At 37.8% G+C, this 533,294-nt stretch overlaps 9 protein-coding genes across 19 annotated transcripts; 6 read left to right on the top strand and 3 right to left on the bottom strand.

The window, feature by feature from the left end:
* Window positions 1-2,370: 2,370 nt before the first annotated feature.
* Window positions 2,371-4,227, bottom strand: LOC122408517 (uncharacterized protein F54H12.2-like). Its single transcript, XM_043415312.1, has 2 exons — window positions 4,218-4,227; window positions 2,371-3,584 (listed from the first exon to the last, which is right to left on the bottom strand). The coding sequence occupies exons 1-2, from the start codon at window positions 4,225-4,227 to the stop codon at window positions 2,371-2,373; spliced, it is 1,224 nt and encodes a 407-aa protein (XP_043271247.1).
* A 5,156-nt stretch (window positions 4,228-9,383) lies between these two features.
* On the top strand, window positions 9,384-10,727 carry LOC122408516 (uncharacterized protein F54H12.2-like). The gene has a single exon (XM_043415310.1). It carries the CDS (start codon window positions 9,384-9,386, stop codon window positions 10,725-10,727), a length of 1,344 nt encoding a protein of 447 aa, XP_043271245.1.
* A 7,927-nt stretch (window positions 10,728-18,654) lies between these two features.
* On the top strand, window positions 18,655-19,923 carry LOC122408515 (zinc finger BED domain-containing protein 4-like). Its single transcript, XM_043415309.1, has one exon. The coding sequence runs from the start codon at window positions 18,655-18,657 to the stop codon at window positions 19,921-19,923; it is 1,269 nt and encodes a 422-aa protein (XP_043271244.1).
* Window positions 19,924-49,321: 29,398 nt separating this feature from the next.
* LOC122408124 (endoplasmic reticulum transmembrane helix translocase) lies at window positions 49,322-375,469 on the bottom strand. 5 transcript variants are annotated; one of them, XM_043414736.1, is made up of 17 exons: window positions 375,327-375,469; window positions 375,105-375,167; window positions 372,857-373,122; window positions 371,896-372,124; window positions 368,052-368,205; window positions 367,779-367,931; window positions 367,525-367,707; window positions 328,459-328,717; window positions 282,730-282,884; window positions 282,155-282,333; window positions 266,190-266,648; window positions 207,610-207,799; window positions 207,284-207,535; window positions 173,623-173,959; window positions 93,068-93,239; window positions 92,815-92,958; window positions 49,322-49,917 (listed from the first exon to the last, which is right to left on the bottom strand). In XM_043414736.1, exons 1-17 carry the CDS (start codon window positions 375,393-375,395, stop codon window positions 49,804-49,806), a joined length of 3,378 nt encoding a protein of 1,125 aa, XP_043270671.1. In that variant the 5' UTR covers window positions 375,396-375,469; the 3' UTR covers window positions 49,322-49,803. The 5 variants fall into 5 exon arrangements, with proteins under 5 accessions (XP_043270671.1, XP_043270670.1, XP_043270672.1 ...); XM_043414735.1 differs by having other exon boundaries at window positions 375,105-375,464; XM_043414737.1 differs by lacking the exons at window positions 375,105-375,167; window positions 375,327-375,469 and adding an exon at window positions 374,626-374,989.
* Window positions 365,210-366,988, bottom strand: LOC122408128 (uncharacterized). Of its 2 annotated transcripts, none has more exons than XM_043414745.1 (2): window positions 366,126-366,988; window positions 365,210-365,963 (listed from the first exon to the last, which is right to left on the bottom strand). In XM_043414745.1, the coding sequence occupies exons 1-2, from the start codon at window positions 366,312-366,314 to the stop codon at window positions 365,592-365,594; spliced, it is 561 nt and encodes a 186-aa protein (XP_043270680.1). In that variant the 5' UTR covers window positions 366,315-366,988; the 3' UTR covers window positions 365,210-365,591. The 2 variants fall into 2 exon arrangements, with proteins under 2 accessions (XP_043270680.1, XP_043270681.1); XM_043414746.1 differs by having other exon boundaries at window positions 365,210-365,940.
* A 410-nt stretch (window positions 375,470-375,879) lies between the features above and the next one.
* LOC122408130 (aldehyde dehydrogenase family 7 member A1-like) lies at window positions 375,880-380,060 on the top strand. Of its 4 annotated transcripts, none has more exons than XR_006260375.1 (7): window positions 375,880-376,101; window positions 376,875-377,027; window positions 377,136-377,200; window positions 377,316-377,542; window positions 377,959-378,218; window positions 378,289-378,449; window positions 379,456-380,060. XR_006260375.1 is itself a non-coding variant. In XM_043414748.1 (6 exons), the coding sequence occupies exons 4-6, from the start codon at window positions 378,151-378,153 to the stop codon at window positions 379,545-379,547; spliced, it is 321 nt and encodes a 106-aa protein (XP_043270683.1). In that variant the 5' UTR covers window positions 375,883-376,101; window positions 376,875-377,200; window positions 377,316-377,542; window positions 377,959-378,150; the 3' UTR covers window positions 379,548-380,060. The 4 variants fall into 4 exon arrangements, 2 of the variants coding, with proteins under 2 accessions (XP_043270683.1, XP_043270682.1); XR_006260374.1 differs by having other exon boundaries at window positions 377,293-377,542; XM_043414748.1 differs by having other exon boundaries at window positions 375,883-376,101; window positions 376,875-377,200.
* A 1,832-nt stretch (window positions 380,061-381,892) lies between these two features.
* Window positions 381,893-427,042, top strand: LOC122408126 (uncharacterized). The gene is made up of 2 exons (XM_043414743.1): window positions 381,893-382,011; window positions 425,728-427,042. The coding sequence occupies exon 2, from the start codon at window positions 425,939-425,941 to the stop codon at window positions 426,728-426,730; it is 792 nt and encodes a 263-aa protein (XP_043270678.1). The 5' UTR covers window positions 381,893-382,011; window positions 425,728-425,938; the 3' UTR covers window positions 426,731-427,042.
* Window positions 384,125-386,776, top strand: LOC122408127 (uncharacterized). Its single transcript, XM_043414744.1, has 2 exons — window positions 384,125-386,284; window positions 386,641-386,776. Exons 1-2 carry the CDS (start codon window positions 385,692-385,694, stop codon window positions 386,642-386,644), a joined length of 597 nt encoding a protein of 198 aa, XP_043270679.1. The 5' UTR covers window positions 384,125-385,691; the 3' UTR covers window positions 386,645-386,776.
* LOC122408125 (SET and MYND domain-containing protein 4-like) lies at window positions 397,052-517,877 on the top strand. Of its 3 annotated transcripts, XR_006260373.1 has the most exons (4): window positions 397,052-397,244; window positions 397,339-398,777; window positions 514,284-514,476; window positions 515,694-515,827. XR_006260373.1 is itself a non-coding variant. In XM_043414742.1 (3 exons), the coding sequence occupies exons 1-3, from the start codon at window positions 397,228-397,230 to the stop codon at window positions 399,481-399,483; spliced, it is 1,476 nt and encodes a 491-aa protein (XP_043270677.1). In that variant the 5' UTR covers window positions 397,052-397,227; the 3' UTR covers window positions 399,484-399,880. The 3 variants fall into 3 exon arrangements, 2 of the variants coding, with proteins under 2 accessions (XP_043270677.1, XP_043270676.1); XM_043414742.1 differs by lacking the exons at window positions 514,284-514,476; window positions 515,694-515,827 and adding an exon at window positions 399,464-399,880; XM_043414741.1 differs by lacking the exon at window positions 514,284-514,476 and having other exon boundaries at window positions 397,059-397,244; window positions 515,694-517,877.
* Window positions 517,878-533,294: the final 15,417 nt, after the last annotated feature.

Raw genomic sequence — 533,294 nt, 5'->3', positions numbered from 1 at the left:
TCATCTTGTCTAAGAAAAATAGCAACGGTCGATCACCCGTTTATCTGCAGACGGATAGAGGTAAAGAATTCGTAGGTGCTGCATTTCAGGATCTCCTAAAGAAAAAAGACATACGGTTTCGCATTGCGAGAAACCCCGATATCAAAGCGGCTATTGTCGAGAGATTCAATAGAACGCTGAAGGAGAGAATGTGGCGCTATTTCACGTATTCCCGGCAAAAACGCTACCTCGACGTTCTACAGAGCATTGTTTCAGCATACAACAACTCTACGCATAGCGCTATAAAAATGAAGCCCGTCTCAGTGACGTTTGCTACAGCCGCTAAGGCTCGGAATAACCTGATACAGCGATACAAAAGACCAGAGCATTGTCTCCCTAAATATAAGGTGGGTGACATTGTGCGTATCAGTAGCGCGAAGGCGGCCTTTGCAAAAGGTTACGAAGGTGGCTGGAGTAGCGAGCTGTTCAAGATTCACCGTGTGTCGTCCGGCGTTTGCCCTGCGGTATACTTCCTGCGCGATCTCCACGACGAGGATATTGATGGTATATTTTATGAGCCCGAGCTATCGAGAGTGCAAACAAAGCAGGTTAAACAGCGGGCGTTAAAATGAAAGACGAGAGTAGACTACATACAGGTATGGCGCCCCCCACTCCTATCCCCACTCCTTCCCCCACCACAACACCTACCCACTCCAAGCTATTTTTTCCCACTCCACAGGTAAATAGCTTGGTGGACAGGTGTGAGGGGGGAAGGAGGGGGATAGTGTGAGAAGTACCATACCTGTATGTTTTTCTACTTTTTTCTTTTTTTCTCTTTGGGAGTAGTGGGTCGAATAACACTGTTGCATACATTTATATTTTTTTTATTTTTCACTCATATTCTAAATACATTAATGGTTTACAAAATATTTAAAAGAAACCCGCATATTTATTAGGATTACAATATTGTTTATGGAGTTAACGCGCTGCATTCTTTTATCTACGCGTACAGCACCGTTGTGTACAAGCAAATCTACGATCCGTGAAACTACCACCACCACCACTCATCATATCATTTTTACGAACACTGTTATTTATCCGACGGGATGCGAAGGCTTTATAATATTGACGCACTATTTCATCATTTTTTCGGGGATTATCAGAGAAGAGATTGTTGAATTTATCCATACCAAAACCACAAGACATAAGGTGCAAAAAAATAACACAAAATTGGCCACAAACGTCTGAAGAATCACTTTGGAGTTGCTTAACGTTGAAACGGAAGAACTTGCAATTTCTCCGGAGTCGTTCGAGGTGTTGTGGAATGATTGGTGGTAATCCGTAACTATCGAAGTACCATCCGCTTCCATTTCGATCGACGTACATTGCGACCCAGTGCTCGCCAGGTTTTGAGTGTTCATCTGTGTTCACAATTATTCCAGCAGGCCTTGTCCAAGTACGAGGAATTTCATCAGCCGGAAATACTCCAGTAGTCGCAATCGGTAAATAACGTAGAGCGTCTCGAATTTGTTGTGTGTTCATGCTCCGTTAGCAAATTGAAGAATGGTGAAAAGATATACTTTTTCACTTTATATCTGAATTCATAACAGATGCATATCGCAGATAATGCTCATGAATAGTTTCTATTCCTTCAAATGAGAACTTCGGTTTGAGGAAAATTTATACAGGGGAAGCAACTCATAAATGAATCTTCACTCTTGTCGTCCGTTTCTGGATTTTTTTTCTCCTCCTCTGGAAGTACGGTGACAGGTACTTGATTATTCATCCGTAGGATAAATTTTTTCAACATGAGAGCCTGCGTTAATGCACAGCGATTCGTAGGCTTCACAGCACCCAAACTATGTCGTAGACATCTACTGCGTGACGTGGATAATTTTTTGAATCCTGGGCATCCCCATTCCGGTTTTTCGAGATCGTTGATTTCTCGCGTAATTACATGGCTCAATAAATCGGCTTTTTCGTGACCGCGCGTCCAAATAGTTTTTGCATGCCGTGCTATTTCACGCAAATTGGCATAAAGTTGTTTACAGGAGACATCGCCCTCGTACCATTCCAATCCATGGTGATGAAGAGTCAAAATTTGATTCTCGTGACGTATTATGCTGGGGAGTTCGTGGAATGCGTATGGAGGAGAAACAATCCAATGCATGGTGAAAGGTTGATTTAGAGCAACGACGGCAACTTCTTTCGGTAAAAAACGATGCTCTCTATCACGCATTCCCTGAATGTCGATGATTATTTCCATTTTTTACGTCCGTACTGAACAGCGGCGCGCGATGAACTGACTTGTTTTCTCTCCAAAATCCAATTCTCCGTCGAAAAGACGAACGACGAATGCAGAGTAATCTGACACCTGCTTTTTCTTGAAGTTCAACCGCTGAAGTCAGCAATTACTTGACGCGAGGCATCGATCTCCAGAACATTATCATATTCTGCATATACTATACAATTTACAGTAGAAGCGAGTGCCTCGGCAAATCGTACCTCGATTCTCACACTTCCATGTTTCACTAAATTCCAATGCGAACTGGTATTCGCGGAAAGATCAGGTGTCAAGTCAAATGCGAAGAGACAATAACCCTTTGGATAATTTTCTCGATTGATTGAGTTACCCTCGTTCAAAAAATGTATTCCTGTACCAGAAAATAATGTATGATAGGCACCAATGTAAAGATTATTTTGGGTGAAATCAGGTTGCAGAGGTCGAGAAGGTACTTGCGCCCCATCCACATATAATGAGAGGTAATTGATTTTATAGTTTTGAAAATTGAACGGATTCATTTGAACGTTTCCATTATATGCTCGATTATCGACAAATCCGATTATGATTCGTTTTGGAAGTTGCCCAAGCACGATGTTGTCAATCGTTTCTCCATGCACTCCTCCATGTAGCGAAATGGCTTTAACTTCAACGCGTGTAAGAGGGTATTTTGCTGTTGTTTTTGCCAATGCACGAGCATGAGAGAGTAAAACTCCTGGTGCAATTTTTGTTCGTCTTACTAATAATGTAGCTTCGCTTATATTCAAGCCACATGAAATATCCGGTTGAGAGCTCATTAGACAAAACGAGTCTCTTGCTCTCACAAGTCGCAGACGCATTTCTACACCATTTAAAAGGAAACGTTCTTGATTGAAAATATTACAATGTAAATGTCCAATTAAATCGACTGTTTTTCCAGCTGATAGTAGTTTTGCTCTTTCTCGCAAGCCGATATTATTTTTAAAACTCGTATCATCCATTTTCCCTGGAGTATCATCACTCCATAAAACGGAAGTCAAGTGAGATTTTTTGGCCGCAGGCCCATAATTTAACAATGTTTCTATGTAAGCACGGTATGCATAAGCGTTATTCGGTGGTGAAACGAGTTTTTGATTTAAATACACATCCACTTGATTAAACATGGAGTGTAGTAAATTGTTTACAGGGGCAATTTCTGGTAATTCCTTGGGCGCATCTTTCGATCCTTCAGCTTGCAAAGAGGTAGATGGAGTTTTTATTTGCACACGAAGACTTAACATGGTATGAGCGAGATCGATGTACTCATCGCCTTGTCCGGGAACGACGAATTCTATCGGAGAATCATCTGTTAGAGAGGAAATAAACTCGCTCTCAATTCTTTTTGGGGAAAATTTGGACAGCGTGAAAATCAAACTAATACTTTGATTATTTCTACGCGTGTAGAGCTCATGGATTTACTAACAAGTCCAGAAATTGAAATTACAGGAATCTTACCTGTAAATCATAGAATTATGTACGTAAATTACAAAAACTCTGATGAGGCTATTCGACCATCGCTTACAGCTAATGTTGTAATTGCTGCATACACGACAGCACAGGCGCGGCTCAAACTGTATGAATATTTGGAGGGACTTGGTCGTCGCGTGTTGTATTGTGACACCGACTCGTGCATTTATGTAAGTCACGAACGAAGTGATGAATACCAGCCTCCCGTCGGACAATTTCTCGGAGATCTGACTGACGAGTTAAGTGCGTACGGAGATGGTTCATACATCACTTCGTTTGTGTCGGGTGGACCAAAATTCTATTCTTTTATTGTGCGTAAACCTGATGGTACCACTGTAGAAGTATGTAAAGTTAAAGGTATCACGTTGAACTTTCAAAATAGTCAACAAATAAATTATCAAACGATTCGCTCATTTGTGACGGGAGAAAGGAGTGCACCAATCGTTTTGAAATTCGATGCAATAAGACGTACCGAATTCCATCATGTAATTTCACGCGAAGAAACTAAGTCTTGCGCCCCAGTGAGTGTAAAACGTCAACAGGATAGAGAATATTGTACCCTACCCTACGGTTTTGTTCGAACAACGGTATGAATGTGAATTGAGTAATAAAATATTAATATAGGGTGTAAAAAAAAAGAAAAAAATGGGATTAGTATTATCATATTTTTATTGTTTAATTTTATAATAAGAAAAATTATGTACAGTTTTGTAATGAAAAAAATACTGCGATAACGTTTAATAAAAATGGTGAACTTTATTTTTATGTATGTTTACGGAAATAAATTGCGCCTTCCTTCTTTTTCCATCTTAGAAGATAAAGTTTTTGCGGTGACACAACGGAATTCCATATTCTCTCGAAAATGAATATTATTTTGCGTCTAGCTCTGGCGTGTAGGGTAAAGAGACCTTGTTCTACTCTACCATCCACAGGGCTTCATTTTGCATCGTGGGTAAAAAGGCCTTACTCCATTACACCTGACACTTCGCATTCTTTCGAAGGCTGGACATTATCTCGCGGCTAGCTATTTTACACCTCAGGTTTAAAGACCTGGCTTCGCTACAGTTGTTATCTTGAATTCTTCCGAAGGACGGATATTATTTCTTAGCATGTCTGAATAATGAATTCTTCAGAAGATTGTCTGTTATTTCCTTATTATTTTTATGCTGAGAAGTAAAAGGTAAAAGGCGATCTCTCACACTCCAAAAAGGTAATGAAGACTATGAGATTTTTCAAAAAAATAGCTAGTATAAATAATAATGAACGAAGAGTAATAATTATTGTTTATTAACATAATTCTGATTGTTATTCCAAAAGTTAATTGAAAAAAAAAAATCAGGTTACTTTTTAAGAAAGTCATTCAGATTAACATTTTTTATTCTTGTTTTTATGAACGTGAACGAATATAAATATAAAGCATTCGATTTTGACAATCATTTCTCATTATGGATCCGCGGTGGAAACATCCATGGACCTCCATAATTTGCGGGCCTACTGGTTGTGGCAAAACTTTTTTCGTAAAAAAATTTTTCAAATACATTCACGAAATGGCTGACGTTCGTTTCGATCGAATACTTTTTTATTACTCTGAATGGCAACCTGGTTATTCAGAGTATGGTAATAAAATCGAATTTCGCGAGGGATTACCGCAATCTGGTGACTATTCAGCAGATCAGCGTCCTAAACTTATTGTGATCGATGATTTAATGCGTGAGGCCTCAAATAATAGCATTGTAGATTTATTCACAAAGGGGAGTCATAAAAATCTGAGCGTCATTTTCATAACTCAAAACATATTTCATCAAGGACGCGGACAGAGAGATATTTCTTTAAACACGAATTATATCGTTATTTTTAAAAATCCTCGAGACCGCGCCCAAATACAACATCTTGCCAGGCAGGTTTATCCAGAAAATCCTCGTTTTTTGCAAGAAGTATATTTTGATGCTACGTCTGCCCCTCATGGCTATTTATTACTCGATCTCAAACAATCGACACCCGATAATTGCCGATTTCGCGCATGCGTATTTCCTGATGACCAATATAATTACGTTTATTTACCAAAAAAAGAAATAAAAACGCGCGACACATCTCGCGATGTTCCAGTAATGCGTTTGTAATGGCAGCGCGAGGAAGTCTCGGTAAAAAACATGTTATAATTTTACGAGCACTTTGCTACTTTACACAAAATCAACTACGTCAGATTTTACGAATAATCGAACCAGCATTAATCCGGATAATCTGTGAATGTGCGCTCAATGTATTGCTCGGTAATGTGAACCTCAAAACTAGTGAAAGACGTCGGCTGCGAAAATATGCAGTATTGATTCGCCGCTTAGCTGAAAAACGAGGAAATTGGAAAACTAAAAGACGTTTCATCATCAATCGCTGTACTGCTTTTCTCAAGCTTCTCCTTGTTCCGGTATTGAAATATTTTGAGCATGGAACACGCGAGGAAAATGGTTCTCATTCCACATGATAATCTACATCGTCTTGGAGAAAAACAACAGAAATCCACTGACGAAACGCTTTCTCCTCCTCTAACAACATCTCTGAGCAGTGTTCAAACGAGGGGAACTCCTCTTTCTCGTTTGGACTCCGAAATGGCTGAAATTTTGAATTCTACATCGTATGCTAGTGATAGAGATAAATCGACAGCATATCTACAGATTTTACATAGATATCTGAATCTCACTTCACATTCAAAGTACGATGAGAAAAATAAATTGAATACTTCCGCAAAAACGGATGAAACTTCGGAAAAACATGAAATGGAAGCGGATGAAGATCATGATACATCGGAACAATCAGCTGAGATGAGATCGCGATTAAACGACACTCTTATTATCGACAGTGTTCCAAAAAAATTTCACCCAAAGGCTAAAATGTTATTGCGCAATCTTCATAGAAATACCTCACCCTCAAAAAGAATGAGTTGGGATGCGAACGGCGTGGTATCTATAGGTGGTACCAGAATTCCTAATTCCAATATTGTTGATCTCATCAATGATGCGATGCGTGCTAGAAAACGAGTTAAACCGACGGGTCGTGCTCATTTCGCTGAACATCTCCGAAAGATACAGATGCCTCGAGAATTTATTGGTAACCCTGAGGTACTTCAAGAGCCTACAATCATCGAAGCATCAACGCCCCGCAAACGCGTCATCTCCCCAGAGATTGCTGATATAACTTCAGATACAAGTAGTAGTGAGTACGAGGAGACGGACGCAACTGGGTTTCAACAAGGACGTGGCCGCTCGAGTAAAAAACGAATTATTTGGAGATCGTTAAAACTATGAAACGATTCAAATCGATCTATTATAATCCCTCCCACCCTGCATCCTTTTCTAACGCTGAAAATTTGAAAAACGTAAAAGGTATTGACAAAAATAAAGTCGAGCCGTGGTTAGAGACTCAAGACGCTTATACCAGACATCGGCTCATCCGACGTCGATTTCCTCGACGTACGTATAATGTGAATAATATTGATGATGTATGGGAAGCTGATCTGGCGGACCTCCGTTCTATCGCGACATACAACGATGGCTACAAATATATTTTAGTTGTAATCGATGTGTTGAGTAAATTTGCCTGGATCGAGCCGCTGCGTGATAAAACATGCGGAAGTGTGTCTCAGGGGTTTGCACGGGTACTTTCACGCTCAAATCCTAGATTTCCCCTTCTTTTACAAACAGATCGCGGACGAGAATTCACGGGATCTCCATTCCAACATTTTTTAGCACAAAAAAAAATTAATTTCCGTACAGCGCGTAATCCCGATATCAAAGCATCGATTGCTGAACGATTCAATCGCACACTTAAAAATCGAATGTGGCGATACTTTACATACACGCGAAACAAGCGTTATATCGATGTTTTGCAAAAATTCGCACATGCGTACAATCAGACGCGTCACTCTGGCACACGAATGCGACCTTCTGAAGTGACTTTAGAAAATGCTAGCCTAGCTCGTGAAAATCTCGCGCACCGATATAATTCTTCGAGAAAAAAATTAAATATTGAATTGCCTAAATACAGTGTAGGAGACTTGGTGCGTATCAGTAGTGCAAAAGCCGCGTTCGCGAAAGGTTACGAAAGTGGATGGACTCGAGAGATATTCAAAATACAGCGAATATCAAGGAACCGTCATCCAGTCGTATATATTTTACACGATTTAAACAACGAGCCCATTGACGGAATCTTTTACTCGCAAGAATTATCTCGCGTTCGTTCGGAATAACGAAATTCTAAAATTGCTGACTCTGCAAAATGAATTTTAGAGACAAAGAATTTTTCTTCGTCGTACTGCCTAGTAACAGCAGTACACGATATTTTCCTAGCAATGCCCCTACAAAATTCAACACTAAGTTACCACGCCATCTTCACCTAGATGGCGTGTGGGGAGTAGCTGTCAAAGAAATAAGTTATCCAATGAGTTTCTATCACGTTCTGCGAACTCCGCATACTGTAACTTTTGAACACGGTGATTATGATAAATCTGGTCGCAGTGATCATAGTAAACGTTTAGAAGAAACGGATATTATTCCGAGCGGCGTGTATCGTACTATCAACACTTTGCTTGATACGATAAATAATTTACCTTGTATAATGGAACATTTAGAATTTACCCAAGAACATAATGGATACGTTAAAGTTTCGCGAAAATGTGATGAGCCGAGGTACCACGGGTTTCGTATGTCTCCTTCGATTGCAAAAATATTAGGATTCGGTGAAGTTACTGAGGAGGGAAAAGGTATCAGTTTTAAACATCCGTATAAAGGTTATCGCCCTGCGTCTCTAGCTCGTGCAATCCCGCATAGTCTGTTCGTATACTCAGATATTTGCGAATCCTATATAATTGGAGACGTCCAAGCACCATTATTATCAAAAGTTTCCATAGAAGTCGAAGATGAATATGTTTATGGAGCGAACAGAACTGTACACTTCCCTTCTCCACGATACATCCCTCTTATACGCCATGAAATCCACACGATCGAAATCGATATAAGAGACGAATTTGGACAACCAATTCCATTCGAGGAGGGGACGTTGACCGTGACGCTATATTTTAAGCGCTTACAATAAATAACTGATGGAACATTACTTCGACGACGAGGATGCTCTGCTGAAATATGGCCGTCGCGGCTATGGTGGAATCAGTCACGTCTATGTCGGTGCCCCAAACCAACGAGGAAACGGAATCGGAAGTTTTTTGGGAGGACTCTTTCGTCGTGTATTATCGCTTCTACGAAAAGGAGCTGCTGCGATCGGAAAAGAAGCTATTCGCACAGGTGCCAATATCGCATCTGATGTCGTCAGAAATAATATGAATTTGAAGGAATCATTTCATACCAGACTACGCGAATCTGGTAATAATTTAAAACGGAAAGCTGAGGAAAAAATAGATAAATTAATGACGGGCGCGGGCTATAAAATGAGGGAAAAAGCGTCATCTGGTCATTCTCTCAGTGGCCGTGGAACGAGACGAACCGCTCAGAAAAAGAAGAAAAGCGCTAAAACGAAAAAGAAAACTAAGAAGAAACCGACTAACAAACGGAGGAAAACGACGAAAAAAAGGAGAAATTATCGTAGCGTAGCTGATATATTTGCATAAGAGATCGTTCGGAATACAGCGAACATGGCTTTCTTACATACACACTCACGCGAATGTTTAAAATCTGAGCTCGAACTTTTTTCGCTACCACCTACGCAAACTACGATCGAGGGATCAAATTGGGTGCACTATAAGCCTATTTCCTCTCTAACAGATGATTCTCCGATAGAATTCGTCGTTCCCGGACAAGGCGATGAGTACATCGATCTCGCTCATACCATGTTAAGTCTTCGTGTGCAAATAAAAACTCCATCTACCTCTTTGCAAGCTGAAGGATCGAAAGATGCGCCCAAGGAATTACCAGAAATTGCCCCTGTAAACAATTTACTACACTCCATGTTTAATCAAGTGGATGTGTATTTAAATCAAAAACTCGTTTCACCACCGAATAACGCTTATGCATACCGTGCTTACATAGAAACATTGTTAAATTATGGGCCTGCGGCCAAAAAATCTCACTTGACTTCCGTTTTATGGAGTGATGATACTCCAGGGAAAATGGATGATACGAGTTTTAAAAATAATATCGGCTTGCGAGAAAGAGCAAAACTACTATCAGCTGGAAAAACAGTCGATTTAATTGGACATTTACATTGTAATATTTTCAATCAAGAACGTTTCCTTTTAAATGGTGTAGAAATGCGTCTGCGACTTGTGAGAGCAAGAGACTCGTTTTGTCTAATGAGCTCTCAACCGGATATTTCATGTGGCTTGAATATAAGCGAAGCTACATTATTAGTAAGACGAACAAAAATTGCACCAGGAGTTTTACTCTCTCATGCTCGTGCATTGGCAAAAACAACAGCAAAATACCCTCTTACACGCGTTGAAGTTAAAGCCATTTCGCTACATGGAGGAGTGCATGGAGAAACGATTGACAACATCGTGCTTGGGCAACTTCCAAAACGAATCATAATCGGATTTGTCGATAATCGAGCATATAATGGAAACGTTCAAATGAATCCGTTCAATTTTCAAAACTATAAAATCAATTACCTCTCATTATATGTGGATGGGGCGCAAGTACCTTCTCGACCTCTGCAACCTGATTTCACCCAAAATAATCTTTACATTGGTGCCTATCATACATTATTTTCTGGTACAGGAATACATTTTTTGAACGAGGGTAACTCAATCAATCGAGAAAATTATCCAAAGGGTTATTGTCTCTTCGCATTTGACTTGACACCTGATCTTTCCGCGAATACCAGTTCGCATTGGAATTTAGTGAAACATGGAAGTGTGAGAATCGAGGTACGATTTGCCGAGGCACTCGCTTCTACTGTAAATTGTATAGTATATGCAGAATATGATAATGTTCTGGAGATCGATGCCTCGCGTCAAGTAATTGCTGACTTCAGCGGTTGAACTTCAAGAAAAAGCAGGTGTCAGATTACTCTGCATTCGTCGTTCGTCTTTTCGACGGAGAATTGGATTTTGGAGAGAAAACAAGTCAGTTCATCGCGCGCCGCTGTTCAGTACGGACGTAAAAAATGGAAATAATCATCGACATTCAGGGAATGCGTGATAGAGAGCATCGTTTTTTACCGAAAGAAGTTGCCGTCGTTGCTCTAAATCAACCTTTCACCATGCATTGGATTGTTTCTCCTCCATACGCATTCCACGAACTCCCCAGCATAATACGTCACGAGAATCAAATTTTGACTCTTCATCACCATGGATTGGAATGGTACGAGGGCGATGTCTCCTGTAAACAACTTTATGCCAATTTGCGTGAAATAGCACGGCATGCAAAAACTATTTGGACGCGCGGTCACGAAAAAGCCGATTTATTGAGCCATGTAATTACGCGAGAAATCAACGATCTCGAAAAACCGGAATGGGGATGCCCAGGATTCAAAAAATTATCCACGTCACGCAGTAGATGTCTACGACATAGTTTGGGTGCTGTGAAGCCTACGAATCGCTGTGCATTAACGCAGGCTCTCATGTTGAAAAAATTTATCCTACGGATGAATAATCAAGTACCTGTCACCGTACTTCCAGAGGAGGAGAAAAAAAATCCAGAAACGGACGACAAGAGTGAAGATTCATTTATGAGTTGCTTCCCCTGTATAAATTTTCCTCAAACCGAAGTTCTCATTTGAAGGAATAGAAACTATTCATGAGCATTATCTGCGATATGCATCTGTTATGAATTCAGATATAAAGTGAAAAAGTATATCTTTTCACCATTCTTCAATTTGCTAACGGAGCATGAACACACAACAAATTCGAGACGCTCTACGTTATTTACCGATTGCGACTACTGGAGTATTTCCGGCTGATGAAATTCCTCGTACTTGGACAAGGCCTGCTGGAATAATTGTGAATACAGATGAACACTCAAAACCTGGCGAGCACTGGATCGCAATGTACATCGATCGAAATGGAAGCGGATGGTACTTCGATAGTTACGGATTACCACCAATCATTCCACAACACCTCGAACGACTCCGGAGAAATTGCAAGTTCTTCCGTTTCAACGTTAAGCAACTCCAAAGTGATTCTTCAGACGTTTGTGGCCAATTTTGTGTTATTTTTTTGCACCTTATGTCTTGTGGTTTTGGTATGGATAAATTCAACAATCTCTTCTCTGATAATCCCCGAAAAAATGATGAAATAGTGCGTCAATATTATAAAGCCTTCGCATCCCGTCGGATAAATAACAGTGTTCGTAAAAATGATATGATGAGTGGTGGTGGTGGTAGTTTCACGGATCGTAGATTTGCTTGTACACAACGGTGCTGTACGCGTAGATAAAAGAATGCAGCGCGTTAACTCCATAAACAATATTGTAATCCTAATAAATATGCGGGTTTCTTTTAAATATTTTGTAAACCATTAATGTATTTAGAATATGAGTGAAAAATAAAAAAAATATAAATGTATGCAACAGTGTTATTCGACCCACTACTCCCAAAGAGAAAAAAAGAAAAAAGTAGAAAAACATACAGGTATGGTACTTCTCACACTATCCCCCTCCTTCCCCCCTCACACCTGTCCGCCAAGCTATTTACCTGTGGAGTGGGAAAAAATAGCTTGGAGTGGGTAGGTGTTGTGGTGGGGGAAGGAGTGGGGATAGGAGTGGGGGGCGCCATACCTGTATGTAGTCTACTGACGAGTTTTACATGGTTTTGCCTAGCAATAGTAGTATGGATTATTATCCCGATAATGTAACAACACGGTATACCACACATCTACCGCAGCGTATGTCTCTTCACGGTAGTTGGGCTGTTTCATTAGCTGAGATCCATATACCCGCAACCATTTTACACGTGCCTACCGATGGCAAGCGAAACTTTCTGAATATGACAACGGAGCAGGCGGCTGGTATCTCAACGAAGTACGTACCTGTCGATGGCGCGCGAAACCTCCTGAGTGTGACAACGAGGCAGCCGGCTGGTACCCCGGTGAAGTACGTGCCTATCGAGCGCGAGTTGGCGACCGGTGTTTCAACGGCTTTTGCTTTTAAGGAAGATAACGTCTGTGTGCCACCCGGTGTATACCACAGCATAGGGACATTGCTCGAGGCTATTAATGAAATACCTTATGTCACGGGCCATTTGAAATTCAAGTACGCCCGCAACGGGTATGTGACGGTGAAGCGCGTCTGCGAATCCTGTAAGAACCTGGAGCATACCTTTTTTTTCTCCGACGTACTGAGCAAGGTTTTAGGGTTCACCGAAACAGGAGGCGTAGTAGTACCCCGTGGAGGATACACTGCTCAGAGGCCTGCCAATTTAGCCAACGGGACCCCCAACATGATGTACGTTTATACCGATATCTGCGAGCCCTATATTACCGGCGATGTTCGCACACCATTGCTACGTGTTGTGCCTGTTGCTATCGCCGATGCCCATAATTACGGCTCTGTGAGGATAAAAAGCTTCTCGCCACCGCGTTATATTCCCTTACTACATACTAGTTTTCAAACAATAACCATTGATATAAGGGATGAGTTTGGCGAGCCAATACCATTCGAGCACGGGACGCTGACGGTGACGCTACAGTTCAAACGTATAGACTGACCTGGGTGTATCTACAATGGATTACTATGACGAGTACTTCGAGATGCAAACGGGGAGCGGGGCTCGAACAGGCTATGGCGGTATCAGCCGTGTGTATATCGGCTCACCAAACCAGCGAGATCATGGTATTGGAAGTTTTTTAGGGGGTCTCTATCGACGTATCATACCTCTCTTGAAACAGGGGGCTCGGACTGTTGGTAGAGAGGCGCTTCGCTCGGGGATTAACATGGCCTCTGATGTCGTTAACTCCGGTGTACAACCGAGAGAAGCGTTTCAAACGCGCCTGCGCGAATCAGGGCAAAACCTGAGGCGTAAAGCTGAGGAAAAAATTACATCGCTCATGAAGGGCTCCGGCTATAAAGGCAGCAAAATTAATAAACTGGTGCATTCTGCTGCGGGGAGCGTATCACGGCGCAACTCTGTGAAAAGAAAGGCGGTGAAATCGCGAAAACGTTCAAGCGGCGGCGGTGGTGCAAGAACGAAGTGTGTTAAGAAGAGGAAGAAGGGTGTGAGAGGTAGAAGATCATCGGCTAAACCACGCGTCACGAGACGTAACAAGAAACCAAGAACAGTGACGGATATTTTTGCTTAAACTGCACTCTGAAAAATGGCGTTCCTACACGCGCACTCGTGCGAGTGTCTTAAGTCGGAGCTTGAATTATTTTCATTACCGCCAACCCAGACAACGATCGAGGGGACACACTCTGTATACTACAAACCAATCTCATCGCTGACGGATGATTCACCGATAGAATTTGTCGTCCCAGGCCAGGGGGATGAGTACATTGATCTCGCGCATACAATGCTAAGTATACGCGTTAAGATAGATGCCCCAGATTATAAAAAGACAGGGGGGTTAGAGGGCGTATCACCCGATGTAGGACCTGTCAATAATCTCCTACACTCAATGTTCAGCCAGATCGATGTATTTTTGAATCAAAAACTTGTGTCTCCTCCTAACAATGCTTATGCTTATAGAGCTTATATTGAAACTCTGTTGAACTACGCGTACGCCGCGAAGACCTCGCATCTTACGAGCGCTTTATGGTATAGCGATACAGAGGGAGCAATGGATGATAAGGGCGATGGTAACAAAGGCCTTGTAGAGAGACGGGATGCGTTAGGCAAGGATAGAAGATCGATCTTCTTGGACATCTGCATTGCGATATCTTCAATCAGGAAAGGTTTTTGCTGAACGGTGTTGAGATGCGTTTACGACTCGTGCAGAACAATAGCGCTTTCTGTCTCATGACTGATTTGAAAAACTGTAAAATCCGCATTACAGAAGCATCGCTAATCGTGCGACGCGTTAAGATAGCGCCCGGTATACTCATGCGAGAGCTCTGTCTAAATCCACAGCAAAATATCCGCTGACGCGTGTCGAGGTTAAAGCTATATCAATGCACGCCGGAATACACGGCGATACTCTTGATAACGTCATACTGGGCCAACTACCAAAACGTATAATAATTGGTTTTGTCGATAATAAGGCTTTCAACGGTGATTATGGCAAAAATCCGTTCAATTTTCACCACTACTCGATCAATTATCTTTCTTTATATGTAGACGGCCAACAGATACCGTCAAAACCCCTGCAGACAGACTTCACAGATAGTAATATGTATGTGGATGCATATCACACGTTATTTTCTGGCTCGGGTATTCACTTTCTCAACGACGGTAATTGTATCTCGCGTTTGAACTACCCATACGGCCATTGCCTTTTCGCGTTTGATCTGACACCCGATCTCTCTGCTAATAGCAGCACCCACTGGAATCTGGTGAGGCATGGCAGCGTGAGGATAGAAGTACGCTTTGCGGGGTCTTTACCTACAACGATTAACTGTATTGTGTACGCTGAATATGATAATGTGCTTGAGATTGACTCATCCAGACAGGTCATCGTAGATTTCAGCGGTTGATGAGCGAGAGAGAGAAGCACCCTCAGTTTTCACTGAGCATTCAAAGAGTGATGGTCAAATAAAAAAGACGGCATCATGTATATTGTTATTGATGTGCAGGGCGTGAGAGGTAGAGATAACCAGTTTATACCTAAAGAAGTAGCCGTCGTATCGGTAAAAACTGAAGACTATGGTCACTGGATTGTAAAGCCACCCTATACGGACGATAACTTGCCAGTCTTTGTGAGACGTCAAAATATGTGGCTACGCGATAATGTCCATGGTATAGAATGGTCTAAAGGCGATACATCGCTACAAGCGTTGGAGACAAATCTAAAAAGGATTGCGGGTCAGGCGACACGAATTTTCACGCGCGGCTCTGACAAATCATCGTATCTGGCGCAACTCACGGGCTATTTTATTATAAATTTAGAAGATGATGAAGAGGCTCCTTCATTACGTCAGCTGCCTCGAAGCGACGCATGCTGTATGCACCACTGCGTCGCAAATCACAGACAGGCCTACAGATGCGCCCTGAACAACGCTATGAGAATCAAAGCCTGGCTCTGTCAAAGCGAGCGGATTACCTCCTTATCGGAGTATAGGACTACCACGTCGTGGAGCATTGGTATGTTTGAGGCCAGGACGGTGGAGGAAGAAGAACCCCCCGAATCATGAACAGTCTTCAGATCTTACAATCTCTCAAAAACATAAAGGAGCATGCTATAGGCGTCTACCCGGCCGATCGTATCCCGAAGGTGTGGACGAAACCGACGGCATTCGTGGTTAACACCGATGGATACAAACGCCCAGGGGCCCACTGGGTCGCCATGTACATCTATCGAAATGGACACGGATGGTTCTTCGACAGTTACGGCCTACCTCCAATCATCCCACAGCATCTCGCGCGTCTCCGAAGAAACTGTCGACTCTTCCGTTGCAACATGGTTCAACTCCAAGGCCCTAATTCGCAGTGTTGTGGACAGTATTGTGTTATGTTTCTTCATTATATGGCTACTGGTCTCGGTATTCAGCGATTTAGAGATGTTTTTTCGCATGATTTGCAGCGAAACGATAAAATAGTTCATGAGTATTATAATGCGTATAGCAGCAAGGGTGGTAAATCTAAAGGCGTGGTTTCCGATACAGATGACTGTATCGGCAGGGGTTATAGGATTAAGCATTTACATTGTATACAGCACTGTTGCTCTCGTTCTCGGTAATCACATGCTAATAAAATTTTAAATGCTACTTCTAACGACTGTCTCGTTGCTTTCAACAAGAATCACACGTGCCGTTTTAAAATCCTGTGTCTGTCTCCTATCCCGTTTCTTTCGGCGAAAATTGTACGAGTGGTGACGGGGGGCCCGGATATCAGATTTCGCTGACGATCAGCGCTGTTGTCTCTATGCAGCTGCAGAGCGTTCAACGTTCATCCTCAGTCGGCGCTCAAGGCTTGAGACTTTACGTCGGTCGGGGGGGCATCATGAACATCGTCGTTGATATACAAGGCCTGAAGGATAAATATAATAACTTCGTGCCTAAAGAAATTGCCGTGGTCTCTGTGAAAACATCTTACTTAGCACACTGGGTCGTATCACCGCCTCACGCTTATAGCGTACTGCCTCCTAGTGTGAAACGACAAAACACGTGGCTAAAGCGCAATCATCACGGTATAGACTGGTCCAAGGGTGGAACACCTTTACGTGCGGTCGAAGCTGCTTTAAAGCAAATCGCAGTACAATCCGATCGCCTGTAACCTCCCCGAGAGCAGTACTTTTGCATATTTCACGGCTTACTACATAAAAACACCTCGTTCAAGTGTGCTCTCAACGGCGCTGTGAGGTTAAAAAAATGGCTTTCTCATAACGATCGCTCCATCGCCTTGTGGGAGTACAGAACCACCACGTCCTGGACTGCTGGTTTATTAACGGTGGCACAGCGGGAGGAGGGAGAAGCAACCGGTATCAAAAAATCATCCTCGTAAAGAAGCGCATTGCCGCTGATCTCATCCTCACATTTCATTATCTTATAAATGCTGACTTATGCTAGCGACGGTCGGGCCCATGGTAAACCAATACCTCCGCCAAGGTATTGTCGGAATTCTCCCACCACTGCCATCCTGTGGCGGGAGATGCTGCATCAAAAGTTTGTTGTCAGCTCTTTTCTGCATTCGAGGTAGGGATATGAATCTATCAAACAGGAGGTTTAAATCATTTGAGCTCTCTGATGGTCAGACAGTGCTCCCAAGTCGCCGCATGAGTAAACGACGTGAATTGAAAGTACGCTTAGATCTCTTTTTGCACGATATCGCAACGTTTAAAGCCAGAATACGCAACATATCAGAACTCCGCGCTTTAACAGTGGCCGTAAAAAAACTCGATCTGAACAATGGATTTCACGCTCGTCAATCAAACAGGCCTTTTGGAGTCCTTCCTCCCCGTCAAAAAACTGACCGAGCTTGAACTCGCCACGGAATACCGCATCACCTGTATCCGTGTCGTCGAATCGAAATGGGGCAAGCGAATTGCCGTGGACGTGGACAGCACATTTACATGCTTCCTGCCGGCAAGATTCGTCAAAGTTTTCGAAGATAAGAGCAGTTTATTCCAGCAGATGTGCGAAGCGGCCTCAAACAAAAACTTAATCATGCTGTACCACGGCACGAAGCTCAACAGACTGGAGTTCAAACCTGCTGAAGAATGATCATAAACAGGTATGGGGCAAAACTTATTTATCAGCCATCTGAACACTCCCAAGCGCACACGAACCTCTCTCACATTATGGTGTCTCTATCGGCCCTGTTACAGCATCGTCTGACCATCTAAGCAGCGCACCCCGTAAACCACCGCTCCATGGTCATCGGCGCCGTCGTGAAAACGAACGAAAATCCGAAAATATCCACAAAAAAAAATACCCCCCTACTACTATATGTATTGTGAATTATATGCCATATTACAACCAAATTTGTAAAATTAATAAGAGCTGAAATATATATATATATATATATATATACGGAGAAAAATAAAAAAAAGGTGGTGCGCTATGGCGACACGCTCATCCCCCTCCGCACACCCGCAAACCTCTCGCCCACAACGCCGGCCGCTCGGCCTAGTGGGGGAAAGGAGTGGGGATAGGAGTGGGGGTCGCCATAGTGCACCACCTACTACTATCGTCGCAACTGTTACCGACAGTGGCTCGAATTTCGCAAAGGCTTTTCGTGAATTTGGTGTAAATTCGCTCGACAGTTTCTTGCTTGGTGAGCTATTATTTTTTTCTATATTATGATTCATTGTACGTTACAATGCAGATGAGATGCATTCTCATCTGCACGTTCCAATGTATTCACTGATAGAGTATGTAATGCACAATACATGTACCGGAAACCATCAAATTTTAGATGAAAATTCAAACGATGATGAGGCAGGGAGCACCAGTGCTAACTCTCGAACAGCCGAATCAACCTCCGATAACGACGAGGTTCATAGTCTCGAAGATAGTAACGAAGAACCTGAACAGTCCGAGTCTTTGAAATCATTGCCTAAGCAATTGCGGTGTGCTAGTCACACTTTGAATTTGGTTTCAGCGGTGGACATCTTGAAAATAATCAAATCCTCAGATTATCTGTCTGCTAAGCATTTTGCAGCGATGGAGAAATGTATGAATTTATGGAACGCACTTCGTTCGCCAAAATCAAGAGAGATTTTTCACGAACATGTAGGAGCAGCATTACCTCGACCTGTGGTCACGAGATGGAATTCGCTCTATGACGCTCTGGGGCGTATTGTTGTTTTAAAAGAACAAATCGTTCAGGTAAGCCCTCAACTTCGTGTAACGAATGCTTTAAATGAAAACGATTTCAGATATATCGAAAGGTATTTGAAGATCCTGAAACCCATCGCAGAAACGCTTGACCTTCTCCAGGGAGAAAAGTTTTGTCATTATGGATATCTTCTTCCATCTTTGGTGTCGTTGGAAAGGAAATTAAAAATGCTGCAGAGCTCAGAAGCGAATACACGATTTTCATCCTTGATCACTGGTTTGATCAAGTCGCTCAATGATCGATTTAAACCATTCTTTGATCTCGACGATACAGTCGCCGGAGCAGCTGTTGCAGCTTGCAGCCATCCGCGCTTCAAATTGCGATGGCTAGTTTCTCTTCCAGAGTCCATTTACCAAAAAGTAGAGGGTATTTTTCTACAGGCTGCAACCGAAGAATATAAAAAAAGGCGGCAAGTAACTGCCGAAGAAAATGTTACTGCTCAACCAGTCGATGACTTTTTTGATTTTGGAGAGGACCCTCAGGTGTTCATTCCTCATGAAAGTCCAACAGTTAGTGTCGAAATCGCAAGGTACATGGCAAGTCCTAGCACGAACTTGGAAATGCTAGAAGAACATCCGCTCATCAAAAGATTATTTATTAAATTTAATACGCCCCTACCATCATCTGCACCTGTTGAGCGATTGTTTAGTTATGCGACAATGATGAATCTGCCCAAATGGAATCGTTTGACAGACGAACATTTTGAACAGAGGGTACTTTTGAAAGCTAATGCCGCCAAAGTGTCAAATACCAACAAACTTGACAAAACTCGAACAAACTTGTCAAAGAAAATTGACAAACTCGATTGAGCTATTGCCACTGCCTGACTAAGTCATTGCTGCATTAATTGTTTGGGTAAATTATTGTAATTTGTATTCTTGGCTGAGTTATCGCCACTTTGATTTTTTGGCTGAGTTATGGCCACCTTCATTTTTGAACGAGTTATCGCCACTTTCATTTTTTGGCTGAGTTATCGCCACTTTTATTTTTGGACGAGTTATCGCCACCTTCATATTTTGAACTAGTTACCGCTACTTTTTTTTGGTTGAGTTATCGCCATTGTAGCTGTTTTTTTGTAATTATATTTCTTACATTCTGTTTTATTTACCTGGGTGTGTAGCGCTTTGACAGTCTCCCAATCAAGGCAGATTCCAAAGATAACCGTTATAGTTTTCGTCTCTCTGTGATATTCTTGTTGATTAAGGTTATTTGTCAATGCGAAATATTGCTCAAAAAGTTTAAAATGTAATTTTTTCAATAATATACTTGATTATTATAAAAAATGCTTACGAGTTATTCATTTTCCATAACCCTTTCTTAAACGAAATTAAAATTCGGATTTCGTGATCAATATAGTGACTACGCCAATATGAAAGATATGACGAATGAGATCTAACTGCCCAGTTCCGGCTGTGATCCGTTATCTGCCATCAGATATTTCTTACAAACGAACTAAAAAACAGAAAAAAACGAATCGTTTTGTTTACGTCATGACAGTTTTTACGCCGGTCATACGGATTATTTTGTTATAAACTGTACACACATATGCCAGAACCAGTAAGACCAGAGCTGGATTAACACTACTTTTCTACCAACTACAAAATACATTTTTTAAGTGATTTTAATAAATTCTCACGGATAAATCCGTGAGGAACAAAAAAGTTATTAAACAAAATTTTTTATTTTTATTTGGAAAAAAAATTCGAAATAAAAATTTTGGAAAAAATCTAAAAAAAAAATTTTAGAAAAAATTTAAAAACAAAATTTGAAAATAATTTTGAAAAAAAAATTTTTGTTAATGTTCAAAAAAAATTTTGAAATAAAAATTTTTATAACAAATAAAAACAAACTTTGAAAACAGATTGAAAAAGAAACATTTTGGAAAAAAATGTTTTTGGTTCAATTTGTATCTTGATACGAATATGTCACGTATCAAAAACTGCTCTAGATATTTAATACATTTGTTTGATACAACTGTATCAAGTAACAAATTTTATTTTTAACTTTATACAAATGTATCAAATGTCAAGATTTGTTTTGATACTTGTTACAAATGTATCATAATTTTTTTAGATCCTTGATACAACTGTATCAAGATCGAAAAAATTTTGATACTTTGATACAATTGTATCAAGTATCAAAAAAAATCTTGATACTTACTCCATTTGTATCAAGTATCAAAAAAAAATCTTGATACTTGATACAACTGTATCAAGTATCAAGATTTTTTTTAATAAATTATATTATAAATTATATATAATAAATTATATATAATAATAATACAACTGTATCAAGTATCAAAAAAATTTTGATACTTCGATACATTTGTATCAAGTATCAAGTATCAATTGATACAATTTTTGAACATCTCTGCTTTGAACATTGGCGCCATTCGGCGACGTTTGAGGCCCGTGGTGAGGCACAAACTTTCCACCTAGCATTTTTTGGGTTTAGTCAGAATAGAGGCGATAAATAAATGATTTTATGATTGTTTATTATTAAATTCAAGATTGTGTTGTAATTTATCCGATTTGGTTGGGTCGAACGAATTAATTAGCATTAGAATCCATTATTAATTGACGAATTTAACAATCCATTGTCCATTTGGGCCATTGTACGACACCGAAGTCGAAATAAATCATCTGAACAAATTATAATAAATTATAACGAATAAAAACAAATAACAAGCGAATAAAAGCATTAATTCAAGAGGCTGCGGTAAGACTAGAGTTTGTATAGCATCCAAGTAATCACAAATTGAAAAATTGTAAAAACAAAAGCGTACAACACTCTTGAATTACCAGGAAGCGTAAAAATTCAGACTCAAACGGTTAGGATTACAGGACATCGGTTGTCAATCATTAATGTTGCGAAATTCATTTTTTTTGTCTGAAAAATCTCATGCAAAGCGGAAAGGAAGGGAAATGGAATAAGCAGGGGGCACGATAAATCACAAAGCGTTCTTTATGGTACAAACAAAAACGAAAACAAATTTGAAAATTCAACCGAAATTTTCATACAAAAAAACGCTCCGTTTTTCCGGGTATTTCGAGCCTTCTCTCGCCTGATTCGGTCAAACAACGCGGACAAATAAAAATTAAAATTGAAAGCGCGTATCATTTTTTGTACAAACACAAAAGTATTGTTTAATAAATTCATTTTGTTATCTTATCAACTGTGACAATTTTATTTTTGGCGATTGTCACAAACGGAAATATGACATGAAAAGATGTCTTTCGCAGTCTCCCGTCTCTCGCTCGTTGCTTCGACCACGCACGACCACGCAAACCTTTTGTAGAATAAGGATTTTAAGAATAATGAATTTATACCCCGTGATCTATTTTTATTATTTTTCATGCGAGCCGTCCCGAAAACTAAGATCTCGATAATTCAGAAAGGAAAACCAGTCATCGTTGTATCAGTGCATTTCGAGTGGAGCTCATACACTTGGTTACTTCCCGGAAAGATCACAACATCGGCGTACTTCGAGCAGGGCTCGTACGCAAAACACATTCTTGTCACATCGAAACACACAATTACAGGCCGCCCGTTACAGAACATTCCCGAAGATTCTGGACGATTGAAATTTCAAATTCTGAAGTCATCGACATCTCAGGGGAGTCCCGTCTAGAGGGGCGTCAAACCTTTTTCGGAGTTCCAGAATCGTCAATTGAGATGGGAATTAAACATCGGCAAATTTCTTTTCCCGTCGTTAGTCTACGTCGTATGTCATATTCGGGCTAGGGGTTATTATAAACGCTGTTGAATTAATAATTACTCCCGTGAAAATTCGGGGCCCCGTCTATCGCCCATTATAGAAAATTGACGCGACGCACCTGCTAACAGTTGAGCGAAAATCGAACAAAAGGAGAAAGAGGGGTGGTGACACGCTGCGTAACGAGGATCGATCTCGTTAGATTTTCGTGAAGTATCGAGCGAGCCAGACGTAGAGATCTCGAGAGTTGAGTGTGACTGTAAGTTCCCGCTTTCTTTCATTGATCTGTAATCGATGACCTCTCGAAGAATTTATCCGAACATTATTGTCTTCGCGGCGAATTGTATACTCGTCGTATCGGAAATTCAATTAAATTCAATTAATCCCGTCAAAAGGGCCAAAACCTCTCGAGAAATACGGTCACGGTGACGGTTTCGCCTCGCGACTTTTGTTCAAGCTTAGAGTTTGTTCTTTTTCTGTTCGTACCCGCGTTCCCAGCTAGTGAAGCGGGGTTTTTCGACAAAATTAAAAGTAAAGTAAATGTAGCTTGCGTGGCCGTGCTCGAAAATCTCCGTGTCGTGATAATTGTGCGAGGATTCGTGGGGAAAAAGTCGGGAATATTTGAGTAAGTTTGAGTGAGATAGAGTGAGTGGATCGGATTCGCTTACGCGTGCGATGGGAAAACAGCTCGGCCGAGTAACCGATCAGCGGGGGCTCGGTGATTTCTTTTGATCCCGTAAATAATTGGTGCATCGTAATTTTCCATCTAAGAATTCTCTGACCACAAGTAGTTCTGTGACAGGACGAAACGAGCTAGATATTAAATTATAAAGTGTGTAGGATCCCGATCGTGTGTGAATGTGGTTCGCGACGTTTTCCCCCGAATTGCGTGGTAGTCCCGTTAAAATTCCCATCAGCGATATAAAAATTTGTTAATCAAATATACGAATAAACGAAGTGTTCAACTAATCTTTAAATTGTAACATCAAATTGTGAGTTGAGATTCCAAGTTATTCTTCCTTTCGCCCACCCCCATCCCGCTGCCAGCCAAGCCGGTCAACATTTTCTCTTTCTCTTTTTCGTCGAGTCGCTCAGCGACTGGCGCCCACGGGATTTTTCCCGAAACAAAAATCGATGAGAGAGAGAAACAGAGAGTTTTGTGACAAAGTTTGAAAATATGAAAATTTCGGTCACACAACACAATCCTCGTCTCTCGTCTCGTTCATACCTGCTCCTTTTACAATTAAGGTAGCTCGAACCGACGCGTGGCGGCGTTCAGGCCAGGTCGGCAAGAGCGTTACGTTACAATATCGATGACGGTGAGGGGAAATTTATACTTGGAGTTGTGTTGTGCATATGCAGAAATATCGACAAGATCAGCTTGCCAAGTCTCATCCAGGCCACGTATATCCGCTCGTCGACATGGGTAATTTCGTCGAGCTGGCTTGTGTAGCTCCTCTACCACCGCGGCACGCTCATTCTCTCGCAACTTTTCACTTTTTAAACTCCGCGATTGCATTTTCCAAATCTTTCATCTCCTTCAACAGGATGGTGAGATCATCTTTTATTTGCTCCGCGATTGTACTTTCCAAATTTTTCATCTCCTTGCGTAGAGTGGCGAGATCATCTTTTACACGCTTTTCTAGAGCAGCCACATTCGATTCGCACCTTTGATTCGTTATATGAATCACACTATGAGTTATAGAATGAATGTGTTTACTTAATGCACCGAGTGTTACAACATCTCTAACATTTATTGGGTCGTCAACGTTTTCCAATCGTTTTCATTCCAAATTAAAATGACCGTCTGGGGTTTTATTGAACCCAGCACCTGGTTTACCCGGAGGACCTGCATCACGTCTACTCAACTTTCGTCCAAACACATCGACGCTCATGTTGGGAATGTGGATGAAAGCAAGCCCTTACATGTTAATAAATGATTTCAGCTTCACGCAATTCCTCGATAATCGATATGATTTCATTCGAATGTGATGAGTTTCCAGCAGCTTGCGATGCGAGCAATAAACGAAGACGATCCACTAGTTCATTCGGATCATCCCAATAAATATAGTCGATAGAAGTATGCTTTTGTGCTATCTTGTACTGGGGCAGAGCACCGCCTTTCTTATCGTTGCTACGCAGCATGCGGGATATATAATTTTTGAATTTACTATTTTTATCCTGACGTACTGCACCCGTGCGTTTATAAAATCTTTTATGAGCATTCGTTGTAATGACAATTTTCTGATATTTCTCCAAGTCATTTGGAGTTATATATTTGAGTTCGGGCTCTTTTTTAAACAACAGTTCCACCAAGCCAATACTTTTGGGATACTTTTCATCTCCAACCACTATATGATCGAGTTCGAAATGAATTGGTGAATCACCAATCATTAATCTGTTTTGAGCGAGATTTCGTACTCCATACAAGCCATCTAATCTTGTTTTGTTATTACTACGCAGTAGACCCAAATATTCACGTATCAAATTATCAACATCTTCAGATGATTCCATATTATCGTCATCATCATCATGATTATCATTATTTTTAGTTACGGGTACATCGACATTCTCATCAGTAATTGCATCATGCCAAATATCGTCTTTGAAAGAAATATCTTGCTGCATGCTATTTTTTCCGAAATTTGGAGACTCCTCCTTCTTCACCTCCTCCTTCTTAACATTCACACGTTCACTCTTAATTTTCGGTTTTTTCGTATACGAAACTAGCTCCTCTAATGGTTCGACAATCGGTTTAAACACATCTTGCATTCTCTGCTGAGCACTATCACGTCCACTTTTCAACATTAGATGTTTCCGTTTGATTGCATCACTTGCCTTGGCAAGTTCACCCAATACAGCCTTCTCCCTTAAAAGTTCTTTGCTCTTCATGTTGACGTATGCAAGTCAGACTCTAGACTGTCTTTAAAACTGAAAGAACAATCATTTATCATCGACGGTGAGGAAGGAATCAAATCCTCTTCTATATCTTCCAGCATTCAATTCACTGTCCTTGTCAATCGTGATAAATCCATACTTGTCCGATTTCCAACACTTTATACACATGTTTTTGAAGCACGCATAAGTCATATCAGTATTCACATGGTCATTATACACATGTTTTAGATTCATATCGTCTTGCTTGAATAGTACAACAAAATTTGCATTATCTCTCACAAGATGTTTCGGGATACGGGTACCCCTAGGAAAAAAAAGGTTGGGACAAGTGCATTGACAGCCCTGTCATCTGCTGGCCCAAGGCTCTCGCCGAGACTATATTTTCTCTGAATAAAACGATTCACGGTGGTGGGAGTAAAATTGGCATGTGATTTTCTTTAATTACGAAGCTCATGAGTTATGTAAAACTTCAAAAGTTGAACTTTTAGTTAATTAAGAAGTTCTCTGTCGAATGAGCCCAAAATCAGCATAATCGGTGTCGTAATTGCTGAGAAAAAACTTTGCACGGGCTTAAGATTATGCAAAAATTTACTAACACATTCATCGTTTTCGTATCTGTATACGCGTACTCCAACCGCTACAAACGTAGGCCTCTTGGCCCCCATGACCACCAATCTCCGGTGAGAGAATTTTTATTGCAACCAATGAAGGATGAGAGAATTTCTGGGCCACTGACATTCAACATTAAAAGAGCAGGGAAAATTGGCGGAAAGCTAAGGAGCTCGAGAGGTCGAAAGTCACCAGCCGAAGTTCACGTCATGTTGACGTTTGAGGTTATGATCCTCAGAGTGCTGTTGTTGCGTGCGAAGTGTGAATAATAAATGAAAAGTGGAAGAAGTCAGTATTATTAATGACGTGATTAATCACTATTTAATAATAATAATAATGATGATGGTAATGAAAAACACACAGCATGAACCTGAGTGGTGGTGCTTAGTCGCCACCTACACGGAAACGATACTGCGACGTAAGAACGCGGACGGCTGCTTGACGGATGACTGAGCAGACGGAGTGACGCGACATGACGATAACGGTGGGACAGAACGGACGAACGAACACAGACAGAACCCCCAGTCAGAAGTAATATCAACATAGTCCCTGGCTGGGGGGAAGGACAACAAGGAGGTGGCGGTTTTAGTGGGTAGGCCTATTTTTTTGGGAGTCCCACATACCCATGTAGTCCGTAAGACTACATGGAATCCGTAAAAAGGATTTCCGCAACTCCTTGGTAAAAAAAAAAAAAAAAAAAAAATGAAAAACACACAGGAAACTGTTAGTATGATGTCAAAAACTTTGATTGAATAAATTTTTTCTAATTCTATTTTTTATGTCATCATTATTTTTGAACATTCCTATCATAAATTTTGCTTCATATTTATTTTGGTTCTGCCCTCTCCGATCCTTGTTTTCACTCCATGGGTTTGCAACAAATCGACACATATATATTATAATTCGTTGCCCAGTATATGTCCTATGGTTTTCTACTATACTTCTTCAAGCTGATTGTAGTCACATGATTTGAAAGGCTTCTAACCATGATCTTCAAATAGACTTTTTGTACATCAGAATTTCAAAAAAATTTCTGAACTTCGTATAAGTGTAGTTGTCTTTTTTCCATTTGCTCTATTGCGTAATAAATTTAGAAACTATATAGTTCCAGAAAGCCTCTGGATGCTTTTTTTGCCGATGACATGAAAATATGCTGATCTTTGAAATGTGGTGAATTTAGACAACAGAATTTATGAAATGACATAGATGTTGAGTATTCCCACTTTACAAACTGCAAATATGAAATCAGTAGTGAAAAGATTCATTACGATAAGTCTACAGTTGCTCAGTTTTGGAAGCGATCAAATATAGTGCCTGCCAACAACCATGGGAACATACAGAATTTCTGAATTTCACAGAAGGCAATGTGCACTATGTCATTTCAATGTAACATTTCTTTGACAATTTGTTTGAGAAATTTTTTGACTTTTTCACTCTAATAGTATAAAAATTGGATCACTGGAATACAGTGAAAATCTGCAAACTTTAAAATTTCTGTACTGTGTGCCAATCATTGTACTTTTTTACTGTAACTGTAACATATATATGAACTGAAAAATTCATTATAGAACTTTTCAGCTGCTTACGTATGGATTTGAAATTGCTGTCTTCGAAACTCAATATACAGATACAGTGAATCGCATTGAATACCTGTGGACTTTGAAATTTCTGTGCATCACCATGTGCGATAAGTATCATCCCCTATCTTCGAATATGGTAATATGTAATGAAACTTGGTTCAGCAAGTTTTAAAGTGATTTTTTTTAAATAGTAATGAAGTTTGTATTATTGGTATGCAGCGAATACCTCCAAACTTTGATATTTCTGTGTCGCAGCATGTTTGCCAATCATTTAAATTTATTATTCCAACCGTAACATGAAATCTGGATAATTCATAACAAAAGTCTTCAGCTTTTCCAAATTTCTACATTTTGTTTTTTCTAAATTCTACTCAAAATTTCTAAATTTCTAAACTCATTTCTAAATTGTCCTGAAATTGTTTTCCTCTCAAAGCAATGCATAGATACCTTGAACCCTTTTGAATTCTGTTGGGCTTTGAGTACGCTCATTTTTTTTGTTTCTTTTTAGTTCTGGCATAATAAATGTTAGGATAGACCTCAGCGGCCACATGCAAACTTTGAAAATTTTGTTCATCGGAGGCACGTTTTGGATGACATGAGAATCTCTAACTTCAGAATGTAAAAGCTGCATCTGAAAATGGCCAATTCTGTTGGATTGTATGCATTGTATGTTTTCCATCTCTGACTTGACTCACTCTGACTGACTCACTATCTCTGAATTTTTCTATCTCTCCTTTTTTTCCTAGCAGTATCGGAAAATTTATCGTAGGAATCCAACGAATTTCGCATTTTTTGAAAATTTTGACGATTTATATATATGATAGAAAAAAATTGCAAACCTTAGTGAATCATTTCAATAGAATTTTGAAAAAAGTATAAATCATGAAACAAAATTAATGAACCCTATTGCAAACGATTGGCCAGTGTTTGTTCACATAATTTTTATTATAATGTATTGATCATTATCACAAACTTGCCAAGAACATCGGTCAATTTTTTTCGTTTCAATTTTTTTACAGTCAAAAATGTTTTTTCAATTAAATTTTCTGTTTCATTTTTTTTCCTTCAATCAAATTGTTATTTTCAGACTTTCAGGAGCTTCTGATATTATTCACAATATTCGACGTCGATTGGATCGATACAAATTATGTTTAAATATGAGTTAAAAGTACTTGTCCGGCCCATCCGTTGTCCAGCCCAAACACCGGTTGGCTCGATGTTAAGGAGACTAAACAAATTGTAGACGTAGCAGGCAACTTTGATGTATGCATACCACTGAGCATGCTGCTGGGATTTGCTGAAGATTATCGAAAAGTGTTGGTGAATGCAAAACATGAATTGATCTTGACTAGATCACGTTCCGATGATAATGCAATAGTTCAAGCAGCCGCTGAAGATTATAAAATTACACTACGAAAAATTGAATGGCTCGTTCCATACGTCACCGTGGCAGATAAACGGAAAATTCAACTGTTGAAATTCATCGCCAAAGATACTCCAATTCCCATGAGTTTTCGTACGTGGGAATTGTATGAATATTCAATGTTACCAGCGACATCGAAACACGGGTGGTCTGTCAAGACATCAACGCAGCTGGAAAAACCTCGATATGTGATCCTGGCATTCCAAACAGGACGAAAGAGTGTTAAAAGGCAAAATGCGAGCAATTTTGATCATTGCAATGTTACCGATGTAAAATTATACTTAAATTCACAATGTTATCCCTATGGTAACATGAATTTGAATATACCGCAAAATCAGTATGCAGTACTATACGATATGTATACAAACTTTCAACCGATGTACTACAATAAGGAGGCCGAACCATGGCTTACAAAAACGGATTTTTTCAAATATGCTCATCTCATTATGGTTGACTGCTCGAAGCAGAACGATTCTCTCAAGCCTGGGCCTGTTGATGTTGATGTACGCCTTGAATTTGAAACAAGCACAAATATTCCTACTCAAACATGCGCATTAGGGTGGCGCAAAAAAATCGACTATTTTTTTTTTCAGCGTCTCCTATGAAAATATATTAATTTATCATGTTTCAAGAGCCCCCTCCAAAAATCAAGTCAACAAAAAAATTTTTAAAGGTCGCTCAAGATTTTTGAAAATTCCAAAAATAGTCGAAATTTGAATTGTTTTATTTAAAAAATTTTTTTGCAAAACATCCGTAAAGTCACTGAAATATTTCTTGAACGTTGATGGTGATATAATGAGAAATTCTTCCGCCGTCATTCACGCGGATTTCGTATACAATAAATTGCATAAATATTCACTAGTTGTTCCATGATCCAACATTTTTCACACTCTCGACGTATTGGTCCTAGAGCATCAATATGAGTCGACATCCACGGTGGATTAAAATGATCGTGACAATATTGATAAGACTGAACTTCACTATCACTCTTCAAATGTTCAAGTAATCGATCCCATAGCGATGGAATGAATTTGCCATAATATTTTATGAGCAGAACCTTAGGAATTGATTCGAGTTCATTTTTAGTCAATGTCCAATGTTCTTTCGATGGATGGATCGCATACATACTTGCACATATATCCATCTTGAGATTACTTGTCAAACTGAAGTCAAGAAAAAAACAATTCCACCAATGTTGAAAAAGTTCAATAGCGGACAGACCTCTTATAGAATTATTGAAGAATATTTGGTAAAGTTCATTTTGCTCTCCAACTGCAGACCCTTCCCCCTTCCTTATCTACATCCGGCCGTGCATTCTTCAGGCGATGATGAACCAATGTTTTCATCTCGACACACGCCCAGAGTTCAAAATCTAGAGCGGACAGACCACTTATATTTTGTCTTGTAGAATATATGGTAAAGTTAATTCCATCTCTCTCACCTCTCTCTCGACCCTTCGTTGTGCGCCTCTTCCTTATCTACATACGACATTCCTCAGTGCGTGGGACACATAAAATTTTTAAAGAAGTAATTCCATCTCTCTCTCATACTCATCAACTCATTCCATCTCTCTCACACTCACCATCGGCTCTATCTCTCCCTCTTTTTTCAAAGGACACAATAATTCCATCTCTCTCATACTCACCTCTCTCTTCCTCTCCTGACACTTCGCTGCCCCCCCCCTGCCCCTCCCGCACACCCGGCCCTTCCCCGCACACCGCTCCCCCCTCACCGCGGTAGTAGGCCCTAAAGCATAGTGAGGGGCTCTCCCGCACACCGCTCCCCCCTCGCCACCATTTGGTCCAGAACTGGTATAGCCTTACTACTTTCGTGATTGCTCCTTTACCCTAAGGATCTCTACCTTTTTGTATCTCAGATGAGCTGAGTAGTCGGACCATCCTCGGTCACTCGTTTTTCTCGTACCCTCTACACTCTAATTTTGTATTACGTTACCATCACGAGAATCGACAAAAATCAAGTCGAAGAATTCGACGGTACTTTGTACCTGGCGCCCAGTCTACTCTCGTAGCCGGAGAGTAGCGCGAGACGAGGTGAGTGAGCCGAGAAGGGACTGGATCGTACCCTCGCGGGGAAAATCTATGTTACCATACATTCTCAATAATTTAATGAGTATTAAAAAAAAAACAAAACAAAAACTGCAAACAAAAAAAAATTAAAAAACTAAAAACCTCAAAAAAATAAAAACAACAAAAGAATTACGAAAATAAAAAAAAAACAAAAAATGGAGCCAAATCATACCACGTCCGCGTCGTTGGTTCCGGGTAATGCTGAGAGTAAGAAATTTCATGTGTGAAATAGTTTATGCTGTACCGAAAGAGCGTGAAACGATAAGGACGACAGAAGAGATCGAAAGAATTTTCGGAATCGGTGAGGATGAGAAATTGCAAGTGAATGACTCGATAACTGTTTGTATTTTGTAATTGGCAGTTTACTGGAATATTCAAAAATTGTTCACAATCTCGTACATGTTTGTGAAAAAACATGATGTCATTCCATCTTTCAGTTTTACACAATTAAATAAAATTATGCAAAGAAAGAAATTCTAATTGGTGAGATGCTGTCATACTATCACAAGTTCCAGCTAACATGACGTTTGGAAATGATATCTGAAACTTCGATGAATGCAGTTCTGCAGAGTTCTGGCCCCTGACATTTTTTGAAATTTTTTCCCCAATATTTTTCGACAGAGAATCTCGGCGATCGTGAGATGCTGTCATACTATCACGAGTTCTAGTTTCTGTAAAGAGTTTGTTCAACGACTGAGTCTCTAACAACGTGATGCCATGGAGTTCTAATCAACACAACTTGTTTAATGATTCTGAAATATACCGATTCGTGGCAAAAAATTTCAATAGTTTTTATTCCGTTGTCAATATTTACTTCCATGATATTCTTTTGACCTGTGGTGAGTTCCAGCCGGCATGTCAGTTGGAAATGCTAGACAAACTAATTTTTATCATCCAAAATTTTGTATGTAGCTCTGAGGTATTTGATTATAGTCATAATTCCTTTTTTTTCTGGTAGCGATTTTATTGTCTCTGAAATCCATTTTTCGCATTAAATCGACAGAACTATCGATAAATCTCTTATAGGACACAGAACTCAGCGGGTTTCAACTTCTAATCGATCACTCTTCCAAAACTCGTTGAGATGCTGGAACATTTTTTGCGAAGCTAGCATCTCATTTTTTCAAAACGCAATATTTATAGTAATTTCGAGGGAACTATTGTTAATACTCATCTAGAACTATAGAACTATGTTGCATGCCACTTTATCTGCAATTTTTTTCTAAGATGCTAACAATTGAAATGCTAACTTCACGTACATTTTCTGTTCCTTTGATGAATTCTCAGCGTTTATCTCCTTTACCTTCAATTCTGTAACAATGAAAGGGTTTCGATCGGGATTCGTCACTGATTTTTTGGTTCTATCCCTGAGTAGAGTAGCTAGGAGAGACCTAACCCATGGGATCTCAGGGGGGGTGCGGGGACGGGGGAGCGCGGGGACTGCGGCGCGGGGTCTGCTACGGGGCAGGATGTGGAGGGGGAACCGTTGTGCGGTTGTTTGGAGGGGATGGTCAGAAAGGTTGGCGGCAATGCGGGGAGAGGGGGGGGGGGCGTGATGGTTAAGTGGCGGGTGTGAGAGAGGGAGTGAGATGAAAAGAAATTATGGAGAGGGGATCCGAAGATAAAAATTTTTTCGATGATATATACAGTATTTATTCTTATAACTAGATACATTTACTTGTTATTACTTCTTAAATTATTATTATTATTAAGAGACGCGATAACGACCCGGTAAGTATTAAAACTATATATTATAATTATAACTATTATTATGATTATTATTATGATTATCATTATTATTCAGTAAAAAAAAAAAATCGGAGCCTTCCTGTAACAAAAAAAAACAAAAAAATTCTTAATTCATTAATTATAAAATGAGAAAAAGAATTGTGCAAGATGAAACTCACCGTCACTGCATACATATCCGGCACATCGTTTCAGCGACGAATAATGATAGCGATCTCCCACAATTGCCGCACCACCGATCGTCCAGGACGTCATACGGCCCCCTCAGGTGGGTGAAGTGCGCGGTGACTCGTCCGTACGCATCTGAGGCCTGTACGAAACAGCTCGTACAGACCGAGAATTGTTGATCGTCGGCATAAAATGATTGCATGCGGCAAATCTGGGTCATCGGTGTTACATCAACCGATTCCAGATGCCGCATCATTTCGAGCCGACAATCGTCACGGCTTTCCTCCGGCGATGTAGCTGGTATAGGGGTACTGGTCGCGAAGCCCCACGAATTCAGAGACAAGTCCCCACCAGCCCTCCACAGCGCCACTTCACTATAATCCTCCATATCAATACGGATTGAATTATAATTGGGTGACGCAACACGTTCACTATCGGGGAACTCGAAAGACCCTTCATAGAGGGATAGATCGTCCTCCGTTTCATCACTAATGGCACAGTTCACGTCCCTCCCATAGTAAGCGAAATCACGCTCGATGTCATCGAGGATGTTGTTCATTTCCTCATCATTAACATCAACATCATCATTTCCATCATCACTGTCATTATCGTGTTCATCATCACTCACATTCTCCATGTCTGGATTGTTGTCATCATCGTCCGAGATGTCGACAATTATAAGATTATTTCTTTGAACACTAGAATCACATTCGTAATCATTCACGAGATCAATCACTTCGACCTCATCGTCGGAAATGTTACTTTCATCACGATAACCATTGTTTTTGAGATCAATAATTTCGACATCGTCATCGGATATGTCGACAACCATTATTTCACTTTCTTTATCACTACAATAACTATCATTGTCGTTCACGAGATCGAAGATCTCCACTTCACTTTTACATAAGTTGAAACTTTGAGACATTTTTACGTTTTTGGCGAAAAGATAAATATGACGCGAACGCGACTGGCAATGTCACCGATACTTTTTCGAGGAGTGATTTTTGACGTAACGAAACAAAACTTTGATGAGTCAGAAGAGACGTAGAGAGCAGAATGATCTTCCTCATGAGAAAAATACCCTTTTAACTCTTCGTAGAAAAACAGAACAAGAGGGAGGATTCCGCATACTCTAACACTTCAACTAATGGCGAGCATTGAATCCCCTCCAACGACTTTCCACCAAAAATTAGAAAATGTACAACTGAACTTTTCCAGCAAAAAAAAAACTTCTACTGCGGGGACAAAAAATCTAAGGACCCGCAATGACCTGCGAGTGAGGAACGAAAAGGAGCGGAAGTTTTTTTCAACCATTTCAAAGTACCCATGAAATTCATAATCAAATTTATGACATTCGAAGTATGTCGAATATCCGCCATGGTGTAACTAACTAAGATTTACTGGCACTGAAAAAAAAGTGTTTCGAAAACTTTCTACGGAAATGCCCACCCACGCAACTTTTCTCAAACCAGATTTATCTTGATCACTTAATGAGTTTTTAGGGGGACGGAGTATTAAAAAAATATATCATGAAATGATTTGGGGTAGTAGAACGGAAATTCTAGTGATGAAAGTGGGGAGGGAAATATTTAAAAGACATTGGAATAAAAAAATGGGATCATTTCTGAAGTCGAGGTCGAGATGGAGAGGTGTGCAAGTATGTATGCTATCCACCCGGCGAAACATCCATTGGCATTAACAGCAAATGAACTTGAATCATTACCGAAGGCTTTGCTTTTGAAGTATTATAGTGCATTCATTCCTGCTTTATGGAATCGTTTACCCAAGTATTTGCAGTGTGATAGTGAAGTGCAATCATATCAATTGTGCTACGATCATTTTAATCAACCCTGGCTACATACGCATATTGATTCTTGTAGACCTAAACGTCGAGATTGTGAAAAGTGTCACATAATGGAACGACTTGTGAATATCTATACGACTCTACGCATAAAAAATCCCTGTGAAATGACATCGGAGGAGCTCCAAATTATATCTCCTACCGTCTTTAAACAATGTTTTAGTGAATATACAGATATCCTGTGGGATCGTTTACCAGAATATTACAAATGTGATAGAGAGATTGCATTGTTACGTCGTTGCGTTGAACATTGGAACGTATCGTCGATGGATGATCATATTGACGGTCCTGCTCCTCAACGACGACATTGTTGGAAATGTTGCGAAGGCCCGAACGTGTTTGAACAAGTTTAGAATGCAGGTGTTCAAAACGTGTTCGATCAAGTTTAGAATGCACGTGTTCATAACGTCGGCGGAATCAAAGAGATGACCCGTCTGAGCCTGTACAGAAAAAAAGAACCACCGGAGGAGACTGTATCGATCACAATATAGATCACGTTTGAACCTGTTTGAAAACGTGTGGAAGGGGATGATTCAGTTTTGGGGTAGGGATAGATGGAAAAACTACAAATAGCAGAGTCCAGAAGAAAAAAGCATCACTTCACATTTTCATAAAGTTGAGTCAAGACTTGCTCTTTGTGGAAAAATCTCAAAAACTATATTCATCGTAAAATGGAGTTCGCTGCAATAAACGACATCATCGCAAAGTCCGAATATCTTCCTACTAAGAAGTTGAACGAGCTCGAAGTCGATGGGGAATATCTCGTCTCGGATGTCAGGATCGCAAACACCAAGTGGGGCAAAAGATACGTTGCCGAAATCAAGAATGAATTCAACATATTCCTGCCGCCACGAGTTGTAACGGCATTCGATCAGCATCCTGCTACATTCAAGAAACTCCTGGAAACAGCTCATAACGGGGAACTTTATATGAAGTATCTTGGTGGCGATTTGAAGGCCATCAAATTTTGTCAAAGAGAAGTTTAATGTTTCTCAACAAATAGAAAAAATGTAAATAGTATATGTAAATCTTCGATGAAGTGTGAGTAATGTTGAAAGAGGAGGAGGAGGAGGAGGAAGAGTATTATATAAAATAAAAAAAAAAACACACACACCCATATATGGAAAAAATGTTTTGTTTATTCAAAAATCCCTCGTTTGCACAATGCATGATATACATATAACCAGCTTTTCAAAGAATTTACATTCATCGTTGCACAATTAAATTTCGATTCGTTGGTGTGGTGGTGGTCGCATTTCGATGGACTTTTCGGCAGTTTTTTCAACGATGGGCAGTCCAAAGTCTCCAAATCGACAATCTCCGTTGACAGATCCAAAAAGTTCGTCAGCCATGAAGATTTTTCGCAGCCTTTTACGAAGATGGTATGAGCGCCGCGTAAGATAGTTTGAATTATTCCTCTTGCCGCATCGTATGGTATTACACCAAAATCCCATGATAATCCATGAAAATTACGTTCCAGCCATTTGTTTGTCGTTTTATACTTTGCCGGTAGAGAATCCCATGCATACGGTGGTGCGAAGAAAAGTGTGAGAGGTTCAGCATTCTTCACGTCTGCACGAATGATTGAAATTTCTTTGAGTATAAACTCATTGATGGGTCCTTTGAAGCCTTGTAGATCGATGACAAAATCCATGATGACTGTTGGCTGAAGAAGTTGATGGTACGGTTTTATACCAATTTTCTCACCCCACCACTCACAGGATTGTATTCAACGATGCGATCGTGTAGAATGAGGCAGTATGCGCATGTTTGTGCTGGAATATTTGTGCTTGTTTCAAATTCGAGGCGCACATCAACAGGTCCAGACTTGAGAGAATCGTTCTGCTTCGAGCAGTCAATCACAATGAGAGGTGCAAATTTGAGAAAATCAGCTTTTGTAAGCCATGGTTCGGCCTCCTTATTGTAGTACATCGGTTGAAAGTTTGTATACATATCGTAGAGTACTGCATACTGATTTTGTTCTATATTCAAATTCATATTACCATAAGGATAGCATTGTGAATTCAAGTATAATTTTACATCAGTAACGTTGCAATGATCAAAATTACTCGCATTTTGCCTCTTATTATTCTTTCGTCCTGTTTGGAATGCCAGGATCACATATCGAGGTTTTTCCAGCTGCGTTGATGTCTTGACTGACCACACGTGTTTCGATGTCGCCGGTAACATTGGATATTCATACAATTCCCACGTACGAAAACTCATTGGAATTGGGGTATCTTTGGCGATGAATTTCAGGAGTTGAATTTTCCGTTTATCCGCCACGGTGACGTATGGAACGAGCCATTCAATTTTTCGTAGGGTAATTTTATAATCTTCAGCTGCTGGTTGAACTATCGCATTATCATCGGTACGTGATCTAGTCAAAATCAATTCGTGCTTTGCATTCACCACCATTTTTCGATAATCTTCAGCAAATCCCAGCAGCATGCTCAGTGGTATGCATACGTCAAAGTTGCCTGCTACGTCCACAATCTGTTTCGTCTCTTCAACATCGAGCCAACCAGTGTTCTCAAGCATTGTACTTCTCGCCGACGAATGAGATGTATATCCTTTCATGAGAGATGTGATTCCCACATTCTTATTACGATCGATTTCAACGGCGTTAAGTTCATAACGCACCTCCTCGAATAAATGACAAATGGCATTGTTGACGAGGCTCGTTGCAGCTAACGCTGTACCATCCACCTTTGTCAGTTTACCGCAAATGTGAATTGAACTTTTGCTCGGTAGAATTGATAAATCTTGATGCTGGATTGAAATACGTATTTCATCACTATTGTTGTATGTTGACGATGCGTATGGTTGATGAGCATGAACCTCATAATGTATGATGGATTCATCAAACATGACGGGTGTCTGGATGTTTACGATTTCTTCCTCCATTGCAGGCAGCAGATGCACAACGAGCAAAGCAGATAATTTCTCACACGCGAACTCCACGAATTTTGAGACCCAAACTCTTCAATAGTAGAAGGTTTTGAGGTGTTAGCTCTTTGAGCGTTGATCGGCGACTGGTTTCGCGATCCCATGTTGGCTTATTAATAATGCCAATACGATGATTGTAAATTATGCCCATCGAGATTTTATATGAAGACGTATGGTGATGACTTCACCGCGGAAATTGATCAAATCGCCGTCTTGATCGACAATACGAAGCTGTATATTGTCAATTCGACGCGTTGTGATTGGTAGATAAATGACGCTCGATGGTACTTCGATGATTTTATAGCCGGCCGGTACAGATGGGAAAAATTCGTGAATTGTATGAACTTTTCGCCCGTTGATATATGCACCAGTGGTTATGTTACACTCGACTCGAATGGCGTTCACTTTTAGAATGGACACGGGCAGATCAGACACATGTCTTTTATTGGGCTCCAATCGACGCGGTGTAAAACCCAGCAACGATCCAATCGAATTTTTGGATGTGAAATCAATCGATTGATTGCACTCAATTTCACTGCGTAGTGTATTATTATTCGGTTTAAGCTGAATTTGTATGTTTTTCGTTGCCAACTCAGTTTTCAAATATTTTTCAATATCTTCAATTTCATAGCTGCCCGTTGGAATGGTCAACACTTGCGTTCCAACGTGGAATTCATTGCAACCAATGTCGATATTTGGAATCGAATTGAATGTAAGCAGCTCAACGAGTCCAAGAGTATAATTTTTGTCGGGTGATAGTTCGATGGGTGGAAAAAATTGTGCCTCGAGTATGGAGGATGATCCAGTAATGGTAATCGTCAAACTATCATCCATGTTGCGTGCAGCTATAGAACTAAACACGTAGCTCCGTAGTCTTCATTTATATAGTGCATAATTGTCTCGTCGATTTAGTTGCCCACACAAAAATTTTAAACACAAATGTCCGCATATTATTGTATCGTATTCCTGATACTTCTTATAATTGTATTTCACGCTACCAACATTGAAGTATCTCATGAGTTCGGGTGGAGGTGGGAGATTGCCGAAGCTGTCAAAGTATATGACTCGTTGACCAGTCTTTTTATATGCAACCCAGTGTGTTCCAGGGCCCACATTTTCATCCAAATTCACGATTGCCGATTCTTGTTTGAGTGGTCCATTTTCAGGCAAAGTGTCACGCATGAAAACCCCACGAAAGTTACGAATGTTCATGGCTCTCGCATACTTTAGCAGATCGATGTCGGTGAGTGGTTGATGTGGTAGCGTGATTATACGTTTTTTGTCCCGAGGTAAAGACCCAAACCCTGTTTGTATGGTTTCAGATGTAAACCTTTACCCAAAGCGATGGCCTCGAGTGTTCTATTGTGACGTTTACTTTCCTCCAATTCCTTTTTAGCCGCTTGAGCAGCATTTACAGCTTTGACTATTGCAGCACTTCCACCAGACAGTGCACCAACGGCGCTAAGGCCGGCAAAGATGGGTACGAGGAAGGGCAATAAACCTCCGATTTTGCGAGGTACAGGTAGAACCCGAGGTGTGCGTACTTTAACGCCTTTAACACTGGCACGCGCACCTTTCAATGCCGACATTATTACTTTACGAGGATCCTCACTACGTATCATTCCTTTTCTTGCAGCAGCGATGATCTTTTTCAAACAAACAGTCTTTCGCGGTTTTGTTTTTTTCCCAGCTCGCTTCATGCCTAGACCAAATTTCTTTTTCGCCTTCATAATGTTCGTCACAGCCCAAGCACTTGCTCTTTCACCAAGACTTGCGTCTTTCGAGGTTACACGTTGCCAGGCTTGTTCAGCCAAAATTTTATCCGCCAGATGTCGGGCTTCCAAGTTTTCACGATTTTTCGAATATGCGATATCGTGTTCTTTACAAGCAGCGTCCAGCGCGTTTATACCAGGATCACCACGAGCAAGACGTTTGATCAATTTCGTACCAGGTCCACAATATTGATAGCCCGGTAGATGTAGTTCCACGGGGAGATTGTTGATTATACTGTTTACCAAACCTTTACCAGGTTTATCATGTACAATCATCACTCTGCAGTGGTTACAACTCGACTGACTATTCCAACATTATAAAGTTGCATTTATATGATTTTTTCAATCAGTCGCATGCGAGATGAAGTCGAAGAAACAAGTTTCGAGCGGTCAACTCCCCATAATAAATTTCGATGAATTTATTGTTGGAGCGGGTAGTGTGAAGAAGCGTCATGGAAACTTACTACCTAACAGCATTCGAGCCGTATTTTGTGGCCCCTCGAATTGTGGAAAAACGAATGCCTTACTCACGCTCCTAATACATCCAAATGGTTTGAGATTTGAGAATATATATCTATACTCGAAATCTTTGAAGCAGCCTAAATACCGATTGCTCGAGCAAATGCTTAAACCTGTGGAAGGAGTGGAATTTTTTCAATTTAACGAGCATGAACAAGTTGTGGCACCTAGTGAAGCTCGCCCAAACTCCATATTCATCTTTGACGATATAGCGTGTGAGAAACAGGACAACGTGAGAGCATTTTTTTCCATGGGAAGACACGAGATTGTGGATAGTTTTTATCTCTGTCAGACGTATACTCGTATTCCGAAACATCTCGTGAGAGACAATGCAAATTTTATAGTGCTATTCAAACAAGATGATATGAACCTCAAGCATGTATATAATGATCATGTCAATACGGATATGACTTATGCAAGTTTCAAAAAAATGTGTGTCAAGTGTTGGAAATCGGACAAGTATGGATTCATCACGATTGACAAGGACAGTGAGTTGAATGCTGGAAGATATAGAAGGGGATTTGATTCTTTCCTCACTGTCGATGATGATGATGATGATAAATAATTGTTCCCCTGGATTTTACAAGACAGTCTAAAGTCTGACTTACTCGTGTCAACATGAAGCGCAAAGAACTTTTAAAGGAGACGGCTGTATTGAGTGAACTTGCCAAGGCGAGTGATGCAATCAGACGAAAACATCGAATGTTGAAAAGTGGACGTGATAGTGCTCAGCAGAAAATGCAAGATGTGTTTAAACCGATTGTTGAACCATTAGAAGAACTAGTTTCATATACGAAAAAACCTAAAATTAAGAATGAACGTGTAAATGTTAAAAAGGAGGAAGAGGAGGAGGAGGAGGAGAAGGAGGAAGAGTCTCCAAATTTTGGAGAAAATAGCATGAAGCAAGATATTTCTTTCAAAGATGATATTTGGCATGATGCAATTACTGATGAGAATGTCGGTGTACCCTTAACTAAAAATAGTGATAATGATATTCATGAAGATAATAATGATGATGATGAGGACGATGATAACTTGGAATCATCTGGAGATGTTGATAATTTGATACGTGAATATCTGGGCTTACTGCGTAGTAATAACAAAACAAGATTAGATGGCGTGTATGGAGTACGAAATCTCGCTCAAAACAGATTAATGATTGGTGATTCACCAATTCATTTCAAACTCGATCATATAGTGGTTGGAGATGAAAAGTATCCCAAAAGTATTGGCTTGGTGGAACTGTTGTTTAAAAAAGAGCCCGAACTCAAATATCTAACACCAAATGACTTGGAGAAATATCAGAAAATTATCATCACAACGAATGCTCATAAAAAATTTTATAAACGCACGGGTGCGGTACGTCAGGATAAAAATAGTAAATTTAAAAATTATATATCCCAAATGCTCGGTAGCAACGATAAGAAGGGTGGTACTCTGCCTCAGTATAAGGTAGCACGAAAGCATACCTCTGTCGACTATGTTCATTGGGATGATCCAAATGAGCTGGTAGATCGTCTTCGTTTGTTGCTCGCATCGCAAGCTGCTGGAAATTCATCACATTCGAATGAAATTATATCGATTATCGAGGAGTTGCGTGAAGCCGAAATCATTTATTAACATGTGATGGCTTGCTTTCATCCACATTCCCAACATGAGCGTCGATGTGTTTGGACGAAAGTTGAGTAGACGTGGTGCAGGTCCTCCGGGTAAACCAGGTGCTGGATTCAAAATTACATCGGACGGTCATTACGACTTGGAACGAAAACGACTGAGCAACGTTGGCGAGCCAGTAAATGCTCGAGATGTTGTAACACTCGGTGCATTCAGCAAACACATTCATTCTATAACTCATAGTGTGACTCATACAACGAATCAAAAGTGTGAATCGAATGTGGCGGCTGCAGAAAAGCGTGTGAGAACCGAGCTCGCCCATCTCCGTGAAGAAATTGATAATATAAAGAGAGAAATCTCAGAACTTCATGATGATATGAAGTTTTTACGAGATCATCTAATGATAAGTCAGTGAAAAATTCTCCAGACTCTTATCTTCTGTAATTGATGAGGACCGTGGGGGGGAGAAGAAAAAATGAGTGAAAAGAAGCTTGCGGTGGTTGAAGAACTGCATAAGCCAGCTCGGCGGAATTATCCACGTCGACATGTGGATATACGTGGCCTGGATGAGACTTGGCAAGCTGATCTTGTAGATATGTCTGCATATGCACAACACAATTCCAACCATAAATTCCTACTCACCGTCATCGATATATTCTCCAAATTCGCCTGGGCCGCACCGTTGAAGAGTAAAAGTGGAAAAGATGTGACCGCTGCAATGGAGTCGATTCTCAGCAAAGGACGCATACCGAAAAATCTCCATGTGGATCGAGGGAAAGAATTTTATAATACGGACTTTAAGGCTTTGATGAAAAAGTATAATATACACTTGTATTCTACATTTAGTAATTTGAAAGCTTCAATTTGTGAACGCTTCAATCGTACACTTAAGAATAAAATGTGGATTCAATTCAGTTTTCGCGGAAGCTGGAAATGGATCGATATTCTCGATACATTAATTATAAAATATAATGATACATTACATCGTACGATAAAAATGAAACCGAAAGATGTTAGTGCTGCGAATGAGAAACAACTATGGCGTAACGTATTTAATAGAACTGTGAATCGGGAAAAACCAGCAAAATTTAAAATCGGCGATAAAGTGCGCATAAGTAAATTTAAGAATGTTTTCGAAAAAGGTTATACCCCAAACTGGACAACAGAAATATTTACAATATATCGAGTGAGAAAAACTAATCCAGTTACTTATAATATAAAAGATCATCAAGATGAGCCCATCGCAGGTGGTTTCTACGAGCAAGAGCTACTACATGTTAAATACCCCGACATATATCTCATTGAAAAAGTGTTGAAGAAGCGCGGCAATCAGTTGCTTGTAAAATGGCTAGGTTTCGACAATACACACAATAGTTGGATAAGCAAGGATGACCTATGAATAAAGAAGATGGAAAAAATTTCAACTCTGTTTTTTTTTTTTTTATGACCACTCCTTATACATATAGCGGAGCTCGAAACATAGCAGGTATAAGAAAAAAAGGACACATTGAGCTTGGTCGGAGATTTTTTTTTTCTTTATTTCACTTCCAATGTACAAACTCTCTCTTGCTCTCACCCACTCATACTTATTTACATCCCTTTCAAAGACATTACGGTATGTCACGGTGACCCCATGGCAAAGTATTTACTGTGCCAGGAATAATGTACCGCTTGTCGTCGTGCGGACTTAGCGCTATTTTTGTTTCCTTAATAGTATATACATTGTGTAAAGTAGATCTAATCGATGATTGAGTGCGCTTCATCTCAATTTCCTCATTTAAACATTTAGTATAATCATCAAAAGTTATAGTTCGCGCTACAACATTACTATTAACACCCTTGGCTTTTTTTACATCATTCTTACCTAAAACTCGTGTTGCATACATTTTTGACCTAAGACCGACGAATTCGGTCATAATAGCCCCGTTATTCTCATCTTTCATGAGACCGGGTACTTTTTTATTAACTAGTGGTATATTATATTTATTATCGATGGGATAATCACTTGTATCATACTTATTAAGATTGTTCTTCATATCATTATATACATCATCACATTCAATGTGATATATTAAACTATCGGTGTCAGTGTACAATATTTTACATTTATTCTGATATAACGGAGACATGAATTCGTGATGAAACTCATACAAACATGTTTTCGATATATCTAGAATTGACATGCCAACGTATATCGGTTTATTAAACATTACATGCAAGTTCCGAAGTTCCACAGCAATTAAATTTTCAGCGAAAATACTGCGGCTATGAAAGTTGGGCTTTGCAATCATGGCTTCGGCACCATATCTTCCTGCCCATTCCGTCAAAAGCTTCACCTGCACATGACTTCGAACATCTTCCATCGTTTTCCCAAAAACAGCATTGTTCATTAGTTTAAACAGATTTTTTTCGAACTCATTCTTCGCATTTGTTCGAAACTGGGTATTCAGGTCGATATATTTCTGAAGCCATGATGATTGCCTAAATTTCAAAATCCGATGTATTTTCGTGAGTTTTACACCATGCTTCAGACATTGCTGTAATGCGCGATAATGTATGATGTAGCGTTCTTTCCCACTGACTGACGCAATGAGCTTCTCTTGTTGTTTACCCGGAGGTTTTTCATGGGATGGACAGAATGGTAAATCACTATGGATATCATGGAGGTCTTCTGGATATTCTAAATCAACCTCCAGCAGATAACCATGTGTACCATTCAATGGAATCGATGCTACATCGAAATTCTCAATATTTTCAACAAACTCAAACTGATCGTAGGGTAAAGATTGACTCATTGCCCAGCCATATAAGTTATTAACATCATAATACATTAAATACGCCGATGGTTCTGATGGATCATACGATGGCATGTATTTATTATTAGCGCGTGCATACCTACCACTGCATTGACTTAAACCCCCACGAATGCCTCTTTCGACAAATAAGACCATGTCAATATCTGTGAGCAATTCGAATCTGATCTTTGTGTATCGCATCATTGCATCCCAGGTATATCCAGGAAGTGTATAATAATATGCGGGATCAAGACCGTAACTTTTTAAGCAAGTACTACGAAAGTTTTCAAAAATGTCAGCCAACAATAAAACATCGGTTTTCAAATATAAATCACTGTATTCTCCAAGCGTTTGAGTGGAAAACCGCTCCCAAACGGTCAAAGCATGAGCATACTCATTTTCCGATACCGTTGAATTGGTTAAAGAACTATAGAATGATTCTCGCGGTGGAAGTGCCGTTTCCTCCAGTCTGTCAAAACTATCGATGTACTCGTATGGGAATACACCTTTTCGCGTTAACAGATTGAAATTATCGGTATCTCGGAATTCAGATTTTAAAACCGTGAGTTGATCGGGAGTTAGGAAAGATGCTAATTTATCAAGACTTGTGTTCAGAAATCTATAAGAATCAATGAAACGCAACTTGATATTTTTCCTATAGTCCTTCGAAGTTATAACGGTTTTCGAAAAAGAAATATACTTTTCTTTCGTTATGGGCAGTAAATCGGTTTTCCCCTCGAACGCCGTAGCTACTTCTTTTATAATAAAATGAGCATCATAGCCCGACAAATTGTGAAAAACTATTGGGATAAAAAAAGACTGTTGATATTTTAAATTACAGTCTTGATGCGCTGGACCTCTGAATTTACCTGTCAAATGACAATGATCGCGTACTCGAACATCACTCTCTACGAATGATTTCTCACAGATGTGACATTCCTTATTTTCTCGGAATTTTCGCCATTCTTGAGGAGTCAATTCTTTCATCGGAATTACAGTGTATAAGATGGTTGCCACCTGTTTCGCCAATTGTTCCAATTTTCGTACGAACCATTGAACGCAGTCCTCACCCCGATGTGTGTGATACCCCGACAATGATTCGTCATACGAGCAGTTGACGTAGTATCCCACGCTGAAGACTTGATGCTGTTGAAATTTATTATTCTCCATATCTTCAGCCGTGGTTTTTCTCAAAATGCACTCGAGGTCTGCATATACAATAAATGGGAGAAGTTCCTTATGATTCACGTTCTTAAACTCCAACCATTTGTTTCGTGCATTCGGCAGGAGAATTGCGCAATCATTCATCTCACCACAGTCCACCTCATGTGATTGGAGCTTCTCATGAGATGAAAAATAGTGAAGGCATCTATGGAAAAATCAGAATTTTTTTTTAACTTTCAACAAATCTCATTATATTTATTGTGTGATAGTGCGATATTACTTACCGATCACAGATGTATTTTCGGCCATTGTGAGCACTCAGCTGCTTGCTGACCAACATCGATAGATTTTTAATCCATGCGAAGTGTCCCATATTTACATCCATCACATCTTCTATACACAGTAAATTAATATGTTTCGCCTTTTTCTGCTTGCTCAAGCGAATAGGTTGAACCACATTATTTGGTGCACTGTATACATTTATTGAGATGTCATTGAGATTCTCGAATTTTTTTATCTGATCTAGACTCATGGGGAAGTTTATACCCGCAAGATTCAAGATCGTAGAATAGTGAGGATATGATGATGGGCGCTCACTATATTTCGCTGCAGGGTGAAGAGCCGCAACCACCGCCCAGCCGAAACACGCGTTGTCATTAGATCGCACATTGACCACTGCTCTCCTCGATATAATTTCTTTTGTCAGAGATATGTGGCAACCCGCGCGCATAGCATTATACTTATTGATATTGACAGTCAAGTTCAGAATTGAACTTAAGGCCCAACCACTCTCACTCTCTTGAAATTCGTCGAGGGATTTAAGAGTTGGCTCAACAACATGATTTTTATACCAATCACTTATATTACATGTTTCGAGTAGCTCAACTGTCTTTGTAATTATACTTTTATTTGCATACCTGCCGTTCACAGTGAACTCACCATTAAACTCGGTATTTACTTTTATACTACTATGTTTAGAAATATTATCCATCACATGTAATTTCACTAATTGGTATGAGTCTTGCAGAAATTTTTGTGGATTGATGTAATTTTTATTAATCACAGCACCAGTAAGCACTCGATTGTTAAATGCCGTATCGATTTCACGCCATAGCAAGCTCTGATTATTTAATCCATCACCCGTGTGAATGAATTGTGAACGCACTGTCAATTTCAAAGTTTCTAAACGTATAATTCGCGCAATTAATGAACGGTGTGACGCTATGTTCAATCGAGCACGTTTGGGAGAATTTTCACCACTCAATGATTTGATGAACGCATCGCACTCTTCTTCCCACACGTTATATTCTTCTACCGATTGTAATGAAACCGCACGATCACTCAAAAGCTTTTCTACAGCTTCAGCATCATTGAAGTTTGCCATGGTGACGAGGAGAATGTGAAAGAAAACTTTGATGTGAACTCGAAGAAAACTCGATCCTGAATGTCTCGATTTTTGAAATCATCTCGACTAAATTAACATCATCCCTTTTAAACTTTTTTTCCCCCCAAAAGTTAACTTTTTTTTCTTGGAGAGGGGGTGAAATATGTGAAAACGCGGAGGTGGAAACCTGTCGGCATTTTCTTTGACATTTCCATATCATTGCTCCAGATCGATGTCGTGTGGGGAAAAAAAAAGTTGGTAGGCAAAGATTTTTTGAAAGAAAAAAATTTTTTAGGACATCTTTTGCCGAAAAATGGGTCAATCATGAGAAAAATGGTGCTTGCACGTGTTCTATCCTGTCAATTATAGCGTGAAGAAAAAAAGTTGGCCCGAACTCAAAGAGATCTTCATTCCTTGAACGTCTCGTAACAGCCCCTACGAATCGGCTTCGCGTCTTTGAACCATCCTTAAGAAACCTATGGGACATCTTTTTTTTTTCGGAAACAATGGGTCAATCACGTGAATACAGGTATTGCCGGTGCTTCATAAACTATGCCATACCTGCGTGAGGTCTTAATTATCGATAATGATCAAATAAGTTTTCTAAAGTTTTGAAGAAAAATTCCTGAGGACATTTTTGGGAACAATAAATCAATCGTGGGGATGCAGGTGGTAGTTCAACATGAAAGTTTTTTTTGCACGTGTTCTATCCTGTCAATGATAGCGTGAAGAAAAAAAGTCGGCCCGAACTCAAAGAGATCTTCATTCCTTGAACGTCTCGTAACAACCCCCCCCACGAATCGGCTTCGCGTCTTTGAACCAACCTTAAGAAACCTATGGGACATCTTTTTTTTCGGAAACAATGGGTCAATCACGTGAATACAGGTATTGCCGGTGCTTCATAAACTATGCCATACCTGCGTGAAGTCTTAATTATCGATAATGATCAAATAAGTTTTCTAAAGTTTTGAAGAAAAATTCCTGAGGACATTTTTGGGAACAATAAATCAATCGTGGGGATGCAGGTGGTAGTTCAACATGAAAGTTTCCGCGGTTTTTTTTTTCCATCAAAGACTTACATTTAATTAGGAAACGTCATGCTCATCTTGCAACGACTGAAAAAAATATTTCGTTTCGGAGGTCATAAATCTCATACTTTATTACTAACGCACAGGTTGCCGCTATTGTCCCTTAGGGCTGAAGACATAAACGGCTTCCTCAATACCCATTCCATAAAATTTCGCTTTGAAAAAAACCGTGTGAAAGTTCATGTGAAAAAAAACACTATTCAAAAACTTTCGCTAAAAGTTATAAATTTCAGCATCTCACTCCCTCTCTCACGCCCCTCCACTTGACCATCCCTTATACTCACCTTGTGACGCAACCCATAAATTTTAGCATCTCACTCCCTCTCTCACGCCCTCCATCCCTTCTACTCACTTTGTGACGCAACCTCATCCCCTCCATGCACCCCCCGAGTTCCCCCTCCACTCTGGACCCTGCCCCGCAGTCCCCGTACTCCCCCGTCCCCGCTCCCCCCTGAGATCCCATGGGTTAGGTCTCTCCTAGCTACTCTACTTCCCTGTCGTCACATTTTTTAAACATTCCAATCTTTGCTGAAACTCATTTAGTTATACGACGCTGAAGTTTGCAACGTTGGAGTCTGATGAAATGAACAAAAAAACATTATGTTGAATTAGAGATAGTGATTTCCTGGCTAGAAATGAGTTTTTCCTTAACGATATGAATAACAAAAAAAATGAAATGGGAAACTAGAGTAGAAAATTGTCCAGTTAGTATCACGAGACTTTTTAACGGTGGCACCAGCGACTTTCTGGTTATATTTTGGTCAAATAAAATACTACTTTTTCTGAGCTGACAGGGATGTTACAAGAAGGGCTAAATAATTTTACAACCATATTTCTGTCGATTGAATAGAATTGTATTTGCTATTCTTTGTTTTTTCTCAACATCAGCAGAGAGGCAATTTTTTAATCATGAGATGGGCAACCAGATTCCACGTAATCATCATTGTGTTACATAGTAACGTACACCATGACCAAAATTTCTCATAAGCTATAATTATGGCTTATAATTCTTAGGAACGGTATAAAAATGCTTCACCCAGATGAAAAAAGAGAATATTCACTGACGTATTTTTGTACTACTCCACATTTGTGTCGTAAATTTAGTAGAAACGCACTTCAGGTTACAGTAACATATTACAGTTCAAGTTCAAGCCCTAAAGCAAAGAAATAAAACACTGTTACCAATATACGGAATTCAGTTTAGTTTGAAATTTTCGAACAAAAAATAAATGTGCGTATTTTTCCTGGAATAGTGCTCAACAAGGATACACAGCAGAAAAAATATGAAACCAGTTTTCAAGTCTCATAGAGTTGCTACAATCGCATAATTTGGATTTTATCTTCGCCAAAAAGGCATCGACATGCTCTGTCGACCATCCCAGCTGCGATGAAGTTCACCACTAGAACTTGAAGTAACGTAGACCGAAACTGTAAAACGAAAAAGAAAACTATGTTATATAATAGATACCTTTATGTATTTGTATAGATTTTTTAACTTTGATTATGGATGCCAAGATCGATCTTTTTTATACAAGGTTCGACATTAGCTCTCAATATTATAATTTGGATCACCGGGCGAAAGACTATCAGTATTGAACCATTGGTGTATGATATGCAACCGTATCAAGGGACTTGGGGTCAAGTATCGGAACAAGAGCATTGACAGTTAAATAATTATTTCACAACTTGAAATTTAATTTTCAGCGAATTAAGAAATTCTATTTCGATTGTGCCCAGAATCAGCATAACCGGTGACCCAATTAACGAGAAGAAACTTTGCAAGAAACGAACTCAAGATTAAGAGACTCGGTAGAGTCTCGGGACAAGTACATTGACAGCCCTGTCGTCTGCTGGCCCGAGGCTCGGCGAGTTATACTTTCTCTGAATAAAACGATTCGCGGTGGTGGGAGTAAAACTGACATGTCATTTTCTAAAATTGCAGAGCTCAGGAGATGTGTTATAAATCAAAAATTGGTTTGGAGACTAATTTTCAAAATCCCTTTCGAATGAGCACGAAACCAATACGATCGGTAGCGTAAATGCTGAGAAAAAACTTTGCACAGGCTCAAGATTATGCAAAAGTTACTAACACATTTATGTATCTTCGTTTCTTGTAAAGTTGAGAGGAAAGGTCGGGAATATGTGTGAGAGAGTTTGAGTGAGAAAGAGTGCGTGGATCGGGATTGCGAACGCGTGTGACGGGTAATAGCTCGGCTGAGTAACCGAATATCGGGGGCTCAGTAATTTTATTCATCCCGTAATTATTTGTCATCGTATTCCATCTTTAACGAATTTCTGACCACGAGTAGAACCGTGACAGAAAATACAAGCTCGTGATAGATTATAGTGAGTGTAGGCTCCCGATCGAATGTGTGTGAAGATTGTAGTGTGAGTTCGCGACTTTTTCTGCCGTCTTTATTTCGCGGTTCTCCCGGTAGAATTTTCATCGAGATTTAATTATTATAGAATTTTGAAAAAGTGATAGTTAGTAATTAAAATATCATCCATTTAATTTTTGTTTTGCCAGTTATTCTCCAGTTCACCCCGCCCATTCCGCTGCAAGCCAAGCCGGCAAATCATCATTTTCCTCCGATCATACTGTGTCACTTCGGTGACTGGCACCCACGAGAATAAGATCTTTTCTCGAAAATATAAAATAGTATGAGCGGAAGAATTTGATTTTGTGGCACTTGAAAAATCGGTCACAATAACTATATATACAATGCCATCAGTCAGCCATCAGTTTTTGATGTTATAACAAACGGATTATCGACATTACGAAGTGCCGGGTGAAAAAAAATATTTTTCATCTAATGAAGTGTTCAATATATATTTATTTTTTTTAAAATAGTGGTATGTGCATGCAGTATTATGAAAACCAGACATATAGTGACTTTGGCGTGATATATTGTTCAACCATATCTGTCAGTTTTTTATGGCATGAGAAAATTAATAGCAACAGCGATCTAAATGCTAAAATTTCGGAGAAACAGTGCGAGCTGTATGAATTCGATACAAAATTCTTATATGACTATAAAAAAAAAAATGTTATGTAAGTTTTGTGAAAACCATGTGGGTTAGTTTACCCTTATCGCAATCGGTTCTCGAGTATTTGTTAAAATCCAGAAAAACAATTCTATGGAAACAAAAAACGAAAAATTGAAAAGTTCAAAAAATTCAACAAAAATTAAAAACAATCGAAAAAAATTCTATAAAGAAAAACTAAAAAATTTTCAAACAAAATCATAAATATTAAACAAATTGAAAAATGTACGATCCAAGTTACATTCAATATAAAATTGTATGATATCAATTGAAGGCCAAGTTTTTATTGATCATTTGGAATATTTACCCAACAAATCGGAAACTTTGATTGAAAAAATGACGTTTTATGCATAGGAGTCACTAATCATTCATAATAATTATTTTCGAGGAAAAACAAGCTCATGAAGCAAAAGTTATAAAGAAAGTTACGTGCAGTACTAAAATTGATTATATCCATTCGAGGCCAAGTATTTATCAGTAATTCGAAATATAATCTCCACCAACAAATAAGTGTTGAGAATCCTCATCGGGCTCAGAACGTTTCATTGAAATTACTAAAGAATTAATAGAAATAAAAAATTGCAGAATCTTCCTTTTGAATAATAAGAACGATGGCAACCTTTTTTTTAACCAGAACATATGAAAATCGGTAAAAACTCACATGAAAGTCATTCGTTACTTCAAGAAGGTACAGACTTTGAAAAATCGATTCTCCTCCAACTTTCAGGATCGCCTGGTGTTATTCACAACATTCAACTTCGATTGCATCGGTACAAATTATGTTCAAATACGTCTTAAACGTACTTGTCCAGCCCATCACTTTTTATTCGAATTGCTCATTCCAAAAAAAAATCAAAGTTAATCCATATATTAATATAAAAGAACAGTAATTGCCGAAAAAAATAATTTTCCTTCGAATTACAGGAATCGCTCTTGTTGAAATGAAACTAAAATCAAAGACGAAATTGATCAATCTATTTATATTGTATGGACTTATCATTCACAACAGAATTATTTTTCTCCAGGAATTCCAGGAATCGCGCGTGTCATACTTGACTCGAGATATTTATCAAAATGGGTGCGTGACTATCGAAAAAAAAAACATTACAATGCTGAGTAGATTCAAAAATTTCTTGTAATGATACGTATTATTTATCATTTTCATTGGTTCCTACCGAATGGTGTGTGTTCACTGAAGGGAATGTGAAGTGGAAATTGCTATTATTGCAATACGAACTTGAGAACAGTCAAGTTCAAATTACTTGGAGATGTTCTTTTTATTTCTATAAATTTTATTATATTTGTGATCATAGAAGAGCCCTGATTTTTTTTTCGAATGAGCAATTCGAATAAAAAGTGATGGGCTGGACAAGTACGTTTAAGACGTATTTGACCATAATTTGTACCGATCCAATCGAAGTTGAATGTTGTGAATAACACCAGGCGATCCTGAAAGTTGGAGGAGAATCGATTTTTCAAAGTCTGTACCTTCTTGAAGTAACGAATGACTTTCATGTGAGTTTTTACCGATTTTCATATGTTCTGGTTAAAAAAAAAAGGTTGCCATCGTTCTTATTATTCAAAAGGAAGATTCTGCAATTTTTTATTTCTATTAATTTTTTAGTAATTTCAATGAAACGTTCTGAGCCCGATGAGGATTCTCAACACTTATTTGTTGGTGGAGATTATATTTCGAATTACTGATAAATACTTGGCCTCGAATGGATATAATCAATTTTAGTACTGCACGTAACTTTCTTTATAACTTTTGCTTCATGAGCTTGTCTTTCCTCGAAAATAATTATTATGAATGATTAGTGACTCCTATGCATAAACCGTCATTTTTTCAATCAAAGTTTCCGATTTGTTGAGTAAACACTATAAAAATACTTCAAAAAAGTAAAAAAAGAACGCCAAGTATTAAAAAACCGCCCCTCTAGTTTCGAATGATCTTTACTATATTTTCAGTAAATGAAAAATTTCCTTACCCATTATTTATTGCTAAAATGACATAGTAGGATGATCAAGATAAGAAAAAAAATATGAGATCATTTTAGCATAGCCAAGGATTTTGAATAAATTTCGATTTCTGCAAAGAATCATGTTACACCTCCAACTGTACTGGTACTGGCTAAAGAGTTTTGTGACTTCAAGCGTTCCCAGAATGATTTTGCGATTAAGATATTGTTATTCTAATTTAATGCACAAATTCACTGTCAAAATTACACACAAACTTGGCGTGGATGGTTTTCAAATGGAAGCTCGGGAAAACACGATTGATCAAATATACTATTCAAAATTAATGGTTTGATGAATAAAATAGATTCCTGAGATAGTGTATAGATGAAAGAGATTAATGAAGAAAATAAAATAATTAGCAAATATGAATGATTTAATGAATTATTACACAACAAATATCCAGGCGAATAGTTTAAATTATTGAACCAACAAACGAATAGAATGTGGAGAAAGTATGGTTTTAGGAATAAAAGAAATAGACAATCTGGTGAATGAATCAGAGAATGGGATACAGAATACTTGTGATGAACCAGTATATAGTCCAGTCACCTTAGCATACGTTCTATTCAAGAGACCTAGAGGTTAGCCAATTTTTTTATAGGTTGTTTGGACCTACAGGAATATCGCCCTGAGTTTTCGAACAAATGCACTTTTGCAATAAAAAATTGTTGAAAAAAAAGTCGATTTTTTTGAGTTGGTGCTCAGGGAACGCATCTGATCGAAAAACTTAACACATGAAAGTTGTTCGGCATAACGTCTTCTATAAAAAAGGTCTTATACAAAAATGCGCTATCATTGTTAATTAAGCAGTTAATTGCAAATAAAGACAAAAAAATCACAACTTTGTTTTTGCTGCTACAATCGTTTGTTTGTAAAGTAATCGGTTTGAAATTCATACAAGATGTAGGGAATTCAATGCCCAAAAGAATGATGCCAGATTTATTAACCTGTGAGATATAGTTTAGCAACAATTTGCGATCTTCGAAAAAACTTTGACATCCCATAGAATTTGGCGATGAAGGCCTACAGCGTAGAAAAAAATCGAGAAGCTTCGTGTCACCGTGCACAAACTTTTTGGAAAAAATAAATCGTTTTTGTTGATAATAAATAGTGTTTTTTGACGTTTTAAAAATTTTGCTTATAAACAAATAGCAATTCTGGACAAAGTTACAAAGATATTCGGAAAAATCTTGGACCATTCGATGCGTTTTTGGAAAACGAACAATTTAAAAAAAAAAGTCGCAATATCTCTATTACAGACCGAGATATGAATATTTTTATATTTTTGCAAATATCTGTTGTTGATATTGAGATTTTTGCAAAAATCAAATTCGATAGCCTTCCGTAGGGTTCCGGCTATGAGATTCGATAAATACTAACCTCCAACAGGGATTTTGTCATCACGGTTATCCGTGTAATCTACTTGACGGCGCGCGGCGACGGCCGCTCGCCCGGGCGCGGCGGTGGGGGTACCCCCTCGCGCTCCGCAACCCGGTCGAGCGACTTAGTTAACAAATTTGATAATTCCCCTTAGAATGGTCGTAGAACGATGTATTTTTTTTTCATTTTGCGTGATTTTTTCTCACCAACACGATGGTACCATTAAAAATCATGTCCGTCTCATAGGAGAGCCGCCACGATCGATTCCATTGTGAAGAAGCGATCGACGATGAAATAGAAATTGACTTGCCCATTGTAACGGTGCCAATAAATGTAAAAGTATCCAATAGCAACGATGAGTATGAACCTGACGAGAAAAAAATCAAAACGATGTGAACAACTATTCGTTCTTAATTTTTTTTCATTCTCATAAATAAACGAATTGTAATGAATGAAACAGTGTCGAAGAAAATATTTATTCATGATACCCTATCCCATTAACGGTAAATTGAATTTAAAGCATGGTTATATGTGGAATTTTTAAAATCGATCGTGGCGGCTCTCCTATGAGACGGACATGATTTTTAATGGTACCATCGTGTTCGTGAGAAAAAATCAATCAAAATAAAAAAAAATACATCGTTCTACGACCATTCTAAGGGGAATTATCAAATTTGTTAACTAAGTCGCTCGAGCGGGGCTGCGGAGTGCGAGGGGGTACCCCCACCGCCGCGCCCGGGCGAGCGGCCGTCGCCACGCTCTCGGCCGCGCGCCGTCGACTAGATTACACGGATAACCGTGATGACAAAATCCCTGTTGGAGGTCAGTATTTTATCAAATCTCATAGCCGGAACCCTACGGAAGGCTATCGAATTTGATTTTCGCAAAAATCTCAATATCAACAACAGATATTTGCAAAAACATAAAAATACTCATATCTCGGTCTGTACTAGAGATATTACGACTTTTTTATTTTTAAATTGTTCGTTTTCCAAAAACGCATCGAATGGTCCAAGATTTTTCCGAATATCTTTGTAACTTTGTCCAGAATTGCTATTTGTTTATAAGCAAAATTTTTAAAACGTCAAAAAACACTATTTATTATCAACAAAAACGATTTATTTTTTCCAAAAAGTTTGTGCACGGTGACACGAAGCTTCTCGATTTTTTTCTACGCTGTAGGCCTTCATCGCCAAATTCTATGGAATGTCAAAGTTTTTTCGAAGATCGCAAATTGTTGCTAAACTATATCTCAAAGGTTAATAAATCTGACACCATTCTTTTGGGCATTGAATTCCCTACATCTTGTATGAATTTCAAACCGATTACTTTACAAACAAGCGATTGTAGCAGCAAAAACAAAGTTGTGATTTTTTGTCTTTATTTGCAATTAACTGCTTAATTAACAATGATAGCGCATTTTTGTATAAGACCTTTTTTATAGAAGACGTTATGCCGAACAACTTTCATGTGTTAAGTTTTTCGATCAGATGCGTTCCCTGAGCACCAACTCAAAAAAATCGACTTTTTTTTCAACAATTTTTTTATTGCAAAAGTGCAAGTCGGATTTGTTCGAAAACTCAGGGCTATATTCCTGTAGGTCCAAACAACCTATAAAAAAATTGGCTAACCTCTAGGTCTCTTGAATAGAACTTCGTAAAATATGGCCTAAGGTGACTGGACTAATCAAGAGACTCGGTAGAGTCTCGGGACAAGTACATTGACAGCCCTGTCGTCTGCTGGCCCGAGGCTCGCCGAGTTATACTTTCTCTGAATAAAACGATTCGCGGTGGTGGGGGTAAAACTGGCATGTCATTTTCTAAAATTGCAGAGCTCAGGAGATTTTTTATAAATCAAAAATTGGTTTGGAGACTAATTTTCAAAATCCCTTTCGAATGAGCACGAAACCAACACGATCAGTAGCGTGAATGCTGAGAAAAAACTTTGCACAGGCTCAAGATTATGCAAAAGTTACTAACACATTTATGGATTAGCCGTATCTGTACAGAACACCATCAAAGGCCTCTTCATGCCAGCTATAACCAATTTCTATGGAAGCTCGAGTTCCGGGATCCCGGCTACAGAAATGATGAGTTGTGATTGGTCAGGATACTCGCTGTACCGTTCCAGCGGAATAAAGTTTATGAATATATATCTATATATACAATCCCACCAGTCAGCTGTCAGCTTTTGATGTTATAATAATCGGATTTCCGACATTACGAAGTGCGGGGTGAAAAAAAAATATTTTTCATCTAATCAAGTGTTCAATATGTATTTATTTTATTCAAAATAGTGGTATGTGGTGTCATACATGCAGTGTATTACGAAAACCAGATATATAGTGACTTTGGCGTGATATATTGTTCATCCATCTGTCAGTTTTTGATGGCATGATCAAATTAATAGCAACAGCGATCTAAAATGATAAAATTTCGGAGAAACAGTGCGAGCTGTATGAATTCGATTAAAAATTCTTATATGACTATAAAAAAAAATGTTATGTAAGTTTTGTGAAAACCATGTGGGTTAGTTTACCCTCATCGCAATCGGTTCGCGAGTATTTGTTATATAGGACATATATTAGTATTGGGAAATTTCTTCTTGTACAAATTCTTCATTTTACGTTTATTTATGACATAATTTTGTTGCAATCCTGGTTCTGGATCTTTAAACATTTTCAACGGGAGTTATGTGAGAAAAAAAAACTTTCGCTCATTATAACCTCTCAAACGTTCTTTCCAAACAGAAAATTTATGTTGTGTAATTACATTATAGAAAAAATATACGTGGTTGTATGTAAATGAATGCAAATAAAGTTTGAAAAACTTTGGTCAAGTAAGTGTCTAATTCAATGTATTGTTGTCATATTTTCTTTCATTTCGTTTGGCTGTGTTCACCGGGCCCTTTTTCCCATCTCTCCTTAGCTTACAGTATATCCATACCAATTTCTATTCATTCTCTAGACTATTCGAGTGACTTTCGTATTTCTATTCCCTCATGTTGATTTCAATAAATTGGAAAATTCATAACAAAAAGTTTTCATGATTGCTTGTTTATACACCCGAGTTTTAGAAAAATCTTTGGGCCATGTAAGTGCATAGATATATTCACTTGAGTTATTGCATAATGAATTTGGAAATTTATTTCAATAAGTCATCGGGTGGTTAATTTTCGTGATATCAAAATTCGTATCTTCGAAATGCAATGAACACCTCTAAAGTGCGACAAAGTCATGAAGCGACATGTATGTTGAGTATTTTCAGACCATATTTGCGATTGGCATCATGGGTTGAAAAATTCATGTGTGTAAGTCTACGTCTGATAATTTTTGGATGTGATCAAATATTTTGTCTGCGTATAACCATGGAGACATACAAAAATACAGCATTTTGATTGCTTCAACATGCAGCGTATCTGTCACTTTTTTTCTTGAATGTGACATAATAAGTTTCATGAATGTGGTTCATGGAATTTTGAAGTGGTTTGCCCCATAGCACCAAAGTTTGTATTACTGGCATGCAGCGAATACCTATGAACTTTGATATTTCTGCGAAGCGTAGGTGTGCCAATCTTTTCACTTTTTGGTTCCGACTGCAATATATAAACGAAGATACATGAAACAATTTTGAGTTCTGTTCACTTTGAAGTGTGCTGTCTTTTTTCCTTTTAGTTTTGGCATAATTAATTTTATGAATCGGTGGTAATTTTTTCTTTCTGTATCAAAATGTAGATGAATAAATCGCAGCGGATACTTGCAAACTTTGAAATTCTGTGTATTGACATGCACGCTAGGTATTAGCACTTCCTATTTTTGATTATGAAATATGGATACTAACAATTAATAAAAATTGTAGAAGAATTATAGAATTACGATATGGATTACTAGTAATAAATAACTCAAAATAATGATAAATGATACAAGAAGTCAGCGATGGCCTATTTATGAATTACATAAGAAGTTATGTTTTCAAAATGCAATGGACATATTAATAAATAAGCAGTTCTGTTGGTCTTGACGCAATTCATAGTTTATCTTTTGTCCGGTTGAACCTTGGTGGCTACATGCAGAGTTTAAAAATTTTGTGCATCGACGTGGGTGTGTCAACTTTTATCTCTGGGTATGATAATACGAATGAAAAAGATTGCTTCAAAAAGTCCTTGGAAGCACGTTTTTTAATGAAATGAAAATTGCTAGCATTAGAATTCAACCATGAAAAAAACTTTAAAAAAAATTTTTATAAAAAATGGGCAAAAAAATTATTTTATAAAAAAAATACAGAACAATTCGAAAAAAATTTCACAAATCTTGAAAAAGCATTATCTTTAAAAAAAACTAAACTTTATCTCTTTTTTAAAGTGTTAAAAGAATCAAATAACAAGTAAAAAATAAAAACCGAAAAATCGGATTCTCCCGTACAGTTTCGTTTTTTTATGATTGATTTTTATTTGATTTAAATGAAAAGTGATGGGCCGGACAAGTACTTTTAACTCATATTTAAACATAATTTCTATCGATCCAATCGACGTCGAATATTGTGAATAATATCAGTAGCTCCTGAAAGTCTGAAAAAAATCGATTGTCTCTGCCATCATAGAGTAAGAAATGACTAGCTTGCATGTGATTTTTTTGGATTTAAAAGCTTCTTAAAACAGTTCCATAATGTTGAAATTTGGAGTTACTCATAAATTACTTGTCCTTCGATTGATATCATAAATTTTAGTGCTGCACGTAACTCAAATGGTAACTTTTTTCAATTTATTAGAAAATACTTGGCCTCGAATTGATATAATAAATTTTAATGCTGCACGTAAATTAGATGGAATTTTTTTTAGTTGATTTAGCCCTTCGAATCAAATAAGAAGAATGAGGCATCGGTTTCCAAAATGATTTCAAGCGCGATTTTTCGGTTTTTATTTTTTACTTGTTATTTGATTCTTTTAACACTTTAAAAAAGAGATAAAGTTTAGTTTTTTTTAAAGATAATGCTTTTTCAAGATTTGTGAAATTTTTTTCGAATTGTTCTGTATTTTTTTTATAAAATAATTTTTTTGCCCATTTTTTATAAAAATTTTTTTTAAAGTTTTTTTCATGGATGGAATTATCAACAAACGAGGGACCATCAATGTACTTGTCCCAACCTTTTTTTTCCTAGGGGAAGTTTATGGTTTGATATCACGTCTTTTTTCTCAAAAGTTCCTTATTTATGTTCAGTTGACTATAGGATATTAGTTTAAATTTCTATGAATTATTTATGATTTTCGTCTTATAACGTTGGTTTTCACGAAAAAAGACCTATTTTTCGTCAAAATTGTACTGGACATATTTCGTCACAGGTCTGTCCTCGGACTTCGGCGATTTTTTCCCTTGTACTCTAATATGTTTTGTCAATTAGGAACCCAAGAGCACGGCCGCAAGCGGGTTGGAGGCCGGGATATGATTTTCGGCTTATAGCGTAGGTTTCCACGAAAAAAGACCTATTTTTCGTAAAAATTGAACTGAAAATATTTCGTCACAGGTCTCTCCTTGGACTTTGGCGATTTTTTTCCTTGTACTCTAATATGTTTTGTCAATTAGGAACCAAAGAGTACGGTGAAAAGCAGGTTGTAGGTCGTGATATGATTTTCGGCTTATAACGTTGGTTTCCACGAAAAAAGACCTAAATTTCGTCAAATTTGAACTGGAAATATTTCGATAGAGGTTTGTTCTTGGACTTTGGTGATTTTTCTCCTTGTCTTCTAATATGTTTTGTCCATTGGAAACTCAAGAGCATGTAGCAATGCGTGTTACGGGCTGAGATATGATTTCCGGCTTATAACGTTAGTGAAAAGAAAGGAAAAGAGAAAAGATAGATCAAATTCAAGACACAACGAATACAACAGAATTGGCCATTTTTAAATGTCGTTTTGGCATTCTGAATCTAGACATTTTCGTGTCATCCAAAACATGCCCCCGATGAAATATATTTCCAAAGTTTGCAAGTGGCCGCGGAGATCCAATTATCTACAGTTTGATAGTTGCAGAAAAAAGGCACCCGGAAACATTTATTATGTCAGAATTCAAAGAAGTAAAAAAAACTGAGCGTACTTGATTCAACAGAGCAACGGAATTCAAAGACGTTTAAGGTACCTGCATTGCTTGTGGAGGAAAACAATTTCATTTCAGGATAATTTAGAAATAAATTAGGAAATTCAGAAATTTAGCATAGAATTTAGAAAAAGGAAAATTAAGATAATTATTAAAGCTGAAAACTTTTGTGATGAATTTTTGAAATTACATGGGGTGGGGTTCGAAATTTCGAATAACCGAATTGTAGAATGGTCGATATTTCGAAATTAATAAATTCGTCATGTAAGATTGGAGAAAAATAAGTAATTCGAAATTCTTATTCCCGATCGACTCTTTAGCAGATTACGTTTTTAATCGAATATTTTTTCTTTGAATTCGCATGTATTCGAAAATATATATTTCGATAGTTTGCATTTCGAATGCAATTTTTACAGACCGTACGAATGTCAAAAGTTCATATTTTCGAATTCAAAATGGAGAGTAATTGTTATACAGACAGACCAGAATATAGAGTAGCAAAAAATCAAAAGTGAATTTTTCGAGCCTATAAAACTTGGATATGCGGAATAGCGATAGCTCGAAAAGGCGAAAGTCGAAATGGCGATGTTTAAAATTGGAGATCACCGGTCGAGTAAGTGAGTGAGTGAGACACGTGTATTTGGAGCTCCGCTGCATTTCTTTATTTTGATCGATCGACTTTCTAACGTTTCGCTATTTTGACCATTCGACTTTTTGGTGTTTCAGTATTTCAACCTCAGTAATATTTGATCTTTCGTTATTATATTTTCAAAATTGTGAATTTTCACAGTATCGCTGACTATAGTAATTTATGAATCGAAAGAGTGATAGTCGAATTTTCGAAAAATCGATATTTTAGTCATCGTCCTATGGGCGATTGTTACATTCTATTTTCGATGTAAAGGTGCTTCGAACCTTGCAGTTTCTGCTTTATTTATTTTCGGCATTCAAAGCTCTAGTCGAATCTATCCGTCTCCATATTATCATTCGAAGTTTATAAATTCGAGATTTCAGCTGTTCGAAATTTTAGTCATTCCAACATTTGATCCCCACCCATTACATGTTACGGTTGGAGTAAGAAATTTAAATAATTGGCACACATGCTGCGACACAAAAATATCAAAGTTTGAAGGTATTCGCTCCATACCGCAGTAATACAAACATTAATACTATTTGAAAAGAAATACTTTAAAACTTGCTGAACAAAGTTCCATTACATATTACCATAATCAAAGATAGGGGGTGATACTTAGCACATATACTTATCCACAGAAATTTCCAAATTCGCAGGTATCGGCTGCAATTCAATGTATCTGCGCAATGAGTTTGGAAGACAGCAGTTTCAAATCCATCCATAAATGAGCAACTGAAGACTTTTGTAATGAATTTTTCACTTCATATTTATGTTACGGTGGGAGTCAAAAAATAAAATGAATGGCACAGTATATAAATTTTATAGTTTGCAGATTTTTGCTGTATTTCAATGATCCAAATCTATAGTATTAGAGTGGAAAGTTGTTAGAAGTCATGATGTTACATTAAAATCACATAGCGCACATAACATTCAGAAATTCTGTAGGTTTCCATGATGTTGGCAGGTATTATACTTAGTCGCATCGAAAACTGAGCAACTGTACACTTATCGTAATGAATGTTTTCACCAATAATTCCACATTTGCAGTTTGCAGAATAGGAATACTCAACATACACGTCATTTCATAAATATTGTTGTCAATATTTGTGTTTGCCTACCGCATTCCGACGATTCAAATTTTCATATTATCAGCAAAAAAAGCATCCCAAGACTTTTTGGAACAAGTTTCAAAATTTATTACTCGACAGACCAGGTGGAAAAAGAATAACTACACTTATATCAAGACCAGAAACTGTTTTGAGAATCTGTTGTACAAAATGTGCGATTGATGATCATAATTGGAAACCTTTTGAATCACGTTACCACAATCAGCATGAAGAAATAGTAGAAAATCATAGGACACATATTAGGCAACCAATTAATAATATGCATCGATCCGCTGCAAACCGATGGAGTCAAAACAAGGATCGGAAAGAGCAGAGCCATAGTTAAAAAGAAAAAAGACAGCGCAATTGAAAGAGAACAGAAATCAAAATTGTTTCATGTATCTGTGCATTAGTTTCTGAAGACAGTAATTTCAGATCTATTCAGAAATAAGTAGGTGAAGACTTTAGTAATGAATATCTTCGTTAATATATTCCAGTCGGAACCAAAAAGCTAAAAGATTGGCATACCTGCTATTTCACAGAAATATCAAAGTTCATAGGTACTTGCTACGTACCAGTTATACAGACTTTGGTGCTATAGGGAAAAACACTTTAAAATTACATGAACCACATTTTTGAAACTTATTATGACACATTCAAAAAAAAAGTGACAGATACGATGCATGTTGAAGCAAGCAAAATGCTGTAATTTTGTATGTCTCCATGGTTATCCGCAGACAAAATATTTGATCACATCCAAAAATGATCAGGTGTAGACTTACAGACATGAATTTTTCAACCCACAATGCCAATCGCACACATGGTCTGGAAATATTCAATATACATGTCGCTTCATCACTTTGTCGAACTTTAGAGGTGTTCATTGCATTTCGAAGATACAAATTTTGATATCATGAAAATTAAGCACCCAATGACTTATTGAAATAAATTTCCAAATTTATCATGTAACAACTCAAGTGAATATATCTATACATTATTACATGGCTCAAAGATTTTTCAAAACTTGGGTGTATGAACAAGCAATTATGAAGGCTTTTTGTTATAAATATTTCAAATTATCTTGTTGAAATTAATATAAAAAAAATAGAAATATGAATATCTCTCGTATTGTCTGGAGAACAAATAGAAATTGGTATGACAATACACTGTAAGCTAAGGAGGTGGAAAAAAGGGACCGGTGAACACAGCCAAACTAAATGAAAGAAATTATGACAACAATACATTGAATTACTTGACCAAAGTTTTTTAAAATTTATTTGAATTCGTTTACACACAACCATCCACCTCTTTCTTTAATGTAATTACACAACATAGAATTTCTGTTTGGAAAGAACGCTTTAGAGGTTATAATGAACGAACGTTTTTTTTCTCATTGTTATTATTATTATTATTCAACACTAATTAGTCACGTCATTAATAATATCGATTCCTTCCACTTTTCAATAACCACTTTTATTTTTCTACACTCTGCACGCTACAGCACTCCGGCGGTCATAACCTCAAACGTCAACATGACGCGAAATCTCGCAAATTTGCTATCTATGTATATATTACGATATCGAAGTAGAACAGATAATTCTTAATTTTCACGACACACATTATTCACGTTTTCACTTCTCAATATTTTACTCACTCTCAGTACACTGTATGAGATCAATTAATCCACTTTTGAGGTTTTATTTATTATAGATATTATTGTCGTGAATTGGGCTCGAAACTTATTGAAACTTCTTTTATGAAAAAAATAAAATTGATTATATCCACTGCTATTTCCAATAATGTTTTATTTATTTAAACGAAATTTGCAAATCTTGCACCGTTGATCCACGGGGCTACGATCGCAATCACTTTATAATAACATAACAGACGATAACAGACGGTATACAAGAAAACATTGAGGACTATCAGAAACTTTCTCATCGGCGATTGGTCGAGACGGATAGATTCTCACCGGTGATTGGTTATGATGGGCATCAAGAAGCCCTTGTATGTATCGGTCTGAACCCATATACGGATACATCAGCTGCGTAAATGTGTTGGTACTTTTTGCATAATCTTGAGCCCGTGCAAAGTTTTTTCTCAGCAAATACGCCACCGAGAATGCTGATTTTGGGCTCGTTCGACAGAGAACTTCTTAATTAGCTTAAAGTTCAATTTTCAAAGCCGTACATAACTCATGAGCTTCGCTATTAAAGAAAATCACATGCCAATTTTACCCCCACCACCGCGAATCGTTTTATTCAGAGAAAGTATAGTCTCGGCGAGAGCCTCGGGCCAGCAGACGACAGGGCTGTCAATGTACTTGTCCCGAGACTCTACCGAGTCTCTTGAAAACATATGTGAAAATTGCGAATTCTGGTGGACTTGGTGAACATTGTAGATATTTTTTTCTTTCTCCTTCTGTCAAATTTTAAGGAAAATCAATCAAAAAATTCGGTTCATTGAAAAATATTCATATTTTCTTTATTCACAATGATTTCATCAAAACTATTGGAAATCAAATTTATAAATGACGGGGGAAAATTCCACAATGATACAAAATATTGAAAAACCTTACGGAATATGATTTTAATCCCACAAAATTATGGACACGTTCGAAATGGTTGCAAAATTGAGGGTATCACTTCAAACATTCGAAGAATATCAAACTATTATAAATTGTACAAAACTTAAAGAAAATCATTGGAGAACTTATTTTTAAATATCACAATAGAAACATTGGAGAACTTTAGAAAATCTTATTTAAGAATATTTTTTGTCGTTTAGAACTGCCATAGAAAAAAGATTTGATATCAAGCCGTAAAAATCCTCACTCGGAGAAAAAAAATTTGGACAATTACATTGATGATCGCCCGTTTTCTTATTATACCACAAAAAATGTAAACAAAACTTCTTAAGTCACACAACGAAAATGATTTCGAACTGTAAGAAAATATCAAATATATTACAATTCTACAGCATTCGTGTATAATACTCTTCACTAGTATACTGATTGTGCGGTATCAGTCTTTTTTCGACGAATCAGATGTTACAAGCCAAAATCATATTTCGGCCTCCAATCTGCTTTCCACTATGCTCTTGGGTTCCTAATTGACAAAACATATTAGAGTACAAGGAAAAAAATCGCCAAAGTCCAAGGATAGACCTGTGACGAAATATTTCCAGTACAATTTTGACGAAAAATAGGTCTTTTTTCGTGGAAACCAATGTTATAAGCATTAAATCGTAAATAATTCATAGAAATTAAAATTAAAATTATATAGTCGTCAAAACATAAATAAGGAACTTTCGAGAAAAAAGACGTGATATCAAACCATAAACTTCCCCTAGGGAAAAAAAGGTTGGGACAAGTACATGGATGGTGTCGTGTTTGCTGATAATTCCATCCATAAAAAAAACTTAGAAACCGATGCCTCTTTCTTCTTATTTGATTCGAACAGCTAAATCAATTGAAAAAAATTCCATCTAATTTACGTGCAGCATTAAAATTTATCATATCAATTCGAGGGCAAGTATTTTCTAATGAATTGAAAAAAGTTACCACTTGAATTACGTGCAGCACTAAAATTTGTGATATCAATCGGTGGACAAGTATTTTATTAGTAACTCCAAAGTTCAACATTATGGAATTGTTCTAAGAAGCTTTTAAATCCAAAAATATCACATGCAAGCTAATCATTTCTTGCTCTATGGTGGCAGAGACTTATAAGAAAATCTATTCTTTTCAGACTTTCAGGAGCTTCTGATATTATTCACAATATTCGACGTCGATTGGATCGTTACAAATTATGTTTAAATATGAGTTAAAAGTACTTGTCCGGCCCATCACTTTCCATTAAAATTGTTTATTCAAATAAAAATCAGGGCTTTTCTAGAACTGATGGAGCACAAATATTCATGCAGAGGGAATTTAGAGAGTTATCTTCAAGTAATTTTCCCTCAAGTGTACTAATTTAATAAGAACGGAAACGAATTGTCCTGTACTATACAAGGGATGTTTTTGTGCATCGATAAATAAAAAACATTTTGCACATTAAATATGTTCAAGTTTCCAAAAATAAGTCCCCAGTTTGTATTGGAATGACTTTTTTACTTCTCACTTCTTCCAGCGAACGAATTTCATTCGGTATAACTAACCTATACTATTATTAAGAACATTAAACTAATAATAAATCGCATTTCAATACATTTTTAACCGGATTCTGCCGTACAATTTCGTTTTTTTATGATTGATTTTTATTTCAATAAATAGTGTTGGGCCGGACAAGTACTTTTAACTCATATTTAAACATAATTTGTAACGATCCAATCGACGTCGAATATTGTGAATAATATCAGAAGCTCCTGAAAGTCTGAAAAGAATAGATTTTCTTATAAGTCTCTGCCACCATAGAGCAAGAAATGATTAGCTTGCATGTGATATTTTTGGATTTAAAAGCTTCTTAGAACAATTCCATAATGTTGAACTTTGGAGTTACTAATAAAATACTTGTCCACCGATTGATATCACAAATTTTAGTGCTGCACGTAATTCAAGTGGTAACTTTTTTCAATTCATTAGAAAATACTTGCCCTCGAATTGATATGATAAATTTTAATGCTGCACGTAAATTAGATGGAATTTTTTTCAATTGATTTAGCTGTTCGAATCAAATAAGAAGAAAGAGGCATCGGTTTCTAAGTTTTTTTTATGGATGGAATTATCAGCAAACACGACACCATCAATGTACTTGTCCCAACCTTTTTTTCCCTAGGGTTATTTAATTATTAAAGAAACAAATTTTGAATATTTTCGAAAACAATCGGAAACGCTATCGCTCCTGTAAAGACTCTCTGGCAGCGACTCGTCATAACATAAATGTACTTGTCTCAGAGTCGCTGCCGCGACTCTAGATATACATGTCGCTTCATCACTTTGTCGAACTTTAGAGGTGTTCATTGCATTTCGAAGATACAAATTTTGATATCATGAAAATTAAGCACCCAATGACTTATTGAAATAAATTTCCAAATTTATCATGTAACAACTCAAGTGAATATATCTATGCATTTACATGGCCCAAAGATTTTTCAAAACTTGGGCGTATGAACAAGCAATCATGAAGGCTTTTTGTTATAAATATTTCAAATTATCTTGTTGAAATCAATATAAAGAAATTGAAATACGAATATCTCTCGTTTTGTCTGGAGAACGAATAGAAATTGGTATGACAATACCCTGTAAGCTAAGGAGGTGGAAAAAAGGGACCGGTGAACACAGCCAAACTAAATGAAAGAAATTATGACAACAATACATTGAATTACTTGACCAAAGTTTTTTAAAATTTATTTGAATTCGTTTACACACAACCATCCACCTCTTTCTTTAATGTAATTACACAACATAGAATTTCTGTTTGGAAAGAACGTTTTAGAGGTTATAATGAACGAACGTTTTTTTCTCATTGTTATTATTATTATTATTCAACACTAATTAGTCACGTCATTAATAATATCGATTCCTTCCACTTTTCAATAACCACTTTTATTTTTCTACACTCTACACGCAACAGCACTCCGGCGGTCATAACCTCAAACGTCAACATGACGCGAAATCTCGCAAATTTGCTATCTATGTATATATTACGATATCGAAGTAGAACAGATAATTCTTAATTTTCACGACACATTATTCACGTTTTCACTTCTCAACATTTTACTCACTCTCAGTACACTGTATGAGATCAATTAATCCACTTTTGAGGTTTTATTTATTATAGATATTATTGTCGTGAATTGGGCTCGAAACTTATTGAAAGTTCTTTTATGAAAAAAATAAAATTGATTATATCCACTGCTATTTCCAATAATGTTTTATTTATTTAAACGAAATTTGCAAATCTTGCACCGTTGATCTATGGGGCTACGATCGCAATCACTTTATAATAACATAACAGACGATAACAGACGGTATACAAGAAAACATTGAGGACTATCAGAAACTTTCTCATCGGCGATTGGTCGAAACGGATAGATTCTCACCGGTGATTGGTTATGATGGGCATCAAGAAGCCCTTGTATGTATCGGTCTGAACCCATATACGGATACGTCAGCTGCGTAAATGTGTTGGTACTTTTTGCATAATCTTGAGCCCGTGCAAAGTTTTTTCTCAGCAATTACGCCACCGATCATGCTGATTTTGGGCGCAATCGAAAGAGAATTTCTTAATTAGCTGAAAGTTCAATTTTCAAATTGCGACATAACTCCTGAGCTTCGCAATTCAAGAAAATGACATGTCGATTTTACCCCCACCACCGCGAATCAAGACACTCGGTAGAGTCTCGGGACAAGTACATTGACAGCCCTGTCGTCTGCTGGCATGAGGCTCTCGCCGAGACTATACTTTCTCTGAATAAAACGATTTGTGGTGGTGGGGGTAATATTGGCATGTGATTTTCTTTAATTGCAAAGCTCATGAGTTATGTACGGCTTTGAAAATTGAACTTTAAGCTAATTAAGAAGTTCTCTGTCGAATGAGTCCAAAATCAGCATGCTCGGTGTCGTAATTTCTGAGAAAAAACTTTGCACGGGCATAAGATTATGCGAAAGTTACTAACACATTCAGGATTTGACGTATCTGTATACGCGTACTCCGACCGCTACAAACATAGGCCTCTTGGCCCCCATGATCGCCAATCCCTGGTGAGAGAAATTTTGTTGCAACCATTGAAGAGTGCGAGAATTTTTAGGCCAATGACATTAAATCAAAAGAGCAAGGAAGTTTGGCGGAAAGCTAAGGAGCTCGAGAGCTCGAAAGCACTCGAAAGTCACCAGCCCAAGTTCACGTCATGTTGACGTTTGGGGTTATGATGTTATGAAGTGCGTGCGGGAAAATAATAATAATTTTCGCGTCATCTATCGAAGTACATATTAATGTTTATTTTGTTAAAACTTGGGGTATACTAAACCGGTATCAAAGCGGCCGCGTAAATGTAGACTGTGATCTGTGAGTGAAAATGACAAAATATAAAAAATGCGCGATGCATATGTCAACGAAACTTTTCAAGATTTCATTATTTCGTTCGATTGGAAATAAGTGTCAACTGAGATAATCTTTCAATTAAACCAGAGTGCGCGGAATATTGTGCAGTGTAAATATATCATCAGTTGCGTGATTATATATCATGTGTAATAATGTAGGTTATATATACGAGTGCCCTTTGATAGCTGTGTGGTAATAACGAACCGGCCGGGGTTTGATGTTACGAAGTGCGGGACAAATGTAACAAACGTTCGTATAGTTAGTGAATAATATAAATAAGGCAAATCAGTTTATCAAAAATAGGTCTGGAAGTTGTAAGGAAAAATGTTCGTCAACCTATAACGTCAAATTTTCTTTTTGTGATCTGAAATATTATGGTTGATAATTAATAAAACAAGAACACACGGAACTGTTAGTATATATAATGTGAGAAACTCCAATCGAATAAATGTTTTCTAATTTATTTCTTGTGTCATCATTATTTTTGAATATTCCTATATTTTGCTTGCTATTGAGTTTGGCTCTGCTCTTTCCAATCCTTGTTTTGACTCCATCGGTTTGCAGCGGATCGATACATATTATTAATTGGTTGCCTAATATGTGTCCTATGGTTTTCTACTATTTCTTCATGCTGATTGTGGTAACGTGATTCAAGATGTTTCCAACTATGATCATCAATCGCACATTTTGTACAACAGATTCTCAAAACAGTTTCTGGTCTTGATATAAGTGTAGTTATTCTTTTTCCACCTGGTCTGTCGAGTAATAAATTTTGAAACTTGTTCCAAAAAGTCTTTGGATGCTTATTTTGCTGATAATATGAAAAGTTGAATCTTCGCAATGCAATAGACAAACACAAATTTTGAGAACAATACTTATGAAATGACGTGTATGTTGAGTATTCCTATTCTGCAGACTGCAAATGTGGAATTATTGGTGAAAACATTCATTACGATAAGTGTTTCGATGCGAATAAGTATAATACCTGCCAACATCATGGAAAACTACAGAATTTCTGAATGTTATGTGCGCTATGTCATTTTAATATAACATCATGACTTCTAACAACTTTTCACTTTAATACTATAGATTTGGATCATTGAAATTCAGCAAAAATCTACAAACTATAAAATTTGTATACTTTGCCATTCATTTTACTTTTTAACTCTCACCGTAACATAAATATGAAGTGAAAAATTCATTACAAAAGTCTTCAGTAGCTCATTTATGGATGGATTTGAAATTGCTGTCTTCCAAACTCATTGCGCAGATACATTGAATCGCAGCAAATACCTGCGAACTTGGAAATTTCTGTGGATAAGTATATGTGCTAAGTATCACCCCCTACTTTGATTATGGTAATATGTAATGGAACTTTGTTCAGCAAGTTTTAAAGTGTTTCTTTTCAAGTAGCATTGAAGTTTGTATTACTGCGGTACGGAGCGAATATCTTCAAACTGTGATATTTTTGTGTCACAGTATGTGTGCCAATTATTTTAATTTTTTACTCCAACCGTAACATGTAATTTCAAAAATTCATCACAAAAGTTTTCAGCTTTACTATTTAACTTAATTTTCCTTTTTCTAAATTCCATGCTAAATTTCTTAATTTCTAAATTTCTTTCTAAATTATCCTGAAATGAAATTGTATTCCTCCACAACCAATGCAGGTACCTTAAACGTCTTTGATTTCCGTTGCTCTGTAGAATTAAGTACGCTCAGTTTTTTTTACTTCTTTGAGTTCTGACACAATAGATGTTTTCGGGTGCCTTTTTTCTGCTACTATCAAACTGTCGATAATTGGATCTCAGCGGCCACTTGCAATCTTTGGAAATATATTTCATCGGGGGCATGTTTTGGATGACACGAAAACGTCTAGATTCAGAATGCAAAAGCGACATGTAAACATGACCAATTCTGTTGGATTTGTTGTTTCTTGAATTTGATCTGTCTTTCCTCTTTTCCTTTTTTTTTCTAACGTTATAAGGCGGAAATCACATCTCAGCCCGCAACACGCATTGCTACATGCTCTTGAGTTCCCAATGGACAAAACATATTAGGGTGCAAGGAAAAAAAGCGCCAAAGTCCAAGAACAGACCTGTGACGAAATATTTCCAGTAAAATTTTGACGCAAAATAGGTCGTTTTTCGTGAAAACCAGCGTTATAAGCCGAAAATCATATCCCGGCCTCCAACCCGCTTACGACCGTGCGTTTGGGTTTCTAATTGACAAAACATATCAGAGTATAAAGAAAAAAATTGCCAAAGTCCAAAGACAGACCTGTGACGAAATATTTTCAGTACTATTTTGACGAAAAATAGGTCTTTTTTCGTGGAAACCAACGTTATAAGATGAAAATCATAAATAATCCATAGAAATTCAAACTAAAATCCTATAGTCAACTGAAAATAAATAAGGAACTTTTGAGAAAAAAGCCGTGATATCAGGAAGCAGGACGTTTTGGCGCCGCCGTTTTGGCGCGGCCGTTTTGGCGCAGCCGTTTTGGCGCGAGCCGTTTGGGTGCTGGGACGTTTGGGCGCGAGGAAATTTTGGCGCCGCCGTTTGGGCGCGGGGACGTTTTGGCGCGAGGACGTTTTGGCGCCACAACCTTTTCGCGCTAGGAGTTTCGTTCTCGGGGGGGAATATTTTCACTGATTTTGTGGTGAGCACCGCCTGAGGTGTGCATGCTCCCTCCGGTACCAGAAAAATTTACCCAATGGTAATACGACCTGGATAATTCGTCCCCGGAAAATTCACTCGCACATAATTTCTCCCTAGAAAAAATCCCCTTTGAAAAATTCGTCTCCTGGGAAATTGTTAGGTGTGGCGTAAGCCACTAACAGGGGGAGAGAAGGCACAGACGGGGTATGACGTGTAACAGAGAGACAAAATGGCATATTTAACGCCGAGCGCAATGTTTTCAGTACGAGTCGTAGCCAGTCCGTCAGAAAAACGCTGATTCCAAGTGGATTATTATTGATGATTTAATTGATTAATAATTTTTGTTAATGATTTTTGTGGGGACGATTCTTCCTGGGGGCCAATTTCCCAAGATAATGTTGCCAGAAGAATTCTCATAGATTCGTTGTCTGCGAAGGAGTATGTCCGTTGGGGCATGTTTGGGGTTGCTGCACGTATCATGATGGGTCGCTGTAGCCGGCGCGAGGGGTCCGAGGAGTGCACATAACGGCGGGGGGGGGGGGGGGGGTGCCTTCCATGGTGGAGAACCCCATCATATATTGTGGGGTATCTTGCCCCTCCAACCCAGACAGAGCCCCTTGCGGGTCCTGTGGCCACCCCACTATGTCCCACCCACTATCCGAGGTGCCCCGAACCCACCTCACTATTTCCCACCCACCATCCGAGATGTCCCGCACCCACCCCACTATTTCCCACCCACCATCCGAGATGCTCCGCACGCACCCCACTATTTCCCACTCACCATGTGCGTCTGCATATGTTTTTTTGGCAATATTTCCGAGCCTTCTCGCGAAATCTAACTTGAACCCCTTTCATATATTGCACATTTGCACAATATTCAACTAACCCATGTACTTGTGAAACGAAGTTTTCAGTCAACCCAATATGGCCATCAAGTGGCACAACGCCCCCCCCCCCCTCCCAATGTTTTCGATGCTAACAACGTAGACAACGTGTGTGGAACACCAAAAGGGGTCCAGAGGGCGGAGCCCCCGGCGGGGTGAGGGGCAGGGCCCCCCGGGGGGTTCGGGGGGCGGAGCCCCTGAGAAACCGTTATAAATTTTTGAAAATTAATAAGAGGGCCACAGAAATCATAATGGTGCACAAATTCTGATTATTATTCCCCCCCCCCCCCCGCCCCGTAGTCTTGGTTTGATTATCATCGTGCTTAACTAAGTTTAAGACAAATGTGATGGTTGCGTGGTTGAAATTAGGATCTACAAATATAATAATCACGAACTCTCAACCCCCGTTTTACCCCCTTAAATTTTTTGATCTTTTTCAGTTTTGATTTTCATTCAACTGGAGACAAGTCTCATTTTCGATAAAAAAAAGGCTCTACATATAGGGAGCATACACATAACAATGATGCTTCAACTTTCAACCCCCGTTTCACCCCCTTAAAGTCAAAATTTCGATTTTTTTTACTCTTGAAAAACAACTTATTTTGGGCTAAATATGAAGAATGCATGGTCAAAACTTGGCGCCTCTGAAATCGTACTCTTGCCGGCGTCTTTGCCTTGAAACGATCGCGTTCAAACATCCTTGCGCCCAATCGTCCTCACGCTCAAATGGTCGCGTCAAAAGTACCTCGCGCCAAAACGTCCCGGCGCCAAAACGTCCTGGCGCCAAAACGTCCCCGCGCCAAAACGTCCCCGCGCCAAAACGTCCCCGCGCCAAAACGTCCCGGCGCCAAAACGTCCCCGCGCCAAAACGTCCCCGCGCCCAAACGTCCTCGCACCAAAACGTCCCCGCGCCCAAACGGTGGCGCCAAAACGTCCTCGCGCCCAAACGGCTCGCGCCAAAACGGCCGCGCCAAAACGATGGCGCCAAAACGTAACGCACCCTGATATCAAACCATAAACTTCCCCTAGGAAAAAAAAGGTTGGGACAAGTACATTGATGGTCCCTCGTTTGCTGATAATTCCATCCATAAAAAAAACTTAAAAAAATTTTTGTTTTTAAATTGTAAAAAAAATTTTTTTATAAAAAAAATACAAAACAATTCGAAAAAAATTTGATAAATCTTGAAAAAACATTATATTGAAGCAAAAACTAATCTGTATCGATTTTTCAAAGTGTCAAAAGAATCAAATAACAAGTAAAAAATAAAAAACCGAAAAATCGGTCTTGAAATCATTTTGGAAACCGATGCCTCATTCTTCTTATTAGATTCGGACAGCTAAATCAACTGAAAAAAATTTTATCTAATTTACGTGTGGCATTAAAATTTATTATATTAATTCGAGGCAAAGTATTTTCTAATGAATTGAAAAAAGTTACCACTTGAATTACGTGCAGCATTAAAATTTATGATATCAATCGGTGGACAAGTATTTTATTAGTGACTCCAAATTTTGACATTATTAAATTCTTCTAAGAAGCTTTTAAATCCAAAAAACTCACATGAAAGCTAGTCATATGTTACTCTATGGTGGCAGAGACATATAAGAAAATCAATTTTTCTCAGACTTTCAGGATCCTCTGGTATTATTCACAAAATTCGACGTCGATTGGATCGATACAAATTATGTTTACATATGTGTTAAAAGTACTTGTCCGGCCCATCACTTTCCGTTTAAATTGTTCATCCCAATAATAATCAGTGCTTGTCTAGAACTGATGGATCACAAGTATCCATGCAGAGGGAATAGAGAGAATTATCTTCAAGTAATTTTTACGTAATTGCACTAATTTAATAAAAAAAAGCAAAGAAATTGTTCCGCAATATACAAGGGATATTATTGTGCATTGATAAATGAAAATAATTGTACATAATATATATGTTTAAGTTTTAAAAATAACTCTCCAGTTTGTATTCAATGACGGCAATTTTTGCTTCTCACTTATTCTTCCAGCGAACGAATTCCATTCGGAATAAAAACTAACCTATACTATTATTAACCCTCTCGGACCGTATGTTGCTTCTACGCAACACGCGCTTCCAGGCCCCATAAAACTGCATCGGTCAGTAAGGTCGGGGTTTTAACTGACTATTTCCATCAAGCAAGGTTAGATTGCACCATAGAAACTCCTAAACCAAGAGATAAACTGCTTTAACCCATCGAAATATCAATATGAAGTCGGCGTTTCATGTTGAGTTGGCGTTGTGTGAAAAGGTGCTTTAGTTATCGCAAAAGAAAAGTGAGTAAACATTTTTTTTTCGTACTCCAAACGTTATTTCCTTTCAAAGGGAAGCTGATATGATGCATTTAAGGTATTTGGTGCTAGATTCATTCGTAAATTTTCCTGATTTTGCTCCCCAAGGACCTGGTGCTGCCCGTAGCAAACATTCAAAAATTCATATTTCCCAACAAAAAAACTGAACTGTCACAATGGATTCGGAAACTAGAAAGTATTTTGAGATAAAATTATGAAGGGAATCATTTTCCGTCAACGCGATATAGGTCTCGGTCTGAAAGGGTTAAGAACATTAAACTAATAATGAATCGCATTTCAATAAATGTTTAACCGGATTCTGCCATACAATTCCATTTTTTCATGATTGATTTTTATTTAAATGAATAGTGATGGGCCGGACAAGTACTTTTAACACATATGTAAACATAATTTGTATCGATCCAATCGACGTCGAATTTTGTGAATAATACCAGAGGATCCTGAAAGTCTGAGAAGAATTGATTTTCTTATAATTCTCTGCCACCATAGAGTAACATATGACTAGCTTTCATGTGAGTTTTTTGGATTTAAAAGCTTCTTAGAAGACTTTAATAATGTCAAAATTTGGAGTTACTAATAAAATACTTGTCCACCGATTGATATCATAAATTGTAGTGCTGCACGCAATTCAAGTGGTAACTTTTTTTCAATTCATTAGAAAATACTTGGCCTCGAATTGATATAATAAATTTTAATGCCGCACGTAAATTAGATGAAATTTTTTTCAGTTGATTTAGCTGTCCGAATCTAATAAGAAGAATGAGGCATCGGTTTCCAAAATGATTTCAAGACCGATTTTTCGGTTTTTTATTTTTTACTTGTTATTTGATTCTTTTGACACTTTGAAAAATAGATACAGATTAGTTTTTGCTTTAATATGTTTTTTCAAGATTTGTGAAATTTTTTTCGAATTGTTCTGTATTTTTTTTATAAAATAATTTTTTTTACAATTTAAAAACAAAAATGTTTTTAAGTTTTTTTTATGGATGGAATTATCAGCAAACGAGGGACCATCAATGTACTTGTCCCAACCTTTTTTTTCCTAGGGGTAAAAATGTATGATATCAATTGGAGGCCAAGTTTTTATTGATAATTTGGAATATTTATCGAACAATTTGGAAACTTTAATGAAATTCATGATAATTATTTTCACGAAAAAAGTTAATTACCACTTGAATTACGTGCAGCACTAAAATTTATGATATCAATCGGTGGACAAGTATTTTATTAGAAACTCCAAATTTTTACATTATTAAATTGTTCTAAGAAGCTTTTAAATCCAAAAAAAATCACATGAAAGCTAGTCATTTGTTACTCTATGGTGGCAGAGACTTATAAGAAAATCGATTTTTCTGAGACTTTCAGGATCCTTTGGTATTTTTCACAAATTTCAACGTCGATTGGATCGATACAAATTATGTTTAAATATGTATTAAAAGTACTTGTCCGGCCCATCACTTTCCGTTTAAATTGTTTATCCAAATAAAAATCAGGGCTTGTCTAGAACTGATGGATCACAAGTATTCATGCAGAGGGAATTGAGAGAATTATCTTCAAGTAATTTTTACTTTATTGCACTAATTTAATTTAATTTTAATTTAAAAACGGAAACAAATTGTTCCGCAATATACAAGGGATATTATTGTGCATCGATAAATGAAAAAAATTATACATAATATATATGTTCAAGCTTCCAAAATAACTCTCCAGTTTATATTCAATGATGGCAAATTTTACTTCCCACTTATTCTTCCAGCGAACGATTTCCATTCGGAATAAGAACTAACCTATACTATTATTAAGAGCATTAAACTAATAATGAATCGCATTTCAACAAATTTTTTACCAGATTCTGCCATACAATTTCGTTTTTTATGATTGATTTTTTATTGAATGAATAGTAGGGTGGCGCAAAAAAATCTACTATTTTTTTTTCAGCGTCTCCTATGAAAATATGTTAATTTATCATGTTTCAAGACCCCCCTCCAAAAATCAAGTCAACAAAAAAATTTTTAAAGGTCGCTCAAGATTTTTAAAAGTTCTAAAAATAGTCGAAATCTGAATTTTTTTATTTAAAAAATTTTTTTGCTCGATACAGCGAAATTTTGTACCGAAAAAACCAATGAGTTTCTGAAATTTTCAACTCAAAATATTCATTTTAAAAGGTCGCTCAAAATTTATTTTAATTTTTATATACATAAATTTTATTGTTTCGAGGGACCATTAAATATTCATATTGATTATCTATTTAAATTTTGAGTTCCAATTAGTAAGATACTCGATGAAAATGCACTACGAAACGGAGGAAAAATCGTATATAACAATGTAGGTAATAGGCCAGAAACACGGAAATTTTTTTACCGGCGTAGCAAACCGTGTTTGAGCCTGCGCTATTTTTGCTTTCATTCAATTATAAAGTACTTGTTCGCAAACAACAATTCGAAGTATTTTTGTTGGTAAAATCTACTTCATAATTATTAAAACAAATTGTTCAAAATATCACTCAGTATTTTACCAAATTCACTCATTATGAGAGTCAATCAATGTTTTGATTAAACAGGCATGGTCTATTCATAATTACATTTTCTCTGCTAACTAGTTCTCGTAATTGTTTGAATTGTTTAAATAAAAATATCGACCTATTGTAAAATCATACCTTGTTATCTCAGATTTTTCCTCCATCTCAGTGTGTATTTCTAACCATTATCTTACTTATTGAAAGTGAAAATTCAAATGAATAATTAATATAAATATTTAAAGGTCTCTCGAACCATCGAAAGCAAAGCATATAAAAGATGAAATTAATTATGAGCGACCTTTTAAAATGAATATTTTGAGTTAAAAATTTCAGAAACTCATTGGTTTTTTCTGGACAATATTTCGGTGTATCGAGCAAAAAAATTTTTTAAATAAAAAAATTCAAATTTCGACTATTTTTGGAATTTTTAAAAATCTTGAGCGACCTTTAAAAATTTTTTTTTGACTTGATTTTTGGAGGGGGCTCTTGAAACATGATAAATTAACATATTTTCATAGGAGCCACTGAAAAAAAAATAGTCGATTTTTTTGCGCCACCCTAATGAATAGTGATGGGCCGGACAAGTACTTTTAACACATATTTAAACAAAATTGAAAAGTTCAAAAAAATTCAACAAAAATAAAAAATAATCGAAAAAAATTCTGTAAAGAAAAATAAAAAATTTTCAAAAAATTCATAAATATTGGACAAATGGAAAAATGTACTATCCAAGTTACATGCAGTATAAAAATGTATGATATCAATTGGAGGCCAAGTTTTTATTGATAATTTGGAATATTTATCCAACAAATCGGAAACTTTAATTGAAATTTATGATAATTATTTTCAAGAAAAAAGTTAATGAAAAAAAGTCATAACGGAAGTTACGTGCAGTACTAAAATGTATTATATCAATTCGAGGTCAAGTATTTATCAGTTATTCGAAATATAATCTCCGGCAACAAATGAGCGTTGAGAATCCTTGTCGGGCTCACAACGTTTTATCAAAATTACTAAAAAATGAATGAAAATAAAATCATTAAAAATTCACATGAAAATCATTCGTTACTTCAATAAGGTACACACTTTAAAGAATCGATTCCCCTCCGACTTTCAGGATCTCCTGGTTTTATTCACAACATTCAACTTCGATTGGATCGGTACAAATTATGTTCAAATACGTCTTAAACGTACTTGTCCGGCCCATCACTTTTTATTCAAATTGCTCATTCGAAAACAAATCAGGACTGTTCTATAATGACAAATATAATAAAATCGATAGAAATAAAAATAATATCTCCAAGTAATTTGAACTTGATTGTTCGCAAGTTCGTATAGCAATATCCACTTCTCATTTTCTTCAGTGAACACATACCATTCGGTAAGAACCAATGAAAATGAGAAATAATCAGGCACATTACTAGAAATTTTCGAACCTACTCAGCCATGAAATGTTTTTTTTTTCTATAGTCACGTACACATTTTGATAAATATCACTAGTCGAGTACGACACGTGGATTCCTGGAATTTGGAGAAAAATGATTTTGTTGTGAATTATGACTCCATACAATATAAATAGATTAATCAACTTCATCTTTCATTTTCGTTTCATTTTGACAAGAGTGATTCGAAGGAAAATTATTTTCTCGGGAATTACTGTTCCTTAATATTAACACATGCATTAACTTCGTTTTTGATTTGTTTTCGAATGAGCAATTTGAATAAAAAGTGATGGGCCGGACAAGTACGTTTAAGACGTATTTGAACATAATTTGTACCGATCCAATCGAAGTTGAATGTTGTGAATAATACCAGGAGATCCTGAAAGTCGGAGGGGAATCGATTCTTTAAAGTGTGTACCTTATTGAAGTAACGAATGATTTTCATGTGAATTTTTAATGATTTTATTTTCATTCATTTTTTAGTAATTTTGATAAAACGTTGTGAGCCCGACAAGGATTCTCAACGCTCATTTGTTGCCGGAGATTATATTTCGAATAACTGATAAATACTTGACCTCGAATTGATATAATACATTTTAGTACTGCACGTAACTTCCGTTATGACTTTTTTTCATTAACTTTTTTCTTGAAAATAATTATCATAAATTTCAATTAAAGTTTCCGATTTGTTGGATAAATATTCCAAATTATCAATAAAAACTTGGCCTCCAATTGATATCATACATTTTTATACTGCATGTAACTTGGATAGTACATTTTTCCATTTGTCCAATATTTATGAATTTTTTGAAAATTTTTTATTTTTCTTTACAGAATTTTTTTCGATTATTTTTTATTTTTGTTGAATTTTTTTGAACTTTTCAATTTTTCGTTTATTATTTCTATAGAATTTTTTTCCTGGTTCTGAGTCTTTTTTCTATGTCATCCAGAAACAAGAGACCATCAATGTACTTGTCCCAACCTTTTTTTCCCTAGGGGAAGTTTACGGTTTGATATCACGCCTTTTTTCTCAAAAGTTCCTCATTTATGTTATGACGGTTATAGGATTTTAGTATAAATTTCTATGAATTATTTGCTTAGTATATTTTTATAGATTCCATTCTCATACGAACAATTTTTATGGGATAATCTTTTTCATGAAATTATCAGCAAATAAGGGACCATAAATGTACTTTTCCCAATCTTATTTTCCCTCGGTATGATGTTTGGCTTATAAAGTTGGTTTCCACCATAAAAGACCAATTTTTCGTAAAAATTGTAGTGAAGATATTTCGTCACAAGACTGCCCTTGAACTTTGGCGATTTTTTTCCTTATACTCTAATATGTTATGCCTATTAGGAACTCAACAGCATAGAGGAATCCGGGATGATAGGCCCGAGAAATGAATTTCGGTTTATAATGTTGGTTTCCACGTAAAAGACCAATTTTTCTTCAAAATTGTACTGAAAATATTTCGGCACTGGTTTGGTCTTGGACTTTGGTGATTTTTCTCCTTGTCTTCTAATATGTTTTGTCTATTGGGAACCCAAGAGCATGAAGAAATGCGTGTTGTGGGCCGTAATATGATTTTCGGCTTATAACGTTGGTTTCCACGAAATAAGATCTATTTTTCGTCAAAATTGTACTGGAAATATTTCGTCACCGGTCTGTCCTTGGCCTTTGCCGATTTTTTCCAAGTCTTCATACCAAGAAACAACTGACGTAAAGATTTCCTTAATAGAACAGACTTTATTTATAACTTTTCTTCAAAATTCAAATGAAAGATAGATCACATTCAAAACACGAAAAATCCAACAGATTTGCCCACTTTGAATGTCGCTTTTGCATTCTGAATCTAGAGATTTCATTTCATCCAAAACGTGCCCCCAATGAAATATATTTCCAAAGTTTGCAAGTGGCCGCTGAGATCCAATTATCCACAGTTTGATAGTTGCTGAAAAAAAGTACCTGAAAACTTCTAACATTTATTATGCCAGAACTCAAAGCAGCAAAAAAAACTAAGCGAACTTAATTCAACAGAGCAACAGAATTCAAAGACGTTTAAGGTACCTGCATTGGTTTTGGAGGAAAACCATTTCAGGACAATTCAGAAATGAATTTAGAAATTCGAAAACTCACAATGGAGTAGAAAAAGGAAAATTGAAGTATTTAGAAAAGCGGAAGACTTTTGTGATAAATTTTCTAGATTACATGATACGGTTGGAGTAAATGATTTGAATGATTGGCACACATGCTGCAACACAGAAATATCAAAGTTTGGAAGTATTCGCTGTGTATCAGTCATACAAACTTCAATACTATTTGAAAAGGAACACTTAAAACCTTGCCGAACCAAGTTCCATTACATATTACCATAATCAAAGATAAGGGGTGATCCGTCGCATATATATTTATCCACAGAAATTTCAGAGTCAATGTATCTGCGCGATGAGCTTCGAAGACAGCAATTTCAAATCTATCCATAAATGAGCAACTGAAGACTTTTATAATCAATTTTTTACTTCATATATATGTTACAGTTAGAGTCAAAATGTAAAATGAATGGCACAGTATTTAAATTGTATAGTTTGCAGATTTTTGCAGTATGTCAATGATCCGAATTTACAGCATTATAATGAAAAGTTGTCAAAAGTCATGATGTTACATTAAAATGACATAGCGCACATTGCATTCAGCAATTCTGTAAGTTTCTGGGGATGTTGGTTGGCATTATATTTGATCGCATCCAAAACTGAGCAACAGTAGACTTATTCGAATGAATTTTTTTTATAATAATTCCATATTTGTAGTTTGCAAAGTGGAAATACTCAACATACATGTCATTCCATAAGTTTTGTTATCAAAATTTGTGTTTGCATACAGCATTCCCAAGATACGACTTTTCATATCATCAGCAAAATAAGCATCCAAAGACTTTTTGGAAGAAGTTTCAAAATTTATTACTCGACAGACCAGGTGGAAAAAGTATAACAACACTTATATCAACACCAGAAACTGTTTTAAGAATCTGATATATAAAATGTGCGATTGATGATCATAGTCGGAAACCACTTGAATCATGTTACCACAATCAGCATGAAGAAATAGTAGAAAAGTATAGGACACATATTAGGCAACCATTTAATACTATGTATCGATCCGCTGCAAACCGATGGAGTCAAAACAAGGATCGGAAAGAGCAGAGCCAAACTCAATAGGAAGCAAAATGTGGGAATATTCAAAAATACCGATGACACAAGAAATAAATTAGAAAACATTTATTCGATTGGAGTTTCTTACATTATATATATACTAACAGTTCTGTGTGTTCTTGTTTTATTAATTATCAACCATAATATTTCAGATCGCAAAAAGAAAATTTGACGTTATAGGTTGACGAACATTTTTTCTTACAACTTCCAGACCTATTTTGATAAACTGATTTGCCTTATTTATATTATTCACTAACTATGCGAACGTTTGCTACATTTGTCCCACACTTCGTAACGTCAAACCCCGGCCGGTTCGTTACCACACAGCTATCAAAGGGAACTCGTATATATGACCTACATTATTACACATGATATGTAATCACGCAACTGATGATATATTTACACTGGATAATATTCCGCGAACTCTGGTTTAATTGAAAGATTATCTCAGTTGACACTTATTTCCAATCGAACGAAATAATGAAATCTTGAAAAGTTTCGTTGACATATATATGAATCGCGCATTTTTTTATATGTTTTATTTGCACACACAGATCACAGTCTACATTTACGCGGCCGCTTTTATACCGGTTTAGTATACCACAAGTTTTAACAAAATATACATTAACCAATTTTCACTAACCATTTTCATTTATTAATTAGAGTCCGCACACAACAGCACATTGGGGATCATAACCTCACCTGTCAAAATGACGTTCAGTATGAAAACAAGTCTCGGGTGGTTTCGGATGTGCGTATCGATGTATTGATATCTTATAACCTATATTCACAAATGATATAAATGATAAACTTATTTTCAGTCAAACGAATTAATGAAATCTTAAAAAGTTTCGTCGACATGCACCGCGTATTTTTTTATTTTATTCTTTTTCACACACCAGACTACATTTACGCGACTGCTTTTATACCGGTTTAGTTTAGCATTCCACAGGTTTTAGTACTATGCACTTGGTTAGATGACGAAAGTTTTTTTTATATATTCCACACGCATTCCATAATGACAAAACTCCGTTTGTTTATACGATGATCGAAAACTGACACATGGTTTATATATATATATAATATTTACGGAGTCTGAGCGCGGTCGGGGTAAGACTCAAAAGTTAGAAGGCCTAAAATGGCGAACAGGCATTCTGTATAACGCATATATAGATATACAGAATGCCTGTTCGCTATTTTAGGCCTTCTAACACTTGAGCCTCACCCGCGGTCGGCCTAGCAGCTGGAGGAGCCGACATCGTTGAGCCAATCAGAATGCGTAGAGGCAACAACTCTACTACCACTAACTACGTCAAAACGCGTATACGTATACGTCGAACTCGTGATGTGTCAGTAACTTTTGCATAATCTTGAGCCCGTGCAAAGTTTTTTCTCAGCAATTACGCCACCGATCGTGTTGATTTTGGGCGCAATCGAAAGAGAATTTCTTAATTAGCTGAAAGTTCAATTTTCAAAGCCTCAGATGACTCATAACTTCGGTAATTCAAAAAAATCACTTGCCAATTTTACCCCCACCACGGCGAATCGTTTTATTCAGAGAAAGTATACTCGGCAAGAGCCTCGGGCCAGCAGACGACAGGGCTGTCAATGTACTTGTCCCGAGACTCTACCGAGTCTCTTGATGAAATAAAGTCATAATGGAAGTTACGTGCAGTACTAAAATGTATTATATCAATTCGAGGTCAAGTATTTATCAGTTATTCGAAATATAATCTCCGGTGACAAATGAGCGTTGAGAATCCTTGTCGGGCTTACAACGTTTTATCAAAATTACTAAAAAATTAATGGAAATAAAATCATTAAAAATTCACATGAAAGTCATTCGTTACTTCAACAAGGTACATACTTTAAAGAATCGATTCCCCTCCGATTTTCAGGATCCCCTGGTATTATTCACAACATTCAACTTCGTTTGGATCGGTACAAATTATGTTCAAATACGTCTTAAACGTACTTGTCCGGCCCATCACTTTTTATTCAAATTGCTCATTCGAAAACAAATCAAAAACGAAGTTAATGCATGTGTTAATATTAAGAAACAGTAATTCCCGAGAAAATAATTTTCCTTCGAATCGCTCTTGTCAAAATGAAACGAAAATGAAAGATAAAGTTGATTAATCTATTTATATCATATGAAGTCAGAATTCACAACAAAATAATTTTTCTCCAAATTCCAGGAATCCACGTGTCGTACTCGACTAGTGGTATTTATAAAAATGTGTACGTGACTATAGAAAAAAAAACATTGCATGGCTGAGTAGGTTCGAAAATTTCTTGTAATGTGCCTGATTATTTCTCATTTTCATTGGTTCTTACCGAATGGTATGTGTTCACTGAAGAAAATGAGAAGTGGATATTGCTATACGAACTTACGAACAATCAAGTTCAAATTACTTGGAGATATTATTTTTATTTCTATCCATTTTATTATATTTGTCATTATAGAACAGCCCTGATTTGTTTTCGAATGAGCAATTTGAATAAAAAGTGATGGGCCGGACAAGTACGTTTAAGACGTATTTGAACATAATTTGTACCGATCCAATCGAAGTTGAATGTTGTGAATAATACCAGGGGATCCTGAAAGTCGGAGGGGAATCGATTCTTTAAAGTGTGTACCTTGAAGTAACGAATGACTTTCATGTGAATTTTTAATGATTTTATTTCCATTAATTTTTTAGTAATTTTGATAAAACGTTGTGAGCCCGACAAGGATTCTCAACGCTCATTTGTCGCCGGAGATTATATTTCGAATAACTGATAAATACTTGATCTCGAATTGATATAATACATTTTAGTACTGCACGTAACTTCCGTTATGACTTTTTTTTCATTATCTTTTTTCGTGAAAATAATTATCATGAATTTCATTAAAGTTTCCAATTTGTTGGATAAATATTCCAAATTATCAATAAAAACTTGGCCTCCAATTGATATCATACATTTTTATACTACATGTAACTTGGATAGTACATTTTTCAATGTCTTCAATATTTATGAATTTTTTTGAAATTTTTTTATTTTTCTTTACAGAATTTTTTCGATTGTTTTTTATTTTTGTTGAATTTTTTTGAACTTTTCAATTTTTCGTTTATTATTTCTATAGAATTTTTTTCCTGGTTCTGAATCTTTTTTCTATGTCATTCAGAAACAAGAGACCATCAATGTACTTGTCCCAACCTTTTTTTCCCTAGGGGAAGTTTATGGTTTGATATCACGCCTTTTTTCTCAAAAGTTCCTCATTTATGTTATGACGGTTATAGGATTTTAGTATAAACTTCTATGAATTATTTGCTTAGTACATTTTTATAGATTCCATTCTCATACGAACATTTTTTATGGGATAATCTTTTTCATGAAATTATCAGCAAATAAGGGACCATCAATGTACTTTTCCCAATCTTATTTTCCCTATGTATGATGTTCGGCTTATAAAGTTGGTTTCCACCATAAAAGACCAATTTTTCGTAAAAATTGTAGTGAAAATATTCCCTCACAAGTCTGCCCTTGGACTTTGGTGATTTTTCTCCTTGTCTTCTAATATGTTTTGTCTATTGGGAATCCAAGAGCATGAAGAAATGCGTGTTGTGGGCCATAATATGGTTTTCGGCTTATAACGTTGGTTTCCACGAAATAAGATCTATTTTTCGTTAAAATTGTACTGGAAATATTTCGTCACAGGTCTGTCTTTGGACTTTGGCGATTTTTTTCCTTGTACTCTAATATGTTTCGTCTATTTGGAATCCAAGAGCATGGAGAAAAGTGTGTTGCGGGCCGAGATATGATTTTCGGCCTATAACGTTGGTTTCCACGAAAAACAACAAATTTCTCGTCAACATTGTACAGAAAATATTCCGTCACAGGTCTGTCCATGGAGTTGGGCTATTTTTTTTCTTCTACTCTAATTTGCTATGCTTATTGGGAACCCAAGAGAATGGTAGAAAGCGGGTTGGGGTCCGAGATATGATTTTCGGCTTATAACGTTGGTTTCCACGAAAAAGGACCTATTTTTCGTCAAAATTGTACTGGAAATATTTCGGCACTGGTTTGTTCTTCCACGTTGGTGATTTTCCCCCTTATCTTCTAATATGTTTTGTGTAATAGGAACCCAAGAGAGTGAAGAAATGCGTCTCGTGGGCTGTAATATGATTTTCGGCTTATAACGTTGGTTTCCGCGACAAAAGATCTATTTTTCGTCAAAATTGTACTGAAAATATTTCGTCACCTGTCTGTCCTTGGCCTTTGGCGATTTTTTCCAAGTCTTAATACCAAGAAAGAACTGATGTAAAGATTTCCTTAATAGAACAGATTTTATTTATCCCTTTTCTTCAAAATTCAAATGAAAGATAGATCAAATTCAAGACACGAAAAATCCAACAGATTTGCCCACTTTAAATGTCGCTTTTGTATTCTGAACCTAGAGATTTCATTTCATCCAAAACGTGCCCTCAATGAAATATATTTCCAAAGTTTGCAAGTGGCCGCTGAGGTCCAATTATCCAGAGTTTGATAGTTGCTGAAAAAAAGTACCCGAAAACTTCTAACATTTATTATGCCATAACTCAAAGCAGCAAAAAAAACTAAGCGAACTTAATTCAACAAAGCAACAGAATTCAAAGACGTTTAAGGTACCTGCATTGGTTTTGGAGCAAAACCATTTCAGGACAATTCAAAAATGAATTTAGAAATTCGAAAACTCACAATGGAGTAGAAAAAGGAAAATTGAAGTATCTAGAAAAGCGGAAGACTTTTGTGATGAATTTTCTAGATTACATGATACGGTTGGAGTAAATGATTTGAATGATTGGCACACACGCTGCAACACAGAAATATCAAAGTTTGGAAGTATTCGCTGTATATCAGTCATACAAACTTCAATACTATTTGAAAAGGAACACTTAAAAACTTGCCGAACCAAGTTTCATTACATATTACCATAATCAAAGATAAGGGGTGATCCGTTGCATATATATTTATCCACAGAAATTTCAGAGTTCGCAGGTATCTGCTGCGGTTCAATGTATCTGCGCAATGAGCTTCGAAGACAGCAATTTCAAATCTATCCATAAATGAGCAACTGAAGACTTTTATAATCAATTTTTTACTTCATATAGATGTTACAGTTAGAGTCAAAATGTAAAATGAATGGCACAGTATTTAAATTGTATAGTTTGCAGATTTTTGCAGTATTTTAATGATCCGAATCTACAGCATTATAATGAAAAGTTGTCAAAAGTCATGATGTTACATTAAAATGACATAGCGCACATTGCATTCAGCAATTCTGTAAGTTTCTGGGGATGTTGGTAGGCATCATATTTGATCACATCCAAAACTGAGCAACAGTAGACTTATCGGAATGAATTTTTTTTATAATAATTCCATATTTGTAGTTTGCAAAGTGGAAATACTCAACACACGTCATTCTATAAATTTTGTTATCAAAATTTGTGTTTGCATACCACATTCCTAAGATACGACTTTTCATATCATTAGCAAAAAAAGCATCCAAAGGCTTTCTGGAAAAGTTTCCAAATTTATCACTCGACAGACCTAATGGGAAAAGAATAACTACACACTATACCAAGACCAGATTTTTTTTTGAAAATCTGATTTACAAAATGTGCAATTCAAGATCATGGTTAGAAACCTCTCGAATCATGTTACCACAATCATCATGAAGGAGTAGAAAATCATAGAACACATATTACTGAACGAATTAATAATATGAATCGATCCGCTGCAAACTGAGCGGGTGAAAACAAGGATCGGAGAGGGCAGAGCCAAACTGAATATCAAGCAAAATATGGGGATGTTTAAAAATAATGACGACACAAGAAATAAATTAGAAAACATTTATTCAATTAAAGTTTCTAATATCATTCTAACAGTTGCGTGTATTTTTGTTCTATTTATTCTTATATATAACCTATGTACACATGATATATAACCACGCCACTGACAATATATTCGCACTGGACAATATTTCTCGTACTCTGGTTTAATTGAAGGATTATTTCAGTCAACACTTATTTCCAATCGAACGAAATAATGAAATCTTGAAAAGTTTCGTTGACATATATGCATCACGCATTTTTTATATTCTTTTTCACACACACATCACAGACTACATTTACGCGGCCGCTTTGATACCGGTTTAATATATCACAAATAACAAAATAAATAGTAATATGCACTTCTTTAGATGACGAAAATTATTTTTTTATTGATCCCGCACGCACTTCGTAATGTCGAAACTCTGTTCATACGATCAAAAATTGACACATGGTTTGTACATATATATATGTATATCGGTCGAATTTATGACTGCTGTTACCAGCTGTGCTGCGCCGTGTGCTACGTTCTGAAGTCGACGTCAGATTTCCAATCATCAACAACTAATTTCAACAACCAATCACAACGTCTAAAAATGGATGTCGTCAGATCCAACGAATCAGAAACTCGAGAGCATCAAAGTGCCTTTGATGGTGTTTATAAATACAGACGCATAAATTCTTGAATGTGTTGGTAACTTTTGCATAATCTTGAGCCCGTGCAAAGTTTTTTCTCAGCAAATACGCCACCGATCATGCTGATTTAGGGCGGAATCGAAAGAGAATTACTCAACTGGCTTAAACTTCAATTTTCAAGTTGTTAAATGGCTCCTGAGCTTCGTAATTCAATAAAATCACATGCCAATTTTACCCCCACCACGGCGAATCGTTTTATTCAGAGAAAGTATAGTCTCGGCGAGAGTCTCGGGCCAGCAGACGACAGGGCTGTCAATGTACTTGTCCCGAGACTCTGCCGAGTCTCTTGATATGTTATGCCTATTAGGATCTCAACAGCATGAAGGAATCCGGGATGAGGCCCGTGAAATGAATTTCGGTTTATAATGTTGGTTTCCACGTAAAAGACCAATTTTTCTTCAAAATTGTACTGGAAATATTTCGGCATTGGTTTGTTCTTCCACGTTGGTGATTTTCCCCCTTATCTTCTAATATTTTTTGTGTAATAGGAACCCAAAAGAGTGAAGAAATGCGTCCCGAACACGCCAGTAACGGGTTTATAGGTTATTCTGAATCACCCTGTATATAACCTATGTACACATGATATATAACCACGCCACTGACAATATATTCGCACTGGACAATATTTCTCGTACTCTGGTTTAATTGAAGGATTATTTCAGTTAACACTTATTTCCAATCGAACGAAATAATGAAATCTTGAAAAGTTTCGTTGACATATATGCATCGCGCATTTTTTATATTCTTTTTCACACACACATCACAGACTACATTTACGCGGCCGCTTTGATACCGGTTTAATATATCACAAATAACAAAATAAATAGTAATATGCACTTCTTTAAATGATGAAAATCATTTTTTTATTGATCCCGCACGCACTTCGTAATGTCGAAACTCTGTTCATACGATCAAAAACTGACACATGGTTTGTACATATATATATGTATATCGGTTGTAATGTTCTATTTTTTTATTTTTTTATTTTAGAGTTTTTACAAGAAAAAAATTCAATTGTTTTAAAAGATCGACCGAAATTTATTTACATGTTTGTTCTGGTACAGTTCGCAATATTTATCAGGAGGAAGAAGACTTATCTTTCGTTTGTCTTTTGCCTCGAATGGTCCTTTTCCCTAATATCGGACGTATTCGTTCAAGCGTTCGATTCCAACTGCCTTGATTGAAACACCTCTCTCGACACTTCAAAATCTTGAGAGGGGGAAATGTGTCGTAGAAAAACACTTTATCCGAATTACTCACTAAACTTACTCTTAGGCCAGAACTCTTGTTTCAATTTCTCGTTACACGGTCGAATTTATGACGCTGTTACCAGCTGTGCTGCGTCGTGTGCTACGTTCTGAAGTTGACGTCAGATTTCCAATCATCAACAACTAATTTCAACAACCAATCACAACGTCTAAAAATGAATGTCGTCAGATCCAACCAATCAGAAACTCGATAGCATCAAAGTGCCTTTGATGGTGTTATAATATAATAATACAGACACATAAATTTTTGAATGTGTTGGTAACTTTTGCATAATCTTGAGCCCGTGCAAAGTTTTTTCTCAGCAATTACGCCTCCAATAATGCTGATTTTGGGCTCATTCGATAGAGAATTTCTCAATTAGCTGAAAGTTCAATTTTCAAAGTCGTACATAACTTATAGGCTTCGCAATTAAAGAAAATCACATGCCAATTTTACCCCCACCACCGCGAATCGTTTTATTCAGAGAAAGTATAGACTCGGCGAGAGTCTCGGGCCAGCAGACGACAGGGCTGTCAACGTACTTGTCCCGAGACTCTACCGAATCTCTTGATCCGACGTTAATTTTTCATATTTTATCGTACTCTCTAATCGCGTCGCCTCGCGCTTGGCCGAAGTTCGTTTCGGTGTCATCTTCGGTTATCTTTCATCGCGTATGGCCGGACTCTTTGCGATCGAACTTGTGCGAATTACCTTTTACCTTGAATTACCTAAGGCACCGGCTGTCCTGGCGTTGTTTACCTTTTACCTTTTACCTAAAGCATCCGCCTGGCGGATGGCTGATTACCTTTTACCTGCAACGCCAGAGCATCGGTTATCTATTACCTACGGCACCCGGGAGACCACGAGGCGAATCGTTAACCGCGTTATTACCTGATGAATTCGGGCGTGCCACGCGCGAAATCTCTCGTTACTGCGTGAGGGATAAAAGTTATGCGATCTGGTGTATCACCGAATTAATTTCGTTCGAAGTTTATTTTGTATCGAATCCATGTCCGTCATAATTTATCTTTTTCCTGTACTCTAGCTTATTCGGCAATTTCGAATAAAGTCTGAAATATTTCCTAAATTTTGCTTTGTTTTGGCTCATTTTTGTTACGTTGCGAATTGCTACCTTTTCCCCCAAGGACCCCCCCCCCCTACCTTTCATATCTCAGATGAGCTGAGTAGCCGGACCGTCCTCGGGCACTCGTGTCTCTCGTTCCCTCTGTGTCGTACATTATGTTATTTGACGTTACCATCGTTGAGAGCGGATAATTAAAAGTCGAGTAATCGGCGGTACTTCGTACCTGGCGCCCAATTCACTCTCATAGCCGGAGAGTGGTGCGAGAAGACGAGACGGGTGAGTCGAGAAGGGACGTGATCATACCCATCGCGGGAAAATCGTGTTACAACTTATATTGTCCCTCTGTGTAGAGGCTATTTGCCTATTACAGGGTCGGCCTGGGTCAGTAGCCTATCCCCCTCCGGAAATATCCCTATCTCTATCTCTCTTACTTTCTGTCTGTCCTCATCACATTCATTGACATGGCTCAAATCTAAGCACGTTGTGCAAGCCACGCGTGTACACAACGCACTCTAATGAGTGCGACAAAGGTGTACGCATAAACTCTATCCTTCTTTACGTTCTCAGTGGTGCTCGATATGCCAAATTTTTTTTTAAAAACAATTTTTCTCACTTATTCTTTAATAAACGGAAATTAACAGGGTGCTTTCTTACGTATTTTTATGGTCCGAGAACGTCGGTATAGGTATTTTTTCAATCCAGTTAGTAGTTTTTAAGTTATAAGCATTTTACATTTCAGCCCTTATTTTTTCAATGTTGCCGGGAGTTGATTGCAAAATAATTTACACCGTTCGATTTCGCATCATCAAATTAGTCATAAATCAAGTTTGCAGATTTTCCCTTGAATGTTGCTCCATTCTTGCATTTTGACTCGACTACGTGGTGTTCCCAATTCGGGTTTTGGGACATCAGCTCAATTATATATAATTGATTTTTTTCATTCCACAAATGGAACATTGTATATTCTTTTTATATCATTTTTCCAGCGTACAACTATTATTTTTCAACCAACACCAGATCCCCACGTACCACTATTTTTGTGTGCCAATGTAGTTAATAATGATAGATATTTACCTCATGAGGAAATTCAAGTATTTCCAATTGGAACGCTATACTAGGGAAATATCCAAGCACAAGGCCTAAGATGAGAGCCGAACTTCCAAGTAAAGAGTATAATAGACCCTTGTTTTCCATGAATCCCTCCATGAACGGCTGTCCCTAATAATTGATTTGACAATTTGAAAGATGATTTAAAATGTATTGTGGACTCTTTCTCTATATATTATAAGAATAATATTGAAAATAAATATTCTATGATAATCCTTACTCTGTAGTTTATAGCGAATGTTGAAACCTGTAATGCCATGGAAATGATATAGACTGTACTGTTCAACAAATTGACTTCGTATGGTTTGTCCTCGTTGCTCCAAATGGCAGCTGATATTACTTCAGCTGCATCCTCTGGTGGCAGTGAATGGACAAGCTCCCCATTGTTGCTCCTAAAAAAATGTAATCACGAAACGGTAGTGTTAATTACTTAGTCGTTTCACCATCTAACTTCACCCATCAATGGTCGTGCTGCTTATCGTACAAATGTTGAACGTACCACAATAGATTTACTCACAACTTGTTTAAAGCGTTGGAGTTGATATAGAATAAATTATATAGTAAGGTGCTTAAAAAAAAAAAATTCCTCGCTCTTGCCCCTTCAGATTTTAGTATTCGATGAAAAAAATATTGTGTCGAAAAATCAGCCGTCTAACTAATTTTTTAGAGGTCGCTAATCTCACTTAAATTTCCCATTCAATTAACATAGGAAATTTCGCTTTTCGGTAAAAGTGAAATTACTCGTAAACGACTCAATATTTTTGCGATTCACGTATAGTACCTTGAAGCTGATTCTTTGTGCTTTGCAAAGCCTTACAATAGAACATAATTATTAATTATATAACAGGCATTATAGGCACATGAAAGATGATTTTTTTTTATTGGTAATGAATTATACTTCAATACCGCTATTTGGAATTTTTAGTAATTATGCAGGTTGGTTACTTTTCCGAATATCGAGGCAAGAATTTTTTTTTGGTATGAATAGCGTCGATTAGTCAGTATTAATGAAATTTTGTCGGAGAAGGCTGAAATTTTTCATAAGAACCATAAAAATTATGAGGTTTTGAACTTGTTGAAAAAATGTGAATGATGAAATAGGGTATATTTGAATATTTTGGAGTTCACATTAGGACAAGTGGACACACACACACGCGCGTACCCCCCCCCCCCCCCTACACACACACACACACACACACCCTCACACGTCGAAATTGTAGGAATTGCTCTGAACATGTTTGAACAAGTTTAGAATCCACGTGTTCATAACGTCGGCGGAACCAAAGAGATGAGCCTGTACAAAAAAGGACCACCGGAGTAGACTGCATCGATTTCAATATAGATCACGTTTGAACCTGTTTAAAAGCGTGTGGAAGGGGATGATTCAGTTTTGGGGTAGAGATAGATGGAAAAACTACAAATAGCAGAGTCCAGAAGAAAAAAGCATCACGTCACATCTTCGTAAAGTTGAGTCAAGACTTGCTCTTTAAAGAAAATCTCAAAAAACTACATACATAATGGAGTTCTCCGCCATCAACAATATCATCGCAAAGTCAGAGTATCTCCCCACCAAGAAGCTGAAAGAACTCCAAGTCAACGAAGAATATCGTGTCTCGGACGTGAGGACAGCAAACACCAAATGGGGAAAAAAATACGTCGCCGAAATTAGGAATGAATTCACCGTATTCCTGACACCGCGAGTTGTCAAGGCATTCGATCAGAATCCATCGGTATTCGAGAAACTTCTGGAAACGGCTCATTGTGGACAACTATACATGAAATATCTCATAAATGTGAAATAAAATTACACATTTATGAAAAAATTGTTTTATTTATTCAAAGATCCCACTATTACATAATGCATGATATACGTATAACCAGCTTTGCAAAGATTTTACATTCTTCGTTGCACAATTAAATTTCGATTCGTTGGTGTGGTGGTGGTCGCATTTCGATGGACTTTTCGGCAGTTTTTTCAACGATGGGCAGTCCAAAGTCTCCAAATCGACAATCTCCGTTGACAGATCAAAAAAATTCGTCAGCCATAAAGACTTTTCGCAGCTTTTTACGAAGATGGTATGAGCGCCGCGTAAGATAGTTTGAATTATTCCTCTTGCTGCATCGTATGGTATAACACCAAAATCCCATGATAATCCATGAAAATTACGTTCCAGCTATTTGTTTGTCGTTTTATACTTTATCGGCAGAGAATCCCATGCATACGGTGGTGCGAAGAAAAGTGTGAGAGGTTCAGCATTCTTCACGTCCGCACGAATGATTGAAATTTCTTTCAGTATAAACTCATTTATGGGTCCTTTGAAGCCTTGTAGATCGATGACAAAATCCATGATGACTGTTGGCCGAAAAAGTTGATGGTACGGTTTTATACCAATTTTCTCACCCCACCACTCACAGGATTGTATTCAACGATGCGATCGTGTAAAATGAGGCAGTATGCGCATGTTTGTGCTGGAATATCTGTGCATGTTTCAAATTCGAGGCGCACATCAACAGGTCCAGACTTGAGAGAATCGTTCTGCTTCGAGCAGTCAATCACAATGAGAGGTGCAAATTTGAGAAAATCCGCTTTTGTAAGCCATGGTTCGGCCTCCTTATTGTAGTACATCGGTTGAAAGTTTGTATACATATCGTATAGTACTGCATACTGATTTTGTTCTATATTCAAATTCATGTTACCATAAGGATAACGCTGTGAATTCAAGTATAATTTTACATCAGTAACGTTGCAATGATCAAAATTACTCGCATTTTGCCTCTTATTATTCTTTCGTCCTGTTTGGAATGCCAGGATCACATATCGAGGTTTTTCTAGCTGCGTTGATGTCTTGACTGACCACACGTGTTTCGATGTCGCTGGTAACATTGGATATTCATACAATTCCCACGTACGAAAACTCATTGGAATTGGAGTATCTTTGGCGATGAATTTCAATAGTTGAATTTTCCGTTTATCCGCCACGGTGACGTATGGAACGAGCCATTCAATTTTTCGTAGTGTAATTTTATAATCTTCAGCGGCTGGTTGAACTATTGCATTATCATCGGAACGTGATCTATTCAAAATCAATTAGTGCTTTGCATTCGCCACCATTTTTCAATAATCTTTAGCAAATCCCAACAGCGTGCTCAGTGGTATGCATACGTCAAAGTTGCCTGCTACGTCCACAATCGGTTTCGTCTCATCGACATCGACCCAACCAGTGTTCTCAAGAATTGTACTTCTCGCCGACGAATGAGATGTATATCCTTTCATAAGAGATGTGATTCCCACATTCTTATTACGATCGATTTCAACGGCGTTAAGTTCATAACGCACTTCCTCGAATAAATGACAAATGGCATTGTTAACGAAATTCGTTGCAGCTAACGCTGTACCATCCGCCATTGTCAGTTTGCCGCAAATGTGAATTGAACTTTTACTCGGTAGAATTGATAAATCTTGATGCTGGATTGAAATACGTATTTCATCACTATTGTTGAATGTTGACGACGCGTATGGTTGATGAGCATGAACCTCATAATGGATGATGGATTCATCAAACATGACAGATGTCTGGATGTTTAAGATTTCTTCCTCCATTGCAGGCAGCAGATGCACAACGAGCAAAGCAAATAATTTCTCACACGCGAACTCCACGAATTTTGAGACCCAAACTCTTCAATAGTAGAAGGTTTTAAGGTGTTAGCTCTTTGAGCTTTGATCGACGACTAGTTTCGCGATCCCACGTTGGCTTATCAAGAGACTCGGTAGAGTCTCGGGACAAGTACATTGACAGCCCTGTCGTCTGCTGGCCCGAGGCTCGCCGAGTATACTTTCTCTGAATAAAACGATTCGCGGTGGTGGGGGTAAAACTGGCATATCATTTTCTACAATTGCAGAGCTCAGGAGATGTTTTATAAATCAAAAATTGGTTTGGAGACTAATTTTCAAAATCCCTTTCGAATGAGCACGAAACCAACACGATCGGTAGCGTAAATGCTGAGAAAAAACTTTGTACAGGCTCAAGATTATGCAAAAGTTACTAACACATTTATGGATTTACCTTGTCTGTACAAAACACCATCAAAGGCCTCTTGATGCCAGCTATAACCCATTTCTATGGAAGCTCGGGTCCCGGGATCCCGGCTACAGAAATAATGAGTTATGATTGGTCAGGACACTCGCTGTACCGTTCCAGCGGAATAAAGTTTATGAATTTATACCTATATATACAATGCCATCAGTCAGCCGTCAGTTTTTGATGTTATAACAAACGGATTTTCGACATTACGAAGTGCGGGGTGAAAAAAAAAATTTTCATCTAATAAAGTGTTCATATCTATTTATTTTATTAAAAATAGTGGTATGTGGTGTCATACATGCAGTGTATTACGAAAACCAGACATATAGTGACTTTGGCGTGATATATTGTTCAACCATCTGTCAGTTTTTGATGGCATGAGCAAATTAATAGCAACAGCGATCTAAATGATAAAATTTCGGAGAAACAGTGCGAGCTGTATGAATTCGATTTAAAATTCTTATATGACTATAAAAAAAAAATGTTATGTAAGTTTTGTGAAAACCATGTGGGTTAGTTTACCCTCATCGCAATCGGTTCGCGAGTATTTGTTATATAGGACATATATTAGTATTGGGAAATTTCTCCTTCTACTAATTCTTTGATTTTACGTTTATTTATGACATAATTTTATTGCAATCCTGGTTCTGGTTCTTTAAAAATTTTCAACGGGAGTTATGTGAGAGTTATGTGTTTTTTATTAAATTAGTGCAATTAAGTAACAATTACTTGAAGATAATTCTCTCAATTCCCTCGGCATGAACTTGTGACTTATCAGTTCTGGACAAGCCCTGATTTTTATTAGGATAAACAATTTAAACGGAAAATGATGGGCCAGACAAGTACTTTTAACACATATTTAAACATAATTTGTATCGATCCAATCGACGTCGAATTTTGTGAATAATACCAGAGGATCCTGAAAGTCTGAATAGAATCGATTTTCTTATAAGTCTCTGCCACCATAGAGTAACAATTCATTAGCTTTCATGTGATTTTTTTGGATTTAAAAGCTTCTTAGAACAATTTAATAATGTCAAAATTTGGAGTTACTAATAAAATACTTGTCCACCGATTGATATCATAAATTGTAGTGCTGCACGCAATTCAAGTGGTAACTTTTTTTCAATTCATTAGAAAATACTTGGCCTCGAATTGATATAATAAATTTTAATGCTGCACGTAAATTAGGTGGAATTTTTTCCAATTGATTTAGCTGTTCGAATCAAATAAGAAGAATGAGGCATCGGTTTCCAAGTTTTTTTTTTATGGATGAAATTATCAGCAAACACGACACCATCAATGTACTTGTCCCAACCTTTTTTCCCTAGGTTAATATTGCCAATACGATGATTGTAAATTATGCCCATTGAGATTTTATATGAAGTCTTATGGTGATGACTTCACCGCGGAAATTGATCAAATCTCCGTCTTGATCGACAATACGAAACTGTATATTGTCAATGCGACGAGTTGTGATTGGTAGATAAATGACGCTCGACGGTACTTCGATGATTTTATAGCCGGCCGGTACAGATGGGAAAAATTCGTGAATTGTATGAACTTTTCGCCCGTTGATGTATGCACCAGTGGTTATGTTACACTCGACTCGAATGGCGTTCACTTTGAGAATGGACACGGGTAGATCAGACACATGTCTGTTATTGGGCTCCAATCAACGCGACGTAAAACCCAGCAAAGGTCTAATCGAATTTTTGGATGAAAAATCAATCGATTGATTGCACTCAATTTCACTGCGTAGCGTATAATTATTCGGCTTAAGCTGAATTTGTATGTTTTTAGATGCCAACTCAGTTTTCGAATATTTTTCAATATCTTCAATTTCATAGCTGCCCGTTGGAATAGTCACCACATGATTTCCAACATGAAATTGATTGCAACCAATGTCGATATTTGGAATCGAATTGAATGTGAGCAGCTCGACGAGTCCAAGAGTATAATTTTGTCGGGCGATAGTTCGATGGGTGGAAAAAATTGTGCCTCGAGTATGGATGATGATCCAGTAATGGTGATCGTCAAACTATCATCCATGATACTCGCAGATTTTGAACTAAACACGCAGCTCCATAGTCCTCATTTATATAGTGCTTAATTGTCTCGTCGATTTAGTTGTCCACACAAAAATTTCAAACATAAATGTCCACATATTATTGTATTATATTCCTGATACTTTTTATAATTGTATTTCACGCTACCAGCATTGAAGTATCTCATGAGTTCGGGTGGAGGTGGGAGATTGCCGAAACTATCAACGTATGTGATTCGTTGCCCAGTCTTTTTATATGCAACCCAGTGTGTTCCAGGGCCCACATTTTCATCCAAATTCACGATTGCTGATTCTTGCTTGAGTGGTCCATTCTCAGGTAAAGTATCACGCATAAAGACCCCACGAAAGTTACGAATTTTCATGGCTGCCGCATACTTTAGCAGATTGATGTCGGTGAGTGGTTAATGTGGTAGCGTGATTATACGTTTTTTGTCCCGAGGTAAAGACCCAAACCCTGTTTGTATGGTTTCAGATGTAAAGCTTTACCCAAAGCGATGGCCTCGAGTGTTCTATTGTGACGTTTACTTTTATCCAGTTCCTTTTTAGCCGCTTGAGCAGCATTTACAGCTTTGACAATTGCAGCACTTCCACTGGATAATGCACCAACGGCGCTAAGGCCGGCAAAGATGGGTACGAGGAAGGGCAATAAACCGCCGATTCTGCGAGGTAAAGTAGAACCCGAGGTGTGCGTACTTTAACGTCTTTAACACTGGCACGCGTACCTTTTAATGCTGACATGATGATTTCACGGGGGTCACCACTACGAATCATGGCTTTCTTTGCGGCACTAATGATCTTTTTCAGGCAAACACTTTTTTTGGTCCTTTTCACCACTCGTTTCATACCTAGATCAAATTTCTTTTTCGCCTTCATAATGTTTGTCACTGCTCAAGCACTTGCTCTTTCACCAAGACTTGCGTCTTTCGAGGTTACACGTTGCCGGGCTTGTTCAGCTAAAATTTTATCCGCCAGATGTCGTGCTTCCAAGTTTTCACGATTTTTCGAATATGCGATATCGTGTTCTTTACAAGCAGCGTCCAGCGGATTTATACCAGGATCACCACGAGCAAGACGTTTGATCAATTTCGTACCAGGTCCACAATATTGATAGCCCCGTAGATATAGTTCCACGGGGAGATTGCTGATTATACTGGTTACCATACCTTTACCAGGTTTATCATGTACAATCATCACTCTGCAGTGGTCACAACTCGACTGACTATTCCAACATTATAAAGTTGCATTTATATGATTTTTTCAATCAGTCGCATGCGAGATGAAGTCGAAGAAACAAGTTTCGAGCGGTCAACTCCCCATAATAAATTTCGATGAATTTATTGTTGAAGCGGGTAGTGTGAAGAAGCGTCATGGAAACTTACTACCTAACAGTATTCGAGCCGTATTTTGTGGCCCCTCGAATTGTGGAAAAACGAATGCCTTACTAACGCTCCTAATACATCCAAATGGTTTGAGATTTGAGAATATATATCGAAATCGATGAAGCAGTCAAAATAACGATTGCTCGAGCGAATGCTTAAACCAGTGGAAGGAGTGGAATTTTTTCAATTTAACGAGCATGAACAAGTTGTGGCACCTAGTGAAGCTCGCCCAAACTCCATATTCATCTTTGACGATCCAGCGTGTGAGAAACAGGACAATGTGAGAGCATTTTTTTCCATGGGAAGACACGAGATTGTGGATAGTTTTTATCTCTGTCAGATTCGAATTCCGAAACATCTCGTGAGAGACAATGCAAATTTTATAGTGCTATTTAAGCAAGATGATATGAACCTCAAGCATGTATATAATGATCATGTTAATATGGATATGACTTATGCAAGTTTCAAGAAAATGTGTGTCAAGTGTTGGAAATCGGACAAGTATGGATTCATCACGATTGACAAGGACAGTGAGTTGAATGCTGGAAGATATAGTAAGGGATTTGATTCTTTCCTCACTGTCGATGATGATGATGATGATAAATTATTGTTTCCCTGGATTTTACAAGACAGTCCAAAGTCTGACTTACAAGTGTCAACATGAAGCGCAAAGAAATTTTAAAGGAGACGGCTGTATTGAGTGAACTTGCCAAGGCAAGTGATGCAATCAGACGAAAACATCGAATGTTGAAAAGTGGACGTGATAGTGCTCAGCAGAAAATACAAGATGTGTTTAAACCAATTGTCGAACCGTTAGAGGAGTTAGTTTCATATACGAAAAAACCGAAAATTAAGAATGAACGTGTGAATGTTAAGACGGAGGAGGAGGAGGAGGCTGAGGAGGAAAAGTCTCCAAATTTTGGAGAAAATAGCATGCAGCAAGATATTTCTTTCAAAGATGATATTTGGCATGATGCAATTACTGATGAGAATGTCGGTGTACCCTTAACTAAAAATAATGATAAATGATGTTCATGAAGAGCATGATGATGATGATGATGACGATGATGACGACAATTTGGAATCATCTGAGGATGTTGATAATTTGATACGTGAATATTTGGGTTTACTGCGTAGTAATAACAAAACAAGATTAGATGGCGTGTATGAAGTACGAAATCTCGCTCAAAACAGATTAATGATTGGTGATTCACCAATTCATTTCGAACTCGATCATATAGTGGTTGGAGATGAAAATTATCCCAAAAGTATTGGCTTGGTGGAACTGTTGTTTAAAAAAGAGCCCGAACTCAAATATGTAACACCAAATGACTTGGAGAAATATCAGAAAATTGTCATCACAACGAATGCTCATAAAAAATTTTATAAACGCACGGGTGCAGTACGTCAGGATAAGAATAGTAAATTTAAAAATTATATATCCCAAATGCTCGGTAGCAAGAAAGGTGGTGCTCTGCCCAAGTATAAGGTAGCACGAAAGCATACCTCTGTCGACTATGTTCATTGGGATGATCCGAATGAACTAGTGGATCGTCTTCGTTTGTTGCTCGCATCGCAAGCTGCTGGAAATTCATCACATTCGAATGAAATTATATCGATTATCGAGGAGTTGCGTGAAGCCGAAATCATTTATTAACGTGTGAGGGCTTGCTTTCATCCACATTCCCAACATGAGCGTCGATGTATTTGGACGAAAGTTGAGTAGACGTAGTGCAGGTCCTCCCGGTAAACCAGGTGTTGGATTCAAAATTACATCGGACGGTCATTACGACTTGGAACGAAAACGACTGAGCAACGTTGGCGAGCCAGTAAATGCTCGAGATGTTGTAACACTCGGTGCATTCAGTAAACACCTTCATTCTATAACTCATAGTGTGACTTATACAACGAATCAAAAGTGCGAATCGAATGTGGCTGTTGCAGAAGAGCGTGTGAGAACCGAGCTCGCCTATCTCCGTGAAAAAATTAATAATATAAAGAGAGAAATCTCAGAACTTCATGATGATATGAAGCTTTTACGAGATCATATGCCTAATGATAAGTCAGTGAAAAGTCCTCCAGACTCTTATCTTCAATTGATGAGGACCGTGGGGGAGAAGAAAAAATGAGTGAAAAGAAGCTTGCGGTGGTTGAAGAACTGCATAAGCCAGCTCGGCGGAATTATCCACGTCGACATGTGGATATACGTGGCCTGGATGAGACTTGGCAAGCTGATCTTGTAGATATGTCTGCATATGCACAACACAACTCCAACCATAAATTTCTCCTCACCGTCATCGATATAGTCTCCAAATTCGCCTGGGCCGCACCGTTGAAGAGTAAAAGTGGAAAAGATGTGACCGCTGCAATGGAGTCGATTCTCAGCAAAGGACGCATACCGAAAAATCTTCACGTCGATCGAGGAAAAGAATTTTATAATACTGACTTTAAGGCTTTGATGAAAAAGTATAACATACACTTGTATTCTACATTTAGCAACCTAAAAGCATCAATTTGTGAGCGCTTCAATCGTACACTTAAGAATAAAATGTGGATTCAATTTAGTTTTCGTGGAAACTGGAAATGGATCGATATTCTCGATACATTGATTATAAAATATAATGATACATTACATCGTACGATAAAAAAGAAACCGAAAGATGTGAACACTGCGAATGAAAAACGCCTGTTGCGTAATGTATACAATAGATCAGAAGTTGGAAACCAAGCAAAATTAAAAATCGGCGATAAAGTGCGCATAAGTAAATTTAAGAATGTATTCGAAAAAGGTTATACACCAGACTGGACAACGGAAATATTTACAATATATCGAGTTAGAAAAACTAATCCAGTTACTTATAATATAAAAGACCCTAGGAAAAAAAAGGTTGGGACAAGTACATTGATGGTCCCTCGTTTGCTAATAAATCCATCCATAAAAAAACTTTAAAAAAAATTTTCTTTAAAAATTGTCAAAAAAATTATTTTATAAAAAAAAAATACAGTACAATTCGAAAAAAAATTCACAAATCTAGAAAAAACATTATGTTTAAAAAAAAAATATTCTGTATCTATTTTTTAAAGTTCAAAAAAATCAAATAACAAGTAAAAAATAAAAAACCGAAAAATCGCGTTTGAAATCATTATGCAAACCGATGCCTCATCCTTCTTATTTGATTCGAACAGCTAAATCAATTGAAAAAAATTCCATCTAATTTACGTGCAGCATTAAAATTTATTATATCAATTCGAGGCCAAGTATTTTCTAATGAATTGAAAAAAGTTACCACTTGAGTTACGTACAGCACTAAAATTTATGATATCAATCAGTGGACAAGTATTTTATTAGTAACTCCAAATTTTGACATTATTAAAATGTTCTAAGAAGCTTTTAAATCCAAAAAAAATCACATGAAAGCTAGTCATTCGTTACTCTATGGTGGCAAAGACTTATAAGAAAATCGATTTTTCTCAGACTTTCAGGATCCTTTGGTATTATTCACAAAATTCAACGTCGATCAACAAAATTCAGGAGCTACTGATATTATTCACAATATTCGACGTCGATTGGATCGATAGAAATTATGTTTAAATATGAGTTAAAAGTACTTGTCCGGCCCATCACTTTCCATTAAACTTATTATATTTAAATAAAAATCAGGGCTTTTTTAGAACTGTTGGAGCACAAATATTCATGCAGAGGGAATTTAGAGAGTTATCTTCAAGTAATTTTCTCTTAATTGCACTAATTTAATAAAAATGGAAACAAATTATCCTGTAATATACAAAAGATGTTATTGTGCATCGATAAATAAAAAACATTTTGCACATTAAATATGTTGAAGCTTCCAAATGAACTCCCCAGTTTGTATTGCTATGACGGCAGTTTTTACTGCTCACTTCTTCCAGCGAACGAATTTCATTCGGCATAACTAACCTAAATCGCATTTCAATAAATTTTTAACCGGATTCGCCCGTACAGTTTCGTTTTTTCATGAGTGATTTTTATTTGATTTAAATGAAAAGTGATGGGCCGGACAAGTACTTTTAACTCATATTTAAACATAATTTCTATCGATCCAATCGACGTCGAATATTGTGAAAAATATCAGTAGCTCCTGAAAGTCTGAAAAAAATCGATTGTCTCTGCCACCATAGAGTAAGAAATGACTAGCTTGCATGTGATTTTTTTGGATTTAAAAGATTCTAAGAACAATTCCATACTGTTGAAATTTGGAGTTACTCATAAATTACTTGTCCTTCGATTGATATCATAAATTTTAGTGCTGCACGTAACTCAAATGGTAACTTTTTTCAATTTATTAGAAAATACTTGGCCTCGAATTGATATAATAGTTTTTAATGCTGTACGTAAATTAGATGGAATTTTTTTAAATTGATTTAGCCCTTCGAATCAAATAAGAAGAATGAGGCATCGGTTTCCAAAATTATTTCAAGCGCGATTTTTCGGTTTTTATTTTTTACTTGTTATTTGATTCTTTTAACACTTTAAAAAATAGATACAGTTAAGTTTTTTTTAAAGATAATGCTTTTTCAAGATTTGTGAAATTTTTTTCGAATTGTTCTGTATTTTTTTTATAAAATAATTTTTTTGCCCATTTTTTATAAAAATTTTGTTTTAAAGTTTTTTTCATGGATGGAATTATCAGCAAACGAGGGACCATCAATGTACTTGTCCCAACCTTTTTTTTCCTAGGGGAAGTTTATGGTTTGATATCACGTCTTTTTTCTCAAAAGTTCCTTATTTATGTTCAGTTGACTATGGGATTTTAGTTTAAATTTCTATGAATTATTTATGATTTTCGTCTTATAACGTTGGTTTTCACGAAAAAAAGACCTATTTTTCGTCAAAATTGTACTGGACATATTTCGTCACAGGTCTGTCCTCGGACTTCGGCGATTTTTTCCCTTGTACTCTAATATGTTTTGTGAATTAGGAACCCAAGAGCACGGCCGCAAGCGGGTTGGAGGCCGGGATATGATTTTCGGCTTATAACGTTTGGGTTCCACTAAAAAAGACTTTTTTTTCGTAAAAATTGAACTGGAAATATTTCGTTACAGGTTTGTTCTTGGACTTTGGCGATTTTTTTCCTTGTATCTTAATATGTTTTGTCAATTAGGAACCAAAGAGCACGATGGAAAGCGGGTTGGAGGCCGAGATATGATTTTCGGTTTATAACATTGGTTTCTACGAAAAAAGACCTATTTTTCATCCAAATTGTACTGAAAATATTTCGTCACAGGTCTCTCCTTGGACTTTGGCGATTTTTTCCCTTGTACTCTAATATGTTTTGTCAATTAGGAACCAAAGAGCACGGTGAAAAGCAGGTTGTAGGTCGTGATATGATTTTCGGCTTATAACGTTGGTTTCCACGAAAAAACACCTAAATTTCGTCAAAATTGTACTGTAAATATTTCGATAGAGGTTTGTTCTTGGACTTTGGTGATTTTTCTCCTTGTCTTCTAATATGTTTTGTCCATTGGAAACTCAAAAGCATGTAGGAATGCGTGTTGCGGGCTGAGATATGATTTCCGGCTTATAACGTTAGTGAAAAGAAAGGAAAAGAGAAAAGATAGATCAAATTCAAGACACAACGAATACAACAGAATTGGCCATTTTTAAATGTCGTTTTTGCATTCTGAATCTAGACATTTTCGTGTCATCCAAAATATGCTCCCGATGAAATATATTTCTAAAGTTTGCAAGTGGCCGCGGAGATCCAATTATATCTACAGTTTGATAGTTGCAGAAGAAAGGCACCCGGAAACATTTATTATGTCAGAATTCAAAGAAGTAAAAAAAACTGAGCGTACTTGATTCAACAGAGCAACGGAATTCAAAGACGTTTAAGGTACCTGCATTGCTTGTGGAGGAAAACAATTTCATTTCAGGATAATTTAGAAATAAATTAGGAAATTCAGAAATTTAGCATAGAATTTAGAAAAAGGAAAATTAAGATAATTATTAAAGCTGAAAACTTTTGTGATGAATTTTTGAAATTACATGGGGTGGGGTTCGAAATTTCGAATAACCGAATTGTAGAATGGTCGATATTTCGAAATTAATAAATTCGTCATGTAAGATTGGAGAAAAATAAGTAATTCGAAATTCTTATTCCCGATCGACTCTTTAGCAGATTACGTTTTTAATCGAATATTTTTTCTTTGAATTCGCATGTATTCGAAAATATATATTTCGATAGTTTGCATTTCGAATGCAATTTTTACAGACCGTACGAATGTCAAAAGTTCATATTTTCGAATTCAAAATGGAGAGTAATTGTTATACAGACAGACCAGAATATAGAGTAGCAAAAAATCAAAAGTGAATTTTTCGAGCCTATAAAACTTGGATATGCGGAATAGCGATAGCTCGAAAAGGCGAAAGTCGAAATGGCGATGTTTAAAATTGGAGATCACCGGTCGAGTAAGTGAGTGAGTGAGACACGTGTATTTGGAGCTCCGCTGCATTTCTTTATTTTGATCGATCGACTTTCTAACGTTTCGCTATTTTGACCATTCGACTTTTTGGTGTTTCAGTATTTCAACCTCAGTAATATTTGATCTTTCGTTATTATATTTTCAAAATTGTGAATTTTCACAGTATCGCTGACTATAGTAATTTATGAATCGAAAGAGTGATAGTCGAATTTTCGAAAAATCGATATTTTAGTCATCGTCCTATGGGCGATTGTTACATTCTATTTTCGATGTAAAGGTGCTTCGAACCTTGCAGTTTCTGCTTTATTTATTTTCGGCATTCAAAGCTCTAGTCGAATCTATCCGTCTCCATATTATCATTCGAAGTTTATAAATTCGAGATTTCAGCTGTTCGAAATTTTAGTCATTCCAACATTTGATCCCCACCCATTACATGTTACGGTTGGAGTAAGAAATTTAAATAATTGGCACACATGCTGCGACACAAAAATATCAAAGTTTGAAGGTATTCGCTCCATACCGCAGTAATACAAACATTAATACTATTTGAAAAGAAATACTTTAAAACTTGCTGAACAAAGTTCCATTACATATTACCATAAAGATAGGGGGTGATACTTAGCACATATACTTATCCACAGAAATTTCCAAGTTCGCAGCTATCTGCTGCGATTCAATGTATCTGCGCAATGAGTTTGGAAGACAGCAATTTCAAATCCATCCATAAATGAGCAACTGAGGACTTTTGTAATGAATTTTTCACTTGATATTTATGTTACGCTGCGAGTCAAAAAATAAAATGAATGGCACAGTATATAAATTTTATAGTTTGCAGATTTTTGCTGTATTTCAATGATCCAAATCTATAGTATTAGAGTGGAAAGTTGTTAGAAGTCATGATGTTACATCGAAATGACATAGCGCACATAACATTCAGAAATTCTGTAGGTTTCCATGATGTTGGCAGGCACTATACTTAATCGCATCGAAAACTGAGCAACTGTACACTTATCGTAATGAATGTTTTCACCAATAATTCCACATTTGCAGTTTGCAGAATAGGAATACTCAACATACACGTCATTTCATAAGTATTGTTGTCAATATTTGTGTTTGCCTACCGCATTCCGAAGATTCAACTTTTCATATTATCAGCAAAAAAAGCATCCAAAGACTTTTTGGAACAAGTTTCAAAATTTATTACTCGACAGACCAGGTGGAAAAAGAATAACTACACTTATATCAAGACCAGAAACTGTTTTGAGAATCTGTTGTACAAAATGTGCGATTGATGATCATAATTGGAAACCTCTTGAATCACGTTGCCACAATCAGCATGAAGAAATAGTAGAAAATCCTAGGACACACATATTAGGCAACCAATTAATAATATGCATCGATCCGCTGCAAACCGATGGAGTCAAAACAAGGATCGGAAAGAGCAGAGCCATAGTTAAAAAGAAAAAAGACAGCGCAATTGAAAGAGAACAGAAATCAAAATTGTTTCATGTATCTGTGCATTAGTTTCTGAAGACAGTAATTTCAGATCTATTCAGAAATAAGTAGGTGAAGACTTTAGTAATGAATATCTTCGTTAATATATTCCAGTCGGAACCAAAAAGTTAAAAGATTGGCATACCTGCTATTTCACAGAAAGATCAAAGTTCATAGGTACTTGCTACGTACCAGTTATACAGACTTTGGTGCTATAGGGAAAAACACTTCAAAATTACGTGAACCACATTTTTGAAACTTATTATGACACATTCAAAAAAAAAGTGACAGATACGATGCATGTTAAAGCAAGCAAAATGCTGTAATTTTGTATGTCTCCATGGTTATCCGCAGACAAAATATTTGATCACATCCAAAAATGATCAGGTGTAGACTTACAGACATGAATTTTTCAACCCACAATGCCAATCGCACACATGGTCTGGAAATATTCAATATACATGTCGCTTCATCACTTTGTCGAACTTTAGAGGTGTTCATTGCATTTCGAAGATACAAATTTTGATATCATGAAAATTAAGCACCCAATGACTTATTGAAATAAATTTCCAAATTTATCATGTAACAACTCAAGTGAATATATCTATGCATTTACATGGCCCAAAGATTTTTCAAAACTTGGGTGTATGAACAAGCAATCATGAAGGCTTTTTGTTATAAATATTTCAAATTATCTTGTTGAAATTAATATAAAAAAATAGAAATACGAATATCTCTCGTATTGTCTGGAGAACAAATAGAAATTGGTATGACAATATACACTGTAAGCTAAGGAGGTGGAAAAAAGGGACCGGTGAACACAGCCAAACTAAATGAAAGAAATTATGACAACAATACATTGAATTACTTGACCAAAGTTTTTTGAAATTTATTTGAATTCGTTTACACACAACCATCCACCTCTTTAATGTAATTACACAACATACAATTTCTGTTTGGAAAGAACGTTTTAGAGGTTATAATGAACGAACGTTTTTTTTCTCATTGTTATTATTATTATTATTCAACACTAATTAGTCACGTCATTAATAATATCGATTCCTTCCACTTTTCAATAACCACTTTTATTTTTCTACAGCACTCCGGCGGTCATAACCTCAAACGTCAACATGACGCGAAATCTCGCAAAATTTGCTATCTATGTATATATTACGATTTCGAAGTAGAACAGATAATTCTTAATTTTCACGACACACATTATTCACGTTTTCACTTCTCAACATTTTACTCACTCTCAGTACACTGTATGAGATCAATTAATCCACTTTTGAGGTTTTATTTACTATAGATATTATTGTCGTGAATTGGGCTCGAAACTTATTGAAACTTCTTTTATGAAAAAAATAAAATTGATTATATCCACTGCTATTTCCAATAATATTTTATTTATTTAAACGAAATTTGCAAATCTTGCACCGTTGATCCACGGGGCTACTCGCAATCACTTTATAATAACATAACAGACGATAACAGACGGTATACAAGAAAACATTGAGGACTATCAGAAACTTTCTCATCGGCGATTGGTCGAGACGGATAGATTCTCACCAGTGATTGGTTATGATGGGCATCAAGAAGCCCTTGTATGTATCGGTCTGAACCCATATACGGATACGTCAGCTGCGTAAATGTGTTGGTACTTTTTGCATAATCTTGAGCCCGTGCAAAGTTTTTTCTCAACAATTACGCCACCGATCATGCTGATTTTGGGCGCAATCGAAAGAGAATTTCTTAATTAGCTGAAAGTTCAATTTCCAAATTGCGACATAACTCCTGAGCTTCGCAATTCAAGAAAATGACATGTCGATTTTACCCCCACCACCGCGAATCGTTTTATTCAGAGATAATATAGTCTCGGCGAGAGCCTCGGGCCAGCAGACGACAGGGCTGTCAATGTACTTGTCCCGAGACTCTGCCGAGTCTCTTGATTTTTCGTCAAAAATGTACTGCAAATATTTCTTCACAGATCTGTTCTTGGACTTTGGCAATCTTTGTCCTTTAACTCTAATCAAGAGACTCGGTAGAGTCTCGGGACAAGTACATTGACAGCCCTGTCGTCTGCTGGCCCGAGGCTCTTGCCGAGTATACTTTCTCTGAATAAAACGATTCGCCGTGGTGGGGGTAAAATTGGCAAGTGATTTTTTTGAATTACCGAAGTTATGAGTCATCTGAGGCTTTAAAAATTGAACTTTCAGCTAATTAAGAAATTCTCTTTCGATTGCGCCCAAAATCAACACGATCGGTGGCGTAATTGCTGAGAAAAAACTTTGCACGGGCTCAAGATTATGCAAAAGTTACTGACACATCACGAGTTCGACGTATACGTATACGCGTTTTGACGTAGTTAGTGGTAGTAGAGTTGTTGCCTCTACGCATTCTGATTGGCTCAACGATGTCGGCTCCTCCAGCTGCTAGGCCGACCGCGGGTGAGGCTCAAGTGTTAGAAGGCCTAAAATAGCGAACAGGCATTCTGTATATCTATATATGCGTTATACAGAATGCCTGTTCGCCATTTTAGGCCTTCTAACTTTTGAGTCTTACCCCGACCGCGCTCAGACTCCGTAAATATTATATATATATATAAACCATGTGTCAGTTTTCGATCATCGTATAAACAAACGGAGTTTTGTCATTATGGAATGCGTGTGGAATATATAAAAAAAAACTTTCGTCATCTAACCAAGTGCATAGTACTAAAACCTGTGGAATGCTAAACTAAACCGGTATAAAAGCAGTCGCGTAAATGTAGTCTGGTGTGTGAAAAAGAATAAAAAAAAAAAATACGCGGTGCATGTCGACGAAACTTTTTAAGATTTCATTAATTCGTTTGATTGAAAATAAGTTTATCATTTATATCATTTGTGAATATAGGTTATAAGATATCAATACATCGATACGCACATCCGAAACCACCCGAGACTTGTTTTCATACTGAACGTCATTTTGACAGGTGAGGTTATGATCCCCAAAGTGCTGTTGTGTGCGGACTCTAATTAATAAATGAAAATGGTTAGTGAAAATTGGTTAATGTATATTTTGTTAAAACTTGTGGTATACTAAACCGGTATAAAAGCGGCCGCGTAAATGTAGACTGTGATCTGTGTGTGCAAATAAAACATATAAAAAAATGCGCGATTCATATATATGTCAACGAAACTTTTCAAGATTTCATTATTTCGTTCGATTGGGAATAAGTGTCAACTGAGATAATCTTTCAATTAAACCAGAGTTCGCGGAATATTGTCCAGTGTAAATATATCATCAGTTGCGTGATTACATATCATGTGTAATAATGTAAGTCATATATACGAGTTCCCTTTGATAGCTGTGTGGTAACGAACCGGCCGGGGTTTGACGTTACGAAGTGTGGGACAAATGTAGCAAACGTTCGCATAGTTAGTGAATAATATAAATAAGGCAAATCAGTTTATCAAAATAGGTCTGGAAGTTGTAAGAAAAAATGTTCGTCAACCTATAACGTCAAATTTTCTTTTTGCGATCTGAAATATTATGGTTGATAATTAATAAAACAAGAACACACGGAACTGTTAGTATATATATAATGTAAGAAACTCCAATCGAATAAATGTTTTCTAATTTATTTCTTGTGTCATCGGTATTTTTGAATATTCCCACATTTTGCTTCCTATTGAGTTTGGCTCTGCTCTTTCCGATCCTTGTTTTGACTCCATCGGTTTGCAGCGGATCGATACATAGTATTAAATGGTTGCCTAATATGTGTCCTATAATTTTCTACTATTTCTTCATGCTGATTGTGGTAACATGATTCAAGTGGTTTCCGACTATGATCATCAATCGCACATTTTATATATCAGATTCTTAAAACAGTTTCTGGTGTTGATATAAGTGTTGTTATACTTTTTCCACCTGGTCTGTCGAGTAATAAATTTTGAAACTTCTTCCAAAAAGTCTTTGGATGCTTATTTTGCTGATGATATGAAAAGTCGTATCTTGGGAATGCTGTATGCAAACACAAATTTTGATAACAAAACTTATGGAATGACATGTATGTTGAGTATTTCCACTTTGCAAACTACAAATATGGAATTATTATAAAAAAAATTCATTCGAATAAGTCTACTGTTGCTCAGTTTTGGATGCGATCAAATATAATGCCAATCAACATCCCCAGGAACTTACAGAATTGCTGAATGCAATGTGCGCTATGTCATTTTAATGTAACATCATGACTTTTGACAACTTTTCATTATAATGCTGTAAATTCGGATCATTGACATACTGCAAAAATCTGCAAACTATACAATTTAAATACTGTGCCATTCATTTTACATTTTGACTCTAACTGTAACATATATATGAAGTAAAAAATTGATTATAAAAGTCTTCAGTTGCTCATTTATGGATAGATTTGAAATTGCTGTCTTCGAAGCTCATCGCGCAGATACATTGACTCTGAAATTTCTGTGGATAAATATATATGCGACGGATCACCTCTTATCTTTGATTATAGTAATATGTAATGGAACTTGGTTCGGCAAGGTTTTAAGTGTTCCTTTTTAAATAGTATTGAAGTTTGTATGACTGATATACAGCGAATACTTCCAAACTTTGATATTTCTGTGTTGCAGCATGTGTGCCAATCATTCAAATCATTTACTCCAACCGTATCATGTAATCTAGAAAATTTATCACAAAAGTCTTCCGCTTTTCTAAATACTTCAATTTTCCTTTTTCTACTCCATTGTGAGTTTTCGAATTTCTAAATTCATTTCTGAATTGTCCTGAAATGGTTTTCCTCCAAAACCAATGCAGGTACCTTAAACGTCTTTGAATTCTGTTGCTCTGTTGAATTAAGTTCGCTTAGTTTTTTTTGCTGCTTTGAGTTCTGGCATAATAAATGTTAGAAGTTTTCAGGTACTTTTTTTCAGCAACTATCAAACTGTGGATAATTGGATCTCAGCGGCCACTTGCAAACTTTGGAAATATATTTCATTGGGGGCACGTTTTGGATGAAATGAAATCTCTAGATTCAGAATGCAAAAGCGACATTCAAAGTGGGCAAATCTGTTGGATTTTTCGTGTCTTGAATTTGATCTATCTTTCATTTGAATTTTGAAGAAAAGGGATAAATGAAATCTGTTCTATTAAGGAAATCTTTACGTCAGTTGTTTCTTGGTATGAAGACTTGGAAAAAATCGGCAAAGGCCAAGGACAGACCGGTGACGAAATATTTCCAGTACAATTTTGACGAAAAATAGATCTTATTTCGTGGAAACCAACGTTATAAGCCGAAAATCATATTACGGCCCACAACACGCATTTCTTCATGCTCTTGGGTTCCCAATAGACAAAACATATTAGAAGACAAGGAGAAAAATCACCAAAGTCCAAGACCAAACCAGTGCCGAAATATTTTCAGTACAATTTTGAAGAAAAATTGGTCTTTTACGTGGAAACCAACATTATAAACCGAAATTCATTTCTCGGGCCTATCATCCCGGATTCCTCCATGCTGTTGAGTTCCTAATAGGCATAACATATTAGAGTATACGGAAAAAAATCGCCAAAGTTCAAGGGCAGTCTTGTGACGAAATATCTTCACTACAATTTTTACGAAAAATTGGTCTTTTATGGTGGAAACCAACTTTATAAGCCAAACATCATACCGAGGGAAAATAAGATTGGGAAAAGTACATTTATGGTCCCTTATTTGCTGATAATTTCATGAAAAAGATTATCCCATAAAAACTGTTCGTATGAGAATGGAATCTATAAAAATATACTAAGCAAATAATTCATAGAAATTTATACTAAAATCCTATAACCGTCATAACATAAATGAGGAACTTTTGAGAAAAAAGGCTTGATATCAAACCGTAAACTTCCCCTAGGGAAAAAAAGGTTGGGACAAGTACATTGATGGTCTCTTGTTTCTAGATGACATAGAAAAAAGACTCAGAACCAGGAAAAAAATTCTATAGAAATAATAAACGAAAAATTGAAAAGTTCAAAAAAATTCAACAAAAATAAAAAATAATCGAAAAAATTCTGTAAAGAAAAATAAAAAATTTTCAAAAAATTCATAAATATTGGACAAATGGAAAAATGTACTATCCAAGTTACATGCAGTATAAAAATGTATGATATCAATTGGAGGCCAAGTTTTTATTGATAATTTGGAATATTTATCCAACAAATCGGAAACTTTAATTGAAATTTATGATAATTATTTTCAAGAAAAAAGTTAATGAAAAAAAGTCATAACGGAAGTTACGTGCAGTACTAAAATGTATTATATCAATTCGAGGTCAAGTATTTATCAGTTATTCGAAATATAATCTCCGGCGACAAATGAGCGTTGAGAATCCTTGTCGGGCTCACAACGTTTTATCAAAATTACTAAAAAGTGAATGAAAATAAAATCATTAAAAATTCACATGAAAATCAGTCGTTACTTCAATAAGGTACACACTTTAAAGAATCGATTCCCCTCCGACTTTCACGATCTCCTGGTATTATTCACAACATTCAACTTCGATTGGATCGGTACAAATTATGTTCAAATACGTCTTAAACGTACTTGTCCGGCCCATCACTTTTTATTCAAATTGCTCATTCGAAAACAAATCAAAAACGAAGTTAATGCATGTGTTAATATTAAGGAACAGTAATTCCCGAGAAAATAATTTTCCTTCGAATCACTCTTGTCAAAATGAAACGAAAATGAAAGATGAAGTTGATTAATCTATTTATATTGTATGGAGTCATAATTCACAACAAAATCATTTTTCTCCAAATTCCAGGAATCCACGTGTCGTACTCGACTAGTGATATTTATCAAAATGTGTACGTGACTATAGAAAAAAAAACATTTCATGGCTGAGTAGGTTCGAAAATTTCTAGTAATGTGCCTGATTATTTCTCATTTTCATTGGTTCTTACCGAATGGTATGTGTTCACTGAAGAAAATGAGAAGTGGATATTGCTATACGAACTTGCGAACAATCAAGTTCAAATTACTTGGAGATATTATTTTTATTTCTATCCATTTTATTATATTTGTCATTATAGAACAGTCCTGATTTGTTTTCGAATGAGCAATTTGAATAAAAAGTGATGGGCCGGACAAGTACGTTTAAGACGTATTTGAACATAATTTGTACCGATCCAATCGAAGTTGAATGTTGTGAATAATACCAGGAGATCGTGAAAGTCGGAGGGGAATCGATTCTTTAAAGTGTGTACCTTATTGAAGTAACGACTGATTTTCATGTGAATTTTTAATGATTTTATTTTCATTCACTTTTTAGTAATTTTGATAAAACGTTGTGAGCCCGACAAGGATTCTCAACGCTCATTTGTCGCCGGAGATTATATTTCGAATAACTGATAAATACTTGACCTCGAATTGATATAATACATTTTAGTACTGCACGTAACTTCCGTTATGACTTTTTTTCATTAACTTTTTTCTTGAAAATAATTATCATAAATTTCAATTAAAGTTTCCGATTTGTTGGATAAATATTCCAAATTATCAATAAAAACTTGGCCTCCAATTGATATCATACATTTTTATACTGCATGTAACTTGGATAGTACATTTTTCCATTTGTCCAATATTTATGAATTTTTTGAAAATTTTTTATTTTTCTTTACAGAATTTTTTCGATTATTTTTTATTTTTGTTGAATTTTTTTGAACTTTTCAATTTTTCGTTTATTATTTCTATAGAATTTTTTTCCTGGTTCTGAGTCTTTTTTCTATGTCATCTAGAAACAAGAGACCATCAATGTACTTGTCCCAACCTTTTTTTCCCTAGGGGAAGTTTACGGTTTATGTTTTGTCAATTAGGAACCCAAGAGCACGGTGGAAAGCAGGTTGGAGGCCGAGATATGTTTTTCGGCTTGTAACTTTGGTTTCCACGAAAATAGACCTATTTTTCGTCAAAATTGTATTGGAACTATTTCGATAGAGGTTTGTTCTTGGACTTTGGTGATTTTTCTCCTTGTCTTCTAATATGTTTTGTCCATTGGGAACTCAAGAGCATGGAGCAATGCGTGTTGCGGCCCGAGATGTGATTTTCAGCTTATAACGTTAGAAAAAAGAAAGGAAAAGAGGAAAGATAGATCAAATTCAAGACTCAACAAATCCAACAGAATTGGCCATTTTTAAATGTCGCTTTTGCATTCTGAATCTAGAGATTTTCGTGTCTTCCAAAACGTACCCCCGACGAAATATATTTCCAAAGTTTGCAAGTGGCCGCTGCGATCCAATTATCTACAGTTTGATAGTTGCCGAAAAAAGGCACCTGGAAACATTTATTATGTTAGAACTCAAAGAAGCAAAAAAAACTGAGCGTACTTAATTCAACAGAGCAACGGAATTCAAAGACGTTTAAGGTACCTGCATTGGTTGTGGAGGTAAACAATTTAATTTCAGGATAATTTAGAAATAAATTTAGAAATTCAGAAATTCAGCATAGAATTTAGAAAAAGGAAAATTAAGTTAATTAGTAAAGCTGAAGACTTTTGGGATGAATTTTTGAGATTATATGTTACGGTTGGAGTAAAAAATTTAAATGATGGGCACACATGCTGCGACACAAACATATGAAAATTTGCAGGTATTCGCTCCATACCGCAGTATTGGCACACATGCTGCGCCACAAAAATATGAAAGTTTGAAGGTTTTCGCTCCATACCACAGTAATACATTTTCAATACTATTTGAAAAGAAACACCTTAAAACTTGCTGAACCAAGTTCCATTACATATTACCATAATCAAAGATAAGGGGTGATCCGTAGCATATATATCTATCCACAAAAATTTCAGAGTTCGCAGGTATCTGCTGCGGTTCAATGTATCTGCGCAATGAGCTTCGAAGACAGCAATTTCAAATCTATCCATAAATGAGCAACTGAAGACTTTTATAATCAATTTTTTACTTCATATATATGTTACGGTTAGAGTCAAAATGTAAAATGAATGGCACAGTATATAAATTGTATAGTTTGCAGATTTTCGCTGTATTTCAATGATCCGAATCTACAGCATTATAATGAAAAGTTGTCAAAAGTCATGATGTCCCATTAAAATGACATAGCGCACATTGCATTCAGAAATTCTGTAAGTTTCTGGGGATGTTGGTAGGCATTATATTTGATCACATCCAAAACCGAGCAACTGTAGACTTATCGGAATGAATTTTTTTTATAATAATTCCATATTTGTAGTTAGTTTCCAAATTTATCACTCGACAGACCTAATGGGAAAAGAATAACTACCCAGTATACCAAGACCAGAAATTTTTTTGAAAATCTGATTTACAAAATGTGCAATTCAAGATTATGGTTAGAAACCTCTCGAATCATGTTACCACTATCATCATGAAGAAGGAGTAGAAAATCATAGGACACATATTAGGGAACGAATTAATAATATGTATCGATCCTCTGCAAACTGATGGGGTGAAAACAAGGATCGGAGAGGGCAGAGCCAAACTGAATATCAAGCAAATATGGGAATGTTTATATATAATGTTGACACAAGAAATAAATTAGAAAACATTTATTCAAGTAAAGTTTCTAATATCATTCTAACAGTTCCGTGTGTTTTTGTTCTATTTATTCGTATGTATAACCTATTTACACATGATATATAACCACGCCAGTGACGATATATTCGCACTGGACAATATTTTGTAATCTGGTTTAATTGAAGGATTATTTCAGTCAACACTTATTTCCAATCGAACGAAATAATGAAATCTTGAAAAGTTTCATTGACATATGCATCGCGCATTTTTTATATTCTTTTTCACACACACATTACAGACTACATTTACGCGGCCGCTTTGATACCGATTTAATATATCATAAATTTTAACAAAATAAATAGTTATATGCACTTCTTTAGATGACGAAAATTATTTTTTTATTTATCCCGCACGCACTTCGTAATGTCGAAACTCTGTTCATGCGATCAAAAACTGACACACGGTTTGTATATATATATGTATATCGATCGAATTTATGACTGCTGTTACCAGCTGTGCTGCGTCGTGTGCTACGTTATGAAGTTGACGTCAGATTTCCAATCATCAACAACTAATTTCAACAACCAATCACAACGTCTAAAAATGGATGTCGTCAGATCCAACCAATCAGAAACTCGATAGCATCAAAGTGCCTTTGATGGTGTTATACTATAATATACAGACACATAAATTTTTGAATGTGTTCGTAACTTTTGCATAATCTTGAGCCCGTGCAAAGTTTTTTCTCAGCAATTACGCCACCAATAATGCTGATTTTGGGCTCATTCGATAGAGAATTTCTTAATTAGCTGAAAGTTCAATTTACAAAGTCGTACATAACTCATGGGCTTCGCAATTAAAGAAAATCACATGCCAATTTTACCCCCACCACCGCGAATCGTTTTATTCAGAGAAAGTATAGTCTCGGCGAGAGCCTCGGGCCAGCAGACGACAGGGCTGTCAATGTACTTGTCCCGAGACTCTACCGAGTCTCTTAATCATCAAGATGAGCCCATCGCCGGTGGTTTCTACGAGCAAGAGCTGCTTCGAGAAAAATATCCCGATATATATCTCATTGAAAAAGTATTGAAGAAGCGTGGCAGTCAGTTGTTTGTAAAATGGCTAGGTTTTGATAATACACACAATAGTTGGATAAGTAAAAATGATTTGTAAGCAATAAAGATAAAAAAAATTTCAAATTCTGATTTATTTTTACGATCTTTCCCCAACTAAGTTCTCCGCACGAAAAGCAGATTGAAGGAAAAAGAATGACAGAGTTTCATAAAAAAAAAATTTATTCTACATCAATTACAAAATATAATTACAAATGTACAAGTTTTTTTTTTATTACAGAACAATGTTTAGAACAAGTTCTCACTCTCACAATTTTTTTTTTGTCACATTCAATGTACAAATATACTCTCAATCTCCAAAACTCATAAGCACACATTCGCATTTACAATGATTTAAGCCTCCATAGCTTCTGGAAATTCGGGAATATTGTACTGGCCCCATGGCAACGTGTCTACCGTTCCAGGTATAACATACCGCTTGTCATCGTGTGGACTTAGAGCAATTTTTGTCTCCGTGATGGTATAGACATTGTGTAATGTAGAGTGAATTTAAGATTGAAAACGCTTCATTTCAATCTGTTCATTGAGACATTTCACATAATCTTCGAATATTACGGTTCTCGCCACAACATTACTTTTTACTCCCTTTGCTTTTTTAACATCATTCTTACCCTCAACTCGCGTCGCATACATCTTCGATCTAAGTCCAACGAATTACGTCATTATGGCCCCATTGTTCTCATCTTTCATGAGACCCGGGACCTTTTTGTTGACTAGCGGTATACCATAAACGTTGTCATGGGGATAGTCGCTGGTGTCATATTTGTCGAGATTACATTTCATGTCCTCGTACACGTCTTCACATTCAATATGGTAAATTAAACTATCAGTATCCGTATACATGACTTTACATTTATCCCAGTACATCGCCATCATGAACTCGTGGTGAAATTCATATAAACAAGTTTTTGAAATATCTAAAATAGACATGCCAACATGTCTGTCGGTTTGTTAAATTTCACTTGGAGATTTCGCAACTCTACAGCGATTAAATTTTCCGCAAAAATACTTCGACTGTGAAAGTTAGGTTTAGTAATCATAGCCTCTGCTCCTTATCGACCTGCCCATTCCGTTAACAGTTTTACTTAGACGTGACTACGAACATCCTCCATGGTTTTTCCAAACACAGCATTATTCATTAATTTGAATAGATTTTTTTCAAAATCATTTTTCGCACGTGTACGAAACCGTGTATTCAAATCAATGTATGTTTTGAGCTAGGAAGATTATTTAAACTTCAAGACTCTGTGGATTTTCGTGATTTTCAAACAATGATTTAAACACTGCTGCAATGCACGATAATGTATGACATATCGTTTTTTTGCATTCACCGTTGCAAGAAGCTTCTCTTGCTTCGAGCCCGGAGGTTTATCATGCGTTGGACAAAATGGCAAATCACTATGTGCATTGTGCAAGTGTTTTGGATATTCCAGATCAACCTCAAGTATATAACCAATTTGAGAGTCAAATGGATGAGACTCGATGTTGAAGTTTGCAATGTCTTCAATCCATTCGAAATCTGCATATGGCAGTGGTTGACTCATTGCCCATTCATACAAATTGTTAACATCACAATACATCAAGTATGATAATGGAACAGATGGGTCATATGAGCTCATGTACTTGTTGTTGGCACGAGCATGTCTTTTGGAGCATTGACTAACAAGGAAAGTCTTTCCGCTGTCCCCCTCCGATTTTAATGAAACTTGAATATGTTATTCTACATCAAAATCTAAGAGACACGTATTTTTTTTTATCGGCGGAAAAATGTTTCTAGGGGGTGAAATCATCGCTTGAAGTTGAGACCTCCGAGGGGTACTTTTCAGGTTTCACCCATTTCCACTTGAGATAATCGAATGCACCCAAATGGATAATTACCTTAATGATAAACGATGAAAAATGCAACTGGTTTCACATCGGGGGGTTGCATAAGAAAAAAGTTATAGGGGTTGAAATTCACAAAATCGTTATAACAAAAAAACTATTGCACCTATCTCGATGAATTCAATTGCATTTTGAAGGGGGTAAAAAAATAGTAGATACGGGTTTTTGCGTTTTCCTCGCAAATCAAGTTAAGGGGGTGAACTACCCCTATGTATGTTTACGCTTAATCTCAATCAAACGGCAGTAATTCTTTTTTTTCTTGTTTCCTCTCCTCGTAATACGTTTTTTCTTCAAATTTACAACAACAATGTTGCGGATATAACATTCAATGAACGATTTTATCTAAATGCCAACTTATTTATAGGTGAATCTTCAGATGGAAAAGTATTTATATCTGACTTATCGATAATTCTGACCGATTTATATTTGGCAATGAGATAATAACATAGGCATACGATAAGCGCTTACACATATACTCATATTCGTTCCGGTTGATAAGACCAAGTTTTGGGATGACGTATAGAAAAACTACATAGTCGAGTAAAAAAAAGTGTACAATATGCTTATATCTTTTATTAATAATATGTCAACAGTCTAACAAAATAATCACCATAGCGATAAATAGAAGCGAACATATAATGGTGTGCTCTATTAACCGTTGTAAGTACTGCAGTAATGATAATCATCGAAAAAGTGTTTAAAACATAGCGACTTTTTGCACCAGGAACAGCGAACAATAGCAACATTTTCGCATCCTGGAACTTCACAATGTGAGTTGCAGGAATCTCCAAATGCAAAATCTACAGGATTCTCAAAATTCGCAGGTTTTTCTTCTATGTAACCACTTTTGTACCAAGAATATTTGAAAAGATCGATATAACGTGGTGACGACAGTTGGTTATGAACGAGTGATTGCAGCTTTATGATATTGTTTCTCAAATGCAAATTAATATCATAATTCATCAAAAGACAATTATCAGAAAAATGTCTAACAAAATTTTTCCATATTCGGAATCCAAAAACATCGAGGGGTTGGATTTTTCCGGTAGTTCCTTTAGGTATAATCATTACTTTCACATCTCTATTTGAAGGTTTTACATCAAGTACAGCTTGGGGACAGTGTCCAGTCCAAGAATCAATCAGTAATAATGATTTTGGGCCAACTTTCGGGAAAAATACATGCTCCAACCAAATTTTAAAATGATCTGAAAATAGAAAAACGTATTATTTTTTCAATCGAAAAAATGTTTACACAAAAACAGTGGATGTAATTTATACCTGAAGTAAGCTTCCCAGACTTGGATACTTCTATGTACACATTATCGGGTCTGAAAAGCGTTTTCTCCACTAATGGACCAATCTTGCCAGTTGGTTCTTTTAAAACTAAAAATAGAGGAGATAGCAGCTTGCCGTCAGCTGATATAGTCGGCTGAATAGTGTAACTGTGAGTCGTAGAAGAGACTGATTGCACAAGACATTGTACTTGCTTTTCTCCTTCGATTGCTAAAGTTCTTCCTGAATGCATTTCTAGTTGGAAGCCACTCTGATCTGCGTTAAATGTATTTGACAATTCGTACGTTCTAATATTTTGCTTTACGTCATAGACAAATTTTTGACTTTGTTGTTCCAAGACTTTTCCATCTTCAATTGTTTTGGATGTAATGAATTTATTAATTTTTCTCGATACGATACGATGAGCTGCTTTGAATGAGTTTATCCACGTACGAGATGCTTTGAAACGAAAATCAGTATGCCCTACTTCTTTTTGAGCATGCAAGGCCCATTTTTTTAAATCGGAATCGTGCACTATTAAACCAGCATCCACAGCAGCTTTGAAATTTTCCAAAGTGTATCCACAAATTCGTGCTAATTTTTCTTTGTATGTCCCCCCCTTGTTCAAATTGTGGGCCCACCGCCGCAACTGTCGTATAGATTGCACTTTCTTGAACTTTTGTTTAACACTTCCCAAACCTAAATTTCCTGTCTTCCCGCTGCGCCAATACTCAACGGCCCTTAATTTGTACTCGTAAGATAAGTCTTCGTCATCACGAGTGCATGTATCAGGCGGAAGTTCTGGTTCATGCAGGGCGTCTGCCCATTCTTGATCTTCAACAATTTCCATTTCCCGATCCTTAAATGGTTCTTCAAAATGCAAAGAATTTTCTTCTACCATGTCGAAACCACTGTATTCGTTCATTGCAGTCAACAAAATATTTTCAATGTTTTCTTTCAACTGTATTTCATCGTTATTCACTGGCGAATCCGGTAAACGCATAACTTCAAAAGTTGCGAGAAGCATTCTAATAACGTTCAAAGGATTTATCTTCATTTTGATTAATACTTGCAACTTTGTTTTAAATAGTCTCGAATTGTAAGGTACTTCTTTTGTGTAAAATAAAAATAACCGACTGTGGTGAATACATTCCGCGATCGCAGTTTTATCACTGCTTCTGCGTCGTATTTCAAATCTAATTTTGGGAGCGAGTCACAGACCGGACAGAGGTGACTCCGAAATAACACCGTCAAGTAGAGGGGGGAGATATGATAACTATGAAAATACGTCAGTATTTACGAAATTTTTGTGAAAAGTATAAGAAATACATATTTTTAAATTTATCTTGTGGTTTATTCATTATTAATTAATAAAAAAAAATTGTTATTCGTAAAAGTTATCCAATCTATAATTTTTCGCGGAAAAAATAAATAAGTGAATTCTTTTAAACTATGGATGTAATACGTATGAATACCGTAAAAAGTTACAAAAAATAAAGAATTCATAAAATGGTAGAATTTTCAACGGAAAAATTCGATTTTTTCCAATTTTCCTTGCTCAAGTAGATCAAATCCATTGTTTAAATAAATTTTGAATAGAATCTTTTAAGTATAACTCGAAGAGTCTCAAAATGCCTTCAAATAAAAAACAAACCATTAAGATTGGATTCTATCACTTTCACCAGTTAGGAAAATGTAATTGCAGGAAAAATCCATCCATCTGTTGATATGTGGATGTTGTAAATTTGAAGAAAAAACGTATTACGAGGAGAGGAAACAAGAAAAAAAAGAATTACTGCCGTTTGATTGAGATTAAGCGTAAACATACATAGGGGTAGTTCACCCCCTTAACTTGATTTGCGAGGAAAACGCAAAAACCCGTATCTAATATTTTTTTACCCCCTTCAAAATGCAATTGAATTCATCGAGATAGGTGCAATAGTTTTTTTGTTATAACGATTTTGTGAATTTCAACCCCTATAACTTTTTTCTTATGCAACCCCCCGATGTGAAACCAGTTGCATTTTTCATCGTTTATCATTAAGGTAATTATCCATTTGGGTGCATTCGATTATCTCAAGTGGAAATAGGTGAAACCTGAAAAGTACCCCTCGGAGGTCTCAACTTCAAGGGATGATTTCACCCCCTAGAAACGTTTTTCCGCCGATAAAAAAAAATACGTGTCTCTTAGATTTTGATGTAGAATAACATATTCAAGTTTCATTAAAATCGGAGGGGGACAGCGGAAAGACTTTCCTTGTAAGACCACCTCGGATACCTCTCTCCACGAACAATACCATGTCGATGTCTGTGAGCAATTCAAACTTTACTTTTGTATATTTCATCATGGCATCCGAGGTATATCCGGGGAGAGTATAGTATAACGCAGGGTCAAGACCATAACTTTTCAGGCAAGTATCGAGGAAATTCTCAAAGATATCGGCTAATAGTAATACGTCAGTCTTCAAGTATAAATCGCTGTATTCGCCGAGCGTTCGCGTTGAAAATCGTTCCCACACATTTTTTGCATGTGCATACTCCTTCTCGGAGACGATTGAATCAGTTAAAGAGCTATAAAATGCTTCCCGCGGTGGAAGCTCTGTTTCATCTAACTTTTCAAAACTATCAATATACTCGTACGGCAAGACACCTTTCCGTGTCAATAAATGAAAATCGTTTACATCTTGGAATTGTGATTTTAACGTCGCGAGTTTGTCTGCAGTTAAGGATGATGCTAATTTATCGAGACTTGTATTGAGAAATCTGAAAGAGTCGATGAAACGTAATTTTATATTTTTCCGCGTGTCTTTAGATGTTTGAACGGTTTTCGAGAAGGAGATGTACTTTTCTTTTGTTATCGGGAGCAAATCGATTTTCCCCGCGAACGCAGTCGCAACTTCTTTTATGATGAAATGCGCGTCATAACCGGATAAATTATGAAAATTTATGGGCATGAAAAACGAATTCTGATTGTTTAAATTACAATTTGAATGAGCCGGACCTCTGAATTGGCCTGTCAGATGGCAATGACCGCGAACACGCTCATCACCCTCCACAAAAGGTTTCTCACAAATATGACACTCTTTGTCTTCCCGAAATTTTCTCCACTCTTGCGGAGTCAATGCTTTCATTGGAACGTTCCTTAGAAGAATTTTTTCAACGCGCACAGCTAATTGTTTGAGTTCTTCTACGAACCATTCCACGCAGTCCTCACCTCGGCGTTCGTGATATCTCGACAGCGAATCATCGTAAGAGCACTTTACATAATATCGCACGCTGAAGACACGATGATGTTGGCTTTTATTTTTTCCCCTCTTTTCAGCGCTGGTCTTCTCCAGGATACATTCGAGGTCGGCATATACCACGAACGGGAGACGCTCCTTACGATTAGCGTTCGTGAATTCCAGCCCTTTGTCGTTTTCGCCCGGTAGTCGAACAGCACAATCGTTGAGTACGCCGCAATCAACCTCATGGGACTGTAGCTTTTCGATGGTTGAAAAGTAATGAAGGCATCTGTAACAATAAAAAATTTCAAATTTTTAAAAATGTTTCATCACAATCGTACAGAATGAAATTTCTATAGTTGTATATATTAATTTACTTACCGATCACAGATGTATTTCTTGTATCCATTTACGTTAAGTTGAGAGTTGACGAGCCGGGATAAATTCTTGATCCACGCGAAGTGTCCAATTCCACATCCCGACACGTCTTCGATGTAAAGCAAGTTGATGTGTCGTTCTTTCTTCTCCTTGCTCACGCGGACTGGTAGAATGACTTCCTCCTTCTCGCTGTAGACATTGATTGAGAGATTATTCATCTTCTCAAATTTCCCAATCTGATCCAACGTCATAGGGAAGTTGATGCCTTGGAAGTTGGATATCGTTGAATAATGCGGGTAAGAGCAGCAGTCATTGCCCATCCAAAACACGCATTATCCGTCGATTTAACATTTACCACCGCTCTTTTTATATTTTATTATATTTGCGAATATGAGCCTACACTTGTTCTTCAACAAGCTCATACGCATCCAATAGAAACTTTCGTGGGTCGATATGATCACGATTAATCATAGCACCGGTTGACAAGCGATTTTCAAATGCGCTGTCAATTTCACGCCATGTTAATCCATGATCATTTAATCCTGGGCCCCAATGTATGAAGCGTTGGCATGTTGCCTGCTTCAAACATTCAAGACGCAAGATTTGTGAAGTGACCGAGTTGTGATATCCCCGTCGCGGTCGTTTCGATCGGACTTGCTTCTCCAACGATTCCATGAGGGTATCACACTGGTGTTCCCACACCAGGAATTGCTCCAACGTCCGCAGGAGAGTTGCTTGCATACGCAGCAATTGCTCGGTAGCAATGTCGACGGTGCGCTGAGCGGAATTTGACTCGAAATGTAACTGTTACGTCGTCTCAACAGAGTCTGGACCTTCCTCAAAATTGTTTCATTTTATATACGTGTTTTTTTGTTTCTGAGGTGTGGATGAGTAGGGGGGGAGGAAAAATCTTGACTTTTCTGGAAACTCGAATGTGGTACCCAGGATCTAATCGAGAAAGTGCGGTTGACTTCGAAAATCCCTTCTTGCGCCTTTTCAGAAATGCCTCTGCAGGTTAAAAAAAGTGCAACGCCGGACACATAAATCTGTCATTGAGCGAGTGCATCTCTGTAAAGATTTCTAGTCCAATGTGAAAATTTTTTTTTTTCTCGGGAAACATTCTTCTAAACAACTCTCAAGCCAAAGGTTGGGTAAAAAGGCAGGTGCATTTTTAAAGAAATCTCATTGTCATCTCAAGAATGTAAAAATATGTAATACGGGACACATAAATTTCTCATTAGGGGTCTCCTTCGTCACGGATTCCAATAATTGAGAGCACTTTTTTTTCTGAACTGACTTTTCTCAAAACTCCGCAGGAAACATAAATCTGCCATTGGAGGGGGCATCCACGAGTTCTTTTTATTCCTCAAAATATACTTTGTCTATGCAATGCCGCAAACAGGACCGCTGCATCCCCACTCTCCCTCTTCGTTACTCTGAGAACCTCCACACACCATGCTGCCGACGCAACACGCTCACCCGTTCCCACACCCCTCCTGAGAGTTCCGTGGGTTAGAACTAGTTTTAAAAAGAAATCTCGTCGCCATCTCAGGAATGTCAAAATACGTAAGACACATAAATTTGTCACTAGACTAGTGCTTTGGTCACAGAGTCCGATAATTGAGATCATTTTTGAAAAGAGCAGGTCACTTTTTCAAAAGAAAATTCCGTCCAATTCAATCTGATGATCACACCGGAAACATAAATCAGTCATTCAAGGAGTGCGGCTTTTGTCGTCAAAGTGCCGCCGCACCCCCGCTGTCCGAGAACCTTCCCCCTCCACATAGCATGCAGCCCCGCAACGGTCCCCGCGCTACCCCGTCGCCGCTCCCCCCCCCCCCCCCCCCCGTGGCTTAGAACTGGCATAGCCTTACTACTATCATCGTATAAACAAACGGAGTTTTGACATTATGGAATGCGTGTGGGATAAATAAAAAAAACTTTCGTCATCTAACGAAGTGCATAGTACTAAAACCTGTGGAATGCTAAACTAAACCGGTATAAAAGCAGTCGCGTAAATGGAGTCTGTGATCTGGGTGTGAAAAAGACCAAAATAAAAAAATACGCGGTGCATGTCGACGAAACTTTTTAAGATTTCATTAATTCATTTGACTGAAAATAAGTTTATCATTTATATCATTTGTAAATAGGTTATATGATATCAATACATCGATACGCACATCCGAAACCACCCCAGACTTGTTTTCATACTGAACGTCATTTTGACAGGTGAGGTTATGATCCCCAAAGTGCTGATGTGTGCGGATTCTAATTGATAAATGAAAATGGTTAGTGAAAAGTGGTTAATATTTATTTTGTTAAAACTTGTGGTATACTAAACTGGTATAAAAGCGGCCGCGTAAATGTACACTGTGATCTGTGTGTGCAAATAAAAAATAGAAAAAAATGCGCGATGCATATGTCAACGAAACTTATCAAGATTTCATTATTTCGTTCGATTGGAAATAAGTGTCAACTGAGATAATCTTTCAATTAAACCAGAGTTCGCGGAATATTGTCCAGTGTAAATATATCATCAGTTGCGTGATTACATATCATGTGTAATAATGTAGGTCATATATACGAGTTCCCTTTGATAGCTGTGTGGTAACGAACCGGCCGGGGTTTGACGTTACGAAGTGCGGGACAAATGTAACAAACGTTCGCATAGTTAGTAAATAATATAAATAAGGCAAATCAGTTTATCAAAAATAGGTCTGGAAGTTGTAAGAAAAAATTTTCGTCAACCTACAACGTCAAATTTTCTTTTTGCGATCTGAAATATTATGGTTGATAATTAATAAAACAAGAACACACGGAACTGTTAGTATATACAGGGTGTCCCATTTTAATCTTACACCTGACTTTTCTCGGAAAATATTGCTCGGATCAAATATTGTATGCAACAAAACTTTTAGGGGTTGAAGGGGGACGTTTGATAAAAATTGGTTTGTGGATCCAAAATTCAAAATGGCGGCGTTAGAATGGCCGACATGTTTTTTTCGAATGGAAACATAACTTTTTTTCATCACCAAAAAATTATTCAGCGCAAAACCAACAACTTTTGTTGGAAAAATTTTTTGATTAAGTTCATATTTTTCAAGTAAGAACATCATTTTCAACTATTTTCGAGGTATCCAGGATGATATTTAAACATCATTTGTATCGATACGAAATCGACGATGAATATTGTGAATACCAAGGGATCCTGAAAGTCTCAGAAGAATCGATTTTCTTCTAATTCTCTGCCACCATAGAGTAACTTTTACCTTTGATGCGATTTTTTGGTAACTTTTTGATTCACTACAACTTTCTCAAGTTCCGGATGCTTCCCGTAGGAATGAATTTCTCACGTTCTATTTGAAATTTTTTTTCCTTTACAATATAATTACGGATTTGTATTTTTTCTAAATATAATTTTTTTTTTCATGATTTGTGAAAGCTTTTCTTAATGTTGTTGTTGAAATTATTTACAGTTGGTGTCGTAATTTTTTTGAATACATATCATTATGTTTTTCATTTTTTTCATTCGTCATCCGATGTACTCGTCACTTTTGCATTTATTTGACAACGTTTTGCTCATTTGAACCAAACGTTTTTCGTACATTACCAAGATTTAGCAGATTCAATTTTTTTAATTCATTCCGTTCGAAATGGTTTTTTTATGACCTTTAATAATGAATTGCTCATTTGAAGCAAGTTTCGAGAGAATAGATCGAACTACTTCTTATAAATCAGCCTGCATTTGTGTTTAGAAGTACATGAGTGTCACATAGGGTTTCACTGACTGAGACTATATTATTAACCGTGTGTAGCAGGCCTTACCGTCCTACGTGTTTTTATTTAAATGTCTGCTGTACTGCCGTGCTACGTTCTGAAGTTGTCGTCAGATTTCCAGTCATCAACAACCAATTTCAACAACCAATCAGAACATCTGTAAATGGATGTCGTCAGATTCAACCAATCAGAAACTCGAGAGCATCAAAGTGCCTTTGATTGTGTTGTAAATACAGACACATAAATTCTAGAATGTGTTGGTAACTTTTGCATAATCTCGGACCCGTGCAAAGTTTTTTCTCAGCAATTACGCCACCGATCATGCTGATTGTAGGTGGAATCGAAAGAGAATTTATTAATTAATCTTCAGTTCAATTTTCAAAGCCTCAGATGACTCAAGAGTTTCGTAATTGAACAAAATGGCATGCCAATTTTACCCCCACCACCGCGAATCGTTTTATTCAGAGAAAAGTAGTCTCAGCGAGCTCGGGCCAGCAGACAATAGGGCTGTCAATGTACTTGTCCCGAGACTCTACCGAGTCTCTTGATAGAACATATACCCCTAGGGAAAAAAAGGTTGGGACAAGTACATTGATGGTCCCTCGTTTGCTGATAATTCCACCCATAAAAAAAACTTTGAACAAAATTTTTTTTTAATTTGTAAAAAAAATTATTTCATAAAAAAAAATGAAAAAAATTGTACATAACGTATATGTTAAAGCTTCCAAAATAACTCTGCAGTTTACATTCGATGACGGCAATTTTTACTTCCCACTTATTCTTCCAGCGAACGAGTTCCATTCGGAATAAGAACTAACCTATACTATTATTAAGAACATTAAATTAATAATGAATCGCATTTCAACAAACTTTTAACGAGATTCTGCCGTGCCATTTCGTTTTTTTATGATTGATTCTTTATTGAATGAATAGTGATGGGCCGGACAAGTACTTTTAACACATATTTAAACATAATTTGTATCGATCCAATCGACGTCGAATTTTGTGAATAATACCAGAGGATCCTGAAAGTTTGAGAAGAATTGATTTTCTTATAAGTCTCTGCCACCATAGAGTAAGAAATGACTAGCTTGCATGTGATTCTTTTAAATTTGAAAGCTTCTTAGAACAATTCAATAATGTCAAAATTTGGAGTTACTAATAAAATACTTGTCCACCGATTGATATGATAAATTTTAGTGCTGCACGTAATTCAAATGGTAAGTTTTTTCAATTCATTAGAAAATAGTTGGCCTCGAATTGATATAATAAATTTTAATGTTGCACGTAAATTAGATGGAATTTTTTTCAATTGATTTAGCTGTTCGAATCAAATAAGAAGAATGAGGCATCGGTTTCCAAAATGATTTCAAGGGTGATTTTTCGGTTTATTATTTTTTACTTGTTATTTGATTCTTTTGACACTTTAAAAAATAGATGCAGATTAGTTTTTTTTTAATATAACGTTTTTTCAAGATTTGTAAAATTTTTTTCGAATTGTTCTGTATTTTTTTTATGAAATAATTTTTTTTACAATTAAAAAAAATTTTTGTTTAAAGTTTTTTTTATGGGTGGAATTATCAGCAAACGAGGGACCATCAATGTACTTGTCCCACCCTTTTTTTCCCTAGGGGAAGTTTATGGTTTGATATCACGTCTTTTTTCTCAAAAGATCCTTATTTATGTTCAGATGACTATAAGATTTTAGTTTAAATTTCTATGAATTGTTTATAATTTTCGGCGTATAACGTTGGTTTTCACGAAAAAAGACCTATTTTTCGTCGAAATTGTACTGAAAATATTCCGATAGAGGTTTATTCTTGGACTTTGGTGATTTTTCTCCTTGTCTTCTAATATGTTTCGTCCATTGGGAATTCAAGAGCATGGAGCAATGCGTGTTGCGGGCCGAGATATGATTCTCGGCTGATAACGTTAGGAAAAAGAAAGGAAAAAAGGAAAGATAGATCAAATTCAAGACACAACAAATCCAACAGAATTGGCCCTTTTTAAATGTTGCTTTTGCATTCTGAATCTAGACATTTTCGTGTCATTCAAAACGTGTCCCCGATGAAATATATTTCCAAAGTTTGCAAGTGGCCGCTGAGATCCAATCATCTACAGTTTGATAGTTGCTGAAAAAAGGCACCCGGAAACATTTATTATGTCAGAACTCAAAGAAGCAAAAAAAACTGAGCGTACTTAATTCAACAGAGCAACCGAATTCAAAGACGTTTAAGGTACCTGCGCATTGGTTTTGGAGAAAAACTATTTCAGGAGAATTTAAAAATGAATTTAGAAATATAAAAACTCAGAATAAAATAGAAAACGGAAAATTTAGGAATTTAGAAAAGCTGAAGACGTTTGTGATGAATTTTTGAGATTACATGTTACGGTTAGAGTAAAAAATTTAAATGATTGGCACACATGCTGCGACACAAAAATATGAAAGTTTGGAGGTATTTGCTTCATACCGCAGTAATACAAACTTCAATAGTATTTAAAAAGAAATACTTTGAAACTTGCTAAACCAAGTTCTATTACTCATTCTCATAATCAAAGATAGGGGGTGATACTTAACACATATATTTATGCACAGAAATTTCAGAGTTCGCAGGTATCTGCTGCGATTCAATGTATCTGCGCAATAAATTTTGAAGACAGCAATTTAAAATCTATCCATAAATGAGCGACTGAAGACTTCTGTGATGAGTTTTTTACTTCATATTTATGTTACGGTGCGAGTCAAAAAATAAAATGAATGGCACAGTATATAAATTTTATAGTTTGCAGATTTTTGCTGTATTTCAATGATCCAAATCTATAGTATTAGAGTGGAAAGTTGTTAGAAGTCATGATGTTACATTAAAATGACATAGCGCACATAACATTCAGAAATTCTGTAGGTTTCCATGATGTTGGCAGGTATTATACTTAATCGCATCGAAAACTGAGCAACTGTACACTTATCGTAATGAATGTTTTCACCAATAATTCCACATTTGCAATTTGCAGAATAGGAATACTCAACATACACGTCATTTCATAAGTATTGTTGTCAATATTTGTGTTTGCTTACCGCATTCCGAAGATTCAACTTTTCATATTGTCAGCAAAAAAAGCATCCAAAGACTTTTTGGAACAAGTTTGGAACAGTATTGATGATCATAATTGGAAACCTCTTGAATCACGTTACCACAATCAGCATGAAGAAATAGTAGAAAATCATAGGACACATATTAAGCAATTAATTAATGATATGTATCGATCCGCTGCAAACCGATGGAGTGAAAACAAGGATCGGAGAGGGCAGAGCCAAACTGAATATGAAGCAAAATATGGGAAACATGAGAAATAAATTAGAAAACATTTATTCAATTAAAGTTTACAACATCATTCTAACAGTTCTGTGTGTTTTTGTTGTATTTATTCATATATATAATCTGACGCCTTCATATATATAACCTAGCCTACTGACGATATATTTACACTGGACAATATTTCTCGCACTCTGATTTAATTGAAAGATTATTTTAGTTAACGCTTATTTCCAGTCGAACAAAATCATGAAATCTTGAATAGTTTTCGTTGACATATGCATCGCGCATTTTTTATATCCTTTTTCGCACACATATCACAGACTACATTTACGCGGCCGCTTTGATACTGGTTTAGTATATCACAAAATTTAACGAAATAAATAGTAATATGCACTTCGTTAGATGACGAAAATTATTTTTAGTTATCCCGCACGCACTTCATAACATTATAACCCCAAACGTTAACATGACGTGAAACTTCGGCTGGTGACTTTCGAGCTCTCGGCATGTGACATCAGTCCGCGACACCGCCGCGAAGTTAGACCGAGGGACATGAGGCCTTTGATGGTTTTATATACAGACATGTCAAATTTCTAAATGTGTTAGTAACTTTTGCATAATCTTGAGCCTGTGCAAAGTTTTTTCTCAGCAATTACGTCTGATCGTGTTGGTTTCGGGCTCATTCGAAAGAGATTTTGAAATTTAGTCTCCAAAAAATTTTCGCTTAACAAAACATCTCTTGAGCTCCGCAATTCTAGAAAATGGCATGCCAGTTTACCCCCACCACCGCGAATCGTTTTATTCAGAGAAAAGATAGTCTCGGCGAGAGCCTCAGGCCAGCAGACAACAGGGCTGTCAATGTACTTGTCCCGAGACTCTGCCGAGTCTCTTGATATTGTGACGTAACGCCCTCCTAAACGACCCGAATCGACTAGAACCCGAACCTAACCTCGAAAAACATCGCGAAGCGGCGCGATGTTTTGACCGAGCGCGTACAACGACCGGTGAGACGCGTCACTGCTAGCCAGCGATGGCCGTACTGGTGGGCTATACAAAGGCCCGTTACAAGTGGTGGAGGCGATACCAACGGCGCCGCGTATTAAAAACTCGAACTATCATATTTTTTGTTTTATTAATCAAAGGACGCGGTAGCGGCTCGACGCCAAGTATTAAAAGGAAAAACAGCAGCGCGTAAAGAAAAAGCCAGCGCGAGCCCTGCCGCACTCTTATATACGCGAATATGCCGATTTTTGACGGCACAGAGTTTTCAAACTGCGCTTGCGGACAAACCATATTATTAAAAAATTTGAAAATTGGTGAAAATTTTTTTCCGATTTTCCCCTTTCCATTGGTTTTTGTTGAAAGTAAATCCATTCAGCCATTCCCGAGATATGTCTCTTTAGAGAATTGAAAGCGAACGCTTTACGATAAATTTCATTTGTTAGAGACAGAGAGGCGTAAGTTGAGCATGTTTACGTTCGGACTTACGGCCTTTGCAGGCCTGGTATACATTTCTCGGCTCTCCTGTCACACAGTACACTGAACGCGGCTACCCCCTCTCCTGCGCGTCGCCGAGAAAGAGAGGCAGAGAATGTGCGCACAGCGAGGGCAATACCAGCTCCTGGTTTACGCATTACATATATATATATTTATATAATATATATTTTATTTATTAACATTAATTAACAATGAAATATTACTATAATAAATATTTTATTATAATTAATATATAATATAATATATATTTTACAATATATGATATATATAATATAATATAAAAATAATAGAATAAAGTAAAAACCATAATAATAAAAATTAAATTAAATAATAAATAATAATAATGAAAATATATAAAATCCTGGTCGACGCCCCCGGATCATCATTGTCTAGGTCGACGACCCTACAGTATTTTATGTCCAGATATATTTCTCCATGGTTTTCGTCGTCTAGATATGTTTTTTCATGGTTTTCGAGGTCTGGGTCGACGGCTCCTTAGTTTTCGATGTCCAGGTATGTTTCTCCCTGGTTTTCGTGGTTTCGGAAAATTCCTCCATGGATTTCTATGTCTAGGTATATTCCTCCATGGTTTCTGATGTGCGAGTGTATTTCTCTATAGTTTTTAATGTCCACGTGTATTTCTTTATTGTTCTTGATGTCTAGGTATATTCCTCCATGGTTTTCGCGATCGAGGTCGACGGCTCCACAATTTTCGATATCCAGGTATGTTTCTCCATGGTTTTCGTGGTCTCGGATAATTCCTCCATGGGTTTAGATGTCTAGGTATATTCCTCTATGGTTTCTGATGTGCAGGTGTATTTCTCCATGGTTCTTGATGTCTAGGTATATTCCTCCATGGTTTTCGTGGTCTAGGTATGTTTCTTCATGGTATTCGTGGTTGAGGTCGACGGCTCCACAGTTTTCGATGTCAAGGTATGTTTCTCCATGGTTTTCGTGGTCTAGGATAATTTCTCCATGGGTATCGATGTCTAGGTATTTTTCTCCATGGTTTCTGATGTCCAGGTGTATTTCTCCATAGTTTCGGATATCCAGGTATATTTCTCCATAGTTTTTAACGCCTAGGTATATTCCTCCATGGTTTTGAATGTCCACGTGAATTTCTCCATATTTCTTGATATCTAGGTATATTCCTCCATGGTTTTCGTGGATTAGGCATGTTTCTTCATGGTTTTCGCAGTCGAGGTCGACGGCTCTACAGTTTTCGATGTCCAGATATGTTTCTCTCGGGTTTTCATGGTCTAAGATAATTCCTCCATAGATTTCGATGTCTAGGTATGTTCCTCTAGGGTTTTCAATGTCTAGACATGTTTCTTCATGGTTTTCGTGGTCCAGGTATATTCCTCCGTGGTTTTCGATGTATGGATATGTTTCTCCATGGTTTTCATGATCCAGGTATATTCTTCCATGATTTTCGTGGTCTAGGTAGATTCCTCCATGGTTTCGTGGTCTAGGTATGTTTCTTCATGGTTTTCGCAGTCGAGGTCGACGGCTCTACAGTTTTCGATGTCCAGGTATGTTTCTCTCGGGTTTTCGTGGTCTAAGATAATTGCTCCATAGATTTCGATGTCTAGGTATGTTCCTCCAGGGTTTTCAATGTCTAGACATGTTCCTTCATGGTTTTCGATGTATAAATATGTTTCTCCATGGTTTTCGTGGTCTAGGAAGATTCATTCATGGTTTTCGTGGTCTAGGTATATTTCTTCATGGTTTTCGCAGTCGAGGTCGACAACTCCACAGTTTTTGATGTCCAGGTATGTTTCTCTCGGGTTTTCGTGGTCTAGGATAATTCCTCCATAGGTTTCGATGTTTAGGTATATTCCTCCATGGTTTTCGATGTCTACGTGGACAGCTCCATACTGTTCATTTGCGGAATATGCTTCTCCTTGGCTTTCGTCGGCTAGGTATGTTCCTACATAGTTTTCGATGTCCAGGTGTATTATTCCATGATTTTTTTTATGTCTAGGTATGTCCCTCCATGGTTTTCGTTTTTTTTCATGGTTTTAGTGCGCGAGGTCGCCGGCATCATAGTTATCGATGGCTAGGTCTGTATATACATAGTTCTTGTTCTCTAGGTATATTTTTCCATCATTTCCGTGATATAGGTCGATGACTCTATAACTTTTGATGTCTACGTATGTGTTATGACGATAATTCCTTACCTGTCACTCAAGCGGGAGCGGACTGCGGGGGAATGAGGCAAAATAAAATGAAAGCCCAAAGTACAAGATAAATGAAAAAGAAAGTAACAAAAGGTGGCTTTATTTCGTGAAACAGTGTTTCCTGGGCGCCAGTTTATTTTTATAGAGAAATTAACAAAAAAGGTAACTCGGAACAATCCTTTCGGTTTTTTTTTGAGAGAAAATAACAAACACAATAAATCGCAATAACGCGGGTCGAATTAACAAAATTAAACTGAAGAGATAGGATAATCCTTGATCGAGGGCTGAATGGTATAACAAGAAAAGGGGGGGGGGGGGCGACGGCTACGAGACTCGAAATCGTTGGGTCAATGGGCGCCTGTCACTCAGGCGTCTTACAATACCCGTGAATTTCCGGGAACACTTCACACAGCGAGATAAACCCGCGCGGGGCTGATAACCGGGGGAGAAAGGGAAAAAAAGAGGGCCGCTACTCACGCGCGATTCACTACACCAATTTTTGGCCACCACAGCACTTTTCAGATCGTGACGCATACCCGGGCGAAACCGGAGCGAAGCGAGATAAATTTCGTCCAAATGAGCCCCACGGGCTCGGAGAATAAGCAGGGAAAATGGTAGCACGACTTTGGCGAGTTCGTAGGGAGCCGGGACGAAAGATGGCCGTCGACCACGTGTTGCCCTTCGTCTCGGCTGTACAGAGAACGAATACGACTTACTTGAAATTCTATTCTCTCTGAGGCAGAACAATACTCCGTGCCTCGCAATCTGCTCGATAGTCCAGAAGCGTTAGATATCCGGGGAAAGCCTTCGTCGTCGTAAATATCTCTTGGTCACAATTATTATCCTGGGATAAGAGCTAACAGCCACGGTACGCACACCGAGTCATGAAGAAGTGAGGCCTCGTGCCGGCTTCCGCGATTTTCTTGTTGCGCAACATCGATCGATAATTGATCGATGCGCGCGTCGACGGGGGGGTCCAATGGCGATGACTCATTTCGCGCATCTCGATGTGGTCCGTGGCGAGGGGGAGAGGCGAGGAGATGCGCGGGGCTGGGAAGTCGGCGCTGGATTGGCTAACGACGTCGTGACGTCACGATCGTTGATTAATCCTTGCTCCATGTGTGGCGCCTCGGGTCGATGCATCGATAACAGGCGCCGCGGTGGTGAGTCACGTAACCTCGATGTTCGATTATTCATCCCCGTGAGGCACCTCGAATCGATGCGCTGATAGCTAGCGCCGCAGTGGCCGGCTGGAGCACTGCAACCGACGGCTCGCTCTCGCGAGTTGTTGACATTTTGAGAATTGTGCCGAGGAAATACGGTCTTATGCGACGATTCGATTGCCCAGTGGTTTTAGTGCGAAGATTTTCCTCGGTGATTCGTGTCGGTGTTCTGAAGACGGGGGAACGCCCGCCGCGATGAAGTCTCGACGCCGGGGGACCCACGGGCACTTCGTTCGAGATCTGGCTATGGCCCGCCGGTGTTGACGTTTGGAGGTTAGGACCCTCCGACTCGACTCCTGTCATTCCGCTGGCGGTTTGGTGGTTGCGGCTCTTCAGGCTGGTAAGGAGCTCAACCCCTTACCCGAGGTGAGTTGCCAATTTGGGCTTATGGTGGGGGTTACTGGGAAAAAGATTGCGGGAGGGGGAGTAAGAAGGGCTGGGGGTGTCGGGGGGTTTGTGCGAGGGGATGTCTGGCTGAGCGAGGGAGTATTGTTGGGGGAAGCGGGATTGTAAGGGTCTAGGGGCTGGTACATGACGCGAGAACTCCTCTTGCTTGGTGGTAGTATCGGCGCTGATCTCTCCTGCGGATTTTCAGGTGCTGCGGTGGTCCTCTCATTGGGCTGGCGATGGCGTGCGCAGGCTAGGACTTAAGACCAGGGCTACTGCGAGGACTCCTAAGGAGTCGAACGACTGAAAGGGGCTCGCTGGCTTGAAATTACACGACAGAGGGAAAGCGCTGTGGTGGGACACCTCCACGACTCCGGTGACGGAGTGGCTACAACGTCACAGTGTTTACATAGTTTTCAATGCCTAGGTATATTCCTCCATGGTTTTCGTGGTCCAGGTATATTCCGCCATGATTTTTGATGCTAAGTCAACAATTCCATAGTTTTTGATGTCTGGATATGTTTCTCCATGGTTTTCATGATCTAGGTCGACGGCTCCATTGTTTTCAATGGCTACGTCGACAGCTTTATGGTTTTCGATGGCTAGGAATATTTCTTCATGGTTTTCGCCGTCTTGGTATGTTTTTCCATGCTTTTCGCGGTCTAGATCAACAGCTCCGCAGTTTTCAATGTCGAGGTATGTTTTCCCATTGTTTTCGTGCACCAGATCGACGACTTCATAGTTTTCACTATCCCGGTCGATAGCTTCATAGTTTCCGATGTTGAGGTGAATTTGTGTATGGTTTCCGGTATGAAGGTCCACGGCGCCATAGTTTCCGATGGTGCGGTGAGTTTTTCTAAGGATGTCTACGTTGACGACCGCATGGTTTTCGATGTCTAGATTGACGACTGCATGGTTTTCGATATCTTGGTCGACGGCTCTATTGTTTTCCATGTCTAGGTTGGCAACTATAGGGTTTTCGACGTCTAGGTGGATGCCTTCATATTTTTCAATATATATTCGACAATTTTATATTTTCCGATATTTAGGTAGACGGTGCAATGGTTTGCAATATATTTCTTCATAGTTATCGATATCTAGATCGGCGATTTAACAGTCTGCATTGAGAAAGCAGGTTCTGACGTTATAGAAGACCATGAAAAAATATCACTCGACACAAATAACTAACCAGGAAAAAAATTCTATAGAAATAATAAACGAAAAATTGAAAAGTTCAAAAAAATTCAACAAAAATAAAAAATAATCGAAAAAAATTCTGTAAAGAAAAATAAAAAATTTTCAAAAAATTCATAAATATTGGACAAATGGAAAAATGTACTATCCAAGTTACATGCAGTATAAAAATGTATGATATCAATTGGAGGCCAAGTTTTTATTGATAATTTGGAATATTTATCTAACAAATCGGAAACTTTAATTGAAATTTATGATAATTATTTTCAAGAAAAAAGTTAATGAAAAAAAGTCATAACGGAAGTTACGTGCAGTACTAAAATGTATTATATCAATTCGAGGTCAAGTATTTATCAGTTATTCGAAATATAATCTCCGGCGACAAATGAGCGTTGAGAATCCTTGTCGGGCTCACAACGTTTTATCAAAATTACTAAAAAATGAATGAAAATAAAATCATTAAAAATTCACATGAAAATCATTCGTTACTTCAATAAGGTACACACTTTAGAGAATCGATTCCCCTCCGACTTTCACGATCTCCTGGTATTATTCACAACATTCAACTTCGATTGGATCGGTACAAATTATGTTCAAATACGTCTTAAACGTACTTGTCCGGCCCATCACTTTTTATTCAAATTGCTCATTCGAAAACAAATCAGGACTGTTCTATAATGACAAATATAATAAAATCGATAGAAATAAAAATAATATCTCCAAGTAATTTGAACTTGATTGTTCGCAAGTTCGTATAGCAATATCCACTTCTCATTTTCTTCAGTGAACACATACCATTCGGTAAGAACCAATGAAAATGAGAAATAATCAGGCACATTACTAGAAATTTTCGAACCTACTCAGCCATGAAATGTTTTTTTTTCTATAGTCACGTACACATTTTGATAAATATCACTAGTCGAGTACGACACGTGGATTCCTGGAATTTGGAGAAAAATGATTTTGTTGTGAATTATGACTCCATACAATATAAATAGATTAATCAACTTCATCTTTCATTTTCGTTTCATTTTGACAAGAGTGATTCGAAGGAAAATTATTTTCTCGGGAATTACTGTTCCTTAATATTAACACATGCATTAACTTCGTTTTTGATTTGTTTTCGAATGAGCAATTTGAATAAAAAGTGATGGGCCGGACAAGTACGTTTAAGACGTATTTGAACATAATTTGTACCGATCCAATCGAAGTTGAATGTTGTGAATAATAACAGGAGATCGTGAAAGTCGGAGGGGAATCGATTCTCTAAAGTGTGTACCTTATTGAAGTAACGAATGATTTTCATGTGAATTTTTAATGATTTTATTTTCATTCATTTTTTAGTAATTTTGATAAAACGTTGTGAGCCCGACAAGGATTCTCAACGCTCATTTGTCGCCGGAGATTATATTTCGAATAACTGATAAATACTTGACCTCGAATTGATATAATACATTTTAGTACTGCACGTAACTTCCGTTATGACTTTTTTTCATTAACTTTTTTCTTGAAAATAATTATGATAAATTTCAATTAAAGTTTCCGATTTGTTGGATAAATATTCCAAATTATCAATAAAAACTTGGCCTCCAATTGATATCATACATTTTTATACTGCATGTAACTTGGATAGTACATTTTTCCATTTGTCCAATATTTATGAATTTTTTGAAAATTTTTTATTTTTCTTTACAGAATTTTTTTCGATTATTTTTTATTTTTGTTGAATTTTTTTGAACTTTTCAATTTTTCGTTTATTATTTCTATAGAATTTTTTTCCTGGTTCTGAGTCTTTTTTCTATGTCATCCAGAAACAAGAGACCATCAATGTACTTGTCCCAACCTTTTTTTCCCTAGGGGAAGTTTACGGTTTGATATCACGCCTTTTTTCTCAAAAGTTCCTCATTTATGTTATGACGGTTATAGGATTTTAGTATAAATTTCTATGAATTATTTGCTTAGTATATTTTTATAGATTCCATTCTCATACGAACAATTTTTATGGGATAATCTTTTTCATGAAATTATCAGCAAATAAGGGACCATAAATGTACTTTTCCCAATCTTATTTTCCCTCGGTATGATGTTTGGCTTATAAAGTTGGTTTCCACCATAAAAGACCAATTTTTCGTAAAAATTGTAGTGAAGATATTTCGTCACAAGACTGCCCTTGAACTTTGGCGATTTTTTTCCTTATACTCTAATATGTTATGCCTATTAGGAACTCAACAGCATGGAGGAATCCGGGATGATAGGCCCGAGAAATGAATTTCGGTTTATAATGTTGGTTTCCACGTAAAAGACCAATTTTTCTTCAAAATTGTACTGAAAATATTTCGGCACTGGTTTGGTCTTGGACTTTGGTGATTTTTCTCCTTGTCTTCTAATATGTTTTGTCTATTGGGAACCCAAGAGCATGAAGAAATGCGTGTTGTGGGCCGTAATATGATTTTCGGCTTATAACGTTGGTTTCCACGAAATAAGATCTATTTTTCGTCAAAATTGTACTGGAAATATTTCGTCACCGGTCTGTCCTTGGCCTTTGCCGATTTTTTCCAAGTCTTCATACCAAGAAACAACTGACGTAAAGATTTCCTTAATAGAACAGATTTCATTTATCCCTTTTCTTCAAAATTCAAATGAAAGATAGATCAAATTCAAGACACGAAAAATCCAACAGATTTGCCCACTTTGAATGTCGCTTTTGCATTCTGAATCTAGAGATTTCATTTCATCCAAAACGTGCCCCCAATGAAATATATTTCCAAAGTTTGCAAGTGGCCGCTGAGATCCAATTATCCACAGTTCGATAGTTGCTGAAAAAAAGTACCCGAAAACTTCTAACATTTATTATGCCAGAACTCAAAGCAGCAAAAAAAACTAAGCGAACTTAATTCAACAGAGCAACAGAATTCAAAGACGTTTAAGGTACCTGCATTGGTTTTGGAGGAAAACCATTTCAGGACAATTCAGAAATGAATTTAGAAATTCGAAAACTCACAATGGAGTAGAAAAAGGAAAATTGAAGTATTTAGAAAAGCGGAAGACTTTTGTGATAAATTTTCTAGATTACATGATATGGTTGGAGTAAATGATTTGAATGATTGGCACACATGCTGCAACACAGAAATATCAAAGTTTTGAAGTATTCGCTGTGTATCAGTCATACAAACTTCAATACTATTTGAAAAGGAACACTTAAAACCTTGCCGAACCAAGTTCCATTACATATTACCATAATCAAAGATAAGGGGTGATCCGTCGCATATATATTTATCCACAGAAATTTCAGAGTCAATGTATCTGCGCAATGAGCTTCGAAGACAGCAATTTCAAATCTATCCATAAATGAGCAACTGAAGACTTTTATAATCAATTTTTTACTTCATATATATGTTACAGTTAGAGTCAAAATGTAAAATGAATGGCACAGTATTTAAATTGTATAGTTTGCAGATTTTTGCAGTATGTCAATGATCCGAATTTACAGCATTATAATGAAAAGTTGTCAAAAGTCATGATGTTACATTAAAATGACATAGCGCACATTGCATTCAGCAATTCTGTAAGTTTCTGGGGATGTTGGTTGGCATTATATTTGATCGCATCCAAAACTGAGCAACAGTAGACTTATTCGAATGAATTTTTTTTATAATAATTCCATATTTGTAGTTTGCAAAGTGGAAATACTCAACATACATGTCATTCCATAAGTTTTGTTATCAAAATTTGTGTTTGCATACAGCATTCCCAAGATACGACTTTTCATATCATCAGCAAAATAAGCATCCAAAGACTTTTTGGAAGAAGTTTCAAAATTTATTACTCGACAGACCAGGTGGAAAAAGTATAACAACACTTACATCAACACCAGAAACTGTTTTAAGAATCTGATATATAAAATGTGCGATTGATGATCATAGTCGGAAACCACTTGAATCATGTTACCACAATCAGCATGAAGAAATAGTAGAAAATTATAGGACACATATTAGGCAACCATTTAATACTATGTATCGATCCGCTGCAAACCGATGGAGTCAAAACAAGGATCGGAAAGAGCAGAGCCAAACTCAATAGGAAGCAAAATGTGGGAATATTCAAAAATACCGATGACACAAGAAATAAATTAGAAAACATTTATTCGATTGGAGTTTCTTACATTATATATACTAACAGTTCCGTGTGTTCTTGTTTTATTAATTATCAACCATAATATTTCAGATCGCAAAAAGAAAATTTGACGTTATAGGTTGACGAACATTTTTTCTTACAACTTCCAGACCTATTTTTGATAAACTGATTTGCCTTATTTATATTATTCACTAACTATGCGAACGTTTGCTACATTTGTCCCACACTTCGTAACGTCAAACCCCGGCCGGTTCGTTACCACACAGCTATCAAAGGGAACTCGTATATATGACCTACATTATTACACATGATATGTAATCACGCGAACTCTGGTTTAATTGAAAGATTATCTCAGTTGACATTTATTTCCAATCGAACGAAATAATGAAATCTTGAAAAGTTTCGTTGACATATATATGAATCGCGCATTTTTTTATATGTTTTATTTGCACACACAGTGCAAATAAAACATATAAAATTCGAGTGCTTTCGAGCTCTCGAGCTCCTTAGCTTTCCGCCAAACTTCCTTGCGCTTTTTCTTGAATGTCATTGGCCCAAAAATTGTCTCACCCTTCATTGGTTGCAACAAAATTTCTCTCACCAGGGATTGGTGATCATGGAGGCCAAGGGGCCTATGTTTGTAGCGGTTGGAGTACACGTATACAGATACGTCAAATCCTGAATGTGTTAGTAACTTTTGCATAATCTTAAGGAAGTTGAGGCATTAGAATGAAAATGATGTCATCGCTTTTAAACCGATTGCATCTTATAAAGTGAAGTGTAAAAAAAAATCAGTTAAATTTTCAGACAGTTTAGGAGCGTTGTTGCTAAGAAAAATCAATAACAATTTGGGCCAAATAACATGTAATCTTATGGAAGTCAAGACACATTCAGTGATATCGATGTTAAAAATGATGCTAAAAATATGAAATTTTTTGGGCAACATGAGTAAGGCTTGCTGAACAATGTCAATTTTTTCAGATTTATTAGAAGATTTGCTGAGATTATATTAATAATAATCTGTTTCCCATGCAGTTTTTTGAGGCTAGGATCGTAAGCGTTCGTGTTTTCGATTGACGACGGCCTCCTCCGCAACAAGACCCGAAGACGGAACGGTCTTTAGGGTGACCTCTGTGCTGCCCCGTGCCGTTGCGGGCTGGAGGAATCCGCGCGATCAGCATCGCCAATCGCGGGTTCCACGAATAGTGTCCTTGGGGGCGACCGGTGTGCTGACCGGTAATTCAGCCAGCTCGCGGCGGGCAGTGAATCCTGACAAATTACATGGTGTTAAGATCCTAAATTCTATCAAATTTTATGTGTGTGTTTGCGAAAGGCCGCGTATCCAATTGTAGCGCGGTCCAGATTGCTGTGTGCGGACGGGAGAACTGTTCCCGTCGTCTCGAGTGAATATCAAAGTAAGTTCTCGCCGAAATTCAAAGTGTAATCATATTACGTTTCTCCTCTCGCTGAAATTGTACTAAGCCTCATTCTTTTCTCTGATAAATCTCTTGACGAATAAATAAAATAAGTTAACTATTCCAAACTTCATGCATACCCTAATTACTTATTTTCCCTTTTGAGCGATCCCATCTACCAATTCCGGGGCCCGTACGGGACCATATAGGCGCATTGCAAAATATTTTCAAATCTTACTTTCCAATCAACTAAATATTTCAAACTTCAAATCTGTTCGAATCCTTCAGAACCCGTTCGTCCCTTCTGGACTTACCAGAGACATACACAAAGAAAAACATGTCTTATAAATATTATTTTGTTTTAATTATAAGACATATTTTAAGCACGTTCACGTTGAACCAGAAAATATTAAACAATATAAAAATTAAAATTATAGTAATCGTATTTGCATAATACGAAGTATGCTGTTTCTTTTAACTTTGCTTTACAGCTTTCAGACATCCTATCTTCTTACACATATCGTTATAAATGCTTATTGGGGATGTTAATAGTTATTATGAACATATTTGGCTAAAAACCAACTAAAATGTAAAATAATAATATAACGATATTTTTATATATAATTTTGCGTAATAAATAAGCAAAATTGAATTATAAATACAAACTTAGAAAAAAAATCATAGAGCTGATATATGTTTTTGAAATTTGGATAAGTAAAAAGTCGATAAATGAGTTAAAATTTAATTAAAAAAAAAAATCTAAACTAACAAATTGCTTTCTTAAGCTTTTAGAACAATGTTGAAAGCTTCCTCTATGAGGAAGCCAAAATGAAAAATATAGCACCTCATGGAGTAAGCTTTGAGCATCATGCATTTTGAGCAACGTGCATCTTGACTATCTTGAGAAAGCAATTTGCAAATTTTTCAACAAGTGTCGCCGTTCAGAACGTTGCCCGTCTGCTCGCTCGGGCCTTTGTGCCAGTCGCCAAGATAGCTGCCAAGTGGGACACACGATGCGATGTTTTTCGTTCGCGTAATCTTCTCGGGCGTTTGAGCGGGCTCGGGCCGCTCCGCGAGTGTTACGCTTAATATTTGTAAATATTTTGTATTTTTACAAATTTTTTGTTATTTTGTAGTGTTTTTATATTTTTTCTATTTTATTTTTCTCGCATTTTTCTCTTATTCGTTTTTCTATTCCCCATTCAACAATTCCATTTATGTATGGTCTTGAAACAATTATCACAGTAATATAAAAGTACAAAAAATTTACAAATATACAAAAAACAAATTCACAAGATTACAAAAAGTTTTTTTTGAAAATAAAACAAACTTGAACACAAATAGGCACTATCTTGAATGTTGTAATTCTGACATCAGGATCTTGATCAGCGACCACAAAAACCACTGCAAGTATAATTTCAAGCCGGTTGAATAGAAAACATCGAGTTTGAATGCCGCCATCTTGAATTTCACCATTTTGACATCGAGATCGTAATCAATGATCCCAAAATCCCAATAAATGTTACTTTATCTTCGAAAACATGAAACCGAACCGACAAACATTCGTAACCATGCAATGAAATGAAAACTCATTATTTCAGCCGGTGTGTTCAGAAAAGGGCATAGTTCGCCGTTCTCTCGCGTGAGGCCCTCAGTCGACGGTTGGTCTCTCGTTCGAGCTCGGCCGTGCTGTGCACCTCTGCACGTGCTTCCCTCTCTCTCTCTCTCTTCCTCTTGGATCGTGACGCGCGACGGATTGATACCTTCGTCACGATTCCAGTCTCTGTATTCAAGTTTCGGGAATTCTCTTCTATTCGGTACATATCGTAAGAAAAGTGTCCGTGAATGCCGCGATTTACGCCCGCGATACTCTCGTTCATTCGGACTACGATATTCGGGAAACATTCAAGGGTATTATTTCGCTTCGCTTTCGATCTTTCTTCTATTCCGGAAACATTCAACGGTATTACTTCGCTTTGTCTTCGAACTTTTTTTTTATTCGTGAACATTCAATCACCGGCTTTCTTCGAACGCCATATTGGCACATTGTGAAATCTTCTAGCAATAAAATCTGTGATATTTTGACTATTATTTTTATACAGAATGCCTTCGATTTCTTTATTTCTTCCCGGCAATACAATTGTCACGTCCCACATTTAGTTATCATTAAACGCGAGAACATGCGCCTCATCTCCGGATGCGCATTCTACCAACCGCGTTCCATCCTAACCGGCTCCCGAGTCTTTAAACTCGCAGGGGGCTCGTTGGTGGGAGCTGGCGAGCCCGCCTCTGTCGCCGGTGTCGAACGACCGACGGTCAGTGAAATTTCAGGACGAAACGCGTTAGAGAAGAAACCCCCTCCCACATCGATTTCCGAGCTGAAAATCGCGTTATCGGAAGTCGAGGAGGAAGTTGAAACTCCGGCGGTGAAACTAAAAGCTCCGGAGCTTATCAACGGAACAGACGAGAGTAGTAAGGCTACGCCGGTTCTGGCTCAAATGGGGGCGAGGGGGGAGCGGTGTGCGGGGAAGCGCCAGGGCCAGAGAGGGGCAGCGAAGGGGGCAGCCGCGCGCCGTAGGGCCGTGTGTGTGTGTCGCGCACATTCTCGCGGCCCTTGAAAAAGAAGGAGAGATAGAGCCGATGGTGAGTGTGAGAGAGATGGAATGAGAAAAATCGTATTTATGACCAGTGCGTTACGGATTTGTCTTCGCCTCGGATGCAGATAAGGGAGGGGGGGGGGGGGGCATAACGAAGGGTCTGCAGTTGGAGAGAGAGGTGTGAGAGAGATAGAATGACCGTAGAGAGCAAAAGCATGAGAGAGACGGAGTGAACGAGAAAAAATATTCTCTAAGATTTTGAACTCTGGGTGTATGTCGAGATGAAAACATTCAGAAGGGTCTGCAGCTCAAGAGCAAAATTATTCTACAATAATTCTATAAGAGGTCTGAAGATTTTTTCGACATTTTTCTATAAGAGGTCTGTCCGCTCAAGATTTTCAAAATTTAGTTATTTTTTGATATCCGATAGTTGCCGAGTGTAGGAGAGAGAGATGGGTGGTTTCAATAGGCTGAAATAGACTTTACTCATTTAGATTGAATTTATTGTATATTTTACAGAAAAACAAATTCTATAAAAAAGTTTATGCGTTTTATTCATAATGTCTGCTTTCCGATCGATGCTGGCACTGAAACAGATCAAGGTAAAAGTTTGAATAAGAATTTTCAAATCTATGCAAAAATTTTGCTCATCAATGAGGTACTTACCCCTTATTCAATCTAGATCACAGTCTGGACAGATATTCTGCGTCACCACCTGGTAGAGACGAGTCCTACAGTCCTGACAACTCGATGCAGAGGCAATATTCCAATACTCTGTTCTATGCTTTCGCACCGCTGTGAGCTTCTCGAACATTTCACCTCCAGCCCCGAGAACACAGACACCACACAATTTTTCGCCACGTTCGGTGCGGTAATATACCGAGACAATGCACACTCTCGATTTTTCACTCAAATTCAGTTTTTCTTCTTCAGTGAATGTACACCACACTTTTTCATATACATCATGTGTTGAATCACATTCACTGACTGTAGTAACCACCGATTCGTTTTGCGACATTGTTTTCTTCAAATAACCGAAGGGAGCGGAGTCTCGAACAGAAATGAAAATGATTTGAAAAACCTCTTGTTCCAAATTTGGTGTTGCATCCCCTCTCTTCAAGTTTTTCCCCAAAAACGCACTTTTCTCAGAGATGACCCCCGAGCAGAAATAGTAAAAAAATTATCTCTACAAGCAACGTTAAAATCTACTCTCACGCTTTCTTGCAGACGAAAAAAAAGATGGCCGCGAGTACAATTTATGATCTGAGATGCTGTAGTGAACTCGAAAATTCTGAGAAATCCTTTTTCCTTCCATCATATCTCGAGGAAAAAGTCTCTCTCTCTCTCTCTTCCATATTTAAATCTAGATGAGCAAAAAACGACGACTCCCAGCGATGCTCCCGAATAGGGCTCAATCTTCAGTTTGACTATTAAGCCCGAAAGAGTAAACACGAGAGGGACTGTGTCGTAAAACTCGACCGCATCATGTCTCTCGTCACCGACGTTGCTACGCGGAGCAATGGCTGCGTATGCAAGCGACTCTTCTTCGGACGTTGGAGCAATATTTGGTCATGTCTCTCGTCACCGACGTTGCTACGCGAAGCAATGGCTGCGTATGCAAGCGACTCTTCTTCGGACGTTGGAGCGATATTTGGTGTCACGAAAAAAGATGGCCGCGAGTCGAAACAATTTATGATCTGAGATGCTGTAGTGAACTCGAAAACTCTGAGAAATCCTTTTTCTGTCCATCATATCTCTCCCTCCCTTCCATATTTAAATCTAAATGACCAAAAACGACTTCCGTCGATGCTTCCGAAAAGGGCTGAATCTTTGGCTTGACTAGTTAGTAAGTATCGAACCCCGAAAGAGTCAACACGACGAGATAACTTGAGAATGACTCTATCGTAAAACTCGACATCAACGCATCATGTCTCTGGTCACCGACGTTGCTACAGAGCAATTGCTGCGTATGCAAGCAACGCTTCTTCGGACGTTGGAGCAATATTTGGTGTGGTAACACCAGTGTGATACACTTATCGAATCGTTAGAGGCGCAAGTTCGATTGAAGCAATCACGACTGGGATGGCACCACGCAATCACTTCGCAAATCTTACGTCTCGAATGTTTGAAGCAGGTAACACGTCAACGCTTCATACATTGGGGCGGCGGAGTATCGAATGATTGTGGATTAATATGGCGAGAAATCGAGAGCGCATTCGGAAATCGATTGTCAACCGGGGCTGTAATTAATCGTGATCACATCGACCCACAGAAGTTCTTACTGGATGCATTTGAACTTGTTGAAAAACAAGTGAGTGCTCATATACGCAAGTATAGCAGCATTAAAGTGAACACTTCGTTCAATGGAGAGTTCAGCGTGGGTGATAAGCGGGCGAATAAAAGTATCAACACGGGAAATGTTGAACTTTTTACAACATCGGATCTGAGAGAGTGGTATCAGAAGCGAGTCGTGGAGCCAACTCTGAGATCGCTCGAGGAGTTCCAGGAGAGTGACAGTGGCTGGACCCTAACATCAATAACCAATCTAACAGTGAACATCAACAAGTACAATGCTTTGCATTGGGGATGTCACATTCCATTGGCGAAACGCATACTCTTGAAGAAAGCAGTCGTGAATGTGAAATCACGAGATAATGCGTGTTTCGGATGGGCAATGACTGCTGCACTTCATCCAGCAGAACAAAACAGTGATCGCATATCTTCAGATCCACATTATTCGACGATATTTAATCTCCAAGGCATCAACTTTCCGATGACGTTGGATCAAATTGGGAGATTTGAAAAATTAAATAATCTCTCAATCAATGTGTATAGCGAGAAAAAAGATGTGATTCTGCCAGTGCGGATGAGCAAGGAGAAGAAAGAGCGACATGTCAACTTGCTTTACGTCGAAGACGTGTCAGAATGTGGAATTGGACACTTTGCTTACATCAAGAATTTATCTCGGCTCGTCAGCTCACAACTCAATACTAATGAGCACTGGAAATACGTTTGCGATCGGTAAGTAAATTGTTATACGAGTGTACTTCTTTTCCCCTTTATAATTGTGACAAAATATTAAAAAGAATTTGAAATTTTACAGATGCCTCCATTACTTCGCAACCATCGAAAAGCTGCAGTCACATGAGGTGGATTGCGGCGTAATCAACGATTGTGCTGTTCGACTACCGGGTGAAAACGACAAATGGCTAGAATTCACGAACGCCAATCGGAAGGAGCGTTTCCCGTTCGTGGTATACGCCGATCTCGAGTGTATCTTGGAGAAGACCAGCGCTGAAGAGAGATAGAAAAACAAGATCCAACATCATCGCGTCTTCAGCGTTGGATATTACGTAAAGTGCTCTTATGATGATTCATTATCGGGATATCACGAGCGCCGAGGTGAGGACTGTGTGGAATGGTTCGTCGAAGAACTAAAACAATTAGCTTTGCGCGTTGAAAAAATTCTCCTAACGAACATTCCAATGAAACAATTGACTCCGCAAGAGTGGAAAAAAATTCGGGAAGACAAAGAGTGTCATATTTGCGAGAAACCTTTTGTCGAGGGTGATGAGCGTGTTCGCGATCATTGCCATCTAACAGGCCAATTCAGAGGTCCGGCTCATTCAAATTGTAATTTAAACTATCAAAATTCGTTTTTCATGCCAATAATTTTTCATAATTTATCCGGTTATGACGCGCATTTCATCATAAAAGAAGTTGCAACTGCGTTCGCGGGGAAAATCGATTTGCTTCCGATAACAAAAGAAAAGTACATCTCCTTCTCGAAAACGGTTCAAACAGGCAAAGACACGCGGAAAAATATAAAATTACGTTTCATCGACTCTTTCAGATTTCTCAATACGAGTCTCGATAAATTAGCATCTTTTTTAACTGCCGACAAACTCGTAACGTTAAAATCACAATTTCAAGATGTAGACCATTTTCATTTATTAACGCGGAAAGGTGTCTTCCCGTACGAGTATATTGATAGCTTTGAAAAGTTGAATGAAACGGAGCTTCCACCGCGGGAAGCATTTCACAGCTCTTTAACTGATTCAACAGTCTCCGAAAAGGAGTATGCACATGCGAAAAATGTATGGGAACGATTTTTAACGCGAACGCTCGGTGAATACAGCGATTTATACTTGAAGACTGACGTATTACTATTAGCCGATATCTTTGAGAATTTCCGCGATACTTGTCTAAAAAGTTATGGTCTTGACCCTGCGTTTTACTACACTCTCCCCGGATATACCTGGGATGCCATGATGAAATATACCAAAGTAAAGTTTGAATTGCTCATAGATATTGATATGGTATTGTTCGTGGAGAGAGGTATTCGAGGTGGTCTTAGTCAATGCTCCAAAAGACATGCCCGTGCCAATAACAAGTACATGAACTCGTATGACCCATCTATTCCATCGTCATACTTGATGTATTTCGATGTGAACAATTTGTATGGATGGGCAATGAGTCAACCACTGCCTTATGCAGATTTCGAATGGATTGAAGACATTGCAAACTTCAACATCGAGTCTCATCCACTTGACTCTGAAATTGGTTATATACTGGAGGTTGATTTGGAATATCCAAAACACTTGCACGATGCACATAGTGATTTGCCATTTTGTCCAACGCATGATAAACCTCCGGGCACGAAGCAAGAGAAGCTTCTTGCAACGGTGAATGCGAAAAAACGATATGTCATACACTATCGTGCATTGCAGCAGTGTTTCAAACATGGTTTGAAAATCACAAAAATACACAGAGTCTTGAAGTTTAAGAGTATGGATCAGTCGACTAACCTCACTTGGAATTTTCGAAATTGAAATTTTCTGACACAGTTTGAACGATTAAAAAAAGGCTCTGTCAGCCTACGCAGAACGATGGCAAAAATCGACTGACAGAGCCTTATTTTAATCGGTTAAACTGTGTCAAAGAATTTCGATTTCGAAATTTGCAGCTATCTCTCTCGCACTCACGGTTGCGATATACCGACTGATCCATCCTCTTAAGCAATCTTCCTGGCTCAAAACATACATTGATTTGAATACACAGTTTCGTACACGTGCGAAAAATGATTTTGAAAAAAATCTGTTCAAATTAATGAATAATGCTGTGTTTGGAAAAACCATGGAGGATGTTCGTAGTCACGTTCAAGTTAAACTTTTAACGAAATGGGCAGGTTGATACGGAGCAGAAGCTATGATTGCTAAACCTAACTTTCACAGTCGAAGTATTTTTGCGGAAAATTTAATCGCTGTAGAGTTGCGAAATCTCCAAGTCATGTTTAACAAACCGATATATGTTGGCATGTCCATTTTAGATATTTCAAAAACTTGTTTATATGAATTCCATCACGAGTTCATGATGCCGACGTATCAGAATAAATGTAAAGTCATGTATACAGATACTGATAGTTTAATTTACCATATTGAGTGTGAAGATGCATATGAGGACATGAAATGTAATCTCGACAAATATGATACCAGTGACTATCCCCCAGACAACGTCTATGGCATACCGCTTGTGAACAAAAAGGTCCCGGGTCTCATGAAGGATGAGAACAATGGGGCCATAATGACTGAATTCGTTGGATTGAGATCGAAAATGTATGCGACGCGAGTTGAGGGCAAGAACGATGTTAAAAAAGCTAAAGGAGTCAAGAGTAATGTTGTTGCGAGAACCATAACATTCGACGATTATATGAAATGCCTCGGTGAGCAGATTGAAATGAAGCGTTGTCAATCTTCAATTCGCTCAACATTACATAATGTCTATACGATCACGGAGACGAAAATCGCTCTAAGTCCACACGATGACAAGCGATACATTATACCTGAAACGGTAGACACGTTGCCATGGGGCCATTACAGTATTCCCGAATTTTCAGAAGCTATGGAGGCATTGTGAATGTGTGCTTACGAGTGTTGGAGATTAAGAGTATATTGAAGGCGAAAAAAAAAATTGTGAGAGTGAGGACATTTATACGAAATAAGAAAATTCTGTAAGAGAGGAATTTTCCTCAAAAACTTGTACATTTGTAATTGATGTAAAATAAAATTTTTTGTGAATCTCTGTCATTCTTTTTCCTTCGAATCTGCTGTTCGTGGGGGAAAGGTCGTTAAAATAAACCAGACTTTGAATTTTTCATCTTTATTGTTCACAAATCATCCTTACTTATCCAACTATTGTGTGTATTGTCGAAACCTAGCCATTTCACAAACAACTGACTGCCACGCTTCTTCAACACTTTTTCAATTAGATACGTGTCGGGATTTTTTGTTCGAAGCAGCTCATGCTCGTAGAAACCACCTGCGATGGGCTCCTCTTGATAATCTTTTATATTATAAGTAACTGGATTAGTTTTTCTCACTCGATATATTGTAAAAATTTCCGTTGTCCAATTTGGCGTATAACCTTTCTCAAATACATTCTTAAATTTACTTATACGTAATTTATCGCCAATTTTGAATTTTGCTGGTTTCTCCCCATCCACAGTTCTATTATATACGTTATGCAATAGTTGCGCCTCATTCGCAGCGTTCACATCTTTCGGTTTCATCTTTATCGTATGATGCTGTGTAGCATTATATTTCTCAATTAAGGTTTCGAGAATATCAATCCATTTCCAGCTTCCGCGAAAACTAAATTGAATCCACATTTTATTCTTGAGTGTACGATTGAAGCGCTCACAAATTGATACTTTCAAGTTGCTAAATGTTGAATACAAATGTATTGTAACGAAACGCTCTTGCCGACCTGGCCTGAACGCCGCCACGCGTCGGTTCGAGCAACCTAAATAATAAGGAGCAGGTATGAAGGAAAACGCGGAAACCAAGAATTCTTGTGAAAATAATAAAATAATCGATTTTATTCAATTTTGATCGATATTTAACAAAAATAAAGAAGATTTAGCACTTTGGCTCGCGGAAAATAAAATTTGTATTTTGATTTTAATATTGTCTTGCTTTGTTTAATCGGATCTGGCGAGAAAAAGACCCGAAAGACCCGAAAACGTTGCAAATTCTCTGTCTGAAATAATTTTAATTTCTCAATTTTCGAATTTTAATTGTACAAAAATGATAATTAGGAATAAAACAATTTTAAAATTAATGGTCGCGTTCGTTCTAGTCTCTCGACACGCCTCGAGCTTAAAAACCTCTCGATTCAATGCTTCGAGCTATTATTCGTTTGACGCGGTTTTTCCGATGTCCTGTTACGCTTGTTTTCTCTAAAAAAAAAATATAAATGAATCCAAGAGGATCTCTTCGCTTTTACAATTTTTCAATTTTGTTTTGACTCGATATAATTTTAACTCGATCTATCGCCTCTTGGATTTTTTTCTAAATGGGTCTAGATCTCCCTACCTGGACCACCTCGGACAATGTTTTTCAAACGTGAATTTAATTTTTGATAATAAGATGAATTTTTAATTCTCCTCAACAATACGAAAGAAATAAAACGTTAAAAGGTAGGATGCAAACCACGGGCTATGGGATAGAAACGTCACCGAATCCCTCCGAGAGTCCGTGCATTTACAGGGTAGAGGTAACCCTCCGTCCACGTGTTATGGGATCGAGACGTCACCGAGTCGATCCGAGAACTCCGTGCAACGGAAAGCCGGAAATTTTTTAGAGGTTAGGTGTGGACCCTGGATTATGGGATCGAGACGTCGCCGAGTCGCTCCGAGAATCCAGGCATCCAAGGAAATAGGCAATTCACCGTCCACGAGCTATGGGATCGAGACGTCGCCGAGTCGATCCGAGAGTCCGCGCTACGGGAACCCCAAAGATTTTGAGGATAGGTGTAGTATTGCTGAGGCTGATGTACTGAGAGAGGTCCGAGTTGATTCTTTAGCCAGGGAGAACTGTCTGCCGAATGAGTCGCGCAGCGCTTCTTATACCCGTGTCCCCACCATAAAATTCTCGAGCGCCGAGAATCTCCGTTTTCGCTTGGTTCTGCGCACCTTTCTATTACGCCTACTCTGATTGGCCCGTTGCCATGATTCACGCTAGCCCGTTGGTCGAGCGGGCTAACATACGATGCGCGGACTACCGCTTTTTATGATTTACAGCTTATTCCGATGTTAAACAATAAAAACTTCAATTTGATCAATTATTACTCAATTTCTTCTTTAATTTGGCATTGTTATTTGTTTTAATATGATTCGTAAAATTATAATCGCTAAAAGTCACGTACGCGTCCTATAGCCCATCGACGCTCTCCCCGCGCATGCGTCGTAGTCGCTTTTTACATTTTTCATTGTGATCAGTTTTTATGTTATTAATTTGACTTGTGATCATTTTTCTTCAATTCGTGTTATTTTTCTGAAAATTTTGATCATATTCACGTGCTCGGGCGACTTAAAATAAAAAAATACAAAAAGAATTAATCTCGATAAAATATAGCGCGGCGAAGTTCAGAGCGGCGCCGGTAGCCCCGCTCGGGCTCATGCCTACCGGCCTAAGATGGCCGCCACCTGTCAACAACGACGAACGTGGTCGCCGCGATGTTTTGTCCGCGATCTAAAGATCGCGGAGTTTCGTTCGTTTCGACGGGCTCGGGCCGTCGCGCGTGTGTTTCGCTACAGTATATTATACTTTTTCATCAGGGCCTTAAAGTCCGTATTGTAAAATTCTTTTCCTCGATCGACGTGAAGATTTTTGGGTATGCGTCCTTTGCTGAGAATTGATTCCATTGCAGCGGTGACATCTTTTCCACTCTTACTCTTCAATGGTGCGGCCCAGGCGAATTTGGAGAATATATCGATGACGGTGAGGGGAAATTTATACTTGGAGTTGTGTTGTGCATATGCAGACATATCGACAAGATCAGCTTGCCAAGTCTCATCCAGACCGCGTATATCCACTCGTCGACGTGGGTAATTTCGTCGAGCTGGCTTGTGTAGCTCCTCTACCACCGCGGCACGCTCATTCTCTCGCAACTTTTCACTTTTTAAGCTCCGCGATCGCATTTTCCAAATCTTTCATCTCCTTCAACAGGATGGTAAGATCATCTTTTATTTGCTCCGCGATTGTACTTTCCAAATTTTTCATCTCCTTGCGTAGAGTGGCGAGATCATTTTTTACACGCTTCTCTAGAGCAGCCACATTCGATTCGCACCTTTGATTCGTTATATGAGTCACACTATGAGTTATAGAATGAATGTGTTTACTTAATGCACCGAGTGTTACAACATCTCTGGCATTTATTGGGTCGCCAACGTTTTCCAATCGTTTTCGTTCCAAATCGTAATGACCGTCTGATGTAATTTTGAATCCAGCACCTGGTTTACCCGGAGGACCTGTACCACCACGTCTACTCAACTTTCGTCCAAACACATCGACGCTCATGTTGGGAATGTGGATGAAAGCAAGCCCTCACATGTTAATAAATGATTTCAGCTTCACGCAATTCCTCGATAATCGATATGATTTCATTCGAATGTGATGAGTTTCCAGCAGCTTGCGATCCGAGCAATAAACGAAGACGATCCACTAGCTCATTCGGATCATCCCAATAAACATAGTCGATAGAAGTATGCTTTTGTGCTACCTTGTACTGGGGCAGAGCACCACCCTTCTTATCGTTGCTACGCAGCATGTGGGATATATAATTTTTGAATTTACTATTTTTATCCTGACGTACTGCACCCGTGCGTTTATAAAATTTTTTATGAGCATTCGTTGTAATGACAATTTTCTGATATTTCTCCAAGTCATTTGGAGTTATATATTTGAGTTCAGGCTCTTTTTTAAACAACAGTTCCACCAAGCCAATACTTTTGGGATACTTTTCATCTCCAACCACTATATGATCGAGTTCGAAATGAATCGGTGAATCACCAATCATTAATCTGTTTTGAGCGAGATTTCGTACTCCATACAAGCCATCTAATCTTGTTTTGTTATTACTACGCAGTAGACCCAAATATTCACGTATCAAATTATCAACATCTTCAGATGATTCCAAATTATCGTCATCATCATCATGATTATCATTATTTTTAGTTACGGGTACATCGACATTCTCATCAGTAATTGCATCATGCCAAATATCGTCTTTGAAAGAAATATCTTGCTGCATGCTATTTTCTCCGAAATTTGGAGACTCCTCCTTCTCCTCCTCCTCCTCCTCCTTCTTAACATTCATACGTTCACTCTTAATTTTCGGTTTTTTCGTATACGAAACTAGCTCCTCTAATGGTTCGACAATCGGTTTAAACACATCTTGCATTCTCTGCTGAGCACTATCACGTCCACTTTTCAACATTCGATGTTTCCGTCTGATTGCATCACTTGCCTTGGCAAGTTCACTCAATACAGCCTTCTCCCTTAAAAGTTCTTTGCTCTTCATGTTGACGTATGCAAGTCAGACTCTAGACTGTCTTTAAAACTGAAAGAACAATCATTTATCATCGACGGTGAGGAAGGAATCAAATCCTCTTCTATATCTTCCAGCATTCAATTCACTCTCCTTGTCAATCGTGATGAATCCATACTTGTCCGACTTCCAACACTTTATACACATGTTTTTGAAGCACGCATAAGTCATATCAGTATTCACATGGTCATTATACACATGTTTTAGATTCATATCGTCTTGCTTGAATAGTACAACAAAATTTGCATTATCTCTCATAAGATGTTTCGGGATACGGGTATACGTTTGACATAGATAAAAACTGTCCACAATCTCATGTCTCCCCATGGAAAAAAATGCTCTCACATTATCCTGCTTTTCGCATGCTATATCATCAAAGATAAATATTGAGTTTGGTCGAGCTTCACTGGGGGCCACAACTTGTTCATGCTCGTTAAATGGGAAGAATTCCACTCCTTTCACGGGTTTGAGCATTTGCTCGAGAAGTCGATATTTCGGCTGTTTCAACGATTTCGAGTAGAGATAAATGTTCTCAAATCTCAAACCGTTTGGATGTATCAGGAGCGTAAGTAGAGCATTCGTTTTTCCACAATTCGATGGTCCACAAAACACGGCACGAATGCTACTAGGTAGTATGTTCCCATGACGCTTCACTTTCTTTGCATCACCTACGAGTTCATCGAAATTTATTACGGGAAGTTGACCACCTTGTTTCTTCATCTTCATCGCGCATGCTACTGATTGAAAAAATCATATAAATGCGACTTTATAATATAATATTGATCAGTCGTGTTGCGACCACCGCGTGGTAATGATTGTGCATGGCAAAGGTCTTGTCAACAGTCTAATTAACAATCTCCCGGTGGAATTGCATCTACCAGGCTATCAATATTGTGGACCTGGCACAAAATTGGCCAAACGTCTTGCTCGTGGTGATCCAGGTATAAATCCGCTGGACGCAGCTTGCAAACAGCACGATATCGCATATTCGAAAAATCGCGACAATTTGGAAGCAAGACATTTGGCGGATAAAGTTTTGGCTGAACAAGCTTGGAAGCGTGTAACCTCGAAAGACGCGAGTCTCGGTGAAAGAGCAAGTGCTTGGGCTGTGACGAACATTATGAAGACTAAGAGGAAATTTGGATTGGGTATGAAACGCTCGAAAAGTGTTTGCCTGAAAAAGATTATCGGTGCTGCGAAGAAAGCAATGATACGTAGTGATGATTCTCGTAAAGTCGTAATGTCTGCACTGAAAGGTGCGCGAGCTGGTGTAAAGGGCGTTAAAGTACGCACGCCTAGGATTCTACCTGTTCCTCAAAAAACCGGCGGTTTATTACCCTTCCTCGTACCCATCTTTGCCGGTCTTAGCGCTGTTGGAGCATTGTCGGGTGGCAGTGCTGCAATAGTCAAAGCTGTAAATGCTGCTCAAGCGGCTAAAAAGGAATTGGACGAACGTAAGCGTCATAATCGAACACTCGAGGCCATCGCTTTGGGTAAAGGTTTACACTTGAAACCATACAAACAGGGTTTGGGTCTTTACCTCGGGTCAAAAAACGTATAATCACGCTACCACATCAACCACTCACCGACATCGATCTGCTAAAATATGCGGGAGCCATGAAAATTCGTAACTTTCGCGGTGTTTTCATGCGTGACACTTAACCTGCGGACGGACCACTCGAGCAAGAATCAGCAATCGTTAATTTGGATGATAATGTGGGACCTGGTACACACTGGGTTGCTTATAAAAAATCTGGCCAAGGAATCACATACTTTGACAGCTTTGGCAATCTTCCACCTCCACCCGAACTCATGAAATACTTTAATGTTGGTAGCGTGAAATATAATTATAAAAAATATCAAGAATATGACACAATAATATGTGGACATTTATGTTTAAAATTTTTGTGTAATCAACTGAATCGGCGAGACAATTATAAACTATATAAATAAAGATTATGGAGCTATGTGTTTAGTTCTAAAGTTGCGAGCATCATGGATGACAGTTTAACTATTACCATCACTGGCACATCCTCCATACTCGAAGCACAATTTTTTCCACCCATCAAACTATCGCCCGACAAAAATTATACTCTTGGACTCGTCGAGCTGCTCACGTTCAATTCAATTCCAAATATTGACATTGGTTGCAATGAATTTCATGTTGGAACGCAAGTGTTGACCATTCCAACGGGCAGCTATGAAATTGAAGATATTGAAAAATATTTGAAAGCTCAGTTGACAAACATACAAATTCAGCTTAAGCCGAATAATTATACGCTACGTAGTGAAATTGAGTGTAATCAATCGATTGATTTTACATCGAACAATTCTATTGGACCTCTTTTGGGTTTTACGTCGCGTCGATTGGAACCCAATAAAAGACACGTGTCTGATTTGCCGGTATCCATTATCAAAGTGAACGCCATCCGAGTCGAGTGTAACATAACAACTGGTGCATACATCAACGGACGAAAAGTTCACACAATTCATGAATTTTTTCCATCTGTACCGGCTGGCTATAAAATCATCGAAGTACCATCGAGTGTCATTTATCTACCAATCACAAATCGGCGAATTGACAATATACAACTTCGTATTGTTGATCAGGACGGAGATTTAATAAATTTTCGCGGCGAAGTAATTACCATACGACTTCATATAAAATCTCGATGGGGATAATTTACAATCACCGTATTGGCAATATTAATAAGCCAACATGGGATTACGAAACCACCAGTCGTCGAACGACGCTGAAAGCGTTAACACCTCAAAACCTTCTACTATTAAAGAGTTTGGGTCTCAAAATTCGTGGAGTTGCCGTGTGAGAAATTATATGTTGTGCATTTGCTGCTTGCGATGGAGGAAGAAATCATAAACATCCAAACACCCGTCATGTTTGACGAATCCATCATACATTATGAGGTTCATGCTCATCAACCATACGCATCGTCAACATACAACAATAGTGATGAAATAAGTATTTCAATCCAATATCAAGATTTATCAATTTTACCGAGCAAAAGTTCAATTCACATTTGCGGTAAACTGACAAAGGCGGATGGTACAGCGTTAGCTGCAACGAGCTTCGTCAACAATGCCATTTGTCATTTATTCGAGGAGGTGCGTTATGAACTTAACGCAGTTGAAATCGATCGTAATAAAAATGTGGGAATCACATCTCTCATCAAAGGATATACATCTCATTCGTCGGCGAGAAGTGCAATGCTTGAGAACACCGGTTGGCTCGATGTTGAGGAGACTCAACAAATTGTAGACGTAGCAGGCAACTTTGACGTATGCATACCACTGAGCATGCTGCTGGGATTTGCTGAAGATTATCGAAAAGTGGTGGTGAATGCAAAACACGAATTGATCTTGACTAGATCACGTTCCGATGATAATGCAATAGTTCAAGCAGCCGCTGAAGATTATAAAATTACACTACGAAAAATTGAATGGCTCGTTCCATACGTCACCGTGGCAGATAAACGGAAAATTCAACTGTTGAAATTCATCGCCAAAGATACTCCAATTCCAATGAGTTTTCGTACGTGGGAATTGTATGAATATCCAATGTTACCAGCGACATCGAAACACGTGTGGTCTGTCAAGACATCCACACAGCTGGAAAAACCTCGATATGTGATCCTGGCGTTCCAAACAGGACGAAAGAGCGTTAAAAGGCAAAATGCGAGCAATTTTGATCATTGCAATGTTACCGATGTAAAATTATACTTAAATTCACAATGTTATCCCTATGGTAACATGAATTTGAATATACCGCAAAATCAGTATGCAGTACTATATGATATGTATACAAACTTTCAACCAATGTACTACAATAAGGAGGCCGAACCGTGGCTTACAAAAACGGATTTTCTCAAATATGCTCCTCTCATTGTGGTTGACTGCTCGAAGCAGAACGATTCTCTCAAGTCTGGGCCTGTTGATGTACGCCTTGAATTTGAAACAAGCACAAATATTCCTGCTCAAACATGCGCATACTGTCTCATTCAACACGATCGCATCGTTGAATACAATCCTGTGAGTGGTGGGGTGAAAAAATTGGTATAAAGTCATGGTGATGATTTTACTAATCGTCAGTCGAGATGGACTTTATCGTTGATCTCCAAGGTTTTAAGGGCTCACGCAATGAATTTATCCCGAAAGAAATATCAATTATTCGAGCCAACGACAAAATTTATAAACCTCTAACGCTGTTCTTCAAATCACCATGTACTTGGGACGCGCTACCCGGTCGATATAAAATAACAAACAAATGGTTGAAACGAAATGTTCACGGGATTTCATGGGACTATGAGGGTCTACCATACAAAACAGCGAAAATAATCATTCAAACAATCTTACAACGAGCTCGTGCTATATACGTGAAAGGGAGCGAAAAGTCTTTGTGGCTGAAGAATTTCTTGGATCTGTCATCGGAAATTATCGATATGGAGACTCTGGACTGCCCATCGTTGCAGAAGTTGCCGAAAAGTCGCCTTGATTGTCCTCACCATCACCATAACAATCCGAAATACAATTGTGCGAATGCGAATGTGAAATCGCTCAGAAGTTGGTTATATGTATATCTAGCATTGTGTGAACGAGGGATTTTCAAATAAACAAAACATTTCTACGATGAGACTTTTTCCATATTTTTATTGCAAGCCCTCCTCCTCCTCCTCCTCCAATTAGTCTACAATATTTCATATCAAGAGACTCGGCAGAGTCTCGGGACAAGTACATTGACAGCCCTGTCGTCTGCTGGCCCGAGGCTCTCGCCGAGACTATATTATCTCTGAATAAAACGATTCGCGGTGGTGGGGGTAAAATCGACATGTCATATTCTTGAATTGCGAAGCTCAGGAGTTATGTCGCAATTTGAAAATTGAACTTTCAGCTAATTAAGAAATTCTCTTTCGATTGCGCCCAAAATCAGCATGATCGGTGGCGTAATTGCTGAGAAAAAACTTTGCACGGGCTCAAGATTATGCAAAAAGTACCAACACATTTACGCAGCTGACGTATCCGTATATGGGTTCAGACCGATACATACAAGGGCTTCTTGATGCCCATCATAACCAATCACCGGTGAGAATCTATTCGTCTCGACCAATCGCCGATGAGAAAGTTTCTGATAGTCCTCAATGTTTTCTTGTATACCGTCTGTTATCGTCTGTTATGTTATTATAAAGTGATTGCGATCGTAGCCCCGTGGATCAACGGTGCAAGATTTGCAAATTTCGTGTAAATAAATAAAACATTATTGGAAATAGCAGTGGATATAATCAATTTTATTTTTTTCATAAAAGAAGTTTCAATAGGTTTAGAGCCCAATTCACGACAATAATATCTTTAATAAATAAATCCTCAAAAGTGGATTAATTGATCTCATACAGTGTACTGAGAGTGAGTAAAATGTTGAGAAGTGAAAACGTGAATAATGTGTGTCGTGAAAATTAAGAATTATCTGTTCTACTTCGATATCGTAATATATACATAGATAGCAAATTTGCGAGATTTCGCGTCATGTTGACGTTTGAGGTTATGACCGCCGGAGTGCTGTTGCGTGCAGAGTGTAGAAAAATAAAAGTGGTTATTGAAAAGTGGAAGGATGAATCGATATTATTAATGACGTGACTAATTAGTGTTGGATAATAATAATAACAATGAGAAAAAAAACGTTCGTTCATTATAACCTCTAAAACGTTCTTTCCAAACAGAAATTCTATGTTGTATAATTACATTAAAGAAAGAGGTGGATTATTGTGTGTAAACGAATTCAAATAAATTTTAAAAAACTTTGGTCAAGTAATTCAATGTATTGTTGTCATAATTTCTTTCATTTAGTTTGGCTGTGTTCACCGGTCCCTTTTTTCACCTCCTTAGCTTACAGTGTATTGTCATACCAATTTCTATTTGTTCTCCAGACAATACGAGAGATATTCATATTTCTATTTTTTTATATTAATTTCAACAAGATAATTTGAAATATTTATAACAAAAAGCCTTCATGATTGCTTGTTCATACACCCAAGTTTTGAAAAATCTTTGGGCCATGTAAATGCATAGATATATTCACTTGAGTTGGTTACATGATAAATTTGGAAATTTATTTCAATAAGTCATTGGGTGCTTAATTTTCATGATATCAAAATTTGTATCTTCGAAATGCAATGAACACCTCTAAAGTTCGACAAAGTGATGAAGCGACATGTATATTAAGTATTTCCACACCATGTTTGCGATTGGCATTGTGGGTTGAAAAATTCATGTCTGTAAGTCTACACCTGATCATTTTTGGATGTGATCAAATATTTTGTCTGCGGATAACCATGGAGACATACAAAATTACAGCATTTTGCTTGCTTCAACATGCATCGTATCTGTCACTTTTTTTTTGAATGTGTCATAATAAGTTTCAAAAATGTGGTTCATGTAATTTTAAAGTGTTTTTCCCTATAGCACCAAAGTCTGTATAACTGGTACGTAGCAAGTACCTATGAACTTTGATATTTCTGTGAAATAGCAGGTATGCCAATCTTTTAACTTTTTGGTTCCGACTGGAATATATTAACGAAGATATTCATTACTAAAGTCTTCACCTACTTATTTCTGAATAGATCTGAAATTACTGTCTTCAGAAACTAATGCACAGATACATGAAACAATTTTGATTTCTGTTCTCTTTCAATTGCGCTGTCTTTTTTCTTTTTAACTATGGCTCTGCTCTTTCCGATCCTTGTTTTGACTCCATCGGTTTGCATCGGATCGATGCATATTATTAATTGGTTGCCTAATATGTGTCCTATGATTTTCTACTATTTCTTCATGCTGATTGTGGTAACGTGATTCAAGAGGTTTCCAATTATGATCATCAATCGCACATTTTGTACAACAGATTCTCAAAACAGTTTCTGGTCTTGATATAAGTGTAGTTATTCTTTTTCCACCTGGTCTGTCGAGTAATAAATTTTGAAACTTGTTCCAAAAAGTCTTTGGATGCTTTTTTTGCTGATAATATGAAAAGTTGAATCTTCGGAATGTGGTAGGCAAACACAAATATTGACAACAATACGTATGAAATGACGTGTATGTTGAGTATTCCTATTCTGCAAACTGCAAATGTGGAATTATTGGTGAAAACATTCATTACGATAAGTGTACAGTTGCTCAGTTTTCGATGCGATTAAGTATAATACCTGCCAACATCATGGAAACCTACAGAATTTCTGAATGTTATGTGCGCTATGTCATTTTAATGTAACATCATGACTTCTAACAACTTTCCACTCTAATACTGTAGATTTGGATCATTGAAATACAGCAAAAATCTGCAAACTATAAAATTTATATACTGTGCCATTCATTTTATTTTTTGACTCGCACCGTAACATAAATATGAAGTGAAAAATTCATTACAAAAGTCTTCAGTTGCTCATTTATGGATGGATTTGAAATTGCTGTCTTCCAAACTCATTGCGCAGATACATTGAATTGCAGCAGATACCTGCGAATTTGGAAATTTCTGTGGATAAGTATATGTGCTAAGTATCACCCCCTATCTTTATGGTAATATGTAATGGAACTTTGTTCAGCAAGTTTTAAAGTATTTCTTTTCAAACAGTATTAAAGTTTGAATTACTGCGGTATGGAGCGAATACCTTCAAACATTGATATTTTTGTGTCGCAGCATGTGTGCCAATTATTTAAATTTCTTACTCCAACCGTAACATGTAATTTCAAAAATTCATCACAAAAGTTTTCAGCTTTAATAATTATCTTAATTTTCCTTTTTCTAAATTCTATGCTAAATTTCTGAATTTCCTAATTTATTTCTAAATTATCCTGAAATGAAATTGTTTTCCTCCACAACCAATGCAGGTACCTTAAACGTCTTTGAATTCCGTTGCTCTGTTGAATCAAGTACGCTCAGTTTTTTTTACTTCTTTGAATTCTGACATAATAAATGTTTCCGGGTGCCTTTTTTCTGCAACTATCAAACTGTAGATAATTGGATCTCCGCGGAAACTTGCAAACTTTGGAAATATATTTCATCGGAAGCATGTTTTGGATGACACGAAAATGTCTAGATTCAGAATGCAAAAACGACATTTAAAAATGGCCAATTCTGTTGTATTCGTTGTGTCTTGAATTTGATCTATCTTTTCTCTTTTCCTTTCTTTTCACTAACGTTATAAGCCGGAAATCATATCTCAGCCCGCAACACGCATTGCTACATGCTCAGCCCGCAACACGCATTGAGTTTCCAATGGACAAAACATATTAGAAGACAAGGAGAAAAATCACCAAAGTCCAAGATCAAACCTCTATCGAAATATTTCCTGTACAATTTTGACGAAATTTCGGTCTTTTTTCGTGGAAACCAACGTTATAAGCCGAAAATCATATCACGACCTACAACCTGCTTTTCACCGTGCTCTTTGGTTCCTAATTGACAAAACATATTAAGGTACAAGGAAAAAATCGCCAAAGTCCAAGAACAAACCTGTGACGAAATATTTCCAGTTCAATTTTTACGAAAAATAAGTCTTTTTTAGTGGAACCCAACGTTATAAGCCGAAAATCATATCCCGGCCTCCAACCCGCTTTCGACCGTGCTCTTGTGTTCCTGATTGACAAAACATATTAGAGTACAAGGGAAAAAATCGCCCAAGTCCAAGAACAGACCTGTGATGAAATATTTCCAGTTCAATTTTTACGAAAAATAGGTCTTTTTTCGTGGAAACCTACGCTATAAGCCGAAAATCATATCCCGGCCTCCAACCCGCTTGCGGCCGTGCTCTTGGGTTCCTAATTGACAAAACATATTAGAGTACAAGGGAAAAAATCGCCGAAGTCCGAGTACAGACCTGTGACGAAATATGTCCAGTACAATTTTGACGAAAAATAGGTCTTTTTTCGTGAAAACCAACGTTATAAGACGAAAATCATAAATAATTCATAGAAATTTAAACTAAAATCCTATAGTCAACTGAACATAAATAAGGAACTTTTAAGAAAAAAGACGTGATATCAAACCATAAACTTCCCCTAGGAAAAAAAAGGTTGGGACAAGTACATTGATGGTCCCTCGTTTGCTGATAATTCCATCCATGAAAAAAACTTTAAAACAAAATTTTTATAAAAAATGGGCAAAAAAATTATTTTATAAAAAAAATACAGAACAATTCGAAAAAAATTTCACAAATCTTGAAAATGCATTATCTTTAAAAAAAACTAAACTGTATCTATCTTTTAAAGTGTTAAAAGAATCAAATAACAAGTAAAAAATAAAAACCGAAAAATCGCGCTTGAAATCATTTTGGAAACCGATGCCTCATTCTTCTTATTTGATTCGAAGGGCTAAATCAATTTAAAAAAATTCCATCTAATTTACGTGCAGCATTAAAATTTATTATATCAATTCGAGGCCAAGTATTTTCTAATAAATTGAAAAAAGTTACCATTTGAGTTACGTGCAGCACTAAAATTTATGATATCAATCGAAGGACAAGTAATTTATGAGTAACTCCAAATTTCAACATTATGGAACTGTTTTAAGAAGCTTTTAAATCCAAAAAAATCACATGCAAGCTAGTCATTTCTTACTCTATGGTGGCAGAGACAATCGATTTTTTTCAGACTTTCAGGAGCTACTGATATTATTCACAATATTCGACGTCGATTGGATCGATAGAAATTATGTTTAAATATGAGTTAAAAGTACTTGTCCGGCCCATCACTTTTCATTTAAATCAAATAAAAATCAATCATAAAAAAACGAAACTGTACGGGAGAATCCGGTTAAGAATTTATTGAAATGCGATTTAGGTTAGTTATGCCGAATGAAATTCGTTCGCTGGAAGAAGTGAGAAGTAAAAACTGCCGTCATAGCAATACAAACTGGGGAGTTATTTTGAAAGCTTCAACATATTTAATGTGCAAAATGTTTTTTATTTATCGATGCACAATAACATCTTTTGTATATTACAGGACAATTTGTTTCCATTCTTATTAAATTAGTGCAATTAAGAGAAAATTACTTGAAGATAACTCTCTAAATTCTCTCTGCATGAATATTTGTGCTCCAACAGTTCTAAAAAAGCCCTGATTTTTATTTAAATATAATAAGTTTGATGGAAAGTGATGGGCCGATTGGATTGATACAAATTATGTTTAAATATGAGTTAAATAGACTTAAAATAGAAGAACATTAAACTAATAATAAATCACATTTCAATAAATTTTCAACCGGATTCTGCCGTACAATTTCGTTTTTTTATGATTGATTTTTATTTCAATAAATATTGTTGGGCCGGACAAGTACTTTTAACTCATATTTAAACATAATTTCTATCGATCCAATCGACGTCGAATATTGTGAATAATATCAGTAGCTCCTGAAAGTCTGAAAAAAATCGATTGTCTCTGCCACCATAGAGTAAGAAATGACTAGCTTGCATGTGATTTTTTTGGATTTAAAAGCTTCTTAAAACAGTTCCATAATGTTGAAATTTGGAGTTACTCATAAATTACTTGTCCTTCGATTGATATCATAAATTTTAGTGCTGCACGTAACTCAAATGGTAACTTTTTTCAATTTATTAGAAAATACTTGGCCTCGAATTGATATAATAAATTTTAATGCTGCACGTAAATTAGATGGAATTTTTTTAAATTGATTTAGCCCTTCGAATCAAATAAGAAGAATGAGGCATCGGTTTCCAAAATGATTTCAAGCGCGATTTTTCGGTTTTTATTTTTTACTTGTTATTTGATTCTTTTAACACTTTAAAAGATAGATACAGTTTAGTTTTTTTTAAAGATAATGCATTTTCAAGATTTGTGAAATTTTTTTCGAATTGTTCTGTATTTTTTTTATAAAATAATTTTTTTGCCCATTTTTTATAAAAATTTTGTTTTAAAGTTTTTTTCATGGATGGAATTATCAGCAAACGAGGGACCATCAATGTACTTGTCCCAACCTTTTTTTTCCTAGGGGTTATTATTACTATTATTAGTATGATTTTTCAATAATGATCACAATTATACATTTTTTTCTCTTCACGAAGATTTTGGAATATGTTTGAACAAAATTTTACTCCACTTGTCGGCAAACGTTTCCATGTAGAGTTCTCTCGCTTGAGCCGCCTCCAACAGCTTTTTGAATTCATCCTCGTCTTGGTCGAAAGCCTCGGAAAGTCTTCCCGGTAAAAAAACCATGAATTGACCTCCGATGTTGGCGATGTATCGTTTTCCAAATTTCGTTTTCACCGATCAAATATGATGAATTGGATGATCAGTCCCGACCTCAAGTTCAATCAGCTTCTTCGTTGGTATGTTGTTTTCCAGCGTGGCAACTTTGTTCAAAGATGTAAACTCCATTTTTGAAGAGTGATTTTTTTTCTCGTCTGCTCTCGAACTAATGCAGCAGCTGACTGACGACGACGTTGCTCTCGATTTCTCTTGAATTTTTAGGGTTATTCCCCCTCTACCTCATGCATGTCCTCCCTCTCCCGATATTTTCTACAATTTTTCCGTAGAGGGGCCGGAGCATCAATGTGATCTTCCATCGAAGACGTATTCCAATGATCATGGCATCGACGCAACGATTGAATTTCAACGTCGGATTTGTAGTAATATGGAAAACGCTCCCACAAAACATCCGTAAAGTCACTGAAATATTTCTTGAACGTTGATGGTGATATAATGAGGAGTTCTTCCGCCGTCATTTCACGAGGGCTCCGTATACAATAAATTGCATAAATATTCACTAGTTGTTCCATGATCCAACATTTTTCACACTCTCGACGTATTGGTCCTAGAGCATCAATATGAGTCGACATCCACGGTGGATTAAAATGATCGTGACAATATTGATAAGACTGAACTTCACTATCACTCTTCAAATGTTCAGGTAATCGATCCCATAGCGATGGAATGAATTTACCATAATATTTTATGAGCAGAATCTTAGGAATTGATTCGAGTTCATTTTTAGTCAGCATCCAATGTTCTTTCAACGGATGGATCGCATACATACTCGCACATCTATCCATCCTGAGAATACTTTTCATACTGAAGTCTTGAAAAAAAAAAAACAACAAAATGTCGAAAAAATCTTGAGATCTCTCATAGAATTATTGTAGAATAATTTTGCTGCAGACCCTTCCCTATCCGGCCCGCACATGAGCGATGACGAATCAATGGCATTTCAAACTGAATGTTTACATCTCGACATACACCCAGAGTTCAAAACTCTTAGAGAATATTTTTTCTCGTTCACTCCGTCTCTCTCATGCTTTTGCTCTCTAGGGTCATTCTATCTCTCTCACACCTCTCTCTCCAACTGCAGACCCTTCGTTATGCCCCCCCCCCCTCTCCCCACCCTTATCTGCATCCGAGGCGAAGACAAATCCGTAACGCACTGGTCATAAATTAACACGATTTTTCTCATTCCATCTCTCTCACACTCACCATCGGCTCTATTTTCAAGGGCCGCGAGAATGTGTGCGACACACACACACGGCCCTACGGCGCGCGGCTGCCCCCTTCGCTGCCCCCCTCTGACCCTGGCGCTTCCCCGCACACCGCTCCCCCCTCGCCCCCATTTGAGCCAGAACCGGCGTAGCCTTACTACTGACGAGTTTTTCTGCGATTCCGGTTCAAGTCTAAATTTTATTAAACTTCAGGCGCTTCACACCAACGTCCCGTTCGACGCGTCGAAATCATGCGAATTTACCGGCTCGTCGGGTGAAAAAGCCAAATTTAGTAAACTTCCGAACCTGTTCGTCCCCTCTGGACGTAACAAATTGGTGGCAGCGATGGGATGTCGTTGCCTATACCACGCTCTCCGTGGTGGTTGGGTCGCTCAAATTTCTAAAAATATTCAAAATTTTTCAAATTACCATAAATTCAATAAAACTCAGGCGCTTCACGCCGACGTAATATTTGACACGTCACTGTCTCGCGAATTCAGTGGTCCTTCCGATTAAACGGTGAGGACATTGAGAACAGTGATTCTGACAATTTCTGACGCATAGCAACTGTCTAATATTCTGGATATATCGGACCAGTTTAGAAAAGCGCTGCATTTCTCGATTTTTTTAATAAGAATTACTATTTCTAATTGTGATTTTTTTGTTTTGATTTTCGGAAAAATCGAGAAAATGAAAAATTGCTAAAAATTATATTTGAGTATGAGTGTTGTATGAATGAGATCGTTCATGGCGTCATTAATCTCCAAAACAAAAGGGACATGACACTTTTGTCCATCGACATCGTGACGAGAAATTTTATCATCGGAATTCAGGATCTTGGCCCTCGACGAGCCGGGTATCACGCTGAATGTATCATCCGTCGCTCATGCACGCGTTGCTGCTGGATTCGTTTCGAGTTCGCGTTGCCGTTCATTCAAAGCGATGAGGAGCTCCAAGTCGTAATCTGAGTCCGAGCATAAGTCGACGACCTGAGCAGTACATCACTCCTAAACAGCTGGTCTTGGATTGCAGCAGAGCACGTTTGTCGAAAGGTAACCTCGACTCATTAGTGTATGATACTTCTTTCAAAAGCCATCATTTTCAACGGCTTGTTCAGTCTTCGATTCGACGTCTTCGCTGCATGAACATACAAGTTGTGAATTTCATGTGTTACACTGACGGTTTCTCGAGTCATCGGGAATCCCGGGGTAGGGCCACGCAGTCGGCGCCCCGAGATTCAGATCTCAATACTATCAAAACAACGATGCGTCGTCGCATGAGATTCGGAAAACCTGCTCAAATCTGCAGTTGATTCGGCCTGTACGTCGAGCCTTCTTCTACGCGTGCCCTGGCCGGGTGTTCGCGAGAGGTTCATACCAGCGGATCCGGAAGAAGCCTCATCCGAAAGAGCTTTTGGAATTCGCCATAAATGATTTTGAACGAGTGCTAAAGTGTGGGTTATGTTTTTCTTCTCTTCCCTATTTATATATTTCAGTTTTTTCCCATTGGGTTTTTTTCCCCGAGATTTAAAATATTTCTTTTCTCCTCTATTTTCCAATTCGACGAGGACGTCGAAAATCTCAGAGGGGGGATGAGTGTCACGTCCCGCGTTTAGTTATCATTAAACGCGAGACTTGACGACGATTCCTCTCGATTTTAAAATATTTATTTTATTAAGACTACTAGGATGTTCTTGATTCGGTCAGTACCTCATGCTCAGCAATCGGCCTCATGCCTCAGCAAATCGAACAAGCCGCTTGGAATCTGCCGGTTCGGCATCACCTGATCGCGACCTCCAAGGTGGCTCGTGGATACCCTTAGTAACGACTAAAGTCATAACTTAGAGACTAAAGTGCTGAGATGCACTGAAAACCCCGTCACGACGATCGCTTTCTAGCTCTCGTCGCCGTGGCGAGGATTTTTGTACATTATTTCCGTTTGCTCGCTCTAGACTCTCGGTCGTCCCTCGGGATAACTTCGTAATCCAGCTAACTCGCGGCGGGGTAGTAAATCCTGGTACAATGACACAGGTGAACCGCATAGAGGTTATAAATCTGGATTTCGTCAACAAACGCGTAGTGAGCAATACATTGCCCCTTGCGTCACGGACGTTCTGTTATCGAGTTTCGCTACTCACTTTTTGTTATTCTTTCTAAAACTAAGTTAATTCTGTGCGTCTGTGTGAACCGCGCATCGATTGAAGGCGCGATTATGATGTGCGGAGCGGACCGGGAGAATTATTCCCATTCGTGTGAGAGAGTAAGTTGGCGTAAACGCTAATTCACTGTTGGTTTCATCTTCAAAATTGTACCTTGACTCATTCGAATTGTAAACTTTTTTGTATCTTTTCTTTTTGCATTCTTTTCGCATATATTTTTGTTCTCGTCGAACTCCTCTATTTTTCATATCTTATCAATAAATCTGATATCCCGGTTAATAATTTTATTTGAACGACCCAATCTCCTGCTTTGGGTCCCGTACGGGACCATATAGGCACTCCTTCATTATTTATTAAATTATTTTGATTGCTTAATCATTTCAATATTGCAATATTTTGGTTATTTCCTTAATTATCCAATTATTTCAATTTCATTTAGACCAAACAAAATATCTACTAAATATTTTACATTTCATTTACTTTATATAGGTTCGTGGCAGCGAAAACTACATGAATTCCCGAATACATTCGTCCCTTCTGAACGTAACACAATTCTCCACATTCCCATCCTCACAAACCAGGAAATATTCCTTCAAAAAATTACACGGTGAAAAAAAAACGGTGAAAAATCCTGTTTTTTTTCACGTTTCCTAAATAGAGTACGATTAGATGTATTTTTTCAAAATTTTCTCAGCAGAATTCGAAAGAGCGACTCTGAAAACATAGGAAATGATTATTTGCCCACAAAAATGTTCATTTTTGGGAGTATGTTGAAGAATCAAAGTTAATGTTTGAATTTAGTTCATTTTGGCCTTAACGGATAAAAAAAAACGGACTTCAAAAATTGCGACATTTGTGCTTTATTTTGGAAAAACCTAATATGAAAGAAGGTTTCAGCCAAATTTCAATGGCACGATTGAAAAGAGCGCCCTTAAAAATAGTCGACAAGGTAGTTTATGATTTTTTTCAATAACGTTATCATAGTGAATAATCCTGTAGAAAAGGATACATGAGAAAGGTATCTTTCAGGCGTTAAAGGGTTAGTGCGAATGAGCTGCGAAAAAACATCAATGTATAATTAACGAGGTAGGAGAACTTACTTTGATGAAAACAGTGTGGCTTCTTGAACGAGGTAAATGAGACAAAAAAAGTGTACAGCAAATTGAAGCATAACCGTCATTACAGTATAAACGTTGAAAATATTTGGCAGTGGTCTTTGTTTAGACAAAGTTTTTAACGGTTTCGAACGTGATATGAACAAGAAGCAAGCTGCCAATAGAAGTCCTTGAACGCTGGCTTGAGCATCGCTGAATTTAATCCCGTTGGTGTACAGCACCGATTGACTGTAGGCAAGAACCAATGCATTGAGTGCAAGAATCTTGAACATTTGCAGTGTTGTTACCAAAGTGCATCGGCCTTGTTTAATCACATGACAAACTGCAACAAACAAATTTAATTATACGTTGAGTATAACGATTTTTAGAAGACTTGATTTATTTACTCAACTAATTGATACGTTATTTGAACCCGTAGCTGCTTTTTTCTTTCCAAAACAATGGAAAAGTAAATAACTTAATGTTTGAGGGCCTCCCAACTTGAATAAATCCTAATCGACGTGTATTACTGGATCAAGAGATGCGATAGCGTCTCGACGCTCACAATCAGTATTGAAAGAAAAGAAACAACCAACATGAGGCCTGCCGCACTCTACTATATGTGAATAAGGTTATACGACGTAATAACAATTTCAAACTGTTTCGACGAAATAATTGCTGGACCGAAAATCTTTATTTTTAGTATTGATTTTTTTCAATTATTATTTTGCGATCGCTTTTTGTTGCAATTGAATCGGTTCACCTAATCGTGAGTACGATGATATTCAAAAAATATTTTCCGTGTTCAATTACCAAAGTATAAAATTTGTCCCATTATGACAGCACCGTACTATCCCCCAAAGAAATTCTTTTTTTCATTTGTGATCTAGCGAGGATTCGAACCCGGGACGAGCAATATATGAATTCCAACCCCAATCCATCGAACCAACCTCTCTCCCTGAAAACGATCGATATGAGGATTGAATCAACGGCAGACTTTCATCCCTACCAGAAATATCTCTACCAAAATTCAATACTACGAATTACATCTCTACCAAAATGTATTTTTATCCAAAAAAAACAAGTCCCGTAACATTTCTACCACGATCAAGAGACTCGATAGAGTCTCGGGACAAGTACATTGACAGCCCTGTCGTCTGCTGGCCCGAGGCTCTCGCCGAGGATCTCTGAATAAAACGATTCGTGGTAGTGGGGGTAAAATCGACATGTTATTTTGTAGAATAGAGAAACTCAGGAGTCATTTCGCAACTTGAAAATTGAAGTTTGAGCCAATTAATAAATTCTCTTTCGATTACGCCAAAAATCAGCATGATCGGTGGCGTAATTACTGAGAAAAAACTTTGCACGGGCTCAAGATTATGCAGAAGTACCAACACATTTACGGAGTTGACGCATCTGTATATGGGTTTAGACCGATACATACAAGGGCCTCTTGATGCCCATCACAACAAATCACCAGTGAGGATCTATCCGTCTCGACCAATCGCCGATGAAAGAATTTCTGATAGTCCTCAATATTTTCTTGTATACCGTCTGTTATCGTCTGTTAGGCCCGCTGCACACGGTCAATAATATTGCACAGTAATATTGCACAATAAGTTTGTATGGTGTGTAGTGCGCCATAAATTTAAGATAGCTCAAAGTTCTGTTCAATGATTGCGCAATGTTTCAATACTACATCTACACCTTCAATAATATTGTGCAATCACCTATATTGCGCAATATTATTGAACGTGTGTAGCAAGCCTAATAATGTAGGTTATATATACGAGTTCACTTTGATAGCTGTGTGGTAACGAACCGGCCGGGGTTTGACGTTACGAAGTGCGGGACAAATGTAACACACGTTCGCATAGTTAGTGAATAATATATACCCCTAGGAAAAAAAAGGTTGGGACAAGTACATTGAAGGTCCCTCGTTTGCTGATAATTCCATCCATACAAAAAACTTAAAAAAAACTTTTTTTTTTAATTGTAAAAAAAATTATTTTATAAAAAAAATACAGAACACTTCGAAAAAAATTTCACAAATCTTGAAAAAACATTATCTCTAAAAAAAACTAATCTATATCTATTTTTTAAGGTGTCAATAGAATCAAATAACAAGTAAGAGTAAAAAACCGAAAAATTGCGCTTGGAATCATTTTGAAAACCGATGCCTCATTCTTCTTATTTGATTCGAACAGCTAAATCAATTGAAAAAAATTCCATCTAATTTACGTGCAGCATTAAAATTTATTATATCAATTAGAGGCCAAGTATTTTCTAATGAATTAAAAAAGGTTACCACTTGAATTACGTGCAGCACTAAAATTTATGATATCAATCGGTGGACAAGTATTTTATTAGTAACTCCAAATTTTGACATTATTAAATTGTTCTAACAAGGAAAGGTTCTCTGCTGACGTCCTTCGATTTTGATGAAATTTAAATATGTTATTCTACATCAAAATCTAAAAGACACGTATTTTTTTTTATCGGCGGAAATACGTTTCTAGGGGTTGAAATCACCCTTTAAAGTTGAGACCTCCGAGGGGTACTTTTCAGGTTTCACCTATTTTCACCTGAGATAATAGAATGCACCCAAATGGATAATTATCTTAATGATAAACGATGAAAAATGCAACTGGTTTCATATCGGAGGGTTGCATAGGAAAAAAGTTATAGGGGTTGAAATTCACAAAATCGTTATAACAAAAAAAGTATTGAACCTATCTCGATGAACTTAATTGGATTTCGAAGAAGGTAAAAAAATAGTAGATACGGGTTTTTGCGTTTTTCTCGCAAATCAAGTTAAGGGGGTGAACTACCCCTATATATGTTTACATCAAATCTCAATAAAACGGCAGTAATTTTTTGTTGTCCTTATTTCTTCTAGTCGTGATACGTTTTTCCTTCACATTTTCAATATTTACATCTTAAATGATGGATAGATTTTTCTCGAAATTACATTTTCATAACTAGTGAAAGTTATAGAACCTAAAGTATGCGTCCAATCTTTATGGTTTATATTTCATTTGAAGGCAATCTGACTCTTCTAGTTATACTTAGAAGATTCTATTCAAAATTTATTTAAACAATGGATTTTACCTAATTGAGCAAGAAAAATGCGAGAACATCAAATTTTTCGGTTGAAAATTCTACCACTTCATCATTTCGTTTTTTGTAACTTTCCATGGTATTCATATGAATCACATCCATAGTTTGAAAGAATTCACTTTTTCCCGCCAAAAATTACTGATGGGATAACTTCTACAGATAACAATTTTTTTTATAAGTTAATATTGAATAACCCCCAATACAAATTCCAAAAATATCTATTCCTTATGTTTTTCACAAAAATTCGGTAAATATTGACACATTTCCATAGTTATCATCAATTCAAGTTATCATCAACTCCCCCCTCCCCCCGCCCCTTTACTTGACGGTGTTATTTGGAAGTCATCTCTGTTCAGTCTGTGACTCGCTCCCAAAATTAGATTTGACATACGACGCAGAAGCAGTGATAAAACCGCGATCGCGGAATATATTCACCACAGTCGGTTATTTTTATTCTACACGAAAGAAGTGCCTTACAATTCAAGACTATTTAAAACGAAGTTGCAAGTATTAATCAAAATGAAGATAAATCCTTTGAACGTTATTAGAATGCTTCTCGCAACTTTTGAAGTTATGCGTTTACCGGATTCGCCAGTGAATAACGATAAAGTACAGTTGAAAGAAAACTTTGAAAATATTTTGTTGACTGCAATGAACGAATACAGTGGTTTTGAAGTGGTAGAAGAAAATTCTTTGGATTTTGAAGAACCGTTCAAGGATTGGGAAATGGAAATTGTTGAAGATAAGGAGTGGGCAAACGCCTTGCATGAACCAGAACTTCCGTCTGATACATGCACTCGTGATGACGAAGATTTATCTTACGAATACAAATTAAGGGCCGTTCAGTATTGGCGCAGCGGGAAGAAAGGAAATTTAAGTCTGGGCAGTGTTAAATAAAAGTTCAAGAGAGTGCAATCTTTACGACAGTTGCAGCGGTGGGCACACAATTTGAACAAGGGTGGGACGTACAAAGAAAAATTAGGACGAATTTGTAATTACACCTTGGAAAATTTCAAAGCTGCTGTGGATGCTGGTTTAATAGTGCACGATTCCGATTTGAAAAAATGGGCCTTACATGCTCAAAAAGAAATAGGGCATTCTGATTTTCGTTTCAAAGCATCTCCTAAGTGGATAAGAGAAAAATTAATAAGTTCATTACATCCAAAACAATTGAAGATGGAGAAATCTTGGAACAACAAATTAAAAAATTTGTCTTTGACGTAAAGCAAAATATTGCAACATACAAATTGTCAAATACATCCAACGCAGATCAGAGTGGCTTCCAGCTAGAAATGCATTCCGGAAGAACTTTATCATTCGAAGGAGAAAAGCAAGTACAATGTGTTGTACAATCAGTCTCATCTACGACCCACAGTTATACCATTCAGCCGACTATATCAGCTGACGGCAAACTGCTATCTCCTCTATTTTTGGTTTTAAAAGAACCAACCGGCAAGATTGGTCCAATAGTGGAGAAAACGCTTTTCAGACCAGATAATGTGTACATAGAAGTATCCAAGTCTGGGAAGCTTACTTCAGGTATAAATTACACCCACTGTTTGTGTATAGATATTTTTTCGAATGAAAAAAAAATACGTTTTTCTAATTTCAGATCATTTCAAAATTTGGTTGCAGAATGTATTTTTCCCGAAAATTGGTTCAAAATCTTTATTACTGATTGATTTTAGGACTGGACACTGTCCCCAAGCTGTACTTGATGTGAAACCTTCAAATAGAGATGTCAAAGTAATGATTATACCTAAAGGAACTACCGGAAAAATCCAACCCCTCGATGTTTTTAGATTCCGAGTATGGAAAAATTTTGTTAGACATTTTTCTGATACTTGTCTATTGATGAATTATAATACTGATTTGCATTTGAGAAATAATATCATAAAGCTGCAGTCACTCGTTCATAACCAACTGTCGTCACCACGTTATATCGATCTTTTCAAATATTCTTGGTACAAAAGTGGTTATATTGAAGAAAAACCAGCCAATTTTGAAAATTCTGTAGACTTTGCATTTCGATATTCTTGCAACTCACATTGTGAAGTTCCAGGATGTGAAAATGTTGCTATTGTTCGCAGTTCCTGGTGTAAAAAGTCGCTATTTTCAAGAGACTCGGTAGAGTCTCGGGACAAGTACATTGACAGCCCTGTCGTCTGCTGGCCCGAGACTCTCGCCGAGACTATACTTTCTCTGAATAAAATGATTCGCCGTGGTGGGGGTAAAATTGGCATGTGATTTTATTGAATTACGAAGCTCAGGAGCCATTTAGCAACTTGAAAATTGAAGTTTAAGCCAATTGAGTAATTCTCTTTCGATTCCGCCTTAAATCAGCATGATCGGTGTTGGAATTGCTGAGAAAAAACTTTGCACGGGCTCAAGATTATGCAAAAGTTACCAACACATTCAAGAATTTATGCGTCTGTATTTATAAACACCATCAAAGGCACTTTGATGCTCTCGAGTTTCTGATTCGTTGGATCTGACGACATCCATTTTTAGACGTTGTGATTGGTTGTTGAAATTAGTTGTTGATGATTGGAAATCTAACGTCAACTTCAGAACGTCGCACACGGCGCAGCACAGCTGGTATCAGCAGTCATAAATTCGACCAATATACACATATATATGTACAAACCATGTGTCAGTTTTTGATCGTATGAACAGAGTTTCGACATTACGAAGTGCGTGCGGGATCAATAAAAAAATAATTTTCGTCATCTAAAGAAGTGCATATTACTATTTATTTTGTTATTTGTGATATATTAAACCGGTATCAAAGCGGCCGCGTAATGTAGTCTGTGATGTGTGTGTGAAAAAGAATATAAAAAATGCGCGATGCATATATGTCAACGAAACTTTTCAAGATTTCATTATTTCGTTCAATTGGAAATAAGTGTTAACTGAAATAATCCTTCAATTAAACCAGAGTACGAGAAATATTGTCCAGTGCGAATAAATTGTCAGTGGCGTGGTTATATATCATGTGTACATAGGTTATATATACGAATAAATAGAACAAAAATACACGCAACTGTTAGAATGATATTAGAAACTTTAATTGAATAAATATTTTCTAATTTATTTCTTGTGTCGTGATTATTTTTAAACATCCCCATATTTTGCTTGATATTCAGTTTGGCTCTGCCCTCTCCGATCCTTGTTTTCACCCGCTCAGTTTGCAGCGGATCGATTCATATTATTAATTCGTTCCCTAATATGTGTTCTATGATTTTCTACTCCTTCATGATGATTGTGGTAACATGATTCGAGAGGTTTCTAACCATGATCTTGAATTGCACATTTTGTAAATCAGATTTTCAAAAAAAAATCTGGTCTTGGTATAGTGTGTAGTTATTCTTTTCCCATTAGGTCTGTCGAGTGATAAATTTGGAAACTTTTCCAGAAAGCCTTTGGATGCTTTTTTTGCTAATGATATGAAAAGTCGTATCTTAGGAATGCGGTATGCAAACACAAATTTTGATAACAAAACTTATAGAATGACATGTATGTTGAGTATTTCCACTTTGCAAACTACAAATATGGAATTATTATAAAAAAAATTCATTCCGATAAGTCTACTGTTGCTCAGTTTTGGATGCGATCAAATATGATGCCTATCAACATCCCTAGAAACTTACAGAATTGCTGAATGCAATGTGCGCTATGTCATTTTAATGTAACATCATGACTTTTGACAACTTTTCATTATAATGCTGTAGATTCGGATCATTAAAATACTGCAAAAATCTGCAAACTATACAATTCAAATACTGTGCCATTCATTTTACATTTTGACTCTAACTGTAACATCTATATGAAGTAAAAAATTGATTATAAAAGTCTTCAGTTGCTCATTTATGGATAGATTTGAAATTGCTGTCTTCGAAGCTCATTGCGCAGATACATTGCACCACAGCAGATACCTGCGAACTCTGAAATTTCTGTGGATAAATATATATGCGACGGATCACCCCTTATCTTTGATTATGGTAATATGTAATGGAACTTGGTTCGGCAAGTTTTTAAGTGTTCCTTTTCAAATAGTATTGAAGTTTGTATGACTGATATACAGCGAATACTTCCAAACTTTGATATTTCTGTGTTGCAGCATGTGTGCCAATCATTCAAATCATTTCCTCCAACCGTATCATGTAATCTAGAAAATTCATCACGAAAGTCTTCCGCATTTCTAGATACTTCAATTTTCCTTTTTCTACTCCATTGTGAGTTTTCGAATTTCTAAATTAATTTCTGAATTGTCCTGAAATGGTTTTTCTCCAAAACCAATGCAGGTACCTTAAACGTTTTTGAATTCTGTTGCTTTGTTGAATTAAGTTCGCTTAGTTTTTTTTGCTGCTTTGAGTTCTGGCATAATAAATGTTAGAAGTTTTCGGGTAATTTTTTTTCAGCAACTATCAAACTGTGGATAATTGGATCTCAGCGGCCACTTGCAAACTTTGGAAATATATTTCATTGGGGGCACGTTTTGGATGAAATGAAATCTCTAGATTCAGAATGCAAAAGCGACATTCAAAGTGGGCAAATCTGTTGGATTTTTCGTGTCTTGAATTTGATCTATCTTTCATTTGAATTTTGAAGAAAAAGGATAAATGAAATCTGTTCTATTAAGGAAATCTTTACGTCAGTTGTTTCTTGGTATGAAGACTTGGAAAAAATCGCCAAAGGCCAAGGACAGACCGGTGACGAAATATTTCCAGTACAATTTTGACGAAAAATAGATCTTATTTCGTGGAAACCAACGTTATAAGCCGAAAATCATATTACGGCCCACAACACGCATTTCTTCATGCTCTTGGGTTCCCAATAGACAGAACATATTAGAAGACGAGAAGAAAAATCACCAAAGTCCAAGACCAAACCAGTGCCGAAATATTTTCAGTACAATTTTGAAGAAAAATTGGTCTTTTACGTGGAAACAAACATTATAAACCGAAATTCATTTCGCGGGCCTCATCCCGGATTCCTCCATGCTGTTGAGTTCCTAATAGGCATAACATATTAGAGTATAAGGAAAAAAATCGCCAAAGTTCAAGAGCAGACTTGTGACGAAATATTTTCACTACAATTTTTACGAAAAATTGGTCTTTTATGGTGGAAACCAACTTTATAATCCGAACATCATACCTAGGGAAAATAAGATTGGGAAAAGTACATTGATGGTCCCTTATTTGCTGATAATTTCATGAAAAAGATTATCCCATAAAAAATGTTCGTATGAGAATGGAATCTATAAAAATGTACTAAGCAAATAATTCATAGAAATTTATACTAAAATCCTATAACCGTCATAACATAAATGAGGAACTTTTGAGAAAAAAGGCGTGATATCAAACCATAAACTTCCCCTAGGGGAAAAAAGGTTGGGACAAGTACATTGATGGTCTCTTGTTTCTGGATGACATAGAAAAAAGATTTAGAACCAGGAAAAAAATTATATAAAAATAATAAACGAAAAATTAAAAAGTTCAAAAAAATTCAACAAAAATAAAAAACAATCGAAAAAATTCTGTAAAGAAAAATAATAAAATTTCAAAAAAATTCATAAATATTGAAGACATTGAAAAATGTACTATCCAAGTTACATGTAGTATAAAAATGTATGATATCAATTGGAGGCCAAGTTTTTATTGATAATTTGGAATATTTATCCAACAAATTGGAAACTTTAATGAAATTCATGATAATTATTTTCACGAAAAAAGTTGATGAAAAAAAAGTCATAACGGAAGTTACGTGCAGTACTAAAATGTATTATATCAATTCGAGGTCAAGTATTTATCAGTTATTCGAAATATAATCTCCGGCGACAAATGAGCGTTGAGAATCCTTGTCGGGCTCACAACGTTTCATCAAAATTACTAAAAAATTAATGGAAATAAAATCATTAAAAATTCACATGAAAGTCATTCGTTACTTCAACAAGGTACACACTTGAAAGAATCGATTCCCCTCCGACTTTCAGGATCCCCTCGTATTATTCACAACATTCAACTTCGATTGGATCGGTACAAATTATGTTCAAATACGTCTTAAACGTACTTGTCCGGCCCATCACTTTTTATTCAAATTGCTCATTCGAAAACAAATCAAAAACGAAGTTAATGCATGTGTTAATATTAAGGAACAGTAATTCCCGAGAAAATAATTTTCCTTCGAATCGCTCTTGTCAAAATGAAACGAAAATGAAAGATGAAGTTGATTAATCTATTTATATTATATGGAGACATAATTCACAACAAAATCATTTTTCTACAAATTCCAGGAATCCACGTGTCGCACTCGACTAGTGATATTTATCAAAATGTGTACGTGACTATAGAAAAAAAAACATAGCATGGCTGAGTAGGTTCGAAAATTTCTAGTAATGCGCCTGATTATTTCTCATTTTCATTGGTTCTTACCGAATGGTATGTATTCACTGAAGAAAATGAGAAGTGGATATTGCTATCAAGAGACTCGGTAGAGTCTCGGGACAAGTACATTGACAGCCCTGTCGTCCGCTGGCCCGAGGCTCTCGCCGAGACTATATTATCTCTGAATAAAGTAAATTTCGGTGGTGGGGGTAAAATTGACATGTCATTTTCTTGAATTGCGAAGCTCAGGAGTTATGTCGCAATTTGAAAATTGAACTTTCAGCTAATTAAGAAATTCTCTTTCGATTGCGCCCAAAATCAATACGATCGGTGGTGTAATTGCTGAGAAAAAACTTTGCACGGGCTCAAGATTATGCAAAAGTTACTAACACATCTATGGATTTACTGTGTCTGTACAGAACACCATCAAAGGCCTCTTGATGCCAGCTATAACCCATTTCTATGGAAGCTCGGGTCCCGGGATCCCGGCTACAGAAATAATGAGTTGTGATTGGTCAGGACACTTGCTGTACCGTTCCAGCGGAATACAGTTTATGAATATATATACAAGGCCATCAGTCAGCCGTCAGTTATTGATGTTATATCAAACGTATTTTCGACATTACGAAGTGCGGGGTGACAAAAAAATATTTTTCATCTAATAAAGTGTTAAATAGGTTAAATATGTATTTATTTTATTAAAAATAGTGGTATGTGGTGTCATACAGTATTACGAAAACCAGACATATAGTGACTTTGACGTGATATATAGTACATCCATCTGTCAGTTTTTGATGGCATGAGCAAATTAATAGCAACAGCGATCTGAATGATAAAATTTCGGAGAAATAGTGCGAGCTGTATGAATTCGATTCAAAATTCTTATATGACTATAAAAAAAAAATGTTATGCAAGTTTTGTGAAAACCATGTGGGTTAGTTTACGCTCATCGCAATCGGTTCGCGAGTGTTTGTTATATAGAACATATATTAGTATTGGGAAATTTCTCCTTGTACAAATTCTTTGATTTTACGTTTATTTATGACATAATTTTGTTGCAATCCTGGTTCTGGTTCTTCAAAAATTTTCAACGGGAGTTATGTGAGAAAAATAAACTTTCGCTCATTATAACCTCTCAAACGTTCTTTCCAAACAGAAATTTTATGTCGTGTAATTACATTATAGAAAAAATATGCGTGATTGTATGTAAATGAATGCAAATAAATGTTGAAAAACTTCGGTCAAGTAAAAGTGTCTAATTCAATGTATTGTTGTCATATTTTCTTTCATTTCGTTTGGCTGTGTTCACCGGGCCCTTTTTCCCACCTCCTTAGCTTACAGTGTATCTATACCAATTTCTATTCATTCTCTAGACAATTCGAGTGACATTCGTATTTCTATTTCCTCATATTGATGTCAATAAATTGGAAAATTCATAACAAAAAGTTTTCATGATTGCTTGTTTACAAACACGAGTTTTAAAAAATCTTTGGGCCATGTAAATACATAGATATTCACTTGAATTGTTGCATGATGAATTTGGAAATTCATTTCAATAAGTCATTGGTTGCTTATTTTTCGTGATATCAAAATGTATCTTCCAAATGCAATGAACACATCTTAAGTTTGACAACATGATTAAGCGACACGTATATTGAGTATTTCCAGACCATGTTTACGATTGGCATTATGGATTAAAAAATTCATGTGTGTGAGTCTACGCCTGATCATTTCTGGATGTGATCAAATATTTTGTCTGTGTATAACCATGGAGACATACTAAATTAAACTATTTGATTTACTTCAACATGCAGCGTATCTGTCACTTTTTACACTATTTGATTTAGTTCAACATGCAGCGTATCTGTCACTTTATTCATTGAATATGCCATAATAAGTTTCAAAAATGTGGTTCGGGTAATTTTAAAGTTTTTTGCCCCATAGCACCAAAGTTTGTATTACTGGTACGCAGCGAATACCTATGAACTTTGATATTCCTGCGAAGCGGTAGGTGTGCCAATCTTTTCACTTTTTGGTTCCAACTGTAATATATGAATGAGATACATGAAACAATTATGCGTTCTGTTCACTTTCAAGTGCGCTGTCTTTTTTCCTTTTAGTTTTGGCATAATAAATTTTATGAATCGGTGGTAATTTTTTCTGTCTGTACCAAAATTTAGATGAATAAATCGCAGCGAATACTTGCAAATTTGGAAAATTCTGTGTATTGACATGCATGCCAGGTATGAGTACTTCTTTTTTTTTGATTATGGAATATGGATATCTACAAATAATAAAAATTATACATGAATTATAGGATTTGGAAATGGATTATAAATAATCATCAATAATAAAAAATAATGATGAATGATACAAAAAGTCAGCGATGGCCTGTTTATGAATGGCATAAGAAGTTATGTTTTCAAAATGCAATGCTCATATTAACAAGTAAGCAATTCTGTTGGTCTTGACGCACTTCATACTTTTTCTTTTGTCCGGTTGAACCTTGATGGCTACATGCAGAGCTTGAAAATTTTGTGCATCGATGTGGGTGCGTCAACTTTCTATCTCTGGGAATGATAATACGAATGGAAAAGATTGCTTCAAAAAGTCCTTGGAAGCACGTTTTTTAATTAAATAAAAATAACTAGCATTAGAAATCAATAAACATATGTGAAAATTGCGAATTCTGGTGGACTTGGTGAACATTATATACATATTTTTCTTTCTCCTTCTGTCAAATTTTAAGGAAAATCAATCCAAAAATTCGTTTCATTGAAAAATCTTCATGTTTTCTTTATTCACAATGATTTCATCAAAACAGATGAAAACAAAATTTATAAATGAAGGGGGAAAATTCCACAATGATACAAAATATTGAAAAACCTTATGGAAAATGATTTTAATTCCACAAAATTATAGACACGTTCGAAATGGTTGAAAAATTGAGGATATCACTTCAAACATTCGAAGAATATCAAACTGTTATAAATTGTACAAAACTTAAAGAAAATCGTTGGAGAAAGGAGAATTATTTTTAAATATCACAATAGAAACATTGGAGAACTTGAGCAAATCTTATTTAAGAATATTTTTTGTGGTTTAGAACTACCACAGAAAAAAGATTTGATATCAAGCCGTAAAAATCCTCTCTCGGAGAAAAAAAATTTGGACAATTACATTGATGATCGCCCGTTTTCGCATTATACCACAAAAAATGTAAACAAAACTTCTTAAATCACACAACAAAAATGATTTCGAACCGTAAGAAAATATCAAATGTATTACAATCCTACAGCATTAGTGTATAATGTTCTTCACTAGTATACTGATTGTGCGGTATCAGTCTTTTTTCGACGAATCAGATGTTACAAGCCAAAATCATATCTCGGCCTCCAACCCGCTTTCCACCGTGCTCTTGGGTTCCTAATTGACAAAACATATTAGAGTACAAGGAAAAAAATTGCCAAAGTCCAAGGATAGACCTGTGACGAAATATTTCCAGTACAATTTTGTTGAAAAATAGGTTTTTTTTCGTGGAAACCAATGTTACAAGCATTAAATCGTAAATAATTCATAGAAATTAAAATTAAAATTATATAGTCGTCAAAACATAAATAAGGAACTTTCGAGAAAAAAGACGTGATATCAAACCATAAACTTCCCCTAGGGAAAAAAAGGTTGGGACAAGTACATTGATGGTATCGTGTTTGCTGATAATTCCATCCATAAAAAAAAAACTTGGAAATCGATGCCTCATTCTTCTTATTTGATTCGAACAGCTAAATCAATTGAAAAAAATTCCATCTAATTTACGTGCAGCATTAAAATTTATTATATCAATTCGAGGCCAAGTATTTTCTAATGAATTGAAAAAAGTTACCACTTGAGTTACGTGCAGCACTAAAATTTATGATATCAATCAGTGGACAAGTATTTTATTAGTAACTCCAAATTTTGACATTATTAAATTGTTCTAAGAAGCTTTTAAATCCAAAAAAAAAAATCACATGAAAGCTAGTCATTCGTTACTCTATGGTGGCAAAGACTTATAAGAAAATCGATTTTTCTCAGACTTTCAGGATCCTTTGGTATTATTCACAAAATTCAACGTCGATTGGATCGATACAAATTATGTTTAAATAAGTGTTAAAAGTACTTGTCCGGTCCATCACTTTCCGTTTAAATTGTTTATCCAAATAAAAATCAGGGCTTGTCTAGAACTGATGGTTCACAAGTATTCATGCAGAGGGAATTGAGAGAATTATCTTCAAGTAATTTTTACTTAGTTGCACTAATTTAATAAATAACGGAAACAAATTATTCCGCAATATACATGGGATTTTATTCTGCATCGATAAATGAAACAAATTGTACATAATATATATGTTCAAGCTTCCAAAATAACTCTCCAGTTTATATTCAATGATGTCAATTTTTACTTCGTACTTATTGTTCCAGCGAACGAATTCCATACGGAATAAGAACTAACCTATACTATTATTAAAAGCATTAAACTAATAATGAATCGCATTTCAACAAATTTTTAATCAGATTCTGCCGTACAATTTCGTTTTTTTATGATTGATTATTTATTGAATGAATAGTGATGGACCGGACAAGTACTTTTAACACTTATTTAAACATAATTTGTATCGATCCAATCGACGTTGAATTTTGTGAATAATACCAAAGGATCCTGAAAGTCTGAGAAAAATCGATTTTCTTATAAGTCTTTGCCACCATAGAGTAACGAATGACTAGCTTTCATGTGATTTTTTTTTTGGATTTAAAAGCTTCTTAGAACAATTTAATAATGTCAAAATTTGGAGTTACTAATAAAATACTTGTCCACTGATTGATATCATAAATTTTAGTGCTGCACGTAACTCAAGTGGTAACTTTTTTCAATTCATTAGAAAATACTTGGCCTCGAATTGATATAATAAATTTTAATGCTGCACGTAAATTAGATGGAATTTTTTTCAATTGATTTAGCTGTTCGAATCAAATAAGAAGAATGAGGCATCGATTTCCAAGTTTTTTTTTTATGGATGGAATTATCAGCAAACACGATACCATCAATGTACTTGTCCCAACCTTTTTTTCCCTAGGGTACGAACTTGCGAACAATCAAGTTCAAATTACTTGGAGATATTATTTTTATTTTCATCCATTTTATTATATTTGTCATTATAGAACAGCCCTGATTTGTTTTCGAATGAGCAATTTGAATAAAAAGTGATGGGCCGGATAAGTACGTTTAAGACGTATTGGAACATAATTTGTACCGATCCAATCGAAGTTGAATGTTGTGAATAATACGAGGGGATCCTGAAAGTCGGAGGGGAATCGATTCTTTAAAGTGTGTACCTTGTTGAAGTAACGAATGACTTTCATGTGAATTTTTAATGATTTTATTTCCATTAATTTTTTAGTAATTTTGATGAAACGTTGTGAGCCCGACAAGGATTCTCAACGCTCATTTGTCGCCGGAGATTATATTTCGAATAACTGATAAATACTTGACCTCGAATTGATATAATACATTTTAGTACTGCACGTAACTTCCGTTATAACTTATTTTTCATTAACTTTTTTCGTGAAAATAATTATCATGAATTTCATTAACGTTTCCAATTTGTTCGATAAATATTCCACATTATCAATAAAAACTTGGCCTCCAATTGATATCATACATTTTTATACTGCATGTAACGTGGATAGTACATTTTTCAATTTGTTCAATATTTATGATTTTTTTTGAAAATTTTTTATTTTTCTTTACACAATTTTTTTCGATAGTTTTTTATTTTTGTTGAATTTTTTTGAACTTTTTAATTTTCGTTTATTATTTCTATAGAATTTTTTTCCTGGTTCTGAATCTTTTTTCTATGTCATCCAGAAACAAGAGACCATCAATGTACTTGTCCCAACCTTTTTTTCCCTAGTTTAAACACTTTTTCGATGACTATCATTACTGCAGTACTTACAACGGCTAATAGAGCATACGATTATATATTCGCTTCTATTTATTGCTGTCGTCATATTATCAATAAAAGATATAAGCATATTGTACGCTCTCTTTTTTTTACTTGACTACGCAATTTTTCTATACGTCATCCCAAAACTTGGTCTTATCAACCGGAACGAATATGAGTATATGTGTAAGCGCTTATCGTATGCCTATGTTATTATCCCATTGCCAAATATAAATCAGTCAGAATTATCAATAAGGGAAAACGTATCACGACCAGAAGAAATAAGGAAAACAAAAAATTACTGCCGTTTTATTGAGATTTGATGTAAACATTAATTAATTAAAGGGGTAGTTCACCCCCTTAACTTGATTTGCGAGAAAAACGCAAAAACACGTATCTACTATTTGTTTACCTTCTTCGAAATCCAATTAAGTTCATCGAGATAGGTGCAATACTTTTTTTGTTACAACGATTTTGTGAATTTCAACCTCTATAACTTTTTTCCATGCAACCCTCCGATATGAAACCAGTTGCATTTTTCATCGTTTATCATTAAGATAATTATCCATTTGGGTGCATTCTATTATCTCAAGTGAAAATAGGTGAAACCTGAAAAGTACCCCTCGGAGGTCTCAACTTTAAAGGGTGATTTCAACCTCTAGAAACGTTTTTCCGCCGACAAGAAAAAATACGTGTCTTTTAGATTTTGATGTAGAATAAAATATTTAAATTTCATCAAAATCGCAGGACGTCAGCAGAGAACCTTTCCTTATAAGAAGCTTTTAATTCGAAAAAAATGACATGAAAGCTAGTCATTTTTTACTCTATGGTGGCAGAGACTTATAAGAAAATCGATTCTATTCAGACTTTCAGGATCCTTTGGCATTATTCACAAAAATCGACGTCGATTGGATCGAGACAAATTATGTTTAAATATGAGTTAAAAGTACTTGTCCGGCCCATCACTATTCATTCAATAAAGAATCAATCATAAAAAAACGAAATTGTACGGCAGAATCTGGTTAAAAATTTGTTGAAGCGCGATTCATTATGAATTCAATGTTCTGAATAATAGTATAAGTTAGTTCCTATTCCAAATGGAATTCGTACGCTGGAAGAATAAGTGGGAAGTAAAAAATGCCGTTATTGAATATAAACTGGAGTGTTGTTTTGGAAGCTAGAACTATATATTAACAAGTAAAAAATAAAAAACCGAAAAATCGGTCTTGAAATCATTTTGGAAACCGATGCCTCATTCTTCTTATTAGATTCGGACAGCTAAATCAACTGAAAAAAATTTCATCTAATTTACGTGCGGCATTAAAATTTATTATATTAATTCGAGGCCAAGTATTTTCTAATGAATTGAAAAAAGTTACCACTTGAATTACGTGCAGCATTAAAATTTATGACATCAATCGGTGGACAAGTATTTTATTAGTAACTCCAAATTTTGACATTATTAAATTCTTCTAAGAAGCTTTTAAATCCAAAAAACTCACATGAAAGCTAGTCATATGTTACTCTATGGTGGCAGAGACTTATAAGAAAATCAATTCTTCTCAGACTTTCAGGATCCTCTGGTATTATTCACAAAATTCGACGTTGATTGGATCGATACAAATTATGTTTACATATGTATTAAAAGTACTTGTCCGGCCCATCACTATTCATTTAAATAAAAATCAATCATGAAAAAATGGAATTGTATGGCAGAATCCGGTTAAACATTTATTGAAATGCGATTGATTATTAGTTGAATGTTCTTAATAATAGTATAGGTTAGTTCTTATTCCGAATGGAATTCGTTCGCTGGAAGAATAAGTGAGAAGCAAAAATTGCCGTCATTGAATACAAACTGGAGAGTTATTTTTTAAACTTGAACATATATATTATGTACAATTATTTTCATTTATCAATGCACAATAATATCCCTTGTATATTGCGGAACAATTTCTTTGCTTTTTTTTATTAAATTAGTGCAATTACGTTAAAATTACTTGAAGATAATTCTCTCAATTCCCTCTGCATGGATACTTGTGATCCATCAGTTCTAGACAAGCACTGATTATTATTGGGATGAACAATTTAAACGGAAAGTGATGGGTCGGACAAGTACTTTTAACACATATGTAAACATAATTTGTATCGATCCAATCGACGTCGAATTTTGTGAATAATACCAGAGGATACTGAAAGTCTGCGAAGAATTGATTTTCTTATAAGTCTCTGCCACCATAGAGTAACATATGACTAGCTTTCATGTGAGTTTTTTGGATTTAAAAGCTTCTTAGAAGAATTTAATAATGTTGAAATTTGGAGTTACTCATAAATTACTTGTCCTTCGATTGATATCATAAATTTTAGTGCTGCACGTAACTCAAGTGGTAACTTTTTTAATTCATTAGAAAATACTTGGCCTCGAATTGATATAATAAATTTTAATGCTGCACGTAAATTAGATGGAATTTTTTTCAATTGATTTAGCTGTTCGAATCAAATAAGAAGAATGAGGCATCGATTTCCAAGTTTTTTTTTTATGGATGGAATTATCAGCAAACACGATACCATCAATGTACTTGTCCCAACCTTTTTTTCCCTAGGGTACGAACTTGCGAACAATCAAGTTCAAATTACTTGGAGATATTATTTTTATTTTCATCCATTTTATTATATTTGTCATTATAGAACAGCCCTGATTTGTTTTCGAATGAGCAATTTGAATAAAAAGTGATGGGCCGGATAAGTACGTTTAAGACGTATTGGAACATAATTTGTACCGATCCAATCGAAGTTGAATGTTGTGAATAATACGAGGGGATCCTGAAAGTCGGAGGGGAATCGATTCTTTAAAGTGTGTACCTTGTTGAAGTAACGAATGACTTTCATGTGAATTTTTAATGATTTTATTTCCATTAATTTTTTAGTAATTTTGATGAAACGTTGTGAGCCCGACAAGGATTCTCAACGCTCATTTGTCGCCGGAGATTATATTTCGAATAACTGATAAATACTTGACCTCGAATTGATATAATACATTTTAGTACTGCACGTAACTTCCGTTATAACTTATTTTTCATTAACTTTTTTCGTGAAAATAATTATCATGAATTTCATTAACGTTTCCAATTTGTTCGATAAATATTCCACATTATCAATAAAAACTTGGCCTCCAATTGATATCATACATTTTTATACTGCATGTAACGTGGATAGTACATTTTTCAATTTGTTCAATATTTATGATTTTTTTTGAAAATTTTTTATTTTTCTTTACACAATTTTTTTCGATAGTTTTTTATTTTTGTTGAATTTTTTTGAACTTTTTAATTTTCGTTTATTATTTCTATAGAATTTTTTTCCTGGTTCTGAATCTTTTTTCTATGTCATCCAGAAACAAGAGACCATCAATGTACTTGTCCCAACCTTTTTTTCCCTAGTTTAAACACTTTTTCGATGACTATCATTACTGCAGTACTTACAACGGCTAATAGAGCATACGATTATATATTCGCTTCTATTTATTGCTGTCGTCATATTATCAATAAAAGATATAAGCATATTGTACGCTCTCTTTTTTTTACTTGACTACGCAATTTTTCTATACGTCATCCCAAAACTTGGTCTTATCAACCGGAACGAATATGAGTATATGTGTAAGCGCTTATCGTATGCCTATGTTATTATCCCATTGCCAAATATAAATCAGTCAGAATTATCAATAAGGGAAAACGTATCACGACCAGAAGAAATAAGGAAAACAAAAAATTACTGCCGTTTTATTGAGATTTGATGTAAACATTAATTAATTAAAGGGGTAGTTCACCCCCTTAACTTGATTTGCGAGAAAAACGCAAAAACACGTATCTACTATTTGTTTACCTTCTTCGAAATCCAATTAAGTTCATCGAGATAGGTGCAATACTTTTTTTGTTACAACGATTTTGTGAATTTCAACCTCTATAACTTTTTTCCATGCAACCCTCCGATATGAAACCAGTTGCATTTTTCATCGTTTATCATTAAGATAATTATCCATTTGGGTGCATTCTATTATCTCAAGTGAAAATAGGTGAAACCTGAAAAGTACCCCTCGGAGGTCTCAACTTTAAAGGGTGATTTCAACCTCTAGAAACGTTTTTCCGCCGACAAGAAAAAATACGTGTCTTTTAGATTTTGATGTAGAATAAAATATTTAAATTTCATCAAAATCGCAGGACGTCAGCAGAGAACCTTTCCTTATAAGAAGCTTTTAATTCGAAAAAAATGACATGAAAGCTAGTCATTTTTTACTCTATGGTGGCAGAGACTTATAAGAAAATCGATTCTATTCAGACTTTCAGGATCCTTTGGCATTATTCACAAAAATCGACGTCGATTGGATCGAGACAAATTATGTTTAAATATGAGTTAAAAGTACTTGTCCGGCCCATCACTATTCATTCAATAAAGAATCAATCATAAAAAAACGAAATTGTACGGCAGAATCTGGTTAAAAATTTGTTGAAGCGCGATTCATTATGAATTCAATGTTCTGAATAATAGTATAAGTTAGTTCCTATTCCAAATGGAATTCGTACGCTGGAAGAATAAGTGGGAAGTAAAAAATGCCGTTATTGAATATAAACTGGAGTGTTGTTTTGGAAGCTAGAACTATATATTAACAAGTAAAAAATAAAAAACCGAAAAATCGGTCTTGAAATCATTTTGGAAACCGATGCCTCATTCTTCTTATTAGATTCGGACAGCTAAATCAACTGAAAAAAATTTCATCTAATTTACGTGCGGCATTAAAATTTATTATATTAATTCGAGGCCAAGTATTTTCTAATGAATTGAAAAAAGTTACCACTTGAATTACGTGCAGCATTAAAATTTATGACATCAATCGGTGGACAAGTATTTTATTAGTAACTCCAAATTTTGACATTATTAAATTCTTCTAAGAAGCTTTTAAATCCAAAAAACTCACATGAAAGCTAGTCATATGTTACTCTATGGTGGCAGAGACTTATAAGAAAATCAATTCTTCTCAGACTTTCAGGATCCTCTGGTATTATTCACAAAATTCGACGTTGATTGGATCGATACAAATTATGTTTACATATGTATTAAAAGTACTTGTCCGGCCCATCACTATTCATTTAAATAAAAATCAATCATGAAAAAATGGAATTGTATGGCAGAATCCGGTTAAACATTTATTGAAATGCGATTGATTATTAGTTGAATGTTCTTAATAATAGTATAGGTTAGTTCTTATTCCGAATGGAATTCGTTCGCTGGAAGAATAAGTGAGAAGCAAAAATTGCCGTCATTGAATACAAACTGGAGAGTTATTTTTTAAACTTGAACATATATATTATGTACAATTATTTTCATTTATCAATGCACAATAATATCCCTTGTATATTGCGGAACAATTTCTTTGCTTTTTTTTATTAAATTAGTGCAATTACGTTAAAATTACTTGAAGATAATTCTCTCAATTCCCTCTGCATGGATACTTGTGATCCATCAGTTCTAGACAAGCACTGATTATTATTGGGATGAACAATTTAAACGGAAAGTGATGGGTCGGACAAGTACTTTTAACACATATGTAAACATAATTTGTATCGATCCAATCGACGTCGAATTTTGTGAATAATACCAGAGGATACTGAAAGTCTGCGAAGAATTGATTTTCTTATAAGTCTCTGCCACCATAGAGTAACATATGACTAGCTTTCATGTGAGTTTTTTGGATTTAAAAGCTTCTTAGAAGAATTTAATAATGTTGAAATTTGGAGTTACTCATAAATTACTTGTCCTTCGATTGATATCATAAATTTTAGTGCTGCACGTAACTCAAGTGGTAACTTTTTTAATTCATTAGAAAATACTTGGCCTCGAATTGATATAATAAATTTTAATGCTGCACGTAAATTAGATGGAATTTTTTTCAATTCATTTAGCTGTTCGAATCAAATAAGAAGAATGAGGCATCGGTTTCCAAAATGATTTCAAGCGCGATTTTTCGATTTTTTATTTTTTACTTGTTATTTGATTCTTTTGACACTTTAAAAAATAGATACAGATTAGTTTTTTTTTACAGATAATGTTTTTTCAAGATTTGTGAAAATTTTTTCGAATTGTTCTGTATGTTTTTTTATAAAATCATTTTTTTGACAATTTAAAAAGAAAATATTTTTAAAGTTTATCTCTGAATAAAACGATTCGCGGTGGTGGGGGTAAAATCGACATGTCATTTTCTTGAATTGCGAAGCTCAGGAGTTATGTACGGCTTTGAAAATTAAACTTTTAGCTAATTAAGAAGTTCTCTGTCGAATGAGTCCAAAATCAGCATGCTCGGTGTCGTAATTTCTGAGAAAATACTTTGCACGGGCTTAAGATTATCCAAAAGTTACTAACACATTCAGGATTTTACGTATCTGTATACGCGTGCTCCAACCGCTACAAACATAGGCCTCTTGGCCCCCATGATCACCAATCCCTGGTGAGAGAAATTTTGTTGCAACCAATGAAGAGTGAGAGAATTTTTGGGCCAATGACATTCAAGAAAAAGAGTAAGGAAGTTTGGCGGAAAGCTGAGAAACTCGAGAGCTCGAAAGTACTCGAAAGTCACCAGCTGAAGTTTCACGTCATGTTGACATTTGGGGTTATGATGTTATGAAGTGCATGCGGGAAAATAAAAATAATTTTCACGTCATCTAACGAAGTGCATTTTGATATTTATTTTGTTAAAACTTGTGGAATACTAAACCGGTATAAAAGCGGCCGCGTAAATGTAGACTGTGATCTGTGTATGAAAATAAAAAATATTAAAAAATGCGCGATGCGTATGTCAACGAAACTTTTCAAGATTTCATTATTTCGTTCGATTGGAAATAAGTGTCAACTGAGATAATCTTTCAATTAAACCAGAGTGCGCGGAATATTGTGCAGTGTAAATATATCATCAGTTGCGTGATTATATATCATGTGTAATAATGTAGGTTATATATACGAGTGCCCTTTGATAGCTGTGTGGTAATAACGAACCGGCCGGGGTTTAATGTTACGAAGTGTGGGACAAATGTAACAAACGTTCGCATAGTTAGTGAATAATATAAATAAGGCAAATCAGTTTATCAAAAATAGGTCTGGAAGTTGTAAGGAAAAATTTTCGTCAACCTAAAACGTCAAATTTTCTTTTTGCGATATAAAATATTATGGGTGATATAATTAATAAATCAAGAACACACGGAACTGTTAGTGTATAATGTGAGAAACTCCAATCGAATAAATGTTTTCTAATTTATTTCTTGTGTCAACATTATTTTTGAATATTCCCATATGTTTTTTCCTATTGAGTTTGGCTCTGCTCTTTCCGATCCTTGTTTTGACTCCATCGGTTTGCAGCGGATCGATACATATTATTAATAGGTTGCTTAATATGTGTTCTATGATTTTCTACTATTTCTTCATGTTGATTGTGGTAACGTGATTCAAGAGGTTTCCAATTATGATCATCAATCGCACATTTTGTACATCAGATTCTGAAAACAGTTTCTGGTCTTGATATAAGTGTAGTTATTCTTTTTCCACCTGGTCTGTCGAGTAATAAATTTTGAAACTTGTTCCAAAAAGTCTTTGGATGCTTTTTTTGCTGATAATATGAAAAGTTGAATCTTCGGAATGCGGTAGGCAAACACAAATATTGACAACAATACTTATGAAATGATGTGTATGTTGAGTATTCCTATTCTGCAAACTGCAAATGTGGAATTATTGGTGAAAACATTCATTACGATAAGTGTACAGTTGCTTAGTTTTCGATGCGATTAAGTATAATACCTGCCAACATCATGGAAACCTACAGAATTTCTGAATGTTATGTGCGCTATGTCATTTTAATGTAACATCATGACTTCTAACAACTTTTCACTCTAATACTATAGATTTGGATCATTGAAATACAGCAAAAATCTGCAAACTATAAAATTTATATACTGTGCCATTCATTTTATTTTTTGACTCGCACCGTAACATAAATATGAAGTAAAAAATTCATTACAAAAGTCTTCAGTTGCTCATTTATGGATGGATTTGAAATTGTTGTCTTCCAAACTCATTGCGCAGATACATTGAATCGCAGCAGATACCTACAAACTTGGAAATTTCTGTGGATAAGTATATGTGCTAAGTATCACCCCCTATCTTTGATTATGGTAATATATAAACCAGGAAAAAAATTCTATAGAAATAATAAACGAAAAATTGAAAAGTTCAAAAAAATTCAACAATAAAAAACAATCGAAAAAAATTCTGTAAAGAAAAATAAAAATTTTCAAAAAAATTCATAAATATTGAACAAATTGAAAAATGTACTATCCAAGTTACATGCAGTATAAAAATGTATGATATCAATTAGAGGCCAAGTTTTTATTGATAATTTGAAATATTTATTGAACACATCGGAAACTTTAATTGAAACTCATGATAATTATTTTCAAGAAAAAAGTTAATGAAAAAAAAGTCATAACGGAAGTTACGTGCAGTACTAAAATGTATTATATCAATTCGAGGTCAAGTATTTATCAGTTATTCGAAATATAATCTCCGGCGACAAATGAGCGTTGAGAATCCTTGTCGGGCTCACAACGTTTTATCAAAATTACTAAAAAATTAATGGAAATGAAATCATTAAAAATTCACATGAAAGTCATTCGTTACTTCAACAAGGTACACATTTTAAAGAATCGATTTCCATCCGATTTCCAGGATCCCCTGGTATTATTCACAACATTCAACTTCGATTGGATCGGTACAAATTATGTTCAAATACGTCTTAAACGTACTTGTCCGGCCCATCACTTTTTATTCAAATTGCTCATTCGAAAACAAATCAGGACTGCTCTAAAATGACAAATATAATAAAATCGATAGAAATAAAAATAATAACTCCAAGTAATTTGAACTTGATTGTTCGCAAGTTCGTATAGCAATATCCACTTCTCATTTTCTTCAGTGAACACATACCATTCGGTAATAACCAATGAAAATGAGAAATAATCAGGCACATTACAAGAAATTTTCGAACCTACTCAGCCATGCAATGTTTTTTTTCTATAGTCACGTACACATTTTGATAAATACCACTAGTCGAGTACGACACGTGGATTCCTGGAATTTGGAGAAAAATTATTTTGTTGTGAATTCTGACTTCATATGATATAAATAGATTAATCAACTTTATCTTTCATTTTCGTTTCATTTTGACAAGAGCGATTCGAAGGAAAATTATTTTCTCGGGAATTACTGTTCCTTAATATTAACACATGCATTAACTTCGTTTTTGATTTGTTTTCGAATGAGCAATTTGAATAAAAAGTGATGGGCCGGACAAGTACGCTTAAGACGTATTTGAACATAATTTGTACCGATCCAATCGAAGTTGAATGTTGTGAATAATACCAGGGGATCCTGGAAATCGGAGGGGAATCGATTCTTTAAAATGTGTACCTTGTTGAAGTAACGAATGACTTTCATGTGAATTTTTAATGATTTCATTTCCATTAATTTTTTAGTAATTTTGATAAAACGTTGTGAGCCCGACAAGGATTCTCAACGCTCATTTGTCGCCGGCGATTATATTTCGAATAACTGATAAATACTTGACCTCGAATTGATATAATACATTTTAGTACTGCACGTAACTTCCGTTATGACTTTTTTTTCATTAACTTTTTTCTTGAAAATAATTATCATGAGTTTCAATTAAAGTTTCCGATGTGTTCAATAAATATTTCAAATTATCAATAAAAACTTGGCCTCTAATTGATATCATACATTTTTATACTGCATGTAACTTGGATTGTACATTTTTCAATTTGTTCAATATTTATGAATTTTTTTGAAAATTTTTATTTTTCTTTACAGAATTTTTTTCGATTGTTTTTTATTGTTGAATTTTTTTGAACTTTTTAATTTTTCGTTTATTATTTTTATAGAATTTTTTTCCTGGTTCTGAATCTTTTTTCTATGTCATCCAGAAACAAGGGACCATCAATGTACTTGTCCCAACCTTTTTTTCCCAAGGGGTTTTCTAATGAATTGAAAAAAGTTACTATTTGAATTACGTGCAGCACTAAAATTTATGATATCAATCGGTGGACAAGTATGCTCAGAATGGTCATAAACATAAGGGTACCAAATCCCAAGTCAATCGCGCATATGGGCTTTTCGGAACCACACCCGTATTTTATTAGTAACTCCAAATTTTGACATTATTGAATTGTTCTAAGAAGCTTTTAAATCCAAAAGAATCACATGCAAGCTAGTCATTTCTTACTCTATGGTGGCAGAGACTTATAAGAAAATCGATTCTTCTCAGACTTTCAGGATCCTCTGGTATTATTCACAAAATTCGACGTCGATTGGATCGATACAAATTATGTTTAAATATGTGTTAAATGTACTTGTCCGGCCCATCACTTTCCGTTTAAATTGTTTATCCAAATAAAAGTCAGGGCTTGTCTAGAACCGATGGATCACAAGTATTCATGCAGAGGGAATTAAGTGAATTATCTTCAAGTCATTTTTACTTAATTGCACTAATTTAATAAAAAACGTAAACAAATTATTCCGCAATATAGAAGGGATATTATTGTGCATCGATAAATGAAAAAAATTGTACATAATGTATATGTTCAAGCTTCCAAAATAACTCTGCAGTTTACATTCGATGACGGCAGTTTTTACTTCCCACTTATTGTTCCAGCGAACGAGTTCCATTCGGAATAAGAACTAACCTATACTATTATTAACAACATTAAATTAATAATGAATCGCATTTCAACAAACTTTTAACGAGATTCTGCCGTGCCATTTCGTTTTTTTATGATTGATTCTTTATTGAATGAATAGTGATGGGCCGGACAAGTACTTTTAACACATATTTAAACATAATTTGTATCGATCCAATCGACGTCGAATTTTGTGAATAATACCAGAGGATCCTAAAAGTCTGAGAAGAATCGATTTTCTTATAAGTCTCTGCCACCATAGAGTAAGAAATGACTAGCTTGCATGTGATTCTTTTGGATTTGAAAGCTTCTCAGAACAATTCAATAATGTCAAAATTTGGAGTTACTAATAAAATACTTGTCCACCGATTGATATCATAAATTTTAGTGCTGCACGTAATTCAAATGGTAACTTTTTTCAATTCATTAGAAAATACTTGGCCTCGAATTGATATAATAAATTTTAATGTTGCACGTAAATTAGATGGAATTTTTTTCAATTGATTTAGCTGTTCGAATCAAATAAGAAGAATGAGGCATCGGTTTCCAAAATGTTTTCAAGGGCGATTTTTCGGTTTTTTAACTTTTCTAACCAAAGCCTTTGTAAGAGAACCTTGGCTCGAATCGTTACCGGTGAGAGAAAACCCAGAGGATCGTATAATTGTGCGATTTCCGAGAGAATGATGCGTTTCGTGATCCCTTCCCTGGCTGTGTACTCGTGAACCGTGAATTTGAACACGTCAGTGTGAGGAAGCCATGCGAGACCAAGGACTTTAGTCTCACATTCTTCAAATACCCGAGCGTTTTCCGTTGATGAGGTCGCCCCGACCGCAGTGAGAAGCTCCGGATGATTGCTCTGCCATTTGGCCAGAGGAAAGCAGCCCGCCATATAAATCCCAATGAGTTGCTCCGCTTGCGTGATGAGATCTGCGAGCTGGTCAGCACCGCCGTAAATATCGTCCACATATCGCCCCTTTGTAAGAGGGACGACAGCTTCGGGATATTTCCCGCCCTCGTGTGTAACCAGTTGATCCAGGGCCCGTCCCACGAGAAATGGTGCTGACCGAGTACCGTAAGTAACCGTGGTGAGGTGGAATGGAACGACCCGCCCGCACTCGTCCACCCATAAAATACGTTGTAAGTCCCAATCACTTTCGTGAACCCGAATTTGCCGGAACATCTTAACGATGTCGGTCGCGAAGACGAAACGATGTCGTCTGACCCACAAGAGAACGTCCGAAATATCCCGCTGCAGTTTCGCGCCCGTGTGCAGAATGTCGTTAAGTGAAATTCTCGAATCTGTATTGCATGACCCGTTGAATACAACACGTAACTTTGTGGTGAGCATCCCGTGGTGTGGCAAGTAGTAAATGGGCCCGAGAGGGGCGTGGTTGCCCGAGACTCGATTCATGTGCCCCAATGATTCATATTCCCCGAGAAACGTGTCGTAGACGCCCTTGTAGTTTGAATCCCGATTGAGTTTGCATTGTAGTCGATGGAGACAAGAAGAAGCTGTGTGAAAGGACCCGCCCAATGTCCCCGATGCGGAATTAACCGGCAATCTGACGACGTACCGCCCGTCTGAGTCCCGTTTGTGTATCGTCAAGAAATGAGTCTCACATTCCTGCTTGTCAGGAGTAAGGTGCGATTCGCCCGAGCCCGGGACTTCTTCCTGTACCCAAAACTGTGTGTGGAGATCCTGAAGCTCCTGATACCCGTGATCCACTGCAGCGTGATGAACAAACCCGGCTGAATGTTGCGAAGAGTCCATAGGACCGAGAACGATCCACCCGAAAACCGTATTCTGTGCAATCGGTGTGCCCTGAGGCCCCCATTTGATCTGCTCCCGAATGAGTTGCCCATAGATGTCTGCCCCGAGAATTAAATCGATGGACCCTGGTGATTCCGGGTCTGCAAGCGGAAGACCTTGCAGATGAGAAAGTGAGATGTGAGGAGGTGTAAATGAAGGGAGAGTAGGCATTAACTTTGACAAAATGTGAGCTTTTATTGAGACAATGTCCGATGAGTGCATAGACCGAAGCTTTACGCTAACCACCCCGCGCGTGTGGCCCGAGTGCGTCCCGCCGATCCCGATGATCGGTATTACCGATGCTTCCCGGTGAAGCTTGAGTTGCTGCACGAGAGAATCCGTGACGAATGTGATCTCCGCGCCCGTGTCGATCAACATTCGCACCTGGTGAGAAGCCCCGTGTGGTGTGATGAGGTTAGCTTGACCCGTTGCGAGAAGAACTGCCGGCCTGGCAGCTCCCGAGGCGGACAAAGTTAATGCCCCGTTGTCTCATGCGGAATTTGATGAGGATGGTCCCGCCGTAGAGGCTCCTGATGCCTCGCCCAATTTGCCCGAATGTGATGGTGCAGGAGTGCTCCCGTCCCGACTCCACCCGACGTGGATCATGGTGTGATGCTTCCGTTCGCACTCCTTGCACTTCGTCGTCGTCTGGCACGACGACACGTTGTGCCGACCCAAGCAATTAAAGCACAGCCGCAAGGACTGTACCTTTTCCCGCCGTTGCTCGTTGGTGAGCTCCCGAAATTTGGGACAGGCGACGATGAAGTTTGCCTGCTGGCAGAGCGAGCATGATTGCTGGCTCCCCGTTGTTGCCGCATGAGCCCTTGCTGACGGCCTTGAGGATGTACCCGGTGTTGCTTTTCCGGATCCCGTGTTGCTTCCGCTCCGAGAGTGAGGAGGACCCGTGGAGACAGCAGAGCCCTCAAGAGCCCGAGCCCGATTGGTGAGGAACGTCCGTAATTCTGCCAATTTTGGCTGATTTTGTGATTGGCCCGCTTTTGTTTCCCAGGCGACGCGACTCGAGGTGTCGAGGCGTCGCGTGATCGCATATTCGAGAACCCAGTCCCAGTAGTCGATAGGTGCCCCCAGAACCCGAAGTGAGTTGTACGCCTCAGAGACGTCGTGGATGAGAGTGTGAAGATCCCGTGAAGAGTTTGGTGAGATGACCGTTGTGCGAAAAATGCTGTCCAGGTGAGAGCGGATGAGCACCCGTGTGTCATTGTACCGATCCGAGAGAATCTCCCAAGCCGTTGCGAACGATTCGGCTTCTATTGCGAGGCTGGCGATGAGTTTCGCCGCCTCTCCCGATGTGGCCGTCCGCAAATAGTACATGCGCTCGACATCAGTGAGCGATGCGTTGTCCCGAACCAAAGATGTGAATAGATCCCGAAATGAAATCCAGGCTGAGAAGTCCCCGGTGAAGGTGGGTAGGGAGATCTTCGGAAGATTCTCCCTCCCGATGGTTGCAGCGCCGCTCGAGGTGGAAGCTCCCGTTGAGGAAGGCTGAATCTCGTCCCGAAACCGAGAAATGATTGAGGTGATGCGCTGGTGCAGGTGGAACGCCTGCGAATATACGTCCCCGGTGACGTATGCTCCCGATAAGAACGCTGGCGTACACGACTCCGAGATCGCATCGTGCACCTGTGAGAATTTGCTCCACAGCTCCGTCGACTGCACCCGCAAATTGTCGAGCTGCGAAGGTGTGAAATCCCGTGCGACCGCCTGAGTCACCGTAGTGAGCAGTGACTCCAGGAGCTTTACCCGAGCGTTCTGTGTAGCCACCTTGAGCTCGAGCGGTCCCGTTGCCCGATTACCCGCGCGAGGTGGATTCCGTGTGCCCGGTGACGGTTCCCGGCTGCCCGATCGAGAATTATCCCGTGAGCGTGATGTCAAATCCCGATTGCCCGCGTCCAGCTCCTGGAGTGAGGTTGCGGGGGAGACGTCCCGCCGCGGTGAGGAGGATCCCGGTGGTCCCGCTGGAGTAGCGGCCTCGTCTCCCTTGGGGACGAAGAGAACAAGGTGCTCTGCGCCCGGCTCCGATTTTGGGTGTGTGGATTCCCCGTCCGACATGTTACCTGTTGAGCGCAACCGAATAATAGAACCGTTCGAAAATGCGAGGTATCCGATCCAAATGAGAAAGAGACCCAATTGCTCCCAAAGAATTGTGTGGAGCCCAGTAAACCGACAACAATCCCCCAAAAAACCCGGAGGATATTGTCCCGGAGTATGAATGCTGCAGCCCGTATTGTTTGTACAAGCCCGAAATGCTTGAAGAGACGAGGTGGCCCCGAACCCGCCCGACCCGCGCCACCTGTCACCGTTAATCCCGAAAGTGCACAGACTACCGATAAAGCGCCCACGAATTTGTCCAAAATTCGATAACGGAACGTCACTGTAAACCCGAATGCGAAATATCACTAATCACTGCTAGAACCCGTGAGAACTGTCCGTTGATTTTGCCCGAAGTCACTGGCCACTCCCGAAAAGTACCCAAAATTGCCCAAAAAGGTGTGAAAAACCGAGTAATTGCCCGTAACGGTCGTGAGAATTGTCCATGCACTGAGTTTAGCCAATGAGTTGCCGCCGAATGTCCGAATCCCGTGAAAACCGATAAAGAACCGATGCGCGGTAATGTGACCGTTACTTTACCGCCCGTGACCCGATGCCAGTGAGTGATTACCGACTCGACAGCGCCGCGCCACGCGATGCGGTGAGCGTCCCGAGAATGAGAGTCGAGATCGACGCCAATGTTCCCGCGCGCCGAGAGGGTGAGAGAGAAAGCACTACCGTTGAGCCCGCGACCAAACACCTGCTTCACTTCCCGCACTGATGTCCATTTTCCCAAATAAATTGATGAATAAAGTTTGCGAAAAAACTCACCCGATGTGAAGACTCACTGAGAAAAAACCCGTTGAGATCGAGGAATCGATGAGAGTGCGCGGTCGATGACCATGATGGCCGCTCAGTGAGCTCGAACCATGTGCGTACCACGTCGTGGAGACGAGAATTTTCGAAGTCCCGATGAGATGCGATGCGCCGTGAAAAACCCGTTGAAACCGTTCCCGCTGAATTTTCACTCACTTTTTTCACCCACTCCGCGCGCACTTACCACCAGATCCGGCTCGAAGGACCAAAATGTTTGTGCAAGGAGTCTGGTGTAGGTGGTAAATAATAAATGCGGCGGAGAATAGAGAAAAATTATAAGTAGATTTATTTGTGAGACAACTCCCGATGATGCCGTACAATCAGTCCCGATAATTGTTGAGAAAGAGCCCGGCGAGTAGCCTGATGATAAGAATGCGAGTTGACCCGGTGTTTGTCGAGCACGTGCGAGACGAACAAGATGGACGACCGAAGCGTGCTCGTGAGAAAGAGCCCGATGCTTTTGAGAGATATACCGTTAAAAAATGAGTCCGAGAGGATGTTCCGTTGAATGAGCAGAGTCCGTGTAATGAGTTGAACCGAAAATGAATAAGAAAGCCCGAATTTGATACCGAAACTGGTGAGAAGGTGAGATGCAGTGATTAGACGTATTGCACGCTTCAGCGACCGGATCAAGACAGAAGAATCAATTATGGAGATCGATGATGAAGCCCCGCGCACATGCGCGGTGTGCTTCCCCGGTCCCATGCTAATTGCTGCCCAGGAGGTGGCGACGCCCCTGTGAGCGCGTGAAACGAGCGCCCGGCTGCTCTAATTGCACGCGCCCAAAATGTACGAACCCGCGAACTGGCGACGCCAGCGGCGAAGCGCGAGAGCCCGGCCCGAATAATCTCGCGCTACCGTCGAGGTCTCGCTCAATCCTGGACAAGCACTTTTCACAATTTCTACGTCTGGGTCTAACTGAATCAATATGAGTTCGCACCCAAGGTGGATTAAAATGATCGAAACACAATTGATATGATTGAACATCAGCATCACACTGCAAATACTTGGGTAAACGATCCCATAGCACGGGAATAGAATTACTATAGTGCTTTAGAAGCAAATCCTTCGGCAATGACTCAATTTCATTTTCTGTTAATGTTGATGGATCTTTCGCTGGATGGATAGCATACATACTCGCACACCTTTCCATCGCGACGTTTACTTTCAGAATAAGATCAAAAATTGGAGGGAAGGGCAAGTGAATTTTTTCAAAAAGAAATCTCATCGCCATCTCAGGAATATAAAAATATGTAACACATAAATCTCTCATTAGAGGTCTCCTTCGTTACGGATTCCAATAATTGAGAGCACTTTTTTCTCGATTGACTTTTCTCAAAACTCCGCAGGAAACATAAATCTGTCATTGGACATCCGCGAATTCTTTTTTTCCTGGAAATATTCTTTGTCTATGCAATGCCGCAAACAGGACCGCTGCATCCCCACTCCCCCTCTACTTCCTCGCTACCCTGAGAACCTTCCCCCTCCACACACCATACAAAATATGTAACACAGGACACATAAATTTGTCATTAGTGTGACATGCAAGCATCTTTAGTCACGGAGTCCGATAATTGAGATCATGTTTGGAAAGAGCACTTTCAAAAGAAAATTCCGTCCAGTACAATCTGATATACCGGAAACATAAATCAGTAGCAAAAAAATCTTTTGTCCCAAATTTTTTGTCTCTTCAAAGTGCCGCCGCACCCCCGCTATCCGAGAACCTTCCCCCTCCACATACCATGCAGCCCCGCAACGATCCCCGCGCTCCCCCGTCCCCACTCCCCTCTGAGATCCCAGAATTAGAAGTGGTATAGCCTTACTACTTCTGTGTGTGTGCACGTATGCGTACATGTGTGATTGTGTGCGTCTTGTTCACTTAAAGAGAAAAAAATTCTACTCTCAAAATCAGCCAAAATGTCTGCTAACCTTTTTTCATAGTTAGAAAGTTGCAACGGATCAAATGAACATTCATCGAAGCCTTTGTGTTTATATGTGTGTTGGTGTGCGTGCGTGTTTGTGTTTGTATTTGGGTGTGTTTGTGTGCGTTTTTTCGTATATGCTGGTTGTTTTGAGGACCAATGGTGGTTTTGAGGACGGTCCTCAAAACAATCATTCATTAGCAACATGGATGGCAAACGTTGCGCTCCTTGGCTGGGCTACTCCGGGGATTTTTTCCTTAAAATTTCGCTTCGCGCCGGGGAGACCCACCCATTTACTTTTCAAGATTTTTTTTAAATTGAACAAAGAAAAAAGAAAATTCTTGAAAAGTAAATGGGCGGAATTTTAAGGAAAAAATCCCCGGAGTAGCCCAGCCAAGGAGCGCAACGTTTGCCTCGTGTGTTTTTTTTGTCGTGTGATATTTTGTCGCGGTGATATTGTGTCGTGTGATATTTTGTCGTGGTAATATTTTGTCGTGTGATATTTTGTCGCTGTGATATTTTGTCTGTGATATTTTGTCGTGTGATATTTTGTCGTGTGATCTAATGTCACGGAACCCAAATGATTCGATAACGTCTTTGTTTTACAAATTTAAAAATTGTTTCACAAAATGCTTGTTACCTCATTTACCAATATGAGTAACTAAAGCATAGAAATCAAATCAAGGATGTTTTACTCCGTCCACTATCGTACTTTTCTGCATTTCGGACTTACTGCACAGTATAGAAGACAACTTGCTCGTAAAGGGTGCGGCTATCGACGCATCGCCCAATTTAACGATCGTGGCCGAATCTTGCTCTTCAAGCTCCTGTAATAGATTCGGTATTTTCATTGGCGTCTTGTTAGAATTTTGATGTCGCCCACCGTTTTTTCCTCCTCTATTCGTGTCCGTAGAGCTGGTGGCAAGTGACACTGCTATCTTTTCAGAATTTTGTTGTTGTGGAGGAATTGATAATATCGCCACACCTTTTGCAAATAGAATCGTTCAATTTAATATCATGATTTCAGCTTATGTGCTTGTACCTGGAACATTCACTAACCGACTTGCGAATGTTTCAAGGCTCCCACGTCGTTTGTACCGTCTCCACACATCAAAGTCGTGTAACCCAAATCTTGCAATGATATTATTATGAATTCCTTCTGTTTCGGCGCGCAACGAGCGAAAATCACAACATGAGGCAACAGTTTGTGTAAAAGTCCTCCATCTTCTTCTTTTAGATATGACAAGCCCTATAGCAAACACATAAGTTGAAGTAAGTAATCTAGGTGTAAATATCGATTCCTTTTACATAATCAAGAGACGCGGTAGCGTCTCGACGCCAAGTATTAATAGGAAAGCGTGAGGCCTACCACACTCTACTATACGCGAATATGCCGGTTTTATGACGGCATATTCGTCATAAATAAAAATCGTTTCACAACGATTTCAGATCGTTCTCACGTTAAAATGGCTCCATCAGAAATCTTAATTATTCGTACAGATGTTTTTTCGATTTTTTTCTTTCGTTGCTTCTTGTTGGAACTAAATCGGTTCAGTCAATGGTGAGTTATGATGAATTTCTCGAAATTGGATTTCTTTTTTTTTTTTAAACCTGCTTGATTTTCAATAAACTTTTCGAGAATTCCATGCAAAAAAACATCACAGAATTATTTATTCGGTTTTTTAAGATTTTTTTATCACAATCTTTTTTTTTTCAAACAGTTTGGTTCCGTCGATTTTTTTACTAAAATTCTCATAAATACTACTTTTAATTACACGAATTCTGAGCCTGGTCTCGTCATGGGGAAATTTTTTTTCTATTTATTCTGGAATTTTCAAGAATATAGAATTTCATATTTTTGCATTTAAAACGTTGAATATGTCATTTATATATTACAAAGCGAAATGTCAGTAAATAATTGTTCATTAGAGTAACATTCAGCTTTTATATCATGAACCTGTATTTTTATTAAAATTTTTATTCGTAAGCGAATGTTGCTTTTTATTTTCTTTGTCGTTTAAATATTTTACATGAGTGACTCTCGTTTGTGCTAGAGATCACTTTCATCGTGAGAGACCTATCTTTGGGTTCACTCAATAGAATTTTTGTATATCTATGCTGGAATTTTAAAATTTCTTGATTAATTTTTTTATCTTGTTCAGAACTTCAAGTATGGTATTTAAGTCAATGTCTCGTGAAAAACTCGGTAAACACAATAAGCTATCTACAGTGCTGCGTAGTACGGTAGTTGCAAAATTCAGCACTAGGCGCAGCGATCGAAATCGCCGGTGGAGCCACTGCATGGCGCTTTTGTCAGCTGTTTTTTGATGACATTCATGTTTCGTTGAATAGTAATTCGTTTATTTCCCGTTAAGAAACGAATGTGAGTTATTGTTGTCTCATAATGTCACTGCCTGGGAAATGTTACATGTGATGCAATCCATTCAATATAGAAAAGCACAAAGTGACGAAATCTTTGAGAATAGCATCTACGAATTTGCGAGTAAACTTCGACTTGAGTAAAACAGACTATCTGTGTACAGATTGTCGAAAAAAATGTAATTTTATTGGCAAAGAAAAAGACAAAGAACAAGTAGAAGACAAATCATCTGAGAGCGATGGTAACGATACCCACACTGACGAAGAAATAGTTCATCTTGACGACAAACTCGGTGAGCCAATAAGTGTATTATGATACTTTTATTCTTATATCATAAAACTACACTTCCAAAACAAAGATTATATTGAATATTCTTTAGTAACAAATTCGCTGTCCAGTCAAGAGATCGAATCGCAGCTTAGTAGTCTCTCTCAATTAAGCATTGACACACAGCTCCCTGCTATCAATGATGCTTTAGCATTATTAAATCAATCTCCGATACTGACTAAGAAATTAACTTAATGTGTGTGTGTGTGTGTGTGTGTGTGTGTGTGTGTGTGTGTGTGTGTGTGTGTGTGTGTGTGTGTGTGTGTGTGTGTGTGTGTGTGTGTGTGTGTGTGTGTGTGTGTGTGTGTGTGTGTGTGTGTGTGTGTGTGTGTGTGTGTGTGTGTGTGTGTGTGTGTGTGTGTGTGTGTGTGTGTGTGTGTGTGTGTGTGTGCGTGTGCGTGTGTGCGTGCGTGCATGCGTGCGTGCGTGCGTGCGTGTGCAGTGTGGTTAATAATTGGAACGCTTTCGTGGAAAAACTTTTTCATGTTGAATTACTGTGCTTTATCACTGTGAGTATTACTGTTCATGATTTCTGCTATTATAGAATGTAACGAAACACTCCGCGAGACGGCCCGAGCCCGTCAAAGGAAAAAAGAACTAACGAGAAACTCTGCGATCATTAGATCGCGGTAACCACGCTCGTCGTTGTTGACAGGTGGCGGCCATCTTAGGCCGGTATGCAAGGGCCCGAGTGGAGCAATCGGCACCGCTCTGAACTTCGCCGCGCTATGTTTTTCTGAATTAAATTCTTTTTGCATTTTGTTATTTTAGGTCGCCCAGGTGCGTAATTACGATTAAAATCATCAGAAAAATAACACGAGTTTAAGATAAATGATCACGAGTCAAATTAATAATATAAAATCTAATCATAAATGAAAAATGTTAAAATCGACTGCGACGCATGCGCGAGCAGAGCGTTAAAGGGCTATAGGACGCGTACGTGACTTTCATCGATTACAATTGTACGAATCATATTAAATGAACTAACAATGTAAAAAAATGAAGAAAATTAAATAAGAACTAATCAAATGGAAGTTTGTATTGTTAATAATCACACAAAGCTGAAAAACATGAAAAACGGTAGTCCGCGCATCGTATGTTAGCCCGCTCAACCAACGGGCGAGCGTGAATCATGGCAACGGGCCAATACGAGTAGGCGTTACAGAAAGGTGCGTAGAACCGATCGAAAACTGAGATTCTCGGCGCTCGAGAACTCGTGGTGGGGAACTGGGCTGCGCTGCGCGACTCATTCGTCAGTCAGTTCTCTCTGCCTACAAGACCAGCTCAGATCTCTTGAACAGTCTAGACTCTGAACTCTGCTCGAACAATCATAAACTCCTTTTTTCTAAATTATCCTGGATGCCTGGAATCTCGGAGCGATTCGGTGACGTTTCAACCCCAGAGCCTGTGGTCAGCGCTATCCTTGCCTATTTCATGTAAATTTGTATCTTTTCATTTTTATGATTGTCAAGAGCAGAGCTGGAATTCTTTTTGATTAATTTAAATCGTAAATTCAAATTTGGTATAAATTTAGATGTCTCACTAAAATTATAATCCAAGAAGCAATAGATAGAATTTGAATTATATCGAATCAAAACGAAATTAAAAATTTGTAAAAGCGAAGATTGGATTTATTTCTTTTTAAAAAGCGGGCGAAAGAGGATATCGAAAATTATAATCTGCGAACTATAGCACGAAACATTGAATCTAGAGTTTTTTCAGTTTGAGGCGTGTCACCAAATTAAAACAAAAGCGACAATTAGACTTTAAAGAAAATTTTCTTGAATCATTTTTTGTACAATTTAAATTCCGAAAATTGAGAAATTAAAAATTATCTCAGACAGAGAATTTGCAACGTTTTCTGGTCTTTCGGGTCTTTTTCTCGCCAGATCCGATTAAACAAAGTAAAACAAATTATAACTAAAAAACACACAAAATTGTTTAAGAATCAGCAAGCCGAAGCGGAAAATTTCTTTTATTTTGTCAGATTTCGGTCAAATAATTGAATAAAATTGATTATTTTATTTTTACTAAAGTTCACGGTGTCCGCGTTTCCTTCATACCTGCTCTTTATTATTAAGGTTGCTCGAACCGACGCGTGGCGGCGTACAGGCCAGATCGGCAAGAGCATTTCGTTACAAGAAATATAATGTTCCCAATTGAAATGGAAGTTCGCTGCCTCGAAACTTTGTTGAATATTGTTTTCGGTTATTAGAATGTGTAGTGGAAAATTTTTCAAGAATCGGGAAACTTTTGTATCGGAGTCAAACCATTTTGCGAGGCAGTGAACTTATATTTTTTCACTTGAAATTTTTTGCTAACGCTGAAATTACAATTTTTTTTTTCATTTCGATCACTATTCCGACAACGTTTTCGGCAAACACTTATAGAGCGTATTTATCGCTGATTGTTTTATTCGCCACCACTTTTCGTGAATCTCGATCGACCTTTACAACAACACACCAGTTTTATTTTACATTACAATAGGAATAAAAGTCGTTGAAAGATTTATGGTTTCTTCTTCGCTGTCTACAAGTGCGATTAGTCTGTTAATGCAAATTAGCTGTTCGATAAATTTTTAGTGACATCATATTACAGATGATAAAAGTGCCTGGACAAAGAGTAAATTCAACTCGGTACTTGTACGCTGGGTTCTCGTATTACCGAAAAAATGGTACGTCCATCTATTGATGTGCTCTTCGTCAATCGAGGTTTCATTGCTTGGGTACCGTTGTCGTCGAAGAAGGTGGGAGGGTTGTGGAAAAGAAAATCCACAGCCATGCCGCCAATTCTTGTGAACAAGAAAGAATCAAAATGACGAGTGAAATGCGACGCCTGGCGCGTGAGTCGCACATACTTTTGAAGCAAATATTCGTCAGCTTAGATCCAAGGTACCAACTAGATATATATATATATTTATCTAAACTTAATAGATTTCGTAATGCAAAATAAAACTAAAACAACTATCTCGTTAAACATTAACATGTCGAATGTGTTATATGTTCGCGCGAGCAGAGTTAGAAATAACGTTTGAGTCTTTTCGAGCAACTTTGACCTGAGAACGATCACGAAGTCGGCCGGCTATCCCATCCACTCTGATCGAATTGTCCAACATCCTCGAGAATTACGAACCGCTGAGGGAGTATAACCGGGGCCACATATCTACTTCCCGCGGCAAGGTCGCACTATTTTTCAAGTCGGATTTGATGCTGTCCGAACTAAACAAAGCTCGAGAGATCCATGTAGATGGCACGTTTAAGGTAGAACGAAAACAAAAGTGTTTTATTTTGATTTTTGTGAAACACTTGAAACGAATATATAAGAAATAAAAGAAAATTAGATCATTTTCTAACGTAACCAAGTACAGTGAATGAATTGCAATTATTAAGAGATTATCATTTGTTTTTATGCTAGCTCGGGTTATAAACTTAAAACATTTTACACAATATGATACAAGAACCTTTTATAAAGAAGAGCACGAATACGCATACAAGGGCATGCATTGTATCTATACGATGTACTGCACAAATTCATATTCACCATTACACACAAGCTTGGCGTGCATGGTTTTCAATCGGAAGCTCGGGAAGAGACAATTGTTCAAATTTACTATGAAAACAATAATTAATTAGTATTGTAGGAACGAATGTGAAAAGAACCGATCCCCCAATAAAATAAGAGAGGCCCTGTTGGTGTCCCATTTTAATCTTACACCTGACTTGTCTCGGAAAATATTGCTCGGATCAAATATTGTGTGGAACAAAACTTGTAGGGGTTGAAGGGGGGACGTTTGATAAAAATTGGTTTGTGGATCCAAAATTCAAAATGGCGGCGTTAGAATGGCCGACATGTTTTTTTCGAATGGAAACATAACTTTTTTTCATCACCAAAAAATTTTTCAGCGCAAAACCAACAACTTTTGTTGGAAAAATTTTTTGATTAAGTTCATATTTTTTAAGTGAGAACATCATTTTCAACTATTTTAGAGGTATCCAGGATGCACCGCGAAGAGATCTTTAACGTACCAAGTGCAAGTGCGTTTGCGTATGCGCCTGCATATGCGTGCATACGTGGAGGTGCATGTGTGTGTGTTTTTTATTTTCATTTTATTTTTCAACTTTTTTTAAAAAGAGGGGCATGCAATGCCTTTATGCCCATAGGTACGAGCTCACAAGGATTAGGTCTCTGCGGTTCGTCACTACCGCAGTATTTTCGGACTCCAAACCCTCCTTGTGAGTGTACTCTGATCCCTCCCTAGTTCAAAGATCCCTCCATTCATGTTTAAACATGCCTGAACTCTTCTCTCAAAACCATCAACTGTGCGTAGGAGAACATCTCTTGGGATCGCACGGCAGGCAGCTCTTATCCGCTCCTTCATGTTCTCTCGTGTTGTTGGAGCTTGACGGTAGACAGCGTCTTTTAAGTACCCCCACAAAAAGAAATCAGGAGACGTAAGATCTGGTGACCTTGGAGGCCAATTTACAGGACTGTCTCGACCAATCCACCGTTGACCAAATGTTGTATCAAGAGACTCGGTAGAGTCTCGGGACAAGTACATTGACAGCCCTGTCGTCTGCTGGCCCGAGGCTCGCCGAGTATACTTTCTCTGAATAAAACGATTCGCGGTGGAGGGGGTAAAACTGGCATGTCATTTTCTAAAATTGCAGAGCTCAGGAGATTTTTTATAAATCAAAAATTGGTTTGGAGACTAATTTTCAAAATCCCTTTCGAATGAGCACGAAACCAACACGATCAGTAGCGTGAATGCTGAGAAAAAACTTTGCACAGGCTCAAGATTATGCAAAAGTTACTAACTCATTTAAGGATTTGCCGTGTCTGTACAGAACACCATCAAAGGCCTCTTGATGCCAGCTATAACCCATTTCTATGGAAGCTCGAGTACCGGGATCCCGGCTACAGAAATAATGAGTTGTGATTGGTCAGGATACTCGCTGTACCGTTCCAGCGGAATAAAGTTTATGAATATATACCTATATATACAATCCCATCAGTCAGCTGTCAGCTTTTGATGTTATAATAATCGGATTTCCGACATTACGAAGTGCGGCGTGAAAAAAAAATATTTTTCATCTAATCAAGTGTTCAATATGTATTTATTTTATTCAAAGTAGTGGTATGTGGTGTCATACATGCAGTGTATTACGAAAACCAGATATATAGTGACTTTGGCGTGATATATTGTTCAACCATCTGTCAGTTTTTGATGGCATGATCAAATTAATAGCAACAGCGATCTAAATCATAAAATTTCGGAGAAACAGTGCGAGTTGTATTCAAAATTCTTATACGACTATAAAAAAAAATGTTATGTAAGTTTTGTGAAAACCATGTGGGTTAGTTTACCCTCATCGCAATCGGTTCGCGAGTATTTGTTATATAGGACATATATTAGTATTGGGAAATTTCTCCTTGTATAAATTTTTTGATTTTACGTTTATTTATGACATAATTTTGTTGCAATCCTTGTTCTAGTTCTTCAAACATTTTCAACGGGAGTTATGTGAGAAAAAAGAACTTTCGCTCATTATGACCTCTCAAACGTTCTTTAAAAACAGAAAATTTATGTTGTGTAATTACATTATAGAAAAAATTTGCGTGGTTGTATGTGAATGAATGCAAATAAAGTTTGAAAAACTTTGGTCAAGTAAGTGTCTAATTCATTGTATTGTTGTCATATTTTCTTTCATTTCGTTTGGCTGTGTTCACCGGCCCCTTTAATTTTCCAACCTCCTTAGCTTACAGTATATCCATATCAATTTAATTCGAGTGACTTTCGTATTTCTATTCCCTCATATTGATTTCAATAAATTGGAAAATTCATAACAAAAAGTTTTCATGATTGCTTGTTCATACACCCGAGTTTTAGAAAAATCTTTGGGCCATGTAAGTGCATAGATATATTCACTTGAGTTATTGCATAATGAATTTGGAAATTTATTTCAATAAGTCATTGGGTGGTTAATTGTCATGATATCAAAATTCGTATCTTCGAAATGCAATGAACACCTCTAAAGTGCGACAAAGTCATGAAGCGACATGTATGTTGAGTATTTTCAGACCATATTTGCGATTGGCATCATGGGTTGAAAAATTCATGTGTGTAAGTCTACGTCTGATAATTTTTGGATGTGATCAAATATTTTGTCTGCGTATAACCATGGAGACATACAAAAATACAGCATTTTGATTGCTTCAACATGCAGCGTATCTGTCACTTTTTTTCTTGAATGTGACATAATAAGTTTCATGAATGTGGTTCATGGAATTTTGAAGTGGTTTGCCCCATAGCACCAAAGTTTGTATTACTGGTATGCAGCAAATATCCATGAACTTTGATATTTCTGTGAAGCGTAGGTGTGCCAATCTTTTCACTTTTTGGTTCCGACTGCAATATATAAACGAAGATACATGAAACAATTTTGAGTTCTGTTCACTTTGAAGTGCGCTGTCTTTTTTCCTCTTAGTTTTGGCATAATGAATTTTATGAATCGGTGGCAATTTTTTCTTTCTGTATCAAAATAGATTGCAGCGGATACTTGCAAACTTTGAAAATTCTGTATATTGACATGCACGCTAGGTATTAGCACTTCCTATTTTTGATTATGAAATATGGATACTTACAATTAATAAAAATTGTAGAAGAATTATAGAATTACGATATGGATTACTAGTAATAAATAACTCAAAATAATGATAAATGATACAAGAAGTCAGCGATGGCCTATTTATGAATGACATAAGAAGTTATGTTTTCAAAATGCAATGGACATATTAATAAATAAGCAATTCTGTTGGTCTTGACGCACTTCATAGTTTATCTTTTGTCCGGTTGAACCTTGGTGGCTACATGCAGAGTTTAAAAATTTTGTGCATCGACGTGGGTGTGTCAACTTTTATCTCTGGGTATGATAATACGAATGAAAAAGATTGCTTCAAAAAGTCCTTGGAAACACGTTTTTTAATGAAATAAAAATTGGTAGCATTAGAATTCAATAAACATATGTGAAAATTGCGAATTCTGGTGGATTTGGTGAACATTGTATATATTTTTTTCTTTCTCCTTCTATCCAATTTTAAAGAAAATCAATCAAAAAATTCATTTCATTGAAAAATCTTCATATTTTCTTTATTCACAATGATTTCATCAAAACTATTGAAAACAAAATTTATAAATGACGGGGGAAAATTCCACAATGATACAAAATATTGAAAAACCTTACGGAATATGATTTTAATCCCACAAAATTATGGACACATTCGAAATAGTTGAAAAATTGAGGGTATATATCACTTGAAACATTCGAAGAATATCAAACTGTTATAAATTGTACAAAACTTAAAGAAAATCATTGGAGAACTTATTTTAAAATATCACAATAGAAACATTGGTTAACTTTAGAAAATCTTATTTAAGAATATTTTTTGTCGTTTAGAACTGCCATAGAAAAAAGATTTGATATCAAGCCGTAAAAATCCTCACTCGGAGAAAAAAATTTGGACAATTACATTGATGATCGCCCGTTTTCTTATTACACCACAAAGAATGTAAACAAAACTTCTTAAGTCACACAACGAAAATGATTTCGAACCGTAAGAAAATATCAAATATATTACAATCCTACAGCATTCGTGTATAATACTCTTCACTAGTATACTGATTGTGCGGTATCAGTCTTTTTTCGACGAATCAGATGTTACAAGCCAAAATCATATCTCGGCTTCCAACCTGCTTTCCACTATGTTCTTGGGTTCCTAATTGACAAAACATATTAGAGTACAAGGAAAAAAATTGCCAAAGTCCAAGGATAGACCTGTGACGAAATATTTCCAGTACAATTTTGTTGAAAAATAGGTTTTTTTTCGTGGAAACCAATGTTACAAGCATTAAATCGTAAATAATTCATAGAAATTAAAATTAAAATTATATAGTCGTCAAAACATAAATAAGGAACTTTCGAGAAAAAAGACGTGATATCAAACCATAAACTTCCCCTAGGGAAAAAAAGGTTGGGACAAGTACATTGATGGTGTCGTGTTTGCTGTCAAGAGACTCGGTAGAGTCTCGGGACAAGTACATTGACAGCCCTGTCGTCTGCTGGCCTGAGGCTCTCGCCGAGACTATCTTTTCTCTGAATAAAACGATTCGCGGTGGTGGGGGTAAAACTGGCATGTCATTTTCTGGCATTGCGGAGCTCAAGAGATGTTTTGTTAAGCGAAAATTAGTTTGGAGACTAAATTTCAAAATCTCTTTCGAATGAGCCCGAAACCAACGCGATCAGTAGCGTAATTGCTGAGAAAAAACTTTGCACAGGCTCAAGATTATGCAAAAGTTACTAACACATTTAGAAATTTGACATGTCTGTATATAATACCATCAAAGGCCTCATGTCCCTCGGTCTAACTTCGCGGCGGTGTCGCGGACTGACGTCACATGCCGAGAGCTCGAAAGTCACCAGCCGAAGTTTCACGTCATGTTGACGTTTGGGGTTATGATGTTACGAAGTGCGTGCGGGATAACTAAAAATAATTTTCGTCATCTAACGAAGTGCATATTACTATTTATTTCGTTAAATTTTGTGATATACTAAACCAGTATCAAAGCGGCCGCGTAAATGTAGTCTGTGATATGTGTGCGAAAAAGGATATAAAAAATGCGCGATGCATATGTCAACGAAAACTGCAAGATTTCATGATTTTGTTCGACTGGAAATAAGCGTTAACTAAAATAATCTTTCAATTAAAACAGAGTGCGAGAAATATTGTCCAGTGTAAATATATCGTCAGTAGGCTAGGTTATATATATGAAGGCGTCAGATTATATATATGAATAAATACAACAAAAACACACAGAACTGTTAGAATGATGTTGTAAACTTTAATTGAATAAATGTTTTCTAATTTATTTCTCATGTTTCCCATATTTTGCTTCATATTCAGTTTGGCTCTGCCCTCTCCGATCCTTGTTTTCACTCCATCGGTTTGCAGCGGATCGATACATATCATTAATTAATTGCTTAATATGTGTCCTATGATTTTCTACTATTTCTTCATGCTGATTGTAGTAACGTGATTCAAGAGGTTTCCAGCTATGATCATCAATCTCACATTTTGTACATCAGATTCTCAAAACAGTTTCTGGTCTTGATATAAGTGTAGTTATTCTTTTTCCACCTGGTCTGTCGAGTAACAAATTTTGAAACTTATTCCAAAAAGTCTTTGGATGCTTTGTTTGCTGATCATATGAAAAGTCGAATCTTTGGAATGCAGTAGGCAAACACAAATTTTGACAACAATACTTATGAAATGACATGTATGTTGAGTATTCCCACTTTGCAAACTACAAATGTGGAATTATTAGTGAAAAGATTCATTACACTAAGTCTACAGTTGCTCCGTTTTGGATGCGATCAAATATAATGCCTGCTAACATCCATGAGAACATACAGAATTTCTGAATACAATGTTCGCTATGTCATTTCAACGTAACATCATGACTTTTGCCAACTTTTCTCTATAATACTATAGATTTGGATTATTGAAATACAGCAAAAATCTGCGAATTATAAAATTCATATACTGTGCCACTCATTTTACTTTTTAAAACTAACTGTAACATATTGTAACGAATTTTTCCCGGGGAGGTACGATTCGTCCCTTCCCGGCTCACTCACCTCGCCTCGCGCTACTCTCCGGCTGCGAGAACGGACTGGGCGCCAGGTACAAAGTACCGCCGAATGAATCGACTTGAATTTCGTCGGATCTCGCGATGGTAACGTCAGGCAAAATTAGAATGTAGAGAGCACGAGGGAAACAAGTGACCGAGGACGGTCCGGCTACTCAGCTCAGCTGAGGTACAAAAGGTAGAGGGGGGGATCCTTGGGAGAGAGTAACAATTCATAACGCCACAAAAAAAATATAGCCGACACAAATCAAGTAATTCAGAAAAGGTTTCACAATTTATTCGAAAGCTCGATGAATAGATCAGAATACAGCGAGAGATATATTAGAAATAGAGTGGATGCGATATAAAACAAAACCGGGGCGGGGAAGTAAGTCGCTAACGAGTCCGAGCGTACAACGGTTAGGTCTTGCGCCGCGACGATGGAAATTCGCGTACGGCGGGCGCGAATCCGCCGGGTGAAAACGATTAGCGATTCGCCCCGCGATCTCGCAGGTGCCGTAGATAGACGACAACCGATGCTCTGACATGGCAGGTAACAGGTAGCCAGTAACCCGACAAGCGGGGCTGGAGGTAGTAGGCAAAAGGTAACCCACGCCAGAACGAACGGTGTCGCAGGTAATTCGAGGCAAAAGGTAGCGGCACCCGGTCGATCGAGAGGGGGTTAGAAAATAAAGTAATAGACAAATTAACGTTGGGACGGTATGAAACGGATTGAAATTTAGGGCGTAACGCCGCTCGCAAAAATATATCGGAAAGTGATCGAAATACGACACGCAGTAGACATCGTAGCGTGAAGGCTCAGGCAAAAGAAAGAATCGAGAAACATTCAACGCAAAAGATAACAGGTACTGCCGTATAAACGACGCGCGACCACGCGAGCAAGAGAGACGGAACGAAAACAAAGGCGCGAACGAACAGGCCGGCGAGAGCCTCAGCGCGTGCAGGGAGAGAGAGAGAGAGACCAACGTAACTGCGTGGAAAGTTCCAGCGCTTAATACTACATTACATCAGACGTGAACTCGATATTTTCGAAATATTTGAATGAACAAGACTTTAATTAATTAACGCGAAGACCAAATGGACTGTGAGTTCGATAGTCAAGTCGAGCCACGCAAAACTGCCGTACTAAAGAATGAACACGGGAAGTATCGGCCACAATCTCGCGCGATACTTCGGCCCCGTGCCCGACTACAACGGCCAAAACGAAAAACTCTACAAAAACCGGAACTATATTCCGAAACTCAAAAAAAGGACTCGACTTAACTAGCGAACTCGATGGAGAAAGAGACGTGGACTTACCGAGGAACACGCTCGCCGCACCAGGACCATGAAAACTCGACTTTGGGAAGGCTCGGTTGTGGACTCGTCGTAACGATGCTCGAAGAAAGACTAATTGGTGCGTGCGAGCGGTCCTCGCGATTCGGCGTTATCCCCACCACGAGGCCCAGGTACTGCAGCGCTTCACGCGTTAGGCGCGAACCCGAGCGCGAACTCGGGGTTCGCGCTGCCACGCGGGATTTTCAAACGGGGATTGCGTCAGAGTCGTAATTGCTGTTACGTTTGTTGCACGATCGGATCGAATACTGACTCCTCCACTGCTCTCACCTTTCCCGCTCACTCGAAACACTCCTCCCTACAAGATGACCGTGATCCGGGTGTCCTTCCTCTTGGGGATCCGGCGGGCAGCTCCGAAAGGCTGAGGGGAGGCCTCCCTCACGACTCCTGACGTCTAGGATGCGTGGTGGGCCCACAAAATAACCACCAGGTAAAACAGCACCTCACCTCCGGAAAACTCCCCCAGATCCCACCTGACGAGGCGCCGGTTCACGCGGACTTTGACACCCGAATCTCCGGTAGTGCGGGCGGTGCAACTCGGGGTTGCTACGGCGGGAAATACACGGGCGGCGTTCATGAAATGGCCAATGCCAGCGTGTTATTTCAACCGCCCGCAGGTCGAGATTGTTTTTCGGTGCTCGTAGACGGTGTGGGAGGACGAGTTCTTGCGAGCGAGATCGGCTCGAACAGCCGGAGAGACAGCCGACTAGTTTTCATTGTTAGGCCCCTGTGGTAGCGACAACACCAACTCGTTCCAATATCGAACTCCACTGTCAAAACGCAACGTCATGATTACTCAAAAACAGACAAACTAAAATTCTCTCTCCACCCTGCACTCAGAGGTAAAAGGTAGTCACAGAAGGTAATTAACGCTCGGTCGGTAATATAGGCGCATTCTAAGCTAAAATTAAGAGCTACGTGGTGCTGAGTCTCAGTCCGAACATCGCCCGACGAGTCGAGGGGCGTCAAAAGGGCCGTAAACCCGGTCCACTGGTCGACAACGTCCGTACGAGTGGCGGGGCAGAAATGTCACGTCACAATATATATGAAGTAAAAAACTCATCACAGAAGTCTTCAGTTGCTCATTTATCGATAGATTTTAAATTGCTGTCTTCAAAATTTATTGCGCAGATATATTGAATCGCAGCAGATACCTGCGAACTCTGAAATTTCTGTGCATAAATATGTGTGTTAAGTATCACCCCCTATCTTTGATTATGAGAATGAGTAATAGAACTTGGTTTAGCAAGTTTTAAAGTATTTCTTTTTAAATACTATTGAAGTTTGTATTACTGCGGTATGAAGCGAATACCTCCAAACTTTCATATTTTTGTGTCGCAGCATGTGTGCCAATCATTTAAATTTTTTACTCCAACCGTAACATGTAATCTCAAAAATTCATCACAAACGTCTTCAGCTTTTCTAAATTCCTAAATTTTCCGTTTTCTATTTTATTCTGAGTTTTTAAACTTTTAAATTCATTCCTGAATTCTCCTGAAATTGTTTTTCTCCAAAACCAATGCAGATACCTTAAACGTCTTTGAATTCCGTTGCTCCTGTTGAATTAAGTACGCTCAGTTTTTTTTTGCTTCTTTGAGTTCTGACATAATAAATGTTTCCGGGTGCCTTTTTTCAGCAACTATCAAACTGTAGATAATTGGATCTCAGCGGTCACTTGCAAATTTTGGAAATATATTTCATCGGGGACACGTTTTGAATGACACGAAAATGTCTAGATTCAGAATGCAAAAGCAACATTTAAAAAGGGCCAATTCCGTTGGATTTGTTGTGTCTTGAATTTGATATATCTTTCCTCTTTTCCTTTATTTTTCCTAACGTTATCAGCCGAAAATCATATCTCGGCCCGCAACATGCATTGCTCCATGCTCTTGAGTTCCCAATGGACGAAACATATTAGAAGACAAGGAGAAAAATCACCAAAGTCCAAGAATAAACCTCTATCGAAATATTTTCAGTATAATGTCGACGAAAAATAGGTCTTTTTTCGTGAAAACCAACGTTATACGCCGAAAATTATAAACAATTCATAGATATTTAAACTAAAATCTTATAGTCATCTGAACATAAATAAGGATCTTTTGAGAAAAAAGACGTGATATCAAACCATAAACTTCCCCTAGGGAAAAAAAAGGTTGGGACAAGTACATTGATGGTCCCTCGTTTGCTGATAATTCCACCCATACAAAAACTTTAAACAAATTTTTTTTTTAATTGTAAAAAAAAATTATTTCATAAAAAAAAATACAGAACAATTCGAAAAAAATTTTACAAATCTTGAAAAAACGTTATGGTAAAAAAAAACTAATCTGCATCTATTTTTTAAAGTGTCAAAAGAATCAAATAACAAGTAAAAAATAATAAACCGAAAAATCGCGCTTGAAATCTTTTTGGAAAGCGATGCCTCATTCTTCTTATGAGATTCGAACAGCTAAATCAACTGAAAAAAATTCCATCTAATTTACGTGCGGCATTAAAATTTATTATATTAATTCGAGGCCAAGTATTTTCTAATGAATTGAAAAAAGTTACCATTTGAATTACGTGCAGCACTAAAATTTATGATATCAATCGGTGGACAAGTATTTTATTAGTAACTCCAAATTTTGACATTATTGAATTGTTCTAAGAAGCTTTCAAATCCAAAAGAATCACATGCAAGCTAGTCATTTCTTACTCTATGGTGGCAGAGACTTATAAGAAAATCGATTCTTCTCAGACTTTCAGGATCCTCTGGTATTATTCACAAAATTCGACGTCGATTGGATCGATACAAATTATGTTTAAATATGTGTTAAAAGTACTTGTCCGGCCCATCACTATTCATTCAATAAAGAATCAATCATAAAAAAACGAAATGGCACGGCAGAATCTCGTTAAAAGTTTGTTGAAATGCGATTCATTATTAATTTTATGTTTTTAATAATAGTATAGGTTAGTTCTTATTCCGAATGGAACTCGTTCGCTGGAAGAATAAGTGGGAAGTAAAAATTGCCCGCATCGAATGTAAACTGCAGAGTTATTTTGGAAGCTTGAACATATACATTATGTACAATTTTTTTCATTTATCGATGCACAATAATATCCCTTCTATATTGCGGAATAATTTGTTTCCGTTTTTTATTAAATTAGTGCAATTAAGTAAAAATTACTTGAAGATAATTCTCTCAATTCCCTCTGCATGAATGCTTGTGATCCATCAGTTCTAGACAAGCTCTGACTTTTATTTGGATAAACAATTTAAACGGAAAGTGATGGGCCGGACAAGTACTTTTAACACATATTTAAACATAATTTGTATCGATCCAATCGACGTCGAATTTTGTGAATAATACCAGAGGATCCTGAAAGTCTGAGAAGAATCGATTTTCTTATAAGTCTCTGCCACCATAGAGTAAGAAATGACTAGCTTGCATGTGATTCTTTTGGATTTAAAAGCTTCTTAGAACAATTCAATAATGTCAAAATTTGGAGTTACTAATAAAATACTTGTCCACCGATTGATATCATAAATTTTAGTGCTGCACGTAATTCAAATGGTAACTTTTTTCAATTCATTAGAAAATACTTGGCCTCGAATTAATATAATAAATTTTAATGCCGCACGTAAATTAGATGGAATTTTTTTCAGTTGATTTAGCTGTTCGAATCTCATAAGAAGAATGAGGCATCGCTTTCCAAAATGATTTCAAGCGCGATTTTTCGGTTTATTATTTTTTACTTGTTATTTGATTCTTTTGACACTTTAAAAAATAGATGCAGATTAGTTTTTTTTTAACATAACGTTTTTTCAAGATTTGTAAAATTTTTTTCGAATTGTTCTGTATTTTTTTTTATGAAATAATTTTTTTTTACAATTAAAAAAACAATTTGTTTAAAGTTTTTGTATGGGTGGAATTATCAGCAAACGAGGGACCATCAATGTACTTGTCCCAACCTTTTTTTTCCCTAGGGTCCAGATGATTTCGAACAACATGAGCCCAGTGAGCGGGTGCACCGTCTTGCTGAAACCACATCTGTTGACGTGTTTCCAAATCCAGATCTTCTAGCAAAAGAGGCAGTTCATTTTGTAGAAAATCAAGGTAACGGACAGAGTTCACATTTCCCTCGAAAAAATGGGGGCCTATTAATTGCCCGTTCACAATACCACACCATACGTTCAAACTCCATCGATGCTGGTGATCGATCTGTCTCAACCAATGTGGATTCTGATCAGACCGATACCGAAAGTTCCATCGGTTCACTTGACCACGGTTGTTGAAAGTGGATTCATCACTGAACATAACGTATCGAAAAAAGTCCCTGGATCGCTCGATTTGTCTCAACGTCCACCGACAAAACACCACCCTTCGCAACGGATCTGGATTAGGAGTGTCTTGGTGGAATTGTAGTCGGTACGGGTGAAGTTTCGCACCTCTCAATACACGGTGCACTGTCGATTTGGGAAACCCCAGTCGTTCCGAGATCACTTTGGCACTCAAATGAGGATCAATTGCTATCATGGCTAAAATAGCCATGTTTCGGGCTTCATGCAATCCACCAAAATTATTGACGTTTGGGAAATGTCAACGGTGGCGGATCATCCGACCTGCCCTCGCTCGCTGCTCATGGGTTCGGATTGTCTGCCGTGATGGGTGACGACCATCAGGATATTCACGTCGATACAAATTTTCAGCTCGGAAGTAATTGCCCCGACACCTCCCTAAAATAAGGAGCATATCAACGATTTCGTTGGGACTGAAATCAGCCATTGTTGCTAATTTTCAGAATTTTTCTCTAATTTAAGAAGTTTTAAAAATTTCGAGAATCAAGAATTTTTCTCTGATTTCAGAACCTTTACAAATTTTCGATTTCGTCTCTTGCTAATGGCTGCGGAGTCAGAAGATAAACGTTTCAATTAATTTTTCATCCGTGGGCGATCACAATGACTTCTAAAATAAAAAATTCTTCTCTGATTTACAACTCAAAAGTAGGCGTAAGTCTCGCTTACGTGAACTTATCTTTAAGCGTAAGCCTCGCTTGCGTGTACTTATCTTTAAGCGTAAGCCTCGCTTACGGTTAAAGGTAAGTTCACTTTGTAAGAGATTAAAGAAAACATCATTGGTAGTACTGACGTAGTCTGACTTTGCGTAGTTCTCTTACTTTAGAGTTTTAGATCAGAGAAGAATTTTTTATTTTAGAAGTCATTGTGATCGCCCACGGATGAAAAATTGATTGAAACGTTTATCTTCTGACTCCGCAGCCATTAGCAAGAGACGAAATCGAAAATTTGTAAAGGTTCTAAAATCAGAGAAAAATTCTTGATTCTCGAAATTTTTAAAACTTCTTAAATTAGAGGAAAATTCTGAAAATTAGCAACAATGGCTCATTTCCGTCCCAACGAAATCGTTGATATGCTCCTTACACGCAAACGCACTTGCACTTGGTACGTTAAAGATCTCTTCGCGGTACATCCTGGATACCTCTAAAATAGTTGAAAATGATGTTCTTACTTGAAAAATATGAACTGTGACGTGACATTTTTGCCCCGCCACTCGTACGAATCGTGTCGACCAGTGGACCGGGCTTACGGCCCATTTTGACGCCGTTCGACTCGTCGGGTGTTGGTCGGAACGAGACTCATCGTCACGTAATTATAAGATTTATTTTTAAGAATCGCGTATAGTACCTTTCGAGCGATAATTTACTAAGTCTAATAACCGTTACCTTTTACCTCGGTGCAAGGAAGAGAGAGAAATTCTTGATTGTTTAATTTTGAGTTTGACGAAGTTTCCTTTTGACTATTCCGTTTGTTTTTTTTGAGAGATTTGGTGTTAACGTCACCACATTGGTCCCAGCGAGCATTAGTTATTTGACGATACGTTCCTGCTGTTCGAGCCGATCTCGCTCGCAAGAATCATCCCTCTCACGCCGTCTTCGAGTACCGAAGAACATTCTCGACCTGCGGGCGGTTGAAAGAGCACGCTGGCATAGGCCATTTATTGAACGCCGCCCGTGTCTTTCCCGCCGTAGCGACCCAGAGTTGCACCGCCCGCAATACCGTGAATTCGGGTGTCAAAGTCCGTGTGAACCGGCGCCTCGTCAGGTGGGGTCTGGGGGAGTTTTCTGGAGGCGAGGTGCTGTTCTTGCCTGGTGGCTTATCTTGTGGGCCCACCGCGACATCCGGAGTCGTGAGGGAGGCCTTCCCTCGTCCTTTCAGAGCTGCCCACCAGATCCTCAAGAGGAGAGACACCGGGATCACGGTCATCTAGTCGAGAGGAGTGTTTCGAGTGAGCGGGAGAGGTGAGAGCAGCAGAAGGGTAATTATTGCGATATTGGGTAAAGAAGCGTAACGGGAATTATCCTCCGTACACGCTCCCTTGTTTTGAGTTTCCCGCGAAAGCGCGAGCAAAGACTCTGTACTCTAGTTCGCGCCTAGCGCGTGAGCGCCGTTGTGCATGGGCCTAGTGGTGGGGAGAACGCCGAATCTGGAGGACCGCTCGTACGCACTATCAGTCTTCTTCCGATCACCTCACCGGCGAGTCATCAATACCTCCCGATCATCGAGGTTCCTTTGTCTTTCGGCGTGCGACGAGCGGGTTCCTCGGGAAGCCCTTTCTCTTTCTCCCGGAATGATTAATGGAGTTGAGCATTTTGAGTTTCGGAATTTAGTTCCGGTTTATTTGGCGTTTCGGGGGACATGTGTGTCGAAGTTTCGAGCGAGATTGCGGCCGATACTTCCCGTGTTCCCGAATTTTGTAGTTTGGCGGCTCAGCTCCACTAATCGATTCGATATTAATTTGGGTCCATTCAGTCTAGTTTATTTGACGTAATCCGGTTGCGCATGAATTAATTAAGTTTGAGTTTTGTAATGTCGAATTTTTGATATCGAATTTTGGTAGTACGCGCTGGAATATTCCACGCAGCTGCGTTTCTCTCTCTCCCTGCACGCGTTGAGGCTCTAGCGAGCACGGTCGTTCGCGCGATGTTTTCGCTCTGTCTCTCTCGCACTTATTGTCGCGCGTTGTCTATACGGCGATTTATTCTGTCTTTTGTATTGCGTATTTTTCAGCCGTTCCTTTTGCCTTCGCAGTTATTTCCTTTTCTCTATTTCATGACGATCGTATCATTTTGTGTCTCTCTATGGCGAATTATCTTACGGCACTCTTCCGTTCCCCCTGTTACCGTTTCAAAGATTATCTTGCTATTAGTTTCTGTGATTTATTTTATCTTATAACGCCGCTATCTTCGTATTATCGTACTGATCGTTCGGGAATTTCGGTGTTACCTCGCGCTTAGCCGAAGTCGCTTCACTATTACCTTCGATTACCTTTCGTCGCGAATTATTTTAGGGTTACCTAGCGTCAATTACCTTGCCTATGTTGCCTATGACGTTCTCGCGAATTATTTTAGGGTTACCTAGCGTCAATTACCTTGCCTATGTTGCCTATGACGCTCTCGCGAATTATTTAGGGTGACCTAGCGTCAATTACCTTACCTATTACCTATGACGCTCTCGCGAATTACTTTCGGGTTACCTGGTGTCGATTACCTTTTACCTGAATTTACCTAAGACACCGTTTGTTCTGGCGTTGGTTACCTTTTACCTGTTACCTAAGGCATCTGCTCGTCAGATCGCTGATTATCTTTTACCTACAATGCCAGAGCGTCGGTCGTCGATTACTTACGACACCCGCAAAATTGCGATGCGATTACCTATTACCTGAATTACCTGATGAATTCGAGTAAGCCACGCCCCGAAACCGCGTTGTCGTCCGATACGTATTGGCCATGCGATTCTAGCGAGCCGTAAATTGAATTTCCTTTTCAACTCTTATTTTATGTAGAATCCTTATTTTATGTAGAAAAGATGAATCCTCGCGAGGATTCATCTTTTCCTGTACTTTTGTTTATTTGAATAAATTGTGAATCTTTTCGGAATCTTCTGTCTGTGTCGATTATTTGCTTTGCGTTGTGAATTGCTACTTTTCCTCAAGGATCCCCCCCTCTACCTTTTGTATCTCAGATGAGCTGACTAGTCGGACCGTCCTCGGTCATTCGTTCCCCTCGTGTACTCTAAATTCTAGTTTTGCGTTGCGTTACGATCGCGAGAATCGACGAAAATGAAGTCGATTAATTCGACGGTACTTTGTACCTGGCGCCCAGTTCATTCTCGCAGCCGGAGAGTCATACGGGAAGGAGCGGGTGAGCCGAGAAGGGACTGGATCGTACCCTTGCGGGGAAAATCTACGTTACAGAACTTAATCAAAAAATTTTTCCCACAAATATTGTTGGTTTTGCGCTGAAAAATTTTTTGGTGCTGAAAAAAAGTTATGTTTTCATTCGAAAAAAACATGTCGGCCATTCTAACGCCGCCATTTTGAATTTTGGATCCACAAACCAATTTTTATCATACGTCCCCCTTCAAACCCTAAAAGTTTTGTTGCACACAATATTCGATCCGAGCAATATTTTCCGAGAAAAGTCAGGTGTAAGATTAAAATGGGACACCCTGTATAATGATTTGGTAAACAATATAGATGGGTGAAATTTATGGATGAAATTGAACAATTAAACGAACGGATAAAGAAATGAAATGAATCAATCGCTATTTGTTATTTTAAAAACTTGAACATATTTATTGTGTCAAATTTTTTTCATTTTTCGATGCACAATAATGTCCCTTGTATATTACACGACAAATCGTTTCCATTCTTATTAAATTAGTGCAATTAAGTGAAAATGATTTGAAGATAACTTTCTAAATTCCCTCTTCATGAATATTTGTGCTCCCTCAGTTCTAGAAAAGTCCTGATTTTTATTTGAATGAATAGTGATGGACCGGACAAGTACTTTTAACTCATATTTAAGCATAATTTGCATCCATCCAATCGACGTCGAATATTGTGAATAATACCAGAAGTTCCTGAAAATCGAAAAAAATTCTGTAAAGAAAAATAAAAAATTTTCAAAAAAATTCATAAATATTGGACAAATTGAAAAATGTACTATCCAAGTTACATGCAGTATAAAAATGTATGATATCAATTGGAGGCCAAGTTTTTATTTATAATTTGGAATATTGATCGAACAAATCGGAAACTTTAATTGAAATTCATGATAATTATTTTCAAGAGAAAAGTTAATGAAAAAAAGTCATAACGAAAATTGCGAGCAGTACTAAAATGTATTATATCAATTCGAGGTCAAGTATTTATCAGATATTCGAAATATAATCGCCGGCGACAAATAAGCGTTGAGAATCCTTGTCGGGCTCACAACGTTTTATCAAAATTACTAAAAAATTAATGAAAATAAAATCATTAAAAATTCACATGAAAGTCATTCGTTACTTCAACAAGGTACAGACTTTAAAGAATCGATTCCCCTCCGACTTTCAGGATCCTCTGGTATTATTCACAACATTCAACTTCGATTGGATCGGTATAAATTATGTTCAAATACGTCTTAAACGTACTTGTCCGGCCCATCACTTTTTATTCAAATTGCTCATTCGAAAAAAAATCAGGGCTGTTCTATAATCCCAAATATAATAAAATGCATAGAAATAAAAATAATATCTCCAAGTAATTTGAACTTGATTGTTCTCAGGTTTGTATAGCAATATCCACTTCTCATTTCCTTCAGGGAACCCATACCATTCGGTAAGAACCAATGGAAATGAGAAATAATCAGGCACATTACAAGAAATTTTAGAACCTATTTAGCCGTGCAATGTTTTTTTTTCGATAGTCACGTACACATTTTGATAAATATCACTAGTCGAGTACGACACGTGGATTCCTGGAATTTGGAGAAAAATTATTTGGTTGTGAATTCTGACTTCATATGATATAAATAGATTAATCAACTTTATCTTTCATTTTCGTTTCATTTTGACAAGAGCGATTCGAAGGAAAATTATTTTCTCGGGAATTACTGTTCCTTAATATTAACACATGCATTAACTTCGTTTTTGATTTTTTTTCGAATGAGCAATTTGAATAAAAAGTGATGGGCCGGACAAGTACGTTTAAGACGTATTTGAACATAATTTGTACCGATCCAATCGAAATTGAATGTTGTGAATAATACCAGAGGATCCTGAAAGTCGGAGGGGAATCGATTCTTTAAAGTCTGTACCTTGTTGAAGTAACGAATGACTTTCATGTGAATTTTTAATGATTTTTATATGGTCTGGTTAAAAAGAAATGGTTTGACATCGTTCTTATTATTCGAAAGAAAGATTCTGCGATTTTTTATTTCCATTAATTTTTTAGTAATTTTGATAAAACGTTCTGAGCCCGACGAGGATTCTCAATGCTCATTTGTCGCCGGAGATAATATTTCGAATAGCTGATAAATACTTGGCCTCGAATTGATATAATACATTTTAGTACTGCACGTAACTTCAGTTATGACTTTTTTTTCAAGAACTTTTTTCTTGAAAATAATTATCATGAATGATTAGTGGCTCCTATGCATAAAACGTCAATTTTTCAATTAAAGTTTCCGATTTGTTCGATAAATATTCCAAATTATCAATAAAAACTTGTCCTCCAATCGATATCATACATTTTTATACTGCATGTAACTTGGATAGTACATTTTTCAATTTGTCCAATATTTATGAATTTTTTTGAAAATTTTTTATTTTTCTTTACAGAATTTTTTTCGATTGTTTTTTTATTTTTGTTGAATTTTTTTGAACTTAACAATTTTTCGTTTATTATTTCTATAGAATTTTTTTTCTGGTTTATATATATTGTAACACAATCTTCCCCGCGAGGGTACGATTCGTCCCTTCTCGGCTCACCCGTCTCGTCTGCTCGCACGACTCTCCGGCCACGAGAGTGAATTGAGCGCCAGGTACGAAGTACCGTCGATTACTCGACTTTAATTTTATTCACTCTCTACGATGGTAACGCCAAAAGATCACAAATGCCCAGAGTGCACGAGAGACACGAGTGACCGAGGACGGTCCGGCTACTCAGCTCGAACTGAGATACTGACGGTAGAGGGGGTGGTCCTTGGGGAAAAGTAGCAATCAGGAACGCAAAATAACATAATCGACACAAGATAGTAATTTGGCAAAATATTCACAATTTATTCATCTCCGTGACGACGCGTAAAGGTACAAGAATGACATTAATGTGGATCGCCGCAAACAATCGAGAACAGAATAATAAAATACGAGATTCGGTAAATTTTTAAGGATCGGCCATGATTTCAAACGATATAATACAAGTGACGGGTAGAATCTGGACAATGAAAATAATAGAACTGATCTGTCGCTTCGCATATCCGCACGCCTCACATTCGTTATTCGACACCCACGAATTGAGTGTCTCAGGTAAACGCAGGTAACACGTAACCAGCCGCAAAGGCCGTAGGTAGAGCGCAGGTAAAGTTCATCAGCCGCGGGGGCTGGAGGTACGATTAATCAGTCGCGAGGACTGTAGGTAAAATTAATCAGTCGCGAGGACTGTAGGTAAAGTTAATCAGTCGCGAGGACTCTAGGTAAAGCTAATCAGTCGCGAGGACTGTAGGTAAAGTTAATCAGTCGCGAGGACTGTAGGTACAACTAATCAGTCGCGAGGACTGTAGGTACAACTAATCAGTCGCGAGGACTGTAGGTAAAACGCAGGTACTAGGTAATCGGCGGCAAGGACCGCAGGTAAAGTACTAGTGTGAGAAAATGCGAGCGACAAGGTAATGACAGAATGATAAATAATTTAAGTAACAGTTAACGTAATAAAAGAATAAGGTATCGAAAAGCGGTAATACGCTGCCAGACTGTTAAACTATGAGAGAATAATAACACGCGATACAAAAGAAAGGAACGAAATATAATAATAAACGAAGACGCTACTAACCGCCGTATATTCCGTAGCGCGACAACAAGTACGAGAGAGAAAGCACGAAAACATCGCGCGACCGGGCGCGCTCGCTTGAGCCCTTGGCACGTGCAAGGAGAGAGAGACAGAGGTACTCGAAAGATATTGTGCATTATATTCAGCGCTTTTACACAACGAAAACTCAAAGGGCATAATTCTAATAACGACAATTTTACGGAATTTAATGCATGAAATGATTGAACCAACTTAAAGGAATCGATTTGTCTAGCTGAGCGTTACATCCTCAAAATTCGAGACCCGGGAAGTATCGGCCGCAATCTCGCACGATACTTCGACTCGTAAGTCTCTCGAAAGCGCCAAATAGAGCTATTAAAACCCGGAACTATATTCCGAAAAAGAACACACGAAAAAGCTCAACAAGACAAACGATTCGGGGAGATAAAGAACGGACTTACCGAGGGATCCAACTCGCCGCACAAAGGATAGGCACGATGATATTGGCCAGAACGTGGACTCGCCAGGACGGTGCTCAGAATTAGACTAATTGTGCGTGCGAGCGGTCCTCGGTATTCGGCGTCCTCCCCACCACTCGGACCCAGCACCGCAGCACTCACACGCCGGGCGCGAACTAGCGTTCGGCCTCCCGGCTCGCGCATTCGCGGTAAATTCGAAAAGGGAAGCGCGTACGGAAATTACTTTCTGCACCGCTTCCATGCTACGCTTCCTGGCATGATTTCCTTCGCTGTTCTCGCCTCTCCCGCCCACGTGAAACGCTCCTCCCGACTAAATGGCTGTGATCCGAGTGCCAGACGTCACGAAATCACGGTGGGCCCACGACGATAAGCCACCAGGCAATTGCAGCACCTCTCCTCCAGGAAACTCGCCCGAACCCCACCGACCGAGGCGCCGTATTGCACGGACCGTGGCACCCGAATTCACAGCTGTGCGGACGGTGCAACTCTCGGTTGCTACGGTGGGAGAGGCACGGGCGGCGTTCAACGGATGGCCTATGCCAGCGTGTCCCCTCAGCCGTCCGCAGGTCGAGAGTGATGTTCGAAGCTCGAAGACGATGTGAGAGGAGTGCTCCCCGCGGGCGAGATCGGTTTGACCAGCAGGAAAGCGTGGATGGTATAAATTAGCGGTACCCTCGGTCCACTGTGGCGGAGGCAGGGCCAAACCTCGGAAACTACCGTAGATTTCTGAAATATTGGAATCAAGGTATCTCACGTAAACTGAACTCTTTCTCTCTCTTCCCAACACGGTCCGGGAATAGGTAAAACAAAAGGTAATTGTCGCGCAACAGATAATAGGCGCGAATTCTTAAAATAAATCTTAACATTACGTAGCGGTGAGTCTCGTTCCGAACAGCGCCCGACGAGTCGAAGTGGCATCAAAACGGGCCGCAAACCCGGTCCACTGGTCAACACGGTTTGCACGAGCGGCGGGGCAAAATGTCACGTCACAATATATAATATAATATTCACGGAGTCTGAGCGTGGTCGGGGTGAGACTCAAAAGTTAGAAGGCCTAAAATGGCGAACAAGCATTCTGTATAACGCATATATAGATATACGGAATGTCTGTTCGCTATTTTAGGCCTTCTAACTCTTGAGCACCACCCGCGGTCGGCCTAGCAGCTGGAGGAGCCGATATCGGTGAGCCAATCAGAATGCGTTGAGATACAACTCTACTACCACTAACTTACGTCAAAACGCGTATACGTATACGTCGAACTCGTGATGTGTCAGTAATTTTTGCATAATCTTGAGCCTGTGCAAAGTTTTTTCTCAGCAATTACGCCACCGATCGTGTTGATTTTGGGCGCAATCGAAAGAGAATTTCTTAATTAGCTGAAAATTCAATTTTCAAAGCCTCAGATGACTCATAACTTCGGTAATTCTGTCACGTCTCGCGTGCCACGTTAATACGCGAGTCGTGACGACGTGTTCTTCTGATCACTCGCGACTTGGCGACGGAGCGTCCTTGGGTGACCTCTGTGCGTTGCCTCGTGTCGCCGCGAGCGGATGGCTGCGGAATCCGCGCGATCAGCATCGCCTGATCGCGAGGTCCGAAGGCCGTACCCAAGTGGACGAGCGAAACCGCTGATACGCCGAAAATCCCTGTCACGACGATCGCTTTCGAGCTATCGTTGCCGTGGCGAGGATTTTCATAAAGTAGTTCCGATTGCTCGCTACAGACTCTCGGTCGTCCACTTGGATAACTCCGTAATTCAGCAAGCTCGCGGCGGGGTAGTAAACCCTGGTAAAATAGTACAGGTGAACCGCACAGAGGACATAAGTCTGGGTTCCGTCAACAAGCGCGAAGTGAACAACACAGTGCCCCTTGATTCACGAACGTTTCTTAAATTAGTTTCTTTTGCCTTCTTAAAATATTTGTTCGAAGTGTGTGTGAGTGTGTTTAGGAGTGTCGGCGGAAGAATTGTTTCCGCCAGTAATCGTAAGTCAAATTCACCATTGTAACTTTCACCATTGTAACTCAAAATTGTAACTCTGAACCATTCTCTTTTCGTCAACCAATTATAATTTAATTCTCGTTCCAAATTTGTGTCTCTGCGTTTTATTCCAATCTTTGAGCGATCCCGTCAATCTTCTCCGGGGCCCGTATGGGACCAAATAGGCGCATTAAAACATTTCGTTAACTCTACTAAAACTTATTCTGGTCGTCAATTAATTATCATCATCATTAAATATATTGGAGAAATCCTGCAGCTTCTCTGCGGGTTGGTGGCAGCGTAACTACCCTTTTCTTACAACAAATTCCTTTATTCTCAAATTGCCTTTCCCATTGTTCGTCCCCTCTGGACGTAACAATTCAAAAAAATCTCTTGCCAATTTTACCCCCACCACGGCGAAACGTTTTATTCAGAGAAAGTATACTCGGCGAGAGCCTCGGGCTAGCAGACGACAGGGCTGTCAATGTACTTGTCCCGAGACTCTACCGAGTCTCTTGAAAAGTCTGAAAAGAATCGATTTTCTTATGTCTCTGCCACCATAGAGTAAGAAATAATTAGCTTTCATGTAATTTTTTGGATTTAAATACTTCTTAGAACATTTCCATAATGTTGAAATTTGAAGTTACTCATAAATCACTTGTCCTCCGATTGATATCATAAATTTTAGTGCTCTACGTAACTCAAGTGGTAACTTATTTCAATTTATTAGAAATACTTGGCATCGAATTGATATCATTAATTTTATTGCTGTGAGTAACTTAGATGGATTTTTTTTTAATTGATTTAGTTGTTAGAATAAGATAAGAAAAATGGGGTATCGTTTTTCAAAATTTCAAATTTTTCAAAATTTTATTGCTGTGAGTAACTTAGATGGATTTTTTTTTAATTGATTTAGTTGTTAGAATAAGATAAGAAAAATGGGGCATCGTTTTTCAAAATTTTTCAAGCGCGATATTTCGGTTTTTTATTTCTCATGTTTTATTTGAATTTTTTTCACTTTACAAAATAATTACAGATTTGTATTTTTACAATGTAATGTTTTTTTCAAAATTTATGAAATTTTTTCCAATTGTTCTATTGAAATTATTTACAGTTGGCTTCGTTTCTTTTTTTATGAAATTTTTATCTAGAGTCGCGGCAGCGACTCTGAGACAAGTACATTTATATGTAACGAAAGAGATATACCTTCGTTAGGCTTAAATAGGCCACGCCTCTCTACACCACTCGTAAGTCTAATCACCGATAGAAAGGGAGTATCGGAGATATATCGGGAACGATCAGTCGTGCGTGAGTAACCAGATAAGAAAGATATTGTAATGTGAATAGAGAAAGATATAAACTTTAAATGTCGTTTCTCTATTTGCAGGTAAGGGTATCAAGAGACTCGGTAGAGTCTCGGGACAAGTACATTGACAGCCCTGTCGTCTGCTGGCCCGAGGCTCTCGCCGAGACTATATTATCTCTGAATAAAACGATTCGCGGTGGTGGGGGTAAAATCGACATGTCATTTTCTAGAATTGCGAAGCTCAGGAGTTATGTCGCAATTTGAAAATTGAACTTTCAGCTAATTAAGAAATTCTCTTTCGATTGCGCCCAAAATCAGCATGATCGGTGGCGTAATTGCTGAGAAAAAACTTTGCACGGGCTCAAGATTATGCAAAAAGTACCAACACATTTACGCAGCTGACGTATCCGTATATGGGTTCAGACCGATACATACAAGGGCTTCTTGATGCCCATCATAACCAATCACCGGTGAGAATCTATCCGTCTCGACCAATCGCCGATGAGAAAGTTTCTGATAGTCCTCAATGTTTTCTTGTATACCGTCTGTTATCGTCTGTTATGTTATTATAAAGTGATTGCGATCGTAGCCCCGTGGATCAACGGTGCAAGATTTGCAAATTTCGTTTAAATAAATAAAACATTATTGGAAATAGCAGTGGATATAATCAATTTTATTTTTTTCATAAAAGAAGTTTCAATAAGTTTCGAGCCCAACTCACGACAATAATATCTATAATAAATAAAACCTCAAAAGTGGATTAATTGATCTCATACAGTGTACTCAGAGTGAGTAAAATATTGAGAAGTGAAAACGTGAATAATGTGTGTCGTGAAAATTAAGAATTATCTGTTCTACTTCGATATCGTAATATATACATAGATAGCAAATTTGCGAGATTTCGCGTCATGTTGACGTTTGAGGTTATGACCGCCGGAGTGCTGTTGCGTGCAGAGTGTAGAAAAATAAAAGTGGTTATTGAAAAGTGGAAGGAATCGATATTATTAATGACGTGACTAATTAGTGTTGAATAATAATAATAATAATAACAATGAGAAAAAAAACGTTCGTTCATTATAACCTCTAAAACGTTCTTTCCAAACAGAAATTCTATGTTGTGTAATTACATTAAAGAAAGAGGTGGATGGTTGTGTGTAAACGAATTCAAATAAATTTTAAAAAACTTTGGTCAAGTAATTCAATGTATTGTTGTCATAATTTCTTTCATTTAGTTTGGCTGTGTTCACCGGTCCCTTTTTTCCACCTCCTTAGCTTACAGTGTATTGTCATACCAATTTCTATTTGTTCTCCAGACAATACGAGAGATATTCATATTTCTATTTTTTTTATATTAATTTCAACAAGATAATTTGAAATATTTATAACAAAAAGGGATAAAGTTCCGAAAAGCCCATATGCCGTATCAACTTGAAATTTTGTATACATACGTTTTTGACCCTTCTGAGCACGAATACGACATTGAAAATTGCCGCAAATTTGATCTTCAAGGTCAAAACTCAAAAAAGTCGGTTATTAAACGGATATTCTAGGTTATTACAATAACTATTAATCTAAGGACAAAAATTTTCAAACAAAAGTTTTGTGAAAAGGTTATGTGAAAATGCATATTTTATGTTACATATATTTTTTCCTAAAACCATTTTTGTTCGAAAAAAAACAAGATAATTTTTTAAAAAGCCAAGAAAACTCCAAACTCAAGCAAACCCGAAAAATCCCAAACCTCCAAACATGTGAAACCCTTCGAAACATAGCTGATCGTTTGATCTGATGAAAAATTAAAAGCCCTGGTGAGATCGTAATAAGTTGCGTATGGCTGAATGTGCGTACATCTTGAAAATAATTCTTGACCTCGTCCTCAGTAATTTGATATATAATTGGTTTGTTGAAATTTCTTTGTTTCTTTCTTGATTCTTGATAATATCTTTGTTTAAATTAAAAAAAAAAACTAAAAAAAATGAAATTCTTGGAAAGTAAATGGGTGGGTCTCCCCGGCGTCTCGCGCCGGAGAGACGGAATTTAAAGGAAAAAAACCCCAAAGTAGCCCAGCCAAGGAGCGCAACCTTTGCCATCCATGTAGCCTTCAAATCAACCATTAAATATACTTATATATATATATATATATATGTAAGACAAATGAGTATTTTGGTAACATATTTTAAAAGTAAATGCGAGGTAAGACGAAAAGTGAGGGTAAAGCGAACTGGAGACGAAGCACTAGCGAAAATAGAATATCAGCCAAGCGAGGTAAGCAATATAGATATACTCGCTCAGGCTAAAATAGCAACTTGAAAATTCAATATCTCAATAAATATTGCTCGTCGCCAAAAATCCTTTTAGAGGAAGTCTTATATTGTTATAAAAAAGCAGTATGCAAAATTTCAGCTCAAAATTCGGTTTCCGCTTTTCGAAAGTTTATCCTTTTTTTTATTTAACCTTGAAAATAAAATTTACGCCAATTTTCATTGTCGTATTCGTGCTCAGAAGGGTCAAAAACATATATATACAAAATTTCAAGTCGATCCGGCATATGGGCTTTTCAAAACTGTACTGAAATTACAAAAAATGAAAATGTACGAAACCTTAAGTTAAATAACGGTAAACGTCATGCCAGCAAACTCAAACCCAAACCGAAAAACCCAAACCCAAACAAACCCAACCCAAATCGTTGGGTGGATCCAAGGCACCTTCGATGTATGTGTGGAATTGTTGGGTGGGTTCGAAGCACCTTTGATGTGTGCATGAGTGTGTGGAATCGTTGGATGAGTCCAGGGCACCTTCGATGTGTGTGTGAAATTGTTGGGTGGGTTCAAAGCACCTTTGATGTATGCGTGAGTGTGTGAAATCGTTGGGTGGGTCCGGGGCATCTTCGATGTGTGTGTGGAATTGTTGGGTGAATTCGAAGCACCTTCAATGTATGCGTGAATGTGTGGAATCGTTAGATGGGTAAAACTTTTATGTTCAATGTAGTTCGACGAATTGTGATTCGACGAATTGGTCTCGACGAATAGTTCTCGACGAATTGTTTTCGACGAATTGTTCTCAACGAATTTTCCCCAGACGCCATCCACGAACCCATTCGCACCTCATTCAGCACAGGTCCAGACACAGTATATCCATACGCGAACCCATCCGCACAGCATTCACAACTTCAAACATACAGTATCTCCATACGCGAACCCATTCGCACAGCATTCACCACAGCTCCAAACACGCAACATATCCATACGCAAACCCATCCGTACAGCATTCACAACTTCAGACACACAGCATCTCCATACACGAACCCATTCGCACAGCATTCCCCACAGCTCCAGACACACAGCATATCTATACGCGAACCCATCCGCACAGCATTCACAGCTCCAGACACACAACATATCCATACGCGAATCCATCCGCACAGCACTCACAACTTCAAACACACAGCATCTCCATTAACGAACCCATTCGCACCTCATTCAGCACAGCTCCAGACACACAGTATATCCATACGCGAACCCATCCGCACTGCATTCACAACTTCAGACACACAGCATCTCCATACACGAACCCATTCGCACAGCATTCACCACAGCTCCAGACACATAGCATATCCATACGCGAACCCATCCGCACAGCACTCACAACTTCAAACACACAGCATCTCCATCCGCGAACCCATTCGCACCTCATTCAGCACAGCTCCAGACACACAGCATCTCCATACACGAACCCATTCGCACAGCATTCACCACAGCTCCAGACACATAGCATATCCATACGCGAACCCATCCGCACAGCACTCACAACTTCAAACACACAGCATCTCCATCCACGAACCCATTCGCACCTCATTCAGCACAGCTCCAAACACACAGTATCAAGAGACGCGGTAGCGGCTCGACGCCAAGTATTAAAAAAAAAAAACGAAAGTGTAAAAGAAAAGTCAGCGCGAGCCCTGCCGCACTCTTATATACGCGAATATGTCGATTTATGACGTCATAACGTTTTTCAAACCGTTCTCACGGATAAACCATTGTAGTTAAAAATCTGAAAATTCGTGATAATTTTTTTTCGATTTTTCTCTTTCAATTGATCCTTATTGCAAGTAAATCCATTTACTCAATCCCGAGATATGATGATTTAAGCAATTAAAATCGAATGTTTCGGTACGCTCTAGTCGCTTGGAGTCAGAAAGACTTAAGTAGCGTTTGTTTACCTTTGGACATACGTCCTTTGCACGAAACGTTACTTTTGTCCCGTTTCGTTTCGCCCAGTCCACTGAACGCGATATCCCCTCTACTCGCGCCCGATCGAGCGCGAGAGACAGTGCGCGAAGACTCGTTCCCTCTCTCTCCCACTCGTCGTAGCGTGGCGAGAGATCTATACGCATATCCAAAAATGTTCTCACGTTCTTTTTAATGCTACTGCACCGCTGGTTTAGATATTTGGATGCAACAAGGCGCATTTTGAAGAGAAGACATTTAGCTTTACTTTGGTGTATTCGAAAAGACTCTACGACTTTCATTACGGGTACTACATCGTTTCAACAAACATTGATATTTGCGTTCGTTTGATTTCTTTTTCAACTGGGCCGCAAGTTCAGATAAAACAATTTGTCTCCTCAATTTTCGATATATATTTTTTTTTTATTTTTCAGCGGAACCTCGAGTACATTGATTGTGGTAACTGTAGTAAAACAATGGGGTTTTTTGGAAAATTCGGAGAGAAAAAATTTTACTTCTTCAATTCCAACACATTCAAATTTTATCAGATTTTTTTGCTAATTTTTGTCAACCAAAAATTTCTACATGGTACGTTAATAAATTGATCTGGAATTTTCGAGAACTATGGAGCCGTATTAGAATATACAGAGTGGAAAAAATTTCATTTTTACTTTTGATTTTTTATTATTAACCGGTTGACTAGTAAGCTTTTTTTTCTGGTTTTCGTGCCAAAACTGGCACGAGTCAATAAATTACCGAAATACATGAAAATTTTTTTCTTGGGATTTTCGAGGTTGCTGATTTCATTTCCAATCTTAATTTTCATGTAGCTACCGTCGAAAAGGATGAAAATAAGGGTTGAAAGTGAATATTTCTGATTTGCTAGCGGCATGTTTTTATGTTATATTACATGGAAAATCCAAATTTTTTAGGATGAAAATGAATAAAATTCACTATCCCCGAGGGGGTGAAAAATGAGGGTTAGAGGTAAAATTTTCAGATTTTTCAATGGGAAATTTTTGCGTTATATTACATAAAAAATGTTCGTTTTTGAGGGTACCAGATTCTTTCATCGAAGTAAAATAAAATTCGCTACCTGCGAAAGGGTGAAAAATAAGGTTTGGGGATGAAATTTTTAGATTTCTTAATAGGGAGTTTTTGTGCTATATTACATGAAAATTCTGAGTTTTTTAGAACACTAGACTCTTCTATTGAAATGCACCCCCAACCCTCATTTTTCACCCCTTGGCAGATCGGGAGTTTTGGTTTATTTCGATAAAGGACGTTCATGCTCTACAAAAAACATACAGTTTCTATGTGGAAAAGCATAAAATTTCTCGTTGAAAATTCTGGAAATTTCACCCTCAAACCTTATTTTTCACCCCTTAGGGAATAGTGATTTTTTTTCATTTCAATAAAAGAGTTTCGTGTCCTAAAAAACTTGCAATTTTCATGTAATGTAAAAAACTTTCACATTGAAAAATCTAAAAATTTCATCCCCAACTCTTTTTTTTCATCCTTTCGCGGGTGGTGAATTTTATTTTATTTCGATAAAAGAGTCTGGTATCCTCAAAAACGAATACTTTTTATGTAATATAGCATAAAAACTTCCCATTGAAAAATCTGAAAATTTCACCCCAACCCTTATTTTTAATTTCTTCGGGGATAGTGAATTTAGTTCTATTTCGACAAAAGAGTCTAGTGTGGAACTTGGAATTTTCGGGTAATATCGCATAATAACTTTCCATTGAAAAATCTAACAATGTTAGCCTTAACGCTCGATTTTCACCTCTTTCAAGGTGAAAATTAAGCCCGGAAGTCGATTCGGCAACACAAAAAATCCTTGTAAACCCTTTTTCATCCCAATCGGTTGAAAATTTAAAACAAGATTTCAATATGTACGCATATCATACATTATTACCAGAACTGACCCGACTTTTTTTGTATATACCAGTCAACAGGTTATTCGCTCCGTGCGCGTAAAGTAGTGCGCTCGCACTACTTTGAAAGTGAGCGTGTGTCGTGTATACGTGTTCCCCCAAAAACGCCGGAGTTCCATTTACGGTGGTGCTGGCAGTATGCATGAATACACTAATACTATTAGTGCAGTAGTATTAGATTTTTGGCTCCGCCCACGTACACAGAGCGAATACGTGGTATGAGATGCCAATGCTCGTTTTTTAAAAACTTGTGAATTTCGTGAATTGTGAAAAAAGTGCTGTACACCAAAGGTAGTTTCTTTGATATGAGACAAACATTTTATGAGTACTTTTTACACAATTCACAGTATTTTTTCTATGAGTTTCTCAAGAATGCATTTCAGTGTTTCGTGTCATGTCTTATTATAAAGAAATCGATCAATAAAAAATTCAAAAGCAAAAATGACACTTTTTCTACGTTGAATATTCTAATACGACTTCATGATTCTCGAAAAACCTAGATCAATCCATAACTGTTTGAAGTAAAAAATTAAAAAAATCTGATATCATTCCCATGAGCTGAAATTGAATAAAAGGTAAAACTTTTGGTAATTATGCAGTTTGGTTACTTTTCCGAAAATCAATGGAATTTTTTTTTCTTCTTCTCGAAGTTATCGATTGGACTATAGTAAGTGATATTTCGTCGGGGGAGGCTAACATTTTCCATAAAAACCATGAGTTATGGAGTTTTGAAGTTGTTGGAAAAATGCGGGGATTTGGCGTATATCAGGCTATTTAGGAGTTCACATTAGGACAGGTGGACACACACACACGCACACGCACACGCACACGCGCACGCGCACGCGCACGCGCACGCGCACGCGCACGCACGCACGCACGCACGCACGCACGCACGCACGCACGCACGCACGCACGCACGCACGCACGCACGCACGCACGCACGCACGCACGCACGCACGCACGCACGCACGCACGCACGCACGCACGCACGCACGCACGCACGCACGCACGCACGCACGCACGCACGCACGCACGCACGCACGCACGCACGCACGCACGCACGCACGCACGCACGCACGCACGCACGCACGCACGCACGCACGCACGCACGCACGCACGCACGCACGCACGCACGCACGCACGCACGCACGCACGCACGCACGCACGCACGCACGCACGCACGCACGCACGCACGCACGCACGCACGCACGCACGCACGCACGCACGCACGCACGCACGCACGCACGCACGCACGCACGCAGGCACGCACGCACGCACGCACGCACGCACGCACGCACGCACGCACACACACACACACACACACACACACACACACACACACACACACACACACACACACACACACACACACACACACACACACACACACACACACACCAAAGTTGCTCTAAACCCGCCCAGCGAAACCACACCCACACATCGAAAGTTTTCTAAACCCACCCAACGATTCCACACACACATCGAAAGTGTTCTGAACCAATACGACGATTTCGCACACACATCAAAAGTTGTTCCGGATACACACATGCGATGTTTATGCGAAATCGGTAGGTGTATTCAGAGCATTTTTGATGCTTGTGTGGTATTGCTGGGCGGGTTTAGAATACCTTTGATGTGTGCGTGCGTGCGTGCGTGCGTGCGTGCTTGCGTGCGTGTGTGCGTGCGCGTGTGCGTGTGCGTGTGCGTGCGTGCGTGCGTGTGCGTGTGCGTGTGCGTGTGCGTGCGTGTGTGCGTGTGCGTGTGCGTGTGCGTGTGCGTGTGTGTGTGTGTGTGCCCGCGCGCTCTGTCGTGTTGTGAACTCAAAAATATTCAAATATACCATATTTCATCATATTTTTCCAATAACTTCAAAACCTCAAACACATGGTTTTTATGGAAAATGTTAGCCTCCCCCGACGAAATATCATCAATGGTAACTAATCGAAGCCGTCCATGCTAAAAAAAAATTTCTTTCGTTGATTTTCGGAAAAGTAATCAAACTACATAATTACCAAACTTTTCCTTCAAATTTCATTAAAAAACCTCATTGTTTCAGAGTTACGACAATCGAGGTATTTGAAGTTTCACTGAAAATTGCATGGCGGAAAATGTTAAAAAAAAATTAGTGAATAAACAATCGCTGACGCGACTCTTTTTACGCTTGAAATATCGTGTGAAATTTAATATTTCTCGCGATACGCGGGAATTTTCAAAATTTTTCTTTTGCTAAAAACGCGATGATTGAGCGAAAAAATCGTTTCCAATAATAAAATTGAATCTAAAACCTCAACTTTTGAGGATTCGCTCGTAGAATTGAGGAGAAAAAATTTCATGTGAAAACGCGGTCCAATTGAAAGGGGAATCCAACAAACCAAAAATCAACGTCTTTCGAAATGACGTAGCACCCGTAAAAAGGGTCGTAATGACTTTTCGAATAAACCAAAGTAAACCAAAATAAACCAAAGTAAGCTCTTCCCTTTAAAATGCTCCTCCTTGCATCCAAGATCTAAACCAGTGGCCTAGTAGAAGAAAAAAGAGCGCGGAACATTTTTGGTCTTTTATTCGGAAATTTTTCCTCGGTAGTGAAAACACTTGAAAAAAAGTAAAAAAAAAGCGAGACAAATATTGAAAGACCGCAACCTTAGTTTTGAATGATCTTCACATATTATCATTGTTAATTTGAAATTTTCTTCCTCATTATTTGTTTCATGATAGGGAAAAAAATATAAGACCATTCTAATATAGACACGATTTACATCATTTGAAATTGACTAAACAGTTTTTGTCCGTCAACATAGAAAAAATAAATATTTAGTAGCGTTGATTGCTTTCGCCATCTGAAGGTAGTCACTCAACTTTAAACAAATCATTTGTAAAAAATTTTTTGGAGATAAGAAAAAATGTATAATTTTCCAAAATATTTACTAATTGTCATTCTTCTAAAAAAAAAGCGAAATCACTATAAAAATACTTCAAAAAAGTAAAAAAAGAACGCCAAGTATTAAAAAACCGCCCCTCTAGTTTCGAATGATCTTTACTATATTTTCAGTAAATGAAAAATTTCCTTACCCATTATTTATTGCTAAAATGACATAGTAGGATGATCAAGATAAGAAAAAAAATATGAGATCATTTTAGCATAGCCAAGGATTTTGAATAAATTTCGATTTCTGCAAAGAATCATGTTACACCTCCAACTGTACTGGCTAAAGAGTTTTGTGACTTCAAGCGTTCCCAGAATGATTTTGCGATTAAGATATTGTTATTCTAATTTAATGCACAAATTCACTGTCAAAATTACACACAAACTTGGCGTGGATGGTTTTCAAATGGAAGCTCGGCGAAGGAATGCTAATGCTCCATCCGTCTGCATCTAGAGCGAATTTCAATGCCCACTAATTCATTTGTTTCTTATTTCGTTATCCTTCCTCCAGCCACGTATGAATTTTTTACTTGTCTACCTATCCATATACTGGTTCATCACAAGTATTCTGTATCCCATTCTCTGATTCATTCACCAGATTGTCTATTTCTTTTATTCCTAAAACCATACTTTCTCCACATTCTATTCGTTTGTTGATTCAATAATTTAAACCATTCGCCTGGATATTTATCGTGTAATAATTCATTAAATCATTCATATTTGCTAATTATTTTATTTTCATCATTAATCTCTTTCATCTATACACTATCTCAGGAATCTATTTTATTCATCAAACCATTAATTTTGAATAGTATATTTGATCAATCGTGTCTTCCCGAGCTTCCATTTGAAAACCATCCACGCCAAGTTTGTGTGTAATTTTGACAGTGAATTTGTGCATTAAATTAGAATAACAATATCTTAATCGTAAAATCATTCTGGGAACGCTTGAAGTCACAAAACTCTTTAGCCAGTACAGTTGGAGGTGTAACATGATTCTTTGCAGAAATATCCATACGCGAACCCATCCGCACAGCATTCACAACTTCAGACACACAGCATATCCATATACAAACCCATCCACACAGCATTCACAACTTCAGACACACAGCATCTCCATACGCGAACCCATTCGCACAGCATTCACAACTCTAGACAAGTAGCACACACCAGACAAACACACAGCATTTCCAAATGGATAAAACGTACCATTTTTTCACTCTTTGCTCCATCCTTAAAGATCGGCCCAGTACACTGCAATGGTTGCGCGACGTAGACCTGATCCCGAGCACGCGATATTGTGCGAAACACAGAAAGAATATGACGTTGAACGAGTCGAGATTAACATGCGGAGAATTTATGTGTCAAAAGTACGGTAAATACAACCACAGCGCAACCGTCGCAGAAAGGACGTGGTTTGAGAGGTGCCACGTATCTGCAGGGACCTGTATTTTGATCACATATAGCTTCGCGATCAATCTCACCTTCGAACAAACTATCCGAGAGAGTAGTATAGTAGAAGGGCAACAAATATCCCGGGAGACCGTTGCCGATAGATTCTCCTTCTGTCGAGAGGTGTGTATGATTGCTCTCGACGCACAATTTGAAAACGACGGCAAAATCGGAGGTCCAGACGAGGTCGTTGAAATCGACGAGTGTAAGATAGGGCGGAGAAAATATGAAAGAGGTCGCGTCGTCGAAGGGTCGTGGATCTTGGGCATGATCCACAGAGGGCATCCTCATGAATACCGACTGGAGATCTGTCCTAATAACAAAAGAGACGAGGAGACTCTGCTCCCTTTAATTCAAAAGCATGTGGCCATCGGGACAGAAATCCAGACGGATTGCTGGAAAAGTTACAAGAACCTGAGCGATCACGAATATATCCACAAAACAGTGAATCATTCCGAAGAGTTCGTAAACAAAGAAACCGGGGCACATACCCAAAACATCGAGTCGTCGTGGCGGTGGATGCGTCGATCGCTGTCACGGGGAGGCGTGAATAAAGACAACATTGGCGACCACCTTTGTGAGTTCATGTGGCGCCGTCGAATAAAGAAGATGAACGTAGATCCGTTCACTCAACTTATTCGAGACATCAGGCTGGTGTACCCTGGTATCGAAAATTAAGCTTCTTCATCCGACGGCACCACAAACTCACAAAAGTGAAGGGGAAAATTGTCTTTATGCACGCTTTCCCGGAACGGAGAACCACACATCCATTATCGCCAAAACTCAATATTTTGAAGTCATGCCCCGGTTTCTTCACTGATGAATTCTTCAAAGACACTGTTGTGGATATAACGTTTCACAGTATTCAAATCATCTCCATCATTCCAGCATCGTCTTGATTTTTATCTCGATGATCGGACAGATCTCCATACGTAATTCATACGAATGCCTTATTCTGTGGATCACGGCCACAACCCTTCGACGACATGACCCATCGCATACTTGCTCCACACCCTTCAACATTCTTAAAATTCAGCAACTTCACCAGGATCTCCGATTACCACTTCATATTCAAATTGTACGTTGAAAGCGATCATGCGCACGTCATGACTCCCGGATTGTTTGTTCGAATGTAAGATTAATCATTAGCTTAAAGTACGAAAAGTACAGAACCCTGTTAATAGTGACACCTCTCAAATTCAGCGCCCCGCATGTTAATCTCGACTTCAGCCATTGCTTTCTTTTTCCTCGGGATCAGATCGACGTCGCACATCCATTGCAAAGTAATGGAGCTAACATCAAACATACACGCACGCACGCACGCGCACACGCGCGCGCGCGCACACACACACACACAGTGGAGAGGGTTTTGAGTTGTTGAAAATGTGGGAGTGACGCCCCATAATTCCTGATCTCCGCTACACACACACACACGCACACGTGCACTCACACACACGTGCACTTATCCACAAGAGACACACATACACATATGAACATTCGAATCACTCGCACACAAATGAAAAAAAATGTATTTTGATTTCTATTACACATTTAAAAACTAGTTCTATTGGAATTGGGGGGGCTTCGCCCCTTGGACCCCCCTTTTACTTGTCCCACCCACCGCAGAGTACGTTACATTTTGGCACTAGTAAAGCGCGAAACATGCGTAAAATTGGCCGCGCCAAATCGTCCTGCTTCAGTTTGGGTTCAGGTTGGTTTGGGTTTTTTAGGTTTGGATTCTTCTCGGTTTGAGTTGGTTTGGGTTTGAGTTTGTCAGTTTGGATTTGAGTTTGCTGGCATGACGTTTACCGTTACTTATCTTAAGGCTTCGTACAAATCCATTTTTTGGAATTTCAGTTTTTCTGTTCTTACACATTATGCTCTTTTTCTCAGAAAATAATCATTTTACAAGAAAAATGTATAAGACAAAAAAGATGTATTTTTATAAAATCTACAACTTTTGTCGAAAATATTTTCGTCTCCAATCATTATTTTCCAAAATAACTAAGAAAAACCTCTCAAAAATCGTGTTTTTCTAATTTAAGGGGGGTTAGCTTCATTTGCGCCAATTTTAACCCCTTCGCAGTGAGGTGAAAATCACGTTTTCGTGCCATTTTTGTGTTGGAAAAAAATTTTCTTAGGTTTGTCTCAAAGTCACAGTATGAACGTTTTTGGGGTCACTGATTACGAATTCGACATCAGATTTTCAAAATTCAAAATGGCGGATCCAATATGGCGGACGCAAATTCGAAAAATGGTTTGATTTCGACGAAAGTGAGTACCTCATGGTTTTTGGGGTCGCTGAATCCGAATCTGGAATCGGTTTTTCAAAATTCAAAATGGCGGATCCAATATGGTGGACGCAAATTCGAAAAATGGTTTGATTTTAACGAAAGTGAGTACCTTATGATTTTCGGGGCCGCTGAATCCGAATCTGGAATCGGTTTTTCAAAATTCAAAATGGCGGATTCAATATGGTGGACGCAAATACAAAAAATACGGCTTTAAGTTTTGATTTAATTGAGTTGATTTAAACTCGAGCGCCTAAATGTGAGAAAGAATTCAACATAATATAAAAGTATTCTAAACCATGTAAATATATAGCGAGATTTTTTCTTTTCGTATAGGCTCCCAGGTCGCGGAAATAAAGACACCACACTCATACTCGGTATAGATCAGTTTCATTTGGCTTCATACGCGTATTTTTGTACTCAATCAGTTGTAGATTAATTTTATCACTACTCTTCATCTCATATCCGAGCCCGCTGGACCTATGTCTGCACTCTAGTGCTTCTACAATGTTCCCGCCACACCTGTGACATGAAAATCGAGGGTACCATCCTAGGGGCATCCACTATACCCTTGAATCGCTCTCTTTTGACCCGAAGTTGATCTATGATCCCATCGTCGTTCTCTAATAATCAACTCACCATCTCACACACGGTCATCATCGAAGGATTGGGAGAACCAATATATTTTTCTTGAGGGTGTCAAATAGAGTAAAAATCGAATTTTCATTCTTTGAAGAAGTAAGAAGAAGGACTAAGAATAAAGGTACTCACTTTCGTCGAATTCAAACCATTTTTCGAATTTGCGTCCGCCATATTGGATCCGCCATTTTGAATTTTGAAAATCTGATGTAAAATTCGAATTCAGCGACCCCAAAAACCATGAGGTACTCACTTTCGTCGAATTCAAACCATTTTTCGAATTTGCGTCAGCCATATTGGATCCGCCATTTTGAATTTTGAAAATCTGATGTTGAATTCGTAATCAGCGACTCCAAAAACCATAGTGTACCAAATTTCAATCGAATCGGTGCAGTAGAAATATGTTTTTTTTCAAATGCCCCTATACGTGTCATGACACAAAAATGGCACGACTTTTTTTTGCCCCTATACGTGTCACTCACAGTGAAGGGGTTAATTGTCAGATTCATGCTCAGAATGGCCAAAAACATAAGGGTACCAAATCCCAAGTCAATCGCGCATATGGGCTCTTCGGAACTTTATGCAAAAAATATGAAAAAATTATCAACTATGGAAAAGTATGAGATCTATTGTATCATATACAGTGAATGAATTACGTTTCCTGTAGGAATTCAGAATTTTCGAAATACAAAAAAAATGAAATCATTTTCTAACGTAGCCAAGTGAAGTGAATGAATTAAAGTTCCTGTGGAATACATTCGTGTACACTATTAGCCTTAACCACTCACACTTCTTCAGGAAAATTTTCCAGCAAGCGTAACTGAGCAACAAAGGTTTCTAGAATGATTCTGCAATTATTAAGAAATTATCATCTGCTTTTATGCTAGCTCCGGTTATAAACTTAAAACATTTTACACAATATGATACAAGAACCTTTTATAAAGAAAAGCGTAAATACGTGTACAAGTGCATGCGTTGTATCTATGCGATGTACTGCACAAATTCATTGTCAATATTACACACAAACTTGGCGTGCATGGTTTTCAATCAGAAGCTTGGCGAAGGAATGCCTCATCCGACCATATATTTGGAGAAAACTTGAATATCGACTAATGTAATTGTTTTTTAATTTGCCATCCCTTTCCATCCAATATTTCATTGAGTAATTCGACGTGAGATCCCGCGCTGTGTACATAAAGAAAAATATCCATTCTCGACTAGTTCGACTGATAAATTCATTACTCCAAATGCTTCCTATTCAACGCGTTTACTTTTCTCAAATCAATTTTTACACAGCTTACTCCTTTGTTCATCCATTTCAGTACTGGTGTAATTCATCCAATCATGTGCCCATTTGGTAAAAAAATGAGTGTACGAACAAACGAGTGAAAGTCACGCGTGGATAAATTAGAATGCGTATGGGCATGAAAACATGGCCGTATCTATCCGTACAAGATAAAGGCATATAAAGGGATTGATTCGTTTCATTTCTTTATCGGTTCGTTTCATTGTTCAATTTTATCCATAAATTTCACCCATCTATATTGTATACTAAATCATTATATAACAGGGCCTCTCTTATTTTATTGGGGGATCGGTTTTTTCACAATCGTTCATACAATACTAATTAATTATTGTTTTCATAGTAAATTTGAACAATTTTCTCTTCCCGAGCTTCCGATTGAAAACCATACACGCCAAGTTTGTGTGTAATATTGACAATGAATTTGTGCAGTACATCGCATAGATACAACGCATGCACTTGTACACGTATTTGCGCTTTTCTTTATAAAAGGTTCTTGTATCATATTGTGTAAAATGTTTTAAGTTTATAACCCGAGCTAGCATAAACGCAGATGATAATTTCTTAATAGTTGCAGAATCATTCTAGAAACCTTTGTTGCTCTGTTACGCTTGCTGGAAAATTTTCCTGTAGAAGTGAGTGATTAGGGCTAAAAGTGTACACGAATGAATTCCACAGGAACCTTAATTCATTCACTTTACTTGGCTACGTTAGAAAATGGATTTGCGGAACTTTCACCGAATAACAGTTCATCGAAAGACAATTCATCGAATACTTTTCACCGAATGGACAATTCATCGAAAGGACAATTCATGGAATGGAAAATTCATCGAATGGAAAAGCATTGAACAGTTTACCAAAAGATAATGAACATGACTGAAATATGAATAAAAACATCGTTGAACTATTGTTTAATAAATATTGTTTACTCTGCTAGACGCGGCTGTTCCCTTGTACGGTCAATTTGCAAGAATAATAACATTTGCACATTAGACTCTGATGAAAAATCTGAAAAAGGAATACGAGGATGATTACTTTAAGATTTTAATAGTAATTCTTGGGGGGCTCCGCCCCCCGAACCCCCCGCTGGGGGCTCCGCCCCCTGCGACCCCCAACGCCCGCGTTCAATCCCTTTACGGTTATTTAGCACAAAAAAATGGGGTCGGTGTTAGTGTTTCATGGTGCGATTTCGTTTTTTTTCGACGAGTAGAATCTTCGGTTACAAAACGTCCCCGCCCCAAAACGTTCTTGCCTAAACGTACTGCTTGCACGTAGAAGCCCCACAGTGCATCTCTATAAAGCACACTCCTACCCTACCGTATCCGTATTCCCTAAATCGTAGTGTCTGCATTTGTTTGGATCAAGTGATATTTTCATTTGTGTTTCAGTCATTTTGATTATCATACATTTTTCATATGATGAATTTCTAGTTCAACGAGTTTTCCTGTCGAAGATTTTCCATTCCACGATTTAAATTCGGTCAATCGTATATGTTGAATAGTTCGATGAATAGTATTGGTGAATTGTCCTCAAACGCATCACTGATATTGTAAGCTACAGTTATGTAAATCACTTAAAACGAATAATTTGCAAAATGTTTTGATTCTCTCAACAAAACCACAATATCAATTTTTTTCCATTTTGCCAAGACCGCATATAATTAATCCACGGTTATTCCGGATGCCAAAGAACGTGATCGTTCCCGAATACGCATGCCAAATGCTTAAGTTCGGGCGACCTTTGCATCTGAATATCGATTTAGAGACTTAAAGCACATCTACCTTAGTACACTACCTCTACTCTATTATAAAACAACAATTTATTCTCATACGATTTTTTCAGGAAGGAGTAGTTACTTATACTAGAATTGAAGAGCTAGAGGTTCATCGCTGCACATTTTCTACAGTACTATATGGAAAGCAGACTACTCTATGCAGAGATTGTGTTTCCTACACTCTAGAAAAGTTGAATACCATTCCTGCATAAGGAAAACAAGCGTGTGCAATAGTGCCGTAATTCACGACTTTTGGCATCGAGTGCCCGTTTATATATGACGGTGGCTATCTTAAAGTAGTTCAAGGGATTTTGTCAAAAATAATAAAATGCCGCTTGAGTTCATAAAGAGTGAAAAGGATAAAGATAGACTATTGTTAAATGGTTTTCTGTATCATCGTGATAAAAAACATGAAACAAACGGAAACATTTATTGGCGATGCATTGACTATGGAGATAAGCATTGTCGTGGACGAGTCATCACCAACGCTGACAATGTTGTCAAAGAGGGTGTCCACAATCATGGCGGTAATGCAGCTTTTGTGATGAAAGAAAAAATCGTCCAGGCCCTCAAAGATTGCGCAAAATCGACAACGGAAAGTAATCACGAGATTGTTTCCCGTGCTGCTTCGGAAATTCCCGACAGCGTTGTGGCGGAAATGCCTTCGACTAGTTCACTAAAAAAAATGTTACGGAACAATCGTTCCGACGAAAAAAATCTCCCAAACCCGCCAAGTCGCGAAAGTTTGATACTACCTCCTCAATATAGAGAAACTGAAAAAAAAGAAAATTTCCTGATTTGGGATAAAGGAGCCATCGAAGATCGAATAATTATTTTCGGAACAGAAGAAAATCTGGACTTGTTGGCCACAGCTGAACATTGGTTCGCCGATGGTACTTTTGATGCGTGTCCTACATTGTTCTCACAATTATACACAATCCACGCAAGAATCGAAGACCGCATCATTCCATTGATTTTCGTACTGCTGTCTGGGAAATCAACATCATTTTATTGTGAGATGCTGCGAGCTATAAAAAATGCCAAGCCCAATTTGGAACCATCATCGATCCTTATTGATATGGAACTAGCTGCTGCTCGAGCACTCAAAGACGTTTTTCCCGATATTACAGTTAGATTCTGTAATTTCCATTTCAATCAAGCATTGTACAGAAAAATATCAGCTCATAATATGAAGATTCGGTATGACACTGACGAAGAGTTTGCACAAAAAATAAAATATTTTGCTGCGCTGGCTTTTGTTCCTGCTGACGATGTGGAAAATTTGTTCGACCGGCTTGTTGAAGAGGTGTTTCCTAATCCAGATGGTGATCTGGATAATTTCATTTTTTCGTTCGAAGAACAGTATATCGGTCGCATCGATCGCAGAGGAAACCGTAGATCCGGAAAGATAGCGATCAAATATTGGAACCAGTATGATGCCTGTGAGGCGGATCTTCCACGGACTAATAATAATATTGAGGGATGGCATCGAGGATTCAATGAAATTGTTAAAAGAAAAAATCCTTCCATATGGCATCTGATCGGAAGTTTGAAAATTGTGGAAAAATATAACCAACCATTATTTAGAGACAAGTTGAAATATTTGAGAGCCATCGCCAATCACTTGTCATTCTAAATTTGACAATCTAGTAGAACGACGAAAATTTCATACTAGATGTCATATTTCTTTGGATTTATCTAATTAAAAATACCGAGGAAAAATATTATTTTTTCAATTTCAAGTATGATCATAACGAGTAATAATTAATATAACGAGTATAATTTACAATTCAAATAACGGGAAAAAGTCCGAATAAATATCCCAATCTATACTTTATCGACAACTCGATCAAGAAAATACATTACCCAACAAAGACAAAACAGAAGAATAAAAAAAAATTGAAAAAGACAAACTAAAGTATTTTGTTCACAAAGTCATCGAAAAAGATATTTCGTTCATTTGATATAATTTATAGTTTCACGATATTACAGAATTCAAATAAAGTTCTAACAAAGTTAACTAAGAACTCAAAAAAACAAGAAGAAAAAAAAATTTTCAAAATCACACGATCTAAGGAACAACAAATATTGAAAAAAAAAATTTGTTTAATTTAAAAAAAAAATTTCAAATTGAAAAAAAATAAAAAAAAAATAAATGGAGCCAGAAACCACCACGTCCACGTCGTTGGCTCTGGGTAGTTCTAAGAGTGGTACATTGAGTGAGCAGTCTGAAAAAAATATTGATTAAAAAAAAAAATTATTTTTCCGCTACGATATAGTCATTTTCGTTATCGCTCGACAAATTTTCCATTCGATGACTTTTGCATTCGGTGAATTGTCCATTCGATGAGTTTTCCATTCGACGAATTTTCCATTCGACGAATTTTTCATTCGACGAATTTTCCATTCGATGAATAGTATTCGACGAATTGTCATTCGATGAATAGTATTCGGTGAATTGTCCGCGAACGTAGAAAATGATCTCATTTGTTTTGTAATTCGAAAATTCTGAATTCCTACAGGAAACGTATAGGTATGTACCATTACCCCTCGGACTAAAGTTATCCGATGTAAAATGTTTCAGTAAAAACTGATATAATTTTGTATATGAATTTCATCGGACAACCTGAAGCTCAGATACCGCCAGTGGTTCATGAACGACTTCTTAATAACGAAGTAGCTGAAGAGACCAACCGGCAAGTGCATCCTCAGTACGACGAGCCGCCGATCTACAGGGAAATCGGAATTCCTCACCTATTGATCGAAGACCGCATCGGACCAGTAGTATCCGCAAATCCGCCTCGGGAAGAAAATTTAAGTTTCCGCATCAGGTCGTGTCGTGGATGTATGGGAGCTGCACCAATCATGGCTTTTGTTCCATGCGGGCACCTTACTTTTTGCGAGAGGTGTTTTGAGCGCATGAAAGAAATAAATGCAGCAAATATCCACAATAACCTGTTCGTGATCGACGTTGAGGAGTATGCCTGGCCAAACTCAACGTGTCCTGTCTGCCGGCAACAGTACACAACGGCTCCGTTGTTCTTTATTATTCGATCGATGGGAGAGGCATGCAATGTGAAACATCCGAAAAAATGGAAAACTGAAAAATGTGAGTGTTCCACAAGCATAAGAACACTGCTAGTGTTGCCGAAAGCATGTATCAACATTAGTGATTGTTCATTACACTGATACAGAGCTTTTTTTTAATTTACTTGTCCCTATTCACGTTGGAGTGTCCATATTCATGGAAAAAAATCTGTTCAATACTGAGCTTAATTCCTCAATATTGCGACGTCACTCTGTCGATTATTAATGATGTCTTATTTTTTTTAGACATGTTTTACATTTCGAAACACCATTTCTTTCAACCCCCTTGTTTTCTCTTGTGGTTTCTTTAAATAAGGAAGATACAAGAACTCGACAAATCGGAAGTAGAAATGGAATAAAAATAATCCATCAATCAATGATGAATTTTTATTCTCTCTGAATAAAGAAGCCTTGATCCCTAGGTTTTTGACAGCTCTGTTTTTAAACCATTGTTAATAGTCATCCAAACCAAACTTTCTTTCGTTATTGCTTGTTTAGGAAGGCAAAAACCACCCTCACAGCCTTAAATCGATGTCGAAAATGGAATCAAGGATTTTTAACACAATTTGTTTTACACTAAGATTAAAAGGAAATACGAAAGAAAGTGAGAGAGTTATGAAGATTGCATTTTCAAATAAAAAATATGTGAAAAAAATGAAACAACAAGAGTAGTGAGATTGAGCTCGTAATATTACGTAATTGAGCTCATTATTTGACAAATTGAAAGCTTTAGTATCCAAAAAAACCACGAATAAGAGTGGGACAAAAAATTAAATCAGTTTACAAAACAATTAACAATTTTCATTCAGGCTTACAACAACGTTATATAGGCATAAATGTATATAGTTGACCAGAGCGAGACCGAGTGCTGTATGCATGTGTGTGTGTGTGTGTATGTATTCGTGTGTGGTTTTGCGTGTGTGAAATATGCTTGGTATGTGTATTGACGACCGAGGCCGGATTATCGGCCGTGTAGATTTTCGGAGACAGTTCGACCAGAGATCCCGTGTGGAGATCACCAATACTGGATAAGCCCAAATAAATCGGCCATTTTCCCCGTTTCTCAGTTTCTTTATTTCTACGACCTTAATATTCCTTACAAATCTCAGAAGTGGGATTAAGACAATTAAAGCCCCTCAAAAAAAAAAAAAAAGAGGGGGAAAAGAATACTCAGTCGGGATCTCGGAAAACTCGTGGTGTCAAAAAAGTGAAAAACGTGGTTCGATATTACGTAATTATCGACGGCGTGCGAATTCGGGGAAATCGAAGCGAAATAGTCGTGGTAATCTCGCAAGTTCGGTCGCGACTTTGATGCGAATTTTATGGTAATTATCGAAAGCGCGTTTCATCTCTTTTTTTTGAGGTGTTGTAGAGCCAGAGGAGACTCCGGCCTAACGGACGTGGCTGAGAGAAAGGGGGTGAGGATTTGAAACATCGTTATTGGGATCGCGAAGATCGCGAAGCTGAGAACGGACTGTCGGCAAAAAGGAAAAAAAAGACATTTTTTTCTTCAAGCGATCTAATTTGTGTGAAAAGAAGGCTGGGAACGGAACGCCAAGTACCTTCATCGGAGTTAAATTATTTTAAAACGTGACGACTAACCGACAAATTCGAAACCACGTGATCCGGGCGTGATTTATGTGGTGCTGTTTACGTACTTTCGGAGACTCGGTTTATTTTGACTCTCGCTCGGAGAGCGAAAGAGAGAGACAGACAATAAGGAGCACACAATCTCAAACGAATCGCGTATAGGCGCGGCCGATTAGTACATATCGAACTTGCTGTAAGAGTGTAGCGACTCACAGGAATATACGGCGATAGTCAGTGTGCGTAGTTGTGAACGCTGTGGGCAGTAGCTGTTCGCTCAAGCGCTGAGTTTTCGATAACAACATATTATGAAGGAACCGGGAGACTTGACGGTTCTCCAACTGAAAGCGAAGCTTCAGGAACGAGGACTCCCTTCCGCCGGTACAAAAATCGAACTAATCGCTCGATTACAAGAGAATGATCCAAGTGGTGAGTGGAGACAGGATTTTGAGGAATCGTCGAGCCCATCAGGCGAACCATCATCACGAAACGACCTTCCATGCCCTGAACCAGCGATAAATACTCAACGGGAGATCGATTTATTAAGGCGAGAGCGTGATCTCATGGAACGTGAACTCGAGCTAGCACGACGCGAACTCGAACTACTTCGGGGGAGCACATCCCCGGCAACTGTCGAAAGACAATCAAAAACGAACATTAAAGTCTTTTCGGATCTCCTGAGCGAGTTCAATGGAACCCAAAGCGCCTTTTCGAACTGGGTAAAGCAGTTACAATTATTGAAAACCTCATACGACCTGGACGACTGCGCGAGTAGAATTTTGGCGGGATCGAGGCTCAAGGGCAAGGCCCTCGATTGGTTCCACTCAAAACCTGAGCATGTCGAGATGAGTCTCGAACAGTTATTGGAAGAAATGCGAATAATGTTCGATCATCGACCAAACAAAGTTGCTCTACGCCGACAATTCGAGAGCAGAACATGGAAAAGTGGGGAAACTTTCAGTGATTATCATCACGACAAGGTCATACTGGCGAATCGAGTAGGAGTACCGGAGGACGAGATAATCGACTATGTTATCGATGGGATCCCAGACATGCGACTCCAGGATCAGGCGAGAATGCAACAATTCGACAACAAAACTTCAATGCTAGAGGCCTTTGAAAAAATCTCGCTTCGTTCAGTCAAGGGAGAGGGAAAAGGCGGCAATAGACACGATTATAACTACAGGACCACGCAAAGGTAACCACCAGCGTCGGTCGGCCAGAGTAGAAGCACGCACGCAGATACAACGGATCCTCGCCCGACACCGAAATGTTTTCATTGCCAAAAGGAAGGCCATCTGAAACCTCAGTGTCCCGAGCTCCCAAAGAGAGAGATTTCTTGCTTTGTTTGCGATAAATTCGGCCACTACGCACGGGACTGCCCGCACAAACCAACCCAGGTCAACAATGTATGTCCAATGCCCGAAGGCGATGAGTATCATAAAAACGTTGTTTACACTATGTATCCTAGCGGGGAAATGAAATCTATCGAATTGTTAACTTTACTAGATACCGGGAGTCCCATTAGTCTTGTAAAATTAAAATACGTTCCCGGAGACGTAATCGACGTTGCTAACGATCAAACCGATAAATTTCAAGGTATTAACAACAGTAGGATAACCATTCTTGGTTCAGTTTATTTCGATATACAAATGAATGGAAAATCACAAAGAGCGAAACTAATGGTAGTCCCGGATTCGACGATGATATCTCCGGTTATTTTGGGTCGTGATGCCTTAAAAATATTTGGACTTGGGTTAAAGGAATCGACTACCGAATACGATAACGAAACAGCGAATATAGCAAATATTGAAATATCCTCACCAAAAGAAAATGAGTCGGACCAGTTGAAAATAAACCCGATACTATCGATTGACATACAACAAAAAGTGAAACAAGTATTTAACGAGAAGTATTAAAATTGCATTCAAAAAATTATTGAACCAACTGTAAATAATTTCCACACGAAAATTCGAAAAAAATTTCACAAATCATGAAACAACATTACAATAAAAAAAATCCAAATCGTAATTATTATTTGAAGTGTCAAAAAATTCTAATAAAACGTAAGAAAAAAAACGAAAAACCAAAATGAAAAATTTTTTAAAATCAATTGAAAAAAATTTCCATCTATAAGTTACGCTCAGCATTAAAACATATAATATCAATTCGAGGCCAAGTATTTAATGATAATTCATCTAGAGTCGCGGTAGTGACTCAAAGACAAGTACATTTATGACGTCGCTGCCAGAGACTCTTTACAGGAGCCATCGCTTTTCTACTTGTTTCGAAAATTTCTTTCTTCAATAAAAAAATAATCACAGAATTTCATAGGATATTTCAACTTGACGTATTTTTTATTTATTTTTTTCCATCGATTGCGACCTCTTGCAACTCTGTAGCTCAACGCATTCGAAAGATATTAATTATTATTTTTTTAATTTCATCAGAAAATTGTGCATTTTTTCGCACTCATTTTTGATGTTTATTTGTTTCAAAAACTAGGGATATCTGGTTCCAAACATATTTTGTATACCTATATATTTCCGTGTCTGACATTTCTATTATGTGCATGGAATAATGAGGTTGGAACGCCGTCAGTGTCCAAGTTGACCTAACATGGTGACCATGGATGACACCTATATATATTGTGATCGTGATCGTGATGTGAAAGCTCCCTGATTTGAGTGCGCAGTAACTGTGTTAGTTGTATTTTAATTCAATAATCATTTAGTAATCATAAATTTTTTATATACTAAAGATATCGTGAGCATGATGTTGTGTTAGTGGTGTTTTAAACTCAAATTCCAATTCTATTTTTTTGAGAAGTGCTGGTGAGAATGCGGATGTGAAATTGTACTTAGGTCGACGGCTCCATGGTTTTCGATGTCTAGGACGACTGATCCATGGTTTTCGATGTCTAAGTCGACGGCTTCATGGTTTTCCATGTCTAGGTATATTTCTCCATAGTTTTCGATATCCAAGCATATTGCTCCATGGTTTTCGATGTCTAGGTATACTTCTCCATGGTTTTCGAAATCTAGGCATATTGTTCCATTTTCGATGTCTAGGTATATTTCTCCATGGTTCTCCATGTCTAGGTCGACGGGTCCATGGTTTCCGATGTCTAGGTAGACGGCTTCATGGTTTTCGATGTCTAGGTATGTTTCTCCATGGTTTTCGATATCTAGGCATATTTCTCCATGGTTTCCGATGTCTAGGTCGACGGGTCCATGGTTTCCGATGTCTATGTCGACGGCTTCATGGTTTTCGATGTCTAGGTATATTTCTCCATGGTTTTCGATATCTAGGCATATTTCTCCATAGTTTCCGATGTCTAGGTCGACGGGTCCATGGTTTCCGATGTCTATGTCGACGGCTTCATGGTTTTCGATGTCTAGGTATATTTCTCCATGGTTTTCGATATCTAGGCATATTTCTCCATGGTTTTCGATGTCTAGGTATATTTCCCCATGGTTTTCAATGTCTAGGTCGACGAGTCCATTGTTTCCGATGTCTAGGTCGACAGATTCATGGTTTTCCAGGTCTAGGTCCGTGGCTCCATTGTTTTCGATGTCAAAGCAGATATCAGCCCCAATAATTTTTTTGCCACGAATTTTGATAGTTATTATTAATTGTCCGAAAATTAGAATCACGAAGAACACTATTGTTATTTTCTTGAAAAAGTAGTAATTGGACAGGGGGTATTGCAAAATGCTTGAGAATTTGGAAGTTACCGTTAGTCGAGTCTCAATTGATTGAACAGTTTAAATTTGTGGAAATGAAATGATCAATTATGGAAATTATTGACAACTAATGAAAAATGTATTGCCAATTGACGGAAATTTTCCAATTGATGGAGAATGTTTTGCCAAATGACGTAAATTTGTCCATTAAATAAAAAGTTTTTGGTCAATCTATGAAGGCCGGATCGTTCTTCGTCAATTCGCCCACAATGCTGTTAAATGATTATATATTTATCGATAATGAGCGATACAATTTAGATATGGAATACGATAGATTGATGGAGATCGGGGGTTTTTGGGGCTGCTGAGCGCAATTCCAGTATCAGATTTCCTAGATTTCGAAAATTCAAAATGGCGGATCTTATATTCCAAACCACTTTTTGAAAAATTGATCCAACTGGCCTGAAACTTGTTATTCAGAGGTTTTTGGTGTCGCTGAACACGAATCTGCCGCCGACTTTTCTAAATTTCAAAAATTCGAAGTGATGAATCTGATATTTCGAACGAATTCTTGAACAACAATGCAATTGGCCCGAAACTTGTTACTGAAAGATTTCCGGGGTCGCTGAGCAGAAATCTGATGTCGAATGATTAAAATTTCAAAAATTTAAAGTGTCGAATATAATATCTTGTAGGACTTTCTTAAAATCAATCCCATTGACCTGTAATTATTTCTCGAGAGTTTTTGTGACTGCTGAGCACAATTCCGATGTCAGATTTCCATAATTTCGAAAATCAAAAGTGTCGACCTAGCCATCGAAAGCCATAGAGCTGTCGACCTGTCAACATCGAAAGCCATGGATCCGTCGACTTCGACATCGGAAACCATGGATCCATCGAACTAGACATCAGAAACCATGGATCCGTCGACCTAGACATCGAAAAACATGAAACCGTCGACCTAGACATCGGAAACCATGGAGAAAAATAACTAGACATCGAAAATCATGGAGCCGCAGACCTAAGCGTCGAAGATCTTCACGAACGTATCGCATACTATGTATGCGTAAACCAGACAATGTATGATCTACCAATTGGTCAAAAATGTCTCTAAAATTGAATTTTATATGATCAATTGACAGAATATTTTGGATCAATTGAAAAATTTTCGTCAATTGGCAATATCACCTTTATTAATTAGAAATTGGTTGGTCAATTGGTAATATCTCCTTCATCAATTAGAAATTGGTTTTTCAATTGATAATGTATTTTGAAATAATGACTGATTTAAATTTTTAATCAACTGATAATAATTATTTTCCCAATGTGCATTTTTGATCAATGTAAAAATTAAAAATGAAAAAATTTTTTTTTGACGATCTCTGGATGATACTAAGGTCGAGAAAAGAAGTTGGCCGAGAAACGCCAAAAATAGTTATGCGTTTTTCTTAGAACAAATTGAGAAATAAATCAACGATAACAGATCACATCTATATATTGTCGTAATATAAAGAAGAGATGAACCGGTCTTCACTATCATGATTTCGATTTTTTAATATCTTGTTAAATTTCAAGTTCACGGTGCACAAAAAGTCGGCAAATAAACATGAAATACAGCATGAATGCTGTGAAAAACTGAAGACAAGTACATTTATGTCCCCTGGACAGCCCTCGTCAAATATTAATTCATTACAACGTATGAAAATCTATGCTCAAAAAAAATTGAACACCTATAAAAAACTACAAGCTCGTCATAGCAGCTCAAGAAAAAATGATTGAACCCTCAAAAAATAAAATCATACATTGTTTCTTGAAATTGTAAAAGGTATTGTCCGAGTATAAGTCTGCTTCTAAAAAAACTATCCAAAAACCAAACTCATCATACACTTTATGAAAAACCTTCTTCATTATCATTCAAAAGAATATCGAACCTCGTAAAAACACGCTTCCTTCCAAATAATTATTACAAAATAATTCACAAAAATGACGTCTCAAATGACCATCTCAAATGCATTAATGAATAACCTCGAACCTGTGATATGGAAATACGTAATCTCAAGACGTTCCGCTTAAAGGAACTGAACGTTGTCAAATAAGTGCAAAAGTGAAAAGTACATTGCATTGAGAACCGAAAAAATACAAATGTAATATATTTAAAGAAGATTAACCCAAGAACGCATGACTGGGGTGTGAGCACACCCCACGCGAACTTCAAACTACGCTCCCGTCCTAACAAGCGACATTATCGACTGATTATCGACGGATTTTTTAATATATAAATTCAATTGAAATTAGTTTTATCGTAAATCATTCTTTTCGTTTTAAAAAAACGAAGAAAATGGTGTAGGATAAAGTCAGTTTAGCATCGTAGGACCGGATTTATAAGCAGAAAAAGAATGAGGTGCGTTCAAACCCCGGTCATGAGGTTGAGGGTATGAAAAAAGACACATGAGGTGTAGGGTTAAAAATTACAAATAATCAAATGATAAACAAAAGAAAAACAAAAACACAAAAAATCGCAAACACAAAAAGTTATAATAACAAAAAATTACAAACAAAAAAAATTACGAAGATTTTAACTTACTAAATAGTCAACTAAATTATTGAATTTTAGCCGTTGTGAAATCATGTTCTAATGGGCTTTGAGAATACTCGTCTGCCTCAGAACGTTTTAGCTAAATTACTAAAAGATCGATAACCATAAAAGTTACAAAATCTTGCTTTTAAGCAATTATATAGAAGAACAATGCCACCCATTTTTTTAATAACCAGCACATATAAAACTGTGGTTAATTTCGAGTTGAGAATACTCTTCCGGCCCAAGGAGTCCTGACTGAGTTACAATTCGACAGTAGAAACGTATAAGGAAACCGAAATCTTCCTGCCCATAACTTTTTGAGAAAATGGCTAATCCAAAATATCACATCAAAGGTGAAGTCATTTTTCACTTTATGATAGTAGAGATTTATAAGAAAATCGATTCTTCTCCGACTTTCAGGATCCCCTGGTATGATTCACTACATATTCGACGTCGATTGGATCGGTACAAGTTATTTTTAAATACGTGTTAAAAGTACTTGTCCGGCCCATCACTTTCTATTCAAATTGCTCATTCATAAAAAGATCAAAGACGAAGCTAATCCATATGTTAATATCATGGAACAAAAAAGTACTTTTAACACATATTTAAACATAATTTGTATCGATCCAATCGACGTCGAATTTTGTGAATAATACCAGAGGATCCTGAAAGTCTGAGAAGAATCGATTTTCTTATAAGTCTCTGCCACCATATAGTAAGAAATGACTAGCTTGCATGTGATTCTTTTGGATTTGAAAGCTTCTTAGAACAATTCAATAATGTCAAAATTTGGAGTTACTAATAAAATACTTCTCCACCGATTGATATCATAAATTTTAGTGCTGCACGTAATTCAAATGGTAACTTTTTTCAATTCATTAGAAAATACTTGGCCTCGAATTGATATAATAAATTTTAATGTTGCACATAAATTAGATGGAATTTTTTTCAATTGATTTAGCTGTTCGAATCAAATAAGAAGAATGAGGCATCGGTTTCCAAAATGATTTCAAGCGCGATTTTTCGGTTTTTTTTTTTACTTGTTATTTGATTCTTTTGATACTTTAAAAAATAGATACAGATTAGTTTTTTGTTTTAATATAACGTTTTTTCAAGATTTGTGAAATTTTTTGCGAATTGTTCTGTATTTTTTTTAAGAAATAATTTTTTTTATAATTAAAAAAAAATTTTGTTCGAAGTTTTTTTTTATGTGTGGAATTATCGGCAAACGAGAGACCATCAATGTACTTGTCCCAACCTTTGTTTTCCCTAGGAGAAGTTTATGGTTTTTAAGTTTTCTTCAAATATATGGTCGGATGCGGCATTCCTTCGCCGAGCTTCCGATTGAAAACCATGCACGCCAAGTTTGTGTGTAATAGTGACAATGAATTTGTGCAGTACATCGCATAAATACAACGTATGCACTTGTACACGTATTTGCGCTTTTCTTTATAAAAGGTTCTTGTATCATATTGTGTAAAATGTTTTAAGTTTATAACCTGAGCTAGCATAAAAGCAGATGATAATTTCTTAAAAATTGCAGAATCATTCTGGAATCCTTTGTTGCTCTGCGACGCTTGCTGGAAAATTTTCCTGAAGAAGTGAGTGCTTAGGGCTAAAAGTGTACACGAATGAATTCCACAGGAACCTTCTTTCATTCACTGTACTTGGCTACGTTAAAAAATGATCTCATTTTTTTTTTATTTTCAAAGTTCTGAATTCCTACAAGAAACGTAATTCATTCACTGTATATGTTACAATAGATCTCATGATTTTTCATAGTTAATAATTTTTTCATATTTTTTTATTGACAATGCAAAAATAGAAAATCATTTAAAACTACGGTCGCGACTTTTTAATACTTGGCGTGCCTTTTTTACTTTTTAGAATATACTTGGCCTTGAATTGATATAATAAATTTTAATGCTGCACATAAATTAGATGGAATTTTTTTAAATTGATTTAGCTGTTCGAATTAAATAAGAAGAATGAGGCATCGATTTCTGACATGATTTCAAGCGCGATTTTTCGGTTTTTTTATTTTTTACTTGTTATTTGATTCTTTTGACACTTAAATAAATAGATGCAGACTAGTTTTTTTTTAAAGATAATGTTTTTTCAAGATTTGTGAAATTTTTTTCGAATTGTTTTGTATTTTTTTTGTATAAAATAATTTTTTGACTATTAAAAAAAAACTTTTGTTTAAAGTTTCAAGTTTTAGTTTAAGTTTTAAGTTAAAAAACACTTTTGTTTAAAGTTCTTTTTATGGATAGAATTATCAGCAAACGAGGGGCCATCAATGTACTTGTCCCAACCTTTTTTTTCCTAGGGGAAGTTTATGGTTTAGAACTATTCACTAAACAATGGCGCAGCCGGTTTTCTTCTGACACATTTTACACGAAATTCTCACGCCAAATCTCCGTAGAGATTTGTGGAGAAGACAGTGGGAGACCGGGTTTTCAATGCATAGTGAAATATTTTTCGGCAATACATGAAAAACGCTTGTCAGTGCGAATGTATCTTGGCTTACAGCCCTCGTACTCTGAAACTATAGATTTTACGGAAAAATAGTAAGCATATAAATTGTAATTCATTTTCTCTAGTTTAACTTGTTAACAACTATTTTCACGGTAAAATGAGTCGGAAAAAAGATATTGCCAAAAAACTGTTTTTGGTCGAAATCTATGAAGTCACTAATTTTCAAAACTCCCGGAAAACTTTCCAATGGTTAGACTACACGGCATGTGCAAAAATTTGTAAATAACAATTGGTGTTGCATTGAATAAACATACTTCACCAGTCATACAGAGGGTGTATTGATTCCAGATTTCTTTCCCTCTAGTGCCAACGTTTCCAGCGTCCAGTGGTATCCTTTTTGTTTGATCGACACTTTGCCAATACCAATCCGAACCAAATCTCGTCAATATAAGAGTTATATCCTTCTTCGTAAATTCCAATTCACGACTAACATGACAAGCTGTCAGAGGATTGTCACCGGTGATCATGACAACTGAGTGTGACGCATTCAATATTTCTTTTATTGCAGACTTAGAATCAGGCTTTAGGGGACAGTTGATGCTAATAAAGCCGACGAATTTGAGGTTCTGCTCGAGCTCGTCTCGGGACATATCTCGAATTTCCTGGTGTGTTATTCCCGGGCGAAGCTGTCGATGACCCAGAGCCAAAACCCGTGCGCCCCGTCGTGATAACGATAGATAGGTTGTCTCGTAGTTTTCCGGAACGTCAGAAAACTATAACAATCGGTTTATTGAACACTATCAGTCCGATCAACTCCTTTAGATTATTTTTTCTAGTGCTCAATAAAAATTTTGGAAAGTGAAAACTTTCCAAAATTCAAAAAACTTTCCAAAAAATGCACATGAAGAATCCACAATCTTACACCAAATGAAGCTAATTCGCTGAGATACCCTTATACAATAACAAAACAGATTGGAAACAGATTCCTAAATATATAAAATTGAATACCTGTGGTATTACTAAGGTGTCAATATCACTAATTTAGGATTTGACAAAAACAGATGAAAAAAATGTAGAGAATATATGTGAGGTATTATAACCTAAGTGTGTAATCCCGTGACCTTGACCCTCCCGGATTTCTTTGATTTTTTTTCATATGATCGCATTGAGTCTAAATAAAATATACCCTCATTATTTTTTAAAATTTTTCGAAACATGCTTTACTGCAAACAAAAATATTTTGGTAAAAACGCCATTTTTTAAATAAAAAATCTAAAAACACCGTGATAACATGTAAAAATTTTAAATCATCATCCGTAGTGAGCAGATTTTTTTTTGTGTTTAACAAGCTATTAACATTCTTGAAATTCCAAAAAATTCTAGCTCACCTTGAAGAAATACTGAATTTTTTTGGTACTCGAATTGATTCCGTTGATGATTTTTGAAAAATGCAATACGAATTATATACCTGAAAATAAAAATAATGCCTTCTGGCCTCACATACAGAAGACGGCCCAGAGGGCGGCAGAGAGGATAGCGTCCTTGAGCCGCCTGATGGCAAATACGACGGGACCGAGACCGGGGAAACGGCGACTGTTAATGGCGACAGCTCACTCGATCCTCCTGTACGGTGCGGAGATCTGGGCAGACTCCCTGAAGACAAAGAAGTACTGCAAGACGATGACGATGGTACAGCGACAAGGAGCGCTGCGAATCGCTTGCTCCTACCGGACAGTCTCTGCACAAGCTTTTCTGGTGGTGGCGGGCGTAATTCCCGTGGATCTCCTTGCGTTTGAGCGTAAGAGGGTCTACGGGAGCAGCGCGGACATAGGACGGAAGAACGCGGCAATTGCCGAGCGCGAAAGGACGATAGACACTTGGCAAGGACGGTGGACAAACGGAAACGATGGCAACTGGACGAGACGACTTATACGGGACCTGAGGCCGTGGCTCGGAAGGAAGTTCGGGGACGTGAATTTTTACGTTACCCAGCTCTTGACGGGGCATGGTTACTTCCGACGGTACCTCCACACAATGAACAGAGTACGGACACCTGACTGTAAGTACTGTGGACATGAACGAGACGACGCGGAACACACGTTTTTCGTGTGTGACCGCTGGACGAGACAGAGACAAGAACTGGAAATAACAGTTGGCAGTATTACCCCGGAGAATATCGTCGGGGTAATGCTGCACGAACCCGAATGGTGGCGCTTAGTCGCCACCTACACGGAAACGATACTGCGACGTAAGAACGCGGACGGCTGCTTGACGGATGACTGAGCAGACGGAGTGACGCGACGTGACGATAACGGCGGGACAGAACGGACGAACGAACACAGACAGAACCCCCAGTCAGAAGTAATATCAACATAGTCCCTGGCTGGGGGGAAGGACAACAAGGAGGTGGCGGTTTTAGTGGGTAGGCCTATTTTTTTGGGAGTCCCACATACCCATGTAGTCCGTAAGACTACATGGAATCCGTAAAAAGGATTTCCGCAACTCCTTGAAAAAAAAAAAAAAAAAAAAAAAAAAAAAAAATGCTCTGCAAAATCCAACCCTACGTCCGAGATTTCTCACGTGCAGGGCGGGCAACGTGTGCTTTTGCACACGGCTAACAGGGCTCTGGTCACACACACACACCCACACTCACACACTACACAAACATTCACACGTACACGCCTTTCGACAAACCGGGGACGTGAATGCTCGGGGACCCTATAAACGGGTCCTACCGAAAAGCGAATGTCCGGGGACTCCTATAAACGGAGTCGCCCGAAAGCGAATGAAGGGGATCCCTATAAACGGGCTCTCCCTGTGAATGGAGCCCGGTTTGTCATCACGGGCACTCACACCCACGCACACTCGACAGGGGGGAACACAGAACACACAGGGGGGGGGGGGGGGGGGACCTCAGGGTCCGTGCGTTGTCCCAGCGCGGTTCGTGGAGTCGCGACCACGAGGGACCCGTAGCACGACGGGACAGACAAAAAATGGACATGCACAAACAAAACAAGGACATACCTCAAGTGGTAACCCCTTCTCAGGGGAAATCCACCCCGGGTTCCGATCGGGTGAAAGCCCCGGTGGCCACGGGCAGCGGCACGGATTTTGAGGGCCGCACCTTGTGCACGGCGACGAGGAGGACGACACGGACTAATAGTACGGACAAGACGTTACTGAATATACCGAGACGACAAAGGACGGACAGCGTGTCTAGCGGCAGCAGCGCGGCAAGCTACGCCTCTGCCGTAGACAATGCAGCACTGACGACGAGACAAAAAGCCACGACAGCAAACAACAAAGGAGACCTTACCGAACTGCTCCGGCTCATACACGAGACGGCGACGAAAATGGCCGAAGCAGCGAACGTACAAAAGAACATGAACATGACAGTCAAAACGGGAATTAAGACAATCCTCGAGACTGTGGACATCGCGCTGCACACGCAGATGGACACAGCTTCGGGAGAACGTCTCCCGGACAGCAACAACACAGGAACGGCAACGGACAACAACGAAGAGACGCCACGAACGAAACGAAAACGTTCGCCGACCGGAACAACGCCGGAGTCCTCCCAAAAGAGACCTCCGACAATGGGACCGCCTAAAGACTGGCAGACTGTGACACGGAAAGACAAGACAAAAAAGAAAACAGACGCAACAACCCGAGCTGACGGGAGCGGCCCGGCCCCCCGGAAACGGGGAAAGGCTGTTCTCGTCAAACCGGGAACGGACATGACGTACTCGGACATAGTACGGAAGATACGGTCGACGGTGGATCCGAAGAAGAGTCACGTGCAGGTGACGACTCTGAGGAAGACCAAAAACGGTTTGTGCTTGCTGAAGCTACAAGCGGACGCAAGCAGGCCGGACAAACGCGACGAATTTGAGCGACAAATACAGGACGCAATAGGGGAAGCGGGCAGCGTCAGGGCTCTGACCTCCAAGGTTCAACTGGAGATCATGGACCTGGACTGCGTTGCGACTCCGGATGACGTGACGGACGCTCTGAGACGAGAGACGGGACGAGACGTGGACTTCCGAGTTCACATTTTCGGTCCGAACCGTGCCGAGCAGTACATGGCGGTCTGCGAACTCGATTCGCGGGAAGCCGATGCGCTGCTTCGGCGCGGCCGGATCGGAATTGGCTGGGTGCATTGCCGCGTTCGGAAACGACTGACGGTGACGAAATGTTACAGGTGCCTGGGCTTCGGCCATGTGAAGGCCGAATGCAAAGGCACAGACAGGACGAAATGCTGCCGCAAGTGCGGTGCATCCGGACACCTCGCGACGGACTGCAAGAACAAACCGGTCTGTCCACTGTGCTCCGAGGCCGGGCACAAGGACGTAGCGCACCTTGCCGGAACCGGCAGGTGCGCCATGTTCCGAGCCGCGCTGGAGGAGTGCAGGAAGCAGGCCGGAAGACGGACAGAGTGATTCAGGGAAACCTGAACCGAAGTAGGACCGCAGACATGCTCCTACCACAGATAGCAGACGAACACGACGCGGACGTCCTGATCCTGTGTGAACCATACAGGAGAAGGACGACTCAGACGTACATTACGAACGAGACAGAGACCACAGCTATCTGGGTAAGGGGTGCCACCCAATCCCGAGTCTCTAACCGCGGTGTCGGGGACGATTACGTCTGGGCTAAAGTCGGCGCTGTCACTTACGTCAGCGTCTACTTGACACCCAACTGCACCGCGGCCGAGTTCGAGAGGAAGGTGGCACTACTAGAAGACGGTATCAGGGACCTGCCCGGGGACGTCGTCGTTGCGGGGGACCTCAACGCGAGGGCGATCGAGTGGGGAATGACGGAAACGAACAGACGCGGACGACTGCTGCTGGAGATGGCCGCAAGGCTGGACCTAGCAGTGGTCAATACGGGACATACGCCGACGTACAGACGACCGGGATTTGGAGACTCCATCCCGGACGTGACGCTGACGTCGGACGGTATCCTGTCACGGCTGAGGGGGTGGCGGGTGATCGAGGACTATACAGCCAGCGATCACCAGTACATCACCTTCGAAGTGGCAGGACGGACAGAAACGAGACGAACGAGAGCCCACCAACCCCCGCGGTGGAACCTTGACAGACTGGACGGACGAAAATTTTCTGAGGAGTTGATGGCAGCACCAGCTCCGATGACGAAAATTCCCCCCGAGCTAACTGGCCGGCAAAGGGCGGAGAGACTGACAGACGAGACGGCCAAACTAATAGGCGGCTTGTGCAACAGCACAATGCCGAAACGACGACAGACACAGAAAAGACGACCACAATACTGGTGGACGGACGAGATCGCCGAATTGCGCAGGATTTGCCTGGCAAATCGGCGACGAGTGACGAGGGCTGGGGGCGGACCCGAAAGGGAAAACCTCCAGGTCATATACAAAACAGCACGGAAGACGCTGACGAAGGCAATACGGGACAGCAAGACGCGATGCTGGAGGAAGCTTTGCGAGGAGGTGAACGAGGATCCCTGGGGAACCGGTTACAAGATTGTGACCGGCAAACTAGGGGCCCGAGTTCCACCAGAACTCAAAGACGCCGAAACAGCAGGACGGATTGTTGACGGATTGTTTCCGACGCACCCGATACGGACGAACGCGACGGACGACGCTGACGTGCCGGCGCCCCCCGTCTTTGTCGCTGAGGAGCTCACCAGAGCAACGAAGGCGATGAAGAGTGGTAAGGCGCCGGGACCAGACGGAGTACCGGCTGAGATCCTCCGGCTCGTGGCTCGCCTACGGCCGGAGATACTTCTCGACCTGTACAACACGTGCTTGACGACAGGAACGTTCAGCGGGCGGTGGAAAGAGGCGAGGCTCGTCCTTATCCCGAAAGGTAAGGCGACGACTTATACGGGACCTGAGGCCGTGGCTCGGAAGGAAGTTCGGGGACGTGAATTTTTACGTTACCCAGCTCTTGACGGGGCATGGTTACTTCCGACGGTACCTCCACAGAATGAACAGAGTACGAACACCTGACTGTAAGTACTGTGGACATGAACGAGACGACGCGGAACACACATTCTTCGCGTGTGACCGCTGGACGAGACAGAGACAAGAACTGGAAATAACGGTTGGCAGTATTACTCCGGAGAATATCGTCGGGGTAATGCTGCACGAACCTGAGTGGTGGTGCTTAGTCGCCACCTACACGGAAACGATACTGCGACGTAAGAACGCGGACGGCTGCTTGACGGATGACTGAGCAGACGGAGTGACGCGACGTGACGATAACGGTGGGACAGAACGGACGAACGAACACAGACAGAACCCCCAGTCAGAAGTAATATCAACATAGTCCCTGGCTGGGGGGAAGGACAACAAGGAGGTGGCGGTTTTAGTGGGTAGGCCTATTTTTTTGGGAGTCCCACATACCCATGTAGTCCGTAAGACTACATGGAATCCGTAAAAAGGATTTCCGCAACTCCTTGGTAAAAAAAAAATAATAATAATAATAATAATAATAATAATAATAATAATAATAATACGTTCGAGATTTCTCACGTGCAGGGCGGGCAACGTGTGCTTTTGCACACGGCTAACAGGGCTCTGGTCACACACACACACCCACACTCACACACTACACAAACATTCACACGTACACGCCTTTCGACAAACCGGGGACGTGAATGCTCGGGGACCCTATAAACGGGTCCTACCGAAAAGCGAATGTCCGGGGACTCCTATAAACGGAGTCGCCCGAAAGCGAATGAAGGGGATCCCTATAAACGGGCTCTCCCCGTGAATGGAGCCCGGTTTGTCATCACGGGCACTCACACCCACGCACACTCGACAGGGGGGAACACAGAACCCACAGGGAGAGGGGGGGGACCTCAGGGGCCGTGCCTTGTCCCAGCGCGGTTCGTGGAGTCGCGACCACGAGGGACCCGTAGCACGATGGGACAAACAAATATGGACATGCACAACAAAAACATTGATTTACCTCAGGTGGTAACCCCTTCTCAGGGGGAATCCCCCCCTGGTTCCGATCGGGTGAAAGCCCCGGTGGCCATGGGCAGCGGCACGGATTCTGACGGCCGCACCTTGTGCACGGTGAAGAGGAGGACGACCCGGACCAACAACACGGACAGGACGTTACTGAATCTACCGAGACGAAACAGGACGGACAGTGTCTCCAGCGGAAGCAGCGCAGCAAGCTATGCTTCCGCCGTGGACAACCAGACAGCAACGACGAGACAAACGGCGACAAAGACAAACGACGAACAAGACTTGACCCAGCTGCTCCGGCTCATCCACGAGACCGCGACGAAAATGGCCGAAGCAGCGGGCGTACAGAAAAACATGAACATGACGGTGAAGACAGGAATCAAGACGATTCTAGAGACTGTGGACATCGCGCTGCACAAGCAGATGGACGCGGCCTTGGGAAGAAGCCTTGCAGACGGTGACAAGACGTCGACTGGTACCACCACGAACGACAAAGAAACGCCTCGGACGAAACGAAAACGGTCGGCGACCGGAACCACGCCGGAGTCCTCTCAAAAGAGACCACCGACGATGGTGCCGGCCGCGGACTGGCAAACGGTCACACGGAACGAGACGAAGAAAAAGAAAAAGAAAACGGACGCGACAACCCGAGCTGGCCAGAGCGGTCCGGCCCCCCGGCAAAGGGGAACGGTCGTTCTCGTCAAACCGGGAACGGACATGACGTACTCGGACATAGTACGCAAGATACGGACGACGGTCGATCCGAAGAAGAGTCACGTGCAGGTGACGACTCTAAGGAAGACCAAAAACGGTTTGTGTTTGCTGAAGCTTCAGGCGGACTCAAGCAAACCGGACGGACGCGACGAATTCGAGCGATGCGTGCAGGACGCCATAGGGGAAGCGGGCAGCGTCAGGGCTCTGAACTCCAACGTGCAATTGGAGATCATGGACCTGGACTGCGTTGCGACCCCGGCAGACGTAACGGACGCTCTTCGACGGGAGACGGGACGAGACGTGGACTTTCGAGTTCACATTTTCGGTCCGAACCGTGCCGAGCAGTACATGGCGGTCTGCGAACTTGATTCGCAGAAAGCCGATGCGCTGCTTCGGCGCGGACGGATCGGGATTGGGTGGGTGCATTGCCGCGTTCGAAAAAGACTGACGGTGACGAAATGCTACAGGTGCCTTGGCTTCGGCCACGTAAAGGCCGACTGTAAAGACGTGGACAGGACGAAATGCTGCCGCAAATGCGGCGCGTCCGGACACCATGCGACGGACTGCAAAAACAAACCGATCTGTCCACTGTGCTCCGCAGCTGGGCACAAGGACGTGGCGCACCTCGCCGGCACCGGAAGGTGCGCCATGTTTCGGGCCGCGCTGGAGGAGTGCAGGAAGCAGGCCGGAAGACGGACAGAATAGTCCAGGGTAACCTGAACCGAAGTAGGACCGCGGACATGCTCCTACCACAGATAGCCGACGAACACGACGCGGACATCCTGATCCTGTGTGAGCCATACAGGAGAAGGACGATCCAGACGTACATTACGAACGAAACTGAGACCACAGCTATCTGGGTAAGGGGTGCCGCCCAATCGCGAGTCTCCGACCGCGGGGCAGGGGACGATTTCGTCTGGGCCAGGGTGGGCGCTGTCACTTATGTCAGTGTCTACCTGACGCCCAACTGCACCGCGGCGGAGTTCGAGAGGAAGGTGGCACTCCTAGAAGACGGAATCAGGGACCTGCCCGGGGACGTCATCGTTGCGGGGGACCTCAACGCGAGGGCGACCGAGTGGGGAATGACGGAAACGAACAGACGCGGACGACTGCTACTGGAGATGGCCGCAAGGCTGGACCTGGTAGTGGTAAACACGGGAAACACGCCGACGTACAGACGACCAGGGTTCGGAGACTCCATCCCTGACGTGACGATGACGTCGGACAGAATCCTGCCGCAACTGAGGCGGTGGGGGGTGGTTGAGGACTATACAGCCAGCGACCACCAGTACATCGTCTTCGAAGTGGCGGGATCGACAGAGATAAGACGAGCGAGACCACACCGACCCCCGCGGTGGAATCTCGACAAACTCGACGGACGAAAATTTTCTGAGGAGTTGATGGCAGCATCAGCTCCGATGACGAAAATTCCCCCGGAGCTGACTGGCCGGCAAAGGGCGGAGAGACTGACAGACGAGACGGCCAAACTGGTAGACGGCTTGTGCAATAGCACAATGCCGAGACGACGACAGAACGGACACAGACGACCACAATACTGGTGGACGGACGAGATAGCCGAGCTGCGCAGGACATGCCTAGCAAATCGGCGTCGAGTCACAAGGGCTGGGGGCAGACCCGAAAGGGAAAACCTCCAGGCCATTTACAAGACGTCACGGAAGACGCTGACGAAAGCGATCCGAGACAGCAAGACGCGATGCTGGAGGAAGCTCTGCGAGGAGGTGGACGAGGATCCCTGGGGAACCGGTTACAAGATTGTGACCGGCAAACTAGGGGCCCGAATTCCACCGGAACTCAAAGATGCTGAAACAGCAGGACGGATTGTTGACGGATTGTTTCCGACGCACCCGACTAGGACAAACGCGACGAACGCAACGGACGTGCCGGCGCCCCCGGTCTTTACCGCGGAGGAGCTCACCAGAGCGACCAACGCGATGAAGGCTGGCAAGGCGCCGGGACCAGACGGTGTACCGGCCGAGATCCTCCGGCTCGTGGCTCGCCTGCGGCCGGAGATACTTCTCGACCTGTACAACACGTGCTTGACGACGGGGACGTTCAGCGACCGGTGGAAGGAGGCGAGGTTAGTCCTTATCCCAAAAGGTAGGGGCGACCCTAATACGCCTTCGGCCTACCGACCGCTGAGTTTACTGGACACGACAGGTAAACTCTATGAACAACTACTGAGACCGAGACTGACGGACGCGATGCAGGCCGGAGGGGGTCTCTCCGACCTGCAGTTCGGTTTCAGGAGGGGTCGATCGACTATTGGAGCAATCCAAAAGGTGGTCGACTCTTTCCTGGAGCTGGGCAGACACTGCCATGCAGCTCGACCTATCGTGCTGCTGGCGACACTGGTTATCAGGAATGCTTTCAACTCGGCTAGGTGGGTGGATATCTTGGAGGCGCTTAACGGCAATTTCGGGATTCCACCATATCTGGTCCGGGTTGTGGAGGATTACCTGAACAACAGACGGATAACGTACGAGACGATCGAAGGACAGGTAACGAGACAGATCACCGCTGGGGTTGCCCAGGGGTCGATACTGGGACCTGACTTCTGGAACGGTTTATACGACAGCTTGCTTAGGCTGGAGATGCCGCTCGGAGTGATCCTCGTCGCTTACGCTGATGACGTAGCGGCGGTGATTACAGAGCGATCTCCGGAACTGGCACAGTTGAAGTTGAACCAGACCATGAGACGAGTAGGACGGTGGATGACGGAACACGGACTCCAACTGGCAACGGAAAAGACGGAACTGACGTTTCTTACGAGAAGACGCATATAGACGATACAGCCCATGACAGTGGGGACACACGTGACTGAGACCAAGGGGGAAGTCAAGTACCTAGGGGTGACCCTCGATACGAAGATGACCTTCTGGCCTCACATACAGAAGACAGCCCGGAGGGCGGCAGAGAGGATAGCATCCTTGAGCCGCCTGATGGCAAACACGACGGGACCGAGACCGGGGAAACGACGACTGTTAATGGCGACAGCTCACTCGATCCTCCTGTACGGTGCGGAGATCTGGGCAGACTCCCTGAAGACAAAAAAGTATTGTAAGACGATGACGATGGTACAGAGACAGGGCGCGCTGAGAATCGCCTGCTCCTACCGGACAGTCTCTGCACAAGCAGTTCTGGTGGTGGCGGGCGTGATACCCGTGGATCTACTTGCCTTTGAGCGCAAGAGGATCTACGGGAGCAGCGCGGACATAGGACGGAAGAACGCGGCAATCGCCGAGCGCGAAAGGACGATCGACGACTGGCAAGGACGGTGGACAAACGAAGACGCCGGTAACTGGACGAAACGACTTATACGGGACCTGAGGCCGTGGCTCGGGAGGAAGTTCGGGGACGTAAATTTTTACGTAACCCAGCTCTTGACGGGACACGGTTACTTCCGACGGTACCTGCACAGGATGAACAGAGTACGGACACCCGACTGTAAGTACTGTGGACACGAACGAGACGACGCGGAACACACGTTTTTCGTGTGCGACCGCTGGACGAGACAGAGACGGGAACTGGAAATGACAGTTGGCAGTATTACCCCGGAGAACATCGTCGGGGTTATGCTGCAGAGACCGGAATGGTGGCGCTTAGTCGCCACCTACACAGAAAACGTACTGAGACGCAAGAACGCGGACGGCTGCTTGACGGACAACTGAGCAGACGGAGTGACGCGACGTAACGATAACGGTGGGACAGAACGAACGAACGAACACAGACAGAACCCCCAGTCAGAAGTAATATCAACATAGTCCCTGGCTGGGGGAAGGACAACAAGGAGGTGGCGGTTTTAGTGGGTAGGCCTATTTTTTTGGGAGTCCCACATACCCATGTAGTCCGTAAGACTACATGGAATCCGTAAAAAGGATTTCCGCAACTCCTTGGGAATAATAATAATAATAATAATAATAATAATAATAATAATAATAATAATAATTTGAAAAAATTTAAAAACAAAACAAATTTAAAAATTTGAAAAATCAAAAAAATTTTTAAATTTGAAAAATCAAAAAAAAATTAAACAAAAACAATAATAAAAAAAAAAACGAGGAGGGTATTGACAACCTGCTCGTAGTCCTCCTTGCATGCGCGTAACCATAACGTTAAAATAAGTTCGCGTAACCAATGTCAATCGATAAGAAATCATCAATTTGTTTTTTTTTTATTGATATCCAATCATTTTTTACTCATCTAGAAGGGTAGCACGACTCTGAACCCAGCAAGAAAGGCATAAATTGAATGATTTTTTTTTATTGGAAAAATATCGAGCTACTTTTTTTTTATTGTTTATCAATAATATATAAGAGTACATGTAGGAATAATTTTTTATTGCATTTTTCATAAAAAATAGCAGTAACAAAGCCAGTCTTCGAGAACGCCTTTTTTTGATGCGTCCACGGGCACATAAGTAATTCTTGAAGTATATGGCTAAATAAAAGAATTACATGGTTTACTTGAATTGCAGGCGGTCTGCATTTTTCAATGTTAGAAAACCATGCATTGGAGATATTTGCCATAGGAAAATTAAATTGCCATTTTCATGGATTTTGTAAAAGAACGAAGGTTCATTAGGTTCTAATTTGCGACCGCAATTTTCTATCACAGAAATAAAGTTTGTGCTGAGTTGTGCTAGCATTCTAGTGCGATGCACTACCAATAAATAAAATTATTTCTCTAAAATTAAATATTAAGTTGACATTTTCATGGATTTTGTAAAAGAACGAAGGTTCATTACGTTCTGATTTGCGATTGCAATTTTCTATCGCAGAAATAAAGGTTATGCTAGCATCCCAGTGCGACGCAGAAAATAAATTTTCTTGAAGTTTCTGAATAATAAATTTCTTTGAAACGAGCTGTTGCGGAAGAATTGGGAGAGACTTGATAAAACTAGAAAAAACTTAGAACAACTCAGAACAATCCACGTAATAGCGATTTCTCCGAATTAAGTCGGCAGCTATAGAATCAATTTTCTGGAAATTTTCGAAAAACCAATTTTTTCGAACAAGATATGCTGGAACAACGTGAGACTAACTTTAGAAAATCTTGGACAAGCCTGGAACCACCTGGAACAACCCTAAAATTGCTAGTTTGTAGAGGTGGGACTTTAGTTGAATACACAATTCTCTCAAAAATTTTCAAAAATAATTTTCTTCCGAACGCAATATTTTGGAACAGTGTTGAACGAACTTCGAACAACTCAAAACACCCATTACAATCACCGTAGCTCGAAAATGTGGTGCTAGGTTAAAAATTGTTCATCGCGAAATTAGTGATAAATAAATTTTTTCTTGACGCGATATTTTGGAACAATATAGAACAAACCTAGAACAACACAGAACAACCGTTAGAATCACGATATCTTAAAAGTGAGGTGCCAGCTCTAAAATCGTCTTTTTTTCAATTTTCTCCGAATATTTTAGTCTCAGCCTCATGCCGTTTTCGAACAATGCAGAACTAATATAGAACAACCTGGAACAACCTTTAAAATATTTGTAACTTAAAAGTGTGGTGCCAACTTCGTGGATGTAGTTTAACCTCAGATTAACGTTGGAGAAAACGGGCGGAAAACCGAAGTTAAAAATTCTGTGAAAATTAGCCCCCCATTTGTAACTGACAAACAACAAAACTCGTATGTAAATTGCGTTTCACGATTTATATATAAGTTCTTGTCATCCAAAGTATGTGGCGTAGTGCAGTGGTACCGTGCATTATTTGTAATCCGATAGTTCAGGGATCGAGCCTCACTTTCGGCAACCGGTTTTTTGTTCTGATCTTTTTCGCATTTTTTATTTATTCAAATTCAAGTTGTTGTGCTATTACTGACAATACAGCAGCACTTGTTCTAAGTGTAAATTTCAAAATTTATTACTAAATTTTTCAACATGGCGTGCAATTGGTTATGAAAACAAGTCTCGGATGTGCGTATATATGTACATTCAGATGGCTCCCATCGAAATTTTTAATTGCGTATTTTAGAGTTATTATGTCAAAAAAGTGTTTCAATTGATCGGAAATCATAACCAGACGATTATACAATCAAGATTATAAGAACAATTATATCACATGGACCTATCGCGACGTGTCGCGCCTCAACCCACTCCACCATCGCGATCGTCGACACTTCACGACGTATCGGAGAAGCGCCGCGTGTCAATGTTTGTTCGTTGGTCGACCAATTTATGAAAGGAAAAAGTTTTGTCGTTGTGCCGACAAAAGCGAGCGAATTTGCGGGTACGGTCACATTCTCACTCGCGTGCGCTCCCGACACCAGTTTGACACATTCTATCGGTAATACTCGCGGTCGCTGGAACGAAAACTTCTCCTGAACCTTCTCGTAGTCGGCACTCTCATGGTCCTTAAATGTTCTCCCAATCAAGACGTCCGTGCCTTGATATTCATCCGGTACGACTTGTAATGTCACATCTCCCACGCACACATCATCGATGGACACTTCCGCGGCTACCTTGCCAAGACTGTATAGTAGGGTATCTGATGGACCCCACGGTTTAAGCGGAATCGCCTCCGGTTGCATTTGTAAACCGAGTTCTGATACTACCAATGCACAGATAGTGCATTCTGCACTGCCCATGTCCATGTGTGCAGTCACTTTTTTCCCAGTTAGCATTATTTCCATACAATCGGATCACGCGCGCCGCCGACTAACTGTACCACCCTAGCTTCAGTCGATTTACCCGCCGTGCAATTTTTGCTAATGTGACCCGGCTGCTTGCATTTGAAGCAGGTCATCTCTCGTTTTGGTTACGGAAAATCGCGCGCCAGGTGTCCTGTCTTGTTGCAATTGCAGCAAGTTCGAGTTTCCACCCATTTACGTCCGCTCGACGATGGTTGGGAACCACCCGAAGCACTACGGCTCGCGTTAATGGTGGTATTCGTGTGTGACTTTTGTTTTTTACTCGCGTTATCACGTGCTGCTTTATTTTGTTGCACGGGGGGGGGGGGGGGAGGATTGTTCCGCTAAACATCCGTTTAAATAAATCATAGAATGGAGTAAACTATCGTGGTTATAATGAGCACCCGGCATCACCAAATGAAGTAGCTCGCGCGAGCACAACCCCGACACTATCTGTGCTTTTTTCTTCCACGACGTTTAGCCGTAACCCCTTGAGTAGTCGCACTTTCGCATGAAAATAATTCGTGATACTCTCGTGAGCCTCTTGTCGTCGCGCCAACACAAGAGCCCACATTGTCAGCGTTCATGCGGGACCACAAAAGTGTCACAAAACCGTTCCCTAAACGCGCTTCACGAATTTAATTTTTGTACGTTAGTTCTCGCCCAATCACGTGCTCTGCCTCGCAAATGAAGGCGCGCAGCCGCGAGCACGTATTCATCGGTCCAGTTAAGAAGATTTGCAGAGACTCGAGATTCTCGAGCCACTCCCGTGGCCGTACACCGTCGTCCTCTCCCGTGAAATTTTCGATCGCGCTGAATAAATCAGGGATAATTTGATATGAAGGCATCCTCGACGGTGGTGTAGACACCGCTGTTGCCCGAGGATTGGCTACTAGCCCTGTCAGTAACCGTAGTAGTTGGTCGGTATTACCTTGCGCCGATATGGACCGTAGTGCTTCGACCAACGGAGCCAATGCTGCTTCGTTTACCGACGACTGGCCATTAGGTCTTGGTTGAGCTGAAGGGTCTATTGTATCCTGATTTAGCTCCGGGGGTAATTGCCAACCCCCGTAGCCCCCTGGCCCTGCGCCTCGTCCCTTGCACCCTCAATTCGCATTTCCGGAGCACTTCGAGCACTTCGACGACGGTCGTAGGTCCCGCTCTACCTCGTGCTAGACGAGACGAGCCAAGCCGAGGGACTCGTCTCGACTTCGGCTCGGCCCGGCCCTCATTTTGGCTCGTTTCGTCTGTCACTCGGCTACGCTTGACCTACGACCGTCATTGAAAACATCACCCCACTCGTATTAAACGTGTTTGGAAAACTCCAAAAAAATTGTGAGGATGTGTTTTAGACTCAATGCGATCTTATGAAAAAAAAGAAATCCAAAAGGTTCAGGGTCACGGGTTTACACGCTCGGGGTGGAATACCTCATGTACATGGTTATTTATATTATCAATGAAATGATAAATCGCGTTACTCCGTAAATATTATTTTTTTCCGATATAAGTTCGTAAGTTTTAATGATGCGAAGTGTGCTACAAGGAAGCTTCAGGATAGCATTATTTAACACTGTTTTTGTTGAAGTCTCTAATTGTAAGTTTTCTTATTATTTTCGTTTTTCCGAAATTATTACAGTTTATCTTCAATCGGATGCAACTAAAGGTAAAATGATTTTAATTTTTTTATTTAATACTCAGCAAATTCATTTTAATGATAATTGCGTTCGTTAATGTTCAAGGTAGCCTACACTGGTCAATTTTAAAAGATGTTTTTAAAACTTTCGTTTAATCTCTAATTCTCAAACCGTCTATCAGAGAAGAAGTTGTAAATATTACTTAATTGAGAACAGAAAATATCGTGCCAGATAATAATAAAACAAATCTTACTTATCAGTTCATATCTTAAAAAAGTAATGCACACTAATTTTGTTATTACACACCATGCTCTTCAACGTTTCCGGAGCCCCTTTTACAGTCACTATATAATTCATTTCAGATGATGCACTTGTTAACGAATATCCGGAGACGACACACATCCGTTTTAAAGCCGAGGAAAAGTGATGTCGGTAAAAGATCTTCAGTACGTGCCCTTTACCTTTTTTCGGAATGACAGCATCACCTAATAATTAAAAACATTGATGAGGTTACACCCCTTTAAATCATGTATCACAAAAAATTAAAATCACTTTTACATAACGGTTACACCCCTTTAAATCATGTATCACAAAAAATTAAAATCACTTTTAAATAACGTTTAATTAAAATTATTTTTGGAAAACGTATTTTGTTTATTTATATGTTTCTAGTTGGCGGTTTTTTATTGGGATTCTTCTTTTTTCTTTGTTCCTATCAATATATGATAATTACATCTTAACTATTAATATGTTAAACAGTAAAGGCTTAGTTTGAACAAAAACACCTGATTCCGATTTTTTTTTATACCGAAGTGAGTAGCTCGAAGTGGAAGCACTCATTTTCAGGAATAATATTCGATTTATTGAGTATTATTGCCTACCTTTTGTCAAATTCCAGTTGACTGCATCCAGCGTAACTTTCTCAAGAGGGTCACCAACAATACCCTCGTCGATTTGCACGAGTGAATGACATGTTGCCAATACTTGGATTGTTTCTTTTGGCGCTTTATCGATTGGTTGTACGCTCATATCACCGCTGTAGCATCATGTTAAATAAAAATTATTGTCGTCACGGTCTTTTAAGAAGGTAGTAAAGGTAGTATCAGTACGCTTAAATCATTATATATGCTCTCTATCATATATTTAAAGTCAGAAAACAAAAAAAAAGTGATTTTTGGCAATAAATTGTTAAGAAAAAAAGAAAATAGAAAACTTAAGTAGAAAACTGTGCATTTAAGATGTGGGGGCTATTTTGCGTGTAATGGCATCGGTGGTTAGAGTTACTGTTTTTGTTAAAATCTGATCATTTTTCAGCTCCGTGGCTTGGCCTAATGGAGAAGTTATTTTCTGTAGAGACTGACAACAAAAGGTACTTTGGTGATCTCCGCCGATTTTGATAATTTTTTTATATGTTATAGTCCATCGAAATATAAGAGACACGTATTTTTTTTTTATCGGCTTACAGTTATCAAGAGACTCGATAGAGTCTCGGGACAAGTACATTGACAGCCCTGTCGTCTGCTGGCCCGAAGCTCTCGCCGAGACTATATTATCTCTGAATAAAACGATTCGCGGTGGTGGGGGTAAAATTGACATGTTATTTTGTAGAATAATGAAACTCAGGAGTCATTTCGCTACTTGAAAATTGAAGTTTGAGTCAATTAATAAATTCTCTTTCGATTACGCCCAAAATCAGCATGATCGGTGGCGTAATTACTGAGAAAAAACTTTGCACGGGCTCAAGATTATGCAAAAGTACCAACACATTTACGGAGTTGACGCATCTGTATATGGGTTTAGACCGATACATACAAGGGCCTCTTGATGCCCATCACAACAAATCACCGTTGAGAATCTATCCGTCTCGACCAATCGCCGATGAAAGAATTTCTTATAGTCCTCTATATTTTCTTGTATACCGTCTGTTATCGTATCACGACCAGAAGAAATAAGGAAAACAAAAAATTACTGCCGTTTTATTGAGATTTGATGTAAACATATATAGGGGTAGTTCACCCCCTTAACTTGATTTGCGAGAAAAACGCAAAAACCCGTATCTACTATTTTTTTGCCCTCTTCGAAATGCAATTAAGTTCATCGAGATAGGTGCAATACTTTTTTTGTTATAACGATTTTGTGAATTTCAACCCCTATAACTTTTTTCCTATGCAACCCTCCGATATGAAACCAGTTGCATTTTTCATCGTTTATCATTAAGATAATTATCCATTTGGGTGCATTCTATTATCTCAGGTGAAAATAGGTGAAACCTGAAAAGTACCCCTCGGAGGTCTCAACTTTGAAGGGTGATTTCAACCCCTAGAAACGTTTTTCCGCCGATAAAAAAAAATACGTGTCTTTTAGATTTTGATGTAGAATAACATATTTAAATTTCATCAAAATCGAAGGACGTCAGCAGAGAACCTTTCCTTGTGAGACACATAGGGTTTCACTGAGACCCTATGAGTCCAGGTGACATAAAACATAAATGTACTTGTCTCCAATTTTTCAACAGCACTCGTGCTGTAACTTATGATTTGATTTGCCTACTTTTTGTGCACTGTGAACTTGAAAAATTTTTACAGGATATGGGAAAACCGAAATCTTCATGTTAGATAATGATTATCTCCCATCAAAGTGTACTTGCGAAACGATATTTATTGAAAAAAAATTTTAATTAAAATTATTTCCTGCCTCGTCGAAAGAGATATCGAAAAAAAAGGGAACAAAAATTTTTTAATCAAATTACGGCTAATTTATTTGAAAATTCGAAAAATTGTAACGAATTATAAATTTCAATGTTGAGGTTAAATCGTTAAATAACGACAGGATTTCAACGACTAACTAAGGCACTTGAATCTTTTTTTCAGATAACGCGATATTGATCGATTGGAATAATGAAATCCAACATAAGAGGGTCACCCCGTGTGACAGCCGGATTTTGTGGGGTTTTTTCGCGATTTTTTTGCAGCAAGGAAAAAAATATAGACTGTCGAAATTTGAAGGGTTTATTTAATGGTATTTCAACTCGATGGTAGAATTTTTCAACCCTGATATCTCTGGTAGATTCGGTGCAATGCTATTTCACAGGAACCTACATGTTTCTTCATAGTCTCCACGATTCCGGGGGATCGGTTTATCTGAGATGAAAAAATCAAGAAGCGTATTGATTTGTAAAGCAGTGGTTATCACCTGAATTAAAATCATACAGAAATATAGAAAATTGAAGGATTTGTCCGTTTTGAAACACCTGATTTAAATTTTCCAAAATGTTGCATTGCTCAATAACCCTTCAATTTTGATATTTCTGTATGGCTTTAGTTCAGGCGATAGCCACTGCTTTACAAATCAAAACGTTCCTTGGTTTTTTGATCGCAGATAAACGGAACCTCCGGAATCGTGGAGACCATGCAGATGGTTTCCTTTGAAATAGACACCGAATAAAACCGAAATATCAGAGTTAAAAAATTCTACCATAGAGTTGAATACAATTGGATGAACCCTTCAAATTTCAAAAGTCTATATTTTTTATCTTTGCCGCAAAAAATCAGGGAAAAACCCCAAAAATTGCGGCCCGCACAGGGGTGACCCCCTTAAGCATAATCTGTTTTTTTGAAAATAAAAATCGTTTTATTGAACATAGATCGGTTCGAAATACATAAAAAATAATGCTGCAATTTTTTCATATTTTTAAAATAATGCTTAACCCTCGACCACGGGGGTTGAAGTTTTTCGTTTATAAAACATGGAATTTTTTTGCGTTTGTGGTCACGATTTTACTGTGGATCTCAATACGTTTGGAAAATCTTTAAATTTTCAGAAATTACTTCACAAGCATGTTGCTTCACGGAAAAAATTTCCAATACTCCTTACTCAAAATGTTGTATAGCATCACCATACTAACCCATTAATGTTTAAAACGACAATTTTGGAGACACAATTTCAAGTACGCAGTTTTATCTGAGGAAGAAAAGAAAAATTTTCCAAAATCTGATATAGGGGGTTTTTAGAATCTGGCATTTATTTTGTAAAATTAAATCAAAATCTTCAGTATTTGCATTTTGAATTGGAAAGTCAACAATTTCTGACGTTTTTTTCCTTTAAATCGATTTCCGTTACTGTTGCTGTACTCAAATAATCATACTATCGCCAGCAAAAGTGTTCTCAATGACTGACCTTTCCAGAATAATGGTGATGAGCACTTTTTTCTCACTCGATTTTCGCAAAATCGCGGTTTTTGCAAAACCGCATGATAAAAATTTGAATGATTTTTTTTCTCGAAAGTCTCAACATAACAAAGAAATGTTCCAGAACAAAAAGTATCAAGAGACTCGGTAGAGTCTCGGGACAAGTATTGACAGCCCTGTCGTCTGCTGGCCTGAGACTCTCGCCGAGACTATCTTTTCTCTGAATAAAACGATTCGCGGTGGTGGGGGTAAAACTGGCATGTCATTTTCTTGAATTGCTGAGCTCAAGACGTGTTTTGTTGAGCGAAAATTAGTTTAGAGACCAACTTTCAAAATCTCTTTCGAATGAGCCCGAAACCAACACGATCCGTAGCGTAATTGCTGAGAAAGAACTCTGCACAGGCTCAAGATTATGCAAAGTTACTAACACATTTAGAAATTTAACATGTCTGTATATAATACCATCAAAGGCCTCATGTCCCTCGGTCTAACTTCGCGGCGGTGTCGCGGACTGACGTCACATGCCGAGAGCTCGAAAGTCACCAGCCGAAGTTTCACGTCATGTTGACGTTTGGGGTTATGATGTTATGAAGTGCGTGCGGGATAACTAAAAATAATTTTCGTCATCTCTCGGAGTGCATATTAGTATTTATTTTGTTAAAATTTGTGATATACTAAACCGGTATCAAAGCGGCCGCGTAAATGTAGTCTGTGATCTGAGTGTGAAAAAGAATATAAAAAAAGCATGGTACATATGTCAACGAAACTTTTCAAGATTTCATTATTTCGATCGATTGGAAATAAGTGTCAACTGAGATAATCTTTCAATTAAAACAGAGTGCGCGGAATATTGTCCAGTGTAAATATATCGTCAGTTGCATGATTATATATCATGTGTAATAATGTAATTTATATATACGAGTTCCCTTTTATAGCTCTGTGGTAACGAACCGGCCGGGGTTTTTGACGTTACGAAGTGCGAGACAAATGTAACAAACGTTCGCATAGTTAGTGAATAATGTAAATAAGGTGAATAAATACATAAATCAGTTTATCAAAAATAGGTCTGGTAGTTGTGAGGAAAGACGTTCGTCAACCTATAACATCAAATTTTCTTTTTGCGATCTGAAATATTATGGTTGATAATTAATAAAACAAGAACACACGAAACTGTTGGTATAATGTTAGAAACTCCAATTGAATAAATGTTTTCTAATTTATTTCGTATATCATCATTATTTTTGAATATTCCCATATTTTGCTTCTTATTGAGTTTGGCTCTGCCCTCTCCGATCCTTGTTTTCACCCCATCAGTTTGCAGCGGATCGATACATATTATTAATTCGTTGCCTAATATGTGTCCTATGATTTTCTGCTATTTCTTCATGCTGATTGTGGTAACGTGATTCAAGAGGTTTCCAGCTATGATCATCAATCGCACATTTTGTACATCAGATTCTCAAAACAGTTTCTGGTGTTGATATAAGTGCAGTTATTCATTTTCCACCTGGTCTGTCGAGTAACAAATTTTGAAACTTATTCCAAAAAGTCTTTGGATGCTTTGTTTGCTGATCATATGAAAAGTCGAGTCTTTGGAATGCGGTAGGCAAACACAAATTTTCACAACAATACTTATGAAATGACGTGTATGTTGAGTATTCCTATTCTGCAAATTGCAAATGTGGAATTATTAGTGAAAAGATTCATTACGATAAGTCTACAGTTGCTCAGTTTTGGATGCGATTAAGTATAATGCCTGCTAACATCATGGAAACCTACAGAATTTCTGAATGTTATGTGCGCTATGTCATTTTAATGTAACATCATGACTTTCAACAACTTTTCACTATAATACTATAGATTTGGATCATTGAAATACAGCAAAAATCTGCAAACTATAAAATTTATATACTTTGCCATTCATTTTACTTTTTAACTCTCACTGTAATATACATATGAAGTGAAAAATTCATTGCAAAAGTCTTCAATTGCTCATTTATGGATGGATTTGAAATTGCTGTCTTCCAAACTCATTGCGCAGATACATTGAATCGCAGCAGGTACCTGCGAACTTTGAAATTTCTGTGGATAAGTATATGTGCTAAGTATCACACCCTATCTTTGATTATGGTAATATGTAATGGAACTTTGTTCAGCAAGTTTTAAAGTATTCCTTTTCAAATACTATTGAAGTTTATATTACTGCGGTATGAAGCGAATACCTTCAAACTTTCATATTTTTGTGTCGCAGCATGTGTGCCAATCATTTAAATTTTTTACTCCAACCGTAACATGTAATCTCAAAAATTCATCACAAACGTCTTTAGCTTTTCTAAATTCCTAAATTTTCCGTTTTCTATTTTATTCTGAGTTTTTAAACTTTCAAATTCATTCCTGAATTCTCGTGAAATTGTTTTTCTCCAAAACCAATGCAGATACCTTAAACGTCTTTGAATTCCGTTGCTCTGTTGAATTAAGTATGCTCAGTTTTTTTTGCTTCTTTGAGTTCTGACATAAAAAATGTTTCCGGGTGCCTTTTTTCAGCAACTATTAAACTGTAGATAATTGGATCTCAGCAGCCACTTGCAAACTTTGGAAATATATTTCATCGGGGACATGTTTTGAATGACACGAAAATGTCTAGATTCAGAATGCAAAAGCAACATTTAAAAAGGGCCAATTCTGTTGGATTTGTTGTCTCTTTTCCTTTCTTTTTTCTAACGTTATCAGCCGAAAATCATATCTCGGCCCGCAACACGCATTGCTCCATGCTCTTGAGTTCCCAATGGACAAAACACATTAGAAGACAAGCGGAAAAATCACCAAGGTCCAAGAACAAACCTCTATCGAAATATTTTCAGTACAATTTCGACGAAAAATAGGTCTTTTTTCGTGAAAACCAACGTTATACACCGAAAATTATAAACAATTCATAGAAATTTAAACTAAAATCTTATAGTCATTTGAACATAAATAAGGATCTTTTGAGAAAAAAGACGTGATATCAAACCATAAACTTCCCCTAGGGAAAAAAAAGGTTGGGACAAGTACATTCATGGTCCCTCGTTTGCTGATAATTCCACCCATAAAAAAAAAATTCAAACAAAATTTTTTTTTAATTATAAAAAAAAATTATTTCATAAAAAAAATACAGAACAATTCGAAAAAAATTTCACAAATCTTGAAAAAACGTTATATTAAAACATCAAAAGAATTAAATAACAAGTAAAAAAAAAACCGAAAAATCGCGCTTGAAATCATTTTGGAAACCGATGCCTCATTCTTCTTATTTGATTCGAAGGGCTAAATCAATTGAAAAAAATTTACGTTCAACATTAAAATTCTTCTCAGACTTTCAGGATCCTCTGGTATTATTCACGAAATTTGACGTCGATTGGATCGATACAAATTATGTTTAAATATGTGTTAAAAGTACTTGTCCGGCCCATCACTATTCATTCAATAAAGAATCAATCATAAAAAACGAAATGGTACGGCAGAATCTCGTTAAAAGTTTGTTGAAATGCGATTCATTATTAATTTAATGTTCTTAATAATAGTATAGGTTAGTTCTTATTCCGAATGGAACTCGTTCGCTGGAAGAATAAGTGGGAAGTAAAAATTGCCGTCATCGAATATAAACTGCAGAGTTATTTTGGGAGCTTGAACATATACATTATGTACAATTTTTTTCATTTATCGATGCACAATAATATCCCTTCTATATTGCGGAATAATTTGTTTCCGTTTTTTATTAAATTAGTGCAATTAAGTAAAAATTATTTGAACATAATTCTCTCAATTCCCTCTGCATGAATACTTGTGATCCACCAGTTTTAGACAAGCCCTGACTTTTATTTGGATAAACAATTTAAACGGAAAGTGATGGGCCGGACAAGTACTTTTAACACATATTTAAACATAATTTGTATCGATCCAATCGACGTCAAATTTCGTGAATAATACCAGAGGATCCTGAAAGTCTGAGAAGAATTTTAATGTTGAACGTAAATTTTTTTCAATTGATTTAGCCCTTCGAATCAAATAAGAAGAATGAGGCATCGGTTTCCAAAATGATTTCAAGCGCGATTTTTCGGTTTTTTTTTTACTTGTTATTTAATTCTTTTGATGTTTTAATATAACGTTTTTTCAAGATTTGTGAAATTTTTTTCGAATTGTTCTGTATTTTTTTTATGAAATAATTTTTTTTTATAATTAAAAAAAAATTTTGTTTGAATTTTTTTTTTATGGGTGGAATTATCAGCAAACGAGGGACCATGAATGTACTTGTCCCAACCTTTTTTTTCCCTAGGGGTAGAGAATCATCTAAAGAATACGTGTGATTTTTTTCAAAATTTTTCTAGCTATTTTTGTATTTTTCAATTTCGATGTTTTCTAAAATTTTAACAGCTCTGAAAAGATTCACACGCATTCTAAGGATGATTCTCAAACAATTTTTGCTAAATAACATTTTTTTTAAAGTTGAAACTTTTTGAGAACACAATTATGAACCTATTTATTATGCGATGGAAAATAATTTTTTTTCAAAAAGTTTCAACTTTACAAAAAATTTGATATAAGAAAAATTGTTGAGAATCATCCAAAAAATACGTGTGACTATTTTCAGAATTTTAAAAATTTTTCCAAAAATTGTCAAAATTGAAAAATACAAAAATAGCTAGAAAAATTTTGATAAAAATCAGTCGTATTCTTTAGATGATGATCAATTCTTTTTGTTCTGTAACATTTCTTTGTTACGTTGAGACTTTCGGGAAAAAAATCACGCAGATTTACATCCAGCTGTTTTGAAAAAAAACCGCCATCTTGGAAAAACTGAGTGAGGAAAGAGTATTTATAAATACTTTTATAATACTGGTTACAACCAGTGTTTTGGAAAGGTCGGACAATGAGAACACTTTTGCTGGCGATGATATGGTTATTTGAGTGCAACAACAGTAACGAAAATCGATTTGAGGGAAAAAAAAACGTCAAAAATTGTTGACTTCTCAATTAAAAACGCAAAAATGATGAAGTTTTGATTTAATTTTACAAAATCAATGCCAGATTCTAAAAGAGCACCCTCGAAAACCCCCTATATCGGATTTTGGAAAATTTTTCTTTTGTTCCTCAGTTAAAACTGCGTACTTGAAATTGTGTGTCCAAAATTGTCGTTTTGCGCATTAATGGGTTAGTATGGTGGTGCTATACAACATTTTCAGGGTGGGAGTATTGGAAATTTTTTCCGTGTAGCAACATGCTTGTGAAGTAATTTATGAAAATTTCAAGATGTTTCAAACGTATTGAGGGCCATAGTAAAATCGTGACCACAAACGCAGAAAAATCATAACCAGGAAAAAAATTCTATAAAAATATAATAAACGAAAAATTGAAAAGTTCAAAAAAATTCAACAAAAATAAAAAACAATTTAAAAAATTCTGTAAAGAAAAATAAAAAAATTTCAAAAAAATTCATAAATATTGAAGACATTGAAAAATGTACTATCCAAGTTACATGTAGTATAAAAATGTATGATATCAATTGGAGGCCAAGTTTTTATTGATAATTTGGAATATTTATCGAACAAATTGGAAACTTTAATGAAATTCATGATAATTATTTTCAAGAAAAAAGTTAATGAAACAAAAGTCATAACGGAAGTTACGTGCAGTACTAAAATGTATTATATCAATTCGAGGTCAAGTATTTATCAGTTATTCGAAATATAATCTCCGGCGACAAATGAGCGTTGAGAATCCTTGTCGGGCTCACAACGTTTTATCAAAATTACTAAAAAATTAATAGAAATAAAATCATTAAAAATTCACATGAAAGTCATTCGTTACTTCAACAAGGTACACACTTTAAAGAATCGATTCCCCTCCGACTTTCAGGATCCCCTGGTATTATTCACAACATTCAACTTCGATTGGATCGGTACAAATTATGTTCAAATACGTCTTAAACGTACTTGTCCGGCCCAACACTTTTTATTCAAATTGCTCATTCGACAACAAATCAGGGCTCTTCTATAATGACAAATATAATAAAATGGATAAAAATAAAAATAATATCTCCAAGTAATTTGAACTTGATTGTTCGCAAGTTCGTATAGCAATATCCACTTCTCATTATCTTCAGTGAACACATACCATTCGGTAAGAACCAATGAAAATGAGAAATAATCAGGCGCATTAATAGAAATTTTCGAACCTACTCAGCCATGCAATGTTTTTTTTTTCTATAGTCACGTACACATTTTGATAAATATCACTAGTCGAGTACGACACGTGGATTCCTGGAATTTGTAGAAAAATGATTTTGTTGTGAATTATGACTCCATATAATATAAATAGATTAATCAACTTCATCTTTCATTTTCATTTCATTTTGACAAGAGCGATTCGAAGGAAAATTATTTTCTCGGGAATTACTGTTCCTTAATATTAACACATGCATTAACTTCGTTTTTGATTTGTTTTCGAATGAGCAATTTGAATAAAAAGTGATGGGCCGGACAAGTACGTTTAAGACGTATTTGAACATAATTTGTACCGATCCAATCGAAATTGAATGTTGTGAATAATACCAGGAGATCCTGAAAGTCGGAGGGGAATCGATTCTTTAAAGTGTGTACCTTGTTGAAGTAACGAATGACTTTCATGTGAATTTTTAATGATTTTATTTCCATTAATTTTTTAGTAATTTTGATAAAACGTTGTGAGCCCGACAAGGATTCTCAACGCTCATTTGTCGCTGGAGATTATATTTCGAATAACTGATAAATACTTGACCTCGAATTGATATAATACATTTTAGTACTGCACGTAACTTCCGTTATGACTTTTGTTTCATTAACTTTTTTCTTGAAAATAATTATCATGAATTTCATTAAAGTTTCCAATTTGTTCGATAAATATTCCAAATTATCAATAAAAACTTGGCCTCCAATTGATATCATACATTTTTATACTACATGTAACTTGGATAGTACATTTTTCAATGTCTTCAATATTTATGAATTTTTTTGAAATTTTTTTATTTTTCTTTACAGAATTTTTTAAATTGTTTTTTATTTTTGTTGAATTTTTTTGAACTTTTCAATTTTTCGTTTATAATATTTTTATAGAATTTTTTTCCTGGTTCTAAATCTTTTTTCTATGTCATCCAGAAACAAGAGACCATCAATGTACTTGTCCCAACCTTTTTTTCCCTAAGGGAAGTTTATGGTTTGATATCTTGCCTTTTTTCTCAAAAGTTCCTCATTTATGTTATGACGGTTATAGGATTTTAGTATAAATTTCTATGAATTATTTGCTTAGTACATTTTTATAGATTCCATTCTCATACGAACATTTTTTATGGGATAATCTTTTTCATGAAATTATCAGCAAATAAGGGACCATCAATGTACTTTTCCCAATCTTATTTTCCCTAGGTATGATGTTCGGCTTATAAAGTTGGTTTCCACCATAAAAGACCAATTTTTCGTAAAAATTGTAGTGAAAATATTTCGTCACAAGTCTGCCCTTGAACTTTGGCGATTTTTTTCCTTATACACTAATATGTTATGACTATTAGGAATTCAACAGCATGGAGGAATCCGGTATGAGGCCCGTGAAATGAATTTCGGTTTATAATGTTGGTTTCCACGTAAAAGACCAATTTGTCTTCAAAATTGTACTGAAAATATTTCGGCACTGGTTTGGTCTTGGACTTTGGTGATTCTTCTCCTTGTCTTCTAATATGTTTTGTCTATTGAGAATCCAAGAGCATGAAGAAATGCGTGTTGTGGGCCATAATATGATTTTCGGCTTATAACGTTGGTTTCCACGAAATAAGATCTATTTTTCGTTAAAATTGTACTGGAAATATTTCGTCACAGGTCTGTCTTTGGACTTTGGCGATATTTTTCCTTGTAGTCTAATATGTTTCATCTATTTAGAATCCAAGAGCATGGAGAAAAGTGTGTTGCGGGCCGAGATATGATTTTCGGCCTATAACGTTGGTTTCCACGAATAACAACAAATTTCTCGTCAACATTGTACAGAAAATATTCCGTCACAGGTCTGTCCATGGAGTTGGGCTATTTTTTTTCTTCTACTCTAATTTGCTATGCTTATTGGGAACCCAAGAGAATGGTAGAAAGCGGGTTGGGGGCCGAGATATGATTTTCGGTTTATAACGTTGGTTTCCACGAAAAAGGACCTATTTTTCGTCAAAATTGTACCGGAAATATATCGGCATTGGTTTGTTCTTCCACGTTGGTGATTTTCCCCCTTATCTTCTAATATGTTTTGTGTAAAAGGAACCCAAGAGAGTGAAGAAATGCGTCTCGTGGGCTGTAATATGATTTTCGGCTTATAACGTTGGTTTCCGCGACAAAAGATCTATTTTTCGTCAAAATTGTACTGAAAATATTTCGTCACCTGTCTGTCCTTGGCCTTTGGCGTTTTTTTCCAAGTCTTCATACCAAGAAAGAACTGATGTAAAGATTTCCTTAATAGAACAGATTTTATTTATCCCTTTTCTTCAAAATTCAAATGAAAGATAGATCAAATTCAAGATACGAAAAATCCAACAGATTTGCCCACTTTAAATGTCGCTATTGCATTCTGAATCTAGAGATTTCATTTCATCCAAAACGTGCCCTCAATGAAATATATTTCCAAAGTTTGCAAGTGGCCGCTGAGGTCCAATTATCCACAGTTTGATAGTTGCTGAAAAAAAGTACCCGAAAACTTCTAACATTTATTATGCCAGAACTCAAAGCAGCAAAAAAAACTAAGCAAACTTAATTCAACAAAGCAACAGAATTCAAAGACGTTTAAGGTACCTGCATTGGTTTTGGAGGAAAACCTATTCAGGACAATTCAGAAATTAATTTAGAAATTCGAAAACTCACAATGGAGTAGAAAAAGGAAAATTGAAGTATCTAGAAAAGCGGAAGACTTTTGTGATGAATTTTCTAGATTACATGATACGGTTGGAGTAAATGATTTGAATGATTGGCACACACGCTGCAACACAGAAATATCAAAGTTTGGAAGTATTCGCTGTATATCAGTCATACAAACTTCAATACTATTTGAAAAGGAACACTTATAAACTTGCCGAACCAAGTTCCATTACATATTACCATAATCAAAGATAAGGGGTGATCTGTTGCATCAAGAGACTCGGTAGAGTCTCGGGACAAGTACATTGATAGCTCTGTCGTCTGCTGGCCTGAGGCTCTCGCCGATATACTTTCTCTGAATAAAACGATTCGCCGTGGTGGGGGTAAAATTGGCATGTCATATTGTTCAAATACGAAACTCATAAGTCATCTGAGACTTTGAAAATTGAACTGGAGATTAATTAATAAATTCTCTTTCGATTCCGCCCAAAATGAGCATGATCGGTGGCGTAATTGTTGAGAAAAAACTTTGCACGGGCTCAAGATTATGCAAAAGTTACTGACACATTACGAGTTCGACGTATACGTATACGCGTTTTGACGTGAGTTAGTGGTAGTAGAGTTGTATCTCAACGCATTCTGATTGGCTCACTCCATCTGACAGACCACGTTTAAACTCCATAAACGTATCCACGGTCACACTCCATGAACGTAACCACGCTCAGACTTCGTCAACGTATATATGTACAACCATCTGTCAGTTTTTGATAGCATCATGAACAAACGTAGTTTCGACATAATAAAGTGCGGTCTAAATTCAATTTTAAAAAATGTTTGTTGTTTAGTAGAGTGCATAATATTTATTATTTTAGTAAAAATAGTGATGTGGTGTCATAATATTAAGAAAACCGGTCTTTTAGTGAATTAAACCGGTATAAAAGCGGCCGCGTAAATGTAGTCTGTGATCCGTGTGTTTTTGGGTGATGCAGATTTTATTATTTCGTTCGATTGGAAATAAGTATTAATTCCTTCAATTGAACCAGTGTGCGAGGGATATTGTCCAGTGTAAATATATCGTCAGTTAAAGCATGGTTATATGTCATGTGTGTAATTAGATTATGTATACGAGTTCGCTTTGATAGTTGTGTGTTAACGAATCCGCCGGCGTTTGACGTTACGAAGGCGCGACAACTGTAACGAACGTCCGTATAGTTGGTAAATAATATAAACTTTCTAAGTCAAATCAGTTAATCGAAAAGAGTTCTAAAAGTTCAAAGTTGTGAGGAAAAACGTGCGTCAACCTATAACCTCAAATTTTCTTTTTGATCTGAAATGACATGGTTGATAAATAATTAATAAAACAAAAACACACGGAACTGTTAGTATGATGTTAGAAACTTCAATTGAATAAATGTTTTCTAATTTATTTCTTGTGTCATCATTATTTTTGAATATTCCCATATTTTGCTTCCTATTGAGTTTGGCTCTGCTCTATCCGATCCTTGTTTTGACTCCATCGGTTTGCAGCGGATGGATACATATTATTAATTGGTTTCCTAATATGTGTCCTATGATTGTCTAATATTTCTTCATGCTGATTGTGGTAACGTAATTCAAGTGGTTTCCGACTATGATCATCAATCGCACATTTTGTATATCTGATTCTCAAAACAGTTTCTGGTGTTGATATAAGTGTAGTTATACTTTTTCCACCTGGTCTGACGAGTAATAAATTTTGAAACTTGTTCCAAAAAGTCTTTGGATGTTTTTTTTGCTGATAGTATGAAAAGTTGAATCTTCGGAATGCGGTAGGCAAACACAAATTTTGACAACAATACTTATGAAATAACGTGTATGTTGAGTATTCCTACTCCGCAAACTGCAAATGTGGAATTATTGGTGAAAACATTCATTACGATATGTCTACAGTTGCTCAGTTTTGGATGCGATTGAGTATAATGCCTGCCAACATCATGGAAACCTACAGAATTTCTAAATGTTATATGCGCTATGTCATTTTAATGGAACATCATGACTTTGAACAACTTTTCACTATAATACTATATAGATTTGGATCATTGAAATACAGCAAAAATCTGCGAACTATAAAATTTATATACTTTGCCATTCATTTTACTTTTTGACTCTCACTGCAACATAAATATGAAGTGAAAAATTCATTAGAAAAGTCTTCAGTTGCTCATTTATGCTTTGAAATTTGATTTGAAATTACTGTTTTCCAAACTCATTGCGCAGATACATTGAATTGCAGCAGATAGCTGCGAACTTTAAAATTTCTGTGGATAAATATATGTGCTAAGTATCACCTCCTATCTTTAATTATGGTAATATTGAGTATTCTCACTTTGCAAACTACAAATGTGGAATTATTAGTGAAAAGATTCATTACGCTAAGTCTATAGTTGCTCAGTTTTGGATGCGATCAAATATAATGCCTGCTAACATCCATGGGAACATACAGAATTTCTGAATACAATGTTCGCTATGTAATTTCAACATAACATCATGACTTTTACCAACTTTTCTCTATAATACTATAGATTTGGATTATTGAAACACAGCAAAAATCTGCGAATTCTAAAATTGATATACTGTGTCACGCATTTTACTTTTTAAAACTAACTGTAACATATATATGAAGTAAACACTCATCACAGAAGTCTTCAGTTGCTCATTTATGGATAGATTTTAAATTGCTGTCTTCAAAATTTATTGCGCAGATACATTGAATCGCAGCAGATACCTGCGAACTCTGAAATTTCTGTGCATAAATATGTGTGTTAAGTATCACCCCCTATCTTTGATTATGAGAATGAGTAATAGAACTTGGTTTAGTAAGTTTTAAAGTATTTCTTTTTAAATACTATTGAAGTTTGTATTACTGCGGTATGAAGCGAATACCTCCAAACTTTCATATTTTTGTGTCGCAGCTGTGTGCCAATCATTTAAATTCTTTACTCCAACCGTAACATGTAATCTCAAAAATTCATCACAAACGTCTTCAGCTTCTCTAAATTCCTAAATTTTCCGTTTTCTATTTTATTCTGAGTTTTTAAACTTTTAAATTCATTAATGAATTCTCCTGAAATTGTTTTTCGCCAAAACAAATGCAGATACCTTAAACGTCTTTGAATTCGGTTGCTCTGTTGAATTAAGTACGCTCAGTTTTTTTTGCTTCTTTGAGTTCTGACATAATAAATGTTTCCGGGTGCCTTTTTTCAGCAACTATCAAACAGGATAATTGGATCTCAGCGGCCACTTGCAAACTCTGGAAATATATTTCATCGGGGACACGTTTTGAATGACACGAAAATGTCTAGATTCAGAATGCAAAAGCAACATTTAAAAAGGGCCAATTCTGTTGGATTTGTTGTGTCTTGAATTTGATCTATCTTTCCTCTTTTCCTTTCTTTTTCCTAACGTTATCAGCCGAAAATCATTTCTCGGCCCGCAACACGCATTGCTCCATGTTCTTGCGTTCCCAATGGACGAAACATATTAGAAGACAAGGAGAAAAATCACAAAAGTCCAAGACTAAACCTCTATCGAAATATTTTCAGTACAATTTCGACGAAAAATAGGTCTTTTTTCGTGAAAACCAACGTTATACGCCGAAAATTATAAACAATTCATAGAAATTTAAACTAAAATCTTACAGTCATCTGAACATAAATAAGGATCTTTTGAGAAAAAAGACGTGATATCAAACCATAAACTTCCCCTAGGGAAAAAAAAGGTCGGGACAAGTACATTGATGGTCCCTCGTTTGCTGATAATTCCACCCATAAAAAAAACTTTAAAAAAAAATTTTTTTTATTTTTAAAAAAATTATTTCATAAAAAAAAATACAGAACAATTCGAAAAAAATTTTACAAATCTTGAAAAAACATTATATTAAAGCAAAAACTAATCTGTATCTATTTTTCTAAGTGTCAAAAGAATCAAATAACAAGTAAAAAATAAAAAACCGAAAAATCGGTCTTGAAATCATTTTGGAAACCGATGCCTCATTCTTCTTATTAGATTCGGACAGCTAAATCAACTGAAAAAAATTTCATCTAATTTACGTGCGGCATTAAAATTTATTATATTAATTCGAGGCCAAGTATTTTCTAATGAATTGAAAAAAGTTACCACTTGAATTACGTGCAGCATTAAAATTTATGATATCAATCGGTGGACAAGTATTTTATTAGTAACTCCAAATTTTGACATTATTAAATTCTTCTAAGAAGCTTTTAAATCCAAAAAAATCACATGAAAGCTAGTCATTTCTTACTCTATGGTGGCAGAGACTTATAAGAAAATCGACTCTTCTCAGACTTTCAGGATCCTCTGGTATTATTCACAAAATTCGACGTCGATTGGATCGATACAAATTATGTTTAAATATGTGTTAAAAGTACTTGTCCGGCCCATCACTATTCATTCAATAAAGAATCAATCATAAAAAAACGAAATGGCACGGCAGAATCTCGTTAAAAGTTTGTTGAAATGCGATTCATTATTAATTTAATGTTCTTAATAATATTATAGGTTAGTTCTTATTCCGAATGGAACTCGTTCGCTGGAAGAATAAGTGGGAAGTAAAAATTGCCGTCATCGAATGTAAACTGCAGAGTTATTTTGGAAGCTTGAACATATACATTATGTACAATTTTTTTCATTTATCGATGCACAATAATATCCCTTCTATATTGCGGAATAATTTGTTTCCGTTTTTTATTAAATTAGTGCAATTAAGTAAAAATTACTTGAAGATAATTCTCTCAATTCCCACTGCATGAATACTTGTGATCCATCAGTTCTAGACAAGCCCTGACTTTTATTTGGATAAACAATTTAAACGGAAAGTGATGGGCCGGACAAGTACTTTTAACACATATTTAAACATAATTTGTATCGATCCAATCGACGTCGAATTTTGTGAATAATACCAGAGGATCCTGAAAGTCTGAGAAGAGTCGATTTTCTTATAAGTCTCTGCCACCATAGAGTAAGAAATGACTAGCTTTCATGTGATTTTTTTGGATTTAAAAGCTTCTTAGAAGAATTTAATAATGTTAAAATTTGGAGTTACTAATAAAATACTTGTCCACCGATTGATATCATAAATTTTAATGCTGCACGTAATTCAAGTGGTAACTTTTTTCAATTCATTAGAAAATACTTGGCCTCGAATTAATATAATAAATTTTAATGCCGCACGTAAATTAGATGAAATTTTTTTCAGTTGATTTAGCTGTCCGAATCTAATAAGAAGAATGAGGCATCGGTTTCCAAAATGATTTCAAGACCGATTTTTCGGTTTTTTATTTTTTACTTGTTATTTGATTCTTTTGACACTTAGAAAAATAGATACAGATTAGTTTTTGCTTTAATATAATGTTTTTTCAAGATTTGTAAAATTTTTTTCGAATTGTTCTGTATTTTTTTTTATGAAATAATTTTTTTTACAATCAAAAAAAATTTTTTTTTAAAGTTTTTTTTATGGGCGGTATATATTTATCCACAGAAATTTCAGAGTTCGCAGGCATCTGCTGCGGTTCAATGTATCTGCGCAATGAGCTTCGAAGACAGCAATTTCAAATCTATCCATAAATGAGCAACTGAAGACTTTTATAATCAATTTTTTACTTCATATAGATGTTACAGGTAGAGTCAAAATGTAAAATGAATGGCACAGTATTTAAATTGTATAGTTTACAGATTTTTGCAGTATTTTAATGATCCGAATCTACAGCATTATAATAAAAAGTTGTCAAAAGTCATGATGTTGCATTAAAATGACATAGCACACATTGCGTTCAGCAATTCTGTAAGTTTCTGGGGATGTTGGTAGGCATCATATTTGATCGCATCCAAAACTGAGCAACAGTAGACTTATCGGAATGAATTTTTTTTATAATAATTTCATATTTGTAGTTTGCAAAGTGGAAATACCCAACATACATGTCATTCTATAAGTTTTGTTATCAAAATTTGTGTTTGCCTACCGCATTCCTAAGATACGACTTTTCATATCATTAGCAAAAAAAGCATCCAAAGGCTTTCTGAAAGAGTTTCCAAATTTATCACTCGACAGACCTAATGGGAAAAGAATAACTACACACTATACCAAGACCAGATTTTTTTTTGAAAATCTGATTTACAAAATGTGCAATTCAAGATCATGGTTAGAAACCTCTCGAATCATGTTACCACAATCATCATGAAGGAGTAGAAAATCATAGAACACATATTAGGGAACGAATTAATAATATGAATCGATCCGCTGCAAACTGAGCGGGTGAAAACAAGGATCGGAGAGGGCAGAGCCAAACTGAATATCAAGCAAAATATGGGGATGTTTAAAAATAATGACGACACAAGAAATAAATTAGAAAACATTTATTCAATTAAAGTTTCTAATATCATTCTAACAGTTGCGTGTATTTTTGTTCTATTTATTTGTATATATAACCTATCCCCTAGGGAAAAAAAAGGTTGGGACAAGTACATTGATGGTGTCGTGTTTGCTGATAATTCCACCCATAAAAAAAATTCAAACAAAATTTTTTTTTAATTATAAAAAAAATTATTTCATAAAAAAAATAGAGAACAACTCGAAAAAAAATTCACAACTCTTGAAAAAACGTTATATTAAAACAAAAAACTAATCTGTATCTATTTTTTAAAGTGTCAAAAGATTCAAATAACAAGTAAAAAAAAAAAACCGAAAAATCGCGCTTGAAATCATTTTGGAAACCGATGCCTCATTCTTCTTATTTGATTCGAACAGCTAAATCAATTGAAAAAAATTCCATCTAATTTACGTGCAACATTAAAATTTATTATATCATTTCGAGGCCAAGTATTTTCTAATGAATTGAAAAAAGTTATCATTTGAATTACGTGCAGCACTAAAATTTATGATATCAATCGGTGGACAAGTATTTTATTAGTAACTCCAAATTTTGACATTATTGAATTGTTCTAAGAAGTTTTCAAATCCAAAAGAATCACATGCAAGCTAGCCATTTCTTACTCTATGATGGCAGAGACTTATAAGAAAATCGATTCTTCTCAGACTTTCAGAATCCTCTGGTATTATTCACAAAATTTGACGTCGATTGGATCGATACAAATTATGTTTAAATATGTGTTAAAAGTACTTGTCCGGCCCATCACTTTCCGTTTAAATTGTTTATCCAAATAAAAGTCAGGGCTTGTCTAGAACTGGTGGATCACAAGTATTCATGCAGAGGGAATTGAGAGAATTATCTTCAAGTAATTTTTACTTAATTGCACTAATTTAATAAAAAACGGAAACAAATTATTCCGCAATATAGAAGGGATATTATTGTGCATCGATAAATGAAAAAAATTGTACATAATGTATATGTTCAAGCTTCCAAAATAACTCTGCAGTTTATATTCGATGACGGCAATTTTGACTTTCCACTTATTCTTCCAGCGAACGAGTTCCATTCGTAATAAGAACTAACCTATACTATTATTAAGAACATTAAATTAATAATGAATCGCATTTCAACAAACTTTTAACGAGATTCTGCCGTACCATTTCGTTTTTTTATGATTGATTCTTTATTGAATGAATAGTGATGGGCTCGTGATCGATTCTCCCTTGGTTGTGATTTATCTTGGAGATTATTCTTTTTACGTTAAATGCGAGTGAGTGCTGTGGTGCTAGTATTAAGCCCCTTTTTAGCGTGATCTACCCCCCCCCCCCCCCCCCCCGCTCCTAGCCCACCGGCTTTGTCGTCGAGTCGCGCATCGTATTTCGCCGAACCATTATTGTAATTGTTTCTTTTTATCGTTTGCAACCTCACGGGTATATGTAAGACGCCTGAGCGACAGGTGCCCATCGACCCGAAGATATTGAGTCTCAAAAGCATTGAGCCATTTTCCACCGTTTTCTTTTTCTTTCTCCGAGCTAGCCCCGTTCTGTACATTTCCCCCCGCATTAGCCGTAGTAGTTGAGTCCTCTGTTGTTAACATTCGAGATCCGAAGAGATCGACCTGATTTATTTTTGTTACTTTTTTGTAAAAACTAACTGGCGCCCAAATTGGTGAAATAAAGCCTATTTTTTGTTATCATTTTTTTCTACTAAATACTGGTTCCTTATTTATCTCATTTTTATTCCCCTTTTATTTTTAACCATTTCAGCCAGCAGTGACGAAAACCCCCGTCACAACTGTTATGGCTTATAAAGAGAATTTCTACGAACATTATTGACAAAGTTATATGCGCTGAGATACCTGATCCAAAAATGGACCAAATTTACACGAAATGGTAAAATATAATAAGGTACATGGACCTTGTGGAAATTCTAATTACCAGTCGCCTTGCATGAAAAAAACCAATGCAGTAAAAGATTTCCAAAACCACTAATTAATGAAACTCAAACTGGCGATGACGGTTATCCACAATACAGAAGGCGTTGTTCAGACGATGGTGGCTTCACCGTAAATGTAAGAGACGTAATCCTGGATAACCGTTGGATAGTTCCCTATAATCCAGTTCTTTTGAGAACTTTTAATGCACATATAAATATTGAATATTGCAATTCCGTAAAATTCATAAAATATGTTTGTAAATATATAAATAAGGGGTCTGACCAGGCTACTTTTGCACTAGAAAATAAAAAAGATGAAATAAGGACTTATGAAAATGGAAGGTATCAAGAGACTCGACAGAGTCTCGGGACAAGTACATTGACAGCCCTGTCGTCTGCTGGCCCGAGGCTCTCGCCGAGACTATATTATCTCTGAATAAAACGATTCGCGGTGGTGGGGGTAAAATCGACATGTCATTTTCTTGAATTGCGAAGCTCAGGAGTTATGTCGCAATTTGAAAATTGAACTTTCAGCTAATTAAGAAATTCTCTTTCGATTGCGCCCAAAATCAGCATGATCGGTGGCGCAATTGCTGAGAAAAAACTTCGCACGGGTTCAAGATTATGCAAAAAGTACCAACTCATTTACGCAGCTGACGTATCCGTATATGGGTTCAGACCGATACATACAAGGGCTTCTTGATGCCCATCATAACCAATCAGCGGTGAGAATCTATCCGTCTCGACCAATCGCAGATGAGAAAGTTTCTGATAGTCCTCAATGTTTTCTTGTATACCGTCTGTTATCGTCTGTTATGTTATTATAAAGTGACAGCGATCGTAGCCCCGTGGATCAACGGTGCAATATTTGCAAATTTCGTTTAAATAAATAAAACATTATTGGAAATAGCAGTGGATATAATCAATTTTATTTTTTTCATAAAAGAAGTTTCAATAAGTTTCGATCCCAATTCACGACAATAATATCTATAATAAATAAAACGTCAAAAGTGGATTAATTGATCTCATACAGTGTACTGAGAGTGAGTAAAATGTTGAGAAGTGAAAACGTGAATAATGTGTCGTGAAAATTAAGAATTATCTGTTCTACTTCGATATCGTAATATATACATAGATAGCAAATTTGCGAGATTTCGCGTCATGTTGACGTTTGAGGTTATGACCGCCGGAGTGCTGTTGCGTGCAGAGTGTAGAAAAATAAAAGTGGTTATTGAAAAGTGGAAGGAATCGATATTATTAAGAGTCATCGAGCTCACGTGACCAACTCAAAATCGAGGGTAGCGCCTCACGGTGGAAAAGTCTGAACTAGCCACGAATCGACACTAGCGCGCCTAGCGATAAATATTTCAACTATTGATTTCTGCCAGCCCAATGCGAGCGACAAGGACAGCGAAATAACAGCTGTTGCTTCCATGTCGTATCGAGTGCAAGCACGATCTCGACCCGTCGCCGCGGTCCGTTCATGAGTTTTTTTTCTAAGTCCCACGCTCCCTTTAAAATTTTTTTTTTTTTGGTCTCCACACGTGTGTCTCATTCGATTCAGAATCGAATGAAACGCGTTTCTGACCCATCGTGAGAGGACATTTTTCCGATTTATGAAAATTTCGAAAATTTTCAAAGTCCACGAACCTCGAAATTTTTTCAAAGTCCTCGAATCTCGGAATTTTTTTAAAGTCTCCGAACCTCGAAATTTTTTCAAGTCCCACGCTCCCTTTAAAAATTTTTTTTTTTTGGTCTCCACACGTGTGTCTCATTCGATTCAGAATCGAATGAAACGCGTTTCTGACCCATCGTGACAGGACATTTTTCCGATTTATGAAAATTTCGAAAATTTTCAAAGTCCACGAACCTCGAAATTTTTTCGAAGTCCTACGACTCCTTTCGAAATATTTATGTCATCTTTGTCATCATACGGGACAGCAAAAAAGTTTAACTAAATAAAAAAAAATACATTCACTCGAAGTGAGATTCGAGCCCAGGATCTCTGAGGCTACATTCTGGTGCGCTACCCACTAGACTACCAGACATACTATCCTCGAGTTAAACGAAACTCCTATATAAATCATGATTCACAATTTATATGTAAGATCAGTTATATTTCAAATATTACATGTCTCATCATGCTTTATCTACTACGCTACGACACATGTAATATATGAAATATAATTGAACTTACATATAAATTCTGAATTCACAATTTATATAGAAGTTTCGTTATAAGACTATTGTAAAGTGTCTATCAGTCCAGTAGGTAGCGCACAGAATTACAATTTCAGGGGTCTTGGGCTCGAATCTCACTCCGAGCAATTTATTTATTTTTTATTTAGTTAAATTTTTTTGCTGTCCCATATGATGAAGAAAAATCTTTCGAAAGGAGCCGTGGGACTTGAAAAAATTTCGAGGTTCGGAGACTAAAAAAATTCCGACATTCGAGGACTTTGAAAAAATTTCGAGGTTCGTGGACTTTGAAAATTTTCGAAATTTTCATAAATCGGAAAAATGTCCTCTCACGATGGGTCAGAAACGCGTTTCATTCGATTCTGAATCGAATGAGACACACGTGTGGAGACCAAAAAAAAAAAATTTTTAAAGGGAGCGTGGGACTTGAAAAAATTTCGAGGTTCGGAGACTTTAAAAAAATTCCGAGATTCGAGGACTTTGAAAAAATTTCGAGGTTCGTGGACTTTGAAAATTTTCGAAATTTTCATAAATCGGAAAAATGTCCTCTCACGATGGGTCAGAAACGCGTTTCATTCGATTCTAAATCGAATGAGACACACGTGTGGAGACCAAAAAAAAAAAAATTTTTAAAGGGAGCGTGGGACTTTGAAAAAATTTCGAGGTTCGTGGACTTTGAAAATTTTCGAAATTTTCATAAATCGGAAAAATGTCCTCTCACGATGGGTCAGAAACGCGTTTCATTCGATTCTGAATCGAATGAGACACACGTGTGGAGACCAAAAAAAAAAAATTTTTAAGGGAGCGTGGGACTTGAAAAAAATCCGAGGTTCAGGGACTTGCAAGATTTTTCGAAATTTTCACAAATCGGAAAAAAGTCTCTTCATGATGGGTCAGAAACGCGTTTCATTCGATTCTGAGTCGAATGAGACACTCGTGTGGAGACAAAAAAAAAATTTTTTTAAAGGGAGCGAGGGACTTGAAAAAATTTCGAGGTTCGGAGACTAAAAAAATTCCGAGATTCGAGGACTGAAAAAATTTCGAGGTTCGTGGACTTTGAAAATTTTCGAAATTTTCATAAATCGGAAAAAAGACCTCTCACGATGGGTCAGAAACGCGTTTCATTCGATTCTGAGTCGAATGAGACACTCGTGTGGAGACAAAAAAAAAAAATTTTTAAAGGGAGCGTGGGACTTTGAAAAAAATCCGAGGTTCAAGGACTTTGAAGATTTTGCGAAATTTTCACAAATCGGAAAAAAGTCTTTTCATGATGGGTCAGAAACGCGTTTCATTCGATTCTGAATCGAATGAGACCCTCGTGTGGAGACAAAAAAAAAAAATTTTTTTAAAGGGAGCGAGGGACTTTAAAAAAATCCGAGGTTCAGGGACTTGCAAGATTTTTCGAAATTTTCACAAATCGGAAAAAAGTCTCTTCATGATGGGTCAGAAACGCGTTTCATTCGATTCTGAGTCGAATGAGACACTCGTGTGGAGACAAAAAAAAAAAATTTTTAAAGGGAGCGTGGGACTTTGAAAAAAATCCGAGGTTCAAGGACTTTGAAGATTTTGCGAAATTTTCACAAATCGGAAAAAAGTCTTTTCATGATGGGTCAGAAACGCGTTTCATTCGATTCTGAATCGAATGAGACCCTCGTGTGGAGACAAAAAAAAAAAATTTTTTTAAAGGGAGCGAGGGACTTTAAAAAAATCCGAGGTTCAGGGACTTGCAAGATTTTTCGAAATTTTCACAAATCGGAAAAAAGTCTCTTCATGATGGGTCAGAAACGCGTTTCATTCGATTCTGAGTCGAATGAGACACTCGTGTGGAGACAAAAAAAAAATTTTTTTTAAAGGGAGCGAGGGACTTTGAAAAAAATCCGAGGTTCGGGGACTTAGAAAATTTCTCCATATTTCATGTGACCGATGGTAGTTCGCTTTTACCGACAAACGGGACTAGCGAACCTACCGTCACAAGGGCGAACCCGGTACCCACAGTCCTCAGTCTCCATATGGCCGCGGTTTAGCGTCAGACGCTTCGTGTTCTGTTCTACCGGATTTCTCCGCGAGTTTTGTTCTAAGTGTCGTGAAAAAAATTCTCTCGAGTGCAGTGAAGTGGTGCGAATCCGGCTGTGCTCTCGATAGTTGTGACTAATGTGCGAATTATTTTTAATTAAATGTGTTTCGCGACCGGTGTCAAAACTGTCATGGCGTCAAAAATCCGCCTTATATTTTCGTTGATTTATTGTGGTCATCACAAAAATCGCACGTCCAAAAACGGAGCACAGCCGGATTCGGGAAATTAAATGAAATTTTTCGCAATTTTTTTTTTCGGTTTTTTTTCAATATTCGCGACGAAATCCGGTAGAATAAGATTTCAGTTCGATTTTTTGCCACTTGGCGCTACATATGCCATCGCTCGATGACTCTTAATGACGTGACTAATTAGTGTTGAATAATAATAATAATAACAATGAGAAAAAAAACGTTCGTTCATTATAACCTCTAAAACGTTCTTTCCAAACAGAAATTCTATGTTGTGTAATTACATTTAATAAAGAGGTGGATGGTTGTATGTAAAGGAATTCAAATAAATTTTAAAAAACTTTGGTCAAGTAATTCAATGTATTGTTGTCATAATTTCTTTCATTTAGTTTGGCTGTGTTCACCGGTCCCTTTTTTCCACCTCCTTAGCTTACCATATTGTCATACCAATTTCTATTTATTCTCCAGACAATACGAGAAATATTCGTATTTCTATTTTTTTATATTAATTTCAACAAGATGATTTGAAATATTTATAACAAAAAGCCTTCATGATTGCTTGTTCATACACCCAAGTTTTGAAAAATCTTTGGGCCATGTAAATGCATAGATATATTCACTTAAGTTGTTACATGATAAATTTGGAAATTTATTTCAATAAGTCATTGGATGCTTAATTTTCATGATATCAAAATTTGTATCTTCGAAATGCAATGAACATCTCTAAAGTTCGACAAAGTGATGAAGCGACATGTATATTGAATATTTCCAGACCATGTTTGCGATTGGCATTGTGGGTTGAAAAATTCATGTCTGTAAGTCTACACCTGATCATTTTTGGATGTGATCAAATATTTTGTCTGCGGATAACCATGGAGACATACAAAATTACAGCATTTTGCTTGCTTCAACATGCATCGTATCTGTCACTTTTTTTTTGAATGTGTCATAATAAGTTTCAAAAATGTGGTTCATGTAATTTTGAAGTGTTTTTCCCTATAGCCCCAAAGTCTGTATAACTGGTACGTAGCAAGTACCTATGAAGTTTGATATTTCTGTGAAATAGCAGGTATGCCAATCTTTTAACTTTTTGGTTCCGACTGGAATATATTAACGAAGATATTCATTACTAAAGTCTTCACCTACTTATTTCTGAATAGATCTGAAATTACTGTCTTCAGAAACTAATGCACAGATACATGAAACAATTTTGATTTCTGTTCTCTTTCAATTGCGCTGTCTTTTTTCTTTTTAACTATGGCTCTGCTCTTTCCGATCCTTGTTTTGACTCCATCGGTTAACAGCGGATCGATGCATATTATTAATTGGTTGCCTAATATGTGTCCTATGATTTTCTACTATTTCTTCATGCTGATTGTGGTAACGTGATTCAAGAGGTTTCCAATTATGATCATCAATCGCACATTTTGTACAACAGATTCTCAAAACAGTTTCTGGTCTTGATATAAGTGTAGTTATTCTTTTTCCACCTGGTCTGTCGAGTAATAAATTTTGAAATTTGTTCCAAAAAGTCTTTGGATGCTTTTTTTGCTGATAATATGAAAAATTGAATCTTCGGAATGTGGTACGCAAACACAAATATTGACAACAATACTTATGAAATAACGTGTATGTTGAGTATTCCTATTCTGCAAACTGCAAATGTGGAATTATTGGTGATAAACATTCATTACGATAAGTGTACAGTTGCTCAGTTTTCGATGCGATTAAGTATAATACCTGCCAACATCATGGAAACCTATAGAATTTCTGAATCTTATGTGCGCTATGTCATTTTAATGTAACATCATGACTTCTAACAACTTTCCACTCTAATACTATAGTTTTGGATCATTGAAATACAGCAAAAATCTGCAAACTATAAAATTTATATACTGTGCCATTCGTTTTATTTTTTGACTCGCACCGTAACATAAATATGAAGTGAAAAATTCATTACAAAAGTCTTCAGTTGTTCATTTATGGATGGATTTGAAATTGCTGTCTTCCAAACTCATTGCGCAGATACATTGAATTGCAGCAGATACCTGCGAATTTGGAAATTTCTGTGGATAGGTATATGTGCTAATAAGTATCACCCCCTATCTTTATGGTAATATGTAATGGAACTTTGTTCAGCAAGTTTTAAAGTATTTCTTTTCAAATAGTATTAAAGTTTGTATTACTGCGGTATGGAGCAAATACCTTCAAACTTTGATATTTTTGTGTCGCAGCATGTGTGCCAATTATTTAAATTTTTTACTCCAACCGTAACATGTAATTTCACAAATTCATCACAAAAGTTTTCAGCTTTACTAATTATCTTAATTTTCCTTTTTCTAAATTCTATGCTAAATTTCTGAATTTCCTAATTTATTTCTAAATTATCCTGAAATGAAATTGTTTTCCTGCACAAGCAATGCAGGTACCTTAAACGTCTTTGAATTCCGTTGCTCTGTTGAATCAAGTACGCTCAGTTTTTTTTACTTCTTTGAATTCTGACATAATAAATGTTTCCGGGTGCCTTTTTTCTGCAACTATCAAACTGTAGATAATTGGATCTCCGCGGCCACTTGCAAACTTTGGAAATATATTTCATCGGGGGCATGTTTTGGATGACACGAAAATGTCTAGATTCAGAATGCAAAAGCGACATTTAAAAATGGCCAATTCTGTTGTATTCGTTGTGTCTTGAATTTGATCTATCTTTTCTCTTTTCCTTTCTTTTCACTAACGTTATAAGCCGGAAATCATATCTCAGCCCGCAACACGCATTGCTACATGCTCTTGAGTTTCCAATGGACAAAACATATTAGAAGACAAGGAGAAAAATCACCAAAGTCCAAGAACAAACCTCTATCGAAATATTTCCAGTACAATTTTGACGAAATTTAGGTCTTTTTTCGTGGAAACCAACGTTATAAGCCGAAAATCATATCACGACCTACAACCTCCTTTTCACCGTGCTCTTTGGTTCCTAATTGACAAAACATATTAGAGTACAAGGAAAAAAATCACCAAAGTCCAAAGAGAGACCTGTGACGAAATATTTTCAGTACAATTTGGATGAAAAATATGTCTTTTTTCGTAGAAACCAACGTTATAAGCCGAAAATCATATCTCGGCCTCCAACCCGCTTTCCATCGTGCTCTTTGGTTCCTAATTGACAAAACATATTAAGGTACAAGGAAAAAAATCGCCAAAGTCCAAGAACAAACCTGTGACGAAATATTTCCAGTTCAATTTTTACGAAAAATAAGTCTTTTTTAGTGGAACCCAACGTTATAAGCCGAAAATCATATCCCGGCCTCCAACCCGCTTTCGACCGTGCTCTTGTGTTCCTGATTGACAAATCATATTAGAGTACAAGGAAAAAAATCGCCAAAGTCCAAGAACAGACCTGTGACGAAATATTTCCAGTTCAATTTTTACGAAAAATAGGTCTTTTTTCGTGGAAACCTACGCTATAAGCCGAAAATCATATCCCGGCCTCCAACCCGCTTGCGGCCGTGCTCCTGGGTTCCTAATTGACAAAACATATTAGAGTACAAGGGAAAAAATCGCCGAAGTCCGAGGACAGACCTGTGACGAAATATGTCCAGTACAATTTTGACGAAAAATAGGTCTTTTTTCGTGAAAACCAACGTTATACGACGAAAATCATAAATAATTCATAGAAATTTAAACTAAAATCCTATAGTCAACTGAACATAAATAAGGCAATTTTGAGAAAAAAAACGTGATATCAAACCATAAACTTCCCCTAGGAAAAAAAAGGTTGGGACAAGTACATTGATGATCCCTCGTTTGCTGATAATTCCATCCATGAAAAAAACTTTAAAACAAAATTTTTATAACAAATGGGCAAAAAAATTATTTTATAAAAAAAAAACAGAACAATTCGAAAAAAATTTCACAAATCTTGAAAAAGCATTATCTTTAAAAAATACTGAACTGTATCTATTTTTTAAAGTGTTAAAAGAATCAAATAACAAGTAAAAAATAAAAACCGAAAAATCGCGCTTGAAATCATTTTGGAAACCGATGCCTCATTCTTCTTATTTGATTCGAAGGGCTAAATCAATTAAAAAAAAATCCATCTAATTTACGTGCAGCATTAAAATTTATTATATCAATTCGAGGCCAAGTATTTTCTAATAAATTGAAAAAAGTTACCATTTGAGTTACGTGCAGCACTAAAATTTATGATATCAATCGAAGGACAAGTAATTTATGAGTAACTCCAAATTTCAACATTATGGAACTGTTTTAAGAAGCTTTTAAATCCAAAAAAATCACATGCAAGCTAGTCATTTCTTACTCTATGGTGGCAGAGACAATCGATTTTTTTCAGACTTTCAGGAGCTACTGATATTATTCACAATATTCGACGTCGATTGGATCGATAGAAATTATGTTTAATTATGAGTTAAAAGTACTTGTCCGGCCCATCACTTTCCATTAAACTTATTATATTTAAATAAAAATCAGGGCTTTTTTAGAACTGTTGGAGCACAAATATTCATGCAGAGGGAATTTAGAGAATTATCTTCAAAAAGCCTTCATGATTGCTTGTTCATACACCCAAGTTTTGAAAAATCTTTGGGCCATGCAAATGCATAGATATATTCACTTGAGTTGTTACATGATAAATTTGGAAATTTATTTCAATAAGTCATTGGGTGCTTAATTTTCATGATATCAAAATTTGTATCTTCGAAATGCAATGAACACCTCTAAAGTTCGACAAAGTGATGAAGTGGCATGTATTGAAACGGCACTCCCTTTTATTTTAAAGAAATATCACATTTGAATCCCGCGCCACGCGAGCTCGTACTTAGCCGCTCGACGCGACTCTCCGTGGCTCGGCGTAAAGGCTATTGTCTTATTGAATAAACTCTCTTCTCCCACACAATTACTCTTATTTTATGTCTCAAAGACACTATTAATTTCATTTTCAGAAAAGGCAAGGTTCAATTGAATAAAACAAATTAAAAATCCAGTCGAAAAGACAATTAAGAGAGTTCAGGTAAAACTTGTCCAGAAAACTCCAATTGCGTGCTGGCTCCAACGGAAATGACCAGTCACGAGCGAGCACTTGGTTCTAGGAGAAATAATGCTCCGAAATGATGACAATTTATTAATTTCACGTTTACTAAAGACAAACTTGATCCATTGAAACTTAAAAAAGCAGAATACAATTTTTGTTCGTTAAAAACATTTATTTTCACACAGAAATCATTTATTTTACAAAAGCGAGGGAAAACAGCCTCTAGTTTGTCCAATTACAGTTCGGGAGGGAATTGGGGAACCAATCCCAGAATTTAGCAATCGAAACTCTGGTTCGAGTTTATTTTCCAAGCGAATCACAGTTCAAGTTATTTTTAGAGTGAATTATGATCATTATTCCTTTGTCTAAATCAGTATAAAAGGCCGTGCGGAGCAGCAACGGCAGCTCATTCTTGAATCAGCTCTCGCTCTAGTACAGAGGTAGTGACTCTGGAAACAAGCTCCAGCAAACCCTAGACCTTAAGAATTCCAAATTTCACGCCGAGAGGGAGGGGACTGTGCGATTCCGTGCAGGCCAAAGATTCGAGGGTGAAATTCCTTTCCGATCACGCCAAGAGGGAGGGGACTGAGCGATTCCGTTCAGGCCAAAGATTCGAGGGTGATTTTCTATCCATTCAGTTTGAGAGGGAGGGGACCTTGCGATTCCGTGGGGTCTGAAGATTCTCAAACTTGATCCATCTTTCCTATGCTAAAGAGGGAGGGGACCCTGCGATTTCGTGGGGTCTGAAGATTCTTGGTATAGGACCATTTTCAAAATTGTCCTTTTTAATTTGTTGGAAGCATTAATCATTTATTTTGAGAGCATAAGCCTCCACTATTCTCTTAGAAGCGAGGGCTGATTAAAATAAAAATTAATTTAATTGTCAAGAAAAATTTAATCAATCTCAGTTGATTTATATTGAGCCAGTCCAACAATAGCCTTTAAAATTGTATAGAAGCAGAGAATTAGACGGATTGATTAAATTTGAGAATTGAGAGAAATAGGAATTAATTTCTGATCTCACAGATCAGAACTTATAAGAATTTATCAAAGAGAACAGAAATAATTACAATTGGACACGTTTCTTGATATTCGAGAGAGAAATCATAAATTGGACAAGTTTCTTGGACAAGTTTATTGAAATTAGAGAAAGAAAACCTAAAATTGGACAAGTTATTGATATTAGAGAGATATTTTCATTCGTACCACGAAACACCAACGATTCGCATCGCATTCTCATTTGTTTAATAAAGTTACTTTGAATAAACACTATTATTATAATTTTACACACAAATCCTTAATCTCTCGTTCATTTCATGCCTGCTCGTAAATTTTTAGTAGCTCGAAAACACGCGTAACGGGTGACGTCATAAAAGCGTACCGTTACAGTATATTGAATATTTCCAGACCATGTTTGCGATTGGCATTGTGGGTTGAAAAATTCATGTCTGTTAGTCTACACCTGATCATTTTTGAATGTGATCAAATATTTTGTCTGCGGATAACCATGGAGACATACAAAATTACAGCATTTTGCTTGCTTCAACATGCATCGTATCTGTCACTTTTTTTTTGAATGTGTCATAATAAGTTTCAAAAATGTGGTTCATGTAATTTTGAAGTGTTTTTCCCTATAGCACCAAAGTCTGTATAACTGGTACGTAGCAAGTACCTATGAACTTTGATATTTCTGTGAAATAGCAGGTATGCCAATCTTTTAACTTTTTGGTTCCGACTGGAATATATTAACGAAGATCAAGAGACGCGGTAGCGGCTCGACGCCAAGTATTAAAAGGAAAAACTGCAGCGCAAAAGAAAAGCCAGCGCGAGCCCTGCCGCTACTCTTATATACGCGAATATGCCGGTTTTATGACGTCACAGAATTTTCAAATGGTTCTCACAAATAAACCATTTCATAAAAGAACTTGAAAATTTGTGACGATTTTTTTTCGATTTTTCTCTTTCCATTGGTCTTTGTTGCAAGTAAATCCGTCCAGTAGATCCTGAGATATGTAACGTTAGTGATTTAAAATCCATCATTTCGGGATTTTCATTTTCTTAGAGACAGAGGGGCGTAAGTTACGCTTGTTTACATTTGGACTTACGTCCTTTGCACGATTTCTTACTTTTGTCACACTCTACGTCACGCACTGCGCTGAACGCGGCTACCCCCTCTCCTTCTGCGTCGCCGAGCGAGAGAGACAGAGAATGGGCGCACAGCGGGGGCAATACCAGCTCCTGGTTTGCGCATAAAATATGTATATAATTATATAATATATATTTTATTTATTAATATTAATTAATAATAAAATATTATTATAATAAATATTTTATTATAATTAATATATAATATAATATATATATTATATTATACAATATATAATATAAAATGATAATAATATAAGAAAACAAAAAAATTGAATAATACGAATAACATTAAATAATAAATAATAAAAATAAAAAAATATAAAATTCTGGTCGACGCCGCTGGATTTTTCGAGGATGTCTAGGGCGATAGATCATGGGTTTTGGAGGACTAGGTTTAGGTACATTCGATCGCGAATTTCGATTTCTAGGTGGACGACCCCATAGTTTTTTATGTCCAGATATATTCCTCCATGGTTTTCGCGATCGAGGTTGACGGCTCCACAGGTTTCGATGTCCAGGTATGTTTCTCCATGGTTTTCGTGGTCTCGGATAATTCCTCCATGGTTTTCAATGTCTAGGCATGTTTCTTCATGGTTTTCGTGGTCTAGGATAATTCCTCCATGGGTTTTGATGTCTAGGTATATTCCTTCATGGTTTTCGATGTCTGGATATGTTCCTACATGGTTTTCGTGGTCCAGGCATATTCCTCCATGTTTTTCGTCGTCCAGGTATATTCCTCCATGGTTTTCAATGTTTAGGCATGTTTCATCATGGTTTTCGTGGTTCAGGTATATTCCTCCATGGTTTTCGATGGCTGGATTTGTTTCTCCATGGTTTTCGTGGTCTGGGTATGTTTCTTCATGATTTTCGCAGTCGAGGTCGACGGCTCCACAGTTTTCGATGTTCAGGTATGTTTCTCTCGGGTTTTCGTGGTCGAGGATAATTCCTCCATGGGTTTTGATGTCTAGGTATATTCCTCCATGGTTTTCAATGTCTAGGCATGTTTTATCATGGTTTTCGGGGTCGAGGTCGACGGCTCCACAGTTTTCGATGCCCAAGTATGCTTCTCCATGGTTTTCGTGGTCTAGGATAATTCCTCCATGGGTTTTGATGTCTAGGTATATTCCTTCATGGTTTTCGATGTCTGGATATGTTCCTACATGGTTTTCGTGGTCCAGGTATATTTCTCCATGGTTTTCAATGTATGGATATGTTTCTTCATGGTTTTCGTGGTCTGGGTATGTTTCTTCATGGTTTTCGCAGTTGAGGTCGACGGCTCCACAGTTTTCGATGTTCAGGTATGTTTCTCCCGGGTTTTCGTGGTCGAGGATAATTCCTCCATGGGTTTCGATGTCTAGGTATATTCCTCCATGGTTTTCAATGTCTAGGCATGTTTCTTCATGGTTTTCGTGGTCTAGGATAATTCTTCCATGGGTTTTGATGTCTAAGTATATGCCTTCATGGTTTTCGATGTCTGGATATGTTCCTACGTGGTTTTCGTGGTCCAGGTATATTCCTCCATGGTTTTCGATGTATGGATATGTTTTTCTATGGTTTTCGTGGTCTACGTAGATTCTTCCATGGTTTTCGTGGTCCAGGTATATTCCTCCATGTTTTTCGTCGTCCAGGTATATTCCTCCATGGTTTTCAATGTCTAGGCATGTTTCATCATGGTTTTCGTGGTTCAGGTATATTCCTCCATGTTTTTCGATGTCTGGGTATGTTTCTCCATGGTTTTCGTGGTCTAAATTGATGGTTCCACAGTTTTCGATGGCTAGGTCTGAGTTTCCATAGTTTTTGTTTTCTAGGTATATTTCTTCATCATTTCCGTGATCTAGGTCGATGACTCCATACTTTTCGATGTCTAGGTATGTGTCTATATATTTTTCAATGTCTAGGTATATTCCTCCATGGTTTTGGATGTCCAGGTATATTTCTTCATAGTTTTAAATGTCTACGTATGTTCCTTCATGGTTTTCGTGGTCCAGGTATATTCCGTCATGGCTTTTGATGCTAGGTCAACAATTCCATAGTTTTCGATGTTTGGTTATGGTTCTCCATGGTTTTCATGGTCTAGGTCGACGGTTCCATTGTTTTCGATGTCTACATCGACAGCTCCATGGTTTTCGATGGCTAGGTATATTTCTCCATGGCTTTCGTCGCCTTGGTATGTTTCTTCATGCTTTTCGAGGTCTAGATCAACGGCTCTGTAGTTTTCAATGTCCAGGTATGTTTTCCCATTGTTTTCGTGGACTAGGTTGACGACTTCATAGTTTTCACTATCCCGGTCGATAGCTCCATAGTTTCCGATGTTAAGGTGAATTTGTCAATGGTTCCCGATATGAAAGTCAATGGCTCCATAGTTTCCGATAGTGTGGTGAGTTTTTCTAAGTTTTTCGATATCTAGGTCGTCGGCTCTATAGTTTACGATGTCTAGTTTGGCGACTATAGGGTTTTCGATGTCTAGGTGGACGCCTTCGTATTTTTCAATATATATTCGCCAATTTTATATTTCCCGATATTTAGGTAAACGGTGCAATGGTTTACGATATATTTCCTCATAGTTATCGATATCTAGATCTGCGATTTAATAGTTTGCATTGACGAGGCAGGTTCAGACGTTACAGAAGACCATTAAAAAAATATCACTGGACACCAATAACCATAAAGCTGTGGTCTTAGACATTGAATACCATGGAAACATCTCCTTGGACATTGCAAACCATTGACAGTATCCATGTCAACATGGAATCCATGAATGAAAAGAAGATAGTTTCAAAAATCATTTTTCCAAGTAAACAAGTGGAACTTTTCAAAAAAAGGAATAGGAAATGAAAATATCATCCCATTGCATAGGAATTTCCCAATCTTTCATTGGAAAATTCGATTTGCTGAATGGATAATCAAAATCGTCACCATTATTGCTTGTAAAAGGTTTCAACTCACATGAACATAACCGCACAGTTTTCGTCCGTCTATATAGAAAAATTGGCTGTGTCGATTGCTTTTGGCACATAGAGAAAAGCACTCAACTTGAAACAAATCGTTTTAAAAATTTTCGTCGAAGACGATGAATGTATTTTTTTTCTTAAGTAAATATTGTCACGCCTCTAAAAAATAAGCTAAATTAGAAAAAAAAATAATTGACAAAGTAAAAAAAGAACGCCAATTATTAAAAGGTCGCGACCGTAGTTTCCAATAATTTTCTATATTTGTATTATCAATAAAAAACTTCAAAATAGAAAAAAAAATGAGATCGTTTTCTGAAGTTGACAAATATAGTGAATGAAAGACGATTCCTATATAGTTGTCACGTCTCGCAAAAAGAAGTGAAATCAGTAAATATTAAAACTTCAAAAAGTAAAAAAGGCACGCCAAGTATTAAAAGGTCGTGACCGTCGTTTTAAATGATTTTCTATATTCGCATTGTCAATAAATAAATTTTAAAAAATGTTTAACTGTGAAAAAATATGAGATCTATTGTAACATATACAGTGAATGAATTACGTTTCCTGTAGGAATTCTGAATTTTGGAAATAAAAAAAAATGAGATCATTTTCTAACGTAGCCAAGTACAGTGAATGAATTAAGGTTCTTGTGGAATTCATTCGTGTACACTTTTAGCCCTAATCCCTCACTTATTCATAAAAATTTTCCAGCAAACGTCACAGAGCAACAAAGGTTTCTCGAATGATTCTGCAATTATTAAGAGATTATCATCTGTTTTTATGCTAGCACGGGTTATAAACTTAAAACAGTTTACGCGTACAAGTGCATGCATTGTATCTATACGATGAACTGCACAAATTCATTTTCAACATTACACACAAGCTTGGCGTGCATGGTTTTCAATCGGAAGCTCGGCGAAGGAATGCCTCATCCGTCCATATATTTGAAGAAAACTTGATGATCCTCTCATGTAATTGTTTTTTAATTTGCCATCCCTTTTCCATCCAACTATTTTATTGAGTAGTTCGACGTAAGATCTCGCGCTGTGTACACAAAGAAAAATATCTATTCTTGACCAGTTTGACTGATTAATTCATTACTCCAAAAGTTTCGTATTCAACGCGTTTTCTTTTCTCAAATCAATGTTTACACAGCTTACTTCTTTGTTCATCCATTTCAATACTTGTGTAATTCATCCAATCATCTGCCCATTTGGTAAAAAAAAGAGTGTACGGACAAACGAGTGAAAGTGACGCGTCGATAAATTAAAATGCGTATGGGCATGAAAGAATGGCCGTATCTATCCGTACAAGATAAAGGCATATAAAGGGATTGATTGATTTCATTTCTTTATCCGTTCGTTTAATTGTTCAATTTTATCCACAAATTTCACCCAAATATTCACCAAAATATATAGTATTATTTAGTATTGTTTATTTATATTATTTAGTATTGTTTATATAGTATTGTTTACCAAATCATTATATAACAGGGCCCCTCTTATTTTATTGGGGGATCGGTTTTTTTCACACTCGTTCATACAATTCTAATTAATTATTGTTTTCATAGTAAATTTAAACAATTGTCTCTTCCCGAGCTTCCGATTGAAAACCATGCACGCCAAGCTTGTGTGTAATGTTGAAAATGAATTTGTGCAGTTCATCGTATAGATACAATGCATGCACTTGTACGCGTAAACTGTTTTAAGTTTATAACCCGTGCTAGCATAAAAACAGATGATAATCTCTTAATAATTGCAGAATCATTCGAGAAACCTTTGTTGCTCTGTGACGTTTGCTGGAAAATTTTTATGAATAAGTGAGGGATTAGGGCTAAAAGTGTACACGAATGAATTCCACAAGAACCTTAATTCATTCACTGTACTTGGCTACGTTAGAAAATGATCTCATTTTTTTTTATTTCCAAAATTCAGAATTCCTACAGGAAACGTAATTCATTCACTGTATATGTTACAATATATTCATTACTAAAGTCTTCACCTACTTATTTCTGAATAGATCTGAAATTACTGTCTTCAGAAACAAATGCACAGATACATGAAACAATTTTGATTTCTGTTCTCTTTCAATTGCGCTGTCTTTTTTCTTTTTAACTATGGCTCTGCTCTTTCCGATCCTTGTTTTGACTCCATCGGTTTGCTGCGGATCGATGCATATTATTAATTGGTTGCCTAATATGTGTCCTATGATTTTCTACTATTTCTTCATGCTGATTGTGGTAACGTGATTCAAGAGGTTTCCTATTATGATCATCAATCGCACATTTTGTACAACAGATTCTCAAAACAGTTTCTGGTCTTGATATAAGTGTAGTTATTCTTTTTCCACCTGGTCTGTCGAGTAATAAATTTTGAAACTTGTTCCAAAAAATCTTTGGATGCTTTTTTTGCTGATAATATGAAAAGTTGAATCTTCGGAATGCGGTAGGCAAACACAAATATTGACAACAATACTTATGAAATGACGTGTATGTTGAGTATTCCTATTCTGCAAACTGCAAATGTGGAATTATTGGTGAAAACATTCATTACGATAAGTGTACAATTGCTCAGTTTTCGATGCGATTAAGTATAATACCTGCCAACATCATGGAAACCTACAGAATTTCTGAATGTCATTTTAATGTAACATCAAGACTTCTAACAACTTTTCACTCTAATACTATAGATTTGGATCATTGAAATACAGCAAAAATCTGCAAACTATAAAATTTATATACTGTGCCATTCATTTTATTTTTTGACTCGCATCATAACATAAATATGAAGTGAAAAATTCATTACAAAAGTCTTCAGTTGCTCATTCATGGATGGATTTGAAATTGCTGTCTTCCAAACTCATTGCGCAGATACATTGAATTGCAGCAGATACCTGCGAACTTGGAAATTTTTGTGGATAAGTATATGTGCTAAGTATCACCCCCTATCTTTATGGTAATATGTAATGGAACTTTGTTCAGCAAGTTTTAAAGTATTTCTTTTCAAATAGTATTAAAGTTTGTATTACTGCGGTATGGAGCGAATACCTTCAAACTTTGATATTTTCGTGTCGCAGCATGTGTGCCAATTATTTAAATTTCTTACTCCAACCGTAACATGTAATTTCACAAATTCATCACAAAAATTTTCAGCTTTACTAATTATCTTAATTTTCCTTTTTCTAAATTCTATGCTAAATTTCTGAATTTCCTAATTTATTTCTAAATTATCCTGAAATGAAATTGTTTTCCTGCACAAGCAATGCAGGTACCTTAAACGTCTTTGAATTCCGTTGCTCTGTTGAATCAAGTACGCTCAGTTTTTTTTACTTCTCTGAATTCTGACATAATAAATGTTTCCGGGTGCCTTTTTTCTGCAACTATCAAACTGTAGATAATTGGATCTCCGCGGCCACTTGCAAACTTTGGAAATATATTTCATCGGGGGCATGTTTTGGATGACACGAAAATGTCTAGATTCAGAATGCAAAAGCGACATTTAAAAATGGCCAATTCTGTTGGATTTGTTGTGTCTTGAATTTGATCTGTCTTTTCTCTTTTCCTTTCTTTTCACTAACGTTATAAGCCGGAAATCATATCTTAGCCCGCAACACGCATTGCTACATGCTCTTGAGTTTCCAATGGACAAAACATATTAGAAGACAAGGAGAAAAATCACCAAAGTCCAAGAACAAACCTCTATCGAAATATTTCCAGTACAATTTTGACGAAATTTAGGTCTTTTTTCGTGGAAACCAACGTTATAAGCCGAAAATCATATCACGACCTACAACCTCCTTTTCACCGTGCTCTTTGGTTCCTAATTGACAAAACATATTAGAGTACAAGGAAAAAAATCACCAAAGTCCAAGGAGAGACCTGTGACGAAATATTTTCAGTACAATTTGGATGAAAAATATGTCTTTTTTCGTAGAAACCAACGTTATAAGCCGAAAATCATATCTCGGCCTCCAACCCGCTTTCCATCGTGCTCTTTGGTTCCTAATTGACAAAACATATTAAGGTACAAGGAAAAAAATCGCCAAAGTCCAAGAACAAACCTGTGACGAAATATTTCCAGTTCAATTTTTACGAAAAATAAGTCTTTTTTAGTGGAACCCAACGTTATAAGCCGAAAATCATATCCCGGCCTCCAACCCGCTTTCGACCGTCCTCTTGTATTCCTGATTGACAAAACATATTAGAGTACAAGGAAAAAAATCGCCAAAGTCCAAGAACAGACCTGTGACGAAATATTTCCAGTTCAATTTTTACGAAAAATACTTTTAACTCATATTTAAACATAATTTGTATCGATCCAATCGACGTCGAATATTGTGAATAATATCAGAAGCTCCTGAAAGACTGAAAAGAATCGATATTCTTATAAGTCTTTGCCACCATAGAGTAAGAAATGACTAGCTTGCATGTGATTTTTTTGGATTTAAAAGCTTCTTAGAACAATTCCATAATGTTGAAATTTGGAGTTACTCATAAATTACTTGTCCTTCGATTGATATCATAAATTTTAGTGCTGCACGTAACTCAAGTGGTAACTTTTTAAATTCATTAGAAAATACTTGGCCTCGAATTGATATAATAAATTTTAATGCTGCACGTAAATTAGATGGAATTTTTTTCAATTGATTTAGCTGTTCGAATCAAATAAGAAGAATGAGGCATCGGTTTTGTAAATCAGATTTTCAAAAAAAAATCTGGGCTTGGTATAATGTGTAGTTATTCTTTTCCCATTAGGTCTGTCAAGTGATAAATTTGGAAACTTTTCCAGAAAGCCTTTGGATGCTTTTTTTGCTAATGATATGAAAAGTCGTATCTTAGGAATGCGGTATGCAAACACAAATTTTGATAACAAAACTTATAGAATGACATGTATGTTGAGTATTTCCACTTTGCAAACTACAAATATGGAATTATTATAAAAAAAATTCATTCCGATAAGTCTACTGTTGCTCAGTTTTGGATGCGATCAAATATGATGCCTACCAACATCCCCAGAAACTTACAGAATTGCTGAACGCAATGTGCGCTATGTCATTTTAATGGAACATCATGACTTTTGACAACTTTTCATTATAATGCTGTAGATTCGGATCATTGAAATACTGCAAAAATCTGCAAACTATACAATTTAAATACTGTGCCATTCATTTTACATTTTGACTGTAACTGTAACATCTATATGAAGTAAAAAATTGATTATAAAAGTCTTCAGTTGCTCATTTATGAATAGAATTGAAATTGCTGTCTTCGAAGCTCATTGCGCAGATACATTGAACCGCAGCAGATACCTGGGAACTCTGAAATTTCTGTGGATATATATACATGCGACGGATCACCCCTTATCTTTGATTATGGTAATATGTAATGGAACTTGGTTCGGTAAGTTTTTAAGTGTTCCTTTTCAAATAGTATTGAAGTTTGTATGACTGATATACAGCGAATACATCCAAACTTTGATATTTCTGTGTTGCAGCATGTGTGCCAATCATTCAAATTATTTACTCCAACCGTATCAGGTAATCTAGAAAATTCATCACAAAAGTCTTCCGCTTTTCTAGTTACATCAATTTTCTTTTTTCTACTCCATTGTGAGTTTCCGAATTTCTAATTTCATTTCTGAATTGTCCTGAAATGGTCTTCCTCCAAAACCAATGCAGGTACCTTAAACGTCTTTGAATTCTGTTGCTTTGTTGAATAAAGTTCGCTTAGTTTTTTTTGCTGCTTTGAGTTCTGGCATAATAAATGTTAGAAGTTTTCGGGTACGTTTTTTCAGCAACTATCAAACTGTGGATAATTGGACCTCAGCGGCCACTTGCAAACTTTGGAAATATATTTCATTGAGGGCACGTTTTGGATGAAATGAAATCTCTAGATTCAGAATGCAAATACGACATTTAAAGTGGGCAAATCTGTTGGATTTTTCGTGTCTTGAATTTGATCTATCTTTCATTTGAATCTTGGAGAAAAGGGATAAATAAAATCTGTTCTATTAAGGAAATCTTTACATCAGTTCTTTCTTGGTATGAAGACTTGGAAAAAATCGCCAAAGGCCAAAGACAGACCTGTGACGAAATATTTCCAGTACAATTTTAACGAAAAATAGATCTTATTTCGTGGAAATCAACGTTATAGGCCGAAAATCATATTACGGACCACAACATGCATTTCTTCATGCTCTTGGGTTCCCAGTAGACAAAACATATTAGAAGACAAGGAGAAAAATCACCAAAATCCAAGACCAAACCAGTGTCTAAATATTTTCAGTACAATTTTGAAGAAAAATTGGTCTTTTACGTGGAAACCAACATTATAAACCGAAATTAATTTCTCGGGCCTCATCCCGGATTCCTCCATGCTGTTGAGTTCCTAATAGGCATAACATATTACAGTATAAGAGAAAAAATCGCCATAGTTCAAGGGCAGACTTGTGACGAAATATTTTCACTACAATTTTTACGAAAAATTGGTTTTCTATGGTGGAAACCAACTTTATAAGCCGAACATCATACCCAGGGAAAATAAGGTTGTGAAAAGTACATTGATGGTCCCTTATTTGCTGATAATTTCATGAAAAAGATTATCCCATAAAAAAATGTTCGTATGAGAATGGAATCTATAAAAATGTACTAAGCAAATAATTCATAGAAATTTAAACTAAAATCCTATAACCGTCATAACATAAATGAGGAACTTTTGAGAAAAAAGGCGTGATATCAAACCATAAACTTCCCCTTGGGAAAAAAAGGTTGGGACAAGTACATTGATGGTCTCTTGTTTCTGGATGACATAGAAAAAAGATTCAGAAGCACGAAAAAAATTCTATTGAAATAATAAACGAAAAATTGAAAAGTTCAAAAAAATACAACAATAAAAAACCATCAAAAAAAATTCTGTAAAGAAAAATAAAAATTTTCAAAAAAATTCATAAATATTGAACAAATTGAAAAATGTACTATCCAAGTTACATGCAGTATAAAAATGTATGATATCAATTAGAGGCCAAGTTTTTATTGATAATTTGGAATATTTATTGAACAAATCGGAAACTTTAATTGAAACTCATGATAATTATTTTCAAGAAAAAAGTTGATGAAAAAAAAGTCATAACGGAAGTTACGTGTTGTACTAAAATGTATTATATCAATTCGAGGTCAAGTATTTATCAGTTATTCGAAATATAATCTCCGGCGACAAATGAGCGTTGAGAATCCTTGTCGGGCTCACAACGTTTTATCAAAATTACTAAAAAATTAATGGAAATGAAATCATTAAAAATTCACATGAAAGTCATTCGTTACTTCAACAAGTTACACACTTTAAAGAATCGATTCCCCTCCGATTTTCAGGATCCCCTGGTATTATTCACAACATTCAACTTCGATTGGATCGGTACAAATTATGTTCAAATACGTCTTAAACGTACTTGTCTGGCCCATCACTTTTTATTCAAATTGCTCATTCGAAAACAAAGTTAATGCATGTGTTAATATTAAGGAACAGTAATTCCCGAGAAAATAATTTTCCTTCGAATCGCTCTTGTCAAAATGAAACGAAAATGAAAGATAAAGTTGATTAATCTATTTATATCATATGAAGTCAGAATTCACAACAAAATAATTTTTCTCCAAATTCCAGGAATCCACGTGTCGTACTCGACTAGTGGTATTTATCAAAATGTGTACGTGACTATAGCAAAAAAAACATTGCATGGCTGGGTAGGTTCGAAAATTTCTTGTAATGTGCCTGATTATTTCTCATTTTCATTGGTTCTTACCGAATGGTATGTGTTCACTGAAGAAAATGAGAAGTGGATATTGCTATACGAACTTGCGAACAATCAAGTTCAAATTACTTGGAGATGTTATTTTTATTTCTATCGATTTTATTATATTTGTCATTTTAGAGCAGCCTTGATTTGTTTTCGAATGAGCAATTTGAATAAAAAGTGATGGGCCGGACAAGTACGTTTAAGACGTATTTGAACATAATTTGTACCGATCCAATCGAAATTGAATGTTGTGAATAATACCAGGAGATCCTGAAAGTCGGAGGGGAATCGATTCTTTAAAGTGTGTACCTTGTTGAAGTAACGAATGACTTTCATGTGAATTTTTAATGATTTCATTTCCATTAATTTTTTAGTAATTTTGATAAAACGTTGTGAGCCCGACAAGGATTCTCAACGCTCATTTGTCGCCTGAGATTATATTTCGAATAACTGATAAATACTTGACCTCGAATTGATATAATACATTTTAGTACAACACGTAACTTCCGTTATGACTTTTTTTTCATCAACTTTTTTCTTGAAAATAATTATCATGAGTTTCAATTAAAGTTTCCGATTTGTTCAATAAATATTCCAAATTATCAATAAAAACTTGGCCTCTAATTGATATCATCAAGAGACTCGGTAGAGTCTCGGGACAAGTACATTGACAGCCCTGTCGTCTGCTGGCCCGAGGCTCTCGCCGAGACTATACTTTCTCTGAATAAAACGATTCGCGGTGGTGGGGGTAAAATAGGCATGTGATTTTCTTTAATTGCGAAGCCTATGAGTTATGTACGACTTTGAAAATTGAACTTTCAGCTAATTGAGAAATTCTCTATCGAATGAGCCCAAAATCAGCATTATTGGTGGCGTAATTGCTGAGAAAAAACTTTGCACGGGCTCAAGATTATGCAAAAGTTACCAACACATTCAAAAATTTATGTGTCTGTATATTATAGTATAACACCATCAAAGGCACTTTGATGCTATCGAGTTTCTGATTGGTTGGATCTGACGACATCCATTTTTAGACGTTGTGATTGGTACATTTTTATACTGCATGTAACTTGGATAGTACATTTTTCAATTTGTTCAATATTTATGAATTTTTTTGAAAATTTTTATTTTTCTTTACAGAATTTTTTTTGATGGTTTTTTATTGTTGTATTTTTTTGAACTTTTCAATTTTTCGTTTATTATTTCTATAGAATTTTTTTCGTGCTTCTGAATCTTTTTTCTATGTCATCCAGAAACAAGAGACCATCAATGTACACTATGTTCCATTAATGCCTGGACCTGTCATAATGCAACTTGAACGGTCGGTAACAATTGATAGGTCCAGGCATTAACTGTTTTAACTGTACTTGTCCCAACCTTTTTTTCCCAAGGGTTTATATCTTTCTGTAAGATATACCAGGTATCATTGTTAGATTAGTATAAAAGTTATATCTAAGTTGCCATACGTTGTCTGGAGAGTTAACATTTGAACGTGACTCCAGTGTGACGTATTGTAGGAGAAACAGGCCGAGTTAATGTAATTTTCGGTTTTTCTTGCTGGATATCATTATTATTTTCAAAACAGCAAAAAAAATGAAAATTTTCATGATGATTTCATGCAAAGTGAATTCGTAGAGGGGATCTCGAGAAACAAATTGAGACATGATGCATGGGAATCGTTTGATAAAGACGGATTTTATTCTTTGGAATATCTCGATGAAAATCTGTTATTTGTGGAACAATCTATCGTTATTTATGTTTTTATTTTATTTGTGGAATCAAATCTATCGTTATTTATGTTTTTATACATCGCATGGACATGACAATGTACAAATGCACCTGCGTTTAATTAATGCGTTAAAGTTTGCGTGAAACAATAGTAGTACAATTTAGCAGTTTTTCGACTAGCGTTTTAATGCAGTAGTTACCTTAAAATTGTTTATTAAGAGAACGTGACAAAAGCCCTGAATTTTTCGCGTTATTAGGATGTCAGTTTTCTCGACGTGTTATGTGGTATATGCCATGAAAACCAACACAGTTGTCGATGAAATGAAAATACTTACTGTGAATCCTCCAAACTACTGGAATTATTCGTATTATCCGGGTGATCCGGGTAATCGAGATAATCCGGTATCTGAGTACTCGAACTATCTGAAGAGTTCGGGTAGTTCGGTAATTAGGTATCCGAGTACTCGAACTATCCGAATAGTTCGGATAGTTCGGATACTTTGACATCCGAGTACCCGAACCAAACCGGATAGTCCGGATAACCGGGTTTGAAGTGTTGAATTCTTCGGGTTCGGGTAATCCGGATAGCCCGAATAGGTGAAAAAGTTGTAGCTCTAATATTAACCTCTAAGGGACAGGAAAACCAATATGTCGATTTGTTCTATGATAAAAACTTTGTTGATACGAAACACTAATTTAGGCACTTTTCAAGGGTAATTTCAACTCTGCAATCCCGGACGTTTAGAGATTCAAAAGCCTAAATAAAGATAAAGTTGAAACCATTTGTATTTATTATCTGTGATAGTGAACTATGTAGATTTCACCTGATACGATTTTATATATGAATCGTATCGAATACGAATCGTATCGTATACGAAAAGCATACATTAGTTGCGTGGATGCGTCCGAAAGCGAAAGAAAAAAACTACACGAAAGAACAGGGTATAAAAGTGCTTAAGTTGAGTACAATGAAGATGGATCCAGGCAACCGATGCATGCTCTTACAATTTTATCAATCTATTAGATATTTTTTTTCCAACGTACTCGATTCCAGCTACACCTTCAACGATTAATTTGTCGCTTGTCAACGTCCCAGTCTTATCGAAGCAGCAAATTTCGATCTTACCAGCAAACGGAATTCTGAAAGGCTCAGTACAGAAAATTCCCAGTTTCGATAATGCGAGCAACGAAGTATTGACTGCTAATGACAATTCGATTGGCAACTCTGGTGGAACGACCGATGTTAGAATGAGCGTGCATTCTAGGAATAATTTGTATCTGTTCCGTTTCGGGTCTTCACTTCCTGTTAACATATTTCGAAAAAATTCTTCGTAAATAGCGGTATCAATTTCAATTATTTAATCTGTAATAACGAAATTACCGATCAAAATGAGTTTTCACCATAGGTGATTGTAGCCATGTAGAAACAATAGCTACTATTCGGATTCAAATAAGTTTTATAATAAAAATAGAATTTTCTGTACACAAAGTACAGTTCTTAATACTGTAACAAGATTTTCCCAGGGAGGTACGATCAAGTCCCTTCTCGGCTGACTCGCTCCTTCCCGTATGACTCTCTGGCTACGAGAATGAACTGGGCGCCAGGTACAAAGTACCGTCGAATTAACCGACTTTATTTTCGTCGATTCTCGCGATCGTAACGCAACGCAAAACCAGAGCTTAGAGTACACGAGGGGAACGAATGACCGAGAACGGTCCGACTACTCAGCTAATCTGAGATACAAAAGGTAAAGGGGGGGGGGGGGGGGGGGGGTCCTTGGGGCAAAGTAGCAATTACGAAACACAAAAGAAATAGTCAACAACAAAGTATAAAATTCAGAACAGTATTCGTCATTTATTCACAATTTAGACGAAGAAACCAATTATACAAAGAGAACAATATGCGATTGCGCCAATTAATTTTAAACAGGGTAATAAATCGAAAAATAATCATTGGATTCGCCAGTTAATGTTAATCGAATGAATAACTCGGAGAAATGATAATCTTGATTCGCCTTCGCGTTAGCCTTAATCACAAGCATGTAATTAAATGTCGCAAACGACCTACCCGAGTTCGCATGGTAACTACGGGTAATAGATTATAGGTAATAAGTAACTGCTATGACGGAAATTGTAACGCGATGGCCACTACGGCAGAAGAGGCAACAAAGTGACCATTGTGAAACAATCCCAGGTAACTTACGCGAGTGTCGTATGTAGCGTAAGGCAAAAGGTAATCGACACCCGGTAATTCTTTACCCAATAATTCATCCGCGAGCTAACCTACACCACGGCGACAAAGACCGCGAAAGATAGCGCTCCGCGATTCGGAACAATACTCAGGCGCAACGCGAAAGGCAAAAGATAGGCGAAATTATGATCGACGAGGAAAATTAAGAGAATTTCACAATAGAATACTTGAAAAGGATAACAGAAAAGTCGTCGATAGTAAGGCAAGAAATAATACAGCAGGATATCAGAAAGGATGCGCAATACAAAAGACTCGAAAGAAAAATACTGAAAAACAACGGCTTGGCTAACCGCCGTACATTCCGAACGCGACAAAGAGAGCGAGAGAGGAGCAATGAATACACCGCGCGGCGAGCGCACTGGCTAGAACCTTCGACACGTGCAGGGAGAGAGAGAGACAAAAGATAACTCGAAATTGGCTGCGCGTAATACGCAGCGCCTACTCAACATCGAACGAATAATCGTCCCTATAACTTTCTCGAAATAATGCAATACGTAATTGAACCAAATTAAGGATGAATTCTTTGATAGAGCTGAACTTCTGCATAAACTATACGAAAAATGAAGACACGGGAAGTATCGGCCGCAATCTCGCCCGATACTTCGTCACACATGTCTCCCTCAAAAGAAAAGGCTACCAGGCAACAAAACTCGAAAAATCGGAACTAAATTCCGAAAAAAGTAGGCTCAACTCTAACAAAGAACTCGTGGAGAAAAAGTAGTGGGCTTACCGAGGAGATCACTCGCCGAACATTCAGAAAAGAAAAGAGGGCCTCGATGATAGCAGGCTTCGATTTCTGACTCACCGGTGAAGTGATCGGAACAAGACTGATTGTGCGAACGAGTGGTCCTCAATATTCGACGCCATGACCACCACTAGGCCCACGAACCGCAGCGCTTACCCGCTAGGCGTGAACTAGAGCACGGGCTCAGAGTCCACGCTTTCGCGGGAATTCAAATTACGAAGCGCGACACGTCGATAATTTACCTTCCTGTTGCTCTCGCCTCTCCCGTCCACTCGAACCATTCCTCCCGACTGGATTACCGTGATTCGGGTGTATTGCCTCTTGGGGATCCGACGGGCAGCTCTGAAAGACCGAGGAGAGGCCTCCCTCACGACTTTGGACGTCCTAGAAGTCGTGGTGGGCCCACGACAAAAACCATCAGGCAATACAGCACCTTGGCTCCAGAAAACTCCCCCGAATCCCACCTGACGAGGCGCCCGGACCGTAGCACCCGAATTTACGGTGTAGCGGACGGTGCAACTCTCGGTTGCTACAGAGGGAGAAGGACGGGCGGCGTTCAACGAACGGCCTATACCAGCGTGTCCTCTCAGCCGTCCGCTGGTCGAGAATGATACTCGTTACTCGAAGACGGTGTGGGAGGGTGCATCTCGCGAATAAGGTCGGGTCGAGCAACAGCAAGCATCGTCACCATAAAATATGGTTCGCGAAGCCAACAGCGGAGGCAACACCAAACCTCCCAAAACGACAACGAAATTCTTACTGTTAATAAACGTCAAATTTAACTCAAAATAGACACGAAATTCTCTCTCTTCCTGCTACGTAGGTAAAAGGTAGCTAAAGATAATTAAAGTCTCTCAGATCGGTAATGTAGGCGGTTTTTCGCATTTACTATAATAATTACGCAGTGATGAGTCCGGTTCCGACCAACACCCGACGAATCGAAAGATCGTCAGAATGGGCCGTAAACCCGGTCCACTGGTTGACACAATCCGTACGAGTGGCGGAGCAAAATGTCACGTCACAATACACAAAGATTTATAGTGCCGGCCAAAATTTTGGTTACATTAATCAAATTTTTTACACAGTTTACAATGATGTTTTTATGATACTAGCAACAAGGTGGGCGCCACGGGCCCACTTCAATGGCAAAAAGCTAACTAGTAATGCCAATTGACAACGACCTCTGGTAACGAATGGAGGCTTCACATTTCGATATATCGGAATGTCTTTTTTCAGAAAGGATAGTTAAAAACGACTGGTATTTTGAAACAAACTAATGATACTTCAGTCTTTTGGATTTCTTTAATTCATGCGATTTCTTTTGCATTCGGTAGGTATTTTCTTATCATAAATAAAAGCATATACAAGCATAAATACAAAAATAGTATATTGAAACGTGATAGCGAATTTCATGTCTTAATTTATATGATTCGCCATACAAAAGAGAGTATAAATTATTGTAAACTTTTTTTTATTTTATTTCACGTGGGAAGATAATATTTATTCAAAACTAATACAATGAAGTAAAATCTAATAATTGTTTTTTCACAGCGTGAATGGGGCATTTCACGGCAAATCGGCCATTTTCTAACCCGATCCCCTTTAATTTCATTAAATTTTTTCCTTCTCTTTTTAAATGATGTGAGAAACTTTCTCGAATTTTTTTGCCCCCCCCCCCCCTCCCCTTTCGCGTAATTTGTTTTGTTAAGAACTCACTGTATCAATATTCAAATGCTCATCATTCTTACAAAAATGAACCTAACACAATATATTTGTTTTAATTTTTTTTTTAAGCATTGTCGAAAAAAACACAAGAAGCACAACAACGATTGTTTTGCATATATATTTTTTTTCAATTGAACGCAAAAGATATCTGTTTTCAAGCTGATTGCCTTTTTTCAATTTTTTTTTAAATCTTTGATAAATTAAAGAACTTTTGCCACCGGTCCCATCGTGAGGAAATGTTTCGTATTATATTTTTTGAATTTTTAAATTGTTTTCGTTTAAGGAAGCTCGGTCGCATAGGGCCGGGTTCTATGGGTACATGACCGGGCACCCTCTTTTTTTTAAATGCGCTGTGACGTGACATTTAGAGCCGCGCCACTCGTACGGTTTCGTGTCGATCAGTGGATCGGATTTACGGTTGACCGGCGCACGCCGACTCACGGGGCTGAACCGATTGGAGGCTCAACTGGCGTACTACCTAAGTATTTTTAGTTGCCTTATTGGCTTGTTTATAATTTTTTTTCTGCAGCGAAACTTGTGTAATTTCATCGCGTCACCCGCGAAAATTTGTGAACGTAGTCGAGAGCGTGTCGTGAGAGGAAACTGAGAGAGATCAAGCCTAGTAATTAAACCGTATCATTTTGTAACATTTTTTTTTATTGCACAACTGCACTTTTCGTCCCGCGATATTGTCTTTCGCGGGGGAAAACGCGTCAATGTCTCAGCACTATTCGTAAAAATATCTTTTTGGTTAAATCGCGTGCTCGAGTGCGGATTCGTATTCTGGATTTATTCATCGAAATCTGTGAGTGGGTGTCAAGGACTAGCGCCGGAAAAAGACCCAGTGTCAGTGGCCGCCCGCTAGTCCTCCTACCGTAGCAATCAAGAGTTGCAACCCCACCATCGTATCCTTGGGAACCGCGGTCCGAGTCGAATCGGCGCCTCGTCTAATGGGGTTCGGGTTCGTTTCCGAGTTGGAGGTGCTGAATTTCTTGGTGGTTTAAAAGTGGGCCCACCGTAGATTCAGGGACGCTTGGATCCAAGAGGGAGGTCTCCTCTCTTTTCGGAGACGAACGCCGAATGGCCCTAAAGGAAGGCGACCAAGAAACGATTATTTGAAAGGACCTGTACTCGAGCGCGGGAATTGAGAACCGTATCAGCCACATGAGTCCTCGTTCGCTGGATCAGAGTGGGGATAACATTCCAACGTAATACGCGAAAAACTCCGAAATACCACGGGAATTGTGAGAGTAAGAGAGACGGAAAATAGTCCAGTGCTGGGACACGGGCGCGTGGCCCTTCGTGGGGGATAATGAATGGTGGGGATAGCGCGAATTCGGGAGCTCTTGCCTACGAACGAGGCGAGAGATCACCAATCTATGATCGATAACCGGTGCCGTGAGTTAAAGTGTAAGTGCCCTCTTGGATTATCTTGCCGGTCTTGGCTGATTCGGAGGAACTCTCGGTGAGCTCGTTCCTCTTTTTCTCCAGTATCGCGTTCGACCCCGTGGTCCTCCAATTATTTGGCGTTCCTTTTGGATTATTTTAGGAGTTTATTAGATTTTGTTTGACGAACCACGCGACCATGTTCTTTTGCGATAATCTCGCGTTCACCGCCGCGTTGGTAATAATTTTGGAGTTTGGGAAATCACGGGGAAGAACAATCACGATCCGAATCGGCCACTGTGTACTTGGAATTATTTTATTGATATTAAATTATTTTCTGTAATAATTCTGATGGGATATTACGACAAATATTACGATGGGATATTATGCCGTAATATTCCCGATTTTGTAACTGCGTATTTGCGAACCACAGGGTTCGTCTCAGTCTTTCTTGCGCTTACTTTCAGGCTTTCTTACCTTTCTTTCTTGCGCTTCGCGCTCGCTGCGCGTGTTATCTCTAGGCCGATTTCGTTACATTATGTTTCTGCTTAGTCTTTCTTATATATTTCATAGCCGAGGTTCCCTGGCGAAACATTATTTCTTCGTCGGGATTTATTCTTTTGCGTACGATTAACTCGCCATTATATTTTCTTTTGTAAAGGGAATTCGTCAAGTTGCCTACATGCCACGACGCATCGCTGCTTACCTATCCATTTTGGACTACCTCGCAGCAATGATTCCCTGTGTTTCTTTATCGGAATTTCTTTCTTTCGCGTATGATTAAGACGACATTATATTTTCTTTTGTAAATGGAGCCGTCAAGTTGCGTACAAGCCACGACGCACCGCTGTTTACCTATCCGTTCTGCACTACCTCGCAGCGATGATTTAATGTTTTCTTTATCGGGGTATATTTCTTGCGCGTATGATTAAGTCGGCCTAATTCCATTCCCTTTTGTGAATGGAATTCGTCAAGTTGCCTAAAAGCCACGACGCACCGCCGTTTACCCATCCGACCCGGACTACCTCGCGGCGAAGCGCCCCTCATTTCTTTTGTCGGGATGTATTATTTTGGCGCGCGATCAATTCGGCATTGTTTTCTTTCCTTTTGTAAGTGGCGGTTATCTTCGACTAATAAACCACGTCTTCAATTGCAATACGTCTGATTTGAGTATCTTTTATTTCTGATGTTGCCCCGTGTTGTTACTTTCACCTTGGGCCAGCCCCTCTACCAATTAATACCTCAGTTGGAGCTGAGAAGCCGGACCGTCCTCGGTCACCTGTGTTGAGTGGTTCGTAGGGTCGCATTCGGCGTGGTTGGGCGAAAAATAAGTCAGTCTTCCGACGGTACTGCGGTAGCCCAGCCCAGCCTCGCCGATGCGCTACCATGCAGTAGAGGGTCAGGTGAGTCGAGAAGGGACAGGTTGAACCCTTGCAGAAAAAAATCTCGTTACAGCGCATATTTTCAATACCACAATGCATTACATAACGATTATTAATAATTGAAAACAGAAATAATCAGTCACACATCAATAAAAAAAGAACAGAAAAAAAATACAATTTGACGTTACAATCCTGCTCACAAAAAAGTGGCAACGTCGAAATATAGAGAAAATAATTCAACAGCCGAAAATGACTTGATTTCATACAGAACTACTCCACGATCTCTTACGATTTTTTTTTTCGGTCTCATTGCCTGTGACATATAACATTATTTATTATTGTTGGTATATAAATTGTGTTAATCGTTCAAACTGGTCGTTTTTATACAATTGATTTCTTTTTTTAACCTCTTTATGTACGCGTATACACTAAGGTAATGCAAAAAATCGAAATTTTTTTTCTCGGAGCTCCAACGGAAATCGTTGATACATTAAAAAATAGTAATTTTCCCAAAATTTCAAATTTTTAAACAAATTTTTAAAAGGTGCTCAAGCCACTTTTCGATATTTTTCTGTTTTTTTTTCTCAAAAACGTGGAGTAAACATTTTTTTATTCTCATAGCAGAAAGTGTTAGTGCTCTATGGAATTATAAATCAAATGAAATTTTTTCACTCTCTCAGAAAAAATTTCAAAACTACCTCGCATAATTTATTTCTTCTTTTCTGTATGTTTAGCTGTAAATTATGAGATTAAAAAACGTGTAGCTACAAATAACTATTCTTGTCATCCTTCCAAAAGAAGGGATGAAAGTATTGTAACGAAACGCTCTAGCCGAACCTGGCCTGAACGCCGCCACGCGTCGGTTCGAGCTACCTTATTATTAAGGAGCAGGTATGAAGGAAAACGCGGAAACCAAGAATTCTTGTGGAAAATTAAAATAATCAAATTTATTCAAATAACTGATCGAATTTTGACAAAAATAAAAAGCTTCGCGATTGCTTTTGATGATTCAAACAGTTTGGTGTTTTTTGTTTTTATATTGTCTTGCGTTGTTTTATCGGATCAGGCGAGAGAAAAAACTCGAAAGACCCGAAAACATTGCAAATTCTCTGTCTGAGAAATTTTAAATTTCTCAATTTTCGAATTTTAAAGTGTACAAAGAAAAATCTGTTTTTTTAAAATCGCAAAAACCCGAAAATCAATGTCTACCGCACGCTGTATTTCGCGAAACTCAATATTCCCGATGTCCTGTCACGCTTGTTTTCTTTAAAATAAAAAATAAATGAATCCAAGAGGATCTCTTCGCTTTTACAATTTTTCAATTTTATTTTGACTCGATATAATTTTAACTCGATCTATCGCCTCTTGGATTTTTGTTAATTTTCTAAATTGCGTTAGGTCTCCGTACCCGGCCAACTCGGACAAGATTTTTATCAAATTTGAATTTAAAACTTTAATTAACCAAAAAAAAAATTATTATAGCTCTGCTCTTAACGATCATAAAATGACAAAATAGAATCTAACATGAGTTAAGGCAGGATAGCGTAGACCACAGGCTCTGGGATTGAAATCTCGCCGAATCGCTCCGAGATCCCGTGCAACGGAAATTTGGAAAAACTAAGAGTGGACCCTGGACTCTGGGATTGAAATGTCACCGAATCGCTCCAAGATTCCAGGCATCCAGGAAAATTTGGAAATTTTAGAGGTTAGGTGCGGACCCTGGACTCTGGGATTGAAACGTCACCGAATCGCTCCGAGATTCCAGGCATCCAGGAAAATTTAGGAAACGAATTTATGAGTTTTGAGCAGAGTGCTTAGTACTGTAAGAGAGAGAGGGCCGAGTTAATCCTTGAGGCAGGGAGAACTGACTGCCGAATGAGTCGCGCAGCGCTTCTAATACCCCGTTCCCCACCATGAAATTCTCGAGCACCGAGAATCTCAGCTTTCGATCGGTTCTGCGCATCTCTATGGTAAGCCGTCACTGATTGGCCCGCCGACATTATTCGCGCTCGCCCGTTGGCCAAGCGGGCTAACATACGGTGCGCGGACTACCGCTTTTTATGAATTTCAGCTTATTGCGATTTTCAACAATAAAAACTTCAATCTGATCAAATATTATTTAATTTCTTCTTTAATTTGGCATTGATATTTCATTTAATATGATTTGAATAATTACAATCGCGAAAAGTCACGTACGCGTCCTATAGCCCATTAACGCTCTGTTCGCGCATGTGTCGCAGTCGATTTTTACATTTTTTATTTGTGATTGTTTTTTATACTATTAATTTGACTTGTGATCAATTTTCTTACTCTCGTGTTATTTTTCTGATGATATTGATAGTAATTACGCGCTTGGGCGACTTAAAAAAAAAAAATTACTTTCCTAAAATATAGCGCGGCGAAGTTCAGAGCGGTGTCGGTTGCCCCACTGGGGCTCATGCCTACTGACCTAAGATGGCCGCCACCTGTCAACAGCGACGAGCGTGGTCGCCGCGATGTTTTGTCCGCGATCTAAAGATCGCGGAGTTACGTTAGTTTCGACGGGCTCGGGCCGTCGCGCGTGTGTTTCGTCACAGTATTTTGCAAAAAAAGTTTTTCAAAACTTTGTCGGATTGAAATTCTCTACTTCAAAGTCTAGTATTTCACCGTAAAAGATGTTATAATTTGCGAATTTTCTAGTATTCCCATTGATTGTAAAAATTAGTGAAATATTTTGACTGAATTTTAACGAAAAATAAATGTAGGCTTATGAATACAAATATCTCAACTGTTTGTTTACAATCAAAAACTATTTGAGTTTATAAAGGATAGCAACGTTCTGCAATAGACCTGTTTCGATCTCGTTAATTCAATTTTTTTTTAAATCTGCAAAAATTACAAGACCGATTTTGGAAGTGTGATGAAAAATATTCGTTGGTTTGGATCCGTTGGTCTCCATTTTTTCTAACAGAATTCGGTCCTATTTTACTAATCAATCAACTTAATTAATTACTAAATTACTAAATAATTTTACTAATTTCTATAATGCACAAGAAAACTTAAAAATTCCCAAATTTTATCGTTTTCTGTGGTGAAATATAAGACTTTGAAATAAAGAATTTGAATTTGGCAAAACACAGCTTTATTTGGCACTTGTCATTTTTGTACGATGTCCTAGCAAATTTTCGTGTATAAAAATATTTATCTCTATGAAAAATTCAGGAAAATCGATATCAATCGCTTGAGAAGACGCAAAAATCATTGTTATAACATGTAATTTTGAAAAACTATGATTCTGCAAAGTACATTCACCTTTTCGGTGACAGGTCAAAAGACCCTGAGACAAAATATCCCGTGCCAAAATATCCTAAGGAAAAATATCCTCGGACAAAATATCCTCGGATCAAAATATCCTGAGACAAATAATCCTCGGGTCAAAATAAATTGATATAAAATATACTGGGACAAAATATCCTGAGACAAATAATCCTCGGGTCAAAATAAATTGGTATAAAATATACTGGGACAAAATATCCAGGAGTCAAAATATCCTAATGACGTAATATTCTCGATTTGGAAATATCCTACACACCGTATGTCTTGGATATTGAACCCTCCGTGCGTGCGTGCGTGCGTGCGTGCGTGCGTGTGTGTGTGTGTGTGTGTGTGTGTGTGTGTGTGTGTGTGTGTGTGTGTGTGTGTGTGTGTGTGTGTGTGTGTGTGTGTGTGTGTGTGTGTGTGTGTGTGTGTGTGTGTGTGTGTGTGTGTGTGTGTGTGTGTGTGTGTGTGTGTGTGTGTGTGTGTGTGTGTGTGTGTGTGTGTGTGTGTGTGTGTGTGTGTGTGTGTGTGTTCTACTTCCCTGCGTGCCCGCAAATTATGGAGGGTATTGTGTCTCATGATACAATACCTTGATGTTCTGGGGATATTTTGACTCCCGAATATTGTGTCTCGAGATATTTCGTCCCGGGGATATTTTGACTCCCGGATATTGTGTCTTGGGATATTTCGTCCCGGGGATATTGTGTCTCAGGATATTTTGACCGGGATATTTTGACCCGGATATTTTGTCCTGGGACCTTTTGTCACGTAACCCACCTTTTCTTTTGGAAGGACGACAAAAACTGCCATCTGTAGGCACGCGTTTTCTAATCTCATAATTTATAGCTAAATATACAAAAAAAAGAAATAAATTACGCGAGGTAGCCTTAAAATTTTTTTGAGAATAACAAAATTTCATTAGATTTATGAGTTTATGAAAGACCAATATTTTCTGACAGGAGAGCAAAAAAAAATTTTGCTTTGCGATTTTTGTGAAAAAAAAAAACAGGAAAATATCGAAATTTGGCTTGAGCACTATCTAAAACTTTTTCCAAAAATCTGAAATTTTAGAAAAATGACTTCTTTTTTTATGTTCTAATGATTTCCGTTGGAGCTCCAAGAAAAAAAAATATCGATTTTTTTACATCACCCTACTATAAATACGCCCGGACATGATGGATGTGTTTTTCAAAAATTTCAGGTTAGGCAGCCGACGCTTCGAATGTTGCGCATGTGCTTCAGCGCTGTGCTGAACATCAGATTTCTGCAACGTTGCGGAATCGTCTCACAGTCACAAAACGACACAGAACATCGAGTTTGTAGACATTTCAACAGTCAATATCTTTTTAGATAGGTCGATAACTCCAAACTTTTTTGATATATTCTGAATCCTTACGATTTGGAGAACAATACTCTATTTTTGCTTCCTCATCGTGGAAGCTTTGTGACGATAAAAATTTTTTTTTCCAGTTTTCAATGTCAATGTGCTCAAAATGATCCAAAACATCGAAAAATCATATCTAGAAAAAATGTCCGGGTATGTGTGTGTGTGTATGTGTGTGTGTGTGTGTGTTATGGCACTGCAAACTTCAAACGCTTATAACTCGGAAACGGTTTGAGATACAGCGCTACCGTTTTGCACAGATGTTAATCTATACAACTCTTCACTCTCTGATAATTTTCTCAGAACTCGTAAAAAATTACGAATCTGACGACGTTTTGAAATTTTCATAAAAAGGTCTAACTTTCGAAAATTTAGAGATTTTTTAAAGATTTTTTTTTTTATAAATAGACTATCATAATAGGAAGGTTGGTATTGAATTTGGGGAATATCGGTTGAGCGGTTCAAATTTTATGGCATTTTGAAATTTACGAAAATATGAGTTTTTCAAAAAATCGTCCAACCGCTTCAAATTTTGGAAATTTTATAAGATATTGTGTATAAGTCTGTACTTCCTTTATACTTTCCAGCAAAGTTGTCGGAATTTTCTTTAATTTCAATGTAAATAGAAAAACGATGAAAATTGAAAATTGCAAACTGTTTTTTCTGATGGCTCGTCATTTAGTTTTTTTTTTACGAATTTAAACGAAGAGATAAATTAAAGTTCGTAAAAGAAGGTAGAGAAAATACATTAATTCCTTGTATACAAAAAAATTCTGCAAATTGCTTCCTCAAGATGGCCAAGATGCAAGATGCTCGAAGCTTCCTCTATGAGGAAGCCAAAATGAAAAATATAGCACCTCATAGAGTAAGCTTTGAGCATCGTGCATCTTGACCATCTTGAGGAAGCAATTTGCAAATTTTAATTTGCAGCATTTTTTTATTCATTTCTGTTGCGCAAGTGTATACATTAGGGTGGTCCTTATTTGAGGTTAACATTTTTTTTCAAATTCCCCCTCTGGTTCGATTCCAAATCATCAAAAAAGACACCATGAAAAAGCTGGAGTCAGTGGGATGATGGGAAATGGTGCCGGCAAGTCCGAATCGATTGAAAAAAGGCATTTTATACAAAAGTGATGTTTTTCTGCTGGGGCCGGTTATTTATCATTTCATTCGAATCTTTCTTCCTTTTGTAATCTCTGCGTTTTTTCCTATTATAGGCTCTGCGGCATAGAATCCAACTATCACACGTTCCTGGGAAAGCCGACGACGTTCCGAATATCATGTCTCGTGGCACAGCATCCAGCTAACACGATATTCTTCCTAATATCTTTTAAGTTTTCTCGGCATAGCCCAAGCCACCTTAACTACAAATTCTATCCTCAAATATTAATCTTTTTAAATAATCATTATTCTTTAATAACTTTCATATAAAATGCTGATATCAAGAGACTCGGTAGAGTCTCGGGACAAGTACATTGACAGCCCTGTCGTCTGCTGGCCCGAGGCTCTCGACGAGACTATACTTTATCTGAATAAAACGATTCGCGGTGGTGGGGTAAAATTGGCATGTGATTTTCTTTAATTGCGAAGCTCATGAGTTATGTACGGCTTTGAAAATTGAACTTTAAGCTAATTAAGAAGTTCTCTGTCGAATGAGCCCAAAATCAGCATTCTCGAGGGCGTATTCACTGAGAAAAAACTTTGCACAGGCTCAAGATTATGCAAAAGTTACTGACACATCACGAGTTCGACGTATACGTATACGCGTTTTGACGTAGTTAGTGGTAGTAGAGTTGTGCCTCTACGCATTCTGATTGGCTCAACGATGTCGGCTCCACCAGCTGCTAGGCCGACCGCGGGTGGGGCTCAAGAGTTAGAAGGCCTAAAATAGCGAACAGGCATTCTGTATATCTATATATGCGTTATACAGAATGCCTGTTCGCCATTTTAGGCCTCCTAACTTTTGAGTCTTACCCCAACCGCGCACAGACTCCGTGAATATTATATACAGGGTGTCCCATTTTAATCTTACACCTGACTTTTCTCGGAAAATATTGCTCGGATCAAATATTGTGTGCAACAAAACTTTTAGGGGTTGAAGGGGGACGTTTGATAAAAATTGGTTTGTGGATCCAAAATTCAAAATGGCGGCGTTAGAATGGCCGACATGTTTTTTTCGAATGGAAACATAACTTTTTTTCATCACCAAAAAATTTTTCAGTGCAAAACCAACAACTTTTGTTGGAAAAATTTTTTGATTAAGTTCATATTTTTTAAGTGAGAACATCATTTTCAACTATTTTAGAGGTATCCAGGATGCACCGCGAAGAGATCTTTAACGTACCAAGTGCAAGTGCGTTTGCGTGTGCGTCTGCATATGCGTGCATACGTGGAGGTGCATGTGTGTGTGTTTTTTATTTCCATTTTATTTTTCAACTTTTTTTAAAAAGAGGGGCATGCAATGCCTTTATGCCCATAGGTACGAGCTCACAAGGATTAGGTCTCTGCGGTTTGTCACTACCGCAATATTTTCGGACTCCAAACCCTCCTTGTGAGTGTACTCTGATCCCTCCCTAGAGATGTTCAAAGATCCCTCCATTCATGTTTAAACATGCCTGAACTCTTCTCTCAAAACCATCAACTGTGCGTAGGAGAACAACTCTGGGGATCGCACGGCAGGCAGCTCTTATCCGCTCCTTCATGTTCTCTCGTGTTGTTGGAACTTGACGGTAGACAGCGTCTTTTAAGTACCCCCACAAAAAGAAATCAGAAGACGTAAGATCTGGTGACCTTGGAGGCCAATTTACAGGACCGTTTCGATCAATCCACCGTTGACCAAATGTTGTATCCAGATGATTTCGAACAACATGAGCCCAGTGAGCGGGTGCACCGTCTTGCTGAAACCACATCTGTTGACGTGTTTCCAAATCCAGATCTTCTAGCAAAAGAGGCAGTTCATTTTGTAGAAAATCAAGGTAACGGACAGAGTTCACATTTCCCTCGAAAAATTGGGGACCTATTAATTGCCCGTTCACAATACCACACCATACGTTCAAACTCCATCGATGCTGGTGATCGATCTGTCTCAACCAATGGGGATTCTGATCAGACCAATACCGAAAGTTCCATCGGTTCACTTGACCACGGTTGTTGAAAGTGGATTCATCACTGAACATAATGTATTGAAAAATGTCCCTGGATCGCTCGATTTGTCTCAACGCCCACCGACAAAACGCCGCCCTTCGCAACGGATCTGGATTAGGAGTGTCTTGGTGGAATTGTAGTCGGTACGGGTGAAGTTTCGCATCTCTCAATACACGGTGCACTGTCGATTTGGGAAACCCCAGTCGTTCCGAGATCACTTTGGCACTCAAATGAGGATCAATTGCTATCATGGCTAAAATAGCCATGTTTCGGGTTTCATGCAATCCACCAAAATTATTGACGTTTGGGAAATGTCGACGGTGGCGGATCATCCGACCTGCCCTCGCTCGCTGCTCAAGGGTTCGGATTGTCTGCCGTGTCGGGCGACGACGATCACGGCATATTCACATCGATACAAATTTTCAGCTCGGAAGTAATTGCCCCGACACCTCCCTAAAATAAGGAGCATATCAACGATTTCGTTGGGACTGAAATCAGCCATTGTTGCTAATTTTCAGAATTTTCCTCTAATTTAAGAACTTTTAAAAATTTCGAGAATCAAGAATTTTTCTCTGATTTCAGAACCTTTACAAATTTTTGATTTCGTCTCTTGCTAATGGCTGCGGAGTCAGAAGATTAACGTTTCAATTAATTTTTCATCCGTGGGCGATCACAATGACTTCTAAAATAAAAAATTCTTTTCCTGGATACCTCTAAAATAGTTGAAAATGATGTTCTTACTTGAAAAATATGAACTTGATCAAAAAATTTTTCCAACAAAAGTTGTTGGTTTTCCGCTGAAAAATTTTTTGGTAATGAAAAAAAGTTATGTTTCCGTTCGAAAAAAACATGTCGGCCATTCTAACGCCGCCATTTTGAATTTTGGATCCACAAACCAATTTTTATCATACGTCCCCCTTCAACCCCTAAAAGTTTTGTTCCACACAATATTTGATCCGAGCAATATTTTCCGAGAAAAGTCAGGTGTAAGATTAAAACGGGACACCCTGTATATATATATAAACCATGTGTCAGTTTTCGATCATCGTATAAACAAACGGAGTTTTGACATTATGGAATGCGTGTGGGATAAATAAAGAAAACTTTCGTCATCTAACGAAGTGCATAGTACTAAAACCTGTGGAATGTTAAACTAAACCGGTATAAAAGCAGTCGCGTAAATGTAGTCTGTGAACCGACGTGTGTAAAAAAGAATAAAATAAAAAAATACGCGGTGCATGTCGACGAAACTTTTTAAGATTTCATTAATTCGTTTGACTGAAAATAAGTTTATCATTTATATCATTTGTAAATAGGTTATATGATATCAATACATCGATACGCACATCCGAAACCACCCGAGACTTGTTTTCATACTGAACGTCATTTTGACAGGTGAGGTTATGATCCCCAAAGTGCCGTTGTGTGCGGACTCTAATTAATAAATGAAAATGGTTAGTGAAAAGTGGTTAATATTTATTTTGTTAAAACTTGTGGTATAGTAAACCGGTATAAAAGCGGCCGCGTAAATGTAGACTGTGATCTGTGTGTGCAAATAAAAAATATAAAATATGCGCGATGCATATGTCAACGAAACTTTTCAAGATTTCATTACTTCATTCGATTGGAAATAAGTGTCAACTGAGATAATCTTTCAATTAAACCAGAGTGCGCGGAATATTGTTCAGTGTAAATATATCGTCAGTTGCGTGATTATATATCATGTGTAATTATGTAGGTTATATATACGAGTTCCCTTTGATAGCTGTGTGGTAACGAACCGGCCGGGGTTTGACGTTACGAAGTGCGGGACATATATAACAAACGTTCGCATAGTTAGTGACTAATATAAATAAGGCAAATCAGTTTATCAAAAATAGGTCTGGAAGGTGTAAGAAAAAATGTTCGTCAACTTAACGTCAAATTTTCTTTTTGCGATCTGAAATATTATGGTTGATAATTAATAAAACAAGAACACACGGAACTGTTAGTATATATAATGTGAGAAACTCCAATCGAATAAATGTTTTCTAATTTATTTCTTGTGTCATCATTATTTTTGAATATTCCCTTATTTTGCTTCCTATTGAGTCTGGCTCTGCTCTTTCCGATCCTTGTTTTTACTCCATCGGTTTGCAGCGGATCGATACATATTATTAATTGGTTGCCTAATATGTGTCCTTTAATTTTCTACCATTTCTTCATGCTGATTGTGATAACCTGATTCAAGTGGTTTCCGACTACAATCATTATTCGCACATTTTGTATATCAGATTCTCAAAACAGTTTCTGTTTTTGATATAAGTGCAGTTATACTTTTTCCACCTGGCCTGTCGAGTAATAAATTTCGTAACTTGTTCCAAAAAGTCTTTGGATGCTTTTTTTGCTGATAATATGAAAAGTTGAATCTTCGGAATGCGGTAGACAAACACAAATTTTGACAACAATACTTATGAAATAACGTGTTTGTTGAGTATTCCTATTCTGCAAACTACAAATGTGGAATTATTGGTGAAAACATTCATTACGATAAGTCTACAGTTGTTCAGTTTTGGATGCGATTGAGTATAATGCCTGCCAACATCATGGAAACCTACAGAATATCTGAATGTTATGTGCGCTATGTCATTTTAATGTAACATCATGACTTTTAACAACTTTTCACTATAATACTATATAGATTTGGATCATTGAAATATAGCAAAAATCTGCAAACTATAAAATTTATATACTTTGCGAATTCATTTTACTTTTTGACTCTCACTGTAACATAAACCTGATAATTCCATCCATAAAAAAAACTTTAAAAATATTTTCTTTTTAAATCGCAAAAAAATGATTTTATAAAAAAAAATACAGAACAATTCGAAAAAATTTTCACAAATCTTGAAAAAACATTATCTGTAAAAAATACTAATCTGTATCTATTTTTTAAAGTGTCAAAAGAATCAAATAACAAGTAAAAAATAAAAAACCGAAAAATCGCGCTTGAAATCATTTTGGAAACCGATGCCTCATTCTTCTTATTTGATTCGAACAGCTAAGTCAATTGAAAAAAATTCCATCTAATTTACGTGCAGCATTAAAATTTATTATATCAATTCGAGGCCAAGTATTTTCTAATGAATTGAAAAAAGTTACCACTTGAGTTACGTGCAGCACTAAAATTTATGATATCAATCGAAGGACAAGTAATTTATGAGGAACTCCAAATTTCAACATTATGGAATTGTTCTAAGAAGCTTTTAATTGCAAAAAAATCACATGCAAGCTAGTCATTTCTTACTCTATGGTGGCAAAGAATTATAAGAAAATCGATTCTTTTCAGACTTTCAGGAGCTTCTGATATTATTCACAATATTCGACGTCGATTGGATCGATACAAATTATGTTTAAATATGAGTTAAAAGTACTTGTCCGGCCCAACACTATTCATTCAAATAAAAATCAATCATAAAAAAACGAAATTGTACGGCAGAATCCGATTAAAAATTTATTGACATGCGATTTATTATTAGTTTAATGTTCTTAATAATAGTATAGGTTAGTTATACCGCATGAAATTCGTTCGCTGGAAAAAGTGAGAAGTAAAAATTGCCGTCATTCCAATACCAACTGGGGACTTATTTTTGGAAGCTTGAACATATTTAATGTGCAAAATGTTTTTTATTTATCGATGCACAATAACATCCCTTGTATAGTACAGGACAATTCGTTTCCATTCTTATTCAATTAGTGCAGTTAAGGGAATATTACTTGAAGATAACTCTCTAAATTCGCTCTGCATGAATATTTGTGCTCGATCAGTTCTAGAGAAGCCCTGATTTTTATTTGAATAAACAATTTTAATAGAAAGTGATGGGCCGGACAAGTACTTTTAACTCATATTTAAACATAATTTGTATCGATCCAATCGACGTCGAATATTGTGAATAATATCAGAAGCTCCTGAAAGTCTGAAAAGAATCGATTTTCTTATAATTCTTTGCCACCATAGAGTAAGAAATGACTAGCTTGCATGTGATTTTTTTGCAATTAAAAGCTTCTTAGAACAATTCCATAATGTTGAAATTTGGAGTTCCTCATAAATTACTTGTCCTTCGATTGATATCATAAATTTTAGTGCTGCACGTAACTCAAGTGGTAACTTTTTTCAATTCATTAGAAAATACTTGGCCTCGAATTGATATAATAAATTTTAATGCTGCACGTAAATTAGATGGAATTTTTTTCAATTGACTTAGCTGTTCGAATCAAATAAGAAGAATGAGGCATCGGTTTCCAAAATGATTTCAAGCGTGATTTTTCGGTTTTTTATTTTTTACTTGTTATTTGATTCTTTTGACACTTTAAAAAATAGATACAGATTAGTATTTTTTACAGATAATGTTTTTTCAAGATTTGTGAAAATTTTTTCGAATTGTTCTGTATTTTTTTTTATAAAATCATTTTTTTGCGATTTAAAAAGAAAATATTTTTAAAGTTTTTTTTATGGATGGAATTATCAGGAAACGAGGGACCATCAATGTACTTGTCCCAACCTTTTTTTTCCTAGGGGAAGTTTATGGTTTGATATCACGTCTTTTTTCTCAAAAGTTCTTTATTCATGTTCAGTTGACTATAGGATTTTAGTTTAAATTTCTATGAATTATTTATGATTTTCGTCTTATAACGTTGGTTTTCACGAAAAAAGACCTATTTTTCGTCAAAATTGTACTGGACATATTTCGTCACAGGTCTGTCCTCGGACTTTGGCGATTTTTCCCCGTGTACTCTAATATGTTTTGTCAATTAGGAACCCAAGAGCACGGCCGCAAGCGGGTTGGAGGGCGGGATATGATTTTCGGCTTATAGCGTAGGTTTCCACGAAAAAAGACCTATTTTTCGTAAAAATTGAACTGGAAATATTTCGTCACAGGTCTGTTCTTGGACTTTGGCGATTTTTTTCCTTGTACTCTAATAATATGTTTTGTCAATTAGGAACCAAAGAGCACGATGGAAAGCGGGTTGGGGGCCGAGATATGATTTTCGGCTTATAACGTTGGTTTCTACGAAAAAAGACCTATTTTTCATCCAAATTGTACTGAAAATATTTCGTCACAGGTCTCTCCTTGGACTTTGGCGATTTTTTTCCTTGTACTCTAATATGTTTTGTCAATTAGGAACCAAAGAGCACGGTGAAAAGCGGGTTGGGGGCCGAGATATGATTTTCGGCTTGTAACGTTGGTTTCTACGAAAAAAGACCTAAATTTCGTTAAAATTGTACTGGAAATATTTCGTCACAGGTCTGTTCTTGGACTTTGGCGATTTTTCCCCTTGTCTTCTAATATATTTTGTCCATTGGGAACTCAAGAGCATGTAGCAATGCGTGTTGCGGGCTGTGATGTGATTTCCGGCTTATAACGTTAGAAAAAAGAAAGGAAAAGAGGAAAGACAGATCAAATTCAAGACACAACAAATCCAACAGAATTGGCCATATTTAAATGTCGCTTTTACATTCTGAATCTAGACGTTTTCGTGTCATCCAAAACATGGCCCCGATGAAATATATTTCCAAAGTTTGCAAGTGGCCGCTGAGATCCAATTATCTACAGTTTGATAGTTGCCGAAAAAAGGCACCCGAAAACATCTATTGTGTCAGAACTCAAAGAAGCAAAAAAAACTGAGCGTACTTAATTCTACAGAGCAACGGAAATCAAAGACGTTTAAGGTACCTGCATTGGTTGCGGAGGAATACAATTTCATTTCAGGATAATTTAGAAAGAAATTTAGAAATTAAGAAATTTAGCATGGAATTTAGAAAAAGGAAAATTAAGTTAAATAGTAAAGCTGAAAACTTTTGTGATGAATTTTTGAAATTACATGTTACGGTTGGAATAAAAAATTAAAATGATTGGCACACATGCTGCGATACAAAAATATCAAAGTTTGAAGGTATTCGCTCCATACCGCAGTAATACAAACTTCAATACTATTTGAAAAGAAACACTTTAAAACTTGCTGAACAAAGTTCCATTCCATATTACTATAATCAAAGATAGGGGGTGATAGTAGCATATATACTTATCCACAGAAATTTCAAAGTTCGCAGGTATCTGCTGCGATTCAATGTATCTGCGCAATGAGTTTGGAAGACAGCAATTTCAAATCCATCCATAAATGAGCAACTAAAGACTTTTGTAATGAATTTTTCACTTGATATTTATGTTACGGTGCGAGTCAAAAAATAAAATGAATGGCACAGTATATAAATTTTATAGTTTGCAGATTTTTGCTGTATTTCAATGATCCAAATCTATAGTATTAGAGTGGAAAGTTGTTAGAAGTCATGATGTTACATTAAAATGACATAGCGCACATAACATTCAGAAATTCTGAAGGTTTCCATGATATTGGCAGGTATTATACTTAATCGCATCCAAAACTGAGCAACTGTACACTTATCGTAATGAATGTTTTCACCAATAATTCCACATTTGCAGTTTGCAGAATAGGAATACTCAACATACACGTAATTTCATAAGTATTGTTGTCAATATCTGTGTTTGCCTGCCGTATTCCGAAGATTCAACTTTTCATATTATCAGCAAAAAAAGCATCCAAAGACTTTTTGAAACAAGTTTCAAAATTTATTACCCGACAGAACAGGTGGAAAAAGAATAACTACACTTATATCAAGACCAGAAACTGTTTTCAGAATCTGATGTACAAAATGTGCGATTGATGATCATAATTGGAACCCTCTTGAATCAAGTTACCACAATCAGCATGAAGAAATAGTAGAAAATCATAGGACACATATTAGCCAACCAATTAATAATATGCATCGATCCGCTGCAAACCGATGGAGTCAAAACAAGGATCGGAAAGAGCAGAGCCAAACTCAATAGGAAAAAAAATATGGGAATATTCAAAAATAATGTTGACACAAGAAATAAATTAGAAAACATTTATTCGATTGGAGTTTCTCACATTATACACTAACAGTTCCGTGTGTTCTTGATTTATTAATTATCAACCATAATATTTCATATCGCAAAAAGAAAATTTGACGTTTTAGGTTGACGAACATTTTTCCTTACAACTTCCAGACCTATTTTTATAAACTGATTTGCCTTATTTATATTATTCACTAACTATGCGAACGTTTGTTACATTTGTCCCGCACTTCGTAACATCAAACCCCGGCCTGTTCGTTATTACCACACAGCTATCAAAGGGCACTCGTATATATAACCTACATTATTACACATGATATATAATCACGCAACTGATGATATATTTACACTGCACAATATTCCGCGCACTCTGGTTTAATTGAAAGATTATCTCAATTGACACTTATTTCCAATCGAACGAAATAATGAAATCTTGAAAAGTTTCGTTGACATATGCATCGCGCATTTTTTTATATTTTTTATTTTCACACACAGATCACAGTCTACATTTACGCGGACGCTTTTATACCAGTTTAGTATTCCACAAGTTTTAACAAAATAAATATCAATATGCACTTCGTTATAGATGACGTGAAAATTATTTTAATTTTCCCGCACGCACTTCATAACATCATAACCACAAATGTCAACATGACGTGAAACTTCAGCTGGTGACTTTCGAGTACTTTCGAGCTCTTGAGCTCCTTAGCTTTCCGCCAAACTTTCTTGCTCTTTTTCTTGAATGTCATTGGCCCAAAAATTCTCTCACTCTTCATTGGTTGCAACAAAATTTCTCTCACCAGGGATTGGTGATCATGGGGGCCAAGAGGCCTATGTTTGTAGCGGTTGGAGTACGCGTATACAGATACGTAAAATCCTAAATGTGTTAGTAACTTTTGCATAATCTTAAGCCCGTGCAAAGTTTTTTCTCAGAAATTACGACACCGAGCATGCTGATTTTGGACTCATTCGACAGAGAACTTCTTAATTAGCTAAAAGTTCAATTTTCAAAGCCGTACATAACTCATGAGCTTTGCAATTAAAGAAAGTCACATGCCAATTTTACCCCCACCACCGCGAATCGTTTTATTCAGAGAAAATATAGTCTCGGCGAGAGCCTCAGGCCAGCAGACGACAGGGCTGTCAATGTACTTGTCCCGAGACTCTACCGAGTCTCTTGATATGAAGTGAAAATTCATTAGAAAAGTCTTCAGTTGCTCATTTATGGATGGATTTGAACTTTTTTTTTGTGCCGGTGTTATCAACCATAATATTTCCGATCACAAAAAGAAAATTTGACGTTATAGGTTGACGAACATTTTTTCTTTCAACTTCCAGACCTATTTTTGATAAACTGATTTGCCTTATTTATATTATTCACTAACTATGCGAACATTTGTTACATTTGTCCCGCACTTCGTAACGTCAAACCCCGGCCGGTTCATTATTACACAGCTATCAAAGGAAACTCGTATATATGACCTACATTATTACACATGATATGTAATCACGCAACTGATGATATATTTACACTGGACAATATTCCGCGAACTCTGGTTTAATTGAAAAATTATCTCAGTTGACATTTATTTCCAATCGAACGAAATAATCTAATCTTGAAAAGTTTCGTTGACATATGCATTGCGCATTTTTTCATATTTTTTATTTGCACACGCAGATCACAGTCTACATTTACGCGGCCGCTTTTATACCGGTTTACTATACCACAAGTTTTAACAAAATAAATATTAACCACTTTTCACTAACCATTTTCATTTATTAATTAGAGTCCGCACACAACAGCACTTTGGAGATCATAACCTCACCTGTCAGAATGACATTCAGTATGAAAACAAGTCTCGGGTGGTTTCGGATGTGCGTATCGATGTATTGATATCATATAACCTATTTACAAATGATATAAATGATAAACTTATTTTCAGTCAAACGAATTAATGAAATCTTAAGAAGTCTCATTGACATGCACCGCGTATTTTTTTATTTTATTCTTTTTCATACACAGATCACAGACTACATTTACGCGACTGCTTTTATACCGGTTTAGTTTAGCATTCCACAGGTTTTAGTACTATGCACTTCGTTAGATGACGAAAGTTTTTTTTATTTATCCCACACGCATTCCATAATGACAAAACTCCGTTTGTTTATACGATGATCGAAAACTGACACATGGTTTATATATATATATATATATATTATTCACGGAGTCTGAGCGCGGTCGGGGTAAGACTCAAAAGTTAGAAGGCCTAAAATGGCGAACAGGCATTCTGTATAACGCATATATAGATCAACAGAATAGTCCAGGAACTGGGTATTTTTAGGTGACACCGAGCCAGAACGATTCTAACCGACTGATTCGTGTAGAGCTGATGTCCCTGATGAAGGCCTACCACTTTCCAACCACAGATTTTTGGTAGCTTTTTTTTGCCACGCGGTCAAAGTTGGAAAAACCATGTTTTTGGGAGATAGCGTCGAAACTATTAATCGGAGAAAAAAAAAGTTCAGTAACTATTTGTGGATATTAGAAAAACGAACAATTTGGCGGGTCGCAAATTAAAATCGGTTCATTAGTTCGCCCGCAAAAAAATAAAAACCAGCTAAAATGGCCATTTCTATCATAGCCGATTATTAGTTTAAAAATGCGTATACTGCCTCCAAAATCTCAGGATATTTGCCCCTCGGTATACTAAATAAGTGTGCAAAATTTGGGCTTTGATCGCAAAAATAGTTTTTGAGGAAAGCCATTTGTTATTAAAAAACCGACTGTTTTTGCGAGGAATTTCTACACCGGGAGTATCTCAGTGCAATAAAACCAAAACGAAATTGATCCGAAAGAGTCGTATTATCATGTAAACTTTGGGGCAAATCGGTTTTTTATAATTAAAAGGGTGAAAAACGGCTCCAAAAGTAGGGTACGATTTTTACTCATAAACAAATGGAGTTCCGTCGCGATTTTTTAAGTCACCGAGTCGGAATTGACATATTTCGAAAGCGTTTATTTTTCTACGAATTTAGAAAAAAAAAATTTGCAAAAAGTTAATTAGGGGGAGATAAAAAAATTTGTTTTTCAATAATTATTGCAGCTGCTCATTTCAACATAGAGAGCTAAAAATTGGACAGCGTACAGAGAAAGGCTTGTGCTAACTGGAGAAAACTCGGCGGAAAAATCCCATATAAATTTATTGTTTATTTCAGCGGTTTTATGAGAGGCCAAATGTGACGTCGCGTTTGGCGGCAGAGTGGGGGTAGCCGTCTCGGGCTCGCGCGCGCTCGCGTGAAAAGTTAATTCGCGCGTTCAAATTCGACAAACATGGAATATCTCGGGAACAAATTAGCTTATCGAGTTGTTTTTTTTTAATCTGGACTAACTTTTTCCGCTGATCATAATTTTGTTATTAAAAATTCTGAAAAATTGAAAATTCACTTCCAAATTTATTGATCATTTTTCATTTGTTTATTTTACCCTATTTTGTAATTAACTTTTGGGTGAAATCAGATTCAAATGTTATTTTTGTTTTGTTCTCCAACTACTGAACGGAGGAAAAAAAATTCCACGCACAATGTTTTGTGTGTCATTTCGTTTTTATTACAATAAATGAACGAATTGAGGCCATTACAACTACGAAACACACCACATGTTCTCAAAATTGAAGAACATATATTTTTTTAATTTAAATTATTATGCCCAAGGTTCAGGGTACAAGCAAATAAAAAAATATTAACGCAAGAAGAGGTTGAAATGATGGTATATTTTTCATCACGTCACGAAGCTTACAAACATTCATTAATTTTGTATGAATTAAAAGACGTTTCCTTCTTGGGATTTCAATATTCAACTTGTATCGATTTTTTCGATGAAATGGCCATAAATTTGTCCGGGGAATTTCTCAGGAAGAATCGAGAAGGGTTCCACAATATAAAAATAGATTCTTTTGTGGGCCCCACAGCATACCTGAACTAGTATAACCAATGGTAGGGTTGGGTCAGGGGTACGGTGGGGAATTTGGGTGAGGGCCGACCGTTAGAGCCTGAAAGTTCTTTTCTTCCAGTTCCACATGGGAAGCGACTCTGCTCACATCGTGTTATAGTTAGTTACCAGTGAAATTTTTAAAATTACATTATGTCTAAAGTTTTCACAATCCATATCCATCGTGATTGCAAAAATTGTGGTTAGTAACGATATACTTGTAATATTTACAATAATAATGAATCTAGTCAGAAAATTATTTTAATATAACAATGTATAAGAATGCATGAGTGTTTTCTAGAATTAAAAATTGATTTTCCTACTTCGAAATGTTTATCTGGAAATATTGTAGAATTTTGAGCATTATGTGTATTTTTTATATAGTGAAATATAGTAACGAGTATTTGAAAATCTATCCATCGGAAATAATTTGAAAATGCCTTAGGCATTGGCGGGCCTAAACTGTTATAATTTTTCGCACATTTATTATTACCACTTTTTCGGTTTTTTATGTTCAGTTAGTAATTCGACTAATGATTGTTTATCGTGTATTTTTTACAGATTTACTACTCCTGTCGAATATGGCAGCGGATCAGAAGGGCGATATTTGCATCCTTTGAGATAGATTATTGTTACCCGAAAATACTGCCACTTTTAAACAGCGGGCTATAGAAACTCTCATCGAGGCGAGTCTCCAGCGAAAGGATAGAAAACATCTGCAACTCCACCAATGCGAATCCCTCAACATTCACAAAACTTGCCACGTTATGTACGTGAGGAAAAGGAGCATCGAAGCGGCAAAGGCAGCATCTACAGCATCAACTTCAAAGGCAAGGCGGCAAAGTATAAGTGGACAAAATTTCGACTTTTCAACGAATTGTTTTCTCCGCGGAAATACTGCATATGTTCAGAAGGCTGAAAATCGTATTATTATGGTCAAATGCACGGATATGGTTGAGAAAATATTAGAGGCATTGAAAGACCGACCCCGAAATGATTTCAATAGCGAACTACAGTGTCGATTATCGAGAGTTGACGATTTATGCAGAGAAGAAGCTCGATATCATTCACGTTGTTACAAGCAGTTCTTCAATTATCGTCTTGCTTCCAGTGAAAGTCATTCACTCGGCGACACAATGAGCGCCGCATTACAGCATGTAATTAATTATATACTTGATAACGAGGAAGATTGTCAATTTTCTCTAAAAGAAATCCTTTCGCATTTTATTGGCGAATTACCACGGATTGATAGACTTAAAAAACAGTTGCAAGACCATTTCGAGGATGATATCGTAATTTATTCTATAAAAAATTACGCATTGATATGTTTTCGTGACGCGAAAAACAATTGGCTTAACGGGGGAGAGTACGATTTCCGAGGCGCCAAGATTTGACGATTGATTCTTCATATTTCGACCATTCTAAAACGAATTACAAGAATAAAATTTTTGCGAATTCGGCTTCCTTAAGGAGTTATGACCATTTGAAGTTGAAAAAAGTGTTTTTTTGGCTATTGATGATAAATTCCTAACGCACGCGAATACGTGAGGGTATTAATATCTTGCGTTGAAATGATTTTTCGAAGTATAAAATAGTATTTTTAATAGTGTTTCAATGCCGTATTAAATCATTGCGCCTTGATTTTCAAAATGTGTGCGCTAAATTGCGGACTATTAGCGTAACCCGGAAAACACTACGTGGAGGTTGTCTTGTTGTGTTGTTGTGTTGTGTTGTTTACCATCTCCTGTTTCAATTTGCGTTCATTTGTTTATTTGGCAGTATAAGCGAACATTGTTACAAAAAATAACTTCAATTCATTGGGGAAAGTGCGATTTCGGATGCGCCAAGATTTTACGATTGATTCCGCACACACATCGAAAGTGCTTCAAACCCACCCAAAGTAGTATCATTTCCGATAAAAAAAAGGGCGCTACATGGTCCAAATTAGGGAGCATACACATCATAATGATACTTCAACTTTCAACCCCCCGTTTCACCCCCTTAAAGGCAAAATTTCGATTTTTTTTACTCTTGAAAAACATCTTATTTTGGGCTAATTATGAAGACTGCATGGTCAAAACTTGGCGCCTCGGAAATCGTACTCTTGCCGCTTAACGAAGCTTGGTATACGAAACGCGCACAGAACGAAGAAGACGAACGTAGAAGGATTGTGAGCATGGCTGCTAATATCGTTCTGCAGGACATCCGAGCTTGTCATTATGACACGAACAATTATAAAGCGCCAAATAGTTGCATTGATGACTATTTATCGGATATTCCATCGACTCTACAACTTTTCCTAGACGTTTTGATAAAATCTCCTAAAAGAAACATGGAAAAAGAACAGCAAATGAAGAAGTGGTCTAATAGAATCGCGACTTTCGGCCATATATTGATTTCGTCAGTAAGACCGCGGACCTTTATATCGCCACTGATGTTGGGTCTTTCATCCATGATGCATAGGAAGCACGCTTCAAGGTGTCTTATAGACTCACTAGCATCATTAGGCCTGTGTGCAACATATAAAGAAACGAACTATTTTGAGGCGTCAATTGCAAGCGATCCGGATCATTATAGCTTACAAGGTGATACGTTTATACAATTTGTCTTCGATAACGCTGATCACAACACGAATACGCTAGATGAACAAAATACCTTCCACGCTATGGGCGGTATTATATGCATAACTCCAGACTCGGCTGTGCAATCAAGCAAACCATAAAAAAAGTCACCACGCCACTAGGGTTCACGACGTCAATAGGGTTGAATGACATTGTTATAGAAGATTTGTCCGTTAAAAATCCCATTTCCAACGACTTTTTTATTGCTCCTTCAGACGTTTTATGGTTTTATGGCAAACACATAAGCCGCAGGATCTTGCCGGCTGGAGTGGGTTCATGGGGAGTTATTACAATTCGGAAGATTTCTATACTTCGAAAATTATACCTTTGCAATTTATAAATAATCCGCCTAGCAGTTTCGATACGATTTTTACCGCTCTTATTGAAGCCGCGAATAAATGTAAAGCACTTGATCAAAAACATTGCTTTGTGACATTCGTTCAACCCTTGTACTCGGGAAATCACTGCTTCGATCGACCCAAACAATGATCCGTATAATATAAGCTCTGTTATCGTTCGTCTTGGCGGGTTTCACGCGTTGATGTCATTTCTCGGATCAATCGGTTTTATCATGGAAAACAGTGGCCTAAAGGAGGTTTTTTCAGTCATTTATGCCGAAGCATCAGCTGAAAAAGCTCTACTACTGGGGCATGCTTATTCGAGAGCGATCCGAGGACATTCTTTAATTCAATTAGGTCTTGCTGACCGTGTAATATCATCTTTGACTTTCGATGAAACCGAAGTTGAGCTGTTGGATAATATTTTAAGGAAGGTCGCAGAGGAAAATTTCGATCAACTAACACACGACGAAGTTTGTGCTCCGATTGTGAATAAATTCGTAGCTCGTTTAGAGACGTTGAAAAATAACGGTCCAACAGCCCAACTGTGGCTCCAATATTTTTAAATGGTCCTGATCGCCAAAAAATTTGTGGCTGCAGAACGCTCGGGAAATTGGGACCTGCATGTGCGATCTATGCAATTGATGATCCCATATTTTTATTCAAGCGGTCATCATTTGTACGCAAAGTCGAGTCAGCTTTATTTGCAAGATATGCTCAAACTAAAATCTCAGATGGATTGCTTCGAGTACGATAAATTTTGCAACTCCGAATTTTTTACGATGCGGCGCACAAATAAATTTTGGGCGGGAGTTTGGACTGATATGACCATTGAGCAGGTGTTAATGAAATCAATGAAAACAAGTGGCGGCTTGACTCACGGTTGCGGAATGTCAGAAAGTGTTATAGCTACATGGATACAATCAGCCGTTGTCATGACCGAAGTGTGTAATGAGATGGAAAATTTTTGCAACGTCTCTTATGCTACCTCCGAACAGCATGTCGATTCGAGAGTTTCGTGGATTTCGAGAGATGCTGCGGATCTAAAAAAAATACTGAGCTACTTTGAAACGCACGACCTCTTCCCCGAAACCGATTGTATTATGTCGATCCATTCAGGTGTCGTTGGAGATGAAAATATCAATTGCTACAAAGCATTTGAAGTAGGTATTAATTTACAAAAAAGAAATATCGGGGAAAAATTTGGATCCGTTACATTTCAAAGGAAAAACAAAGGTTTGTCGCTTAGAGCAGTCAATTCCAAAGTAAAAGTCGCGGGTGATACAGTTGCAATTGATCCGCTTTTAATTTTCCAGAGAATTACGTTGAATATAAAAGAAAAAAGTGAAATTCGAACATATCTGAAGTACGAGCTCGCATCTTTTCTACTCTCACTTTTCGATGAAGGAGGGATGCGTAAAACTCAAAAATCGGTATTTTATGTAAATTTCCAGCACCTCGAAGAAATTCCCGAAATTCAAATTATTGTACATGTCGTCGATGGCGGATTTCTCATTCATAGAGTAAATTGGCATCAAAATGAAAGCGTTCAGGAAATCTTGAGGCAATACGTATCGTATGTTACACACAATTTTGCCGCGAACAGCGTTGTAATTTTCGATGGGTACCCTAAGTCAAGTTCGTCGGGAACGAAAATGTGCGAGCGAGTAAGACGCAAAATGAAAAATATTGGCAGGGAAATTATTTTCGACGCAAGCACAGTTATAACGTCTTCCAAAGAAAAGTTTTTATCTAACGATAAAAAAAAAAAAATTCGTTAGTTTATTGTCCGAAGAGCTCCGAAAAAATGGCTATCGTACCAAATGCGCAACGGAGGATGCAGATTTATTAATCGTTACAACCGCTATCGAACAAGCTAACGACGACGTGACCGTCAAAGTTGTAGGGCAAGATGTTGACTTGTTAGTGTTGTTGACCCAATTCGCCCCTAACAAGAATAATATATTATTTGAGAAAGTTAACTCCGGCGGTATTGTCAATGAACTGTACTATACAAACAGTTTCAAATATGGAGAAGTGAGGCACTTGGTAGGCTTTCTTCACGCTTTTACTGGCTGTGATACCACTTTGTGCTTTTTCAAGCAAGGGAAACAAAAACTACTAAAATTGATGCGTGCAAGCAGCCGTTTACAAGAATTAGCATCACAATTTTATAACATCAAAATGGTAACAAAATAATTGCCGCAATGTATGCTGCGAAAGGAGAAAGCGCCAGTCTCGAAGAGTTGCGTTTTTTGCATTTTCAAAAATCGACTTTGAAAAGAACTTCGAAACTCGCAACTTTACCGCCAACAGAAGCTGCTGGTAAACAACATTCATTTAGAGTTTACCATCAGCTTCAGGAATGGCTTGGAAGTGCAAAGGATGCAACAAAATGGGGCTGGAAACCATCCGCAAGCGGCTTAATGCCAGTTTTGAGCAGCGAAGCCTTAATTCCAGAGGACTTGATCAAAATTATAACTTGTAAATGTACAACTGGTTGTAAAGCTGCTTGCGGGTGTAGGAAGCATGATTTGCGCTGTTCAAATTTGTGTGTGAACTGCCAGGGTGAGGAGCGATGTACAAACATAGAGTTGGATATTATTGAAATTAACGGAAATATCGACGAATTCGAAAATGACGAGGATAATAATTATTTAAGTGATACGAAAGTAGAGTGCGAGCTTTCAGGAAACGATGAGAGCGAAGACGAAGAAGATGAAGTTTTGGCGAAGAGAAGCAGGCTAGAAAGCGTAGAATAATTGTAATTAAAATGTAATATTAAGGATCGTTCCATAAAATAAATTTAAAAACTCCATAAATATTGTATAATTATTGTAAAATTATTGAATGTTTGTAAGCTTCGTGACGTGATGAAAAATATACCATCATTTCAACCTCTTCTTGCGTTAATATTTTTTTATTTGCTTGTACCCTGAACCTTGGGCATAATAATTTAAATTAAAAAAATATATGTTCTTCAATTTTGAGAACATGTGGTGTGTTTCGTAGTTGTAATGGCCTCAATTCGTTCATTTATTGTAATAAAAACGAAATGACACACAAAACATTGTGCGTGGAATTTTTTTTCCTCCGTTCAGTAGTTGGAGAACAATACAAAAATAACATTTGAATCTGATTTCACCCAAAAGTTAATTACAAAATAGGGTAAAATAAACAAATGAAAAATGATCAATAAATTTGGAGGTGAATTTTCAATTTTTCAGAATTTTTAATAACAAAATTATGATCAGCGGAAAAAGTTAGTCCAAATTAAAGAAAAACAACTCGATAAGCTAATTTGTTCCCGAGATATTCCATGTTTGTCGAATTTGAACGCGCGAATTAACTTTTCACGCGAGCGCGCGCGAGCCCGAGACGGCTACCCCCACTCTGCCGCCAAACGCGACGTCACATTTGGCCTCTCATAAAACCGCTGAAATAAACAATAAATTTATATGGGATTTTTCCGCCGAGTTTTCTCCAGTTAGCACAAGCCTTTCTCTGTACGCTGTCCAATTTTTAGCTCTCTGTGTTGAAATGAGCAGCTGCAATAATTATTGAAAAACAAATTTTTTTATCTCCCCCTAATTAACTTTTTGCAAATTTTTTTTTTCTAAATTCGTAGAAAAATAAACGCTTTCGAAATATGTCAATTCCGACTCTGTGACTTAAAAAATCGCGACGGAATTCCATTTGTTTATGAGTAAAAATCGTACCCTATTTTTGGAGCCGTTTTTCACCCTTTTAATTATAAAAAACCGATTTGCCCCAAAGTTTACATGATAATACGACTCTTTCGGATCAATTTTGTTTTGGTTTTATTGCACTGAGACACTCTCCCGGTGTAGAAATTCCTCGCAAAAACAGTCGGTTTTTTAATAACAAATGGCTTTCCTCAAAAACTATTTTTGCGATCAAAGCCCAAATTTTGCACACTTATTTAGTATACCGAGGGGCAAATATCCTGAGATTATGGAGGCTGTATACTAGGGTGCTTCAAAAAAAATCGATTTTTTTTTTTCGTGGGCCGAAGAGGGATGTTAGTACATGTAAAAAAAAGTGACTTTCCCAAAATTTGAGATTAAAAAAAAATATTTAGCGGTCCCTCAAACGACTTTTCTATGTTTTTTCCTATTTTGAGGAAAATCATCATGGAAAAAGTCTTAAAAAGTCATGAAACGTTATGTAAACATAAAATGCACTTTCTTTGTTGAATAAGTGAAATATTGTGAACATAAAATACATTGGAATAATGCGCTGAACATCAGTATACTACACAATTTCATTGTAAAATTATGTTATATGTTTTTTAGGGTGCTTCAAAAAAAATCGATTTTTTTTTTTCGTGGGCCGAAGAGAGATGTTAATACATATAAAAAAACGTGACTTTCCCAAACTTTGAGATTAAAAAAAATATATTTAGCGGTCCCACAAACGATTTTTCTATGTTTTTTCCTATTTTCAGGAAAATCGTCATGGAAAAAGTCTTAAAAAGTCATGAAACGTTATGCAAACATAAAATGCACTTTCTTTGTTGAATAAGTGAAATATTGTGAGCATAAAATACATTGGAATAAAGCGCTGAACATGTGTATTCCAGTATACTACGCAAATTCATTGCAAAATTATGTTATATGTTTTTTGAATATTTAGCTCGGAAATAATTTTTCTCTGCGCTGAATATGAAGCATATTTTTCCCATGTTTTTTGCGAAGCCCCTAGCTCATGTAGCTGTTGAGCTTCGTTCTTGTCGTGGTCACAGTAGCTCTGTTTATATTGCTTCACGGTCTACAATGTAACAAGTACAAGTGCACTAGTACGAACAAAAATGTCATACGAACAGAAAAGTCATTTGAGGGACCGTTTAATTAATGATTTTTTTTTTTCAACACAAAGGTAAAGTTTCATGTATTCAAGGGAGAAGTGCATTTTATGTTTGCATAACGATTTATGATTTTTTTCATGACGTTTGTCCCCAAAACAGGAAAAAAAATACAAAAGTCGTTTGAGGGACCGTTATATATTTTTCAAAAGATCTGAAAATTTGAGTAAGTCATTTTTTTTACATATACTAACATCCCTCTTCAGCCCACGAAAAAAAAATATCGATTTTTTTTGAAGCACCCTACTGTATACGCATTTTTAAACTAATATGTACCAAAACTAATGTAAACTAATTCTGTACCAAAAACTTTCAATTCAAGCATTTTCATCGATTTTCCGAATCATAATTCGTATGAAGTTTTTCCTGGAACACTACTCGTACCAGTTCGATTTATAACGTAGTTTGCAGTGTGAACTGCTTCGGTCCACAATTTTAAATCCATACCTTTTTCATAGAGCATACTACGTGCAGCCTCCACTACGATCCTGTTTTCCCTTTCAATAGCTCCATTTTTTCCGGTGTGTAAGGCGTACTTTTCTCATGTTTGATGCCGTTTTTCAAAATGATTGCTTGCATTTCTTTGTTGATAAATTCAAGACAATTATCCGTTCTTATTTTCTTTACATTTTTACGTAGTTTTATTTGCACTCTTTTTAAAAAATTCTCGAAGTGTCCTACAACCTCCGATTTTTGTTTCAAAAAATAAACAGTTCGATAATGAGAATAGTCATACTCATCAAGAGAGAGCAAAAAATACTTAGACTTTCCTATCGATAAATTTTCCATTGGTCCGCATAGATCGACGTTGACGAGTTCTCCTGTTTCAGTAATTTTTGGATTGACTTGTTGGAAAAGGTTTGCGACTCATTTTCCCAAGAGTACATCCCTCGCAAAACCAGTTTGATTCAGGCTTGATTTTTACACCTTATTGTTTCAGAATCTTAGAGACGTGTATTTTATTCTGACCCACCAATCTTTTGTGTCATAGTTTGATAGATTCGACTTGTGAAACATATGCACATGTTTCATTCGGTTCATTGTTGTGTCGATCCTGTTCATATGGCTTGAATTTCATGCGATCGAGATTTTCATATCGTTCTCCCACTGCAACTACGTTTCCATTTCTCTTCAGCTGGCATATTTGATTATTTGACACAAATTCCAGTCCTTTATCCAGCACCGATGACAATGAGAAAAGGTTAAATTTCTATCCAGATACTGAGACGATCCAGACTAGTTGACAAGATAGTTAACGACCATACCGACACAGTAGAGCGTGGTATGACAATCAATCGATCAAGGCGCCAGCGCCTGGGCTCGCGTATCGACCCACCGCGCATCGATCACGCATATTAACTATCTCTTTAAAATTCACTTAAATAACTTCAATCTTTTAACATAAAAATATTTGAAACTTACGAAATGATTAAGGAGAATTAGGAAGGTGGAAATCTCAGAATAAAATCACTTCGAAATTGAAGAAAAGTTATAACATAATATAACTCAGGTAAATTCAAATTCAAATGTATTGCGCGCGCTCCAGAGAGCAGGCTCACGTTAGCCAATCAAGAAATCCGACCAATACGAGAATTTCAAGTTCAACGAATAAGGAAATTACTTATCAACGATTGGCACAACGAAGTGTCGCGTTTGCGGATCACTAGAAAATCCGAAAATAGGCATTGGCCAGACACAATCGACCAATATCAAATGACATCCAACTTAAAAGTTAACCAATCAGGAATTTTCATAAAAATTATAAGGTTTGAGATTAATTTGATTAACGAATGGGCGAAATTTTCGCAATGCGCCAAATTTATTATGATTATTTTTCGTTGTTTCTCGTGAGTATAAGAAGGCACCGAAAACTAGTCTCGGAAGCCAGTCTAGTCCTCATCACGCTAGACCCGCTTTTACTCGCCGATCTCGAGATTCAGCAACTCGGATCCGCATACGCAATTCAGCCGACTCTGACCTCGTAAATCAGAGTCCGCATTACGCAAAATAATCACAACGAACTCAGGAAGCATTTTTCATTTACCACCGACTCATGCTGACAGGGTGGGTCCCATTCGATTTCGTTTGGGTTCAGGATTGTCAGTGTGGGGCACCGATCTAGTCAGGAGGGTGGGGATGGTTCGATTTCGTTCCATCTGAAGATTTCTGGCTAGATTACCTATTCCTTGTCTGCCAAGAGGGAGGTGATCGTTCGATTTCGTTCGATCAAAAGATTCTTGGTGGATTCCTCTCATTCATACCAGGTGGGGCGGGGACAGTTCGGTTTCGTTCTGTCTAAAGATTCCTGGGTGGGTTCAAATCCATTTTCAACAAAATCTTGGCTTCCTGAGTTGAATTTAGAGTCAATTAAATATGAATGACTAATTGCGAGATCAATTCTGAATTTTGATTGCGAAACAATACATTTTGTTTTATTACAATAATAAGCTACTAGAAATTAAAATGAATTCAATCGGTGAAATCCATTGCGAGATCAAGAATAGAAACGCGTCATAATAAATTATAATTGGAATTTGCTAGATTTGGTAGTCGAGAAAAATAAATAAATAAATCAGATTGCGAAATCAATACCGTTGGAAATATCCTAATATTATTGCGAAATAAGAAACCGTTACGAAAACAGATAATAGGGAATTGTGAATAATGAATCTCAACTAGAATTCCAGTAAAGCACCCGTGACTTGAAAGATTGTGTGCAAAAAACAAAATTGAAAGAAATTCTTGTGTGTGAAACTTAATTTGCGAACTTTATCATATTTGCGAAATTTCTTATTTTTGCGAAACTTGATTATATTTGCGAACTTTCTCATTTTTGCGAAACTTTATTAATTTGCGAACTTTATTATTGTTGTGAAACTTTATTCTTTGCGAACTTTATTATTTGCGAACTCAATTATTTTGCGAGGCTTATTATTTTGCGAACCGTATTATTTTGCGAACGATATTACTTGCGGACAATTCAAAAAGAAAATTGCTGGGAGTAAAAACTCACTTTCATATTTATTTTATACACAAAACACAAAATACTTCTAATTGAATAAATTATTTTGTTAAATATCCACATAAATCTGCCTTGGCTCTTGTTTTTCTTTCATACCTGCTCCGTTAATTATCACTCAGCTCGAATCTACGCGTAACGGAGTGTTCTGTCACTTTCGTACCGTTACAATACGTGTAAGACTCCTTTAAGGAGGTTGAAGCGTATCTTATGTTAAAACTATTTTCCAACTTTGCACATTAAAATTTTTTAAACAGAAAGCTTAAAACAGTATTAAACTTCTGGCGTGATATGCCGATGGTTCACCGTCGTGAAATTGAGATATTTATTGTTGAAGTTTGCAATTTTTCGAAAGCTTCCACAAGAGCCCATGTTTAACCTTGTCATTTTCGACAATGAATATTTCGATTAGTAGGCGGTGAAACCTCTTCAAATTTTTCACACATAATTAAGCGCTATTCAAGAAGATTCACGTAAATTTTCAATTCATTATTTTGGAATAATAAAATCTAATGTATTTTTCGTATGATGTCGTATATATATCGCTTCAACTTCCTTAAGAGCATGGATCAGTCGACTAACCTCACTTGAAATTTTCGAAATCGAAATTCTTTAACACAATTTGATCGATTAAAAAAAGGCTCTGTCAGCCTACGCAGAACGATGGCAAAAATCGACTGACGGAGCCTTTTTTTAATCGGTCATACTGTGTCAAAGAATTTTGATTTCGAAATTTGCAGCTCTCTCGCACTCACGGTTGCGATATACCGACTGATCCATCTTATTAAGATAGTTTTGCTCCCACTTTGACCCGTTGTATGAGACAATTTTAATTTCTCCTCTACCGATCGCAGGAATCAAAACACCATTCCTCACTTTTAATTGTACATTCTCAAACAATTTTTCGTAGTTGACGAAACGATCACGTGCTGGCGACATATGCTGACTCGCTCCTGAGTCTAAGAACCAATTCTCAGTGTTGTCTGTTGCATTAATGTTTTTTCCCATGAAAGTTGCACCTCGGTGTTCTGAAGATGCTTGAGATTTCAAATTATCTGGATTCGATCTACAATTTCACTTCCAATGTCCTCGTTTTCCACAAAGATAGCATTTTCCAGCCTTTTTTTCTTTTTTCTGATCATCTTGTGATCTTTTCGTTACTTGCTTCTGTTTTGTCTTCATCCAAAAAGCGCTGTTTCCTTGATCATCGCTCGCCTTTACTCGAAATTCTTCCATTGTAAGTCTCACAGTAAAGTTTGTTAGAGTCCTCCATTCCTCGTTTGTTGATTCCCAAGCAGGCGGTAAAGTCATCAAGATTTTTGTAATTACCATTCCGTCTGGTACAGGCTCTCCAAGTATACTTAATCGATGTGCAAGATCTTTTATCTTTGCAATATGTGCTGCAATATCGTCGGCTACATCTCTATTGAAAGAATACCACTGTTGCTGTAGAAAATGTTTTGACGTTTCACTTCGATTTTGAAAAATTTCGTGCAGCTTGTCCCACATATCTTTTGATGTTTCACAATTCATGATATGCAGCAGTGGTTGAGCACCAACAGTTGAAACAATTATTTTTCTTGCTAAACTGTCGTGTTTTTTCCATACCTTTATTTCTTTCTGATGTTCCGATTTTGCCCCAGCGTCTGCATTTTCGGCCAATGTAGGTTTTACGTGATTTCCATCTACGACACCTAGAGCTTCCCCGACTTCGATGTGTATTTTCACTTGAAATTTCCAAATGCCCCAATTTTCAACACCTTTCAGTTTTTCTATTCTCACGCGCTCGCTACCCATTGTGTCTTTTGTTGCACTGTTGCTCACTGACTGGCTTAAACTCAAAAGAAAGCGTCGTGAATTTTGTACTCGATTAAATTTCCTTATTATCGCCACGAACTGTATTTAATTTCGCGCTTCTGGGGCCATAACCTGTTGTTATGTTAAATTACTATTTAAAGGAGAAACTCGTATGATCACAAATATAGAAGTACTTGATTTATTGAAGAGGGAAAAGATACACACACATTTTTAAGCAAGAAGGAATAATAATCTTGTCGGCTTCACTGATGTGCAACTAATGGTTGATTCGTGAGTAAGTACTCGTAAAATCTCGTAAAATCATCTGTACACGAAGCTTCACACCTTGGAACAATCATCACCGAGAGAGCCGAGTTTATTTTATTCAAAACAAGCCAGTCTTTTTTTTACTGAACAAAGTCTTTCAGTTAACGATCTTGCGAAAAAATCGCCAGAGTGGTACGGATCGAGGTAACGGTATAAAAAAATTAATTCATGTGATTTCATTTTTTTTACCCTAGAACCTCGATACGTGCCACTCTGGCGATTTTTTTGCGATATAGTCAGACATATTGGAAAACTCTGTAATTTTTTCAGCCAAAAAAAATGGCTGTTTCTGAATAATAGTACATTATAACACCAGGACAAAAAAGTTTTTCGTACGCGTGTTATACGAAATTTTATATTACGAGGTGCGGAAATGGGGGTTTTGTGTACGCGAAGCGTACGCAAAAGCGTCCATTTACGTACCGCGTGATATAAAAAAATAATTCCCCCTTTTTCCGTAAAAAATCATCGTTACCAAAATGTAAAAATTATTTTGAGTTGTCCGCTCGAAAGCTAACACGAAACTACAACATTTATGTGCGAACATTTTTTTTCAGTTCCTTCAAGTTTCCGAGATATATTCATTTGAAAAAAAAACGGCATTTTCTAAAATAATGAATTTAAAAATCTGAAAAAATCCACATAGAGTGCTTTTTAGTAGCACTTTGATATAACCAGTTATGAGGTAGATCTGAGATGATTGAAAAAAAGTGGCCGGTTCGACAGAGAATCCCTCATATACAAACTACAATTCTCGTAATTGAGCTTTCAAGAGAACTAATTGAAAATACTCTTTTCCTGGTAAGTAAACCATTTATATTTGCAAATTCTCCATTAATTTTTTGACATATACTAAAAGAAATTATTTTAATTGTTGAAATACCTTTGATCCATAGATAAGCAGCAGCTGCGATTGCAAAAACGAGTAAAAAAAGAATAAAGCAGAAAGTTTCCAGATTATTGGCAGTGACTCGTTTCACACCAAATAATATAGTTCTTAACAGTCTTCCCTGTGATGTGGAGAAACCCGTGCGTAATACATAACCAACGCATCCGTTGTCAGTAGCTGCAAAATAAACTGACTTAGAAAAATCCGACCACTTTCATAGAAATTAGGATAACTAGCATCATTTAAACCTCTGAGACCCGATGAATTTTTAATCGGTGGTGTATGTTGAACAACTTTCGTTCCGCCAAATAAAACGTGTAGTTTATGCTCGCCCTCAATATTTAATTCTTCGTTTCCATCAATTTCTTCGACCGGTTCTTTCATCTGTGGTACTGATTCACCTGCAAAATCAAAACGATTCTTTCTGTCATGAAAACAGATATTTGGATTCTGCGAGTAACTTTATCGTAAGTTGTGGGCATGAGAATCAGAAAAATAAAAATTGCTAACTGAATCATTACCAGTGAGCATACTCTCATCTACGACGCATGGACCGCGCAGAAGGAGTATGTCGCAAGGTACAAGGTTGTCGTTGTGAGATCGAGTTATCGATACAATATCACCAGGAATCAGTTGATCCGAGAAAATTTGGCGCCATCGACGATTACGATATACCTAGACGAAAAAATATATATCATTGAGAAAAAAAAACGCTGCCCTATCAAGTTTTCTTGTTTAAAAACATATCAGGCCAGCAGACGACAGGGCTGTCAACGAGACTCTACCGAGTCTCTTGATATTTGTATAAAAAATACAGGAAATTTGAAACCAATTGCTTGAAAAAACGCAAAAATGTTTATTATAACGTGTCATTTTGAAAAACTATGTTTTTACAAAATACTTTCACTCCTTTAGGAAGGACGACAAAAATTTCCATTTGCAGTCACACGTTTTTTAATCTCATGATTTATACTTAAATATACAGGAAAAAAGAAAGAAATTACGCAAGGCATAAGCTTCATGATTTCATAGAACACTTCCTGCTATGAAAGCAAAAAAAAAATTTCGCTTCGCAATTTTTGAGAAAAAACCAGACAAAAAACCAACCAGAACTCCAAAACCGTTGGAGTTCCAAGAGAAAAAAATATCGACTTTTTTAATCGCCCTAACGTGTGCATGCAACATGGTCGGAACCACGTGTTTTTTAGTTCAATTATTGATCTTAGCGCATTTATAAATGTCCAAGTGTGTAGTATATTTCATACTAGTCGCCAATGGTAGGAGTTCGGTCGCCGATGAGCGATTTAAAAATTTTTATTTGAAAAAATGTTTTTACATAATAAGTGTTTCTAATATTAAATTGAAGAAGGCGGCCGTGACAGATATTATGTTATATGTAAGTAAGCTTCATTTCAATTTTCAATGGTTTAAAAATTGAAATACATTGATTTTTAGTGTTCAAAAGCAGTTTTAATTTTTTCAATATGACGTACTTTTCCAATCAATTTAGTTTCAGGGACATTGCTAAATCGGAAAAAATATTTAAAAAAGATAGTTTCAAATTTTTTTTAGAAAGCTATTACAAAGGAAAAGAACAATTTTGGAAAAATAGCCGTTTTTTAATGGTTATTATGAAGATGATCGGCTATTTTTTTCCTGAGTATAGCTTCTATACTTTCTCATGTGTCCAATTTTTATTAAAATCAATTCGGCTGTTAAGAAAAAAAAATCAATTTTTTTGATTTTCTCGATTTATTCAAAAGCCCAATTTGATAGACGTTTGAACCTTGTAGGATTATAATATTACATTAGTACCAACATTTCCTCAAAGGATAATCCAGATATCTTTCTGGGGCCGATTGGGTTATCGTTCTATGGCCTTTCCGGATGTACAAGATAATCAAGTGATTCAATAACAAAATTTCTCGAGTACGAATAATGCACACTATCGGCAGCTTAAAGTACAATACAAATTAGTTAACTTGATAATATCAAAAGCAATTTAATATATGTTCCGGTGAACATGGTTACCGTCACAAATCAATAAGATATAACATTTATTCGATTATCCAGTACATTTATGAAGATCGTCCATCAGCTCTAATGGTGAAAACGAAATTTGTTTAAACGATAAAAAGTCATAAACGAAATGCTTCTTTAGATGATGGATAATGTTTATGAAATAATATTGGTAAAACAGAAAAATGACTTTTCGTTACGAGGAATATATCTTCCGAAAGAATACTATGAAATTTTGAGAAATAAGCATGATGAATTTCTTTCATATTTAATATTTTGAATTGTGCAAAACCTTACATTCCAATTTTTTTGACATTTCGAAAAGATAACATCAGATACTTGCAATAAAAATACATTAGGGGCGCGTTCAGGGAGTCGTTATTTGCGCTACAAACGCTAACGTTATCATTGAATGTTATTACTATATCTTGTATTTTTAGCGCAAATAGCGACTCCCTGAACGCGCCCTAAGAGTAATCGAGCTCACGTGATTAACTCAAAATCGGTGGTGGCCCCTACCCTAGTAAAATATATCTATATTCTATATGTAGTAAATATGATCACTGTTACATGTTAGCCGTCTCGCGTGTATTTTACTGAATTTCTCCGTGAGTTTTAATTGAAATCGCGACAAATAAATTTCGTAATGAGCAGTAAAATGGTGTGAATCCGGCTCTGGTTTCTTCGGTTGTGACAATTGTATGTCGAATTTGTGATCAAATAATCTTTGTGACCGGTATAAAAGGTGTCATGGCGTACGTAAACTGTTTCGTATTTTTGTTCATTCATTGCGTTGATGAGAAAAATCTGGTGTCCGAAAACAGACCACAGTCGGAATCAGCAAATTAAATCGCATTTTTAATTTTTTTTATATTCGTGTTATATTCGCAACGAAATTCGGTAGAAACGGATTTTAGTTTGATCTTTAACGCTTGAAATTTGAAATTATTTTAAAACTTTCGTTCTTTTGAGTTAAGAAAATTTGGAATTGAATATTATATGCTTCTATCAAATCGTACCTGTTAATCATCCAACAACTTAGCTATTTCTATTAATTACAAAAAATCAATAAATTTATTGAATTTTTTAAGAAAGGATATCTGATTGAAAGGGAAAAAAAAATATTACGAATAATAATATACGGTATTGAATCATTGAATATTTTTAATCATTTCGTAATAGACAATCCAAATACATCACGATTTGGTTCTGAATCTATACAATGGAAAAAAAATACATTGATTTTCAATAAAATAAAACAGTTATAATAACACACGTGTTATTGAATTAACTACTTTTTTCTCAGTGTAACATAGCCATACCTAGATATAAGAATTTTTCTCCTTATTATGACAATGATTACTTATTAGGTTAAATACCCTCTCATATACATGAATAACTCCACGCCAACACGGTGAACTTTACCCTGACGCTTGATATTTCAATTTATTATTCTTTCAATGATTGCCTTGAGTCAAAAAGACACCTAAAAGATTTTTTTAACAAATTAAGCTATTGTCTGCAGTGGAGATATAATTTTTTTTTGTACTCTACGGGCTATGTTACGTGCTGTGAAACAAAAAAAATACGAAAAAGTAATCGTACCGCAAAATAAAATATTTGAATACGGCACTCGTTTTTTAGTTATTAATCTTTCTAGTGATTACATTCCGGTTTTCGAAACGTTATCGGATAGAACTAGAAATTGAAAATATCCAATATCTTCTCACGAGACGTATTATACTTGGTTTTTGTTGTTGTTTCACAGAAACTGTTATATTGGAGTCTCGTGAGTAATTTCGTTTTTTCCTATGCTCAAAAAAACTATTAAATCACAAATATGAATATCGGTCACAGCAATTCACTAATTTTTCAGCTATCTCTTTTGCTTTTGTGTAAAGTTAACAACTAATGGTACGTCTTAAAGTAATATGAAAAAAGTTTCGTCTACGGAAATTCTCTGTTCAATTTTACTTGTACATTGATTATATTCAAAGATATAAATGGTTCTATTTTTATAATTTTTTGGGGAATGCATTGCGGTATTGCCAACGCTACACACTAACTGGGAGTGTACCACAGATAATAAAAAAATTATGACCGAACTGAATTTACAAGTTTTTATTTTTTTTCAAATGTACTGAATTAAATTTCCGACGTGAATATGATTTTAACCCAGCTAACATCGCACTTAATCCCAAAATGTGGTCATTTGCAGTTAAACACAATTCAAAAGTAAATTACAGGGGCTCAGGGGGTTTCCTTGCTAAGAATTTTTTATTAGTGATAACTAAAATGGGCTACGATTATTTTTTTTTTTTTAATTTGAAAGTGAATGCATATTACCATCATCATATAAGGTTTGTTTCCCATTTTTCTTATTTCAGCCATATTCCGCATTTGTTGTTGAACGAGCGTGCACTCGAACATAATTAACATGACCAGGGTAAAAATACTATAATACCAAAACTGATCTAGACACCATAAAGCAACACAGAATACTTGGAAAACGAAGAATGGGGCAATTGCTCGTTCTTTAAAAAGCTTCGAGAATTCAGGAACCACCATATCCAATCTGCAATCAAGTGAATCATTGCGACAAATTATTTTAAAAATATTGATAGCTTTTTTTCAACATGCAACTCCATTGTAACTTGTGACATTGTGACTCCATTGATCCCAAGACAACTACCAGTCTTGGGATCCAGACAATTTTTAATTAAATAGTCATATTATGCACGTAATCAAATCTGAGGGAATTTTTTACAATGAATTTTTCGTTGACCAAGCTCGATAGCTCGAATTTGCAGAATTGTTTTTTTCTATCAATTTTCACCCAAATATAGCCAATGAAATTTTTAAATTTCAGCTCTTGTCTAAGAGACCTGATAGAACCTATATATTTATATCATCGTACCCTATAAATCCGATACAATCAGAGAGCACAGTAAATTGATAAATTTCTTTTATAACTTGGTGATGAGTGGTTATCGTATCACTTGAAATAAAATGACTCTGAACAATGTCCAGAAAAACATATTTGAAAATGACTTAAATAGGAGGTAAGTATTACTGAGTGTATATTTACCAATGTTTTGATCAATCTCCATAAAATATTTTACTAATATAATATATAATATATTAGAGTCACAGTGATATATGATATTTTACAATAAGAAGGAAAAAACTCAAAATGAATAATTGTCTAGCAAAGATAGTAAAAAAGTTGAATAAATTGCAAAACGTAGTTAATTCAATCGTTCGCTGGGTTGTCTTATCAAATAATGATTTTATAAATATGCCGTACTTGTTTTTACCGTAGTGTTCCTCAGCTTCAGTAAAATGAATATCATCCTGATATCCTTTCCAATCTCGATATGCACTGATTACTTTGTCAACTGGGAACTCAAGACCCTGAAACTGTTTCTTATCCACTGACCATACATATTTGGTTTTTTGGAAAATAAACCAGGGCTTATTGTCTTTGTCACGACACAATTTTACAAGTTCCGAACTTCCATTGTTGGGCATTGGTACGACCTTTGCAATTGTTGATTTGTAGGGATCTTTAGTCTGCAAATATGAAAATAATTATACAATTTAGCATAAAATCACCAATGAGCTCACAATCAAATTTTCTATCAATGAGTATAGGTTCATGATTAAAAACTCTCAACTGAAAAACTTCTTTACTTAACAAAATAGTAGTAAACTTTAGAAAGTCTGAAATAAAATTGATGACAGGACTTTTGTCGGGAGATGTCTAATCAAGTTATTGAATATAGATATCTCCCGACAAAAATTCTGACATCTATTTTATTTCAGGCTTTTTAAAGTTTACTACTATTTTCTTAAGTGAAAAAGTTTTTCAGTCGAGAGTTATGTTTTTTTAAAACATTTTTTTATTTCACACTTTTTAAAGTTTCTCATTTTCTATTTGAAAACAACAGCTTAAAGTGAAAATAGCAGTGTGCAACTGTATAAAATTGTTAATAATTGAGTACTACTTTACATGGTCATCAATTCGATATAGCAAAATAGTTTGAGCATAAATATTAGTTTTCTAATGGCCATTTTCTTCGATGCAGTTCAAACCCAGTTCAATTTTTTAAATATAGTTTCAAGATAGGATGAACAGAGTTTAAACTCAGATTAACGTTGGAGAAAACGGGCATAAGTGAGTTTACCATAGATTTTGACAAACCAAGTTTAAAAACACTATTCATCACATATAAAAAACACAAGCAAAAATTGGTCAAGACAAGTGACTGTACTAAAGAAAAGTTGCTTCAAAACAATTCCCCCTATCAACTGATCACAGTGAAATGCATCGCTCCTGTCTTTTTTTTGCCTTTCCGGTATTCGGGAGTTAAAACACAATAAAGGTGTCTGTTCATATAAGAGCAAATTTTGAAAGTTGCTCTCGAGTACTCTCATGACTGAGAGTAACACGCCTGCAGTTACTCTCGGCAACATGTCCTCTAGTGAGTACTACTCTCAAGAGCGACTTTACTTTCACGTGAACAGGCACTTCAAGTTATAAATAAGTATAGCACAAAGTGATGATTTGACTGTAACCAGTAGTTTGAAAAAAGACTAAGTGTACAAATTTTATGATCAATACTATCAAGGTAATCCCTCAATTTTATGTTCAGTTAAAATACTTATATACACTTTTCTCTGGCATAGTCTAATTTTATGGAAAAAGCAAAAAGTAAATGTTATTCCCCTATCAAACAAGAGCTAAGTAAATTTATTTTCTTGTAATGTCGAATCTTCCGATGACACAAGTTAATACACTTTCGACCCATCTACCTTGCACTACGACGCTGAAGTTTCCAACGTTGGAGTCCAACGAAATGAACGAAAAAAACGTTTGTAATTCGCCAATTTTTTATTTTACGAATCGTTGGTGCAGCTTGAAAAACTATGAATCGCAAATTTGGCAGGGAACAAAATAGGAGAATTACTGGAATTATTGGAGAATTTTTTTCGATCATTTCGTTGAACTCCAACGTTGGAACCTTCAGCATCATCCTTGCACTCATGTGTCTAACGGAATGCTTAACAAATTACCAGCTCTTATTGCAATCTATCGGTGACAGTATAAATTGAAGAGGTTTTTTTATCTGGAGAACATACTAAATTCTATTCGTGATTGTAAATGATGCACATTATCATCATATTGTTCAGTAGTATTGTTATAATCATGCAAGACCAGCATAACCTCACAAATTTTAGGACACACTCCTCATAGCGTATTACGGTGAGGAACGTTAAGTAACTTTTTCCGAAATATAATTAACAGTAGGAAAGAGCGTTTAAGATAAACTCAGTCAATTGTCTTGCATTTTGCACTTATTTGATGGGGTCAAAAAGGAGCCTGTCTCGTCACTCGTCTAAAAGTAGTGTTTCGATTATGACGTGTCAACAGATGCCAGTCATCACGTTTTCCCCACAGAATGGTTCGATACATTTTTAATCCCGAACACATGTCTTATGACTAAAATAATATACAGTCGTATGCAGTAACTAAATAATAGACCGAAACTGACCGAACTGCAATTCAGGAAGCAATGCACGTGGACCGACCACTGGCAACAGAGACAAGTAAAAATCTGCAACACGCCAATCACCGCAATCCCAATGAGCCCTTCGTCGAAATAATCCTCGGTTCCGTAAACGCATATCCAACAATAAATCCAGATTGCTTCAATTATCACGAATGGCAAAACATAACCGTTAAATAGTAATTTACGCGGATTATGCAAACTAACAGTTTGAATGAGATCATCCATTTTTGCCGATGATACTGCACTCGTCGCAGTTGTCGTCGTCATCGCCATCACTACACCAGGGGGGTGATACTCAATGAAGGTATAGGGCTTATTTGGCACTTCCCGAAACGATTGTGATTGATTGAGAGTTTCGGGAACTCGGTTTCCATCACCAACCACATAAAACATTCGTAGGTGTGTTGTTTTGTTGGCCTCACTGAGCGCCTCGACTTGACGAAGTTAAACGACCTCCGTGAACTTGGCCGACCAATTCTGGATTCTTGACTTTTTTTTAATGCATATCGTTTAGTTGGACGACGTCTGTCGGTGTTTGTCGGTTTGGCGTGAACTGGCCCCCATTTTTTTTATCTCCTTGAAAAATGGACTTAGACGTTTCATTTTTTTTTAATCGTTTGAGAATTGTTTGAGAGAGATTGAGAGTGAAAGAAAATCGTTCGAGAGCTGATATATTAATTGATATTAAATTATTCATAATTAGGTGATTTCACCTAGGGTCCCTAGAACTGGGGCACTTCCGGTGTGCGCAGTCTATATGCGCAGTGCGCGCGATAAATCAGGTGTCACCTATCTACTTATGTGACAAGTACAGATTTTTATCCTCATTACCATAAACCTGATCGTACAAGTTTGATTTTTTAATTGTTCATTAACATAGTTATCGATTATGATAGTATAGTGGAAGCGTGAGGTGCGTGAGAAGAATACGGTTATGCCTTCGATCCGAGAATCGCAACAGAGTCGAGCTTCAATGAAGGTTTGCTCCCGCTATATATAAAAGCATGCGTTCTTGCCTGTCACAACCTTAATCATCTCCGCAGAGACAAGACTTTTTTTTTTAATTAATGTTAATGTTCGTGAGACTTGCTCACACAGTATACGTGTCCACGAAATTGGTTCGCGAATTTTGGGATTTTGTACGAAAACACCATCAACGTTTGGCTCTTTTGTTGTTTCATTTGCACCTCATTGTGTACAATATATGCAATGATAGTTATCTTCAAAAGTAGTGCAAAAACTTTTCTCTTTCCTTGATCAGCCGAACTTTCACAACCGTGTATACAAGATTTCTTGCAGTCAATTGATTTTTCCAAATATTTTTTGCAGAGAAATTTACAAAAAAAAGCATAAACGAAGGAAGCAAATAATTCACATCACAACCTCAAAGATGATTTTCATGAATAAATAAATTTTTTATTCATAGGTGTTGGTCAAATATATTCGGTTTATTGTGAATCCTTATACTGCTGTCTCCCTGCAGGTTAGCAGGATTGCACAGACTATGGATTCTCAATGTCTCATCCAAAACTGATTCGCAAATGTTGCGACCATTCAATTTTACTTTGGATAGATTTTTTTCTTTAGCTCATTATCCTTGATATTATTTGCAATAGAGTTTAAGTGCTGGTTGTACTAGTATATACAGAATCAGAGTTTTCACTTACCCTCAACATTTTATGTATAATCCATTGATAATTCATTGACTTTCAAGAAATTTTCATATGAGACATTTGTTTTTTTTTTTTTCAGGATCACAAAGAAAGTACCAACCATGGTACATTCTCTTTGTCATAATGTACATAGCGACGTCAGAGGATGCATTTGTCTAGAATTACATTTCGTCCCCGAAGGCCTTAGGGACAGGCTTCTCAGGTCTACGGTTGGAACAACGCAATAGCAATGGTTTGTGGTGATCCCGTGTAGTTTGGAAAGCCTCGCCCACAACTCTCCTCATCTCGGTTGCTACAACTAAAATCGTTGCTAATTTTTTCGAACGGAATGGCATTTCAGGCTTGATAACTTTTTCGGTTATCGGTGGAGCGGACGTCGGTGAAAACTTTGCTCAAAGATAAACGGTAACGCGCATTGTAGACTTTGGAAAATACGTCGAAGGGACACTCATGCAAAATCACCTCATTTATAAATAGCTTCTTATTAAAAATTATAGGAAAATTTTATCCTGTGATGCAGTCGCAGTCGACGCCGATCTTGAAATGGCAGTCAGAGCAGCTGTGTTTTCGTACGTTGGCACAGCTGGGTAGAGATGCACCACGACCAGACGTTTCATCCTCGACAAAAAAATCAAGCAAAATTTTTTGAGAAGTTTCAAAAAAGCCTTTAAAAGTATTGTTGAAAGGATTGGTGACCCTTTGGACGAATCTACGTTGCACAATCAACAGACAGTCGACAGTTATGCGGTAACATATTTTTTTAAATGAATTTGTCTTTGAAAAATGCTGTTGATTTTTCGAGCATATTATCGGAATAAAAAATCGGATCTTGAAAAAATCCGTTTTTACCTTTGTGCATTGTGATTGTGATCCGAGTACAATTTTTCGAATCACTTCGAGCTATTAAATAGAACGTGGTTCGAAATGGAAAATTTCGATCGGAATATTTATCGTTCAATTTTTTATCACCCCTTTGAAACACAACTATTTGGTGCAATAATTGAATTATAGAATTTTGCTTTCATTAAATGATTGTCTATAAAATCTCTTCCCGATGTTGAATAGAGGAAGCAGTTTGTTCATTCTGAAGCAAATTAAAAATTTCATATCAAATTTTCAAAGTTACCAAAAAGTAACGTACATTACATTACATTTTTTGACAGTTGACAGTTAAAAAAGTTGTGGAGAGCGGCGGTGTCCTCGAGTTCGGTGGTAACGTGATAGACCGACCAGGATTTTATGTCGAGCCAACAATATTAACAGATTTACCAATGACCGCGGACGTCGTACAAAAATAAACCTTCGCACCAATTGTTTACGTTCTCGAGTGCAACTCCGTTGAGGAAGCAATAGCTATGAAAAATGGAGTTAACAAGGACTCGGCAGCTCTTTGTTCACCAGAAATTTGTCCAACGTCTTTAAGGTAAAATTAGCTCGAGTATCGAATCTGTTTTTCGTTCGGCTCGACGAAATAATTACGGTTTTGATTACAGTGGATCAGACTGCGGTATCGCGAATGTAAACATCGGAACAAGCTGTGCAGAAATCGGTGGCGAAAAATCGACGGGCGGCGGTCGGGAGAGCGGAAGCGACGTATGGAATAGTTACATGAGACGAGCGACGGTGACGATGAATCACGGGGACGAAAATTCGAGTAAATAAACAGCTCGTTAACGTAAATTTTAATATTTACAGATACATACTTTGAGGACCAATTCATAACGTGAATCTTATAAAATCGACTTTTATATCGACCGAGGATTGCTTGTGAAATTTGCAAATCGTAACGGAGATCAGCTATCACTTTCTCTTCCATTCCCAATTGTTGTCTCTTCTTTAACACATGATCGCGAATACTCATCTTATATGAAGCGAGTACATCGTCCTCGTTGCGAGTTTCGACGCAGTTTCCAAAAATTTCATGTCTATGCCCGCGTTTCGCTTCTTACCGAATGGCGGATTCATTATTACTGTCTCGAAAGCACCCTCGAATCTTCCTGCAAGTATTGTTTGATTACTCAATTAACCAATTACATTATACATACTCGGAAAGTTGTAATTATTCGTTGAAGATCATTCTAAGACATGATAAAGTATGAATATCAATCAATAATTTCTGAATGAGAAAAAGAATGCCGAATATCATAAATAAGCCGCGCAATTTTTATGTGCCTTGCAACGCGACAAGAGTGTAATGACAATAAATTTAAAAAAAAAACCTGGTTCTCAGGGAGAAAAAAGCAAAAAGAAATAACATTTGTTTTTCAGACTTGAGCAAGAATTGCCGAAATCGCAAAACAAAGCCCGATTTCAAAGAGAATGGACCAATTAATTTTTCACTTATTTCAAAACGTTGATCACTACTTGATACGGGGAAAAAGTTAAAAAAAAAAAGTTAATACCTGGTAAATATTGGAGAACATTGCGCTGAATAGCATCAACATTTAATTCCATGTCACAAGCGTTTCTGTTGAAAACATCAACAGCATCCTAATCGATTTCAACGCCAAGAACATAACTTGTCTGCAACAAATCTTGCATTAGGGCTCCGCGAGTTGTGGACAATCTAGTTTATAGTGATTTATATAATAATAATATAATTCTTCAATTATAAAAAAGATTTATAATGCGAAATTGAAACAATATGAATATTGTTGCAGATCCTCAAGCGGTTTCGCCTGTTCCTGGCACTGTTGAAAAGTATGAATTAAACAAATTGCAACTAAAAATTGGCCGTGCAGTCAGAGAATAAGTTCAACAGCGGTATAGCAACTGTATCCTCCACGGACAGTTGAAAGCCATACCGAAGAAATTTAGTCTGGAAAAAGACGACAAAGATGCTATAGAAGAAAAACATTGAGAAGAGAGAATTGGAGCCAAAGTCGTGCCGAAACCAGTCATGGATGTACTTGGCGAAGAACTCGATTAATTAAGCTCCTTAGAGAATCATAGCGGCGAGTTCAAATACGTGAAAGAGCATTAGCTTTCTGTTTCCCTTCGAAATCCACTAAAAAATATGCTCTTGTAACAAATGGTAAAAATCATTAACTCACTTTATTAAACGACTCATATCAATATTTACATGTCGATTTTATTTTCATCATGACATTTTTATATTTCATTTCTTCACATTTTACTCAACATGGCATGAGGAATGTGTCTAATCTAAGCAAGAAGTCATGATGTTTATTAGAACATAAATCAACTTGAATAATAACTCTCAATAAGATTTTCAAATAAAATATTTTTTGTGTTGAAAAATCAAGTTAAAGAATTAGAATTGATGATTGTGTACATTTTTTTTCGCTGCTATCATTTGTGAGCTTATTAGAGTCAATCATTGATTCGAACTCGCCTGGTCTTATTTTGATGAAAAAATGCAGCAATTTAGAAATACAAAAATGCAGCAATTCACGATTCTGATCGAATATACACGAGTAAGTGCGGCTCGATCTTCGTTTTGGACGATTTTTTCGTTTTTTCTTTACGTAAGTCGTCGTACCAATCCCATTTTCTCGTAGTTCGAAAGCAGTATGCACTGAAATGGTTCGATTCGTATGCTATTACTCCAATCAATCTGGAATAAACAAGAATCATGGGTCGTATCAAGAATATTACCAAGGATTCCAATAATTAAATTCCTTACCGATATTGCACCTGGTTCACGTTTGAATCTCGAACTCGAATGATTTTTGGAATATTTTCCAATTTGCACGACATACCGCGTGTATCTTTCAAGTCCGCACGAACATCGCTTTCAATGAATATATGAATTCCAGTTTGATATGAACGATTTACCATGCCATTGCAATTTTCGGTCGCACATTTTTGTGAATGTCGTGAGCTGATTTGAAGAGCTTCTTCCAAAATACCAAATCCACCTTCCGATATGGTTTTATAATTTGATGAAATCGACGCCAGTAACTGCTCTTGACTGCACGAATCTGAGCAAGAGCATGCATTGCAAAATTCAATCACGCGAACACTTGGTTCGCTGATCATGGATTTTTTAACCAAATTATCTATGCTATCCCATGCATTGATCGTGTACGAGACTATGGTTTTCTCCGTTTGAATTTTGGGTGTTGCTGTATACCATTGTAAAAGAAGTCTTGCTCGATCGATGAAAGTGGTTTTGGTTATTCCAGTCGTAAGCGTTTTTTGAGACGAATTGAAGTATGTCATTGCCCGAATTTGTTATCGCCAAGGCATATGCGGGATGATCCAAGGCTCCACAAATCAAAATTTCGATTAACGAGTCGAATGAGCATGTCGACTCGACGAAATAACTTTTTTTGTTAATTTTTATTGGCTGTTGCATTTTCGAGCCATTTTGCAAAAAATAAGATTTTTTTTCGGGGTTGGCGATGCGCTTCTGGGCCATATAATGATTGAGGTATTTTATTTCTGGACATGAAGAAAAGTACGCTGTTTGATTTCGTGAATCGCGATTTCCGTTGTTGTTCGTGATTTGATCATCTGCAGTCTGATTTTTTATCGAATCAATAGGGTACACGTCCGTTTTACTGTATGAATGATCCCATCGATCAGTCGACTCAGTGATGTTTCCTTCATCATCGTCAGAGTTGTCAACAGCAATAACTTCCGATTTCACTGCTTGCCCTTTCCAATTCTCTTGTGTCATCAAGTCGGAATCATTGATATTTTCTGGATAATCTTCAGAAATCTCAGAAAAGCTCGAAATATTGCTGATAGCTTCGTCCGCTAATATCTGTGACTCGCCTCTCTGTTTTTGGGTGTTGGCAACAAACAGGAGAGTTCCTCCAATGATGTCTCTTATGTGATTGACCAAAAAACTATCCACTCGTTGTCGTCCATTATCAAGTACTCTCGTTTTCAAGTTGCTGAAGTAACTTTCGGCAGGAGCTGACGATGCATGTTTCCTTCCGCGACTGGGCAATGTCACATTCGTCCAAATTGGGAACAGAATCGCAATTTTTGTTAACGATTCCACAAAGCTCAGTGAGTAAAAAATATTCAATTCTGTGCCTTCCTTTGTTGTTGTTTTAGCAATTTTGAGAAGATTACTGATCCACATTGAAATGCTTTCTGGTTTGTTAGCTTTACCATCATCAAAAAATTCATCAATATCGTCGTCAAGCTGGAGACACTCAACTTTCTCAGAAGCAGGGGGTTCAAGATTCTTCGTGAGGTCTACATAGTTTGCGATTAAATCTTCAAGGTAGTTCCTAACGGTAAGTACACTACTGCAACTCGAAACTGCAGCTGTAGAGTTATCTTTGCGTGTTTGAATGTCGACTTTTGAATCAGAATATTTTTGGGTTGCTACCGTGCAAATATACGTGAAAATATTTTCGAAAGACTTCAAGTCGGATGTTTCAATTAACAAGCCGACACACCGTAGGTAAAAATGTTTTATTTCTGGATGAGGGACGGTCTTCCAACATTTCCAATTAGCAATAAAGTGCATGATGTGAGCAACATCCACCAGAATGTGCGTAATAATTCGAAGAGGTTGGTTATCGCGAAGTCTTTCGAAGCATTTTTGTACATAATCTTTCAGTGTCATATTATTGAACCCAAGACACATTGCCATGAGAAGAGCTCTCGAAAAATCTGCGATAGCAATTTTTGGTTTGGTAGGGGTCGCTTCCATGAAGTCGTAGATCCAATAATAAATGAATCCGGCTTTGTGTTTTTCCGATAGCATCTGATGTACAGGAACGGTCAACTTGTCAAAATTAATGACCATACTGTACAAAAAGATGTGTCCTGATTCGCCGTTGTTGTGAACAAGTTTTTTCACCAAAGTACCCGTTGCGTCTATTATTACGGTGCTATCTTTATTTTTTCGGCAATATTCGTTGTAAGCATGCAACTGCGAAGGAGTACGATAAAAAACGTAAAATGGTCGGGACCCAATGGAGTGTATGGCACCTACAAATTCGGGATGTTCGGACAATTTTTCTATTCCTCGAATCAGATCTCTTCGATCTAGTGGATCAATTCCTAAATTTTTATCGACGCACTGTTTTTTTGCCTGTCGCAATACAGTTGAGTCTGGAAGATAAGGAGGTTCTGCATCCCCGAGTACCATTTCTTCTCTAGCCTTGCGTTTTCGGTAATTCGATGCTCCTTCGTGGATCAAATCTTTCTGAACGTCGATACGGCGTATCCCGTTCAGCGGGCGCTTAACCGATTCGTGGATATTATCCACATTGCGAGTGTCTCGTGTGTAGATTTTCAGAAGTACCGCTTCGCCGTTTGTCGGTTCTTTTTCAATGATTCCTTTAATTTCATTTTGGCAGACTTTTCCCTTACATTTGCCCCAAATGGTAATAAAATTCGTTTGATTCGTCTCAGCCGAAGAAACCCTGGCGCGTTTAAAAACATACGCACACGGTATTTTTGTTTGGCGCGATATGGCAACTGCAATAATATTCGTCCAGACTTTTTTCCGCAAACTGCGTTTACTATTGGTTGTGGAGGAAGAATCTACAACAGAAAAATGATCTGATTCATTGTATAATAGTCTTTCACTCGTATACTAATGATCATGTCAGATTTGTCTTTAGAGTCTTTCCAAATACTAAAAAAATGTATTTCGAAAAATATAAAAATCTGCACGTTATCCGAATTTTGTAAATACAAAGAAGTCTAAATGAATAAATACATTATTTTTATAAACAAAAAAATGTGTGATTATCGGCTAGCCAGTTGTTTACCCCTAGGAAAAAAAGGTTGGGACAAGTACATTGATGGTCCCTCGTTTGCTAATAAATCCATCCATAAAAAAACTTAAAAAAATTTTCTTTAAAAATTGTCAAAAAAATTATTTTATAAAAAAAATACAGTACAATTCGAAAAAAATTTCACAAATCTAGAAAAAACATTATGTTAAAAAAAAAATATTCTGTATCTATTTTTTAAAGTATCAAAAAAATCAAATAACAAGTAAAAAATAAAAAACCGAAAAATCGCGCTTGAAATCATTATGCAAACCGATGCCTCATTCTTCTTATTTGATTCGAACAGCTAAATCAATTGAAAAAAATTCCATCTAATTTACGTGCAGCATTAAAATTTATTATATCAATTAGAGGCCAAGTATTTTCTAATGAATTGAAAAAAGTTACCACTTGAATTACGTGCAGCACTAAAATTTATGATATCAATCGGTGGACAAGTATTTTATTAGTCACTCCAAATTTTGACATTATTAAATTGTTCTAAGAAGCTTTTAAATCCAAAAAATCACATGAAAGCTAGTCATTTGTTACTCTATGGTGGCAAAGACTTATAAGAAAATCAATTCTTCTCAGACTTTCAGGATCCTCTGGTATTATTCACAAAATTCGACGGCGATTGGATCGATACAAATTATGTTTAAGGGGTTGCATGGGTTTCACAGTTTCAAAAAATCGAATTTTTTTTTATTGTCTTATTAATTTCTACAACATCTCGAGAATATTATCCTAAATTTTCAAGTCCATCCGAATAAAAGTTTCGGTGATACAGCCTTGGGAAGGCGCGCGCTCAATATTGTTTGTCTGTATTTATTGTCCATTGCTTTCACTTTCTAAGGGCAGCTAGTTTCAAATACTTAAGTTGATGATTACTTCTCGAATCACAAAGTTTATTTAAGATTATCCAAAGCAACTGTTGTAAAATTTATTAAAAAATGCCTAAAGTTCCGAGAACTCAGTTAGCGGACGGGGCTCGTAGAAAAGATAGACCAAGAAAAAGGAGACAATCATTCAATCCTAAAAATCCGAAAATTGATGATGATTCCTTCACGAGCACATCGGCAAAAAAATTAAAAGGTAACGATAAAAATCACGTGCCAGAGGAAGACACGCTCCAATATTCAATTATAGACTTTGCCTTAGTTTTTTCAACACTCTCGTCGTTTGTGCGATGTTCTAACATTATTAAAAATAATGATGAAGAAAAATTGTGTAATGCAAAATTAGATTTTAAACAAGGCTCGAAATTCGGTCTGGGATTCAAAATTGTAGTAGCATGTGAACGATGCGATCCGAAATATATTTTATCATGTAAACAAATCGGAAAAATATATGAACTAAATCGCCGGTTCATTTTTGTTATGCGAATATTGGGCTTGGGGCTTGCCGGATGCAAGAAATTTTGCGGCTTGATGGATCTAAGCAGTTCATTTTTAAATCAATCAACATACGATTTTTATATTGATAAAATACATGAGTGTATCGGGACAATTGCTCAAACACTATTCTCCTCTGTTGCTAAACAAGAAAAGCAATTAACAAGCTTTGAAAACGACGTTGAAGATACGACAGATGTGAGTGTTTCCGGTGACGGTACCTGGAAGAAGCGCGGCTTCGCATCACTATATGGTGTGAGTTCACTAATCGGATATTATTCGGGAAAAGTCTTGGATGTGCTTGTAAAATGCTCTTACTGTAAATTATGTGAGTCTTGGGAAAAAAAATTGAACACGACAGAGTATGAAGAGTGGAAAGAAGAACATATCGCAACAAATCAATGCAGCGCCAATCACACTGGAGCATCTGGGAACATGGAAGTATCTTCGATTGTTGAAATGTTTAAACGCTCTATTGTAAAATATGGCCTGAGGTACGTAAACTATATAGGAGATGGGGATTCAAAAACATACTCTGGTATTCTCAAAGCCCAACCTTATGGTGAAGATTTTGTTATCAACAAAAAAGAATGCGTTGAACATGTGCAGAAGAGGATGGGTACCCGTTTACGTAATTTAGTCAACAAAACAGTTGAGGAAAAACTAGTCAAAGGTAAAAAAACCAAAAAAAAAACTCTTTCTGGCAAAGGTAAACTGACTGGTAAATTAATTGACAAATTAACTGTTTATTATGGTTTGGCAATAAGAAGAAATTGTGAGTAAGCGGAAAAAATGAAAGACGCTATATGGGCTACTTATTATCACTACAGCTCTACAGACAAAAATCCTCAGCACGGAAATTGCCCAAAAGGTCCAAACTCCTGGTGCGCCTGGCAGCGAGCATCGGCTACGAACACACTTTCATCATTCAAACATGATTATACTCCAATACCAGATGATGTTTTGACTGCAATGAAACCTATCTATGAAGATCTCAGTAAGGATGAGCTTCTGGAGCGGTGTGTTGGCGGTTTTACACAAAATAATAATGAAAGCTTGGACCAGTTAATCTGGAAGATCACTCCAAAAATACTTCCTGCTGGTTCAAAGATCGTTAATATTGCTGCATTGGTGGCTGCTTGCACTTTTAATGAAGGATCATCAGATTTATTATTATTTATGCACGGTATGGATTTGAAACTTGGCCGAAATTCCCACGAATATGTCCGAAATTCAGATGAAAACCGTGTGTGCGCAGCCGAAAAAAAATCTGCGAACGAGACTCGCGCAGCCAGGATTCGTCGTAGACAGGAGCAAAAGAATGTCCTGGACATTGCAGCTGCTTCAGGTTCTTTACTCTATGGCCCAAGAATCGACGATTCAATGTGAGTTACAAAAAATTTTTTTTTCCAGTTTTATGGTTACTCAAAACTTTAAACGCGTTTTTCTCGAAACTGTGTTTTCAAAGTCGGTTGTCAAAAGTTCTCGAAAACTACTCAACCGATCTTTATGAAATTTTACACAGGTCTTCGAAATACAATTCACGAGGACTTGGACGAAGGATTTTTTTTTTTCAATCACAACTATTTAAAAAAAAAAAAATTTGAGCAAATTTTACCAAAATTTGCATTTTTTTGTACAAAGGTCTGCCAAAAATCCAATTTTCACTTTTTTTTTTTCCTTCGTCCAAATTCTAGTTTATGGTCTTAACTAAGACACAAATTTTTTTTTTTCACGTCAGATGATCCTGTCATGAGTTCTACTGTCAACGCGGACGCACCTTTTTTCCGAGAGGTCACCGGAAATGACATCACATTGCCGGAGTTTTGAATATTTTCCTTTGAAAATTTCAGAAATTTTTTTTCAAATGTATATCATAAAAGCAGTGAAAAGTTTGAATAAAATATTTGATTTTTTATATTTTAAAAAAATTGTTGAAAATAGACCTTTTTTCCCCCGATTAAACCCATGTAACCCCTTAAATATGTGTTAAAAGTACTTATCCGGCCCAGCACTTTCCGTTTAAATTGTTTATCCAAATAAAAATCCATAAAAAAAACTTCAAAAAAATACAGAACAATTCGAAAAAAAATTCACAAATCTTGAAAAAACATTATGTTTAAAAAAAAACTATTCTGTATCTATTTTTTTAAGTGTCAAAAGTATCAAATAACAAGTAAAAAATAAAAAACCGAAAAATCGCGCTTGAAATCATTTTAGAAACCGATGCCTCATTCTTCTTATTTGATATTCGAACAGCTAAATCAATTTAAAAAAATTCCATCTAATTTACGTGCAGCATTAAAATTTATGATATCAATCGAAGGACAATTAATTTCTAATCAATTGAAAAAAGTTACCATTTGAGTTACGTGCAGCACTAAAATTTATGATATCAATCGAAGGACAAGTAATTTATGAGTAACTCCAAATTTTGACATTATTAAATTGATCTAAGAAGCTTTTAAATCCAAAAAAATCACATGCAAGCTAGTCATTTCTTGCTCTATGGAGGCAGAGGCTTATAAGAAAATCGATTCTTTTCAGACTTTCAGGAGCTGTTGATATTATTCACAATATACAACGTCGATTGGATTGATACAAATTATATTTAAATATGAGTTAAAAGTACTTGTCCGGCCCATCACTATTCATTCAAATAAAAATCAATCATAAACAAACGAAATTGTATGGCAGCATCCGATTAAAAATTTATCGAAATGCGATTTATTATTAGTTTAATGTTCTTAATAATAGTATAGGTTCGTTATGCCGAATGAAATTCGTTCGCTGGAAAAAGTGAGAAGTAAAAGTTGCCGTCATTTCAATACAAACTGGGGAGTTATTTTGAAAGTTTGAACATATTTAATATGCAAAATGTTTTTTATTTATCGGTGCACATTAACATCCCTTGTATATTACAGGACAATTCGTTTCCATTCGTATTAAATTAGTGCAATTAAGGGAAAATTACTTGAAGATAACTCTCTAAATTCCCTCGGCATGCATATTTGTGCTCCATCAGTTCTAAAAAAGCCCTGATTTTTATTTGAATAAACAATTTAAATGGAAAGTGATGGGCCGAACAAGTACTTTTAACTCATATTTAAACATAATTTGTATCAATCCAATCGACGTTGTATATTGTGAATAATATCAGCAGCTCCTAAAAGTCTGAAAAGAATCGATTTTCTTATAAGCCTCTGCCTCCATAGAGTAAGAAATAACTAGCTTGCATGTGATTTTTTTGGATTTAAAAGCTTCTTAGATCAATTTAATAATGTCAAAATTTGGAGTTACTCATAAATTACTTGTCCTTCGATTGATATCATAAATTTTAGTGCTGCACGTAACTCAAATGGTAACTTTTTTCAATTGATTAGAAATTAATTGTCCTTCGATTGATATCATAAATTTTAATGCTGCACGTAAATTAGATGGAATTTTTTTAAATTGATTTAGCTGTTCGAATATCAAATAAGAAGAATGAGGCATCGGTTTCTAAAATGATTTCAAGCGCGATTTTTCGGTTTTTTATTTTTTACTTGTTATTTGATACTTTTGACACTTAAAAAAATAGATACAGAATAGTTTTTTTTTAAACATAATGTTTTTTCAAGATTTGTGAAATTTTTTTCGAATTGTTCTGTATTTTTTTAAAGTTTTTTTTATGGATGGAATTATCAGCAAACGAGGGCCATCAATGTACTTGTCCCAACCTTTTTTTTCCTAGGGGAAGTTTATGGTTTGATATCACGTCTTTTTTCTCAAAAGTTCCTTATTTATTTTCAGTTGACTATAGGATTTTAGTTTGAATTTCTATGGATTATTTATGATTTTCGGCGCTGGTTTCCACGAATAAGGACCTATTTTGCGTCAAAATTTTACTGGAAATATTTCGTCACAGGTCTGTTCTTGGACTTTGGCGCTTTTTTTCCTTGTACCCTAATATGTTTTGTCAATTAGGAACCAAAGAGCACGGTGAAAAGCGGGTTGGAGGACGAGATATGATTTTCGGCTTATAACGTTGGTTTCTACGAAAAAAGACCTATTTTTCGTCCAAATTGTACTGAAAATATTTCGTCACAGGTCTGTCCTTGAACTTTGGCGATTTTTCCCTTGTCTTCTAATATGTTTTGTCCATTGGGAACTCAAGAGCATGTAGCAATGCGTATTGCGAGCTGAGATATGATTTCTGGCTTATAACGTTAGAAAAAAGAAAGGAACAGAGGAAAGATAGATCAAATTCGAGACACAACAAATACAACAGAATTGGCCATTTTTAAATGTCGTTTGTGCATTCTGAATCTAGACATTTTCATGTCATCCAAAACATGCCCCCCATGAAATATATTTCCAAAGTTTGCAAGTGACCGCTGAGATCCAATTATCTACAGGTTGATAGTTGCAGAAAAAAGGCACCTGGAAACATTTATTATGTCAGAACTCAAAGAAGCAAACAAAACTGAGCGTACTTAATTCAACAGAGCAACGGAAATCAAAGACGTTTAAGGTACCTGCATTGGTTGTGGAGGAAAACAATTTCATTTCAGGATAATTTAGAAAGAAATTTAGAAATTTAGAAATTTAGCATGGAATTTAGAAAAAGGATAATTAAGTTAAATAGTAAAGCTGAAAACTTTTGTGATGAATTTTTGAAATTACATGTTACGGTTGGCGTAAAAAATTAAAATGATTGGCACACATGCTGCGACACAAAAATATCAAAGTTTGAAGGTATTCGCTCCATACCGCAGTAATACAAACTTCAATACTATTTGAAAAGAAACACTTTAAAACTTGCTGAATCAAGTTCCATTACATATTACCATAATCAAAGATAGGAGGTGATACTTAGCACATATATTTATCCACAGAAATTTCAAAGTTCGCAGGTATCTGCTGCGATTCAATGTATCTGCGCAATGAGTTTGGAAAACAGCAATTTCAAATCCATCCATAAATGAGCAACTGAAGACTTTTCTAATGAATTTTTCACTTCATATTTATATTACAGTGAGAGTCAAAAAGTAAAATGAATGGTACAGTATATAAATTTTATAGTTTGCAGATTTTTGTTGTATTTCAATGATCCAAATTTATAGTATTATAGAGAAAAGTTGTTAAAAGTCATGATGTTACATTAAAATGACATAGCGCACATAACATTCAGAAATTCTGTAGGTTTCCATGATGTTGGCAGGTATTATACTTAATCACGTCTAAAATTGAGCAACTGTAGACTTATCGTAATGATTCTTTTCACTAATAATTCTACATTTGCAGTTTGTAGAATAGGAATACTCAACATACACGTTATTTCATAAGTATTGTTGTCAAAATTTGTGTTTGCCTACCGCATTCCGAAGATTCAACTTTTCATACTATCAGCAAAAAAAGCATCCAAAGACTTTTTGGAATAAGTTTCAAAATTTATTACTCGACAGACCAGGTGGAAAAAGTATAACTACACTTATATCAACACCAGAAACTGTTTTGAGAATCTGATATACAAAATGTGCGATTGATGATCATAGTCGGAAACCACTTGAATCACGTTACCACAATCAGCATGAAGAAATAGTAGAAAATTAATGGACATATATTAGGCAACGAATTAATAATATGCATCGATCCGCTGCAAACTGATGGAATCAAAACAAGGATCGGAAAGACCAGAGCCAAACTCAATAGGAAGCAAAATAAGGGAATATTCAAAAATAATGATGACACAAGAAATAAATTAGAAAACATTTATTCGATTGGAGTTTCTCACATTATATATACTAACAGTTCCGTGTGTTCTTGTTTTATTAATTATCAACCATAATATTTCAGATCACAAAAAGAAAATTTGACGTTATAGGTTGACGAACATTTTTTCTTACAATGTTTCAGACCTATTTTTGATAAACTGATTTACTTTATTTATATTATTCACTAACTATGCGAACGTTTGTTACATTTGTCCAGCACTTCGTAACGTCAAACCCCGGCCGGTTCGTTACCACACAGCTATCAAAGGGAACTCGTATATATAACCTACATTATTACACATGATATGTAATCACGCAACTGATGATATATTTACACTGGACAATATTCCGCGAACTCTGGTTTAATTGAAAGATTATCTTAGTTGACACTTATTTCCAATCGAACGAAATAATGAAATCTTGAAAAGTTTCGTTGACCTATGCATCGCGCATTTTTTTATATTTTTTATTTTCACACACAGATCACAGTCTATATTTACGCGGCCGCTTTTATACCGATTTAGTATTCCACAAGTTTTAACAAAATAAATATCAATATGCACTTCGTTAGATGACGTGAATAGTATATTACACACCTAGGGAGGGAAAATAGACTACTTCAAACCGCGGGCAGAATTGTCACCCGAGCCGAAGGCGAGGGTGATAAGCACGCGGTTTGAGGTGGTCTAATTTCACTCCCGTGGAGTGTATACGATTTTTCTGTCCGACGCAGGCGGAATGCGGCAACTTCGGCCCGCACAGCGGGCCGAAAGTTGCCACTTTCCGCCCGGAGGGCTGAAAAATTATTTTTATTTTCCCGCACGCTCTTCATAACATCATAACCCCAAATGTCAACATGACGTGAAACTTCAGCTGGTGATTTTCGAGTACTTTCGAGCTCTCGAGCTCCTTAGCTTTCCGCCAAACTTCCTTGCTCTTTTTCTTGAATGTCATTGGCCCAAAAATTCTCTCACTCTTCATTGGTTGCAACAAAATTTCTCTCACCAGGGATTGGTGATCATGGGGGCCAAGAGGCCTATGTTTGTAGCGGTTGGAGTACGCGTATACAGATACGTAAAATCCTGAATGTGTTAGTAACTTTTGCATAATCTTAAGCCCGTGCAAAGTTTTTTCTCAGAAATTACGACACCGAGCATGCTGATTTTGGACTCATTTGACAGAGAACTTCTTAATTAGCTTAAAGTTCAATTTTCAAAGCCGTACATAACTCATGAGCTTTGCAAATAAAGAAAGTCACATGCCAATTTTACCCCTACCACCGCGAATCGTTTTATTCAGAGAAAATATAGTCTCGGCGAGAGCCTCAGGCCAGCAGACGACAGGGCTGTCAATGTACTTGTCCCGAGACTCTACCGAGTCTCTTGATCAGGGCTTGTCTAGAACTGATGGATCACAAGTATTCATGCAGAGGGAATTGAGAGAATTATCTTCAATTAATTTTTACTTAATTGCACTAATTTAATAAAAAGCGGAAACAAATTGTTCCGCAATATACAAGGGATATTATTGTGCATCGATAAATGAAAAAAATTGGACATAATATATATGTTCAAGCGTTCAAAATAACTCTCCAGTTTATATTCAATGAAGGCAATTTTTACTTCCCACTTATTCTTCAGCGAACGAATTTCATTCGGAATAAGAACTAATCTATCCTATTATTAAGAACATTAAATTAATAATTATTAATTTATTATTGATTTTTTTTTTTTTATTTGTATACCGGGACTGGGGAAAATGCATTTACGCACTGGGGGGGCTTGTAAGGCCCCCTGTGTGCCGGACTCTCCATATTGGAACTACCGGCTAAAAGCCCCACCCTCGGTCTCCTAGCAACCACCCCGGAACCGCTTTCGCATTACTTCGGGTTGGCGCTCTATCTTTCAGGACGCCCCTCAGGGCGTCCCATCCTCCACGAAGGCCCGCTTGCGGCGGAGGACAACCTCGACAAAAAGGTCGACCTCCGCCTAAGGCTCTTTGCCCAGGAGCATAATCCGGACGATGTTATCCGGAGTTATGCTCCCGTACTTCTCCAATGGGGCCCTCCACACTCTCCATTCCTCGCATTCGAAGAACGTGTGGAGGGCATCGTCCCGCGGGGACCCGCAGCATCGGCAGGACGGATCCGGAACCTTCCCCATTTTGTGGAGATAGGCCCGAAACCGTCCATGCCCCGTCAGCATCTGGGTGAGGTAATAATTTACCTCCCCGTGCCGACGGTTGACCCAGGCGTCCAACTGAGGTATGAGCCTCGCTGTCCACCTGGCCCGCGGATCCCCCTCCCATCTTTCTTGCCAGGTACGCATACTCACGGCCCTGGCAAGCTCTCGCCCCCGGGCCCGGTCCTCCGGGTTACCCTGGTGGACGGACTTCCGCTCTTGGGCCAGGAGGTCAATTGGGATGACCCCGGTCAATTGAGCCCCTCTCCGCTGTACTCCGGCCATGCGCTTGCGGTACATGTCGTACCGAAGCGCATCGGCCCAGACGAAAATTTATTATTATCAATAATTATATTATTAATAATAATAATTAAATTAAATTAATAATTATTATAATTCATTATAATGAATCGCATTTCAATAAATTTTTAACCAGATTCTGCCGTACATTTTCGTTTTTTTTGATTGAATTTTTATTGAATGAATAGTGATGGGCCGGACAAGTACTTTTAACACATATTTAAACATAACTTGTATCGATCCAATCGCCGTCGAATTTTGTGAATAATACCAGAGGATCCTGAAAGTCTGAGAAGAATCGATTTTCTTATAAGTCTCTGCCACCATAGAGTAACAAATGACTAGCTTTCATGTGATTTTTTGGATTTAAAAGCTTCTAAGAACAATTTAATAATGTCAAAATTTGGAGTTACTAATAAAATACTTGTCCACCGATTGATATCATAAATTTTAGTGCTGCACGTAATTCAAGTGGTAACTTTTTTCAATTCATTAGAAAATACTTGGCCTCGAATTGATATAATAAATTTTAATGCTGCACATAAATTAGATGGAATTATTTTCAATTGATTTAGCTGTTCGAATCAAATAAGAAGAATGAGGCATCGGTTTCCAAAATGATTTTAAGCGTGATTTTTCGGTTTTTTATTTTTCAGTTGTTATTTGATTCTTTTGGCACTTTAAAAAATAGATACAGATTTGTTTTTTTTGAATATAATGTTTTTTCAAGATTTGTGAAATTTTTTTCGAATCGTTCTGTATTTTTTTCATAAACCAATTTTTTTTACAATTTTTTTTTATTTTTTTCAAAGTTTTTTTTATGGATGGAATTATCAGCAAACGAGGGACCATCAATGTACTTGTCCCAACCTTTTTTTTCTAGGGTTTTCATTTGGATAAACGATTTAAACGGAAAGTGATGGGCCGGACAAGTACTTTTAACACATATTTAAACATAATTTGTATCGATCCAATCGCCGTTGAATTTTGTCAATATAATACCAAAGGCACCTGAAAATCTGAGAAAAATCGATTTTCTTATAAGTCTTTGCGACCATAGAGTAACGAATGACTTTATCTTTGATGTAACTTTTTTGGATTTGAACGCTTTTTAGAACAATTTTATAATGTCGAAATTACGAATTACTAATAAAATAATTGTCCTCCAATTGATATCATTAATTTCAGTGCTTCACGTAACTCAGATAGTAACTATCAGATGTTACTGTCTGAGTTTTATTGAGATCATTTAACTCATAATAAATCGCATTTGAATTATTTTCAATCGGATTCTGCCGTACGATTTCGTTTTTTTATGATTGATTTTTATTTAATGAATAGTGATGGGTCGAACAAGTGCTTTTAACACATATTTAAACATAATTTTTACCGATCTAAAATCGATGTCGAATATTATGAATAATACGAGCGGATCCTGAAATCTGAGAAGAATCGTTTTCCTTTCAAGTCTCTGCCACTATAGAGTAACAAACTACTATACCTTTTATGTGTTTTTTTTTTGGATTTCGCGCTCCTTGAAACAATTTCATAATGTTATAACCCGAAATTATTACTAAAACGCTTGTCCTCCGATTTCTATCATCAAGGGCCTCGGTAGAGTCTCGGGACAAGAATAAATTTAATGCTACACGTAACTCAAATGGTAACTTTTTTGATTCATAAGAATTTTCTCAAGTTCTGATGGTACCCGTAGGAATGAATATTCTGAATTATCATTAAATACTTGGCCTCGAATTGATATCATAAGTGTTAATGCTGAACGTAACTTAGATGGAAATTTTTTTCAATTGATTTTTAAAAATTTTTCATTTCGATTTTCCTTTTTTTTTCTTACGTTTTATTAAAATTTTTTGACACTTTAAATAATAATTACAGATTAGGATTTTTTAAGTGTAATGTTGTTTCATGATTTATGAAATTTTTTTCGAATTTTTGTGAGGAAATTATTTACAGTTGGTTGAATAATTTTTTTTATGCAATTTTTTTTCACATTTTTCGTGATATGATCAGGAAACGAGGGACCATCAATGTACTTTCCCAAGCTTTTTTTCCCTAGGGGAATTTATTCCTTCCATAAAAGAAGAGTTGACACGAAATCTCGAAGTGCGAGTTATTTTTGAAGCTGCTATAGACGTACTTTTATTGGTTGTCGATGTTCTGCTCGGAGTTCGTTCATGTGCGTATTTTAGATCGTAGAAAAAAAGAGGAAACAATTGTAACACAATAGATCGCGATCGTGTCAGATAAATTTATTTAGCGACATAAGAGTGAAGTGATGGAGTCATTTAGTAGAAGTGATCTTACGCAATTACTATTCGACCGTAGGTACCGTTATGTTTGCAGTGAACTATTCGAAACAATAGTCCTGAGTAATATATTCATTTAAAAAGTGTTAAAACAGTCAAAGACAAGCGCGCGCTTGCGCGCGCGGTGACCCTAGTAACTTGAAAAAAGAAATGCCAAGTACAACGGGCAAATTTTTTTTGTTGCAAATTAGTAGTTTATAATTTTTTTTCGTTTGTCGTTTTTTTAAATTTTTGTGATCTTAATTTTTCCGGTCGCAATTTCTCCTTGTATTGTTTTTTCTTTGTTTTTTTTTTTTATTGTAAGTTTTTGCGTCCAATTTTTCCTCTTTTGTATTTTTTTTTTCATAATTCGATGTGCTTGGCAACTTCTACATTCATTTGAGAACGTTTTGTTTTTTGAATTAAAAGTCTTACAAGCATTGATTTCCATGATTTTACCGGTGACTTTCTTAAGGGCATAAATGTACTTGTCTCTAGTTTTTTTTTACATATAACTAACCAGCCTTGCTATTCGTAGTTTCCATGTAATTGGTCCATGAATTTTTCCATTGCTCATTGGTTAGAACAAGAACTTTCTCATCGGGGTTTGAAGATCGTGAGGGCCACGAAGCGTATATCTGTACCTGTCAGTACGCGTATATGGACACATTAAGTCCGTAAAGATGTTAGTAAGTTTTGCATAATCTTGAGCCCGTACAAAGTTTTTCTTAGCAATTACGCCATCGATCATACTGATTTTGGGCGCAATCGAAAGAGAATTTTCTAATTGACTTAAATTCAAATTTTCAAGTTGCTAAATGGCTCCTGAGCTTCGTTATTCAACAAAATCTCTTGCCAATTTTACCCCCACCATCGGGAATCGTTTTATTCAGAGAAAGTATAGTCTTGGCGATAGCCTCGGGCCAGCAGGGCTGTGAATGTCCTTGTCCCGAGATTTTACCAAGTCTTTTGATAATATTTTCATCCCGAAGTTGAGATTTTTTTCCATGAAATCAACACCGTTATATATTTCAGACAATTATTCAGAGATTCGATATTTTTAATATAAAAATTCCACAAATTCAAATTAAAAAATTTTTGAACTGCTATGACTTTGCAAAGATTTGCAAAATATTTGGGAAGTGCCTGGAAGAAATTAATCTTGCAAGCTTTCGGTGACATTTACTTTGAAACGGATTGGCAATTACGTATGCATCAGACCCCCCCCCCCCCCCCCCCTCTTTCCGTAGCGGATTTTGTGATCGGAATTGAGCTAGTCACTTTTGTATAAAAGAAGACCCGTTATTCGTGATCAGAGTCGGAATTCTCGAGTTTCCACTACGATTTCACGACGCGAATGCCCAATGTCCAGCTCAGTTCGACCACAAATGACAGGTCAACTTTTGTCCAAAAGCGACCAGAAAGCTGGTCATAAAATCTGCTAGGGTCCCCCCTAGAATAATTTAATTCAGTGTTTGGTGGAATGGCCCATACATACAAAATAGGTAAACATAAATATCCTTTCTATTCTCGTTTTACAAATTGTCTTTTGAACATCCCCGCAACTGAGTTACTATTTTTACTCTGCACATTACCACCTACGAATCAGTGTGAAGAAATCGACGCAGTAGAAAACAAATCTTCGGTGGGAGTTTTGAAGTCTAATTTTAATCTACACCGCGTCTGCTTGGTCGTAAACCGTCACGATCGTACACTGTGATTATTTTGTCGAGAACAACGGATCGTATTTCCGAAGATCAAAAAAAGAATCTATTATCAGCGAAAAATGCCATTGCGAAAAAGGTATGCATAATGCTTTGAATATTTTTTTTTTTTGACGTAAGGCTAGTTGCATATTACATAAGTAATTTATTGTACTTCAATCCTGTTTTCTTAGTGAGGCTTTGGGTGAGTTTCATCAACTTGTACATGACATTACCTCGACAAAGACATTCGTCGAACAATTCCAGTGTCTCAGTAAAAAATGCGATAGACGTGGTATGATAAAAATTCTCCTGGATATCGCAGAAGTTGCACAATTACGAGTTCAAGAATCATATCATGAGAAGGATGATGAAGAGGCTGAAAAAATTTACAGAACGTATCAAACTCTTCCAATGGATAGAAATGATCGTGGAATTTTCGTACGAACAAGTTTTCTTACGAAAGCATTTTTTGCAGCGACTCCAAGGAGCATGTTGTTTAAAGATATTCTTCTTGAACGTGCCCGATGCTGGTACTCCGCGAATTTGTTTACCAGATGCTTGAAAGATTGTGACTATTTAATGAACATTTTGAATGGAACAGAAAATGATCTCATAGACAGCATTCCATTGCATAATCATAAAATGAATGTGGAATGTACCGAGCTCATATCGAAATGTATTGAATCTCTTAAGCGTGCTAACAAAGCATCCCGAAAAGCGCCGAACAAGATTGTGCCTTTACCACACATCGAAGGCAAATTGAACTCGAAAATGCCAAGCTGCAGTAACTCTGTAATTCAGTGTTACGACAGAATAAGAGGTAGGCACCTCGTTTCGACGAGAAATATAAAGACTGGTAGTGTGATACTGATCGACCAACCTTTTTCCTTCAGTACCGATATCCAGTCGCTTTCAACAAACTGTTTGCACTGTCACATATCGCTCAACCTTCAAGATAATGTTCGGATACCCTGCCAAAATTGTCAAACTGTGTCGTATTGCTCGAATCGTTGTCGGCAACAATCCTGGCAAAAATATCATAAATACGAATGTAAGATTTTCGATTACTTTTACGAGATCAATGGTCGCGAAGTCAATCCTGCCCAACAACGCAGATCACATTTGTTGCTTGCTTGGAGGACCACCATCGAGAGTGCGATCGATAAAACGAGAGATTGTTTACGTGATGATTGGCTCAGTTATCAGGAGTCGTCGAGCAACCAGGATAACAATAGTCGAGAAACGTATTTCTCAATTGATCCATATGATTCTTCTTGCTATCAGACGGTTTTTGCTCTTGAAACCCATTGTTCCGATTCTTCGACGATCATTAATCTTTCACGATCCGTGTGCTCGATATTTTTCACCAAATGTTTAGAACTTGTTTTCTTACAAAATCATCCATCCTCTACTGCTTCGATCGATACAAATAAATTGTTACTGGTTGCTGTTGGAATGCTTCGACATATGCAATCAGTAGATTGTAACGCTTATGAAATTGTGGAAAACATAAGGGATGAAACGACAAGAATTTGGGGACCGCGCAATGTTGGAGGAGCAATTTATCCCACTGTGAGTTTGATAAATCACGGTTGTTACCCAAATGTCGTCCGACACTCTTATCCTCATGGTGAGTTTTCTTGTACTTTTCGATAAGCTCACAATAAATTGTAATTATCATTTCATATATCGAGAGTGATGTGTCAACCTACATGCATTAATGATTCATTTTCGTTGGTATTTATTTGAATTTTAAAAAACCGTCATACATTGGTGACATGGGAGTTCATTATCCCCTATAACCCGTCATGCGTGTTTCTAACATTGCTATCTCAACAGAATTCTAGTTTTATAGTTCGCAGTCATTACGTCGAAAAAAACGAGTTAGTAATGCATGCGAAACGAAGAAGCTGAATTTTAGTGTTACGAAAAGCTTTAAATGTCTATAAAAGGTGTCTAGAAAAGCATTAATTCAAATTGTCGACCAAGATTTCCTATGTGCATTTTCCGCCATCTCGAAAAAAGGGTTTAGTTTTAAACCCTTTTTCCCTTTAAAAATCACTTTAAAAAAGGATTTAGTTTTTTTCAATAATTTGGCTCTCTGTCGGGATACGCAAATTTTGATGGAATACTTTTTTTTTACTTCTTTTACTATTTTTGAGATATCGGACAAGAGCGTAAAAAATGTAGATGGTTGAGTTTGTTTTTTGCTGTTTTTTTCTTTCCCGTGATAGATATAAAAAAAATGTTGGATAACAAACTTGTAGGGTATGATAATACGTATAATTTCATTTTTTAATTTTTTTTTTTATTCAGACAAAAATTACGACTGTTAGCTTCCCACAAAGTTGACCGCAGTGACCGACGTGTAGATGAGGCATTCCACGCCATTTCACCAAGGCCATGACCCCGACTGTTTTTAATTTTTCTCGTTTCTTTTAAATAAAATAGTACCCCATTTTGTCAAGCATTATAAATTTCAAAGAAATATAAGTTTTGGAAGTTTGAAAAATCTTTAAATCCTGATAATTCTTGAACTAATTGAAATATCAACAAATATCACCATATGATTTTTTTTGTGTTGAAAATTACTTTCACTTAAAGATATAAAAAGTAACTGTTTTTGCATTATACCACAAAAATGTAAACAAATAAAATTAAACTCTGCAATGAAAATTATTTCAAACCGTGTAAAAAAATTCAAATACTTTACAATCGCGCAGCACCCGAAGACTTCGTTTGAAAACAGCTACAAACCCAACTTCCTGAATTTATTCTGACGCAGAAATAACTAAATGAATTGAAATAGTTTTTATTTGAGTTACATGCAGCACACAGCACTAGAACTCGGCAGCGTCTCGAGACAAGTACAAACCATAAACTTCCCCTAGGGAAAAAAAAGGTTGGGACAAGTACATTGATGGTCCCTCGTTTGCTGATAATTCCACCCATAAAAAAAACTTTAAACAAAATTTTTTTTTAATTGTAAAAAAAATTATTTCATAAAAAAAAATACAGAACAATTCGAAAAAATTTTACAAATCTTGAAAAAACGTTATATTAAAAAAAACTAATCTGCATCTATTTTTTAAAGTGTCAAAAGAATCAAATAACAAGTAAAAAATAATAAACCGAAAAATCGCTCTTGAAATCATTTTGGAAACCGATGCCTCATTCTTCTTATTAGATCCGAACAGCTAAATCAACTGAAATAAATTCCATCTAATTTACGTGCGGCATTATAATTTATTATATTAATTCGAGGCCAAGTATTTTCTAATGAATTGAAAAAAGTTACCACTTGAATGACGTACAGCTTTAAAATTTATGATATCAATCGGTGGACAAGTATTTTATTAGTAACTCCAAATTTCAACATTATGGAATTGTTCTTAAGAAGCTTTTAAATCCAAAAAAATCACATGCAGCTAGCTATTTCTTACTCTATGGTGGCAGAGACTTATAAGAAAATCGATTCTTTGCAGACTTTCAGGAGCTTCTGATATTATTCACAAAATTCGACGTCGATTGGATCGATACAAATTATGTTTAAATATGTGTTAAAAGTACTTGTCCGGCCCATCACTATTCATTTAAATAAAAATCAATCATGAAAAAATGGAATTGTATGGCAGAATCCGGTAAAACATTTATTGAAATGCGATTCATTATTAGTTTAATGTTCTTAATAATAGTTCTTAATAATAGGTTAGTTCTTATTCCGAATGGAATTCGTTTGCTGGAAGAATAAGTGAGAAGCAAAAATTGCCGTCATTGAATACAAACTGGAGAGTTATTTTTTAAACTTGAACATATATATTATGTACAATTATTTTCATTTATCAATGGACAATAATATCCCTTGTATATTGCGGAACAATTTCTTTGCTTTTTTTTATTAAATTAGTGCAATTACGTAAAAATTACTTGAAGATAATTCTCTCAATTCCCTCTGCATGGATACTTGTGATCCATCAGTTCTAGACAAGCACTGATTATTATTGGGATGAACAATTTAAACGGAAAGTGATGGGCCGGACAAGTACTTTTAACACATATTTAAACATAATTTGTATCGATCCAATCGACGTCGAATTTTGTGAATAATACCAGAGGATCCTGAAAGTCTGAGAAGAATTGATTTTCTTATAAGTCTCTGCCACCATAGAGTAACATATGACTAGCTTTCATGTGATTTTTTTGGATTTAAAAGCTTCTTAGAAGAATTTAATAATGTCAAAATTTGGAGTTACTAATAAAATACTTGTCCACCGATTGATATCACAAATTTTAATGCTGCACGTAATTCAAGTGGTAACTTTTTTCAATTCATTAGAAAATACTTGGCCTCGAATTAATATAATAAATTTTAATGCCGCACGTAAATTAGATGGAATTTTTTTCAGTTGATTTAGCTGTTCGAATCTAATAAGAAGAATGAGGCATAGGTTTCCAAAATGATTTCAAGACCGATTTTTCGGTTTTTTATTTTTTACTTGTTATTTGATTCTTTTGACACTTTCAAAAATAGATACAGATTAGTTTTTGTTTTAATATAATGTTTTTTCAAGATTTGTGAATTTTTTTTCGAATTGTTCTGTATTTTTTTTTATAAAATAATTTTATTACAATTAAAAAAAAATTTTTTTTTAAGTTTTTTTCATGGATGGAATTATCAGCAAACGAGGGACCATCAATGTAGTTGTCCCAACCTTTTTTTTCCTAGGGGAAGTTTATGGTTTGATATCACGTCTTTTTTCTCAAAAGTTCCTTATTTATTTTCAGTTGACTATAGGATTTTAGTTTGAATTTCTATGGATTATTTATGATTTTCGTCATCACGATGGTTTTCACGAAAAAAGACCTATTTTTCGTCAAAATAGTACTGAAAATATTTCGTCACAGGTCTGTCCTTGGACTTTGGCAATTTTTTTCTTTGTACTTTGATATGTTTTGTCAATTAGAAACCCAAGCGCACGGTCGCAAGCGGGTTCGAGGCCGGGATATGATTTTCAGCTTATAACGCTGGTTTCCACGAAAAAGGACCTATTTTGCGTCAAAATTTTACTGGAAATATTTCGTCACAGGTCTGTTCTTGGACTTTGGCGCTTTTTTTCCTTGTACCCTAATAAGTTTTGTCCATTGGGAACTCAAGAGCATGTAGCAATGCGTGTTGCGGGCTGAGATGTGATTTCCGGCTTTATCACGTTAGAAAAAAGATAGGAGAAGAGGAAAGACAGATCAAATTCAAGACACAACAAATCCAACAGAATTGGCCATTTTTAAATGTCGCTTTTGCATTCTGAATCTAGACGTTTTCGTGTCATCCAAAACATGCCCCCAATGAAATATATTTCCAAAGTTTGCGAGTGGCCGCTGAGATCCAATTATCTACAGTTTGATAGTTGCAGAAAAAAGGCACCCGAAAAAATTTATTGTGTTTTATGGGAAATATATTGATTGTCTTAGAAATTATAATGGCATTGTATGCTTGTGTAAAGTTCTCCGTTCAGTTGATCCTAAAAATATGTATTGGAAAAAAAAGTTGTTTATGAATAAAATTATATTTTGCTCGAATTGTATCCAAAATGTTATGTTTTTTCATTATTGCCTAAGCTTGAAAATTTTTGGACATTTCTTTTCAATGTTGTGATTTGTATAAAAATTAACATGCGACCATAAACTGTATGTAAATATCAAAAACATATATTATTTATATATTGATCATATATATTTGATATATAATCAATATAAGTTCAATGGAATAAAAATGCAATTTCAATACAAAAAAAAATATATTTTTCGTATAAAAAACATCTATCAGTGATAGCAACGGAATATATTCAAAAAACATAATTAATATACTGAAATCGGCAAAATCATCGATAAAATAAATACATGATTCATATATTCGTATGTATGAAAGTTAAAAAAAAATTTATTTTTTATATATGCAGAATACATTTTTCATACAATTCTAGATATATTTTTAATATAAATGCTTTCCATGGGGGCGCGGTCGGCCTAGCAGCTGGAGGAGCCGACATCGTTGAGCGAATCAGATTGCGTAGAGGCACAACTCTCCTACCACTAACTACGTCAAAACGCGTATACATATACGTCGAACTCGTGATGTGTCAGTAACTTTTGCATAATCTTGAGCCCGTGCAAAGTTTTTTCTCAGCAAATACGCCACCGAGAATGCTGATTTTGGGCTCATTCGACAGAGAACTTCTTAATTAGCTTAAAGTTCAATTTTCAAAGCCGTACATAACTCATGAGCTTTGCAATTAAAGAAAATCACATGCCAATTTTACCCCCACCACCGCGAATCGTTTTATTCAGAGAAAGTATAGTCTCGGCGAGAGCCTCAAGCCAGCAGACGACAGGGCTGTCCATGTACTTGTCCCGAGACTCTACCGCGTCTCTTGATTGACAGCCCTGTCGTCTGCTGGCCCGAGGCTCTTGCCGAGACTATCTTGTCTCTGAATAAAACGATTCGCGGTGGTGGGGGTAAAATTGGCATGTCATTTTCTAGAATTGCAGAACTCAAGAGATGTTTTGTAAAGCGAAAATTGGTTTGGAGACTAATTTTCAAAATCCCTTTGGAATGAGCCCGATACCAACACAATCAGTAGCGTAATTGCTGAGAAAAAACTTTGCAAAGGCTCAAGATTATGCAAAAATTACTAACACATTTATGGATTTACCGGGCCTGTATAGAACACCATCAAAGGCCTCTTGATGCCAACTATAACCTATTTCTATGGAAGCTCGGGTCCCGGGATCCCGGCGACACAATTAATGAGTTGCAATTGATCAGGACACTCGCTGTACGGTTCCACCAATCAATTTTCAAAATTATAGTTGAGCAATCGAGTTGTCTCATACATATCAATGTACCGATAAAAAAAAAATTTTAAACCCTATATCGGTAATATAACTACTTTTCTACTCGGTACTCGGTGGAGTTGTCGATGAAGTAGTTTAGTTTGTTGATTCTTGTAAAAATAGATATTGGTGTTCCTCAGTGTATATTGTTTTTTTGAAATATGATTTTCATCAAATAGTGAAAGTTATTTTTAATTTTTTTTCTCAACGTTTCGCTGGCCATATTATTACAAAAAAATTGGAACAAATATTCTCTGATAGACTAAATTTAAGATTAACACAAATTTTTTGCCAATCTTTTCCAATAAAACCATTAAATCCGCTATAATGTACTGAAAATGGTCAAATTTGCGATAGATTGAACTTTGACCTCTGATAAATTTGAAACTATTAAGTTTAACGAAAAATCATAAGAGATCTTTTTTGTAGAGCGTGCGATTTTCTACAAGAATAAGTGAAGACATTTTTTATGTGACGCACGATGGGCTTGCAGTAAGTATCAGAATGTGCAAAACAGAAATTTCCAATGTTATTCTTATGGAAAATAGAAAAGTACGATGAGGACTATCTAAATATTAATATTAAGGGCTCAAATTTTAACTGGAGTCTTTATACCCCAAAAAAAAACTTTTTAGCCTGTTTGCAATGGAAAACAAAAAAAAAATTTTTTTTTGAATCGCCCTACTATATATACAATGCCATCGGTCAGCCGTCAGCTTTTGATGTTATAACGTAACGGATTTTCGACATTACGAAGTGCGGGGTAAATAAAAAAAATATTTATCATCTAATCAAGTGTTCAATATTGTAACGGTACGTTCGTGCTTGTGCACACCGTCACGCCTGGATTCGAGCAATTCTATAATAAAGAAGAGCGGGCATGAAGGAAAAACAAAAGTAAAGTGAAATTAGATTGAAATGACAAATGTTTTATTCAATTTTTAAATGTTTTAAACCAAATTACAAAAATAAAGGCTTTTCATTTGAAATCGAGTTTTTCCGCTTTATTTTAATCGCATGTAAAATTTTATTTCCGGTATTTTTCTCCACACAAAAAGAAAATAATTTTCGCAGAATTAATTATGATGAATTTCGCAATGAGTTTAAGCTCGCTTTTATTTGAATAATGATAGTTCCGCTTGCAATAATAATTTTTCAATAATTCTCGCCAACGCTGGTCTTGATAAATTTTTAATTAATTTTGTTTGATGATTCGATCATTAGATAATTTGATAATTGAGCTATAATTCTTAGAAACTCACTTTTTGACTCTATACAATACAAATTGATTGTTCGAGTGGATTTTTGTGGTTGATCTCACTTTTTTGACTCGATATAATTCAAATTATGATGTTTTTTTAGTGAGATATTTCGCTTTTTGGAATAGTTTAATTGGCTTAAAATAATAAATGACTCGCAATTGTCTCATTATGAGAATAAAGAAACTTGGTTGGTTTTAATAATTTTTAATGAATTTAATTAATTGAACTGCCACTCAGAAAACAATGATTCGTTGGAAAAGAATCCACCCAGAGATCTTGAGACAGAACGACGCCGAACTGTCCCGGCCCCTCTGGCGTGGAAAGGTAGGAGTCCTACCCAAGAATCTTGTGACCGAACGAAATCGAACGGCCACGGCCCTCTTGGATAGAAAAAGGATTGGAAATCTACCAGGAATCTTGAGACAGAACGGAATCGAACTGTCCCGGCCCTCCTGGATAGATCGGAAACTCTCACCTAAGAATCTTGAGTTCAAACGAAATCGAATGAACCCGGCCCTCTTAGCGTGAGAGAGGAAAGGTGTTATTCTATTTGAATTCTGAGTGGGATATCAGCGATGTTATTTGGCTCTTTGTTTTTATGAGCGATTTTGAAAATAAGCGAAAATTTTATGTTTCTTTATTTTTGAAATTTGGGCGAGTTCACGCGGCGAGATCCGGAGGCAAGACTGGCTTTTGGTTATGGCATGCGAGTCGAGCTCTCAGGGATTCGAGACGTGACTGGCTCCTAGCATGGCGAAATTCGAGACGAGACTAGCCCTTGGAGCTTCTGCGCTCGGGTTTTTATACCCGTTGAAACAAAGGAAATAATAATCATAATACTTTTGGACTTTGTCCCTCTCTCTGATTCGCTGCTCGACTCTCCCGCGTGGGTCCCAATTGGCCGAGTCGAGCTGCAGTCACACTTCGCATGTGCGAGAATTTAATAAAATTTAATGAAATCAATTTTTATTACCTTTATGCTCAATTTGTGTCTTTTTGAATTATTCTGCTTTATTTTTAATTGATTTTCCCAATAACAAGGCTTTTATTTCCTTTTAATTAATTATTCTATCGTAATTGCGTCTATTGCACGTGCCTATGGAAAGTAGGTCATCGCGCATACGCACTGTGCACTCGATCTCGCAAGGAGAAGTTTACTTGAAAATTTAAATAATTTTATCCTGAAATTTTCACCCATTTGTTCAAAAAACGTTTTTTTAATGATCCGCATTAATTTTCTGAACAAGAAAAGGTTTGTTTAATTAAAATTGAATAAAATAAAGAATTTCACGAATCTAGGGAATTTTGTGAAATCGAAATTGAGTTGGCAGCGCTGAGCGCCTCGCTTCCCGAGCGCCGCTTCGCGAAGTGACAGTTTTTCAACATGGTCGCCGGTATAAACACTCGTGCGTGCCATGTCGTTGAAATAAAGTTCTCGAGTCGGTGTTTCGCTTCAATATATATGTCCTTTATTAAAGATAGTGGTATGTGGTGTTGAAAATAGTAGTGTGATGTTATACGGGATTAAGAAAACCAGATGTATAGTGACTTTGGCGTGATATATATTGTACAACCATCTGTCAGTTTTTGATGGCATAAGCAAACGAATAGCAACAGCCATCTAGATGATATTAACATTTCGGAGGAATAGTGCGAGCTGTATGAATTCGATTCAAAAATTTTTATGACTATAAAAAAAAATGTTATGTGAGTTTTGTGAAAACAGTGTAGGTTAGATTTTACTCTAATCGCAATGGGTTCGCGAGTGTTTATAATAAAACCATAAACTTCCCCTAGGAAAAAAAAGGTTGGGACAAGTACATTGATGGTCCCTCGTTTGCTGATAATTCCATTCATAAAAAAAAACTTTAAAAAAATTAAATAAAAAAATTGGAAAAAAAATTATTTTATAAAAAAAAAATACAAAACAATTCGAAAAAAATTTCACAAATCTTGAAAAAACATTATATTTAAAAAAAAAACTAATCTGGATCTATTTTTTAAATTATCAAAAAAATCGAATAACAAGTAAAAAATAAAAAACCGAAAAATCGCCCTTGCAATCATTTTGGAAACCGATGCCTCATTCTTCTTATTTGATTCGAACAGCTAAATCAATTGAAAAAAATTCCATCTAATTAACGTGCAGCATTAAAATTTATTATATCAATTATAACCAAATCCACTCGCTGCTTAACATAGGCTAGCTCGAACGCGAGGGAAGGTCAAATTATACGCGGCTTAATCACTTATTGGTCGAATTATAAGGCACAATCACTCTTATTGCTCGAATTTTAATTTTAATTTTAATTTTAATTGTTTAAAGCTTCCAAACTTTTTCGCTGTCGGAACGGCGGGAGTCCCTGCGCTTCAATTCGATTATTAAAATCGTGTCTGGTCAGAACCGGGATTCCAGGTGAAAGAATGGTACTCTGAATGTAAAAGCTCTTCTTCGGTTTTACTATGGTAGCGTGTGAAGTACGCTAAACTGTACAACGTAGTAAGCGCTCTCTGCGCTGCTGAATCTTTTCACAATGATTTAACGGATTATCGTCTAACTGACGTTCTGCGCTAATATATTTCTCGTCTAACCGACGCTCAAAAGAAAATCTTCTCTATACAAAACTATGCCTAACCGGCGCCTCTAAACTTCCGCGTAAAGATAATAATATATATACGTCTTCCCGACGTCCTTCCAAAATCTGTTCTGTGTAAGGAAAATAATACGTTTTCCCGAGGCCTCTCCAAAATCTCTTCTGTCTTCTTCCTTTCCGCATAGATCGCGTATCAGGAGAAGTATCCCGAATCGATGAGTGGGGTCGAAGTGCGCGAACTCGTGCGCCCTGCGCTTAAAATCGATACGCCCTGTCGCTTCGCTCGGAGCGCTGCACGATCGCTGGCGCGACGTTCGATAGAGGTGCGTTTCTCGAGCGTATATGAAAAATATTGGAAGGAAAAATGATTAGACATTGCCATTCTTTTCGACAATTGTCTAACCATGACCATATTTTCTTAGTGCGCTAGCGGCGCAGCAGCACGTTGTAGCTAAAAAGAGTGACGGTTCGTCACACAATTCAAGGCCAAGTATTTTCTAATAAATTGAAAAAAGTTACCACTTGAATTACGTACACCACGGAAATTTATGATATCAATCGGTGGATAAGTATTTTATTAGTAACTCCAAATTTTGACATTATTAAATTGTTCTAAGAAGCTTTTAAATACGAAAAAAATAACATAAAAGCTAGTCATTTCTTACTCTATGGTGGCAGAGACTTATAAGAAAATTCTTTTCGACAATTGTCTAACCATGACCATATTTTCTTAGTGCGCTAGCGGCGCATCAGCACGTTGTAGCTAAAAAAAGTGACGGTTCGTCACACAATTCAAGGCCAAGTATTTTCTAATAAATTGAAAAAAGTTACCACTTGAATTACGTACAACACGGAAATTTATGATATCAATCGGTGGATAAGTATTTTATTAGTAACTCCAAATTTTGACATTATTAAATTGTTCTAAGAAGCTTTTAAATACGAAAAAAATAACATAAAAGCTAATCATTTCTTACTCTATGGTGGCAGAGACTTATAAGAAAATCGATTCTTCTCAGACTTTCAGGAGCTTCTGCTATTATTCACAATATTCGACGTCGATTGGATAGATACAAATTATGTTTAAATATAAGTTAAAAGTACTTGTCCGGCCCAAATTACTGACAAATTTTTTTAAAAGTTTTATTATGAATGAAATTATCAGCAAACGAGGGACCATGAATGTACTTGTCCCAACCTTTTTTTCCTAGGGGAAGTTTATGGTTTGATATCACGTCTTTTTTCTCAAAAGTTCATTATTTATGATCAGTTGACTATAGGATTTTAGTTTAAATTTCTATGAATTATTTATGATTTTCGGCTTATAACGTTGGTTTTCACGAAAAAAGAACTATTTTTCGTCAAAATAGTACTGAAAATATTTCGTCACAGGTGTGTCCTTGGACTTTGGCAATTTTTTCCCTTGTACTCTAATGTGTTTTGTCAATTAGGAACCAAAGAGCACGGTCGCAAGCGTGTTGGAGGCCGGGATATGTTTTTCCGCTTGTAACTTTGGTTTCCACGAAATAAGACCTATTTTTCGTCAAGATTTTTCTGGAAATATTTCATCACAGGTCTGTTCTTGGACTTTGGCGCTTTTTTTCCTTGTACCCTAATATGTTTCGTGAATTAGGAAGCAAAGAGCACGGTGAAAAGCGGGTTGGAGGCCGGGAGATGTTTTCGGCTTGTAACTTTTGTTTCCGCAAAATAAGACCTATTTTTCGTCAAAATTGTTCTGGAAATATTTCGTCACAGGTCTGTTCTTGGACTTTAGTGATTTTTTTCCTCGTATTTTAATATTTTTTGTCAATTAGGAACCCAAGAGTACGGTGGAAAGCGGATTGTACGCCGTGATATGATTTTCGGCTTATAACGTCGGTTTCCACGAAAATAGACCTATTTTTCGTAAAAATTATACTGGAAATATTTCAATAGAAGTTTGTTCATGGACTTTGATGATTTTTTCCCTTGTCTTCTAATATCTTTTGTCCATTGGGAACTCAAGAGCATGGAGCAATGCGTGTTGCGGGCCGAGATATGATTTTCAGCTTATAACGCTAGAAAAAAGAAAGGAAAAGAGGAAAGATAGATCAAATTCAAGACACCACAAATCCAACAAAATTGGCCATTTTTAAATGTCGTTTTTGCATTCTGAATCTAGACATTTTCGTGTCATCCGAAACGTGCCCCTGATGAATTATATTTCCAAAGTTTGCAAGTGACCGTTGAGGTCCAATTATCTACAGTTTGATAGTTGCAGAAAAAAGGCACCCGGAAACATTTATCATGTCAGAACTCAAAGAAGCAAAAAAAACTGAGCGTACTTATTTCAACAGAGCAACGGAATTCAAAGACGTTTAAGGTATCTGCATTGGTTTTGAAGAAAAACATTTTCAAAAGAATTTAGAGATGAATGTAGAAATTTCAAAACTCAGAATAGAATAGTAAAAGGAAAATTTAGGAATTTAGAAAAACTGAAGACGTTCGTGATGAATTTTTGAGATTACATGTTACGGTTGAAGTAAAAAATTTAAATGATTGGCACACATCCTGCGACACAAAAATATGAAAGTTTGAAGGTATTCGCTCCATACCGCAGTAATACAAACTTCAATATTATTTGAAAAGAAACAAATGAAAACTTGCTGAACAAAGTTCCATTACATATTACCATATATTACCATATACAAAGATAGGGGGTGATACTTAGCACATATACTTATTCACAGAAATTTCAAAGTTCGCAGGTATCTGCTGCGATTCAGTGTATCTGCGCGATGAGTTTGGAAGACAGCAATTTCAAATCCATCCATAAATGAGCATCTGAAGACTTTTCTAATGAATTTTTCACTTCATATTTACGTTACGGTCAGAGTCAAAAAGTAAAATGAATGGCACAGTATATATATTTTATAGTTTGCAGATTTTTGCTGTATTTCAAGATCCAAATCTATAGTATTATAGTGAAAAGTTGTTAGAAGTCATGATGTCACATTTAAATGACATAGCGCACATAACGTTCAGAAATTCTGTAGGTTTCCATGATGTTGGCGGGTATTATATATAATCGCATCCAAAACTGAACAACTGTAGACTTATCGTAATGAATGTTTTCACTAATAATTTCACATTTGCAATTTGCAGAATAGGAATACCCAACATACACGTCATTTCATAAGTATTGTTGTCAAAATTTGTGTTTGCCTACCGTATTCCGAAGATTCAACTATCCATATTATCAGCAAAAAAAAGCATCCAAAGACTTTTTGGAACATGTTTCAAAATTTATTACTCGACAGACCAGGTGGAAAATGAATACCTACACTTATATCAAGACCAGAAACTGTTTTCAGAATCTGATGTACAAAATGATCATAGTTCGAAACCTCTTGAATCACGTTACCACAATCAGCATGAAGAAATGCTAGAAAATTAAAGGACACATATTAGGCAACCAATTAATAATATGTATCAATTCGCTGCAAACCGATGGAGTCAAAACAAGGATCGGAAAGAGCAGAGCCAAACTCAATAGGAAGCACAATATGGGAATATTCAAAAATAATGATGGACACAAGAAATAAACTAGAAAACATTTATTCGATTGGAGTTTCTCACATTATATACTAACAGTTCCGGGTGTTCTTGTTTTATTAATTATCAACCATAATATTTCAGATCGCAAAAAGAATTTTTGACGTTATAGGTTGACGAACATTTTTCCTTACAACTTCCAGACCTATTTTTGATAAACTGATTTGCCTTATTTATATTATTCACTAACTATGCGAACGTTTGTTACATTTGTCCCGCACTTCGTAACGTCAAACCCCCGCCGGTTCGTTGTTACCACACAGCTATCAAAGGGAACTTGTATATATCACCGACATTATTATACATGATATATAATCACGCAACTGACGATATATTTACACTTGACAATTTGAAAGATTATCTCAGTTGACACTTATTTCCAATTGAACGAAATAATGAAATCTCAAAAAGTTTCGTTGACATATGAGCATCGCGCATTTTTTTATATTTTTTACTTCGAAGTGTCTGCTCTTCTGGCAGTCGGATGATTTATTATATACTATTCGTCCGGAAATTTCTATTGGTTAGGTATATTTTATAGAACGCTTTCATGATGAGCGTGCGGAGTGCTGCAAAACGATTCGCGTATGCGATCTGTCATGCGACTATTTGGACTTGTTAATCTGAACCGGATCGCCAGTGCCTAGGAGAGTAGGCACAACTCGTAAAATGCGTGGATGTTAAATAAAATGAGTCGAAGTTAAAGAAAAAGTAACTTTTATTCAAAGTTGTTTTGGACAAGGCTTTCGCGTCTTGCGAACTCGAGAGTTATCTTAATACTAACTGTCCTTGCTCCGTCAGCATGCTTATATCTTAAAAATAATAAGGGTTCTCTGACGTCACAGGCTCTTGGTGAGTGTAGCGTCCTTGCATTAGAGAGTTTTTAGGGTAGAGTACCAGAATGGGTAAGTGAGTTGCTTCAAGGTTGGGATGCAGAGCTACGGTGAGTAATGAGGTATAAATAGTCTCAGGAAAGAGATATGGAATGTGGATAGCGAAATGGGTATTGTTAATTTTAGGAATTATGGTGTCATAACGATAGGTATGATGATGATGATGGTGATAAATTTATTAAGCCTTAGAAAAAATCTGTGAGGCTAAAGATACAAATAATAAAGAATAAAGTTAAGGTAGTTAACATTGGAGTTATAAATATACAAATTAAGAGTACAAAAATACAGCGGTGTAGAGTTAAAAAATACAGATTAGGTGTAGTGCGCACCATATTTTGCTTATCTTTGTAAATAGGTAAATAAATTAATAAACAGATAGGTAGATATATCGATAAGTGAATAAATGTTTGTTTTTAGTATATGCGAAAACAGAAATATACAGGGTGTCCCATTTTAATCTTACACCTGACTTTTCCCGGAAAATATTGCTCGGATCAAACAATGTGTTCAACAAAACTTTTAGGGGTCGAAGGGGGACGTTGTTAAAAATTGGTTTGTGGATCCAAAATTCAAAATGGCGGCGTTAGAATGGCCGACATGTTTTTTTTCGAATGGAAACATAACTTTTTTTCATCACCAAAAAATTTCAGCGCAAAACCAACAACTTTTGTTGGAAAAATTTTTTGATTAAGTTGATATTTTTTAAGTGAGAACATCATTTTCAACTATTTTAGAGGTATCCAGGATGCACCGCGAAGAGATCTTTAACGTACCAAGTGCAAGTGCGTTTGCGTGTGCGTCTGCATATGCGTGCATACGTGGAGGTGCATGTGTGTGTGTTTTTTGTTTTCATTTTATTTTTCAACTTTTTTTAAAAAGAGGGACATGCAATGCCTTTATGCCCATAGGTACGAGCTAACAAGGATTAGGTCTCTGCGGTTCGTCACTACCGCAGTATTTTCGGACTCCAAACCCTCTTTGTGAGTGTACTCTGATCCCTCCCTAGAGATGTTCAAAGATCCCTCCATTCATGTTTAAACATGCCTGAACTCTTCTCTCAAAACCATCAACTGTGCGTAGGAGAACATCTCTCGGGATCGCACGGCAGGCAGCTCTCATCCGCTCCTTCATGTTCTCTCGTGTTGTTGGAGCTTGACGGTAGACAGCGTCTTTTAAGTACTCCCACAAAAAGAAATCGGGAGACGTAAGATCTGGTGACCTTGGAGGCCAATTTACAGGACCGTCTCGACCAATCCACCGTTGACCAAATGTTGTATCCAGATGATTTCGAACAACATGAGCCCAGTGAGCGGGTGCACCGTCTTGCTGAAACCACATCTGTTGACGTGTTTCCAAATCCAGATCTTCTAGCAAAAGAGGCAGTTCATTTTGTAGAAAATCAAGGTAACGGACAGAGTTCACATTTCCCTCGAAAAAATGGGGGCCTATTAATTGCCCGTTCACAATACCACACCATACGTTCAAACTCCATCGATGCTGGTGATCGATCTGTCTCAACCAATGTGGATTCTGATCAGACCGATACCGAAAGTTCCATCGGTTCACTTGACCACGGTTGTTGAAAGTGGATTCATCACTGAACATAACGTATCGAAAAAAGTCCCTGGATCGCTCGATTTGTTTCAACGTCCACCGACAAAACGCCACCCTTCGCAACGGATCTGGATTAGGAGTGTCTTGGTGGAATTGTAGTCGGTACGGGTGAAGTTTCGCACCTCTCAATACACGGTGCACTGTCGATTTGGGAAACCCCAGTCGTTCCGAGATCACTTTGGCACTCAAATGAGGATCAATTGCTATCATGGCTAAAATAGCCATGTTTCGGGCTTCATGCAATCCACCAAAATTATTGACGTTTGGGAAATGTCGACGGTGGCGGATCATCCGACCTGCCTTCGCTCGCTGCTCAAGGGTTCGGATTGTCTGCCGTGATGGGTGACGACGATCAGGATATTCACATCGATACAAATTTTCAGCTCGGAAGTAATTGCCCCGACACCTCCCTAAAATAAGGAGCATATCAACGATTTCGTTGGGACTGAAATCAGCCATTGTTGCTAATTTTCAGAATTTTCCTCTAATTTAACAACTTTTAAAAATTTCGAGAATCAAGAATTTTTCTCTGATTTCAGAACCTTTTCAAATTTTCGATTTCGTCTCTTGCTAATGGCTGCGGAGTCAGAAGACAAACGTTTCAATTAACCCATTAATGCGCAAAACGCCAATTTTGGACACGCAATTTCAGGTACACAATTTTAATTGAGGAACCGAAGGAAAATTCTTCAAAATCTCATATAGGGGGTTTTCGAGGGTGCTCTTTCAGAATCTAGCATTTATTTCGCAAAATAAAATCAAGATCTTTATTATTTTTGCGTTTTTATTCAAAAAGTCAAGAATTTTTGACGTTTTTTTTCCTTTCAAATCGATTTTTGTCCTTGTTTCTGCACTTGAATAACCATATTATCGCTATGAAAGGTGTCCTTAACATTTGAGCTTTCTAAAACACTGGTTATGAACCCTTTTTTCTCTCTTAGTTTTTCCAAGATGGCGGTTTATGCAAAACAGCATGATGTAAATTTGCATGATTTTTTTTCTCAAAAAGTATCGATTTCACGAGAAAAAATTATAGAATAAAAAGTGTTTAAAATCGTCCGAAGAATACGTGTGAATTTTTTCAGAATTGTTCTAGCTATTTTTGAATTTTACAATTTTGACAATATTTTGAAAATTTTCAAAAATTCTGAAAAAATTCACACGTATTCTTTGGACGGTTCTAAACACTTTTCGTTAAAAAAAATTTTTTTGTTAAGTTGATACTTTTCAAAAAAAAAATTATGAACCTATTTAGTATGCGACGGACAAAAAATTACAAGAAGGCATAACATAATCGTCACTCTGCCACTATATAATAAATAATACAGCGTTGCCCAGTTCTCACCACGGGGAGGTCGACGATAAAGAGAACCTGTTTTTTTGTTTTTTTTTGTTTTTTGGTTGTTTTGTTTTTTTGTTTTCCTTTGTTTCTTTTATTTTCTTGATATGAATCATGTTTTATCTTATATTCTTTTGCATGTGCTGAATCGAAACACGTTCTGCAAAAATATAAATTGCACGCCATGCAAAGCTTTTGAGTTCTTACAAAACATTTTTTGTTAGAACATTTTTTTTTGTTTTTGTTTGTTGTGCCTCGTGAAGTTTTGCATTGGCGGTTTTTTTTCAAATAACTTTTGGCAACAGCCATACAAACATCTTTAGTCCCTATTTTTTTACCTTCATCTGCTTTAGGGACTAAAGATGTTTGTTTGGCTGTTGCACAAAAGTTATTTGAAAAAAAAAACCGCCAATGCAAAACCTCACAAAGTACAACAAACAAAAACAAAAAAAAAATGTTCTAACAAAAAATGTTTTGTAAGAACTCAAAAGCTTTGCATGGCGTGCAATTTATATTTTTGCAGAACTTGTTTCGATTCAGCACATGCAAAAGAATATAAGATAATAAAACATGATTCATATCAAGAAAATAAAAGAAACAAAGGAAAACAAAAAAACAGGTTCTCTTTATCGTCCACCTCCCCGTGGTGAGAACTGGGCAACGCTGTATTATTTATTATATAGTGGCAGAGTGACGATTATGTTATGCCTTCTTGTAATTTTTTGTCCGTCGCATACTAAATAGGTTCATAATTTTTTTCTTGAAAAGTATCAACTTAACAAAAAAATTTTTTTTAACGAAAAGTGTTTAGAACCGTCCAAAGAATACGTGTGAATTTTTTCAGAATTTTTGAAAATTTTCAAAATATTGTCAAAATTTTAAAATTCAAAAATAGCTAGAACAATTCTGAAAAAATTCACACGTATTCTTCGGACGATTCTAAACACTTTTTATTCTATAATTTTTTCTCGTGAAATCGATACTTTTTGAGAAAAAAAATCATGCAAATTTACATCATGCTGTTTTGCATAAACCGCCATCTTGGAAAAACTAAGAGAGAAAAAAGGGTTCATAACCAGTGTTTTAGAAAGCTCAAATATTAAGGACACCTTTCATAGCGATAATATGGTTATTCAAGTGCAGAAACAAGGACAAAAATCGATTTGAAAGGAAAAAAAACGTCAAAAATTCTTGACTTTTTGAACAAAAACGCAAAAATAATAAAGATCTTGATTTTATTTTGCGAAATAAATGCTAGATTCTGAAAGAGCACCCTCGAAAACCCCCTATATGAGATTTTGAAGAATTTTCCTTCGGTTCCTCAATTAAAATTGTGTACCTGAAATTGCGTGTCCAAAATTGGCGTTTTGCGCATTAATGGGTTAATTTTTCATCCGTGGGCGATCACAGTGACTTCTAAAATAAAAAATTCTTCTCTGATTTACAACTCAAAAGTAGGCGTTTGCTCGCTTGCGTGAACTTATCTTTAAGCATAAGCTTCGCTTGCGTGTACTTATCTTTAAGCGTAAGCCTCGCTTACGATTAAAGGTAAGTTCACTTTGTAAGAGATTAAAGAAAACATCATTGGTAGTACTGACGTAGTCTGACTTTGCGTAGTTCTCTTACTTTAGAGTTTTAAATCAGAGAAGAATTTTTTATTTTAGAAGTCATTGTGATCGCCCACGGATGAAAAATTGATTAAAACGTTTATCTTCTGACTCCGCAGCCATTAGCAAGAGACGAAATCGAAAATTTGTAAAGGTTCTGAAATCAGAGAAAAATTCTTGATTCTCGAAATTTTTAAAAGTTCTTAAATTAGAGGAAAATTCTGAAAATTAGCAACAATGGCTGATTTCAGTCCCAACGAAATCGTTGATATGCTCCTTACACGCAAACGCACTTGCACTTGGTACGTTAAAGATCTCTTCGCGGTACATCCTGGATACCTCTAAAATAGTTGAAAATGATGTTCTTACTTGAAAAATATGAACTTAATCAAAAAAATTTTTCAACAAAAGTTTTTGGTTTTGCGCTGAAAAATTTTTTGGTGATGAAAAAAAGTTATGTTTCCATTCGAAAAAAACATGTCGGCCATTCTAACGCCGCCATTTTGAATTTTGAATCCACAAACCAGTTTTTATCATACGTACCCTTTCAATCCCCAAAAGTTTTGTTCCACACAATATTTGATCCGAGCAATATTTTCCGAGAAAAGTCAGGTGTAAGATTAAAATGGGACACCCTGTATACATATAACTAGCAGCAGCGAATCATATCACAATATGAGTAACTGAAAGTTTCATCCTCTTTACATATAAAAATGAACATAAGTAGTACAGTTTTGGTTTCGGCTTATCGCCATTATTCAACTACGTTTTTTTTTTTAAATATATTACTTGTCGACTACATCAAGTAGGTATGAAAACAGGCGAGTTTTTAGAACGTTCAAAGAAGGAGAGATTCGGATTATGCCTGGTAAAGAATGACAGAAGTACATGGCCGTCAGTACAAATGAGTTTTTGAAAGTACTAGTCCGATGTGCTGGGATTTAAAAAATGTTCACTTCCCTACGACCGCTGGATCTCAGCGACATATTCGCACTCGGAAAGAGCTCAATTAAATAGGCTGGTGCTTTGTTATTAAAAATCTGATAGACCATGATTCCAATGAAGTATAGTCTACGAGACTTTACCGATAACCAACCTAGTCGTCTTCGGTATGGCGTAATGTGTTCATCGCGCTTTAATCGAAAAATGAATTGAATAGCAGAGTTTAACAAGAATTCAAGTTTCGTGTTTAGCTCGGCTATCAGATCATTGTATACCATACAACAGTAGTCCAGTACTGGGAAAACCAGCGTGACAACCACCGTGGTTTTAACTTCAGTAGACAAAATATCGCCATGATATCGAAGACGATACAGCACCCCATTTACTCTACTTGATATGTTATTTACATATTTGGACCACGATAACTTAGAAGACATAATGACTCCAAGATTCCGAACATCATTAACATAGGGGAGAATGACTCCATCTACTTTTATAATAGGTAGAGTATTTACCTCCAATCTGCTAATATATTTCCAGGTATGCGTAGTTAGCGTTGGAGGACGCGAACTACGCGTTAGTAAACTTATTTAAGACGAGGAAAAGTTTAGGCGCAGGGTAACGGTCGTTCGGTTAGGATAGACAGGGACAAGGTACGCCATAAAGGTTGTGCAGAGGCTATAACAGCTCCTTTGAGCATTGGCATGCTCGCGTTCGAACGTGTTAACGATTTATTCTATCAGTTCACTGGTGATATCGCTCGTCTCTGATTATTTCAATAAAACAATATAACCACGAATAAGTAGTGTAGTAGTGCAGTTTTGTGGCGTGTAAGTATGTTTTCGATTTATTATTCACAAAACATAAAAAATTTGGTTCGAGTGTATTTTTTATAATTATTTTTGATCACTTAACCTCCAAATTTCGTCCATGCAGAAAAACGTGTTACAGAGGTTTCGTGGCTTACCGTTGGAAAAAAATCGAAACGAAATCGAATAATATACTGCTCGCGTCAGGATATTTTGTCAGCAGCGAGTGTAAGTTTTCGTGTTGTATTTATTCAAATAAAGAAAAAAAAATATAAAACTTTATTCCATTTCCAGATTTATCGTCAGTAATATCATTATAGTTCATTGAATAATTTATTTCTTTCAAATGTATACAAAATTATTGTGCAATATTTTTTTGTATGTTGTTCTATTTATTGGATTAATTATACTGAAATATAAAATAAATATTTAGGCCAGGAAACGAAGGGTTTATTTTTGACAAAAATACTATTTGATACTTTACAATCATATAGTATTTTTTTTTTTAATCTGATGATTTTAGAGCTTCGTTTCTTGGCCTCATTTCTAATAATCCTTGTGTTATGTAGCTCGTCGTCAAGTTCAGAACTGCTTGACGAAGAAGAGTAAGATTTTTGTTCGGACAGTGATTTCGACGGTCCATCAACAAGTCGACGGAAACATCAAAAGCATGTTGAGGATTCTTGTGTGCCAGTGAATAACATGCTGGAATCTATTATCCCGCTCAGAGTTGGTGCTGCATTTCATTCGCTGACTCAACTCGATGCATTGGTCAAAGATTTTGGACAAAAAGTTTTTGCGTTTTTTACAAACGTGATAGTATTTCCCTTTCACAGGGAGCGAAAAAAAGGCTATACGAAGGCACTCCGTGCTGAACTTAAATATTATTGGCTCAAGTATTGTTGTATTCACGAAGGAAAAAAGTTTAAATCGTTTTCAAAAGGAAAACGGTCGTCATCGTAAGTTGCTACAGTTTATACTAGAGTTTACCTTATTACTATGAAATAAATTTTTCTCATTTATTGTCTATTTGGGTTTTTTAAGGACATTTCAAAAAGATTCCCTAGTGGATTGTACGACCAGGCATTGGTCTAAAAAAGTACAAAAACGACCGAAATTGGTCGAAAACAACCGAAAAACGACCAACTTCGGTCGTTTTTGTACTTTTTTTGACCGATGCCTGGTCGTACAATCCGCTAGGGTTGTGTGACTTCTATTTTCGTCACTGCCAGCTTAGATGGAAAAACTTTAGTGGTGGCCAAAATAAACAATACTCAAAGTCACATTTGCTCAAAGGTATTGCAAAATTTGTTTTTCATTTAAACTGATTTATATGTACAAAATCATCTTAAATCTCGATAATATTTTGATTAAAACTTATGTATTATTATTGATTTTGTTCCAAGAATTGTTTAATTTTTACCACAAATACGTGGTTTATCAGCAATTGAAAAAACAAAAGCGCGCGAGTTACTTGACCTGCAAGCAAACAAAAAATTTGTGAGGCAAAAATGCGTGGATGATTTTGGAAAACAAATTTTGTTGAAAGATCTTTCAAACATCATGACAAGACAAGGAAGTCATAATAACTTGAAGGCCACTGTCGAAAAATTGGAAAAAAAATTTGGTATGTTTGAGTGTTTTTTAAATATGATATACATGGACACATAATTTCATTTGCATAACCATTCGGAATATTTTTTGAAGTTTTCGAAATTTTTGACTTATATTGTTTTTTTTGAGATATACATTAGGAGTGTGTTAAAATTTCAGTAAAATATATTTTTGTATTTTTTTAAGGAGCTGAATGCCATATTTACGAAGAAGACAATGAAATAAAGGACCTATTTTTTGTAACAAAACAAATGAGGGATGCAATGGAAGCGTATCCGGAATTTGTTAGCATTGACGGCACTTTCAAGTTGCTCAATATTCGAGCTCCAATCTGTTGAATGGTTGTGGAAGACTCCGAAGGTAGCACTGAAATTATTGCAGTTTGCATACTCGTCAACGAGGATGAAGACAGCATGGTTTGGCTGCTACAAACTTTCAAGCGAGTTCATCCGTCATGGTTAAACATCAAAACAGTCATGGCAGATAAAGATTTGCTTGAGAGACGAGTTAAATTAAAGAAAATTACATGCCAATTTTACCCCCACCACCGCGAATCGTTTTATTCAGAGAAAGTATAGTCTCGGCCAGGGTTGTAAGTAATGCATTACTTTTTGTAATGCATTACCATTTTCATTACTCATTACATTGAATTTTTTAATGGAAAAAAAATCCATTACTCATTACTTTGAATTTTGTAATGGAAAAAAATTCCATCACTCATTACTTTGAATTTTGTAATGGAAAAAAAATCCATCACTCATTACTTTGAATTTTGTAATGGAAAAAAATTCCATTACTCATTACTATGAATTTTGTAATGGAAAAAAATTCCATCATTCATTACATTGAATTTTGTAATGGAAAAAAATTCCATCATTCATTACATTGAATTTTGTAATGTAGAAAATTTTTCTTTCTCATCACATTGCATTTTGAAATGGTATCAAATTTGCTTCACACATTGCATTACATTTTTTAAGTAAGGATAATCATTTTTACCGCGGGTCAAACTGACCCAATGGTCGTAATGACGTGTTGCTCGGCTACCAATCGGTATAAAGCTGTTTGAACCGGGTCAAAATGACCCGATAGCAGTTACAACGTGTTACTGGACTGCCTGTACGTGTAATGCAGTGACTCCTGGGTCAAAATAACCCAATGGTAGTAACGACGTGTAACTCGGTTATCAGTAGGTCTAACGCTATCTGCCAAGGGTCAGAATGACCCATTGGCACTATCCACGTTATACTCGGCTACCAGTCGGTGTACCGTTGTTTGCACCGAGTCAAAATGACCCGATGGAGTTACAACGTATTACTGGACTACCTGCACGTGTAATGCAGTGGTCCCTGGGTTTAAATGACCCAATGGTAGAAACGACGTGTTTCCGGGCCACCAGTGCGTATGGCGCTGTTTACGCCGGGTCAAATCGACCCAATGGCAGTAAAAACTTGTAACAATACGTGTAACGCTGTTCGCACCGGATCAAAATGATGCAATGCTAGTAACGACGTGTTGCTCGGCCATCAGTGCATGTAACGCTGTTTGCGACGGGTCAGAATGACCCATTAGAACTATCCACGTTTTACTTGCCTACTAGTCGGAGTAACGCTGTTCGCACCAAGTCGAAACGACCCACTGGCAGTAACAACGTGTTACTGGACTACCTGTACGTGTAGTCCATCTTTTCCGACATCAAAAAAATTAATGAAAATATATACGAATTCAGCACATCAAATTACATAAAAATTACATGATAAAGGTAAAAACAAATTTTTAGTGGTTAAAAATGCGTTTTGTTACTTACTCAATATTGTTAAGGTGTATATGCTAAAATAACTCTGCATTTAAATTCACCGCATCAAATTACATAAAAATCATTCATGATATAGATCGAAAAAATTTGTTTGACTCAAAAATGCGATTATTTTACCATTTTAGCGGTTTTTCACAATTTACTCCAAATTGGTGGGTGTAGGTGCTGAACTGGCTCCGAATTCTGATTCAGCGGATCAAATTACATGAAAATCATGCATTATATAGGTCAAGAAGGATGTTTGAATACCCAAAAATGCGATTATTTGGGATTTTTAGTAGTTTTTTGCAATTTACTTAAAATTGGTGGGTGTAGGCGCTGAACTGGCCCCAAATTCTGATTCAGCGCGTCAAAATACATAGAATTACATGGGTCTAGTCAAAAGTACTGACCACTTTTTTTTGTGTGATGGTGTTATCATTGGTAACCATCAAAATTCAACGTTATTTAGAATTGTTCATTGAATCGAATACGAAAGTCTACCAATTTCATGAATTCCTTACAATAGCCACGACATCATATATTTTGAACAATTGAATTGCTTTATGAATTCCTCGAAGCTCGCCCCATTCGAGATTCCATTATGTAATGAATCGGAAAATAGTCAATATTACGAGCTATTTATTTTTTATTTGAAACGCTTAGAGTGGCCGAAAATATAAAAAAAATCCATCGACGTAACATTGAGATTTTACAGGTTTGCTTTCTTTTTCCAGCGCCGTACAATTCTTCGAAAAGCCAAAACATCTACCGAAAAATGTTGAAGCTTAGTCAGGTTTATCTTTATTAAACAATAGAGAAGAAAAAATAAAGTTGGCAAAAAATCACGAGTGGAATACGTTTCGACAAATTTTTACATATTATATTACGTTTACATATTCTAGTTGAAAATAATAATAATAATCGCATTCAAGACGTGTACTTGTCACTCCTAAGTTGTTTTATTAATGAATAGAGAACAGTTGATATTCTTCACAAGTTCATCAACTACGCATGTTAATAAATTTTAGTTACAAACATCGATAATGCTCAAATCGGTAATGCTGAAAATAAGACTACTTTAAGATAAAATCTTAAGCTTTCCAATGATATATGAAAAGTTGGATTTGATCAGGGTTTTTTTTTTGGATAAATATAATTAGAAGGTGATAGTGCATACAAATTACGGAAAGAACATGGCTGTCGTCTGCCCCAGCGAACATGAGACCGGGGTCTGACTCGGCGTCGACAACTGACCATGCTGCGTGTGTTGGCCGATGTTTGCATCAAGTGGTATTCTCATAAATTATTATTTACAAAAAATTATGCATAAAATATTTCCATAAACTAGTTAAAATTCATAACAGTAATTTAGATACGGTTCTTATAAAAATTATAATATATTTCATAAATTTTTGTCTAGTCGTAATTTTGACTAATATTGTCACTGAGAGCTACTTCAACTTCTTTTTTTTCAAAAATTTTTAAAAATCAATATGATCGTCACTATGTTTGACTATAATTATTCACGTTAAATTATGAATTTCGTTTAAGAATAGTTATAAAAGAGCGTTCATTACCTTATGGTCCCAAATTGCATATAGTTGGAAAAAATTTTCAAGGTAATTTCATTTGAAAACGTTTCTGGTATATTCACGGGCACGTACCTGTGACTATAATGGAATATTATATTATTACTGATATAGTGCCACAAGTTTGCGTGGGGCGGATAGCGTTACACCTACCGTCGTCGAGTCAGCCATTGGGTCATTTCGATCCAGTTTATATAGCGTTACACCCACTGGTACCGAAGAACACGTCGTTACTTGAGCCATTTTGACTCAGGGGCCACTGCGTTACACGTACAGGTAGCCCAGTAACACGTTGTTACAGCCTTTGGGTCATTTTAACTTGGTACAAATAATGTTAGACCGACTGGTAGCCGAGTAAAATGTAGATACTGCCAATGTCTCATTTTAACCTGATGCGAACAGCGTTATACGCTCTGGTTGCCGAGTAACACGTTGTTACTTCCGTTGGATCATTTTGACTCAGTGCGAACACGTACTGGTGGCCCAGTAACATGTTGTTATAACCATTGGGTCATTTCGACCCAGGGGCCACTGCATTACACGTACAGGTAGTCCAGGAACACCTTGTCATTGGGTCATTTTGACCCTTGGCAGATAGCGGTAGACCTACTTATAGCCGAGTTACACGTCGTTACTACCATTGGGTCATTTCGACCCAGGGATGCATTACACGCACTGCATTACACGCACAGGTAGTCCAGTAACACGTTGCAGTAACTGCCATCGGGTCATTTTTTCCTGGTACGAACAGCGTTACACCGACTGGTAGCAGAGTAACACGTCATTACGACCATTGGGTCAGTTTGATCCACGGTAAAAACCCTTACTTAAAAAATGTTCTGCAATGTCTGAAACAAATTGGATACCATTGCTAAATGCAATGTGATGAGTAAGAAAAATTTTTCACTTTACAAAATTCATAGTAATGAGTGATGGAATTTTTTTCCATTACAAAATTCAAAGTAATGAGTGATGGAATTTTTTTCCATTACAAAATTCAAAGTAATGAGTGAAGGAATTTTTTTCCATTACAAAATTCAAAGTAATGAGTGATGGAATTATTTTCCATTACAAAATTCAAAGTAATGAGTGATGGATTTCATTTCCATTACAAATTCAAAAAGTAATGAGTGATGCATTACTTTTTCATTACAAATTTTGCAACCCTGGTCTCGGCGAGAGCCTCGGGCCAGCAGACGACAGGGCTGTCAATGTACTTGTCCTGAGACTCTACCGAGTCTCTTGATTAAGCGCGAATTTGTATCCGTCAAGGTTCTCATTTGTTCTTTTTCGTTACGAACCTTTAATAGGGAGATCAGTTGTGAAAAACTGGCAATTACGCCAGAACAACGAGATGCAGCAAAAAAAAATATTCCAAAAAATGCTCTACTCAGCAACGGAGTCGGAGTATATGGAATATTATGACGAATGCAAGAAACTACCATCGGCGATATTGGAATATTTCAAAAAAAATTGGCACGATATTCGCAATGAATGGACCTTGTCAAGGGACTTCATGCAATATGCCTTTTTAAACACGACCAATAATAGGATTGAGTCGTTGAATGCAAAATTAAAAAGCGTCGTCAAGTTATATAGCACATTGGAAGAATTCGTCGAAAATTTCTTTTTGTTAGTTGCGTGTTTGCATTCTGAGCGCGACTTCAGAGCTGCTTATAACTACCAAAAAACTTTGGTAATTCCGTTCGATGAAGACAGTGCAGAATCGTCGTATTGTCATTACTTGACGAGATTTGCATATGATTTTGTAAAGAAAGAGTTGGATAGCTTCAGACGCGGAAAGCTTGTAATGATTCATGAGAACGATGGTCAAATTGAGTTTCGATTAGGCAGGTCGAGAGTAGTGGCGACTTCGAAGTCTTGTGAATGTCCAGCGTTTGTTTCGATGATGCTGCCGTGCCGGTTTATATTTTATTGCGTTCATTTCTTTTTTAATTTTTCATTTGACATAAAGTTGATGGTGTTTTTGTTCTTTGAACTGTTTGTCATTTGCCGGTGCATTAACTTTTTTAGCCACATATTTGCTGTCAAAGAGCAATTGAAAGAAGATTTGTACGACGTCACGATCTGCAATCAACGGTGGACCAAGCAGTACTATTGCAATACGCAACGTGTTTTCAAAGGTGGACAGTTGGAAGTTGAGGAAACTGAGGACTTTTCAACATCGACAATTTCTTCAAAACCTCCAAAACGTGTGATCACATCAGAAAATCAGCGTTACAGGATGCTCCGAGTCGACACAAATCAACTCAACACTCTGGGATGTGAAGTTACTAGCCAGAAGTTCTTAGATCGTTTGAAATTCTCGAATTCAGTAAAACAAGCTTGGATTGAGAATCGTGACGTTCATCTTTCCCCGGGACTAGTACCGATGCAGCCATCTGTAATCACAAGTACGCCGGAACTTAATGATGTTCAGCCGGATATGATTTTTGATCAGTCTTTGTCCGAAATCCCTAGCGATGAAATATCATGGGTTGGGCTCGAAGATATTGAAAATTCGGCGGAAGAAAGTAGAGACGGTGAAGGGTCCGAAAAAGATGTTGAAGAAACATTAACGCATTCATCAAATTTTATACCGACTGTGATGAACGATGTAGACAGTTTACAATGTACGGATGCCATGTCGACAACCGAAAATGATTGCCGCTATCGAAATTTGAATTTAACTAACATCGCAGTTCCTTGCGCTGTCAAGCGGAGAGGTCGTCCGAAAGGATTCGATAAAACTGTAATCGGGTTATCCAAAAAATGTAAGAAATCATCAGCAACGAGAAAAATCCCTTTCAAAAAATTGGGATGCAAAGAAAAAGCAATATTGATACTTCGTTGGTTGATTGATGAAGAAAGGGCTTTGTCAGCGGTTCACGATGGTAAGATAATCGAAGAAAAATTTGTTGAAAGCGTACCAGATAAAGTTTCTGATTCTATTACGGATGACGTTGTTAATATTGATTTCATCAAAAAATATTTTTCTCAAGACACTTGGGCAGTTGTAAAGCAGGTATTACAGTAAAAAAAATCGAATCCAAGATTCTAATGTGCTTCGTGTAAAATTGATTTGGACGACACGATCGATGAATCCATTTCTGAGTCACAAAACAAGTATTCGGTAGGATGCGATTATTGTTTGGCATGGTATCATCTGCCCTGTGCGTCATTGAAAGAGCTCCCTCATTCACATGAAATTTGGAAATGCTCCAAATGTTAATTAGCTCCGAAATGCGTATTTTCTACACATGTTTTTTAGAAAAAGATGTAATATCTTTAACTTTGTCTCTATTATTGAATTATTTAAAAATAATTCGTTAAAAGTTGGGCATCAATCTAAAAAAGCATTTATTATTATTGTACTATCTTTAATTATTTTGCTCCCAGATTTTATTCTACAAATGTTTTCTATGTCAAAGATATAATGCATATATTGTCAAGAAATGATTTCGTTAAAAAACAATGTAAATAAAACATCGATTATATTTTCATAATATTCAATCAATTTTTTTCATTTTCTGCCATCTGATGCATGTTTCCGCTATAAATCTATGTGCAATACTTTAAGTTTGTATTAATAGTTTGAAATGTGAACAGTTAAAATAAGATGCTGAAGTTTGCAATGTTGGAGTTCAACGAAATGAACGAAAAAAACATTTGTAATTCACGTATTTTTTATATAGCTAATCATTGGTGTATTTTGAAAAACTACAAATTGTAAATTGGGCAGAGAACAAAATTGAAGAATTATTGGAATCATTAGTGTTTTTTTGCATCATTTCGTTCGACTCCAACGTTGCAAACTTATTTCAAATGATTATTCATCGGAATATATATAAAGATCATTGGAAATCACTAAATCGGACGAATTACGTGCTCTTATTCATTCAAATGTATACGTAAATGATAATAAATTATATATCCGTATGAATAATCGGTAAGTATTCCTTCGGATACACCACGATAATAATGTGTCGTTGATATCCGGACAAATAACGTGCGGTTATTCGTCCAGATACGTACTAATTTATCCGTCCAGACTAATTTACTATTATTCGTCCAGACTAATTTATTCAATATATGTCGAGATTAATTATTCGCGAGTATTCGTCCGCATACACTATAATATCAGTATGTTGTAAATATCCGGACGAACAACCGCAAGTTGTTCGTCCGGATACGTACAAACAATTTTATTGGAAGCAGTACGTTTTGGCGCGATGATGGATTGTTGTGGGAACGTTTCAGCGCGCGGACGTTTTATCGAAATCTGCTTTGAGCCACGTCCACCCCCATACTACGTTTGATGCTAAACACACGTAAGCGATTTGAACGTGGGCGACGGGGGCCGCAGGGGACGTAGCCCCCAGCGGGGGCTCGAGAGGGGGGGGGGAGCCCCCCGAGAATGACTATTAAAATTTGAAATGAATCATCACTTCATCAAATTTTCGATTATTTCGCTATAATTTTTCAACACAATTATTTCGTCCCACGTTCAAGAGAGACAAAGTTTACTCCAAAGAAAATACGTTTCGAACTCGCCCAACGATTCCGCACAGAAAGATACAATACCATTATGTATCATTCAATATCCGGACGATTTACGTAAGATTATTCATTCGGATATGTACGACAATGAGCATAATCGAGATATCCGGATGAATACCGTACGATTATTCGTCTGGATATATTGTACCATTATGTATTCCATATCCGGACGAATCACTTGTAATTATTCGTCCGGATATGTACGACAACGAGCATAATCGAGATATCCGGATGAATACTGTACGACTGTTCGTCCGGATATATTGTACCATTATGTTTCCATATCCGGACGAATCACGGATAATTATTCGTCCGGATATGTACGACAATGAGCATGATCGAGATATCCGAATGAATACCGTACGATTATTCGTCGGGATATATTGTACCATTATGTATTCCATATCCGGACGAATCACTTGTAATTATTCGTCCGGATATGTACATTTTATACCGTTATATTCAAAGAAAGTATAAACAGAAACAATATGGCCTTATTTTCGATAAATATCCGGACGAATAGCGGTCGCTTAATCGTCCGGCCTCCGGATGAGTAGACACAGCCTTTTTATTTTCACACACAGATCACAGTCTACATTTACGCGGCCGCTTTTATACTGGTTTAGTATACCACAAGATTTAACAAAATAAATATTAATATGCACTTCGTTAGATGAAGCGAAAATTATTTTTATTTTCCCGCATGCACTTTATAACATCATAAACCCAAACGTCAACATGACGTGAAACTTCGGCTGGTGACTTTCAAGTGCTTTCGAGCTCTCGAGCTCCTTAGCTTTCCGCCAAACTTCCTTGCTATTTTTATTAAATGTCATTGGCCCAAAAATTCTCTCACCCTTCATTGATTGCAACAAAATTTCTCTCACCAGGGATTGGTGATCATGGGGGCCAAGGGGTCTATGTTTGTAGCGGTTGGAGTACGCGTATACAGATACGTCAAATCCTGAATGCATTAGCAACTTTTGCATAATCTTAAGCCCGTGCAAAGTTTTTTCTCAGAAATTACGCCACCGATCATGCTGATTTTGGGCTCATTCGACAGAGAACTTCTTAATTAAATTTAGCTAAAAGTTCAAATTTCAAAGCCGTACATAACTCATGAGCTTCGCAATGAAAGAAAATGACATGCCAATTTTACTCCCACCACCGCGAATCGTTTTATTCAGAGAAAGTGCACTCTCGGCGAGAGCCTCAGGCCAGCAGACGACAGGGCTGTCAATGTACTTGTCCCGAGACTCTACCGAGTCTCTTGATAAGATAAGAAGAATGAGTCTTAGGATTTTTCTGTCACGAAAAAGCGTTACTCCTGCGTGGAAAGAGTAGACGTAGAGACATTGTGTAGTGAGAAGTGGCAGCGGCAGTGAGAGAGGAAAAGCTGGCGGTGGTAGAAAGAGGGCAACGGCTGTGTTAGATACATATATTAATCCAGTCACCTTAGCATAAGTTCTATTCGAACAAATCCGACTTGCACTTTTGCAATAAAAAGTTATTGAAAACAAAAAAAAATGATTTTTTTTAATTGGAGCTCAGGGAACGCATCTGAACGAAAAACTTAACACATGAAAGTTAATGTCTCCTATATAGAAGGTCTTTTACAAAAATGCGCTATCATTGTTAATTAAGCAGTTAATTGCAAATAAAGACAAAAAATCACAACTTTGTTTTTGCTGCTACAATCGTTTGTTTGTAGAGTTATCGGTTTGAAATTCATGTAAGATGTAGTGAATTCAATGCTCAAGAGAATGGTGCAAGATTTATTAACCTGTGAGATATAGTTTAGCAACAATTTGCGATCTTCGAAAAAACTTTGACATGCCGTAGAATTTGGCGATGAAGGTTTACAGCGTAGAAAAAAATCGAGGAGCTTTGTGTGACTATGCACAAACTTTTTGGAAAAAATAAATCGTTTTTGTTGATAATAAATAGTGTTTTTTGACGTTTTAAAAATTTTGCTTATAAACAAATAGCAATTCTGACCAAACTTACAAAGATATTCGGAAAAATCTTGCATCATTCGATGCGTTTTTGAAAAGCGAACAATTAAAAAAAAAAATCCCAATAACTTTATTACAGACCAAGATATAGATATTTTTACGTTTTTGCAAATATCTGTTGTTGTTATCGAGATTTTTGCAAAAATCAAATTCGATAGCTTTCCTCTAGGGTTCCAGCTATGAGATTCGATAAAATACTGACCTCCAACAGGGATTTTGTCATCACGGTTATCCATGTAATTTACTCTCGACTGCGCGCGGCCGAGAGTGCGGCGACGGCCGTTCTCCCGGGCGCGGCGGTGGGGGTACCCCCTCGCGTTCCGCAGCCCCGCTCGAGCGACTTATAAAGAAAGGTACTTTAGTGTCCGCCTCCGATTTTGATAATTTTTTTCTATGCTATAATCCATCAAAAAATAAGAGACACGTATTTTTTTTTATCGGCTGAAAGTTATTTTTAAGGAGTGAAATCAACCTCCAAATTTGGGCATGTTTTGAGTCTGGTAGAGTGTTTCATATAGAAGCACTCAACCGATCGAAACGAAACCAATTGCAAAATATTCGGCATGTCAAATAACCCATATGACATGTCCAACTTTTTATGCACCCTTACTGCAAGGGGGTGAACCACCCCCGAATATTCGAAATTTTTTCGTGTAACAAAAACTTACAATCCGATTTTAATAAAACAAACGCTATTTTGTAGAAAAAAAAAATAAAGCCGATTTTTTTTTGGTTTCGCTTGGATCAAAAAAATTGAAAGGGTAAAACACTCTTAAAATGTCAAATTTTGTTTTGAGCACTGTTCCCTTCCAATTTTAGTATTCTTTTCATAGAATGTAGCTTATCAAAAAAAAAGAAAAACGTATTTTTTTATCGGCCGATACTTATTTTTTAGGAGTGAAATCAACCCCCAAAGTTGGGCATGTTTTGCATCTGGTAGAGTGTTTCATATGGAAGCACTTAACCGATCGAAACGAAACCCATTGCAAAATGTTCTGCATGTCAATTAACCTATACGACACGTCCAACTTCTTATGCACCCTTCCTGCAAAGGGTGCAAAGGGGTGAACCACCCCCGAATATTCAGAATTTTTTCGTATAACAAAAACTTACAATCCGATTTCAATAAAACAAACGCCATTTTGCAGAGAAAAAAAAATATAATCGAGGTGTTTTTTGGTTTTCCTCGGATCAAAAAAATTAAGGAGGTAAACCAGTCCTAAAATCTTGAATTTCACTTTGTCCATCGAAATGTTTACATTCAATTCATATGATTCTATTATCATTGCTTATCGACTTATATGTTAAATAATATTTATTTCACATGTTCATTGGCTGACATCATAATCGTATAGAGACTCGAACATGCTTTACGTGAGAAGTGTTAGTTTTCGTTCCATTTATATAAGTTTGTATTTTGAACGATTTACGAAAACAAAATAAAACTCAAATATCAAGAGTCGCATCGACAATTCCCCGCCCAGAATGCAAACAAGCCTTGCCATATTCTTATTCATGTCAAGAACCGCTCTAGCGGCTCGTAGCCAAGTATTCTTAAAAAAGCCAGCTCGCTCAGGCTAATGCTTAAGAGATATCCGAAAAACAAAAAAAATCTGTTTTTGTGATGATGTCAGATTAAGCCACCCATATCATTTAGCACAGACGATAGAATTTTCATGTTGGAATAATACGTTTCACTTCGTACTTCCATCTTAATTGTCATTCCTACATTCATTTATTGATTATAATTTGAACAGTAATGAAATCTCAAAAATTCCCCTGAGGAAAAAAAGATTGGGACAAATACATTGATGGTCCCTTGTTTCCTGATGATATCACAAAAAATGTAAAAAAAAATTCATACAAAGAAAATTTCAACACAATAATTCAGAAAAAAAATTTCAAATCATGAAAAAACATTATATTAAAAAAAATTGGAAATATGTAATTATTTTGTGAAGTGAAAAAAAAATTGAAATAAAACGTGAGAAAGAAAAAATCGCGCTTGAAAACGATTTGGGAACAGAAGCCTCATTTTGTTTTAACATCTAATTCAATTGAGATAAATTTTCATTGAAGTGACGTGCAGTATTAAAATTTATTATAACAAGTATTTAATGGTAATTCGGAATATTCAGTCCTACGGGAACCATCAGGAACTTGAGAAAGATCTAATAAATCAAAAACGTTACTATCTGAGTTACGTGAAGCACTGAAATTAAAGATATCAATTGGAGGAGAATTATTTTATTAGTAATTCGCAATTTCGACATTATAAAATTGTTCTAAAAAGCGTTCAAATCCAAAAAAGTTACATCAAAGATAAAGTCATTCGTTACTCTATGGTGGCAAGGACTTATAAGAAAATCGATTTTTCTCAGACGTTCAGAATCCCCTGGAATTATTCACAAAATTCGACGTCGATTGGATCGGTACAAATTATATTTAAATATGTGTTAAAAGTACTTGTCCGGCCCATCACTTTTCATTGAAATAAAAATCAGGGCTCTTCAAAACGGATGGATCACAAGTATGCATACAGAGGGAATTGAGAAAATTACCTTTAACGTTTAGAGGACGTCATTGATCCCTTTAGGGACTACTTACTTGGTCGGAGACTCGTCCTGAGGAATACGATCGATTTATATATGAATTACACAATTTGAAATATTTCTATTTGAACTGAAAATTTTCCGTCCTCTGAAAGTTAAGTAATTTTGACTCAATTGCATTAATTTAAAAAAATTGCAAACGAATTTTTTTGTAATATACTCTATACCCTAGGAAAAAAAAGGTTGGGACAAGTACATTGATGGTCCCTTGTTTGCTGATAATTCCATCCATGAAAAAAACTTTAAAACAAAATTTTTATAAAAAATGGGCAAAAAAATTATTTTATAAAAAAAATACAGAACAATTCGAAAAAAATTTCACAAATCTTGAAAAAGCATTATCTTTAAAAAAAACTAAACTGTATCTATTTTTTAAAGTGTTAAAAGAATCAAATAACAAGTAAAAAATAAAAACCGAAAAATCGCGCTTGAAATCATTTTGGAAACCGATGCCTCATTCTTCTTATTTGATTCGAAGGGCTAAATCAATTTAAAAAAATTCCATCTAATTTACGTACAGCATTAAAATTTATTATATCAATTCGAGGCCAAGTATTTTCTAATAAATTGAAAAAAGTTACCATTTGAGTTACGTGCAGCACTAAAATTTATGATATCAATCGAAGGACAAGTAATTTATGAGTAACTCCAAATTTCAACATTATGGAACTTTTTTAAGAAGCTTTTAAATCCAAAAAAATCACATGCAAGCTAGCCATTTCTTACTCTATGGTGGCAGAGACAATCGATTTTTTTCAGACTTTCAGGAGCTACTGATATTATTCACAATATTCGACGTCGATTGGATCGATAGAAATTATGTTTAAATATGAGTTAAAAGTACTTGTCCGGCCCATCACTTTCCATTAAACTTATTATATTTAAATAAAAATCAGGGCTTTTTTAGAATTGTTGGAGCACAAATATTCATGCAGAGGGAATTTAGAGAGTTATCTTCAAGTAATTTTCTCTTAATTGCACTAATCAAGAGACTCGGTAGAGTCTCGGGACAAGTACATTGACAGCCCTGTCGTCTGCTGGCCCGAGGCTCCCGCCGAGACTATATTATCTCTGAATAAAGTAAATTTCGGTGGTGGGGGTAAAATTGACATGTCATTTTCTTGAATTGCGAAGCTCAGGAGTTATGTCGCAATTTGAAAATTGAACTTTCAGCTAATTAAGAAATTCTCTTTCGATTGCGCCCAAAATCAATACGATCGGTGGTGTAATTGCTGAGAAAAAACTTTGCACGGGCTGAAGATTATGCAAAAGTTACTAACACATCTATGGATTTACTGTGTCTGTACAGAACATCATCAAAGGCCTCTTGATGCCAGCTATGACCCATTTCTATGGAAGCTCGGGTCCCGGGATTCCGGCTACAGAAATAATGAGTTGTGATTGGTCAGGACACTTGCTGTACCGTTCCAGCGGAATACAGTTTATGAATATATATACAAGGCCATCAGTCAGCCGTCAGTTATTGATGTTATAACAAACGGATTTTCGACATTACGAAGTGCGGGGTGACAAAAAAATATTTTTCATCTAATAAAGTGTTAAATAGGTTAAATATGTATTTATTTTATTAAAAATAGTGGTATGTGGTGTCATACAGTATTACGAAAACCAGACATATAGTGACTTTGACGTGATATATAGTACATCCATCTGTCAGTTTTTGATGGCATGAGCAAATTAATAGCAACAGCGATCTGAATGATAAAATTTCGGAGAAATAGTACGAGCTGTATGAATTCGATTCAAAATTCTTATATGACTATAAAAAAAAAATGTTATGCAAGTTTTGTGAAAACCATGTGGGTTAGTTTACGCTCATCGCAATCGGTTCGCGAGTGTTTGTTATATAGAACATATATTAGTATTGGGAAATTTTTCCTTGTACAAATTCTTTGATTTTACGTTTATTTATGACATAATTTTGTTGCAATCCTGGTTCTGGTTCTTCAAAAATTTTCAACGGGAGTTATGTGAGAAAAATAAACTTTCACTCATTATAACCTCTCAAACGTTCTTTCCAAACAGAAATTTTATGTTGTGTAATTACATTATAGAAAAAATATGCGTGATTGTATGTAAATGAATGTTTTAGTGTACAAATCATATCATTTATTCGGAGACATAGTACATAGAGAATAAAGAGAGAATGGTTAAAACTGACGCGGCTATCGTTTTTAAGAGAGAGAGAGAGAATGAGTATGAATTTCAAGCAAGATGGCGGCGGCCACACAGGCCCGCGCTCGCACTGCGCGCTCTCATATAACGCCACGTGGACGCGATCTTCCTCGCACACAGCGACGCCCGAGACCCACCCGACGCGCCTCCCCTCGTTCTGGAGAATAGGTCGATCGCCCGCCCACGACACACACGACTACCAAGAGTCTGTCCCGCCACCCGTATAAAGCCTGGTTCTACTTCGATTTCTTTACTCGTCCGCAACTCCACGACCGTCGTTAATCGCGCTCTCTTCCCAACTGCTACTTCTCGGCCGGATCTCTCACACACACGAGCCCGCAGCTAGAGGGCACTAGTGCCTCAGCGGAAATAACTAATCGCTCCGAGGTTCTCTTGAAAATCTTTAACACTCGCCCACGCTACCCCACGCTCGTCCTCGAGCGTGCCGTATGAAAAATTATTCTCCTCTCTCTCTTTTTATAGGAAACAACAAAAAAAAACATCACAGTAAGAAAGGCACAGCCCTCGATTAGTATACGTTTGATTTACGTCCTCGTTCTCGCTACCACCCAACATAATCGCGCATTCGCTCGGGACGACGCTTCACTCGCGTAGACGCACACACTCTGCTCTCAACTGCGTCGTGATTAGGATTTTCACTTTCACCGACACTTGCCCTTCGATTCTCTGCTGTCACGCCGTCGCACGCCTCCGCAGGGTCCTTCGGTTCTCCCTCGCTGTCGCTGTCCTCCCCGGACGTCGAATCCGAAGCCTGTGCCTCCCAAATTTTCAGTTGCGATGCGTGAGCCTTGGAAGCATAACGCCGACCTTGTCCATCTACATCCACGTCAGCCACGCGGTACGTGTCTCCCGGCAGTTGATCGACAATTACGAGCGGCCCGCGATATTTTGGAGCCAACTTGGTGGATTCTCCCGTGGATTGCGGAACTGTTCTCATAAAAACAATGCTCCCCACTCCAAAATTCGGATTTCGAGCCCGCCGCACGTCATGACGTTCCTTCATCCCTTGTTGAGCACGGACGATGCTCTGGCGCGCCGCCTCATGTCGTTCGTTCGGTGGTCGCACCTGCGAAGCGCCCTCATGACATAACTGGCGCAGTTCGCCCTCTCCCCGCTGCGGCACATACCCGAAGACCACTTCAAACGGGCTCATCCCCGTGCTAGCGTTTCTCATCTCGTTCAGATCCGATTGTATTTGACGAATGTGCTTGTCCCAAGTCCTCCCTTCGTCATCTTCCAAGTTCGCCCGTATCGCCGGAATGAGAGTGGCATTCAAGCGTTCCACTTGTCCGTTTGCTTGCGGGTGACGGGGTGAATTCATGGTATGTTTAATCCCCTCCTCACGACAGAACTCTTCGAAGGCTTTGGAAGTAAAGCAGGTGCCTCGATCGGAAATGATCCGCTCCGGAGGTCCGAAGTCGCCGACGAACTCCCTGAGTATACGCAGCGCACTTGCCGTTTTGGTGTCCTTGAGAGGACGAATGATGGCAAATTTCGACAAATTGTCGACGATGGCGAATACGTATTTGTTCCCCTTCGAACTCGTAACGAAGGGTCCTAGATGATCGATATTCACCACGGCGAATGGTCGCCGACCCGGGGGTATTGGATGCAAGACACCAGCCTGACATCCTGGTTTCGTTTTTCCCAGGGCACACGTAAGACATGCCCGAATATGTCGCTTCACATACGCGCGTACTCCCGGGAAATAATAAGTCTCCAATATCCGATTTGTCACCAGCTCGGCCCCTTGGTGGCTCTTCAAATCGTGAAATCGAATCACCAGCCCCTTTCGCATACTCGACGGTATCACGAACAATAGCTTCCCATTTTTCTCCTTGTATAAGATACCTCGATGCACCTCGTATCCCTGCACATGCCCGCGCTCGTCCTTCGTTCGTTCCTGCTGGGGTTTTGCCAAAATTTCCTTTTTCAATTTGATCCGCTCGTCCATCTCTTGATGCATCACTACCAGATCTTCCTCCGACAAGACCGTAAAAACTCCAATCGGGTCCATTTCTACCGAAAACTCGGTCGGCGCCCGACTCAGCGCGTCCACGTGCGCCATTCTCGGGCCAGGCCGATGAACAATCTTGAAGGTGTACTCGCTCAACAGGTCGTTCCAACGAATGACCTGGGGGTTCAGGGACTTCTGTGTATCTAGATAACATAAGGCTTGACAATCCGTAACCACCGTGAAAGCAATATTTGCTAACATCGCCCGTAACCTCGTGACGGCCCACACAATCGCCAAGAGTTCCAATTTACTACTGTGGTACCTGCTCTCTGGCTCGGACGTTCGACGACTCACAGCGTACACTAACTTCATGTTACTTTTTGAATCTTGCTGTAACAGCATACCTGCCAGTCCGGCTGCGCTCGCATCTGTGTGCAGCTCCGTCAGAGCCCGCGGGTCAAACGTTTGGAGTACCGGATGCTCAGTCAGTCGCGCTTTCAGCAACTCAAACGCCGATTGCTGGTCTTCGTCCCATTGGAAGCTGGCACCCGTCTTAAGCAACCGCGACAGAGGTTGAGCGATGTGCGCAAAGCGAGGCACGAACTTGCGAAAATAGCTCGTCAGCCCTAGGAATCGCCGAATCTCGTGCAGCTAAAAAGTCGCGAATCGCTCCCACTTTTTCGGAACCCGGCTCGATCCCCTCGGCTGAGAGTTCGTGTCCCAGGTACGATACTTTCGGGAACAGGAACTTGCACTTCTCCAGCTTGATCGTGAAGCCCGCTTTCCGCAGAGCCTCCAGCACTGCTCGCAATTTCGGTTGCAGATCCAGCCAATTTCTTCCTGGAATGAGTATGTCATCAAGATAAAACAGAGCGACACTGTCACGTAGAGGCCCTAGTGCCCGATGCATGGCCTTTGAAAAATAGGCGGGGCCATTCATCAACCCAAACACCATTCTTGTAAATTCGACCGTTTCCTCCGGCGTTATGATCGCCGTTTTGTCCCTCGCGTCCGCGGTCAATGGGATCTGTAGATATCCGTGCGCGAGGTCGAGAACAATAAACAGTGCGCTATCTCTAATTTGCGCCAGGTGGTCGTCAATGTTCGGGAGTGGGAAATGCGTCCGCTCTGTCATTGCATTCAACTTTCGGAAATCCACGCAAAGCCTCGAGTCTCCGTTTTTCTTTTTCACCAAAAGTACAGGGCTTGCGTACGCAGACTCCGTGTCGGTGACAATTCCTGCCTCCCTCCACTCCCTAATGATTTCTCGAATTTTCTCACGCTCACCTATAGATGTCTTATACGGTTTACCGGAGACCGGCCTCGTCCCTTCCTTTATTACGATCGGCATCTCTACATCGACAGCACATCCTAAATCGTGTAGACCGGTGGATACGCAGTCGCGAAACTCCCGCAGTAACAAACACAGCTCCTTACAAGTATCCGCCGTTTGCCCTGGGCCTACTTGTACGTCTTCTAACCTCACATCGTTCGGGTTGAGTTCACGTCGATTGATCACGCACACTTCGAACACTACCCCTCGTATCGCGAGCGTCCCTCGTTGCACAGTCGCACAAAGCTCCTTATCATTCGACATCGGTACCACATACCGCCTTGCTCCTTCCGCCACGCTGAGCAGGCACACCGAATGCGGTGGTATCTCGACGTCGTCGGTCACCCGTAGGGCACTCGCAGGTGCCTCGCACTCCCCCGTGTCCAAATTCGCGTAACAAAACATCAAAGAATTTCCCACTTTATGATAATCAACTGACTCGTGGTCCGTGAACGGCCGACCAACTAACAGATCCACCGATTGGTGGTCGTCCAGCACTATTTGGATCGCGATTCCAGTTACCACTACTCCGTCAACGTTTATGTCCGCCATCACTGTACCCAAACTTGGCACCGCCGCACCCAGAGGACCGAAAGGCTTTAATGACACAGTCGAAGGCGTCACCTCTAGTTTTTCCCTGGCTACAGTCGACTCGCGAATAATGCACTCCGCGCTCCCCGGATCTACGAACGCACCCATCACGCAGCCGTTCACGATCGCGTTCTTCAGATATTTACGTACCGAAACGTCACTCACACGATCGACCGTTTGCACCGACGTGCTCGCTGCGGCGTTCACCGTGCACTGATTACTCAAATGCCCAACCTGATTGCACTTAAAACACTTTTTAGGTCGAAACGGCTCAGGGCAATCGCGCGCCAGATGTCCTATTTTCCTGCAATTGTAACACTTAGGACCGTGGGGCTTATTCTGTCGGCCGCCACTAGAACCCGCTTCTCTCGGTTTTTCACTTGATTGTCCGGCCGACGACTGAGCGCTGCTGCCGCGACGATTTTTCGCACCCGTAGATTCACTATTTCCCCGGCTTCCTTGCGACCGAATGCACCTATCGTACACCACAATGCTGTGTAGCAGTTCGTCGAGATTTGCGTGTGTTGCTGGCAAGACTGTTTGAAACAGTTCACGGGAGAACAATCCTGCCAGGATCTCCTCCTTTTGTTCCTCGAACGTCAATCCCAACGAGCTGCATAAACGGACCTTAGCGTGGAAATACGTCGACAGAGTTTCGTTCTTATCTTGCCGCCTAGCGTGCATTCGGGCCCACCGTGCTGATTTGTTCTCTCTAGTGATAAATGTGTCCCGGAATGCTTCGCAGAAATCGTCCCAGCTGCGTAACTCCGTCATTCGAGCTCGAGCCCAATCGCGCGCGCCACCGCTCAAGTTAGCGCGAGCAGCCGCGAGCAAATAATCATCGGACCAGTGGTGCAACTCTTTGGACACTTCCAAGCTCTCCAGCCATTCCCGAGCTCTCACTCCATCATCCTCACCCGTAAATTTGTCAATATCGCCCATTAAATTCGGCGCGATGTGATAAGTCGGCGTCGACGACACACTCGAATTCGCCGGTTGATGTTGGCCCGTCAGCAGCGCCGCGAATAACTGCGCTACGGGTTCCATGTTACCACTCGCGACCAAGGCCTGAATCGCGTTTACCATCGGCGTCGACTGGGCTCCCTCGTTTACCGACGACTGGCCTGCCGGTAATGTCGGGTCCGTTCGGAAGTCAGACTGACCACTGGTATTGCCGGACGGCCCGGCCGGTACGTTAGCCACCTCCGCGCGTAACGCCTGTATTTCTGGCCGCGGTTCCACCGCTCCCTGCGATACTTCCGGGCGAGTTTCGTGCTCGGCCGTTTCGAGCCCCACCGTCTCGCTCTGCGGCGTTTCCCGCCCGCCAACTCGTATGCTGCTCGCGCCCGCCTCTTGGGCGCCATTTTGACCCGGCCTCACACCTGTCGCCACTTGATCTCGCGGAGTGCCACGCCCAGGCGCGAAACGACTCGGAGTTCCTTGCGTGCGATTTAGTCCCATTGCTCGCATTCGCGCCGCCGCGAACTTCTCAAAGTCAGTTTCACTTGCCATTCACCGGCCCAATAACCTATGTCTGCACCCTTATTTTTTTTTTTTTTTTTTTCAGCACGCGCGCTTCGTATCCCACTTCTGAATTTTTAGTATACAAATCATATCATTTATTCGGAGACATAGTACATAGAGAATAAAGAGAGAATGGTTAAAACTGACGCGGCTATCGCTTTTAAGAGAGAGAGAGAGAATGAGTATGAATTTCAAGCAAGATGGCGGCGGCCACACAGGCCCGCGCTCGCACTGCGCGCTCTCATATAACGCCACGTGGACGCGATCTTCCTCGCACACAGCGACGCCTGAGACCCACCCGACGCGCCTCCCCTCGTTCTGGAGAATAGGTCGATCGCCCGCCCACGACACACACGACTACCAAGAGTCTGTCCCGCCACCCGTATAAAGCCCGGTTCTACTTCGATTTCTTTACTCGTCCGCAACTCCACGACCGTCGTTAATCGCGTTCTCTTCCCAACTGCTACTTCTCGGCCGGATCTCTCACACACACGAGCCCGCAGCTAGAGGGCACTAGTGCCTCAGCGGAAATAACTAATCGCTCCGCGGTTCTCTTGAAAATCTTTAACAAATGCAAATAAATGTTGAAAAACTTCGGTCAAGTAAAAGTGTCTAATTCAATGTATTGTTGTCATATTTTCTTTCATTTCGTTTGGCTGTGTTCACCGGGCCCTTTTTCCCACCTCCTTAGCTTATTACAGTGCATCTATACCAATTTCTATTCATTCTCTAGACAATTCGAGTGACATTCGTATTTCTATTTCCTCATATTGATGTCAATAAATTGGAAAATTCATAACAAAAAGTTTTCATGATTGCTTGTTTACAAACACGAGTTTTAAAAAATTTTTGGGCCATGTAAATACATAGATATTCACTTGAATTGTTGCATGATGAATTTGGAAATTCATTTCAATAAGTCATTGGTTGCTTATTTTTTGTGATATCAAAATTTGTATCTTCCAAATGCAATGAACACATCTTAAATTTGACAACATGATGAAGCGACACATATATTGAGTATTTCCAGACCATGTTTACGATTGGCATTATGGATTAAAAAATTCATGTGTGTGAGTCTACGCCTGATCATTTCTGGATGTGATCAAATATTTTGTCTGTGTATAACCATGGAGACATACTAAATTACACTATTTGATTTACTTCAACATGCAGCGTATCTGTCACTTTATTCATTGAATATGCCATAATAAGTTTCAAAAATGTGGTTCGGGTAATTTTAAAGTTTTTTGCCCCATAGCACCAAAGTTTGTATTACTGGTACGCAGCGAATACCTATGAACTTTGATATTCCTGCGAAGCGGTAGGTGTGCCAATCTTTTCACTTTTTGGTTCCAACTGTAATATATGAAAACCATAAACTTCCCCTAGGGGAAAAAAGGTTGGGACAAGTACATTGATGGTCCCTCGTTTGCTGATAATTCCACCCATAAAAAAAACTTTAAACAAAATTTTTTTTTAATTGTAAAAAAAATTATTTCATAAAAAAAAATACAGAACAATTCGAAAAAAATTTTACAAATCTTGAAAAAACGTTATATTAAAAAAAAAACTAATCTGCATCTATTTTTTAAAGTGTCAAAAGAATCAAATAACAAGTAAAAAATAATAAACCGAAAAATCGCCCTTGAAATCATTTTGGAAACTGATGCCTCATTCTTCTTATTTGATTCGAACAGCTAAATCAATTGAAAAAAATTCCATCTAATTTACGTGCAACATTAAAATTTATTATATCAATTCGAGGCCCAGTATTTTCTAATGAATTGAAAAAAGTTACCATTTGAATTACGTGCAGCACTAAAATTTATGATATCAATCGGTGGACAAGTATTTTATTAGTAACTCCAAATTTTGACATTATTGAATTGTTCTAAGAAGCTTTCAAATCCAAAAGAATCACATGCAAGCTAGTCATTTCTTACTCTATGGTGGCAGAGACTTATAAGAAAATCGATTCTTCTCAGACTTTCAAGATCCTCTGGTATTTTTCACAAAATTCAACGTCGATTGGATCGATACAAATTATGTTTAAATAAAAGTACTTGTCCGGCCCATGACTTTCCGTTTAAATTGTTTATCCAAATAAAAATCAGGGCTTGTCTAGAACTGATGGATCACAAGTATTCATGCAGAGGGAATTGAGAGAATTATCTTCAAGTAATTTTTACTTAATTGCACTAATTTAATACAAAACGTAAACAAATTGTTCCGCAATATACAAGGGATATAATTGTGCATCGATAAATGAAAAAAATTATACATAATATATATGTTCAAGCTTCCAAAATAACTCTCCAGTTTATATTTAATGATGGCAAATTTTACTTCCCACTTATTCTTCCAGCGAACGAATTCATTTCGGAATAAGAACTAACCTATACTATTATTAAGATTATTAAACTAATAATGAATCGCATTTCAATAAATTTTTGACCAGATTCTGCCGTACAATTTCGTTTTTTATGATTGATTTTTTATTGAATGGATAGTGATGGACCGGACAAATACTTTTATTTAAACATAATTTGTATCGATCCAATCGACGTTGAATTTTGTGAAAAATACCAGAGGATCCTGAAAGTCTGAGAAGAATCGATTTTCTTATAAGTCTCTACCACCATAGAGTAAGAAATGACTAGCTTGCATGTGATTCTTTTGGATTTGAAAGCTTCTTAGAACAATTCAATAATGTCAAAATTTGGAGTTACTAATAAAATACTTGTCCACCGATTGATATCATAAATTTTAGTGCTGCACGTAATTCAAATGGTAACTTTTTTCAATTCATTAGAAAATACTGGGCCTCGAATTGATATAATAAATTTTAATGTTGCACGTAAATTAGATGGAATTTTTTTCAATTGATTTAGCTGTTCGAATCAAATAAGAAGAATGAGGCATCGGTTTCCAAAATGATTTCAAGGGCGATTTTTCGGTTTATTATTTTTTACTTGTTATTTGATTCTTTTGACACTTTAAAAAATAGATGCAGATTAGTTTTTTTTTAATATAACGTTTTTTTAAGATTTGTAAAATTTTTTTCGAATTGTTCTGTATTTTTTTTTATGAAATAATTTTTTTTACAATTAAAAAAAAATTTTGTTTAAAGTTTTTTTTATGGGTTTTAATAAGAATGGAAACAAATTGTCCTGTAATATACAAAAGATGTTATTGTGCATCGATAAATAAAAAACATTTTGCACATTAAATATGTTGAAGCTTCCAAATGAACTCCCCAGTTTGTATTGCTATGACGGCAGTTTTTACTTCTCACTTCTTCCAGCGAACGAATTTCATTCGGCATAACTAACCTAAATCGCATTTCAATAAATTTTTTACCGGATTCTCCCGTACAGTTTCGTTTTTTTATGATTGATTTTTATTTGATTTAAATGAAAAGTGATGGGCCGGACAAGTACTTTTAACTCATATTTAAACATAATTTCTATCGATCCAATCGACGTCGAATATTGTGAATAATATCAGTAGCTCCTGAAAGTCTGAAAAAAATCGATTGTCTCTGCCACCATAGAGTAAGAAATGACTAGCTTGCATGTGATTTTTTTGGATTTAAAAGCTTCTTAAAAAAGTTCCATAATGTTGAAATTTGGAGTTACTCATAAATTACTTGTCCTTCGATTGATATCATAAATTTTAGTGCTGCACGTAACTCAAATGGTAACTTTTTTCAATTTATTAGAAAATACTTGGCCTCGAATTGATATAATAAATTTTAATGCTGTACGTAAATTAGATGGAATTTTTTTAAATTGATTTAGCCCTTCGAATCAAATAAGAAGAATGAGGCATCGGTTTCCAAAATGATTTCAAGCGCGATTTTTCGGTTTTTATTTTTTACTTGTTATTTGATTCTTTTAACACTTTAAAAAATAGATACAGTTTAGTTTTTTTTAAAGATAATGCTTTTTCAAGATTTGTGAAATTTTTTTCGAATTGTTCTGTATTTTTTTTATAAAATAATTTTTTTGCCCATTTTTTATAAAAATTTTGTTTTAAAGTTTTTTTCATGGATGGAATTATCAGCAAACAAGGGACCATCAATGTACTTGTCCCAACCTTTTTTTTCTTAGGGGAAGTTTATGGTTTGATATCACGTCTTTTTTCTCAAAAGTTCCTTATTTATGTTCAGTTGACTATGGGATTTTAGTTTAAATTTCTATGAATTATTTATGATTTTCGTCTTATAACGTTGGTTTTCACGAAAAAAAACCTATTTTTCGTCAAAATTGTACTGGACATATTTCGTCACAGGTCTGTCCTCGGACTTCGGCGATTTTTTCCCTTGTACTCTAATATGTTTTGTCAATTAGGAACCCAAGAGCACGGCCGCAAGCGGGTTGGAGGCCGGGATATGAATTTCGGCTTATAGCGTAGGTTTCCACGAAAAAAGACCTATTTTTCGTAAAAATTGAACTGGAAATATTTCGTCACAGGTCTGTTCTTGGACTTTGGCGATTTTTTTCCTTGTACTCTAATATGCTTTGTCAATCAGGAACACAAGAGCACGGTCGAAAGCGGGTTGGAGGTCGTGATATAATTTTCGGCTTATAACGTTGGTTTCCGCGAAAAAAGACCTAAATTTCGTCAAAATTGTACTGGAAATATTTCGATAGAGGTTTGTTCTTGGACTTCGGTGATTTTTCTCCTTGTCTTCTAATATGTTTTGTCCATTGGAAACTCAAGAGCATGTAGCAATGCGTGTTGCGGGCTGAGATATGATTTCCGGCTTATAACGTTAGTGAAAAGAAAGGAAAAGAGAAAAGATAGATCAAATTCAAGACATAACGAATACAACAGAATTGGCCATTTTTAAATGTCGTTTTTGCATTCTGAATCTAGACATTTTCGTGTCATCCAAAATATGCCCCCGATGAAATATATTTCCAAAGTTCGCAAGTGGCCGCGGAGATCCAATTATCTACAGTTTGATAGTTGCAGAAAAAAGGCACCCGGAAACATTTATTATGTCAGAATTCAAAGAAGTAAAAAAAACTGAGCGTACTTGATTCAACAGAGCAACGGAATTCAAAGACGTTTAAGGTACCTGCATTGCTTGTGGAGGAAAACAATTTCATTTCAGGATAATTTAGAAATAAATTAGGAAATTCAGAAATTTAGCATAGAATTTAGAAAAAGGAAAATTAAGATAATTAGTAAAGCTGAAAACTTTTGTGATGAATTTTTGAAATTACATGTTACGGTTCGAGTAAAAAATTTAAATATGAATAAATACAACAAAAACACACAGAACTGTTAGAATGATGTTGTAAACTTTAATTGAATAAATGTTTTCTAATTTATTTCTCATGTTTCCCATATTTTGCTCATATTCAGTTTGGCTCTGCCCTCTCCGATCCTTGTTTTCACTCCATCGGTTTGCAGCGGATCGATACATATCATTAATTAATTGCCTAATATGTGTCCTATGATTTTCTACTATTTCTTCATGCTGATTGTGGTAACGTGATTCAAGAGGTTTCCAGCTATGATCACCAATCTCACATTTTGTACATCAGATTCTCAAAACAGTTTCTGGTCTTGATATAAGTGTAGTTATTCTTTTTCCACCTGGTCTATCGAGTAACAAATTTTGAAACTTACTCCAAAAAGTCTTTGGATGCTTTGTTTGCTGATCATATGAAAAGTCGAATCTTTGGAATGCAGTAGGCAAACACAAATTTTGACAACAATACTTATGAAATGACATGTATGTTGAGTATTCCCACTTTGCAAACTACAAATGTGGAATTATTAGTGAAAAGATTCATTACGCTAAGTCTACAGTTGCTCAGTTTTGGATGTGATCAAATATAATGCCAGCTAACATCCATGGGAACATACAGAATTTCTGAATACAATATTCGCTATGTCATTTCAACGTAACATCATGACGTTTGCCAACTTTTCTCTATAATACTATAGATTTGGATTATTGAAATACAGCAAAAATCTGCGAATTATAAAATTGATATACTGTGCCACTCATTTTACTTTTTAAAACTAACTGTAACATATATATGAAGTAAAAAACTCATCACAGAAGTCTTCAGTTGCTCATTTATGGATAGATTTTAAATTGCTGTCTTCAAAATTTATTGCGTAGATACATTGAATCGCAGCAGATACCTGCGAACTCTGAAATTTCTGTGCATAAATATGTGTGTTAAGTATCACCCCCTATCTTTGATTATGAGAATGAGTAATAGAACTTGGTTTAGCAAGTTTTAAAGTATTTCTTTTTAAATACTATTGAAGTTTGTATTACTGCGGTATGAAGCAAATACCTCCAAACTTTCATATTTTTGTGTCGCAACATGTGTGCCAATCATTTAAATTTTTTACTCCAACCGTAACATGTAATCTCAAAAATTCATCACAAACGTCTTCAGCTTTTCTAAATTCCTAAAGTTTCCGTTGTCTATTTTATTCTGAGTTTTTAAACTTTTAAATTCATTCCTAAATCCTCCTGAAATTGTTTTTCTCCAAAACCAATGCAGATACCTTAAACGTCTTTGAATTCCGTTGCTCTGTTGAATTAAGTATGCTCAGTTTTTTTTGCTTCTTTGAGTTCTGACATAATAAATGTTTCCGGGTGCCTTTTTTCAGCAACTATCAAACTGTAGATAATTGGATCTCAGCGGCCACTTGCAAACTTTGGAAATATATTTCATCGGGGACACGTTTTGAATGACACGAAAATGTCTAGATTCAGAATGCAAAAGCAACATTTAAAAAGGGCCAATTCTGTTGGATTTGTTGTGTCTTGAATTTGATCTATCTTTCCTGTTTTCCTTTCTTTTTCCTAACGTTATCAGCCGAAAATCATATCTCGGCCCGCAACACGCATTGCTCCATGCTCTTGAGTTCCCAATGGACGAAACATATTAGAAGACAAGGAGAAAAATCACCAAAGTCCAAGAATAAACCTCTATCGAAATATTTTCAGTACAATTTCGACGAAAAATAGGTCTTTTTTCGTGAAAACCAACGTTATACGCCGAAAATTATAAACAATTCATAGATATTTAAACTAAAATCTTATAGTCATCTGAACATAAATAAGGATCTTTTGAGAAAAAAGACGTGATATCAAACCATAAACTTCCCCTAGGGAAAAAAAGGTTGGGACAAGTACATTGATGGTCCCTCGTTTGCTGATAATTCCACCCATAAAAAAAACTTTAAACAAAATTTTTTTTTAATTGTAAAAAAAATTATTTCATAAAAAAAAATACAGAACAATTCGAAAAAAATTTTACAAATCTTAAAAAAACGTTATATTAAAAAAAAACTAATCTGCATCTATTTTTTAAAGTGTCAAAAGAATCAAATAACAAGTAAAAAATAATAAACCGAAAAATCGCCCTTGAAATCATTTTGGAAACCGATGCCTCATTCTTCTTATTTGATTCGAACAGCTAAATCAATTGAAAAAAATTCCATCTAATTTACGTGCAACATTAAAATTTATTATATCAATTCGAGGCCCAGTATTTTCTAATGAATTGAAAAAAGTTACCATTTGAATTACGTGCAGCACTAAAATTTATGATATCAATCGGTGGACAAGTATTTTATTAGTAACTCCAAATTTTGACATTATTGAATTGTTCTAAGAAGCTTTCAAATCCAAAAGAATCACATGCAAGCTAGTCATTTCTTACTCTATGGTGGTAGAGACTTATAAGAAAATCGATTCTTCTCAGACTTTCAGGATCCTCTGGTATTTTTCACAAAATTCAACGTCGATTGGATCGATACAAATTATGTTTAAATAAAAGTATTTGTCCGGTCCATCACTATCCATTCAATAAAAAATCAATCATAAAAAACGAAATTGTACGGCAGAATCTGGTCAAAAATTTATTGAAATGCGATTCATTATTAGTTTAATAATCTTAATAATAGTATAGGTTAGTTCTTATTCCGAAATGAATTCGTTCGCTGGAAGAATAAGTGGGAAGTAAAATTTGCCATCATTAAATATAAACTGGAGAGTTATTTTGGAAGCTTGAACATATATATTATGTATAATTTTTTTCATTTATCGATGCACAATTATATCCCTTGTATATTGCGGAACAATTTGTTTACGTTTTGTATTAAATTAGTGCAATTAAGTAAAAATTACTTGAAGATAATTCTCTCAATTCCCTCTGCATGAATACTTGTGATCCATCAGTTCTAGACAAGCCCTGATTTTTATTTGGATAAACAATTTAAACGGAAAGTCATGGGCCGGACAAGTACTTTTATTTAAACATAATTTGTATCGATCCAATCGACGTTGAATTTTGTGAAAAATACCAGAGGATCTTGAAAGTCTGAGAAGAATCGATTTTCTTATAAGTCTCTGCCACCATAGAGTAAGAAATGACTAGCTTGCATGTGATTCTTTTGGATTTGAAAGCTTCTTAGAACAATTCAATAATGTCAAAATTTGGAGTTACTAATAAAATACTTGTCCACCGATTGATATCATAAATTTTAGTGCTGCACGTAATTCAAATGGTAACTTTTTTCAATTCATTAGAAAATACTGGGCCTCGAATTGATATAATAAATTTTAATGTTGCACGTAAATTAGATGGAATTTTTTTCAATTGATTTAGCTGTTCGAATCAAATAAGAAGAATGAGGCATCAGTTTCCAAAATGATTTCAAGGGCGATTTTTCGGTTTATTATTTTTTACTTGTTATTTGATTCTTTTGACACTTTAAAAAATAGATGCAGATTAGTTTTTTTTTTAATATAACGTTTTTTCAAGATTTGTAAATTTTTTTTCGAATTGTTCTGTATTTTTTTTTATGAAATAATTTTTTTTACAATTAAAAAAAAATTTTGTTTAAAGTTTTTTTTATGGGTGGAATTATCAGCAAACGAGGGACCATCAATGTACTTGTCCCAACCTTTTTTTCCCTAGGGGAAGTTTATGGTTTTCATATATTACAGTTGGAACCAAAAAGTGAAAAGATTGGCACACCTACCGCTTCGCAGGAATATCAAAGTTCATAGGTATTCGCTGCGTACCAGTAATACAAACTTTGGTGCTATGGGGCAAAAAACTTTAAAATTACCCGAACCACATTTTTGAAACTTATTATGGCATATTCAATGAATAAAGTGACAGATACGCTGCATGTTGAAGTAAATCAAATAGTGTAATTTAGTATGTCTCCATGGTTATACACAGACAAAATATTTGATCACATCCAGAAATGATCAGGCGTAGACTCACACACATGAATTTTTTAATCCATAATGCCAATCGTAAACATGGTCTGGAAATACTCAATATATGTGTCGCTTCATCATGTTGTCAAATTTAAGATGTGTTCATTGCATTTGGAAGATACAAATTTTGATATCACAAAAAATAAGCAACCAATGACTTATTGAAATGAATTTCCAAATTCATCATGCAACAATTCAAGTGAATATCTATGTATTTACATGGCCCAAAAATTTTTTAAAACTCGTGTTTGTAAACAAGCAATCATGAAAACTTTTTGTTATGAATTTTCCAATTTATTGACATCAATATGAGGAAATAGAAATACGAATGTCACTCGAATTGTCTAGAGAATGAATAGAAATTGGTATAGATGCACTGTAATAAGCTAAGGAGGTGGGAAAAAGGGCCCGGTGAACACAGCCAAACGAAATGAAAGAAAATATGACAACAATACATTGAATTAGACACTTTTACTTGACCGAAGTTTTTCAACATTTATTTGCATTTGTTAAAGATTTTCAAGAGAACCGCGGAGCGATTAGTTATTTCCGCTGAGGCACTAGTGCCCTCTAGCTGCGGGCTCGTGTGTGTGAGAGATCCGGCCGAGAAGTAGCAGTTGGGAAGAGAACGCGATTAACGACGGTCGTGGAGTTGCGGACGAGTAAAGAAATCGAAGTAGAACCGGGCTTTATACGGGTGGCGGGACAGACTCTTGGTAGTCGTGTGTGTCGTGGGCGGGCGATCGACCTATTCTCCAGAACGAGGGGAGGCGCGTCGGGTGGGTCTCAGGCGTCGCTGTGTGCGAGGAAGATCGCGTCCACGTGGCGTTATATGAGAGCGCGCAGTGCGAGCGCGGGCCTGTGTGGCCGCCGCCATCTTGCTTGAAATTCATACTCATTCTCTCTCTCTCTCTTAAAAGCGATAGCCGCGTCAGTTTTAACCATTCTCTCTTTATTCTCTATGTACTATGTCTCCGAATAAATGATATGATTTGTATACTAAAAATTCAGAAGTGGGATACGAAGCGCGCGTGCTGAAAAAAAAAAAAAAAAAAATAAGGGTGCAGACATAGGTTATTGGGCCGGTGAATGGCAAGTGAAACTGACTTTGAGAAGTTCGCGGCGGCGCGAATGCGAGCAATGGGACTAAATCGCACGCAAGGAACTCCGAGTCGTTTCGCGCCTGGGCGTGGCACTCCGCGAGATCAAGTGGCGACAGGTGTGAGGCCGGGTCAAAATGGCGCCCAAGAGGCGGGCGCGAGCAGCATACGAGTTGGCGGGCGGGAAACGCCGCAGAGCGAGACGGTGGGGCTCGAAACGGCCGAGCACGAAACTCGCCCGGAAGTATCGCAGGGAGCGGTGGAACCGCGGCCAGAAATACAGGCGTTACGCGCGGAGGTGGCTAACGTACCGGCCGGGCCGTCCGGCAATACCAGTGGTCAGTCTGACTTCCGAACGGACCCGACATTACCGGCAGGCCAGTCGTCGGTAAACGAGGGAGCCCAGTCGACGCCGATGGTAAACGCGATTCAGGCCTTGGTCGCGAGTGGTAACATGGAACCCGTAGCGCAGTTATTCGCGGCGCTGCTGACGGGCCAACATCAACCGGCGAATTCGAGTGTGTCGTCGACGCCGACTTATCACATCGCGCCGAATTTAATGGGCGATATTGACAAATTTACGGGTGAGGATGATGGAGTGAGAGCTCGGGAATGGCTGGAGAGCTTGGAAGTGTCCAAAGAGTTGCACCACTGGTCCGATGATTATTTGCTCGCGGCTGCTCGCGCTAACTTGAGCGGTGGCGCGCGCGATTGGGCTCGAGCTCGAATGACGGAGTTACGCAGCTGGGACGATTTCTGCGAAGCATTCCGGGACACATTTATCACTAGAGAGAACAAATCAGCACGGTGGGCCCGAATGCACGCTAGGCGGCAAGATAAGAACGAAACTCTGTCGACGTATTTCCACGCTAAGGTCCGTTTATGCAGCTCGTTGGGATTGACGTTCGAGGAACAAAAGGAGGAGATCCTGGCAGGATTGTTCTCCCGTGAACTGTTTCAAACAGTCTTGCCAGCAACACACGCAAATCTCGACGAACTGCTACACAGCATTGTGGTGTACGATAGGTGCATTCGGTCGCAAGGAAGCCGGGGAAATAGTGAATCTACGGGTGCGAAAAATCGTCGCGGCAGCAGCGCTCAGTCGTCGGCCGGACAATCAAGTGAAAAACCGAGAGAAGCGGGTTCTAGTGGCGGCCGACAGAATAAGCCCCACGGTCCTAAGTGTTACAATTGCAGGAAAATAGGACATCTGGCGCGCGATTGCCCTGAGCCGTTTCGACCTAAAAAGTGTTTTAAGTGCAATCAGGTTGGGCATTTGAGTAATCAGTGCACGGTGAACGCCGCAGCGAGCACGTCGGTGCAAACGGTCGATCGTGTGAGTGACGTTTCGGTACGTAAATATCTGAAGAACGCGATCGTGAACGGCTGCGTGATGGGTGCGTTCGTAGATCCGGGGAGCGCGGAGTGCATTATTCGCGAGTCGACTGTAGCCAGGGAAAAACTAGAGGTGACGCCTTCGACTGTGTCATTAAAGCCTTTCGGTCCTCTGGGTGCGGCGGTGCCAAGTTTGGGTACAGTGATGGCGGACATAAACGTTGACGGAGTAGTGGTAACTGGAATCGCGATCCAAATAGTGCTGGACGACCACCAATCGGTGGATCTGTTAGTTGGTCGGCCGTTCACGGACCACGAGTCAGTTGATTATCATAAAGTGGGAAATTCTTTGATGTTTTGTTACGCGAATTTGGACACGGGGGAGTGCGAGGCACCTGCGAGTGCCCTACGGGTGACCGACGACGTCGAGATACCACCGCATTCGGTGTGCCTGCTCAGCGTGGCGGAAGGAGCAAGGCGGTATGTGGTACCGATGTCGAATGATAAGGAGCTTTGTGCGACTGTGCAACGAGGGACGCTCGCGATACGAGGGGTAGTGTTCGAAGTGTGCGTGATCAATCGACGTGAACTCAACCCGAACGATGTGAGGTTAGAAGACGTACAAGTAGGCCCAGGGCAAACGGCGGATACTTGTAAGGAGCTGTGTTTGTTACTGCGGGAGTTTCGCGACTGCGTATCCACCGGTCTACACGATTTAGGATGTGCTGTCGATGTAGAGATGCCGATCGTAATAAAGGAAGGGACGAGGCCGGTCTCCGGTAAACCGTATAAGACATCTATAGGTGAGCGTGAGAAAATTCGAGAAATCATTAGGGAGTGGAGGGAGGCAGGAATTGTCACCGACACGGAGTCTGCGTACGCAAGCCCTGTACTTTTGGTGAAAAAGAAAAACGGAGACTCGAGGCTTTGCGTGGATTTCCGAAAGTTGAATGCAATGACAGAGCGGACGCATTTCCCACTCCCGAACATTGACGACCACCTGGCGCAAATTAGAGATAGCGCACTGTTTATTGTTCTCGACCTCGCGCACGGATATCTACAGATCCCATTGACCGCGGACGCGAGGGACAAAACGGCGATCATAACGCCGGAGGAAACGGTCGAATTTACAAGAATGGTGTTTGGGTTGATGAATGGCCCCGCCTATTTTTCAAAGGCCATGCATCGGGCACTAGGGCCTCTACGTGACAGTGTCGCTCTGTTTTATCTTGATGACATACTCATTCCAGGAAGAAATTGGCTGGATCTGCAACCGAAATTGCGAGCAGTGCTGGAGGCTCTGCGGAAAGCGGGCTTCACGATCAAGCTGGAGAAGTGCAAGTTCCTGTTCCCGAAAGTATCGTACCTGGGACACGAACTCTCAGCCGAGGGGATCGAGCCGGGTTCCGAAAAAGTGGGAGCGATTCGCGACTTTTTAGCTGCACGAGATTCGGCGATTCCTAGGGCTGACGAGCTATTTTCGCAAGTTCGTGCCTCGCTTTGCGCACATCGCTCAACCTCTGTCGCGGTTGCTTAAGACGGGTGCCAGCTTCCAATGGGACGAAGACCAGCAATCGGCGTTTGAGTTGCTGAAAGCGCGACTGACTGAGCATCCGGTACTCCAAACGTTTGACCCGCGGGCTCTGACGGAGCTGCACACAGATGCGAGCGCAGCCGGACTGGCAGGTATGCTGTTACAGCAAGATTCAAAAAGTAACATGAAGTTAGTGTACGCTGTGAGTCGTCGAACGTCCGAGCCAGAGAGCAGGTACCACAGTAGTAAATTGGAACTCTTGGCGATTGTGTGGGCCGTCACGAGGTTACGGGCGATGTTAGCAAATATTGCTTTCACGGTGGTTACGGATTGTCAAGCCTTATGTTATCTAGATACACAGAAGTCCCTGAACCCCCAGGTCATTCGTTGGAACGACCTGTTGAGCGAGTACACCTTCAAGATTGTTCATCGGCCTGGCCCGAGAATGGCGCACGTGGACGCGCTGAGTCGGGCGCCGACCGAGTTTTCGGTAGAAATGGACCCGATTGGAGTTTTTACGGTCTTGTCGGAGGAAGATCTGGTAGTGATGCATCAAGAGATGGACGAGCGGATCAAATTGAAAAAGGAAATTTTGGCAAAACCCCAGCAGGAACGAACGAAGGACGAGCGCGGGCATGTGCAGGGATACGAGGTGCATCGAGGTATCTTATACAAGGAGAAAAATGGGAAGCTATTGTTCGTGATACCGTCGAGTATGCGAAAGGGGCTGGTGATTCGATTTCACGATTTGAAGAGCCACCAAGGGGCCGAGCTGGTGACAAATCGGATATTGGAGACTTATTATTTCCCGGGAGTACGCGCGTATGTGAAGCGACATATTCGGGCATGTCTTACGTGTGCCCTGGGAAAAACGAAACCAGGATGTCAGGCTGGTGTCTTGCATCCAATACCCCCGGGTCGGCGACCATTCGCCGTGGTGAATATCGATCATCTAGGACCCTTCGTTACGAGTTCGAAGGGGAACAAATACGTATTCGCCATCGTCGACAATTTGTCGAAATTTGCCATCATTCGTCCTCTCAAGGACACCAAAACGGCAAGTGCGCTGCGTATACTCAGGGAGTTCGTCGGCGACTTCGGACCTCCGGAGCGGATCATTTCCGATCGAGGCACCTGCTTTACTTCCAAAGCCTTCGAAGAGTTCTGTCGTGAGGAGGGGATTAAACATACCATGAATTCACCCCGTCACCCGCAAGCAAACGGACAAGTGGAACGCTTGAATGCCACTCTCATTCCGGCGATACGGGCGAACTTGGAAGATGACGAAGGGAGGACTTGGGACAAGCACATTCGTCAAATACAATCGGATCTGAACGAGATGAGAAACGCTAGCACGGGGATGAGCCCGTTTGAAGTGGTCTTCGGGTATGTGCCGCAGCGGGGAGAGGGCGAACTGCGCCAGTTATGTCATGAGGGCGCTTCGCAGGTGCGACCACCGAACGAACGACATGAGGCGGCGCGCCAGAGCATCGTCCGTGCTCAACAAGGGATGAAGGAACGTCATGACGTGCGGCGGGCTCGAAATCCGAATTTTGGAGTGGGGAGCATTGTTTTTATGAGAACAGTTCCGCAATCCACGGGAGAATCCACCAAGTTGGCTCCAAAATATCGCGGGCCGCTCGTAATTGTCGATCAACTGCCGGGAGACACGTACCGCGTGGCTGACGTGGATGTAGATGGACAAGGTCGGCGTTATGCTTCCAAGGCTCACGCATCGCAACTGAAAATTTGGGAGGCACAGGCTTCGGATTCGACGTCCGGGGAGGACAGCGACAGCGAGGGAGAACCGAAGGACCCTGCGGAGGCGTGCGACGGCGTGACAGCAGAGAATCGAAGGGCAAGTGTCGGTGAAAGTGAAAATCCTAATCACGACGCAGTTGAGAGCAGAGTGTGTGCGTCTACGCGAGTGAAGCGTCGTCCCGAGCGAATGCGCGATTATGTTGGGTGGTAGCGAGAACGAGGACGTAAATCAAACGTATACTAATCGAGGGCTGTGCCTTTCTTACTGTGATGTTTTTTTTTGTTGTTTCCTATAAAAAGAGAGAGAGGAGAATAATTTTTCATACGGCACGCTCGAGGACGAGCGTGGGGTAGCGTGGGCGAGTGTTAAAGATTTTCAAGAGAACCTCGGAGCGATTAGTTATTTCCGCTGAGGCACTAGTGCCCTCTAGCTGCGGGCTCGTGTGTGTGAGAGATCCGGCCGAGAAGTAGCAGTTGGGAAGAGAGCGCGATTAACGACGGTCGTGGAGTTGCGGACGAGTAAAGAAATCGAAGTAGAACCAGGCTTTATACGGGTGGCGGGACAGACTCTTGGTAGTCGTGTGTGTCGTGGGCGGGCGATCGACCTATTCTCCAGAACGAGGGGAGGCGCGTCGGGTGGGTCTCGGGCGTCGCTGTGTGCGAGGAAGATCGCGTCCACGTGGCGTTATATGAGAGCGCGCAGTGCGAGCGCGGGCCTGTGTGGCCGCCGCCATCTTGCTTGAAATTCATACTCATTCTCTCTCTCTCTCTTAAAAACGATAGCCGCGTCAGTTTTAACCATTCTCTCTTTATTCTCTATGTACTATGTCTCCGAATAAATGATATGATTTGTACACTAAAACATTCATTTACATACAATCACGCATATTTTTTCTATAATGTAATTACACAACATAAAATTTCTGTTTGGAAAGAACGTTTGAGAGGTTATAATGAGTGAAAGTTTATTTTTCTCACATAACTCCCGTTGAAAATTTTTGAAGAACCAGAACCAGGATTGCAACAAAATTATGTCATAAATAAACGTAAAATCAAAGAATTTGTACAAGGAAAAATTTCCCAATACTAATATATGTTCTATATAACAAACACTCGCGAACCGATTGCGATGAGCGTAAACTAACCCACATGGTTTTCACAAAACTTGCATAACATTTTTTTTTTATAGTCATATAAGAATTTTGAATCGAATTCATACAGCTCGTACTATTTCTCCGAAATTTTATCATTCAGATCGCTGTTGCTATTAATTTGCTCATGCCATCAAAAACTGACAGATGGATGTACTATATATCACGTCAAAGTCACTATATGTCTGGTTTTCGTAATACTGTATGACACCACATACCACTATTTTTAATAAAATAAATACATATTTAACCTATTTAACACTTTATTAGATGAAAAATATTTTTTTGTCACCCCGCACTTCGTAATGTCGAAAATCCGTTTGTTATAACATCAATAACTGACGGCTGACTGATGGCCTTGTATATATATTCATAAACTGTATTCCGCTGGAACGGTACAGCAAGTGTCCTGACCAATCACAACTCATTATTTCTGTAGCCGGAATCCCGGGACCCGAGCTTCCATAGAAATGGGTCATAGCTGGCATCAAGAGGCCTTTGATGATGTTCTGTACAGACACAGTAAATCCATAGATGTGTTAGTAACTTTTGCATAATCTTCAGCCCGTGCAAAGTTTTTTCTCAGCAATTACACCACCGATCGTATTGATTTTGGGCGCAATCGAAAGAGAATTTCTTAATTAGCTGAAAGTTCAATTTTCAAATTGCGACATAACTCCTGAGCTTCGCAATTCAAGAAAATGACATGTCAATTTTACCCCCACCACCGAAATTTACTTTATTCAGAGATAATATAGTCTCGGCGGGAGCCTCGGGCCAGCAGACGACAGGGCTGTCAATGTACTTGTCCCGAGACTCTACCGAGTCTCTTGATTTTAATACTGCACGTCACTTAAATGAAAATTTATTTCAATTGATTTAGATGTTAAAACAAGATGAGGCTTCTATTCCCAAAATGTTCTCAAGCACGATTTTTCCTTTCTCACGTTTTATTTGAATTTTTTTTCACTTCACAAAATAATTACACATTTCCAAGTTTTTTTAATATAATGTTTTTTCATGATTTAAAATTTTTTTTCTGAATCATTGTGTTGAAATTTTCTTTGATGATTTTTTTTTTACATTTCTTGTGATATCATTAGAAAACAAGGGATTATCAATGTACTTGTCCCAATCTTCTCTTCTCCAGGGGAATTTTTGATATTTTATATCACATCTTTTTTTTCAAAAGTTTTGCAATCTTATTTTGCGGGTTAAATTAAGCCGAGTTAACCACAATCACGCTAAGTTCAACAAACAAAAATAATAACTATATACTCTGCGATCAGATAATTGAAAATTCGATTAATGCAATCTTTTAAAAAATTTTCACATACTAGACAAAAGTACTCATCGCATCGATATATTCTTGTACCTCCTTACTTATTTGTTTTACAAAATTAAAAAAAAAATTGGTCATTAAAAAATAGGAATTTCGACATTTTCAATAAAGTCGTAATAGTAACAAATTCTCTTCTATCTCATGTAACTTGATATGGATGAGTTCAAGAATAAAAATCAACACAGTGTGGAATGCGAAATTGAAACATTGGTTGATCTATCGAGGAATACTCTGTCATATATGCTGGAATAAAAGAAATTTTTGTAAATAATGTTTTTCTCATTTTTTTAAAATAATAAATCGAAAGCCGTATAATGATAAATTATTATAGTCAACAATTTAAAACATGGACGTTTGTATTGTGTGTGCAATGTTTGGAATTCGTTTCAAAACTCTTTTTAACGTTAAAAATACCGCATGATCGGTATACCAGTGGATAACATTATCCACTAATGCTGTAAGATTGTAATAATTTGATATCAAATCTTTTTTCTGTGGTAGTTCTAAACGATATAAAGAGTTTTTCAATAATATTTTTTAACGTTTTTAAATGTTTTTATAGTCATGTTTAAAAAAATGTTCTCCAATGTTTTTCGTCAAGTTTTGTGAATTTTATAACGATTTTGATATTCTTCGAATTTTCAATCGAAATCATTGTGAATAAACAAAAATAAGAAAATTTTTCCGGAAAATAAATTTTTTTGATTGATTTTCGTCAAAATTTGTCAGGAAGAGGGAGACAGAGATAAAGAGAGAGAAAAAAACATATAATGCTCACCAATTCCAACAGGATTGGCAGTTTTTAGATATATATATATATTGCATTCTAGAGCTAGAAATTTTTATTTCATTTAAAAATGTGCTTCCAATGGCCTTTTATAGCATTTTTTTCTATTCATATCACCATAACAAGAGATGCAAAGTGAATGTACACATGTCAATGTACAAAATTTTCAAAGTTTGCATGTAGCCCCACCGAGGTTCATCCGGAGAAAGAAATAGAATACAGCGCATCAACACCAAGAGAATTGCTTATTTTATAATATAGGCATTGCATTCTGAAACCATAAATTCTCATGCTAATCATAAATGAGCCACCGATAACTTTTGGAAGCATTTTTTGTTATTTTTATTCTATACCCTAGGGAAAAAAAGGTTGGGACAAGTACATTGATGGTCTCTTGTTTCTGGATGATATAGAAAAAAGATTTAGAACCAGGAAAAAAATTCTATAGAAATAATAAACGAAAAATTGAAAAGTTCAAAAAAATTCAACAAAAATAAAAAACAATCGAAAAAATTCTGTAAAGAAAAATAAAAAAATTTCAAAAAAATTCATAAATATTGAAAATGTATTATCCAAGTTACATGTAGTATAAAAATGTATGATATCAATTGGAGGCCAAGTTTTTATTGATAATTTGGAATATTTATCCAACAGATTGGAAACTTTAATGAAATTCATGGTAATTATTTTCATGAAAAAAGTTAATGAAGAAAAAGTCATAACGGAAGTTACTTGCAATACTAAAATGTATTATATCAATTCGAGGTCAAGTATTTATCAGTTATTCGAAATATAATCTCCGGCGACAAATGAGCGTTGAGAATCCTTGTCGGGCTCACAATGTTCTATCAAAATTACTAAAAAATTAATGGAAATAAAATCATTAAAAATTCACATGAAAGTCATTCGTTACTTCAACAAGGTACACACTTTGAAGAATCGATTCCCCTCCGACTTTCAGGATCCCCTGGTATTATTCACAACATTTAACTTCGATTGGATCGGTACAAATTATGTTCAAATACGTCTTAAACGTACTTGTCCGGCCCATCACATTTTATGAGCAATTTGAATACAAAGTGATGGGCCGGACAAATACGTTTAAGACGTATTTGAACATAATTTGTACCGATACAATCGAAGTTGAATGTTGTGAATAATACCAGAGGATCCTGAAAGTCGGAGGGGAATCGATTCTTTAAAGTCTGTACCTTGTTGAAGTAACGAATGACTTTCATGTGAATTTTTAACGATTTTTATATGGTCTGGTTAAAAAGAAATGGTTTGACATCGTTCTTATTATTCGAAAGAAAGATTCTGCGATTTTTTATTTCCATTAATTTTTTAGTAATTTTGATAAAACGTTCTGAGCCCGACGAGGATTCTCAACGCTCATTTGTCGCCGGAGATAATATTTCGAATAACTGATAAATACTTGGCCTCGAATTGATATAATACATTTTAGTACTGCACGTAACGTCCGTTATGACTTTTTTTCAAGAACTTTTTTCTTGAAAATAATTATCATGAATGATTAGTGGCTCCTATGCGTAAAACGTCAATTTTTCAATAAAAGTTTCCGATTTGTTCGATAAATATTCCAAATTATCAATAAAAACTTGTCCTCCAATTGATATCATACATTTTTATACTGCATGTAACTTGGATAGTACATTTTTAAATTTGTTCAATATTTATGAATTTTTTTGAAAATTTTTTATTTTTCTTTACAGAATTTTTTTCGATTGTTTTTTATCTTTGTTGAATTTTTTTGAACTTAACAATTTTTCGTTTATTATTTCTATAGAATTTTTTTCCTGGTTCTGAATCTTTTTTCTATATCATCAAACAAGGGACCATCAATGGACTTGTCCCAACCTGTTTTCCCTAGGGGAAGTTTATGGTTTGATATCACGCCTTTTTTCTCAAAAGTTCCTCATTTATGTTATGATGGCTATAGGATTTTAGTTTAAATTTCTATGAATTATTTGCTTAGTACATTTTTATAGATTCCATTCTCATACGAACATTTTTTATGGGATAATCTTTTTTATGAAATTATCAGCAAATAAGGGACCATCAATGTACATTTCCCAACCTTCTTTTCTCTGGGCATGATGTTCGGCTTATAAAGTTGGTTTCCACCATAAAAGACCAATTTTTCGTAAAAATTGTAGTGAAAATATTTTGTCACAAGTCCGTCCTTGAACTTCGACGATTTTTTCCTTATACTCTAATATGTTATGCCTATTAGGAACCCAACAACATGCAGGAATCCGGGATGAGGCCCGAGAAATGAATTTCGGTTTATAATGTTGGTTTCCACGTAAAAGACCAATTTTTCTTCGAAATTGTACTGAAAATATTTCGGCACTGGTTTGTTCTTGGACTTGGGTGATTTTTCTCCTTGTCTTCTAATATGTTTTGTCTATTAGGAACCTAAGAGCATGAAGAAATGCGTGTTGTGGGCCGTAATATGATTTTCGGCTTATAACGTTGGTTTCCACGAAATAAGATCTATTTTTCGTCAAAATTGTACTGGAAATATTTCGTCACAGGTCTGTCCTTAGACTTTGGTGTGATTCTTTCCCTTGTACTCTAATATGTTTCGTCTATTTGGAACCCAAGAGCATGGAGAAAAGCGTGTTGCGGGTCGAGATATGATTTTCGGTTAATAACGTTGATTTCCACGAAAAACAACAAATTTCTCGTCAAAATTGTACTGGAAATATTTCGTCGCCGGTCTGTCCGTGGCCTTTGGCGATTTTTTCCAAGTCTTCATACCAAGAAAGGACTGACGTAAAGATTTCCTTAATAGAACAGATTTTATTTATCCCTTTTCTTCAAAATTCAAATGAAAGATAGATCAAATTCAAGACACGAAAAATCCAACAGATTTGCCCACTATAAATGTCGCTTTTGTATTCTGAATCTAGAGATTTTGTCTCATGCAAAACGTGCCCCAAATGAAATATATTTCCAAAGTTTGCAAGCGGCCGCTGAGGTTCAATTATCCACAGTTTGATAGTTGCTGAAAAAAAGTACCCGTAAACTTCTAACATTTATTTTGCCAGAACTCAAAGCAGCAAAAAAAACTAAGCGAACTTTATTCAACAGAGCAACAGAATTCAAAGACGTTTAACTTACTTGAATCGGTTTTCAAGAACCATTTCAAACCATTTCAGGACAATTTAGAAATGAATTTAGAAATTCGAAAACTCAGAAAGGAATAGAAAAAGGAACATTGAAGTATTTAGAAAAGCTGAAGACTTTTGTAATGAATTTTCTAGATTACATGATACGTTTGGAGTAAATGATTTGAATGATTGGCACACATGCTGCAACACAGACATATCGAAGTTTAGAAGTATTCGCTGTATATCAGTCATACAAACTTCAATACTATTTGAAAAGAAACACTTAAAAACTTGCTGAACCAAGTTCCATTAGATATTACCATAATCGAAGATAAGAGGTGATCCGTAGCATATATATTTATCCACAGAAATTTCAGAGTTCGCAGGTATCTGCTGCGGTTCAATGTATCTGCGCAATGAGCTTCGAAGACAGCAATTTCAAATCTATCCATAAATGAGCAACTGAAGACTTTTATAATCAATTTTTTACTTCATATATATGTTACGGTTAGAGTCAAAATGTAAAATGAATGGCACAGTATATAAATTGTATAGTTTGCAGATTTTCACTGTATTTCAATGATCCGAATCTACAGCATTATAATGAAAAGTTGTCAAAAGTCATGATGTTGCATTAAAATGACATAGCGCACATTGCATTCAGAAATTCTGTAAGTTTCTGGAGATGTTGGTAGGCATTATATTTGATCACATCCAAAACTGAGCAACTCTATCGGAATGAATTTTTTTTATAATAATTCCATATCTGTAGTTTGCAAAGTGGAAATACTCAACATACATGTCATTCCATAAGTTTTGTTATCAAAATTTGCGTTTGAACACCGCATTCCGAAGATACGACTTTTCATATCATCAGCAAAAAAAGCATCCAAAAGCTTTCTGGAACAAGTTTCCAAATTTATCACTCGACAGACCTAATGGGAAAAGAATAACTACCCAGTATACCAAGACCAGAAATTTTTTTGAAAATCTGATTTATAAAATGTGCAATTCAAGATTATGGTTAGAAACCTCTCGAATCATGTTACCACAATCATCATGAAGAAGGAGTAGAAAATCATAGGACACATATTAGGGAAAGAATTAATAATATGAATCGATCTGCTGCAAACTGAGCGGGTGAAAAGAAGGATCGGAGAGGGCAGAGCCAAACTGAATATCAAGCAAAATATGGGGATGTTTAAAAATAATGATGACACACGAAATAAATTAGAAAACATTTATTCAATTAAAGTTTCTAATATCATTCTAACAGTTGCGTGTATTTTTGTTCTATTTATTCGTATATATAACCTATGTACACATGATATATAACCACGCCACTGACAATATATTCGCACTGGACAATATTTCTCGTACTCTGGTTTAATTGAAGGATTATTTCAGTTAACACTTATTTCCAATCGAACGAAATAATGAAATCTTGAAAAGTTTCGTTGACATATGCATCGCGCATTTTTTATATTCTTTTTCACACACACATCACAGACTACATTTACGCGGCCGCTTTGATACCGGTTTAATATATCACAAATTTTAACAAAATAAATAGTAATATGCTCTTCTTTAGATGACGAAAATTATTTTTTTATCTATCCCGCACGCACTTCGTAATGTGGAAACTCTGTTCATGCGATCAAAAACTGACACATGGTTTGTACATATATATATGTATATCGATCGAATTTATGACTGCTGTTACCAGCTGTGCTGCGCCGTGTGCTACGTTATGAAGTTGACGTCAGATTTCCAATCATCAACAACTAATTTCAACAACCAATCACAACGTCTAAAAATGGATGTCGTCAGATCCAACCAATCAGAAACTCGATAGCATCAAAGTGCCTTTGATTGTGTAATAATAAAATTAAAAAAAATGTTCAACTGTGAAAAAATATGAGATCTATTGTAACATATACAGTGAATGAATTACGTTTCCTGTAGGAATTCTGAATTTTGGAAATAAAAAAAAATGAGATCATTTTCTAACGTAGCCAAGTACAGGGAATGAATTAAGGTTCTTGTGGAATTCATTCGTGTACACTTTTAGCCCTAATCCCTCACTTATTCAGAAAAATTTTTCAGCAAACGTCACACAGCAACAAAGGTTTCCCGAATGATTCTACAATTATTAAGAGCTTATCATCTGTTTTTATGCTAGCTCGGGTTATAAACTTAAAACAGTTTACGCGTACAAGTGCATGCATTGTATCTATACGATGTACTGCACAAATTCATTTTCATCATTACACACAAGCTTGGCGTGCATGGTTTTGATGTTTCCATGGTATTCAATGTCTAAGACCACAGCTTTATGGTTATTGGTGTCCAGTGATATTTTTTCATGGTCTTTTGTAACGTCTGAACCTGCCTCGTCAATGTAAACTATTAAATCGCAGATCTAAATATCGATAACTATGAGGAAATATATCGTAAACCATTGCACCGTTTACCTAAATATCGGGAAATATAAAATTGTCGAATATATATTGAAAAATACGAAGGCATCCACCTAGACATCGAAAACCCTATAGTCGCCAAACTAGACATCGAAAACTATAGAGCCGACGACCTGGATATCGAAAACCTTAGAAAAACTCACCACACTATCGGAAACTATGGAGCCGTTGACTTTCATATCGGGAACCATGGACAAATTCACGTCAACATCGGAAACTATGGAGCTATCGACCGGGATAGTGAAAACTATGAAGTCGTCAACCTAGTCCACGAAAACAATGGGAAAACATACCTGGACATTGAAAACTACGGAGTCGTTAATCTAGACCTCGAAAAGCATGAAAAAACATACCAGGACGACGAAAGCCATGGAGAAACATATCCAGCCATCGAAAACCATGGAGGAATATACCTGAACCCCGAAAACCATGATGGAACATGCCTAGACATTGAAAACCATGGAGGAATATACCTGGACGACGAAAAACATGGAGGATATACCTGGACCACGAAAACCATGAAGGAACATGGTTTTCATGGTCCTTCATACTTGGTCATTGAAAACTGTGGAGCCGTCGACCTCGACTGCGAAAACCATGAAAAAACATACCTAGACCACGAAAACCATGGAAGAATCTACCTAGACCGCGAAAACCATGGAGAAACATATCCATACATCGAAAACCATGGAGGAATATACCTGGACCACGAAAACCATGTAGGAACATATCCAGGCATCGAAAACCATGAAGGAATATACCTAGACATCAAAACCCATGGAGGAATTATCCTAGACCACGAAAACCATGGAGAAACATATCCATACATCGAAAACCATGGAGGAATATACCTGGACCACGAAAACCATGAAGGAACACGTCTAGACATTGAAAACCATGAAGGAATATACCTAGACATCAAAACCCATGAAGAAATTATCCTAGACCACGAAAATCATGGAGAAACATACCTAGGCATCGAAAACTGTAGAACCGTCGACCTCGACCGCGAATACCATGAAGAGACATACTTAGACCACGAAAACCATGGAGAAATATACCTTAGACATCAAGAACTATGGAGAAATACACCTCGACATTAAAAACTATGGAGAAATACACCTGCACATCAGAAACCATAGAGGAATATACCTAGACATCGAAACTCATAGAGGAATTATCCGAGACCACGAAAACCATGGAGAAACATATCTGGACATCGAAACCTGTGGAGCCGTCAACCTCGATCGCGAAAACCATGGAGGAATATACCTAGACATCAAGAACTATAGAGAAATACACCTCGACATTAAAAACTATGGAGAAATACACCTGCACATCAGAAACCATAGAGGAATATACCTAGACATCGAAACTCATAGAGGAATTATCCGAGACCACGAAAACCATGGAGAAACATATCTGGACATCGAAACCTGTGGAGCCGTCAACCTCGATCGCGAAAACCATGGAGGAATATACCTAGACATCAAGAACTATAGAGAAATCCACGTGGACATGAAAAACTATGGAGAAATACACTCGCACATCAGAAACCATGGAGAAATATACCTAGACATCGAAATCCATGGAGGAATTATCCGAAACCATGAAAACCATGGAGAAACATACCTGGACATCGAAAACTAAGGAGCCGTCGACCCAGACCTCGAAAACCATGAAAAAACATACCTAGACGACGAAAGCCATGGAGGAATATATCTGGACATAAAAAACTATGGGGTTGTCCACCTAGGAATCGAAAATCGCGATAGAATGTACCTAAACCTAGTCCTCCAAAACCCATGAGCTACCGCCCTAGGCATCCTCGAAAAATCCAGCGGCGTCGACCAGAATTTTATATTTTTTTTCATTTTTATTATTTATTATTTAATGTTATTCGTATTATTTAATTTTTTTATTTTATTATATTATTATCATTTTATATTATGTATTGTATAATATATAATATAAGCTGGTATTGCTGGTATTGCCCCCGCTGTGCGCCCATTCTCTGTCTCTCTCGCTCGGCGACGCAGAAGGAGAGGGGGTAGCCGCGTTCAGCGTAGTGCGTGACGTAGAGTGTAACAAAACGTAAGAAGTCGTGCAAAGAACGTAAGTCCAAACGTAAACATGCTTAACTTACGCCCGTCTGTCTCTAATAATTCAAAGTTCCGGAAATGATGGATTTTAAATCACTAACGTTACATATCTCAGGATCGACTGGACGGATTTACTTGCAACAACGACCAATGGAAAGGGAAAAATCGAAAAAAAATCAACACCAATTTTCATGTTCTTTTATAAAATGGTTTGTTTATGAGAGCCGTTTGAAAATTATGTGACGTCATAAAACCGGCATATTCGCGTATATAAGAGTAGCGGCAGGGCTCGCGTTGGCTTTTTTTTTGCGCTGCAGTTTGTCCTTTTAATACTTGGCGTCGAGCCGCTACCGCATCTCTTGATAATATACAGACACATAAATTTTTGAATGTGTTGGTAACTTTTGCATAACCTTAAGCCCGTGCAAAGTTTTTTCTCAGCAAATACGCCCTCGAGAATGCTAATTTTGGGCTCATTCGACAGAGAACTTCTTAATTAGCTTAAAGTTCAATTTTCAAAGCCGTACATAACTCATGAGCTTCGCAATTAAAGAAAATCACATGCCAATTTTACCCCCACCACCGCGAATCGTTTTATTCAGAGAAAGTATAGTCTCGGCGAGAGCCTCGGGCCAGCAGACGACAGGGCTGTCAATGTACTTGTCCCGAGACTCTACCGAGTCTCTTGATATCGGTCGAATTTATGACTGCTGTTACCAGCTGTGCTGCGCCGTGTGCTACGTTCTGAAGTTGACGTCAGATTTCCAATCATCAACAACTAATTTCAACAACCAATGACAACGTCTAAAAATGGATGTCGTCAGATCCAACGAATCAGAAACTCGAGAGCATCAAAGTGCCTTTGATGGTGTTTATAAATACAGACGCATAAATTCTTGAATGTGTTGGTAACTTTTGCATAATCTTGAGCCCGTGCAAAGTTTTTTCTCAGCAATTACAACACCGATCATGCTGATTTAGGGCGGAATCGAAAGAGAATTACTCAATTGGCTTAAACTTCAATTTTCAAGTTGCTAAATGGCTCCTGAGCTTCGTAATTCAATAAAATCACATGCCAATTTTACCCCCACCACGGCGAATCGTTTTATTCAGAGAAAGTATAGTCTCGGCGAGAGTCTCGGGCCAGCAGACGACAGGGCTGTCAATGTACTTGTCCCGAGACTCTACCGAGTCTCTTGAAACATGCATATTCCATGATCAAAAACAGGAAGTGATAATACTTGTCGCACATGTCAATACACAGAATTTTCAAAGTTTGCAAGTATCCGCTGCGGTTTTTTCATATACATTTTGATATTGACAAAAAAAGGACCACAGATTCATTAAATTAATTATGCCAAAACTGAGAGTAAAAAAGACAGTGCACTTAAAAGTAAACAGAACTCAAAATTGTTTGATGTATCTGTGCATTTATTTTGGAAGACTCGCTGCATACCAGTAATACAAACCTTGATACTATGATACTTCATGATACTTCAAAATTCCCTGAACCACATTTTCGAAATTTTCTATGTCACATTCAAGAAAAAAAGTGAAAGACATGCTGCATGGTGAAGCAAGCAAAACGGTGCAATTTTGTATGTCTCCATGGTCATACGCAGATAAAATATTTGGTCGCATCCAAAAATGATCAGGTGTAGACTTAAAGACATGAATTTTTCAACCCATAATGTCAATCGCAGACATGGAGTGAAAATACTTAATATACATTGATTCATGATCACCTATTTCCGCAAGATACCACAAAAAAATGAAAGAAAAATTTCGAAGCGTATTAAAAGTTTCTTTAAACCGTGAAAAATCATATACACCCCTCAAAAACATTACAATCCTATAGCACTCAAAGGCCTCACTTGAAAACATTTTAAAAATCGATGAAACTAGAAATTTTCATGACATTCAAAAATGTGCCTCTGATTACTTTTTGCATCATTCTTTTCAATTCATGTTACCATATCGGGTGATGCAAAGTGGAAATACTCAGCACAGGTGTCAATGCACAAAATTTTAAAAGTTTGCACATAGCTGACAAGGTTCAATCGGAGAAAGAAAAAGTATAAAGCATGTCAAAACCAACAGACTTGCTCACTTTTCAATGCATACATTGCATCCTGAAACCAGAAATTTCGATGTCATCCAAAAATGAGATGTAATGATTTTTTCTTTCTTTTTATTTCTAGTATTTTCTTTGATACAATAAACGTCAATGTCGTCAATCGATTGTTAACTTATCTCTACCGCTTTCGTGATAAAAAAGAAAAAAAAACAATTCTTTGAATCTGGATTATGGGACAGATAAAGATATATAAATATACTCTGAGTTTCGATACTGATCTGACTTCTTTGTTCTGCCTCGGCGGTTCGAAGACGACTCACTGATCAGTTGAACAGAGCGGAATCGATGACCATTTGGCCATCGATCCCACTCTCGCCTACTCTTCGATCATGAAAAGCGCGGAATATTTGATTTCGACTCACTACATATAACAGAGATACCGACGACTTTTTGTAGCATCTTTTCAAATCCATATATTACTATGATCAAAGATAGGAAGTGATTATACTTACATTAGCGCATATGTCAATGCACAGAATTTTTAAAGTTTGCAGGTGTCTACTGCGGTTTAATCATCAACATTTTCATACTAACAGATAAAGCACCACTCCGATGGAATTCAATATTGTTTGATGTATCTGCACATTTGGTTTCAACGCAGCACTCAGTAAAGAAGACTTCAGCTAAAGACTTCAGTAAAGAATTTCTTAGTTCATATGTTCCAGTCGGAACAAACAAGTGAAGTGATTGGTAGACATGACGCTTCACAGAAATATTAAAGTTCACAGGGACTTACTGCATACCAGTAATACATACTTTGATGTTGACGTTTAAAAGCACTCAAAAACTTCCTGAAACAAATTTTCTAGAATTATTGTCATATTGGAGAGAAAAACGTAGAAGACACAACGCATGTTGGATTCAGCAAAATGCAACAATTTCCTATATTTTACGGTAGTGCGCAGACAAAACATTTGATTATATCTAAAAACCAGCAGGTGTAGACTTTGAGGAATGAATTTATCAATTGACAGTGCCACAAGGAGTGGAAATTCTCAATATATATGATGCTCCATAGATTTGTCAAACTTTGTGCGTGTTCACTACATTTTGAAGATGAAATGTTGCATATCTGCAGAAACAGAACTCTGGAAGACTTTTCGAAGCAAATTTTCATATTTATCAAGCAACGACCCAAGCAGAAAGTGAATGATTATACACAAAGATATACTTCAAATTCACATGGATAAATGAGCAATTTAACCAAACGCTTCTTCATAAAACTTTCGAATAAACTGTCATAACTAGTGCAAGGAAATTTCTAATTAATTAATAAATTTTGGTATGGATCTATTGCAAACTGAAAGTAAAAAAAAGGACTGGAGAGTACAGTCAAATAACCAAAGAAGGAAAAAAGATAACTCGTATGAAAATGATGATGTATACAATGAGTAGAATTCGACACTTTTTCTTGATAAATGTTTTTGGGTATTTATTTTGATTCTCTGATATACAAACATTGCGGCACGATATTTGTTTGAAAAATTATGAGCCATAATTGTTGTTCGAAAAGAAAATTTGGGGTTATTATAGGTTAAACTAACAGATTCTTTCGCAATTGAGAAAAATATAAATCATTTTCATTCGCATATAATTTTGACGTATAAATCCAATGCTCATAACTTATTCCACTAAACTTCGAAATAACTTCTAAAACACTGTTTCATAACGTCTTTATTTATGATCGCGCACTTTGCTGGAACGTCAAACTCGCCAATATGTTACTAACCATACATTTGACGTATTTTTGCGCAACTATATAACTAACGTTTGTAAAAGAACTCCGAAAGTTCATTATTTATATTATACACACTGTTTTTATGTTTTTATGTTTGTCTCGCACTTTGTATCTCGCACTTCGTAAATGTCAAACTCCGTTTCGTTTATAATCACACAACTGACGATATATATCGTATATACATATATATATGTGTACACCCGGAATAACTAACCGGTCTAGCTATTTGTAGCTTTAATGTAATTGGTTCAGAAATTTTTTCATTGCTCATTGGTTGCAACAAAAATTCTCTCACTGGGAATTGGTGGTCATGGGGGCCAAGGAGCCTATGTTTGCAGCGGTCAGAGTACGCGTATGCGCGTATACGTACTGTGACGTGACATTTTGAGCCACGCCACTCGTACGGTTCCGTGTCGACCAGTGGACCGGATTTACGGTCCTACTTGACCGGCGCACGCCGACTCACGGGGATGGACCGATCGGAGACTCAACTAGCGTAGAGGCGAAGTATTTTAGTTTGTTTTAGTTTACCGTTTATGATTTGGTCTTTGCGGCAAAAAGTATGTAATTTCATCGCGTCACCCGCGAAAAACTGTGAACGCGGTCGAGAGTGCGTCGAGAGAGGAGACTGAGAGAGATAGAGCCTACTAATTGAATCGTATCATTTTCTTTTTATTGCACTTTGGCCCATTTCACCCCACGTCGTTGCCCTTGCGCGGGAAAACGTGCTAGTGTCTCAGCACAGTTTGTAAAAATAGCTTTTTTTGGTTAATCGCGTGCTCGAGTGCGGATCCGTATTCCGGGTTTATTCATCGAAATCTGTGGGTGGTGTCAAGGACTAGCGCCGGAAAAAGGCCCAGTGTCAGTGGCCGCCCGCTAGTCCTCCTACCGTAACAATCAAGAGTTGCAACCCCACCATCGTATCCTTGGGAACCGCGGTCCGAGTCAAATCGGCGCCTCGTCTAATGGGGTTCGGGTTCGTTTCCGAGTTGGAGGTGCTGAATTTCCTGGTGGTTTAAGAGTGGGCCCACCGTGGATTCAGGGACGCTTGGATTCATGTGGGAGGCCTCCCCTCTTTCCGGAGACGAACGCCGAATGGCCCTAGAGGAAGGCGACCAAGGAACGATTATTTGGAGGGACCTGTACTCGAGCGCGGGGTTTGAGAACCGTATCAGCCACATCGATCCTCGTTCGCTGGATCGAAGTGGGGATAACATTCCAATGTAATACGCGAAAAACTCCGAAATACCAGGTGAGGCGTGAGGATAGGAGAGACGGAGAATAATCCAGTGCTGAGACACGGGCGCGTGGCCCTTCGTGGGGGGTAATGAGTGGTGGGGATAGCGCGAATTCGGGAGCTCTTGCCTACAAACGAGGCGAGGGATCACCAGACTACGATCGATAACCGGTGCTGTGAGTCAAGTGTAAGTGCCTTTTTAGATTACCTTGCTGGTCTTGGATGATTCGGTGGAACTCTCGGTGAGCTCGTTCCTCTTTTTCTCCATTGTCGTGTTCAACCCCGTGATTCTCCAATTATTTGTCGTTTCCTTTCGAATTACTTTGGCGTTTATTATATTTTCTTTGGCGAACCACGCGATCATGATCTTTGGCGATAGTCTCGCGTTCATCTCTGCGTGGTAACAATTATGAGTTTGGGGAATCACGGGGAAGGACAATCATGATCCGAATCGGCCCCTCTTTATTCTTGATTATTTCACTAATGTCAAAATATTTTGTGTGAGAATTTTGCGGGTACGGTACGATGAATATTGCGTCGTACTTTTCCCCGGTTTTGTAATATCGTGTTTGCGAATCACCGGGTTTGCCTCAGTCTCTCTCTCAGCGCGCACTCAAGACCAGCGTCGTCCTCGCGTGTTTACCTTTTTTCTTGCGCTTCACGCTCGCCGCGCGTGCTATCTCCAAGCCGATTTCGTTATCTTATGCTCCAGCGTATTATTTCCTATATTTTTCGTAGTCGAGAATCCCTGGCGAAACATTATTCCCTCGTCGGGGTTTATTCTTTTGCGTACGATTAATTCGACATTATATTTTCTTATGTAACGAGGATCCGTCAAGTTGCCTACAAGCCACGACACACCGCTGCTTACCTATCCATTTGGGACTACCTCACAGCGGTGATTCCCTGCGTGTCATTATCGGAATTTCTTTCGGTCGCGTATGATTAAGACGATGTTATATTTTCTTTTGTAAATGGAACCGTCAAGTTGCCTACAAGCCACGACGCACCGCTGCTTACCTATCCGTTTCGGACTACCTCGCAGCGGTGATTCCATACTTTCTTTATCTGTTTTATTTCTTTCGCGTGCCATTACTGCGCCATTATGTGATATTATTCTTGTGTAAATGGAGCCGTCAAGTTGCCTACAAGCCACGACGCGCCGCTGCTTACCTATCCATTTTGGACTCCCTCGCAGCGGCTACTCCAGATTTTCTTTAGCGGAACTTCTTTCCTCGTGTACGGCTGATTCGATAGCCGATCTCGTTTCTTTATTATTTTGTTTATCAATTCGATCGGAGCCAATTTTGTTATTATTTCCTGTATTATTGTTTGCGAGTCACGACTACCTCCGACTAATAAACCGCTTTTTAAGTTGAAATAATTACGCGTTGAGTATCTCTTTTGACCTTTTATGTTATCCCGTGTTGTTACTCTCATCTTGGGCCAGCCCCTCTACCACTTCGTACCTCAGTTGGAGCTGAGTAGCTGGACCGTCCTCGGTCACCTGTGTCGGGTGGCTCGGAAGGTCGTATTGGGCGAGGTAGGGCGAAAAATAAGTCGGTATTCCGACGGTACCTCGGTACCTGGCGCCCAGCCCGACCTCGCCGGTACGCCGCCACCCTTTAGCGGGTCAGGTGAGTCGAGAAGGGACAGGTTGGACCCTTTGCGGGGGAAAATCGCGTTACAGTACATGTCCGGACGAATCACTTGTAATTATTCGTCCGGATATGTACGACAACGAGCATAATCGAGATATCCGGATGAATACTGTACGATTGTTCGTCCGGATATATTGTACCATTATGTTTCCATATCCGGACGAATCACGGGTAATTATTCGTCCGGATATGTACATTTTATACCGTTATATTCAAAGAAAGTATAAACAGAAACAATATGGCCTCATTTTCGATAAATATCCGGACGAATAGCGGTCGCTTATTCGTCCGGCCTCCGGTCGAGTAGACACAGCCATTTTATTTTCACACACAGATCACAGTATACATTTACGAGGCCGCTTTTATACAGGTTTAGTATACCACAAGATTTAACAAAATAAATATTAACCCTAGGGAAAAAAAGGTTGGGACAAGTACATTGATGGTCTCTTGTTTCTGGATGACATAGAAAAAAGATTCAGAACCAGGAAAAAAATTCTATAGAAATGATAAACGAAAAATTGAAAACTTCAAAAAAATTCAACAAAAATAAAAAACAATTGAAAAAATTCTGTAAAGAAAAATAAAAAATTTTCAAAAAAATTCATAAATATTGGACAAATAATTGAAAAATAAACTATCCAAGTTACATGCAGTATAAAAATGTATGATATCAATTGGAGGCCAAGTTTTTATTGATAATTTGAAATATTTATCGAACAAATCGCAAACTTTAATTGAAATTCATGATAATTATTTTCAAGAAAAAAGTTAATGAAAAAAAAGTCATAACGGACGTTACGTGCAGTACTAAAATGAATTATATCAATTCGAGGTCAAGTATCTATCAGTTATTCGAAATATTATAAGCTCCGGCGACAAATGAGCGTTGAGAATCCTTGTCGGGCTCACAACGTTTTATCAAAATTACTAAAAAATTAATGGAAATAAAATCATTAAAAATTCACATGAAAGTCATTCGTTACTTCAACAAGATACACACTGTAAAGAATCGATTCCCCTCCGACTTTCAGGATCCCCTGGTATTATTCACAACATTCAACTTCGATTGGATCGGTACAAATTATGTTCAAATACGTCTTAAACGTACTTGTCCGGCCCATCACTTTTTATTCAAATTGCTCATTCGAAAACAAATCAAAAACGAAGTTAATGCATGTGTTATAAGTTACGGCTTAATGTCAAGGATTCTATAATAATTGTATAATCATGAACAGGAAATGTTGGAGCGAAAAATCATGATAGAGAGAACTTCTGGAGTTAGAAAAAACTAGAAAGAGAACCTTCGGTCATTTTATTTGATATGTATATATATGTATATAAAGATATGAATTCATATAGAAATCGATCACAGAAAATACATGGTATCTCGAGAACCTTGCGTTAATATTACATAAAGAAAATTACATACGTTTACTCACAAACACGCTCGCACACACGCTTCCATACCCGATCGTACGACGCGACGAGAGAGAGAAAGAGAGTCGACGTGTTCAAGCCGAGGACGTGTTAATCGTGAAAAAGGTCCGTTCTTCATCAAGAGCCGTGCCGCTGATTATTCCGGGTGCGACGGAGTCCGACGGATAGTGAAAACGGAATCTCCTCCCAGAGGACATTCGGCAGGAACAATTGACGATGCCCAAAGATTCTTGATGAATTGAGCCTCCAATGGAGTTAAGTCGTGGCGAGATCTCGTATTGTCAAAGAAAAGCTTGTGATGTTCTTGACCGTCGTGGCGAGAGTGTCTATATTGAGCGTAGAAGGCACAGGGCGCCGGCTTCCCCACTCCTTCCAGATCATCGAAGAAATAGCGTCCAATCAAGTAATTTTTCGGACCGCCAAATTCAAACAAAATACGACGAGCTCACATTACCTCCCCGTTCCTCTGAGCGTCCTCACAGGAAGGCGAAGAAGAAATAATTCTCCATAAAATGAAATTCACTAATTTCCGATGATTTGCTCTCTCTCTTTTCACCTCTCTTTATTTATCTCTCTCTTGCTCTTTTCACCTCTCTTTATTTATCTCTCTCGTTCCGCTAACAAAATAAAAAGTGAACACACCAATATTTTTCACATTCATCCTCTATTCTCACAATCTCACACCTGATGCCCTACAATCATGACGCGGGTTACAAGAATGTCTCGCGTAGTCAACAGGAATATTCTCTCTTTTCATAAGATTATGAAGCGAGTGGATCCACACGATGATGATAATATTTGCGCAAATTGCAACGATTATATGTCCCAATAACTTTCTTAGGGTCGTCAGGGTCAGACAAAAGGAATGCATTTTCGCCCACCCGTTCTTTAATTGCATACGGGCCTTCAAATAAATGAAAAAATTTCTTGATGAGTTTATCTAGCGCATTGGAGAGATGGCGGACTCGAAGTAACACCATATCTCCTTTTTCCAAAATGACTTGAGAAATTTTCTTTTGTTGTTTCTTCCTTCGTTCAAAGCTAGCACGCAAGTTTTCATGAGCCAACATAATCATTCGATCATGAGGATGTACACTAGACTTTGGAAACGACACCAAATCCTGGATTTTATCGCGAACAGGTTCACCAAAATGGAGTTCTAAAGGAGCATACCCGGTACTTTGATGATGCGTCATATTCAAAAGATCTTGGATTTTCGAAACATATTGCACCCACTTTGTATGCTTCTCTGAGCACAGTGTTCGAAACAACCGTCCCAACTCCCGCATCACGCGCTCAGTAGGGTTCGATTGAGGGTGACGGATCGAACTAAACAACACCTTGATACCAGCGTTTTCTAATTCTTGTCGCCAGAGCACCGAGGTGAATTGAGTTCCATGATCAGACAAAATACATTGGGGTTTTCCAAACTTTGGGATGAACTGATCGAAAATTTTTTTCAGACTCATTCGAGCGGTCGCTCTCCTCATCGGGTAAAGACTGACGTATTTTGAAAAGCTGTCGAGCATAACGAAAAGGTATTCCATACCCCCACGCCCTCGTGGAAGGGGGCCGTAAAAGTCAACGGTGATTAAATCGTTAATGCCTTTAGACGGTACGAATTGATACTCCCCCTCCATCGTAATGGTCAAATACTTAACGCGCTGGCAAAGATCACACCCTTGGATAAACCTTTTCACATACCCCCGCATACCTTTCCAATAATAATACCGCTTCACGTATTCGTATGTCTTGTGAACGCCAGGATGACCCAGTTTCGCATGAATCTCTTCAACTAACAATCGATATAATTTTTCCGGAATATATACTCTCCACAACGATGCTTCCTTATCGCGATGGAATAACAACCCGTTATGAAAAACATCGTTCGCGGAAGCCCTCCCATTTTGACACTCATCCATTAATCTCTTTATGTTCGGATCATTCTTTTGCCAATGCTCCAAGTTTTTCATTTGTCGCTCGAAATCAGGACTCAGTTCCAATAATGACAAGGAAACTAATGAGGTGTCGTCCTCGCAGAGATGAGGAAGCATTCCCTTAAGCAACATTGAAATCATTAAACTTTCTTCGCGTTCCTCATGAAACTTCGAATCAGGATTGCGACTAAAAAAATCGGCAACAACGTTGTCTATCCCGCGACAATGGGAAATCTCGAATGAATATTGTTGCAAGATGAGACACCAACGATGCATCCTCGAATTGCGATATACGGCCGAGTGTAAAAACGTTAAACTCGAGTGATCCGTGATAATCGAAAACGTCGCCCCGATGAGATAGACTCGGAATTTTACAACTGAATATACGATAGCCAAAAGTTCTTTTTCGGTGGTAGTGTATCTAACCTCACACTTCGTTAGACAACGCGACACGATTCCAACTACTCGATATAAGTTTTCCCCATCGATCTGATATAAAATTCCACAGATTCCCTCATCACTAGCGTCGGTTTGTAATCTAAACGGTATATCTGGCAAAACATGGCTTAAGCTAATGCAATTACAGAAATCTTCCTTCAGCTGTTTATATGCAGCTTGGTGCGCTATCCCCCATTCCCAGGAGACGTTCTTTTGCAGCAATTTACGTAATGGACTTAAAGATTTGCTGTGATTAACATTGAACTGTCGATAATAGTTGCATATGCCCAGAAATTGTTGTAGTTCTTTCTTATTCTTTGGTTCCGCGAAGTTATGAATGACTTGAAGTTTGTCGGGGTCTGGTATAACTCCTTTAGAGCTAATTCGAAAACCCAAAAATGGAATTGATGAGACACAGAAGGTACACTTCGCGAAATTGATCGTAAAATTATAGTCCAATAATCTCTGGAATATTTTACGAAGAATTTCGAGATGTTGTTCAAGTGTTTGCGTTCCAATGAGTACATCGTCTATATAACATGACATAAATTGATCGAAATCATTGCGTAGCGCGAAACTCAATGCGCGGATAAATCCGCTACCCGCGGTTTTCAGACCAAAAGGCACTCGACGGAATTGGTAGAGGTGAGACTCATACAGAAAAGCGGTATACGGCCTCGAGTCCTCATGCAATACCACCTGCCAGTACCCATGTGTCAAGTCAAGTTTCGAAAACCATTTGGCCGTATGGAATTTTTGCAATAATTCACCTACTAACGGGGGTGACTCATGATCATCTTCGATCACTTTATTCAAAAAACGAGCATCTAGGCAGACGCGGGCGGAACCATCGGCCTTAGACACGATACGTAACGGGTTACAAAATCTGCTAACTGTTCTTTCAATAATTCCGTCACCTAGCATTTTTTTTATTGCTTTAGAAGTAGCTTCTCTCAACCGATATGGGATCGGATACGTGTGTTTGATAAACGGATTATGCACGAGTAACTTTATTCTATGTTCATACCCCTTTGCACACCCAGGTTTGACCGAGAAGAGATCGTGATAATCGTTCATCAAACTAATAAACGCATTTTTTATTGTGTCATCCGTTGTTTCGATATTATTAGCAATTCGTCTCGCGCACATGTCAATGTTTCGTTCATTTATACCGTGGTCTATTTCCTCCGTTATTCTTTCATTTTCACGAATTAGTGGTATATTTTTATTCTCGGTACAGCATTCTGTATGTCTTTCATCCACCGTTATATCTCCCGTACATAAATTTGAAATATTAAATACGAAAATATGTGTTTCACCTTCATTTTGCGAGCAAATTAAAGTCTCTTTCGAATCTCGCTCAAATAATAATGTTGCCTCATCAAGGCGAAGGTTGCCTACATCAATAAAACCCTCGCGATAGTTTATATTTACTCCATGATAAACCATCCAGTCGTGGCCCAAGATCATTTCTGACGTCAAATATGGTATTACAAAAAAATTGTTTTCGTACGCGACACCTTGTATTGTCATTCTTATTCGCGTTTGTCGCTTCACTGCTGTCGTCTTTTTTTTTATCGCTGTTGAAACTGTGACTCCTGAGACCGGTAATTCATCGAATTTATTTAAAACAGACAATCGTTTATATAACTGCTCCGAAATAGCACTAATCTGACTCCCCGTATCCAATAACGCAAGAATCTCATTTTCTAATACTTTCACTCGTACATGTGGGCATCTATTCGTTTTTTCTCCAACTTTTTCGTACGATTTCGCTCCGTTTTCTATGTCAATAGACAAGTCTTCTACAAAATCTACATAATCGGGACACGCTCTCGGAGCGATACACAGCGCGTCACTCGTCAGTTTAAATTCGTCGCTACATTACTATTTATTGAGCCTGAGCTGATTTGCGTATTATTTGAAATCTGTGACGGCGGGGGAAAACGAACATCGGGAAGAATAACGTTCGTTCCGTCATAATTTCCACTGCCGTTCGCATATGTTTGGTTCTGATTACAATAATGATTATTATAAAATCTATGACGATCATTTTCTCTTTTCCGGTAATAACGTCTCCCTCTCTCTTGATTATCTCTTCGATCGAAATTCATCTGATTTACCTTTACTTCTGTTGTTCTGGCCTGGGCATTGTTTACGTTTGGTCTTGTATTTCTTATTCGTTCTTTTCTTAGCGCGTCTAGATTAGCGAGAGTTTGTGTTATCGCCGAAGTATCGTTCAAATTTATTGTTGACAGAGTTTCTCTCACCCAGCTCGGATACTGATATATAATATTATAATTTACTTCGAAATCAGAAACCCGGGGCCTGAAATATCGCGATTGTTGCAATTGTCGATAAAAGTAATTCAAGAGGGGCTCGCGCTGTACATCATAACGGCTTTCCATCCAAGATTTCTTGAATCTAACCCGAATGGGTACCGAGTAAAATTCGTCCAGAAATCGTGTTTTGAAATTCTCAAAATTATCGAACCGTTCTTGTAGATTGAACCAAAGACTTGTGGTTTCGTCTAGAGCATGCTCCGTAACCAACATTTTTCTATCCTCTTTAATGTTCCGTATTCGGAAATATTTTTCTAACTCATCAAGAAATTCGACTGGATTTTTTGAAAGTTCATTTTGAAACTTCGGAAGTTTAACTTCGATATGATGATTTTGAATATTATTAAGGGCTTTTATTATTCCTTCTGCTGAGTTACCTGAACTTATTTGTTGTTGTTCGACGTCGTCTTGATCCACTCGTTCATCCTGTCGTCTTTGTACAGTACGTTCCTTCTCTTTTTCAATTGCCGCACGCATTTCTTCTAATTTTTGTCTCTCCTTTCGCAATCTTTCCCACTCGGCTGCTATTGATGTGTCTTGTGACGTACATATATCTTGTAGCTCACTTGTATTATGTGGAGCACTACTATTCTGAGACCTTTGATCGTCCCTTAAAATTGGCATTTTACAAACAGTTTTCCTTTCTGAAAAGTGGAACGATGTGAATTTTTGTTTTGAAACCCTTCCTGATCTAGTTACGTATGTTTTTTGCTCTTCATGAGCCATACAATATATATTTTCTTTTTGAATTTACATGTAAATTTTCTTTCATTTATTTTTCGTGCCTATTGTTGGGCGCCAAATTTATAAGTTACGGCTTAATGTCAAGGATTCTATAATAATTGTATAATCATGAACAGGAAATGTTGGAGCGAAAAATCATGATAGAGAGAACTTCTGGAGTTAGAAAAAACTAGAAAGAGAACCTTCGGTCATTTTATTTGATATGGATATATATGTATATAAAGATATGAATTCATATAGAAATCGATCACAGAAAATACATGGTATCTCGAGAACCTTGCGTTAATATTACATAAAGAAAATTACATACGTTTACTCACAAACACGCTCGCACACACGCTTCCATACCCGATCGTACGACGCGACGAGAGAGAGAAAGAGAGTCGACGTGTTCAAGCCGAGGACGTGTTAATCGTGAAAAAGGTCCGTTCTTCATCAAGAGCCGTGCCGCTGATTATTCCGGGTGCGACGGAGTCCGACGGATAGTGAAAACGGAATCTCCTCCCCGAGGACATTCGGCAGGAACAATTGACGATGCCCAAAGATTCTTGATGAATTGAGCCTCCAATGGAGTTAAGTCGTGGCGAGATCTCGTATTGTCAAAGAAAAGCTTGTGATGTTCTTGACCGTCGTGGCGAGAGTGTCTATATTGAGCGTAGAAGGCACAGGGCGCCGGCTTCCCCACTCCTTCCAGATCATCGAAGAAATAGCGTCCAATCAAGTAATTTTTCGGACCGCCAAATTCAAACAAAATACGACGAGCTCACAGTGTTAATATTAAGGAACAGTAATTCCCGAGAAAATAATTTTCCTTCGAATCGCTCTTGTCAAAATGAAACGAAAATGAAAGATGAAGTTGATTAATCTATTTATATTATATGGAGTCATAATTCACAACAAAATCATTTTTCTTCAAATTCCAGGAATCCACGTGTCGTACTCGACTAGTGATATTTATCAAAATGTGTACGTGACTATAGAAAAAAAAACATTGCATGGCTGAGTAGGTTCGAAAATTTCTAGTAATGCGCCAGATTATTTCTCATTTTCATTGGTTCTTACCGAATGGTATGTGTTTACTGAAGAAAATCAGAAGTGGATATTGCTATACGAACTTGCGAACAATCAAGTTCAAATTACTTGGAGATATTATTTTTAATTCTATCCATTTTATTATATTTGTCATTATAGAACAGCCCTAATTTGTTTTCGAATGAGCAATTTGAATAAAAAGTGATGGGCCGGACAAGTACGTTTAAGACGTATTTGAACATAATTTGTACCGATCCAATCGAAGTTGAATGTTGTGAATAATACCAGGGGATCCTGAAAGTCGGAGGGGAATCGATTCTTTACAGTGTGTATCTTGTTGAAGTAACGAATGACTTTCATGTGAATTTTTAATGATTTTATTTCCATTAATTTTTTAGTAATTTTGATAAAACGTTGTGAGCCCGACAAGGATTCTCAACGCTCATTTGTCGCCGGAGCTTATAATATTTCGAATAACTGATAGATACTTGACCTCGAATTGATATAATTCATTTTAGTACTGCACGTAACGTCCGTTATGACTTTTTTTTCATTAACTTTTTTCTTGAAAATAATTATCATGAATTTCAATTAAAGTTTGCGATTTGTTCGATAAATATTTCAAATTATCAATAAAAACTTGGCCTCCAATTGATATCATACATTTTTATACTGCATGTAACTTGGATAGTTTATTTTTCAATTATTTGTCCAATATTTATGAATTTTTTTGAAAATTTTTTATTTTTCTTTACAGAATTTTTTCGATTGTTTTTTATTTTTGTTGAATTTTTTTGAAGTTTTCAATTTTTCGTTTATCATTTCTATAGAATTTTTTTCCTGGTTCTGAATCTTTTTTCTATGTCATCCAGAAACAAGAGACCATCAATGTACTTGTCCCAACCTTTTTTTCCCTAGGGGAAGTTTATGATTTGATATCACGCCTTTTTTCTCAAAAGTTCCTCATTTATGTTATGACGGTTATAGGATTTTAGTATAAATTTCTATGAATTAATTGCTTAGTACATTTTTATAGATTCCATTCTCATACGAACATTTTTTATGGGATAATCTTTTTCATGAAATTATCAGCAAATAAGGGACCATCAATGTACTTTTCCCAATCTCATTTTCCCTGGGTATGATGTTCGGCTTATAAAGTTGGTTTCCACCATAAAAGACCAATTTTTCGTAAAAATTGTAGTGAAAATATTTTGTCACAAGTCTGCCCTTGAACTTTGGCGATTTTTTTCCTCATACTCTAATATGTTATGCCTATTAGGAACTCAACAGTATGGAGGAATCCGGGATGAGGCCCGAGAAATGAATTTCGGTTTATAATGTTGATTTCCACGTAAAAGACCAATTTTTCTTCAAAATTGTACTGAAAATATTTCGGTACTGGTTTGGTCTTGGACTTTGGTGATTTTTCTCCTTGTCTTCTAATATGTTTTGTTTATTGGGAATCCAAGAGCATGAAGAAATGCGTGTTGTGGGCCATAATATGATTTTCGGCTTATAACGTTGGTTTCCACGAAATAAGATCTATTTGTCGTCAAAATTGTACTGGAAATATTTCGTCACAGGTGTGTCTTTGGACTTTGGCGATTTTTTTCCTTGTACTCTAATATGTTTCGTCTATTTGGAACCCAAGAGCATGGAGAAAAGTGTGTTGCGTGCCGAGATATGATTTTCGGCTTATAACGTTGGTTTCCACGAAAAACAACAAATTTCTCGTCAACATTGTACAGAAAATATTCCGTCACAGGTCTGTCCATGGAGTTGGGCTATTTCTTTTCTTCTACTCTAATATGCTATGCTTATTGGGAACGCAAGAGAATGGTAGAAAGCGGGTTGGTGGCCGAGGTATGATTTTCGGCTTATAACGTTGGTTTCCACGAAAAAGAACTTATTTTTCGTCAAAATTGTACTGGAAATATTTCGGCACTGGTTTGTTCTTCCACGTTGGTGATTTTCCCCCTTATCTTCTAATATGTTTTGTGTAATAGGAACCCAAGAGTGTGAAGAAATGCGTCTCGTGGGCTGTAATATGATTTTCGGCTTATAACGTTGGTTTCCGCGACAAAAGATCTATTTTTCGTCAAAATTGTACTGGAAATATTTCGTCACCTGTCTGTCCTTGGCCTTTGGCGATTTTTTCCAAGTCTTCATACCAAGAAAGAACTGATGTAAAGATTTCCTTAATAGAACAGATTTTATTTATCCCTTTTCTTCAAAATTCAAATGAAAGATAGATCAAATTCAAGACACGAAAAATCCAACAGATTTGCCCACTTTAAATGTCGCTTTTGCATTCTGAATCTAGAGATTTCATTTCATCCAAAACGTGCCCTCAATGAAATATATTTCTAAAGTTTGCAAGTGGCGGCTGTGGTCTAATTATCCACAGTTTGATATTTGCTGTAAAAAAGTACCCGAAAACTTCTAACATTTATTATGCCATAACTCAAAGCAGCAAAAAAAACTAAGCGAACTTAATTCAACAAAGCAACAGTAGTCAAAGACGTTTAAGGTATCTGCATTGGTTTTGGAGGAAAACCATTTCAGGACAATTCAGAAATGAATTTAGAAATTCGAAAACTCACAATGGAGTAGAAAAAGGAAAATTAAAGTATTTAGAAATGCAGAAGACTTTTGTGATGAATTTTCTAGATTACATGATACGGTTGAAGGAAATGATTTGAATGATTGGCACACATGCTGCAACACAGAAATGTCAAAGTTTGGAAGTATTCGCTGTATATCAGTCATACAAACTTCAATACTATTTGAAAAGGAACACTTAAAAACTTGCCGAACCAAGTTCCATAACATAATACCATAATCAAAGATAAGGGGTGATCCGTCGCATATATATTTATCCACAGAAATTTCAGAGTTCGCAGGTATCTGCTGCGGTTCAATGTATCTGTGCAATGAGCTTCGAAGACAGCAATTTTAAATCTATCCATAAATGAGCAACTGAAGACTTTTATAATCAATTTTTTACTTCATATACATGTTACAGTTAGAGTCAAAATGCAGTATTTTAATGATCCGAATCTACAGCATTATAATGAAAAGTTGTCAAAAGTCATGGTGTTACATTAAAATGACATAGCGCACATTGCATTCAGCGATTCTGTAAGTTTCTGGGGATGTTGGTAGGCATCATATTTGATCGCATCCAAAACTGAGCAACAGTAGACTTATCGGAATGAATTTTTTTTATAATAATTCCATATTTGTAGTTTGCAAAGTGGAAATACTCAACGTACATGTCATTCTATAAGTTTTGTTATCAAAATTTGTGTTTGTATACCGCATTCCTAAGATACGACTTTTCATATCATCAGCAAAAAAAGCATCCAAAGGCTTTCTGGAAAAGTTTTCAAATTTATCACTCGACAGACCTAATGGGAAACGAATAACTACACACTATACCAAGACCAGATTTTTTTTGAAAATCTGATTTATAAAATGTGCAATTCAAGATCATGGTTAGAAACCTCTCGAATCATGTTATCACAATCATCATGAAGGAGTAGAAAATCATAGGACACATATTAGGGAACGAATTAATAATATGAATCGATCCGCTGCAAACTGATGGGGTGAAAACAAGGATCGGAGAGGGCAGAGCCAAACTGAATATCAAGCAAAATATGGGGATATTAAAAAATAATGACAACACAAGATATAAATTAGAAAACATTTATTTAATTAAAGTTACTAATATCATTCTAACAGTTGCGTGTATTTTAGTTCTATTTATTCGTATATATAACCTTGACATATAACCACGCCACTGAAGATATATTCGCACTGGACATTATTTCTCGTACTCTGGTTTAATTGAAGGATTATATCAGTTAACACTTATTTCCAATCGAACGAAATAATGAAATCTTGAAAAGTTTCGTTGACATATGCATCGCGCATTTTTTATATTCTTTTTCACACACACATCACAGACTACATTTACGCGGCCGCTTTGATACCGGTTTAATACATCACAAATAACAACATAAATAGTAATCTGCACTTCTTTAGATGATGAAAATTATTTTTTTATTTATCCTGCACGCAATTCGTAATGTCGAAACTATTCTTACGATCAAAAACTGACACATGGTTTGTACCCATATATATATATGTATATGTAGGTCCAGCGGTGGGTTTCGGGACATTTTTATGTTTATGGGGGCATTTACCGGGACATATGGCAGTTTTGGGGACAGTCCTGGAACGCTTTTAGGACATGCGGTGCTTTCCAGGACGTCCTGGAAACTGCCAATTCGATTTATCGGTAGGTTTCGGGACGCAAATGTACGTACATTCATATGTACGTACATTTGACGGTATAAATTCTAATGTACGTACATATCATTGTCCTGGAAAGTCCCGACTGGTCAATATCAGGTAGATTCCAGGACACATCTGCAGAAACATTTGGATATTCACCGCTATCTCGAGATCTAGGTACCTGGATAATAAATCTTTGTAGATTCCAGGCCAGCTTTACTCGGGTACGCGGCAAGCATAAGAAGGGATGTATGAGACCGGTGCATGTATTTTTTCTGAATCATTGAAGTAAAATACCAGAGCACTATCCTCTCAAACACTCTGGGGTATGACATTCTCTCACTATAGATTATAATACGTTCATCAAATTGATTGTCGATTTTTTATAAAGGCGCGTTTTTATTCCGGAGCAGTTTTCCTGAACTAGTACTCTGGTCGTTTTCGTACGGAAATGATCGAGTTGACCACGGTTTTATCGACTGGATGTAATCATTTCACATTAATGGTAGAATAGAAGGTGGTTGGTAATTCCTCCGAAATAATCATGTCCATGAAGCTAGTATAATACAGAATACCGATTCACAAAATGATCATGCGGTAAAATATCGAAATATACTGACTCCACGTGGAAATAATATTGTCCTGGAAACTACCGAAAAATCGACAAGTGTCGAAAAATTACTAAGCAGGAAATGTTCGAATTACGGAATGATTCTATGAAACATAACAATGTCCCAGAATCAATAGAAAAAAAATTGGTACCTCGAAAAATAACATTGTCCTGGAAACTATCAACGTATCGAGAAATGTGGGGAATTAAGTGTTCTGGAAACCTCTGAAATATAATTTTTTTTTGTAAAAATGCACATTTTAGAAATAGCAACTTTTTGTCTTATAGCCCAATTCCTTTTCAGTAGCGAAAGTCTTCTTCGCAGTGTTCTGATTGCTAAAATAGCATGCAGAGACCTACCGATGTGGCAAACAATGATTGACCCTGCTGCTGTAGCATTTGTGATTCATCAAGGATAGCATTTCCGTGCAAAAAAGTTTACGCTGACTTTAAAAAAATTGAATGGGACCGTTTTCTTTTTTCGACCTGACAGTCATAGGGAAAAGTCTTTTCATGCCGCAACAACATTCTTATGATCCCCGATGCATGGATCGGTATTTTCCGGGACAAACTTTATAACCTGTGCTATGTTTGTCCCTGAAGCTGCCATGTTATAAGATATTGATAACCATGGCGGCAGTTACCGGGACTTTCGTCTCTGAACTTTTCACGCGACTTGACATAAAAATGGAGTCTCAATAATTTTGTAATGCAGATCGCATTAGTGCTACGAAAAATAAAATTCACATTTGTGCACTTGCAACGCCGGAACGATCAAACTGAGCCGCTGGTAGCTTATTTTCAGTTGGCGGGCTTGTCGGTGTTATCCGCGTAATTACAATGCCGAAGATAGTACTCGCTGCTGCGCGATCTCGTGCTTCTCAAGTGTAATGACAATTCGCGGAAATCTGCTACGTCGTGTCCCGAGACGCGATAGAGGTGGTTTTTACTCTCGAAATTCACCGGGCCTAAAAAAATCATGCATTTCTCTTTCGGAAAAGTTCCGCGATCGACACAACGTTCCTAACCTGCAACATTGCTTGGGTAGTGCTAACGTTCGTTTATGTCTGTTCGTTTATACAGCAACGAGAAATCTAACGAGCGTTTATTCGTGATGTACCATGATTTAGTTGTGTTGCAGTGTATTTTTCATATCGAAATAAGTGATTCACGCTATATATGCTCTTTACGCATGGTGACTTTCATTATACTTGTCAACCTGCCGCTGTGCCAAAAAATGATTGATTTCTCCTAGTACAACTTTTTTTGTGATAGCCCAATTCCTTTTCAGTTCTGAAAGATCTCTTCGCAGTGTCCTGAAGTGATAGATTACCAAAATAGCAACCACAGACCAACCGATGTGTCAATCAATGTTTGACCCTGCCGCTGTAGCATTTGTGTATCATCAAAGATAACATTGCCTTGCAAAAAAGTTTATGCTGACTCTAAAAAAATGGGATGAGACAGTTTTCAGTTTTCGACCTGACAGTCATATGAAAAAGTCTTGTCATGCCGTAACAACATTCTTATGATAGTTGCATGTGTTTTCAATAATCAAATTTCTCTGCGCTGAGTTCTGTCATGCAGGATGACTAGATATCCTTGCAATGTCTGTGTAACCATAATTGCTCATCGCTGTCGTTTCTGGGTCTTTCATCAATAATATCTATGTCGCTCTAGAAAGAGTGTTCATCACCTAAAGGGCTTTAGGATTTCTCTTTTGCTAATAAACCATTCCGTCATCCTACATAATATTCTACTTGCCGGTGCATAATAATTTGCTGAATAATCCCATGTTGTAATTTTACAGTTTTTCCTAGAGTGTAATGGGACACTGCTAACCAGAGGGTTTTCAGTTTTGTTCTTCTTGCTATGCATTGATCTTCCACCAGTGCCACGATACATTACACAGCAATTTAACTCCAATAAATATTTCCAATATATCCGAATATTAATTCTGAAAATGTCAAAATAGAAGATTCCCCGATGCATGGATCGGTACTTTCCAGGACAAACTCTATAACCTGTATTATGTTTGTCCCTGAAGCTGCCATATTATATGGTATTCAAAACCATCGCGGAAGTTACCGGGACTTTCGTCTCTGAACTTTTCACGCGATTTGACATAAAAATGGAGTCCCAATAATTTTTTAATGGAGATCGCATTAGTGCTACGAAAAAAAACATTCATATTTGTGCGCTTGCAACACCGGAACGATCAAACTGAGCAGCTGGTAGCTTATTTCCAGTTGGCGGGCTTGTCGGTGTTACTCGCGTAATTACAGTGCCGAAGGTAGTACTCGCTGCTGCGCGATCTCGTGCTTCTCAAGTTAAATGACAGTTCTCAGAAATCTGCTACGTCGTGTCCCGAGGCGCGATAGGGGCTGTTTTTACTTTCTAAATTTACCGGGCTTAAAAAAATTTCCAGAACAAACTTTATAACCTGTATTATGTTTGTCCGTGAAGCTGCCATATTATAAGGTATTCAAAACCATCGCGGCAGTTACCGGGACTTTCGTCTCTGAACTTTTCACGCGATTTGACATAAAAATGGAGTCCCAATAATTTTTTAATGGAGATCGCATTAGTGCTACGAAAAAAAACATTCATATTTGTGCGCTTGCAACACCGGAACGATCAAACTGAGCAGCTGGTAGCTTATTTCCAGTTGGCGGGCTTGTCGGTGTTACTCGCGTAATTACAGTGCCGAAGGTAGTACTCGCTGCTGCGCGATCTCGTGCTTCTCAAGTTAAATGACAGTTCTCAGAAATCTGCTACGTCGTGTCCCGAGGCGCGATAGGGGTTGTTTTTACTTTCTAAATTTACCGGGCTTAAAAAAATTTCCAGAACAAACTTTATAACCTGTATTATGTTTGTCCCTGAAGCTGCCATGTTGTAAGGTATTCAAAACCATCGCGGCAGTTACTGGGACTTTCGTCTCTGAACTTTTCACGCGATTTGACATAAAAATGGAGTCCCAATCATTTTTTAATGGAGATCGCATTAGTGCTACGAAAAAAAACATTCATATTTGTGCGCTTGCAACACCGGAACGATCAAACTGAGCAGCTGGTAGCTTATTTTCAGTTGGCGGGCTTGTCGGTGTTACTCGCGTAATTACAGTGCCGAAGGTAGTACTCGCTGCTGCGCGATCTCGTGCTTCTCAAGTTAAATGACAGTTCTCAGAAATCTGCTACGTCGTGTCCCGAGGCGCGATAGGGGTTGTTTTTACTTTCTAAATTTACCGAACTTAAAAAAATTTCCAGAACAAACTTTATAACCTGTATTATGTTTGTCCCTGCAGCTGCCATATTATAAGGTATTCAAAACCATCGCGGCAGTTACCGGGACTTTCGTCTCTGAACTTTTCACGCGATTTGACATAAAAATGTAGTCCCAATCATTTTTTAATGGAGATCGCATTAGTGCTACGAAAAAAAACATTCATATTTATGTGCGCTTGCAACACCGGAACGATCAAACTGAGCAGCTGGTAGCTTATTTTCAGGTGGCGGGCTTGTCGGCGTTACTCGCGTAATTACAGTACCGAAGGTAGTACTTGCTGCTGCGCGATCTCGTGCTTCTCAAGTTAAATGACAGTTCTCAGAAATCTGCTACGTAGTGTCCCGAGGCGCGATAGGGGTTGTTTTTACTTTCTAAATTTACCGGGCTTAAAAAAATTTCCAGAACAAACTTTATAACCTGTATTATGTTTGTCCCTGCAGCTGCCATGTTATAAGGTATTCAAAACCATCGCGGCAGTTACCGGGACTTTCGTCTCTGAACTTTTCACGCGATTTGACATAAAAATGTAGTCATAATCATTTTTTAATGGAGATCGCATTAGTGCGACGAAAAAAAACATTCATATTTGTGCGCTTGCAACACCGGAACGATCAAACTGAGCAGCTGGTAGCTTATTTCCAGTTGGCGGGCTTGTCGGTGTTACTCGCGTAATTACAGTGCCGAAGGTAGTACTTGCTGCTGCGCGATCTCGTGCTTCTCAAGTGTAATGACAGTTCTCAGAAATCTGCTACGTCGTGTTCTGAGACGCGATAGGGGTTGTTTTTACTTTCTAAATTTACCGAACTTAAAAAAATTTCCAGAACAAACTTTATAACCTGTATTATGTTTGTCCCTGCAGCTGCCATATTATAAGGTATTCAAAACCATCGCGGCAGTTACCGGGACTTTCGTCTCTGAACTTTTCACGCGATTTGACATAAAAATGTAGTCCCAATCATTTTTTAATGGAGATCGCATTAGTGCTACGAAAAAAAACATTCATATTTGTGCGCTTGCAACACCGGAACGATCAAACTGAGCAGCTGGTAGCTTATTTTCAGTTGGCGGGCTTGTCGGTGTTACTCGCGTAATTACAGTGCCGAAGGTAGTACTCGCTGCTGCGCGATCTCGTGCTTCTCAAGTTAAATGACAGTTCTCAGAAATCTGCTACGTCGTGTCCCGAGGCGCGATAGGGGTTGTTTTTACTTTCTAAATTTACCGAACTTAAAAAAATTTCCAGAACAAACTTTATAACCTGTATTATGTTTGTCCCTGCAGCTGCCATATTATAAGGTATTCAAAACCATCGCGGCAGTTACCGGGACTTTCGTCTCTGAACTTTTCACGCGATTTGACATAAAAATGTAGTCCCAATCATTTTTTAATGGAGATCGCATTAGTGCTACGAAAAAAAACATTCATATTTATGTGCGCTTGCAACACCGGAACGATCAAACTGAGCAGCTGGTAGCTTATTTTCAGGTGGCGGGCTTGTCGGCGTTACTCGCGTAATTACAGTACCGAAGGTAGTACTTGCTGCTGCGCGATCTCGTGCTTCTCAAGTTAAATGACAGTTCTCAGAAATCTGCTACGTAGTGTCCCGAGGCGCGATAGGGGTTGTTTTTACTTTCTAAATTTACCGGGCTTAAAAAAATTTCCAGAACAAACTTTATAACCTGTATTATGTTTGTCCCTGCAGCTGCCATGTTATAAGGTATTCAAAACCATCGCGGCAGTTACCGGGACTTTCGTCTCTGAACTTTTCACGCGATTTGACATAAAAATGTAGTCATAATCATTTTTTAATGGAGATCGCATTAGTGCGACGAAAAAAAACATTCATATTTGTGCGCTTGCAACACCGGAACGATCAAACTGAGCAGCTGGTAGCTTATTTCCAGTTGGCGGGCTTGTCGGTGTTACTCGCGTAATTACAGTGCCGAAGGTAGTACTTGCTGCTGCGCGATCTCGTGCTTCTCAAGTGTAATGACAGTTCTCAGAAATCTGCTACGTCGTGTTCTGAGACGCGATAGGGGTTGTTTTTACTTTCTAAATTTACCGAACTTAAAAAAATTTCCAGAACAAACTTTATAACCTGTATTATGTTTGTCCCTGCAGCTGCCATATTATAAGGTATTCAAAACCATCGCGGCAGTTACCGGGACTTTCGTCTCTGAACTTTTCACGCGATTTGACATAAAAATGTAGTCCCAATCATTTTTTAATGGAGATCGCATTAGTGCTACGAAAAAAAACATTCATATTTATGTGCGCTTGCAACACCGGAACGATCAAACTGAGCAGCTGGTAGCTTATTTTCAGGTGGCGGGCTTGTCGGCGTTACTCGCGTAATTACAGTGCCGAAGGTAGTACTTGCTGCTGCGCGATCTCGTGCTTCTCAAGTTAAATGACAGTTCTCAGAAATCTGCTATGTCGTGTCCCGAGGCGCGATAGGGGTTGTTTTTACTTTCTAAATTTACCGGGCTTAAAAAAATTTCCAGAACAAACTTTATAACCTGTATTATGTTTGTCCCTGCAGCTGCCATGTTATAAGGTATTCAAAACCATCGCGGCAGTTACCGGGACTTTCGTCTCTGAACTTTTCACGCGATTTGACATAAAAATCTAGTCATAATCATTTTTTAATGGAGATCGCATTAGTGCGACGAAAAAAAACATTCATATTTGTGCGCTTGCAACACCTGAACGATCAAACTGAGCAGCTGGTAGCTTATTTCCAGTTGGCGGGCTTGTCGGTGTTACTCGCGTAATTACAGTGCCGAAGGTAGTACTTGCTGCTGCGCGATCTCGTGCTTCTCAAGTGTAATGACAGTTCTCAGAAATCTGCTACGTCGTGTTCTGAGACGCGATAGGGGTTGTTTTTACTTTCTAAATTTACCGGGCCTAAAAAAATTTCCAGAACAAACTTTATAACCTGTATTATGTTTGTCCCTGAAGCTGCCATGTTATAAGGTATTTAAAACCATCGCGGCAGTTACCGGGACTTTTGTTTCTGCACTTTTCACGCGATGTGTTACTCGCGTAATTACAGTGCCGAACGTAGTACTCGCTGCTGCGCGATCTCGTGCTTCTCAAGTGTAATGACAGTTCTCAGAAATCTGCTACGTCGTGTTCTGAGACGCGATAGGGGTTGTTTTTAATTTCTAAATTTACCGGGCCTAAAAAAATTTCCAGAACAAACTTTATAACCTGTATTATGTTTGTCCCTGAAGCTGCCATGTTATAAGGTATTTAAAACCATCGCGGCAGTTACCGGGACTTTTGTTTCTGCACTTTTCACGCGATTTGACATAAAAATGTAGTCCCATTCATTTTTTAATGGAGATCGCATTAGTGCTACGAAAAAAAACATTCATATTGGTGCGCTTGCAACACCGGAACGATCAAACTGAGCAGCTGGTAGCTTATTTTCAGTTGGCGGGCTTGTCGGTGTTACTCGCGTAATTACAGTGCCGAAGGTAGTACTCGCTGCTGCGCGATCTCGTGCTTCTCAAGTTAAATGACAGTTCTCAGAAATCTGCTACGTCGTGTCCCGAGGCGCGATAGGGGTTGTTTTTACTTTCTAAATTTACCGAACTTAAAAAAATTTCCAGAACAAACTTTATAACCTGTATTATGTTTGTCCCTGCAGCTGCCATATTATAAGGTATTCAAAACCATCGCGGCAGTTACCGGGACTTTCGTCTCTGAACTTTTCACGCGATTTGACATAAAAATATAGTCCCAATCATTTTTTAATGGAGATCGCATTAGTGCTACGAAAAAAAACATTCATATTTATGTGCGCTTGCAACACCGGAACGATCAAACTGAGCAGCTGGTAGCTTATTTTCAGGTGGCGGGCTTGTCGGCGTTACTCGCGTAATTACAGTACCGAAGGTAGTACTTGCTGCTGCGCGATCTCGTGCTTCTCAAGTTAAATGACAGTTCTCAGAAATCTGCTACGTCGTGTCCCGAGGCGCGATAGGGGTTGTTTTTACTTTCTAAATTTACCGGGCTTAAAAAAATTTCCAGAACAAACTTTATAACCTGTATTATGTTTGTCCCTGCAGCTGCCATGTTATAAGGTATTCAAAACCATCGCGGCAGTTACCGGGACTTTCGTCTCTGAACTTTTCACGCGATTTGACATAAAAATGTAGTCCCAATCATTTTTTAATGGAGATCGCATTAGTGCTACGAAAAAAAACATTCATATTTATGTGCGCTTGCAACACCGGAACGATCAAACTGAGCAGCTGGTAGCTTATTTTCAGGTGGCGGGCTTGTCGGCGTTACTCGCGTAATTACAGTGCCGAAGGTAGTACTTGCTGCTGCGCGATCTCGTGCTTCTCAAGTTAAATGACAGTTCTCAGAAATCTGCTATGTCGTGTCCCGAGGCGCGATAGGGGTTGTTTTTACTTTCTAAATTTACCGGGCTTAAAAAAATTTCCAGAACAAACTTTATAACCTGTATTATGTTTGTCCCTGCAGCTGCCATGTTATAAGGTATTCAAAACCATCGCGGCAGTTACCGGGACTTTCGTCTCTGAACTTTTCACGCGATTTGACATAAAAATCTAGTAATAATCATTTTTTAATGGAGATCGCATTAGTGCGACGAAAAAAAACATTCATATTTGTGCGCTTGCAACACCTGAACGATCAAACTGAGCAGCTGGTAGCTTATTTCCAGTTGGCGGGCTTGTCGGTGTTACTCGCGTAATTACAGTGCCGAAGGTAGTACTTGCTGCTGCGCGATCTCGTGCTTCTCAAGTGTAATGACAGTTCTCAGAAATCTGCTACGTCGTGTTCTGAGACCGGATAGGGGTTGTTTTTACTTTCTAAATTTACCGGGCCTAAAAAAATTTCCAGAACAAACTTTATAACCTGTATTATGTTTGTCCCTGAAGCTGCCATGTTATAAGGTATTTAAAACCATCGCGGCAGTTACCGGGACTTTTGTTTCTGCACTTTTCACGCGATTTGACATAAAAATGTAGTCCCATTCATTTTTTAATGGAGATCGCATTAGTGCTACGAAAAAAAACATTCATATTGGTGCGCTTGCAACACCGGAACGATCAAACTGAGCAGCTGGTAGCTTATTTTCAGTTGGCGGGCTTGTCGGTGTTACTCGCGTAATTACAGTGCCGAAGGTAGTACTCGCTGCTGCGCGATCTCGTGCTTCTCAAGTTAAATGACAGTTCTCAGAAATCTGCTACGTCGTGTCCCGAGGCGCGATAGGGGTTGTTTTTACTTTCTAAATTTACCGGGCTTAAAAAAATTTCCAGAACAAACTTTATAACCTGTATTATGTTTGTCCCTGCAGCTGCCATGTTATAAGGTATTCAAAACCATCGCGGCAGTTACCGGGACTTTCGTCTCTGAACTTTTCACGCGATTTGACATAAAAATCTAGTCATAATCATTTTTTAATGGAGATCGCATTAGTGCGACGAAAAAAAACATTCATATTTGTGCGCTTGCAACACCTGAACGATCAAACTGAGCAGCTGGTAGCTTATTTCCAGTTGGCGGGCTTGTCGGTGTTACTCGCGTAATTACAGTGCCGAAGGTAGTACTTGCTGCTGCGCGATCTCGTGCTTCTCAAGTGTAATGACAGTTCTCAGAAATCTGCTACGTCGTGTTCTGAGACCGGATAGGGGTTGTTTTTACTTTCTAAATTTACCGGGCCTAAAAAAATTTCCAGAACAAACTTTATAACCTGTATTATGTTTGTCCCTGAAGCTGCCATGTTATAAGGTATTTAAAACCATCGCGGCAGTTACCGGGACTTTTGTTTCTGCACTTTTCACGCGATTTGACATAAAAATGTAGTCCCATTCATTTTTTAATGGAGATCGCATTAGTGCTACGAAAAAAAACATTCATATTGGTGCGCTTGCAACACCGGAACGATCAAACTGAGCAGCTGGTAGCTTATTTTCAGTTGGCGGGCTTGTCGGTGTTACTCGCGTAATTACAGTGCCGAAGGTAGTACTCGCTGCTGCGCGATCTCGTGCTTCTCAAGTTAAATGACAGTTCTCAGAAATCTGCTACGTCGTGTCCCGAGGCGCGATAGGGGTTGTTTTTACTTTCTAAATTTACCGAACTTAAAAAAATTTCCAGAACAAACTTTATAACCTGTATTATGTTTGTCCCTGCAGCTGCCATATTATAAGGTATTCAAAACCATCGCGGCAGTTACCGGGACTTTCGTCTCTGAACTTTTCACGCGATTTGACATAAAAATATAGTCCCAATCATTTTTTAATGGAGATCGCATTAGTGCTACGAAAAAAAACATTCATATTTATGTGCGCTTGCAACACCGGAACGATCAAACTGAGCAGCTGGTAGCTTATTTTCAGGTGGCGGGCTTGTCGGCGTTACTCGCGTAATTACAGTACCGAAGGTAGTACTTGCTGCTGCGCGATCTCGTGCTTCTCAAGTTAAATGACAGTTCTCAGAAATCTGCTACGTCGTGTCCCGAGGCGCGATAGGGGTTGTTTTTACTTTCTAAATTTACCGGGCTTAAAAAAATTTCCAGAACAAACTTTATAACCTGTATTATGTTTGTCCCTGCAGCTGCCATGTTATAAGGTATTCAAAACCATCGCGGCAGTTACCGGGACTTTCGTCTCTGAACTTTTCACGCGATTTGACATAAAAATGTAGTCCCAATCATTTTTTAATGGAGATCGCATTAGTGCTACGAAAAAAAACATTCATATTTATGTGCGCTTGCAACACCGGAACGATCAAACTGAGCAGCTGGTAGCTTATTTTCAGGTGGCGGGCTTGTCGGCGTTACTCGCGTAATTACAGTGCCGAAGGTAGTACTTGCTGCTGCGCGATCTCGTGCTTCTCAAGTTAAATGACAGTTCTCAGAAATCTGCTATGTCGTGTCCCGAGGCGCGATAGGGGTTGTTTTTACTTTCTAAATTTACCGGGCTTAAAAAAATTTCCAGAACAAACTTTATAACCTGTATTATGTTTGTCCCTGCAGCTGCCATGTTATAAGGTATTCAAAACCATCGCGGCAGTTACCGGGACTTTCGTCTCTGAACTTTTCACGCGATTTGACATAAAAATCTAGTCATAATCATTTTTTAATGGAGATCGCATTAGTGCGACGAAAAAAAACATTCATATTTGTGCGCTTGCAACACCTGAACGATCAAACTGAGCAGCTGGTAGCTTATTTCCAGTTGGCGGGCTTGTCGGTGTTACTCGCGTAATTACAGTGCCGAAGGTAGTACTTGCTGCTGCGCGATCTCGTGCTTCTCAAGTGTAATGACAGTTCTCAGAAATCTGCTACGTCGTGTTCTGAGACCGGATAGGGGTTGTTTTTACTTTCTAAATTTACCGGGCCTAAAAAAATTTCCAGAACAAACTTTATAACCTGTATTATGTTTGTCCCTGAAGCTGCCATGTTATAAGGTATTTAAAACCATCGCGGCAGTTACCGGGACTTTTGTTTCTGCACTTTTCACGCGATTTGACATAAAAATGTAGTCCCATTCATTTTTTAATGGAGATCGCATTAGTGCTACGAAAAAAAACATTCATATTGGTGCGCTTGCAACACCGGAACGATCAAACTGAGCAGCTGGTAGCTTATTTTCAGTTGGCGGGCTTGTCGGTGTTACTCGCGTAATTACAGTGCCGAAGGTAGTACTCGCTGCTGCGCGATCTCGTGCTTCTCAAGTTAAATGACAGTTCTCAGAAATCTGCTACGTCGTGTCCCGAGGCGCGATAGGGGTTGTTTTTACTTTCTAAATTTACCGGGCTTAAAAAAATTTCCAGAACAAACTTTATAACCTGTATTATGTTTGTCCCTGCAGCTGCCATATTATAAGGTATTCAAAACCATCGCGGCAGTTACCGGGACTTTCGTCTCTGAACTTTTCACGCGATTTGACATAAAAATGTAGTCCCAATCATTTTTTAATGGAGATCGCATTAGTGCTACGAAAAAAAACATTCATATTTATGTGCGCTTGCAACACCGGAACGATCAAACTGAGCAGCTGGTAGCTTATTTTCAGGTGGCGGGCTTGTCGGCGTTACTCGCGTAATTACAGTACCGAAGGTAGTACTTGCTGCTGCGCGATCTCGTGCTTCTCAAGTTAAATGACAGTTCTCAGAAATCTGCTACGTAGTGTCCCGAGGCGCGATAGGGGTTGTTTTTACTTTCTAAATTTACCGGGCTTAAAAAAATTTCCAGAACAAACTTTATAACCTGTATTATGTTTGTCCCTGCAGCTGCCATGTTATAAGGTATTCAAAACCATCGCGGCAGTTACCGGGACTTTCGTCTCTGAACTTTTCACGCGATTTGACATAAAAATGTAGTCATAATCATTTTTTAATGGAGATCGCATTAGTGCGACGAAAAAAAACATTCATATTTGTGCGCTTGCAACACCGGAACGATCAAACTGAGCAGCTGGTAGCTTATTTCCAGTTGGCGGGCTTGTCGGTGTTACTCGCGTAATTACAGTGCCGAAGGTAGTACTTGCTGCTGCGCGATCTCGTGCTTCTCAAGTGTAATGACAGTTCTCAGAAATCTGCTACGTCGTGTTCTGAGACGCGATAGGGGTTGTTTTTAGTTTCTAAATTTACCGAACTTAAAAAAATTTCCAGAACAAACTTTATAACCTGTATTATGTTTGTCCCTGCAGCTGCCATATTATAAGGTATTCAAAACCATCGCGGCAGTTACCGGGACTTTCGTCTCTGAACTTTTCACGCGATTTGACATAAAAATGTAGTCCCAATCATTTTTTAATGGAGATCGCATTAGTGCTACGAAAAAAAACATTCATATTTATGTGCGCTTGCAACACCGGAACGATCAAACTGAGCAGCTGGTAGCTTATTTTCAGGTGGCGGGCTTGTCGGCGTTACTCGCGTAATTACAGTGCCGAAGGTAGTACTTGCTGCTGCGCGATCTCGTGCTTCTCAAGTTAAATGACAGTTCTCAGAAATCTGCTATGTCGTGTCCCGAGGCGCGATAGGGGTTGTTTTTACTTTCTAAATTTACCGGGCTTAAAAAAATTTCCAGAACAAACTTTATAACCTGTATTATGTTTGTCCCTGCAGCTGCCATGTTATAAGGTATTCAAAACCATCGCGGCAGTTACCGGGACTTTCGTCTCTGAACTTTTCACGCGATTTGACATAAAAATCTAGTCATAATCATTTTTTAATGGAGATCGCATTAGTGCGACGAAAAAAAACATTCATATTTGTGCGCTTGCAACACCTGAACGATCAAACTGAGCAGCTGGTAGCTTATTTCCAGTTGGCGGGCTTGTCGGTGTTACTCGCGTAATTACAGTGCCGAAGGTAGTACTTGCTGCTGCGCGATCTCGTGCTTCTCAAGTGTAATGACAGTTCTCAGAAATCTGCTACGTCGTGTTCTGAGACGCGATAGGGGTTGTTTTTACTTTCTAAATTTACCGGGCCTAAAAAAATTTCCAGAACAAACTTTATAACCTGTATTATGTTTGTCCCTGAAGCTGCCATGTTATAAGGTATTTAAAACCATCGCGGCAGTTACCGGGACTTTTGTTTCTGCACTTTTCACGCGATTTGACATAAAAATGTAGTCCCATTCATTTTTTAATGGAGATCGCATTAGTGCTACGAAAAAAAACATTCATATTGGTGCGCTTGCAACACCGGAACGATCAAACTGAGCAGCTGGTAGCTTATTTTCAGTTGGCGGGCTTGTCGGTGTTACTTGCGTAATTACAGTGCCGAAGGTAGTACTCACTGCTGCGCGATCTCGTGCTTCTCAAGTTAAATGACAGTTCTCAGAAATCTGCTACGTCGTGTCCCGAGGCGCGATAGGGGTTGTTTTTACTTTCTAAATTTACCGGGCTTAAAAAAATTTCCAGAACAAACTTTATAACCTGTATTATGTTTGTCCCTGCAGCTGCCATATTATAAGGTATTCAAAACCATCGCGGCAGTTACCGGGACTTTCGTCTCTGAACTTTTCACGCGATTTGACATAAAAATGGAGTCCCAATAATTTTTTAATGGAGATCGCATTAGTGCTACGAAAAAAAACATTCATATTTGTGCGCTTGCAACACCGGAACGATCAAACTGAGCAGCTGGTAGCTTATTTTCAGTTGGCGGGCTTGTCGGTGTTACTCGCGTAATTACAGTGCCGAAGGTAGTACTCGCTGCTGCGCGATCTCGTGCTTCTCAAGTTAAATGACAGTTCTCAGAAATCTGCTATGTCGTGTCCCGAGGCGCGATAGGGGTTGTTTTTACTTTCTAAATTTACCGGGCTTAAAAAAATTTCCAGAACAAACTTTATAACCTGTATTATGTTTGTCCCTGCAGCTACCATGTTATAAGGTATTCAAAACCATCGCGGCAGTTACCGGGACTTTCGTCTCTGAACTTTTCACGCGATTTGACATAAAAATCTAGTCATAATCATTTTTAATGGAGATCGCATTAGTGCGACGAAAAAAAACATTCATATTTGTGCGCTTGCAACACCTGAACGATCAAACTGAGCAGCTGGTAGCTTATTTCCAGTTGGCGGGCTTGTCGGTGTTACTCGCGTAATTACAGTGCCGAAGGTAGTACTTGCGATCTCGTGCTTCTCAAGTGTAATGACAGTTCTCAGAAATCTGCTACGTCGTGTTCTGAGACGCGATAGGGGTTGTTTTTACTTTCTAAATTTACCGGGCCTAAAAAAATTTCCAGAACAAACTTTATAACCTGTATTATGTTTGTCCCTGAAGCTGCCATGTTATAAGGTATTTAAAACCATCGCGGCAGTTACCGGGACTTTTGTTTCTGCACTTTTCACGCGATTTGACATAAAAATGTAGTCCCATTCATTTTTTAATGGAGATCGCATTAGTGCTACGAAAAAAAACATTCATATTGGTGCGCTTGCAACACCGGAACGATCAAACTGAGCAGCTGGTAGCTTATTTTCAGTTGGCGGGCTTGTCGGTGTTACTCGCGTAATTACAGTGCCGAACGTAGTACTCGCTGCTGCGCGATCTCGTGCTTCTCAAGTTAAATGACAGTTCTCAGAAATCTGCTACGTCGTGTCCCGAGGCGCGATAGGGGTTGTTTTTACTTTCTAAATTTACCGGGCTTAAAAAAATTTCCAGAACAAACTTTATAACCTGTATTATGTTTGTCCCTGCAGCTGCCATATTATAAGGTATTCAAAACCATCGCGGCAGTTACCGGGACTTTCGTCTCTGAACTTTTCACGCGATTTGACATAAAAATGGAGTCCCAATAATTTTTTAATGGAGATCGCATTAGTGCTACGAAAAAAAACATTCATATTTGTGCGCTTGCAACACCGGAACGATCAAACTGAGCAGCTGGTAGCTTATTTTCAGTTGGCGGGCTTGTCGGTGTTACTCGCGTAATTACAGTGCCGAAGGTAGTACTCGCTGCTGCGCGATCTCGTGCTTCTCAAGTTAAATGACAGTTCTCAGAAATCTGCTACGTCGTGTCCCGAGGCGCGATAGGGGTTGTTTTTACTTTCTAAATTTACCGGGCTTAAAAAAATTTCCAGAACAAACTTTATAACCTGTATTATGTTTGTCCCTGCAGCTGCCATGTTATAAGGTATTCAAAACCATCGCGGCAGTTACCGGGACTTTCGTCTCTGAACTTTTCACGCGATTTGACATAAAAATGGAGTCCCAATCATTTTTTAATGGAGATCGCATTAGTGCTACGAAAAAAAACATTCATATTTGTGCGCTTGCAACACCGGAACGATCAAAATGAGCAGCTTATAGCTTATTTTCAGTTGGCGGGCTTGTCGGTGTTACTCGCGTAATTACAATGCCGAAGATAGTACTCGCTGCTGCGCGATCTCGTGCTTCTCAAGTGTAATGACGATTCTCGGAAATCTGCTACGTCGTGTCCCGAGACGCGATAGGGGTTGTTTTTACTTTCTAAATTTACCGGGCTTAAAAAAATTTCCAGAACAAACTTTATAACCTGTATTATGTTTGTCCCTGCAGCTGCCACATTATAAGGTATTCAAAACCATCGCGGCAGTTACCGGGACTTTCGTCTCTGAACTTTTCACGCGATTTGACATAAAAATGTAGTCCCATTCATTTTTTAATGGAGATCGCATTAGTGCTACGAAAAAAAACATTCATATTGGTGCGCTTGCAAAACCGGAACGATCAAACTGAGCAGCTGGTAGCTTATTTTCAGTTGGCGGGCTTGTCGGTGTTACTCGCGTAATTACAGTGCCGAACGTAGTACTCGCTGCTGCGCGATCTCGTGCTTCTCAAGTGTAATGACAGTTCTCAGAAATCTGCTACGTCGTGTTCTGAGACGCGATAGGGGTTGTTTTTAATTTCTAAATTTACCGGGCCTAAAAAAATTTCCAGAACAAACTTTATAACCTGTATTATGTTTGTCCCTGAAGCTGCCATGTTATAAGGTATTTAAAACCATCGCGGCAGTTACCGGGACTTTTGTTTCTGCACTTTTCACGCGATTTGACATAAAAATGTAGTCCCATTCATTTTTTAATGGAGATCGCATTAGTGCTACGAAAAAAAACATTCATATTGGTGCGCTTGCAACACCGGAACGATCAAACTGAGCAGCTGGTAGCTTATTTTCAGTTGGCGGGCTTGTCGGTGTTACTCGCGTAATTACAGTGCCGAAGGTAGTACTCGCTGCTGCGCGATCTCGTGCTTCTCAAGTTAAATGACAGTTCTCAGAAATCTGCTACGTCGTGTCCCGAGGCGCGATAGGGGTTGTTTTTACTTTCTAAATTTACCGAACTTAAAAAAATTTCCAGAACAAACTTTATAACCTGTATTATGTTTGTCCCTGCAGCTGCCATATTATAAGGTATTCAAAACCATCGCGGCAGTTACCGGGACTTTCGTCTCTGAACTTTTCACGCGATTTGACATAAAAATATAGTCCCAATCATTTTTTAATGGAGATCGCATTAGTGCTACGAAAAAAAACATTCATATTTATGTGCGCTTGCAACACCGGAACGATCAAACTGAGCAGCTGGTAGCTTATTTTCAGGTGGCGGGCTTGTCGGCGTTACTCGCGTAATTACAGTACCGAAGGTAGTACTTGCTGCTGCGCGATCTCGTGCTTCTCAAGTTAAATGACAGTTCTCAGAAATCTGCTACGTCGTGTCCCGAGGCGCGATAGGGGTTGTTTTTACTTTCTAAATTTACCGGGCTTAAAAAAATTTCCAGAACAAACTTTATAACCTGTATTATGTTTGTCCCTGCAGCTGCCATGTTATAAGGTATTCAAAACCATCGCGGCAGTTACCGGGACTTTCGTCTCTGAACTTTTCACGCGATTTGACATAAAAATGTAGTCCCAATCATTTTTTAATGGAGATCGCATTAGTGCTACGAAAAAAAACATTCATATTTATGTGCGCTTGCAACACCGGAACGATCAAACTGAGCAGCTGGTAGCTTATTTTCAGGTGGCGGGCTTGTCGGCGTTACTCGCGTAATTACAGTGCCGAAGGTAGTACTTGCTGCTGCGCGATCTCGTGCTTCTCAAGTTAAATGACAGTTCTCAGAAATCTGCTATGTCGTGTCCCGAGGCGCGATAGGGGTTGTTTTTACTTTCTAAATTTACCGGGCTTAAAAAAATTTCCAGAACAAACTTTATAACCTGTATTATGTTTGTCCCTGCAGCTGCCATGTTATAAGGTATTCAAAACCATCGCGGCAGTTACCGGGACTTTCGTCTCTGAACTTTTCACGCGATTTGACATAAAAATCTAGTCATAATCATTTTTTAATGGAGATCGCATTAGTGCGACGAAAAAAAACATTCATATTTGTGCGCTTGCAACACCTGAACGATCAAACTGAGCAGCTGGTAGCTTATTTCCAGTTGGCGGGCTTGTCGGTGTTACTCGCGTAATTACAGTGCCGAAGGTAGTACTTGCTGCTGCGCGATCTCGTGCTTCTCAAGTGTAATGACAGTTCTCAGAAATCTGCTACGTCGTGTTCTGAGACCGGATAGGGGTTGTTTTTACTTTCTAAATTTACCGGGCCTAAAAAAATTTCCAGAACAAACTTTATAACCTGTATTATGTTTGTCCCTGAAGCTGCCATGTTATAAGGTATTTAAAACCATCGCGGCAGTTACCGGGACTTTTGTTTCTGCACTTTTCACGCGATTTGACATAAAAATGTAGTCCCATTCATTTTTTAATGGAGATCGCATTAGTGCTACGAAAAAAAACATTCATATTGGTGCGCTTGCAACACCGGAACGATCAAACTGAGCAGCTGGTAGCTTATTTTCAGTTGGCGGGCTTGTCGGTGTTACTCGCGTAATTACAGTGCCGAAGGTAGTACTCGCTGCTGCGCGATCTCGTGCTTCTCAAGTTAAATGACAGTTCTCAGAAATCTGCTACGTCGTGTCCCGAGGCGCGGTAGGGGTTGTTTTTACTTTCTAAATTTACCGGGCTTAAAAAAATTTCCAGAACAAACTTTATAACCTGTATTATGTTTGTCCCTGCAGCTGCCATGTTATAAGGTATTCAAAACCATCGCGGCAGTTACCGGGACTTTCGTCTCTGAACTTTTCACGCGATTTGACATAAAAATCTAGTCATAATCATTTTTTAATGGAGATCGCATTAGTGCGACGAAAAAAAACATTCATATTTGTGCGCTTGCAACACCTGAACGATCAAACTGAGCAGCTGGTAGCTTATTTCCAGTTGGCGGGCTTGTCGGTGTTACTCGCGTAATTACAGTGCCGAAGGTAGTACTTGCTGCTGCGCGATCTCGTGCTTCTCAAGTGTAATGACAGTTCTCAGAAATCTGCTACGTCGTGTTCTGAGACCGGATAGGGGTTGTTTTTACTTTCTAAATTTACCGGGCCTAAAAAAATTTCCAGAACAAACTTTATAACCTGTATTATGTTTGTCCCTGAAGCTGCCATGTTATAAGGTATTTAAAACCATCGCGGCAGTTACCGGGACTTTTGTTTCTGCACTTTTCACGCGATTTGACATAAAAATGTAGTCCCATTCATTTTTTAATGGAGATCGCATTAGTGCTACGAAAAAAAACATTCATATTGGTGCGCTTGCAACACCGGAACGATCAAACTGAGCAGCTGGTAGCTTATTTTCAGTTGGCGGGCTTGTCGGTGTTACTCGCGTAATTACAGTGCCGAAGGTAGTACTCGCTGCTGCGCGATCTCGTGCTTCTCAAGTTAAATGACAGTTCTCAGAAATCTGCTACGTCGTGTCCCGAGGCGCGATAGGGGTTGTTTTTACTTTCTAAATTTACCGAACTTAAAAAAATTTCCAGAACAAACTTTATAACCTGTATTATGTTTGTCCCTGCAGCTGCCATATTATAAGGTATTCAAAACCATCGCGGCAGTTACCGGGACTTTCGTCTCTGAACTTTTCACGCGATTTGACATAAAAATATAGTCCCAATCATTTTTTAATGGAGATCGCATTAGTGCTACGAAAAAAAACATTCATATTTATGTGCGCTTGCAACACCGGAACGATCAAACTGAGCAGCTGGTAGCTTATTTTCAGGTGGCGGGCTTGTCGGCGTTACTCGCGTAATTACAGTACCGAAGGTAGTACTTGCTGCTGCGCGATCTCGTGCTTCTCAAGTTAAATGACAGTTCTCAGAAATCTGCTACGTCGTGTCCCGAGGCGCGATAGGGGTTGTTTTTACTTTCTAAATTTACCGGGCTTAAAAAAATTTCCAGAACAAACTTTATAACCTGTATTATGTTTGTCCCTGCAGCTGCCATGTTATAAGGTATTCAAAACCATCGCGGCAGTTACCGGGACTTTCGTCTCTGAACTTTTCACGCGATTTGACATAAAAATGTAGTCCCAATCATTTTTTAATGGAGATCGCATTAGTGCTACGAAAAAAAACATTCATATTTATGTGCGCTTGCAACACCGGAACGATCAAACTGAGCAGCTGGTAGCTTATTTTCAGGTGGCGGGCTTGTCGGCGTTACTCGCGTAATTACAGTGCCGAAGGTAGTACTTGCTGCTGCGCGATCTCGTGCTTCTCAAGTTAAATGACAGTTCTCAGAAATCTGCTATGTCGTGTCCCGAGGCGCGATAGGGGTTGTTTTTACTTTCTAAATTTACCGGGCTTAAAAAAATTTCCAGAACAAACTTTATAACCTGTATTATGTTTGTCCCTGCAGCTGCCATGTTATAAGGTATTCAAAACCATCGCGGCAGTTACCGGGACTTTCGTCTCTGAACTTTTCACGCGATTTGACATAAAAATCTAGTCATAATCATTTTTTAATGGAGATCGCATTAGTGCGACGAAAAAAAACATTCATATTTGTGCGCTTGCAACACCTGAACGATCAAACTGAGCAGCTGGTAGCTTATTTCCAGTTGGCGGGCTTGTCGGTGTTACTCGCGTAATTACAGTGCCGAAGGTAGTACTTGCTGCTGCGCGATCTCGTGCTTCTCAAGTGTAATGACAGTTCTCAGAAATCTGCTACGTCGTGTTCTGAGACCGGATAGGGGTTGTTTTTACTTTCTAAATTTACCGGGCCTAAAAAAATTTCCAGAACAAACTTTATAACCTGTATTATGTTTGTCCCTGAAGCTGCCATGTTATAAGGTATTTAAAACCATCGCGGCAGTTACCGGGACTTTTGTTTCTGCACTTTTCACGCGATTTGACATAAAAATGTAGTCCCATTCATTTTTTAATGGAGATCGCATTAGTGCTACGAAAAAAAACATTCATATTGGTGCGCTTGCAACACCGGAACGATCAAACTGAGCAGCTGGTAGCTTATTTTCAGTTGGCGGGCTTGTCGGTGTTACTCGCGTAATTACAGTGCCGAAGGTAGTACTCGCTGCTGCGCGATCTCGTGCTTCTCAAGTTAAATGACAGTTCTCAGAAATCTGCTACGTCGTGTCCCGAGGCGCGATAGGGGTTGTTTTTACTTTCTAAATTTACCGGGCTTAAAAAAATTTCCAGAACAAACTTTATAACCTGTATTATGTTTGTCCCTGCAGCTGCCATATTATAAGGTATTCAAAACCATCGCGGCAGTTACCGGGACTTTCGTCTCTGAACTTTTCACGCGATTTGACATAAAAATGGAGTCCCAATAATTTTTTAATGGAGATCGCATTAGTGCTACGAAAAAAAACATTCATATTTGTGCGCTTGCAACACCGGAACGATCAAACTGAGCAGCTGGTAGCTTATTTTCAGTTGGCGGGCTTGTCGGTGTTACTCGCGTAATTACAGTGCCGAAGGTAGTACTCGCTGCTGCGCGATCTCGTGCTTCTCAAGTTAAATGACAGTTCTCAGAAATCTGCTATGTCGTGTCCCGAGGCGCGATAGGGGTTGTTTTTACTTTCTAAATTTACCGGGCTTAAAAAAATTTCCAGAACAAACTTTATAACCTGTATTATGTTTGTCCCTGCAGCTGCCATGTTATAAGGTATTCAAAACCATCGCGGCAGTTACCGGGACTTTCGTCTCTGAACTTTTCACGCGATTTGACATAAAAATGTAGTCATAATCATTTTTTAATGGAGATCGCATTAGTGCGACGAAAAAAAACATTCATATTTGTGCGCTTGCAACACCGGAACGATCAAACTGAGCAGCTGGTAGCTTATTTCCAGTTGGCGGGCTTGTCGGTGTTACTCGCGTAATTACAGTGCCGAAGGTAGTACTCGCTGCTGCGCGATCTCGTGCTTCTCAAGTTAAATGACAGTTCTCAGAAATCTGCTACGTCGTGTCCTGAGGCGCGATAGGGGTTGTTTTTACTTTCTAAATTTACCGGGCTTAAAAAAATTTCCAGAACAAACTTTATAACCTGTATTATGTTTGTCCCTGAAGCTGCCATGTTGTAAGGTATTCAAAACCATCGCGGCAGTTACTGGGACTTTCGTCTCTGAACTTTTCACGCGATTTGACATAAAAATGGAGTCCCAATCATTTTTTAATGGAGATCGCATTAGTGCTACGAAAAAAAACATTCATATTTGTGCGCTTGCAACACCGGAACGATCAAACTGAGCAGCTGGTAGCTTATTTTCAGTTGGCGGGCTTGTCGGTGTTACTCGCGTAATTACAGTGCCGAAGGTAGTACTCGCTGCTGCGCGATCTCGTGCTTCTCAAGTTAAATGACAGTTCTCAGAAATCTGCTACGTCGTGTCCCGAGGCGCGATAGGGGTTGTTTTTACTTTCTAAATTTACCGAACTTAAAAAAATTTCCAGAACAAACTTTATAACCTGTATTATGTTTGTCCCTGCAGCTGCCATATTATAAGGTATTCAAAACCATCGCGGCAGTTACCGGGACTTTCGTCTCTGAACTTTTCACGCGATTTGACATAAAAATGTAGTCCCAATCATTTTTTAATGGAGATCGCATTAGTGCTACGAAAAAAAACATTCATATTTATGTGCGCTTGCAACACCGGAACGATCAAACTGAGCAGCTGGTAGCTTATTTTCAGGTGGCGGGCTTGTTGGCGTTACTCGCGTAATTACAGTACCGAAGGTAGTACTTGCTGCTGCGCGATCTCGTGCTTCTCAAGTTAAATGACAGTTCTCAGAAATCTGCTACGTCGTGTCCCGAGGCGCGATAGGGGTTGTTTTTACTTTCTAAATTTACCGGGCTTAAAAAAATTTCCAGAACAAACTTTATAACCTGTATTATGTTTGTCCCTGCAGCTGCCATGTTATAAGGTATTCAAAACCATCGCGGCAGTTACCGGGACTTTCGTCTCTGAACTTTTCACGCGATTTGACATAAAAATGTAGTCATAATCATTTTTTAATGGAGATCGCATTAGTGCGACGAAAAAAAACATTCATATTTGTGCGCTTGCAACACCGGAACGATCAAACTGAGCAGCTGGTAGCTTATTTCCAGTTGGCGGGCTTGTCGGTGTTACTCGCGTAATTACAGTGCCGAAGGTAGTACTTGCTGCTGCGCGATCTCGTGCTTCTCAAGTGTAATGACAGTTCTCAGAAATCTGCTACGTCGTGTTCTGAGACGCGATAGGGGTTGTTTTTACTTTCTAAATTTACCGAACTTAAAAAAATTTCCAGAACAAACTTTATAACCTGTATTATGTTTGTCCCTGCAGCTGCCATATTATAAGGTATTCAAAACCATCGCGGCAGTTACCGGGACTTTCGTCTCTGAACTTTTCACGCGATTTGACATAAAAATGTAGTCCCAATCATTTTTTAATGGAGATCGCATTAGTGCTACGAAAAAAAACATTCATATTTATGTGCGCTTGCAACACCGGAACGATCAAACTGAGCAGCTGGTAGCTTATTTTCAGGTGGCGGGCTTGTCGGCGTTACTCGCGTAATTACAGTGCCGAAGGTAGTACTTGCTGCTGCGCGATCTCGTGCTTCTCAAGTTAAATGACAGTTCTCAGAAATCTGCTATGTCGTGTCCCGAGGCGCGATAGGGGTTGTTTTTACTTTCTAAATTTACCGGGCTTAAAAAAATTTCCAGAACAAACTTTATAACCTGTATTATGTTTGTCCCTGCAGCTGCCATGTTATAAGGTATTCAAAACCATCGCGGCAGTTACCGGGACTTTCGTCTCTGAACTTTTCACGCGATTTGACATAAAAATCTAGTCATAATCATTTTTTAATGGAGATCGCATTAGTGCGACGAAAAAAAACATTCATATTTGTGCGCTTGCAACACCTGAACGATCAAACTGAGCAGCTGGTAGCTTATTTCCAGTTGGCGGGCTTGTCGGTGTTACTCGCGTAATTACAGTGCCGAAGGTAGTACTTGCTGCTGCGCGATCTCGTGCTTCTCAAGTGTAATGACAGTTCTCAGAAATCTGCTACGTCGTGTTCTGAGACGCGATAGGGGTTGTTTTTACTTTCTAAATTTACCGGGCCTAAAAAAATTTCCAGAACAAACTTTATAACCTGTATTATGTTTGTCCCTGAAGCTGCCATGTTATACGGTATTCAAAACCATCGCGGGAGTTACCGGGACTTTGTTCGGAAAACTCTTTTCGCGACGTTGCCCAAAAACGCTGTATTTCCATCGGAAAATGTATAGGCACTACAGTGAAATTCATTCATATATTTCATATGCAGGTTAACAGCGAATAGTTTGTTTATCTTTGAACCATTCAAACGGATCCCCAAATGCCAGATCCTTTGTTCTATATCTATTAGTTTTCCATAGCTACAACGATTTACCCAGGAATGTTGCTCTAATAAATATACGCATATCTAATAATTACCCTCGTAACTATTAAAATCAACGGTTCATTGGTACATTGAATGGTATTTTCCAGAACAACCTATTCAATCAAAATAATGTTTATTCCTGAAGCCGCCATCTTTTGAGATTTTCAAACTCATTACGGTAGTTACCGAGACTTTCGTCGGTACACTTTTTAGGCGACTTGGGCAAAAACGCTTTGTATGTCGATACTTTAATTCAATTTACTGCCGTCCTGGGAACTGCCTCATGATCTAAAAGGGTTCCAGGACTCACGTGTCCTGGAATGAACCTTTCTCTCAATGTCCTGGAACACGATAAACTGTATCTCGGAACCACCCCGTTCTGTAGCGAAAATGTATTGAGGACTAATTTCTGAGGGTGTGTGTTACTTTAAATCGTATCATCTACGGCAAGGTTCCTATTATTCCTTAAAAAAATATTTTTATTCGAGTCCATGAAAGGTAATTAATAACTGTCCCGGGAACTACCCTGCGACCTAAATGTCTATGAGGACAGTCCTGGAAAATTTGGAGTCCTGGAATATGCCATTGTGTTAGTGGTCTGGAATCCACCATTTTAACAAGAAAGTGATGTCTACATAGAATTAATGAATTTATTTGAAAACTGGGAGGTGTCGTTTGTTAAAGATAGGAAAAATCATTGTTTGCGATCAGAAATGCAAAATGTCCCGGATCCCACCGCTGGACCTACATATATATCGATTGATTTATGACTGCTGTTACCAGCTGTGCTGCGCCGTGTGCTACGTTCTGAAGTTGACGTCATATATATTGTACATGCATAGTCAGAACTGAATTGCACATGCTATATGCTTGCGCATGCCATTTCAAACTTTGATGTAATTGGCCCAGGATTTTTTTCATTGCTCATTGGTTGGAACAAGAATATTCTCACCGGGGATTGGTGATCATGGGGGCCAAGGAGCCTATGCTTGTAGCGGTCAGAGTACGCGTATACAGATACGTCGAATCCCGAATGTGTTAGTAACTTTTGCATAATCTTAAGCCCGTGCAAAGTTTTTTCTCAGCAATTACGACACCGATCATGCTGATTTTGGGCTCATTCGACAGAGAACTTCTTAATTAGCTGAAAGTTCAATTTTTAAAGCCGTACAGAACTCATGAGTTTCGTAATTAAAGAAAATCGCATGCCAATTTTACCCCCACCACGGCGAATCGTTTTATTCAGAGAAAATATAGTCTCGGCGAGAGCCTCAGGCCAGCAGACGACAGAGCTGTCAATGTACTTGTCCCGAGACTCTACCGAGTCTCTTGATATTCTTCGAAAAAATATTTGAAACACAAGGACTTTTAACACCATGAACATCTTATTACGGCTACATTTTTACACCCTTTAATTTCATATTGAGTTTGGGATGACATACCAAAAGCAAATTCAACGGGGTTTTCGAAATGCTCAGGTCGTTCTTCAATGTACCCACTTTTGAACCAGGCATATCGAAATAAATTTTTGTACCGCGGAGATGATAATTGATTATGTACTAGAGACTGCAGTTTGATTATAGTAGTAGTAGTGGAGTTTAACATGCATACCCTTGTCGGGTTTTTACATGGTGTGCTTCTCCTGTATTTCCTCTATTTTTTATATATTTCCACTATTCATTTCTTATCCCACTGTTTTTGTTTTTTCCACTACACACACTGTGGACCTACTTTTTTACGTGGGTTCCGAACCACAGAGACTACAGCTTGGGACACTTAGAAAAATCCATTAGTGTCGGCGGCGGGAATCGAACCCGGGCTCGCTGGGTGGGAACCGGGCCCGTTACCATTGAGCCACTGCCTCTCTGCAGTTTGATTATATTATTTCGTAAATGTAGATTCAAATCATAATCAAGTAACACGACACTGTCGGAAAAATGTCTGATATAATTTTTCCAAATTCTAAATCCGAAAACATCAAGGGGTTGAATATTTCCCGTCGTCCCTTTTGGTATAATCATTGTAACAATCTCTTTATTATGCGGTATAGCTTCGTCGATAACTCTGGGACAATGTCCACTCCAAGAGTCAATCAAAAGAACACTTTTCTCACCGATGTTTGGGAAAAACACTTCTTGAAGCCATGTTTTGAAATGTTCTGTAAACAAATGCATTTAATATAAGTAGCAGATCTATTTTTCCCAATCAAAGTATCATATCCAAACGTACCTGATATTGCCTTGCCAGATTTCGAAACACTTATGAAGACATTGGAAGGTTGAAAAATGGTTTGCTCTACGATCGGTCCCAACTGTCCAAAAGGCTCTTTCAAAATTATAAGAAGTGGTGACAGCAATTTTCCTTCCGCGGAAACTGTTGGCTGTATGGTATAACTATGAGTCGTCACTAAAACGGATTGTACAAGGCATTCCACTTGTTTTGTACCTTCATCTGCTAAAGTTCGTCCTGAATATATTTCTAATTGGAATCCACTTTGATCGGAATTATAAATGTTTTTCAAGCCATATTCCTTAATTTTTAAGTGAACTTCAGACACGAATTTATGAGCAAGGTTTTGTAATTCTTTCTAGGATTCGAGGGTCTTCCTCGTTATGAATTTATTAACTTTTCTACTTGTTATTCGATACACTTTTAAAAATTTTTTAATCCATGTTGGGGATGCGCTGAAACGCACATCTTCGTGTCCGATTAATTTTTTAGCCTGTAACGCCCACCTTTGCAGATCGATATCGTGCACAATGAGTCCTACGTCTATGGCGCTTTTGAAATTATTAATTGTATATTCAGAAATACGCGATAATTTCTCCTTGTAAGTACCGCCTTTATTCAGTTGATGAGCCCAGCGTCTCAACTGGCGCGCCGACTTGACAAGTTTGAAACTCTTTTGTACTGTTTCTATTTTCCTATTTCGTTTCATTTTAGAACTTCTCCAAAATTCTACCGCTTTTTGTTTGTACTCATGGCTCAAATCTTCTTCATCGTCAGTACACGTTTCAAGGCTTACTGGAGATTCTCCAAGACCTCATTCAATGTCATTATCTTCGACAGGTTCTACTATGACATCGTTAAACGGTTCTTGAAAATATAATGTCGTATCTTTTACGCTTTCTAACTGATTGAACTCTGAGATAGAAGCCTTCAAAATTCTCTCGAAACTTTCTTTCAATTCCGCTTTATTATTGATAACAGGACTGTCAGGTATGTTCATTACTTCAAATGTAAGAAGCGACAGTCTTATTACGTTCATTGGGTTGATAGACATGTTAATGACAATACGTTATTCACAATAGCGGACACGATAGTGACAGATCAACAATCAAACAGCAATTAAACTTCTGGAGTAATATAAAGTCAGTTTTAACTTCTTCATCTTGAGATGAAGAAGCTAAAGCTAAGAAGCTATTGGGTGGCTTAATCTGACATTATCACAAAAACAGTTTTTCTTTGTTTTTCGGATATCTCTCAAGCATTAATAAGAATATGGCAAGGCTTGTTTGCATTCTCGGCGGGGAATTGTCGATGCGACTCTTGATATTTGAGTTTTATTTTGTTTTCGTAAATCGTTCAAAATAGAAACTTATATAAATGGAACGAAAACTAACACTTTTCACGTAAAGCATGTTCGATTCTCTATACGATTATGATGTCAGCCAATGAACATATGAAATAAATATTATTTAACATATAAGTCGATATGCAATGATAATGGAACCATATGAATTGAATGTAAACATTTCGATGGGCAAAGTGAAATTCAAGATTTTAGGACTGGTTTACCCCCTTAATTTTTTTGATCCGAGGAAAACCAAAAAACACCTCGATTATATTTTTTTTCTCTGCAAAATGGCGTTTGTTTTATTAAAATCGGATTGTAAGTTTTTGTTATACGAGAAAATTCTGAACATTCGGGGGTGGTTCACCCCTTTGCACCTTTTGCAGGAAGGGTGCATAAGAAGTTGGACATGTCGTATAGGTTATTTGACATGCAGAACATTTTGCAATGGGTTTCGTTTCGATCGGTTAAGTGCTTCCATATGAAACACTCTACCAGATGCAAAACATGCCCAACTTTGGGGGTTGATTTCACTCCTTAAAAATAACTATCGGCCGATAAAAAAATACGTTTTTCTTATTTTTTGATAAGCTACATTCTATGAAAAGAATACTAAAATTGGAAGGGAGCAGTGCTCAAAACAAAATTTGCCATTTTAAGAGTCTTTTACCCCTTCAATTTTTTTAATCCAAGGAAAACCAAAAAACATTTCGATTTTATTTTTTTTTGCTCTACAAAATGGCGTTCGTTTTATTAAAATCGGATTGTATGTTTTCGTTATACGAAAAAATTCTGAATATTCGGGGGTGGTTCACCCCTTTGCAGTAAGGGTGCATAAAAGTTGGACATCTCATATGGGTTATTTGACATTCTGAATATTTTGCAATTGGTTTCGTTTCGATCGGTTAAGTGCTTCTATATGAAACACTCTACCAGACGCAAAACATGCCCGAATTTGAGGGTTGATTTCACCCCTTAAAAATAACTTTCGTCCGATAAAAAAAAATACGTGTCTCTTATTTTTGGATGGATTATAGCATAGAAAAAAATTATCAAAATCGGAGGCGGACACCAAAGTACCTTTCTTTATAAGTCGCTCGAGCGGGGCTGCGGAACGCGAGGGGGTACCCCCACCGCCGTGCCCGGGAGAACGGCCGTCGCCGCACTCTCGGCCGTGCGCCGTCGAGAGTAAATTACATGGATAACCGTGATGACAAAATCCCTGTGGAGGTCAGTATTTTATCGAATCTCATAGCTGGAACCCTAGAGGAAAGCTATCGAATTTGATTTTTGCAAAAATCTCGATAACAACAACAGATATTTGCAAAAACGTAAAAATATCTATATCTTGGTCTGTAATAAAGTTATTGCGATTTTTTTTTTTAATTGTTCGCTTTTCAAAAACGCATCGAATGATGCAAGATTTTTCCGAATATCTTTGTAAGTTTGGTCAGAATTGCTATTTGTTTATAAGCAAAATTTTTAAAACGTCAAAAAACACTATTTATTATCAACAAAAACGATTTATTTTTCCCAAAAAGTTTGTGCATAGTCACACAAAGCTCCTCGATTTTTTTCTACGCTGTAAACCTTCATCGCCAAATTCTACGGCATGTCAAAGTTTTTTCGAAGATCGCAAATTGTTGCTAAACTATATCTCACAGGTTAATAAATTTTGCACCATTCTCTTGAGCATTGAATTCACTACATCTTACATGAATTTCAAACCGATAACTCTATAAACAAACGATTGTAGCAGCAAAAACAAAGTTGTGATTTTTTGTCTTTATTTGCAATTAACTGCTTAATTAACAATGATAGCGCATTTTTGTATAAGACCTTCTTTATAGAAGACGTTAACTTTCATGTGTTCAGTTTTTCGTTCAGATGCGTTCCCTGAGCTCCAACTAAAAAAAATCATTTTTGTTTGTTTTCAATAACTTTTTATTGCAAAAGTGCAAGTCGGATTTGTTCGCAAATTCAGAGTTATATTCTTGTAGGTCCAAACAATTGTCTAACCTCTAGGTCTCTTGAATAGAACTTATGCTAAGGTGACTGGATTAATATATGTATCTAACACAGCCGTTGCCCTCTTTCTACCACCGCCAGCTTTTCCTCTCTCACTGCCGCTGCCACTTCTCACTACACAATATCTCTAGGTCTACTCTTTCCACGCAGCCGTAATACTTTTTCGTGACAGAAAAATCCTTAGACCCCCCGTCTATATAGAAGTTTCACTTTAAAAAAAATAACAATAAGTAAACTCGTCATATCCCCTGACCTATTATGATTATTTTATTATGAAAGAAACAAAATTTAAAAGTTTTCGGAAACAGTTTGAAATGCGATGGCTTCCGTAAAGAGTTACCGGAAGCAAACTCGCTTTTTTTAATGTACTTGTCTCATTAAAGTTACGAAAACTAACAATAGTCTTTTTATTTTTCCAGGTAAAGTTGTTGTTCGAGCCATACGTTACATCAAAAAAGGTGCAGAGATACTGGATTGCTATGGGCCACATTTTGTTAGTGATAATGCATCTCACCGACAGCATTATTTGCGAGATAAATATCATTTCACATGTAATTGTGAAGCCTGCGCGAACGATTTTCAATTACCTTATGTTGCGACGATCACTTATAACTGTGCAACATGCAATTTACCAGTAAATCAGAAATTTGATAAATGCGTAAGATGCAATCATCCGGTTGATCGGAAAAAAATGCAAAGTCAATTGGCGACATCTGTGAAAAAACGTGAGACAGCCATAGCAAAGATGTACAATGGAAACTACTTGGATGCTTTACCTATTCTGCTGGAACACGCTGCCATAGTACGTAGACTTGTTGCTGAGCCGAATCTCGAAGCTATCAAAACACAGCAATCGATTGTACAGTGCTACAATAGTTTCTCGTCCATCGCACCTTCAACTTAAACTCTATTTCTAACATTACACTTGTGCCTTGAAGCTAACAAATTTTACTATCAAATGGTGGTATGGTTTTAAAATAATCTGAGATAATACGAGCAAAAAGTGAAGAAAAAAATACTGGTCATTGTATATTAGTTTCATACAATATAATATCTAATGAACTCTGTTGATCTGACTTGAAATCTAAGTGTGGTTGATTATGAAAATTAGAAAATCGTGGAGATTACGATAAATGAAACTACAACAAGAAAAATCATCAAGAGAATGTTGAAACAATACGACAATCACGAGACTGCCCGAAACCTCCATCACTTTCGAAACATCGTCGCGAAAAGCGAACACTTCACGATCAATAATAACGACCGCACGCATCATTGTTGATATGTGGCGGCCATCTTAGGATCTTGTACAAGGGCCTGAACAAGCTGCAGGGACCGCAGCTCGTAAATGACGCCACATGTCGAAAATTGATACTATTCATTCTTTATTTTTATTATTTCTAATCATTTCGATGTTTGTTTATAATGTACAAGTAGAGTCAAATTAAACGGACTTTCAGGGGGAATCTAATGTATTATGTTATCGCGAATTATGTAATAGTAAAGAGAACACATGCGTTATCTTCAGTGTCAGTGACGGAATTGGGCCCTCATTTATTACAATCGTACTGGTGTGGTGAGGATAATACTTCGTGTAGGATTTCTTATACGCTAGCTGATGATCTATTACAATATACAATATATGTGAGGTATTCCAGCCCAAGTGTGTAAACCCTTGTACAATTATATAATTCAAGATTCCGATAAAGTAGGTCTTGGAAGAATGAACAAGTGAAGACAGGTTGAAAAGAAAAAGGAGTTTAAATGCAAATTTGAAAAAGTGACAACATATTTTCTTTGTACACAAAATTAATAAATTGATTTCAATCGTTATAAATTATTATGTTTATATTTCAATCTTACAAATTTTGGAGGTTCAGCCCGGATTGAGAATAAAAAATAAATAAAAAATGTTAACGATTGGTGATTCATTTTTGTGTGCGTGACTGAAAAAATTCGTATATAATCTCAACGACGGTGAAACGACGAATATGATCGACAATATAAATGAAGTAGACATTGATTCTCTTTTATTCAGTCAACTTCGAGAAAAACTCGAATCTCAAAATTTATTCTTACAAGGAAGTGAGGCAACATTACGAGAACGACTATAATTGCAATGGATTATGATTCTATACAGTTTGCATTCAGCGCAGGAAACATTTCCCTTCCAATACTGCACTGGAATAAAATCAGAGACTGCATGTAAACAATCTGCACACAATGTTAGATGATATCGCTGACTTGAAATGGAACATGATTCCATGCAGTTTGCATCCAACACAGGAGATTTTGTCTTCCCAGGACTGCACTTGACTTAAGTCGATGGTTGTACTAAGTCACTAGGGTGGCTACGCTATAATTTGTAATAATATGGTTTATACCCCAGCGGCAAAAGTTTACTCTCCGTTAAAGCTCATCAAATATAAAATCTTAGATCGATATAAGATCAACGAAAGTAAAACAATAATAATCAAATTACATTTAGGAGAACGAAAAAGATGAGTGTTGCAAAATACGACATTGTAAAAAAATATATATATTGTAACGGGACGGCGTCCCGTACACTCTGTAAAAAAGGGAAATAAAATGAATATATTAAATCAACGACTACTTTTAGCACCGTCGGTGTTTAGGCAGCGGCCTCAGTGCGTGAAAGAATGGGAGGGCGATAACTACGATTGAACCATCCTACGTAAATTTCGGCAAAAAGCGTCGCGCTATCCGACATGCCTCTCTCACCTTACGCTGGCTCTCTCTCTCTCTCTCTCTCTGTAAGTAGAACTGGACGTGTTTCACTTCGGCTCCTACCTTTTTGGCTCGATTCTGCTGTATTTTGCCTCCGGGCGTTTTGTTGCAGGTACGAAGCACGCCCTTTACTGCTTTGCATCGTTTGGGCTTTTCGATTCAATCGTTACCCCGGTGCATTCTGTAGTTTTTCGCATTTTATATTTGTCATCTGGCTTTCTAACTGTCACTTTGGACGCTCAGCATTCCGCCGACCGTCTCTGCGCATGCGTATCTCACTCACACCAACACGCATCACCGTCACAACACACTCTACTACCACTCTGGCTTCATCGACTTTTCATCGAATTCTGAGATTAAATCACTGCCGTTACGGTCTCTGCCTGCGTGCTCATCATATTGCTGCTATCTCCGTCTCTTCCACGCTTGTGTTCTGTTGATTTGCCTGACATTGAGACATTTCGAGCTATTATTTACTGGTGGCTCTTTCTGTAAACACGTCATATATACTGCCATTGTACTCATCGCTCTCTATCACCAATCTTGATCTACATCATCGACACTGCTGAGCCTCGCACTCTTAATCTCGGACCGGGTGACGTACCATCCAAATTTCTCAATTTCTACCTTCGTACCTGCTATAACATAACATAACATCACACAACACAACGTCTATATACATACATACCTACTTACAATCACTGATCTTGGCCCTATATAGTTGCCATCCAGTGACTTAGTTCCCCTACTATTTCACTTATTCTTGAGACGAGAGAGAGTTTTCCTCGCCTTATCGCCTCTCTTCGATCTTCAAACCATCCTGTTCAACTCTCCTTTCTTCAAATTGATTTTTTACCTTTCTGACTTTGTCTCATTCTGGGAATTTTTTTGACAATTTTTGTTCACCTCTTTCATCATGACGAATCGCTGTGGCTCCTGCAATAAATTTCTCTCCGCTGCGGACTCATTTAGCTGCTCCGGAAATTGTAAACAAATTTTTCATGGCCGCTGTGTTACTGAGAAATTTAATATCTCTGCTTCTGACATCCTTGCTGGAGTCTCATTTTTCTGCTTCCTTTGTTCCCCAAAAAACTCAAGAATCACGGATACTGGGCCCAATAATTCTGTTGATGTCGCTATGCACGATACCACTGCTCCACCGACACAGCAAGTGCCCCTTGTCTCTCTAAATGATCTTATGCAACAGATCCACCAGCTTAATGCTTCTACCTTGACCCAAATTAGAACGTATTATTCTACTACAAATTCTCATCTGGAATCAATCAAAACCACTCTTTCCTCTTTAAGCGAAAATGTCTCTGAGCTCAGACATGATTTCAACACCCTCTCTGCTTCTCATGATGGCCTTGTTAACAAAGTCTCTATTCTAGAGTCGGACTTAGCTACTGTTAAAGCTGAATGTGCTTCTCTAAGAGCCCAAAATATCTCTCTACGACAACAACAACGCTCGACTCCGCCAAATGACTCTGATTCCGTTGAAAACAAATCTCTATTGGAGGTCATTATCTCCGGCATTCCTGCATCCCTCACTGATCACCCGCGAGATATTATTCGTAAAGTCTTCGAAGCTCTTTCTATGTCTGAACTTATGAGTGAAGTTTTCGAAGTCCGCAAACTTCTGAGGAAATCTGTTAATACTATTGGTGCCCCTACATCCACTAAATCACCGTCTTCACCCTCTCGCGCTTCCTTTGTAATTACGTTTAAGTCGCAGTTAATTAGAAATCATGTTCTATCTAAAAAGCGTGATTTAAAGGACCTGAGCGTGAAAGATATTTTTGGTCTGAATCTTTCTTCAAATCTTTTCATTAACGCGTGCCTTCCATCTAATATTTATAAACTCTTGCGCCTTGTTAAATCTAAACGTAAGGAGCTCGGCCTTGAAGCCATTTGGGCCTCATCAAACTGTATTAATGCTCGTAAATTGAAGGATTCTCAGGTGTTCAAATTGTACTCTGACTCTGATCTCTCTCAGTTTTACTGACTACCCTCGCTTACCTCTTGTTGTCAGCTTCCTTCTAAAGCGGCCACTAGCAAAAACGTCTCCTCCCACATCACTGTTGCATCTTTTAACGCGAATTCTCTACTTGGTCTCATTGACGACGTTCGCTCTCGTTTTTCTGATTCATCCTTTCACATTATAGCGATCTCTGAATCTTGGCTCCATCCCTTAATCTCTGATGACCTTGTGAAAATCGATAATTATTCGCTTTTTCGTAATGACAGATCCTTAAAGAAGGGAGGCGGCGTTGCTTGCTACTTCCATAATTCTCTTAGAGTAAAAATTCTAGCTAAATCTGATGGTCTCGACCTAAATTCACCTGAATTTATCATATTCGATATACGTGCACCATCGGGAGATACCTTGCTTTTCTCTTGTATTTATCGCCGTCCCAAGGGACATTTATTTAACAATTTTGGCAATGTTTTATCTCGCTTCTCTTTTGCCTATGAAAACTTTATTGTATGCGGCGATCTCAATTGTAATTTGATTGGCTCGTGCTTTGAGGCGGCTTACCTACGTGATTTTGTCAGTTCTCTTTCTTTGACTATTCTTGACTCTGGCCCGACCTATCACACCTCTTACTCTGACTCTCTGCTTGACGTTTTTATTATTGATGACCTAAATAAAGTAGTCTCCTTTTCAAAATCCGACTCCCCGGTTATTGCCGGGTATGATCTTCTCACTCTGTCGTACTCGTTTCCTGTTTCCCCGATTTCTTCTCACATAATTACACGCAGACTTGTTAAACACCTCGACGATTCTCTCTTTCGGCTTACTCTGACTTCTTTTATTGAATCAGAACAGGCCTTGTCTGCTGAACCCTCCTGTCCCTCAGAACTTGACATCTCTCTACTTGCTTTTCAGCGTTCTCTCGCAGCTACGCTTAATCTACATGCTCCTTATCGCTCTTTCGTTGTCCGTAAATGTCCTGTCCCATGGGTCACTGACCTTCTCAAGGCTCGAATCAAACAACGTAGCATTCTTTATAAGCGTGCTAAGAGATCCGGCTCTATTCTTGCTCTTGCAATTTATCGCCAGTTCAGAGACGAGCTCACTGCCGATTTGAGAGTGGCCAAAAACAATTACTATCAACACAGATTGTCGACTGCCTCCAATCCCTCGGTTCTGTGGAGGGAACTCTCCTCTCTTGGCCTTGTTAGAGCCTCCCCTTCTTCTCCATTTTCCTATTTCTCTCCTGATCAGTTAAATTCTTTTTTTGCCTCTATCTCGAGTCATTCTCCTCCCTGTGAATTCACATCTTTCATTAATGCTGTCACTCCTGTCACCCCCACTCACCCTGAATTTTTCTTTTCCACTGGGTCCTCTTCCGATATCTTTTCAATCATTAATTCCTCTCGCACCTCTCTTACAAAGGGCCCTGATAGTATTTCTCTTTTCTCCTTACATAAATCTATTCCTCAACACTCTGACCTTCTTGCTTCCCTTTTTAACTGCTCCTTTTCCACCCGACACTTCCCTTCACCTTAGAAGCGTGCTTTTATTCGCCCTCTACTGAAGGTTAATCCTCCTCGTTCTGAATCTGACTGCCGGCCCATTGCTAATTTATGCGAACTCTCTAAGATAATCGAAAAAATTGCCCTCGGTCAGATCACTTCATATCTCCACCGTCATTCTATTCTGGATGAACGTCAGTCTGGCTTAAAGGTTTTTCCACCCAGACCGCTCTCCTTCGCATTTGCTCAGATGTTCGGAGGGCGGTTGATGAACGAAAACTGACTATTCTTGTTCTTTTTGATTTTAGTAAAGCCTTTGACACGGTTCCTCACCTAAATCTTTTGCTCAAGCTACGTCGTCTAGGCTTTTCATTTGACGCTCTATGTTGGATCTTCTCCTACTTGTCTGATCGTTCTCAAGCGGTCATAAAAGACAATAATAACTACTCTTCTTTTATCAATACCACTTCTGGAGTGCCCCAAGGATCCGTCCTTGGTCCGCTCTTATTTAGTTTATATTTAAATGATATCTCCAGAGATCTCCGTTACTGTCAGCATATGGTCTATGCCGATGACACACAGATTTACCTCTCATGCTCTCCTTCTGATCTCACTTCTGCTCTCACCAAAATCACCTATGATGTGGGTGTTATTGCCAAATACGCTGACTCCAATGGTCTGAAGCTAAATCTCTCAAAGACTCAAATTCTCATCCTTGGCAGTAGCACCTACATCAATCAGCTTGATTATAACTCTCTTCCTCCTATTGCTGTAAATGGCGAAATTCTCCCTTATGTTAAAGTAGCCAAAAATCTGGGTGTCATTATGTCTGCTGGCCTTTCCTGGCATGATCATATCTCGGAGATATCTCGTAAGGTTAACTTCTCTCTCTATAAATTGAGCTATCACAGGAGGGCTTTATTACCGCCTGTTAAAATCATTGCTGTTCAATCTTTGATCTTCCCTATCCTCGATTATTGTTGTCTCGTTTACAATGACTTGACCAATGAGCAGAATGACAGACTCCAGAAACTCATGAATGCTGCGATTCGCTTCATTTTCAACCTCCGTCGAGACGAACATATCACACCTTTCCGCCGACGCTTGGGATGGCTTTCTGTCAGGTCGAGGAGGCTCCTTTTCTTGGGTATCTTTACATTCAACATTCTCCGTAATAATACTCCGAATTATATACGTGAGCTATTCCCTCGTGCGCTTCCTTCGTCTCGTCCCCCCCGTAATCGTCTTCCAGAAACCTTCCTTGTCCCTCATCATCGAACCTCTACCTATCGCAACTCCTTCACTCTTGCCTCAATTTACTTCTGGCATTCTCTTCCCTCCCACATTTCTTCTCAGAACTCCTTCTCCTCTTTTAAATCTTTGCTCTACTCCTACCTTTTTGAATTGGATGGCTTGCACTAATTTTGTTCACTAATTTTTGTTCAATACTCCTCTGCTCTTCTTCAGACACTATTTACTGTGCACTTTTCCCCTTTCTTTTTGCCCTGATCTCGTTCTCTGCCGCTGTGCTTTTTAGCTTACACTTTTTTCTCTATCTGATTTTTTTTGTGTTTTGCTTCACTTTTCCTTCATTACCTATTTCTCTGTCTTAGTTTGTAGTTTATAGTTTTTAGTATTAGTTCTAGTTCTAGTTATAGTTATATCATAATCTGGATTTCTTACTTTATTGTATCGCTTACTGTTACACTTCACTTGTATACTGTACGCGTTATTATTCTGTTTTCTCATCGCTTGTAGCCTTTTTTGGCAATTTATGTTCAAATTCCTATTTTTTTTGTGCTTTTTTGTCCATTGGATTGTGTTCCGCGGCATAATGAACTTTATCATATCATATCTCTCTCTCTCTCTCTCTCTCTCTCTCTCTCTCTCTCTCTCTCTCTCTCTCTCTCTCTCTCTCTCTCTCTCTCTCTCTCTCTATTTGACTTCAGTAAAGCCTTTGATACTGTTCCTCATTTGAATTTACTCATTAAACTTCGCAAACTTGGTTTTTCTATCCGTGCTCTGTCCTGGATTTTTTCTTATCTTACTGGGAGATCACAAGCTGTTATAGGCAACAACAACTGTTCACAGTGGATTTTTACTTCGACGGGGGTTCCTCAGGGCTCGGTACTCGGTTCCCTTTTATTTACCCTCTTTATCAATGATATTTCGGATAAATTACTTTATTGTCGGCATATGGTTTACGCGGATGACACTCAGATTCATTTGTCTTGTTTCCCATCTGAGCTCCATGCTAGTTTAGCCTTGGTAGCTCATGACGTTGGTGTCATTGCTGATTATGCTGTTACTAATGGTCTCAAACTCAAACTTGGTAAGAGCAAAGTACTCATTCAAGGAAGCAGTCTCTTCATGAATCAAATTGATTTAAGCTCTTTACCACCGATCACGGTCAATGGTATCAACCTACCGTATGTCAACGAAGCAAAGAATCTGGGTGTCATAATGTCTTCCAATTTATTTTGACATAGTCATGTTAAGATGATCTCCCAAAAAGTTAATTTTTCTCTTTATAAACTATCTTACCACAGAAATGCCCTTTTACTTGCAGCTAAAATTAAATTGATTACGGCCTTGATCTTTCCCATTGTAGACTACTGCTGTTAAGTCTACAATGATATTTCTAATGAACAAAATGATAGAATACAAAGGCTGATTAATTCTGGTATTAGATTCATCTTCAACTTGCGTAGAGACGAGCATATTTCTCCTTTTCGTAGGCGGCTTGGTAGGTTGTCGGTCAGATCGAGGAGGCTTTACTTCTTGGGTCTCTACATTTACAAAATACTCCGCAATGATTCACCTCAATATCTTTCTGATCTTTTGACTCTTTCCACGCCCTCTCTTCGACCCCCGTGAAATCGAATTCCCGAGACTTTTGTGATTCCTACGCATCGAACGGCGACTTGCCGTAATGCATTTCCTCTAGCATCCATGTACTTTTGGCATTCTCTACCACTAAGAATCACTGGAGCCCGGACGTTTGGTTCTTTCAAGCCCTCCCTCTATGCTTATCTCTTCGATCTCGAGAATGAGCAGTAATCTCATATTTGGTTCGTGGTATCTCAGTAGTAAGGCTACGCCGGTTCTGGCTCAAATGGGGGCGAGGGGGGAGCGGTGTGCGGGGAAGCGCCAGGGCCAGAGGGGGGCAGCGAAGGGGGAAGCCGCGCGCCGTAGGGCCGTGTGTGTGTCGCACACATTCTCGCGGCCCTTGAAAAAGAAGGAGAGATAGAGCCGATGGTGAGTGTGAGAGAGATGGAATGAGAAAAATCGTGTGTGACATTTAATTAATTTATGACCAGTGCGTTACGGATTTGTCTTCGCCTCGGATGCAGATAAGGGAGGGGAGGGGGGGGGGGGGCATAACGAAGGGTCTGCCGTTGGAGAGAGAGGTGTGAGAGAGATAGAATGACCGTAGAGAGAAAAAGCATGAGAGAGACGGAGTGAACGAGAAAAAATATTCTCTAAGAGTTTTGAACTCTGGGTGTATGTCGAGATGAAAACATTCAGAAGGGTCTGCAGCTCAAGAGCAAAATTATTCTACAATAATTCTATAAGAGGTCTGAAGATTTTTTCGACATTTTTCTATAAGAGGTCTGTCCGCTCAAGATTTTCAAAATTTAGTTATTTTTTGATATCCGATAGTTGCCGAGTGTAGGAGAGAGATGGGTGGTTTCAATAGGCTGAAATAGACTTTACTCATTTAGATTGAATTTATTGTATATTTTACAGAAAAACAAATTCTATAAAAAAGTTTATACGTTTTATTCATAATGTCTGCTTTCCGATCGATGCTGGCACTGAAACAGATCAAGGTAAAAGTTTGAATAAGAATTTTCAAATCTATGCAAAAATTTTGCTCATCAATGAGGTACTTACCCCTTATTCAATCTAGATCACAGTCTGGACAGATATTCTGCGTCACCACCTGGTAGAGACGAGTCCTACAGTCCTGACAACTCGATGCAGAGGCAATATTCCAATACTCTGTTCTATGCTTTCGCACCGCTGTGAGCTTCTCGAACATTTCACCTCCAGCCCCGAGAACACAGACACCACACAATTTTTCGCCACGTTCGGTGCGGTAATATACCGAGACAATGCACACTCTCGATTTTTCACTCAAATTCAGTTTTTCTTCTTCAGTGAATGTACACCACACTTTTTCATATACATCATGTGTTGAATCTCATTCACTGACTGTAGTAACCACCGATTCGTTTTGCGACATTGTTTTCTTCAAATAACCGAAGGGAGCGGAGTCTCGAACAGAAATGAAAATGATTTGAAAAACCTCTTGTTCCAAATTTGGTGTTGCATCCCCTCTCTTCAAGTTTTTCCCCAAAAACGCACTTTTCTCAGAGACGACCCCCGAGCAGAAATAGTGAAAAAATTATCTCTACAAGCAACGTTAAAATCTACTCTCACGCTTTCTTGCAGACGAAAAAAAAAGATGGCCGCGAGTACAATTTATGATCTGAGATGCTGTAGTGAACTCGAAAATTCTGAGAAATCCTTTTTCCTTCCATTATATCTCGAGGAAAAAGTCTCTCTCTTTCTCTCTCTTCCATATTTAAATCTAGATGAGCAAAAAACGACGACTCCCGGCGATGCTCCCGAATAGGGCTCAATCTTCAGTTTGACTATTAAGCCCGAAAGAGTAAACACGAGAGGGACTGTGTCGTAAAACTCGACCGCATCATGTCTCTGGTCACCGACGTTGCTACAGAGCAATTGCTGCGTATGCAACCAACGCTTCTTCGGACGTTGGAGCAATATTTGGTGTGGGAACACCAGTGTGATACACTTATCGAATCGTTAGAGGCGCAAGTTCGATTGAAGCAATCACGACTGGGATGGCACCACGCAATCACTTCGCAAATCTTACGTCTCGAATGTTTGAAGCAGGTAACACCTCAACGCTTCATACATTGGGGCGGCGGAGTATCGAATGATTGTGGATTAATATGGCGAGAAATCGAGAGCGCATTCGGAAATCGCTTGTCAACCGGGGCTGTAATTAATCGTGATCACATCGACCCACGGAAGTTCTTACTGGATGCATTTGAACTTGTTGAAAAACAAGTGAGTGCTCATATACGCAAGTATAGCAGCATTAAAGTGAACACTTCGTTCAATGGAGAGTTCAGCGTGGGTGATAAGCGGGCGAATAAAAGTATCAACACGGGAAATGTTGAACTTTTTACAACATCGGATCTGAGAGAGTGGTATCAGAAGCGAGTCGTGGAGCCAACTCTGAAATCTCTCGAGGAGTTCCAGGAGAGTGACAGTGGCTGGACCCTAACATCAATAACCAATCTAACAGTGAACATCAACAAGTACAATGCTTTGCGTGCGGGATGTCACATTCCATTGGCGGAACGCATACTCTTGAAGAAAGCAGTCGTGAATGTGAAATCACGAGATAATGCGTGTTTCGGATGGGCAATGACTGCTGCACTTCATCCAGCAGAACAAAACAGTGATCGCATATCTTTATATCCACATTATTCGATGATATTTAATCTCCAAGGCATCAACTTTCCGATGACGTTGGATCAAATTGGGAGATTTGAAAAATTAAATAATCTCTCAATCAATGTGTATAGCGAGAAGAAGGATGTGATTCTGCCAGTGCGGGTGAGCAAGGAGAAGAAAGAGCGACATGTCAACTTGCTTTACGTCGAAGACGTGTCAGAATGTGGAATTGGACACTTTGCTTACATCAAGAATTTATCTCGGCTCGTCAGCTCATAACTCAATACTAATGAGCACCGGAAATACGTTTGCGATCGGTAAGTAAATTGTTATACGAGTGTACTTCTTTTCCCCTTTATAATTGTGACAAAATATTAAAAAGAATTTGAAATTTTACAGATGCCTCCATTACTTCGCAACCATCGAAAAGCTGCAGTCACATGAGGTGGATTGCGGCGTAATCAACGATTGTGCTGTTCGACTACCGGGTGAAAACGACAAATGGCTAGAATTCACGAACGCCAATCGGAAGGAGCGTCTCCCGTTCGTGGTATACGCCGATCTCGAGTGTATCTTGGAGAAGACCAGCGCTGAAGAGAGAGAGAAAAACAAGATCCAACATCATCGCGTCTTCAGCGTTGGATATTACGTAAAGTGCTCTTACGATGATTCATTATCGGGATATCACGAGCGCCGAGGTGAGGACTGTGTGGAATGGTTCGTCGAAGAACTAAAACAATTAGCTTTGCGTGTTGAAAAAATTCTCCTAACGAACATTCCAATGAAACAATTGACTCCGCAAGAGTGGAAAAAATTTCGGGAAGACAAAGAGTGTCATATTTGCGAGAAACCTTTTGTCGAGGGTGATGAGCGTGTTCGCGATCATTGCCATCTAACAGGCCAATTCAAAGGTCCGGCTCATTCAAATTGTAATTTAAACTATCAAAATTCGTTTCTCATGCTAATAATTTTTCATAATTTATCCGGTTATGACGCGCATTTCATCATAAAAGAAGTTGCAACTGCGTTCGCGGGGAAAATCGATTTGCTTCCGATAACAAAAGAAAAGTACATCTCCTTCTCGAAAACGGTTCAAACAGGCAAAGACACGCGGAAAAATATAAAATTACGTTTCATCGACTCTTTCAGATTTCTCAATACGAATCTCGATAAATTAGCATCTTTTTTAACTGCCGACAAACTCGTAACGTTAAAATCACAATTTCAAGATGTAGACCATTTTCATTTATTAACGCGGAAAGGTGTCTTCCCGTACGAGTATATTGATAGCTTTGAAAAGTTGAATGAAACGGAGCTTCCACCGCGGGAAGCATTTCACAGCTCTTTAACTGATTCAACAGTCTCCGAAAAGGAGTATGCACATGCGAAAAATGTATGGGAACGATTTTCAACGCGAACGCTCGGTGAATACAGCGATTTATACTTGAAGACTGACGTATTACTATTAGCCGATATCTTTGAGAATTTCCGCGATACTTGTCTAAAAAGTTATGGTCTTGACCCTGCGTTTTACTACACTCTCCCCGGATATACCTGGGATGCCATGATGAAATATACCAAAGTAAAGTTTGAATTGCTCACAGACATTGATATGGTATTGTTCGTGGAGAGAGGTATTCGAGGTGGTCTTAGTCAATGCTCCAAAAGACATGCCCGTGCCAATAACAAGTACATGAACTCGTATGACCCATCTATTCCATCGTCATACTTGATGTATTTTGATGTGAACAATTTGTATGGATGGGCAATGAGTCAACCACTGCCTTATGCAGATTTCGAATGGATTGAAGACATTGCAAACTTCAACATCGAGTCTCATCCACTTGACTCTGAAATTGGTTATATACTGGAGGTTGATTTGGAATATCCAAAACACTTGCACGATGCACATAGTGATTTGCCATTTTGTCCAACGCATGATAAACCTCCGGGCACGAAGCAAGAGAAGCTTCTTGCAACGGTGAATGCGAAAAAACGATATGTCATACACTATCGTGCATTGCAGCAGTGTTTGAAACATGGTTTGAAAATCACAAAAATACACAGAGTCTTGAAGTTTAAGTAATCTTCCTGGCTCAAAACATACATTGATTTGAATACACAGTTTCGTACACGTGCGAAAAATGATTTTGAAAAAAATCTGTTCAAATTAATGAATAATGCTGTGTTTGGAAAAACCATGGAGGATGTTCGTAGTCACGTTCAAGTTAAACTTTTAACGAAATGGGCAGGTCGATACGGAGCAGAAGCTATGATTGCTAAACCTAACTTTCACAGTCGAAGTATTTTTGCGGAAAATTTAATCGCTGTAGAGTTGCGAAATCTCCAAGTCATGTTTAACAAACCGATATATGTTGGCATGTCCATTTTAGATATTTCAAAAACTTGTTTATATGAATTCCATCACGAGTTCATGATGCCGACGTATCAGAATAAATGTAAAGTCATGTATACAGATACTGATAGTTTAATTTACCATATTGAGTGTGAAGATGCATATGAGGACATGAAATGTAATCTCGACAAATATGATACCAGTGACTATCCCCCAGACAACGTCTATGGCATACCGCTTGTGAACAAAAAGGTCCCGGGTCTCATGAAGGATGAGAACAATGGGGCCATAATGACTGAATTCGTTGGATTGAGATCGAAAATGTATGCGACGCGAGTTGAGGGCAAGAACGATGTTAAAAAAGCTAAAGGAGTCAAGAGTAATGTTGTTGCGAGAACCATAACATTCGACGATTATGTGAAATGCCTCGGTGAGCAGATTGAAATGAAGCGTTGTCAATCTTCAATTCGCTCAACATTACATAATGTCTATACGATCACGGAGACGAAAATCGCTCACACACGATGACAGTCCACACGACAAGTCCACACGATGACAAGCGATACATTATACCTGAAACGGTAGACACGTTGCCATGGGGCCATTACAGTATTCCCGAATTTTCAGAAGCTATGGAGGCATTGTGAATGTGTGCTTACGAGTGTTGGAGATTAAGAGTATATTGAAGGCGAAAAAAAAATTGTGAGAGTGAGGACATTTATACGAAATAAGAAAATTCTGTAAGAGAGGAATTTTCCTCAAAAACTTGTACATTTGTAATTGATGTAAAATAAAATTTTTTGTGAATCTCTGTCATTCTTTTTCCTTCGAATCTGCTGTTCGTGGGGGAAAGGTCGTTAAAATAAACCAGACTTTGAATTTTTCATCTTTATTGTTCACAAATCATCCTTACTTATCCAACTATTGTGTGTATTGTCGAAACCTAGCCATTTCACAAACAACTGACTGCCACGCTTCTTCAACACTTTTTCAATTAGATTCGTGTCGGGATTTTTTGTTCGAAGCAGCTCATGCTCGTAGAAACCACCTGCGATGGGCTCCTCTTGATAATCTTTTATATTATAAGTAACTGGATTAGTTTTTCTCACTCGATATATTGTAAAAATTTCCGTTGTCCAATTTGGCGTATAACCTTTCTCAAATACATTCTTAAATTTACTTATGCGTACTTTATCGCCAATTTTGAATTTTGCTGGTTTCTCCCCATCCACAGTTCTATTATATACGTTATGCAATAGTTGCGCCTCATTCGCAGCGTTCACATCTTTCGGTTTCATCTTTATCGTATGATGCTGTGTAGCATTATATTTCTCAATTAAGGTTTCGAGAATATCAATCCATTTCCAGCTTCCGCGAAAACTAAATTGAATCCACATTTTATTCTTGAGTGTACGATTGAAGCGCTCACAAATTGATGCTTTCAAGTTGCTAAATGTTGAATACAAATGTATATTATACTTTTTCATCAGGGCCTTAAAGTCCGTATTGTAAAATTCTTTTCCTCGATCGACGTGAAGATTTTTGGGTATGCGTCCTTTGCTGAGAATTGATTCCATTGCAGCGGTGACATCTTTTCCACTCTTATTCTTCAATGGTGCGGCCCAGGCGAATTTGGAGAATATATCGATGACGGTGAGGAGAAATTTATACTTGGAGTTGTGTTGTGCATATGCAGACATATCGACAAGATCAGCTTGCCAAGTCTCATCCAGACCGCGTATATCCACTCGTCGACGTGGGTAATTTCGTCGAGCTTGCTTGTGTAGCTCCTCTACCACCGCGGCACGCTCATTCTCTCGCAACTTTTCACTTTTTAAGCTCCGCGATTGCATTTTCCAAATCTTTCATCTCCTTCAACAGGATGGTAAGATCATCTTTTATTTGCTCCGCGATTGTACTTTCCAAATTTTTCATCTCCTTGCGTAGAGTGGCGAGATCATCTTTTACACGCTTCTCAAGAGCAGCCACATTCGATTCGCACCTTTGATTCGTTATATGAGTCACACTATGAGTTATAGAATGAATGTGTTTACTTAATGCACCGAGTGTTACAACATCTCTGGCATTTATTGGGTCGCCAACGTTTTCCAATCGTTTTCGTTCCAAATCGTAATGACCGTCTGATGTAATTTTGAATCCAGCACCTGGTTTACCCGGAGGACCTGTACCACGTCTACTCAACTTTCGTCCAAACACATCGACGCTCATGTTGGGAATGTGGATGAAAGCAAGCCCTCACATGTTAATAAATGATTTCAGCTTCACGCAATTCCTCGATAATCGATATGATTTCATTCGAATGTGATGAGTTTCCAGCAGCTTGCGATGCGAGCAATAAACGAAGACGATCCACTAGTTCATTCGGATCATCCCAATAAACATAGTCGATAGAAGTATGCTTTTGTGCTACCTTGTACTGGGGCAGAGCACCACCCTTCTTATCGTTGCTACGCAGCATGTGGGATATATAATTTTTGAATTTACTATTTTTATCCTGACGTACTGCACCCGTGCGTTTATAAAATTTTTTATGAGCATTCGTTGTAACGACAATTTTCTGATATTTCTCCAAGTCATTTGGAGTTATATATTTGAGTTCAGGCTCTTTTTTAAACAACAGTTCCACCAAGCCAATACTTTTGGGATACTTTTCATCTCCAACCACTATATGATCGAGTTCGAAATGAATCGGTGAATCACCAATCATTAATCTGTTTTGAGCGAGATTTCGTACTCCATACAAGCCATCTAATCTTGTTTTGTTATTACGACGCAGTAGACCCAAATATTCACGTATCAAATTATCAACATCTTCAGATGATTCCAAATTATCGTCATCATCATCATGATTATCATTATTTTTAGTTACGGGTACATCGACATTCTCATCAGTAATTGCATCATGCCAAATATCGTCTTTGAAAGAAATATCTTGCTGCATGCTATTTTCTCCGAAATTTGGAGACTCCTCCTTCTCCTCCTCCTCCTCCTCCTTCTTAACATTCATACGTTCACTCTTAATTTTCGGTTTTTTCCTATACGAAACTAGCTCCTCTAATGGTTCGACAATCGGTTTAAACACATCTTGCATTCTCTGCTGAGCACTATCACGTCCACTTTTCAACATTCGATGTTTCCGTCTGATTGCATCACTTGCCTTGGCAAGTTCACTCAATACAGCCTTCTCCCTTAAAAGTTCTTTGCTCTTCATGTTGACGTATGCAAGTCAGACTCTAGACTGTCTTTAAAACTGAAAGAACAATCATTTATCATCGACGGTGAGGAAGGAATCAAATCCTCTTCTATATCTTCCAGCATTCAATTCACTCTCCTTGTCAATCGTGATGAATCCATACTTGTCCGACTTCCAACACTTTATACACATGTTTTTGAAGCACGCATAAGTCATATCAGTATTCACATGGTCATTATACACATGTTTTAGATTCATATCGTCTTGCTTGAATAGTACAACAAAATTTGTATTATCTCTCACAAGATGTTTCGGGATACGGGTATACGTTTGACATAGATAAAAACTGTCCACAATCTCATGTCTCCCCATGGAAAAAAATGCTCTCACATTATCCTGCTTTTCGCATGCTATATCATCAAAGATAAATATTGAGTTTGGTCGAGCTTCACTGGGGGCCACAACTTGTTCATGCTCGTTAAATGGGAAGAATTCCACTCCTTTCACGGGTTTGAGCATTTGCTCGAGAAGTCGATATTTCGGCTGTTTCAACGATTTCGAGTAGAGATAAATGTTCTCAAATCTCAAACCGTTTGGATGTATCAGGAGCGTAAGTAGAGCATTCGTTTTTCCACAATTCGATGGTCCACAAAACACGGCACGAATGCTACTAGGTAGTATGTTCCCATGACGCTTCACTTTCTTTGCATCACCTACGAGTTCATC

The sequence above is a fragment of the Venturia canescens genome, chromosome 3 (genome assembly GCF_019457755.1).
Source record: "Venturia canescens isolate UGA chromosome 3, ASM1945775v1, whole genome shotgun sequence".
In the NCBI taxonomy this organism is placed as follows: domain Eukaryota; kingdom Metazoa; phylum Arthropoda; class Insecta; order Hymenoptera; family Ichneumonidae; genus Venturia; species Venturia canescens.
This window is presented reverse-complemented; position numbering and strand designations above follow the sequence as displayed.

Coding starts and splice junctions, on each gene's coding strand:
- LOC122408130 (XM_043414748.1), top strand. CDS start 378,151: ATGAAAAATGGAGTTAACAAGGACTCGGCAGCTCTTTGTTCACCAGAA. Junction 378,219..378,288: donor ATTTGTCCAACGTCTTTAAG/GTAAAATTAGCT, acceptor TTTTGATTACAG/TGGATCAGACTGCGGTATCG. Junction 378,450..379,455: donor TCACGGGGACGAAAATTCGA/GTAAATAAACAG, acceptor ATATTGTTGCAG/ATCCTCAAGCGGTTTCGCCT.
- LOC122408515 (XM_043415309.1), top strand. CDS start 18,655: ATGCACAATACATGTACCGGAAACCATCAAATTTTAGATGAAAATTCA.
- LOC122408126 (XM_043414743.1), top strand. CDS start 425,939: ATGCTCCGAGTCGACACAAATCAACTCAACACTCTGGGATGTGAAGTT.
- LOC122408516 (XM_043415310.1), top strand. CDS start 9,384: ATGGCTTTCTTACATACACACTCACGCGAATGTTTAAAATCTGAGCTC.
- LOC122408127 (XM_043414744.1), top strand. CDS start 385,692: ATGAAAGACGCTATATGGGCTACTTATTATCACTACAGCTCTACAGAC.
- LOC122408125 (XM_043414741.1), top strand. Junction 398,778..515,693: donor CCGACACTCTTATCCTCATG/GTGAGTTTTCTT, acceptor TTATTTTTCCAG/GTAAAGTTGTTGTTCGAGCC.
- LOC122408124 (XM_043414735.1), bottom strand. CDS start 375,395: ATGGCGATGACGACGACAACTGCGACGAGTGCAGTATCATCGGCAAAA. Junction 373,123..375,104: donor GCTTCCTGAATTGCAGTTCG/GTCAGTTTCGGT, acceptor TCATATTTGCAG/ACTAAAGATCCCTACAAATC. Junction 93,240..173,622: donor GCCACACTGTTTTCATCAAA/GTAAGTTCTCCT, acceptor ACATTTTTTTAG/GAGCAACAATGGGGAGCTTG.
- LOC122408128 (XM_043414745.1), bottom strand. CDS start 366,314: ATGGGTAGCGAGCGCGTGAGAATAGAAAAACTGAAAGGTGTTGAAAAT. Junction 365,964..366,125: donor AACATCAGAAAGAAATAAAG/GTATGGAAAAAA, acceptor CATTTTCTACAG/CAACAGTGGTATTCTTTCAA.